Source organism: Brachycentrus maculatus, unplaced genomic scaffold (assembly GCF_059751285.1).
Source record: "Brachycentrus maculatus isolate JH-2025_06_01 unplaced genomic scaffold, ASM5975128v1 h1tg000264l, whole genome shotgun sequence".
Lineage (NCBI taxonomy): Eukaryota > Metazoa > Arthropoda > Insecta > Trichoptera > Brachycentridae > Brachycentrus > Brachycentrus maculatus.
Window position 1 is genome coordinate 1 of NW_028281015.1, and position 499,424 is coordinate 499,424.

The 499,424-nt window shown below is 30.4% G+C and overlaps 3 protein-coding genes and 1 non-coding gene across 6 annotated transcripts; 3 read left to right on the forward strand and 1 right to left on the reverse strand.

The window, feature by feature from the left end:
• Positions 1–13,258: 13,258 nt before the first annotated feature.
• Positions 13,259–19,704, forward strand: LOC148305700 (uncharacterized). Its single transcript, XM_088266295.1, has 4 exons — positions 13,259–13,385; positions 17,747–17,995; positions 18,657–18,926; positions 19,129–19,704. Exons 1-4 carry the CDS (start codon positions 13,329–13,331, stop codon positions 19,270–19,272), a joined length of 720 nt encoding a protein of 239 aa, XP_088122421.1. The 5' UTR covers positions 13,259–13,328; the 3' UTR covers positions 19,273–19,704.
• A 67,138-nt stretch (positions 19,705–86,842) lies between these two features.
• On the forward strand, positions 86,843–255,451 carry LOC148305701 (lachesin-like). The gene is made up of 10 exons (XM_088266294.1): positions 86,843–87,147; positions 204,641–204,738; positions 205,676–205,883; positions 209,198–209,356; positions 243,811–243,939; positions 249,266–249,403; positions 250,855–251,004; positions 251,115–251,180; positions 251,386–251,490; positions 253,190–255,451. The coding sequence occupies exons 1-10, from the start codon at positions 87,054–87,056 to the stop codon at positions 253,333–253,335; spliced, it is 1,293 nt and encodes a 430-aa protein (XP_088122420.1). The 5' UTR covers positions 86,843–87,053; the 3' UTR covers positions 253,336–255,451.
• TRNAR-UCG (transfer RNA arginine (anticodon UCG)) lies at positions 171,307–171,379 on the forward strand. Its single transcript has one exon. It is a non-coding gene; the product is annotated as a tRNA-Arg (tRNA).
• Positions 255,452–256,691: 1,240 nt separating the features above from the next.
• Positions 256,692–425,675, reverse strand: LOC148305703 (EGFR adapter protein-like). 3 transcript variants are annotated; one of them, XM_088266291.1, is made up of 12 exons: positions 425,570–425,675; positions 425,084–425,198; positions 407,585–407,665; positions 345,000–345,074; positions 343,879–344,025; positions 274,650–274,754; positions 269,763–269,875; positions 264,425–264,640; positions 263,085–263,345; positions 261,642–261,789; positions 261,105–261,272; positions 256,692–259,272 (listed from the first exon to the last, which is right to left on the reverse strand). In XM_088266291.1, exons 2-12 carry the CDS (start codon positions 425,105–425,107, stop codon positions 259,063–259,065), a joined length of 1,548 nt encoding a protein of 515 aa, XP_088122417.1. In that variant the 5' UTR covers positions 425,108–425,198; positions 425,570–425,675; the 3' UTR covers positions 256,692–259,062. The 3 variants fall into 3 exon arrangements, with proteins under 3 accessions (XP_088122417.1, XP_088122418.1, XP_088122419.1); XM_088266292.1 differs by lacking the exons at positions 407,585–407,665; positions 425,084–425,198; positions 425,570–425,675 and adding an exon at positions 353,952–354,078; XM_088266293.1 differs by lacking the exons at positions 343,879–344,025; positions 345,000–345,074; positions 407,585–407,665; positions 425,084–425,198; positions 425,570–425,675 and adding an exon at positions 333,711–334,287.
• Between the last annotated feature and the right edge of the window lie 73,749 nt (positions 425,676–499,424).

Here is a 499,424-nt window from a genome sequence, read left to right on the forward strand (position 1 = left end):
ACATAAAAATCTATCTAGTTATATACTAATATTATTAACATTTTTGTAAAAAAATAAATAAATAAAAATGACAAACCACAGAGTAAATGCTTTATATATTAAAAATATTGAGAATAATGCACTCATAAGTCACATGACTTCGATACTTCATGCACTGCTCTGACAATAATTTCCCGGAAAGGTTGTGTGTAAACTCTCTATTATATCGATATAAAAATCAATTTTTGAATTATATATCTAAAGAAGTGAAGTAGCAAAATGAGTTCTATCTACAAACCCAAAAATGTTACGCGAACATAGAAAAACACTTTTGAATCTGACAGAAACCTTACGTTCAAATTTGGAAGAAAATACGTCACGTTAATGCTTCAGGTAAAACTAAAAGGCTTGTTCTGCGTAGACGTAATTAGAAGTCACATTAAGGGAAGAGCACCTTAAAATTTCGCATCACTCGTGCAACGGGGGTGGTAATAAATCAAACGTTTAGCAGATGTGGTGGCGGAAAATTATTTTTATTATACCTCGTACGCGTGGTAACTCTCGAAATAAACAAAGGAAAAACCTGAATTAATGAAAAAAGACAAAGTGTCCTATAAATAAAATATATGATCATTATATATGGGATGTAAAATCGTGCAAATGCATTATATGCGAGAAGCACAGGAACAAAGACAACTTCCTATGGTTGCGATGAATCTTTTTGTACATTTCACATATAGAATACAAGAAAATGTGCAATTGGATTCGTAAAAATCTAATATACATATCGCTAACTCCTTTCAAGAACGTCATAAATCAAAAAACTTGATTTTTGACAATAACGTTTTTAAAGTTTAAAAATATAATACTGTTTTAAAAATAAATATCAAGCCACTTATTGAACTTTTTACTGCGCAACAGTTTTTTCTGCAGTGGAAAAATATTAAGTTAATTTAAAAAAATAATTAAACAAAACCTTTTCTTCAAATTCAAAAACAACACTTTCTGCCCTGTAGCGGGTAAATATTAAGTTAAAAATATGCCTCTTTTGCTGGGATATAGTACATTTTTTGGGCATTCCGAAAACAAGCACAATTGAAAATTGACGATTTTCGATTTATGACGTTCTTGAAAGGAGTGAGCGATATATGTGGTTGTTTGTGATATTTGCAGTGTTATCAAATAAATGTTAGAGTGAAAAAAAACCTTTATTTATAAGATATATACAGCAACTCCTCATTTCGGAAGTTCTAAAATGAAGAATATAAGTATGAAATACAAACAATTATTACAGACTAGTAAAATTCCAATATGTAGGTGTATTTGAAGTGAAATCTATTATGTTGCTGTTGTAGATGCCAAAATGAGAAATTCTTTTGCGGTTACTATTAACTTTTTTAACCGTATCCCCACTGTATTTTATGATTGCTTCGTTTTCACGAATGCACATTATTTTCTACCCATCATTTGGTTTTGTTTATATACATATTGTTATACTATTTTCCATCCGTTCGCTGTCGGTTTTCGGTCGCACATCGCGGAAATAGAACTGTCCGTCATGTGTCATACCGTTTCATGTTTTCATTATTTTTTTTTACTATTAATTTCGGTTCTAGGTAAAGCGCTTTTTTGTAATGTCACCAGGTTAGCAATTCTCAGAACATCTATGGTTGGCAGGTTGCAATTCTAAAAATACTGAGACGTTAGTTATATAGACATGCGAAATAGATTACGTTAGTGTACTAGACATCAAACAAAATTTTTGGATAAACTTTGTTTTTGATTCTTATAATTTTTTGTTTTTTATTATTATTTTTTTTACTTATATAATTTGTTTACATTTATTTAAAGAACAATTTTTAACATATTTTTAAAAAAAAAACAGAGACTCACCAAGCCATTTTGTGTGTATTGTCAGTGGACTTCTTTTTACATACATTTCTTATTGTTTTAAATCATTTTAACCTAATATACACACAAAAAAGAGAGAAAAATAGAATATAAACTATTTTACACCTATTATAAAATTAACTCTTAATAATTTTTTACCCATTATTTAATAAAACAATTGGTATATATTTTTTTGTATGGATGGTTGGTGATTTTTTTGAGATTGGATTTTTTAAGATTATGCTTTGCATCAGCTACACAATATTTTGCTTCATTTTTTTCGCAGATCTGTCTTTGTTTCTATACACCCCATATGAATTTCATCCATTGATTAACTTTCTCGTATTTCAGTGTATTCACAGTCTTTGATATTTTCAATAATATAGTGTGAAAGAGACCATTTTATATCATTCTCATTGAGCCATATTGCATCGGCTTCGCGTTAAAAATTGCACATTGTATTATATTTGTTTGTTTATTTTTTTTAGCAGCTATTAGAGATACTTTGTATAATTGTTGCCCATTAATTACAAATACCGCCAATAACCTTAATCTCATAAAATTTTGGTGCCCATTTTGACAATGACCTTTGAATTCATGTTTATTTATTAAATTCTGAACTAAGTCAAATAAATACAATCCGATGATTAAACGACGTAATAACTTGTATTTTCATGTTTCATTTCCTCTTTATTCTTTAAGAATAAAAGATCGAGGGTGATATTACAAGAGTGTTATCTACTTAGTGTTGATAAAATTGTTATGAATTTATAGACTCGATAAATCAATAAATGCATTCAAAATCTAGGGTTTAAATTTTGAAAATAACTAACTAACTGACAATCACAGCGCTACCCCGCCATGGTAGGCAGAAAAAATGGAACACCACACAAATCTGCCTTTGCAAACTATATTCAACTCTTCCACAGTTACGAATATTCAAATATACAACCGTCGGTTATACCAAGTCCCGACCCAACTACTCTTCAAGTATTTGAAATACTTTATCATGCCAGCATTTACTCGGTCTTCCTCTGCTTGTATAACTATCCACATTCACCTCATAATTTGTTTTAATATTCTTTCTTCACTCATTCGATTCCTAACTTTTATTTGTTTTAACTTAACAGAGATTCTTTTATTAAGATAATTATATTAACTAAGCTTTCTCAATCCAACCATAAATGGCTGTTGTGAACCGTTGTAAAATGAGATGGCTGATAGATGAGTGAATCCCAAAAAAAAATTATCGTATGGTTGTTAATCATGAATATTACACCTGCGTAAAATGATCACTTAAATAGCCAATGACAGATCATAAGCCCTGTAAGCACCCAGATTTCCTATATTCGTCCTCATCTTTGTTAAGATGTCAAATTGTAAACATAATTCTGAAGGAGCGAAACCTAGATTTGTGAAAAAATATTTGGACACACTCAAAATATTGTACCTAGTTGATATAACTTTACAATGTAGATAACACGTTTGTAATTGAAGCATAAATGAATCTACAATCCCATTGGGTTACTACAAAGAATAATTCCGTCGCCTTTCCAATATTATTATATTTAAAAGGACAAAGCCATAAATTCTACTGTCACCTCATAATATATCTTAAATTTGTTCACAAAGTTGTTCTGCAATAATAATGATAATATGGAATATCCTTAAAGATATTCCTATATTAGTTTTTCTATGTATACCGTAATCTGGTGTTGTCTGACCCTGTGAAGGATTACTCAGTGTTTCTCAAACAAACATTCGAAATAAAAATAAAAAAAATTCTAATTTAAGATCCCTCAGACGAATGTGTGGCAAAACAATGTTTGATAGATGTTCGAATGATGAAATAAGGAAAGAATGTAAGGCTGAAATAAGTATTATCGATAAAATTAAGAAAGGTGTGTTGAGATGGTTTGGACATGTGGAACGTATGAGTAAGGAAAGAACGGTTAAACAAATTTATGAGGCGAATGTAGTTGGAAAAAGAAGCAAAGGAAGACCGAAGAAAACCTTGCATAATCGGGTATGTAAAATACTTGAAAGCGGCCGGGTCAGAAGTCGTAATAATCGTCGGGTATATATGAAGAGACGCATGAATGTAAAAGAGGTGAAGACAGAATGGAGTGGCGTTCGATTCTCTCTGCCTACCCCTGCGGGGAAGCGGCGTGATGGTTAGTTAGTTAGTTAGTTAAATTTAAGTTATACTTAGTAAATACCACTGTTTCGAAATTACCACGTGGTATTTACTTAGTAAAACTTAAATTAAAAGTTCATAGACTTTACCACAAAGTTACTGCCGAATCGATTAATCAAAAAATATTTGAATTGTTTAATATTTTGTGGATTATACTGTATGTTTTACAATGCAGACACTCTTATCACTGATTTTTTCAAAAAAAAAAATTAAAAATTAATTTCCCTCTTATAGTCGATCAAATAAAATAAAAATATAAAACGTGTCCCTTATCTAAATTAGTAATGTTTTTTAAGAAATTGATACGTAATTAATGATTTTATATTATTAATATGTATCTTCAAAGTAGATATAAAAATACAATCTATCATAATCCCTACCTTATGGTGCTTAAAGCACATAATACTAAAAGAAATATTCTGCATTTTCACCTGTTGAGGTGAACATCTATTGTTCGCGAAACTAATCATGTTCAATATTATCCACTGACACTTCGTGATGGAATTGCATTTTTAATTTATTATTAGATTAAAACCAATATTTTTAGCTTTTCCACTTTTTTATTTGACCAGCGACCGGGTTTCGTCGTTACCGACATCATCAGACTGGTGAGAGGCTTTACAAATTGTTATGTTATATATAAAAGAAGGCAAGAGTTGATAACCATGATTTGATATAATTTTATGAGAAATTAATTTAATTTGAGTGAATTTAAGTATTGTATGATATTAAAAATATTTTTTATAAAGGTTTTTTTGTATTGAAAGCACGATTTTATATAAAGTTATAATAGATTTGCATTTTTTGTAAATGAATTAGAATTGAATTAGTATATAGGTTAGTATATAGGTTTTTGTAAATGAATTAGAATTGAATTAGTATGTAGGTTAATATATAGGTTTTTGTAAATGAATTAGAATTGAATTAGTATATGGTATATAGTTTTTTTTGTATTGAAAGCACGATTTAATATAAAGTTATAATAGATTTACATTTTTTGTAAATGAATTAGAATTGAATTAGAATTAGAATAGAATTATGAATAAATTGAATTAGAATTCATTTACAAAAAATGCAAATCCATTATAACTTTATATAAAATCGTGCTTTCGATACAAAAAAACCTTTTTAAAAAATATTTTTAATATCATACAATACTTAAATTCACTCAAATTAAATTAATTTCTCATAAAATTATATCAAATCATAGTTATCAACTCCTGCCTTCTTTTATATATAACATAACAATTTGTATAGCCTCTCACCAGTCTGATGATGTCGGTAACGACGAAACCCGGTCGCTGGTCAAATAAAAAAGTGGAAAAGCTAAAAATATTGGTTTTAATGTAATAATAAATTAATCATGTTCATATTTACAAACTCAAATGTGACCGTATGCAAGTGTTTTATTTTTATATTATATTTAAATCATAATGTTTTGCAAGAAAGTTGATATCAAATCAATACAGAAATACCAATGTTTATAAAAACTTTTCATTGTTTTTATATTAATTATAAATATATTTTATTTTACATTTAATTCTCGTCTAACTATCGTCTAATTAATCACCGCCTAAGATGTTTCACTTCCAAAATAATTTATCTTACATATGTTTATTTTAAGATTTTCTCCTTATGTGAAGAAAGGCAGGCGTTTCTTACTTTGGAAAGCACTGGTCGAGTTAGATGGATACCATCGTATCATGGGATAAACACCCCATACAACAACGTAATGGTTTCATAATATAATATAGTATGTGTATCAGGCACTGGAATTAATAACCAATCAAGCCACCGCATTAAACCTCATCAATTTACTAATAATAGCCTGTATGATAGGTTTAATAGTCTAAAGTCCATAAGGCTTCACGCAGTAGAAATTATAAAATAATATTACTGAAAAAACATGAAAAAGTATTTCAGGCACATGTCGATATTAATAACTAATTGAAAATCAAAACAGTATTTTCAAATTATCGTTTGGTATACCATTTTTATTGAAAACGGAATTAATCTTAATGAAAATATGCAAAACTAAATAAAAATAATATGAAACATTGGTTTATTTTATTTGCATATTTTTTTATTTTCATATATTTTTTATTTATATATATATATATATATATATATATATATATATATATATATATATATATATATATATATATATATATATATATATATATATATATATATATATATATATATATATAAATATACATATATATATATATATATATATATATATATATATATATATATATATATATATATATATATATATATATATATATATATATATATATATATATATATATATATATATATATATATATATATATATATATATATATATATATATAAATATATATATATATATATAAATATATATATATTTATATATATATATATATATATATATATATATATATATATATATATATATATATATATATATATATATATATATATATATATATATATATATATATTTATATATATATATATATATATATATATATATATATATATATATTATATATATATATATATATATATATATATATATATATATATATATATATTTATATATATATATATATATACATATACATATATATATATATATATATAATATAATAAAACCCTTATCCGCACCCCAATGGTGCATAGGGCACTGTGTCATATAAACGCAGTGTTATCTTGATCGTTTACACATGAAGGAAAGGTGATCAGCCCTCCGCTTCAGGTACCAGTCCATGGTAATATTGAATAAATATTACAGTGAAAAAATCACTTATATTTATTTTACCCCCCTTGGGAATCGAACCCGGGACCTCCAGAACGGTAGCCGAGCGTGCTGACCATTACACTACGGAGGCGGACAATATATATATATATATATATATAATAATATTTACATATATATTTATATATATATATATATATATATATATATATATATATATATATATATATATATATATATATATATATATATATATATATATATATATATATATATATATATATATATATATATATATATATATATATATAAATATATATATATATATATATATATATATATATTTATATATATATATATAATATATATATATATATATATATATATATATATATATATATATATATATTTATATATATATATATATATATATACATATATATATATATATATATATATATATATTATATATATATATATATATATATATATATATATATATATATATATATATTATATATATATATATATATATATATATATATATATATATATATATATATATATATATATATGTATATATATATATATATATATATATATATATATATATATATATATATATATATATATATATATATATATATATATATATATATATATTTATATATATATATATATATATATATATATATATATATATATATATATATATATATATATATATATATATATATATATATATATATATATATATATATATATATATATATATATATATATATATATATATATATATATATATATATATATATATATATATATATATATATATATATACATATATATATATATATATATATATATATATATATATATATATATATATGTATATATATATATATATTTATATATATATATATATATATATATATATATATATATTTATATATATATATATATATATATATATATATATATATATATATATATATATATATATATATATATATATATATATATATATATATATATATATATATATATATATATATATATATTTAAAACTTCAATTATTCTTGATAAACAAATGATTAAAAAATTTGGAAGAGTATTTAAATAATTATTTCATAAAATGATCAGGTCAGGAGTCGAAATAAGCGGTGTGTATAAATGAGAAGATGTATGAATGTGGAAGAGGCCGAGATTGTTTGCAAACACAGATTGGTGTGGTGTAATATTCTCTCTACATATTCCTGGAGAGAAGCGGCGTGATAATTAGTTGGCAAGTTACTAATAAAATTGTATTTAATATAATAAAAGTGTGCATTACCATAAAAACCCAGTTTAATTAGATTGCTCTAAAAAATCAAAGGTTTATTTTTTCGGTATGGGACTGAATCACAGTATTTTTTAATAAAAACAACAATTATGACAGTTTTTCCTCTTTTTTAGTGTATCCAAACCCAATGGTTTTAAAGGATATTACAGTAAATTAATGCAGGTATAAGGAAATATGATAAAACTGGTTTATATATGGATAAATTTTTTTTATAATACTTGTAAATGAAACATTTATTTTTAATTTTGATATCAAGCGTTCAATACACTGTTGGAGAAAAATAATATTATTTAGAGTTTTAATGAATTTTGTAACGTTATAATTAAATAATTAGCAAAGGGATTGACTAGAGAAAGCGAAATAATTTTAATCAAATATAAAATAATAAGAGCGAGAAATTTCAGGAAAGATTAAAGAAAAGTAATATATTTTCGTAAATTTATTGTAGCAAATTAAATTTGATCCAAAATTAAGAAAATTATTAGAAACTCGAAATGGTTTATGAAAACTGTGATTTCTATGTTTAACATTTGTCTGAAAGGCCATCAAATAATACTGAAATATCAATTTCATAATGCCCTTTGTTTTCACCAAAGATTCTTAATTAGTTGAAGTTTTCTGAAGATACCGACATTCTGAAAACCACTTGTTTCGATGCTAAGTAATCGAAAGTAAATTGGCAATAGCCGGTATTTCTTCAAGCAATTATTTAAAATTTGAAATATTACTGTAACTGTGTACTTCAGTATTACCAAAGTTGTCTTCAAGATTATGAAAATTGTCATCAACAAAATTGGAAATTCAAGTAATTCATTTTAGCGGTATGTGATTTTTCAATATAACTTCTTCTTACTTTGCTTCCTTATATAGGCCTTGTGCCCTGTTTTTAAGAGAGATAACCTACTGCAATTTCGATTCCCAGCTGTCAATCCATCTCTTTGTTGGTCTGCCTTGGGGTTGGCCGTGCAATTAAATATAGGGAAGTCTGAATGTTTCCATTCTCCTCACATGCGCATACCTTTGTCTCCTTCGTTGCCTTCCCCACCTTAGGACGTCTTCGATCTCACATTTTTCTTTTATCCTGGTATTTCTTATTCTATCTCGTAGAATCTTGCCAGATATGCTCCATAGAATTCTAATTTCTGACACTCTAATTGCATTTATTGTTATTTTTTAGTAAAACAATGACGATAATTTTTTTAATCGCAATGTATTTTTGCAAATAGTAAGTCCAAAATTGAGGTAGATGTTCGTGTATCCCACAGTTCATGAAATGTGTAGTGTCAGCCTTTAGCATAACATTTCAAATACACCAATTAAATTTTTATTTATTTCTTCCATTGTTACTATATTTCCACTCCATGCAATGTTTTACTGGAATATTTTGTATTATTTAGACAATTTAACTCATTTTTAAGGCATGTTAATCGATAGCCCAGAGGTTGATCTCGTCAATATCAACTCGATCAGTCCATCGTGGAGGAATCTTCCTCTCCCTCTTTTCGCATCCAGGCCACTGATCACAACCAGTCGTTCCAAGAAATCCTCGTTGCAACGCGCAACGTATCCAAAGAAGTGAAGAATCCGTGTCGTACAGACGCTGGCCAGAGTCAAGCCATCCAAGTGTAACTCCTGACGTGTGGACTCATTGGTGCGTCTATCAATATATGGTCTGGAAATAACTATGTGGTTTTGAAAAGAAATGTGTTATTGCAAGCTAAGGAGTTTAAAAAATATATAATATTTTTCCAAATATATATTTATTAAAAAAAAAAGATACGGTGTATGGTATATTATGGTATACTAAATTGCATACCAAGTCCTACCAAAATTCATTTTTAAAACGAGCCTGCGATATGTAGGTACAATAAAATGCTTAATGAAATAGACATCAATAATATTTATTTTAAAACGTTTAAGAGAAATATTGTTGATGTCTATTTGACTTTTTGTTTATTTGATAAAGAAATATAAGTTATAATATTATATCTACATATATATTGTAATTCTTAGGTACATGACAGTTTTTATTCAGATTACTTCTAAGTGAAAACCTGATATTAGAATTTTATTATGTTTTGTAATTGTTCTGTTGGTTTTCTAATAAATTAATCTATTTTTTTACCCTTATAAGCACCCAATGGTGCATAGGGCACTGCATTGTAGCGACACAGTGTTATCTTGATCCTGAATCGCATGAAGGTAAGGTGATCAGCCCTGCCATTTTTTTACCAGTCCAGGGCGATAGTAAATAAATATGAGAGTTAAAATGACCCATGTTTATATTGACCCCCTGGGAATCGAACCCAGAACATCCAATAAGGTAGCTAAACCCGCTAACCACTACACCACGAAGTTGGAGGCGGAATAAATAAATTAAAGAAAAAATGTGCGAAAACATACGTATTGCTCTTCAAATACTTACACGATATATTTGGCCGTACACCCAAGGTACCACAATAAGCGAAGAGTAATGGTATTTGAAAATCCATTATTTGAACAGCAGTGCCACTTTAAAATAATTAGATTTTATCAAACAGAACGATTGTTTCTAGAATAATATTGATAAAATTCGTTATTCGAGTACCTACCAATTTTAATTATCCTTTTGTCTGAGGGATGAAGGAGCGTTCGTACGGATGGTTTTCAAAACAAATAGTATAACAAAGGTTCTCATTGTCTAATTTTCCATTCCAAAGGTGAATGCCGTAAATAAATTACATCCACTTCATTAAACAAAGGCTTCATCTTCGCTGGAATATCGATAATAGTTTAATTTATGACGTTTAAACCCAGTTTCCCAAGTCAAACTGAGAAAAAAGACTAGATAGTTCCATTTCAACTTACCTTTTGAGATGTGATTGTTTAGAACTGCACATAAAAATTGAAGAAAAAAAACTGATTTCCTTATCCTTCTATTTTTAGATGATAAAAATAAAATTAGAAGATATATTAGAATTTATGTATTTATTTTAAATCAAACACAGATTTTATGAGTCTACTAACTTAGTAGACTCAAAAAATCTGTGTTTAATTTAAAATTAATACATAAATTAAAATGGACTTCCACAAATTCAACTCCAAATAAATAAATAAATACATTTATTAGAGATTTTTTCGACATCTCAATATGTATGATAAAGAATATGGAAGTCAAGGTATTTACAGGGTTTGTGACCACAAATGTAACATTCACTATTCTAACATGGTTAAATATTTTTTTATTAATGAGTTAAAATAGCAATGATATTCTAGCCATTTTAAAATTTTAGAGAATAACAAACTAAATTTTTACACTTTTTTGATATAAATATTAAAAATAGATCCTTTTATAAGAATGACTCGACAAAATTTATTGCTGTGTACTTATGTACGCTCAAATACGATTATATACCGCAAAAAGCGTTTTAGAAATTAGCGTTTAACTCGACGAAAACAAGTTTTTTTCCTTAACTAAAACTTAAGTTGTACAAAAAATATTTTGAAAGGTATCAGAAATTATTAAATAGATATTAATTTATTACCTGAACGTGAATATTTTTTTATTGTGGAACATTTCAAAAACAAGCTCAAAGAGGAGAGAGGGCTTAAACAATTTTTAAAAATATTTTGTGAATGTATTTTTTCTATTTATTTGAAAATATTGAGTGTTGAACAGCGTATAAAGAGAGCATTTAAACCAGCCAATGATAATCGTAAAACTTCAAAATAAAAATACTCAAAATTCACTATTCTTGTATCAATTACTTTTACATAGGTATGCTGATGTGATATATCGCTCACTCCTTTCAAGAACATCATAAATAAAAAAAAACTTGATTTTTCAGGAGAACGTTTTTGAAAGTATAATACAATGTATTAAAAATAAATATCAAGCCACTTATAAAACTATTTTCTGTGCAACATATCTTTTAAGGTAAAACCTGAAGGTTTTTTCACCATTTGAAAAATATTTAGTTTATTTTAAAAAATTAATTAAAAAATACCTTTTCTTCAAAACGCAAAACCAACACTTTCTGCCCTGTAGCGAGTAAATATTAAGTTAAAAATATGCCGCTTTTTCTGGGATATAGTACATTTTCTGGGCATTCCGAAAACATGCACAACTGAAAATGACGATTTTTGATTTATGACGTTCTTGAAAGGAGTGACCGATATATGATATATCAATTAAAACTAACTAACTAACTAACTAACCATCACGCCGCTTCGCCGCAGGGGTAGGCAGAGAGAATAGAGCGCCACACCACTCTGTCCTTGCAAACATTCTTCGCCTCTTCCACGTTCATGCATCTCCTCATACATACCCGCCGATTTTTACGACTCCTAACCTGACCACTTTCAAGTATTTGGCATACCTGATCGTGCCATGTTTTTCTCGGTCTTCCTCTGCCGTAATATATCAATTAAAATCAAAGAAAATTTTTTTTCAGCTAAGTGTTTAAGTATACAACTTATGTTTCATCAGTTTTTCCTAAATATTGTATCGGATATCGATTCTATAGGGTAGTTGACGTTTTAACTTTGAAGTTAAGACAATTTTTTCCTTAAATCTTGACTACTATTTATAAGACCTTTATTTAACCAATTGTCGATCCATATTGTCAGGACATTAGTATTAAAAAAAAATATTTACAAGTACTTGTTTTTTTACCAAAAAGAAGGTAAGAAAGCAAATGGAAATATATTTAACTTAATGGTGTAAATAAAATTATTTTACTTCAGGACTGTTGAGACCGATTGTCGACCAGAAGCGTTAGGAAAAAATCATAAAGAAAAACTAATAATAAATATTAGTTTTTTAATCAATCAACTAAATAAATAATTTATCTACGCTCTGCGATATATAGCTCGTTATCTTCCGTATGGAATCCAAGTACAGATTTCTTTTACCAAGAGACACATAAATAAAAGAGAAAAAATTATTTGATTCTCATTTGAAGACATAGTCCACATTGAACAAGCATAATTTCTGATAACTAAGCTGCGTCCAAAAAAAGTAAAAACGATTGTCGACAAATGAACAAAAAACATAAAAATTTTCCTCGTATTCTTAATAATTTAAAGCGATAAAAACTTATTTACTTAAAACCATTCGAAAAAATAAGCTGAAAACGTATTTATACCGGCACAGTTCTTGTTATTTGGCTATAGTAAGCGACAATCTCAACATGAACGCGAAACTAATATTTGTGTTTGCCCTCTGTGGTGCAGTTCTCGTCAACGATGTAAGAAAACTAAATATAACTGTTTACAAAACTAGTCATCTTTATAAGCTTTAAAACCAACTCTGGATGATTGTTGAAAATCATAATCATAAAATAAATTAGCCATCCCAAACTGCTGGAACGTATGTACAGATTGACACAAAATTAATTACGCTATTAAAAGATTTTATAATTTAAGCAAATGGCGTCGTACGTCAATTATAATTGACATGTCGCTCACTCCTTTCAAGAACGTCATAAATCAAAAAACTTCATTTTTCAGGAGAACGTTTTTAACGGTTAAAAATATAAAGCAATGTATTAAAAATTAATATCAAGCCACTTAGTGAACTTCTTACTGTGCAACAGATCTATTTAGGTAATACCTGAAGGTGTTTTCTGCATTAGAAAAATATTTAGTATATTTAAAAAAATAATTAAACAATACCTTTTCTTCAAAATGCAAAAACAACACTTTCTGCCCTGTAGCGGGTAAATATTTAGTTAAAAATATGCCGCTTTTGCTGGGATATAGTATATTTTTTGGGCATTCCGAAAACATGCACAACTGAAAATTTACAATTTTTTATTTATGGCGTTCTTGAAAGGAGTGAGCGATATGTGAACTGGACACCTGCAGTATCCAAACAAATTTAGCTTGGTGATAAATTAATCATCTAATTTTGTTTGTGAATATTTTTTTTACTAAATTTAATAAAATTGAGAAATAGACATCTTTATTTGGACCTTTTTTATTAAGTGCCTACTGCCTGTTTTGATACACATTTCGCCTAGTCCTTTCAACAATATATCAAAATACTTGATTTTTCAGGAGATCATTACAAAATATAATGAAATGTATTAAAAATAAATATCAAGCCACTAATTGAACTTTTACTGTGCAACTGGTCTTTTAAGGTTAAACCTGAATGTTTTTTCTCTATCAGAAAAATATTTAGTATATTTAAAAAAAAAAAATAAGCAAACCTTTTCTTCAAAATGCAAAAAAAAACACTTTCTGCCCTGTAGCGGGTAAATATTAAGTTAAAAACATGCCGCTTTTGCTGGGATATAGTACATTTTATGGGCATTCAGAAAACACGCACAACTGAAAAATGACGATTTTTTTTTATTTATGACGTTGTTTCATCAATTTGTTTGTATACTGCATCTGTCTAGTTCACAAATGTCAAATATGATTTACGTACAACGCCATTTGCAAAAATTATAAAATTTTGGGATAGATTGATTAATTTTCTAACACTCTGTATATGTTTTAGGGTCCCCAGTCGAATCACCGCTTTTTACGAGTAGGGCAAACTCTAAACAAAGTTCATTAATTTTTCGTTAATCAAATTTAGATTTCAATGAGTATAGGGATTCCGAAATGTTTAACTTGACATTGTCAGCGCTGTGATCATTTAACATTGTAAGCTGACATTGATATCGTCGTGTGTCCCTCGTTTTGAACAATTTGTCTTTGACTTGAACTTCAATCTTTCCTCTTTACCCTTTTTCTGCCTTTAGTCTCTCTTTCGGGTATTTTTACATTTGTAGATTTTTGTATTGAAATAGTGCAAGTACTTGTTTTGTAATAATCCTGTGTGTGTACAATTGGATGTAAAATTTTCAAATAAAAAAAGTCTTAATATCATAACTTCAATATTTTAGTGGAAACTGTGCTTAAGGAAAATAAACCACGATCTCAACTATGCTTGCGGTTTCCAATACAAATTTTAGTGATAGAATCTTTGCATTGCTAGATCCTTGAATTTGAAATCTTTCCAGAATTCTGCTGGATTTCAATCTTCACTAAAAATCCATCTTTTCCAAATTTATTATCTTCAGTAATCAGATTTTGATTTTGACCCGTATACATTGAATGCATTGCGTAACTATGTGTATGTAACTATCAAATTGTAGGAATGGCTTAAAATCACTTAGCTTAAAATCACTTTAAATCGTTAATCGAAGAACTGTGTGCATCTATGGTTGCTTCTCGTTGGTAGGGACAAGGAGGAAAAATAATAAATTAAACTTCAGGAGTAATTATTTTATTTTAAAACCTTTCAACTGTAAATTGTTATTGTATCTATTGTATGTAATGTTTAAAATCAAGTAATTAAAAAATATACAAACATATAAGTATTTCGGCTCAACAACAGGCTTTGCCTAAAGAGCCGTAATACATATAATTAAATAATAGTAATACGATTAAAATGAATCTATGAAAAAAAAATAGCACATGAGGTGATTTTCTACGAAAACACGATATACTTGCACAGATTGTTGATATTTATTATTAATATTTTTCAAACATGTTATTTAAATACACCCAACATGTTAGCTTATTTCGTGACAAAAGAAAGGAGGAATATTGCTTAAAGGAAGAATGCTGTGAATTTTTTATTTAACTCTTATTTAATTTAAATGACATAGGATGAATGGGAAAATTGAAAATGATTTTATCTGCGATGGAAACTGGTTGTGATTCTGGATTATGCTCAAATGAGAAGGCATACAGTTGGTCCCAAAACTCTGTGCTGGGTTGTTGTGCTTATGCGGATGATGCGCTTCTTCTTGTCTCGGGAGGTTCAAGATCTATGATAGAGAAGAAGGCTAGTGATGCTTTGAATGAAATCTTAAAATGGGGTGAAAGAAACAAACTCTCTTTCTCGCCTCACAAGACGATTGGCTTGATGCTGCGTGGTAACCTGAATAGGGAGAGAAATCCTGTTGTAAAGATGGACGGGAAGAGCATCAGGTTTCAGGACCATGTCCGGTATCTTGGTGTTCAACTGGACAGATCTCAGTCGTTCCTCACGCACATCAAGACCGCCTCGGTAAAGGCTAAAAATTTGTTTTTCCATTTGCGTCGCCTAAGTTGTGTTGAATGGGGTATTCGTTCTCCAGCCCTGCGGATACTATATCGTGGATCCTATGTGGCTCAGGTTACGTATGCGGCTCAGGTATGGGTACATCGTTTGGATATCGGGGTGGCTAGACTGGCACTGCTTCGTGGACAGAGGGTTCCCTTGCTGGCACTGACAAGGGCATATCGGACTGTGGCGTCTGAGACCCTTCCTGTGTTCGCAGGAGTTCTCCCGATAGACTTGGAGACCAGAGAGGCAGTGGTAAAACGGTCTGTGAGGAAAGGAGAGAGTTTGGAATACTTCGGTATCGTGCTGCGCCCTTCCGAGACAGGATTTAGTGAGTTATGTAACGTCATGCGAGGCTTAACTCTCAATCAATGGCAGAATAGATGGGATATGGCACGAACAGGGAGATGGACGTGGTCTTTTTTACCTTCCATCAGACACAGGATGTGTAGCGAGTTTTTGGTTTTTGATCATCATACTGCACAAATGGTCTCTGGTCACGGGGAGTTTAGAGACAAGCTTTATAAGCTTGGACTTTCCTCTGTTTCGGGCTGTGCTTGCGGCGATGAACAACAATCAGCCGAACACATCCTGTGGCATTGTGTGCTATTGGATGACGCCAGAGATGAGATGCTGAATGGTCTGACAGGGGTCATGCGACCAGCGTGGAATGTGGATCTGATGGCCAACAGTACGAATTTTGCACTCTTCCGTCGGTTTGTCCGGACTTGGGTATCTCGTTGGGAACTCCTCAGATGCGCGGACGCCTAGGTGAGATTGATTTGGTGGGACAGGCTGCTGTTCCTGTGGGATGCTGATACGGCCAGGACTGTGCTTCCTTCCGAGCGGAACGCACACGTTCTTTTGTGTTTTGTCCTCCCCTTACGGGGGTGGTACTTGGATCCTCTGCCTTTGTTAACCCAGGAAGTCCTTCTTTATTAATGGTTTTTTTTTCCTTCTCTTAATGTATATAACGGTGTTTTTTGTTTTTTAAATATTAGTTACTAGTTCTCTACTTTAGTCTTTAAGTCATTGTTTGTGTTCGTCTTAAATTGTATTCTGTTTTTTTTTTATTCTTGGAAACATTGTTATATTTTTTTTTTGTTGTGTTCTTATTGTTTTTATTTTATTAAAATTAAAAGAGGTAATGAGGGGATCCCGAGGGGTGGGGACGAAGTGTCGGCCTCTGTCCGTACATCCTCCTCCCCCCTCATTAATTGAATAGAGCAATATTTATTTCTTCAGAAATATTTTGAAGATTTTCCTCTACGTGCAGCTGACAGAGAGTCCCTCAGGACTCTATAACTGCTGCGGGTGGATGGTGGGCTCAGATTCCAAAAAAAAAAGTTCAAAAAGCTTTCCTCTACTTAACTCAGAAGCTGGCCCAAGTGTGGGTTGTCGAGAGTTAATACTCTCTCTCAAACACACAAAATCCTGATAGACATTTCAGAGCCATTGGTGTAAGGATTCAAGCCAAAATTAACGTTCTTTTTGTTTTTTCAGGTTGACGCTGGTCTTTCAAGCACTGTTCTAAATGCCCTGAGTAAGGTGTTAACAACTGCCCGAGCTGAACTCCTCAAAGGAACAACGGCAGTTAATGAAATCGTTACAAAGCTTGAAGCGGCCTCTAATGCTGGAATGTTGTTGGCTCAAACATCAATTAAGAACTTTATAGATTCGTTTGAAGACAGACTGCTTGCGGCTGCCGTAAAGGCTGGAGTCTCAACTGCTAAATACGTCAACTGTTCAGATGTAAGTTTTAATAAATGTATGTGTGTGTAGAGATGTCAATTTGAATAATTCCTATGTGGACAAAACCCGAATTTGTGAACATAAATGCTTATTCAAAGACAGGTAGACTGCTTTGTGATACAGCGTCGAAAAGTGATAACTTTTTTTTTTAAGGAATGACCCGCAAAGCGTCTATTTTAGATGCTTGTCGGATAGCTTGCTTGTAGGATAGTAAGGATAGGGAAGGTAAATGTGAAAAATACATGTTTATATTATGTATATTGGGCGTAAAATGGAAGAACACAGGAGCTTTTTATATCGGAAGTTCTTGAAAGTACAAATTTACTCACAAATTTGGATTTTGCCACTAAGCAGTTACTTTTTACATTTTAACATCTCAAAAGAGATGAAAAAGAATATCGAAATCTGGTTATTTAAAAGCATGTTGCATTTATTCAAATAAAAGGATCTCTGCTTTATAAAAACTTACTCAAAACAACTATAGATGCTGCAAAGATGATGCAATCATGAAGCTGTATGAGATTTATGATGTATGTATGAAAATTTGAGTAATGTGGTTGTTAATTATGAACAGAATGGTGATTGTTACACGAGTATAAAGGTCACCTAATTTTTTCATTGATTGTCCAAATTATAACATAAGTGACTTTGTTTTTTCAAGAAATACGAAACAGACATAGACAATTTCAAAAATGAAACTTACCTAAGTATGACGGGATGCGTAACTGATAAGATCTCTCAAGGCTTCGATGCGGTGAACGCCATAATCGATGCCACGAATGTCATCGCCAATACACTAGGAACAGTCGAAAATGAAATATCTACCAAATGCAATGGCACATCAGACCTCTGTAACACAATATGCGCCATGAGTAAAATTCAAGGGGCCACTTCAACCTTAACGGTCCAGGCAGCCATTATCTCTACCAACGTATGTACTTTTAAAGATTTTTTTATTTATTCATAATAATATATTTTTAAAACTAGCTAACCATCAGGCCCACAGGAGTAGATAGGGGTAATCACAGGAATTAATAAAATATTGCACATTTCTGAGCACAATTATGCACTTTTAAGGCCTTTCTTTAATGCGATTAAGGGTGTAAATAAGTAATTAATTTCTTTTTCCACAGATCGCAAAAGCTTCCGCCTTAATTGCTAGTTTAGCAGCAATTCAAACTGAGCTTCCAGCGTGTCTAGCTACCAGAGCCGGGGTAGCCGGCGTTAAAGCAACGCCGATTGTTCTAAAATTCACTCTTTGTCTTAATTCTAATTAATGTATTTTAAATTAAATACTTAAAATTTATTAATATTTTTAAAACATGGAAAATGGTAAAAAAATCAATTATTTATTTTCAGTGCTTTACAATAAACCTGAAAAAAAAACAATTTACGCCGGAAAAATCATTTAATTTATAAATTTACATTTTAAGTTGTTTGAATTTTATATATTTCGGTGTAGTGTTTTATAAAATGTGAAGAAAATTTTCTGTTAGATACCCACTGAAATAAGATTTCTCACAAAAATAAAGATTTATAAATTAAAAAGTCTTGCTTGTTCAACTTATTTTGTATTTATTTTTCAAAATTAAGTCCCTTGAGGTGAAAGGTGCTTATAATTTGTACAGCTTTTGAGTAAAATATATGTTCAGTATAAAAATGATTGAATGAAATTACAGTTTACTAAAATAAAATAAGGTAAGATTAAATATGCATTTTTGTCATTGAAAACAAAATAAGACTAGGTATTAACAGGGCTAATGACCCGCCATAACCTGATAAAGTGATCACTTTACGAACATTAACCATTCTATCCGTGATTGATAACCTCACTACTCAAATTCTCTGAACTACTATACATATCATTAAACTCGTGATACTGTGCATGTGAGTTCACTTGAGTCATCCATGGTTGGATTGTCAATGCTTTTATTCAGCAATATGAGATGTTGAGATATTACAATTTTTAAAGTATTTATATATATTTTTTTTTAATTTTTAAATTCTTATCCGCACCAGATAGCGCAAAAGGCACTGCATCATATAAACGCAGTGTTATCTTTATCGTTAACACATGAAAGAAAGGTGATCAGTCCTCCGTTTCAGTACAGGGTAATATTGAATAAATATTACAAGAAAAAATCACTTTATTAATTTGGACCCCCCTCTGGGCATCAAACCCGGGACCCCCAGTTCGGTAGCTGAACTTGCTGACAATTACACTACGGAGGCAGACGAAGTATATAATTTCATTGATTGATTCGGCAGCCACTTTGTGGTAAAATCTATCCATTTTTAATTAATGTTTTAATTAGTAAAAACCACTATTTCTTAAAATCTACTGTGACCCGTGTCTCGATGCTTTGAAAATGATACGGAATGCATTGAAACACGTGTCACAGTAGATTTAAAGAAACAGTGGTATTTACTAAGTAAAACATTAATTAAAAAATATATATAATGTTTACCAGTTCAAATCTACACATTTTTTATCAGAAAAAGTTGTAATGAGTACAAATGACATCAAATATAAAAGCAGTCGTGAACACGATAAAACTGGCAGATGTTTATATTCTACGTTGATTTCCACTGCTCATGAATATTATGTATTCAGTATTTTCTTGGGACCAAAGCATTATTTATGACAACGATTTCCTAATTTCATTTCCTGTCGTTTTTTTCCTTCCTTAAATGCTTAATTATACGGGAATACAAATCGGTACATTAAGGCCCGTTTCTTATTCCTGTTAACTTTTTACCAATTTATCACTGTTGAATAAATTGTAAATTCAACAGCTGTCACTAAAAAAGACAACCCATTATTGGTCCTGTTATTACCATTACTTATTTCTAGAATAAGAGTTAACGACAAATTGAGATATTTTGTAGATTAAAAGTTTTGTTAACTTTTAATATATTATTAGATTAAAACCAATATTTTTAGCTTTTCCACTTTATTTTTATTTGACCAGCGACCGGGTTTCGTAGTTACCGACATCATCAGACTGGTGAGAGGCTATACAAATTGTTATGTTATATATAAAACAAGGCAGGAGTTGATAACCATGATTTGATACAATTTTATTGAGAAATTAATTTAATTTGAGTGAATTCAAGTATTGTATGATATTAAAAATATTTTTTTAAAGGTTTTTTTTTTGTATTGAGAGCACGATTTTATATGAAGTTATAATAGATTTTCATTTTTGTAAATGAATTTAAATTATGTAACAAAGTATCAGGAACTGCTGGTTGACGGCTCCCTCCACTACGCTGCGGTTGTCCGGGGGGAGTCCGAAGTTCTCTGAAATGTAAATTTCCCGGCAGTCATTTCTTATCGACAAGACATTAAGGCATCTATTGTTTCTTTTCTAATGGGTAAAGTAAGGGAGAATGAATGTGTGTTACTTGATCATTTAATATTGATTTTTGTTAACTTTGTGGTATGGTAATACCACACTCCATAACACTCTACAATATATCATTCATCGTTCACTTTATGTAATAGCACTTTAATAAACATTAATTCGTGAATATCGGTTTCGGTATTATCATGCCATCATCAGGTCATTAAAATAAAATTATTACGGCCTGACATTAACAAAAATAAAATTTTAAAAAAGAGAAGGAAGACCAATGAATCACAATGGGAATATTTTTAAAAGTCGACTAGAAGTTAAATTCGGTTGGTTGTTTATAAATTTAACATCAAGTCCACTTTTAAAAATATTCCCACTGTGGATCAATTGTCTTCTGTCTCTCTTTCAAATATTTATTTTTGTATAAAAATGTCAAAAATGTTTTGTCCGCGTCTGTAGTGTAATGGTCAGCATGCTCGCCTACTATACTGGAGGTCCCAAGTTCGATTCCCAGGGAGGGTCAAATAAATGTTAGTGATATTTTTCACTATAATATTTATTCAATATTACCCTAGATTGGTACCTGAAGCGGAGGGCTGATCACCTTTCTTTCATGTGTTAATGATCAAGATAACACTGCGTTTATATGATGCAGTGCCCCATGCATCATAGAATGTGGATAAGGGTATAAATGAAAAAAAATGTCAGACCGTATTAATTTTATTGTAATGACCTGATGATGGAATTATTATTCCAAAAACGGTAGTCATGTATCAGTGTTTATTAAAGTAGTATTACACATTTTGACGATGAATGTTAAGTAGAGTGAAAAAATGAGATTCTAAAAAAAAAATCAAATGAAAATTATGTTTAAAATATAATTAATCTTCTAAATTTTCCAAATAAAAATTTAACTTCATTAATTGATTTGGCAATCACTTTGGTATGTCATTGTGGTAATATGCATCCATTTATTCTTTTTTTTAAGTTTTACTTGGTTCAAATATTTCATAAAATCTATTTTTCAAACGCAGCGTTTGAAAATATTGCGGAATGCATCGAAACAAGTGTCATTTTAGATTTTGAGAAAAAGCTATATTTATCAAGTAAAACAGATGTTTAAAATAAAATTTTAACATTTCAAAAATATTACTTTTACGTTTAATCAAAACAAAATTTGTAAAAAAAAACTATCTGTAGTTTTTAAAAGAAAATAAGAAAGGTGTGTTGTGATGGTAAGGGCAAGTGAATCGAACGAGTGAAGAAAAAATAGTAGAACAAATACATACCTCTGCCTACCCCTTAGGGGAAGCGACGCATATTTCATTAGTTTTTTTTTTAAGTCGTTTAAATAATAATGAAACCAATACACTAGTCTTATATTTTTATTTACAACATTTTGAGTGTGTCCAAATACTTGTTCACAAAATCTGGATTATCTCCTATTATCATTATGTCAAAGATAAAGAAAAATATGGAAGTCTGGGCATTTACGGGGCTGACGACCGTCATAGGCTGGTTTAAGTGATCTCTTCCAAGAATTTGAGTAGTGTGGTTGTCAATAATGGGGAGAATTAGTGAATGTTACACGTATGTAAAGTGATCACTCAAACCAGACTATGACGGTCGTCAGCCCCGTCAATGCCCAGACTTCCATATTCTTCTTCATTTTTGATGAGATGTCAAAAAAACAACAAAAAATATACACTTATAAAATATAATGATATTATATTTTTATATCGAAATATTCATAATAATCATAAATAAATACTTGAAAGTGGTCAGGTTAGGAGTTGTAACAATCGGCGGGTATGTACGAGGAGATGCATGAACGAGGAAGAGGCGAAGACTGTTTGCAAAGACAGAGTGGTGTGGCGTTCTATTCTCTCTGCCTACTCCTGCGGGGAAGCGGCGTGATAGATAGTTAGTTAGTTAGTTAGTTAATAATCATTATAGTTGCCTCAAACCCAAATAAGTGATTGCGATTCTGTAGAAATAATATACCAAATTTTTAATGTAAGTATTTCAGCTTACGAGCTACGTCTAAAGAGCCAAAATACGTGTTTATAATATAAAAATAAAATCCGAAGAAAGATGTTTGGATAATTTATTTCCGCAAATGTATTAATGGAAATCTGGTAGGTTTGTACATTTTATTTGCCTTGCGTAGAAAAGGGAACAACCCTTAATGCATTTCACAGACAGTTGGCTCGAGGCCAGATGTTGACATGTTTGAGTATTACTGGTATGCAGATAATATGCAATCGTTATTCCATATAAGAAAATTCCTCCTTATAGCCTGAAAGATCGATTGGTGTGAAAACGTTTTATAGCCTGACTTTTAAATAATGGAAATTCCCCCAATAAGGAAATTTTAAGCGATCAAGTCACACACATCCATTCACCTTTACTATCCCCATTAAGGAGCAAACAATAGATGCTTTTAAATGTAATGTCGATAAGAAGTAACTGCCAAAAAATTTGTTATGTTTCAGAGAATACAGGACTTCCCCATACTAATGAGCAGTAGGAGAGGTCTTCAACCAACGTTTCCAGAATTAACTATACATATATTATTGAATTTCACATACAAAATCCTGTTCTAATATGTAATCATATCAAATCATGCCTAAAACCTTTACCGTAATATACATATAATTATTATTATAATACAATACTTAAACTCATTCAATTTAAATAAATTTTTTTTATAAAATCATGGTTGTTAACTCCTGCCTTGTTATATATATATAACAATTTTATCTAGCCTTACACCGGTCTGATGATGTTGGTAATGACAAAGCCCAGTTACTGGTCAAATAAAATTCATGTGGGAAAAAGTTACATAGTTGTTATTTTATTCTATAAAATGCAGTTCCTCCAAGAAATGTCAGTACAAAACTTAAATCTAATAATGACAGTGAGAAAAAAAGTACGTTTTTCTCAAATGTGTCACTTAAATGTTCATCTTAAATGTTAAGTTTTCCTCGATCTCCCTCTGCTTCTAATATCAACCTCATTCGCCTCCTTGTTTTAGTATTCTTTCTACACTTATTCGATTCACATGCCCAATAATAGCCGATTATAGCGTCGACCGGTTTCGACGACAAAAATCTTCCTCCTCAATGCTAATTAATACTTAAAACTGTATATTACACTGTTTAAGATATTTAAAGTATATTCATTAATTTTTAATGTATATTCAATTTAAATTAATTTTGTGGAAAAAATGTTAATTCCGCTATAATAAGACGTAAAACGAAGTTATTTCGTTCATTCCTTACCCATTCGTTCCAAATGCCCCAACCATCTCAACACACCTTTCCCAATTTTATCGATAATGCTTATCTCAGCCTTGCATTCCTTCCTTATATCACCATTTCATCTGTCATACAATGTTTTGCCCCACATTCATCTGAAGGATCACATTACGACTGCTTTCATCCTTCTTTTGCCAACTCCGTGCTTCACTCCCATACATAAGAGTTGGAACCAGGAATCAGTTGTATACTGCCAGTTTCACTTTCACTGATAGGTTTTCAATTGCGATAACTGATTTCAGTGCACCATTTACTCTGTTCCTAGTGTTCAGTCTCATTTATATGTCTTTATTAATATTCCCATCCCTAGAAAACATATTTACCAAATGATACACCGAATTTCACCATTTACTACAATTTTACATTGATGTCCTCATTTATTTCTTTCAATAGCCATACTTGAACCAGCCTATGACAGGTTGTAAGCCTTATAAATTCTCACACTTCCACATGTTGAGTTATCAACAACAAATATTATTTTTTCACATCTCATCAAAGATGAAGAAGAATATGAAATCTGGGCATTTACGGGGCTCACGACCATCATAGGCTAGTTTGAGTGATCACTTTACACACGTGTAACATTCACCAATTCTACCCATTTTTGACAAACACAGCACTCCAATTCTTCTATAAATATATGAACTAATTTTTTCAAACATTGTTCTTGAATCACTAGAACTTCACTGTTTCAAAAAATAGGTTCATATATAGAGAACTTCCCAGAATTTGAGTGGTGTGGTTGTCAATAATGGGTAGAATTGGTGAATGTTACTATGACAGTCGTCAGCCCCGTTATTCTTCTTCATCTTTGATGAGATGTCAAAAAATAATATGAAAAATGACTCCTATAATTGGAGATAATCCAGATTTGTGAACAAGTATTTGGACATATTTAAAATGTTGTAAACAAAATATTGTTAACGTTGGGACACCTTTATTTGTAAATCTTCAGTATTCCGCGTCAGCGCACACAATAAAACGAATGAAATTCATAATCTTTCCTCAACGGCATCTTGGACCATAAATTTTTAAATGGAAATGAATAAATCTCCCGACCAGGACAATCGTAGCTTTGATCTTAAATCTCTTATAATCACCTTTACACACAAAACGGGAAAGTTTTTTTTGCGTTTGAAGGAAATATGGCTCCTTTTCATTGTAAAGATCCGAAGATTACTTATTAAAAGCCCTCTCACTTATGTTGAATTTATTTCAGCCAAATTCTCACGGGAAATTTCAATGTTAGAGTCACTTTGATTTATGTATATGAAATATATAAAAAAAAATCATAAAAAAGTCGCGGGAAAAAAAAGTAATCATAGTGTGAATTTTGAATGACGTTTCATTTATCTGGTCATTTTTAAATATTAAAATAAATAAACAAAGAATTAAAACCGTAAAAAAATCTGAAAGATCAAACCGTGATTACTACGTTTTGCCCGCCACTGTTTAACTGACTTTTTAAAAACATATATTTTAAATAAATAAATCTAATTTTTTTTCATAAGGAGTGTATTTACACAATAATTTAAGCTAAGTATATACCTATCATAAATATTATACAAACACGCCTCGTGGAAAAAAGTATTAAATAAAAACAGAAAACAAATTAAATATACAAAACAAACAAAAAATTAAAAGAAAAAACAAAATCATAAATTTTTCATAATGTCATAAAATTTGTGTTTTTTTTAAAGATATTTTTTTTTGTTAAAAAATCTAGCTTTTACAAATGTAAGAATAAAAACTAAACCAAAATAGTTTATTCTACATAATATTAATTGACCAGTGACCAGATTCGATTAGAACACCTCTCTGTTATGAAAACATTCATCGCCTCTTCCACATTCATGCATCTTCTCATACGTACCCGCCGATTATTCCGACTCTTGATCTGATCGCTTTTAAGCATTTGACTTACTTGATCATGACAAGTTTTCCTCGACTTTTCTCTGCTTCTATTCTCACTAATCATACTACACTAATCTCATGAATTTGATTTACCGTTCTTTCCTCACTAACTCGTCACTAATGTCCAAACCACCTCAACACATCGTTATTAAATTTATCGATAATGGTTATCTCAGCCTTGCAGTCCTAAATTTTTTCATCATTCAAACATATCGCTCACTCCTTCCAACAAAGTCATATATCAAAAATTGACAATTTTCAGTTGTGCATGTTTTCGGAATGCCTATACCCCAGCAAGAAAATGTACTATATCCCAGCAAAAACGGCATATTTTTTAACTTAATATTTACCCTCTACAAGGCAGAAAGTGTTGTTTTTGCATTTTGGAGAAAATGTATTGTTTTATTTTTTTTTCTCACAAAATATTTTTCAAATGGAGAAAAAACATTCATGTTTTCCCAAAATGTTGCACAGTAAAAAGTTCATTATATTCTTAAACTTTAAACGATCACCTGAAAAATCAAGTTTTTTTTTATATATATGACGTTGTTGAAAGGAGTGAGCGATATGTAATATATCGTTTTATTTTTAATAAAATTAGTTCGAATGTGTAATTTTCATAAAGACATTCTTCATGTGATAAGTTTTAAGGAGTATAAGTTTTAAATATAAGTTTTCTTGATATGTTCCCAAATTTTTGAGTGTGTCCAAATACTTGTTCACAATCAAAATTATGTGAATAAAAATAACTGGTCAAATTATAAGTGACACCGAAAATAAAATATCATGTTCTCAGGCGTTTCCCAATAAGTGAAAAAATATACCGGGATTCGGATATTGCATACAAATAAAAGGGTCTCTGCCAAATAAAAGCTTTTCTCAATCCCACATAGATGGCTGTTGTGAACTCATATGTACTGTATCATGAGATTGATTAATATATTTAAAAGTTCCGAAAATTTGAGTAGTGTGGTTGACAATCATGGGTAGAATGGTGAATGTTGCACGTGTGTAAAGTGATCACTTAACCAACCTATGACACGTTATAAACCCGTTTATTTAAAGGTATTTTACAAATTCTTGGAAGTTCTATATATTTGAACCAATTTTTAGAAACAGTGAAGTTCTAGTGATTCAAAAACAATGTTTCAAAAAATTAGTTCATATATAAAGAAGAATTTGAGTGGTGTGGTTGTCAATAATGGATAGAATTGGTGAATGCTACGCGTGCGTAAAGTGATCACTTAAACCAGCCTATGACGGTCATCAGCCCGGTAAATGCCCAGACTTCTATATTCTTCTTCATTTTTGTTGAGATATCAAAATGCCTTTATATTTTATTCGCTCGGTTATTCAAATAGCAAAGAGACATTTCGCTCACTCCTTTCAAGAACGTCATAAATAAAAAAAACTCAATTTTTCAGGAGAACGTTTTTAAAGTTAAAAAATATAATACAATGTATTAAAAATAAATATCAATCCACTTATTGAACTTTTTACTGTGCAACACATCTTTTTAGGTAAAACCTGAAGTTTTTTTCTCCATTTGAAAAATATTTAGTATTTTTAAAAAATAATTAAACAATATCTTTTCTTCAAAATGCAAAAACAATACTTTCTGCCCTGTAGCGGGTAAATATTAAGTTAAAAATATACCTCTTTTGCTAGAGTATAGTATATTTTCTAGGCATTTAGAAAACATGCACAACTAAAATTTGTCGTTTTTTGATTTATGACGTTCTTGAAAGGAGTGAGCGATTTGAGAATCGACAAAAACCGGCGACCCTGAAAACGTGTCTGAGAATCGATCTATGGAAATGAGGAGAATTAATTTAATGCCTGCGTAATGTTTTACGGATTCAATATGCTTTCTTCGCGCGCGTCCGAGTCATACAAAATGGATGCTTCTTGATTTATTTGGGACGCCTTACGGTGACATCTGACGGTATCGGAATATATCAACCGGCCGAAAGTAAAAAATGGCGGTTGTATTGCTTACGTTAGTGGCAATTTCATTATGGCGGGAAAAGCGAAAATAAAAATACGTGGGCGGGAAAGAAGATCTGTCTTATACAATGTCCTCCTGCCATTTTATCGCGTTTCAGTGAACACTGAATGGATATTGAAATGGAAAGAAAATGTGGTGTACCAACATCGATACAACACTCGCTTATACGAACTGATTTGTATTAACGTAATGCTACAACTCTGTCGATTTAAGTAGTTGATCGATCGACATTTATTCACAACATTTTCTTCGTCTTCTTCTAAACCTAACAATAAAAAAGATTTATAAACTAAAAGTTCTGGCTTCTTTAATTTATTGTGTTTTTATTTATCAAAATTAAGTCACTTGAGGTGAAAGGTGCTTATAATTTGTAAAGCTCTTGCGTAAAATATATGTTCAGTATAAAAATGATTGAATGAAATTACAGTTTAATAAAATAAAATAAAGTAAGATTAGATATCCATTTTTGACATTGAAAACAAAAGAATCCTGTGTATTAACAGGGCTTATGACCTGCCATACGCTGATTAAGTGGTCACTTTACGCACGTAAAACATTCACCATTCTACCCATGATTGATAACTTCACTATTCATATTTTCTGAACTCCTAAGCATATCATTAATCTCATGACATTGTACATATGAGATCATTAGAGTCATCCATGGTTGGATTGTGAAAGCTTTTATTCAGCAGTATGAGATGTTGGGATGTTAAATTATTAATAGTATGTAGAAGGTTTCTCCAATATTTTAACCCTTCTCCGCACTGCAAGGGTGCATAGGGCACTGCATCATATGAACGTAGTGTTGATGAACATCTTGATGGTTATAAATATTATCATAACATTTTCGTATCCATATACTTGTTTACAAATCTGGGGTTTCCCCGCTTAGGGTTTTTTTTACATTTTGACATCTCAACGTGGTGAAGAAAAATATGAAAGTCTGCTTATTTACTAGGCTTATGAACTGTCATAGGCTGGTTAAGAGATCACTTTATATATGTTACATTCACCATTCTAACCATAATTGATAACCACACTACTCAAATATTCGGAAATCCATACCCTATGGTGCCTAGGGCACTGCATCTAATTGATACAGTGTTATCTTGATTGTTACTTACATAAAGGCAAAGTGATCGCTCTTGCCCTTCAGTGACCAGTCCAGGGTAATATTACATAAATATTCGAGTGAAAATTCACAAATATTTATTTTCACCCCCCCTCTTGGTCATCGAACACCGGACCTCCTGCATGGTAGCTTAAGACGCTAAGCATTACACCACAGAGGCAGATAAATTATGCCCAAAATTATTCGATATATTGTTTCGTAAATTTAAGTAGTGTGGTTGCCAATCTTGGAAGGAATGGTGAATGACAAGTCATGAGCCCTGTAAATACCCAGAATACCATATTCTTCTTCATCTTTGTTGGGATGTCAAAATGATGGACATTTAATTTAATATTTTTTAGTATTCATTTTTTTGATAAATGGATCGACAAATTGAAGGATTTTTTCTTCTAATCTACTTGAGTACCATTTCATTTTCATAGACGTTAAATACACAAAAATGAAACGAACGATCGCAGTTCATCAATCAAAGCTTCCTCGCAAAACGTGAGTACTGAAATTAACTGAGAGTTTTCTAAATGAAAAACAAAATTCGGGTCACTATTTTCAACAAAACAAATCATACGACAGTCTTAAGAAATTATTCATTCGACTTCATTTATCATTATTCCTTTCATTGGAGTCTTCCATGAAATTCCCACATTTCCCATTCGTATTGAGGGTTGTTCTCCATCCCTCTCTCTCTCTCATCATAAGCCGCCATGTTTGGAATATGATATATGTGATTTTGACAAAGTTCTACGTTGCTCGGATCTTATTTTATCTGTCTTTCTATACAAAGTTCTCCAGAAAGTCTTTCATCACATTTCTTGCCACGTTCCTACAGACAAATGCCTTTATCGTCTCGGCGCTATTCTTGTGTATATCGATTTTTCTTTTATTTACTTTAATAACGTTGTCTGTTAAATTGACGTCACGGCCAACTTCTGGAGTCGCTTTCCCGCTTCTGGGAAGAAAAGTTTTTGTAGCAGCTACGACAGAACTAATAAAAGAATATCGGTATGGCGTGATTACATTACGGATAATGTTATGCTTTGATAATAATTATAAGGAACTGCGTGTTAGCCGACCTAAGCAAAAAATAGACTTTGAAAGTTAGCTCTTGGCAAATATCGTGTTACTTAAACCAACTAACTAACCATCATGCCGCTTCCCCACAAGGTTTGGCAGAGAGAAAAGAAAGTCACACCAATTAGTATTTGCAAACAAACTACGCCTCTTCTACAAACATACTATTCTTCTCCGTCTTACACCTCATTACTGAGGGTTGTGACCCTTGCAGAAGCAATGAATCTTCTCCAGTTATCCCTTGACTGCGCTGCACGTAGCGATCCAACCACTGGGGTGCCTGCTGCTGCCTTAATTTGTCCATCGTGTGGGGGATCTTCCTCTCCCTCTCTTTCCCTCCAGGCCACCGATCACAACTAGTCGTTCCAGGCTATCCTCGTTGCCACGCGCAACGTGTCCAAAGAACTGGAGAATCCGTCGGGTACAGATATTGGCCAGAGTCAAGCCATCCAAGCGTAGTTCCTGGCGAATGGACTCATTGGTGCGTCTAGCTGGAATTCGGAGCATGCGCCTCCAACACCACATTTCGAAGGCATCAATTTTTCTCCTTTCTGCTAAACATACTGTTACTTGTACATTATTCTTCAAGTGTCGTGTCGGGTCCTCTCGACGTTGACTATTACCCTATTTTGCCCAGTCCAAAACAGCTTCTTGACGTTCCTCATACACATCTTCCGATTATTCCAGCTTCTGACTTCACTATCTTTTCCAAAGTTCCCCATTTACTACTATTTTATGGCGTATGCTCCGAACTTCATGGACAGCTAGACGCACCAACAAGTCCAATCGCCAGGAACTACACTTGGATGGCTTGACTCTGGCCAATGTCTGGCCAAGGTACACTACGAATTTTTCAGTTCTTTGGACACGTTGCATGTAGCAATGAGGATACTCTGGAACGACTGGTTGTGATCGGTAGCCTGTAAGGAAAGAGAAGGAGAGGAAAATTCCCCAAACGAGAGACCGATCAAGTTAAGGCAGCAGCAGGCACTCAGTAGTTGGAGCGCTATGTGCAGTGCAGTCAAGGGATAACTAGAGAAGATTCATTGCTTCCACAAGGGTCACAACTCTCAGTAATGAGGAAAGAACGGAGAAGAAGACTATTTTACATCCAGATCTACATTAATCTCTAGCAAAAACAATGATTTTACAATGTTTGATTGCATCACAATACGTGTCACAAAGTTAAATAATTACTGTAATTAAATTTAAAAAAATAATAAAACCTTTATCCACACCACAATGGTGCATAGGGCACTGCGTCATATAAATGGAGTGTTATCTTGATCGTTTACACATGAAGAAAGGGTGATCAGCCCTCCGCTTCAGGTACTAGTCCAGGGTAATATTGAATAAATATGACTGAAAAAATCACTAATATTTATTTTACCCCCCTTGGCAATCGAACCCGGGACCTCCAGAACGGTAGCCGAGTGTGCTGACCATTACACTACGGAGGCAGTCACTGTTATTAACCAATTAAATATTAAATTTGAAACAATAAATCAAATTGATGAGTTTTTAAGTGACGAAAATGAACGTGTCAATCGATATAATTAATTATATGGTCTGTTGTAAGTCAAGGAAGTTGAAAACTTTCAACAAACTCCTTGTAAGTAATTTAATCATTCCTTTTACACCCACCTGACTTTATTTTGATTAATTATGCCATAAACACTTTCTAGTTCATGGGATATTTCTAGAAAATTTAATGAAATGCTTAAGCTGTCAATTCATTTCAGGAAGTGCCTATGCTGAGATTTTATTATAAAGTTAGGACGTAATTCCGTTCACATCAAAATCTAATTTCATTACGTCCAAAGGAATTACTTAAGGTGAAATTAGCTGTTGGACCTTTCTTAATTTTATGAAACTTGGCCACTTTTTGATTCAAAGAGTTTATTTACTTTATAAATATAAATTTGAATGGATAATGTTTTCTCGCATTGTGATAAACTTGGATGGAAACTCTGAATTAATTAAGGAACATACCCCGATACGGGCGAGCGAAAAGTTTTAAATTCATGCCATATTTTATTTCATAATTTTGGGTATTATCTTCAATCCGTTTGCTTTAACATAAAAAAACGTTGCATTCGAATACGCGTGTGTTTTTTTTATTATTTGTTTGCAATGGCAGGGCCATCTGTTGAAGATAGTATCAATACCACAAATGCAAAATTAAACATTACGTCGCGGTTTTGAAAAAAAGAGTTCAGAGATAAGCGGTTACATTTTTTTTTTCAATTTATATTATAAATAAAAGTCAAACGCGGACAACACGTTTTGCGCACAGAATTGTATATTTGAGAGTACACCCTTACAGTGTAATGTGATCACTTAACCAAGCCTATGATATGCCTTGTAATTACCCAGACTTCCGTATTCTGTTTCATCTTTATTGAGGTATCAAAAGTTTGTAAAATTAATCCTATATCGAGAAAACTCACATTTGTAAATAAGTATTTGGACACACTCAAAATATTGTGTAATCATTATTGAGCAAAAGTTAGTTAAATAGCAAATTCAAACCACCAGCTGATTTTTTTTTTTTAATTAAACAAATTAACAACATTTTGACTGTGTCCAAATACTTGTTAAAAAAATCTGGATTATCTCCAATTACAGGAGTTATTTTCATATTATTATTTTTTGACATCTCAACAAAGATGAAGAAGAATATAGAAGTCTGGGCATTTACGGGGCTGACGACCGTCATAGGCTGGTTTACGTATGTATCACTTTACACACATGTAACATTCACCAATTCTACCCATTATTGACGACCACACTACTAAAATTCTTGGAAGTTCTGTATATATGAACCAATTTAGACACCTTGTTCTTGAATCACTAGAACTTCACTAGAGACATCTATTGGTGAGATGTAAATTATACCGCTTATTAAGTTTTATTTATTTACACATATCTAGTCCCGAAAATTACAGTTGTTTTCGAAACTAGTCGTGTGTAATGGCTCAATAAAACTCAATAAGTGGTATTATATATATTAAATTGAAAAAAAATCTACATGTTATTTCACACCAAATCAATGAATAATACCTCTAGTTATTGCTGTATTTTACATCTTTGGGATCAAACCCTATGTTTTTGTGACCAGTGACAGATATAGAGTAGTCTACTTGCAAACCACGTTACGATAAAAAAATAAAGTTTTTTAACCAATGGTGGCAGCCAGTAGAATATTAAATTTTATACCGACTTTTTTAAGAGATTTTAGAAAGTGAACTGTCGATCGGCGTAGCGAGTTTTGCAAGCGTATTGATTTTTCTATTCAAGTTTAGTCTTAACTTAACGATTTTTGGCAGATAATGTTAAACATGGACGTTAATATTCCTAATTTTTCACCGATTGGAACGATTTTCTATTTTTTTTTAAACAAAAAATGGTTTGTAAGTGGACTACTCGTATATCTGGTCACAAAAACATAGGGTTTTTTAGCCAATATTAAATCTTATACCGACTTTTTTAAAAGATTTTAGAAAGTGAACTGTCGATCGGCATAGCGAGTTTTGCAAAAGTATTGATTTTTCTATTCAAGTTCAGTCTTTACTTAACAATTTTTGGTAGATAATGTTAAACATGGACGTTAATATTCTTATTTTTCACCGATTGGAACGATCTTCTTTTTTTTTTAACAAAAAATGGTTTGCAAGTGGACTACTCGTATATCTGGTCACAAAAACATATGGTTCGATCCCAAAGATGTTAAATGTAGCAATAACTAGTGGAATGACATGTTGATTAATTTTTTTTTAAAGTAAATACTTGTATAGTACCACTTATTGAGTTTTATTGAACCATTACCCAGGACCAGTTTCGAAAACAAATTTGCAAAGACAGTCCATTCACGTCTTACGATTCGCACGAATTATGACATTTGACATTCCGAGGCGGGTTCTCCGAGCGATGAATCAAATAAAATAAATTTGTCCTATTTTCTTGGAAAACAGATGGCGCTTTGAATTGAACCAGTGAAATTATGTTTCGCGTATTCTTCTGCCACAGCTGGTAGATATGTTATGAAAAACCTTAAGCGTCAGCGAAAAATATATTAAAATCCTACAGTAAATTATAGGGGCACGAAAGTTTTAATTCCATAGCTTTTTTTTCGAATCACGTCTTGGAATTGATATGAATGTGTATACCATCTGCAGATGATGAATCCTTGCTATAATTATTAAACAAGGAAAGATACTTAAAATACTTAATACTTCGTACTGATTTATAATATTGATTTATAATTTGTATTAATCAGTCTTGATAAAGAAGCGGTTAGCTTCGAAACCGGTAGACATTATAATTAAGTTATAATAAAATATTCATAGTGATTTCAAAACAAAGTTACATTTTAATTAAAAATGGAGAATCACAAAGTAAAATTAACTTCAAATATAAATTATATCCAAATTATTGTTTTTTTTTTTATATAAGATAGGCATCCATGAATTACGAAGCTATTAAATCAAGAATATTAATTACGGATTAATTAAATCAAGAATATTCCAAAGCACTTGTACCTGCAAACATAGAGCGAGTCAAGGCAAGATTTAATTGGTTTATATATAGTACATACACAAGTTTTGAGCATATGAAAACCTAATTTCTCTCTACAGGGAGTGGACATGAAACGGAATTTAAAATGATACCATACAAAAAAGGATTTTCCTGGTTTATTTGAGAGATAGTTAAATGAATTTTCATGTCGTATTAGAAGACCTTTCCTTCTTTGAAGGAACTTAACATAGTTATAATCAAAATATTGGATAACATGATATACAGATAACTTAATTTTACAGAAAACTTTGATGTAAGTACTAAACAGTTTGAATTATTATTTTTAAGAAATACTATTAACAGCAAGGCTTCAAATATATCTTCTTTAAAAATTTGACACTACCTTACCTATCCTTAAATGGTTATTATTTAAATATTCATTTTTTGTTTTGTTTTGCAATGGTGCATAGGGCACTGCATTATATAAACGCAGTGTTATCTTGATCGTTAACACACGAAGGAAAGGTGATCAGCCCTCCGCTTCAGGTACCAGTCCAGGGTAATATTGAATAAATAAGTCATAAAATCACTTATATTTATTAGACCCACCTCTGGAAATCGAACCCGGGACCTCCAGAACGGTAGCCGTTACCTCCATTACACTAAAGAGGCGGACTTAATTTTACATATTCAATTTACATAATTTTATCAAAAACTGTTTGAACTATTATTTTAGACTTTATTGATTGTTCCCTATATCTTTCCTATATTCATCTCCTTCAAAATCTGTAACTTTGGATGTATCAACATTCATAAGCACAGACATACTTTCCTTATTCATATTACACACTTATTTTACCAACGCCTGCAGATCTTCTCTGCTATTGACAAGCACCATCACAGCATCGTCAGCATATGGTACAAAAGGCAATAAACTGTCAAATTGTTCATGTTGGCTCCAGTATTTAACTTTCAGTTTTTTCATGTTATTATCCATGGATAGATTACACAGACACGGTGACATTACACATCCCTGATGTTAATCGGGATGTGTAATGTTACCATTATAATTATTAAACCTGGATAAAAATAAACCTTTTACAATACGTGCAAGGTTTTCCTCGTACAAAACTGCAATACCTTGGATAAATTTACTGCTTACTCTTAACTTGGATAATATTTTCTTAGTTTTGTTCTATGATCTCGATCATTACCTTCTGTAAATCCACAAATGTCCTGGTTTGGCGTGGAAAAAAACTTTTGGTTTTTGCCACGGTGACATTACACACATCCCTGTTTTATGCTTCAAAGAGATGTTAAACCAAGATGAAAATGGACCACTTACCCTAATGCATGCAGTGCTATCCTCGTACAAGCCTGCAATGCCTTCGATGAATTCACTTCTTACTCAATATTCAGATAATACCTTCCATAGTATTGTTCTATCAATTCGATTATACGCCTTCTGCAAATCTAATAATGCACAGAAAAGTCTTTGGTTTACAATTAACTTCAATAAAAAATTATCACTTAAACAAAAATGGCATCTTCTGAGGAATTTTCACCAAAAACGTTCAATCAAAACAAACACAACAAATCACAAGTATGTTAAAAAGTATATTAATTAAGCTTTTTATTGAGCAGAAACTCTTTTATGAGGATAAAAATAAAATGAAAAATACTCCTATAATTGGAGATAATCCAAATTTGTGAACAAGTATTTGGACACACTCAAAATGATGTAAAGTCTATCTAAGTAATAAATGGACACTCTTAGACATAAATCATCCGAAATTTAGGAAGTAATAATCTTTTTACGTTTATTGTGTATAAAAGAGTGAGCGACATTTTATTGCGAGATATTCCGAGGCACTTCTAAGACTTAAATCTAATATTTCATTTGGCAATGCAATAAATATGTCGATACAAAATTTACGACCGCAAATTCGACTCATTTGCGTCATGGAAATTCTCCTCTGATTACTTTTTCATTACGCCGGTATTCCAACATTTATTAGGTATCCAGGTCGACAGCGCGAGAGATAAAGGTAGAGGGAGATGTTCCTCCCTATTGTACAATATTTTCCTTAAACATGAAAAATGTGTCGCAACAATGAGACGTCGTCAGCAGTCGGGGTGCGTCAGGAATGAGTGATGGGGACTGTGAATTGGCGGTGTCTGCCTTTTCAAGCCTCACACGATACAACAGACGAAAACAATGTAATAATGCCGGCTACATTGTTTCCGAACGCATTATTTCAACCATTTATATTGATACACAACGTAACACACCCCCAATAAATAAATATTGAAGCGAAAAAACATATACTAAATTTTCGTCAGTAATAAAAAAATGTTCTTCACCACAAAATTAGCATAAAATGAGGATTGGGCACTTTTATACCTAGTGAAGTTCTAGTGATTCAAGAATAATGTTTTGAATAATAACTTCTAAGAATTTGAGTAGTGTGGTTGTCAATAATGGGTGGAATTGGTGAATATTACACGTGTGTAAAGTGATCACTTAAACCAGCCTATGACGGTCGTCAGCCCCGTAAATGCCCAGACTTCCATATTCTTCTTCATCTTTGATGAGATGTCAAAAAATAATACATTTATACCATTTCTAACTCTTATACGTACCTACCCAATGGTGTATAGGGCACTGAATGAAATCGATGCAATGTTTAGAGCATATCGTTAATTTTATGATCAGTCTCACGCTTCAATTGCGAGTCGAGAGCAATATTAAATAAATATAATACTTTTTGTTAAAAATACGCTTACATTTGTTTTGCAGCCGAGAACTCACATTTGAAAGAAGTGTCAATTATATGATATATGGTTTATACGGGTTCAAAAAAAATGAGAATTGAGACTTCAGTCTTTAATCATAAAAAAAACGAAAGATCGAGTTGTTTCATATAAAGTTGAGACACATATATGCAATTGAATACTTGAAAATAACCACGTGGATAAAAAATTATTTCCATAAAGCTGTATATATTCTGTATTCATTTCGATTAACCTTACTACCAATATCAAACGATTTGACACGAAAATTCACGTAATTCTCAAATATTTTATATAAAACAAATTTTTAATTCTAGACGAGCTTTTCTTTATTAATATCATCTTTTTTCGTCCGCCTTCGTAATGTTGTAGTTTTAAGATATAAAACGAATAAAAGTGATATTCATACTCTTATTACATATTACAAATTTATTACAAATCGTAAATGTATTGTGGAAGTTCTGAACAGGAGAAGATGGACATGGTTGGAACACGTCCTTAAATTGTCACCTGAGAACATTAACCCATCATGTCTCTTCTTCCAACCCCGCGGAACTTCGAGATGCTGGACTGACCTGGGAGGAACCCAAGGAGAGTGACATGGAGACATCTCGTGTTGGCCATAGCTCCACCTAGGGAGTGAACATGGAAAAAGAAGAAAATAAATGCATTAAAAATGTAAATGTGTATAAGGTATGAGTTCAGTCTCTTAAACATGATTGGAGTTTCATAATTGCAGTATGCATGTTTTAATAGGTTAATTAGCTTCAAGTACCGGTTAAATCCTACCCCAGTCTTGGTTGCACTTGAGAAGGATTATTTTTTCCATTTTCTCTGTGTTGCACGAAGTAGGAATAAATATTTTTAACGACTGGTAAATGGGAAAGCTACTTCTTAATTGCTTCATTTGTATGCTTCTTGGTAAAGCGGAATGATATACACGATATAAAACGGAGAATATTCTGAATCTTGGCGCTGGATATATTTCTTCCATAGCCACCGTACCCCAGGCGATAAATTAAACTTTTCAAATCTACAAAATAAGCAATACTTTTATTGTATTGAGTTCTTCATTAAACATGTATTTTTTAATAAATCTTTTTATTTCAGCACACGCATAATTACAAATTACAAATGACAATAATGTGCCCTCATTAAGTTTTTCTGTATATTATTTTGAGAAATAAAAAGACTTTGTTTTTTGGTCCACTCACATTTTTATTAACCAACTTGTTTCGGCAACAACCTGTTGCCCTCTTCAGGGTTTAATTTATGAAACTAGTTGGTTAATAAAAATGTGAGTGGATCAAAAAACAAAGTCTTTTTATTTCTGAAAATAATATTTCAATATAATCCAAAAAGTTAATGCTTTCAATATTCAGAACATAAGTTTTTCTGTGCCTAGGATACACATTTTACAATATGGATGTATTTATAAAACTATATGATGGATATATGTTTATGCCATGCAATCAAATACGACATGGAAGAATGATGCGATTTACCTACTTCCGTTTATGAAAAACTCTAAAATATTAAGTGTAGTTTTTAAGCCAAGGGTATATTTCACTATATTTGCTGAAAAATATTATCGAAAGAGTATTGTTTATGGCCGATATACGACATGGCCGAATAATGCAATCTATTCCAGATCTAGCCAATTCCATTTTCCATTTAGTTTTATTAATTTTTTAATAACTTGATGGATTATGAATCAGTGGATTATGAATCAGGTTGTACAACTTTATTGCATAAAAATAAAATATCTTTAGACTAAAAGTGGTGTGTATGAAGTTTTGTTTGATATTTTCTGTATTTTGGACCTTGTGGTTCTATGTCCTTTGCTGGGATATGCTTTTTGCGATATGTGAGAGTGATTTTCGTACTTTGATCAAATAAACTTGTACGATGCAGATGTCAGATTGCATAAGGATGACAAAAGATATAATTAAACTCTAATGAGGGTTCTTTTGGTGTCAAAGATTGGCGAAGGAATGGATACAACATCCACTCGAACAATATACTTGGTAAAACTCTTGAATCAACACAAAAGTTTCCCGCTCTTCTCGGGATTATGCCATCTTTGTATGCTTGCCCGAACGTGCCTCCTCATCGTGCTTCCTCCATTGAAAGTTATACTTCTTTATTTTCCTTAAAAGCTCCGAGTAAATTCACCCGTGTAATATGAGATACTCCACATAAAGGAAGCGATGCGCCATGTTTGTGTTTGAACCGGGAGAAACGCTTAGCATTTATTGGCTAAGAGAAATTTCAAATACACTTTATATATATAGATATATATATAAATACAATTTCTGAGTAGGTGGATATCCCTTACATACATTACGTTACGTCTGAATACTGTCTTTCAGAAAACTCTCATTGAAATGAGGCTGTTCACATATAAATATATATATATTTATATATATATATATATATATATATATATATATATATATATATATATATATATATATATATATATATATATATATATATATATATATATATATATATATATATATATATATTTATATATATATATATATATATATATATATATATATATATATATATATAATATATATTATATATATATATATATATAAATATATAAATATATATTTATATATATATATATATATATATATATATATATATATATATATATATATATATATATATATATATATATATATATATATATATATATATATATAATATATATATATATATATATATATATATATATATATATATATATATATTATATATATATATATATATATATATATATATATATATATATATATATATATAATATATATATATATATATATATATATATATATATATATATATATATATATATATTTATATATATATATATATATATATATATATATATATATATATATATATATTATATATTATATATATATATATATATATATATATATATATATATATATATATATATATATATATATATATATATATATATATATATATATATATATATATATATATATATATATATATATATATATATATATATATATATATATATATATATATATATTTATGTATATTGTATATATATATATATATATATATATGTGAATTTTTTTAATTACCTACTTAATTACTACCCTACTGTATGACATTTATGTTAAAAACTTAATATGATGTAAGAAGAATGTGATGCTTTTATTTTTATGAATTATGATACAACGAAATGAAATATTTTTTTCATTTATAATACATTACGTTCATGATTAGACCGTTGTTGAAATTACGATGTAACGCAAACAAAATCTGGACCAAAATATATAATTTAAATGTAATTTTGTTTTAAAATCAAGTTAATTATTTTATTACAACTTAATTATAATGTCTACCGATTAGCTTCGAAACCAGTAGACATTATAATTAAGTTATTATAAAATATTTATAGTGATTTTAAAACAAAGTTACGTTTTAAAATGGAAAATCACAAAGTTAGTGTTTCAAATATAAATTATATAAAATATTGACCATTGACTTCACTATACAAAGCGTGTCAAAACCTGATGCTTTTGAATATGGTGTAAACTTTGATTTTGTATGGTAAAATGAACCCATTGATTACAAATAACCCATGCATACCATATTTAATTTAACATTTTCATATAAATGCACATACAACAAAAAATTGTTTTAAAATTACAAATGTACGTTAACATTTTAATATTATTTCTTCCAATGGACAGTAAAAAATGGACATCTCAAAACAGATGAAGAAGAATATGGATGTCTTGGTATATACAGGGCTTACGACCTGTGATAGACTGTTGAAGCGATCACTTAATACACGTTTAAAATTCACCATTCCACACTTTTCTTGTATTCTTCTTCATTCATTTTGAGATGCAAAAAATGTAAAGAAAAACTCCTTAGGAGAGAAACCCAGAAACACAGAACGAGGATTTGGACATACCTAAAAAAAATTAAACGAAATCGTCTAATTAGCGAACTATCAGAACTGTCTTATCTTTCAAATAAGTATTATTTACAACATTTTGAGTGTGCCCAAATACTTGTTCACAAAATCTGGATTATCTTTGGAAGTCTGGGCGTAGGGTAATGATTCAAGAACAAGATTTATAAATTGGTTCAAATATATAGAACTTCCAAGAATTTAGGTAGTGTGGTTGTCAATAATGGGTAGAATTGGTGAATGTTACACGTGTGTAAAGTGATCACTTAAATCAGCCTATGACGGTCATCAGCTCCGTAAATGCCCAGACTTCCATATTCCTCTTCATCTTTGATGAGATGTCAAAAAAATAATAAGTATTATTTAAATACATGATTATTCCTCATATCTATATTTATTTGTGTACTTGTTTAAGTAAAAAATATTTATTTTTAGATTTCAATTTTCAGAAATTTCATTTCTATCAAACAAATTATCATTTCAATAGAAATATTAAGTTATAAAATAAAATATCAAAAATTATGATCGTTTTTTACTCTTCCGTTTGGGTAGTCTTAAAAAATGAGCAGCATTGTGTCCATATTTGAATTTTGAAACTTGGGAATATTCAATACAAAGGGTGAAAAGTTTGGGTATATTTGCGCGAGAGTAACAAACCTCTGAAGTAGATTGATGTTCGCCGTAAAACATCTTCGTAATTACCGAGTTACTACATATTATGCTGAAAACTACAAGTAAATGTTTTAGTAATAAGTTCATTATCTCGTACATCTAGTAGCCTGAGGTAATAAATTAGCTAACAATCCTGGATTAATGTATGGAGCCAACTGAGCTTGAATCTTATCTAAATAAATTATTGCAAAGGTATCTATGTTTCTTCATAAGTAAATGCAGAAAGTATAACAGAAATTTGAAGATAAAATATCGAATATACACGATTTCAGGGAAAAAGAAAAATTTCTATGCAGCAAATCATTAAAAAAATAGAATAAAAGAGAAATGTAAGAGTCAGAGAGAGATGTACGTATTGCATCTCAAAAAAAGTATTATATAACTGTGGAAAATTTGCATAAATTTTTTTCTGTTTATGCGATTTTTATAATAGCATTGGTTGGTGCATCAATTGGTAATCCTGATTTGATGGTTTGAAATATTTAAAATATAAGATATGTATTTTATATATATAAAGGATTCAATATTTTCGAGTATAACGAGAGAAAAAAATGCATCTATTATACAGGTGGCACACAATTTATTACTGTATCAGAAGATGCTGTAATTTTTGCAAATGATGTCGTACGTCAACAATATTTGACATTTGTGTACTATACATCTGCAGCACAGATATATTTCTACAAATACACTATTAAATATTTGAAATTTAATTAAATATTTTCACCTGTTGATGAAAACATCTGTAGTTCTCAAAACTAGTCGTGTCAATATTATTATAATTATTTTACTAAAAAGTGAAATTAAACATGTTACGTTTTTATGTTCAAATCATATTGTAATTTCAATATAACATATTTATTCCTCCATAAATAAAAATTGTAAGTTAATGCCAAACCTATAAATAATAATTGTACCTTAATTTAAAAATCATATATAAATAAAACCACGACATGCTCTTTTCATTATCAAAGAAAAGAACTTTACATTTTAGATCTTGAATTCTCAAATACGGTCAATGTCAAAATAATTATTATGAAAAGGAAAATAAAGGAGGTTTATACTATAATACTCCATTTTTATCTTGATGAGTGTTATTTACAAAATTTCCTCGGAAATTGCTCCAAGATCAACAAACGGATAATTCCTTGTTATGAGATACTATACATCCCATTAATTCCCCAAAGATAAAATATTAAATCAACATTCTCGGAACACAACAAACTTGAAGGAAGGTTGATAGACATTTACTGAAACAGATAGATTCACCGATAATTAAGTGAGAACGAGATATCAAAAATATAATTATTATACTATTGTAGAAAAACAAATCATATAATATACCACAATAAACTTCATTTTTATAGTATATACCCTTTTCTGAACATATCCGTTCAGGATAAAGTTTCTTGTTTTATTTAGTGATGAATATCAAAATTTAAAGATTTTATTTTTATCTATAATGTTTTTTGCACATACGAGTATGTACGTTGTGGCACATGTCATGGCAGAGTACACGTCGTTCCCTGTAGATGACAAGATTCTTGTCGAAATCAGTTAGAGAAAAGTATCAAAAATAAATGTGATTTAAAACGAAGTTCTAGATTAATTAAAAGTTTTTTTTTGTACATTTTCATTTTTACGACATTTTGAGTGTGTTCAAATACTTTTTCACAAATCTGGATTATCTAGAATTAGAAAATATGATGGATAGTTGAATTTGAATTTTACCGCCTCCGAGAGAATCTCCAACGATTCTATAATTTTTTTCTATACAACCGCCATCCATATTATTGTTTCATTAATTGATTAAATTAAAAATACATATTATTGTTCTCAAATTACTAACAAACCCCATCTTAATATTAAAAATAGCTTGATAATATTTGAAATACATATTTTGAAAATCTCAAGACTATTTTAAAATACTCCTCACTGGACCGAGTTTTTTTTAAATCTCAGTATTGACTTAAGATTTGACCCATATCACCCCAGATTTAAATAAAAATTGAAACTTTTACCAAAGATGTAGCAATAATATATTTTTATATGCGATGGACAGTTTTATTTATCCATTATTGTTTTTATAAGCACGTATTTGAATAAACTTTTAATTTCAAACTAATACAACACCATAAAAATAACAGCAGTAAAATTAAATGACATGTATTAATTACTATATTATTTGGAAAATTAATAAGGTGCTGCAAAGTGATATTCGGCAAACTAATTTATTATTTGGAGGTTTCCCGTATATTATTATTATCACCACTCGAGACAACGTCTAACATCATGAAAATTTCATCCCTTAACGTCATTCAGTAGTAGGGTGCATATTATTTACTTTATATTTTGCATAAACCTCCTTAAACTTCCTCAATTAAACTTTGTTTCGGCTTAAATATTTTTAAATTTATCAAAGAATTAAAATTTTAATTGCTTGTACTAATTCCTGTTTACGTAAAGGATGTACTTTATAAATAACATTTTTGAAAACTAAATTTTAAAAATAGGAATAGATTTTTTTAATGTTTTTCTACACTTGCAATAAATAGTTTTATTTAAATCTAATATCGGTATCAACACTCCAAGTTGTTCGTCTCGGAACCGGTAGACTTAGTAATGCTAGGTGTATCTCGGTGAGTATATACTAACTTTATTTTTTTGATAACTCAACATAGATGAAGAAGAATATGGAAGTCTGGGCATTTACGAGGCTTACGACCGTCATAGACTGGTTTAAGTTATCACTTTATACACGTGTAACATTCACCAATTCTACCAATGACTGACAACCGAACTACTCAAATTATTGGATGTTTATACTTGAATCACTAGAATTTTCACTAAAAACATCTATTGGTGAGATGAAGAAGCTTTTATTGAGTAGAAACTATTTTCTGTGTATGTGAGGTCCGAATCCTGGACTAAAATCACATACACGACAAACGCCAGAAAGTATCCATTTCATTTTATTATTTTAGCTTATAATTTGATCAGATTATTATAAACAACATTTTGAGTGTGTCCAAATACTTGTTTACAAATCTCAGATATCTCCAATTATAGGAGTTATATGTCATATTATTTTTTAAACATCTTAACAAAGATGAAGAAGAATATGGAAGTCTGGGCATTTTATCCGTAAATCCGAGATGCTAAAAAGTAATATGAAAAATGACTCCTATAATTGGAGATTTTATTAAAATTAAACACTTGCATAAACCACTTTAATGAGTTTTATTTTTATTTTAATGAGTTTCGAAAACGACAGACGTTTTCATCTTCTGGTACAAATTAAATTAAGTTAATTAAGTTTTAATTTGTACCAGAAGATGAAAACACCTGTAGTTTTCGAAACTAGTCGTAAATAAAAATAAAACTGATTAAAGTGGTATATTCAAGTGATTAAAGAAAACACTTCGTTTTTACCACTTGAGTTTTATTAAAGACTACATGTTTCAGAAGTTAAACTTCCATCATTCAGGTCTGTATAATAACAGACCTGAATGATGGAATTTTAACTTCTGAAACATGTAGTCTATAATAAAACCCAAGTGGTAAAAAACGAAGTGTTTTCTTTAATCATTGTAACATGTCTTACCACAAAGTTAATGCCGAAACAATAAATAAAGTTTATTCAAGTGTTCAATTTGAATAAAATAATCATGTCATTCCACAAAGTTAATGCCGAATCAACAAATAATATAATTGGAGATAGTCCATATTTGTGAACAAGTATTTGGACACTCAAAATGTTGTTAAAATATTATTTTTCCATTTAAAATACGTTTGGCTTACGTTATACTTGAATCGGTGTTACCACGTGGAACGGTGCCCCAGTATGACATAGGTATGAAGTTAAGATTATGTGGAGTAATTTATGTCCTCTAGCGAGGCGCAGCGCGGGACCATAGGAGATTTCTTTTCCCATTAGCATAAAACCCCTGGTAGATCCTATTTCTGCTATCCTGGCATCTTATATAAACTCGCCCTTCTATTTGTATGTACTATTGACGGTTGCTAACAACAACTTCTAATGGTTTATTAATAAAGTTTTTCCAGATTCAACTATTTATTATTTAAATGTAAATACATAATCTTAAAATTTTATCAAAATATCCCTAAAACTTTTACATGTAATTATATTATGAAACAATACTTAAATTTGTTCAATTTAAATTCATTTTGTCAGAAAAAGTTGTATTAAATCATGATTTTCAACTCCTGCCTTGTTGTGTATATATAATAAAGGATTTTGTCTATCCTCACACCAGTCTGATGATGTCGGTTACGATGAAACCCGGTTGCTGGTCAAATAAAATTCATGTGGAAAAAACTACAGAGTTGTTATTTTATTCTATAAAATTTAAAAAAAAACATCTGTAGTTCTGAAAACTATTATAGTTTGCATTAATAAACGCCAAAACTCAGAAAATTAAAACTCACATGATTAAGTATGAAGAGTGATGTTATACAAGTGCTTTATTTTTTTAGTCAAAATAAATATATCACTAATAGAAATTATCAAAAAATCGTTTGTAATAACGTCATTAATTGATTCGGCAGTCACTTTGTAGTAAAATCTATCCATTTGTAATTAAGTTTTCCTCTATTGAGTCACGTGTTTCAATCATTTTCAAACACTAAATTTCGGACGGCGAAATTTCAAACCTTTTTTCACTATGACCAACGCTGAAAAAATCATTCCAATTTTTTTCCTAATAAGAGTAGCCGAAACATTATAAAAATCTAATATTTATTATGATGATAATTCATTTTATTATTAGATTAAAACCAATATTTTTAGCTTTTCCACTTTTTTATTTGACCAGCGACCGGGTTTCGTCGTTACCGACATCATCAGACTGGTGAGAGGCTATACAAATTGTTATGTTATATATAAAAGAAGGCAGGAGTTGATAACCATGATTTGATATTATTTTTTTTATTTTTTATTTTTTTTATTTTTTTTTTTATTTTTTTAATTTTTTTTTTAAAATTATATCAAATCATGGTTATCAACTCCTGCCTTCTTTTATATATAACATAACAATTTGTATAGCCTCTCACCAGTCTGATGATGTCGGTAACGAAGAAACCCGGTCGCTGGTCAAATAAAAAAGTGGAAAAGCTAAAAATATTGGTTTTAATCTAATAATAAATTAAAAATGCAATTCCATCACGAAGTGTCAGTGGATAATATAAATCTATTAAAAAGATGATAATTCATTCTCAAAAATATGATATGATATTTAATGTAGTTGTAAGTGTGTGAATAGTGCGCTATAGTAGTGACGTGTAGTATTGTTTGCATGCTGGTGTACTCATTGTCCTAACAAAAAGAGCGTTACCTACGTCTGAAAACTGGTAGACTGAAGTTTTCGTGAGTGATTATATACTAACATTACTTATATTTTTGTAGAAAAAAGTTTAAAAATAATAATCATTACTCAGCGCAAATTAAATGTCATATATATATTCAAAATATTCATAATATCGTTTAATTAAATTAAAGTTTAAAATAACCAGAATGAAAATGAACGTATTAATGATTTTCTCAATATTATTAATATTTAAAGCATTTACTTTGTGGTTAGTCATTTTTACTTATTTATTTTTTTACAAAAATGTTAATAAAATAAGTATATAACCACTCACCGAGATTTTTACGTCTACCGGTTTCGAGACGTACCCGTCTCGTCGTCAGGACAATCACTAACACAGCATGCATTTATATATATATATATATATATATATATATATATATATATATATATATATATATATATATATATATATATATATATATATATATATATATATATATTTATATATATAAATATATATATATATATATATATATATATTTATATATATAAATATATATATATATATATAAATATCTATATATATATATATATATATATATATATATATATATATATATATATATATATATATATATATATATATATAATATATATATATATATATATATATATATATATATATATATATATATATATATATATATATATATATATATATATATATATATATATATATATATATATATATATATATATATATATATATATATATATATATATATATATATATATATATATATATATATATATATATATATATATATATATATATATATATATATATATATATATATATATATATATATAGATATTATATATATATATATATATATATATATATATATATATATATATATATATATATATATATATATATATATATATATATATATATATATATATATATATATATATATATATATATATATATATATATATATATAGTGCATGTTGAACTATATGAACTATAGTGCATGTTGGTCTTCGGGTCGATTGTGTAGTTTTGAGTGTGTAAATGGTGCTATGGTGGTGAAGGGTAGTATTGTTTGCATGCTGTGTTAGTGATTGTCCTGACGAAGAGACGGGTACGTCTCGAAACCGGTTGACGTAAAAATCTCGGTGAGTGGTTTTATACTAATTTTATTAACATTTTTGTAAAAAAATAAATAAGTATTAATGATTATTTCATATTGATTTTGTTTTTAAACCGTTTCCGTGTCTTCATAGGTGCCTCGGAAGTGAATTTCTTTAATGAAAATCTCAAATAATACCAATAATTCGACTTCCCAATAAATGATTTGGTCAATCCAATACCGCCTATAATGGCAGGGGTAACCGTGATCAATGTTTGGAATTTTCGTCCTTTCGTACAACAGCCGTCGACCGCAATGTAGGATCAAGTTGCGAAGTTATAATAGGAAATATTTGAGGAGGAGGGAAACTTTTACGGTGGTTATAACACGCATTTATCTAGGAGTATACGTACGTATGAACTGACATCATTCTAGTCGATTCATACAGCTGCTGTGCATTGTGAATTGGGTGAATTACAACGAATGAGGGATGTTTAGAATTCAACGTGTTGCATAGTAAAGCCTATTGAGATGAGGGTATTATATGATAATGCATGAATGAATACATTGATCTTTGCACTCGTCAAAAGATTGCTTAAGTCGTTAATATTTGCTCAATGAACACTATTTATTGATTTTAATTGTTAATATATTTTTAAAGTTACATTTTCCAATAACCGTAAACAATAATAAAAATGAAATGTGCTTAATAAATATTATTTTTTGACATCTCAACATAGATGAAGAAGAATATGGAAGTCTGGGCATTTACGGTTAATACCCAGACTTTCATATTCTTCTTCATCTATGTGGAGATGTCAACAAAAAATATGAAAAATAACTCCTTTAACTGGAGATTATCTAGATTTGTGAACAAGTATTTATACACACTCAAAATGTTGATTAATAAATGTGACGTGCTCTTGAAATTCCACTCTCAATTCCCTTCCAAATATCGATTGTCAAATAGCCGCCTAAGAAGTTTCACTTCAAAAATGTTTTTTGTGGTTACACGTGTAAAAGTAGAACACGTTTTTGACCTTTGTCGTTTCATTAGTAGAGCCACACACTGAGAACTATCAATACCTACCCATTGCCACCCTATATCTCTATTCAGATGCCTCATAAAGCGTAACTTCTTTGTCGCGTTTAATGGCTTTTTGTAACTTATTTCAAGGCCACCCGTATAAAATAAACAATAACAATTTTAGTTATAACTTCTACAAATGTGTTTCTTTCAGCGAAATTTCTTCCACAACTTGAAACCATTTTGTTCATCACGGAAAACTTTACAATTGAAATAAGATTTTTTTGTTCGACACACTATTGTGAACATAATAAAAGAGTTTTGCTCCCTTAGATACATTTGAGGGGTAACACTATCCTGGTGCTCAAGAAAATAGGAGAAAATATTTTAAAAACATTGAGAGGCAGCAAACAACATTTTTTTTAAATATTTTACGCGTTCATATATGAGTTTTATTAATATTCTGAAGAATAAAAAAAATGGCAGAGATATTAGCCATCAAGCAAAACGAGAATTTCTCTTTAAAGCATTGTTTGAAATAAAATAATTTTTCGAATTTTCAGCGCGTGATGATTATCACAAATTATGTCCCAAAACTTCAAAAGTGAAAATAAAACTTGATTCTTTTTTCAAAGCAGGATTACCGAAAGCAAGCGCTTGCATATCAAACCCCCTTGTAGTACCCCTTGTAGTCTTACAGTAGTACAACAGCATCAATAGGTGTACTTTATTACATAATATAACAATATGCGTTTCTTTTTCTACCGATTTTGTATTGTATAAATACTGTATAGAATCCAAAAGATCATCATGTATATGAAAATACTTACAAGTATCTTACCCCTTGTGGTCTTCGTATAACAGCATCAATAGGTGTACTTATTACACAATATACCAGTTTGCGTGTCTTGTATTGAATTTTACAATGCCTGTATCTGATGTTCGCATGTTCAGAAAGTTCACGCGCTCAATCGTTAACAATACAAACAGTTCGTAACATCATTAAGAAACTTCATCGCGTTTGTTACTCGCGCTGTGAGCACAATGTGTGTATTCAATTAACAGCCATCCCTTCATTCCGGGGTACGACCAAGCAAAAAGGGAGGGGTCGTGGAGGGATGCTGAAAAAATCATCAAACGCCGAATGTTTCTGGTAAGTACCTACCTACTTTCTCTTTTGATACCTATTTGAACACGGTGAAACTTTCGGTGTTTTTGATCCAACCGCTGAAATGAGTTGGTTCAACGTTTTTTGTTCCCATTTTAATTACATGTACTAAACGATGAAGATTGATAAGAACAAATATTTTTTGTTGAAGAGTTATATGTAAACGTTTATTATTTTTGATGAAAATCATAAATAATAAACGTTTACATATAACTCTCATATATAATCATAAAAATGATGGTAAAACTACATAGTACGTAAAAGGAAATATTATGTCATTTAGATTTCAGGAAATTGTTTTATTTTTGAAGATAGATTTTTCTTACTATGCAATCGTAATGAAATATAATACTTAAAAACGATAATAAAACTAGAATATAGAATATTGTGTAATTTCTAGTTATCTCATTTTCTTAATTTAAAGATAAATATTTGAGATCTTACTATGCTGTCATAATAAAATGGCATACTGAAACTAATATTTAAATTAAAATGTTGTAATTTTTTTGTTTTTCGCAACTTGTTACTACTGTTTAACTATAATTTAAACACGACGAATTCGAGATTATGTGTATTATTTAGCTCAAATGTGGTCTAATACGAGTATTTAATTGAAATATTTAAAACAATTATTGTTAGTTTTATGAACTTATAATATAGCAATGTTTGATCAATAATTCACTTTTAGTTCTTCAATTAATAAATTTTAAACCTTAAAATGTTTCGCTTCTGAAACAATTATAAACATTTTTTTTTTTAATTTTACAGTTCAATTTATTTAAGACAAATCAATTAGTACGTTTATACTTAGGTACCTACTTATTTTAAGACATAATAAATGAATTATATTTTTCTACAAATTGAGTGGTTTTACATACCCTTTAATGTAGTAAGGTATATATATATATATTTATAAGTGTTGTATACTATATTTGTTATAATGGTAGATTCACGACACCGGTAAAATATTCCCCGTACATTAAATTTTTCAATAAATTCAAAAATATGCTTGCGAGTGCAATAAAATTGGCAAAAGACGTGACTTTAACAGAGACGGCAGCTTGAATAAATAGGAAAAAATAAAAAATGCATGAGGTATTCCAATACACACGTGTGGTACTTGAACGTTTCTTGATGTGTGATGCAGTTATTCATAAAATATGTCTAATTCATAAGTTAACTTAAATATGTAAAATAATGTTGTTGTTTACATTACTAAACAACTTTTTAAAGTATGGAGAGTATAAAAGAAATTAATTATGTAGAGATCGTTTTTATCTCAAGAGGGGAAATGAAGCATATTGAGATGGAAATAAGGAAATATGGGCAGTTACAGGGCAAATAATAAAGTGACTACTTTAATCAGCCAACGATGGGTCTATAGGCTTGTAGATACCAAGACTTCCAAATTCACAACTCAAAAGTCTTTATCATCAAGAATATGAAAAATAAACTTATAAATGAAGGAAATACAACATTCGTTATAAAAATTCACTCAAAATTTTGAGAGAGAAAATGCATTTGAAATCGAAAATATAATTTATATTTAAAGCACTAACTTTGTGATTTTCCATTTGATTGAAATGTAACTTTGTTTTAAAATCAGTATAAAGTTACATTTTAATTATAAAATCGAAAAGTTAGTATTTTTTATTAATTTTTGGTAAGTAATTTATTTATCTTTGTGTATAATCTTAAAGTTTATAATGCAAGCGTCTACGGTTCATACGGCAAATACAACGAAAAAATAACCATATTTGTATATGTGTATATACCAACAATATACTAAAAGTAAAGTGATAGATAGAAAAGACAAACACACATAAACAAATTAAAAATTGCTGAGGAAAAAATAGTCACAAGGTACTTGATAGTAGTTAAGTCAGGAGTTGGAATAATCGGCGGGTATGAATATTAATGTGGAAGCGTTGAAGAATATTTGCAATGACAGAGTGGTATGGCATAATAATCTCTCTGCCTACCCCTGTGGGGAAACGGTGAGATGTTTAGTTATTTTTTATTTAAAAATAAAATCAGTAGAAGGCAGCAAGTCGAGGCAGCAGGCCTGAATAATCTAATAACGTGAGATTTTTCACAATACACTTTATTTAAAAAATATTATAATATTTATTTTGACAAAGAATGAGACAGCTTCATAGATATACGACCGAAAGTTTCAAGGAACATTTTGTGCACAGAGGAACTGCACATACTTTTTTTGTTGCATTTACTCCGTAACTCCTTTAAGTAGTTTTGATTAATGTTGCATTCGCTAGCAGATGCAACCGCATGGTAGTGAAAAGGCAGAAACGAGAAAACGTCAGTTTTTCATTATTTTCTTAACTAACTAACTAACTAACTAACTAACCATCACGCCGAAATATATTTTTTTAAATCATTGGATATTTATTCTGAAGTTATTTACATGTATATATTTACATTTGTATGAGATAATTTAAATTGCTCTTTTTGACGTAGGGGTAGGCAGCGAGAATAGAACGCCACACCACTTTGTCTTTGCAAACATTCTTCGCCTCTTCCATGTTCATGCATCTCCTCATACATATCCGCCGATTGTTACGACTCCTAACCTGACCACTTTCAAGTATTTGGCATACCTGATAGTGCCATGTTTTTCTCGGTCTTACTCTGCTTTTTTTCCAATTACATTCGCCTCATTAATTTGTTTTACCGTTCTTTCCTCACTCGTTTGTTCTACATGTCCAAACCATCTCAACACACCTTTCTTAATTTTATCGATAATGTTTATCACAGCTTTGCATTCCTTCCTTATTTCTGTAAAAAAATAAAATAAAGTATTGTAATTCTTTTTTGATATCTCATCAAAGATGAAGAAGAATATGGAAGTCTGGGCATTTACGAGGCTGACGACCGTCATAGGCTGGTTTAAGAGATCACTTTACACACGTGTAACATTCACCAATTCTACCTATTATTGATAACCACACTACTCAAATTCTTGGAAGTTCTATATATATATATGAACCAAGTTTGAAACATTGTTCTTGAATCACTAGAACTTCACTAGAAACATCTATTGGTGAGGTGAAAAGAAGCTTTTTATTTAGCAGAAACACTTTTATTATTATGTAAGGTTCGAATCCTGGATTAAAATCACACACATGAGAAACGCCAGAAAATTTCATTTTCATTTTTATTATTTAAGCTTATAATTTCACCAGATTATTTATTTACAACATTTTAATTGGAGATAATCCAAATTTTGTGAACAAGCATTTGGACACACTCAATATGTTGTAGCATTGAAATTGTTTTAAAAAATGTTAAAACGTCATTGTTGCAAAAAATGAGTGACAAGAAGAAAATTGGTAAATATTTCGTATAACCATGTGGTCGATCAAATTAGTAGTCGTTTGACTGCAAATCACCATTGCGTATATGGGTCCCCTGACCGCGGGTGTTCTTTGATCATCGCTCCCAATAATTTAGTGGCGTAATGAACACGTGTAACCACACACCCCCGACGCTGACTGCATTCAGGGCGAATGCTAAACCCTGACTTCCATCAGCTGAATACATTTCCCTGCTTTGCTCGTACGTAATGGGTATGACGCGGCCGCTGATAGATTCAGTTTCCGATTTAATTGCCACCATTACGTTTCACACTGTAACTATTGCAGTCTGATTTAGATTCATCGCAAAAAAATGAACAGTAAAATACAGTGATGAGATTCAAAATTTTTAAGAACCGGTTCGCTCTTTAGGTACTACCCCTACCCTCTCCCAGATAAAAAATAGTTTTTACAATTATTCATTTATTTGTTCTTTATTCTGCACATAAACAGAAGTTTCACATAACATCTGAGAATGCTCCAAATGCCGAAGCGTATATTTTTCACAATATTCTTTTTGCTAAGTGCAATATTTTTTTTTCTCTTCGTGAGTTTCAAATATTTTTACAACGTGGCGGACCAAGTATACCGAACGTGCTCCAATACATGATCTCAATCGGAATAATGGGTGATAACAAAGGGTTAAGGACCGGTTCGGGAATACTTAAAATTTTAGGCACCAGTTCTAGCGAACCGGTGCAAACCGGTTGAATCCCACCACTGGTTATATATGTAGAGGTCCTCACCAAAACTTTACATTTCCATTAGAAATGATTTTTTGTGATCAGGAATTCTAGCTTGTACAATTGTTACGTTTTGGTGCGATTTAATGATTTCATATTGGTTTAACATCGGATTGATCACGTTTTGTCTCAACTTTAATTAAGATTTCGATATAATACAGTAAACATAATGGATTTGCATTTAAAGGATTTTTGTGCAATATTTGAAATGTGACTTTTTGGTGAGGACTTTCACATATGGAATACGACATTATAACGTATGAAGGTTTGCAAAACAAGGATGAAAGTGAACTGAATGTAATTGAAATGCGTTCTTTCAGATGAATTTTCGGGAAAACGATGTATTATAGACGTTCAAATGGTGATATAAGGCAATAATTTAAGGCAGAGGTAAAAATAATCGATTAATTTTTTTTAAAGGTTTGTTGAGATGATTTGGACATGTGAATCGAATGAGTGAAAAATGAACATTAAAAAAAAATATGAAGCGAGTGTAGTTGATAATAGAAGTAAAGGAAGACCATGAAAAACTTGGCATGAACAAGAATTTAAAATTCTTGAAATTGGTCCGGTCAGAAGTCGGAATATTCGGTGGGTTTGTCTGAATTTCAAATGTATAGAATGCTTTATGTAACAGTAGTATTATATGGTTTTTTGTTTAATTTTAATTTTTTATAAACCAATTTTTATCCTTGTAACATTATTTTTTCAGGTGTCTCACTGGAAAACGAGTCCTTAGACCCTCTTTGCATACTCTTGTGGAAGTGGCGTGATAGTTAGTTAGCTAAAAATAAATAAATAGGAATATCTTTTATGTGATAGTTGGTAAGTTAGTTAGTTTATATTATTAATTGATTTGGCAGTCACTTTTCGGTAATATCTAGTAATTTTTAATTTAAGTCTGGTTATACCATATTTCTTCAAATCGGGTGACACGGGTTTAAATCTATTGTGATACGGTATTTGAAAACAATGCGGAAGGCATCGAACACATGTCACAAAAGATGTTAAGAAATAGTGGAATTTATTAAGTAAAACCTAAATTAAAAACAGTTTATATTACTTAAAAATCCACAGAATATCTGTACTGTCATTTCGATCAACAAATACACATTGGCATTTAGTTCGGCCCTAGTGATTAAAGCAAACTGTAGCACTATGTAGTTCATTCTGCAGTAGCGCTCCTAGCACTCAAACGATCAGGATATGCAAAGCTGTCAAATAGTTTGTCTGCCGTGACGACACGACATCCTCAAAGCTACGTTCTGCGAAGTGAGCAGATTGAATTTTTATGTTAAATAATACATTTCATTCAATCTACAGTTTTAGAAGTTAAACTTTTTCGTCGGCGATTCAATAATCGATAATTTGTCGAGATATGATCATGCGATTTTAAAGATGCATTATGTTTATCAGGGATATTTTGTTACATGAGAGAAAAGACGGATATAACATTGAGAGAGTTAGAAAGAGAGCTATACATTCTGACGCTATGGAAATGGAACAAAATAGAGCAACCAATACACAACGATACAAAGCGTTATACAGCTAGAAAATGTTGCGCATGCGCACATTGTAGATAAACACTTAAGACGCTATATATGAACAGTGAGGTTACACGTATTGTGTAAGGAATATTTATAATTGTGTTTTATCAAGCCCAACGAATCAACAACAAAATCCAATAAAAAACTACTGAGATAAAATTCTTTCTTGTTACCTCAATCATTGAGAGTGTAAATGTTGAATAAACAACATTTTGTTATGCATTTTTTTATGTAATATTTGTTTTGAGATAATCTCTCTTTCTTCCATACTTAACCTTTTTTTTGTTGCTGTTGAGAAGTTTGACTTCTATCACGTTAACGGAGCTGCAATCGAATTATTTTGTAAATTTTATATTTTACAAATCGTATTTCTTTGTTGGAAAATACCTTGTCTTCTTTTTTATACGTTATAAAAACCTAACAGCAAAAACTTAACTGTCAGTGCACAATGGGGTCCTGGTACCAACCAAAATGTATAGAAGTGAAGTATGGGTTGCGATACGTACGGTAGTGTTGGACAGATGTTCAAATGGTTGAATAAAGAAAGAATTCAAGACTCAAATAAGTATTATCGAAAAAATGAAGAAAGGCATGTGGAACAAATGAGTGAGGAAAGAACAGTAAAACAAATTCATGAGGCGAATGTAATTGGAATTTGAAACAGTGGAAGATTGAGAAAAATATGGCATGATCAATTATGTCAAATACTTGAAAGTGGTCGGGTCAGGAGTCGGAATAATCGGCGGGTATGTATAAGAAGATGCACGAATGTGGAAAAAGAGAAGAATTTATCCAATGAGTGGTGTGGTGTTCTATTCTCTCTGCCTACCCCTGCGGCGTTCGTGAGCTAGGTTTATCTACATGTGTGATGAAATTTACGAGTTGAGTGTCTATACTTGTGCTGAATATGGAATGGTGGACACCTAAAATCGTATCGCGGCTGTCCAATTCAATCTCGGTCGTGCATGTGTGTAGCGTATGTAGTTTGCAAGTGAGAATTATTCAAACGCATGGGCACGTTCCCTTCACTTCTCACAACTTGCTATTTACTGACGCTCTGGCATAATCATTTCACATTTAGACCACTATGGTTCCCAACCAACGAAAGGGGTAAGTTTTACTATAACAACGTATGAGATTACAAATAAAATGCCTCAAATAATGTACAAAACGACTCACAGCAACACCAAACTGATTTTTAACAGGGAAATTTATAATTATAATACTCGAGGACATAATGAAATACATGTGAAGCCTAAAAACACAACTTAATTTGGAGTTAGGTCCCTGCAATATATCACCTATACCCAAATTAGGCAGCTACCTGACATATATAAAATATAACCTAGTAAGAGATTCAATAAGAAATTACTGAAAAAATGCTTTATAGAAAGATATGTATTTGTATTTGTGATTCAAGTACCATTTTTCGAAATTGGATTATATAAACAGAAAACGCTCATTCAAATGAGGCTGTACATTTATACACATGAAGATCTATATATATATGTATATATATATATATATATATATATATATATATATATATATATATATATATATATATATATATATATATATATATATATAGATCTTCCAAGAATTTGTAAATGCCCAAACGTCCATACTCTTCTTCATCTATGTTGAGATGTCGAAAAATAGTATTTATTTATGTAAGTGATTAGTTATATTTTCTCGGTTGTTAACTTTATACATGCTGCTTACCTTATGTTTTTTTTTGTATTCCTATTTACTTTGACTATTGTCTTTTTGGCCAAACACTCGATCACTGTTCTTCCCCACCTACTCGACTCACTCGGTTAGCTCCTTCTGACTCATTCGCTCCTAACTTTGTCCCCAAGCTCAAAAGACTTTTGAAAAGAAGAAAATTTGAGGCGATTACTGAGATTAAAGCAAATGCGTCGAAAGAGCCAAAAATATCACAAAAGAAGTGTCTCAGGACTGTTTCTAAAAGTAAAAAAAACACCTTTGGGAAAAGTGTACGAGGTGAATACTTCGAAGAGGACCCAGATATGTAATTTCAAAACAAAGTACTTTATTTTAAATAACGTCAGTCTTCGCTTTAATGAACAGTTCGACCAGTCCAAGTTCAACAGAACGACTCTCACGACAATTCACGTGTAGTGTGTTATGAGATTAAAGATTTATTTGTAGGAGTTCCAAAATTTTAAGTAGTAAAGTTGTCAAAATGGGTAGAATGCTGAATGTCACACTTGTGAAAAGTGATCACTCTACAAGACCATGACAGCTCGTAAGCCCTATAAATACCAGACTATCATATTCTTATTCAATCACGTCGAGATGTGATAATTGATTGAAATACATTTAAAAAAATAAAACATTTTTTATGTGTCCAAATACTTGTTCACAAACCTGGATTATCTCCAATTATAGGAGTTTTTTTTGACATCTCAACAAAGATAAAGAAAAATATGGAAGTCTGGGCATTTACGGGGCTTACGACCGTCATAGGCTGGTTTAAATTATTACTTTACACACGTGAAACATTCACCAATTCTAACCGTGATTGACAACACTTGGATTATTGAGATATTTATACCACTTGTTGAGATTTCATTGCACGCGACTGGTTTTGAGAACTCTTGTTTTCAAAACTGTGTCGGGCTGTGGTCCTGTGGTTAGAGTCGCAGCTCTTGAGTCAGAGTTTCTCGGTTCGAATCCCTCTACCGCATTGTGATTCCTATTTCTTTTCTTATAATGAGCTGCTTAGGCTCACAGAAATAGTATGAAATTGAAATATTTGTGTTAATTATAAAAACACAAATATTTCTCTTTTATTTAATAAAAAAAACATAAATAAAAAACAGGCGTGTGCAATGATATAAAACTCAATAAGAAGTATTAAACAAGTGTCTTATTTTCATTAGTAATTGGAGATAATCCAGATTTTGTGAACAAGTATTTGGACACACTCAAAATGTCTTATTTTTAAATTAATCAACATGTCATTCCACAAAGTGGATGCCAAATCAATAGATTGAAATAAACATATTTAAAAAATATCGTCCTCTCCACCTTATCATACAAGGAATGATTGAGGGGCGAAGAACTCAAGGACGCCGAAGGACATGATGGCTGAAAAACCTACGTCAATGGTTTGGCAGAAGCATCAAATCTCTGTTCCAAGCTGCAGCATCTAAAGTGAAGATAGCCATAGCCAATCTTCGTTAGAAGTGGCACAGAAAGAAGAAGAAACATACATATGTGTGCTTTGATGAATAAATTAGCACAGGTATTGTAATACCATTTCCTAAGTGATATATTGAATTCTCGGTCCTTCAACTTATCATCCTGACAAAGGTGTTGTCTCACGACTGGACCCAAAGTTTCGAAGACAATTTAACCCTTTTCATCGCCCCGAAGGAAAACGGAAAAAATAAACCCAGCAGAATTCAACTTGTTAGCAGTTGAAGGCGCTTTTTGATTATGGAAAACGTTTTTGGCACAATGAGGGTGGAATAAGAGGGTTAGTGGGTATAACAGTACGTGTGACGTGCCAAGACGCCTCACGGGGAGGGTCGTCACGATCCCAGACGAGGGCGGTGGCGCCAATACTGGGCTCTCGAACAAATAACTCGCCGTTATTTCCATAATCTTGCTACAACTGAAGACGCGCATTCCCGCTGATCTGTCTTATAATTAAGACTTGCACATATAGAATAAAAAGTAAATACAGTATACAGTATGTTTGGAAATTAACACTGAAAAATACATCATGGATGAGATGAAAAAAATATACTTTTAAGTACAACATTTTCAATGTGTCCAAATACTTGTTCGCAAAATCTGGATTATCTCCAATACAGGAGTTATTTTCATATGATTTTTGGACATCTCATCAAAGATGAAGAAGAATATGGAAGTCTGGGCATTTACGGGGCTAACGACCGTCATAGCCTGGTTTAAGAGATCACTTTACACACGTGTAACATTCACCAATTCTCACATTTCCTCAACACTCTCCTTATCATCCATGGTTTACTTTATGTAATACTACCTTTTTAAACACTTATTTGTGACTACCGGTTTCGGAAAATTATTCCATCGGTGTTTTATTACCATACCACAAAGTTAACAATGCTTTTAATTTACAAAATAAATTAAACATATGTTTAAATGCTCAATATTTGAACATCACCCAATATTCCCATAGCAACAGACGTCTTTTCATATCACTGAATGAGACATGTGCAAAATTATTGTTTATCCGGGTAACATTTATCGCGAAGGTGCAGTCGGGCATGGGAGTAATCCCGTGGGCGCGTCACTCACAAACCATAAAATAACAATTACTTATTTCACTTCGCCGTGAAGAGCTTAATTTGATTTCAAAAGGCTAGCCCCAAAGGTCAACCTATTTAAAAATTTTAAATATATTGTAATTTTGTTAAAATGGTGAAGTGTTTTTAGGGAAAGTAATCCCTGTAGAATCACATTTTAGAATTTTTTAAGTAGAGAATTTTACCGTATTTTTAAAAAATAGTTTAACAGCAATAATGCTCCGTCCTTAGTGGTGGAACGGTTTTAAACACACACTTTTATATATGTATATATATATATATATATATATATATATATATATATATATATATATATATATATATATATATATATATGTATATATATATATATATATATATATATATATATATATATATATATATATATATATATATATATATATATATATATAAATATATTTATATATATATATATATACAGATATTATATCAATGTCAATTTAAATAACTCCCATGTGGACAAAACCCGAATTTGTAAACATAAATTCTTATTCAAAGACAGGTAGAATGCTTAGTGATACAGTGTCACTTTTTTTTAAAGGAATGACCCGCAAAGCGTCTATTTCAGATGCTTATCTGCAAGTAGGATAGTAAGGATAGGGAAAGTAAATGTGAAAAATGCATCACAAACACCCAGCCATTGGAAAATAAATCTTTCTTGAGTTCATTGGCAGGAATCGAACCCGTGACGCCAGTTTCGCAGTCGAGCGTCTACCCAACTACGCCACGGCGCATTACGAGTCAATTACGGCGTGATCTTATACCAGGCAATTACGAGTATAAGTCATAACCCCAAGTTTCTAAATTCCTTTTTTTCTTATCTTTGCTTTAACGAATAAAATTATAAAAACAAAATATTTACAACAAATTATTTTATTACTATTTTTTATTATTATTTTGAGTATCAAAAATAACATCCTCGTTAAAATGATGAAATAATATGAATATATTCCGTGCATTCCTCGGAAGAAGGTATTATGTCTATATTAGACAGGAATGAGATGGCGTGAAGGTTGAAGGACTGACGATTATATTAGCTTCATTCATCATCTTCAGGAAGGGAAAAGAAATATGATCCAAGGAGAATATCTCTTTAATGGCCCTTATTGTCTTAGCCCCAGTTTACGTACCTTCGCACCTACATCATTTCCTTGTTTGCTCGGAAGAAAAGAGTGTCAAGAAGCGGCCAAATTACCGGAAAATACGCAGTAATCAGTAATGGAACTATTCGGTTACTATCCGAAATACGTTTTTGCGAAAATGTCGGTAAAAATGTGATTAATGAATGGCGAATGATTAATTAAAGAAATATTAAATGGTATTAAACGACAAACAAGTATATTACCACTCACCGAGATTTTTATGTCCAACGGTTTCGAGACGTAACCGTCTCTTCGTCAGGACAATCACTACAACAGCATGCAAACAATACTACCCTTCACTATCATAACACTATTTACACACTAAAAACTACACAAAAAAAACTGAGCTGTTAAACAAATTTATGAAGCGAATGTAGTTGGAAAAAGAAGCAGAGGAAGACCGAGGAAAACTTGGCACAATCAGGTATATCAAATACTTGAAAGCGGCCGAGACAGGAGTCGTAATAATCGTCGAGTATGTATGAGGAGATGCATGAATGTAGAAGAGGCGAAGAATGTTTGCAAAGACAGAGTGGTGTGGCGTTCGATTCTCTTTACCTACTCCTGCGGGGAAGTGGCATGTTGGTTAGTTAGTTAGTTAGTTAGTAAAATTGCACCATTGTTTCCGTTTTTCAGCAAATACAAGCACTCACTAAAAACCGATGTATCGATCTCGAGTCTATGGTTTCACGTGTCTAAAGAATGCCTTGAATGGCGAAATACCGCAATTTCGAGTCAACAAAATTGCGCTAAATAAAAACGTGCAAACATATTTCACAACGTCGATACATAAAGGTGTCGGCTTACAATTCCTCGCTACTCCAGTTTCCCATTGCACTCTCCCTTGGAACAGTGAAAAATGTCGGTCCATAGCGGTTTCTCTTAACCCATTGGCAACCAGCCGCCGTACCTTGGCGGCTAAATATATTTTACATTCGCATATCACCGGCGTTTGAGCCACATCTCTATCCGTGTGTAGTTCATATCATAAAAATACTTTCGTGTGGTATACAAATCAGTAATGAAAACTTTTGGTACTGCATCATTTATGGTTATTTTTACGAATTTATTAACGGCACGTGACCAAAGATGACCCTCTAAGGATGGAATTATCCCTTTGATTAAAATATCAACCGAAATCAATTAAAATTCAAAACTTTACATCCCAAGCGTAATATTTTACTTTTATACGAATATTTTTTTCAAGTTTTCTTGTAATTTTTTTGACACTCAACAAAATAGGTGCGTAATAGTTATATGTACCATATTTATAAGACAGTTTATTTTTACAACTCGGTTGAATTTGAACGTTTTGACGCTTCAAAAGTATGAGTCACACGTGACTGTTATAATTTGTTGGACTAATTTATACTACAAAAATCAGTATGTTTGTAGTGCGGCTACATTTTTCTACAATTCAAGATTATTTCTATGTTTGTTCGCGTCATTGTTTGACAAACCTTGTCAACTCCCATCCGTTTGGGGTAATTTTTTTACTTTACAATTAAAAGAGTATCTCCTCAACAAAAAGGTTTCTTCATCTCACCAATAGATGTCGCTAGTGAAATTTATCGTGATTCAAGTACAGTGTTTTGAAATTGAATCATATATATGAAAAATGCAAGAATTTGAGTAGTATAGTTGTCAATCATGCGTAGAATTGGTGAATGTTACAGTGTGTAAAGTGATCACTTAAACCAGCCTATGATGGTCGTCGAGCCCCATTAATGGTCAGACTTCCATATTCTTCTTCAAAAAAAAAAAGCTTTTTGAATAGCTTTAATTGATTTTCTAAGCATTTCTACTTACAATCTTAAAATCAAAATGCAGTTTTCTCCAATAAAGAGTCTGAGCTCTTGTGCTTTGAGAGGGACTTAAACTTTATTTATGTTTGTTGGTATACAGTTTATTTTTATTGAAATCATTTTTTTTCGTGTTTTATTTATTTCTTACATTAACTTAGAATTCATTTAATTTATTTTTTAGCATTCTTAATTTTTTATGTACATATGTAGGAAGGTTGTTGAATACCTCATATTATATTATTAAATACCCTTTTTTAATTAATGTTTTACTTAGTAAATACCACTATTTCTTAAAATTTACTGTGACACGTGTTTCAAGTGACTGCAATGTGACTACAAAGTGATCGCAAAGTGACTGTAGAATCAATTAATGAAATTATTAAATGCTGTATATTTGAATACATTTTTTTAACTTGATGCGGATGGGTTGAAATTCCACAGGAACGTTTGGAGTACATTCCGCTGGCGAGGGTTCCACGCAAGTCGAACTCACGTTGTAATCGTAAACAATTACTCGCTCCTCGGAGGCAATCGAGTGGAATTGTTTGTCGAACTGTTCCATTTAAAAACCAGACATAACTTACGTGCTTTGGTGGACGCAAATAGTGATATGAATATCTTATTTGCGCCCACTAAAACATTCTCCCCTTATGCTTTACATAGAAAAAACCTTTTACATCATCTTATTTTATTCAACAACTTAAAATACTGCCAAATAAATAATAATAATACGCTTCGCGTTAGTAACATCAAAATGTCCGTCTCCGTAGTGTAATGGCCGACACGCTCGGCTATCGTTCTGGAGGCCCAGGGTTTGATTCCTAGGGAGGGGGTCAAATAAATATAAGTTTTTTTTTAATAACCTAACGTCCAAGTGACTCTTAAATCTAGCTACGGCTTATGCAACACCGTTTATCATGTCCCTACTCAGCCTTCAACTTTATAAGTTTCATAGCCTATACCTACTTGTGAGTGAATTTACTCTTTATGTTTAAAGTTTATACTATAATTTCATGTAATTCAAGAGTGAAAATTCTAGGCAAAAACACTCGCTACATGTAAGTAATTTTTTTACTCTAATATATAAATATACACATATTTATATATATATATATATATATATATATATATATATATATATATATATATATATATATATATATATATATATATATATATATATATATATATATATATATATATATATATATATATATATATATATATATATATATATATATATATATATATATATATATATATATATATATATATATATATATATATATATATATATATATGTATATATATATATATATATATATATATATATATATATATATATATATGAATATATATATATATATCTATATATATATATATATATGTATATATATATATATATATATATATATATATATAAATATATATATATATATATATATATATATATATATATACATATATATATATATATATATAAATATATATATATTTATTTATATATATATATATATATATATATATATATATATATATATATATATATATATATATATATATATATATATATATATATATGTATATATATATATATATTTATATATATATACATATATATATATATATATATATATATATATATATATATATATATATATATATATATATATATATATATATATATATATATATATATATATTTTTCTTTATTAATATGTTTGTGTAAATGTATATACATAAATAAATAATGAAAGGTATATTCTATAAATCCCTTCCTTCAATAAGCACTCACATCGCATAAATTGAAATATAAAGCCTGATACTACGCGAGAGCTACCTATGCACAAATACAAACTGTGCATTTGATGGTATTATGCACACACTTATATTATATTTCCGCAACTCCGGTGTTATAAACTAATGATGATATTCATTCCCCGATAGTGACCATGTACCATAGAAACTCGTAAATCAGATGAAAATGAAGCTAATTCTGCGTATATTTGTCATTTATGTTTCTAAAATCTAAATTCAATGCTGCACAGGCTGAATGGCATGTCACTGCGTCGATTTATTATTTATAAAAATCGCTGAATCATATTTTCAATAGATACATTAATTTTGGAACATTTTGAATGGGTCCAAATCCTTGTTCACTAATCTGGGTTTCTCCGCTTAGAAGTAACTTATACATTTTGACATCTTAACATACATTGATGAAAAATTTGACCAAGCCCACGATAAGTCATGAACCATGTTAATACTCAGACTCCCGTATTCTTATTCATCTATATATGTTAATATGCCAAAATGTAACATTAATGTTATGTCATACACTAATAAGACAACATATAAATATCTAGGTTAAAGCATATTAAGATTAGTTTAATAATATTTTACTTTTTTTATAAAAATATAATTTAAACTATTCATTCACGTTTTTCATCTTCATCTTCATCTTCATCTTCTTGCTCAATGCTGAGCGTCGTGGTCTTCTGGAATGTCAGGCACTTGGTGCACAAGTCCTCTCCATTCTTCCCGGTCCTGGGCCAACTTGATGGCAGCGTTTAGCGAGGATCCGGTTAATTCCTTTATTTGGTCTGTCCATCTTGTTGGAGACCGTCCTCTTGCCCGCTTGCCTTCAACTGTACCTGTTACTACCAGTTTTTCAAGACTCTTCTCGTTCTTTCTGGCGATATGCCCAAAGTAGGACAGAATCCTTTTCCTGCAAGTCGTGGAGAGTCTTTCTGTCACTGACAGTTCGCGGAGAATGGAGACGTTTGTGCGTCTTGCAGTCCAAGGAATGAGCAGCATCCTCCTCCAGCACCACATTTCAAACACATCCAGCATATGTCTTTCCTTTTTCCTCAGTGTCCATGTTTCCACTCCATACAGCGCAATGGAGAATACAAGAGATTTCACTAGACGGGTTTTCGTTTTCCTCAGTATGGACCGATTTTTCCATATCTTCGCCAGACTAGACATTGCTGATTTTGCCATTCCAATTCTTCTCCGGATTTCTGCTTCACAGCCTCCATCTTTAGAAATGAGTGCACCTAAGTAGATAAAGTCGTCGACTTCTTCATAATCCCTTAAAGAATTGTTCCTTATCAGGGTGCCGAATCGGTCGATGACAAGAACCTTGGTTTTACTTTTGTTTATTTGCAGTCCTAAATGCTGGCTTTCTATTTCGACTCTATGGAGGAGTTCAGCCATTTCGTCCTCATTGTTGGCTATTAGCGTTGTGTCGTCTGCAAATCTTATATTGGAGATCTTTTTGCCCCCTACTGATACGCCACCTTCCCACCCGTCTAGTACTTTCCTCATTATATATTCTCCATATATATTAAAGAGATCAGGAGACAGTATACACCCTTGTCTCACGCCTTTTTGTACTTGAAATGACTCTGAGAGGAAATTATCAACTCTTACCGATGCCAAATTTTGTACGTATAAGTTGTGAATAAGAACTATCAACTGTCTCGGTACACCCATTGCTTCCAAAACCTTCCACAGGCAATTCCAATTCACGCAGTCAAAAGCCTTTGTATAATCAATAAAGCAAAGTACGACCGGAACCTTGAACTCCCGATTTTTCTCGATTATTTGTCTTATGTTCAAGATTTGCTCACGTGTACCCTTGCCTTTGACGAATCCAGCTTGCTCAATTGAAATTTGCCAGTCGAGGTAGTGTTTTAGCCTTGCTTTTAATATGTGTAGCAATATTTTGCTGGCATGAGAGATGAGTGAGACAGTTCGATAGTTTTCACACTTAAGCGTAGAACCCTTCTTGTGTATTGGAATAAATACAGATTCCACCCAGTCCGTTGGCCATATTCCTGATTCCCATACCGAATTACATATATCGTGCATCCTCTTAATGCCGTCATCGGTCATATTCTTTAGGAACTCAGCTTGGATTCCGTCCTTTCCAGGCGATTTGTAGGATTTGAGTTTTTTAATGGCATTCTCTACTTCCTGGAGGATTATATGGGGTTCATCTGGATTTAAAGATTCACGTTTTATGAATATTAAAAATACTTTTACAAAAATATGACATAAAAGAGCAACAAAATATTTCCATCGACAGCGGTATTCATATCTTTAAATCAAATCATTGAACGTCAAGAAAAATTAAAAAAAAAAATTTTGATCGCTAGCATCGTTGGACCTTTATATTATAACCTTTAATCTCAGTAAAAAAATATTTTAAGAAAATAGGATCCGAAAGGATTCCTCGGGAAGATTTCACAGGATCCTTCCTCCTGCAAAGCGCCACTGGCATTCAAGAAATCACATGGAATTTTGTCATTTAGTGAAAATATCTATGAGCACTGTCAGTCCTGCTTCAATATAAAAAAGTAAATTGCGTTCCTTCTTGAACGTTTCAATTTGACTCAAGCATCATCTTTTTTCTCCTTACGTTTTTATTTGGTTTAGTTTATAAGTTCTTCTTATATATATATATATATATATATATATATATATATATATATATATATATATATATATATATATATATATATATATATATATATATATAAATATATATATTTATATATATATATATATATAAATATATATATATATATATATATATATATATATATATATATATATATATATATATATATATATATATATATATATATATATATATATATATATATATGTATATATTTATATATAAATATATATGTTTATATATATATATATATATATATATATATATATATATATACATATATATATATATATAAATATATATATATATATATATATATATATATATATATATATATATATATATATATATATATATATATATATATATATATATATATATATATATATATATATATATATATATATATATATATATATATATATATATATATATATATATATATATATATATATATATATATATATATATATATATATATTTATATATATACATATATATATATATATATATATATATATATATATATATATATATATATATATATATATATATATATATATATATATATTTATATATATATATATATATATATATAAATATATATATATATGTAGATATATATATATATATATATATATATATATATATATATTTATATTTATATATATATATATATATATATATATATATATATATATATACATATATATATATATATATATATATATATATATATATATATATATATATATTTATATATATATATAAATATATATATATATAAATATATATATATATATATATATATATATATATATATATATATATATATATATATATATATATATACATATATATATATATAATTAAATGAAATTTAGGGGTAAAATATTGTTTACAACCAAATCTCATTTCTAAAAAACCACGACTTTGGATTTGCTGCGCGTTCATCAGCAAATCACTTTCCTTGCACACATTATACACTTTGATACCAGGGCCTGTAGGTGTTCTCTACTATCAGCATAAAAGAGACAACATACTATCAAAACGATTATTTTACACTCAATATATAAACCTTTAAATCTTTCGTGTAGAAACGTTCAGATGAAACAGCCACGGTGACATTACACATCCCTATTTAACACTGTTAGAGATGCTAAACAGAGAAGAAAATGAGCTACTTACCCTGATGCACGCAGAGCTATCCTCGTACAAGGCTGCAATGTCTTGGATACGTTTACTGCTTACTCCATACTATGATAATACCTTCCAACTCGATCATTCGTCTTCTGCAAATCCAAAAATGTTTAAAAAAAGTCAAAAAATAAAAAAAAACCCTGCAAAAATGCAATTAGTCAATACACTCTTTCCCATTCATTAATTCTGAACATCCCGCACTTTTTCTTTTGTTATGGCCTTAACCTTTTCTATACGGATTCGTCCATTCATCTTACCAACAGCACTCAGTAGACTGATACTCGGTAGCTCAATGATATGACATGAAAATTTTCATTTCAAGATCTCAGGCACTTATGATTTTATTTTACAATCACATACTTTTTTCTACAATATTCTAAGTTAAAATATTCTCTAAACATTAACAAGTAATGGAACTAGAGCATACAAGCTTTGACCATTTATGTTATGTGCTCAAATACCACTTTTCTGTATGAATATTCGTTCCCAGAATATAATTTCATATGAAATACGTGAAATTTTTCAGTCTCACTCATATATTTCACGTTCCAATAAAGTGTGCAGTAACGTAATGGGCACTTCAACTGAGCAACGGTATTGAATAATATTATTAATGTTACGGGTAAATATAATATTATTGATAAGAATCAGGAACCTACATATAGTTATCACATATATCATCGTATTTCTGTAAAGGCTTTGTTTTGAAGTGATGCAAGTTTGTAATTGCTCCTACATGTATTTAAATAAAACTAATTTCATTAATTGATTCGGCAGTCACTTTGTGGTAAAATCTATCCATTTTTAATTAATGTTTTACTTAGTAAATACCACTATTTCTTAAAATCTACTGTGACACGTGTTTCGATGCATTCCGCATCATTTTCAAACACCGTATACGGTCATACGGTGTTTGAAAATGATGCGGAATGCATCGAAACACGTGTCACAGTAGATTTTAAGAAATAGTGGTATTTACTAAGTAAAACATTAATTAAAAATAAATAAAACTAGCTAACTAACAATCATGCCGCTTCCCCGTAGGGGTTAGGTAAAGAAAATAGAACGCCACACCAATATTTCATTGCTAACAGTCTTCGCCTTTTCCACATTCACGCACCTCCTCATATATACATAACCGCTGATTATTCCGACTCCTGACCAGATAATTTCAAATTTTTGAAACACTTGATCACGCTAACTTTTTCTCGGCGGTCCTCTGTTTCTATTTCAACTACATTTGCCTCATTATTTTTTTATTATTCTTTCTTCACTCATTCGACTCACATGTCGAGACTACATATTATCAAAAAATCTTGACATCACCATTCGAACATTTATCATACATCGTTTAGCCGCACATTCATCGAGAGATCGCATTTTAACTGCATTCAGTCTACTTTCATACTTCTTTTGCCAACCTCATGCTTTGCATTTGTACATTTGCACATTTGTACATTTGTACATACATTTGCTCATGTACATTTGGGTTGGTACCAGTTAATCCGTAGTACTGCCAGTGGTAATATGTAGGTACATTTTTCAGTAACATTAATGAAAATGCTTCATAATTTAGTTACCTTTTTTTCTAAACGTTTAAGTATTAAATTGTGGAGTACGTTGTTTCTATGATATTTCCATGATATTTTTTTCGATCAGAAATATTTTTTGATAAATTTTATATTGTGTCGGCAATTTTTAATTGACTATTTTTATTACTTCTATTATCACGCCACTACTTGTCTGTAGGGAAAACAGAAATGAAAAAAAAAATATCCATTTGAACACTTTTTCACTTTATTCAAACCTTTTATGGGGTTTTGATACTGATGATAATAAATTAAGATGGTAGTTACAACGCTAGAAATATCGATCTCCTTCGAGAGTTACCCCTTCTTTTTCCAACTTAACGATTTATTAAGCCTTCTAGTGTACTGTTGGTGTATTCATTCCAGTTGAAACAGTTCATCTCACTTTAAAGTATGATCGTTAACGTAAAGCTTTTCCCCTTGCGTTATTCTTCTTCGTTACGTCAATTTCTTAAGGTGAAGCAAATTATTTCCGGTTTTTCTAAATCTCTATGCTCAATATTCGAATGATTATTTAAAGACTTTTATATTAAATTAACTATCAGTCCAATCTTCGAGCAAAAGGGATCAGCTAATCCAACATAATTTTAAGATATTTATCTATCTCAAACAAATTTGGTCCGCCTTTAATAGAGTAGATTAAATAAAAAGAATATTAATTAAACTTAAGTAAGGATTGACCAAGTCGCAATATTATTTTTTTAATGATTTTTTATTCCGTATTTAGAAATTATTGAAATATCAAGGCATATCATCACGTGAGGCAAAATTATTTAAAAGTACAGAAAAAAAAGATAAATGAAACTGAAGTTTTTCATAAAATCCACTGAAAATATCAAACTAAGATCTATTGTTGAGCATTGACTGTTTTTTTTTAACATTTTGTCAAATTCGTGAATTAAAGATGTTGCGAAAGATAAGAAAATTATTTATTACATTTATTAAAATTTATCTCTTTTACAATACACGGTTTTTATCTTTTCTCTTAACCGTTGTCTCTATGTAATAGTGCATAGAGCAACAAAATGTACAGTCACTGAGTTTCCTTGGTCGTTAATTATATACATGAAGGCAATGTGATCAGTCCTGACCTGTAGATCAGATGAAAAATCGATGCGGTTTATTTTGAGCCTCTGGGAATCGATCCCGAAACCTCTACAAGGCATAAATTTGAGCTTACTACACCTACTATAACGACAGACAATGCATAGTGACAAGTTAATATTACGGAGAGAATAAAGCTAGATTTATTATAGTAAACAAGCGCTAAATTACGAATTTACGAAAAATAACTGAAATAATCCAAAAAAATATTAACGTCATCAATTTAAACTAAGTAAGTTAATTAATATTAGTTTTAAACACATGTACTGATTTTTACGTTTTTTTCCGAAAAAAATAAAAATTGGATACAGCTCTAGTTAGCTTAGCCACTCTGGTTCCACGTCTGATGACTGTTAGTAGATAAAAACTTTATAGTCAAATAAACCAAAGCTTCATGGAAAAATAAACGCTAAGATGCACTACACTGTCTAGCAGCAAGGGTGATTCTACTCTAGGTGATCCAGAGACTGATAATGTGTCAGGGCCAGCTTCGGTATTCTAGAGGTCAGCAAATTGAAGCAGAGGGAACAAATTTGTCCAAGGAAAGGGTCCGACTTTGGCATGGTCTAGGTGACGTTCTCGATGATAGAAGGACCTACAACCTGAGGACGGGGAGAGGTGACTCCAACAGTCTGCAAACACGATAAGTTGGGATGGAGCTAGAAAGAAGAAGCACTTTCAAAATTGGTATCCTCAGAACGCGACAAATGGATATTTATTGAACATTTAGTTAACAATACCTTTCTCATAAATGACTTTTCATTAATTTTACCAAGAGTTTTTTATTACAAATATTATAAGAAGGTAAAAATAACAGACATGTGTGAACACTCATATGTGAAGCAAAAGAAACAAGTTTTTCCAAGGAAAGGGTCCTCAATCACCATGGCTTAGATGTCGTTGTCCATGATAGAAGGAGGACGAAGAGAGCTGACTCCAACAGTCTACAAAGAAGATAAGTTGGGATGGAACCAGGAAGAAGAATCACTTTCAAAATTGGTATCCTAAGAACGCGAAATATGGATAATTGTTGAAAATTGAGTTAAGAATATCTCCTTCAAAAACTATCTTCATAAATCTTACTTAGAGTATTTTTTATAATAAATATTTTTACAGGGTCAAATAACTGACACATAAATACGGTCTAGAGATATTCTTAATATTATGTATTAATATTTAAAGCATTTACTTTGTGGTTAGTGATATTTACTTATTATTTTTTTTTTAAATGTTAATAATATTAGTTTATAACAACTCACCGAGATTTTTATGTCTACCGGTTTCTAGACGTACCCGTCTCTTCGTCAGGACAATTACTATTACAGCATGCAAACAATACCACCCTTAACCACCATAGCACCATTTACACACTTAATTTAATGTTTAACGCATGCGATTTTTGGTCGACCCGAAGACCAACATGCACTCGACGTGGGTACGTCTCGAAACCGGTAGACATAAAAATCTCAATGAGTGGTTAAATACCAATATTATCAACATTAAAAATAAAAATAAAAGTATGTTATAGAAAAGTCATACGTATTTCTTCATAAATGGGTACGACACGGCAACTGTCCATATTAGCTGCTTCTTGGAAATAAGACCCTAAATGAGCTGGACGATATTTAATTTTGAGTAATATTTTATACAATGGAAAAACTTTATGGCTTAGCGCTCGAGTTAAAGGATCATGGTACCCAATCTAGTATTCGAGATATTTTTTCTTTTCTTTTGGGATTTCATTTTCATAATTAGAGCGACCTTCCCTTTTCACTTTTATCCTTTCCTGTCACCACTGTATCTTGCGGTTAATCAATTAATTAAATTCAAACTACAACATTTTGAGTGTGTCCAAATACTTGTGCACAAATCTGGATTATCTCCAATTATAGGAGTTATTTTTCATATTATTTTTTGACACATTTTTTTCCATTTTATTTTTCATATAATTTTGTGTTAAAAAAATAAAATGAAAAATAACTCCTATAATTGGAGATAATCCAGATTTGTGAACAAGTATTTGGACACACTCAAAATATTGTTAATAAATTAACTGGTCGAATCATAAGCTTAATCAATAAAAATGAAAATGATATTTTCTTGCATTTCTCATGTATGTGATTATAATCCAGGATTCGGAACTCACATACTGAATTAAGAGTTTCTGCTCAATAAAAAGCTTCTTTTCATCTCACCAATAGATGTCTCTAGTGAAGTTCTAGTGATTCAAGAACAAAGTTTCTTAATTGGTTCATAAATATAGAACTTCCAAGAATTTAAGTAATGTGGTTGTCAATAATGAGTAGAATAGTTGAATGTTACACGTGTGTAAAGTAATCACATAAACCATCACTTAAAACCTTAAATGCCCAGATTTCATATTCTTCTTCATCTTTGATGAGATGTCAAAAAATTATATAAATTCATATTTTTATTTATGTAATAATTCAAAGTTTTTATAGGTATTTAAAAAAACTGAAGATAACAAAAATTCTTTGTGATTTTTCAGTCTTGTCAAATGCTAGAATTTTTTTTGTTGATATTTGTCCTCTAGGAAGGATACAAAAAATAAGTGACTATCCGAAAATATTTCAAGTCTATTTTGTAAGTTAAAAGCATTGTTAAATTTGTGGTATGGTAATATAACACTCTCCTTATCAGTCTTAGTTCACTTTGTGTAATACCACTTTAATAAGGACTAATTCGCGACAACCGGTTTCGGGGTAATCATTTCATCATCAGGTCAATTATTATTACGGTCTGATATTTAAACATTGATTTTCTTACTGTATAATAACATTCAGACCGTAATAATTTCATGTGAATGACCTGATGATGGAATGATTATTCCGAAACTGGTAGTCACGAATTACTACTTATTAAAGTGGTATTATACAAAATGAACTATTAATGATAAGTAAATGAGATAAACATTACGGTCTGACATTTATACTTTTTTTGCATAAATGTCAGACCGTAATGATTTCATTTGAATGACCTGATGATGGAATGATTATTCCAAAACCGGTTGTCATGAATTAGTGCATATTAAAGTAGTATAAAACAAAGTGAACGATGAATAATAAGGAGATGTCATATTTCATATATCGCTCACTCCTTTCAAGAACGTCATAAATCAAAAATCGTCATTTTTTTGTTGTGCATGTTTTCAAAATGCCCAAAAAATGTACTATATCCCAGCTAAAGAGGCATATTTTTAACTTAATATTTACCCGCTACAGGGCAAAAAGTGTTGTTTTTGCATTTTGAAGAAAAGGTATTGATTAATTATTTTTTTAAATAAACTAAATATTTTTTAAATAGAGAAAAAATCTTCAGGTTTTACCTTAAAAGGTCTGTTGCACAGTAAAAAGTTCAATAAGTGGCTTGATATTTATTTTTAAAACAGTGTTTTATATTTTTTAACTTAAAAATCGTTCTCCTGAAAAATCAAGTTTATTGATTTATGACGTTCTTGAAAGGAGTGAGCGATATCTCAGATGGACCGAACGACGATTGAAGTAGAGAAGTCTCGCCAATTACTGACCCCACTCAAGCAAAGGAAAAATGAGTACCTGGGACACATCACGAGAGATGACTGGTAAGAGCTGATCCAGGAAATATTCATGGGAAAGTGGAAGGCAGAAGAGGCAGGGGCGGAGAGGGAGAGAGGGAGTCCTGGCCTCACAGAGTAAGGGAATGGACCGGGATTCAATAAGCACAAGATCTCTTTTTCCTGCCAACGGATCAAAGATATTTTTAGAAGTTTGCATTTACCTCATTAGACGCTTATATCGTAGTCATATAGGAGAAAGTGACCAAGTGCATTTTTTACAAAAACGTGATCAGTGACTATTTGATACCTTACTTGCTTAATATTGCCCTGAAAAACATCCCGAAGGATTTTAAACTTGGAAGTATAATATATTGATTTGTTAAAAATGACTTACTGAATTGATGTTAATTATATTTTGTTGCCAAGCAAAAGTGACTTAAATGGCCCTCCTGAACATTTTACGTTTTGTTAGTTGGTCACTTTCTCCTGTATGACTACGATATGTCTATATATATTTGTGTGAGTGTGTATGTATGTGTGTGTGTGTGCATGTATATAAATATGAACGCATGCATGTATATGTTTTAACATATTTGAGTTATCTTCTTTCTATTCATAGTATACTGTTATTTCTTGTAATTATTTTTATGTTATGCCCTAAATTATTTTTTCATTATAATTTTTAAAGTTGAACAACTTGCTTCCACCATACATAAAGTCATTAAAAAGATAAACTAAGTATAAGAGCTATTCAGAAGTGCACACTGGTCAAATTAATAAACAATTTTCTTCCATGTAACATAATAATTAAGTATTGCTAAATATGCCCTCGGCACGGAAAAACGCAATGCAGGCGCATTGTGTAATATAATATAAATAAATAAAAATTATAAACATGTTATTTAAGTTATGGAAGTTGGAAGTTGGCCATCCACAATGACGAGGAGCTCAACAAGCTGCCCTCCAGCGTGACGACCATCGCTCAGGAAGGCGTCCTGCCCAACACCTTGGCCATTCTCCAGCCCATAAGATCAAGAGGAAGGCGTTTTAATTTGTCATCTTTTTTTTAATTTGCCCGAGACCGATTGACGACGTTTTAATCCGTTTATTTTTTGTAAATCATTATCATCATCATCCTATGTATTATTATTATTATTATCTATGTCTTTATAAGCGCCCTTGAGGTAGTATTTTACGAAAATGGCGCTATACAAATTATCCAAATTATTATTATTATTATTATTATTTAAAACTCAAACCCTGGCACACCTCACCCCAAGGTTTAGAATAAATATAAATAAACAATAAAATTAAACTGTCAACAGTGTATGTTTAAATAACATATGGGTACTTAGAAAAAAATCAACAGCCTCTATTTAGAAATTAAAAATATAAAAGATACAACAACAAAAATGAAACTTTACGAATACTCCAAACAAATACAGACTACAATAGAAAACTTAACAAGATAACTCCTAAGTACCGCATAAAAATTTATATTCGCCCGTAATTTATTTTTTAAATGTATAACATGATACTATAAATAAAAACAAAAAAGAAGAAAAAAGTCAGTCTCCAAGCACAAGAGCTCAGTCTTTTTTTTGGAAAGGCTCAGCGTAACTAAAATTAAAAGTTAAATTTTTATTTAAAGCACTAACTTTGTGATTTTCCATTTTATAATTTAATTGTGATTTTGTTTTAAATTCACTGTAAATATTTTATTATAACTTAATTATAATGTGAAATGGTTTCGAAGCTAACCGCTTCTTTATCAAGACTGATATAATATTAGTTATCAGTCTTGATAAAGAAGCGGTTAGCTTCAAAACCGGTAGACATTATAATTAAGTTATAATTAAATATTTATAATGATTTAGAAACAAAATAACATTTTATTATAAAATTATAAGATTGTATTAGGTAGAAATGTATGGAATTTGTATTCAATTGTATAAAAAAATGTAATTTAATTACATAAATAAATACAATATTTGAACAAATGACATATATATAAATGTCAGGTAAAATGTAAGCTAAGACCCCGTTGCACTTAACTCTATGCACTGTGCGCACTCGGTAGTAACTTTAGTTTATGTGTATACAAACAGCTCTTCGCCGCAGTTAGTTTAAAGAGATATATGCCATTTTTATTAGGGTAACATTGCCTTTGTCAGGTAAATTCAATTTCAAACTTTTAGTTTTACTAAAGTCGTTTATTCACATGACACGTTTACTGCGTTGTATAAAGGAGAACGTTCTGTTTTGTGTTCAGTTTTTGCTTAATCTTCGTTCCTACGTATAATAACGTTAATTTACACAATACACGACTACGAATTCAGTACTGAAAAACATATAAAATTTAGTAAAATTTCACATCTGGCGCAAAATCATTTTTTTTAAATATTATTTTGTGACATCTCAACAAAGATGAAGAAGAATATGGAAGTCTGGGCATTTACGGGGCTGACGACCGTCATAGGCTGGTTTAAGTGATTACTTTACACACGTGTAACATTCACCAATTCTACCCATTATTGACAACCACACTACTCAAATTTTTGGAAATTCTATATATATAAATTAATTTAGAAACCTTGTTCTTGAATCACAAGAACTTCACTAGAGACATATTTTGGTGAGATGTAAAGAAGCTTTTTACTAAGCAGAAACTGTTATATTAGTATGTGAGGTTCGAATCCTGGATTATAATCACACACATGAGAAACGCCAGAAAATACCATTTTCATTTTTATTATTTGAGCTTATAATTTGACCAGATAATTTATTTACAACATTTTATCTCAAAATGTTGCAAGATCATTATTTATCATATTGGCTTAAATGAATTTCATGGATTCAAATGGGTTTATTTTTTGAATCTCAATATAAAATATATTAAGAAGAATGTGAATATCTGAGTAAAAACTATCTAAGTAAGTTAGTTTTTACTCAGATATTCACATTCTTCTTCATTTATTATATATTGAGATCAAAACAATATCTGAGTATTTATGGTTATTTAGAATACGTGTGTCAAAATAACCCACACTTGTGAACAAGTATTTGGACACATTCAACATGTTGTGATTTCAATTATGATTGATTTCGATAAAATTAAGATATTTTCAGAGTAAAGAAGAAAGAACTGCAAAATAAAAGTAACAAATATTTTTGGAAATAGAACCACAGGAAGATTGAGGAAAACTTGGCATGATCAAGTATTTCAATGTCTAAAAAATGCTCAGAAGTCGGAAGTCGGAATAAGCCCCGTGTATCTATGACGAGATGTATAAATGTGGAAAAGGGCGAAGATTGTTTGCAATGACAAATTGGTGAGTCGTAGTATTTTCTCTGCCTACCCCTACAAAGAAGTGGCATGACGGTTAGTAAGTTAGTTAGTTTTATATTTATTCTTGATTATGTTTTTGGTATCAAAATTTATTTTCGTTTCAATTTTTGGCCGACAGCTAAAAACAATTAGACCGAAAAGAGACCAAAATCCCTGTAGAATCGGAGAAAAAAATTGCGATACATTTTGACCAAAATATTCAAAAACTGATTAGGAGACATAATCGAATCAAAGTTCCCCTTCCAAATGTTCCAGCGAAGCAGCGGACCCCGTAGGAGAACACAGCCATATTTACCGGAATTATTTATTCCTCTGGGAAGAGTTGACAGTAAATTTAAATAAATTCACACTTTTTCACGTGGCGGAAATTGAATTAGGTCCACGATTTACAAGCTTTTAAATAAATATAATTTCGGCCTTATCTTTGCGCTCAACCTTTCTGAATTCCTGATATCCTTTGGAAACATTCAGTGTTGTTTACTAGACTCTCGGACGGATAGCAGCCTTAGAAAAATAAAACTTATTTGACATTCAAAACGATATACGTATTTCAAGATTATTTTTCCGTGAAAACAATGTTGGGGTTTCTGTATAATATTATATTCCATCACGATATCTTTAGATATCAAAAATATTTTCCCAATGCGGTTCGAATATAAACAACCCTTTTATTTTTTCCAATCTTTTTTGTCTTAATTCATGATATTAAGATTACTGAAAAAATATTGAAATTCACCTGGAAAGGGCCGATATATTCAGGCCATAAGAGGACAATAATCGAATTAAATAAATAATAAAATATGCAAAGATAGGGTTTATGGTCAAATACATTTTAATAAAAATTGAATAAACACACTAATAACCTGAGCAACTGTATAATTCTCATAATAAATAACGAGTGAAATATATAGTTTATAGAAACAAATGAAGTAACTGAAGGAGCTCATAGTAAAGGACATCGCTCCTATATGGATAAAGAAATAAAAAAACGTATGTAAGAAGGATAGTAAGCCATAGAGAAAATTACTTATAGCTTGAGTATTTGGGGTTGCATATCCGTACTTTTATAATTTGACATTGTCCTCGTCGCGGGTAGTAAGTGGATAGAAGAAGTTCAGACGAAAGAAATCTCGAAAGAAATAAAAGAGGCCTACTTCCAGTTGTGAAGAGATGTCTGACAAAGAAAAAGAAGAAGAAAAAGACTCATACAAGCTTCAACTTCATAGACACAGTTTATTTGTACAAGTCTTTTAATTTTTTCTACTGAGTTTCATTTTTTATAAAGAAAACTTTAAATATTCTTTTAGGCACGTTTCCTTTTAAAGGGAGTATATCCTAGCTTGAAATTCACATTAATACGAGTATACTGAAATATATTAAGCCGTTGCATTGTATTATTTCTTAAAACGTCTTCTAAAATGTTAATGAACATTTGCGGGCTTGTTGCTAACAAGCAATACCTTCCAAACAACAAAAACAGACTTGCGGTACTGGCAGAAGTCTAAACCCTTTACAACCCTTTGAAATCAGAGGGTAGATAGTATTTGTATATAAGAATCAATGAAAAAAAAAAACAATTAATTGTAGTGAAAATAAACAAATTTTATATAAAATGAACTATAAATTAGTGGAAAAAGTAAGACAAAGAAAGTAGAATGTATTTTTTCAATACAAGTATTTTGGAAAATTTTAAGGGAAGAGGAAAAATACATTTATTTACAAATTATATTAAAAGTTGAAGATATCGGTAAATACTGGAAAGGAAAAGACGAATATTCTTAAAAACTTAAGAAAATGGCTACTTGTAACTAAGTCACTGTTAAGAGATGGGAAATGAAAGGTTTGAGGATGGAATAAATAAGAAAAATCATAATTATTTAACTTTACATACCTTATTTGCATAATTATGGTAATTCTTTCGGACAAAACTGGCTTTGCCATTGAATGTTTTATTTATTTTATGATTTAAGAATTTTTTTTTTTTTAAACCCTTATCCGCACCCCAATGGTGCATAGGGCACTGTGTCATATAAACGCAGTGTTATCTTGATCGTTTTACACATGAAGGAAAGGTGATCAGCCCTCCGCTTCAGGTACCAGTCCATGGAAATATTGAATACATATTACAGTGAAAAAATCACTTATATTTATTTTCCCCCCCTTGGGAATCGAACCCGGGACCTCCAGAACGGTAGCCGAGCGTGCTGACCATTACACTACGGAGGCGGACGATATATTTATTTATAATTATTTAATGTAGATTAATATTTCTTCGTTGTATTTCAAACAACACCATTTTTGCATGAGCAATCCCTCAAAAAGATGTTAAGATGTTCCTCAGAACGCGTCTTGTTCCCACTCAAAGGCAAAGGTTGTTTCCTGAAGGCAATCGCCCAATATTATGTTCAATCTTTTTAACATTTCTGATAACATCTCTTGACTCCGAATCGAATACAAAGTTTGAGAGACGTGTACATATATACTTGTAAGGGAACTGTACAGGTATAACACATGTGTAACCAAGTTGTAAACCTAGGTTATAAAGAATTGACTTTATTTTACTCTCTATAACAGGCCACGCGTTGCTCAGGCTCGTTGTGGTAAAAAATAAAAGAAATAAAATGACAAGCACACACATATCTTGTATGTATCGTTTCACAATACTTGTTAAGCAATAAAAATATAAAAAGCCATGAACCAACAATTGCAATGAAAAACGATAGGAGACAGCAGTTGTCAAGGTGCACGCCACCTGCCTTGAACAATATTTTGTTTTGCTTGTGTTGATGATTCGTTCAACAGATGGTGCTGCCATTGCGGTATAAAAAAACATATTTCTCTATTTTATATCTGTTATATACTAAGATGGTGGAAGACGATCAGTTATAACTCGCTAGTATTTTGACTTTAGTTTATTATAAATAATTATTACGAGGTAGCTCTATGTTACTGGTTTCTCACTTAGAGCCACCTAATAATATTTTAATAGTTATATTGAAATGTTGATTATTTAAAAAATTAAACCCTTGTAACTTACCACTTATTGAGTTTAATTTCATTTAAGACGACTAGTTGTGAAAACTACAAATAAATACTACAAACGAAGATTTTCATCGACACGTGATAACAAAAAAATGTTTTTGTAATAACCTGTCGATGTAAACATATGTTTTCGAAACTAATAGTAATAATAATAATAAAACCGATTCCGCACCCCAATGGTGCATAGGGCACTGCGTCATATAAACGCAGAGTTATCTTTATCTTTTACACATGAAAGAAAGGTGATTCCTCCATGTGTAAAGGATAAAGATAACTCCAGCCCTCCGCTTCAGGTACCAGTCCAGGGTAATATTGAATAAATATTAAAGTGAAAAAATTACTTCTTTTTGTTTGACCCCCCCTGGGAATCGAACCCGGGACCTCCAGAACAGCTGACCATTACACTACGGAGGCGGACAAAACTAGTCATGTAAAATTAAATGAAACTTAGTACAGTTGTGTTTGATTTTTAAAACATCAATTTTTAATTCTATAAATTAAAAGTAATGTTTTTGTTTTCATTATTTTTGTTGAACCAACTAAATTTTGTGTAAGATTTAATATTGTAAAACCATGGATACTTATATTAATTATAATATACACAATTTTTTTTTCGTAAATTTGAAGTTACATTAAGAAATGCCAGGAAACTGCTTTAGAGTTCAGAAGTTCAACATTTCCGTGTACACGGTTCTGTTATCATAGGAACATTTCGGAATGATTACTTCCTATTCTAAGAATAATAAATGAACGAATATAACATATATCCATCTACAATATATTATACAAACATCTCCTCTTAATGCTTCAACATCCCAAGGGCAAAAGTTTAACATGTAGACAAAGCTTCATGTGCTTTGATTACGATGCTAAATGCATCGAAAATCACAACAGAAGAAAAATGAGTATTTTCCAAGTGAAATTTAATGAAAAACCTTTACACAATTTCATCTTTCATACAAAATAATGTACTAGCTAACAACTCACATAATATAAACAATGTTAAAACTAATTAATTAATTAGCTTTTGCAAACATAATTCTATTGTATCAAATGTTTATAAACATTTAACACGTATTATTGTTTAATTTGAGTAAAATATACAACAAATTTATGATTATTTTGAAACGTTAAGAAAATCAAGCGGAGTTAATTGAAAGGAACAATGCATGTAATATTTATCGTACTATACCAATTGGTGGATTTAAGTTTTGTGCTGGTATTTCTTGGTGGATCTGCATTTTATATAATAAAATAACAACCATATGTTTTTTTTATATTTTATTTACCCATATATGATTGTCAACCATTCATGGTCAAATAAAATACGAGTGCGAAAAACTATACCGTTGTTGTTGTTTTTTTTTTAAATAATAATATTATTTATATCCAATTAATATAAAGCTCTTTATAACATTTACTCTAAACGCATTTAAACTAAGAAATTTTGTATAAATTGTTATTATTATTTCATATTATTATTTTATTAGTAAATGAAAATAATACTTGACACTGGCAGAAAAATTCTTTCACTGGGTGACAAATAAATAATAAAAATAAAAAATAAAATACCTACTTATTTTAAATTATGTAATTCATATTCAATAACAAAAAAAATATTCACTGTTCTTGACAATTTTTTATGTTGAGTATCAAGATAATGTACATACTATATTTTGTATATGATCTTTTTCTCCACTTTTTTAAATCATATTCTTCTATAACTTGAATTTTTTTTAATTTTATCGATATTCTTAATAATTAGAGCATTTAAATTTATTATTTGTTAGTCATTTTAACTTTCATATTTTTTAAACTAAATTGTTAGTATATAACCAAATTCTGAGACAAAAAAAAATTAGAGGCGAAGATTGTTTACAAGCTAGATTGGTGTGGCGTTCATTTTTCTCTTCCTTCCTCAGCGGTGAGGTGACGTATTCATTATTTAGTTCGTTTTCATATTAAAATCGGACGTAAATATTTTTTTATTTGAATTTTTACAACATATTAAGTCTTATTTCTGAATTTTTCAGCAAAGTAAACATACTGTCTCATTTTTCTTTTATTATTAAAAGAAAAACATTTTTGTTCAATTATCGTGTGTTTGTAGGTCTGAGCTGGTTTTTATAAATTTCAACACAATTAACTTTAAAGGCAAAAGTATTCTTGAGAAAATATTTATATTAAAGTATTTAAGTGAAATCAGCTACAAACAGTACGCGGAAAATAACAAAGACTTCTTTAAAAAAATGTTGGTTTGTTTTTTTTTTGTTGCTGTAAAATGTAAGACTTAATTAAAATAGGTTTTAACTAGAAATATATCTCACATCCATATATTACTTTTTTATTTATTGTTTCGGCATTAACTTTGTGGTAAGACATGTTACAATAATTAAAGAAAACACTTCGTTTTTTACCACTTGAGTTTAATTATAGACTACATGTTTCAGAAGCTAAACTTCCATCATTCAGGTCTGTATAATAACTAATATTATTATACAGACCTGAATGATGGAAGTTTAGCTTCTGAAACATGTAGTCTATAATTAAACTCAAGTGGTAAAAAACGAAGTGTTTTCTTTAATTATTGTTCCATATATTACTTTTTTATAATTCCAGAGAGCTAAATTACCTGGTTGAGAACTTCATATACCTTTCCATTTGTGGTCTATTCACTTCTCAGGAGAGAACATTTTCCGTTCCCAGTCATTATTCAGTAATTCCTATTCTGTCCGCTACAGCCGACTGTGGAATGAATAACTTCCCGATATTAAAAGTGCATCTTCTCTATACACCAAGAAATTTCACAAACATCTATCACTGGAACCAAACTGTACATATATCACATAATTCTTTCATTATATTCTCTGCCTCTCGTTTTCAACACTTTATACTATCATTGACATCTCAACATAGATGAAGAAGAATATGGAAAGAGAATTTACAGAGATTGCGACCTGTCAAAATCAAATAAGTGAGTAATTCAACCACATGTAACATTTACCATTCTACCCATGATTGACAACCACACTACACTAATTTTGGAAGTCATCATTACCCAGACATCACCCAGACTTCTATATTTTTCATCTGCCTTGAGATGTGAAAAATATAAGTGGAAAAACCCAGATTTGGAATAAGTATTTGGATATGCTAGCAATATGGTACCATACGTGATAAAAATAGTGAGGACATTAGTACGGTAAACCAAGCTAGGACACAAAATGCCTAACCATCTTTCAGTGGAACGGAAGGTCTGCTGATGATAGTCAATATTCCGGTTTCTCGTGAGGAGTTTTACGTGATTTCCTCCCAGCAATCAGCATACTGATTAGCCCTCACTAGACTATCTCTCCTGTTACCAATGCAGATCAAAATAATAATAAAAAAATTAGCAAGAAGAAACAAAAATCCACTTAATGATCTTTAAACCTTAATAATAAGCAGGGCTAAAAAAATGCAGCACCCATCTAAAAAAATACAAATAATTGTTGGGTAATATATCCAAAACAAAACAAGGTTTGTTGAATTGAATTCTACATTTATTTATGTATATGTTAATACGTGACGCGTTTCGTCTTCTAATGATAATGTCCTAAGAAGACGAAACGCGTCATGTATTAACATATACATAAATAAATGTAGAATTCAATCCAACAAACCTTATTTTATTTTGGATATATTACCCAACAATTCAATATGGAATATTACCAACTGCAGTTACAATAAACAAATTAAATCTCAAATTTAAAACGTATATTTGTCATTTTATCTGGCTAACGCATGAATGTTTATCGTGGATTGTAAATAGTAACGCGAGAAGCTTATGGTTTGTCGCTATCTCTACCTTCTCAACAGTATTGTGTGGATAAAGGCTGTCTTTTCTCTAAACTTAATAAGTAAATTAAGCGAGAGGAGCATTATCTCCATCACGACAATAATGCTGTCTACCGGGAAATCAAGCACTTACTGAATTAAGGATTTCAGATAACCGGATACAACTGTCCCTTAGTAGGATGACTTTGTCCCGCCTCGGCAAAAAGTTGTGCCCCATCCTTCGAAATGTGTCCGAGAAATTCCCCGATCGCCGAACAGGCGGGTTGCGCCGGCGCCGGTGGAGCTTTAACAAAACCTTCCGGTACCGAAAGCTCTAGCCTCAGTGATCGGCCGGCATCCAACCCGCGAGCTTTCACCCCTCCCGCACCTCGAAAGACACTCTCCACTCTCGGCGGAAGTTTCAATTTCGAGAATCGTAGTCTAAAATGACAGATGGGCATTTCGAAAGCGGAAGAGCTCTCGAATGCTTTCCTGAAAAATTCAAATGAACTCGCAGATGACTTGTACCTGAAAAATAGCCGTGTTTAGAAAAATGCTGAAAGTTTGTTTAAAGTACGCTCGTTGTAAAATGTTTGTTGCAATCTTTGTCATTGTGTATCTGGCGCTTTCCTTTGGAGATGTCATTGGTGAGTCTTTTTTTAAAATATTAAAAATGACATGAATTTTTTTGCAAAATTTTAAAAATACCCTTAAATAATATTGTACGAGTATTCACGGAGTGCACATCATATTGTCAAAAAAAATGTTGATAAGAGAGGTAACTCGTTATTTAAAAATACTGTTAAATGTATGAATGTATGTTTTATAAAAAACGTGATAAATTTATTAATAAAAAAAATAACAATATGTATATTATAAATTAATATATGTTAAGGTTTAAATTGTATCTAGTACTAACCTGGTAATATATGGAAGTTAAGCCTGAAGTTGACAAAATAAAGATGGTAGTAGATTGGATGCAATCAAAATGCGATTTCTTAAACGAATGTGCAGCAAAGTTATGTATAATAGATATTCGAATGGTTAAAAAATAAAATAAAAACATATAAGGCTGAGATAAGCATTGCCGATAAAATTAATTAAGTTGAAATGGTTTGGACATTTGGAACGAATGAATGAAGAAAGAACAGTTTAACAAAATTATGAGCCGTGAATTAACAGTAAAACAAATTGATGAGGCGAACGTAATGAATATGAGGAAATACAAGGAGACGAAGACCTAGAAAAACGTGTCATAATCAAGTATGTAAAAAAAATACTATAAAAGAAAGTATGTATGAGAATGCATGATTATGGAAGAGGCGTAGAATGTTTGCAAATACAGAGTGGTGTGGCGTTATTTGTCTATCCCTGCGAAAAGTGGCGTAACAGTTAATTTACAACATTTTGAGTGTGTCCAAATACTTGTTCACGAAATCTGAATTATATCCAATTGCAGGAGTTATTTTCAAATTATTTTTTTAACATCTCATCAAAGATGAAGAAGAATATGGAAGTCTGGGCATTTACGGGGCTGACGACCGTAAATTGACTAAATTGGTTCAAATATATAGAACTTCCAAGAATTTGAGTAGTGTGGTTGTCAATAATGAGTAGAATTGGTGAATGTAACACGTGTATAAAGTGATCATTTAAACCAGCCTATGACGGTCGTCAGCCCCGTAAATGCTCAGACTTCCATATTCTTCTTCATCTTTGATGAGATGTTGAAAAATAAAAAAATAACGGTTAATTAGTTACTTAATTGGTTTTAACAACCAACTAGATTATAATAAACTCTGCTTGCCACTCATAGTTTACTTTGTGCATCACCACTTGAACGATGATTCTTAAGAATAATATTTATTGATTACCTTGAATACTCGACACCCTGAAAATAAATCCTGGAATGTGGTATTTACATTTTATTTAGTCATAATTTAGCCAAACATAAATACAATGTCAGAATACAAAATTTGGCTCAATCGACTTACATTCCTTACGAAATAACACAGAAGAATACAATCAGTTTAATTAATAATGATTTTACAAGATAATCACGGAACGCCAGTTAAAATTGATCGAAAGATAATATAAATTCAATCATACAATCCTCCAAGCAATTAAAATTTTAATTTCTTTCTGATTCAAAGCTAATAAAACTTTTATATTCCTTGCTATAAAATCGATCCGTTAAAATTATTAACTTACTCTTTTTATTCTTATTTCATTAGAATTATATAAAACTTTCAATCAGTTTATTTCTGATGTGCGTATTAAAATAAAACAAAAAAGGTTTGGTAATGACATTCATAATTATATATTTTTTTATAAAACTATAAAATATCTTGTTATTTCTGTTAAACAAAATACATTTTATCAATTAAATACTTAATTAATTTTAATAATGTCGGCACAAAGTAATTAAACATTAAAAACACAGTCAGGTACTCGGAAATTTTAAACTTTGTATAATTACGTATAGTCTCTACATTTAAAATTTAAAATTATAAATGACAATCATTTATTATGTGCAACATTTTGAGTGTGTCCAAATACTTGTTCACAAAATCTGGATTATCTCCGATTATTTATGTGTATAACACATAAATAATCGTTTATATTCTAGTTATATTTCGGTTAGTGATAGTTTTTGTAGGGAAGATACGTTTGAACATATTGTAATCCAGATAATAAAACCTTCCATACTTTATATATGTATATGTAACATTAGAAAATCGTTTATATTCGGGTTTTATTTCGGTTAGAAATTATTTTTCGAAAAAAGACACGTTTGAACATGTTACAATTCACATAATCCTCTGTCATAAAACTTTCTATACTTTATACAACATAATATGTATCACATAAAAAATCATTTCCATTCGAGTTATATCGGTTAGTGGTAGTTTTTGTAAAGTAGACACGTTTGAACATATTGCAATCCACATAATCTACTGTCATAAAACGTTGTATACTTTATATAAGTATGTAAAATATGTAACACAAAAAACCGTTTATCTTCGAGTTTTATTTCGGTTAGTGACAGTTTTCGGAATGCAGAGACGTTATTGTCATTCACTTAATCTACTATCATAAAACTATCTGTATTAGTTTTTCTTAGTAACAACTAGTTTTTCATCGCTGAAACGGGTTTTTGCTTTAACGTGACATTTATTTGCTCAAGTAAACCTAATTATCTATTCACAATTCTTTAAAGCACTGCATTTAAAAATATTAATTGTAACATAATTTATCACATAATTAAAAAAAAACATTTTTAATACTGATTTGATTCAATTTTTGTCAGAGCTAAAATCAATCGTGAACGAGTAGGGACTTAATAATAATAAAAATAAAAAAATAGATACAATTTAATTGTTCAATTGTATTGGATTACACTTTGTTGATAACTATCAGTGTGAGAGAGCTATTGTTCCGACTCATTATAAATATAACGAAACATTCATGCAACTATTATGCAATATCCATTAATTAAAAATGACATATTCAATGACCCATAGTTGTGTACTTCAAAAGGAAACTTCATATAGTAAATTTATATGGTGAAAGTTTAGTAATTAAATTAAAACAGTGTCCGCCTTTATATCATAGAGGAAATTGCATACGGCTATCAAGCCAGAGGTCTTGAGTTCGATTCCTAGGGGTGTCAAAATAAATAGAAGTGTTTTCGTTTTAAAATTTATTTGATATTACCCTGGGTTGGTACCTGAGGCGTAGGACCGATCTTCCTTTATATAATAAGCGATCAAATTAGTATCACATTAATTTAATGGCAGAAGAAGGATGAATGCAGACTGAATGCAATCAAAACGTGAGCTCTCAGACAAATGTGCGGCAAAATTATGTATAATAGATATTCTAACGGTAAAAAAAAAAAATGAAAGAATGCAAAGCTGAAATAAGCATTATCGATTGAATTAAGAAACGTGTGTTTGGACATGTGGTACAAATGAATAAGGAAAGAATAATTAAATAAATTATAGAGGCGATTGTAATTGAAAATTGTAGCAGGAGATAACCGACGAAAACGTTGTTTTATTAAGTATGACAAATAATTGAATGTGGTCAGATCAGGAACCGGAATATTCGGCGGATATATATGAGGAAATGCATCAATTTGGATAGGGCGAAAAATGTTACCAAAGACAGATGAATGGCGTTCTATTCCCTCTGCCTATCCCTGCGGGAAGCGGCATAGTTGTCGGTCAATTAGTAAGTTTATAATTTAATTACTCTGTATTTCAAACGAATAGAATGCCGAGTATAAAGGTAGTATTATATTTGATTTATTTGTGTTTTTCATCTCATTATTTTTCATCCTTGAAACTTTATTTTGTCAGGGAAATTGAAGGGCCTCTCACTGGAAAATGAGCCCTTAGACCCTTGAGGCCTAGAGCCATCCCTGTCGTTGTTATAAAACAATTTTGGCGAATTCGAATTAAGCAATATATTACGAATACTGTTCGCCATAATACGCGAACATTTCAGGTTAATGTAAGTCGAGTTCTCTGCCCGAATGAACATTATTCGAAATGTCAAAGTATTCGGGAGGTCTATTCTAATACAAACACGTGTCGGGAATGATTTGTGTGCAATTGACAGGTCAATAAAAGGAGATAGAGAGCTCATTTCGGGAACCCATATGTTTAATAACGTTATAAAATGTTCGGATCGACTTCGATTACGCGAAATAATTGATTGTTTTATTGCGAGGGGTTATTATTGCAGAAAAAAAACTTGTGAGAAATACTATATTATTTTTAATAACCACTAAGCCTATCTATTTTAAGCTTGTCTGCAGTAAAAAAATACATTCTTCATTTAAAAAAAAACCTACAACCAACCATCATTATGCTTCCTTTAAGGGGTAGACAGAGGAAATAAAACATCACGCCACTCTGTTTTTGAAAAAATAAAATTCGCCTCTTCCACATTCATGCGTCTCCACATACATACTTGACAATTATTCCAAAACCTGACTTATCCACTCTCAAGAATTGGAAACACTCGATCATGCTATGTTTTCCCTGTTTTTCTTGTGTGTTTTTTTTATTTTTTATTTCTGACTGCATTTATTTGTTTTAACATTATTTTCTCACTATTTCGTTCTACATGTTGATGACATCTTTTTTTTTAATTACCAATTATTTATATCTCAGCATTTCATTATTTTACTACTTAACCATTTGAACATCTATCGTAAATACGTTGCTTTCCAACTTTCGTCTTAATATCGCACTTCTAATGCATTCAGTCTACTTTTATCATTTTTTGTAAACTCGTTTCACTTTCATATATAAGAATTAGTACTAGTGCGCACTGTGAACTGGTGTATATCTTTTACGTTTTATTAGAAAAAAAATATTTTATTCACAAAATATTAGCACTACAGCAGAATGGACGCGGTCCCCAATATACGTTCAGCAAACGAGATCATTCAGATCTGTTTGACTTGCTGTAAAATTTCTTTATTTTCCAAATTGGCAATCTGTTTAAATTCACAATGTATATGTCCCCTTTGATTGGACAACATTTTTATCATTGAAAATGACAAATGTATTGTCTTTAATCTAAAAATTGTTTGAATAATCGTTTGTTGAAAGTTTAGAAATGTTATCTGGTGAAAATGTTCTCGACTCATTGTTGAACCTGTTTTAAAAGAGTTTTTCCTCATTACCGAGTTTGTGACGACCCGAAAATATTATTTTAATATGATTACTCCGTTGTTGCTGAGATTGGGGGACATTTATTTTACAAATGGAAAATATGTTTTGGAGTACGATATTAAGGTCACTGATGAATTAAAATTCATCCCTACGAAAAAAAAATTTTTTTAAAAGACTTAAAAATTTAAAATAATGAAATTCAAAATGTAAAATTTTTGCGTGCCTGTATGTTATTTGATAAGTACCAAGAAAATAAATTAAACAAAAACTTCTTCTTCTTCTTCTTCTTCCTCGGATCTATTTGTTCCGTTATCTGCCAGTTGTGATGTTGACTGCCAACTGTCTGGAGGTCTTCGAGGTGGTCTTCTTCCGTCTAGGTTATCTTGAAGAACAATTCGGGCCAGCCTATTTTCTTGCATTCTATTGACATAGGCATTCCAGAATCTTTGTCTTGAACAATTTTTTCAAGAAAGAAATCAAGCCATCAAATTAATTTACAGTATATTTTGAACTTGGAAATTTTTGTTTAAAATTACAGGATTTTACTTAAAAAAATGTTTGATGGGTGTTTAAATCAATATTTTATTGATATCTCAATATAAATAATATATTTAAATGACCATATATGTAGTTTACTTCTTTACCTTTGTTGAAAAATCGAAAAATAAAATATTTGCTTGTCAAAATATATGTTTTTGCGTTTGTTCTTAATATGTTAACAGCGGTATTTATGAACTACATTAGCTTTATACTATAATTAAGGCAATAAAACATACAGATATAATAGTTCTTCTTACGTTAGTTATCAAGATGTGATATTAAGTAATTATAAACAAACAAAAAAATTTACTATTGTTTAAATATTATTGTATTTAAAAATATCCAAGGCAATTAGTATAAAGAAATTTAATTTTTGTGAAAAAGTAAATTATGAGATTATCTTTCACCGATGCATGACGTGGTGCATTCGTTGTACGTAATGTTTGCTGTCTCCTGGCAAATGTTTTGAAAACTAAACACAAATTATGTTTGGGAATGTATGTCTAGTCTCTGGGGATGGTAACTCTATCAAATGTACAAAAATAATACAACTGAAAACAGCAAAACTTTTGAGTAGAAAGTTTACTCAATTTTCTAAAACTCCGTCAAGGGATATAATGCAACTATCTTAGGTTATGTCACAACAACGATAAACAGATTTTTCTTGGAAGAAGGAGAAATATCAACATTTGTTTTTCCTCCGGTTATAAATTGGCGAAATCTTTCTTAAAGTATGATTAGAAAAGAAAAATATGTTTATTTTGTGTCATCGAAAATCACTCATAAAATTCTTTTATATGTGAGTATGTGTTACTACGTCAGTTGTTCTCAAGTATTTGATTGGTGCACCAAAGGCAAAATGGCCGTGACTTGTCGAAAATATTATGAATTTTTTTTTTCGGTTTATTGTGAGTTGGTATGGTGATCAGATGATTGAACATTTGATCAATTATCGTATCGATTAATTGCTTTACAGTTTTTATTAGGTGGTTTCATTTGTCCGATGAGTATTCCGTTACATAAATGAATTTGTCAAAAAAAACAGTGGTGATTTTTTAACTTTTATTATATTGTCTTTCTTTTGATTTAAAACTATTCATTTCTGATTATTTTACATCGTTTTTTCCTCCATTCATTTCCTTCTATCAACGTTTTCACTACCCTTACAAAGGCTTTCTTTCTTTAAAAGAAAATCTTACACGATATACCAAAAAATGCATTTTAATTTTAATAATACTCAAGAAAATAATTATTCGAAACCATGTCCTTTTACGGAAGGCGCCATTTTGTATTTTTAATAGCGTGATCCCAAATTAATATTAAAAGTTAATAAAAAAATCAATTTAACAAAGAGGGGACATGTAATAAAAGTTGAGAACCACCGACACATACTAAGGTTTTGAACCATATTGAAGTCGCCCAACTTTATCTTCTTTAGAGTTTGTTCATCTAAGTCTTAGGTAATCCGTAAACGTTTTACTCTTATTTTTGGCTATCGTCATTGGTTTTGTACCTACGTACTTTTGTAACTCCACCCTAATGGGCAAAATTTGTTGACCTTTTCAAATAAAATACCAAAAAAGAGCGTATAATATTGATCACCTTCGGATAAAAATAGTACTTTTATTATTGGGTTCACTTATCTTCAAGGGTGTAGTAATTCATTCAAGAATTTCAACCAACCGAAAATTTAAAAAAGGAGATTTTTTTAGAGATGTTTTCAGTGCTCTTTTGTACAGATTTCCGCTCGGTATTAACAAAGGAACCAATTTTCACTTTTCAGCGGAAAAATATTTTTGATTACATAGTACGTCTAGGTGTGTTAGACGGGAAATGTGTAGGTATACGAGGTCTGTTCAAAAGGTAACGAGAATTATGTACAATATTTTTCAAAAATTATTTATTGATTCCCGAATGTCTATTTTGTTCCTTTGCTAAGCACTCCTCACCAGATATTACACACTTGTGCCAAAATTTGTTTCCAATCCTCTAAGCTCTTCAAAAAATCATTTTTGTAACTGCAAATTAACTAAACATTTAAAATGGCCGTACTTGTCGGCATAAGTTAGAGACATGAGTACTTACTAATAATAGTACTAAAGAATAAACGTAACTCACGGAAATTTAAAATTTGTGATACTTTTTGAACACACCTCGTAAACATACATTAAAAATAAAATTAAGGAATCCGGAAATCCATACGAAAATTATCAAATGTCACGAGAACGACAGAAATTTCTGAGTTGAAATCATATTTTGTTGTATTTGACTGCCTAATGAAGTATGCTTTGTTGTAATATAAAATAATTTACCTTTATTAATATTAATAAACCATACTATTATGTATGCATAAATTAGAACACATTACTAATTTTCTATCAAAATCATGACGTTTATAAGTTTTGTAGCTACCTGCATATTATACATGTATGTATACAATTATTAAATTTATTTTGCGGGCCACCATTATGTCTTTTAGTAATACAAAATATTAATATATTATTAGATTAAAACCAATATTTTTAGCTTTTCCACTTTGTTTTTATTTGACCAACGACCGGGTTTCGTCGTTACCGACATCATCAGACAGGATGTCGGTAACGACGAAACCCGGTCGCTGGTCAAATAAAAATAAAGTGGAAAAGCTAAAAATATTGGTTTTAATCTTATAATATATTAAAATGCAATTCCATCACGAAGTGTCAGTGGTAATATAAATCTAACAAAATATTAATATTTTTTTTATCGAAAACCATGTTTTTATGTGAAAAAATGAAAAACATGTTTTTGAATTTTATTTAATCTTTGTTGTAATAATTGTCTTAGTCTTGTTACAAATATAGTACATAGATTAAACATTTCAATTTACTTGAAATATATTATTCAAGTTACGCTGTGTCACTCCAAAAAAGGGACTTAGCTCTTTTTATTAGAGAACGAGTAACACTGAATTTTTATTAATATAGTTATAAAGTTTTTGTATTTCAAAACTATTAATATTTAAAGCGTTAACATTATGGTTAGTCATTATAACTTTAATTTTTTTACAACAATACTTGTAATATTAGTATAAAACCACGGTGTGAGGTTATATACTTATATTACTAACATTTTTGTGAAAAATATGAAAACTGAAAAAAAAAACAAAAACTTACAAAATAAATGTACGCAGTGTTATAAAAATTCACAACTGTTTTTCTACTTAATGTTAAAATAAACTTATTTGTGGAAAAAAAAAATTAGTTTTTCTTCGTTTAAAAAATATGTTTACCTACCGGACGAAAATAAATTCGATATAATTTGTATCAACGATAAAAAAGTTGAAAGGCATCTTATATCCCAACCACTAGGCAAGTATTTTATTAATAGCTATTTTTAAGCTAAGAAAAAAACTATTCTACTAAAATCATAATTAACGCTTTAATTAATAAATTCTGCTTCAAGCTCTTAATTAATTAATCCCTTACAAAGGAATAAATAATTAGTTTTAAGTCGTAATATCAAATTACACTCCGCGTAGGAAGTGTATTTGATCATTAGTATAATTATTAGTTGGTCGTGAAGTATTATTTAATATACATATAAATATATATGTATATATATGTATATATATATATATATATATATATATATATATATATATATATATATACATATATATATATATATATATATATATATATATATATATATATATATATATATATATATATATATATATATATATATATATATATATATATATATATATATATATATATATATATATATATATATATATATATATATATATATATATATATATATATATATATATATATATATATATATATATAAATATATATTCTTCATCCTGGCTCTATCCCAACTTATCGTGTTCGTAGATTTGGGGTCAGCTCTCCTCGTTCTTAGGTTGTAGGTCATTTTATTATGGACACTTACATAGACGATACCAATTTCGGACAAACTTGTTTCCTCTGCTTTATTTTGCTTGATGTAAATATTCCTGCAAACTCTCAAATCTTTTCAGATTATTCACTGATTGATTTAAAATTTGTCACATATTGTTGCTTTGGATGGGGATGTTTATTACTACCTGTGACTGGTGTGCGTTTTTAAACATTACTTTTTTACCGCAATGGCAGCACCATCGGTTCAACGTGACAGCAATACACTTCAGATATTTTATAATTAAATTTAGCTATTGTAATTAAAATACAAAATTAAATTAATATAAACAGTGTTTTTTTGTTTTATAGAGATTAAATCGACACTTCAAAAACTGATGTTAGTTTATAACTAGGTATATGAAAAAATAAATTAAAAATATAAATATTTTGTTTGTCATGTAGTAAATTTATTTTTGTAGCCAATTCAATAAAAGTAAGACATTGGTAGAATTTCGAAATAAATAACAATCAAATACAAATAAATGTCTGCTTTGGAAACAGTAACTTCCATAAAACACATTAGTTAGGTATCATGTACGAGAATATCAATCAAAATTAAATTGACAGTTTGATGTTTCCTTGAGTTCTCTCCGTCCTTCCGGTATTAATATATCAATGGAATAAAATACTTCCGGAATAAATGAAACGTTTTTTGTCAAGGTAACATTTATATATCCAATAACATATTGATAGTTTACTCGTTAGTTTTTCTTATTTTTAATTCGACGTATTTGACATGTAACAGAATTGTCGTTATATTTCCTCTATTTAAAGATTTTCACCCTTTATATTGAAGTCAGTCCCTAGTTATCCTATTTTTTATATAGTTGGCATTGGTAATAATAATAAACAACGCAAAATTTATTAAATAAAAACATTATTTTTTATTTATTTTTTTATTTTTGACATCTCAATACACTCGTAGATGAAGAAGAATATGGAAGTCTGGGTATTTTAAGGGCTTATAACCTATCATAGAAAAAAATATAAGCTACATAAAAATTTTTAATCATGTTGTAAGGCGTTTTTCAGTATGTAAAATTAAACCGGGGTTCAGATATTGCATACAAATAAAAACATTTTCTTCTAAATAAAATCTTTTTGAATCCAACTAAGATGTCTTTTGTAAACTCGTATATACTGTGTCATGAGATAAATCATATATCTAGAAGTTCCAAAAATTTGAGTAGCATGGATGTTAATCATGTGTAGAAAGTGGATTTTGAGTGTGTCCAAATACTTGTTCACAAATCAGGACTTTCTCTAATATCCAGATTTTTTTAAAAGTTTTTGGACACACTCAAAATGTTGTAAATAAACTAGTCAAATTATAAGCTTTAATAATAAAAATGAAAATGATATTTTATGGCGTTTCTCATATATGTGATTTTAATCCAGGATTCGGACCTCACATACTGATATAAGAGTTTCTGCTCAATAAAAAGTTTTTTTTTTATCTCATTGGTTCATTATAGAACTTCCAAGAATTTTAGTAGTGTGGTTGTCAATAAGGGGTAGAATTGGTGAATGTTACACGTGTGTTATGTGAGCACTTAAACCAGCCCACGACGATCGTCAGCTTCGTAAATACCCAGACTTCCATATAATTATTTATCTATTTTGAGATGTCAAAATATCTAAAAATGACTCCTAAGTGGGGAAAACCCAGATTAGTGAATAAGTATTTGGACACACTTTATTCCTGTGAGAATATTCTCATAGTTTTGGTATTTGAGTAATGTGGTTGAAATATAGTTTGACAATTAGCATGGAATGAAACACATGTCCACAAAGCCTTGAATTCAATAATTACTTCAAACACGGCAACTGTAATATACCAAAAAAAGTCACTATTTTGTTATGGCTAAAAATCATAGGTGTCGAGTGTTTTATTTCCATAATTTTATCCAAAGACATAAATTATTTAAAAAAACTCTTACCACCTTTCAATTATTCAAAATATCAAAAAACATTTATAAATAGGAACTGTGGAGTTATTGAGACGATTCCCATCTGTGAAAAAAAAGTCTCTATTTTGACTACCACCAATTTCAAAAAGACATCCATGAAAGCAAGAAATATTATTTTTTTCCAATTTGCAAACTCAACACAGATGAATAAGAAAACGGAAGTTTATCCTATCTGTTAAAGTGATCACTTTACACACGTACAACGATTCACCATTCTAACCATTATTCATAACCACATTACTCAAATTATGTTATTTAGTTTATTTTTTATTTTAATCAATATTTTAAATATTATATTGTCAATGGAGAAAAATATATTTTTATGGTTATAATTGAATATTTTGTTCTTACCGAATATATAAGCATTGAGGTTGATGTAATTTCAATCTCAAAATATAATAATAAAAAAAATCATAATCGGTCCAAAGAAAGTTTAATAAAATAAACGGTTGTAATAAAAATGAATCAAAAACAATATTTTTGCATCTTACAAAGTCAGTACTTTACTACCAAACCCCTTGCATAAAATATTACATTGTAAAGATAAAGGATAAAAAGTGTATTTACTATTACGACCGATTTGGCAATCAATAAAAAAGGATTCACAAGGGTTGTTTTTTCGTAGTTTTAATAACCCCTTTATAGAAAAGGTCATAAAGAATTAAGGACATGTTTATCGCAATTCGAAGATAAATTTTATGTCCAATAACCGTGAAATCGAGTATGAGAGACACGTATATGATACTAGCTATAAAGTTACGTGCAGTACCAAAATTTGAGTACGACTATTAGAATTCAAAGGAGAACATTTATAAAGAAAATATAAAATTTAATTACAACATTTTGAGTGTGTCCAAATACTTATATCTCACCAATAGATGTCTCTAGTGAAGTTCTAGTGATTCAAGAATAAGGTTACTAAATTAGTTCATATATACAGAACTTCCAAGAATTTGAGTAGTGTGGTTGTCAATAATGGGTAGAATTGGTGAATGTTACACGTGTGTAAAGTGATCACTTAAACCAGCCTATGACGGTCGTCAGCCCCGTAAATACACAGATTTCCATATTCTTCTTCATCTTTGATGAGATGTCAAAAAATAATTTTAAATTTAATTGTTATAAACTAAAGAATTTAGTTTTAGTATTTTTTTTGTTTTCATTAATTACTTCATTGACTGATTCAGCAGTCACTTTGTAGTAAAATCTATCATTTTAATTCATGTATTAAGTACTTGCCGAATACTACTAATTCTAGTTCATTAATAGTCTATTAATAGATTTATATTATCCACTGACACTTCGTGATAGAATTGCATTTTTAATATATTGTAAGATAAAAACCAATATTTTTAGCTTTTCCACTTTATTTTTATTTGACCAGCGACCGGGTTTCGTCGTTACCGACATCATCAGACTGGTGTCGTCGTTACCGACATCATCAGACTGGTGACGTCGTTACCGACATCATCAACAGACTCAGACCAAATAGTCTATTAAATTTAGTATAAGCAAGTAAAACGTAAATGAAAATTAATAAACGAAGTTTTATGCATTAGCATAAAACAATATCTTTTCGAGTTTAAATGTTTTTTTTTTAACATTTGCAAATGTGAAATAAATACAAATGAACGTTTTGACAGTATTTAAGTAAAATAAATAATAAAAATTGTACGAATGTGCCATGTTAGGAGAAAATTATTTCTAAATTTACAAACAACAAAGCAATAACATGCAATGAAATATTTTTAACATAAATCGAAACATAAAATTATTTCTCGTTCATACACACGATTTATTTGAATAAAATTCACATTTTCCCGCGTCGTCAATATTAGGAATTGACTTGCTGTCGCATCGTTTTTTTAATTCATTTGTTTTTCTAACTTCAATGTATTTATTATTATATTTAAAACTAACTAACTAACTAACCATCACGCCGCTTCCCCGCAGGGGTAGGCAGAGAGAATAGAGCGCCACACCACTCTGTCCTTGCAAACATTCTTCGCCTCTTCCACGTTCATGCACCTCCTCATACATACCCGCCGATTGTTACGACTCCTAACCTGACCACTTTAAAGTATTTGGCATACCTTATCGTGCCTTGTTTTTCTCGGTCTTCCTCTGCTTCTTTTTCCAATAACATTCACCTCATAAATTTGTTTTACCGTTCTTTCCTCACTCATTCGTTCTACATGTCCAAATCATCTCAACACTATTATTATTATTATATTTTGAAATCAATATAGCCTTTACGTAATTCAAAGTATGAAAAATATATAAAATGAAATAAATCAGTTATTAATTCAATAAAAAGCTAAGGGGCCTGTTATGTCTTTCGTCATGTAAAGGTATTGAAGACCTGCTATTTGAGATACTCGTGTATATAAAAAAAAAAAAACAAACAAAATTTTAATCCTATACTTTTATAAAATTTTCTATAAAAGAGAGAAGGGAATCTAAAGTGACGACACGCCACTCTCTCCAACTATGCTGTTGACAATGTAACTATCTTGTAGATTGAATTACATTCACAAGCTTTATTCAGGAAACAATGAGAAACACGAAAATTTGCATGACAATGATTTGAATGGTTCGAACATAGTTCTTTTTAAAACTTCGATACCTCACAAATGGCCACGAATTTGCAAAAAAAATACGATTCATGCATCTCTTCATACAAACCCGACAATCATTCTGACTCCTGGCCACGTTCATGTATTTAAAATGCTTGGTCATGCAAATTTATCTTCGGTCTTCTTTCACTCATTTTTAACTACACTTACCTTGTAAAATGTGTAAAAAAATATCTTCCCTAAATATTAATTTTTCGTATTATTTTTGAGATCTCATCAAAGATGGAGAAGAATATTGAAGTCTGGGCATTTGCGGGGCTGACGACCGTCAAAGGCTGGTTTAACTCCTATACTTGGAGATAATTCAGATTTGTGAACAAGTATTTGGACACACTGAAACTGTTGTAAATATTTATTTGACATTTTTTTAGCTGTGGTAAAATGAGTACCTTAACAAACATTTTAAACTCTTATCCGCACCCCAATGGTGCATAGGGCACTGCATCGTATAAACGCAGTGTTATCTTGATCGTTAACACATGAATGAAAGGTGATCAGCCCTCCGCTTCAGGCATCAGTCTAGCGTAATATTGAATAAATATTGGGAATATATCACATGTATTTATTTGACCCCTCCCTGTGAATTGAACCGGGGACCTCCAGAACGGTAGCCGAGCATGCTGACCATTACACTAAGGAGGTGGAGTACCCAATTAGTATTATGCAAATGAAAATAAGAGTTCACCAATTACAGTCTTATCTGTTGATAGGTATAATGGATGGTAGAAATTTGAACCATTCTTTATTCCTTACGAAAAAAACAAACAAAAGTTTTCAAAACAACCTGATTTTTCAATCCGAGAACTCAGCTACCGTGTAAAGAGACCTGGAGCATGCTAATATAAGACAATAGTATATTTTTTTCTCTTAAGACTTCTAGTTTCAGCGTCTCTCCTTATAATCAACCATCTACTTCTACTCTATCATGAATATTCCAACTTTACTCGTAATAATCTAAATCTGGAAACATTTCTCACTCTCTAAAAACTATTTAGTTTTTTAAAACATTCATTTTTATCAACCATTGCTGCACAACGCTATTTTCTATAAAATAAGGGGTAACAGTAATTTAGGATTTCTCATGTACTCACTACCCACTAATTAAATAATATACTTTTCTTGAATGTTTTTTGCAGATACTTTGTGTCACATTTTATAAAATAAAACAACTTTGTTTAAACCATTTTTATTGGTACATTTTTTCCAACCGGTTTCGACAAGAACCTTGTCATCCTCAGGGGTTATGTTCTAATTCTAAAACATTGAAATAATTAAAAGTTAATAAATAATATACTTACCGCGAGACTACAAATTGCAGGTTTTGAAAAATTTTACACTCGCACTTAATCTAACTGCGAATAATTTGAAATCAGAATTTATAATTTCCAATGAAAAGATGACGAAAACAGAAAAACATGCTTTTTGAATTAATTTATCTTAGAATCCTGTTTATTTCGGCTATCTTTCATTTTTACACCATTTAACATGTACCTTACATTGATTTCCCATATATTCGTCTGAGGGATCGCATTTAGTCTAACTTCGTCCTATTTTTCTAACTTAATGCTTCAATTCCAAACATTTGAGATGGGATTAGGACACCGTTGTATACTGCCAGCTTCTCTTTCGCTGATAGGCGAAATTTGCTATTAATGATTTCAGTACACCATTTACTGTGTTCCTAGCATTCATTCACCTTTCTTTATCTTTATCAATCTTTTCATCCCTAAAAAACTTTCCAAATATGGATTCGACACCCTGTTTTATCGTAATTTCCCCATTTCCCAGCATTTCAAACCCAGGTATATCACCACACAAAAATAAAAAATAAAAATTAACTATGGATTTGGAAAAATGTGTGTAACAGTCGTAACTATGATGATCCATAGGTTATTTTCTAAAAATTTTGTGAGTAATACACAAAAATATACATATGGATGAATACTTGCCCAGATTATTGTAATATTCGTAAAAACGAACAGCTTCCTTCCCCTACAAATAAGACTGATGAAATAAAGTAATAGAACTCTCTCACATCATTAACTTTTTCGGAACATTTCACATATCAACGTCAACAGGACTAAAAAAACTCCGTAATCCGGTTACGAAACAAAATACTTTGTTTTCTTAACAATATAATGTTAATTAATATCCTAAATATATAAATCAAGAAGAAAAAAGTTTTACCTCAAAGAATTGTTTTCCTTTGACCCATTTTTTCCAGGTAGCTCATTTTATTATGGGCTACAACGCTGAATTTATAAAGCTTGATATTGATTTCATAACAGATGTACGTAAAAGCCATTTGATCAATCTGAGTATTAATTTTAAATAATAATATATACTCATTTATTGATTCGGCAGTTGTTTGTGGTAGTATCTATCTATTTTTAAATTACATTTGAATTGGTTAATACCACTATTTCACAAAATCTTTTGTGACACGTGTTTCCATGGATTCCGCATCATTTTAAAACACCGTAAAGTATCACAATAGATTTCAAGAAATATTGGTTTAAATATATATTTGAATTGAAAAGTGCATGTAATTAGTAATAAAACTATTTTCAAACCGAGTGAAGCTTAAATTTGAAATGTAAGTATAAATCTCACATTAACTGTTTTCATACTACATTATGTATACATACGTATATGTATAGGAACCATGTGGATATTTGCTCTTACACTCCAGTAGTACACACACATATATTTATAAATATATACCTAAATATATAATTTTTTAACGGATTTTTTTGGAATTGGTAAACAGTGCATAAAACTTTATAATAAAGAAAATCGAGTGAAAATATTTCAAGGTCCCGAACCGAGAACGTTAAAATTTATTACAAGAAATCGAATTAAAACTTTCTAAATTTTAGTGGACTCGTTCAAAGTTACATTTTTAAAGTACCTATTATATTTTTATAAGTTTCTGACTTCCGGAAAATGTCGTCGCCTTTGATTTCAATTTGACGATTTTAAATGATATTTCACCGAAACAAATTTCTCATTCTTTAATGTAGGTAAAATAAAACAAAAATGTAAAATGTATTTTTGTGAAATATTTGGAAGCTGGGTAAGGAGTTGAAATAATCGGAGGGTTTGTGTGAGAAGATGCATGAATGTGGAAGAGGCGAATAATGTTTGCAAAGACAGAGTGGTATGGCGTTCTCTTCTTTCTGCCTATATATATATATATATATATATATATATATATAAATATATATATATATATATATATATATATATATATATATATATATATATATATATATATATATATATATATATATATATATATTTTTTATATATATATATATATATATATATATACAATATATATATATATATATATATATATATATATATATATATATATATATATATATATATATATATACACATATACACAAGTCGGTACACATCCAAAATAAAACACATTAAATTACTCTCCATTTAAATTAGAATATAGACTCTTTTGTGAGTTCTAAGACCACTGATGTCGAATTCGGTTTGAATTTTCAGAAGAAAATATTTATTTACACATTAAAATTTGTATTATGCTTGTCAAAGGACTTTGATGGCTCGAAATCGCCTTACCGTTTATAGAAATTCCGAAAATTAATAATGGTAATTACTCCTGAATGGCAAATGATGAATAAATTCCTAAAATAATATTATTTTATATTGTATTGTCGAGCAAACACTTTGAAGACATACTTTAGTCAATGTTAACGTGCCTAGTGTTGAAAGGTAATTTTTTATAAAACATTTTAAGATAGTAATAAAATATTGTATTACATTTTCAATTACTGTTGAAAAAATAGTTCAGCATAGGTAGTTTTAGTACATACAAAGCAATACTTACTTCATTGATAAATAAAATAGTAAAATACTTGTGTAAACCACTTTTGAGTTTAATTATGTAAATACGTCTAAATTCAAAAACAACAGATATTCTCAACAACACGCGGAAATACAAACAATTAGTTTTTTCACTTGTTGTTCTTGAATCTTGCTTTTACATAAAAGTGGACTCTTACAAGTGTTTTATATTCATTTTATATTTAAAATATCTTTTTATTCCATAAGGCAAATTAATAAGTTGTGTTTTAATTGTATTTATTATTATTGTTTATAATTGTTTGATTACTCCTGTTTTTATAAATAATAGATTAACTTTTGATTAAACATACAACATTTTGAGTGTCTCCAAATACTTATATGCCCCATAAATGCCCAGACTTCCATATTCTTCTACATCTTTGATGAGATCCCAAAAATAAATACATAGAATATGTACAAGTTTAAATTAAAAATGGTTCTTAATGATAAATCAAGTTACAGATGCCTCACATCAACACATTGAAATTATGTAAAAGAAATAATGGATATCAAAAAATCCCATCGGGAATTTTGTATTTTCCAATCGCTTTTTACTTTTTTCAGATTACAATAATCGGAAAAAATCTCCCAAAAATCTGATGGAAAATATCTTTTGTGATATAACTTTCAATACAATGTTGTTTTGAAAACACTCACAAGTGAAAGGGGAAAAAATACGGATCGGCATACGAGTTAAGTGGCTTATGTGTGAAAGGATAATAATGTATAACCTACTTTACCATAAAGGATATTATTCCATGCTCTTTACTTTCAACCCTTTCATGTCAATACTGTCGTCATATAACTTCATAGCAACGGTATGCTTTGACGATTCATTGTTCCGAATGATTGAAAAATGCTTAATATTAAAGATTATTTTTCGAGGGCAGTACTTCAAACCTAAAAATGACAAATCACATGAAGTTTGAGCCGATTTTTATTGCGTACAAACCCTTGTATTTATTTAATGGGAAAACGTACCATCGGGGTAGTTGGGGTGAAAAGTAGACTCATTTTTATGCTCAAAGGTTTCTGTAGCTCGTGAGACCACTCACGCGAGAAAGGAGATTATGCTCGAGAAATGTATTCATATCGAAGGTTGTTATATTATTTTCAATGTTCTCAACTTTACCCGAAACGTAAGAGTATCTTATTTATATTTATTTATGGTTTTTAAAACGCAACCTGTTATTCGCATCAACTATTGAAATTTTGCCTTTGAAAATAAACACCGAAATAGATGAAAGTAAGAGGTCGGCGAGTTCGCATCGGCAGAGTGGAGTTTTGAGTATTTGACTACTTTGTATAAAGTCTTAGTTTCGACAGAGCATCTTGCCTTCTAGTAATTTACTATCAATACAAACATGAATCGTAGGCTCATCTAAAGGCAGATAAAAAAAATACATTTCCAGGATCTTGAGCCACTCTCAGAGTTTTCAGGAGAGTCCTGACGTCCTCTTGATCGTCCCCAATCTATTATTTTTCACTATCTGGGGCGCCTCTTACGACCATATAACCGAAGTATTGCATTACGTGTACAAAGTATTGTAGAGTAAATTACAACCAGACTGTACAGAAGGGTTGTTTTATTTTCAATTCATTGATGACCGAGGCGTTGATTTGTAAATCTACCCATCAAGCGCAAAATCAAGTTTCAAATTCTCTTGACTCTAGCGATAAAAATTAAAATAAATATATAGTTTAAACTACATCATATTTCTCTTCTTTGCATTAAAATTCTACATAGATATTACATAGCTACATTTATTGGATAAATGGTGACATAAGGAACTAATGTTTGACTGAGATAAGCACTATCGATAAAATTAAGAAAGGTGTTTTTAGATGGTTTGGGCATGTGAATCGAATGAGTGAAGAGAAGATAGTTTTTTTTTTTTTTAAATGAGGCTAAGATAGTTAAACAAATGTATGAATTGTTGATACTAGAAGCAGAGGAAGACCGAGGAAAACTTGACATGATCAAGTATTTCCAATGTTTGGCCATTGTCAGGACAAAAGTCGGAATAATCGGTGTGTATGTATGAGAAGATGTATTAATGTAAAAGAGGTGAATATTAAGGAATCAAAGACAGATTCTCTGTAAAGACAAAACTCTCTGCCCACCCCTGCGGGAAAGTGAGATGATGGTTTGTTAGTTTGTAAGCTAGTTTTATAAAATTTGTGTTTTTTTAAATATGTTAATCCTTTCATAAAAAATACATATGAAAGTATAGTGTTAAATCTCAATTAATTTGGCGTAATATTTCACAATATTACGAAACACTATGATAACCATTTCTTTATATTGTAACAAAAACGGTATTTTGAAAATAATTGGATATCTAAAACTAACTAACTTACTAACCATCACGCCACTTCCCCGCAGGGGTAGGCAGAGAGAATAGAACGCCACACCACTCTGTCGTTGCAAACATTCTTCGCCTCTTCCACGTTCATGCATCTCCTCATACATACCCGCCAATCACTACGACTTTTAACCTAACCACTTTCAAGTATTTGGCATACCTGATCGTGCCATGTTTTTCTCGGTCTTCCTCGGCTTTTTTTTCCAATTACTTTGTTTTCACGTTCTTTCCTCAATCATTCGTTCCACATGTCCAAACCATCTCAACGCACCTTTCTTAATTTTATCGATAATGCTTATCTCAGCTTTGCATTTCTTCCTTATTTCACTATCCGAACATCTATCATACACCGTTTTGTCGCACATTCTTCTGAGAGATCGCATTTCAACTGCATTTAGTCTACTTTCATCCTTCTTTTGCAAACTCCATGTTTCACTTTTATTCATTAGAGTCGGAACCAGGACTCCGTTGTGCTCTGCCCATTACAATTGGTTATCTATATATGTTTATTATTTTAATGTTACGAAAATCCGTGGATTTGAAACTACTAACCGTTTATTTTTCCACTGATAAATTGTATGAATCAACGTTATCAACAAGCTTATTCACAATTGCTCTAACATCTTAAGTGCTATCCAATGTAGTTTATTGGAAAGAGATTTACTGACTACGTATGCACTAACCTCAGTATGCAGTTTACTAAACTTTTACCTATATGCATTATGTTTGAGGACTTACATTCGCTGTAAGGATATTGTAAAATACTCTACTTTGCTCATACATAGCATACACTGTAGTGATATTTTCTACATACTTACGACCTATTCGTTACTTGGTTTACAAACGTACATTTGTCATTCAAAATTAATTATCTAAAGGTGTTTTGATTTTTCCAAATGACGTCGTACGTCAATAATATTTGACATTTGTGAACTAGACAGCTGCAGTATACAAACAGATAAGGTGAAGCAAAATTAATCATCAATGTTTGTTTTTTTTAATTTTTTTATTAATTCAACAAAAAAATTGAGTGATGAAAATCTTTATTTGAATCTTTAAAAATTTTTTGAAAAGATGATTTTTGTTAAGTGGATACCGCCAGAGCTGATACTTATTTGTGCCCATTTTGTTATTTTGTTTTTAATACTGCAACTATCTAGTCTGCAGATGTAAAATATGATTGACGTGCAACGCTATTTGCATAAATTATAACATTTTCCGAGTGATTAATTATGTGCCACCTAATATGTATAGTACAGGGTCCTATTGTTAATAAATAATGTGGTTCGAACAAAAATTTATGACTATGAGAGATTGACTAAAATTAAATTGATTTCGTTACCACTCTTTTACACTTCTGTTCAATTTTAGCAGTTGATTTTATCGAGTAAACACTAATTTTGTTTCAGCAGTAACCATCCCGTCAATGCATTCCTCGAACTTTCCGTTCCTCGCAAACAAACTTTCCAAATATACTAATTTTGCTTTTTCACAAACTTACACTTACAACCTTCCTTTTCGTTTACTGCAATATTGCCTTCGAACATATTTTTCTTTCATATATAACAGCGTTTAAATATGTTCATGTTACCCTGGATAAGTCGACGCCGGCAAATAATCTAGAAAAAAAATGCGTACTAAATTATAAATATGTAGGTGTAAACCCAGTTAGGACAATTCATCAAAAAGATGTAACGAACATACCAAAAAATATCTGGCTTTCGTTTTGTAGAGAACTTTTAGGCTCCTAAAGTTTGTCGTAATGGGAGAAGAAAACATCTTCATTCGTTTATAGATAGGAAGACACTTCAAAGACATCAACACTTTTTGATTTATTTAATTATTCCTAGCTCGTGTAATCACATTCACAATTCTTAAACATCATTTTCACATTTTTTGGGTCATTGGAACTAAGGGATACCATTGTCGATGTAGCTTAGTTGTTAATAATAATAAAAATAATACCATGTTTATGAGGACTTTCAGCTTTCCTCCAATTTTGAGGCACGAACCTTCCTATGTATGCAAATATGCAGAAAGTTACGTTCATTGCATGTTGATTCACGTTGAAAAGGCGTTTGACATTACTGAGAGTGCATTTATCTTGCATCCGTATCGGCTTGAAGCTGAATTTCAATATTGTGCTTCGTGCATAATGTTCAAGTAGGTACTGACTGTTACAAATCGCATCGATTTTACCATCAGTGGAAAATTTGAAGTATTTTCATTTTTCCATTTACGCAAGATCTGAATAAACACTTTTAAAATGAGGTTGAATGTTTTTTATATGAGAGGAAGAAGATTCCAGATTGAAAATAAAAAAAAACCATTAATAAATATATTTAAAAACAAAAAAGTTCAATCACTCATTTCAGAGGTTATAAGTAGCCTTCTTGTCACTAAATTATGACCTTAAACAGTATTTTATACTTAAAATGTTAACTTTGTAGGAATGAATTTTATAAAGAATTTGTTTACATGTGGTGTTTTTTTTTTTGTTTTTTACTAGAATACCTGCAAAACCTCAATATTTAGAGGCTTGTCTGTAGTTAGGATAGTATGGGAAGGAAAGTTAAATGTAAAAAATGCATTGCAAAAACCCGGACCAATTGAAAATAAATATTTCTCGATTTTATTATGCACTTGGCGGGAATCGAACCTGCGACAAAAGTTTCAATGTCGAGCGTCTACCGAACTTTGTCACGGTGCCTGTTTCATATGAATATATATATATATATGCATATATATATATATATATATATATATATATATATATATATATGCATATATATATATATATATATATATATATATATATATATATATATATATATATATATATATATATATTAATATATATATATATATAAATATATAAATATATATATATATATATATATATATATATATATATATATATATATATATATATATATATATATATATATATATATATATATATATATATATATATATATATGTATATATTTATACATATATAAATATATATATATATATATATATATATATATATATATATATATATATATATATATATATATATATATATATAAATATATATATATATATATATATATATATATATATATATATATATATATATATATATATATATATATATATATATATATATACATATATATATATACATATATATATATATATATATATATATGTGTGTGTGTATATAAACATACAAAGCCGTAAGCGTTTCTTAAATAAAAAAGAGTGTATAAAGGTAAATTTTACGTGGCAATAACGATCGAAAAGGTTATCCCATTATTTTAAGGTCTTGATGCTTAACCCTTTATCACTTTTTGTTTGTTTTTTCATCCCTTTATATTCAATTTAGAATTCGGGTCAATCTTGATCCTAAAATAATATGTAACTAGTTAAATTGATTCGCTGTTGTCAACTTTTCCATGACAAGAATTTCTTATCCTTATTCTCTGGCAGCATGGAGAAGGCTTATCTAAAGCACCTAACATATGTATGAATAGTTTTATTTATCTCACCTGTTTTCTTTGAGGTATAATATAAAGAAGGATTTTTAAAATGGTATTTTCAAAAAGGAAATTTAAAATTACCCAGCCACAGTTTTATATTTTAGCGAACAATATAAAATGCTCCGAAGACGATTAAAAAAATTGACTTTAGTAAGTCTTTAAATTTTCAGTCACGTTTACAGGACCATTTGATTGTTTTTACAACTACTTACTATTCTCATTGATCAAATCATGAGTATTTCAAAGTAACATACATATATATGAACTATAACAATTATTGAATAGAATGTGTATTGTGACTTTTAAAAATACTGTTTGTTTTAAAATATATTCACCTGGGTCTTTTTTCATGCGGTAGATACGTTCCACGAGGAGTCGCTTAAAAAACCTTTTTTTTTACAAACTTCAAGCACAGTTAATATCTTATTCTCTAGTTTATCCAGTATATGACGATAAGTGTTCTTAATACAATTTTTTTAAATGAATGATGCTTTGATCTTGTGGCTGAATGAAGCATGTCGTATTGGGTGGAAGAAACACTTTTTTCAAATTAGATTTTTTTATGCGAAATCGCATAAAAAAAGAATTTACCAATTAAAACTTAAATTAAAAGCGTTTAATAGTATTGAATCAACGAAAAATCTTAGGTAATTTAAAAAGACCCTAATTGTTGGCCGTTGGATTAAGATATGAAATTAGAACTGTACTAATCGTGCGATCGTGAAAGAGTGTCATAAATCATTGGGCCATTATTTATGTAGATTATGCGTGTGTCCAACGTAGTTATTAAAAATAATCATAATAAATTTGTAAGTCGTGCCCACCATTTGAATTAACGCAACGTAATATTACGCATTACACATTCGTAGGTAGGTTCTGATAAAAATGATTTAAACATAGTTAATTTTTTAACGTAGGTTTTGTGTATCCACATAATTATGTTACCGCTTTATCTTCAAATCACCATACGAGGTCTGTTCAAAAAGTATCCAAAAATAATTTTTACTGGCAAAACTAATAACGATTTGAGGACGGAACTTGGATGACCGTTTGAAGGTATACCTTATGCTCATGATCAATTTTTTTCACGACCACAGCACCACTCAGAGTTAGAGGCTGAGTACGTGTACGCTATTGTCGTCGGATTTTAGTTTTGAAAGAAAAAGTTGCACAACGTTACTGCATCAAATTTAGTTTAAAGCTTGGGGATTCTCAAGTGGAAGCTTTCGAAAAAACGACCATTAACATTTTAATTTAATATATTGTATATAAAGATAATTTACCTTAATTCAAACGAACGAAAGCGTTAAATGTGGAGCAGCAAGGTATGTTTATATGGAAGTAACATACAAAAATGTGGTCCACAAAAAAATCCCTGGAGGATGAATACAAGATTTGCAATATATCTAAAAAACATCCAATCTGGTAACTAAACCATAAACTAGATCCTCTTTTATGGTTAGTAAAGAAAACTTGCTTTCTTTAAAAACCTTGCCAAAAACAGCTAAAACACGGTGAATAACTCAATAACTCCCTACGAGCATTAAATTATTGACGAAATAAGAATTTATGGGACAATAGAACATCCATTCCTCTACAGAATAACCCTTGAATCCGAATTTTCTAGAAATCATCCTCTATAAATGGAGAAAACAGACAAAACCAATATTCTAATAGCAAGACATCAAAATGGAGGCATTGGTGGAAATATTTAATTCCATGCCCAAACCATAAATCCTGAATCAATTTCTTAATAAACAGTTAGTTTTCCTAAAAACAAGCATAGAAGAAAATAGTTTTTGTTACAATAAGGTTAATTCGATAAACAAGTAGGAAATATGTATATACAAATTTTTTAGTGTGTCCATATCCTTGTTCACAAAACTGGGTTTCCCCATGTTGTGAATAAAATAACTTTAAATATTTAGATTTTTAAATAGTAATTTCAGCCATCTCCCAGTGTGTAAAATTATTCAGTAAGGATCTTGCATAGGTTTAAATATAAATGAGTCTTTGCTACATAAAAAAAGATAACTCAAATTAACCATAGATACTGCCGGGAACTCACACATGATTCAATGTGTATATTATATGATATTTATAAGTGGTATGAAGAATAGAATGAAAAACGTAATACGTGTATAAACTGTTCACTTCTAACAGTCTGTAACAGGTCGTAAGCCTTATAAATACCCAGACTTCTATATTCTTCTTCATCTATGTTAGGATGTCAAAATTTAGCTTATATTTGTATGTATGTAGGTACCTTTGAAATTTGAAATTTTCGCCAATATTAACCTCGATCTTGTGCACATCTAGAAATATAAATATTTTATTTAAATGTATTAATAAATATTTAGAGGATATTTCATAATGAAATTTCAATTGTCCTCTCCCTATATGTACTTGCAAATATTTTAGTAACCTTTAAAAATTATATATTTATAATAAATGTAATGTTTGTATGTATATTCTTGCTTTAATCATATTTTTTATTCACAATTTATATTTTGTGACTTCCTCGCTAAACACGAAAACCATGTTTTTTTTATGGTGAGGTAAAACGTTTATTTTTGGTGTGTAAACACGGTAATAAATCATTTATACACGTGTTATTAATTGTAAATATGTACTTAAATATTTAATAAATATACTATAAAAAGGTAACAGTAGTTTAACAAAATTCTACATAAATATTTGAACTATATTATTAATATGTCCAATATTTTGTTCACTAGAATGGATTTACTCCACTTACAATTTGAGAATATTTCATTGTTATCTTAACATTGATGAAGAAAAAATGAAAAATCTAAGTATTTTCGATGATGGAGATCTGCCGTTGGCTTGTTAAAGAGATTACTTATATACCTTGTTGTTTTCATCGTTTAATTTTAATTTTGAGAGAAAAAAATGTTTAGTTTTAACACCGATACTTTAAAAGGGAATATTTCAAAGCTTAAATATGTTTATAAAAAAGGTATTCAACACCTTTTTACATGGCAAAATATCTCAAAACAACAATTTTTTTGTCATGTTATAGTTTCATGAATGCGATTTTTTATAAAAACAAAATAAGCTTTACAAAAATTATTTTATAATTTACATTTTTTTCTTATAAATGACATATTTTTTTACTTAAATAGTAAATATAATATTAAAATACACCTTTTTTTAATACCTCATCAAAGATGATGAAGAATATGAAAGTCTGGGTATTTACGAGGCTGACGACCGTCATAGGCTGGTGTAAGTGATCACTTTACACACGTGTAACGTTCACCAATTCTACCCATTATTGACAACCACACGCCTAATATTCTTGGGAGTTCTATATATATGAACCAATTCTCCTCCTATAACTCCAGATAATCCAGATTTTGTAAACAAGTATTTGAACGCACTCAAAATGTTGAGATATATCCATTAATCTCTCCATTTAAGTAGGTACAAACAGAGAGATTTTCATGATCTTTCCATTGTTCTTTTAAGTAACATGATTCCCCCTTTCGTGATATCGTGCAATACGTATATCCGACTTATCGATTTTTGAGTTTCAACCAAATCCCACGTGATTCCCAAAAATCCGCACTTTGAATATGTTCCCGTTTTCAGCCGTTTATCTCTTAACGCAATACTCCCGGATTTATAACACTGTCCCGAACATTACATGCGACTGGGGTTGTTTGGCGGATGTAAATCGAGTTCCCTTTTCCCACAGGATGAGACAAAAGGCGGGAAATTAAATTAAAAGTATGCTGAGGATTTTTCAAATACGGTGGCAGTAGCAATTTTCAATCGAACGACTTTTATCGCTCGTGTTTTGATACAGTAGTGGTAAATGAGATATACATGAATCTACGTTTTCCTCAAATTGAGATACTAAAGTTAATTTTGTGCTAATAAATATACATATTTCATTCTTTCATTCAAATCCTTATCTGCACTTAATGGTGCATGGGGCACAGCATCCTTAGTAGAGAATACCCTGATGTATGTAGAAGTATTTGGAAACTATACAAATGTTGTGAATTTATTCTTTCAAACCCTCATCCGCACCCGATGGTGCATACGGTACTGCATCGCTAACACATCAAGAAAAAGGTTATCAGCCCTCCGCTTTGGGTACCAGACCAGGATAATATTGAACAAATATTTGAGTTTAAAAAATCACTTTTTATTTGCCCCCTTGGAAAACGAACACTGGACCTTCAGTACGGTAGCCTATCCTGTTGACCATACGACGCACACGACAATGGTAAAATAATATATTTATAACATTGGAATAATCGACCGGTATGTATAAGGAGATGATTGAATGTGGAACAGGAGAAGATTTTTTGCAAAGAGAGAGTGTTGAGACATTCTATTGCCTCTACCTTACCCTGTAAAAAGCAGCGTGATGGTTAGTTAGTTAGGTTTTTAGACATTGATTTGACTATCATCCCTCACACAGAGAACTTGTCCATTTGAATTCCTGTTTTAACGATTTTTTTCTTTAATATTTGAGACAAAATTGATGCAAATTAAGAGAGTATGTTTTTTTACACGATTTCTTTTTATACTGCACATCTATATCATATATATTAAATTCTTCTAGCACAAAGCTGAATTTTTTTAAATATTATGTAATAAATCGATAGGTTTAATTTCATACTAAGCCATTGTGGGCGATTGAAATTAGGGTAATGGATATTTATCTCAAAATATTGTTAGCAATTATAATTGGTTTAAGTATCGAAGTTTTTAATTCTTAACTCCTACTTATCCCAAGAGTGATGAATTAAGTTATAATATTCCCTAAAAAAGCTTGTAAAAATATTATATCCGTTAATAGGAAGCTTCAAAGAAATTCGGAAAGCACTTTTTTAAAAAGGTCGAGTTACTGTATATTTTTGGTGAAAAACTTTCTCCATTTCAATATTCCGAGGTGTTTCAATATAATAACAGTCATATATCAATAATTCTTACTGCGAATGATTTCTTTAAAGCTTATCATATTATTTTTAGAAATATTAACATATATAGATGAAGAAGAATATGGAAGTCTGGGCATTTACGGGGCTGACGACCGTCGTAGGCTGGTTTAAGTGCTCACTTTACACACGTGTAACATTCACCAATTCTACCCATTATTGACAACCACACTACTTAAATTCTTGGAAGTTCTTCATATGTATGAACCAATTTAGAAACGTTATTCTTGAATCACTACAACTTCACTAGAGAAATCCTTCACTAGAGCAGAAACTTTTTTATTAGTATGTGAGATCCGAATCTTGGATTATAATCACATACATGAGAAACGCCAGAAAATATCATTTTTATTTTCATTATTTTAGCTTTTAATTTGACCAGTTAATCAATCTTCATACTCTCGAATTATATGATAACTCTTATGATTGGAGATCTGATTTGTGAACAAGTATTTGGACACACTCAAAATGTGGTGTATTTATATATATATATATATATATATATATATATATATATATATATATATATATATATATATATATATATATATATATATATATATATATATATATATATATATATATATATATATATATATATATATATATATATATATATATATTGTCCGCCTCCGTAGTGTAATGGTCAGCACGCTCGGCTACCGTTCTGGAGGTCTCGGGTTCGATTCCCAAGGGGGGTAAAATAAATATAAGTGAATTTTTCACTGTAATATTTATTCAATATTACCATGGACTGGTACCTGAAGCGGAGGGCTGATCACCTTTCCTTCATGTGTAAACGATCAAGATAACACTGCGTTTATATGACACAGTGCCCTGTGCACCATTGGGGTGCGGATAAGGGTTTTTATTATTATTATATATATATATATATATATATATATATATATATATATATATATATATATATATATATATATATATATATATATATATATATATATATATATATATATATATATATATATATATATATATATATATATATATATATATATATATATATATATATATATATATATATATATATATATATATATATATATATATATATATATATATATATATATATATATATATATATATATATATATATATATATATATATATATATATATATATATATATATATATATATATATATATATATATATATATATATATATATATATATATATATATATATATATATATATATATATATATATATATATATATATATATATATATATAAATATATATATATATATATATATCTATATATGTATATATATATATATATATATATATATATATACATATATATATATATATATATATATATATATATATATATATATATATATATATATATATATATATATATATATATATATATATGTATATATATATATATATACATATATACATATATATATGTATATATATATATATATATATATATATATATATATATATATATATATATATATATATATATATATATATATATATATATATATATATATATATGGGTGTGTGCGTGTGTCCTTATGGCTTCAGAACGTGATTGTCCTTTGTTGGATTTTGCAAGGTAATTAGTATTCCCCACTTTTCTCTGTCTGTCGCTGTCCTGAAGAGAAACTGCCCGCAATCTCACTAATCTAGCCACCTTGGGAAAGAAAAAAGAGGAAATTCAGGTGCGTGTTCAATTATGCATATCCGCAAATTGCACGGATAGTCTTACTCGGCTGTTACAATTCTTTTGTACTTCTAATACTACTACTACTAGCATCACGTCGTTTATCCGCAGGGGTAGGCAGAGAGGATGGAACGCCACACTCTTCTGTTCTGACCATACACTCCTTGCTTCCTTCACATCCATACATCTAGTCATACACGCCCACCGATTACGCAGACTATCGACACCACCAAATTTTAGGTTCTAATTGATCTGATCGCGCCAAGTCTTTTCCGGCCGTCCTCGTTTTGTTCGTTATATATTTTCTTAGTCATTCGCTCCACATGTCCATATCACCTAAAAGTACTCTTCTTAATCTCTCAATTATTCCTTGTTCAGCCTTACATTCCTTTTATTTTTAATTCTGTTATCTCAATTTTTCATACAATGATAACATTATTTTGTTATTTGTCCACAAACGTTGAAAGTTTTAATACTCGTACATTTATTCTAAAGAAAAAACTTATCCTTTTCTTCTGCGCGGTGTAGGCCTTGTGACCTGCTTTCAAGGGGGATTAGCCTCCTACGATGTCGATTCCCAGCTGTCAATCCATATCTTTGGTGTTCGCCCTGGAGTCGCCTACCTTAAGGTTGGCCGTGCAGTGCAATGTGGGGGAGTTTGAATGGTACCATTCTCCTCACTTGAGAACATCTTCGATCTCGAATATTTCTCTTATCCTTGTGTTCCTTATTCTATCTCGAAAACTCTTGCCAGATTTATGCTCCTTAGAGTCTTCATTTGTAACACTTTTTTGTTACTATGGTGTCTGCTCTTAACATGGTAAAACTGAAATTAAAAATGAAAATATTGACTTAAGCCCGTATAGGACATGCCTTATCACACACGTTATCGGGTAGTTTGGCTCTATCGTCACGTCGATATATCGGTAATCGGCCATCTCCAGGGAATCCACCACCCTCGCGCACGCGTTTGCTCGTACGTACACGCAACCCTTGTAAAAGGATAAGTTGACGGCGCGTGAAACTATCCAGGGAAGAAAGGGTTGAATGATTGCGCCTCAACCAGAGTCCGTGAATACTAATACAAAGCAAATAAAAGTGAAATTCGAAGGTGCCAGAGTTCAAACAGAAAGAGGAACTCGCTTATTGGAGAGGAGAAATTTTTCAAATCCTGTAAGATCGAGAAGGCAAGATTTTGGGTCCTTTCAAAGGTGGGGTACAAAGGCAACAATGTTCAAATCTACTGTAACGGGTGGCAATTTAAAATCCTTTACGGATGGTTTATAATTAAATTGCTTGAATTAGTTTATTCAACCGGTAAAGCTAGAAATATTGAAGGCGTTTGGGAATTTCAAGTCACACGATATTATTTTCCATCTATATTATTGTCCTTTGAAAGCTTGTATGTTTGTATATAATTGTTCGCCTAAAGGCTTGAAAAGGGAGCAGCCTTTTGAAATTCGTGAATTTTTATTTGTTTTACTTATTAAATACCACTATTTCTTTAAACCTATTTAATTAAAGATTATAATAAATTTAAAAAAGAAGCCAACAGAAGAATCGAGGAATGAAAAAGATTATAATATTTTTTTTTTAAAAGACTAAAGGGAATTCGTTTTGCAAAAATTATTCGATTAGTTTACAGTTTTTTTTGTTAATAATTATTTTTTTCATATAGTTGTAGTTAACTCTTTTTACTTACAGATAAATTTTGTATTTTAAATAGGTTATCTTTTTTTAAACTATCTACTTGAGTAAATTAAAATACGATATATTTATAAATTTTCCGCATCTCCTACTCTTTGTTAATCTTTTTCCCAATGCATTCACCTTTATTTCTTAAATTCTCTCTCCTTTCCGCTTCCAACACTTTAGATCTAAACAAAACATTGAATAGTACAAAAGTACATTGTGCTCTGCCAACCTTGCATTCATGGATAAGTTTCTATTTGCAATTACACTTTTTAGCACACCGTTTACCGAAACCATTCCCTACATTCACCCTCGTTCCATTTCTAAATCCCTTTTACAAAAAGAATTATACTAAGATAAGCTAGAAATAATACTTATATTAGACCGAATCTTTTAAGATGGCTTTAATTTATTTATGCTAGTAGTTCTATATTAAAAACTGTTTTTTTCATCTTTTTTTCTAATACGCAGTTTTTGAATATTTTTTAAGTCTGTTTATTTACTGCAGCTGAGTAGAAAATAAAGCTTAAAAATATGTTGGTTCTTTAAAACACAAATAAACATTTTTAAGTGTTTACAACATACTGAGTTTGTCCAAATACTTGCTAACAAATCTACCTATTTCTCTACTTAAGAATTATTATTACGATTTGACATTTCAACACAGATGAAGAAAAATATGGAAATCTGGGTATTTACAGGGTTTATGACCTACATTCACCATTTTACCCATGAATGACAGCCACGCTATTCAAATTTTCGGAACTCCTGGATAAATTGATTAATCTCATTACACAGTAGAGTTCACGACAGCCATCTATGTTGGATCAAGAAAGCTTTTATTTAGACCTTATTACTTGGATGTTTCCAAGATCTGAACCCCATTACAAGCTTAATAAATGCTCCAACAACAAAGTGACTGGCGAATCAATTAATGAAAATAATATACAACATTTTAAGTGTGTCCAAATACTTGTTTACAAAATCTGGATTATCTCCAATTCCAGGAGTTATTTTCATATTATTTCTTGACATCTCATTAAAGATGAAGAAGAATATGGAAGTCTGGGCATTTACGGGGCTGACGACCGTCATAGGCTGGTTTAAGTGATCACTTTACACACGTGTAACATTCACCAATTCTACCCATTATTGACAACCACATTACTCAAATTCTTGGAAGTTCTATATATATGAAGCAATTTAGAAACCTTGTTCATGAATCACTAGAACTTCACTAGAGACATCTATTGGTGAGATGTAAAGAAGCTTTTTATTAAGCAGAAACTCTTATATTAGTATGTGAGATCCAAATCCTGGATTATAATCACACACATGAGAAACGCCAGAAAATACCATTTTCATTTTTATTATTAAGCTTATAATTTGACCAGATAATTTATTTACAACATTTTGAGTGTGTCCAAATACTTGTTCACAAAATCTGGATTATCTCCAATTACAGGAGTTATTTTCATATTATTTATTGATATCTCATCAAAGATGAAGAAGAATATAGAAGTCTGGGCATTTACGGGGCTTACGACCGTCATAGGCTGGTTTAAGTGATCACTTTACACACGTGTAACATTCACCAATTCTACCCATTATTAAGGTCGTATTAAGGTCGTAGTATTAAGTAGTATTAAGGTCGTATTAAGGTAGTATTAAGGTCGTAAGCCCCGTAAATGCCCAGACTTCTATATTCTTCTTCATCTTTGATGAGATATCAAAAAATAATATGAAAATAACTCCTGTAATTGTGTGTGATTATAATCCAGGATTTGGATCTCACATACTAATATAAGAGTTTCTGCTTAATAAAAAGCTTCTTTACATCTCACCAATAGATGTCTCTAGTGAAGTTCTAGTGATTCATGAACAAGGTTTCTAAATTGCTTCATATATATAGAACTTCCAAGAATTTGAGTAATGTGGTTGTCAATAATGGGTAGAATTGGTGAATGTTACACGTGTGTAAAGTGATCACTTAAACCAGCCTATGACGGTCGTAAGCCCCGTAAATGCCCAGACTTCTATATTCTTCTTCATCTTTGATGAGATATCAAAAAATAATATGAAAATAACTCCTGTAATTGGAGATAATCCAGATTTTGTGAACAAGTATTTGGACACACTCAAAATGTTGTAAATAAATTATCTGGTCAAATTATAAGCTTAATAATAAAAATGAAAATGGTATTTTCTGGCGTTTCTCATGTGTGTGATTATAATCCAGGATTTGGATCTCACATACTAATATAAGAGTTTCTGCTTAATAAAAAGCTTCTTTACATCTCACCAATAGATGTCTCTAGTGAAGTTCTGGTGATTCATGAACAAGGTTTCTAAATTGCTTCATATATATAGAACTTCCAAGAATTTGAGTAATGTGGTTGTCAATAATGGGTAGAATTGGTGAATGTTACACGTGTGTAAAGTGATCACTTAAACCAGCCTATGACGGTCGTAAGCCCCGTAAATGCCCAGACTTCTATATTCTTCTTCATCTTTGATGAGATATCAAAAAATAATATGAAAATAACTCCTGTAATTGGAGATAATCCAGATTTTGTGAACAAGTATTTGGACACACTCAAAATGTTGTAAAATACAACATTTTGAGTGTGTCCAAATACTTGTTCACAAAATCTGGATTATCTCCAATTCCAGGAGTTATTTTCATATTATTTTTTGACATCTCATCAAAGATGAAGAAGAATATGGAAGTCTGGGCATTTACGGGGCTGACGACCGTCATAGGCTAGTTTAAATGATCACTTTACACACGTGTAACATTCACCAATTCTACTCATTATTGACAACCACACTACTCAAATTCTTGGAAGTTCTATATATATGAACCAATTTAGAAACCTTGTTCTTGAATCACTAGAACTTCACTAGAGACATCTATTGGTGAGATGTAAAGACGCTTTTTATTAAGCAGAAACTCTTATATTAAACCAGCCCATGACGGTCGTCAGCCCCGTAAATGCCTAGACTTCCATATTCTTCTTCATCTTTGATGAGATGTCAAAAAATAATATGAAAATAATATATTTATATAAATATATATATATATATGTATATATATATATATATATATATATATATATATATATATATATATATATATATATATATATATATATATATATATATATATATATATATATATATATTTATATACATATATATATATATATATATATATATATATATATATATATATATATATATATATATATATATATATATATATATATATATATATATATATATTTATTTATATATATATATATATATATATATATATTGCTGACAATGAAATTGGTAAAAACTTGAATGAATAAGCCAGTTAAATAATAACAACATATTTCGACGCCTTATTAAGGTTTGTCGAAATTCACTTCATTTCCCATTTATAACCATATATACATATATTTATTAATGTGGCTGCACTTTCAAAGCAGACTTTAAACCTTGCACGTTATTATTTATACAGAATAACGATGACTCACTCCATAAACAACGGATATCTCTCCGCGGAGACCAAAACTTATGGTTACTATAATAATTTCATATTGCATATTTCATAGTTATATATACTAAAAGCAATAAAATACGGGGTGAAAACAATGAGGTAGATGATGAAAAAGGGAAGAATGCGCTAGCGTTTACTTGATGGATATCCTTTGGAACTTTATTTAAAGTTAAATTTGTTTATTTTTATTGTAAGTTTTATTTGGAAAATACCACTTTTTTGTTCACCAAATACAGTGTTTAGAAATGATTGAGAATACACCGAAACACATATAAAAATAGTTTTGAATAAAAAGTAATATTTACCAAGTAAAATATTTATTAAAAATTACGGAATTTGTTTTTGACATGCAATCAAATTCGACATGACTGATGACGCTCATATTACTTTTTATATTATTATCATAAAATAATATTTTAAATTAATAGATATTTCCACAAAATGCCTGCTTAATCAACTAATGAATTACTAAAAAAAATAAAAATTACATAGTTCTATAAATATGGGACGTGAACATTTTTTAAATAAACTAAATATTTGTTGTTCTTCATTTGACTTCAGAATCCATGGCAAGCACCGTCGCGTAGTTGTTGGATAGACACTCGACTGAAAAACTGGCATCATGAGTTCAATTCCCATTTGTAGCAGAATAAATTGAAGAAAGATTTATTTATTGTTTCGGCATTAACTTAGTGGTAAGACATGTTACAATGATTAAAGAAAACACTTCGTTTTTTACCACTTGAGTTTTATTATAGACTACATGTTTCAGAAGTTAAACTTCCATCATTCAGGTCTGTATAATAACTAAAATATAAAATATAAAATTGTTCTATTATAGAACAATTTTATATTTTATATTTTAGTTACTATACAGACCTGAATGATGGAAGTTTAACTTCTGAAACATGTAGTCTATAATAAAACTCAAGTGGTAAAAAACGAGGTGTTTTCTTTAATCATTGTAAGAAAGATTTATCTAAGAAAAATGTAGCCGGTAATAGAAACACAGAAAGCCTGAGGAAAAATTGGCATGATCCAAAATTCAAATATTTCAATGTGCTCAGGTCAGGAATTTGAAAAATCGAAGGGTGTGTAAGAGGAGATGTATGAATGTGGAAGAGGTGAATATTGTTTTCAAAGATTGGTATGATTCAATAGTAAATTTATAATTCTCCCCCCCTCTAAAATTAAATACAGTACATAAAGATTTTTAATGAAAAAAAGTTGTATATATGTATAGTATATGAAAAAAGTTATAAATAATATATTATAAATATAAGTAGTTTTAATAGGATGGCGGTCCGAATGCAGATAAATTAAAAAACAATTATATAAGTACTCCTACAGCAACGAAAATAGATATTCGTATAATTTTACATAAAGGTGCGTGTGACGTTTTCAACAATATATTAGAGGTATTATATCTTTTAAATTAAATTCCCAAACTGGGAAATCTTAAATCCGAATTAATATACAGTATCAAAGGCGAAAATCTTACTGAGGGAAACCAAAGGAAAATAATATGGGGAAGAGGCAATTATTATCATTTTTATTTTCATACTTAATCTGCGGTTTCTGTGGAAACGTTTGATTCAAGCGATAAAAGCAATGCTTTTTGCTGAATTCTTATGGATAAACCAATATAAGCCCTATCTTGGTGCTTAGCAGTGCCTGGAATGATACAATCTTAGAGACCTAGCCCTGAAATGGGCCCAAATAAATGAAAAGCGAATAATTTTATTGCGGCGAACAGATATCGTCCCTTTGTTTTAATATTTTAAAATGAAAGTGAACAGATTGTATGAAAATAGGAGATGTTTCATTTAATTATTATCACATTTCTTAACCCAAACTGAAAGGAGATAGATCCTCTTATTTACAAAGGTAAATGCGAGCTTTTGTGTGAGATAGTTAATCAGAAACAAAATATAAATTTTACCCTGACGCTTTTATTTTGGAACAAACTTAATTTTAAAAATACCTTTTTTGATTTTATTGATATATCAACACCAATGAAAATTGAAGGAATGTATAATAATTCCATTATGGAGTAGAGGCATTTGTTTATAAAATTTTCAAAATATTTGTAATGCAAATTGTATTTTGACTTTTCATTAATAATTTTATATTTTGAGCAATTTTAACAGATTTCAAAAAAAGATTACGATCTAAAAAATTCAGTAGTATGGTTTCCAATCTGGATAGAATGGTGAATGTTATAAATTATAATTTTAATTAATTGTTATTAATTATGTGTATATAAATTGATCACCAAATCCAGCCTATGATGGGTCATAAGCCCTAAAAACGTCCTGACATTCATATTCTTCTTCATCTATGTTGAGATGTCGAATGTGTGAAAATAACTCCTAAATAGAGAAACCCAGATTTGTGATCAAAGAACTAAGATTGGGACTAAAAACACATTTGTTTGCTAAATCATTTCCACCATAATATTTTCCCCAATTCATTCACAGTGAAGCGCCCTTGAGGTATTTTTTTACGAAAATGGCGCTATATAAGTTATCAAAATTTATTATTATTATTATTATACCCAAAATGTTGTGAAAGTGAAAATTGTTTTTTTTCAAATGAAATATGCACAGCTTGCATTAGATTCTAGATTATTTTAACGAGTATCTTTATAATCATAAAAATCATACCATTTCCATAAGTTTATATTGTAAAATTTTATATATATTTTATCTTTTCTTCCTTTTTGTATGTACATTATGTTTAATTAGATAAATAAATGAATTTAAAAAAAAAAGCGCCACTGACAAAATACCTAAGGTAGCTTAGTAGGTCTCTTAAAAAAATATAACATGAAAATTACGTTTTTGAATTTATAAATTAATGTATACATCGCACACTCCTTTCAATAACGTCATATTTCTAAAATCGTCAATTTTCAGTTGTGCATGTTTTCGGAATGCCCAGAAAATGTGCTGTATCCCAGCAAAAGCGGCATATTTTTAACTAAATATTTACCCGCTACAGGGCAGAAAGTGCTGTTTTTAGGTAAAGGTATTGTATAATTATATATTTTTTTTAATATATATTTTTCAAATGGAGAAAAAACATTCAAGTTTCACCTAAAAAGATCTGTTGCACAGTAAAAATTTCAATAAGTGGCTTGATATTTATTTTTAATACATTTTACTATATTTTAAGCTTTAAAAACGATCTCCTGAAAAATATTTTTTTTATATATGACGTTGTTGAAAGGAGTAAGTGATATGTTCATATAAATGAGGATAACATATAAAAATAAATAAAAAATAAACTTAGTAAAAACCTTTCGGAACTACGTATTTGGAACTATCACGTGTATTTTTTATATACCTCTATATAAATAAATATTTCAAAGTCTGATCACGTATTTCTTATAAACTAAATTTTGTGTATTTCACCTTTTCATTCAACGGTTTTCTCGTACCATTAAGCGAATAGCATATATCTTCGCATTTTTCAAGTTCCTATGGATTCAGGAAGTAAGAATAAAGATGTTAAGCTCCTCGGTAATTGAAAAGCGCTCTTGGTCCGTCTTGTGTTGGCGATCTCCTCAACGATGCGCTTTTAAAAAAATAAAAATAAATTCAATTTAACTTTGTACCGACATGAATTTATTATTACTCGAATAAGAAGTGGCTTCTACGTGCGATGGCGCTCCGAGATCCTTTTGTACTAAAAGTATCTATTAAATTAAATTATTAAATTTCATACAGTCTTAAATGTCTTAGTTTTCTTCTTAAGTAAGCTACGCTGGATTAAAAAGTATGTTTACTTATTTGATATTATTTTTAATTGGATTTCTTAAAAATGTTTATTAAAGATACCAGAAAATATATTAAGCAGAGGCAAACAACAAATTAAGAACATTTTTCTACGATTTATTATTGAATGTCCGCATTCGTAGTATAGTGGTTTGTGCATTTGGCTGCCGTGCTAGACGTCATAGGCTGAATACCATGTGGGTCAAAAAAAAAATTATTAACTTTAAAATTTTATTTTTTATCTCTATTATATAACATTATTGACTAATCCCGTACGTTAAATTTTTCTGCTTTTATTTAGCACAAATTTTATTTTTACTTCTACTTCATTTACAGGTGTTCTAAACTGTCATAGGCTGGTTAAGTGATCACTTTACACACTTGATGATAACCACGCCAGTAAATTTTTGGAACTTCTAAATATAATAAATCATTCATCTCATGATACTGTACATGTTCATGTACAAGTCCTTGTAGTCAAAAATGTGAAAATAACACTTGAGTGGAGAAAACAAAATTGTTGAACAAGTATTTAGACAATCAAATGTCGTCAATATTACCGTATATTTTTTGTGATGTCATGGCTGAACCCAACTATAACTTCTGTCTTAAGGTATTACGAAAGCAATACATTGATGATTCCTGACTAAAAGTGTCGGTACACGTCTCAAAAGATTCAAAATAATCTGATAACGTTCTACGTTAGTTTATCGTAGCATTCTAATTAAGTGAATTAACTTTGACGCATAGATTAGATTCTAATCCTTCTTTTGTATGGGTTATATAAAGCGGGCATGAAGACCAACCAGTGGCGTAGTGTGGGCTATCCAGGGACCCAGCTATCCCCCCCGTCCCTAAATCTTAAGTGGCCCCTGCTATAATACATAATATCTTCTAGCGCATCCCCCCGCTATTATCCCATTCAAGGGATTTAACATCGGCTATGAAAATACGCGTAAATCAGCGAGTTTTATATCGCCTTACATAAATCATGCATTTCGCTCCACGCCGTTCGTATTTCTGTTACGGGCATATCTCACGGGAGATTATTATCTCGCCTAATAATTCGGTGCGCAGATAAAAGTAAATATATACTCTTTAACCATCCCAAATTTGTATCCCAAAGGCTGACTTACGGGGTATCATCACACAGGTTATGCACTCCCACCTTTTGTTTGCGAACGTAAATTATGGCCCAAACAGTTGTTTTAAAACAACATTTTTCATTTCATCGTGCTCCAGCACTGGATTTAACCCCCGCGAGCGGTATATCAAAATATATAAGGTATCTCAGAGACAAAGCATTATACTCGTATTTTAAATAAAGTCAATTTGAAACAAAGGAAGTCACCTATGACCAGATGGGAATAAAGACCGAGTTCTCAACAAAAAAAAACAGACCCGCACTACTCTATAGCTTCAAATGCTGGACGATGTATAACACCTAATCTAGGCAACTAAAAACTACTGAAATGGCAATGTTTAAATGGTCAGTTGAAGTGTCCTTAAGAGACAAAATAAAGAGTTCTCGCATTCGTGGAAGCCTGGCTGTAACAATCATCGATAGTCAGGTAGAAGAAAGGCAATTGAGATGGTATGGGCACATAGGACGCAGAGAATCTGATCATATTGTGAATCTTGAACCGTGGATCTTCCTCGAAAAGCATTTAGAGGAAGATCAAAGAAATCTTGGATGCTGCAAAAAGATTCGAAGGCATACTCAGGCAGAAAACTCACACATGAAAGGACGTGGAAATTATATGATATAAATATATGAGATTCAACAAATTGAGTACTGTGGTTGTCAATCATGGGTAGAATATTAAATGCAACACTTGTAAAAAGTGATCACTTAAACCAGCCTATGACGGGTCGTGAGCCCTGCAAACACCCAGACTTATTCTTTTTCATATATGTTTGAGATATCAACAAATGTATAAAAAAAAAATAGAATTTAATTCACAACATTATGGGTGTGTCCAATCCTTGTTCATAAATCTAGATGTCTCCACTTAGGAATTATTTTTACATTTTGTCATCTCAACATAGATGAAGAAAAATATGGTAAACACTGGGCTTATACTTGTTTAACATATGCACATCTAAATAAAAGAGTTTCTACTTAATAAAAGTTTCTCAAACCAACTATAGAAGGCTTTCGTTAACTCAAACATGAAGAGCAATTAAGATTGATGACATATGTATGAGTTCCAAAAAAAATGGTAATGTGGTTGTCAATCATGAGTAAAATATTGAATATTACAAGTGTGTAAAGTGATCACTCAACCAACTTATGACGGGTCATAAGCCCTGTAAGTACTTAGAATTCCATATCCTTTTGCATCTACATATCGCTCACTCCTTTCAAGAACGTTATAAATCAAAAAACTTGATTTTTCAAAAGTTTTTAAAGTTAAATAATATAATATAATGTATTAAAAATAAATATCAAGCCACTTATTGAACTTTTTACTGTGCAACAGATCTCTTTAGGTGAAACCTGAATGTTTTTTCTCCATTTGAAAATATTAAGTATATTAAAAAAATATATTAAACGATACTCTTCAAAATGCAAAAACAACCCATTCTGCCCTTTAGCAGGTAAATATTAAGTTTAAAATATGCCACTTTTGCTGGGATATGGTACATTGTCTAGGCATCCCGAAAACATGCACAACTAAAAATTGACGATTTTTGATTTATGATTTCTTGATTTCTTGAAAGGAGTGAGCGATATGTTAAATGTTACATGATGACAATATGTACACAACCCTCAAATACAGTTACAAAAGACATCAAGAAAGTAGTAATAATTTTCGACGCGATATTTCAAGCTGGAAAGTACTAGTGTCGTATCCATTACAGAATAATGCTAATTCTCCCGAGAAGGCATGGAATAATTCTTAGAAACTCCTTTTGAAATAAAAATTCACCTTCGGGTGAAATTGAAATGGAAAAAACCTTTTATTATTTTAAGATGTTTTTTTAATGCTGTAGAAAACACGGAGTTTTATTGCCCCGCGATACGCCCATGGGCTCCAGTGCCAATCGTGTTTCGGATCATATAGCGGAAGTATTTCCTCTGCCTTTTTCTACCGACGAAATATTCCCCCCACCCCGTAGTCGAAAGGACCACGAGAGATTCGGTACATTATCAGAAGCTTTCAATAGATAACATTAAGAAGCTATATTCACTCAGGACAGATATAAATTACCCACTTTTTCCCGAACCAGTTCGGAAAAAAGTTAAACATGTCATACATCCATTAGCTGCTTTGTATCGGGCATGCGAGAATACAAGAACTCTGATCCCAAAAGATATTCAAAAAGTTCATTTTGCTAACTTTTTACTAAAAAAATCATCCACCATTTATCAAACAACGAAAATGGATTTTTCCTTAGCTTCAAGGTTAAAAATTCTGGATAATATTTTCAATTAATAACAAATATAATAAAATGATATTTAACATGCTGCCTGAAACCATTAAGAATTCCAATAGTGATCATGTCTTTAAGAATAGTGTCTTTCGATGGTTGCTTCTCATTGGAAGGGACAAGGTAGAAATTAAGTTAATTAAAGTCCAGGTGTAATTATTTTATTATAAAACCTTTAAACTGTAAATGGTTATTGTATCTATTTCATGTAATTTATATAATCTAATAATTAAAAAACAAACAATAATAAAAATAAAAAATTGTATTAACATGTAAGTATTTCGGCTCAACACAGGTCATGCCTAAAGAGCCGTTATACATATAGTAAAAAATCATGTATCTATGAAATAAATAAATAAATAATATAATAAAGATTGCAATATTAAAAGAAAAAAATAATACATGATATTTTCGGTTACAAATAAAATATATTGTATCATTATAAGAAAAAAAATACTTATAATATTTTCAGTTAGGAATAAAATTTAATGCAACACTAAAAGTTTCTTTGACTCAATTCATTATTATTATTATTTATTGTTTATCATTATCAGACACTGGATGATTCATCATATGAATGATATATGAATATTTAAGAGATGTCTCATTCGAGATTAAGCATCTTTCATTTTTATACGGAAGAAGATGGAATTTTAGGCATCCTAGAGCTTATGACCTGGCATTTGGCTGGTGGTCACTTTACACACTAGTAAAAAGTTCACCATTCTACCCACAATTAAAATTATTTTTACTTAATTTTTTTTTAAATGCGTATGCATATGTGCAATTTTGTTGGATTTCTTTTGTATGTTTGTTGTTATTTTGGATAAATTTGAAATTGTTCTCTGAAGTAAGTCGTAATTGGATTTCGATTGAAACTGAAAGCGTTACCATCAGCCAAAACTGTCAGTCAAAAATTAATACAATCACAACGTTCAATAATGGGCAGAATGGTGAACGTTACACAAGTGTATAATGTTATCACTCATGCCAGCCAAATGTCAGGTCACTAGCTGTAGGATGCTCTTTTTTCGTTTAAAAACGCTAAATGCTTCATCTTAAGTTTAGACCTTGTATAATAATAAAAATAAAACCCTTATCCGCACCCCAATGGTGCATAGGGCACTGTGTCTTATAAACGCAGTGCTATCATGATCGTTTTACTTATGAAGGAAAGGTGATCAGCCCTCCGCTTCAGGTACCAGTCCATGGTAATATTGAATAAAATCACTTATATTTATTTTTACCCGCCTTGGGAATCGAACCCGGGACCTCCAGAACGGTAGCCGAGCGTGCTGACCATTGCACTACGGAGGCGGACGGACCTTGTATAAACGTAATGAATTTATATATTTTCACCGATAATATCAAAATTCATAACGTTTAAATTACAGCTTTTTCTCAATATGTAGGTACTTTAAAAGGAGATGGTAGAAATATAAAAATAATATAAATGTAAAGGATTCAAATATCGTCTCATCTTCAGAGCAAACAGGAAATTTATTCTCATAAGATTTTCATCTTAGCTTCTAGAACCTTCTTTTATGGTAAATGTGCATCATTTTGATGCTTTTTATGAAGAGATTGGATATGTAAATTTTATATTATGTATTTGAACATGAAAAAACCAATAATGAGGCTTTCATCCAAATCAATAAACATTACATTTTTTTTAAACTAGTGCTTTTGGAAATATTTTTGTGAAAATTTAGCACTTTTTGACTGAATCCAACATTGAGGAGTACTCGCTCATATGACATTTTATTTTTCTACACAAATATTTAAAAGACTCACAGGACTGTGAATTGAATGGAAATAAGTGATTTTGAATTTTTTATAATATTTTAAGTGTGTCCTAATTTTGGTTCACAAATTCTCTGTTATACGCCTCTAGTTTTTGTTATTATTATTTAAAAGATTTAATTGATAATTAAACCAAGAAAAATAAATATTTTAAAATGAAAAATTTTAATTCTCATCATTTAAAGGATTTACGTCGTGTCATTGGCTGGCTTAAATGATGACTTGTGATGAATAATGTTCAAATATTTTTCGCTTTTAATTTCAACTTCTACTTGTCTGTCTCTTTAGTTTAGTAGTAATCACTTTTGGTAAAAAAATACAAAAATAAGGTTGTCAATCATGGGTAGAATGGTCCAACATTCACGTTACACTTGTATTGAGTGATCACTTAAACCAGCTTATGACAGGTCATAAACTCTATAAATACCAGCACTTCCATATTTTTCACCTTTATTGAGATGTCGAAATATAAAAATGTGTATTTTTTTAATAAAATTAACACATGTGTCATAAAAAAGTCTAATTTTACTTTATATGCATTCCTTACAAATCCACTCGTAATAAATTTATAATATTTTTATCGCGCCAGCAATAAATGTTAGTTAATTGTAATTTTATTCCAGCGTTTATAGCGCAAAGAGATGCTTTGTTTATTTTTTCTTCAGAAAGGAGCGTTCGTTTATTGCCATTAATTCCGCTAGACTTGAAAAAGCTTATAAAAAAGTTAAAAGAACCAGAACACTTTAGCGCCCTTAATTATACTACTATGATAGAGCATGCAACACTCTCTACATAAGAGTTGAGTGTTGTATACCCATATTTTTTAATATTTTTGGTCCTGCCCATGTGCTCATCCTTCGCGAATAGTGTATCTTAAGAAAATGTACGGATAATGTTAGCAACCAATTTATTCGCCAAAGCGTTTTTACAACTTGAATAATTTTATGCTTCTAGGTATTTTACCACATATTGCAGACGTTGCTTTATACAACCCAATATTTAAATATAAATTATAATTTTTTTGCCATTCACTATTATAAATTACACGTTTCTCCGTCTAATAAATTAGAAGAAAAAAACTTTTGAATAAATATTAGTTTTCTTAAAAATTTTATAATTCAGTAAAATAACATGAAAGGTACTTACAAAAACATCGCGAGCATCAATTTTTATCTGAGATTAAATCTCAATTAGTTTAAAAGTTTTATGAAAAATTGTTATCATATAAAAATATTTATTTTAAATTGAATATCGTAATTTACAGTAAAACTTTCTTAACTTATTCGTAATTTATATGAAAAAGAACGAGAAAATTAAAATCGAGGTTCTCATTAATTTTTCACTTTATTTAAAAAAAAGTCTTTATAGATGTGAAAATGAAAAAAACGTGTCATTGGCTGGCTTATTTATATAAACCTTGTGCACCATGTAGCAATCACCAATCAACCTTTGATTGACAACTACAAAGGTACATTCAATTTTACAATATCATGTAACACAGTGTACAAAATGCGGTGACGGGTCATAAGCCCTGTAAATGTCCAAATGTTACTAATAAAAAAAATCACATGAATAACTCCAAAGTAGACAAATCCTGCTTTCGTGAACAAAATAAGGCATACACGGAAAATACCGAAGTATTTCATAAATTTATGTTTATTATCACGCCGCTCTTTCGGAGGGGTAGACAGAGATAATAAAAGGCCACACCTTATTCGTCTCTACATACATACCCGCCGATTATACCGACTTCTGACCTCGCCACTTTCAAGTATTTGACATTCATGATTATACCAAGTGTTTCTCAGTTTTCTTCTGCTCCAATTTCCAATTACATTCGTTGCATAAATTTGTTTTACTGATCTTTCCTCACTCATACGTAACACATGTCCAAACCACCTCAACAGACCTCTCTTTTTTATCGGTAATGCTTATGTATCTCAGTTTTGCATTATTTCCTTATTTCACCAATTTAACATCTATCACACGTCGTTTTACCATACATTCATCAGAAAGATCGCATTCTGTCTACTTTTATCCTTCTTTTGCTAACTTCATGCTTCACTTTCATACATAAGGATTGATACAAGCACCCTTTTATGCACTACCAGTTTAGCTTTCACTGTTAGGCTTTTATTTGCTACAACTTGCTTGTATTTGTATAATGATGTCTTGTTAAAATTAATTACTTCCAAACCGTTATAAAGACAAACGAAAAACATTGCAAATTCATTTGAAAACGATCACATATCTTTTTGCCTACTCTTTGGCTTCGACCTAGAATCAGCACTTTTTTTCTGACATGCTTGTGTTAGAGGGGATAATTTCCGAATAAAACCCTTCCACATGTTGATAGAAGGGTTTTTGTTACAATTGGGAAATTATCCACCAGAGTTACTGATACTAAAATAAATTTAACATTAAAAGCTGCTTTCCATTACATTCAACAAATTAATATTAAAATCGATTTGAAATGACATAAGTTTATTGTTTAATTGATAGCAAAAAAAATATCTCTCTGCTCATTTAATGGAAAATCCTATATCAAATTGTTGGGTAATATATCCAAAATAAACAAGGTTTGTTGGATTGAATTCTACATTTATTTATTTCGTTTCGTCTTCTTAGGACATTATCAAACACTGACTAAAAATATTTACAAAATGTCCTTATATACTAACAATAATTGCTATTATTAGGTCTAGGAGTACATATAATTAGGACATTTTGTAAATATTTTTAGTCAGTGTTTGATAATGTCCTAAGAAGACGAAACAAGTCACATATTAACGTATACATAAATGAATGTAGAATTCAATCCAATAAACCTTGTTTAATTTTGGATATATTACCCCACAATTCAATACGGAATTCTATCAACTGTCTGCAGTTACAATAAATAAATCCTATATTATTCCAAACCATAAATCTAAAAATACGACAGCTCCAAAAGTCATTTTTTGAGTTTATTAATATGAATACGACTAGTTTCGAAAAGTACAGATGTTCTCATCAACAAAGAAAAATATAAAATTTTCAAATGTTTTTATTTTTCCTGTTGATGAGAGCATCTGTAGTTCTATAAACTAGTATTGTTTAATTTAATTATCTCAAAAAAGCAATGACATACAAGTGATTTACTTTTTATTTAAATCATCATAATATTTCAAAATGTTAATGTAAAATAAATTAATAAAATACCAAAACGTAGAAATTATTTTACATTTGTAATTAATGTTCTCGATTACTTAATTTACTAAAATTGCAACTAAAAATTAAAAACATAAATAAAATTAATGAAATTGTTTTGAGTAAAGTAAAATAAAGAATAAAAATAAAAATAAGAAAATGAAACACTGCCAACTTTTGATATCTAAAATAAGGATGTATCAATTTTTTATTTATCATAAAAATGACCAATATAGTCTTACAAAACACAAAATATTTGCAAGCTTATAAGCTTTCAGAATCACTCTTTGATTTGGCTCTCAGTCATCTGAATACTTGATTATTATTATGGGTCATAAGTCGTAATGGACTAGGGGTAGCATTGGGAAATATATTATGTATTAACTAAGTTGAGATTCGTGTACGAATATTGATTGGTAATCCACTCGTCATAAAGTCAAGTAATCTGTTGTGAAACATATCGCTCGCTCCTTTCAACGACGTCATATATTAAAAATCGACAATTTTTAGCTGTACATATTTTCGGAATGACTAGAAAATGTACTATATTCCATCAAAAGCGGCATATGTTTAACTTAATATTTACCCGCTACAGGGCAGAAAGTGTTTTTTTGCATTTTGAAGAAATGGTATTGTTTAATAAATTTTATTGTTAATTAAATTGTATTTTTATGAAAATAAAAACACATTTATTTTCCATATTCTTCTGAATCTATGTTGAGACCCAGATTTATGAATAAGGATTTGGACAAAATGTAAATAACATATTGTACATATAGTGTAAATCTCCTGCACTTGCATACTAAATATCCAAATCGATTCAGCCAAAGATACAATAAAACCATCTATCGAAATTTGAGTTATGTGGGCTGTAATTATGGATATTATGGTGAATGTTACACTTAATAAAGTGATCACTTAAACCAGCCTCTAATACATACCGTAAATACCCAGACTATCGTATTATTCTTCATCTATGTTGATATGTAAATCTAGATAGGAGGGCATGCATGACTAGATGTATGGATGTGAAGGAGGCGAGCAGTGTATGTCAGGACAGAAGAGTGTGGCGTTCCATCCTTTCTGCCTACCCTTTCTGGAAAACGCGTGATGGTAGTAGTAGTAGTAGTAGACGTTAATATATGTAAAATGTGTTTATTAATTTCGGGTACATTGCCAAAAAAATATATGTATTTTATTTCATAGATGTATTTTTCAAATTGATATATATATGTTGTATTTTGATATCTGGTCTTTGTTGCAACTCGTACTCTAGTACATCGACTATTTTTTGTTCATTCTGTTTCTTCCTCTTTCTTACTCACATACACGCCCATAGATATCCACATTCATACTCCAATATCTTCAATATTTGTATTTTTTATGTTATATTGCACTGTAACACAATGTTTGCTTTCCTCCTAGCACACAAATGAAAAATACAATACTTTACCCAGTACTCTTCGAAAAGAGAAAAATGGAAAAGATTCAGTGAACGACAGTACATATGAGTTTATGTATGTGTACCTCTAAAACTGCTGCTATAATTGAAGTGTTTTATTGAACAAAGTCGTGGAACTGGTTAAAAGAGAATAGAGCAGCAAGACCGACTGTATAATAAAATAAGACCTTTACAATTTTTTCCACATTAATTTTATTTGAGCAGCAACCAAGTTTTATCGTAACCGACATCTTCAGATCAGTCTGATGATGTCGGTTACGACGAAACTCGTTGTTGGGTAATTAAACACGGTTATTGGATTGAATTCTACTTTTATTTACATGTATCGTAGTCGTACAGGAGAAAATGACCAACAAACAAAATGTAAAATGTTCAGGAGGGCCATTTAAGTCACCTTTGCTTGGCAAGAAAATAAACATTAATACAGTTAGTCATTTTTAACTAGTCAATATATTATACTTCTTAGTTTAAAATCATTTTGGGATTTTTAAGGGCAATATTAAGTTAGTAAGCTATCAAATAGTCAATATTCACGTTTTTGTAACAAAATGAACTTGGTCACTTTCTCCTGTATGACTTCGATATATGATAATATGTGACGCGTTTTGTCTTATAAAGATATTATCATAGTGTTTAATAATGTCTTAATAAGACGAAACGCGTCACATATTATCATATACATATATGTAAATGAAAGTAGAATGCAATCCAATAAGCGTGTTTAATTTTGGATATATTACCCGAAAATTCAATATAGAAGTCTACCAACTGTCTGCAGATACAATAAATTGTTATTTTATCCTATAAAATGCAATCCTACCAAGAAATTTCAGTACAAAACTTAAATCTTATAATAAAATAGACTGTATCTATTTTTTTCTTCTTCTTTTTGTATCATGTCATGCGTTCCTGTCTCAGATAAGGTCAAGTATCAATAATTTAATTTCATTAATTGATTCGGCAAACACTTTGTGGTAAAATCTATCCATTTTTAATAATTGTTTTACTTAGTAAATACCACTTTTTCTAAAAATTTACTGTGACACTTGTTTCGATGCATTCCGCATCATATACGGTGTTTGAAAATGATGCGGAATGCATCGAAACACGTGTCACAGTAGATTTTAAGAAATAGTTGTATTTACTAAGTAAAACATTAATTAAAAATTAATCATTTAAGTTTTGATTTTTATGGATACTAATCGTGCTTTATATATATATGACAGTATGCATAAACACGAAGTTGGGTACAAACCAAAGAGGAATGTAATAACCCTTTCGACGTCAGGCGTAATATATCGACCTAAATTAGCAGCAAATATGGTGCTAGTAACATACGAGTATATTTTCCGGGCCGTTGCCGCCCGAGAGCGACTTGGAGATATAATAATATATCCATTATTTATCCTTTTACGATGAAAGTATTATGATGAATAGTTTTACTTTAGCTTTCATTATTTAAGGAAGAAGGGTTGAAAATAATTAGGATACATTGAAGTGCCCTCATTTTCGTGAAAGCTTTTTACAGGTGCGAGGTGCACTGATAGAAACAGTTAGAAAGATACTGAATTTAGAGAAAAAACATTGTTTGAATTTTAGGAAAAGTAAAGATATTCATTGGTTTACTTATTGATTTGGAGTTTAATTTGTAGAACTCCATTTTAATTGATGAATTAATTTTTAAATCAAACATAGATATTTTGAGTCTACTGAGTTGTATTTTATGAACACATTAAAATTAATATTGTGACAATTGTTTTGCCTAGATATGGCATTTTCAAACCGTCAGTCCATTTAATCTTCACATTCGTTTGAAAATGCCATAAATGGCGAAAAAATTGTCACAATATTGATTTTTATGTATATTTAATAAAAAAACAACTTTGATTTTTTTATTATAATTAGAATTATAGGTAGAATTGGTGAACGTTACACGTGTGTAAAGTGATCACTTAAATCAGCCTATGACGGTCGTCAGCCCCGTAAATGCCCAGACTTCCATATTCTTCTTCATCTTTGATGAGATGTCAAAAAATAATATGAAAAATACTCCTTTAATTGGAGATAATCCAGATTTGTGAACAAGTATTAGGACACACTCAAAACGTTATAAAGTACAACTTAGTAGACTCAAAAAATCTGTTTGATTTAAAAATTAATTCATATATTCATTGGTCTCAATATATCATCTTCTTTTTCCTGGCTCCCAACTTATCGTCTTTGTAGAGTATTGGAGTCAGCACTCCTCATTTTCAGATTGTAAGTCCTTCCATTATTAACAGCATTTAGGCTTTGAATGATGTTATCTTTCTGCAGCATTCATGAATTCTTTGGTCTTCCTCTACATGTCTTTTGAAGAAAATCCATGGCGATTGCCTGGTTCACTATATGAACAGGTTCTCTGCGTCCTATGTGCCCATACCATCTTAGATACCTTTTCTCTACTTAACAACTGATGTGTGTTGCACCCAAGTTTCCGTAAATGCGTCAATTCTTTGTTGTGTCCCAAAGGAACACTCCAGCTGACCATCTAAGAATTTCTAGGAGCCTATTATTGGGGAAAGAATATTACGCACATTTCAATAAGGTATTTGCTGTTATACTAACTAATTGCAATAATAGATGTCGCCGACGAAGTAACATGAAGTTGATCTTTTCAATTTTAACACAATACTTCCGAAATCATGGTTGTCATTAGTAGAATAGTGAACGTGTGTATAAAGTGATCACCTAAACCAGCAAATGACGGAACGTAGGCCCTGTATTTATCCAGACCTCCATATTCTTTTTCATCTCTGTTGAGATGTCAAAATGCATAACGTTATTTTTCTATATGTCAATGTGAACTTGTTAGGTTAGGTAATCGTTCTAGTATAAAATGATAGAAATGGCTCAACAACCCTTTTCGCTTTCCAGCGTCAATATATTTACACGACAAAACGTTTACAAACAATATTACATTTAAAATATTCGGGAAGTGTTCGAGATTGGTTGCTACATTTTTGTAAGGATAGAATGGTGTCATACAAGAATTTATTTTTCCTATGTTGTATAATGGTTAGCGGATTTACATACCGTGCTCGAGGCACCGAGTTCAATTCCCAATAGGGGTCAAAATAAATATTATTGATTTTTCACTATAATACTGATTGAATATTACCCTGGACTAGTATCTGAATTGCAGGATTGATCATCTTGCTTGCATATATAAAACGATAAAGACAACTGTCTAAAATATAATTAAATATCTGGAATGTATGTAGGTACCTACTTCTTACATGTTATTTATAGTATTGAAATAAAATATTAAATCATATTTTTTCATTTATTTATTTAATATGTTATCTTTGTTACTTTACTCATACTAAATCATTTGAAAAAAAATTTGTGTGGGAGTAAAGGATGGAGTTGAAAAAAAGTGTACAGAGTTCAATCTCTCAAACGAATGTGCAACGAAACGATGTATGAAAGATGTTCATATGGTGAAATAAGGAAATAATTCAATGCTGAAGAAAGCATTATGGATAAAATTAAGTAATGTGCATTAATATTTTTTGGATATGTGTAACGAATGAGTGAGGAAAGAAAAATAAAATTAAAATAAGCAAATTATAAATAGAAGCAGAGGAAGACCGAGGAAAAGTAATCATATTCTGGTACTTCAAATACTAATACAGGTGTAGATAGGAGTTGGAATGGTCGGTTGGTAAGCTTGAAGAGATGCACGAATGTGAAAGAGAGGAAAATGCTTACAAAGTCTTCTTCTTTCCTTTTCTTCTTTTCCTATCACTGCCATCTCCTTTTATCTTTATCCCATCCTTGTCTCATGTCTCTTCCTTTATATAGACCTCTCTTATGTATAGTTGTGAAGAACTATAATTGGTACTCATGATTGTATTTTTTGTATTCTGTATGTATCATATATTGTAACTGTTGTTCTTCCTTCCAATAAAATAAAATAAAATAAATAAAATAAAAGTCCGGGTGGTGTGGCATTCTATCCTATCTGACTACTCAGATAGTGAGTTGCGGATTGGTTTTAACGTACGTCAGATTATCAATAGTATTCAAATGAACCTGTCTGTTTTGAGCCGAAATACACATTATTATAAATGTGTTTACCAAATAAAATAAATAAAATAATGGCAATTTTTCTTATTGCCGTAATATTATATCGCCGTATACACACGTCTCATATATCTACATTTTTATGCAATATATTACAATGTTCAATCCTATTACAAAGAAGAAGATATTTGAAAGTAAAACATATACGCAATAAATAACGTTAATAAACAACGTTTAGAAATTTATTACATATACTCGTTTGTACATGTCTTTGGTGGCTGAATCATTGAAAAACTTGCCAAGTCAAAAGTTAAACTAAAGACGAGATTTGTGTCACAAAAAAACAATTCCTACCCAAATTCTGCCAAACAATTATATGTTTTATTAAATGTATCGTGTATATTTTAAATAAGTCATGGAAAAAAGCCGTTTGCTCTGAAACCGGCTGACAAAATAATTTAATTAAAATAAAATATGTTTATTTTATAAAAAAGGTATTTACTATCAGTAAATTATTAAAATGTCCGCCTCCGTAGTGTAATAGTCAGCACGCTCGGCTAACGTTCTGGAGGTCACGGGTTCGATTCCCAAGGGGGGTAAAATAAATATAAGTGATTTTTTCAGTGTAATATTTATTCAATATTACCATGGACTGGTACCTGAAGCGGAGGGCTGATCACCTTTCCTTCATGTGTAAACGATCAAGATAACACTGCGTTAATATGACACAGTGCCCTATGCACTATTGGGGTGCGGATAAGGGTTTTAATAATAATAATAAAAAAATATTAAAATATATTAGTTTTCTTTTTTTATTATTATTATTAATAAAGTAATCATGAACGTTACGTACGCATTGCTTTTTATGTTAATTTAAAGATACGTAAAAGATATTAACATAGAGAGAAAAAATATGTTAATTAAGGAATTAATACACCAGTTTACATAGAAAACGATTAAAAATAAATAATCTTAAATATTTATGCAATTTAATATCCTATTTTATTTGTGCACAGACTATAGTTCATTGAATGTTTCATTTCAAACATTAATATTTTGACATCTTAAGAAAGAAGAGGATGACTGAGTATTTACAGGGCTTACGATCAGTCAAAGGCTGATCACTTTATACACTGTGTACCATTCACTATTCTACCCTTGATTGACGACCACACGACTCAAATGTTTAGAACTCCTATATTTATATCGTAAATCTCATGACAGAACGTGTGATTTCACTAAAGCCATCTGTTGCTTTGAGAAAGACAGCAGAATCCCTTTGTTAAGACCACATTTTACTTAGAAAAAACCCTTATCTGCACTCCAATGGTGCATAGAGCAGTGCGTCATATAAACTCAGTGTTACCTTGATCGTTTTACACATGAAGGAAAGGTGATCAGCCCTCCGCTTCAGGTAGGTTAGACAGGTAGGGTAATATTGAATAAATATTACAGTGAAAATATCACATTTTACTTAACCAGCCTATAACAGAGCGTAAGCCCTGTAAATACCCAGACTTGAATATTCTTCTTCATCTTTGTTTTGCTGTCAAAACGCAAATAACTCCCTAAGTGGAGAAACCCATAATTGTCAACAAGTATTTGGACATACTCAAAATATTATGATTTAATGTTTTATCAATTTTTAACTAAAATTTTCGCTTAGTAAATCCCACTTTTTCTTAAAATCTACTGTGACGCGTGTTTCGATGCATTCCGCATCATTCAAACACCGTATATATCAATTAATCATAGTTTAAATGAGGAAAATAGAATCGATTGATACTTTTTTTCTTTCATAAGTTAAAATATTTAAGTTAATAATATTTAAATAAGGTTTATAAGAATAATTTATCTCGAAATATAAAAGGTTAATTTTTTTACTTTAAAAAAACTTATGCCTTGATAGAAAAACTTATCTAGTTTGCAACACCGGAGAAAAATTCGTATCTTCTAACTTCGATTAGAAAAAAAAACGAAAACTCAATACGTTATTCTGCAAAACGCGAACAGCAAAAAATCTGGCATTTAATGGTTATAAAGTTTGAGAAATTTTCTAAGTTCTAATCTGGTACGAATTTAACTTTTAGTCCACCTTAACAGCCTTGTAAATTTAACATAATTCAAATTCAGAATTAATTCGGCGGGCGAATAGGGTTAAGCCCGTGAAATAGGAATTTTCCTAATAGTCTGGAATCGGGCAACCCTAAATCATGGCAATATTCTCGAGCCTACAGCTTGCACCCCTATCCAGGCGTGTTCCGCACCAGCCTCTCTTGCTCACTTCCAAACTTTGCATGGAGGGAACATATTCGGAGAACAACGAAATTTAGAATTTTTACGCGCACTGCTTTCTCGAGTTGTTCCGGCTCAGAATTCTGATCAGTTGATCAAATTTCATTGTATTTGTTCATTTTATACGGAATTTTCTAAAATACAGTAGCCTTAATACGAGAAAAGCTTGCAAATTTTTTCCACGATGTAAGAATCAGAGGCAAAACAAAAAAATGGGTTAGCGATCAAGAGTTCATACATTTAGAATTGTAAAAAAATTGTATCGTTTTGGTTTTTTTTTCCTGATAAGTATGTTAATTTTTTACATAATTAGATAAAAATGTCAACAACAACAAAAGAATGAATAAAAATCTACCGAAATGCTTGTGATTTTTAGGGTATTCGCAAAATAATAGATTTTTTAATACAAATGGTAAAAGTATTTCTTTTGATATTATTTATTTTATTTTATTTATGATTCGGCATTCATTTTGTGTTACGATATGCTTATTATTTTTTTATAACTTTAACGCTTGTATAATACCACTTATTAAGTTTTATTTCATTACACACGACTAGTTTCGAAAACTATAGTTGTTTTCATTGAGAAGTAATAAGTAAAACATGAGTTTTACTAATCACTTGTTAAAGTATCTAATTTTATTTAATAAAACATTTATTACGACGAAATTTAGTTTTAAAAAAAATATTGAAATTTTATTCATTTGCTAGACATTTCTACCATACAACATTTTGAGTGTGTCCAAATAATTGTTCACAAAATCTATGTTAGGGTGTCAAAACTAATATTACTACTTTTAACATATCACTCACTCCTTTAAACGACGTCATATGTATATCAAAAATCGTCAATTTTCAGTTGCGCATGTTTTCAGGATGCCCCGAAAATTTACTATTTCCCAGCAAAAGCGGCATATTTTTAACTTAATATTTACCCAATACAGGGCAGAAAGTGTTGTTTTTGCATTTTGAAGAAACAATATTATATAATATTTTTTTTAATGAACTAAATATTTTTCAAATGGCGAAAAAACATTTAGGTTTTACATAAAAAGATCTGGTGCACGGTAAAAAGTTCAATAAGTGGCTTGATATTTATTTTTTATACCTTTGATTACATTTTAAACTTAAAAAACGATCTTCTGAAAAATCTTGTTTTTTTATAAATGACGCTGTTGAAAGGAGTGAGCGATATATTATACCTACTACTTACACTATACCTCTCCACAAAAGAGACTACGCTCTTGAGCTTGAAGAGGAACTTACACTCAATGTTTATTGTTTACACTTATGAATGGTTTAATACTTTTTTCTCTTAGACCATTTTTTATGAATAAGGCTTTCTTAATATTACAATCAGAATATGAATAAATTAAGGCACTGAAATAATAATATTAATAATAATAATAAACCTTATTCGCACCCCAATGGTGCATAGGGCACTGCGTCATATAACGCAGTGTTATTTTGATTGTTTACACATGAAGGAAAGGTGATCAGCCCTCCGCTTCAGGAACCAGTCCAGGGTAATATTGAATAAATATGACAGTGAAAAATCACAAATATTTATTTGAACCCCCCTGGGAAATAATTATAGGACAAAAATATTTGTGGGTCTAGTCTGCCCTATACTCGACTTAAGATAGGAAGAAATGGAGACGTATCTTACACATGTGTAGGTACTGACATCTCAGAAGAGCACGACATAGCATTAAGCGTGGCAATAGAGAAAGAAGACATGGTCGATCTCTCTCTCTCTCTCTCTCTCTCTCTCTCTCTCTCTCTTTCTCCCCCTCCCTCCCTCTAGGGGAAGCACCCGATTCGAGTGATGGATGCATCCAAACAGTATATAATCAATCCACTGTTAAATTATGTAGAATCACAGTGCATAATGATACACGAATCAGAATATCTATTAGGATAAGACGTACATATATCTGCATTCAGAAATCACTCCAATGTTTACTACTCAAGCTAGAAGGATGGCATACTCGTACTCTCCACTAGTTTGTATAGATTAGATACTGCTTATTTATATAATACTTACAAAACTATACATTTATTGAATAATTTTAAAAACATTTTTATAACATTTTTTCATTTTTGTTTTGCCGCATATTCGTCTGAGAGATCACATTTCGACTCCATTCAGTCTACTTCCATCCTTTTTTGCCAACTCTATGCTTATCTTCCATTAAGTTTGGAACCTAGACTCCATTGTGTCTGCACTAATATGTGTGTGTGTATATTAAAATATATATATATATTGTATATATATATATATATATATATATATATATATATATATATATATATATATATATAAATGTACTTATATATTTATATATATATATATATACATATATATATATATATATATATATATATATATATATATATATATATATATATGTATATATATATATATATATATATATATATATATATATATATATATATATATATATATATATATATATATATATATATATATATATATATATATATATATATATATATATACATACATTTATATTATTTTTTGACATCTCAACAACGATGACGAAGAATATGGAAGTCGGCTTACGACCGTCATAGGCTGATTTAAGTGATCACTTCATTCATTCAACTTTCATCAATTCTACCCATGATTGATTGGCAACCACACTCCTCAAATTCTTGGAAGTTCTGTATATACTTATGTTCCAATATCGAAATATTCTGCTCGAATCACTATAATTTCACTAGAGACATCTATTGGTGAGTTGAAAGCTTTTGATTAAGCAGAAATTCATTTTTTAACAAGTATTTGGACACACTTAAAATGTTGTTAAACATTTAAACATGGAACTCGTACCCGAACATCGAGAAATACCGATCTTAGAAGTTCACTACTTTTTTAGAGTATTTGTGATGACAAAGTGCTTTATTAGATAATTAATATTTTTGCTATTAAATTCTGCTAATGTTAAATCCCTTTTAAAATTATAATAATATATTTATGTTTAACCCTTATCCGCACCCCAATGGTGCATAGGGTACTGCTTCATATAAACGCAGTGTTATCTCGATCGTTTACACATGAAGGAAAGGTGATCAACCCTCCGCTTCAGGTACCAGTCCAGGGTAATATTGAATAAATATAACAGTGAAAAAATCACTTATATTTATTTGACCCCCCCTGGGAATCGAACCCGGGACCTCCAGAACGGTAGCCGAGCGTGCTGACCATTACACTACGGAGGCGGACATATATGTAATAGTTAATAAAACTATTCCAGATACAGAGATTACCATAGAAAATACGCCGAAAAAATGTTCCCACAACTCATTTACTTTCTCTTTGAGCACTTTTTAGTTTTTTTTTAATTTTTTTACGAACTTTATCTTTTAAAACATATCAGTTATCACAAAGGGATAAATTTTACCACGTTTATCTTTTTCATTTAGCAATTTTGGCGCATTTTATGAAATAATATTATTCTGTCATGTGTTCCAACATCACTAACGTATTTTAAATTTTGTTGAGTGAAAACAATTATTATATTGGAGGATTTAATCCGCTCGTGTTTTATTAAGCGAAGCTTTATTTGCAGTTCATTTTCACACCCATGCTGTCAATTTATTAAATTTCCGTTTTCAACTTTGTCCAGTGAATATCAAACAAAACACGAATTTTAATCAAATTTATTCAATATTGGTTTGAATTATAAATTGTGTACAGTTATTACTTATTAAATCAAGCATATGGCTTAGATTTCAGATAATGTTTTAAAATATAACGGTAACATCCACTACGTTATTCAGAATCATGATAATTTTGATCAAACTATATGAACATTTTGTTGTAAATTACCAGGACAGCATGTTTACATGGAAATATTAAAATTCATCAATTATTTAAACGAACAGATTAAATTCATAGAGTGAAAACAATGAGCATTTTAAGTATAAACACAGGTATTTCATACCCACGCTAATAGTGTAAAAAATATTTATTGGAATTAAAACAAAATTTAAAGTAAATTATTAGAATTACAAAAAAATGTCTTTGTGGTTAACTTAAACATGGATGACGTCATATATATAGAAAAATTCACCTGAGACACAACGGTTAAAATTATTTTTCCATCCCTTATCCACACCCATTGGTGCATAGGGCACTTTATCTGGATTTGCCACACTCAAAAGTTATTCATATTTATTCATATTCACGGTAGATATGTCAAAATTTATGAAGAAGTCTACTGAGATGGAAATATCTTAGTCTAGATGGAAATATCTAAGTCTAAGTCTAGATGGAAATATCTAAGTCTAAGTCTAGATGGAAATATCTAAGTCTAAGTCTAGATGGAAATATCCAAGTCTAAGTCTAGATGGAAATATCTAAGTCTAAGTCTAGATGGAAATATCCAAGTCTAAGTCTAGATGGAAATATCTAAGTCTAAGTCTAGATGAAAATATCTAAGTCTAGATATCTAAGTCTAGTCTAAGTGATTTATTGATGAATGTTAGTAAATCCAAAATCATGGTTTTTGAAAGAGATGAAGGTAGATCTGAGTGTGAAATATTGGTAAATGGGGAGATATTGGACAGGTAGATGATTTCATATATTTGGGTAGTATGTTTTCTAGGGATGGAAAGATTGATAAAGACATATAAAGGAGTGTGAATGCTGGGAACAGAGTGAATGGTGCACTAAAATCAGTTTTAGCAAATAAAAATCTATCAGCGGAAGCTAAACTGGCAGTACACAATGGAGTTCTGGTTCCAACCATTATGTATAGAAGCGAAGCATGAAATTGGCAAAAGAAGGATAAAAGCAGACTGAATGCAGTCGAAATGCGATCCCTCAGACGAATGTGTGGCGAAACGATGTTTGATAGATGTTCGAATGATGAAATAAGGAAAGAATGTAAGGCTGAGATAAGCATTATCGATAAAATTAAGAAAGGTGTGTTGAGATGGTTCGGACATGTGGAGCGTATGAGTGAAGAAAGAACGGTTAAACAAATTTATGGGGCGAATGTAGTGTAGCGAATGGAAAAAGAAGCAGAAGACGACAATTGGCACAATCAGGTATGTCAAATACTTGAAAGCGGCCGGGTCAGGAGTCGTAATAATCGTCGGGTATGTATGAGGGGATGCATGAATGTACAAGAGGCAAAGAATGTTTGCAAAGACAGAGTGGTGTGGCGTTCGATTCTCTCTGCCTACCCCTGCGGGGAAGCGGCGTGATGGTTAGTTAGTTAGTTAGTTAGATATTTACAGGGCGCAATTAGACATGTCATTAGGTGGTTTAAGTAATCACTATTAATATTAATATTCAGTATATTATATTGAACACTATACGCATGATTGAGAATAACATAACTCAAATTTAATGGAACCAGCGCCATAATTAATGAAACCCTATATAATCACTTTTCTATAATATGTTTATTCTTCTAATTACCTACCATCTCTGTAATCCGCTTTAAGTCCTATTATGAAGTCATTTTTCATCTGTGTAAACGCGGAAGATTGTCACGTCATAAAATTTGGTTATTACGGAAAATTAATGTACTAATATTTTACGCTTATGCTGAAAATATTAGCAGTAAATGTGTCCTGATTTTGATAAAAGACTTAAGCAAGATCGAACGCATTTCTGTTAAAGAATAAATCTTATATATCTTCACAAGCACATAGCTAAAAATATTAAAAAGGAAACTTCAAACATGTCAGTATTAAACAAACAACATTAATTAAAAAAATCCTGTTATTTCAAACCGAAAAAAATATTTATGTTATTATTTTTTACGAAACTTGGATGTTTTTTTTAAACTTTTCGTTTTGATAGACATATAATTTTAAATATACATAACAACCCCTTTATTTATGATTTTAAACCAACGAACTTTGTGTTTTTAAATTTCATTAATTGATTCGACAGTCATTTTGTGAAAATAACAATCCACTTTTTATTGTGTTTTACTGGGTATTTATTACTGTTATGGGTAAAAGTGGTACTTATGAAGCAATTTTTTATTTATATATTGTATTTATAGGTTATCAAGTTGATTTCTGTGAATAAGGTCAGATCAAAATATTTTAAATAAATTTGATATACTTTGATAGACATTCTTACTTCTATAACCTTGTTACATATGAAAATGTCTGTTGATGAATAAATGAAGTAATGATTAAGGAAAGACCCAAAATAAATACATAAAGTCCTCAAAAAACTTCAAAGTCTTCACGTTATTTTGTCCCTTCAAGAATCCTTTGGAGGCCCAATACTTACCCTGAAAAACCATCTGTTTGTAAAAATATTACCTGCCCTTTCAGCAAATGCAAACTTTGAGCCCAAATAGATTATAAATGTGTACTTTATTTAGCAAGTCGTTTAAAGGACGGTATCCTAAATCGCTTAAATCACAAAATTATTTATTTATTTATATATCTAATGGTATTATATAAAAAAATTACCACGTCGGATCCACCAAGCGTTTCTTAAATATAACTATTTTTTACACATACTCGTATATGAAATTAGTATTTCAAACTCATTTATTGAAGATAAAAATTTTGGCATGTCACATATCTTTCAAGGGTTATTGTTCAAAAATTATTTCAAAAAAATATTTCCAATTTTTATCGTTTACTTTTGTCAATATAATATTTTAGTAATATAATATCTTTCAGACGGTAAAAAAATATTTTATGTAATGCTCTTGGATATTAAGATTACAAATAATCATTCTAAATATTAAATAGTATTTTTTTCTTTTTATATTAATATGAATAGTGATGATTTCCTCTCCTAATAATTTGATGTAGGTACGTTTCAATACTAAAAAGACATTATTTTTAATCATTGTTTTTTTGCAATTGAATTTGTATTACAAAATTAGAGTATTTAAAAAAATGTATTTCGAGTGTTTTATTTTATATCAAAATCAACAAGCATTCTGTTTACATATTAAAATAGTTAGTCATACCAAAGCTGACCTGGATTATCTCCAAAGTCGATTTATCTTTGTTGTTTGACCTGTTTATGAAAACCGCTGATATATGAACGTCCTTTTTGATTTACGGTGCGTATGTAAGGTAGGGTTTTAAAAGGACCAAATAATCATTGTCATCAAGGTATATCGGACTCTCTTTTATTTAAATATTATGAAATAAAACTCTCTTTTTAAGGATATGAGTTTATATAAAAGCATATGAAAAACACATAATACTGGTTTAACAAAATATTTGCGATATTAACTAACTGCCAAGGCGTAATTTTAATTTTAATTCAATAACTTTGAAACCGATACGAATACTGGCTAAAAAGTTTAAGAAAATATTACTCAATTAATACAAATTCATAATTTATAAAAAAATCTTTGATTTTATTCGAAGTATTAATTTGAGGTCAGCAAAAATACACTTTGGGTGAAATTTTTTTTTTGGAATATAGAAAAACATACGAATGAATGTTTATAAAATAAGTTGTATTATAAAAATAATAATCAGTATTTAAAATGTCACTTCCAGGAGTGTTTTTTTACAAAGGTAAAAAAAAATATATATTTTATCCATAAATATCCATAATATCCATAAATTTTTGGGGTGTAGTCCTTTTCAAATATATTTTTTTGATTGGCGCAAGATTTTCTTTCTGTTCATTAAATTTTACCTATTCTTGTAATAAAAATCGTAATATCCAACTTTCGGCAGATATCGCTTGTAACTAAAAGTTGATTTTTTTAAATATTTATGGTTGTGTCAAAAAAATTGTCATAAAATATTTAGCTACATAATAAAAATAGTATATTAATAAAGAAAAATGTAACTATTGTTTTCATTAGAAGTATTTTTAAATAAATAGATACTTTTATTCAAAATGCATTTTACGAGATTTTGAAATTTCACTTAAAATTACTTAATAAACAATTATTTTCAAACATCCAACTTTTTGGTGTCATAATTAATTAAAGGAGTAATATAAAAGTTGTAATTTTTTTCATGAATAAAAATTATTTTAGCATTTTGAATTGGTGTATATTTAAAATTTTCCATATATGTATTTTACAAAATTGAATTTTAGGACGATTCTTGTTCGGCCGCCCGATAGTGCGCTTCAGCGCAGGGGTAAGCTAAATGCTATACCTCTCGGTCTTTGCAAAATATTATTCACCTTTTCCATATTCATGAACTCCTCATACTATTCCGACTCTTGACCTGTCTACATTCAAACATTCGAAATACTTCATCGTGCCAAGTTTTCCGGTCTTTCTCTGCTTCTATAACCTACTACATACATTCGCCTCATATATACATATGTTTTATTGTTCATTCTTCACTCATGTCCAAACCATCTCATTACACCTTTTTTAATTATGTCGATAATGGTTAACTTCAAATATGTTATGTCTGTAAATTTGAGCAACTGTAGGGTATTCTGATGGTATATGTTACATCGCAACAATGACATGTTACGATATTTTGAGAAGGATTTATAAAAGTCTTTGCATTTACTTTTGGTATGCTGTTATTAGCTGATGTAAGTGATTATTTTTTTAATTACACACTTGAATATACCACTTAATGAGTTTTTTTCATATATACGACTAGTTTCGAAAACTTACCGATGTTTTCAACTTCTGGTAAAAATTAAAACTAATGAACAAAAAATATTTAGGGGTATATATAGGTCAATAAATATAGTAAGTGATCATTTTTTACACTGCGAAGCATTCATCATTCTGCCTGTGATTAAAAATCCATATTTATTATTTACAACATTTTAAGTGTGTCCAAATACTTGTTCACAAATCTGGATTATCTCTAATTACAGGAGTTATTTTCATATTATTTTTAGATATCTCATCAAAGATGAAGAAGAATATGGAAGTCTGGGCATTTTCACCTCACCAATAGATGACTCTAGTGAAGTTCGAGTGATTCAAGAATAATGTTTGAAATTGGTTCATATATACTTATAGAACTTAAGAGAATTTGAGTAGTGTGGTTGTCAATAATGGGTAGAATTGGTAAATGTTATACGTGTGTAAAGTGATCACTTAAACCAGCCTATGACGGTCGACAGCCCTGCAAGTGCCCAGACTTCCATATTCTTCTTCATCTTTGATGAGATGTTAAAAAATAATATGCATATTTATTATTTTTATAACTCTTTCATCTCATATAACTACCTTACTAATCATCACGCCGTTTCACCGCAGGGTTAGGCAGAAAAAATAGTATGCCACACCATTTTGAATTTTTAGTAATCCTTCGTCTCTTTTACATAAATGCATCTCCCCACACATCCCCGAAATTATTGCAAATCCTGACCTGACAACATTGTGATAATGCCAAGTTTTTTTCGGTCTTCCTCTGCCTCTATTTCCAACTACAATCACCTCATTTATTTATTTAGCCGTTCTCACCTCATTCACTCGTTACACACTTTTTCCTTTAAACCCTATAACATCTTATATTCTTTCCTTGTTTCACTATTCAAACATCCATCACATATCGTTTTTCTACACATTCATCTAAGTGATCGCAATTCAACTACATCTTACTTTAACTCATTTGATTCACATTTGTACATAATGCATACATTTTTTTCTATAAAATTTATAAAAGAAGGTATAAAAACTCCATTACATTCGCGAGTGTTTTTGCCTAAAATTTTCACTCATGAATAACATTAAATAATAGTAACTTTAAACCTTAAGGGTAAATCCACTCACTCTATAAAACTTAAAGCCTAAGTAGGGCCATGAAAAGTGGTGTAGCATAAGCCGTAGCTAGATTTCATAGTCACTACGCAGAACGATAGGGAATTCAACTACAATAAAAATCCATAACATTTCGTTTTTTTTCCACTGAAATGTATGTATTACTGTTTTTTTGCATTATAATATTAAATTTTAGAAAAACTTACTTTTTAACTCTTAATTCTTCCCTTAGTTACTCAAAAAATATTAAAAATGAAATCCATCTATGTAGTTGCTAAATCAAATAAAGTGATTATGCTCGTTTATTGCTTAGTGTTAACCTATGCATCATCATTTTGAAGTATGCATACATGAGAACATATTAACAACGGATAATCTTACATCCTCTTATATAATCTTTTACATATTTTTACCCGCCATTATTTTTTTGTCCGCCTCCGTAGTGTAATGGTCAGCACGCTCGGCTACCGTTCTGGGGGTCCCGGGTTCGATTCCCAAGGGGGGTAAAATAAATATAAGTGATTTTTTCACTGTAATATTTATTTAATATTACCATGGACTGGTACCTGAAGCGGAGGGCTGATCACCTTTCCTTCGTGTGTAAACGATCAAGATAACACTACGTTTATATGACACAGTGCCCTATGCACCATTGGGGTAGAGATAAGGGTTTAATATATATATTATTATATATTTTTATTTGCAATGAGCCTTGTTATCGAAGAAAATAGCAGTACTGTAAAGAATTTCTAATAATAAGGGAAATACACAATATGAAAGATATATAACGTTTGTATACATGTATGTACAAAAAAGATATGTTTGTGTGTACAGTAATAATATGGGTTTAATTCGAAGGATAGCAGAAAGAACGGAAAAAAGAAAAATAATAAAATACATCCTAATATATCTGCTAAAGTACATTTTATAAATCTTGTTACGAAGGGAGGCAACCGGAAATATTACAAACCTGCCTCTTCATTAATTTTCTCGTTTCATCTCAATATTGTACCTACATTATCTTGACTAATTTCAGAACAAATTCTTTGACCTCTACGAAAATTGTTACAAGTCATAATTAAATATAAAAGAAAAAAATGTCTATTACAGATTCCAAAGTCAATATTTTCCTATTCATAAAATCAATATAACGATATTTTTCTTCACAACATTTTGAGTTTGTCCAAAAATATTATTATTTTTTATTTATTTAAAAAAATGTGTTTATATTATTTACACAAATATTTCATGTTCATACAATTTCTGTGAGCCTAAGTGGCTCATTATTAGAAATATGTTTCAAATTGTGGTAGAATTTGATTATTAGAAACAGAACCGTTCGAACCGAGAAACTCTGACTTAAGAGTCCGCGACAGTAACCACGGGACCACAACCCGACACATATGTTTACAAATCTGAATTTTCTCCACCAACGAGTTATTTTTACAGTTTTTCTATCATTTAACCCGCCTTTGACACGTCATAAGCCCTGTAAATACCCAGACATCCATATTTTTCATTATCTTTGTTGAGTTGTAATTTTTTAGTTGTATTTGTTTATTCTTGAGTCAAGGCAATTGTTCACCAATAAGTATGTATGTAAAAGTAAACCGAATGCAGTTGAAATTCGATCTTTCAGGCGATGTACGGAAAAAAAATTGTATGATAGATGTTCGAATGGTGAAATAAGGAAAGAATACAAGGTTGAGAAAAGCACTATCGATATAATAAGAATGGATACAAAAATACGTTTTCAAAATATATAAAAGGATAAAAAGTAGGTTCAATAAAGACTAAACTTCAAACAGAATGACACTTTCTTCTAACTTTTATCCACACCGACTACAGAGCATGGCCTCGCTAAAACTATATGGAGCAAATAATCTCCGACATACATTGTAGCGAATACGCCGAGTTGAAGAGACGAGCGGAGGATAGTGACGGATGGAGACTGATCATGAAACATGCAAACAAATCATCACACAGATTCACGAAGAAGTCTAATGTCTTTTTTGCCATAAATATTAATATCCAAAAAGTGCTTAAAAAAAATTAAATTTGAAGCACTAACGTTGTGTATTTTTTTGACATCTCATCAAAGATGAAGAAGAATATGAATGTCTAGGCATTTATGGGGCTGACAACCGTCAAAGGCTGGTTTAAGTTATCACTTTACACTCGAATAACATTCACCAATTCTACCCATTATTGGCAACCACACTTTTCAAATTCTTGGAATTTCTGTATATATGAACCAATTTTGAAACATTGTTCTTGAATTACTAGAACTTCACTAGAGACATCTATTGGTGAGATGAAAATGCCCAGACTTCCATATACTTCTTCATCTTTGATGACATCTCAAAAAATAATTTGAAAATAACTCCTGTAATTAAAGATAATCCAGATTTTGTGAACAAGTTTTTGGATACACTCAAAATGTTGTAAATTAACTTTGTTATTTTCCATTTTGTAATTAAAATAAAACTTTGTTTTAAAATCACAAAAAGACTGATTAGTATAAATCAAGACTGATTAATACTAATCAGTCTTGATAAAGAAGTAGTTAGCTTCGAAACCGGTAAACATTATAATTAAGTTATAAAATATTTATGTTGATTTTAAAACAAAGTCACATTTGAATTATTTAAAATATCTGTGACGAATCAATTGAATGATTTGAAATAGTTAAGCTACTATTATTCAAAATAGTAATATTCAAATATATTATTCTTATAGTTAGCGTTGAAACTATTTTTGTTTGATGTTAAAGAGAGTATAAATTTGGGAGTACCTTTTGAGTAAAGAAAAAAATATGTTTTATTAATACAATGGTTAAACTATTCCCAAATCCCAAATTATTAATCAACTCGGTTTTCTCTCTGACCGTATAATTAGGGGAGATTTTGTGTTTTACATATGTTTCACGAGCAAATTGATTCTTTGCTAAATAAACCAAAATGGAGGTGAAACATTGCTTTACATAAATTGAATGATTTTCAATTCAGCTGCTGGCATAAAATCTGAAACAATGATTCTGGTAATTCAAAGAAAAATTTGTTTAATATTACTAAGATACATTTTCGGTATTTAAATGTTGAAATAACACTGGCATTATTGCAAAATTTACAGCAAAATTAGAATCTAATTTAAAATCAAATTATTTATTAGTCTTAGAATTAAAATTAGAGAACATCGTCGTAGACTAACAAGTAATTATTTTTCGGAATTTGCAAATCATATCATGGAAACTAACCACTCATTTGACTCTCATACAGTTAAATTATTACACTCCGTTACAAATAAAGGTCAAGTCATGAATAATTTAGAAAATTTAGAAATACATAAAAATTTTAATTCAGATAAAACAATAATTAATAATATACTGTTTCAAAATACGTCACCATTATAATCAATGTTTCCTTTTACAAAAAATGTTGTTCCTTAACCCCTCCCTCCCTATATTTATTAACCTATGTATACACTTAATATATTTTTATTCGTTAGTTTTAATTTGTACCAGAAGATGAAAACAATTGTCGTTTTCGAAACTAGTCGTAAATAAAAATAAAACTCGATAAAGTGGATTATTCAAGTGCTTAATTTTTATAACATAATCATGTCATTCCACAAAGTTAATGCCGAATCAATAAATAATCTAATTTAAAAATTAAAATTTGATATAGCTCAGACATCGATATGGCTTATAAGAAAACTTTTTTTGTCTCTTCTGTGATTTTTATAAAAAAAATCATATCATTTTTCTTTGTTGTATCCTATACACATATTATTTACGATGTACACACTTAGGGGATGAGATCATTAAGATCCATTGGACTTTTTGCTTTTTACTGTTTACACTTTACATACATATAACATTCACCATTCTACCCATGATTGACAACCACAAAGTGTGGATATAAATCATTTAATATAAATCATTGGATATAAAAATTTAGCAAAACATTTTGGAAATCCTACATATATCTCATAACGATTTATCTGTGAGTTAACTGTCGACATCTATGGTTGGTTAGGGAAAGGTTTTATTATGAAAAAACCTTTTATCATGTATGCAAGATCCTAACCGGATTATTTGATAAACTGGGAAACACCTGAAAACATGATTTATTTGTTTTATTCAGTTAATAATTTGACACGTTTATTTTTGTGAATAAGGATTTGGACACACTAAATATTTGATTTTATTGATTTATTTGGCAGTGACTTTGTGGTAATACCGTCACTGCGGTAATACGGTATTAGAAAATGGTGCGGAGTGCATCGAATCACGTGTCACAAAATTTTTTAATAAAAAGCGGTATTACATATTCATTTTTCATTCATTCAAATCCGAAAATGATGCGAAATGGATTTGAAGAAAGAGTGGTTTTGTAAGTAAAATTTAGATTCACATTAAAAATAAGTAACTATTAATGTTCGTATCTATATTCGTCGAAGACAATTCATGTTTATTTGGTATGTTTCAAACGCACAATGTTACTTCCTGTTTGGGGATAAGACCACCAGCGTCGGGCATAAAGTGTCACTTCGCAAGATTAAGTGCAGAGATTTGAATTGCAGATTTCTGCGTCTCCACCCCCGCTCGCCCCGTTTTTATTGTATTAACATACGTTTCCATGTATGTAAGTACGTACTCGTGTCCAATGACTCGTACGTGAAACATCCCCTAATTGCAGTATGAGTAAATTGAATTCGCTGTGAAGGAAGTCCATGTTTTCAAATCAAATTTATCTCGAATTATTTTTTTCATTAAATTTATATTCTTATTTATACTGACAATATTTCTTGGGTGTGTTCAAATCCTTGTTCAAAAATGTGGGTTTCTCCACATAGGAATTATTTCAACATCTCGATTTCTAAATATTTTCAATCATCCCATTTTTAATATGATATTCGTTGCTAGAACGTTAGGAATTTTATTATGACGTGGCGGTGTCAAAAGTCTGCGTAATCGGAGGGCATGTGTGACTAGATGTATGGATGTGAAGGAGGCGAAGAGTGTATCTCAGGACAGAAGAGAGTGGCGTTCCATCCTCTCTGCCTACCCCTGCGGAGAAATGGCGTGATGGTAGTAGTAGTAGTAGTGAAGTTGAAATGAAAATACTGCCTGTTAATAATATAATAATTTATTAGGATATCTTTATAAATAAAATATAAAATCTTGGTATGCTCAAAATCTTAAAATTCATTCAGAAAAAAAGTATTTACCGATCGCCTTAAAATTTTGACACGACGTTGCATTCGAATACCTCTGTATGTCAAAACTAGCTATAAGCATGTGAAAACTAGCTTTTTTGACAGTTTTTTACCTGAATGGCAGGGCCATCTGTTGAAAGTAATAGTTATAAACGTAATAGTAAATCTCATGACAGACAGTATATTTCTTGAGAGCTGCTAAAATGTTGTAACTCAGAAACTTTGTACAGTTAAAGATATTTGAATTGTGTGTTTTCTCTTTTATATTATTTAACATTGTGGAATAACATGATAATTTAAATTTTAAAATATAACACTTGTACAAGACCACTCTTGAATTGTTTTTAATGTGAAGTGTCTTAAACTACACATGTTCTCAACAGGTGAAATAACAAACCCCTGTTTTGGACCTTTTCTATTTAATAAGACTGAGCTACAGTAACGCGTGGCTGATTAGAGGTGACTTAGTAAAAGCTCCCTTAGAGAGTTATTAAGATACTTCAGAAAAAAAATAATAACGAAAATTTATCTTAAAAGTACTTTCCTACAAACGTACTTAAAAAGAAAAAAACTTATTTTAAAAAGAAAAATTAAAATACTTTATTTAAAGGAAAAAAGCTTTCAAAAAGAACATCAATAGATTTCTTTTTAAATTGGAGAATTGGAAATAAGTACCTTCAAATCGGGTTTATTAATATTATTTTGAATACTGAGAATATTAAGTAGGTATTTTTGCATCTACAATCAAAATCTACACTTACCTACCTTTTAGGCTGATGAACAAGATTTTTTGTTCAAACTGTATTATACCTACATTTCGACATCTCATAGATGAAGAAAAATATGGAAGTCTGGGTATTAAGTTAATTTATATAAGGCATATAGACATACGTGTAACATTTACTATACTACCCATGATTGACAACTACCCTACTTAAAAACTTCAAACTCCTATATATATCATGAATTTATAATTGATTTATTAGGCAACTTTGTGAATAAATTGATGAGTTAAAAGAAAACATATGTACCTACACTATTATATGAAGACAACACATATTCTCAAAAATAATACACAAAAAATTGTCATAAACAATTGTTTTAAAAAGTTAAAATCAATGTTCAGTTTATCGTTGATTATATAAAGGCAGGGCGGTCTGTCTTAAGCTTCAGGTGCCAATCCAGAGTAATTTTAAATAAATATAAAGTTAAAAAACACTTTCAATTTATAAGTCAATCATTACACTATGGAGACAGACAATATCTGGTGTTTTTTGATCATTAATTCGCATCTTACATCTTCTCATACATAAACACCGATTATTGCGACTCCTGACCTAATTTTTCTTTAAATATTTTTCTTTATTTTACACTGATAACAATAATACTGATATTGTTGAAATCGCAACTTAAATTAGCTAACAAGCTGTATTTTGTCAAAAAATTATGACTTTTATTTTTTAACATCAATCGATTATCAAAACGGTGATACAAACAATAAACTTTCTTAATGAATTCCCTCAAAATATTTTCCGACCATCTGGAATGTACAGAAATAATAAAACGGATCATTTTGTACTAATTGCCTTATTTAAATACGAATTCACGTGTGAAGTAAGCAATCCTTCATAAAAAACACTGAAGGATCCGCTTTCAGCTTTTTGCACACGATAAAAAGCCTCGGGCATTATTATAAATTGGTTCATATTTTGCGGTTTCATGGCTTGGGGAGATTTTCCCTCTAAGGGTTGAGCCGATTTACGTACCTACTACCCCCCTGTTCACCTGTGCCCGACTGAGGCCCGAACGATATTGGTAATAAAAACAATAAAGTGTTATTCGTCCGTATAAATCAGCCCGGGGTGTAAGACGGCCGAGAAGTCGTCACCGCACCCTTATCTTAAATATGTGGACTGTTTGCTTTTGGATTTAGAAATGCTTCCTTCGTATATTGAAATGCCACCCAAAGCCGGATCTACAAAATCTCCACTTAACCAGAGAGAGGTATGAACTTAAAAAGTTTTTTTTTTAAACTTCTACTTCATCATTTTGCTTGGGGGTAAGTCATACTGATTTTCATGTCATGGTGTCCTGGGATTAGGTGAAAATTATTCCGAAATGATTTTCGCCTATGGTAATAAAACTATTAGCTTCACAAAGTTCCCAAAAGATGGATAAAAGAACAATTTTACATTCAAAGACGATTGTTCAAAACTATTTACTTTACTATACTAAAAATGTACTTTACTATACCTACTAAATTTATACTAAAAATCGAGACAATATATACAATGGGTATTTCAAAATTGATGTCCATAATTGTGAATGCAACAGTAAATTTTTAAAATTTAATTGTATAAAATAAGTCTTTAAGCTTTATATCGTTAAAATAATTAGCTTATTCGTACAGTTATAATGCCACGAGCTTTTTAGTAGGTACTTATTTATGTTGTTTTATATTTTCTCATTTGTTATATTTTCTCATTTTTTATTTTCTCAAATGTTTGTTTTAAATATGCTTCTTACCACATGTTTTTCTCATTTGTTTCTTTTAAATATGCTTCTTATGCCCATTAATTATATCTGTTTATTATTATTATTAGATTTATATTATCCACTGACACTTCGTGATGGAATTGCATTTTTAATATATTATTAGATTAAAACCAATATTTTTAGCTTTTCCACATTATTTTTATTTGACCAGCAACCGGGTTTCGTCGTTACCGACATCATCAGACTGATGATGTCGGTAACGACGAAACCCGGTCGCTGGTCAAATAAAAATAAAGTGGAAAAGCTAAAAATATTGGTTTTAATCTAATAATATATTTAATTTTTATATTTTGCCTTGTATTAATAAAGGTTATTTTTTTTAAATCTTTTTTTTAACTTTATTTTTATGTTCCAGTCTTGTTAACCTTAATCCCATGGCCTAAAATGAGAAATAGAAATTACTCATCGGAAAAATTTTATATTTGATTTATGTATGTAATATGTTTTGAAAAATAAATAAATAAATAAAATCAAATAATAACTCGAATCTATTAATATTAATAGTTTAAGAATAATTAACAAAAGTAAGAATTGCTTGACATTTACCTTAGTTTAACTTCATTATTAAGACTCGATTTAATGAAAATCGACTCAGTTGTCAAACTGTATACGAACTATTAACTCAGTATACGTATGCATACGTAATATAGATGATATTAGAGAGGATCTAATTTTCATAACATTTTTTATGACTTTTTAAATTATTTATCTAAAATGAAGAAATTTATGCGAAAGTTTTTTTTTTATGCAAAGACTGAAATAAACAGATTATTGAAAATTAAAAAAATTTATACATTGTTAGAGAAAGCGTTAAAGAGTTACGAGAATACCTAGAAAATACCGAGACTAATTTTAAAAACCTATGTTTTTAAAAAATATATATATATTGTCTGGAATCGAGCTACCAACACTTGTTTCGCAGTCGGGCGTCTATCCATCTATGCAATTGTGTCTGTCATTTTAACTAATATTTTTTTTTTAATTGTTCTAGTTTTTATATATTTAGTATTTCACATTTGTTTATTTTATTTCTGAAAAAAATCCTCAAAGACATAAATAACCATTATTAAATATATTTTCGTGATTTACAAAATATTGACGTTTATGAACGTTTATATGACAAGAATGCAGATAAACTACAGCTAATGAGCATTTTGATTTATTTTTTTAAATAATTGAACTCCTTGAGCAGTCAGATATTAATGAAAAGGTTGTACCCTGCAGAGTTAGTTTTTTTATGCAAGCAAAATCAGGTATGTCAAATACTTGAAAGCGGCCGGGTCAGGAGTCGTAATAATCGTCGGGTAAATATGAGGAGATGCATGAATGTAGAAGAGGCAAAGAATGTTTGCAAAGACACAGTGGTGTGGTGATCAATTCTCTCTGCCTACCCCTGCGGAAAGCGGCGTGATGGTTAGTTAGTTTTATGTTTATATTTAAAACTAAATTTTCAGTTTAATTATTATTGATCAAAATATACTACGTTATTTTGATCAATAAGAATACATCTTTGCGTAAGTACTTTGTTTATTTAAATAAATTAAAAATTATTAAAAGACGCCACCCTAATGTGGCTACATATTGCGGGTGCCTTTAGTACGTCACCGCGACGCGCCGCGACGCCGAACTCTGTAATCGTATGTCATACAATAAACATTATTAATTCAACAGAGGTTAGCTCTATAAATTTATAAAGAAGTTAGAACACGGGAACACCTAAATTAATTCTGATAAACTAAACTGAAGCCTGCGGTATGGCGTGAAAGGAAATTCATTGTAATTATCAAGACCGTACATCTTGATGAGAGCTATTCTGTGAATGGGTAACGAGTAGTTACTATTAAGAGGAATCAAAAAGTAAATTAATGTTTTCATTTATTTTATTTATTCAAAAAACATATAAAAATATTACTTATAAATATTACTTTTTCGTAAAATCTATTATAAAACGTACGGTAGAATGGGGCTACTTGAACTTTGATGTGTTACTTGAGCCCAGTGCAAAAAAATATTTAGATCTGTATTTAGTCTGCAATAATGAACGTAACGACATGATTCATTGTTTCCCTGACAGGTGACACTTATACGTTCATTATTGTATACCAAATACAGATTTAAATATTTTTTGTATTGGGCTCAAGTAACACATCGATGTTCAAGAAGCCCCGTTCTACGGTATTTCGATGCATTCAGCATCATTTAACTAACCCATAAAAGGGTTTTCAATAATATTCATATTTAAAGCATTTACTTTGTGGTTAGTCATTTTTACTTTTTATTATTTCTTTTTTATAATAATGTTAGTAATATAAGTATATAACCACTTGCCGAGATTTTTATGTCTATCGGTTTCGAGACGTACCCATCTCTTCGTCAGGACAATCAATACCACAGCATGCAAACAATACGTACGTCTCGAAACCGGTAGACATAAAAACCATAATGATGATTCTGAATGTACCGAAACATATTTAAAAAAGATTTTGAGAAATAAACACCTTTTTCCCAAGTAATTTTTTTTAAATTAAAAAGTAAGTTGCTACCACAAAGTGACTGCCGAATCAAATGAATGGTATTTTTACATCAAACTTTTTTTTATATATTATGCAAGGAGGGATTTTTTATTTAAATATAAAACAGTTAAGAAAGAAGACAACATTTTCAAGACAGCGAAGGGTTGTATGCAAGATTAAAGTAATAAAGTTGAATTACAATAATAAGTGGAATAGTTGTACAAAGAGAACTGAATGAAATAAAACCATAAAAGTTATCTCAGCCATGATGCGTCGTTTGCAACTTTATACGTAATTCGAGTAAGCGAATATGACGTCAAAATGACGTCAGTCGAAATAAAGGATGCTCGTGTGGAATGCAAATGTCACTCCGAATGACTTTGAATGGCATAATCCTATGTGGAATGGAAGAAAATCGTTGTTGAATGCATACATGTTAATATTTACATATTTACAGTGTCTACGTATTTTGTTTTTTGGGAAATATGTCTTACAGTCCATTATATGGAATAATAATGTATATTTTACTGTAAATTAATACGTTATATGAATATACTCGTATTCAACTTGTATAAAATAATTTAATTGTCAAATGAAATTTGCCCCGTAAATGCCTAGACTTCCATATTCTTCTTCATATTTGATGATATGTTAAAAAAATATGAAAAATAACTCCAGAATTGGAGATAATCCAGATTAGTGAACAAGGATTTCGACACACTCAAAATGTTGTAAATAAATTAACTGGTCAAATTATAAGCTAAAATAATTAAAAAGAAAATGATTTTTTCTGGCGTTTCTCAAGTATGTGATTATAATCCAGGATTCAGACCTCACAAACTAATATAAAAGTTTATGCTCAATAAAAAGCTTGTTTTCATGTCACCAATAGATGTCTCTAGTGAAGCTCTAGTGATTCAAGAACAAGGTTTCTTAAGTGGTTCATATATATAGAACTTCCAGAATTTGAGTAGTGTGGTTGTCAATAATGGGTAGAATTGGTTAATGTTACACGTGTGTAAAGGGATCACTCAAACCAGCTTATGACAGTCTTTAGCCCCGTAAAAGCTTGAGACTTCCATATTCTTCTTCATCTTTGATGAGATGTTAAAAAATAATCTGTAAGAGATGATTGGATCTTGTCAACATTTTTGATTTATGATCAAAAGTCAATCTTAGGAAATTGTTGCAAAAGTTTTAATCTCGGCGTGGGTACTGCTCTAGTCAAATTATAAGGATGTTCTGAAAACCAAGTTCAGCTCACTTCCGTTATTTATGTTTCGGTCATAAACTTGAAAATGAGGGATATCTTATCTACCCACCTATCTCCCTATCACGATGGCACACATACAAAAATATAATATTTAAATAACGACATACGTGTATGTAATATATTATTATGATCTTGTTGTATCGCATACAGCATGCAATAAATCTCTTTCTTGACTCATTTTCAAGTATTATAATGTTTTTTAAACTCATAAAAAAACTAACTTTTACGCTGATTCTCAGCAGGGCAGGGCAGAGAAATTAAAAAACCACATGACTCTATTTTTGAAAACATTAATCGCCTCTTCTACATTCGTGCAACTCCTCATACCTGTACCTACACATACCCGTCGATTATTCCAACTATTGACCTTACCACTTAAGATAAATTAAATTCCATGATTACGCCAATTGTTCCTCGGTATTCCTCTGATATTTCCAAGTACATTTGCAGAACAGATTTAACTGTTCTTTCTTTACTCATTCGTTTTACATACCAAAAAATCTCAACACACCTTTCTTAATTTCATCGATAACGATTATATCAGACTTGCATGCACTCCTTATTTCACTATTCGAATGTCTATCTAACTTCGTTTTGTCGCACATTTGTCTAAGAGGTCGCATTTCGACTATAAGAACCTTGATATAACTAAACCGAAGCGAATCCAGCAATTATAATTAAAAAATATCCTTCTTACCCTTATCCGCACCCAATGGTGCATAGGGCACTGCATCGTATAGAAGTAGTGTTACCTGGATCATTAAATACACAAAGGAAAGATGATCAGCCGTCCGCTTCAAGTACCAGTTCAGGATAATATTAAATAAAAATTAGACTGAAAAATCACTAATATTTATTTTGACCCTCTTGGGAATCGAACCTGGGACCTCCAGCATGGTAGCCTAGCGCACTATCCACTACACTGTGGAGGTGAACAATTAAACTAAAAAATTACACCTTGAAAAAAGTGATCACTTAAACCGGCTTCTACTTGTATTTACCAGATCTAAAATTTTGTCGTTACCCACACTTTATAATAAATATACTGCTCCACAAAAATATTCATTGAAGATTCAAGCTTCATCCCTGATGAGGTATCAAATAAATGTAGGTATAACTTAATACCCTTTATATCATACATGAATTTTCTTTAAAAGGTTATTACGATATTTTACAAATTAAATATTGACTTTAAACGTAATATTTAAATGGAATCAAAGTAATGTAAATTTACCTATTACGTGGAACAAAATTCCATATTGTTTCCAACTCTGCCTCTCCGAACAAGTTTGAATTATCTGATTTCTGCAAACTCTCGCGTAACACGGAGGATTTTTATTCAGAAAAAAATAAAATACACTTTTTTCGTATCAATTGATAATATTCGTTTGTAATGTATTGTTTTGTCCGCCTCCATAGTTTCATGATTACCGCGATTCGATATCATGCTGGCGGTCCCGGGTTCAATTCCCAGAGGGGGAGGGGGGAATACGTGTAAATGATATTTCACTCCAATATTTATTAAATATTCTGGACTAGTGTCTAAAGCACAGATCAGATCACCTTGCCTTCATATAGCAAACGATCGAATTATCATTTCATCAGTTGGATTCAGTGCCCTTTGCACTATGGTGCGCGGATAAGAGTCAATAGTAGTATCGTGAATCGATTCGGCAGTCACTTTGTGGTAATAATAGCTATCCATTTTTAATTCCATATTTACTTGGTAAATACCACTATTTGTCAAAATTTATCGTGACACGTGTTTCCGTGCGGTTTTTGAAAATAATGATTTGAATCACGTTCCGGAATAGATTTTAGGAAATAGTGGGATAATTTACCAAGTAAAACTAAAAATCAATAAACTTTATAAAATAAAACAACTTGGTTTTAACCACTTTTTATTGGTACATTTTTCCAACCCGTTTCGACAAGAACCTTGTCATCATCAGGGTTTATGTACTAATTCTAAAACATTGAAATACTCATAGTTAGGTTATAGTTAATTATCCTTTCCTTACGATACCAAAAACTTCCACGCACTCCGTACACTATATGAAAAAGTTTATTTTATAAAGTTTATAAAATGTGCCACAAACTATTATATCTATGAAAAACATTCAAGAAATAAAAATCAGTAGCTTAAATAAAACTAGAATTGTTTATTTTGCAATTTTTACTATCCAAAAAAATAACATGCTCGGTCTGTCTACAACTCGCAGTAGCCCCTATGCGCACCACTATTTTAATATCTTCAATAATTCAGTTAGCTCTAGTACCAAACTCACTTGATTTCAAGCGTCGTGGAGAATGTTCATACCAATCAAACAATGATTTACATTTTGACATCTCAACAAAGATAAAGAAGAATATGGAAGTCTGTGTATTTACAGGACTTATGATTTGTTATTGGCCGGTTAACTAATCGATTAACACATGTTTTTTGACAACCACACTATTTTTTTTTCAACCACAAAACTCATATCGCTCACTCCTTTCAACAACGTCAAATATTTTATTAATTTTTACTGTGCAGCAGATCTTTTTAGGTAAAACCTGAAGGTTTTTTCTCCATTTGAAAAATATTTTGTATATTTATAAAAAATAATTAAATAATACCTTTTCTTACAAATGCATAAACAACATTTTCTGCTCTGTAGCGGGTGAATATTAAGTTAAAAATATGCGGCTTTTACTGGAATATGTACATTTTCTGGACATTCCGAAAACCTGCACAACTTAAAATTGACGATTTTTGATATTTGACGTTGTTGAAAGGAGTGAGAGATTTATATCATAAATTCAAGGAATCCATCTATGGATGGTATAAAAAAGCTTTTATTTAGCGGAGACGCTTTTATTTTGATGTGTGCAAGATCTTAGCCAGATTATTTTACATACTGACATATTTTTATACAGCTTATGATTCGACCAGTTATTTTATTCGCAATATTTTTGTGTCCAAATAATTGTTCATATATCTAGATTTCTCAACATTTTTTTTTGATAAATTTAAAAATGTCGAAATGTGAAAATATCTCTTAGTGGAGAAACCCAGATTTGTGGACAAGAATTTGGATCCATCCAAAAATGTTGTGAAACTATGATTTAATCACACCATGTAAAGGACGGTGTCAAATTTCTGAAATTGATCTAGAATATGAAGAACGGTTTAAAGCACTCCAGCCAGACATAGAGGGGTTTCAAGAAAATCGAAGAAGTGACATGTGAGTTAAGAAAATGTTATAATTAATTTAATTTAATAATCTTTTGCTAGCTATTGTAATATCACTAACTTTTTTTTAAAACTTAATATAAAATATTACAGACATTACTGTATTTTTAATCAGTAATCTTCATAAATAAAAACTTAAATATTTTGCATAATCAAAGCATTGTTAACTTTGTGGAATGGTTATATAACACCCTCCTTATCATTCATTCCTCACTTTGTGTAATACCACTCAAAATTGTACTTAACAGTGGTGACCGATAGTGACCAGTTAAAGAGTGATAAAAATGTGACAAAAAACCTGTGACAAGTAAAAAATATCATCAGAGAATCAAACGCCACACCAATCCATCTTTGCAAACAATTTTCGCCTCTTCTACGTTCATGCATCTCCTCATACATACCCGCAGATTATTTCGACTCCTGACCTGACCACTTTCAAGCACAAACATATTTGAATTACTTGATCATGTCAAGTTTTCATCAGTCTTCATCTCCTTCGATTTCCAACTGCATTCGCAATAAAATTTATTCTGCCGTTATTTCTTCACTCATTAGATCTACTTGCCCAAACTTTATGAACACACGTTTCTTAATGTTATCGATAATGCTATCTCAGACTTGCATTTATCTTAAATCACCATTCAAATATCAATCATACATCATTTTGAGAGATCGCATTTTGACTACATTCAGTCCACTTTAATTCTTTCTTTGCCAAATGCTTTTCATGCTTCACTTTTATGCAGTTGGAGAAAGAAGCAGATGGAAACTTAGTATCATTATGTTAAAATATTTTCGATTTAAAATTTAAATTGTTTAATATCTTTTAAGAAATTCTCTCTAGATGTCTCTCGCGCTCAATCTTTCTTATCCTTTATTTCATTTAAAGTTTATCTTCTCTTCGTATATGGTGCCGTACGCGTAATTTTTTTTAGCAGTTTGAACTTGATAAATTGAAATTGTCTTAAAACTGATAAATTGCACCATCGCGCAATTTAATTTAGAATGTTTTCAGTTGGCGATGAATGACCTTTCACCTGTCGGTATTGTAAAAACTAATGAACTGCGTAATTTACAAAAAGGGATGATATTTATCAACGATTAGTGTAGTGGCAGACCTACGATTTTGTAAAAACCGACACATTTTTTTTATTTAATACTGACTGTACCCAGGCAAGCTTGCATAGGCTCAGACTGATGAAATAGAAAAAAAAACTTTTGTAATTTGTTTAATCTCACACTGCTTGTGAACCAATTAAAGTATTACAAATCTATGATTGAACAATTTAATATATTTCTAACATTCAAATATACATATATATATATATATATATATATATATATATATATATATATATATATATATATATATATATATATATATATATATATATATATATATATATATATATATATATATATATATATATATATATATATATATATATATATATATATATATATATATATATATATATATATATATATATATATATACATATATATATATATATAAATAAATATATATATATATATATACATATATATATATATATATATATATATATATATATATATATATATATATATATATATATATATATATATATATATATATATATATATATATATATATATATATATATATATATATTTATATATATATATATATTACTTTGCTTTACTTTTAAATATACATGTTTTTAAACTAAAGCCATGTTTTTAAGGTTTAAAATTAATGTATCAACAATTCCAATATATGTCACTTTTTGAATCTCCCTCGCCAACGTATAATCTTTCCCTCCCCGCCCATGGCTTGGCATAAGTAAGGGGCTTTTATGTTTTAGATGGAGGGACCAAGTCAAAAAGATCTATTTCACCCTCTCTAGGTGAGGTATCGATTACAGTAATACCTCCCACACCTAGAGATTTGCCTGCGGTAACACTTGGTCCAGATTGCCAAAGCAAGATTAGCGCGAACCTGAGATGATTGATAGCTATTGACCGACCCGTCGCCAGAATAGTGTGGGACAACTGTCATGTGATAGAGATTTATTGACACTAATAATATTTGTCATTTCGCATAATGCTAGAGGTATAGGGTTGATCTTTAATTTTTCGCCTCTATGGTGTAATGGTTAGCGTGTGTAGCTACAGAGCTGGAGGGCCTGGACTCGATTTCCAGAAGGGGAAGGTTAAAATCAATTTTAGTGATTTTTTATAATAATATTCATTAACTCCGTCGCCTACTTTCTAAATCAGCCAGATCTATGTAAGTTGATTTTACAAAAAAATGCAAATTCTCCGGGTAACATTTATGTTTCAAAGATTTGTCTATCGTTACATAAAAAATTAAGAAATAAATATTTTTCAAAAAAACACGAGACACAAACCAATAATGACGTCATCTTAATTGTTGACTCATCCCCGCTCTCTGATTGGCCGATATGGGTCAGAAGGCAAGTTTCATGAATATAGCGGGGTTTGAAATACAATGCTGTTTTAAAGTATTTTTTAGCAGGGTTTTCAAGTATTTCAATATTTTAAACAATAAAACCCACAATTGGCATTCCGATAGAGTATTTATTTTAAAATATTATCAAATTGGATATGGCGGATTTCAAAAGTATATGACACGAATATACTTTGTATGAAGCGGAGAGCTGATCATCTTTCCTTCACGCGTTAACGATCAAAATAGCCCTATGCACTTTTGGGAAGAAGAATATTATTTGTCATTTCGGATAATGTGACAATGTTGGAGATCCTTTATTGTTGTAAAAGAAGCGATTTTACTCTAGCATTTTACATACTGGTTTTATATTCGAATGTGGTTGGCATAAAACAGAGGAAGACTGAGGAAAACTTGGCATTATCAAGTATTTCAAATACTTGTAAGTGGACAGATCAGGTAATTGTTGTAGAGGTAGCAATTTTATTTAAGTTTTGAAACATCTTGTTTTATATTTGAATGTGGTGGTAACAAAGCAGAGGAAGACTGAGGAAAACTTGGCATGATCAAGTTTTTGAAATACTTGAAAGTGGTCAACTTAGGAGTCGAAATAATCGGCGGGTACGTACGAGTATGAGGAGATGCATGAATGTGGAAGAGACGACGATTGTTTGGATAACAGATTGATATGACGTTCTATTCAGAAACAAGCTGTAGCCATCGACATATTTTGTATTGCGTGTGTTGCGGTTACGCTCAACAGATGGCGCTGCTATTGCAGTAAAAAAAAGTACCATTTGTATGAGATATACATATATAAAAAGACGCGCGTTTTCAAATGCAACGTTTTGTCAAAATTTAAAAGCAATCAATTGATTTTTTTAAATATTTTTTTAGAAACTAATATTTATATGAAATAAATTAGTAAGTATATATTATGCGTTGTCATGCTAATATCGATTCGCATCAGTGTCAATTATTTTATACCGAACAATATCCCACGCGTATTAATGGAGCCTTCCGATTGGCTGAAATTACTCAATCAAAATCCTGTATTTTGAATCAAACAAATGCTACATTATACGGTTTTCATGATCCTTACCTAAGGCCATTATATTTATCAAACCATAATTCATATCGGGTAGGTACTTACATATAACACGAAAACAACAAAGTCTTCTTCCTACTAGCATCCTAATGTCTACGCAGCGATCTGAAATAAAATCGACAAATTTATTGAATTTTGTGGCAAAAAGGAAAGTAGTATTTTATCTTATATTTGGCCGTAAGTTAAATATTCCTCATATGGAAAGATGTCATCCTGACCGTGTGGCCTAATGGATAAGGCGTCGGACTTCGGATCCGAAGATTGCAGGTTCGAGTCCTGTCACGGTCGAAAAAAAACTTTTTTTTATCAACCCGAATGGTATATTTTTATTAAAACTTTATAAAAAAGTTAACAAATTAGTGTTTTAATATGCATTATATAATCTTTAATAAAAAAGAGTCATTATTTTTGAGTGTAAATATAATTTTGTAATTTAGTGTCTACATTTATAATATATGAATGTTTACAACATTTTGAGTGTGTCGTAATACTTGTTCACAAATCTGGATTATCTCCAATTATAGGAGTATTTTTCATATTATTTTTTGACATCTCATCAAAGATGAAGAAGAATATGGAAGTCTGGGCATTTACGGGGCTGGCTAATATAAGAGTTTCTGCTTAATATAAAGCTTCTTTACATCTCACCAATAGATGTCTCTAGTGAAGTTCTAGTGATTCAAGAACAAGGTTTCTAAATTGGTTCATATATTTAGAACTTCCGAGATTTTGAGTAGTGTGGTTGTCAATAATGGGTAGAATTGGTGAATGTTACACGTGTGTAAAGTGATCACCAACCTTTGACGATCGTCAGCCCCGCAAATGCCAAAACTTCCATATTCTTCTTCATCTTTGATGAGATGTCAAAAAATAATATATGAATGTTTATTTAAATTAACAAAAAATTGTAATACTTTCAAAGTACATCATAATCAACAAAAAAATATTAAATATTCTGATTTCTGTATGTTCAAAAATTATTAAGTGTAGGTAGTTTTATTTTTATCGCAAAATATTTACATATTTCGAAAATTAATCAGTTACGCTATGTAACAATACGAACTTTATTTTCGTACGAGTTCAATTATTTTTTGTATCTGCGTCAGCGAAAATAAATTCTCAGTGAACAACATTGTGTTATGGTCATACATATATTTTTATTTAAGAATAGAATATTAAGTTATTTTACATAAAAAATATTAAAAGTTATGTTTTATATTTATAAATCAACCGAATATTAATTGTTTAGTTTTAGATGATTTGGTAAATGTAATATTTATAAGTGTAAGATAGTGCTATGGTAGTTATGTGTAGTATTGTTTGCTAGCTGTTGTAGTGATTGTCCTGACGAAGAGATGGGTACGTCTGGAAACCGGTAGTCAATAAATCTCGGTGAGTGGTTATACACTAATATTACTAAAATTTTTGGTAAAAAGTATTAAAAAGGCATAATTCATAATATGAATAAAGAAAGTGTTAAAATATGATTAAAGCAAATTATTATAATTTATCATACATTTTATTATTCACCCGATGTATTACGTACCAATGTTTTCGGAGTCTAAATGCAGTAAAATGTACGTTTTTATAAATAAATAACTAACTAACTAACTAACTAACCATCACGCCGCTTCCCCGCAGGGGTAGGCAGAGAGAATAGAGCGCCTCACCACTCTGTCCTTGCAAACATTCTTCGCCTCTTCCACGTTCATGCATCTGCTCATACATACCCGCCGATTGTTACGACTCCTAACCTGACCACTTTCAAGTATTTGGCATACCTGATCGTGCCATGTTTTTCTCGGTCTTCCTCTGCTTCTTTTCCCACTAACATTCGCCTCATAAATTTGTTTTACCGTTCTTTCGTCACTCATTCGTTCCACATGTCCAAACCATCTCAACACACCTTTCTTAATTTTATCGATAATGCTTATCTCAGCTTTGCATTCCTTCCTTATTTCACTATTCGCACATCTATCATACATCGTTTTGTCGCACATTCTTCTGAGAGATCGCATTTCGACTGCATTCAGTCTACATTCATCCTTCCATAAATAAATATATATATATATATATATATATATATATATATATATATATATATATATATATATATATATATATATATATATATATATATATATATATATATATATAATATATATATATATATATATATATATATATATATATATGTATATATATATATATATATATATATATATATATATATATATATATATATATATATATATATATATATATATATATATATATATATATACATATATATAGAAATATACTTCGTGAATTTCTCAGCTAATGCCGCCATAATCAGCCATACTTCCAAATCTATTAAAATACTACTCACACGTGAGACGGATCCAAGACATATATACGAGTTTCAAAAATGAATGCGATATGAATGTTCAATAATTGGCAGAGTGGTGAACTTTACATAAATGTATAAGTGATCGCTTAAACCAGCCAAATGCCAGGTCATAAGCCCTGAGATACTCAGACTTCCATCTTCCTTGCGATACGATAAAAAGGATTGGTGTTTCATCTCATGTTGAGACATCTATATTTTGATTACTGTTTCATATACTAAAATAATTTGTTCGTAACTGGTGTATTATATCAATAGATTTGTTTTATAGTCTACCAAAATATTAGTCATATGGTGGGAAACCAATTTCTTAAAATCAAAATGTGAAGTGCGTTCTCTAATTTTGATCACTCAAGGATATAAAATATAATATCTAACGCAAAATATCCACCCCTCAGATAACGCGAAGTGTGTCTTCGGAGCGTCTCTTTCCAACTTTATACTGTCCCAAGTAAACAGAAGCTCCCAACCCTTATATAGGGGGGGAGGTGGAAATAAAAGCAACAATCTTAAGAGGGGAACACGACAGTAATGAATGTTAACAAATAAACAAATTCAGAATGAAACTTTCAACAGTGTATCTTCCCATGCGTCCTTTTCAACTTTTTTTTTGGTTTTATTACGTATTTTTTCTTGCTCCGCAGTTTAATTGTGTTTTTCATTCGACTTCCTCCCGGGAACATTACCGTTGCCCAAAGGTACAGGAACTTTTGAAAGGGAAAAACTTCAAGTTAATTTATAAGGGCGACCTCTCAAATTTGGCTTTTTTTACAGTTCACAAAGAGACAAGTGAGGACAGACTATCAAAAGTTTAAGTCATAAGCTAACAGTTCAGGATAACGTATCAAAAAGATTCTTACTCGTAAGTCCTTATTAAATCAGAAAGCACTAGAGAAAGTTAAACCTTGTACAGGAAAGTAAGGATTTCGGACCCACCTACGTAGGTTTGGGATTGAAAGAACTTTAAAATAATATTATCTCTAGTTATATACATACTTTTAACTTAAGTAAATTTGTATCAATTTAGTTTGGTAGAATGAGGTATAAGAAAACCCTTAGTGTTGCGAATGTTAAAATATTTTTAAATTTTAAACTTCTTTGAACTGTTCTTTTTCACGTAAACAATATCAAAATAATTTATCAAATGAGACGCTGGTTTATTCACCCTATTATATAAGAGGTCTCTTGCATCCTTTATGCCACTGCGACCATATATATAATATGACCTATTATGAATGAATGGGGAAGGTTTCGAACTTATTGCATACATACAGGTCTCAAAAATTAATGCAATATGGATTTTTAATAGTGGGCAGAATGGTGAACGTTACACAAGTTTTATTAAGTGATCGCGCCAAATGATGCTCAGACTTTCATCTTCGTACTTACTTACTTATAACCCTTATCCACACCCAATGGTGCATAGGGCACTGCATCGAATCGACGCAGTTTTATCTTGATCATTACTTACATGAAGGCAAGGTGATCACTCTTGCGCTTCAAGAACCAGTCCAGGGTAATATTAAATGAATATTACAGTGCAAAATCACTAATATTTATTTTCACATCCCTGGGAATGACCTTCAGCACGGTAGCTAAACACGCTGACCATTACACCATAGAGGCGGACCTGCCGGAGGCTGCCTTCATCTTCTGTCATATAAAAAAACAGTGCAGACACTTATAAGTGTATATTACACAATATTCTAATATTGAAATGCTCGTTCTTTGAACTTTCAAGAAACGACTGAAATATTACTACGTAGAACCCTAACAGTCCACCATATAATTCTTGGTTTTGCTTTTCCTTTCTGCTTAATTTCTTACCTAATTCTACTTTTCTTTTTTCAAAAAATTAATTTTCATTTAATGAACATTATCTTGTAAGTATTTGTTTATTCGAATAACACATAATTCAAAAATGATTTATTTTCTTGAATGTTTTCCACAGATACTTTGTGGCACATTTTACAAACTTTGTAAAATTAAATAACTAAGTTTTAACCACTTTTTTATTCATAAATTTTTACCTACCAGTTTTGACAAGAACCTTGTCATCATCAGGGTTTATTTTAATTAAAAAACATTAAAATACTCTAAACATTAAAACTTCCACACACTCCGTAAAAATCCTAGAATTTAGGATTTTTACGGAGTGTGTGGTAAGTTTTTGGTGAGAGTTTATTAATGTTTTTGAATAAAAATAAACCCTGATGATGACAAAGTTCTTGTCGAAACCGGTAGGTTAAATTTTATTAATAAAAAAGTGGTTAAAACTAAGTTATTTAATTTTATAATGATTTATTTTCCTTAATACTTATGTACAAGTACTATCTGCCTTCCAATTACATTTTTTTTACAATTTTTCACAAGTCAGTATTTGTTTGAAAGTTATTGCTCCTTGCCAATGTGCATTTATTTTGTAAAACAATTTTTAAATATATAAATAAAAATTCTGAATTCTCCATTTTCGTTTTTCAGTTACATTTTTCATAAATGGTTCATATATAGAGCAATAATGTTTGGTACAGTGTGTTTTGGACAGAAAAATGTCACCATAAGGTTCGAACGATATTAACCTTAATAAAGAAACTCCTATGTAAATAACTGCTTTATTTTTGTGATATCCAATTTCAATTATCGATGTGATAGAAATCAAACGTACAAAAAAACATTTTTTTTGATTTACCAATAAAGGATTTCAAAAATTTAACCCGCTAATTACTAAAAAATATAAGTATTTGAGGTTTTACTTTTGGAAATAAAAAATACAGTTCATACTCATAAATGTATTAAGTTATGACAAAATTACTATTTTTTCATATTTAAAACAATTAGTTACTTGACATTAATGAGCTATATATTATATATTATTTTTTGACATCTCATCAAAGATAAAGAAGAAAATGGAAGTCTCGGCATTTACGGGGCTGATGACCGTCATAGACTGGTTTAAGTAATCACTTTACACACTTGTAACATTCACCAATTGTACCCATTATTGACAACCACACTACTCAAATTCTTAGAAGTTCTATATATATAAACCAATTTCGAAACATTATTCTTGAATCGCTAGAAATTCACTAGGACATCTTTTGGTGAGATGAAAAGAAGCTTTTTATTGGGCAGAAACTCTTCTATTAGTATGTGAGGTCCGAATCCTAGATACATGAGAAACGCCAGAAAATGTCATTCTCATTTTTATTATTTTAGCTTGTCAAAAAATAATGTGAAAAATGACCTAGTGAAAGTGAACAAGTATTTGGACACACTCAAAATATTGTAAAGTTATATTTTATTGAATCAAAGGATAAAGCCAAGAATTTCATTTTTAATTTGAATTTCATTCGGTAAATACCAATTTTCCTCAAATCCATTGTGAAAAATAATTCAATGCAATCTTTACACAAATTGAACGCTGAATTATAAGGAGAGATAAATGTTTTATTATGACTTCTTTAAAATTTTACACTCCTAAAACAGATTTTCAAATATGTTTGGGATACCATAATTCTCACGACCTTTATCAATTGGATCATCGTTCGCATAAATTCTCAGATTTTAATTGTATTCGACGAAGTTTAATACTTCATAAGCTAGTAGAACACATATAATATGTACGCAGGTTCGCCTTAAGGGTTGGCGAAAATACTGCCTTAAAGCCCTTGCATTATATAAAGTATTAATGAACTAAATTTTGTTGGTAGTTATTTAAACAAAGGCCTTTTCCAACATTCTGAAGGAACAACGAACTCAGATGGATTAACGAAGTAATATACTGAATTTATTAATACGTTAAGAGCTTATTATTTAGGTTTTGTAATGGTATCCTTCCTACTTTGCTAAGTTGAACAACAAATTGAAAGGTGTGTATATTTACCGAATAATGCTAATGAAACAGGAAGCTTTTTGAGCTTTTGGGGGTTTAACACACGCACACAGATACGCACTCACACATTCATGTACATAGGTATTGAGAATATGAGATGGGATATGGATTACGCAAGGAAGAAGCTCAGAATGAGAGAATTAGGGGAATATAGAAATCACTTGTGCAACGAGGTGCATAGTGCATATCCGTATTCGAACTTTCAAGAATATGAGTGGTGTGGTTGTCAATAATGTGTAAAATTGGTTATTGTTACACGTGTGTAAAGTGATCACTTAAACCAGCCTATGACGGTCTTTAGCCCCGTAAATGCTCAGACTTCCATATTCTTCATGATCATTAAAAGTTACTTATTTTTTATGTGAACCTAAATTCTACTTAAAAAACCACTTTTTAAAAAAAAATCCATTTCGCATCATTTCCAAACACCACAAAGTCACTGCCAAATCAATTAATGTAATCAAATATTTATTCGCCTTCGTAGTGAAGTTCTAGTGATTCAAGAACAATGTTTCAAAATTGGTTCATAAATATAGAACTTCTATGAATTTGAATGGTGTGGTTTTCAATAATGGGTAGAATAGGTGATTGTTACACGTGTGTAAAGTGATCACTTTCCATATTCTTCTTCATCTTTGATGGGATGTCAAAAAGATTATGTATAATGTTTATATTTATTTATTTATATATATATATATATATATATATATATATATATATATATATATATATATATATATATATATATATATATATATATATATATATATATATATATATATATATATATATATATATATATATATATATATATATATATATATATATATATATATATATATATATATATATATATATGTATATATATAAATATATATATATATATATATATATATATATATATATATATATATATATATATATATATATATATATATATATATATATATTTTTTTTTATGTATAAATAATAATAAAACCCTTATCCGCATCCCAGTGGTGCATAGGGCACTGCGTAATACAAACGCAGTGTTATCTTGATCGTTTACACATGAAGGAAAGGTGATCAGCCCTCCGCATTAGGTACCAGTCCAGGGTGATATTGAATAAATAGTGCAGTGAAAAAATCACTTATATTTATTTTACCCCCCCCCCTGGGAATCTGGGAATCGAACCCGGGACCTCCAGAACGGTAGCCGAGCGTGCTGACCATTACACTACGGAGATGAACGACACTATATATATATATATATATATATATATATATATATATATATATATATATATATATATATATATATATATATATATATATATATATATATATATATATATATATATATATATATATATATATATATATATATATATATATATATATATATATATATATATATATATATATATATATATATATATATATATATATATATATATATATATATATATATATATATATATATATATATATATATATATATATATATATATATATATATATATATATATATATATATATATATATTTATATATATATATATATATTTCACTACATTAAAAGCAAATTCAAATATTTATTTTCACTTGTACACAAGCCATCCGATGTCAGCAAAGGAAAGGATATAGATACTTACGAATCCATTATACTCTTCTGGTAATAATTCAATTCAATACATTTGTAAGTCCCTTAAAACCGGGTGTTCAATCTTTCTAACCCATCTCCTCACCGCAGACGAATTTATTTTCTCACTTTATTCCTTGTTACAATTTGTTCACATTTTTCAACCAGTTGTGAACAGACGTAAATGCTGAAGTTAAATGGAAGTAATTTTTTAACGAATTCGTTGGAAGACAATACTTTTTTATTTAATTTCTCTGATATAGAGTACGGCCTTTGTTTCTTTATTTTTTTTTATTTATAAAACTATCATATCATTTCTAATACTTTCATCATTCGCTTCACATCTCTGTCAAAATATTTTCCGCTCTCGGTAATATTTACATTTTCAAAATTATATAATTAAGTTTTGTATAATTTTGAAAATGTAAATTATTTATGACATTTTTATCTTTATTCCAGGCCTTGAAGCGAAGTGTGCAAACCTCTAAGGTTCATATAACATATACATTTTAATACAAAAAGGTGAAAAACATGAAAAAATATTAAAATTTAATTATTTGAATTTATTAATCATGTGACTGTAATAAGGCAATTAGATACAACATTTTGAGTGTGTCCAAATACTTGTTTACAAATAATTTGTGAATAAGTATTTGGACACATTCAAAATGTTGTAAATAAATTAACTGCCAATTATAAGCAGAAATAAAAAAAAATTAATTAAATTTTTATACCGTTTCTAAGTATATGAATATAATCCAAGATTCGGACCTCAAATAGAAATGAAAGAGTATCTGCTTTATAACATGCTTCTCTTATCCCGCCATAGAGGTCTCTAGTAAATTCCTAGTGAAATCAAATACTATGTTTCCAGTTTGATCAATAAATCTAGAAGTTCCATAAATTTGAGAAGTGCGCCCAGACGCCAATTTTTCTTCATCTATGTTAAGATATAAAACAAAGTAAATTATATTAGACGTGACTGATAAAATGATATATTTATTTTCCACCATCTTAATTTTCCGTCATTTGTGATTTGAGCTTCATTATTCAATCATTTTATGTATAAAAGAAAGATATTTTCTAGCTATGTATCGTAAGACCAACGTTTCTTGGACCAAACGTAGCACACTTATGCTTATTTCTGTGGATGTAATCTAGTGATTTCATAAGTGTTTTCATGTAGAGTGCTATTGGTGATTAGTATAAATAATTCACCGTTATATTCAATACGGCGAAAACTAAAATGGCGATGACAAGTTAGTTTTGAGATAGACTTGATAAACTTGAGTGTCGCTTCTTTATTTTACAGAGCGACACGAGCATTCTATTTTGTTTTAAATCCTATAACATGTTATTTGAAAATAAAAGTAAAACATCCATATAAACATGTGAAATAATTTTTGAACATTATGTAAGAGAATTCTCAACTTACGATAATAAACTATTTTTGTGTGAGTTTTTACAAAAACCAACAAACAATCGTGCCACTGCCCCGCAGAGGTAGGCAGAGAGAATAGAACGCCACACCACTCTGTCTTTGCAAACGTTCTTTACCTCTTCCACGTTCATGCATATCCCCATACATTCCCGCCGATTATTTCGACTCCTTACCTGACCGTTTTATGAAGAGAATTTGTAACTTATGATGAAAAACGTTTGTGTGAGTTTTTACGACGCGATTCACAAAAAAGTGATTTATAAAATAATTTTGAAAAAATATATAGGAAATGAACTTTAATTTTTTTTTCGATAAAGTAACGGTATTACATAACATTTTCCTTCAAAAAGTTTCGCTGTTGGTAACACATCGTTTTCTTTCTCTCAATGCAGAAACCGCATTTCCATATTTTCCTTGGAGTTTTTATACTCGTACATCGGTGGAAAGTTTCTACTCCGAGTCACACACCGCTTGCATAACATAGCTAACAAATTGATAAAGTTAAACCCTAAAAAAAACTGCGGAACTTCTTCGCGCGAAGTGCAAATAGCTTTTTAAATGAGTAATAATATTAAATGAACTTATTTTTCATTATTTATTGATACGACAATAACTTTGTGGAATGACATGTTGATTTTTTTTAAATTATACATTTTTATAAATGTGGAATATCTGCAATAAGAAATTATTTTTTATGTTGTTTAAATAATACAAAAAAATGACTACTAATTGCAGAAAATCCAGATTTGCGAACAAATTGGACCATTTGTACAAACTCTAAATGTTGTAAATCGAAATTGACATTAGTTTTTTTAAACTATTCTTATTTGATACAAAATAAATTAGCTTTTCAGAATTAATTTTCTAAGATTAATACAGGGTTTCATATTATTCTATTCTCTATGCCTGGGTAGGCAGCGGCTAAGGAAAGCGGCATGATGATTGGTTAGTAAGTTAGTAAAATCTTAAAATTCTTTAATTTTTTGCACTGATTTTACCCCCTACAGTGGCATTCGAAAAACCTAGTATTAATGCTAGATGTTTCGGTGTTAATACGTATTCGGTATTCGGCATCTAGGATTAATGCTAGTATTAATACTACATAGATGCCGAATACCGAATACTAATAGATTTTTTTTTAAATTAAACATTTGTAATAAATCACTTAATGAGTGGTTTATTGGTCAAAACTCATTAAGTGGTTTATTACAAGTGTTATGTTCCTTATGTATGGAAGCGAAGCATGGAGTTGGCAAAAGAAGGATGAAAGCAGACTGAATGCAGTCGAAATGCGATCCCTCAGACGAATGTGTGGCAAAACGATGTTTGTTAGATGTTCGAATGATGAAATAAGGAAAGAATGTAAGGCTGAGATAAGCATTATCGATAAAATTAAGAAAGGTGTGTTGAGATGGTTTGAATGAAAGTTATACGAAAAGTTAAAGAAAGAACGGTTAAACAAATTTATGGAGCGAATGTAGTTGGAAAAAGAAGCAGAGGACGACCGAGGAAAACTTGGCACAATCAGGTATGTCAAATACTTGAAAGCGGCCGGGTCAGGAGTCGTAATAATCGTCGGGTATGTATGAGGAGATGCATGAATGTAGAAGAGGCAAAGAATGTTTGCAAAGACAGAGTAGTGTGGCGTTCGATTTTCTCTGCCTACCCCTGCGGGGAAGCGGCGTGATGGTTAGTTAGTTAGTTAGTTTTTTTTACAAGTGTTTACTTTAAAAAAATAATCAACATGTCATTCCACAAATTTAATGCCAAATCAATAAATAATAGAATACTAATAGTAGTAATACTAGATGCCGTTTGATTGGATAATCTTTAGATTATTGAATCAAATGGCATAAAAAGGACACCAAGAAGAAACAATTACAGCATTTATATTGTTTAAATTAATCGTTAAAAAAATTTAACGGTAAAGAAGGTTTTTTCAAATACATATAAGATTTTAAATAAACCGCAACTACTGGCAGTTTTCTTATATGTTGAATGCACAACAAATGTTATATACCTCGTTTTTATTTATGTACATACGCTTTTTCAATGTAGCCCATTAAATAAAGCACCCTAAGAGGGCAAACCTTTTTCTATTTTTTGCCCAGCGGTTTTATGACAGTGATTATTTCTATTTGAAGGGATGAATCAATCGTCAATAGACTAAGTAATCCCGTAGATTTATGGGGTCCGTAGTATTTCAACTGCCCACAATTTGCTATGCGGAGTTCAAGGAGAGATTTTTATTTTCTTGGCGCCAACGTCTTTCCGAATAAATCACAGTGTGTTTTTTTACGTTTATACAATAAAGAAACATTTAGAATGGTATTATATTTAGAAAAACAAAAAAAAATACTAATTAATTTTTTACAATTCAATGTTCCCCAATTTATACACAGCGAAGCGCTCGTGAGGCAATAATTTACGAAAATAATGCTTTGTATTAAAAAAATATATTTATATTTTTAATATAACATATCGCTCACTCCTTTCAAGAACGTCATAAATAAAAAATCGTCAATTTTCAGTTGTGCATGTTTTCGGAATGCCTAGAAAATTTACTATATCCCAGCAAAAGAGGCATATTTTTAACTTAATACAATATAAACCTGCTACAGGGCAGAAAGTGTTGTTTTTACATTTTGAAGAAAAGGTATTGTTTTATTATTTTTTTAAATGTACTAAATATTTTTCAAATGAAGAAAAAAACATTAGGTTTTACCTAAAAAGATCTGCACAGTAAAAAGTTCAATAAGTGGCTTGATATTTATTTTTAAAACATTGTATTATATTTTTAAACTTTCAAAACGTTCTCCTGAAAAATCAAGTTTTTTGATTTATGACGTTCTTGAATGGAGTGAGCGATATTTGAATAAAATGAAAATCATATAATTTTTTATGTCCAATATTTACATACATTCGTTGGTATGACTTAACTTAACATTTTTGAAGATTGATTTGAAATTAAATTTAGTTAATGTATACATCGCTCTTGGAGACGAGACGTTAGTCACATTTGTAATCTTGTCTAATGAGCCTGTCTTTACACGTGACGCTGTATTTTGTACAATAATAATAATACACACACGCATATTGATTAGGTGTTGTGAATGTACAAGTAATAAACAATTTAATGGTAATAATTCATAGTAAATCCTATTAGTGAGCTCCAGCTGCGAATATTTCTCAGGTAGATCGGCGACGCCAACACACTTGGAAACTCCTAATTCGTGTTAATGACATAATAATATCAAGAGAAAAGGTATTCATTATTTAACCACTCTAATGGATTCTGTTCCGGGATTTATTATATAAAGGTGTATCATGGAACAATTATCGCGATTTACAATCTATCACGTCACCAACATTACATAATAAACTATTCTAATCTTATTATTTTGCTCTATCAACCTCAAAAAATTGATTTAATAAAACAATAGTATCAGATAACCGCATCATAAAAACATCGATTAAAAAAAATAGCATTAAAATTCATAAATTGATTTGGGAGTCACTTTGTGATAATATCTATCAATTTTTAATTCATATTTCGCTTGGTAAATATCACTTTTATAAAAGTCTAGGTAATTAAAAAATAAAAGCGAATTGAAAACTTCTCAGACACCTTTTATTTATCTGTTTTTTTGGGGTCTTTAGATAAGTAATATTGATAATTTTATTAAATTAAATAGCTTTTACCGGCCGTGTATTGCTGTGGCACAATCTGAAAAAAAGGGAAGAGAAAGATCAAATCGAAGTTATTCACCGATTTTCCGATTGATCAATAACTTGATAACATCTTAAAATTAATAAAAACGAACATTGAAATTTTTACTTTGGATTTTGTTACAAAGCCATCACGGTCAAATGGCCGTTTTTTTTTAAATTAATATTTTCACTTGTCACAGATAAATCATGCTGTTTATAAAAAATATTAAAATTGTAGAAAAATAAAAACACACTTGTATTCAAATGCCTGCTTTATTTCTTATAATCTTCGCCTCTTCCACATTCATGCATCTCCTCATACATACCCGCCAATTATTCCGACTCCTGGCCAGCCCACTTTCATGTATTTATATTACTTGATAATGCCGAGTTTCCTTCGATCTTCCTTTGCTTCTATTACCAACTACATTCACCTCTTAAATTTGTTTTACTGTTCTTGTTTCACTCATTCGATTCACACGCCCAAATCATCTCACCATACTTTTCTTAATTTTATCGATTATGCTTTGCATTCCTTCGTTATATCATCATTCGAACATGAATCGTGCATCGATTTGGTGCACATTCATCAGAGAGAGCGCATTTCGACTGCATTTAGTCTACTTTCATCCTTCACTCATTTGATTCACATTCAATTTTTATTTTTTCGACGAAATATTCACGAGATACGAGCCAGTATTTCAATATTTTGGACCAGAATGAAACATCTGAATAAATCAATGGTATCTGTTCCAAAAATAGCCTTTTTATAACCTGTATACGACGCGCAATAAATCGCAGATATTCAATATGTATTTCAACATGCGAATGCAGTGTGTTGAATTTTTTGTTAAGTTTTCGGTGTAAACAAAAGCTACCGGAAATATACAATTTGAGTGAGATCGCATATTGTATATATTAACAATGAAAAAGGACAAATCAATAGGACTCAACAATATCCTATATAATATATGTATATCAAAGACAAAATGTTACATATTGAACGTATCGAAACACGTATAAAAAATTAGTGTATACGTAAATAATGGTAATAACGAAGTTAATGCTTAATTTCAATTTCATGTATTTTTTAAAGGAATAACCCGAAGAGCCTCTATCAGAGGCTTGTTTACAGGTAGGATATTAATAATATGGAAGGTAAATGTGAAAAATACAGCACAAATACCCAAACCAATTGAAAATAAATATTTTTTAAATTTATTTTGCACTTGGCGGGAATCGAACCCGTGACGTCAGTTTCGCAGTCGAGCATCTACCCAACTAAAAGTAATCACTTTGCACACTTTACAAAATTCACCATTTACACGTCAATGACAAATTTTTAACCCTATAAATGGCTAGGCTTCTATATTCTCATCTTAATATAGTTCGTTGTATTTGCTAAATTTAGATTTTTTTTAAAAGCAATGGAATTTTTTACCTCATATTAAATTATTTTTTTAATTCGAAATATGTTCTATTAAAAGCATGGTTTTTAAAAACATAATATAATTTTTTCATTTTCTTTTTCATTTAAGGTTTGTTTTTTTATTAATGTACCATAGTTATAAATTAATAACACGGTTGAGCAGAATTAAGTAGAATTAGCGATTCTTGGTATCTTTTGTGAACTGGGATTACCGCGATACCGTGCACTATAAGAATGAAGAAATTTTGCATGCATGAAAAACTTTTTATTATTTCCCGTTACACTTCCTAAACTTTGATGCACTTCCGATAACGATGCACTTTAAATAACATAATCCTGTATTGCGGGAAACTTTATTTTACTTTGCACAACTTTAAGAGAATAAACATCCACTTCCCGAACTTTCCACCATACTTTCAGATCAGATTATCATAGACAGCATGTGTTTTACTCCATAAAAATGTACATAGATTACTTATTTGTAAAACAAATATTTTTCAAGTTTATCTTCTAAACAAATTTCTTCATTAAAATGTAAATTCTTTGATTTGGCTGTGGTTTTGTTGAAATATCTATCCATTTTACTTGATACATTGGGCTATCGCTATGCTGAATAATATCACGTTGGATATTGATCAATTCCATGTATCTGAAGGGGTATTCCATAACGGGATTTTTTTACATATTTAACAAGAGTATTCTAGCTTATTTTAATTTTTTTCTAACTGTATACGCTTTAAATATTATTTTGATTGTAATGTATATGTTAAATTGAATGGAATTTAACTAAAGTTATACTTGGTAAATACCAATTTTTATTCAAATCTTTTGTGACACGAGTTTCGATGCATTTGTGACAGTGTTTCAGTGAAAATGATGCGGAAAGCATAGAAACACGTGTCACAATAGATTTTCAGACATAGTGGTATTTACCAAGTGAAACTTAAAATAAAAAAGTACATTATACAACTAGCGATTATTGTTATTTTTAGTTCAGACGATACATCGGGTAATATATTTAAGGTAAATATTTGTGTTTTTATTATTCGCACAAATATTTCAATTTCATACTACATATTTCTATGAACCTTAGCGGCTGATTTTAAGAAATTGGTTTCAAATTGTGGTAAAGTGGGTTTGAGCCGAGAAACTCTGGCTTAAGAGTCCGCGACACTAACCACAGGACCACAACCCGACACATGTTTTCCGATACTTTATTTTAGTGTTGTATATCAATAATTTCTTTCATCCATTATTCCCATATTTTGAATGTACATATATCTACCATTATTTGTACACATCTCTCACTCCTTTCAAGAACGTCATAAATCAAAAATTGTTTATTTTCAGTTGTACATGTTTTCGGAATGTACTATATCCCAGCAAAAGCGGCATATTCTAAACCTAATATTTACCCGTTACAGGGCAGAAAGTGTTGTTTTTGCATTTTAAAGAAAAAGTATTGTTTAATTATTTTTTAAACATACTTAATATTTTTCAAATGGAGAGAAAACCTTCACTTTTTACCTAAAAAGATCTGTTGCACAGAAAAAAGTGATATTGATAGCTTGATATTTATTTTTAATACATTGTGTTATATTTTTTAACTTTAAAAACGTTCTCCTGAAAAATCAAGTTTTTTATTTATGACGTTCTTGAAAGGAGTGAGCGATATGTATTGTGTTTGTAGTTATACACACCAACAGATCGCGATGACCCTTGACTTTTAACGCGACCAGATATGAGGTTTTGATTTATTTGACCATACAAAGCCTTTTTTGTCGTTTGCATCCTCCCTCTTTGCTCCGTACCGATTTTTTTATGAACTGTAATTCATCATGTTGAACATTGATTTCATATTTAAAAAAAAAAAAACAGCTTTCTATCGATTCAAACATTTGTAATTGTGGAAAGCTGAATTGATTTTTAATACGATCATAAACTTGAAAATGTTTTATCAATATTTTGAGTGTGTCCAAATAATAAGAGATATTTTTACATTATTTTTAACATCTCAATGAAGGTGAAGTAGAATATGGAGCTCTGGGCATTTGCAGAGACTTACGACCGTGATAGACTGGTTATAGTGATCACTCTACACTCGTGTAACACTCACCAATTCTACCCATGATTGACAACCGCACCACCCAACTTCTTGAATCTTCTAGGTATATTAATCAAACTCGAAATACAGTATGCGATAGTTCACTAGAGATCTATCGTAGGATGAGGAAAGCTTTTATTTAGCAGAAACTCTTTTATTTTTATGCGAAATCTGAATTCTGGATGAAATTCACATACTTGAAAAACGCTAAAAAAATCGTTATTGGAAATAATCCATATTTGTGAACAGTATTTGGACACACTCTAAATGTTGTAAAAAATAACTGGTAAAATTCTAAACTTAAATAAAAAAATGAAAATGATATTTTCTAGGTTTTTTGTAAAAATGTTTTAAGTATTTTCCCCCTTAAAAAAACACTGTCAGTTGAAGGTTGCAAAGGTTTTTTCAAATATCTTTGAAAACACGTTGAAACCTTGTGACATTTCGTATACCATATACTTATATTAAGTGGAAAAAGATATAAAACAATATTTATACACAAAACAATACTTATTTTATATGCGTGTATAACGTCTCAAAAGATTTTCCCTCCCCAATATTTATTTTGTGATTTCCCTTCATAATAGCCTATATATTTGCTATTCACTACAATAGATCTCCTTGCTTATTTTATTTTACAAAGAAAACAAAATAAAAACCAAAGAAAGTGGTAGATGATAACTTTTAATAGACGCTTCAACCGAATTTCTGTTTCTGAAATAACACGTTATACATCCCAAGTCCATTAGCCTCAAAGAGATATTCTTATTGTTTGTAGTAATTATTAACGAAGAGATTCTTTGTCAATATTAAATAACAAAGTAACCTTTAATGGAGTTAGGGAAAACATTTTATGACTTTGCTTTCCCAAATTGACGAGAGTTTGATAATCTAAATAGACTAATTGGACAAATAACATTGTCTTTCATAATCCGGCGACGGCTCTCGTTTGAACAATTTCACTTTGAAAATGATTACGTTTTTTCTCCGTTTACGTAAATCACCGAAGCTAATTTAAACTTTTAGAGAATAAAAGAAATTCTAAGTATCCGAAAGTTTCCCCTTTAAAAAGTACACAAGAGACAATATTTGCTCTCTTTCAATTTTGAATAATATCACGTATCGTGGAGTATGTAGACGCTTTCAAATTGGAATACTTTCCCAAAGTGTTCCCCTGAGGATGGACCGTATTTTACTTTCTAAGGTCACCCATTATTGGTCTCTTACCCAATGACGGGAGCTGATAAGAGAGACTTCCCCTTTTTAATATCCTCCTACATACAATTTAAAAATAAATAAAGAATACACAATATAAACGAGGAGACACGTGGAAGACAGTCTATGAAAAATCTGAAAAATATCTAAACTATGACGTGATTAGTAAGCACTAACCACGCAACCCTAAATAAAACATTGTTTTTCTAACTAAATGGTGCATAGGGCACTGCATCGTGTTAATGCAGTGTTATCTTCATCGTTACTCACATGAAAGCAAGGCGAACACTCTTGCGCCTTAGCGACCAGTTCAGGATAATATTAAATAAATGTAAGACTGTAAAATCACTAATATTTGTTTCCCCTCCCCCCGAGAATCAAACCTGGGACCTCCAGCTCGTTAGCTAAATAAGCTAGCCGTTACGCCACGTAGGTGAACTTTATAAAACTATTGATATAAATTTTTGATTCTATTCAATTTTATTCAATTCCAAACACTAAAACTTCACCAAACGACAATTTTTGTTTAAAAAATGTTTATGATGAATTATAAATAAATTTATGCAACTTTTTAAATGTTTTTCGTTGATACTTTGTGGTACATTTTATAAAATTTATAAAAAAAAAATTAATTAAACCAGTTGGAAAAAAAACGTGGTACCAATAAAGTGGGTAAAAACAAAGTTTTTTTTATTTTATAAAAAAAATGTATGCAACATTACAACTGTAGGCGTGTAGCTACTGCTACTGCCAAGTTGGCAACACTGAAATATACGAATTCGCCACGGAGATTCCCGAGCGGATTCAACAAAAGCGGCCAACCGAAGCGCGGAGACCAAGATTCGCCTGCATCGCTTGAGTTCTGAAGGACGTATATTCAGCTTCATATTTTAATTCAAGTTGCATAATCAATAAGATTAAATTATAATAGTTAATATCAATAGTAATTAAAGTGTAAAAATTTATATCAATAAACGAACTGTAAGTTAGCATTATTTAAATATCCTAATCTGGCTTTACGTTTTAATAACACACACACACTAGGTGGCTAAACAACATAGCATTTTTTATAAAGAAACCGTTTTTAAATGTAGCTTTTCTTACCGTTGACTTTGAATATTTTATGGAATATCTTTCAAATATTACACAGTTCCCAGGTAACAGGTGTGATTGTATAAACTGAATCTCTTTTGTTTTCTCAATGCATTTTCAATTCATATTCTTAGTTTCCGTTTCCTTCAGCGACGACAGATGGCTCCTGATATCCGGTCGTATTAAGGCTATATCTCCGACATCCGCCGTAAGGAAATGTTTCAATGCCACCCCTGGAAATATTTACAAAGACTGGGATAGAATCGGAAACGCTGCGGAAAATTCTTGAACCGGATTCAGTAAATTGATATTGCATTAGATGGGCGAGCTACCCTCGGTACAAATTATTTATCAATATTTCCACAGAAAACGTACCTTATGTCAGATCTTACGCCTAAGGTATCTTTATAAAATGCTTTCGGATTGCCTGCAGTGCAATTACGGAAAAGTGTTTTTGAGATCAGAAGATGGAATGAAATGGACTTTACGTTTTTAAAATATTACATAGAAACAGCAGGAGTCTTGGTTCCAACCTTAATGTTTGGAAATAAATCATGGAGTTGGCAAGAGAAGGATGAAAACAGACTGAATGCAAGTCAAAATGCGATCATTCAGATGCGGTAAAACGATGTATGATAGATGTTCGAATGGTGAAATAAGTAATGAATGTAAGGCTAAGATATAATCAAATTAAGTAAGGCGTGTTGAGATGGTCTGGAGATGTGGAGCGTATGTGTGAGGAAAAAACGGTAAAACAAATAAATTCATATGTAGGCAAATGTAGTTGGAAAAAGAAGCAGAGGAAGTTCAAGAAAACTTGGCACGATCAGGTGTGTCAATAACTTGAAAGCGGCCGGGTCAGGAGTCAAAATAATCGGCGGGGATGTATTAATGTGGAAGAGGCAAAAAATATTTGCAAAGATAGTGGTATGGCGTTCTATTTTCTCTGCCCTCACCTACGAGAAATTGATGTGCTGGTTAGTTAGTTTTTTACTAGCATCACATCATAGTAAGAAAACGTAAAGTTACGAGTAATTAAAGAGTATGATTTCACCATTTGTACAAAAATATTTACCAAATAAATCGTATAGAAAAAAGTACACGATATAATTTTATTTAAAACAATACGGAAAATTTTGCGAAGGAAACATATTATTTAGATCGATCTTACATAGATCGCAATCTTAATGCTACATAATATAAGACACATGCCAAAAGCACTCACGTAAGCTTTCCCATAAAAACCTCCCTGGAAAGCTGTAAACAATACTTTAAACGTCTATTGATGTAGATGGTATGAGTTTTTATTCAATTTGAAAGTATTTTCGCATCATGTTTGCGAAAACAACACAAGGGATACTTAATAATAAATAAATTTCATCGAATCAAAGATTTCTGGAGTAAAATCATCAATATGCTGCATGTCGATATAAACTATTTACGTATTACCGATATAAAATTTACATGTTTCATTTGTACATGATAGTTCTAATATTGTGTAATTTAACAAAGTGGTCTTTTTATTTTAAAAATTATAAAATAAGAATATGAAATAAGTGATTTATAGAGTATGCAAAATAAAAATAAAAATATGCTTCATATTTAAATTATTTTTTGTGAAGGTGTTTACTACATGCATAAAATTATATCGGCTCCAAATTTTTTTTAATTGTCAAAACATAAAGGCGCTTAATCGCAAGTACGTAGGCACATAATTTTTTTTTGAAGTCTCAATTAAATAATATTAGGAATATCAAAAATTTTTGCCTTGAAGTAGAGATAACGGAATCCTATTTTTGTTTATTTTTCTTAGTTTTACTCTGTTTAAAAAACACTAATAAATTATAACGATTTAAATTCAACGCAATTTTTAGACAAGATTTTTTAATATATCGCTCATCAAGAACGTCATAAATCAAAAAACTTGATTTTTCAAGAGAACGTTTTTAATGTTTTAAAATATAGCACAATGTATTAAAAATAAATATCAAGCCTCTCGTTGAACTTTTTACTGTGCAACAGATCTTTTTAGGTAAAACCTGAAGGTTTTTTCTCCATTTGAAAAATATTTAAAATATTTAAAAAAATTAACAAAACAATTTTCTTCTAAATTCAAAAACAACATTTTCTGCCCTGTAGCGGGTAAATATTAAGTTGAAAATATGCTGCTTTTGCTGGGATATAGTAAATTTTCTGGGCATTCCGAAAACATGCACAACTGAAAATTGACGATTTTTTATTTATGACGTTCTTGAAAGGAGTGAGCGATATAGTTCCATACTGTACCTAAAGTATATGCATACATACACAAACTTATTCTTATAATCTTGTTTTCGTTTAAAAATTTATTAGAAAAAACTCTAATTATAATTTTTTGCCTGGAAAGACATTTATCATTAGAGATACCGAAAATTGAGTTGATTGTAATCGTTTCCATAATTTGCGAATCATTTTCTCCTTAAATTGACCTCATTGCCTATATATTCAAATTTGGCCGTGAATTTTCCTCGTCGACCCAAATACCATTTCTGAGGAAACTGAATCTTTTGACGGTGCTGAATTTTCTTTAAAGACCTTATTTACATATTTGATCACCTGACAAGACTCCTTAATTTAATAAAACCCAAAATCTTTATTCAAGGAATCATCGCGAACCAACGCCAACGATTCATAATGCCTCTGAAGTTAGCGCAGGTCCGTTTGAAATCGGAGATTTAAAAAAATCAAGTCTTTCCAGAATACAGAATAAAATATTATTTTCAAATTGTTATTTTAATACAATATTTATTAACTATGTACTATTTTTTTGGTACTTAGAAGTATTATAAAATCTCAGTAACATATTTAAAATCAACGTAAATACGTTTAAATAAATAAGTTTTACTTTACTAAATTTTTTCAACTCCATTTTAAAGAAAAAAATATTTTCAATTTCAATTACAAATAATAAATTGGTAATTCATTTCCTTTTTTCCTCCTACTTGGATACATTCAATTTCCATAAGTTGGACTTGTAACGCTATGAAAATACGTAATATTATGAAAACGATTTTGAATAAGTTAACAATAATTGCTGTATAACCATCGCTGGGAAAGCTTTTTAGCTCACCACCAGTAAGAAGCACATGTTCGTGCATGTAACAAAACTTTGCCGTTGAGTTTTCTAACGTTGTTGCTCGTGTATTTTACAAAAACTTGGAACCTGCATGCAGAAAGCTTTCGGAATATTGATGGCGTGACTAGCAAATACCACATTTTAGGGTTGAAAGGGTAACATTACCTTACATCGTCATAATTTAAACAGTATTATTAACCTTTCCTTGCAACCAAATATCCAAAAATAGGTTTAATTATATCTTCTTGGTAAAAATTGTTTAACAAAAATACGATGTTGTAAACAGCTCATTCGAGGGTAGATTATTTAAAATATAGGGTCTGACTGGCCATATACTTATAAAATAATAAATTTGTATAATATATTGTTATAATTTATCAAGCGCCATTTTTTTATACTGCCTCAAGGGCGCTACACTATGATTGAATTGGTGAAAAGGAGAAAGTGGCAATGATTTAGCAAACAAGTGAGTAATTAGTTTTTCTAAATATCATCTCACTCTCATCATTTATAACTACTGGTGAAACAACATTCTACCCCATCGGTCCTGTATCCGCAAAGTCGCGTTTGCCATATTTAGTACGCTGATTGCGAGCTGGTAATACGAGAACTACTCTGCCCATTGCAGTTGAAGAGACGTCTATCAACCGATTTGTCTGGAATATACAGCTCTCAAAGATACTCTGAGACCATGTTATGTACATTATTAGTATTTATTTAAATATGACAAGACATAATTTAAGTTTGAGTTTAAGGCAAAGTGCATTCCTGCTCTTTAGGTACCAATCTTGGGTGATATTAAATAAATATTAGATTAAAAAATCAAATCTTTTTTTACCCCCTTAGAAATCGAACCTTTCACCTCCGCAGCAAATTCTTTAACAATTACACTGCGACTTCGACTAGGGCTTCAACTCAGTCTTCAATTTATTGAGTTAGTCCAAGGTAGTTAAAAATGTAGGTGTGTGGAATTTAAATGTATATGAGGCGGTAAAAGGCTACATTACCATAGCGAACAGTAAAGCTAATTTGTAAGCTTAATTGGACTAATCAGAATTCGCTCACAAGTGACGCTTGCCCGATCGGTACAAAATGCATTTCAGTTAAATACCGACTTCCCTCGAGAAATGTTATATCATTACTGAATACACATATTTTGGTATTGAACTAATTGATATTATTTATTATTTTATTAAAAGAGACATATTTCTGTTTTTATTATTTACAAACTATGTATTTATGTAAACCTAAGCGGCTCATTATTACAAATAGGAACCGTAGAACGGGGCTACTTGAACTTTGATGTGTTACTTGAGCCCAGTACAAAAAAGATTTAATTCTGTATTAGGTCTACAATAATGAACGTAGAAGTGTCACCTGTCAGGGAAACAATGAATAATGTCGATACGTTAATTATTGTAGACCAAATACAGATCTATTTTTTTTTGTACTGGGCTCAAGTAACACATCGGCTGAGATAAGTATTATCGATAAAATTAAGAGTGTGTTGATATAGTTTGGATATGTGGAGGAATGAGTGAGGAAAGAATCATTAAAACATCATAAAAGACGAATGTACTAAGAAATGAGAGCGTCATAAGCCATGACCTATTTGATTGCAAGTCAAAAATAAATTTCATTCTTTTTAATTTAAGTTTTAATCGGTGAATACCGCTATATCTTAAAATCTATTGTGACATGTGTTTCGATGCATTCCTCATCATTTTCAAACACCGTATGATAAAATGAAAGATGAGATGAAAATAAGCTTTTATTGAGGTCCGAATCCTGGATTATTATCACACACATGAGAAACGCCAGAAAAAATATTTTTCATTTTTATCATTTTAGCTTATAATTTGACCAGATAATTTATATACAACATTTTGAATATGTCCAAATACTTGTTTACAAATTTGGATTATTTTGATGCCCAGACTTTCATATTGTACTTCATCTTTGATGAGATGTCAAAAAATAATATAAATAATAATAATATGTTTTAAAAAATAGAAGCATTTTTTTCATTATGATATATTCGTTCATATTAACATACATGTAGGTAACAACCCAATTAATGGCTAAAATGAAGGCTGTGACGGAACGAGGTTGCCTTACGATTTGTCCAAACTGGTTGAATGGCAAATTGTACGATCCAAGTTATTATAAAGTTAGCAAAAGTTGGAACGCTGAGTGGGTAATTGTCTGAATTAGTATCGGAAAACACGTTTCTGCGATCAGATTTTATGATGGAGTAGAAACAACATGAATCATACAAGTACAAAAGAGAGGATTTTATACTTTTTATCTTTGTTGATGTCAAAATGTAAAAAAAGTGGAGATTTGTGAACAAGTATTTTGACACACTCAAAATGCTAAGTAGAGATAAAGATATTTAAAAAAAATATTCGAAATGTTTTTCCTCTTTCACTTTCTTTTTTTTTACAATAAATGGTGCATAGAGCACTGCGTCGCATCCACAAATTAAATTTTATTGATTGTCAATTACACGAAGGCAAGATGATCAGTACTAGTCCCGGGTGATATTAAATCTATATAATAGTGAAAAAAAATACTTCTTTTAAGTGATTTAAAGAAAAACAGTAATTTGAAGTGAGATTCATAAATTTACTTTGTGGTAACATCTATCTATTTAAATTTTACTTGGTGCATACCATTATTTGTTAATATCTATTGTGACACTTATTTCAATATGTTTCGCATCATTTTCAAACACTAAATGATACGAAATGCATGAAACACATTTCACAATAGATTTCACTAAATAGTGGTAAATATTTACCATATGAAATATACATTTAAAATGGATGGTCAAAAATGACTCCCATATCAATGAAATAGATGACGTTTACTAAATATTTACATTTTGCAATCCCTCCCAAAAGTCCTCAAAAGCTCCAGCTAAATTTTGTCTCCCTCCATATTTAATTTTTTTTTTAAAGATAGGTGTTGTATTTTAGTTTTCTTAATTTTCAATTTGGGTAGTTCTGGTCTCATGTTGTTACTAACTACCTACTTGGGTTCATTATTAAGTCTACTACATTTGGAATTTCAAGAATTTATAGTGTTTTTTTTATATTCTTTTTCTTTTTATAGATCCTATGGATCTGTTTGTGCCTCCGCTTATAGCCATTGGGATGTTGACTCCCAGCTTTTTTTCACCTTTTTGGAGGTCTGTTTGGGGGTCTGCGTCCTTCAGGGATTCCTTGAAGGGCGATACGTAGAAGTCTGTCATCTGACATTCTGTTTACATGATCATTCTAGTATCGCCTTAGTTGTCGTTCCACCTAGCGATATCCTCCGTCTTACACATGCTCCTGATGTCAGTATTTCTTGCTCGGTCTCACAATGTGTTTCCGTTTTTTATTAAATTAAGTTATTTTATTGCAAAAAAGTTTCTACAACGAGGACTTCATTTTTAAATAGAATTTTCAATATGGTAAAATCAATACTTGATAAAACAATGCAAGCTCATTATTAAATCGCAATTTCGATATACCATAATCTGAATTTAACTCAGATTAAGTCTGCCTGATAGAAACTCCTCTTTGATTCTGCACTAGTTTGCTGAGTCGTCTTAACAAAATTAAATACCAACTGTCTAAATTACTGTACCTACCTCCTGTGCATTGAGAGTTAGAGGAAAATCTTGATTGTTAAGTTATGTAAGTTTCTCCTACATTTAACCCAGATATACATGGACGTTATTTAATATTTGTACGTTTTGAGGCAGATTGCATGTATTAATAAGAAAATCTAGGTAAACAGTCGATTTACAAATATTTTGGTCCATGTACATAATTGAGATTGAAAATTAAATTAAAATTGTCGTGTACTCTCCGTCAATAAAAAAATATATATGGACTGTAAACTCTACCGTAGCGATTTAAATAAAACTTTGATAAGAAGCTTTTTCCAGTTTTATTTAATTTGACATATGAACAAGATTATTCGTTACCGATATCATAAGATTGCTGAAAAACATTCAAAATAAATTTAGATATGTGGATATATACACAATAAAACTATTAAAAGTCAGCTGAAAAATATATTTCTGTACGAAAATGTATGTAAAAACTTGCTTTAAACTTTTACCGTTTATAGTTATTTAATAATGATATCAATAATCTTTTCAATTTACATTCGTTTTGTAGGAAAATATATGTAAAAAAATCACGAAGAGAGTTATATGATTATATAAGTTGCATATTTTGTTATGTTATAAGCATCGTTAGTTTCGTCATATGGTAATATAACACTCTCCTTATCATTGTATGTTTAATATTTGTAATACCTCTTAAAAAGTGAACGATGAATGAGTGTAATATAAATTGCAGTTTTATAAAGAAACTGAAAAGATTCAACTTCGCGCACAATAACCTAAGAAAGTCCTTTTATCATTAACCTTCTTTAAAATATTTATCATTTTTACTTTTGCTCTTAATCAAGTCTTCATATTGCTCTTAACTTTTACCATATTTTATTCTTGCTTTTTGACTCTTTAAACATTTGTAAAATTTTGTTATTGGAATGTTACAATTACCTTTTTTATGTTACTCATTATTATTAATTTATTTATGCAAATGTTCTGTTAAATTTCCAAATAAATAAAAATATTAATAATAATAAACACTCTAAATTATTGTCTTTATTCATCTCGAACGCCACAATTCTAATAATTAATATATACAGGGTGAATTAGACAACCCTCGCTCCCCTTCTCTCAGAAATAGGAAGTGACAGAAAATACGAAGTCTCAAAGAGCCAGATGGTTTTCGGTACTGAATAAAACCGTTCAAAAAAGAAACAATGAAAAGATGGTTATCAAAATAAAAAAAGACCATTACATCATCAAAAAGACGTATTTTTTACAAACACTATTAAACTTAAGTCAATTATTCTAAAAATGTAACCAAGCAACTCTTTTATCAATATCATATTTCAGCTCTCAATAAAAACCATTTCCTGAATCCTTTAATGAAATTATAATACATGACAATACAGACTTTTTAGTGTCTGAAATTGGATTTTCCGAATGGTTTTTCCGGTATCTGTTTTTATGGGGTAAAAGGCCATTTCAATTTCATTAAGAGTGGTATCTGAATATTCGTTCTATAATTGCAATAATAAAAAGTTGTTAAACGATTGTAGAATGAATTTCAAAATGAAATAATTTGATTCAAATTTATTTATGGACGTATATCTACTTTATTAAGGCAAACAAATAATATACTCTTTGTATATATATATATATGTAAATATTTATATATAAATATATTTATATATATATATATATATATATATATATATATATATATATATATATATATATATATATATATATATATATATATATATATATATATATATATATATATATATATATATATATATATATATATATATATATATATATACAATATATATATATATATATATATATATATATATATATATATATATATATATATATATATATATATATATATATATATATATATATATATATATATATATATATATATATATATATATATATATATATATATATATATATAAAGGGTCCGCCAAATAACTTTTTTTTTTTGAAAATGGGGCGCAAAACATCGAGTGTAGCTTCGGCTGTGTGGCACGTAGCGCCGTCCTGTTGAAACCAAATGTTGCCAATATCCTCTTCTTCAATTTTTGTTAACAAAAATCCGTTCAACATGGCCCGATAACGATCGCCATTGACTAACAGCCACTCCTTGCTCATTTTCAAAGAAAAATGGCCCAATTATGCCTCTGGACCAAAATCTGCACCAAACAGTGACTCGTTTTGGGTGTACCGGCTTTTCAATGTATGCGTGCGGGTTTTTTGTGCCCCAAATACGACAATTTTGCTTGTTTACATACCCGCCAAGATCAAAATGAGCTTCATCCGAAAAGATGATTTTTTTGGCAAAATCGGCATCTTCTGTAAGTCGAATGTCGCAATATTTCCCAGCGTTGTTCAAGCGTATACACAACCATATTCGCTTAGCGGAAGGATAAAACTAATTATCTGTCAAATCAGACATGAGCTAAGTGTTACCATTCACGAAATAAGCACTAGTTGAAAAAAAAAACTTTAGATGGCGGACCCTATATATATATATATATATATATATATATATATATAAATATATATATATATATATATATATATATATATATATATATTATATATATATATATATATATATATATATATATATATATATATATATATATATATATATATATATATATATATATATATATATATATATATATATATATATATATATATATATATATATATATGTATATATATATATATATTTATATATATATATATATATATATATATATATATATATATATATATATATATATATATATATATATATATATAGATATATCATAATAGGCATAATATGTTACACCCGGGCCTGCTTTTTACGATTACGGAAGGTATGTAAAAAGGCACAAACAGCAGATGATGACCCTGCTTAACCTACATAGACCAAATTATCTCCGACATGCGTAGTAGCAGATATGCCGAGTTGAAGAGACGAGCAAAGGTTAGAGACGAGTGGAGACTGATTATGAAAAAAAGCAAACCAATCATTACACAGGCCTACGAAGAAGAATCTAGAGAGATAGATTTATTGATTAAAAAAGACAATTTGAACCTTTAAATATGAATTTCGAGTAATCGAGGGCAATTTTTTTTAGATGAGAAGAGAGTTCTACCCACTGTGGTATTTGCTTTGCTAATAATTTACGTTTACTATTCATTTTACGAGTATGGATTTTTGCACTTTGGATTTTTCAGTGTTAGAATCAGGAAGGATATCCTATTATGAGCCTATCGGTAATTTATGTGCACAAAACACTACCAAAAATCGTCAGAAAAAAACGGATTACTTACAGTCATCAACAGGTCTTCCGTTCCACTAGAAAATGTTCGATATTTCTTGTCATAGTTTGGTTTATTTTACTCACGTCCTTAACTATCTTGACCATAGAAGATACTACCTCTCGTGTGAATCCGTTATGAACTATCACTGACCATATATCGCAAAGGAATTCGCGCAGAATCCTTCAACGCAAGCTCTTTATACTGCATATGATATTGACGGCAAACACATAAAGTGCATTATTTTACCACTTTTGAGGTAAAATTATGCACATGCTTTTAAAATAATTTACTAAAAGGACGATAAAATATATAAAATATCTTAATATTATTCCCAGCATTATTTTGGATGCGTCGAAATTCTTGTTTACAAATCTGGGTTTTTCCACATTGGATTAATTTTTTAATTTTGACATCTCAACATATATGAAGAAGAATATGAAAGCCTAGGTATTTACAGGCCATATGACCTGTCATAGACTGGTTAAGTGATAACTTTATCCAAGTGTTACATTCACCATTCTACCCATATTTGAAAACCACTCATTTACATTTTTTTAATTAAATTTTTAGTTTCTTAAACTTCCACTTTCTTTTTCGCTTATATTGAGATGTAAAAATGTGAAAATGACAGATAACTGAAGAAACCCATATTTTTTTAACAAAATATAAACACACCCAAGAAAATGTTATGAATAAAAAATAACTGGTGAAATCAAATGGGGGAAAAATTTAAAAACATGTTTTCTTACAAGCTAACTCCAAAATACCTAATTTTCCATACTGTTCTTTATCTATGTTGAGATGTCTTAATTCATGTATATATTTCTTGTATTAATTAACACGGTCTTTGAAAATGATGCGGAATGTATCAAAACACGTCTCACGATAGATTTTAAGAAAAAGTGGTATTTACGATGTAGAAATTAAATTCAAAATGAATAGATTTTACCACAATGTGACTGCCGAACCAATTAACCCCTTGTGTGATTTGCCCGAATCCAGCACGGGTCATTCTCCCACCAGTCTAGATATATCCATTCTTCCATTATTATTTTTTTTTGCTTTGCTAATATTGTTGATTTATGTATTATACTGATTCGTAATATTTCAAAATATGATAAAAAAACATAATAGTGAAAAAAAAGGGTGGCTTTTTTTGACCCACTTTTTTTCAAAGGGTTGACCACAGAAGTGTTTAATGAATTAATTAAAATTATTAACCGTTATAAAGTTAAAAATTATTTCTTTATTGCATTTAAGAACATTCACAGCACATTCACAGAACATTCACAGCAAAAAATCAAGTCAGGACATAGATACGTTCTATTATACGTATAATTTTTGAATATTTAGAATAATTCATATATTTTAATGTAACATATACGTATACGTACCAGAACGTGTCAAACATTTAAACATGAGAGCGTTCCTGAAAATCTTAAAAGCGTTGTCAAACGTTAACGATGAAATTAATTTTACCGCCAACAAACTTTTTGTATTATTATTAAATTAATTTCGATGATAAAAGCCCCATACAAAGTTATTCACGATAACTTTTAGAAAACATAATAACGGATGCTGCAAGGACTTTCAAAAGCTTACAGCTGGATATAAAAGCTTTTATTCGTAAAATTCCTGTATTTATTTTCTTTGCCAAAACTTTCCACTTTCGTCTTCATTCTTTTGACATTATTTTGTTGTGCTAAGGCATTTTAGTTTATTTTTTCGTTTGCTTTCAGAGTAATTGGCTTAAATTCTTAAGAATTAAATGAAGACGTTTATAAAAATTTGTTCTCTTTACAGAGCATTTTTTATTCACAGGATGATCGCTTACTGCAGCAAATAATTTATAACAATTTGAAATACTGAGAACAAACGATAGTTTTTTATTCATCCTACTAAAATTTACGAGATTTACCTATCCGGAACACGGTTGGAAGAAGGTTATTGAAATCCCCTATATATTCATTTTTATTAGATTTTTTAAACTCCAGTATAATAAGAAATACTTACTCCATAGTTTTTGTAATCTCAGTAAATATGTAAAGGATTTTTTCTTTTTTTTTCTTTTTGTAATTTGAAATCGTTAAGTGTTTCTAAATATATTGTTTTTGATACAAAGCACAACCAGTCGATACCGAGAGATCTACGAGCTCATAGGTATATCAGCTGATATTTTTTTATTTGCTAGCGACATGTTATTTCTTTCACTCTAATAAATGTGGTATACCATACGATAGAGCGTAACAACTTCACTACCAGGATTTTGTTTGATCCCATTTCTGGTCTCTTTCTCTTATCGGATAGCGGTATTCAGTCGTATCATTTATGATTCAGTTGGCGGCGAGTTGGTAATCACTGTGAACTGCGTATTACGATTTCCATACAAAAATGAAGTAGGGTCTTTTGGTACTCTCCTTGGGATCACGTGTAATTCTTGGATAATCAGTAAAGAAAAGATTATCTATCTCTCCCTTCAGCCAATCAGTGCATAGGGCACTGCACTGCAATAACGCAGTGTTAACTTGATCGTTAACAGATGAAGGCAAGATCACATCTGTGCTTCAGGGACCAGTCCAGGGTAATATTTAAAAAAATATTAGATGATTAAATCAGTAATATTTCTTTTTAACATCCCTCCCTCTGGGAATTAAACCCCAGACCTCAAGCACGGTAGTTAAATACGCTAACCACAACACTTTCGAGATGAACTGAAAGGGTTAAATTGAATAACATAAAAGAGAAAATCAAAATTAATGTTTTTGACTTAAAATATGTAAATATATTATTTTTTGACATCTTATGAAAGATGAAGAAGATTAATTATTCTTGTACATAGATCTTCTTCATCTTTGATGAGATGTCAAAAAATAACATGAAAATAACTCCTGTAATTGGAGATAATCCAGATTTTGTGAACAAGTATTTGGACAGACTCAAAATGCTGTAAATGTAAATACATTTATTTTGTTGCTATTAAAAATCATTAAACTCCCTTGTAGTGAGGGTCATGTATAAAAGCAACTTAAATTATATTGAAATCGCCTTTTTATCAAATTGGTATCACTTCATTAAAATTTCCACCCCTTAATGCGTAACAATTAATCAAAAAGTCTGTCTCCTTCTTTCCATCGGGCAGGAGTCGATCGTATGATTTCAGACCATAACAAAGTTAGTTGGAGACTTGGCTCTCTGGTCTGTGTTCGTTCCCGATCCACCCTGTGATGAACTACCGATCTTTGCTAAATGCGGTGCAAAGTTTGCCTTGAACCCTGACACGAACAAAAGACTTAGAAGTTCGAGTTGATTCCGAACGGGCCAGTTCCGTTATGCTTAATTAAATTTCATTGACCGGCTCGAATCAAAGCGATTTTAATTTAAAGTCGGTATGATGAGTAACTTTGTGTACTGTATCAGAACGGTTGAAACAGTATGCAAATTCAATTAGAGTCAATTAACCATGGTAAATTTTATCTACCTTCGTAGTGTAATGGTCAGCACGCTCGACTTCCGTTCTGGAGGTGTCAGGTTCGATTCCCAGGGGCGAGTTTAATAAATATGAGTTTTTATGCATTTATTTATTTACATAAATTCTATACATTAATTTAAAGGACAATCATAACAAATATTTAAATTTAAAAAAAAAAACAGAGATTAAATTTTAAAAAAAATCAGAGATCCACCAAAGAGTTCTTTGTACGTATAATTTTTTTATTGTTTTTATCCATTTTAACCTAATATACACCACAGAAAAGAGAGAAAAAATTTATAACACAAAGTATTTTACAATTTTCATTGAATTAACTTCTCACTCTCATATTTATTTCTCACTCTCATATTAATTTAATAATACCCTTGGCTGGTACCTGAATCAGAGGGCTGATCACCTTTCCTTCATGTGTTAACGATCAAGATAATAATGCGTTTATATGATGTAGTGCCCTATGTACCATTGGGGTGCAGATAAGGGTTTGAATGAATGAAAAGCGCTGGTCTGATGACGCGGTGAATTATGCACCGCGTATTGTGTATAAAAATATTTGAATAAAAAAAATTATGATTTTCTTACATTTTGGGTGTGGTCAAATTCTTTTCACAAATCTGGATTTCTCCATGTAAGAGTTACTTTTATATTTTTACAAAGATGTATAAGAACGAAGTTTGGGTATTCACAGGGCTTACGACTTGTCATAGGCTACTTTTAGTGGTTTATACACGTACAATATTCACCATTTTACCTCTAATTGACAACCACACTACTCAATTTTTGAAATCATATTTACTTTCGATACAGATGATTCATACGCCGCATTTTGAAAATCATCAAAAAGGTGGTACATTAAATACCAATATAAAGTTTCTTTATCATTATCTTATGATTAAAAAAGTTTTAATTTTTTTTTTTAGTCTAAGATTTAAAAAATATATATTTTCACACTTGGAAATTAGATAATATACCATAAAGGTTTAATGTCCAAAATAAAATTTATCACTTTAACCGCGCTCGCTCTCCAGACCTTTTATTGAATACGTGAAAATGTTTGAGTTGGTTTTATTCATGGTGGCTTAACACAAAAAACTTTATTTTCTTTCAGAAACACCAAGTTTTGGGGAGGCTATAGGAAATGTCACTACACCCCTCGGAAGAGAAGCCATCCTTACGTGTATCGTTGACAACTTACAAACATTTAAGGTAAAAATAGACTTTTTTTAAATTTTACCCAGCATCAAAAACTCCTCGTTTATTAATATTTATATGCATACCTGGCCACTATTTTTCTTATAGTTTTTATACATGTATGTCGAAATGTATTTAAGTATTTATTCTGTAATTCACGTATGTATTAATAAAAAAACTGTATACACTGTTTATTTATCAAAATCATTTCAGATTTATCAATATGTTTGAAAATTCAATATTGAATTTCTTCAAAATATTTAATTGTTTTACTTCTAGAATATTTAAATTTGAGGAACTAATTGAAGCTCTAATTGATCTCTTTAATTTCAATGAACTATTTTGACATCTAGAAAATATTTACTTCTATTATAGAAAGCATTTGTCACTTGAAAGTAAGCATATTAATTTGTAAAAATATTCACTTTAAAAAAAAAAACAATTTAGCCTCCAAAAAGTATTTACTTCTTAAAAGTAAGCAATTGAACTTCTAAAAAGTATGTTATTTATAAAAAAAATAATTTCTATAAATTATTTAAAGGTTTTTTTGTAATCCTAAAAAATGTATTCAGTTTCATTTTTGAAATTAATTATAAAAAGCATTATATAGGTCATTTGCACCCTTCTGATTCATTAGTAGAATATATTATATAAGACATATGAATTGAGTAAAATAAAGAAGATGGTGAAGGAATAGGAGGTCTTAATAATAAATAAAAGCAAAGATAAAGGGAAAAAATATCAATGGATATAGCAACCAGCGTTGCTTATTCGTAACTGTACAATATAATGATAATACTTGTTTTCAATGCTTAAAGTCTAAAAACTTTATAATGCATAAATATAAAATACCCATATTAATCTTTTTATCTTAGATCACTATTTCAAATCAAATAAATTTTCTGAAATCTGAAAATCTAAAAATAATCATATTTTTTATTTTCTTCACCAGGTGGCTTGGTTAAGGGTAGACACGCAGACAATACTCACCATCGCAGGACACGTTATCACGAAGAACCACAGAATAGGGGTGTCTCAAGCCGACCGCAGGGCGTGGAGGCTCCACGTGAAGGAGCTGAGGGAGGCCGACAGGGGATGGTACATGTGTCAGCTCAATACCGAGCCCATGAGGAGTCAAATGGGTTATCTGGAGGTCGTAGGTGAGGAATATATTTGTCAACTTGAATACATAGCCTTTCCGGACAAAACTCGAATATTTTTTAACAAACTTTCAGGCAACGTTTCTACGAGAATAACTAGCTAAAAACTAACCTAACTAAAAAAAAACTAATCACCAACAAAAGCCTGCTATTAATACTAATGAACAAGAGAAGGCAGAGGACGGAACGACATACTCGTCTGTCCTTAAATATAGTCCTAGCTTTATTCACATACATATATACTATCTAGTCATTCATACCATCCAGTTACGTAGACATTTGACAGAATTACATTTTATATTCTGATTCATGTAGTCGTGCCAGATTTTTTGACCGTACTCGTTATGTTCTCCCTTTCACGTTTGCAAATATACTTTCTTAGTCATCCTCGCGATTTCCATTCGGTCCACATATACTTACCACCTCGAAGAGCCTATCTAAAGCTTTTCGATTATTCCTAGTTCTACGTTTCTATCCAATATCTTCATTTACGCAGAAAAACACTAAGTAAATTGTTGTAACACAAATATTTTTAATTTTCACACCCCCTGTATAGTTAGCCTTATAGTGTAGTGTTTTGGCTACCAAGCTGGAGGACACGAGTCTGATTTCCATGGGATCAAAATAAATGTACGTGTTTTTTTCACTATAATATTTAAATAACATCAGCTTGGACTGAAACCTGAAGCACAGTATCGACTCAACATCGGATCAATTTTTGCACCATCGAGTACGAATAAGAGTCACTACTATCTATCCACTTGTTTTAACACTTTTTCCACTTATTTTTCTCATTATCTTGGAAATGTCAAATCAGGGAAAAATGTATCTCATATTTCAGTAACCAAAAACCATTAATGTTGTTTGTACTACCAATAAAAGCACTAATCAATAAAATAGGAGATGTTGAATATACAATATTTTTTTGCTGTATTTTACTTTTTTATTTATCACTGTAGGTATTGTAGATTTCAAATTAAGGTTGTAATATTTATTTTATCCGCCTCTGTAGTGTAATGGTCAGCACGCTCGGCTACCGTTCTGGAGGTCCCGGGTTCGATTCCCGGGGGGGTCAAATAAATATAAGTGATTTTTCACTGTTATATTTATTCAATATTACCCTGGACTGGTACCTGAATCGGAAGGCTGATCACCTTTCCTTCGTGTATAAACGATCAAGGTAACACTGTGTTCATATGAAGCAGTGCCCTATGCACCATTGGGGTGCGGATAAGGGTTTTATTAATATTATTATTAATATTTATTTATAACAAGGAACAGTTTTTTTTGTCGTATATAAAATACCTTCCGTATATGTAACACTTTTTTTCAAATCAAAGAAAGCAAGGAGTAATGGTGATACTAAAGGATACTATTAAAACAGTTTAAATTCTTACCCATGGCCGGTAGTTAAGAACAATATTATGAAAGACTCGTACAAAGCAAATACCTTTATCTAAAGCGCTGGAACCGTAGTTCTGGAATATTAACTATGCAGGGAGTAGCAAAACACACGTATCGGGGCGGTATCTACCGCCGAAATAGGTTTCGATTGGGAAATTGAGTCTCAGCGCTGATAAATGGGTCTCTAGTGAGGTAGAAAAAAAAATAGCTCCGATTTTCAATTGGAAAGAGATAACAGTTTAGCTCTCCGGCCCGTGATAATAAAAACAGTGGTGTAGCAACAAAAAAAGTAACCCTTAAATCAATATTCAAGTTATGAACAAAACGAAAAATTTAAAATAATATTTTTATTTGTTTTAAAAAAGATGAGAATTTTTAGTGTTTTTATTATTTACACAATTATTTCAATTTCATATTATTTCTGTGATCCTTAGCGGCTCATTATTAAAAAAGTATCAAATTGTGATAGAGTGGGTTCGAACGGAGAAACTCTGATTTAAAAATCCGCGACACTACCACGGGACCACAACCAGACACTTGATTTGCAACATTTTGAATGTCCAAATGCTTGTTTATGAATCTGGATTATCTCCGCTCAGATGTTTTTTTACATTTTTTGACATCTCAACATAGATGAAGAAGTAAAATGATCACTTAAACCAGCCTATGGCGGTCGTAAGTCTTGTAAATGCCCATACTTCTTCATCTATGTTGAGATGTCAACAAAATAATATGAACCACTTACCCTAATGTACGCAGTGCTGTCCTCTTACAAAGCTGCAAAGACTTGGATAAGTTTACTTCTTACTCCATACTCAGATAATACCTTTCATAGTTTCCTACTACGAACTCGGTTATATGCTTTCTGCAAATAGACGACATAATGCTTAATGAAAAATACATCCTTAGTGTTTCTCTTAATACGTTTAAGAGAAATATTGTTGGTGTCTATTTGACTAGTTGATGAAGAAAATTTCTATTTTTTGATAAAAACATGTAATGTAAGTTTATTTACGTAGTTTTACTTTTACGTACATGACAGTTTATTTTAATTTTTAGATTACTTATGTGAAAACCTCTTATCGGAATGTTATTTTTTAACTTTGTTTTATTATGTTATTATTGTTAAATATTCTGTTGGTTTTCCAATCATAATAAAATAATAATAATATAAAATAACACATCTTTTCAACATCTTTTCGACATTAACGCCTTCAATGATGCTAAACCAAGATGATACAACAAGTTTCCCTAACTTTTTCTTGTAGTAAATGCTTGCTAACTTTTTACTTTTTCATCTTTTATTTTTTTAAGTTTTTTATTTTATTAAAAAAAAAATCTAAAATAATTTGTGTTTTCTGATAGTCAAGTATGTTTTGTATTTTATATCAACACTATTATTCTAGTTGTACTTATAATACCTATACCCTTATACCCTTTACTATGGCCTAAATTATATTGTGTACCCACACACAGGCCATGCCTTTGTGAGATCTTTTTTTGTATTCATATTTATATTTTATTCATATTTTTTCGTATTTGAATTTATATCATGTAATGCAAAAGAATTTTTAAAAAAAGAAGAAGAAAAAAAAACGCATTCACTGCTATCCTCGTACAAGGTTGCAATACCTTGATGCTAAGCCAAGACGATACAACTTGATACAATCACTTTCCCTAACGCATTCACTGCTATCCTTGTACAAGGTTGCAATACCTTGGATAAGTTATCATAGCACTTTACAAACTGTTATTTTGATCTCCCTTTAATGATGCTAAGCCAAGATGATACAACTTGATACAACCACTTTTCCTAACGCATTCACTGCTATCCTCGTACAAGGTTGCAACACCTTGGATAAGTTATCATAGCACTTTACAAACTGTTATTTTGATCTTCTTCCATAAAGTGCCGCCCGATATCGTGGACTCTGCCACCAGCAGCGACGTGGTGGTCAAGGAGGGCGCCACCGCCCAGCTGGCGTGTGCCGCCCGCGGTTCGCCGCCCCCCAGCGTCACGTGGCGCAGGGAAAACAGCCGCCCTCTACCCTTGCCCAACGGAACCGAGGGTGAGTGTTGAATGGAGCTGTTTCATTTGGTTTGGAGGGATTACAGGTGCAAACCCTGTTTAAATCACATAATATTCTTGATATTTTCAATATAATATTTTTATAGTTTCTTTGTAATATTTTAAACAAACACACTTGTATTGTGCACATTTTTTAACCCTTTCCGGTCCTTAAAATTTTTTTTAAAAATTCCAGCAGGTCCACAAAAGATTTACAGCATTACAGGGTTAAACAATACATTCAAGTTTTTTTTAAATAAAACTATACTTGTGTTAATTTTTTTTTAATGTATGCAATATTTTCTCTTATTATTACATTTTACACTAAATACGAGCGAGAACATAAATAGGTTTGCTTCTATTTTAACACTAAACTAATGAAGAAAAAAATTTCGAATGACAGTGGACATAGGTCTCACCGGAATAAAGTCGATGTCGAATGACATTCGATATAGGACCGGAAATGTTTATACTGTTTATAATGTTTATACTTGTTGATGAGAATAATATTATCAATAAGTTAACGTCAATAAGTCACTAAAATATGAAGGCAAACTAGATTACACTAGTAAAAGGAAAACACTTATTTTTTTACCACTTGAGTTATATTTATTCTATTTCTTGAGTGTTTTTCGCAGATACTTAGTGGCACATTTTATACACTTTATAAAATAAAACAACTTTGTTTTTACCACTTTTTATTTTACATACGGTTTTGACAAGAACCTTGTCATCATCAGGTTTATGTACTTTTTCTAAAACATTGAAAAACTCATAGTTAGGTTATAGTTAATTATACTTCCCTTACGATAACAAAAACATCCACGCACTCCGTACACCATGCGAAAATGTGATTTAAAAAACAGGAAAAAATAAAAAGTGATGAAAACAAAGTTGTTTTATTTATTAAATATTTATTTTAAGCTACATATAAGCTACAGATGCTTCCATCTTCGGGTCTAAATATAAACTAAATATTACTTAAATGTTAAAAAAATGTGTTTTTCTTTTACAATTTCATCATGTCTTACCACAATGTGAATGCCGAAACAATACATAAAATAGATTGCATTTGGCATTAAATTTGTGGAATGATGAGTTAATTATTCAAATAAATTAAACACTTGTATAATACGACTTATTATAGTTTTTGTAATGACAAAACATCCTTAACCTGTCCGGGAGTATGGACGTAAATGAACGTCGGTGCGAATTTTCCTTAAAGGAGTATGGACGTTAATGAACGTCGAAGTCCGTCTGTCAGTTGGTATTATGTAACTTGTATAGCAATCACATCTGTGGATATTTGTGTGTAATTTTGTCATTTTTGAAAAATATTTCCAATGGGTGTTTTTCAAAAAATATGTTTTAACATAATTTCTATCTTCATAATACATCGATTTAATGAAAAAAAATATTTCATGTAAAAAGAACCCACTCCCCAGAGAAAGTCGGACTTCAATTTTTGTACTCCCGGTTAATTTAAAGGTTAATTTTTTAAACAAGTCTTGTGTAATGAAATAAAACTATGTTTTGCTTGTTTACATATGTAAGTGGAGTAATAAATATTAAATTAAATAAAATATATCATAACCTGAACATATTAATACTACAATACATTAATTATTCTGCTGAAAAATTATATGTTAAGTCAAGGAATGAAAGGTGATTTCTCCTAAAAAGTGAACAGATATTGATAAGAAGGGTAACTAAATATAATAGATCTACAAAGATAATTAGACGTTTTGGAGTTATAAATAAATATATATATATATAAATATATATATATATATATATTTATATATATATATATATATATATATATATATATATATATATATATATATATATATATATATATATATATATATATATATATATATATATATATATATATATATATATATATATACATATATATATATATATATATATATATATTTATATATATATATATATTTATATATATTTATATATATATATATATATATATATATATATATATATATATATATATATATATATATATATATATATATATATATATATATATATATATATATATATATATATATATATATAAATATGCACATGTATGTATGTCAGATCGGGAGTCGGAATAATCGTCGGATTTGTATGAATGCGGAAGAGGTGAAGATTGTTTATTAAAACATAGTCGTGTGGCATTATATTTTCTCTGTCTACCTCTGCGGGAATCGCTGCGCTGCGCTGTGATCAACGTTAGTACAAAATTTTAATTTAAGAAACAAAAAATAACGCCAATGCAAAGAATTTATTAAGTACAGTCAGTTGTCAAAAAGCACGCTGTTGACAATAAGCAATGTTGAAAACTACGTTTGTTGCTCTTACGTTCATCAGATGGCGTTGCCATTTCGTTAAATGTTTTTACCTGTCGCTATCGAAAACACCTATCATTGGTGTATAAAAATGATTCGATTTCAGAATATAACAAACAAAAATTGACATTTTTATTTTCATAAATATACGAATTTTTTCATGAATTTTTATTTATACAGAATCTTTATGTAATTTGTATTTGTACATATCAAACCTGGTTTCTATTTAAATATATATATATATATATATATATATATATATATATATATATATATATATATATATATATATATATATATATATATATATATATATATATATATATATATATATATATATATATATATATATATATATATATATATATATATATATATATATATATATATATATTTATATTATCCACTGACACTTCGTGATGGAATTGCATTTTTAATTTATTATTAGATTAAAACCAATATTTTTAGCTTTTCCACTTTTTTATTTGACCAGCGACCGGGTTTCGTCGTTACCAAAATCACCGACCAGTTTGATGATGTTGGTAACGACGAAACCCGGTCGCTAGTCAAATAAAAAAGTGGAAAAGCTAAAAATATTGGCTTTAATCTAATAATATATATATATATATATATATATATATATATATATATATATATATATATATATATATATATATATATATATATATATATAATATATATATATATATATATATATATATATATATATATATATATATATATATATTTAAATATATATATATATATATATATATATATATATATATATATATATATATATATATATATATATATATATATATATATATATATATATATATATATATATATATATATATATATATATATATATATATATATATATATATATATATAAATATATATATATGCACATATATGTGTGTACGTATGTATTTAATATATGTATATTTACGTATGTGTATTTCAATTATTCCACATAATTTACCTATTAAATTTCATCAATACCTCAATTAATTGTTTTGATACACAGCCAAGCGTAAAATTACATGATTAGATGTAATTCTATCCACACGCATGTGTATTACGTGTCCCTTCTCAGGATCAAAAGGCTCTACATAGACCGTGTTATATTATGCAAGGGATGCCACCAAATCTTGAATAATAAATTATTCATATGTAGAGATAACAAGATGCTCTGCATCCTCACATTACAATGATATTCAATGTATCAACGATAATTAGTTATATACAAATCCATAAGTAACCCTAGTTGGTAGTGATAGAGGTGACTTTATTTTTATATTTGTTTTTATTTTTATTTTTGACCATCAATGTTCAAACGATATATGAAATCTTCTTTATATATAATTTAAATAGAAACCAGGTTTGATATGTACAAATACAAATTATATAAAGATTCTGTATAAATAAAAATTCAACTATTCGTTTGTTCAAAGCTTTAAATTTTCCAAAGTAATTGTAAATGTTTTATTCAAATACGGCATATTTTCGTATATTTATGAAAATAAAAATGTCAATTTTTGTTTGTTATATTCTGAAATCGAATCATTTTTATACACCAATGATATGTGTTTTCGATAGCGACAGGTAAAAACATTTAACGAAATGGCAACGCCATCTGATGAACGTAAGAGCAACAAACGTAGTTTTCAACATTGCTTATGGTCAACAGCGTGCTTTTTGACAACTGACTGTACTTAATAAATTCTTTGCATTGGCGTTATTTTTTGTTTCTTAGATTAAAAATTTGTACTAACGTTCATCACAGCGCTTCCCGCAGAGGTAGACAGAGAAAATATAATTTTTGGAATCTGAGCCCACCATCCACCCGCAGCAGTTATAGAGTCCTGAGGGACTCTCTGTCAGCTGCACATAGAGGAAAATCTTCAAAATATTTCTGAAGAAATAAATATTACTCTATTCAATTAATGAGGGGGGAGGAGGATGTACGGACAGAGGCCGACACTTCATCCCCACCCCTCGGGATCCCCTCATTACCTTTTTTAATTTTAATAAAATAAAAACAATAAGAACACAACAAAAAAAAATAACAATGTTTCCAAAAATAAAATAAAAAAACAGAATACAATTTAAGACGAACACAAACAATGACTTAAAGACTAAAGTAATAGAGAACTAGTAACTAATATTTAAAAACAAAAAAAACACCGTTATTTACATTTAGAGAAAATATAATGCCACACGACTATGTTTTTATAAACAATCTTCACCTCTTCCGCATTCATACAAATCCGACGATTATTCCGACTCCCGATCTGACCGCGTTCTAATATATAATAAAACAACTATTTAAGTATGTGGTTTTTCCATTTTTATTTTATTCGACAAGTGACCGGGTTTCGTCGTTATCGACATCGTCAGACTGGTGATATCGGTAACGACGAATTCCAATCACTGGTCAAATAAAACAAAGGTAGATAAAACTATATTGTTGTTGTTTTATCATATTTAATATTTTCATTGTTATACAAGCATTGAGAAATTAAACATGTGCTTTCAATTTTCTTTTTTTTTTAAAGTTTATTAAGCCAGACTAAGCCACAGCAACGCGTGGCTGTGATTAGCTAGTTTTAGATAGCAATTCAACACTCATTTCCCACCCGAAGAAAGCTAAATTCGGGAAAGATGGTATTCCTTATAGTAGCAGGCCTATCTAGAATCAGTTGGGGGTTCTCTTTCGAAACTTGAAATTGTGTTATGTAACTTTGTATTACGCACACAAGCACCGCTATGATTTAATATATTTTAAACGTATTATTTTATGGATACAAAGGCAGAATGTGCTGTTTTTGTCGAGAATATAATATAATACAATATATTACAACTAAGATATGGCAAATAGTATTCTCAAAGTATATAATATTTAAAATATAGTTTTTTCAAATAAATCTAGATGTGACAATATTTGAGGTTTAATTGATATCTCAACGTGGCTGAGGAAGAATATGAAAGACTCGGTATTTACAGGGCTTAAAATCTGTCATATATTAAGTGATCACTATATAAATGTATTACATTTACCATTCTACCCATGATTGACATACAACTTTAGTATGTGGTTGTCACTCATTACACTTGTGTAAAATGATCCCTTTAACCAGCTTTTTATAGATCGTTAGCCCTGTAAATATCCAAAACTCCATATTCTTATATATTGAGATTATTTTAATATAATTTACTCCACAGTGAATAAACCCAGATTTGTGAAAAAATATTTGGGCACACTTAAATTGTGCATAATTTAGTACTGAAAAAACAGATTTTTTTATTTGCCGCTTCTTTTTTTACATCCTCGATATTATTTTCTTTTGACTGACAACAACACTACTCAAATTTTTAACTCATATATGTATCCAATTTATATGTAGTCGAGTTCAGTAAGCTTTTTATTTAGCAAATACCCTTATTTTTAAATGTTGTCAAAGTTCTTCCCGAATCATTTCATATATAAGAAGACGCGTGAAAACATGATTTTATATAATGAATTCAAAAATAACGGCGGATACCCATATTTGTGAAGATATATGTGATCAAATCCAAAATTTTGTGAAGAAAATCACTTGTTTTTCAATATCTTCAAAAAACATAGAAAAAGAGTTTCTTGATGGTATTTTGTTAAAACTATTAGGATAATTTAATGTTGTGTCTACACACTAAATTTTCAGTTGCGCATATTTTTGGAATGCCCAGAAAATTACGTTATCCCAGCAAAAACGGCATATTTTTAACCTAATATTTACCCGCTACAGGACAGAAAGTGTTGTTTTTGCATTTCGAAGAAAAGGTTTTGTACTTATTTTTTTTAAATAAACTTAATATTTTATTAAATATCCATTAATAAAAACGGGTTTTACCTAAAAAGATCTGTTGCACAGTAAAAAGTCCGATAAGTGGCTTGATATTTATTTTTAAAACATTATATATTTTTAAACTTTAAATCGATCTCCCGAAAAATCAAGTTTTTGAAATATGACGTTGTTGAAAGGAATGAGCGATATATTCAAAAATTTTCCAAGATTCCAAAGTTATTTTGATAAAGCGATTAGTTCCAATCAGTATGATTCATACATGATAAGACGTCACGTACTTCAATTCATTTTCTTTCTTCACATACACGTATGTTACAAGATCTACTAGATTACAGAGAGCCGCTACAGGTATGTACCACATATGTCTCCTTGTTTCACAAGGATCACGTATTTCTGCGTGTGTGGGAACTGCGACCGCCAATGAGACATTACGTTAGTCCTCAAATTTAGTGTGCGGCGCGTGATGCGTGAAGCTGTAAGCTAAAAGAAAAACTTTGAAACTAAATAAGATAACTTATCTTCTACATACATTTATTTTCTCTAAACTTACTAATTAATTTAATCAGTAAAAATAAAAGTTTGTTCATTCAAACTGAAACTAAGTCTTATATGATAAGATTATTTTCCGTTTTTGCTAATATACATACAAGCACTATCTGCCCTCATATTTTAATCATTAGGTTCAAACCTTGAGCAATATCGCTAATCTATTTTTTTTATTTATTCAAATGAGAAGAAAATAAAAATTAAGATATTAAAAGGGCCTTTAACCTGTCATTGATTGGTTTAGTGATCGCTTTGCAAAAGTGCAACATTCACCATTCTACCCACGATTGACAATTGCACCACTCAAAATTTTGGGACTCCTAAATATTAAATATGATCAATCTCATGACACAGTATATATCAGTTCACAACAGCGATCTATGTGGGATTAAGAAAGTTTTTATTAAGCAGAGACTTAATTATAATTATAATTTAAGAATTTTATTATAGAAATTATAATTTAAGTGGACAAAACCCAGATTTGTGTATATGTATTTGGACACTCTCAAAATGTTGAGAATAGCGTAATTTTATTAACTAATTTGTAGATATTTGTTCGTATGTATAATTGTGGTATTTACCTAGTAAAATTTAGATAAAAAAATTAAGAATAAAAGAACTACGATGGTCAAAAATTTTCGCATTCTTATAAAATTATTTTCTCTAAATTGCTTTTATAATATTTTTTATTGAGATAATATCGCTAAGGCTCTAACCTCAAAAATAGTGATATAAATTACACCTTCCCTCGCACGTCTTTCTTGTTCCAGTGTACATAATATATCTAAGGGTTGAATTTATTATATTGGTCCAAAGCACAATGAATCCTTTGAGTTTGGCAATCGAGGGGGAAATTGATTTAACTTTCAACAGATACTTTAAGAACTATCTTCTCGCGAAAATATATATAGAGAGAGAGCGCTCAAGCGATTTCAATTAAGTACACATCTACCCGAATATCATTTTTCTATGGAGAAGATATTGAGGGGAATCGAATGATTCTTATTGTGTAGAGTACTAGCGAATAAGGGAGAAATCGTTCCGAGTAATCAACTTATGTAGAATGCTCGCTTATATAAAAACGTGGTTTTCATAAAAATCCTAAGTTAATAAAATGTTACCTAAAAGAAAAAATATATCAAAGATTGAGTAATATTATTTTACTATAATTAAAAACATTTTTCTTCTTCTAACCCTTATCCACTCCTAATGGTGCATAGGGCACTGCTTCGTTAAGAATCGGTTTAATCTTGATCTTTAAATTTATTAATGGTGAACTCTCAAATCATTATCAATGTATATAATATTATAATAATCCAATCTCACATTTCAATAACTTTTTTCTCTTTGAAACCAAATATTTATTTCAAAGTAAAACTTATTTTTTTAAACAAAGACTGTGTTTTAAGCAGAAAAAAATGTTACTTGGTTTTAAATAAAATTGTTATTAATTGATTATTCCAAATTTAGGAAAAATGATGAGAGACCATTTAAAAAAATATATTTCTTGATATTTACGTTAATTTTGCAATTGATGGTAATCAAACCCGCGACGCCTGTTTTGCAGTCAATCGTCTACCCAATTACGCCACGGCACCTATCCATCTGCTTTCGTATAAAAACGACATATGTTTCGTCGACTTAAAATATATATGATAACCTCGATAATTCATCAACGTGTTATCACACTAATTTCTTTATTATATATGGAAAACATTTTTAAAAGTATTCAAATTATATCTTTATAAATTAATAGACTTTATTTTTATCACTTTTTTAGTAATACAATTCAACCTACCGGTTTCAACAATACATTGTCATCATCGGGGTTTATTTTGAATCAAAAAAATTAAGATAAACCCTGATGATGACAATGTAACGTTGAAACCGGTAGGTTGAATTGTATTGATAAAAAAGTTGTGAAAACAAAGTCTATTAATTTTATAAAGATATTATAAAATATACCACAAAGTATCTGCGGAAAACATTCAACAAAATATATTCAAATTATATTTGTGTTCAATAAAACCAATTCGTACAATTGTCATCATCCATTGGGTGAATTATCCAATTTCCAAAAATTATAATAAAAATATTAATAAATGAAATGAAGGGTGCCTTTCTTTCATAAAAAAAAGTAATCTAGAAACATTCATACATTTTTATTAGCTTAAAACATACCGCGTGATTCCGAGTAATAAAAACTATTTTGAAGAAACGACAAAACTACAATGACATAACAAAAAAATGAAGCAATCGATAAAGTCGAAGCGGTCTCTTGTTTGATGATAAATGTAGAAATGAGAAAATACTGGAAGAATGTTAGACCGAGATAAGAGTTTTGGATCAAATTAATAAAAGTGTCTTAAGAAGATAGTTTAGTACATGAGCATAGAGAGAATGTTTGATAGAAGAACCATTTATGAATCGAGTTTCAACGGGTGTAGAAACCAAGTAGACCGAAAAAAAAATCGACCAAGTTAATCAATTATGTGAGTGTGGTTTATAAAGAGATTCGTAGTTGTGGAAGTAATGGTATACTTTATCGTATACTACAACCATCACGCCGTTTCACTGCAGAGGTAGGCAGAGAATATAGAACGCCCCACCCTTATGTCCCGACATTCACTCCTAGCTTCCATCACGTCCATACATCTAGTCATACATGCCCTCCGATTACGTAGACTTTTGACCCTACCAGATTTTAGGTTCCGGTCGTGCCAAGTCTTTTTTGGTCATCCTCGTTCTGTTCTCCCGTTCACAATTGCCAAAAATATTTTAGCCATTTTCTCGTAATTTATTCGTTCCAAATATCCCTACCACCTTAAAAATCGTTTTTTTAATAATTTCAAATCTCCCTAATTCAGTTGCACATATTATATTCAATTACAGTTTTGTATTATCTCTATCTATATTTACTTGCAAATGATGTGATGATTTTTTACTAAACCATTTTATATATTGTTCATGAAACGAGGCAGCCCCATACAATCCAATTGCTAAAAGTTAAAAAAACAGGTTGGGTACAACAAAGTAGTAACCACGTGCTCTCGCCATTTCCGCGCAAACAGATTTAACTGAAAAACAAATTTCATTTGGTTGAAACGAGCGCAGAAAGATTAAGCTGTCTTGTGTCTACGACAGAACGTTTTATCTAAATGATCTAAGTCTTAAATGATCTAAGACTGCCAAGAATACGATATTCAAAGAAAAATTGCTTTAATAGCGTTTAATACGGGAAATTTAAATTAAGAGTTAATTAAATTCAGCAGAAAAAAAATTGTCGGGGTGGCACAGTCTGAAGAGTCAAAGTAAAAGGATTTTCATGCAATGATGCAACATTTAATGCCCATAATTCATTATGTAGCAACATTTTTTTAATCCATGTAAAATTTAACGTAATTATTTTTTCCTGAAAAAACGTTTTTGTAATGACAAAATAAGTTTTCAAAAATAAGTGTTCGAAATAATGATATGGTTTTAAAAAGAAATGATTTATTGAAAGAAAAGGAGTTAAAATACTAACAAAAATAATAATAACCAATATGCATTCTTTAAAAAAATCTGGTGTGGAAAGACGTGTTACCCCTACGGCAGTCGTTGAATGAATTCCGTGTTTCGTTGTATCCCCTTAGTCAAAACAACATGTCTTACGTCATCACGTTGAAATGTTGGACGAATAACTAAACCGCTGAATGTAGATTATTAATATACATTATCAATATAAATTACATAGAAATATGGACATATGATGCTTTCATCTACATGTGAATAGTAAAAAAACATCTCTAGTTTTCGTGTGTAATAAAATAAAACCCATGAAGTGTTTAATTTTAATATTATACAAATGATAAAAAATATATATATAGATACTATATACAATATGTCATTCCACAAAGTTAATGAAAACTTTTTTTATTTCCTCGTTATTCAAAGGGAGTGGACTCGCAGCTTCCTTAATACAATACAGATTGATTGCCTTGTTAGTATTCACTTATTGCTGGTATGTGAATGGCTCTTGGGCCGACGTGCCCTGTTTTGTTATCCAATCAGAATTTCTATAAATTAATTCGTCAAAATGTCGTTTGCATCTCGCTTCTTGCTGATAGAAAGTGGAATTACAATTACTAATTATACAGTGTCTATCAAACCCTGACAAGAGCCGATATATTATTAGCATATGTGTAGGTACGATTGTTTGTGTTCGTACGAAGCAGTCAATCAGGAATGGCATAAATTAAGGAAAAATCGTGTAGTGTCAATATGACACAGCCATGTAAACGGTGCCAGTTAAATTAAAATTTATTTTAAACATTAATTAACATAATAAGCTTAAAGCTTTTACACGGGAAAATATACTTTGAAAAAACTTATTTCTGTCTTTAACATCTGTTTGATCAAAAATTATTTTTCTCATTTACAATAACGATACATTAAGAAATAAATGTTTTGCCAAAATACGTTCGTATTTGCTTTTTTTATCTTTAAAACGTTGTTTATAATTTAACGGTAAAATTACCACATTTATTTTATTTATACTTATACCCCAGGATTTCTGTATGCGAATAGATGTTTTCTAACTACTCATATTGAAAAAAAATTGCGGAAAATTAATTTATTTGTTCAGAACATATCTTTAAAATGACGAGTTATTTATGTATTATAGATAAACTTAATAATAAATTTTTAATTTAAGGACAGTGAAAATGCGAAAAACGGGTCGCAATAGATTTTAATAAACGTGACGCTACATAAATTTTTACTTAAATATTGACAAAAAATGCTTTTATATTTGTACAATTTATTTTAAATTATTCATCAAATTACTAGTTATTATATTGTATTGTGCACTGTTTCGATGCACTCTACGTCATGTATGAAGTTTGATATTGATAATGATAACATCGAATCACTTCAAAAGTGGTATTTATCAAGTAAAAATATTATTCAAAATGGAAACATAAATCACCACAATGTGACTGCGGAATTATTTTATGAGTGTTTTGCAATTAAATATTAAAATTTTTGAAGTAATCTTATTTGTTCAAAGTATTACTGAAAATAATGTGAAAATAGTTTGAGGGAAGGTAGATATTTTTTGACCCACCCAATCATCCCTCATCGTAAGATACCCAGCATTAAAATATAAATTATTTATCACGAGTATGCGATTGGTTGATATTTCTATTATAAGAGTATCTATCGGTAAGCACTTAACTGAGCACAGGATTTTAAGGGTAGGAAATATTTAACCACACCTTGAACAAATAAATTCCTACCGAGACCGCATTTGGTATTGTGGGTTTCATATTGATTTGTTCAATATCCTAACTTGAACTTAATTGGATCAAACTGATTGCACCGCTTAAAAAGCTTTATAGATTATATAGTTTATCACGATAATTAGTTACTCGTTCTGGAAAATTAACCTTGTAAAATCATATTTGACACAAACATAGTAGGTACACAGACGCATCGTTTGTAAAAAGAATATTAAATGCCCTTCTCTTATGCTATATGGATATACAAAACAAACATCTAATGAAAAAATACAATGTATGTTTATTTGATCTAGATCTCTAATGCGTTAGGAAAATAGTATGATACGTATTGTGATGTCAATAGATATAATTCCTATGTTGCAAACCCAGATATCTGAAGAAAGTTTTGAACACACTTTAAATATTGTGAAAAAAATAAATTTACATTTTGATATTCCAACATAGTTAAAGAAGAATTCGGATTTCTGTGTATTTACAGGTCCTACGACCTGTCGTAAGCTGGTTTAAGTGATTAATACAGTAACAATCAACATTCTACCCATCATTGATTACCACACTACTGTAATTTTTAGAAGTTCTACATCAATCTCAGAACACAGTATATTTGATATTATTTTACATTCTGGGAAAATATTTATGTTTTTACTTTTAAGCAAGTTATATGTACATGCGTGTCATAGACTAGTTTATGTGATCACTTGATACACGTGTAGTATATACCATTCCATCCATCATTGACAACAAAACTACTGTAATTTTTAGAACTTCTGGATACATATATGATCAATCTCATAACAAAAGTACATATAACAGTATTTTACATACTGGGAAAATAATTTTAGTTTTAATTTAAGAGTGGATTCTGTAATTTTCTCTTATATTGACATTTTCGTATGCGTGTTAGCGGGTACATTAAATTTGTATAATAAACAATCAGGTATAATGGATTTTCGCCGACGCGACATTCAATCAGCCGCAAAATTAAAGCCGCTCTCGCGTTTCTAATCACGCAACCCCTGTCTGTCTATATTGATGCTTTAGTCTCTTCATTGTAAACGACAAATTATTTTAAGCAGAATTATTATTAATGTATCGAGCAATTCTGCCACCATTATCTCCTCAATCGAATTCTGTCTCTTCAGTTATTCATTTATATCAGCGGTTCTTAACCGGTGCTCCGTGGAGCTTGTTTGTTGTAGGTGCTCCGCGAAATTATGAAAACCAAAACTTAATGTTACAAAAATATAATGGCTGGATGACAGAATCCTTGTAAAGTTAAGCTGTGTAAAAAAGTAACTTTTTAGGAAAATCGCATTTGAGAAAAAAAAGTACATATGTTTCCTTCGTTAAATGAAAACACTACTCAGGAAATTATTTTAGATATAACAGAAAATAAAACTCTATCGAAAGAAAATATTCAATTTTTCTTTTCTTAAAAAAGTTTCATTATATATAACAGAAAATTGAGCATTGAAAGAAAATATTGAATGTTGCCTTCCTTAAAAAAGTTTCATTATATGTAACAGAAAATAGAACTATATTGAAAGAAAATATTGAATATTGCTTCCCTTAAAAAAGCTGCATTATATAATATATAACAGAAAATTTTATCTTAAATATAAATCATCTTTGTACATTGTTTAATAAATCTTTTTTTTTTGGTGTACCGTGAATTTTCATTATGATCAAAAGTGCTACCTTACTTCAAAAAGGCTCAGAACCACTGATTTATATTATAACCGAAGCTGGAGATTCACTCTGATTTTCCTGTTTTAACTCCATTATCGTATTTGATGGATTGTTTGTGTTTGGGAAATAAACTTAAGGAAATCTTCGATCGACATTTTCTTTGTCGAAATAAATTTGTATCGAATTAAGCAAACTTTCGTCTTTCAATTCCTGCCGGATAAATTCATTCAATTTCGATTGCTTCTTCGTTATAAGGTCGAGTGGACCCATCAAAGAAGTATTATTACGAAATATGCCTAACGAAATTAAGCGGTATGGCTTTTTACGATGATTATTCTCCTAAATTAGATATGAACGATAGAATCAAATAACGACTCCTCAAAAAGAAGTCATTATAAAGAAGTCATAATAATATCAATCAGTTCATAAATTCGGATGTGTATTGCATATTTTCAGGCCATCATGCATTGGACAAAAAACAACAAAAAACTTTTAAAAAATCGAAGAAAAATTGGTATGATCAAGTACTTCAAATACTTGAAAGTGGACAGATCAGGAGTCGAAATAATCGGCGAGTATGTTTGAGGAGATGTATGAATGAGGAAGAGGTAAAGATTTTTTGCAAAGACAAAAGAAAAAGATTGGTGCTAAGTTCTACTGTCTCTGACTTCCACTGCGGAGAAGTGTCGTGATGGTTCGTTAGTTTTTTTTGCATGAAATAATTACATGTGCAGCACCTAAACGTGATAGAAGTTAACTTCCTAAAAAAAGAAATGATACATATTATATTACTAACATATAACATATCTTATAAACCTAAAAAAGTAATTCTATTCCCTGTCCTTTCCTTTTCTTCTTTTCCCATCACTGCCATCTCCTTTTCTCTTTGTCACATCCTTGTCTCATGTCTCTTCCTTTATATAGACCTCTCTTATGCATAGTTGTGAAGAACTATAATTGGTTCTCATGATTTTATTTTTTGTATTCTGTATGTATCATATATTGTAACTGTTGTTCTTCCTTCCAATAAAATAAAATTAAATTAAATTAAAATAAATAACCCGTGGTACTTCACTGTGCATGAATAGCGTCTTACGTATGCATCTACAACGTATGCATGAGTGACATTATCATATTCTATCGCTTGTATAGATGTGTATGCGTCGCTCTCATTTGCCCCACTCCCGTGGTGTCGGAACGGACAGCTCATCTTCTTCTTCTTTCCTTATAATTTCACTCTCAGTTCTTGTCGTCTAATTATTGATTAAAGAATCGATTAAAGAATAAATATGAACCGAAAAACAGTAACGAATAATTAACAATAACTGAAAAAGAATCAGCTACCTATACTTAATCACAACTCTATCCTTCATAGAGTTAAAAGTGAAATTAGTTTTTATACCCGGTAAAATAAAATAAAATAAATTAATTTTTTAAAGGAAATTGTCGTTGTTGAACATCGTAACACAGGAAATTTGAAATCAACGACTCTATTTCAAGAGCAATTAACCTGCTTTCATTCTTCCTGTCCATAACCGAGTTTAACATCTTACTCTAAAGAAGTGTGGTACAAGAGATAACTGCGAGTCACTCGTTAAGTCCACAAAATTAGCAGAGTACTTATTCGCAATAATGGCACAATTAACCCTATTCCCAGTCTTGGTTTTTCACTTAATAACTTAATCTACATTTTGATTAAATTCATAAGGTGAAGAAACGAAATTGACATGTCGCCTATTTTTGCATATTGTATGTATATGGTTTATGTAAGCATATATATATATACATATATATATATATATATATATATATATATATATATATATATATATATATATATATATATATATATATATATATATATATATAATATATATATATATATATATGTATATATATATATATATATATATATATATATATATATATATATATATATATATATATATATATATATAAATATATATATGTATATTTATAGATAAACACATGGTAATTCTTCATGAAATTGTAAAAAAAAAACATTGTTTTTTTACCTCTTGAGTTTATTTTATTATGACAACTAGTTTCAGAAGCTATGCTTCCATCTTCAGCTATAAATATAAACTAAGTTTATAAGTTGAAAGTTTTAACGGTTTATATTTAGACCTTAAAATAAACTCAATGGTAAAAAACAAGCGTTTTTCTTTTATAATTTCATCATGTCTTACCACAAAGCGAATGCCAAAACAATTAATAAAGTAATTATTCTTAATAATTTGATATATAAAATATAAAATGATTATGAAGAATATAGGAAAGAAAATTCCTTGATATGTTTTCTTCCCTTTATGTGCGTATGTATTTTTAACTAACTTACTAACAAGCTATCACGCCATATTTCCACAGGGATAGGCAAATATAATAGAACGCTACAAAAATCTGTCTTTGAAAACAATCCTCACCTCTTCCACGTTCATGCATTTCCTCATACATACCCGCCGATTATTCCAACTTCTGACCTGACTACTTTTAAGTATTCAAAATACTTGATCGTTTATCAAGTTTTTTCCAATTTTCATCAGCCTCGTTAATTTGTTTTGCTATTCATTCTTCTCTCGTTTGATTTACATGCCCAAACCATCTCAACACACTTTTTTTTCAAAATTATTATGCTTGTCTCGTCTCATCCATGGATTCCTTTTTAATTTCACGATTCAAAAATTATATTTTTTTACATACTGGGAGATGCCTGAAAATATATAAAAATAAGTCCTAAGCCTCCGCTTATCTGAGATTCTCCAAACCTAGATATGTGAACAAGAAGTGGAATAAACCCAAAATGTGGTGTGACTTGAAATTTATATTTAACAAAAAAAAAACAGTTATTTGTACCTACTGTAAATTATTTTCAAAATTAACTTGAAATATATGCTCATAACATAAATAAAATAATAATAATAAACCCCTATCCGCATCCCAATGGTGCATAGGGCACTGCGTTTATACGACGCAGTGCCCTATGCACCATTGGGGTGCGCAGTGAGTTATCTTGATCGTTTACACATCAAGGAAAGGTGATCGGCCCTCCGCTTCAGGTACCAGTCCAGGGCAATATTGAATAAATATTACAGTGAAAAAAACACTTATATTTATTTGACCCCTCTGGGAATCGAACCCGGGACCTCCAGAACGGTAGCCGAGCGTGCTGACCATTACACTACGGAGACGGACATAAATACCATTTTTTAAATAAATATTAACTATTGATAAATGTTCACATATATTATTGAATATTATTCTTAGGTACTTGTCAATATACTAGACACAAAATGTTGTGACTTAATATAATGTATTGAACAAAAAAAACTTGTACGAGTATACTTACATTATATTATATTAAAAATCAGATATAAATAAATGTTCACATATATCACTGTATATCATTCAAAGGTATTCGTAGGTACTCAACATACTCAGACACAAAAGTGCCACAAGGCAAATAGTATTTCCAGCTAAACAAATATTATCCGAGGCTTTGCGTGAGCGTTTCTGGTTCAAGACAAACCTTATTTTGTGGAAGTTTCCGCTTTGATTCTACAAGATACATTACTTCACATTGTTACGCCAACACTCTCATTTCACACAATATTGAAAAGCTCATGTGATTACCATTCACGAAAGATGTTTATTGTTTCTCACGAAGCTTTCAAAACTATAGTTGTTCGAACAATCTTAAATAATAAAATTTGTATTCGTTTTTATTCGATATTTTATTCTACAACATAATTAAAAATAAAAACTTTTTTCATACGTAAAAAAGCATTTGTGTATTAATTTTAAATCAAACATAGATTTTTCGAGTCTACTAAGTTGTATTTTATTAACAAAAACTCATAAAAAATTATATTGTGACAATTGTTTCGCCTTGTTGGGGCATTATCAAACGAATGTCTGACGAACATTCGTTTGATAATGCCCTAACAAGGCGAAACAATTGTGACAATATAATTTTTTATGTGTTTTTGTTGATAAAATACAACTTAGTAGACTCAAAAAATCTGTGTTTGATTTCAAATTAATACATAAATTAAAATGGAGTTCTACAAATTTAACGCTAAATCAATAAATAAAAAAGCATTGTTTACTATGTGGTTTTGTAAGATAATACTCTCCTTATCATTCATCGTACACTTTCTGTTATACCACTTAAAAACTCTTCTTTACGACTAACAGTTTCGGAATAACCATTCCGTCATCAGGTAAACTGTAGACTTGTCCACAATTGATAAGGAGAGTGGTAAATACGTTCCTGTTATTTTATTCAAAAATTTTAATATTCTAAACATATTTGATGTTCAAAATTAATTTTGACACCACGTTGCATTTGAATACCTCTGCGGTATAATGGTTAGTGTATTTAGCTAAGATGCTGGAGGTCCCAGGTTCGATTCCCAGGGGGGGAGGGGTTATAATAAATAAAGTTGATTTTACACTCTTATATTTATTTAATATTACCCTGGCCTGGTCCCTGAAACGCAAGAGTGATCACCTTACATTCGTGTAAGTAACGATCAAGATAACACTGCGTCAATACAGTACCCTATGCACCATTGGGTGCGGATAAGGGTTAAAAGAACAATCCCATATAGAATGTTATAAATATATATTAAAATATGTGCATTAATAGTTCGTTCTTTCACACAAAAAATACATCACCCCCCTTTTCCCCAATCACACTTAAGACATTTTTTTACAACCCCAACTATTCCAGAGTTTCCTTTCCGATCTTATCCATAACACTTCCAACTTCGCACTTATTCTTAGTATCCTAATTTATCACGGTAAGGTCAAGCTTGATAAAAGTTACCAAATCGATATTTTGCTCTCAACTATAAAGGTACGAATTTGTTTGATCTACCAAACGAATAAAAAAATAATTATAATAAAAACAACACGCATTTGGAATTTGAATCCTTTCAATATGGCTGGCAGTTTCAATATATATACATACATATATACATATATATATAATTATATATATATATATAAATATATATATATATATATATATATATATATATATATATATATATATATATATATATATATATATATATATATATATATATTATATGTATATGTATATATGTATATATAAATATATATATATATATATATATATATATAAATATATATATATATATATATATATATATATATATATATATATATATATATATATATATATATATATATATATATATATATATATATATAAATATATATATTTATATATATATATACACATTAATACATATATTCCGCTTCCGTTGTGTAATTGTTAGCTTGTTTAGCTACCGTGCTGGTGGCTTCGGGCTCGATTCCCACGGGGAAGGAAGGGAAAAAAATATTTGTGACTTTGCACTCTGATACTTATTTTTTTATTTGTTTTTCACAGATACTTTGTGGCACATTTTATAAACTTTATAAAATTAAACAGTTTTTTTTAAACATATAAAAATATGATTTAAAACTCCTAAATGTTGTTTTTATTGTACATTGTCAAAAATTAATCTATGAAAAGAATGAACAAAATGACATTACATAATTGACTTTAAAGTAAATTAATTTGACTGTCTCACACACACACACAATGTAACACCAAGCATCGTTAAGGTCTGTCAGACCGTGGCGATTTTCAGGCGTCCAGGAAACGCTCTTCCCGACAGAAGCAAAGGTTAATCTCCGGTAATCCCGCACTAGAACTGAAGTCCACCTCGGGCTAGCTAGACTAGGGAAACAAGAGATAACTGGAAACCTCTGTCCGGTGAATGAAAATAGAGGAAAGTTTGTCAAAGAAAATAGCGCGACTGGCAGGAAGAAACATGTATTGCAACTACAGTGGCGTCGCCTGTACTAGCAATGATAGTATTTTTTTTTAAATTACCTAACGTCCAAGTGACTCTGAAATCTAGCTACAGCTTATACAACACCGCTTAGTATGACCCTACTCAGGCTTCAACTTTTTATGTTTCATAGCCTTTGCCTACTCGTGAGTGGATTTACTCTTTATGTTTAAAGTTACTATAATTTCATGTAATTCATGAGTGAAAATTCTAGGCAAAAACACTCGCAGGACAGTATTTTTTGCCACAAAAGATATTTTATACCTTTTTTACAATTTATATTTGAAGCTAAACTAATTTTGTGATTTTCCGTTTTACAATAAAAATGTAACTTTGTTTTAAAATCACTTAAAAACATTTCTTTTGGTGTTTTTGGTAATTACAAAATGTTAAACCGTTTATTCGTCTTCGTTTGCACCCAACGGTGCATAGGGTATTGCTTCAAATCAATGTAATTTTAAGTTAATCGATAACTGAACGGAGGCAAAGTGATCAATCACCAGTAGGTACATGATAATATTAAACAACGACATGAGAGAAGTTTTTTTTTTTACTAAACTTTACTCTACAACATTTTGAGTGTATCCAAAATACTTGTACACAAATCTGGACTATCTCCAATTATAGGATTTTTTTGACATCTCAACAAAGATGAAGAAGGATATGGAAGCCGATGATGCATTGATAATGAATAAAAATTAATAAAAAATTGTAATACTTCATGAATGCCAATTCAAATATAAATATGAATACTTAGTACTACTACTTAAATATGTTATTTTTAAATTAATCTTTATATACGAGTAATTGCAATGGATTTTTTTAAATAATATTCTTTAAAAAAATTAATGGCCCAAATAAAAAATTCCCTTATTTTTTTTTAAATAAAATCTTTTAGAGCGGTTTAAAGCAAATATTATGCTTTTGAAACTGAAGGAAGCAGTTAAATTTTTTAATTAAAGGTATTTATATAATACGACCTTTAAATTGTTTAATTTATAGCTTAATTACCGTTTTGCGTTAAATTTACCCTAAATGCTTAAAATCAAAGGCAAAGAATTTAAAACATCTTAATAAAATAATCTTTTTAATTAACGAAGATAAGATAAAGTAAATGGATTAAAGAGTATTATTTTTCTGTAGGAGGACAGTTTTTCATGTTTGTTATTATTTTTTGTTTTGAAATTAGCAGAGCGCTTATTGTAAAATTTTAATACGCGTTTAAACTTTCTGTGTTGAAAGTTTCATGAGTTTCTTTAAAATTTCATTTATAATAATTTTTGAGCGGTTTGAAATAATTAAGAATGATGTTATTTGCATCATCCATTAAATTAATAGAAAATGCAATAGTAAACCCTTTGTTATTATTAAAATAACTTGCTTTATAAGGTTGCCAAGGCTGATGGTTTTTATTATTTTTAAAAAATCTTAATTTTATTAAAATAACGTGGAACAATGCAATTAAAAACATTATTTAAGTGACATCTGCAGTTAAGAATCACGCTGACCTTCATGAACACTGTTTAGTCATGCGTGTATTGCTGTTAAATCCAACAGATAGCACTGCCATTGTGGTCAAAAGACCGGCTTTCAAAACAGCATGCGTAGGTAAAAACACACACACACACACACACACACACACACGTCACATATGAAAACACGCACGTATTCGAATGATAAATTGTGACAATGTTTAAAAACATCCTGTGAATGATTTTAGGATATTTAAGATTGAATTGATTTGAACAACACATTTTTAACAGCCTCCTTGGGATTCATCGTTCACTACGTGTAATACTACTTAGAAACTCTACTTCTGGACTAACGGTTTCGTAATAACCATTCCCTCATCAGGTAACTATAGAAGTGGTATTACACAAAGTGAACGATGAATAGTTAGAAGAGTGTTATATCACAGTACCTCAAAATTTATAATGCTTTTAAAATACAAAATATATTCACATTTTAATTTACATAGATTGAAAATTCATATTGTATCCCGTTGACATTTGAAAATTAAAAAACAAAGAAAATTCGAAAACTCTCTTTCTCTCTCTCTCTCTCTCTCTCTCTCTCTCTCATTTTGCTCATAATTCAATGGTTACAAGATAAACCAATACAATTATTTTTAAATGTAAACTTGTAAATTTTAAATAGAAATTATCAATCTAGTTCGGATATCTTGTACTGTTTGCGGTCGCAATACAAATGAAAACGACTTCGCCCTTAATTTCTTACAATACTCTATCGAGGGCGGAATTGAGGTCTTAATCAACCGTGCTCTGTACTTTGTTCTCGCGAAATGGAGACATTGGAAGAATTCGAATACACCCTCAAGTAGCTGCAATAGGGGTGCCATTCATCCCGATACGTCGAGACAAGTCAACCTTTTTGTGTAATGGTACTACGATTACCCAGAAAATGTATGGACATTTAATTGGAATAATAATAATATTCAAATATATATATATATATATATATATATATATATATTTATATATTTATATATTATATATATATATATATATATATATATATATATATATATATATATATATATATATATATATATATATATATATATATATATATATATATATATATATATATATATATATATATATATATATATATATATATATATATATATATATATATATATATATATATATATATATATATATATATATATATATATATATATATATATATATATATATATATATATATATATATATATATATATATATATATATATATATATATATATATATATATATATATATTTATGTATATATGATTATATATCTGTCCGCCTCCGTAGTGTAATGGTCAGCATGCTCGCCTACAGTTCTGGAGGTCCCGGGTTCGATTCCCAGGGGGTGTAATAAATATAAGTGATTTTTTTACTCTAATATTTATTCAATATTACACTGGACTGGTACCTGAAGTGGAGGGCTGATCACCTTTCCTTCATGTGTAATCGATCGAGATAACACTGCGTTTATATGAAGCAGTGCCCTATGCACCATTGGGGTGCGGTAAGGGATTTATTATTATTATTATTATATATGATTATAATATTAAATTGGTTTGTAAATCATTCGGGAAAATCTTACTTACTTTTCATGTAGGTCTCTGCTTAACAAAAAAACTTAACAGCTTTTATCAACTAAACCATAGATGGTGCAGAAAACTCGCATGTGAAAGAACGAGTTATTCGAAATTTTTCGTAGTGTGTAATATGTATTGATTATACGTGCAAAAATTAAACCAGTCTTTGACAGGTTGTAAGCCCTGTAAATACAAAAAAATCCACATTCTTCTTCACCTATGTTATGATATCGGTTTTTATTAACGTCTAATCAGTAAAAAATGCAAACAAATTTGAAATTTTACTTTTTATTTATGTGCATTTTTTTTAAAAACTGGACTTAATTATGTGAAATAAATAAAATAATTCAGAATGAAGGATATAAACGTTATGTGGGAAAGAACATGAAGGAGGAATATCAGGTAGGAAATAGAGAAAAACAGCGATGACTATGGTGAACGCATTCCCGTACTCATGGCAGATTGTGTGAAATTATTGGATTTTTTACGAGACAGTTTGAAATTTTAAGCCAATGATCTAACTGAGAAATTTACACTCCCTTATGGTCCGAATTTTAAATAATTATAATGGATAAAAATAATATAATAACTAGAAATAATTATAATGGATTTGTGTTAGATGTTTATTAAAAAAAAATGAAATCTAGATTAATATTATCGTTCACAAAACAATATTTTTTTTTTAAATATTTATTTGACAATGACGGAACGAAGTTCAGAGGAGATACAATAAGTGTAAAATTTATATTTCAATTTATTGACTGAATTTACCGTATTCTTTAGAAATAAATTATGCAAAAATAAAAACTTTCTTTCAAACTTTATTTCAAAGAAATTCTTTTAGTTATTGTCTGTCAAGCCCTGTTTTAACAAAAAAAATCATAGGTTCTTTTTGTACAATTTTATACAATGGTGATTTTTAGTTTTATAACAGAAAACTGTTCAATTAGTGATTACGAAAATTCCATGACTAATATTTGAGTAATATCACGTAAATTTATTCAAGTCAAATAAATGTAAAAATTAAATTCTTGTATTTATAAGACCGCATTATTTAGTTTTTTTTTAATACAAACATAACAAAATATTTGTAATGTCAGTATGTACTCACTCACCAAGATTTTAATCTAGTGGTTTCGAAACTTTCACGTCTCTTCGTCAGGACAATCACTACACCAACATACACATAATACTACACATCACTACTATAGCACTATTCACACATTTAAAACTACGCAAAATATTAATCACAAGCGTTTTTGGTCGACTTAAGGACCAAAATGCACGAATGATGTAAAAATGACTGACCAAAAAGCAATGCTAAAAACATTTTTTATAAATTAAGACAAATAATTTATGGGACTACAGAGGTTTTTTAAATTAGTCCAGTTTACAATAATAAATACAAAAAAGTGGTATTTTACAATAATTTTATTTTTACAACATTTTAAGTGTGTCCTTTAAAAATAACTCGGATTTATGAATAAGTATTTGGACATTCTAAAAAAGTTGTAAATAAATTAACTGGCCAAATTATAATCTAAAATTTATTGATCACGTTTTCAAGCGTTTCTCAAGTATGTGAATATAATCCAGGATTCGAACCTCACACGCAAATGGAAAGAGTATTTGGTTAATAACAGCTTTCCTCATTCCACCATCGATAGCTATTGTGATCTTGAACATACTGTGATCAGTTACTAGTTAGATCAATATGTCAAAAAGTTTAAAAAAATTGAGTAGTGTAATGGTGACAATAATGGGTAGAATTGGTGAATGTTACAACTGTGTAAAGTGATCACTATGACGGTCGTAAGCCCTGTGAATGCCCAGACTTCCATATTTTTCTTCATCTATGTTGAGATGACCAAAAATTATTTAAGTTTTAGATTAAATTAACCATCGTGTTATTCCACAAAGTTAATGCCAAATCAATGAATAATATTATTCCATTCATATATTTTCTCAACGTGTTTAAATGAAGTCCGATAAAAAGCGGGGGTTCGTTGAAATAATATAACGAATATCGATCCCTCTTTTGTTTACGCTTCCAAATTAATTCTTAACATTCACAAAATTCACGATTGAATTTCATCATAAAAAAATACCCGTCCCTAAACCAATTTGCCTTTAAAATAAATTTTCTTATCCAGTATTCAGCCGGGATACGGGAAATATGTATGAGAATTCAATTGGAAAGTTTATAAAATCCTGCAGCCGAGAAAATTGAATCGATTAACCCTTATAATGGGGCGAATGAAGCTTCGTATTCCGAAGCTCGAATTTCTAATTCCCGCGATTGTCGTATTGTTTTCTTAGCCTTAATGACTTTAAAATTTCCACTTTCGACACGCACTAAAATTTCATTAAGAGCACGCAGAGTTTTATGCTAATTTTATACCGGGATCTACCAAAATGGCTAAACTTTTGCTTTGGACAAACTCAAGAGGCTAATACGGGGTTAAGAGCCGCCTGCTCGACTGAAGATTACTGTGTCATGACTTTATTGTTTCAACTTTGGTACTACCTTTAATTAACCGACTCTCTGCTCCGACTCGTCGATTGCAGCTAAAACAGTTTACCATGGTAACTTTAAAAAAATTAAAATAATTACATTTCAACCATGAAGGAGAACATAAAACTTAAAATACCATCTCGCCGCTTCCCCTCCGGGAGAGGCAGAGAAAATAGAACGCCACACCAATTTTTGTCATTTATTTTGCAAACATCTTTCCACATGCATGCATCTCTTCATATATACCCGCCGATTATTACGACCCCTGACCTGACCGCTTTTCTGTCAATTTTTCCACGGTCTTCTTCTCCTCCTGTTTTTTTTTTACGCAAATTTGTTTTATTGTTCTTTCTTCACTCATTCGTTCCACATGCCTAAACCATGACAAAACACCTTTGGAGCGGCATTTATTATTTACCTTGCTTATAATGTACAAGGTTTATGGATCATAAAGAGGACTTTCGTTTATTCTAGTTAATAAACATGTTTATTTTAATCTGCGTTGGAAACAGGAGGGATAATCTAGTGTGGGCCAATCGGGAACTTCTCAAAATTTGTTCATTGCTGGGGGGAAACCACGTTAAACTCCTCAGGAGAAGCCGGCATATTGGCTGTCTTCAACAGGCCATCCGTTCCACTAGAAGAGGGTTCGGTATTTTGTGTCCTACCTTGGTTTATAGTATCAATGTCCTTCACTTTTATTATTATGTATGATACCATCTCTCGTGAGAGTTCTTTGTGAATAAACACGGATCTGATATCGGATAGATCCTCATCCAAGCTCCTGCAAAGCGCTGGATCTACTTTCAAAAGAATATAATCGACATCTTAACAAAAATGAAGAAAATTTGGAATGTCTGGGTTTTTAGAAGGCTTACGATGACGGGGTTATAAATGGAGACAAGGAAAAATAAATTACAAGCAAAGACATAAGCTCTCGAAGTTTTAAACCCGTATAGTGTCCAAGTTACACACTATCCTATGTTACTTGGACACTGCTAATGCAAAATAAATTCTTGAAAATAAAATATTACCTTTATTAAATTTCATATTTAACTTGACGTTATGGTTCATTTTGGAGATCGCTATGTTTACATCCTATATCCTCAGGTTCACTGTTAAATTTGAATACCTAAAGCACCAAAAAAAAAGTTACATTTATTTTTAAATGTTTCAGAACGTGAAACGGTTTTTTTTTATATAAAAGTAAAGGTTTACTACAATCCCAAACGTATCAAAATATGTACATATTTAAGCATCTTGTGGACCTAAATATGAATAATTCACAGAGGCATTCTTTTAAGAAAATGCCATAATATTGAAGTGTTGTATAGCAGTATAGGAAGGAATTACATATTCGAAGTGGCTGTATTTCAGAACTTGGGGCATTCATCTTCCGTATTAGGGGTAGGTGAGCGAATTCTGTCCCCATTCTTTAGGGGATGCTGACAGCTTTCGTTTAAATAATTAAACTTCTCTACCCGATTTGTGTGCATCTTCGGAGGAAGATTTATTGGTATCGGATACAATATACGTATGTTTTTACGTGACTAGATTATTTGGTTTTTATCTTAAAACCATTCAAAGCATGTCGTCGAAACACCACAAATTTTTAAATTCTTCATTCAAACCCTTATCCACACCCTATGGTGCATAGGGCACTGCATCATCTAAACGAAGTGTTATCTGTATCATTAACACATGATGGAAAGGTGATCAGCCCTCCGCTTCAGTTACCAGTCCAGAGTTATATTGAATTATTACAGTGAAAAAATCACTAATATTTACTTGACCCCCCCTGGAAATTGAACCCGGGACATCCAGTATGGTATCCGAGCGTGCTGACCATTACACTACGGAGGCGGACATAAATTCTGAAATGATTAATAATATTAAAATTGTAATCCTACATTTAATTGCTGAGTGCTTAATGGTTTTGATCATACCTACAATACATCATATTATAAATAATTTAACAATATATTGAGTCTGTCATTTTTTTGTTTCGCAAATGCTGAATTTCAAATTGGATTTAAAATAATAATAACAAACTGGTCTTTTGATTCAAAATAATAATAAAAAACGGTTGAAATCGATATTTACAGATGTCTCTTAGTAGACAATATATTCAATAATATTCATAATATCATGTATGTAAAAAATGAAAAAAATGTTCAGGATAACGTTAAGTTCATTAACGTATGATAAATACGACTAGATACGAGAATTACAAACCTTTTCATCAACAGGTGAAAATACACTTCGAAACTAGTCGTATTTACATTTATTAACTCAAAAGCGGTCTTATAAAAGTGATTCATTTTTATTTCTATTAAAGACATCATGTTAATGCCATCATCAATATCATCATTAAAATTAATGCCAAATCGATATTTTTAGTATAAAAAGAAAATAAACAACAGATGGCCCAGACAAAGTTTTACTTTAAAATGCAGTTAATGATAGCATTTCAACTAAAGCATATATACAACGTACTGTTTTTTTAAGATCCCTCAATGCCTCAATTTTTAGTTGCTTATCACATTTACTAAAACTACTTTAATAATTGAAAGCTGTCCTACCGCATGCCCAGATGACATGCCCGCATGACAGATTTGCTCTTGCAAAGCAATTTTTTTTTACTAAGTTGCGAAATTTATTGAAAATGTGAAACAATATAAAATTGTATTCCGATTTTACTGTGAATTTACATTTAAAAGCTTTCAATATACCTGTCACTGTCAATCTAAATGAATACAAGTTTTTAAATCCGTCACGAAATTTTCTAGAAGTACCCCGGTGCAGGCAGTGAAAGGGATTAGTATTTAGTTCAATTAGTCAGCTAGATCCGACTCCGACCCGGCGCTGGCCGGTACACAGACGCCCATAACCTCGACCACCACAGCAGACAGACACGGAACACGGAACAGTGTTACACTACTATAATAAATATTTTTCTTGAACTTACTTCGCAATTGGCTGGGGAATTGAACCCGCGACGGCAGTTTCGCAGTCGAGCGTCTACACAACTACGCCACGGTGGCTGTCATTATGAGCAATGTGGTTGTCGATCATAATTAGAATGGTCAATTTTTCAAAGTGTATAAAACGATCACACAGTGACAGGTTCTCAACCCTTGTTAAAGCCCAGAATTCCAAATTTCCATTTCGATTTACTTTTTCGTGTATGTTGAGGTGTCAATAAAATTTCAGAAATGTGATAAAAGAATTATATCCCAATTTTGTTTGGTAATGTTTTTTCTTAATGTCGAAAGCAAAATTCACGTTGTTTATTTCGTTTTCAAAGACACATCGTTACCAAATAAAATTCTTAATTAAGTTCTTACCTAATTATTTATTCTCGATAAATATACAATATCTAACGCACCTAATTTATTTTAAATCTTTCAGAAGTTTCTCAGTCATGATTTTGTCGTCCTTTTTTAACTAAAAAGGTTCTTTGATTATGTTTTCATTAAAATTCCCATTAAAACAAAATCAATCATCTTGTCGGAAATATTTTTTTTGCTAATTACGTTTTCTTTATTACTTATAATACATTTTTACTTGTTGGATAAATATTTTTAAAAAAAAGAAAAACATAACAAAATATTATTGTTTTTAATTTTTTGTTTTTATTATTAAACATACGAAATTTAATTACCGTAATTAATTTATCAAAGGTACAATATGCTGTTATAAACTTTTTTCTTCTTGAAAATATCGCAGGGGTTTGTTTGTTTCATTTGTTTTCATGGCTGTAATTCATTTACGGTATCGCTTCTACTCCTGTAATATAATATTGGTTTAGGAAGACCTTTTTATTTTATTATATATTTTTTTATTTATACCCTAGTTGTTTTTTATTTAATTTTGATAATTTTACAAAAAAAAATTGTTGATGGATTTGCTGTTTTGATGATAGAAATTCATTTATTTTTTTTTTAAATATTAAAATCAAACACTGAGTGTTAGAGTCTACATAATTTTATAGTTTCATTAAAAACACATTTTAAAATATTGTGACAATTTTTTTTAAATGTCTTTATGTATGTGTATATTACCACAAAGTGATTGCCGAATGAATTAACAAAAATTATTTCATTAATTGATTCGGGAAGCACTTTGTCGTAATATCTTTATTTATTTTTAATTTAACTTTTACTTGGCAAATACCACTAATCTTTTTGATTTTAAGAAACAGTGATACCGAGTGAAAAGTAAATTAAAAATAGTTATAAGAATGAAAAATCACTTTTAATTATTTTTCCCTCCTGGATGTCCCGAACCTGTGACATCCAGCACGTTAGCAAAACGCGCTAATCATTACACTACGGAGGCGGATACGTCATGAATATACTCCACGTAAAATGAATTATTACCCACTTGACTAAATATATGAATTGATGAACTGTAAATTTCTACATGGCATTGTATTATTACATAAAGCAAAGCTGATTAATTTCAAGATGCGGGTTAAATCATCCCTCATCTGAATGGTCAAAGAGAAGACTTGAGAGATACATAGTACAATAAGTCTTAGCATAATGTATCACGTAACTTTCAATTCATCATTAAATTTAACTAGCAAGATATTACAACACCATGCAAGCAGAATTTGATCAAATGACTGACAACTGAGCCGAAAATAAACTTTACTTTAGGTGAAGTTCTGTGGGCCCCTAACTTTGCGAATATAATATTTCTATATTTTTAATTGCCCTCGTTAGATAAACATGAAGAGTAGAAATATATTCTGAGACAGAATTACTAACAAGTTATTCGAATGCGACTTATAATAAAAGTGCGTCGGATATTAAAAAGGCATTTTCGACACATCAAATTGTGTGGAAACAGAACCGTTCATGTGCACCTTTTTACTCTTCTGTCGAAATTATTACCTCTACTTACTTAAACAAACCTTACAGGCCCTTATTAAAAACAACACGCATTATTGGAGCGAAATTAAAATTATATTTTTTATGAATTGATTCCAGAATTAATAAAGATAATTGTAAAATTGTTATAAAGAAATCATTCTGAAAATATTATCATTCGTCTAGTAAAAAATGAGAGAGTTGTAAAATAGCCCATTCTCGTTTGAAAAATTAAAATTAAATTCTTTAAATATTTTGCGGTAGTAAGGATAGGCAGATATGAAAAATATAACACAAGTCGAAAATTTCAAAGCGCTTGATGAATAACTTACGAAGATGTAAGATTTTTAATAAATTAGTGTATCCATTTTTATTTATAAAGAAATATAAATAAATGTGAGTATTATTTTTCCAAAGTTAAAAACGTCAGATTTAAAAATTAACTACTGAACATCTCTTTGCTTGTGTACCATGTACAGAATAAAACATGTTAGATAATGTAAAGACTGAAGACATTAAAAGACCGATAACAGGTTATATCTGTACTTTCAAAATCAGCCAGATCCAATTTTATAAGATTTTAAAATAAATACTCTATCGGAATGTCAATTGTGAGTTTTATTGTTTATAATATTTATATATTTTAAAACCCTGCTAGAGAATATTTAAAAACAGCTTGTATTTCAAATTCCGCTTAATTCATGAAATTTGCCTTCTGAGCCATATCGGCTAATCAAAAAGCAGAGATAGGTCAAAAATTAAGATGACATCATCATCGGTTTGTGTCTCGTGTTTTTTTTTAAATACTGAAAAAAATCCAAAAAATTGGAAAATTTTATAGTTCATAATATTTTATCTAAAGATAGACAAATCTTTGAAACATAAATGTTACCCGGAGAATTTTGAATTTTTTGTAATATCGACTTACATGGATTTGGTGCGTTTTGAAAGTAGGCGACACATATCGCTCACTTCTTTCAAGAACGTCATAAATCAAATATCGTCAATTTTCAGTGGTGCATCTTTTCGTAATGCCCAGAAAATGTACTATATCCCAGCAAAAGTAGCATATTTTTAACTTAATATTTACCCGCTACAGGGCAGAAAGTGTTGTTTTTGCATTTGAAGAAAAGGTATTCTTTAATAATTTTTTTAAAATATACAAAATATTTTTCAAATGGAGAAAAAACCTTCAGGTTTTACCTTAAAAGATCTGTTGCACAGTAAAACGTTCAATAAGTCGCTTGATATTTATTTTTAATACATTGTATTATATTTTTAGTGTTTAAAAACGTTCTCCTGTAAAATCAAGTTTTTTGATTTATGACGTTCTTGAAAAGAGTGAGCGATTTATCCTATTCTACAACACTATAATTTCCATTATCAACACAATTAAATACAATTAAAGAGTTTTTTCATTTTTTTTTATTAAATTAGTGATTAGACGCTATCCACAAAAATAATGGTGAACAGTTCCAAAGAACGGTAAATATTTCGTTTTGTCCTAAATATGACATATTTCCCTATTTGTTCCTTGTTTATGGTTATCCCCGTTATAGAATGGGACGTAAAAATATCCTGATAATCCTTAAACTTAGGCTAGACTCTTAAATCATCCACTTAGTCCCGTCTTTTCTTGTACATATAATATATTTTCTAAATGGTGTGTACTTTATATTATTATTGTGTGCCCAGAAGCCCTCGTGAAAATACTCGGTCGATCATTACTCAGTATTTTTTTCGAATTTATTCATTTGAACATAATATTATGTAGTGCTTGACGAAATTTTGAAAATATTTTTGTTTATTCGCGATTTATCATGCCATAAAATATTTGTACCGAGTAAATAGGCCCCCATAGCGTAGTGGTTAATATATTAAGCTACCACGCTGAATGTCTCGGGTTCGATTCCCAATCTTTGGTATCTCAACAACAATGAAGAAGACTATGAAAGTCTGGGTATTTACAAAGCTTATGACCTGTTATAGGCCGATTAAGTGATCACTTTATCAACACTTACTATTCTACCCTCGATTGATAACATTTAGATAAAAACTTTGGAACTTTTACATGTTTCATTAATCTCGTGACACTGTACAAGTGAGCTCACTAGAGCCATCTATGACAGGATTGGGAAAGGTATTTATTTATTTGTAGTTTTAAATGTATGCAAGATCCTAGCCAGTTTATTTTAAATATTGGGAAATATGATATTTAGTTGCCACGCGCAACGTGTCCAGTTCTTTGGACACGTTGCGCGTGGCAACGAGGATAGCCTGGAACGACTAGTTGTGATCGGTAGTCTGGAGGGAAAGAGAGGGAGAGGAAGATCCTAACACGATGGACCGATCAAATTAAGGCAGCAGCAGGCACCTCAGTGGTTGGAGCGCTACGTGCAGCGCAGTCAAGGGATAACTGGAGAAGAGTCATTGCTTCTGCAAGGGTCACAACCCTCAGCAATGAGGAATAAGACGGAGAAGACGATGATATATAATTTTTTATGCACCCTTTAATTAGACTTGATTATTTTATACTATACGGATATATTTTAAAGGCCTACAGCCTGCAGTAAAGGACAAAGAACTCTTGAAAAGGAAGATTTTAAACTAATAAAATTATGGCAATTCATCGCCATCTGCGTATGACTGTATTTTTTTTAATGTGAGTCGTCAAAAATCTGTTTTAAACGTGATAAAAGTTTTAGGGCTTGAGAACAGTTGTAATACAATATACTATATAACGCTGTTCCCGCCGCTGTTCACCCACTTTTAAAAATAAAGTTACTATTCGATAGAACGATTGGGTACCTAATCGAAATTGGAAAACTCGACTCTAGTAACGAGTTCGTGTATCGAAAATCCACTACTGAAACTATTACGTTTTACTCCTTGTTTTAACACCAATTCCATGACACTTTATGACGTTTTTATATAACTAGTTTTATTGTAATTCTATCGCAATGAAGAAAAATATTACAGTTCCTTTCTCTGCAATTAATTTAAACAAAACAAATCGATTTTCCGTAAACTTTATTTTTTTCATTTTTATTTATTAATGCAATAATTTTTTTTACATAGATCTGAATGATAGTAATATTATTTATTGATTCGGCATCAACTTTGTGGAATGACATATTTATTTTTATTTTTATAACACTTGAATAATCTACTTAATTGAGTTTTATTTTTATTTACGACTAGTTTCGAAAACGAAAATTGTTTTCATCTTCTGGTACAAATTAAAACTAACGAATAAAAACATATGTAGGCAAATATATAGGTTAATAAATATAGGTAGGGGGGTTAAGGAACAACATTTTTTGAAAAAGGAAACATTGATAATAATGGTGACGTATTTTGAAACAGTATATTATTAATATATCGTAAATAAAAATAAAACTCAATTAAGTGGATTATTCAAGTGTTATAAAAATATGAATAATAGTTGTTATTAAAACTTAAGGTCAAGTATTTGTTAAATCGTAACTTTATTTTCTCTAAATCCGGGTAACATTTTACGTAAATTATTTTTTTCTTATAACATCGTTTTTGCATTAAAAAAATAAGTTTTTCTTCGAAATAATTTTATGGTATTAAAAAGAAAAGACTTATTAAAAGGTAAGGGGGTTAAGAATATATAAAAAAAAATTCCATATATTCTGAAAAACAAAAAATATCGAATTCACATTTTTTTAAATGAGCGTGAGCACACGACCAGCCCTAAGCGTGGCTGAATGCATTCTGATTTGAGCGCTTGAGATAAGCCTCAGATCTAAGCCTTAATGTAACGATTTAAATAAAACCGTTTTTCTTATTTATTGTTACTGCAGACAGTTGGTGAAATTCCATTTTGAATTGTTAGGAATTTATCTAAAATTAAACACGGTTATTGGATTAAATTCTACTTTATTTACATATCGTAGTCGTACAGGATAAAGTGACCAACTACCAAAACGTAAAATGTTCAGGAGGACCATTTAAGTCACTTTTGCTTGGCAAGAAAATGAACATCAATGCAGTTAATCATTTTTACTAAGTCAATATATTATACTTCCAGGTTTAAAATCCTTAGGGATTTTTTAAGGGCAATATTAAGCTAGTAAGAAATCAAACAGTCAATGATCACGTTTTTGTAAAACAATGCACTTGGTCACTTTCTCTTGTATGACTACGAAATATGGTATATGATAACGCGTGACGCATTTTGTCTTATTAAGATATTATCAAACAATTTTTTCTCTTTTATTGCTGAAAAACATTCATACCCAATGGTGCATTTGCCTGAAATTCAGTCTGGTCTTTATACAAAATTTGTATTTTATTCAACTTTCAGCACTTTGGTTCGAGGGAGGGCAACTGACCATAGCGAAGACAAGTCGCCTCCACGCGGGCGCATACCTCTGCATCGCCTCCAACGGAGTTCCACCATCAGTTAGCAAAAGGGTCACCCTAAACATCAACTGTAAGTATCAATTTTTTTATCATTATCCTACTCGAGAACAAATCTCTAACATAAATGTAGCAGTAATTCTTCAAACACGAAAATAACAATTTAAAAAAAAAAATCAAAATTTCAACTAATTTTCTCGCAGGGGTAGGCAGAGAGAATAGAACGCCAAACCACTCTGTCTTTGCAAACGTTCTTCGCTTTTTCCACATACATAAATCTCCTTATACATACCCGCCGATTATTTCGACTACTGACCAGACCGCTATTATGTATTTGACATACTTGATCATGCCAAGTTTTCCTCGATATTCCTTCTTTCCATGTTCTACTTCCATACAATAGGGTTGGTATCAGGACTCCATTGTGTACTCCCTGTTTAACTTTTGCTGCGAGACTTTCATTTTCAATTTTCCCTTATATATTTTTTTTAATAATTATGTAGATTGCCCAGAGCTTTTATCACTCATCAATTTTAGTCCTGAGTTCCGGGGGCACAGACCAGAAACAAAGCTTTATTCAAAATCCAAAATATGTATATTTTTTATTATATTTTGTTATTTTTGTGAATATTCTGGTTTTCCAATAAATAAATTAATTACATAAATAAATTTGCTTTAACCATACATTTATTCATAATTTATAAATTACTAAAAATTATATTAGCCGACACATAGCTTTTTTTTTCACGATAATTTTTTTACCGGTCAGTAAACCAATTATACAGAAAAATATTTATTTGTTTTTAAAATATTTTTTTCAGTAATATGTTACTTAATGTTTTTAAATATATTATCTTGTTTTTGTGGCTATTAAAGTAGAAAAAAAAATGGTAAATAAAAATATTCATCAAAAATGCAAAAAAAAATATACTTTCGAATTAAAATAGCAATATCGTCATATCGTTAAAATAACAACAAAAAAATCCGGCTACTGGCTAAAAATTCAACAAAATAACACGTGTAGCTCATATCCATTACAAATAAATTGAGGCATGCGTATTTCCACGTGGATATCGTGTATTCAATAAAAATGAACGATGAATTTACAGGATGATTTTTAAAAATACTATAATAATAATAAATACTATCAAAATCTGTTTTCATAATTACTTTAAAAAATGAAATGGTAAAAGAAATATTTATTATTGTTTACATATATGAAATATTTAAGCAGTTCAAATACTCGAAAGTGGTCAGGTCAGGAATAAAAATATTCGGGGGGCACGTATGAGGAGATGCATAAATGTTGAATAGGCGAATATTGTCTGCAAAGACAGATTGGTGTGGTGTTCTATTTTCTCTGCCTACACTTGTGGAGAAGCGGCGTGATGGTTAATTTGTTAGTAAGATAGTTGTATTTATTTCATTATTTTACTAACAAAATGATCTTTTATAAACAAACACGTACGTCAAAGAAAATGATAAGTAAATGAACAAAATGTATTAGAAAAACGATTTTTAAAAATTTGTTTTTCGTAGATACTTTGTGACAAATTTTATAAACTTTATAAAATATAACAACTTTGTATAAAGTTAACCTCTTTTTTGGTACTTTTTTCTCCAACGGGTTTCGACAAGAACCTTGTCATCATCAGGGTTAAGCATGTACATGTTTAACCCTCATGATGACAAGGTTCTTGATGAAACCGGTTGGAGAAAAAAAGTACCAATAAAAAATGGTTAAAAACAAAGTAGATTTATGTTATATAGTTGAAAAAATTTAATTGAGATGTAATATATAAATCTGAACATTTACATGGCCTCGGATCTGTTATTGGCTGGGTTAAGTATTACTTTATTCATTGCGCTATTATATATTCACAATTTTATCCATGATTTAAAATTAAACAACGTAAATTTCGGTGACTTCTATGTTTGTAGTATGTTTAAAGTCTAAAAATCACTTCATATTTTCAATACAAACTTCATCGGCGACATATATGTTTGACAGCTGTTTTCATATAAAGATTTGGACACACAAAATATTCTGAAATACCTTCTTCAAACTTATTTTATAATAATATCAGTTCAAAACATTATTCAAATTATAGTAAGGAACATTATCATCTCAGATCTTAAGTTCCGTTTTCATCAGTCCTAAATCCCTTAAAATAATCGCTTTAATTAATGCCTTAGTCAATGCCGGCTGAGAATTTAAATGTCTAGGGTCATTTTTGCAAATTCCCCTGTGTATTCCTAATAAGACGAAACTAAACTTAAAGTATGAGAATAATTTAAGTTTAGAGTAATTTCCGTGTACCAATTAAGGACCCTAAAGTCCTTCATTACTTTCAAAGAAGAAGTACCAATACAAAATCATAAGCCGTCCGTGAATAAAGTACAACTCAGAGGATAATAAAATCTATACAAAAATATATGTAAGTTGCAGATTTTTCACTTCGAATCGGATGTTTTATAAACCGAACTGGACAAATATAAGCTTAAATAATAAAAATGAAAATGGTATTTTCTGGCGTTTCTCATGTGTGTGATTATAATCCAGGATTCGGACCTCACATACTAATATAAGAGTTTCTGCTTAATAAAAAGCTTCTTTACATCTCACCAATAGATGTCTCTAGTGAAGTTCTAGTGATTCAAGAACAAGGTTTCCCAATTGGTTCAATTATACAGAACTTCCAAGAATTTGAGTAGTGTGGTTGTCAATAATGGGTAGAATTGGTGAATGTTACACGTGTGTAAAGTGATCACTTAAACCAGCCTATGACGGTCGTCAGCCCCGTAAATGCCCAGACTTCCATATTCTTCTTCATCTTTGATGAGATGTCAAAAAATAATTCAAACTGGACACCTTACAAATCAAATTGATTAAAAGTAGTATTGAAAATCTTATCTGAAAACTTCAGTACACATTGCGCGTACAGACTGTGACAGCGCGCCGCACAGGCCTTCCAGCTTGATGACTGACGCACTTGCTATTCTTAATTTTTGTGTGTAAAGTAATCACTTAATCAGCCTATGACAGGTAATAAACCCAGACTTTTTATATTCTTTTGCATCTATATTGAGGTGTTAAAATGTAAAAACATGAATAAGGTTTAAGAAAAATGAATTGTTCAGAGTTCGCTAACCATGTAATAGATAATGATCACACATAATATGTATGATCTATAATATGTGATTTATAATATGTATAATTTCTACGTTATTCTTGTTATAATATAATTTTAAAAATTGTTAAAACGAAAAGCCATAAACCGTAGCATTTTCAAACAATAAAAATTCATAAAAATATAAATTATAATAAACCCGGAAATAACAATATGACAATAACTAAAACCTCCACCCTATTGTCTATGTTCACACTTATATAAAATAAATTATAACATTAAAATAAGAAACAGCTCCTACCGCCTCTTCATCCTTCAACGTCCAAGTACACAAATCGCTCACTCCTTTCAAGAACGTTTTAAATAAAAAATCGTCAATTTTCAGTGGTGCATGTTTTCGGAATGTCCATAAAATTTACTATATCCTAGCAAAAGCGGCATATTTTTAACTTAATATTTACCCGCTACAGGGCACAAAGTGTTGTTTTTGCATTTTGAAGAAAAGGTATTGTTAATTATTTTTAAATAAACTTAATATTTTTCAAATGGAGAAAAAAAACCTTCAGATTTAACCTAAAAGGATCTTTTGCACGGTAAAAAGTTCAATAAGTGGTTTGATATTTATTTTTTAAAACATTGTTTTATATTTTTAAACTTTAAAACATTCTCCTAAAAAATCAAGTTTTTTTATTTATGACGTTCTTGAAAGGAGTGAGCGATATGTAAACATCAAAACACGTGTCACAATAGATTTTTTTTTAATAGTGGTATTTACCAAGTTAAACAAAAATTACAAATGAATTATTAAGTGAAATATTTATATTTTTACCATCCTATACATATTTTTACGATTAATATTTGAAATTTCAACACCGAAATAGACAATATGTTGGCCATTGGATGCGAAATGTAGGTCTTATTCAAAATATTACGGTGGTCTGTTTTATTTTTGCGGTCGCCAAAAGGACCGACCGCAATTTTCGTATAACCCTTTAGAAAATTAACGGATAAAAGGGAAAGCTAGAATTAATCGAAACACCCACAATCGTGTTATCCTCGTAAATAATAATTAATTTTAAAGCAATTAAAACGGTATCATAGTATTTCTTAATTTTATTTTTAAACTCAAGCTGTGTACTTAGCGAGTACGCACTTTTGGGGAAATTTGGGAAATTGAGATTTTAATGGCATGATGTAACAAAATTGAAAATATTCGAGGGCTTATGTCCTTAAGGGTATATTTGTGTATGTGATTATCCCTTCTAACTGTCGTCGAACATGCCTTAATGATATAACCGTGTATGGAATGTAAATGGTTGGGTTTGTTATGGCAAAGTTTGTTCGGCGACATTACCTACTGATGATAACTTTAGACACAAACTCCGTTCGATAATCGATAATTTGGCATTCTTTTAATCGATTTATCGCAAAAGGCAAATTGATTACCAGTTTGTGTCTAAGTTAGTAAATTAACATTGTTTTCAAAATTCAAAAGATTTTTAAAAAATTACATATTTATTTCACAAATATACATGTAGGTACATATAATTTATATGCATTTTGGCTCCTGAGGCATAGCCTGTGTTAAGCCGAAGCGCTTAATACGTTTATTTCTAATCCTTACCTGACCACTTTCAACTGTTTGAAATACTTGATCATACTAAATATGATTATCTCGAGATTTCCTCTGCTCATATTTCCAACAATATTTGCCTCATAAATTCGTTTAACCGTTCTTTCCTCACTCATTCGTTCCACGTGTCTAAACCATCTTAACACACCTCTCTTAATTATTTCCTTGCATTATTTCCTTACATTACCATTCTATCATACATTGTTTTACCGCATATTCGTCTGAAAGATTGCATTTCTACTGCATTCAGTCTAGTTTCATCCTTCTTTGGCCAACTTCATGCTTCACTTACATTATATCTAGAACCAGGACTCCATTATGCACAGTCAGTTTAGCTTTCGCTGAAAGGTTTTGATTAGCCTTAACTAATTTCAGTGCACCATTCACTGTGTTCCCAGCATTTGCTTTCCTTTCTATGCCTTTATTAATCTTTGCATCCCTGGAAATTATGCTTCTTAAATCGGGAAGTAACTTACCTACATGTGTGTTTGTTTGTGTTTCATACAAACAGTATATACTACATACATACACATGCTGCGGATATCATAGTTTCTTACGCGTTCTCGCACGTGTTTCCGCTTATAGATCGGAGAGTATATTATTGAAAATGTATTTTATAAATAATTTAATTTCAGTTCCTCCCATGATTTGGATACAAAACCAGCTAGTTGGTGCCATCTTTGGGCACTCCGTTTCCCTGGAGTGTCATTCTGAAGCATCCCCGAGGTCCATCAACTACTGGGCGAGAGAAAAGGGAGAGGTTATTGCAAATAGTGAGTACGAGCAACAATGGGTTCAAATGCTAAACCCTTCCATTAACCCATAGTATAACGTCACTCGAAAATAGGACATCTAAAATAAGGACGAACGTATCCGAATCGTTTTTTTCTTTTCTTATATAAATATAAAAATAAAATACTTGTATAAGAACACTTTTGAGTTTCTTAATGTAAACACAACTAGTTTCGAGAACATTTGCAGTCGTGTGTATATTAATAAAATCAAAAGTGGTATATTATATAAGTGTTTAATTTATATATATATATAAATTATGATGCTCTTTGCGGTGGTATGGACATGTGGAGCGAATGGATAGCGAGAGAATGACTAAAAAAATATATGTGGCGAATGTGAGAGGGAAAACAGAACGTGGACGACCGAAAAAGACTTGGCACGATCAGATCAATCAGAACCTAAAATCTGGCGGTGTCAAAAGTCTGCGTAATCGGAGGGCATGTATGACTAGATGTATGGATGTGAAGGAGACTAGGAGTGTATGTCAGGACAGAAGAGAGTGGCGTTCCATCCTCTCTGCCTACCCCTGCGGGGAAACGGCGTGATGGTAGTAGTAGTAGTAGTAAATTATGATGTTATTTTAAAAAGTTAATTCTAAATTTTCTTCTTCTTGTTGTTGGTGTAGGCCTTGTGGGCCTTTTTTAAAGGGGGATTAGTCTCCTACGACGTCGATTCTCAGGAGTCATCGACCTTGGGGTTGGCCGTGCAGTGGGATGTGGAGGAGTCTGGATGATTCCATTCACCTCACATACGCATACCATTGTCTTTTATTGTCTTTTTCACCTAACGACATCTTCGACCTCGCGTATTTCTCTTATCGTGGTGTTCCTTATTCTATCTCGTAGACTCTTGCCAGATATGCTCCTTAGAATCTTCATTTCTGACTTAGAGCGCAAAATCAATCATTACAATATTATTGTGATTAAATAGATTGGCGACAGTATTAATAGACAAATTGAAAGTACCTACAGTTATAATGTGTACAAATGAATTATAATTAGAATTTCCCAAATTTCAATCAATCATTTTTCTCGATTGAATTTCTTACCACACACAAAAGCGCTTAGGGCACTATATCGCATCGATGTAGCGTTATCTTGATCGTTAATTACACGAAGACAATGTAATCAGTCCAGCTCCTCGGGTGCCAATTGTGGGTAATTGTATTGATTTTTTATTAATGTTTTACTTAGTAAATACCACTATTTCTTAAAACTACTGTGACACGTGTTTCGATGAATTCCGCATCATTTTCAAACAAACGATGCGGAATGCATCGAAACACGTGTCACGGTAGATTTTAAGAAATAGTGGCATTTACTAAGTATAACATTAATTAAAAATGGATAGATTTTACTTTTTAGAATTAATGAAATTGTATTGGTTGAAAATGTTTGAAATAGATAAAGATTTAATATTTCATTTTCAGGTGATAAATATCAAACATCTGTGGTGGAAAATGGATATAAATTAGTGATGAAATTAGAAATAAATGAAGTGAATCAAAGCGACTTGGGAATGTACAAATGTATATCAAAGAATTCACTCGGCGATACAGACGGATCAATCAAACTTTATGGTATGTATTTCTCATTTTATCAAATAAGTGTTGCCCCCTGATGACAACACATACTTATGTAAAAAAAAAAGGTTTTTTTTATTATATTTTAATAACATTTTTTACTACAGGTATCATCGTTACAACAACAACTACCACAACGACAACGACACTACCAACGACAACCGTCACTAGAGGTTTTATTTTATTATATTGTTACGTTTACATGTTTTTCAATATAATCAAATGCCTTTGAGTACAAACATGTTAAATTTAATTTAATTTAATTTATATTCGATTAAAAAATCTATTTTGATCCTCCTGGGAATCTAATCAGGGACCTCCAGCGCGGCAGCCAAGCGCGCTAACATGAAACTAACATTGTTTTCATTATCTTTCTAGTGAGTAAAAAAGTGAAGAGCAGACATAACACCATTGTAAATAAGCCGACAATGGTTCCTGACTATAGAAATTTGACGACATTTCGGACTACAAAAAAGATAAAAGGTTTGTTTCCAAACTAATGTCGTTGAAAATATTCAATAGGTCATCAAATACCGTAATATTTGAAATAGTTTCATCTTGAAATCACAGATGGCAGGCGTGCATTTAATTAATTTAATACTACTATTACAATAGTAATACTACACACTGTATTTACCTGCATTTATTTTTTTCGACTTGAACTTATATTATTTCAATTTATACTATATGTTAAATTACCCAATCATATGGAATATATGGAGTCGGAATAATCAATAATGTATGAGGAGATGCATGAATGTGAAAGAGGTGAGGATTGTTTGCAATGACAAATTGGTGTGACATTCTTTTCTCACACCTGCGGGGAAGCGGCGTGGTAGATAGTTTTTTTTTTAATAAATGAATGATATAAGTGATTTTTTTACTCTAATATTTATTCAATATTACCCTGGACTGGTACCTAAAGCGGAGGGCTAATCACCTTTCCTTCATATGTTTACGATCAAGATAACACTGCGTTTATATGATGCAGTGCTCTATGCACCATCGGGTGCGGATAAGGGTTTGAAATGAAAATAAATTAATAGTTTTTTCGACATTAATCTTGCTGGTCAGTAAATAAAAGTAGAAAAGCATATTCAGTTGTTATCTTTAGCTTCTAGGAAACATAATATATAACGTACCCTAAAAGTATGGAAGCCTAATGCATGGAAATGAAGCATAGAGTTGGTAAAAGAACGATAAAAGTAGACTGAATGCATTCAAAATGCAATCTTTCACAGAAATGTGCTACAAATTGATGTATGATAGACGTTCGAATGGTAATACATATCGGTAGTGTAATGGCAAGGGGGTATATCTGTCAAATTTTTCATTTTCTAAGTTTGTTCCACAAAATGTCTAAAATAGTGTATTCCATAATCTGGCCAAAGGATAAAGCTGTAGTTGCAATACTTATTTAGTTTTATTAAGATATGTACATATAAAAATGTATAAAACAAATCAGTTATTTAATTTTACAAGTTTGTTTTTACTCTCCTGTAAAATTTGTTCTGAGACAGATATACCCCTTTGCCTTTACACTACCGATATAAGGAAAGAATGCAAGAAGAAGATAATTATTTTCGATAAAATTAAGAACGGCGTGTTGAGATTGTCGTTATGTCCTGACTGATTTTTTTCACATATCCAATGTGGAACTAATAAGTGAGGAATGAACGGTAAAATAAATTTATGATGCTCATGTTATTGGAAATAGCAGCAAAGAGAAACTTAATTGAGTATGTCAGATACTTGAAAGCAAGAGAGGAGATGAGGAGATACACAAATGTCGAAGAGGTGAAGAATGTTTGCAAATATGGAGTGGTGCGGCAATGGTTAGTTAGTTAGTTATATTTTATTTTTGACATCTCATCAAAGATGAAGAAGAATATGGAAGTCTGGGCATTTACGGGGCTGACGACCATCATAGGCTGGTTTAAGTGATCACTTTACACACGTGTAACGTTCACCAATTCTACCCATTATTGACGATGGTTACCCATGATGGTCGTCAGCCCCGTGAATTTCCAGACTTCCATATTCTTCTTCATCTTTGATGAGATGTCAAAAATAATATTAAAATAACTCCTATAATTGGAGATAATCCAGATTTTGTGAACAAGTATTTGGACACACTCAAAATGTTGTAGTTATATTTTAATTCTATTCTTTATGTTAACAGATGTCGGCAGCACAGTGAGTATCATCGATTGGTCCCCAAGAAAAACTGCATCAAACATATCAGCATCTCCGTTTCAGCGTGTAAACCAAGTAATATTATTATTTCTCTTTATAAATAGTATGACTTCCTCGTACTATCGGTTGTGATGTTCTACCTACAAACTACTAATGTGTATAATAATTTAAGGGTGGAGAGATGATTTGCTTTAAAATTTATCAAACCAAGACAATGAACCAAATTCTGTAATATTCCAAATATTCGCCTGTTATTGTATTATAATATATTATTGTAAATAAAGAATGATTTAAGTCTTATCCGGAACATTCATTTAGTTTATTTGTCTTGTTTTTCTTCTTCTCGCCCTCATCCGCAGACTGTGGCGCATAGGGCTCTGCATCATCATGGTGTAATACTGAATGTTAATTACGTGGGTCCTATGTTTCTGGTACCAGGACTACAGTCCAGAAAGATCAATATATTTAAAATTCCATGAATGTATAGTCCTGTATAGACTCGTTTACTATACAAGCGATTGTAATAAAATATACAAGAGTTATTGTGTGCATGCCCGTTTTAGTTTCTGTAAAAAATGGGAGCAAAAATGAGAACGGGAACAGAAATACATATGCGTAAAACTACTTTCACATCATGACAGTTTTCTTACATCATTTTGACATTTGGATAGGTTTTTATTACAAATTAAAATTATATTAAAATGTGACCTGTTTGATAGATTTGAATATGCTTACCTAAAGCGCTTAACCTATGTAGGTATAATTTCTTTATGCGTTCCTAAAAATATGTTCACATGCATTATCTGTATCGAATGAAATCGACGGCCCCTACTCTATCCTAAAGTACTCTATCCGCAAATCTGTTAAAGTACTCTATCGCAGGGGTAGGCAGAGAGAATAGAGCGCCACACCACTCTGTCCTTGCAAACATTCTTCGCCTCTTCCACGTTCATGCATCTCCTCATACATACCCGCCGATGGTTACGACTCCTAACCTGAATATTATTAACGAATCAGAATTTAAGAAATGCACACGCTGTGACACAATCTCCCAGCTTGACCAACATAATACACTGGCGTTATCATGGATACATTGACAACTGCGTTTTAAGCAAAGTATACCAGAGTCGATACATTCTCAGCACTCTAAAGGTTATACAGGAAGGTACGTATATAACAAAAACTGCTCACATTTCTAAAATGTATAAATTATGTATAGTGAATACAGAAAATTAGGAAATATCTTCTTGTATATTTTCCTTCCTTTGTTTAATGCGAAAATTGGTAAAAACTTAGCTCTCTGACCGTGATTGATACTTTTCTGTGACAGTACACAAATGTGTCTGCTGTGCATGATAGTATACTACGTATCACAGATATACACAGTCTATGATTTGAAGAATTGGAATTTCCTGCAATAGGATATTCTCATCTTTATTATTCATTACGAAGTATCTACTACTACTACTACTACTACTACCATCACGCCGTTTCCCCGCAGGGGTAGGCAGAGAGGATGGAACGCCACACTCTTCTGTCCTGACATACACTCCTCGCCTCCTTCACATCCATACATCTAGTCATACATGCCCTCCGATTACGCAGACTTTTGACACCGCCAGATTTTAGGTTCTGATTGATCTGATCGTGCCAAGTCTTTTTCGGTCGTCCACGTTCTGTTTTCCCTCTCACATTCGCCACATATATTTTCTTAGTCAAAGTATCTAAATAATGACAAATCGATATTTATTTGTTAGTGGTGCAGTCAGCCAGTGGTTAACCTTTATAAATAAGACCTGGTGATGATAATTAATAAGTACATTTACATACATTTAAAACTAAAATAAAACACATTTAAAGTAAAAATAGAAATGTAATAACTTACTTGAATAAACAATTAAAAATTTACATAGCTAACTTGAATGTGTGTTATAATTTTGTTTTAAAAATGACTTATTTGTATCTTAAGAAATGCAAAATAAATGTAAAATGCACATCAAATGAATTAGGTAATACAGGGGATAATCTATCATATAATATGTACATTATAAATGAGGATCGCTTATAATTCCGGATGAGACTTAAAAATAGTAATTGTAGGTTATTGCTTAAGTAAAGAATTGAAACTAAAGTTATCACCCATTTCCACATTGCTTATGTATTAAATTTTCCTGAATTATTTTCATTACCAAGTTGTAAAATTTTGTTTGGATGCCCAAATGTATGTAAATAAAACAATTTTTTGATACACATCTGTTTGATTTACTTTTTTCAAATATAAAAAGATACATTGACGCTTTTGAAATGTGATGTTAGAGGATTCCATGGACAGCTAGACGCACCAACAAGTCCATTCGCCAGAAACTACAGTTGGATGGCTTGGATCTGACCATTGTTTGTACAAGAAGGATTCTTCAGTTCTTTGGACACGTTGCGCAAAGCAATGAGGATAGCCTGGAACGAATGGTTGTGATCGGTAGCCTGGAGGGGAAGAGAGGGAAAAGTAGATCCCCCACACTATGGACCAATCATGTTAAGGCAGCAGCAGGCACCTGGAGGTTGGAGCGCTACGTGCAGCGGAGTCAAGGGATAACTGGAGAAGAGTCATTGCTTCCACAAGGGTCACAACTTTCAGTAATGAGGAGTAAGACGGAGAAAAAGAAAAATAGATTTATTTCCACATTGAAGACTGTTTCGTTTATATTTTACATTTATATTTTATAAATATGGGACCGGTAATTAAAATTAATTTTTGTAATCAGATGACACAATGATAATTGAAAAAAATTGCAAAAATTGTAAACTCCTATATTGAGTATAGCACACGGGGGTTTATTTTTATTTATAATTTGTTTAATTACTTAATGCTGTGGGTAGACAATATTTTATCAGCTTTCGAAAAGCACGCTGCCTGCTATGATCAAGTTGTTTTATGTGTATTGCTTTTACTTTCACTCTGTTATTAGTCAAAAAACTTATATACTTTAATGCTTCCTTGTGTCAAAATTTCAAAACAATTGGTTAGTACTTCATTTATTAATTTATTTATTGTTAATACTTTTGTATTTGGAAAGAAAATGAAGGAGGAATAAAAGGTACATTGGAGGAGAAAACGGAAAAAAGCAGTATTATTTATTGATTCGGCATTAACTTTGTGGAAAGACATGATTATTTTATTAAAATAAACACTTGAATAATCCACTTAATTGAGTTTTATTTTTATTTACGACTAGTTTCGAAAACGACAATTGTTTTCATCTTCTGGTACAAATTAAAACATTTAATGTGTTTTAGTTTTAATTTGTACCAGAAGATGAAAACAATTGTCGTTTTCGAAACTAGTCGTAAATAAAAATAAAACTCAATTAAGTGGATTATTCAAGTGTTTATTTTAATAAAATGAAAAAAGCAGTCATTACAAGGGTAAGGCTCATGTAAGTTATACACTGTGTATATTTATATGTGTAAAAAAAAGACAAATATAATCTTCAGAATTTTATTAAGTATATACCATATAAATATCATAAATTACAGTCACTAAATAACATGATAGGTATTAAATAAAATAAAATAATCATTTAAAAAATATGTATGTTACAACATTAAATTTTGTTTTAAATATATTTAATGACTTAATTTTTACACTGCGTAATCACATGTCTTTCTTAAAATAGATTGAAATTTTCTATCATAGGCAGCATGTAATTATCATTCATTAAAATTTTGATGACTTATATTTACACTAACAGTTTACAATTTAGTCTCATTAGAACAGCTCAAACAATACAACAATACAACATGTTTGATATGTCAAGACCAAAAACTAGAATGAATTTCAGAAATAACAAAAAAATACAATTAAAACACTTGTTTTTTTACCACTTGAATATTATATTGTTACAACTAGTTTTGGATGCTACGGATGCATCCATCTACGGGTTTGAATATAAACGTTTATAAAGAAACTTATATATAAGTTTGTTTTTTTTCAAAGCCTAAACCTTCCGAAACTAGTTGTAACAATATAATATGTACTCACTTGGGTAAAAAAACAAGTGTTTTATTTTTAATTAAATCATGTCTTACCACAAAGTGTATGTCAAAAACATAAATGAAATACCAAAAAATATGTCAAATTAACAGTCACAGGTTAAAATCTTTAAAAAAAATTAGTTGATTGACATCAAAAAATCCCCCTCCCTAGTGTAGTGGCTGGAGCTCCCCAGGTTCGTTTATCGGAGATGTAAAAAAATATATGTATATATGTAAGTAATTCTGCACTCTAATAATATCACCCCCCGGTACTAGTATGGTGCCTGAAAACTGGACTGATCTCTTTGCCTTTATGCAATTTACGATGTGTATAACTACTCCCACTGACTGACCCTAATCCCCATCCAATGGTGTATAGGGCACTGCATTAAGTTGATTGTTAATTATACGTAGGTGAGGTGATAAATCATATTAGAGTGAGAAAACAATTTATTTTGATTCTTCCTGTGGGACATCCAGCATGGTAGCCAAATGCGCTTACCACTACACTATGAAGGTGGACAGGATCTATATAACACTGTGTCAATGTGATATAGTGCCCAAAGCACCATTGGGTGCAGATAGGACGCGAAGTGTAAGTAAATACAAAGTATAGATAGTAGGTACATGTAAAGATATCATTTCCTATGACAAGCACAAATATATTAATATGACACCTTGTTTCTCTTTATAAAAACTGCATTTCATTTTGTAAATGAAATATGCACAGCAAATGCCACAAAACCAATATGATACACATAAATGATTACATTTTTTGTAACAGAGTTAGTACGCCAGGATTAGAATATATGGATAAATCCATATTTTCTCTAGAAGTTCCTATAAATAACATAAAAGGGCATTGAGATATGGCAGTATTATTACAAATGAATGTTTTGTTCATATTCCTGTAATATTACTGAATGTACATATATGGTTCCTTAAAAGGAGTCTTTTAGAAATACATTGTAAACGGAAATAATGTGTAAATTGATGAAAAAAAAATATTAATAACAGGTTATCTAATATAATATGTCAAAACAAATTAATTTATGTCAATACATACAATTAAAAATATACTGTGCATAACAATATAATAAATATTTAGAATAAATATTGCTATATTATTTTTTATGCTATGACTCAAATTACAACGCGAGTAAAATCCTTGCAAATATATCGCTCACTCCTTTCAAGAACGTCATAAATCAAAAAACTAGATTTTTCAGGAGAACGTTTTTAAAGTTTAAAAATATAACACAAAGTATTAAAAATAAATATCATGCCACTTATTAAACTTTTGACTATGCGACAGATCATTTTAGGTAAAACCTGAAGGTTTTTTCTCCATTTGAAAAATATTTAGTATATTTAAAAAAATAATTAAACAATACCTTTTCTTCAAAATGTAAAAACAACATTTTCCACCATGTAGCGCGTAAATATTAAGTTAAAAATATGTCTCTTTTGCTGGGATATAGTACATTTTCTGAGCATTCCGAAAACATGCACAACTGAAAATTTACCGTTTTTGATTTATGACGTTCTTGAAAGGAGTGAGCGATATGTCAAATGAGAATATACATTTGTCTTGCATTTCTAGACGCATCTTTGAATTTTTGGTGAACCTAAAACTATAAACAATCAAGAGTTTCCACAAAACTATACCTTAAAGTCCATTGTGAATTGCATAGCAAGTCTTGCGAAATCGCATTGATATAATTATTTAATTTAATACATTGTCTCGTGTCTAGAAGCATAATATTCTGGTCACTAAAAGCAAAGGTTAATAAATTAATCCAATTGTTTTGAAACTGCACTAAGTAATCACACATTAAGGTCCGCCATCATCTTCCGGAAGTCAGCTAGGGTGTTGTAGTCGGGGTCCGTATCTATGTCTTCGAAATCTCGACTGGAATCCGTTTTAGAAAAACTAGGATTGTACCGAGATAATGAGAGAGGACAAGGCAATAGCTCCGGCATTACACTGTGGTGGGTAATAAGAGCCGTGAGGGAAGTGAACTCCTTCGTAAATCCCTGTAAAAAGAAAAAAAAGCTTTAATTATTAAAAATAAATATAAAACAATTGTAGAGGTTCTGTTCTGTTTACTGTATTCTATCGAAATCTTAATTAAAGTTGCAACAAAAGGTGACCAATCCTGTGTAAACAATATGAAATTATTAAATCCCACTAAAACGTAACAATTTAACAAGCTAGAATTCCTGATTACTTAAAATTAAGACTAAGTACTGCATTCACCACTTAGTCAAGCTGGAATAAAGATTTTTTATTTTTATTTTTATTAAAATCATTTATAATGGATATGTAACGTTTTGGTGAGGACCTCAACAATTTTCCTTTGGTGATATGGCAATTGAATCATTTTTATTTTACTAACGATACGTTTATACAAAAAAGGCATTTTTATTTTTCACCAAATAAAGAAATCATTTTTTTTAAATAACTCCTATGTTGAAAAACCCAGATTTTTGAAAAGGGATTTGAACACACTCAAAATGTGTGATAAAATAGTTTTCGGATGATAGCGCAACCAGCCAAAGATAATTTTCCACATTAGTTGACTAAATGAAGATAAATTATTATTTTGTTTTTGATCATAAATAATATTTTATAAAAGCAACATGCTTATATAAAAATATATGTATAATATATTCATGTGACCATTGTTTTGGCAAAGACTCAAACCAGTATTTTAATGCCAGAAATATTTCATAGATGTCAGACCAGACTGTCAAATAATAAATAAAACAAAACCAAAAATATTTTGTGGTACAAAAATAGAATAATCTACTTTCAAAATATATTACACGTCTCAACAGAGACAATATATCTTTTTATACAAAGGATTATGGAAATCAGAGCATTCAGAGCTTACGGCCTAGCGTTGGCTAGGTAATACAAGCAGTAGTACTTATATAGCACGCATGCCATAGATTTGCCATCCCTGCTCTAAGGAGTATCTGGCAAGAGTCCACAAGAATAAGGAATACTGGGATAACAGAAATATGCGAGATCAAAGATGTCGTTAGGTGGGTAAGGCAAGGAAGAACACAAGGGTATGCGCATGTGAGGAGAATGGAACCATCCAGACTCCCACACATGCACGGCATTGCACGGCCGACCCCAAGGTAGACCACTCCGGACAGACAACCAACGAGATGGATTTACAGCTGGGAATCAAACATTGCAGGAAGCATATCTCTCTTTGAAATAGGCCACAAGGCCTTTCTCTTAGAAAAAGGCCATAAGAAGAAGAAGAATAAAATAATTTTAGTCCACAGAGGCGGGCAGAACACTCGGGCAAATACTGGGTGAGATTTATCGTATTTTTAATATATCTCTATGTGACTTTATCTGTAATATATTTTTTTTATTAAAAAGAGAAATATTTGTGTTTTTATTATTTAAAAAAATAATTCAATTTCATATTATTTCTGTGAGCCTAAGCGGCTCATTATTAGGAATAGGTATCAAATTGTGGTAGAGTGGATTCGAACCGAGATGACTCGAGAGTCCGCGACAGTAACCACAGGACCACAACCCTACACCTATCTAATATCGTAGTCGTACAGGAGAAAGTGACCAACTAACAAAACATAAAATGTTCAGGTCCATTAAAGTCACTTTTGCTTGGCAAGATAATAAACATCAATGCAGTTTTTCATTTTTAACAAGTCAATATATTATACTTCCGAGTTTAAAATCGCTTTGGGTTTTTTCAGGGCAATATTAAAGCTAGTAAGATATCAAATAGTCAATGATCACGTTTTTGTAAACAAATGCACTTGGTCACTTTCTCCTCTGTGTGACAACGATATGTTTGTTTTAAATTGAATAAAGAGCTCACCTTGATTTTGTACCCTTTATTGGTGTGAAGAATGAGATAGTGCGCTATACCGCTGGGCTGGAAGTCTCTGGGAACACGGAGAGAGAGGGCAAAGCATCCGGACTTGGTGGTGCTCTCCCGGACCATGAAGGCGCCGATTGGTTGGTTCCCCAACACCTCCAGAGCAATCTGAAAGTGACAAATATTAAATTCAGTAAATTCAGATCAGATTCTTTGTCTGCCTCCGTAGTGTAATGGTCAGCACGCTCGGCTACCGTTCTGGAGGTCCCGGGTTGGATTCCCTGGGGGGGTCAAATAAATATAAGTGATTTTTTCACTGTAATATTTATTCTATATTACCCTGGACTGGTTTCTGAAGTGGACGGCTGATCACCTTTTCTTCATGTGTAAACGATCAAGATAACATTGTGTTTGTATAATGCAGTGCCCTATGCACCGTTGGGGTCCAAATAAGGGTTTGAATTGAATTGAATTGAAATTCAGATCAAAAGGGTCCAGTGGATTATTGTAAATATTAGAGTGAATAAGTTGACCAACCTCTCTTGGGATACCGGCTTGGAACCACGGAGCTAGTCGCAGCTCAGCCTCTTCTCTGCTGCTGAGAGAGTCACTCCGTGCCGGCAACAGGGGGGGTGAACCACTTCCACCGCAAGACGAACTACTCGAACTCGGGATTCTTAATATCCTACAATGTTACAATTCAAAGCGATTAATAAAAAAATAAAACAAGTGTGCATTTAAAATCTGAAGAAAATTATCAAATCTTTAATACTAAAATGAAAAAAACATATAAGACTCACCCTTACCTAGACTCCATACCAAAGAATATAGTATATATATTTTTTTTTACTTTGTTTAAAAAAAAAAATTGTAAAACGAACTCCCTCTCTAAACACAAGTATCTACTTTATTAGAGAGGTAGAAACGTTATATTTTAAATGTATTGTATATTTACCAACTATTTTGTATTTTTTAAATATGTAATTTGTAAAAATAGAAAATAAAATCGATAAAAAACATTAAAAAAGATTATTAATGTAAACAAAACTAGTTTCACTTGTTGATGAGAACATCTGTATTTCTTGAAACTAAAAGTGTATACATTGATAAACACAAAAGTGGTATTTTATACAAATATTTTATTTTTATATTTAATTTTCATTTAGACTCATATGAATTTAACACTCTCCTTATCATTCATCGTTCACTTTGTGTAGTACCACTTTTACACAAAGTGAACGATGAATGATAAGGAAAGTGTTATTTTACCATATCACAAACTTAACAATGCTTTTAATATGTGTAGCCTAGTTTCAAAATCCGCCAGATCCAATTTTATAAGATTTTCAAATATATACTCTATCGGAATGCCAATTGTGGGTTTTATTGTTTAAAATAATTATATACTTGAAAACCCTGCTAAAAAATGCTTAAAAACAGCGTTGTATTTCAAATTACGCTATATTCATGGGACTTGCCTTCTGACCCATATCAGCCAATTAGAGAGCGGGTATAGGTCAAAAATTAAGATGACGTCATTTTCGGTTTGTGTCTTGTATTTTTTTTAAAATACTGAATAATTTTCTTTACAAATGGGAAAATTCTCTATTTCATAATATTTTATCTAATGACAAACAAATATTTTAAACACAAATGTTACCCGGAGAATTTTGTTTTTTTTTTGTTAAATCGACTTACATGGATCTGGCGGATTTTGAAAGAAGGCGACACATATACAAAATAAATCACATGAATGTAAACCATGGAGTTGGTGAAAGAAGGATGAAAGTAGAATAAATGCAGTCGAAATGCGATTTCTCAGACAAATGTGCTGCAAAACAATGTATGATAGATGTTCGAATGGTGATATAAGGAAACAATGCAAGGCTAAGATAATTATTATCTATAAAATAAGAGACATGAGGGGTGAATGCTCTCAGGTGGCATTCTAAAAAATAGAAATATTGTATTAGTACGCACCTATTTCTTTTATTATTATTTATCTTTAGCAGGTCGTTATCAAAATTTGAAGGAGCCGTTTTATCGATGCATGGTGACGCGTGATTCAAATTCACTTTGTCTATGTGGATACGCTTCACGGGGATCGATGACTTCTGTATCGTTTCTTCCGTTAAAATGGTATTGTTTCTCGATAAATCCTTTATGGCGGACTTTATATCCGGTTCCGATATTGCCTCATTCACATATCCCCCGTTAAGTGATACTGCTTTATGCAATGGACTGAAAAAGAAAAGTAACGATGTTATAAAAATAAAAATTCACAATGAAAATAGTACTGGTGTATAATATAATAGATCTGATACAGACAGATCCTTAGCCGATTATTAAACATACAGTAAACCCCTCTTTAAAGTTGATATTGGTACATTGTAGGGAACTATCGGAGGGAACATTCATTCAAACCCTTTTCCGCACCCCAATGGTGCATAGGGCACTGCATTATAAACACAGTGTTATCTTGATCGTTAACACACGAAGGAAAGGTGATCAGTCTTCCGCTTCGGGTACCAGTCCAGGGTAATATTGAATAAATATTAGAGTGAAAAAATCACTGATATTTATTTGATCCCCCCTGGGAATCGAACCCGGGACCTTCAGAACGGTAGCCGAGCGTGCTGACCATTACACTACGGAGGCGGAAATTAAATCGTAGGAATATTAAAGCGGGTTAATGTTTTTAAATTGTATTTTAATTTGAAATGACTCATTATAGTTATTTTTGGTGGTTAAAAATGTAAAAATATAATTCAAAACATTAACCCCCTATAATGTTCCCTGCGATAACGCAGTACCTATTTAAACATTACAGGGGGGTTTACTATACTTTTGTACAGATTCTTGTGAACAACTAAATCGGTAGTGTAAAGGCACAGGGGTATATCTGTCTCAGACCAAATTTCACAGGAGAGCAATTACAAATTTGTGAAATTAAATAACTCATTTGTGTTATGTATTTTTATGCGTACATATCTTAATAAAACTAAATAAGTATTGCAACTACAGCTATATCCTTTCGCCAGATTATGGAATACACTATTTTAGACATTTTATGGAACAAACATAGAAAATGAAAATTTTGACAGATATACCCCTTTGCCTTTCCACTACCGATATAATAGAATATTTTTGTACTTAAAATTATATAATATTGTAAAATACATTTTTTTTTCAATTCGAGTAGGGTGGTAATCAATCATGGGTAGAATGATGAATGTTGCACACCTAACCAACATATGAAAGGTCATAAGCTCTGTAAATACCCATACTCTTCTTCATCTACATATGTTGAGATGAGTTACCTAGTTGGCGTGTCTGGAACGAGTGGTGTGCTGTCTTCCGTGTGGGCCGCCTGCAGCATGAGGGCCCCCGACAACCCGAGGGCCAGCCTCTTCATCAGGGGGGGCTTGTCTGCCAGCCTCTTGTAAGAGTTCAGCTCCGTCGGAGAGTTGGACTCCTCCGAGCTGCTGGGGCTCGTCGACTCTTGGACATCTCCTTTCAAATTTGTTGATTTCAAACTGGAACAAATGTATTTACTAATTTTAAAAAATATACATTTAAATTTGTGAGGCGAATGTGTTTAGCAATAGAAGCAGAGTTAGATCGAGGAAAACTTGGCATGATCAAGCATTTTAAATACTTGAATTGTATGACCTTGCATGAGGGGATGCATGAATGTGAAAGAGGCGAATTTTGTTTCCATAGAGAGATTTGTGTGGCATTCTTTTCTCTCTGCCTATCCCTGCGGAGAAGTGGCGTGATGCTCAGTTGTTACATAAAAATACATATACTTATGTATAAAGAAAATAAAACATCTCTAGGCATTTTTTCTATTTCATTATACATATATTTTAACAAAATAATACATATCAAGATATTTTTATTGATAACTCTCAACATAACGCTCACTCCTTTCAACAACGTCATAAATCAAAAAACTTGATTTTTCAGGAGATCGTTTTTAAAGTTTAAAAATATAATACAATGTATTAAAAATAAATATCAAGCCTCTGATTGAACTTTTTACTGTGCAACAGATCTTTTTAAGTAAAACCTGAATGTTTTTTCTCCATTTGAAAAATATTAAGCATATTTAAAAAAATAATTAAACAATACCTTTTCTTTAAAATGCTAAAACAATACTTTCTGCCCTGTAGCGGGTAAATATTAAGTTAAAAATATGCCGCTTTTACTGGGATATAATACATTTTCTGGGCATTTCGAAAACATGCACAACTGAAAATTGACTATTTTTGAAATATGACGTTGTTGAAAGGAGTGAGCGACATATGTACGTTATAAAAATTGCGAGTACTCACAGTTTCAAAGTCAACCTTTTCAATATATTTCTCCTGAATTTAATAGACACATTGCGAAAATCCATTGTAAATTTAAACGAAATATTGAATAATTCTTACTAGCACTGAATTTAAACTATAAAATGACCTCCTTCGGCGCACTGTCACTGGCCTATAAAAAAAATCTAGCAGTGATTCCGTTTTAAACGATATCCACCCCTAAGCACTAATGTGAAGGGGTCGACAACAGTGCGATTAGGAATGTCATACTTACTCATAAAAATTACGGTAATTACCGTATGACTCATATAATTTTGTAAACAAGTATTATAAATATTAAAATTTATTTACATAAATCTTACTTTGTATTTGAAAGAACCGTTTGTTTTAATGTTCAAACTGTTATATTTGCTATACTTTAATAAAAGCCTTTTTTGGTAAAAATAAACACAAAGGTTTTCGTAAATCAAATGTAGATTTTGTATATTTTAACACTGATCTCCCTCCCTATTTACACGATTTGTAAATAATGCGGTACAAAAAAAAAACAAAAAGTAAGTTTTTTTTTTAAATTTTATATTTCTTGAATGTTTTTCAGTAGATTACATGTTTAACCCTGATGACAAGGTTCTTGACAAAACCGGTTAGAAAAAATATATGTACCAATAAATAAGTGGTTAAAAATAAAGTTCTTTTATTTATAAAGAAAAAAAAAGATATTTTAATAATTGAATGACATTAAGCTTAATATATGTAATTTATTAAGACATCTGTAACTTATGTTTGAATTGTGATGGATAATTAAAAAATATATATATCGACGTGCCCTACGTAAAGTGCTCTAACTTCATTTTTGTCAATTTTGAGATATTTGGTGTATGTTTTCAACTGACCGTTATCTACAAATACAAACACACAAATTATTATATTATTTATTAATTATTATATTTAAAATAAATTACGCCTAGTCTTTGGGCGTATAAGTCGCTATCTACATCTAATTTTCGAAATAAACTGAACTCCTAAAACGCTAACTACTTAATTTTGACAAAGCATAAAGTTTTTAAACGATTTAATACATTATTTTATCGTGTTTTTTAATGAATAATACAAGTTTATAATTTCAGATAAAACCATTAATTAATGAAAAAGAATACGTTGAAAAAATCTTCTAATCTCTCTCCTGTAAAGTAACAGATTTGCAGATAGAGTACTTTACGTAGGGGCCGTCGATATGTACTCGTACAATATATAAACGCAATGTTTTTTTATATCAAATCCATTAATTAATATTTTAAAAAAATAAATGAAAAAAATTATCAGACGGAATTCAACTTAGTGTGCACCTTTATTTAAAAAAAAATTGGTTTCATGATTGATCAAATATGTTTAAGATAATGTTGTCGACCCCTTCGGGACACTCTATTGGTGACTAAGGAACGTCATTACCAGACAATAATTATAGATAATGAGACATTATTCACGGGATATGAGATGTTAAATGACAAACAAAAGTAGTAAATAATATGTGCGAACGTATAATATTTTCTTGAATGTTTTCCGCAGATACTTTGTGGCACAATTTATAAACTTTATAAAATTAATTAACATTGTTTTCACCACTTTTTATTAATAAAATTTAACCTACCGGTTTCGCCAATACCTTGTGATCATCAGGGTTTATTTTAAATCAAAAACATTAAAATACTCTAACCAAAAACTTCCACACACTCCATAAAAATCCATGATAATAATTTAATAATCATAATCATAATAATTTAGTATTTTTATAGAGTGTGTGGAATTTTTAGTGAGAGTATTTTTATATTTTTGATTTAAAATAAACCCTGATGACGACAAGATAGTGTTGAAACCGGTAGGTTAAATTGTATTAATAAAAAAGTGGTGAAAACAAAGTTGATTAATTTTATAAAGTGTAATATTTTGTCGGCGAAAGTACAAAGGCATAGATTCCATCCGGATTGTAACGTTTTAAATAACATATGTTACATAGTGTAAATAACATTTTATTTTAAACGATTTTTCGAAACTAGTATTGTCAGAAAGTTGATCATATCGAAAATACAGTTATCGAATATTTGTTTTTTAACGGATAGAAGACAAAATTATCTATATTATTATTATAGTGAACGCATAATATTTTCACTGTAATTCTAGCATATAAATAACGATTAAGGTAACACTACGTCAATGGTAACACTACGTCAATACGGTAAAGTGCCTTGTGCGCCGTCGGGTACGAAAATAGGGTTAGAAAAAGGAAGAAAACTTATTTAAATGTAATAATAAACAAAAATGAAAATTGGGATTTAAAAAAAAAGTTTTTTTGGTCATTAAATATATAATAGCTTCCAATAGATGTCCAAGTCTTATTCCCAAGGGATCTAAAAATCTAAGTGGTTTTTCATTCTAACATTTACTTGATATTACTCTGGACTAGTACTTGAAGCGCGTGATTGATCGCCTTGCTTCATGTTATTCAAGATGGCACTTCATTAATACGATACATTACCTTATTAACCACTTAGATATAGACACGGGAGATCGAATGAAATATCGAATTTTTAAAAATAATTATTCGTTGCTCAATTAAGTTTTCGGATTTGATCATTCAAAGCTAATCGTGCCAATCAGAGCTCAAGAGCTCTTTGCATTTTTAGCTCCTAATATATTTGACTATTTGACATCAGAAATATAAGCTGGAAAGAGACGTTAAGTGAGAAAAAGTAACGATTACCATCCCAATCGGTAACCGAAAAAGTAACAGTTACTCATTAGTTACAACTCTAGTTGGATGAGAGTTACATGAAAAAGAAGAAAGATATAAATATTTTACACAACATTATACACATATTGACTTGAATGATGGGCGGATTTTATTTTGAAGTAAAAGTATTTTTAAAGAATATATATTACACCATTAAGAAATAATAATATGGAAAATTGTACAGTATGTAGCAGTCACTAAGGGTCTGGAGTTGGTACAAAAATGAATCAATTCCTTGTTTTATTTCAGCCTTGGGGCAAAGTTTATCGAAATCCAATTATCTGACGATATATTGTGTTTATACGAAATGGGGATATTCAGTAGGCATGTGTTGGACAATGTATGAGAAAATAATCTTAAAAGTTAATATCATAAAAATAAACTTTGCAATTACCGCAAATATAATTTATTATTTTTAGGACTTCTATGTTGTATGTGTGATTGTTATATTTTAATGTATTAAAGATACTTGTTTTTTTAAAAAAAATATTAAATGTGAATTCATTAAGTGCAACATTTTGAAACAATAGAAATTCATTAAAGTATATATGTATAATAATTAATATCTATACTAACGACATGACTAAAGCTTCCCCCCTATTGTCCACATCTTTCAACGTCCAAGGACACAACTAAAAATTTAGAATTAGCTACACATACAGTTTTTTAAAATGATGCGAATGCATAGAAGCATGTGCCACGACAGATTTAAAGATTAGCTGTATTTAAAGATAAGCTGTATTTACCAGGTAAAATTTTTTTTTTTAAAAAACATTATTTTTTTTTCATATTCTTGGACCTAACAGTTAATAAAAGTAATTTTTATATAAATATCTGTGATAATAAGACACGATCACAATATTTTTTCAAGTGATTCAAGTAATTAAAATATTATTATCAAAACTTTATGAAATGAAACTAGAACATTGTTTTTAACCACTTTTATTTTTGATAATTTTCTCCGAGCGGTTTATAGATATTTTTGTTCCGATTTCTAAGGTACATATCCATCCCTGAAGATGACAAGGTGCTTTTTAAAACCGGTTGGAGAAAAAGTACCAAAATAAAAATTAATAAAACAATGTTCTAGTTTTATTTTATAAAGTTTTGTGAAGTATACAAAAACATTTAAGATATTATTATAAAATATTTAAAACAATATTACTGATTGATAGGTATAAATAAATAGTGGTATTTACCAGGTGAAATTAAAATATAAATTTGATAGATATTACCACGAAGTATTGCCGAATCGATATATCGTAGTCATACAGGAGAAAGTGACCAAGTACATGTGATCATTGACTATTTAATATCTTACTAGCTTAATATTGCCCTGAAAAAATACCAAAGCGATTTTAAACTTGGAAGTATAATATGTTGTCTTGTTAAAAATGACTAACTGCATTGATGTATATTTTGTTGCCAAGCAAAAGTGACTTAAATGGCCCTCCTGAACATTTTAGGTTTTGTCAGTTGGTAATTTTCTCCTGTACGACTACGATATGTTAGTTTTTATCATTCAAACAATACAATATTAATAAACAGTTTTACCTATGATTTCCTGGGAAGTTGTGGGGGTAGTGATGCCTGAGGCCCGGTATGGTGTTGGGCGCTCGTATCCCCATGGCGGTGAGTTCCGTGTTACGGTTGTTCGCTACTTCTTTCTGAAAAACACATAAATCACTTTTATCAAGGGCTATCCAGTTGTAAAAACGGGATGGTACCTACTCTCATACGAATATATGTACATGTATGTTGGTACATACTAATTTCGTGATAAATGAGGTTTTTTGCATACAAGTCAACCGAATTTAGCAAAAAACTGTCCAAAATGAATGTAATTCTAGCGTTTCTCGTGCATGTGAATATAATCCAGGATTCTGACCACACATACAAATAAAAGAGTTTCTGCTCAATAAAAAGCTTCTCTCATCTCACCATAGATGTCTCTAGTGAAATTCTAGTAAATTCAAGCAATACGTTTCGAATTTAAACAATACACGAGTATATAGAAGTTCCAAGAATTTGAGTAGTGTGGTTGTCAATCATGGGTAGAATTGGTGAAAGTTATGTATCACTCAATTTTGGGTGCTTTGCCAATTAAAAAAAAAGGTGAAAGTTACATTTGTGTAAATTGATCACTTAAACCAGTCTACGACGGTCGTGAGCCACGTAAATGATCACTTTACACGAGTGTAACATTTACCAATTTCTACCCATGATTGACAACCGCACTACTCAAATTCTTGAAACTTCTAGATATATTGATCAAACTCAAAACACAGTGTGCGAGAGTCACTAAAGACATCTATGGTTGTATGAAAAAAGCTGTTATTTAGCAGCATTGGAGATAATCTAGATTTGTGAACAAGTATTTAGACACAATCAAAATGTTGTAAATAAATCATTAAGTAAACTATGCACTTATTTAAGATTACTTCCGCTCGTTCGCATGACGAGTCATAATGAGTCATCAATTTGGTAAATATGTTGGCTAAATACGATTTAATGGATTCATTGTATTCGTTCACCTAAAACCGGATGAAAGCGAAGGAAGTATCCACTCGAACTAATTCCTGCGGGGGTGCAACCCGATTCCTTTCCGCAAGTCATTCCGCGGATATAACGAGGAAACATAACAAGCCTTTCCGCGATGACTGAAATATCTCTACACTTAACCCTTTGGTTACCGAAAGTTTTTAAAAACGGTCCCTGACTCCCTATCGCTTCCCACAAGAAGAACAAACTCTAAACAAGGTTCTTATATTTATCGTTCATCAAAATTCGTCAACGATGAATATGGGAATTTCGATATGTTCTACTCGACATTGTCAGCACTGCGATCGCGTACATAATAAGTCGATATTTATATCGTGGTGTGTCCCAATTTTCACATAGTTTGTCTTGAACTTGAGCTTTGATCTTTCCCTTTACCCCTTTTTCTCCCTCCCGCCACATAGGCTGATTTGAGTGATCACTTAACACACGTGTAACATTCACCAATTCTACCCATAATTGACAACCACACTACTACTCAAATTCTTGGAAGTTCTATATATATATATATATATATATATATATATATATATATATATATATATATATATATATATATATATATATATATATATATATATATATATATATATATATATATATATATATATATATATATATATATATATATATATATATATATATATATATATATATATATATATATATATATATATATATATATATATATATATATATATATATATATATATATATATATATATATATATATATATATATATATATATATATATATATATATATATATATATATATATATATATATATATATATATATATATATATATATACGTATATATGTATATATATATATATATATATATATATATATATATATATATATATATATATATATATATACAGTATATATATATTTATATATGTATATATATATATGAACCAATTTCGAAACATTTTTCTTGAATCACTAGAACTTCACTAGAGACATCAATTGGTGAGATGGAGAGAAGCTTTTTGATGAGATGTCTAAGAGTAATATAAAAAATAACTCTTATAATTGGAGATAATCCAGATTTGTAAACAAGTATTTGGACACATTCAAAATTTTGTAGATATTTTAAAAAAATGTTCATGTTTAAATCGTGTTTTTTTTCAAATTAACCCCAAAAGATCTGGTTACCAAAGGGTTAAATGGCCGCCTCCGAATTACTTGTAAAACCGTATGACAGGCCCTAAAACCCTTCCGCGGACAGAGAAAAAAGGAGAATCACTCCACATCGGGGAAGATTGGGGGAATAATGCCAGCCGTGGAATTATACCGGGTGGCGTAAAACCCACATTCCGCCTATCTTGACGCGCTCACTATTGGAGACATAAAAATATACCCCGTAGAAATAACCCCATAGAAATAACCTCTCGCTACGAGATGTACTAAATGGGCAAATGGTCCAAATCAGTGGGAATCCAGGCAAAACAGAAGCCAAGTGACAAAAGCGCGGAGAATTGTATCTATTCTCCCATATACCATACACAAATGATGAGAACTTTTCGATGAAGGCACCTGATCATGTTATATCGGTAGTGCAAAAGCAAAGGGGTATATCTGTCAAATTTTTCATTTTCTAAGTTTGTTCCACAAAATGTCTAGAATAGTGTATTCCATAATCTGGCAAAATAATAAAGCTGTAGTTGCGATACTTATTTAGTTTTCTTAAGATATGTTCATATAAAATACTTAAAACAAATGAGTTATTTAATTTCACGTTTTTCTTTGCTCTCCTGTAAAATTTGGTCTGAGACAGATATACCCCTTTGCCTTTAGACTATCGAAATGAGAAAAAAAAGTTTTTTTTCTTAATATAAAAATAAAACATTATATACCAATGAAGCAACAAAGAAGAAATATTTTGGATGTGTACAAAGCTTTGTTCACAAATGTGGGCCTGTAACGTAGGAGTTATTTATATTGATATTTGATATTCATGAAGGTCTCTTACCAAACTCAACTATAGATGGCGCCGAGAATTCGCGTGTGAAAGAAGATGTTAATGAAAGGATAAATAACATTTCTGAAGTTTGAGTAGTGTGGTTGTCGTGTATAAAGTGATCACTTAACCAAGTGTTACACGTGTATAAAGTGATCACTAAAACAAGCCTATGACGGTCGTGAACCCTGTAAATGCCCAGACTTCCACATTCTTCTTCATCCACCATATGTTGAAATGTCAAAAATGTATAAATACTTCAAAAACTTTCCTACAGATATAAATGAATTGAATATGTTACAATTAAATAATGATGAAGAAGAATATGGAAGTCTAGGCATTTACAGGGCTTACGACCGCCATAGGCTGATTTAAGTGATCACTTTACACACGTAACATTTAACCGATTCTACCCATGATTGACATGTCAAAAAATTATTTATAAAATAACTGCTATAATTGGAGATAATATATATTAGTGAACAAGAATTTGGACACACTGAAAATGTTGTAAATTTATGATTGTCAAAAGTAGAAATGTCTAGCAAATGAATAATATTATATATAAAAATATTGTAACTACATTTTTTTTTTAAATTTAAGTATATGACTTCACGGTTTGATATTCATATAAGTAGGTATTCATATGAGTTATAGTAATATCAAAGATACGAAAAAACATCGACCCTTATGTTTTACGTCGGCCATGCCTCTCCGGTAGTCTCCTACTGGTATAACCATTCGGCATGTTTAGTATATCGTTAGCAGAGAATATAGAGGTTCGGTCATAGACATTCCCTTATCGATATGGCATCCCGTCGAAACTTTATAGCCAGTTTCCTTCTAATCAGGACTCTCCAGGTAGGAGTGGACCGGCAGGAGGCAGTGTTAGTGATACCGACAGACCTTCTTGCGTGCTTATGTATACGTAGCGATGCTAACGGAAAATTCGGGGCGATCGGAAAACTTGGCAAATGTTTGAGGGCCGATTAAAGGTGAGATAATCTTTCCAAACTGTAGTTTGGAAATCGCTACGATAGCTATTTTCATGCAAAATGGTGATTGGAAATAAATGATTTTGTAAATTTTAAGGTTTGGTAATGAAAATCATTAAAAATTAATTTTTCTTATTCTAAAGCTTATCCGCACCCGGTGGTGCATAGGGCACTGAATCGTATTGATGTAGTGTTAATACTAATCGTTTCTAGGTGCAAGGTGATCAATCCTGCGCTTCAGGTATAAAATAAATCCAGGGTAATATAAAATAAATTTGAGTGTAAAAATTTACTCTTATTTATTTTGACCCTTATAGGAATCGAGCCCATGTCCTCCAGCATGGTACATAGCTAAACACGCTAACTACTACACCACAGAGGCGAATAATTTTTATTTCTTTATCACTCCGCACTTCGTAAATCGATTATTTTTCCATTGTAAAATTGCATCTTTATTAAACTTTTTCAATAATTATGTAAAATTACACATATACCAGTGTAATTTTCAGTGGTATAAAGCGATCACTGAAACCATACAATGACAGGTCGTAAGCCCTGTAAATACTCAGACTTCATTCTACTCATTATTATCATTACTTCATCTACCATATGTTATAAAATGTAATCTATGATGAACAAAATAAAAAATAAATAAACTTTGAAAAATAAAACAACAAATAAAGCAACATTTAGGAGCTTTTTCCCGTTTTTTAAATCACATTTTTAAAAAACCACATTTTAATATGGTGTACGGAGTGTGTGGAAGTTTATGGAATCGTAAGGGAAGGGTTATTATCTATAACCTAACTATGAGTATTTCAATGTTTTGAAATTAATACATAAACCCCGATGATGATAAGGTTATCGTTTACGGTTATTTTCCTTTTCAAGTGATTAAATTAGAATAGTAAGATAGATACCCAGGAGTGTGGATGTGCTGGTGGTGCAGTGGGTGGTGGTTGATGAAGTTGTGTAGCGAAAGCCATCCGAAACGCATTGCCTACTAACGCATTCAACTCCTCCGCCTGAAAACAAAACAACAACAAAATTCAAATACAAATATAAATATTTTAAATAAATACAAGTGCATTTATATTGAAATAAAACAACAATAAAACACTATTTCATTATTTTTAAAAACATTTACGTACGTATATATATACATCCTTTAACCTTTACCCGCACCCCAATGGTGCATAGGGCACTGCGTCATATAAACGCAGTGTTATCTTGATCGTTAACACATGAAGGAAAGGTGATCAGCCCTCCACTGGTGCATAGAGCACTACATACATACATTTATAAATACATATACATAATTATTTATATTATTTTTTGACATCTCAACATACATGGATCGAGAAGAATATTGGGCATTTACAGGGCCTTTCTTCATCTTTGTTGAGATGTCAAAAAATTATATGAAAAATAACTCCTATAATTGGAGATAATCCAGATTAGAAAACAAGTATTTAAACACACTCAAAATGTTGTACATAAGTAATTGTTATTTATTTTAATTTTTACGGACACCCACGAAGCTTTTTTTTTATACATTGTAACAAATTTTACACAGAATATACGAGGTTGGACGGGGATCAGAAGAGTTAGGGTTTCACAATGCTTCATTGACATTTTAAAAATTAAAAAATAAAAGAACTTAGAAATATAAAATGGGTGTATTGGCACAAAACGTCAACTCAAAAAGAAGCAATATTGACTAATGATGCACTATTAAAGTTTTCAACGTTCTATAAACTAGTAAAATACACTCAATGGTTTAAAATGCCACATTTTTATGGTTTTACAAGTAAATTCGAAATTAAGTTTAATAGCAGGTATTTTATTCAGGCTACAAGCTTTGAATAACAGGGATTATTCACAACATTTTGAGTGTGTCCAAATACTATACAAAATCTGGATTATCTCCAATTACAGGAGTTATTTTCACATTATTTTTTGACATCTCATCAAAAATGAAGAAGAATATGGAAGTCTAGGCAATTACTGGGCTGACGACCCAAAAAAATGTTAAATGCCCAGACTTCCATATTCTTCTTAATCTTTGATGAGATGTCAAAAAATAATATAAAAATAACTCCTGTAATTGGAGATGATCCAAATTTTGTAATCAAGTATTTGGACGCACTCAAAATGTTATAAATAAATTATCTGGTCAAATTATAAGCTTAAATAATTCATATTAAAATGATATTTTCTGGCGTTTCTCATGTGTTCCAGGATTCAGACCTCACATACTAATAAAAGAGTTACTGCTTAGTAAAAAGCTTATTTTCATCTCACCAATAGTCTCGTCTCTAGTGAAGTTCTAGTGATTCAAGAACAATGTTTCAAAATTGGTTCATATATATGGAACTTCCAAGAATTTGAGTAGTGTGGTTGTCAATAATGGGTAGAATTAGTGAATATTATACGCGTGTAAAGCGATCACTTAAACCAGCCTATGACGGTTGTCAGCTCCGTAAATGCTCAGACTTCCGTATTCTTCTTCATCTTTGATGAGATGTCAAAAAATAATATGGGATTATTAAAATAGGGATTTTAGAACTAACGTTTTTTGCCAGTATACTTACGATATATTTATTTTTTAGTGAAAATAAGTATGTAGAAATATATTAGAAATCTATAGACACAATAAAATAACAATAAGGTAGGCAAGGCGCCATTAAACAACCTGGCGGGGTAGAATAGTAATTATCTATCATTACCCAGCAAAATGGAAATATGCTGAATGCCTAGCTGCAACTCGACACAAGAGTACGTATGATACAATTACGACTACCGACTTAACCATAGCTCTGAACGGATCAACTCTATCATTTGATAAATTGGCATCAATGTACCATTCCGTTTCGCCCCCGGTATCACAACATTACAGGGAATCATTATTTTTGATCGACAAGCAACTAAGAAGAGCTTTGGTATCAGAGCTTTACAAGGTTTCGGGAAATTCTTAATATTTCCTAACAAACGTCGGATTATATCGGTAATATTATTGAATATATAGTAGTCGTACAGGACCAGCTAACAAAAAAAATATACAGTAGTCGTACATGACCAACTAACAAAACGTAAAATGTTCAGGGGGGCCGTTAAAAGTCTCTTTTGCTTGGCAAGAAAATAAACATCAATGCAGTTAGTCATTTTCAACAAGTCAATATATTATACATACTTCCAAGTTTAAAATCCTTTGGGATTTTTTCAGGGCAATATTAAGCTAGTAAGATATCAAATAGTCGATGATTACTTTTTGTAAAAAATACACTTGGTCACTTTCTCATGTATGACTTCGATATGCGTCATAATCATTTATATATATATATATATATATATATATATATATATATATATATATATATATATATATATATATATATATATATATATATATATATATATATATATATATATATATATATATATATAATATATATATATATATATATATATATATATATATATATATATATATATATATATATATATATATATATATATATATATATATATATATATATATATATATATATATATATATATATATATATATATATATATATATATATATATATATATATATATATATATATATATATATATATACGTTATATAAAATAAAATATATTATTAAGTTTATGATAGAAATTAAGGTTTTTATAATACTTCTTATGTCACATAAAAAAGTAAAATATTCGTTTGTTCAAATTCTTAAATCTCCTAACCTTTCCACCAATTGCTGTGAAATTTTGAAAATACAACGTTGCTATATATGAAAATGTGCCTGTTTTTTTTTTATCTATCTATACAAATAATAACGTAACCTTTTTGTTTGTTGAAAATGTTAAATTTCCTTAAGTAATTCATTCTGTGACGAATGTAATTACCTAGATTTTATTATGTTCAATCTCCTTAACTAATTCAACGATTCACCTGTGACGAGTGTTTTAAACTATGAGAGGTAAAAACATGTTTTTTATAACTGCAATGGCAGCGCCATCTATTAATCGTGACACCAAAATACGCAATACTAAACATTTCTCATGCCGGAAAGCGTGCTTGGCATTTTTGTTTTTTTTTTAATTGACTTGCATTTCCATCACTTCATTAGCATTAAAAAATGAAGCAAATTAGAAATGTGTGGCTTATTTTTTTTATTTTTCATGTAACTTGACTGAGCCACAAAAACGCTTAGCCAGCCACAGCTAGTTATGTATTTTTTTTGTTGACATCTCAACATAGATGAAGAAGAATATGGGAGTCTGGGTATTTACGGGACTTACGACCGTCATAGGCTGAAGTGATCACTTTACACACTATACCATTCACCAATTCTACCCATGATAGTCAACCACACTACTCATTCTTGGAAGTTTTATATATACGATCTAATTTCGAAACATTGTGCTTGATTCACTAGAATTTCACTAGAGACATCTCTTGGTGAGATGAAATAAATGTTGTTAGTAAATATTCAACGGTGTAAATATTTCGTTGTTATTACTAAAGTAAAGCGTTGGTGTCGTGTAACATATCGCAGCCCCACATGAATATTTATCATTGGAATACGGACAATTATTATTTCTCGGGTTCGCGGTGTAGCAATGGGTGGATAGTAATTACCATTCTCTCCAGATACAAATCGCGCGATACGATTTTGATAACTTCATAAATCATGAATAAATCATCCGTCCTCTGTCATCTCGCCTACAACTTGTGTTTAGAGTAAACAAACTTCCACAATACATGAGATGCGAGCAACACGTTAAAGGTTGGGCATAGCAATTATAATTTGTTAACATGATACAAGCATGCTATTATTGTGGAGGGTGTGTGTTGTATATTTCAGCGTTTCCAAACCTTTTTTGGCCAACGTACCACTTGGTAGTACATCAGGCATCATTAAACCACATTTTTGAGAAATTCGTTGTTATATTTCTATCAAACATTTTAAAGAGGACTATATTTCCATAACTTAATTCATGTTAGTTAAAAAAAATAACAAAGGTTTTATTTTTCTGAGATAAAAATGAGAAAATTGATTTTCGATGTTTTATTTGTTTTTTTAAATAACAGGTGCTGAAGCTCATTTCTTGTCGAAATTCAAAACCAGGACATTTAACGAAGTATTTATTCAAACTAATTTTTTTATTTTTAAAAAGTACATAGAATTAAATAAAATTATTTGTAGAAAAAATTTTGTGTTTCCCAAAAATTACCAATATTTATAGAAATTATATAAAATTCATTAAACACTGTAAATGTAGAATTTTTTCTGATAAAAACGAGACATTAAACATATGAATTTTTACAAATCTACAAATTGTTGTTTTAAATATGAAAATATTAATGAAACTGTATATAAAAATATTTTTAATTTATTATTAGATTAAAACCAATATTTTTAGCTTTTCCACTTTTTTATTTGACCAGCGACCGGGTTTCGTCGTTACCGACATCATCAGACTGGTGAGAGGCTTTACAAATTTGTATGTTATATATAAAAGAAGGCAGGAGTTGATAACCATGATCATGGTTATCAACTCCTGCCTTCTTTTATATATAACATACAAATTTGTTAAGCCTCTCACCAGTCTGATGATGTCGGTAACGACGAAACCCGGTCGCTGGTCAAATAAAAAAGTGGAAAAGCTAAAAATATTGGTTTTAATCTAATAATAAATTAAAAATGCAATTCCATCACGAAGTGTCAGTGGATAATATAAATCTATTAAAATATTTTTAGTACTGAAATTTTTGATCTTCGTCTGTACATATAACAACTGTACTGTTTATTATTAATTAAAATAAATTTCAAAAATATAAATATAAGAAGAATACAATAGTTAATGATATTTTTATGTTATTTTTTTATGTGCGCCATTGCTGATAATTTTTCGCGCACTACCACCTATCCACTCGCATACCACCGGTTGGGAACAGCTGGTATATTTGATTGTTCGTTTTGTGGCTGTATCGCTGCCGAGGGGGCGCTAATATTTACATACAAGTGCTTATTATGAAAATGCAATGCAATTAAAACGCATACGTTTCATTGTCTACTGATAATGAATTCAGAATGTAAATTTGACAGAACAAACTAGAACGTTTATGATAAAATAAACGTAATAGAGGTTATTTAAAAAAAAATAAGAGGAATTTAGAGTGAGTCACAAAGAAACAGCATCTCAAAATAAATACAAAAATTTAAAATTTTCATTAAAAAATTTAGTCACTTTAGTAGTATTTACATTGTCATTGTTTGGCGCTTCAATTGGTAATACTGATATAAATGGTTGTGATAACTAAAAGGTGTATCCACCTCCGTAGTGTAATGGTCAGCGTGGTTAGCTGCCGTGCTAGAGGTGCCGGGTTCGATTCCCAGGGGGGGGGGGGGTGAAAATACATATTAGTGATTTACACTCTAATATTTATTTAATATTACCCTGGAGTGGCTCTTGAAGCGCTGGAGTGGTTACGTTGCCTTCATGGAAATAACATATTAACATTTAGACCCAAGGATGAAAGCATCTGTAATTTCCGAAAGTCGTTAAAATATAATAAATATAACTCAAATGGTAAAAAACAAGTGTTTTCTTTTAAATTATAAGTCTTACTATAGTATAATACACAACTTACAAAAGCTTAGGCATGCAAACCCGAGTACCCTACCCATTGCTGCTATTCTCATTTTCCTCTTAAAACATTAACTATCTTCATCCTGAGTTCCTTCACTAACGTCATCTGTATCCCAATAAATATAATCCCACTCTAATCCCCAAAAATCCCAAGCGCAGGACTGATAACGTTACATTTATATAATCAACGATCAAGGTAACATCGTGTCATTCCGACACGGTGCCCTATGCACCACTGAATGCTGAGCGAACAGGGTCAGAAGAAGGTGGACCGTTTGATGTACATAAAAAAATATGATGTTTGCGTATGTAAATATATATTTACATACATATTTTTACATAGAATATGCATATTTTTACATAGAATATGCATATTTTTTACATAGAATAAATATAATTTTTACATAGAATATGCGGGCTACACATATCGTATCCATGATGTAATAATTTGTATCCGTGTACCTTGTAAAAATTCCTGTCTAGCATACTTGCATATGCATATATAAACAATATATTTTTTTCTGAGTGAAACCAAAAACAGTTTCCCATCTATCATTGTGCCAGATATGGAATCTGTATTTGGTAAGAAAATAATAACCCAAATTACCTTTTGACAAATGTATCCGAAATGCCCATTCCACATTCGTTCGGGCTATCAAATTAATTTTACCTTATCTTAGATCATTTCACTAGAGCCGGACCCTAATAACTAATCACACTCTATAGCCTAAGGAGACTGCCACGGAACAAATGGTACTGAAGACTGGGATTCGATTCAGCAGCAGGCGGGAATAAATATGGTTCAAGGGTTGTGATATAATCGCTTATTATTTGGGGTTTATATTTGTTTTTTTATGAAAACTAATATATCATATAAGGTTTAGAGTTTAGCGGTTTGCATAATTTACTTTTTTTTTAAAATTACCTGAGATCCAAGTGACTCTGAAATCTAGCTACGGCTTATGCAACACCGCTTATCATTACCCTACTCAGGCTTCAACTTTTTAAGTTTCATAGCCTATACTCGTGAGTGGATTTACTCTTTATGTTTAGAGTTACTGTAATTTCATGTAATTCATGAGTGAAAATTCTAGGCAAAAACACTCGCTGCATACTTGACGTCATTATATTCACATTAAATATGATAACTTCAGTTTGAAGTTATCATATTTAATGTGAATACTTAAAAATTTATCGAACGTATGTATCGATTTAGCATAAACATTATAGAAAAACATGATTTTTAAATCCTAATAAAAATATACTACTTTTTATGACCACATTTATGAGTTAATTTTGCAACATTTTGAGTGTGTCCAAATACTTGTTCACAAATCTGGATTATCTCCAATTATAGGAGTATTTTTCATATTATTTTGACATCTCAACAAAGATGGAGAAGAATATGGAAGTGTGGGGATTAACGGGGCTGACGACCGTAAAAGGCTGGTTTAAGTGATCACTATACACACGTGTAACATTCACCAATTCTACCCATTATTGACAACCACACTACTCAAATTCTCGGAAGTTCTATTTATATTAACCAATTTTGAAACATTGCTCTTGAATCACTAGAACTTCACTAGATACATCTATTGGTGAGATGAAAAAAATATTTTTACTGAGCAGAAACTCTTTTATTAGTATGTGAGGTCCGAATCCTGGATTATAATCACACACATGAGAAACGCCAGAACATATCATTTTCATTTTTAACATTTAAGCTTATAATTTGACCAGATAATTTATTATTTTAATATGAGAATAAAATGATACTAAGCATGCTTATTTTTCGTTGAAAATAATTTTATAACATGATGATTTTAATATGAGAATAAAACGATTTGAATATAAGAATAATATGACAATATGAAGATTTTAACTGGTGTACATTTTTATGAATATTTGATTGCAATGTATTTTTTTAAGTGCATTTGTGAGTACGCATTATAATCATCTCCATAAAAAAAAACATTAAAAAATAATTAAAAACAGGACTGCAGTGCATCTAATGTATACATACATATGTATAAGCAAAAACTAAATTAGAATTTATCACCAAACTTAAATAGATACATTTAAAATTAACTTTAAATAAAATTACGGAATGCAATTAACTTTCCTACTTATCCCTATAATTTCACAATACCAAGCTTCTACGGTGGAATGTAAAATCAAATGACTTCGCGGCAAATACTGCAGTAATAACTTTATTTTTATTTTGCTTTAAAGCTTCGTATGGAATGCAGTTACAGCAGCGTAAGAAAACAGCCGCGCTTAAACAAATCATTGTGTTTAGGTTTTAAGAAAACGCGGGAATTTTTGTTTTTATTCGATTTTTTTACTTGTGGTGGCGGAACAATTGTCACAATTTTTTTGTTTTTTGTTTTTCAATAATAAAATACAATTCAGTAGATTCTTAAATTAGTGTTATTTTCAAAACATTAAATATATAAATTTAAATAGAGTTCTATAAATTAAACGGAAATTTTATTAATATGGTGATTACTTTATATACATGCAGCATTTACCATTCTGCATATGATTGACATAAACACACTATATATAATTAAAATGTAACTTTGTTTTAAAATCACTATAATCGAGATTTTGAAACAAAGTTACATTTTAATTATAAAACGGCAAATCACAAAGTTAGTGCTTCAAATATAAATTATACAAACACACTACTTTACACTCAATGGTTAGAGCTCCTACATGTATCATTAATTGGCCTATAACAGCACATAAAACCAGTAAATACTCATCTTCCATATTCTTTCATATATTTTTTTTAAACAATGGAAGTTAAGTTTGCGAAACTAGTAGTCATCAATAAACTCAAGTGGTTTAAAAACAAGTGTTTCCTTAATCATCCTTTCATATTCATATTCAGCTTACATATTTTAAAAAAAGACTCCTTATTGGAGAAAACACAGATTTGTGAACAAGTCGCTCACTCCTTTCAAGAACGTCATAAATCAAAAATCGACGATTTTCAGTTGTGCATGTTTTCGGAATACCCAGAAAATGTACTATATCCCAGAAAAAGAGGCATATTTTTAACTTAATATTTACCCGCTACAGGGTAGAAAGTGTTGTTTTTGCATTTTAAAGCAAAGGTATTGTTTAATCATGTTTTAAAATATACTAAATATTTTTCAAATGGAGAAAAAACCTTCAGGTTTTACCTAAAAAGATCTGTTGCACAGTAAAAAGTTCAATAAGTGGCTTGATATTTATTTTTAATACATTTTATTTAATTTTTATTTTATTTTTTTAACTTTAAAAACGTTCTCCTGAAAAATCAAGTTTTTTTTTATTTATGACGTTCTTGAAAGGAGTGAGCGAAGTATGCAAAATTTAAAATATGATTCAATTGCTTTACGAAGTCTAAACAGCTTAATTTGGGCTGCCAGCTTTGTCAGCAACAGGATAAAATTGTAAGCTTTTAAATTTCCCAATTAGCAGTAACGTTTAGGAAGAGAACGGGTTAATGAGGGGTGTCGCTGCGTCACACATGTAACGGATTTATAGCCAACTTCATTCAGAAGCTGTTGTGTTGACGTATTAATGGCCCATTTCGGGCTAAAAGCTCCGACTCAAAAGACCGAATCATTAAACACATCTCATGTTTATAAATAACCCGGCTGAAGGAAATGGTCACATAACTGAAGTGACAAAGTGTAAAAGGAGTGAACATTCTTTAGTTTATTTTATATCATAGAGCTTTTATGTCGAAACTTTATAACAAAAAAATATGTTCCTTTTTATTTTAGACGTATAACTCATTTCGTACATATGTGCTTACTTTTTTCATTTTAATCCTTTGGATTTTTTGTTTTCTGTTCAAATCAAATATTTGTAGTTTATATTAGCACATTTAATCTAATTTTATTTCTGATAATATCTATTGTATTCTTGCCAGTGCCCTTTACTATAACCTAAAATATTATGTATGCCCACACACAGGCCATGCCTTCGAGGGATCTTTTTTTGGGAGTAATATTACTTTTTTGTACTTGTAATTATATTATGTTGTGAAATGCAAAAGAATTTAAAATAAAATTAAAAAAAAACGTTTTTTAGCCTGGAATTGGAAGAATTAGACTGTAAATCTAGATTTAAGTTTTGTACAACATTTTGAGTGTGTCCAAATACTTGTTCACAAACCTGAGGGTTTTCTCCACTTAAAAACATCTTAATCCGTACTTTGCATCTCTATATAGATTAAGATGAATATTGAAAATCCGGGGGTTAGAATATTGCATACATTCAAATAAAACGGTCTCTGCTACATAAAAGCTTTTCAACCTAACATATATGGCTGTTGTGAACTCATATGTACTGTGTCATGAGATTGATCATATATATATATATATATATATATATATATATATATATATATATATATATATATATATATATATATATATATATATATATATATATATATATATATATATATATATATATATATATATATATATATATATATATATATATATATATATATATATATATATATATATATATATATATATATATATATATATATATATATATATTTATATATATATATATACATACATTTATATATATATATATATATATATATATATATATATATATATATATATATATATATATATATATATATATATATATATGAGTTCCAAAAATTTGAGTAGTGTTTGTCAATCATGGGTAGAATGGTTAATGCGTTAGGTCATAAGCCCTGTTAATACCCAGACTTTTATATTCTTCATCTCCTAAGTTTTGTACAGACATTTCTTGGTGAAACTGCATTTAGTATAATAAAACAAAAACAATTTTTTCCACTTTTATTTAAGGTGACCAGTGACCGGGTATCGTCGTTACCGACATCATGTAATTATTGAAAAGTTGTATTTTTAAGGTATCACAACATCAAGAGGAATAGCTTTTATAATTTAAATAAATATGAGCTTCCCCAGTAAAATAATTTATCTACTTGCTCATGTCGAGTAATTGAAATTAAATTTCCACAAAATACACATAAAGAGCTTTAACAAGTCCATTGAACAGCTAAAACAGAGTATAAAATTAAACACGTTAATATACAATACTAACGTTAAAGAAAGCAAGTCCTCTTGTTTCTCGTTTTTCCTTTGTTCGAATAAAAGTTTTATCAATTAATTATCTCTTTTTGTTCTCCATTCGTGAAGCACTTCGAACTGTATTAAAAGTTTTACATAGTGCGCAGTTAAACTAGTCGAGACGGTTCACATGCAAAACTGATATGTCTCAGGTATTCCGTATTAGGTTAATGACTCGATCGCCAAGTTTTTCAATGTATTTCTTAGCATTGTGAGATTTGATACATGCTTTGCAGCTTTTTGCCATTAAACTAAAAAAAAGACTGAATTTTCAATAAAGTGTAGGGCTACGAACATTGTATATGGTAAGTTTAGTGATAAGGAAAATTGTTGTTTAAAGCCAAGAAAAAATTTAAATAAATTTAGAAAATACGAATACATATTTTTAGTGTAAGGTACTTTTAAAATTAGAAAACTATGTTTTTTTTCACACAAACAAATAAGCTTAAAATAAACAGATAAACTCGTACTAATAAATATTCAAAATCAAGTTTCTTTAAATAATAATATATAATTATAGAACTTTATAAATTAAACGATACGTTATTTTATGTTCTTATGATAAATGCGAACAATGTAATTAAATAATGAAAATGCAATATAGATAGATATATTCAATAATAGACATAATAGTGAACGTTACACAAGCGTACAAAGTGATCACTTAAACCAGTCAAATGTCAGATTGTCAAGCCAGCAAGATCAGGAAGCCCTGGGATGCTTACGCTTCTATCTTCTTTCATATAAAACATTTTAAGTTGGGATACGTATCATCTCAACTTGAAATGAACTATTATGTATCAATGTAAATTTGTTTGACAACATTTCTAATATGACAAAATTTTTGTTCACATGGAACGTAATGCTGTTCCACAATAGTTATATTAATATCAAGATGTTCTTGGCGCAAACATTGGTCCACAGCTCGCTCTACAATAATCCTGTTGATTTATCCGCACAATTCGTGTGATATTAATCGGCCTGTTAATCTCGCGGCTGACCGATAAATCTACATGGGAAATGCCCAAAACGGTAACGCGTATTAAACTCGCATTACAAAACTGGCCCGGGGAACCGTAGCTAATAAAGACGGATGGGAATAGCGGAGGATACTAGGAAGCTGCCAATTAAATATTCGTTCGTGTTGGTCATAAAAATCGGCAACGCGGATGAAAAATTTTACGTTCTTAATTCGGTAATAAGTCATCGTTTACGGTCAATTTACATCAATTCTGGCGATTAGTAAAAACGTATTTGTCATCAAACGTAACGATAATAGAGTATTTATTGTAGTACTACATATCGCTCATTTGGTGCAACAATGACGTAATTACATTTTTTTAAAACACGTTAAATATGTCAAAATGTGCGGAAAGGCTATTTACATCGGGAGAAACATCGACAGAATTGATTTTGTGGTGAAATGCTGCGAGATGGCGCGAGTGTCATTGTAGAATTGAGTAAAATAGCGCCATTTCCGTTGCTACAACGTCTGAATGGCATCTCATGTAATATTTCAAAAAGTGTAATTACGCCATTGTTGCACCAAATGAGCGATATATTTGGTTTGGTTAGTTAAACCTAACAAACGATAAATTGCAACTTAATTTTCTTTAAACCCTGGGAACATTTAACGAAATATAATTTTTGCTTAAAAAATGGTTTTGTATTGGAAAAATGAGTTTATCTGGGAAAAAAATGTATAGTTTAGAAAATAATTATTCGACAAATACAATTATTACTTCACTTTATGTTTGCCAGTAAGGCCCTTATAACCAGGCTTTCCAATCGTTGAAGCAGGCAGTATTTTTTTAATTTTTAATCAATGTTTTACTTAGTAAATACCACTATTTCTTAAAATCTACTGTGACACGTGTTTCGATGCATTTCGCATCATTTTCAGTTTGAAAATGATGCGGAATGCATCGAAACACGTGTCACAGAAGATTTTAAGAAATAGTGGTATTTTCTAAGTAAAAAAATAATTAAAAATTGATAGATTTTAGCACAAAGTGACTGCCGAATTAATTAATGAAAGTATTTTTTTCTGCTGAAATCACTTCTATTGTGTTTTTTCGGTTTATAAAGTACGCTCCAATGTTTTTACTTGAGTAAATACTGACACATCCACGGAAAACAGAATAAACGGGTAAGTGGCACATTAAGTTGCTACAGCGCCAAAGACAGTTAGGAGATCGTTGAAATGCCTCTGTCGCCTTCGCGATTTCCCCCGCCAGTCGGGTAGGGTAGTGAAGGAATTCGCAAGCTCACCGGGCTTCATTATGGCGGTTGAAGGAGTAACAAAGTGGCGCTCAGGCCTGCCAGCTGCCATTCGCACGATCAACGTAATTAGTTTATGACGGCTCTGTCGAGATTTAATGAGCCAACTTCGGGAGAGATTTCACCAACAAACCGAGGGATGAAATATTGACTGCGAAGGTCGAAATGCAATATTGTTTTATGCGAAAACAACAAACTTACACCCCCTCCCTTAAAAAAAAGCTTTCTTAAATGCCGTAAATATATGCCGCTGAGAAAATTTTGTATGGATCTTTATATAAGCAATAAAATAGTACCTACCTAAACATTAATAATGCAACATTTCGAGTGTGTCCAAAAACAGTTCACTCATTTGTGCCGTGTCATGAGATTGATCAATATATCTAGTAGTTTCAAAATTTTGAGAGGTGTGTTTGTCAGAAGGGTGTGGCGTTTCATCCTCTCTGCCTACCCCTGCGGAGAAACGGTGTGATGGTAGTAGTAGTAGTAGTAGTTTGTCAATCACGGGTAGAATTGATTAATGTTGCAAGTGTGTAAAGTTATCACTTAAACCAGCATATGACGGTCGTTAGCCCTATAAATGCACTGACTTCCATATTCTTCTTCATCTAAGTATGTACTATAAATTGAAATGTTTTTAAAAAATTAACTGGTCAAAAAATAAGCAAAAATAAATTTAAAATCAAGTGTTTCTCATGTATGTGAATATAATCCAGGATTCGGACCTCACATACAAATAAAAAGAGTCTCTGGTTAATAAAAGCTTTCTTAATCCCACCAAAGATCTTAATTTTAGATTCATTAAAAATGTATATAAATATATTCTTATCTTACTGATTGATAATATATTATATTGTGAATTCGTTATACAGTACATTAAATATTTGTGAAAAATCAATTTTTTAACCCCCTTGGAAATAGAACCCGAGACCATTATCACATTGGCGCTACATGCAAACTACTATACTGTAAAGTGTGTCAAATTGTGGTAGAGTGGGTTCGAAGCGAGAATTTCTGACTCAAGAGTCCGCGACACTAACCACGGGACCAAAACCCGACACTATTAATGATGTGTATAATGAAATATAAATAAATAAATAGTATTTGCCATTCAGTTTTTGGAAACACAATGGTCTTTAGAAAATTCATTCGTTGGCTTTCCATTTTCCAGTTATATTGTTGAAAAATCATATGTGAGAGAATTTTACCGCCAACAACCCAAATACAAATGAGTTTATTCTCAAACTTTCAGCCGTGTGTATTATGACGCCTCCGGGCACCGTCCCGAGGGCATCTTTACAGCACGCGAACAAAAGTTTGGAAAACAATACTAACTTTATGAACATCATAACACGACAATACGCCAGGCCAAATTTCTACCTCGTTTTGTTCGCATTGTGTCGAATCACATACATGTCATGGGTGCGTTAAAATATTTCAATAAAATGTATTTTATCATAAATATCAAGAGCAAAAATATTTGGGGAAAAATAAAAAAAATAAGGCGGGATGTTCGCTAGCCCGCAACTTAATTTTCTTTAAATCTAGGTAACATTTCTAGATTGTTTTAACACCGTTTTTGTAACGAAAAAAAAAGTTTTCTTCGAAATGAATATTTGAATTTGAAAAGAAAAGAGTTATTAAAAGGTAAGGAGGTAAAAAATATATAAAAATATTTTTATCGATATATTTATTTATTTTATATTTGCTTCCTCTGAGTTGAGACAACTATAATATTTTTATTGATATATACCAGTCTGATGATATCGGTAACGGCGAAATCCAGTCACTGGTCAAATAAAATATGTGTAAAAATTATATACATACTTACATACGAAAATACGAAAAAAATCGTGTTTACAGAAGACGCATGAAACAAAATTTCATTAATTTTTTGTATAACTAGAAAAACAAAAGGGTATTTTTTTCTATCTGAAATATCTTTTATTTACAATAAAATAAAAATAAATACTTTAAACACTTGACATGAACAACAGTAATCACTTAAATTATATATAGGTATAATTAGCTTGGAATGCATACGTTTCTTATTTCATTTTGTCAATTTTTGAGCGTCTCTTTCAGATAAATTATATAAAAGAAAAGACTTAAGGAAGTATCAAGATTAAGCCAATAGCGATGAAACGATCCGCGAATAACAATTCGAAAAATAAATAACTTTTTTTTACAAAATAAATAACCGCGACGACGAAAAAAAAACTTTTGCGAAGTCTTCAAGGATTACCGCGCATGGAAACGCTGTAAATTTCCGTGAGAAAGTACATAAATTCGGTATAAACAAGAGGTTTGCGACATTTCGGGGTTGAGTGGTAGTGAAAAATGGTGGTTACGTGGAAGGCGATGCGTGAAAGGGGCTAAGGAAAAGTACAGTAAAGAAGAAAAATAAATAAGTGGGACTATCAGCCGCGATAACCCCTTCCCCTAGCTCAGGCTCGGCCAACCCAAATTGCTCCCCGGGCCGCATCGACGACCTAAAATTTTCCTGAGGGCCGCATACAGGCATAATAATTAATACAAAAAATTACAACGGATTTCATACTTTTTTATTTTATGTATGTATTATGAATAATTTTAAAACTAACTAACTAACTAACCATCACGCCGCTTCTCCGCAGGGGTAGGCAGAGAGAATAGAGCTCCACACCACTCTGTCCTTGCAAACATTCTTCGCCTCTTCTACGTTCATGCATCTCGTCATACATACCCGCCGATTATTACGACTCCTAACCTGACCACTTTCAAGTATTTGGCATACCTGATCGTGCCATGTTTTTCTCGGTCTTCCTCTGCTTCTTTTCCCAATAACATTCGCCTCATAAATTTGTTTTACCGTTCTTTCCTCACTCATTCGTTCCTCATGTCCAAACCATCTCAACACACCTTTCTTAATTTTAATGCAGAGGTAATCAGAAAGTACAATCAAGGTATTGTGAAAAAAAAATTAAACCAGATGTCAGAAAAAACACACATTGAACCAGCAAAAATGTATTTGTACTTATAGTAATAAACATTGTATCAATTTTAACAATCAAAAGTATTAATTAGGACACATCAAACAATATGACCAATTTTATTTAAAATAAAACCAATTCATCAATGGCCACTCAGTGCGAGACTTTATTACGCATACTTAATTTTTCTAAATCTATTTCTCTGCAAGCAGACAGCGAGTTCTCCAATGCAACGATCCACAAGTTATGCACGGGAAATATAAATCCCCAGAATATATGCATTTCATGTAGTTATAGAAACTTTATTGGTTTTAATAACTTAAATATATTCCGAAGGACCCAATATTTTAAAAAATAAATTTCTGTCATACAAGACCGCGGGCCTCAGATTGGCCACCCTTGCCCTAGCTTTTTGGATTGTTTGATTCCTTATGGCCTTGTGCATTAGTTACACTTCGGACGAGGCCTCCTTTACTCGACTGTAAATATATGTTTTTATACGTTTTCGATCAGTCTCGGATCGTTTATTCGTAAGAGGGTAGTTGGTCGTACAATGGCCGAGGTTTGAAAACCACTGTGAAAGATATATGCGTATGATGAGATATGTGTCAACACTGGCTTGTCTCAAATTGTAAACAAATCATTTGTTTTTTATCGCTTGAGTATTATATTGTTAAGACTAGTTTCGGAAGATATGTGCGTATTATGATGACATGTGTATTTAACCTTAGCTTTTCTTAAATTATAAATAAAACACTTGTTTTTGACCACTTGAGTTAATATATTGTTACGACTAGTTTCGGGAGCTACAGATGCTTCCATCTTTAAAGCTACTGGGCCTGGTTCTTATGATTGCGGAAGGCATGTGCGAAGGCACAAACTAAAGAGGACGCTTGACCTACGAGTACATGGACCAAATTATCTCCGACATGCAGTACTTGTTTCTATAAGTTTGTTGTGTTCTCATCTAATTGATGAAAAACTATACTGCCTTTTATTTCATTTAATGTTAAGTATTATTTTTTTGTTTTCTAACAAATAAATGCGTTGTAGCAAATATGTCGAGTTGAAGAGCCAAGCAGAGGATAGAAATGGGTGAATACTGACCACAAAAGAAGCAAACCAATCGTCACAAAGATCATAATAACCCACGAAAAATAATGTAAATGCACACAACAATTTTGTTTTTTTTTTTAGATGGGAATTGCATTTATTATTTACCTTTCTTACAATGTACAAAGTTTAAAGACCATTTACTGAATTTTTGTTTCTTCTAGCTAATTCAATATGTTTTATTAGAATCTGTGTTGGGAACAGGAGGGACAATCTAGTGTAGGCCAATCAGGAACATCTCAGTAACAATTTTAGTTGCACTTTCCTATAAATTTCAGGATTTTGTGTTTTTTATGAAAGTAGTAGATCACAAATGTAATCCGCGCGTCCAATGCGGGGTTAGTATGTAAATGTTCCAACAAAATTACACGCGGGTATGTCACATCACATATTATAATATGCAAATAAGGAGACTCAAAAGGGTCGGGTTCCTGATATACTCGTACGAGTAGCTGTCACGATAAACAGATTAGCAGATGTCGCTCACTCCTTTCAAGAACGTCATAAATCAAAATACTTGATTTTTCAGGAGAACGTTTTTAAAGTTGAAGAATATAATACAATGTATTAAAAATAAATATCAAGTCACTGACTGAAATTTTTACTGTGCAACAGATCTTTTTAGGTAAAATCTGAAGTTTTTTTCTCCATTTGAAAAATATTTAGTTTTTTGATAAAAATAATTAAACAATACCTTTTCTTCAAAATGCAAAAACAACACTTTCTGCCCTGTAGCAGATAAATATTAAGTTAAAAATATGCCGCTTTTGCTGGGATATAGTACATTTTCTGGGCATTCCGAAAACATGCACAACTGAAAATTGTCAATTTTTGATTTATGACGTTCTTGAAAGGAGTGAGCGATGTGTGTTCACTACTCACATCAGTTACCGTAATTAAAACCTTAATTAATTTGTGTGAACGTTCTTCAAAGGAGAACTTTGATAAATTAAGAAGAGCACGATCCCCTCAAACTACCCTTCATTCAAACACCAGCCGAGTAAATAATGCCGCAAAATAATTCTCCCTTGTGTGCTGGAATAATTTCGTTCATAAACTCGAATGCAGTTGAGAGTTATTGCTTATTACTTAATCTCGGTGTTGGAGCAAACAGTTGCAACTCGAGCACGTTTGCTCATTAAGACTTAGCATATAAAATGAGAGGCGGGTTCATGAAATATTACAACTTCGTGAAGTTGGAACAAAGATCACATTTACGTCTCACAATGCTAACGAAATATTTTTCATTAATTAATTCGTTCATATAAAATGTCGTAATTTAGTTCTAATTACGGCCACACCTGTTCCTTGGCGCCATACGGTATTAATTAAATTAACGAGACAAAGTGTTTTTGAGACAAAAATTTTTAAGTGCGTCCAAATCCTTGTTCAGGAGGACAAATACAACTTGACAATTAAAAACTAAAATAAATAAATAATAAAATATAATTAAAAATGTAATTTTTTTTAAAATCACTATAAATCAAGCCTTGATAAAGAACCGGCTACTTTGGAAACCGGAGGACATTACAATCAAGTTATAATAAAATATTTATAGTGATTTAAAAACAAAATTATATTTTAATCATAAAATGTAAAATCACAAAGTTAGTGCTTCAAATATAAATTATAAATAATAAAATACCAGGTCAAAATACGAGTTTAATACAACTTTAAAATCATGTTTGCCGTGCATAAAATAATTCAGTAAGAATCTTACATATGGTAAAGTTCATAAAGGTCTCTACTAAATAAAATAAAATATAATATACGCAACTCAACCATAGACGGTGGCGAGAACTCACATGTGAAATAAGGTATCAATCAAAGGATAAATACAACTTCCGAAATTTGAGTACCTAGTGTAGTTGTCAATCATGGATAGAATGATGAATTTTAATGATGAGCATAATTTTGATTGATATAGTTCTTCTTCTTCTTCTTCTTCTTCTCACCCTTTCCCGCACCCAATGTTAAAAAGAACACTGCATATTATATAAACAGTTTTATCTCGATTGTTCAATACAATTTAAAAAATATTAGTCCTATGATACCAGTCCAGAGATATATTGAATAAAATATTGAAAATTCACTTTTTTATTTATTTCGTCGAGCCCGAGACCTGTATCACGATAGTTAAACGCGCTAACCACTATACTTAGGAGGTGGATATATCTATGTTTTAATTTAATTGCAATATATCATCAATACAAATTGATTTCGTTTAAGAATACATGAAAAAAATATTCTTGAATTTATGGCATAATTTAATAAATGAACAATGATTTTAATATAAAAAATAACAAAACACTTGTATACTTATAGCACTTTTTATCAGAAAAATGGTCTTATAAGTATTATATTTTAAAACTTGAAACTACGTTAAATGGTGTTTTATGTGACGATTATAAATAACTTTACAGCTTTTAAAAGCTCGAATAATCGTGACTCCAGAAAGCCTACGTAACACTTCAAATATATTTAAAATCTAAGTAGAAAGTTCGTAAAACGAGGGATAATGGCTCAGCCCACAATGAAAGTTTATTTTTTCTATAATGCCCACATCTTAAGCGTAAAATCCCTTTATTTAAAAAAGCTTCCTTCAAAAGTTGTGTTTAATAACCACCTTGAACTCCGCGAAACTTTAAAAGCAGCCGATAAAGCTTTAAAGATGTTTTTCCACTTTCTTTGTTAAAGTTTAAAATAATATTTTTTCAGCGTCACCCCGCCTGGCGTCAGGCTGTCGTACCGGCGCCCCACCCCCGAGTTGGGAGCATTTTAAGAAAGCATTACAATAAATCCGGAATAATCAGGGTCAGCAATAAACACGAACATGAGCGAATAAAGACGTGAAACCTGAGGGATGGAAATAGTCGCTTCAAATAGTCGGTTTTATTTTGTCGCTGACCTTGTCGGGGGTTAGACGCCTCCACGTAATATTTCACCCTTCGCACAGATGTTGGGAAATTTGCTTATTTAATTAAGGCACATTGCAGGAAATAATTTGGCAAGGAAACTGAATTCAGTACAGGCAGAATGATCAAGTGTTTCATTTTATTGCCGAAGAAAAACACTTGATATTTTATTTTGTATGTTAAAAGCATTGTTAACATTGTGGTATGGTAATATAACACTCTCCTTATCATTCATCGTCCACTTTGTGTAATACCACTTTTATAAAGATAATGAATGATAAGGAGAGTGTTACACTTGATATTATTTAAATTTATATTGTTAGTTTAAAATACACATTATATTTACACACATTTGTATTTTTTTATTGTTTCATGGTTGTTATAAAAATGATTACATATTAATTTATAAACTAAACATTTCTGAAATAGCTTAACACTTATGACATATATTTTTCTAGTAACTCTGTGGCTCTCCAGAAAAGAGACTTAACTGAGAAGTTCAAAATAATAAAACATATATTGTAAAAAGTAATTTTATGTAATTGTATTCCATGTATTGTAAAAGCAACAACTAAATAAATATCCAACACTCTCCTTATCATTTATGGTTTACTTTTTGTAATACCACTTTAATAAACAGTAATTCATGACTACCGGTTTCGGAATAATCATTTCATCATCAGGCCATTAAAATTAAATTATTACGGACAAAAATTTATACAAAAATAAAATTTTGAAAGAGAGAAAGAAGACAAACGAATCACAATGGGAATATTTTTAAAAGTGGACTTTAAAGTTAAATTTAGTTGGTAATTTATTAGTTATACCCATGTAAGTCTTTATTTAAAAATTAAGCATATAAACATTTTACAATTTTCATAAAATTAACTCTTGATCATTTACCCATTCCTTTATTTTGCCTTTGGTTCATATTTTATTATGACCTCTAACATCCTTCGGCAACAAATTAAACATGTTCAGAACGATATATTTCAGTGTTCGACTCCCATATTTATTGTTAATTTTTTAGACTGTCAAACCTTCGTTGTGTGTAAATCGTGTATCATGGTTGTGTACTAGAAGATTTCGATATTTTTGTCTAGTTTGTTGTTCAACGATGATACTCATCCACAATATTCCACGTACCGGCAGTTATTTTAAATATTTATATATCAAGATTGGATTCTACCTTTGATTATATATATGTCTGAATTGCTTTACTTATTTCTAAATTTCTAGATTATCTAAATAAAGGCAATTTTTTTAAATTTGTCTACCATATATGTAAAATTTTAATACCCGTTGATTTATTAAAATTATTTAATAAATAAAAATTATAATAAATATCCATTTCATAAAATTATTGCCTTCGATCTATTCATGTTAGTTTTGACTACCTGTTGTAAATAAACGGTTTGCTCGTGTTGCCATTAAACAAATATATTTCTTCCTTTAATTCTATTATGAAGGTGTGCCCACGCCCGGTGTTTCCAGCATTTATTTCTCCTACGCGATGAATTCCAGCCTCCGTGTAGCGTGTGGCACGCCATGCCTCCAGACCCATTACAAATCAATTCGCTACATAGGTACCGAGTAAACAAACATTTTGTTATGAGGGATGATTGGGTGGGCTTTCGAGGATAAGCAGGTTTCACGTTTTACAATCCGACACCTTATTACAATCCGACACCATATTACGACACCTTATTCGGCGGCTTAGATTGACAGGTGACATATCGCTCACTCCTTTCATCAACGTCATATATCAAAAATCGTAAACTTTCAGTTATGCATGTTTTCAGAATGCCCAGAAAATGAACTATATCCCAGCAAAAGCGGCATATTTTTAACTTAATATTTACCCGCTACAGGGCAGAAAGTGTTGTTTTTGCATTTTGAAGAAAAGGTATTGTTTAATTTTTTTAATATATTAAATATTTTTCAAATGGAGAAAAAACCTTCAGGTTTTACCTAAAAAGATCTGTTGCACAGTAAAAAGTTCAATAAGTGGCTTGAAATTTATTTTTAATACATTTCATTATATTCTTAAACTTAAAAAACGATCTCCTGAAAAATATTTTTTTTTTATATATGACGTTGTCGAAAGGAGTGAGCGATATACGTTAGTTTTTACATTTCCTTGTCGTGATTTGTATATTTTTATATGTGGCACTTATAGACGGTGCAGGTGCTGCAGTACCAAAGCAATCGAAAAACATACCAAATATATTTGCAGCGGGTGCGAGGTACCACTTTGACCCATGTTTCAAATTTTCATGGAAAAATATAAAAATATTCTGTCTTTTTGTTAATTTACTATAATTAAGCATTTTCTATATTTTTTACCCATAATATATTTTTTTTAAATGTGATGATTTTTATTTCGACTAAAATTATGTATCTGTAATGGTTCCGTGGGATATACGCTTCCCACCACGATTATCTTTTTACTCATAGTATTTTTTTATTATATTTTTACAATCATATTATAATATACTACTTAATAATTTCTAAGTAATTTGAAATAATTATAAGGAATGAAATTTGCCCACCAAATGGTTAAGTAGGGCCATGATAAGCGGTGTTGCATAAGCCGTAGCTAGATTTCAGAGTCGCTAGGACGTTAGGTAATTTAATTTAATCAAAAACCCTTTTTTTCAAACTTTCAAACAAACAAAAATTCATATTATTTTTTGACGTCTCATCAAAGATGAAGAAGAATATGGAAGTCTGGGCATTTACGGGGCTGACGACAGTCATAGGCTGGTTTAAGTGATCACTTTATACACGCGTAACATTTACCAATTCTACCCATTATTGACAACCACACTATTCAAATTCTTGGAAGTTCTATATATATGAACCAATTTTGAAACATTATTCTTAAATCACTAGAATTTCACTAAGGGCATCTGTTGGTGAGATGAAAAGAAGCTTTTTATTGAGCAGAAACTCTTTTATTAGTCGTTCAGCCCGGTAAATGCCAAGACTTCCATATTCTTCTTCATCTTTGATGAGATGTCAAAAAATAATATGAAAATAAATCCTGTAATTGGAGATAATCCAGATTTTGTGAACAAGTATTTGGACACACTCAAAATGTTGTAAACAAAAATTGAACGAAATATTGTATATACTTACTTACCAAAAAAAATTAAATCACCATTATTAGTTCGCTGTTTGTTATTGCAAAATATTCTGGTAAGGCCGACGACGTTGGCCTATCAAATGGAGTAACGAGCATTTCATTCCGCAAAAAACAATACTCCACACAGCCATGCAATATTAAAATGGCGGTTTAACGACCGGCACTCCGAGTTCCGAGAAACGGCAACCATTTTCTCAGAATGTCAATAATGGCCCTGCGAGGCCCTCTGCGTGAGAAAATGTCGAGTCCTCGGGACGAACGAGTAGATTTAATATAGTCTTTTCATTAAAAAAACGATACAAAGTCGAAATAATATGGGCGCACACCCGAATAAACTGACTCGTTAGAAGCTACATAGAAAATATTGAAACTACCTTGATGTCTTTAGTGAAAATACAACATTTTTCAAATCTTTGTATGTAACTGAGTCTAAAAAAGCAAGTCATGAACACTTTAGTAAATAAAATAAAACAAAAAATTCAAATATTGATAAAAATTTACTGATAATATGCTTTTCCATATTTACTCACCATTATTGTCTATGTCCCCATTAAAAGCCCCGCCCCGTAACCCCCCTTCCGCTTATTATTATCGCACTCATCTCTACTAATACTTTTATTTTTTGCTCGTAGTTTTTGTAATCACCGGTCGATGAAAACATCTGTAGTTTTCGAAACTAGTCGTGTGAAATAAAACTCAATTTGTGGTAAAATACAAGTGTTTAATTTAAAATAATCAACATGTCATTCCACAATGTTAACGCCCAATCAATTCATAATATAATATAAGCAGTAGCTAGGGCACTCGGCATTGCATACCAGTACTCGTAGAGACTTATGTGACTAACAATTTGTAGCTTGTTAGTGATTTGACCGCAGTATTTACAAAAGTACAGTGCTCAATCAAACAAGTCGGTAATCGTTACGTTATATGCGCAAGTAGTCATTTATCCAAACACAAGAATGCAACAAATGTCACCGGTGAAAGACAGATAGGTCTTCAGCATCCCGAAGGTAACAAGTTTAGTAGAGTAAAACCTGGAAATAACGGACCTCTGTTTAACGAACTCCGGATATAACGGGCAAAAATCCAGTCAAATGTGAAAAATTTAAAACGTCCTGTCAATGCATGTATGCTTAAATATTATATATCGCTCACTCCTTTCAGGAACTGGTGGCTTGTTATTTATTTTTATACATTGAATTATATTTTTAAACATTAAAAACGTTCTCCTGAAAAATCAAGTTTTTTGATTCATGACGTTCTTGAAAGGAGTGAGCGATATGCTTAAATTCAAGTGTCACCGCATGTTAACAAATTTAAGCGGTTATAATAATCACGTAATACGCCTAGAACTGTGTAGAATTTGAGACAAAATGCCGTCCTGTTCGTAGACTGCAATTAGTGGGAGCAACAACACAGCTAAAAATGAAGTTATCAGTGGTAAGATCACATCTCGAGAATCTTATAATATTTATCAACTATGTATTCGTCAGATAACAAAGTTCAACTATATTTAACGCATGTTCGTACATTAAGAGTTGATTATTTCGACAAAAAAAAAACAGCAAACTTCAAAAATGCAAACAGCCCTTTTTCAAAGGATTACCAAAAAGCGCGTCAATATCAAACACCAACGTCTTTTCATGACGAGTGTCCAACAATAAACAAAATTTTGTTTACAACATTTTCAGTGTGTCCAAATACTTGTTTACAAAAACTGGATTTTCTCCAATTATAGGAGTAATTTTCATATTATTTTAGACATCTCATTAAAGACGAAGAAGAATATGGAAGTCTGGGCATTTACAGGGCTGATGACCGACATATGCTGGTTTAAGTGATCACTTTACACACGTGTGACATTCACCAATTCTACCCATTATTGACAACCACACTACTCAAATTCTTGGATGTTCTATAAGTATATATTAACCAATTTCAAAACATTGTTCTTGAATCACTAGAACTTCACTAGAGACATCTGTTGGTGAGATGAAAAGAAGCTACTTACTAAGCAGAACTCTTTTATTACACTCTTTTATTAGTACGTGAGGTCCGAATCCTAGAATATAATCACATACATGAGAAACGCCACAATATAATTTTCATTTTTATTATTTTAGCTTATAATTTAACCAGTTGAAAAATACCTCCTATAATTGGAGAAAATCCAGATTTGAAAACAAGTATTTGGACACACTCAAAATGTTGTAAAAGAATTTTGTTTGTTTATTTATATGTAAATACAGTGTTCATATTTTCAGTGAAAGGTTTTTTATATTTATTTTAAACCAATTTTTATATAACGGACTTTCGGCCTTAACGGACAACCTCTCCCCCAATTAGTCCATTATATCGAGGCTTTACTGCACTGTTATTCAATCCGACATGCATTTCTCTTCCCGTAACGAATACGCTGGCATAGCGGGCCAGCGTGACTGCAGCAAGCCTGCGTCTGTCTGTAGACGCATGATGCACAAATAAATGCACAAGCGCTGACATACATTTGGCCGTATTCACATGAAGATATAATGTTTCCTTTGTGATTTAACATGCTCCAACGCGGTAAATATGCTCGATTAAAACAATGTTTTATCTCTGGCTGTAATCAATCCTCCTGAAAGGATTCCACTTCGTGATGTACGCCGTGACCTCTGGCCAGAGGTGACCAACATTTGGGCATTATAATTTGCCATGAATTAATTTTAAACGAATAGATCATAGAAATATAATACATTAAAACATAAAACACATCTTAACAGGAATTCCAAGAAAGGACAAAAGAATAATAAAGTACATTTATTTGTGTTTTAATTTTAAATCAAATACATTTTTTTCGAGTCTACTAAGTTGTATTTTATTAACAAAAACACATAAAAAAATGAAGATGTGACAATTGTTTCGCCTTGTTGGGGCATTATCAAACGAATTCGTTAGAATAGATAAAGACATAGACTTAAAAAAATCTGTGTTTGATTTAAAATGAATACATAAACTAAAATGGAGTTCTACAAATTAAACGCCAAATCAATAAATACGTTTATTTGTGTTTTTACCCTCACAAAATTACTTTAATTCCATACTTTTTCTATGATTCTGAGCGGTTCATTATTAAAAATAAGTATCAAATTGTGGTACAGTGGGTTCGAACCCAGAAACTCGACGCTAACCACGGGACCACAAACCGACACTACATTTATTGGTAAATTTACCAATTTCATTATTGAATATTATGACATGTGTTTCGATTCATTTAAAATCATAATAAAACACCATATTTGATGGCGGCAGTGTTTGATAACGATATTGAATGCATCGAAACACGAGTCACAATTGAGTAATAATGGTATTTACCAAGAAAACCAAATTAAAAATTAATAAAACATCACATTTTTTAAATATTGATTTCATTTTCCATATTTTTTCCAATTTTCATTATCCAAGCAACTTTTCTCGAGAATCAATGTTGCAAGGATTCGATGTGATATATCCTAGAGCCAATTACCCGAGACAGGCGAGTAATAAAAAAATCATAAATTTCAAATAAAATTTCACGATTGGACTGCGCGAATGGTAATGAAGAAGTTTCAAACGGTGACGCTCTATACTTCCAAGTTGAGAACTCTCCATTATTTATTTCCTGGCCCATTTTCCATCCCAAGTCCGCGTTTCTGCTAACGACCAGCGGCCTTGTTGTCTTCCGTCGGAGAAGCGCCTCCATTAAAACACATTCAGACCAAAATCATTATTATTTTGCACTTGAATAAATAAATGATCTTGCCGTCGGATCTAGGAACCGGATGTGAAACAATGACATTTTTCTATTTAATCTTTCTCTTCTACTTCGTTATTTACAATTTCAATACAATTAAAAATAATAGTATCCGACAGCTCTCATAGGAAAGGCTCGCCTCTCAGTTTATCAACGCCGTTTTCTTTTACCATCAGGCCGATTCCCCGCAGGGAAAGCCAGAGAGAATAGAACGCCACACCAATCTGTCTCTGCAAACAGTCGCATCTTCCACATTCATGCATGTCCTCATACATACCCGCCAATTAAATCGACTCCTGATCTGACCACTTTCAAGAATTTTAAATAATTAAGTATGCCAAGTCTTCTAGGTCACCTATTTCCAAATACATTTCAATGATTCCTTTCATAATTTTTTGACTGTCCTTTACTCACTCATTTGTTCCACATGCCTTAACTTTTTTAAGACACCTTTCTTAATTTTATAGATAATCCTTATCTCAGCCTTGCATTTCATCCATATTTTTTATATTCAAACATTTATCATAAATCGTTTTGTTATTTTTTTACATTTGAAAATTTATCATACATCGTTCATTCGAACATTTGCCAACTCTATGCTTCACACTCATACATTAGGGTTGTCACCAGGACCCGTTGTGTAGCCGGCTTTCGCTGAAACGCTTTCATTATTATATTATATGAAATTGCGTATTTATCGACTACTTTAATCATCAATGTTCATTGATCTATGTAGGTACATTATTTTGAATTTGATTGGTACCAGTTTTATAAAATCAACGAAAATGTCACCAACGTATTAGATACACCGATTTCTAAAAAAAATAAGGTAAGAAAATGTCATTTTGTTTTGATAGTGACCTTTAATTTGCGTTGGTTCAGGTTGAAAAGGGTTAAAGTTAAAACGCGACTCGCCAAGTGACAGGAAGCGAACCAACCAACTCGATAATCATACAGTCACCGTTTTTAATGACTCTCCAACAAGAGCAGGGGTGTGGACTCGTCAAAAATAGGACCGAGTCCGATTCTTGAATTTCTCAAAGCCCGACAACGACATCTATTCTAGTAAAAAAATATTACTTAATTATTATGCTACAATAATCCCATAACTATAGCCCGTACTATACAAATTAACGTAGCTATATTAATGTTGAATTAAGTGTAGTAACCATACAGACCTATTAAATTATCTACATTTTAGATATTTGAAGAAGAATATGGAATATTATTTATTGATTTGGCATTAACTTTGTGGAATGACATGTTGATTATTTTTTAAAAATTAAATACTAGAATATACCACTTTAATGAGTTTTAAGTCTGTATAAATATCCTGACTTCCATACTCTTCTTCGAATGCCAATCAAAATGTGAAATTCAAATGTCAATCATAATCCAATGACAATTCTTCAGGTCATACATTCTGTAACTACAGAGCTTTTGACCTGTTATACGCTGATAGTTACAACATTCAAAACTAACTAACTAACCATCACGCCGCTTCCCCACAGGGGTAGGCAGAGAGAATCGAACGCCACACCACTCTGTCTTTGCAAACATTCTTTGCCTCTTCTACATTCATGCATCTCCTCATACATACCCGACGATTATTACGACTCCTGACCCGGGCGCTTTCAAGTATTTGACATACCTGATTGTGCCAAGTTTTCCTCGGTCGTCCTCTGCTTCTTTTTCCAACTACATTCGCCTCATAAATTTGTTTAACCGTTCTTTCTTCACTCATACGCTCCACATGTCCAAACCATCTCAACACACCTTTCTTAATTTTATCGATAATGCTTATCTCAGCCTTACATTCTTTCCTTATTTCATCATTCGAACATCTATCAAACATCGTTTTGCCACACATTCGTCTGAGGGATCGCATTTCGACTGCATTCAGTCTGCTTTCATCCTTCTTTTGCCAACTCCATGCTTCGCTTCCATACATGTGGGTTGGAACCAGAACTGCATTGCGTACTGCCAGTTTGGCTTCCGCTGATAGATTTTTATTTGCTAAAACTGATTTTAGTGCACCATTCACTCTGTTCCCAACATTCACCATTCTACATATGATTGACAACCACACTAATCAAATATTTAGAACTCCTACACATATCATAAATCTTATGACTACGTATATCCACTGCAGTAATCTATGGTTGGTTTGAGAAAGCTTTTATTTAGCAGAGACCCTTTTACAAAAACAATTATGATTCACATTTTTTCACTTATCATTGAAGACAAAAAAAATCAAGTAAATAAAAATTGTATGAATATTTTTTAGGATTTCTACGTTGTTGAAAGTGAATCCATTCATTTTTAATACCACTGTTTCATAAAAACTATTATGACATGTATGTGTTTCGATGCATTCGGCATCATTTTCAAACACAGCATCAAAACAAGTGTCACAATTATAAGAAATAGTTGTATTTACCAAGTGAAACTTTAATTAAATACGGATAGATTTTATTCATTTACTCATTTACTTTTTTTTTCTTTTATGTACATTACAATTTTCATCATATATTACATTAAAGAAAAGTAATAAATAAAATAATAAAATAAAAACATATACTTATATAGCATAAGTTATCATATTGTAGTCGTACAGGAGAAAGTGACCAACTAACAAAACGTAAAATGTTCAGGAGGGCCATTTAAGTCAGTTTTGTTTGGCAACAAAATAAACACCAATGCAGTTAGTAATTTTTAACAAGTCAAAATATTATATTTCCAAGTTTAAAATCCTTTGGGATTTTTTCAGGGCAATATTAAGAAAGTAAGATATCAAATAGTCAATGATCACGTTTTTGTAAAACAATCCACTTGGTCATTTTCTCCTGTATGACAACGATATACGCACACACACATGCACATACATACACACATACGTATACATACATACATGCTTGTATATGGACAGGTAGATAAAATAGAAAATAATATAGAAAATACTTAGATAGAAAATAATACGATTTACCACAAAGAGACTGCCGAATCAATTAGTAAAATTAAAAATGGATAAATATTAACACAATATGACCATAAATTCATGAAAATAATCACAAACGAAATCGCTTCATGAATAGGGTGTGATATGTAAACAGGGTGTGTGCATAACCGTATAACCGCGAAACTAATGGGATTTTTATAATATGCAATAAATCATTGCAAAATGTATGCAAGTTATTAAAGTAATTACAACCGTTCCTAGAATGAATACACGCAATAAAGCCAATACGTGTAGCTCTATACGTCGTTTCGCAGTTCAGAGAACTAAATTACCATCTACGTACCGTTTATGACCCGATCAGATGATTTATAGTAACGGACAGTGGCCACCACAGTTACGCAGCCTGGCATGCTATTACGGACACCAAGCTACGAGAATATATCAGGCGCATTTGCGAACATTTTAAGTTCTCATGATAAACATTCGATTTATCAACCGAGAATATATCAGGTGCATTTACGAACATATACAGTTCTCATAATTAACAATCGATGTACTAAACGAGAATATATCAGGTGCAGTTACGAACATATTAAATTCTCATGACAAACGTTCGATTTTTCAAACGCGAATAAATCAGGTGCAGTTACAAACATATCAAATTCTCATGATAAACATTCGATTTTTCAAACGAGAATATATCAGGTGCATTGGACGAACATATAAAGTTCTCATGATAAACATTAGATTTTTCAAACGAGTATATATCAGGTGCATTAATGAACATATTAAATTCTCATGATAAACATTCGATTTTTTCAAGCGAGAATATATGAGGTGCAGTTACGAACATATTAAATTCTCATGATAAACATTAGATTTTTCAAACGCGAATAAATCAGGTGCAGTTACGAACATATTAAATTCTCATGATAAACATTCGTTTATTTCAAGCGAGAATATATGAGGTGCAGTTAAGAACATATTAAATTCTCATGATAAACATTCGATTTTTCAAACGATAGTATATCAGGTGCATTTATGAACATATTAAGTTCTCATGATAAACATTAGATTTTTAAAACAGATCAATATTTATTATTATTTTTACAAAAATATAAGTGTATAACCGCTCACCGAGGTTTCGAGACGCACGCGTCTCTTCGTCAGGACAATCACTACAACAGCATTGTAAAAAAAATAGAACGTTGAAACGACTAACTATAAAGTAAATGCTTTAAATATCAATAAAATTGATCTCATTTTCTCCTTATAAATTTAATTTACAATAACTGTCAAAAAATATGTACCTTATACTAACTTAATTTAAATTTTTAAAAAAGTTAAAAACCATCGCGTTGCGTCTTTGCAGGGGTATGCAGAGAGAAAAGAACGCCACACCGTCTTTGCAACCAATTTTCGACTCATCCGCAATCCTGGCGCGACCAAATTCAAGTATTTCAAATACTTGTAGGTAGACAGGTCAGGTGTCGGAATAATCGGCGGGTATGTATGAGGAGATGCATAAATGTGGACGATGCGAAATTTGTTTGCAAAGACAATATTTTGTGTTTTTATTATATTTGTATTTTACACAAATATTTCAATTTCATATTATTTATGTGAGCCTTTGCGGCCCATTATTAGAAATAGGTATCAAATTGTGTTAGATTGGGTTTGAACCGAGAAACTCTGGCTAAAGAGTCCACGACACTAACCACGGGACCACAACCCGACACTCTCTCTGCTTGTCCCTGCAGTAAAGCGGCATGATGGTTGTCACTTAGTTGGAATAAATAAAAATATTACAATTTGTATCGTAAAACCGCTTGGAAAGCAGGCAAACTTTCATCTAGAAGGCTTGACTATGTATCTCGAAGCGAATTTATGTTTCTGAAACTTTCATGGTAATTTTTTTATATATAAAAACTTTGAGAAGTGTCAAACTCAGGCTGCTTTGGTTAGGTCAGCAAGAACTTGTAAACAAAAAATAATAATTTACTGACGCACTCGGCTTTGAGTTAATTTTATTAAATAAACTTGCAAGATAAATTGAAACTAGACTTTATGAAGATATAATATTTTATATATCATGTGCAAAATAATGTTATACAGTATCTTCTTTCTTCTTACCCCTGTCCGCACCAAATAGTGTGTAGGGCACTGAATCAAATTTATGTACGTTTATATGAAGGAAAGGTGAGCAGGCTTACGCTTCAGGTACGTCCAGGGTAACATTAAAGTGAAAAATAATTATATTCATTTGACCATTTAATCTCCAGCTTGGTAGCCTTACAATTTGTAGTTATAAATTAGTTTGTTTCAAACAGAGACGAAGGATTTTTTATATGAAGGAAAATGGAAGTCGGAGCATTTCCTGGGCTTACGACCTGGCTTTGGCTGGCTTTAAAGAAGACGCATTCCCAGGTCCGGTAAAGTAACTCTTGTTTTTTTATTTAATATAGTGACTTTTTTACTATAATTTAATTAATTTTCTGGACATTTCTACTTTACAATCTTAAAATTAATAACGCTGCTCTCTCCAATAAATAAACTAGCCTCTTGTGCTTGGAGAGGGAGAGTTTCTATTCAGATATTTATTTTCTTTTTTTTTTAATCTTATATCGGTATTTAATCAATCACGCAATGTTCTTCGCGGTCAATGATTTTAAAAAAATATGACTAATGCTTTCAAAGTCCCTATCCCTGCCAGCGGGGCATGTAAGTTAATACTGACTAGTGTGTACAATCCACCACCATGTGTTTATTCCCAGGATGACAGCGACAGGAATGTTAGTAACCCTACTAAATGGACCCCAACCCTAAGATCGACGTGTTTTCCATCAATAATATTATTATAAAAAAATAATTAAAAATGGCATCTAACTTCATGAAATTAAAATATTTTTCCATATTCTTTAAGTCAAAATAACCATGACACGACGCCATTTTCGCAGTAGGTCATCACACGCGTCACTGTCGCTTGTCGTAAAAACAAAACTGATTATTTAGTTTCACAGCGGGAGCCTTTTCACCATAGAAAAAGCCCATAACGAAGCTAAACATTAGGCAATATCGATTTAATTTTTGTCTATACATTTTTATTATCTTTGTAAAACTTGTGTAAACTTTCACTGAATCAAAGACACCGTTTCAACAGGGAAACAGGAAATCGTTTATTATTGTACGTATACACCGTGCTTCAGGCCCATATCAAATAATTCAACCAATGATTTAAAATAAAAATTAAACAATAAAATTATTCGCATATAAAAGATACGAGCTTTAAATTAATGAAAAAAATATAAATTATTTTGTTTTTAAAAAGCATAGTTAATATTGATCATTTATCGTTTCCTTTGCTTAATGCCTTTTAAAAACACTACTTGATAGACGTATTAAAATCTTGATGGTTTTAAGATTTTATAAAATCATTAGAATCATCATATTTCTGATATCTATTGTATTCTTTCCAGTTTTTTTATTACAACCTAAAATAAAATGTTTATCTACACACAGGTCATGCCTTTGAGGGATCTTTTTTTTGTACCAATATAATTGATTTTTTTGTACTTGTAATTATAATATATTGTGAAATGCAAAAAAAAATAAAGAAAAAAAATGGGAAAAATCGGTATGTGCTTAAAAACGGTGTATCTTTTTTTGTATTAATATAGTATGTACATTTTGTTTGTACTTTTAATGATAATACATTATGAAATGCAAAAAAAATTAAGAAAAAAATGGGAAAAAACGGTATGTGCTCGGGAACGGTGTTGGTTTAAAGATTTTCTGAAATCATTGGGAAAAATCGATAAGTACTTGAAAAACAGTGTATTGAAACTTTTGTGGTTTTAAGATTTTCTGAAATCATTGGAAAATATCGGCATGTGCTTGAAACACGGTGTATTGAATCTTGGTGGTTAAAAGATTTTTTTTAAATCGCTGGATAAAAATTATATGTACTTGAAACACGCTGTGTTTTAAGTGGGCTACGAACACATCAAATATTTACGGAGCACACGAGTAATGTAAAATAAACCCATGTTGATACATCCCGGAGAGCAAGCCTACGTTATTGATATGACATTTTCCATATAAAGATATTCAACTTGTCAGTTTGAAGTGAATGCCGAGCGATTTGAGAGAGTGGGTGAAAAGTTTTCGTAAACGCTCAGCGAAATACATGCCATCCGAACCCATTTATGACACGACACTAATGTTTAAAAATAATAACAACACTAAAATAATGTTTTAATTTCCTTGATATAGTATGTCTCAAATGATAAGTCAAAAAAGGATAAATATGCCGTTATTTATTTGTTTTTTACTTGATAATATGGAGTCATCATAGAATAATTTTTTATACTATTTATTTTATAACACTGCTTTTTTATAAAAAAAATACTAGTGTATAATTTACAATACTCAGAATTTTACCGTCTCATAAAACGTAGTTATTTTTTCAACTTAAACATATTTCAAATGGTATTCACGATAAAATAACATTTTTTATTGAGATTCAATAACAATCGCCGTACTAAAATATGTAAAAATATATACTTGAATCCGGTTACCGCAAAACGATTGCCAAATCAATTCATTTACTTTTTTTTTATAATGACATTGCTATTTTTATAAAACAAAATACCAACGTTTAATTTATAAGCCCCTGAATTTTTCTTGTAAAACGTATTTTAAATGTTATTCACGATAAAATAACTACTTAAATGAGATTCAATAACAACTATTATCGCTGTTCTTTCAGATACACACTTTTTCTGGTGCTTCTATGTAGAATCATAAATCGTAAAGTCAGTAGGTTCAAAAATATACACTTTTTTAGAATCGGTTTGTAGAATCACAAGGTGACTGGTATATTATTTTTTGTTTTAAATAACACTGCTATTTTTATAAAAATACCAGCGTATAATTTATAAATCCCAGAATTTTATTGAAAATGTATTTTTTTTTTACAAAATGAACGTATTTCAATGGTTTTTACGATAACATAACTTTTTTATATGAGATTCATTAACAACTATTATCGTAATTTTTTTTCAGATACATATTTTTTCTGGTGCTTCTAGTGGACAGAGAGAATCATAAGACTCAGTTGGTTCAAAAAAATACCTGAGAAAAATATATGCCAAAATCCGGTTTCTGGAACGGCAGTTACCCTGGCTAATGATAAAATTTCACATTGATTAAGAAATAAAATTGTAATATTATCATTTAAAAAACTAAATGGCACACTATTGATGAGACAGGTGGGTATTCAGTCTGGGTGGTCAATAAAATAAGCTTTAAATTTGCGAGATCTCTTCTAAACATACAGGCCGACTAATTCAACTTTTATTTATTTTAAAATATTACGAACATAAGTCACATATCGCTCACTCCTTTCAACAACGTCAAATATGAAAAATCGACAATTTTCAGTTGTGCATGTTTTCGGAATGCCCAGAAAATGTACTATATCCCAGCAAAAGCGGCATATTTTTAACTTAATATTTACCCTCTACAGGGCAGAAAGTGTTGTTTTTGCGTTTTAGAGAAAAGGTATTGTTAATTATTCTTTTAAATGTACAAAATATTTTTAAAACTGAGAAAAAACATTCAGGTTTTACCTAAAAAGATTTGTTGCACAGTAAAAAGTTCAATATGTGGCTTGATATTTATTTTTAATATGTTTTGTTATATTTTTAAACTTTAAAAACGATCTCCTGAAAAATCCAGTTTTTTATATGTGACGTTGTTGAAAGGAGTGAGCGATATATAATATTCCCGATTAGTGATTTCCATTACTCATTTAGGGACATGAGTTTAAGGTTAACAAGACTGAAAAATAAAAAAGAAAGCGACAAATAAGAAAACACAGCAAAATGTAAAATATAAAGGTACAGTAAATAGGCATACAAAAAAGGCAAGGTAAGAAGCATGTTTAAAGGAAAAAATGAGAAAATATAGCTAAATCACTAACACAAATACAGATTTTTTTTAAATGTATTAATTGAAGTTGTAATGTATTAATTGGAGTTCTACAAAATTAACGCCAAATCAATAAACAAATATTTTTCCATAAAGTATTTTTACAGTAAATTTATTTTGGATCCCTGACTGCATTCTATTTTATATTATATTATATGTCAGGCAGCTGGTTAATTTTGTCAGCGTTGTTTTAATTCCTCAATATTTTTAAATCTATACACATGAACATAACAAAATGACCATAAAAATTAACCCCTAATACTCCTTATTGCAGGTTTAAATAAGCTGTCAATGTTATTTTTATATGTGGTGAAACGACTTTAAAAAGATATTTTCATATAATCACACACGACCTTAATTTGTAATTATCTGAATGAGAACAACGGATGATACCGCATTGATAAATAAATTTCTTGAATTGAATGCATTTATGGAGCTTGCCAATTTAAAAGTTATATTGATGAGCCTTCATCACCACATCACTACGGAGAGACTGTGACATCATTGGGCACATCCTCTGACCATAACTGAACGCAAAAAGTCAGTATAAAAAGTGCATCTTTATTACACGACCATCCTTGCAATTCAGCAGTGACTTTAAATTGACATACATAAATATATCCGAACAAATTGTAATGGTTATATATATATTTATATTTATATATATATATATATATATGTATATATATATATATATATATATATATATATATATATATATATATATATATATATATATATATATATAATATATATATATATATTTATATATATATGTATATTATATATACATTCCTTTCAAGAACGTCATAAATAAAAAAAAAAAGATTTTTCAGCGGAACGTTTTTAAAGTTTAAAAATATAATACAATGTATAAAAATAAATATCAAACCACTTATTGAAGTTTTTATTATGCAACAGATCTTTTTAGGTGAAACCTGAAGTTTTTATCTCCATTTGAAAAATATTTAGTAAATTAAAAAAAAAAAAAATTAAACAATACCTTTTCTTTAAAATGCAAAAACAACATTTTCTGCCCTTTAGCGGGTGAATATTAAGTTAAAAATATGCCTCTTTTGCTGGGATATAGTACATTTTCTGGGCATTCCGAAAACATGCACACCTGAAAATTGACGATTTTTGATTTATGACGTTCTTGAAAGGAGTGAGCGATGTGTAAAAACGAAATAATGAAATATAAACATGTCTCGCGATTGATTGAATCCAGTCTATAATAGGCGACATTTTTTAATGTGTTATAAAAATGTCAAGTCATAATAAAGGTAGGCATTGGAAGATCACCTGCATAATAAACTGAAATGCTTGTATCGCAAACCGGTAGCAAGTGAGCTGTCTGTATAATTATTTCAAGTTAAAATAAGTGGAAGGGATAAGGGGAGGAGGGGAGGATGGGAGGATGCGAGAAGGGAACTGGACAATCAGGATGACAGGATTTCCCCCGGCTAACGGCGGGACCGGATCGGAAATAAAACTAACCATAAAATGTTACAATATCCCAAGTAATGCGACATTTTTATATTGACGCGTTACTCGGCTGTCCAAACTTAAAACACAGTAAGGGACTTTTTTTGTAGGACGTTTTTTTTTGCATTTTTGGACTAAGTAGATTCTACTTAGTCCAAAAATTAAAAAAAAACACAGTTGAGTTTGGACAGCTGTTAACTGACAAAGCTGACTTGTGGCATTGGGTTAGCTACCATTTATAAAAAAAACTTTTTTTATTATTATTAATTTCCCTTTTTTATTTGTCTTCTTCTTCATCTTCAAACCCTTATCCGCACCCAATGGTGCATAGGGCACTGCATTGTATAAACACAGTGTTATCTTGATAGTTAACACACGAACGAAAGGTGATCAGCCCTCCGCTTCAGGTAGCCAGTCCAGGGTAATATTGAATAAATATTAGAGTGAAACATTAACTTATATTTATTTGACCCCACTGGGAATCGAACCCGGGACCTCCAGAACGGTAGTCGAGCGTGCTGACTATTACACTACGGAGGCAGACTTTTAATTTGTACCCTGCTTATATACACACAAGGTAAATTTACAAAAGAGAGTTAGTTATATGTTTTTTACAATGTTACATTTTAAATGACATGTTGTACCTATAGTAAATTTAAAATAGGTAAAACAGTGCAGTTCAGCCGCTCTACTCTACCATACTTTTGCTCCATGAAATTCGGTCTAGGGTCAAGTAAAATAAAAGTGAAAAAACTGTACATTTCTCGTTTTATTATACAGAATTCAGTTCCATCAAGAAATGTCAGTAAAATTTTTTATCTAATATACATTTATGTATATTGATCGATATGAAAGAATTTGTAAAGGACCAATTAATGATATATTGTAACTTTATTTCCTTATAACCCATCTTGTAACACACTTGACGTAATTGATTTTTCTGTTCTTAAAACAACAATTTTTGTATCGAAAAAATATGTAGTTCCTCGAAATAAATACATGGTTTTGAAAAGAAAGCAGAAATCGAAAAAAATTCAAATTGCAATATAATTCTAAAAACAATCAAATTATACTGTAAATTGTTACTGTATCTATTGTATGTAAAGTATAAAATCTAGTAATTTAAAAAAAATATATATAAAAATAAAATTGTATTAACATGTAAGTATTTCGGCCTAACACAGCCCATGCCTAAAGAGCCGTAATACATAATGTTAAACAAATATGTATCTATGAAATAAATAAATGATTTTTTTTATATAAAAAATTATGTTAAAAAAGTATGCATACTAAAAAAAATTGAACGGTGAAGGACGTCCATCCTTCAGCGCGACCGAACGCGTGTGATTTAAGCGTTTGAGCCTTGTGATGTGATCTGATATCTGTCGAAATACCGAGGGTGATAAATCATAATATACCAGAATCCAGCTCTGGGGAAAGTCTGGCGAAGAAGATTGATTGTCGAGAAATTTAATAGCCACGTCGTTTTGACACAAATTCCCATTCCTCTTCGGAGAGAACTTTACAACCGCAAAAACGTGATACCTTCAGAATAGAAATCACACAAAATCACCAAATCCCGTCTTCCGAAATGGCGGGGACTTATCGCACGGAAACGTAAATAGATATGTACGTATGTGTGTACAATGAAATATTATACGTGAATCACACTTTCTAAACAATTCACGTTCAGTATCAGCGTACTGTATGGTCAGCAATTCATTATTCACAACATTTTGAGTGTGTTCAAATACGAGTACTATACAAGCATAAAATAACTGATGATGACAAGGTTCTTGTTGAAACCGGTAGGATATATTGTTTTAATTAAAAAGTGGTTATAATAAAGTTATTTCATTTTATAAAGTTTATACAATAACTGGTCAAATTACAAGCGGCATAAAACCTAACAATTCAGCAACTGTTTTTTTATCAGTATTTTCAGGAAGTTAACATTACCGGGGAAAAAATATTGTTTTTACTTAATGGAAGTAAAGTTAAAGTTATCTTAACCTAGTTTTCTTTTTTAGAGGTGCCTTAGCATGGGATAAATCGTCTTCCATTTGTCTTGTTGTGGTTTAAAAAAAACGATATGTGTTTTATCTCAAATTTGGACACCTATGATATCGACATATCACACGTAGGGTGAGTTACCCAGTGTCTTAAAAAATAAATGGCTTAAATTAAAAAGTATATATGTATATACTTATTTTATGTATTAATTTTAAATCAAACACAGATTTTTTGAGTCTACTAAGTTGTATTTTATTAACAAAAAACACATAAAAAATTATACTGTGACAATTGTTTCGCCTTGTTAGGGCATTATCAAACGAATGTCATGACATTCGTTTGATAATGCCCTAACAAGGCGAAACAATTGTCACAATATAATTTTTTATGTGTTTTTTGTTAATAAAATACAACTTAGTAGACTCAAAAAATCTGTGTTTGATTTAAAATTAATACATAAATTAAAATGGAGTTCTACAAATTAAACGCCAAGTCAATAAATAAAAATACTTATTTGTGTTTTTTTTATAATTTTCAAAAACACTTCAATTTCAAACTATTTATGTGAGCCTGAGCGGCTCATTGTTAGATAAATAGGTATCAAGTGGGGGTAGAGTGGGTTCGAACCGAGAAATTCTGGCTCAAGACTCCACGACACTAACCACGGTACCACAACCCGACACATAAAATAAGAACAAATTTACATCATTTTAAGTGTGTCCAAATATTGTAAAATCAAAATGTTGAGAATAATAACTGATCAAATTAAAAGGTACATAAAATATTGAAAATAATTTTTTCAGGCATTTCCCAGTATGTGAAAATATTCCGGGGTTCAGATCTTGCATACGTCCAAATAAAAGGGTCTTTGCTAAAGAAAAGCTTTATCGATCCAACATAAATTGCTGTTGTGATCTCATATGTACTTTAAATGCCTCGACATCCTCATAACGTTACTATCTCAAAAATATATTTGAATGCTTTGATTGTATTTTTAAAGAGATTTTTAGAACACGTCTTCCGATAAATTTATTTGACAAGTTATAGTAAAGAATGTGTTCCGGTGCGTATTCAAGGCATACCATATATAACTAGATACGCCTTTTATTCTAATATTTTCATCTTCGAACCTTGACTAACGTGAATATCTAGGTTGTAGAGCGTACTGAGAACATATCTCTAAATATCAGAAACTTTCTTCCCGTGTTATGTTAATGAAATATTACATTTTTAATTAATTTAAATTAATTAATTAATTAATTAATTTTAATTAAATTCGATCACGGAACAAATTGCATCGATGGGAATATAAAAATGAATGTAGTAAGTAGGAACATAGATTTAACACTAATAAGAAACAAAGTGTAAGGTATATTTTAAAAATTATGATTTTCATATTATATTTATTTATTTTTATATTATATTATGACACATGTTGTGATTCCAACAACAAATGTACATACAAAAAAGTTTTACTATAAGTTTTTCTCGTGGCAAAGAAGTGAAATTATTCTTCTTATTCTTCATCAGCCCTCTGTCCTCCAGCCAGTTTCTACTCCCTACAGCGGCGATGTCCTCAGACCATCTCTTTTGAGGTCTTCCGACGCCTCTTTTGTTCTCCCAAGATGTGATATTGCATCCAATTAATCATTTTGGATTATCTTAAAAACTCCTTCGAAAGCAGTATCTTTCTGAAGACGTTTCTTTATAGACGAATCAATTTCAGCAGCAAAATCTATCAAACACTCAATGTTTTGCTTCATTATGTCTTCTTACTTTCAATATTTCCACTTAATTTTGAATAACCATTTACATGTTATTCTTTCGAGAAAATCCCATTAACTTGTTACATAGTTATGTGTGGGGGTTTATACTATCCATGTTAGTAGCGCCAGCATTGCACATTACTTTTATTGAATTCAATAATGCATTGCTTACACATCACAGATTATGTTACGCATGTTTAAAGTGACTTGTCGCCAAGGCACTTTTAAGCATGCGCCGGGAATGCACGGAGATATATTATTATATCTTCCTTGTTCTAACGCATGATTTGCCCCTTAAACAGTAATCTGTCTTACTCGTGTCACCGTCCCAAGGAATTAAATAATTCTCATATTATTATAGTACAGAATTATGTGCAAACTGAAATATGCACGGAAACTCACTTTCACATGAGCTGGGTGGTGTATAGAAGATAATTTGATAATAGTTCTAGCGGTAATCTTTGTACGAAATTACTGAACCTAAAAACTTTATTACAGATGTTGGTGAATTTAACTGTGTGAGGACAAGTAGCGCATTGCACAAATGCACAAACTAAGAAACCGCGTGTGTCAAAAACATATGTATATTGTACTCAAAATATATGTTGTTATTATTATATGTAACATGATATATCGAAATCTCAGAAGCATAACGAGGCGACAAATTTAATACCCGAGCAAGTTCATAAAGGCAATATGTTTTCAGTCTTGTATTTTGATTAAATACAATTTATCTTTGTAAATTCAACGGCAAAATTGTACTTCTACACGGAGTTGAATAGTGGACCCTCAAGATCAGAACTTTGTACCAGTTAGAGGCATTCAATATTTGGTTACATCGTAGAATGCTACGCACTCCATGGAAACGACATGGTCAAAAACGTGAATGGCTGCAAAGAGCAAGAGTAGGAAGACAGTTGCTGACTGATATCAAAGTCCGGAGGGTGTGAAAATTTATAATTTCTTCGATAATTCAACCTAGTAGACTGAATGCAGTCGAAATGCGATCTCTCAGAAGAATGTGCGACGAAACGATGTATGATAGATGTTCGAGTAGTGAAATAAGGAAGGAATGCAAAGCTGAGACAAGCATTATCGATAAAATTAAGAAAGGTGTGTTGAGATGGTTTGGACGTGTAGAAAGAATGACTGAGGAAAAAACGGTAAAACAAATTTATGAGGCGAATGTAATTGGAAAAAGGAGCAGACATGTCAAATACTTGAAAGTGGTCAGGTTAGGAGTCGAAACAATCGGCGGGTATGTATAAGGAGATGCATGAACGTGGAAGAGGAGAAGAATGTTTGCAAGGACAGAGTTGTGTGGCGTTCTATTCTCTCTGCCTACCCCTGCGGGGAAGCGGCGTGATGGTTAGTTAGTTACTTAGTATAATTCAACCTTTTCGCGCTACTTACTGTAGTATTTGAAAGCGCTGTAGAAGTGGAACCCACAACTAAATCTATCACCTTATATCAGAACTAATCGCAGATAATTGAGAACGGTATTCCTACTGTCGATTCCTGTCAATGGCACAACAATTTATAATCGTCACTTTTTTAACTGAGTACAACTGTAATTTAAAATATTTTTATTAGACCATACAAGTACGCAGAGTTTTTTTTAGAGTAGGAATACTTCTATACCGTTGACATTAAATTATTCTATTGTTAAGAGCACCTTCACGCTTACATGTTCGTAAATTCAACGGAAATTCAGATATTATCGATAAAACTGCTTTTGACTTTTAAAATACGCATAAAACAAAAAAAAAATCTTCTATTGCAAAAATTATTACACTTTATGGTATCGCACATAGAACTGCAAGATCAAAAACACAGAATTATGTACATCATACTAAACCTAACACATAATTCTTTTGGTCAAAAGAACTTTGGATTAAAAAAAATAACAACTATACAAGTACTTATGTAGTTTTTTCTAAAAATAAATTTTTGACCATTGACCGGGTTTCTTCATAACTGACATCATCAGACCAGTCTGATGTCCATTACGACGAAACTCGGCCACTGGTTAGATAAATTTTATTTTAAAAAAAACTATATACATTGTTGTTATTTTATTTTATAAAATGCAGTTCCACCAAGAAATGTCAGTATAAAACTTAGAATTTTGATTATTATCCAATAAAGTTTTATAACCCCTGCTTCCATTATCCATAAAGTCATTAAATATTAAAACCAAGTATAAAGAATCTATTCATAAATGGATAATGGATGTGAGTAGGTCTGAAATAGATCGTATCATTCGGCCATGTCATATTTGATTGCATGTCATAAACAATTTCTTTAGTATAATTTTATGAATAAATATTGCAAAATGTGCCCTAGGCACGGGAAATTTCAGTGAGGGCACATTATTGTAATGTGCAATTTGTAATTATGTGAACCGCATAATGAAATTAATTAATTAATTAAAAATGGATAGATATTACCACAAAGTGACTGCCGAATCAATTAACGACTTTAAATACCATACCGATTTTTAACAAAGAGTAACATTTAACATAATACACGAGGACATAACAAAATACATGTGGAGCCGATAAACACTACTAAATTTGGGGTAAGGTCCTTTAAATATATTGCCTATATCCAAATTAACCAACTACCTGACATATATAAAATAGAACCCATTCGGGGATTTAAAATAAATGATCTGAAAAAATATTTCTATTTTACTACTATATACATGGACTACTCATATTTTCTTATTTTGTTTTTACCTTATGTTTTTTTACATTAACTCATTTTGTTATATTTTCTCATTTTGTATATTTTCTCATTTGTTTATTTTAAATATGCTTCTTACCTTATGTTTTTCTCATTTTTTTCTTTTAAATATACTTCTTATGCCTATTTATTATACCTGTTTATTGTTTTTATATTTTGCCATGTTAAAGTTTTGGTTATTTAAAAAAATCTTTTTTGTAACTTTATTATTTGTGTTCCAGTCTTGTTAACCTTAATCCCATGTCCCAAAATGAAAAATAGAAATTACTCATCGGGAATATTATATTTATGACTTATGTACGTAATATGTTTTGAAAAATGAATAAATAAATAAATCCATAGATACTTATTACTCATTTTGTTTGATTTGCAAACATTTCGATGAATGAAGCAGTTAAAAAAATACCCTGATCAATTCAGTGGGCGGAGGCCGTTGAAATCAGATATTTTATTTTTATTTGTAAAAGATCAAGGTGTCCGATTACAAAGTCTACGTAAATGTCAAAAATAACACACTTCCTGAAATAGTGATATTCAGGGAAAGGGGGCATCGATTACATAGGAAATATAACGTTTGAACTACGCAGCAAATATAACTTTATTTTCATTTTTAATGATGGCACGGAGAAATACAAGAGGTCTATTGCCAGATTGGTGAAATCAATTTGAAATTGATTTCACCCATCTGGTGGTGGTCGAGGTGGGAGTCTCGAATTTTGTACCTTATGTAGCATAGTTTAATTTCACTTTCAATTTTTAGCTCTAATTTTTATTTTTTTATTTCATTACTTTTAATTGTTACTACCCTTTTTACAACCAAATTTCTATTCTTTATATATGGATTTAACCTGCACCTATATTGTTTCTGTAAGCTTGTTGCGTTTTCATCTTATTGATGAAAAACATTGAAACAATTTGTATTTCACTGTATTTCAATTCTTGTAATATGTTTTTCATTGTTTGTGAACCATTAATAAATAAAATAAAATGATAATAATAATATATTGATTGATTTTTTTTTAAATAATATACTTTTGGATATCACTAACTTCCTTACAATACTGATTGGCAACCGGTATCAAAATGGATAAATTGTGTAGAATAAAAGTACACAAGTAAAGTCGGCTGTCCAAACTCAAAACACAGTAAGGGACATTTTTTGTAGTACGCTTTTTTGTGCATTTTTGGACTAAGTAGAATCTACTTAATCCAAAAATGCAAAGAAAACGTACTACAAAAAAAAATGTCCCTTACTGTGTTTTGATTTTGGACAGCCGAAGTGATTATTACATTTTTGACATCTCAATATAGGTGAAGTAGAATAGGGAAGTTTGGATATTTATAGGGCTTATGACCTGTCATGGGCTAATTAATCGATCATTTTTTACATGTGCAACATTCACCACTCTACCATCGATTGACAACCACGCTCAAAATTTTGAAACTAAATATATTGTCAATCTCATCACACAGTATATGTGAGTTCACAACACCTATCTATAGTATGTTAGATTAAGAAAGCTTTTATTTAGCAGGGACCCTTTTATTTGTACGCAATATCCGAACCCCGGATTATTTTTACATACTGGGAAACGCCTGAAAACATGATAAAAGAAAATATGTAGCTTATAATTTGACCAGTTATTATTCACAGCATTTTCACTATATTTGGACACACTCAAAATGATGTTGTCAATTTATTATTCTTTTTTCCATAAGCCACTGTGTAATTCATCCTACGCGTGATATATCAATATTGTAGGTGTCTCGATTTGAGATAAAACATCTATGTTTTTTTTAAACCACAAAAAAATTGTAGAAGTTCTATCCCAAGATAAGGCACCTCTAAAAAAGATAAACTAGTTAGCTCCGTGGTTTAGATAACTTTTACTTTGATGTTGTTGTTCTTTATGGTAATGTCTTTCTTTTGCGTTCTTTACTGATCAAAAATAAAGTTATCCACACAAAGTAGATAGCCCGTTATCTTTTTACTGTAATTCCAGCCCAGGTACTTTTTATTATTATAGCTACACGTACGTGTGAATCATTTAAGTTAAAAACCAAAATGTAAAACAGTTAACTTAAAATAACGAGAAAATTCTATTGAAGAAGTTACGAATGTGATATTTGGCTGAAATTTGCAAATAGAAATTTGGGGGTGAAAACAAAGAAACATTGTACGAAACGGTGCGAGGTTCATTGAAGCAGATTGCCGACTAAATTGGCAGAAAGTTCGCCCACTTTGGTGAGTTTCTCATTCTATCGCAGGTTACCGTAACGGTTCAAAAGTCAATAAAACCTCCGGTTAGAGCATAAGTTCACTTAAACTGCATGGTTCCAACTTCTGCCATTCCTTTCGGTACACTCGAAGAAACACTTTAAATTTAATCGCTATACTTTTAGCATTACTTCGCCGTTTAAGAAAGTTGGCTGGCTTTGTTCGACTTGAATATGATCACCAGATAAAAAGGGATTATAAATTACACGTTGAGAAAGATGATTAATATGATTTGAGATGTTTTTTAAATTTATACAGGTGGAATGAAATGGTACAGATATCTACCTGGATCTACGAGGGGCGGGCGGTGCTTTTTTTTTCAAGGGATGCTGATAAAATAAAAATATTCTTACACATTAAAAAATAAGAAAAAAAAATTAAACTTCTTTAATATTTGACTTATCCGTAGTATGAATTTGTATTTTTTTGGTAAATTTGAACAGCAGTTTGAAATTAATGTACGGATAATGCTTGCACATAGATAAAAATGTATAATAAACTGAAGAATCTTCTTCCTGACTCCATCCCAACTTATCGTCTTTCTTGACTGTTGGTGTCAGCTTTCCTCGCCCTCAGGTTGTATGTCCTTCTTTCACGGACAACATCACCTAGGCCATGCCTTTGAATCATGTTTTTTTTTCTGCAGCATTGATGAATTCTTTGGTCTTCCTCTAGCTGTCTTTCGAGGAAGATCCATGGCGATTGCCTGGTTCATAATATGTTCAGGTTCTCTGCGACCTATGAGCTCATACCATATCAATTGCATTTCCTGTACCTTACTTTTGATGTATGTTGCACCCAGGCTTCCACGAATGCGTGAACTTTTTATTTTGTCACTAAGGGTCACTCCAGCGATTATTATCCAACGTAATGTTATATATTGTTTCAGCGTTCACTTTGTGTTAATACATGATAAAATTAAAAATAAAACATTCGTTTTGTACCACTTAAATGTTATATTGTTACGACTAGTTTCGGAGGGTAAAGATGCTTCTATCTGTGGGTTTAAATTCAAACTATAGATGGAAGCATCTGCAGCTTCCCAAACTAGTCGTTAAAATATAATACTCAAGTGATCAAAAAACAAGTGTCATTATCTGCAATTATTATTATGATTTATCCTGAATTTGATAGAATTAATAATGATAAATTCTCATATACAATGTGGAAAATAAAAAAACGATATTTGATGTACACAAAAAAAATTAAGGGATGCTGTATATCCACAGCGTGTATGGGCGGAACACGCCTGCTACCTGGATCTACGAAGTTATTATATTACACATATCGCTCACTCCTTTCAAGAACGTCATAAATCAAAAAACTTGATTTTTCAGGAGAACGTTTTTAAAGTTTAAAAATATAACACAATGTATTAAAAATAAATATCAAGCCACTTATTGAACCTTTTTCTGAGCAACAGATATTTTTAGGTAAAACCTGACGGTTTTTTCTCCATTTGAAAAATATTTAGTTTATTTAAAAAAAATTATTAAACAATACCTTTTCTTCAAAATGAAAAAACAACATTTTCTGCCCTGTAGCGGGTAAATATTAAGTTAAAAATATGCCTCTTTTTCTGGGGTATAGTACATTTTTTAGGCATTCTGAAAACATGCATAACTCAAAATTGACGATTTTTGATTTATGACGTTCTTGAAAGGAGTGAGCGATATCTACCCTTACCGACAGATTAATCGTTTTATAAAAACAGAAACCGAAAAATAATTAATATAACCTCCCGTAAGTTTTTTTGGCTTCTGTATAACGATCCACCTACAATTTTAATTAGAAATTCCGACGGTATTATTAACTTATCCTTACCGACAAAACACTATATTATTATCAACAGATAAATTACGTTTTTAATCTTCAATTTAACATGGAACAAATTTGTAGGAATATTTGTTTGAAATACTTTTTTTATGACTTAATCGATGGAATTATTAAATTATTGCATGAAATTAATCCGTGACTGTTGGTAGCAGAATACCACGGGTTTTTTGTTGTTGTTGCAAATGAATAAACATTCGTATACCGATCCTAGTATTAAAATAAAAAGGCATCTATATAATATGTAGCGGACAATATGGTAGGTATTACTTACATCAAACGAATATTATTTTTATACAGTAAGGAACCGAGTAGATTTTTTAAGTAATCCAATAAATAATTTCAATATTGCGGAAACTTTTTTTAGATATATAACCAAAAGTCAAATAATAACACAAAAAAGGGAAAATTAAAAAATATTTATTATAGTTTATTTACATAAACGCCTCCGTAGTGTAATGGTCAGCACGCTCGGCTACCGTTCTGGAGGTCCCGGGTTCGATTCCCAAGGGGGATTAAATAAATATAAGTGATTTTTTCACTGTAATATTTATTCAATATTACCCTGGACTGGTACCTGAAGCGGAAGGCTGATCACCTTTCTTTCATGTGTAAACGATCAAGATAACACTGCGTTTATATGACGCAGTGCCCTATGCACCATTGGGTGCGGATAAGGGTTTTTTTATTTACATACATTTTTTGACAATAATACACGAAGTTTGACTTTCTTTTATTTTTAGCATAATTTTGAAATAACACTGAAAAAAAACAGAAACCTATATTGAACAACGTACACAGTAATTTAAAATTTCCAATAACCCCCGCATTTACAATATTTACTACTCGGAACAATGCGCAGAGAGATAAATGGAAGGCTGTTTGTATATTGTCTTATACTGAAAGAACATACTTTTCTCAATTGATTTGATTTTCTTAAAATATTATTCATATATAATTAAAATACAATAACCAATACGGAATTTTATTTTCTGATATCCTGAATTGATTTTTGTAAGTAGGTTTGTACAATACAAGAAAACCTATCAATCATCTTTTTATAATTATTTTAGTAAACTTTTTTTACACGGTATCGCGTTGAACGTATGCACTGTGTAAATGGAGAGATCAGTGTACAAGTATCGTATAAGGATTCCTCACTGATCTGAAAGTAATGACTATATGACGTTTCTTTTCCATTAAAAATGACAAATGGTTACTTTTGTGTGACTTGGACAAAGATAATATTTACATTGTAATTGGGAAAAGTTTAAGCACTCGATAATATATATTGTAATGATGGCTTGTTTGAAAGGAGGGAAGGTGATAATTGTTTATGGTATGTACACAGTATAATTATGATAAATTGTTTCTAATTGGAAACGCTTTATTTATGAACATGTAAAGTTAAATACTTAATCATACGTGATTGATTATGTTTACAGTAGTTATAATTTGATCGATTATCCAAACAATTAATTGTAACTTTAGTAAGTACACGACCCATTTTTTTTATTGAAAAAGTATTTTATTCGAGTACATAAACATGCCTTTAATATTACCATAAGGTTTGTACAAAATTAATTTTGGGACCATCAAATATATATTTATATTGATGTTGATTAACATGTTAATCAAATATAAAGGATGTTTTTTGTTGAGGTTTGCTTTTTAAACTGACAACATTGTTTCTATAGACTGTCAATTTGACAATTGTCAGTTGATCAGTACGTTTTTCCATTTCACCATGAATAGACTGAATGACCATTTTGCGCATCGAAGGTTCTGTGAATGGGCCGAAAACAATATTCAGCTTGATCCTCTTTTTCAACGCAAATTTTTTTTCACCGATGAGGCACATTTTAGGCTAAATGGCAATAAGCAAAATTGCCGAATTCAGAGTGGAGAAAACCTAGAAGCCTCTGTCGAGATGCCCTTACATCCATTAAAAGTCACTCTTTGGTGTATTTTATGGGCAGATGGAATTATAGCCCCTATATATTTTTGAAGACGATACCATCCACAATGTTACGGTCAATGGAGATCATACAAAACCATGATTACTGACTTCGTACCCCAGTTGAATGGCATTTATGTGACAGAGCTGTAGTTTCAACAAGATGGCGCAACATGCCACACGGGTGCCACTATCAATTTATTGCGAGAAGTTTGAATTTGTTTACCTCTAAAAAAAACACCCTTTAAAAGCGCTACGTTGAATATTCAAACAATCTTTAGAGTCAGAACGTTCTGTCGTTTATTTACAGAAGAGTATGAAAAAGTGGCCACAAAATAACGGTTGCACGGACTCCAAAGGCTTATATATTATATATTATTCCAAAAGTGGCCCTTTTCTGTTAATTACGCTACCCATTTAGAAACCATATTACCATATTTATTGTAACTTCAGACAGTTGGTAGAATTCTATATTGAATTGTTGGAAAATATATCCAAAATTAAACACGGTTATTGGATTGAATTCTACTTTTATTTATATAATATGTGACGATTTGATAATATATGACGCGTTTCGTCTTATTAAGACCAAAATTAAACAGTAGTTATGAGATAAACGAGTTTAAATATGATACTTTTTGCCAAAACATGTATCAAATTAATACAATTTTGCGGCTGTTTGGATAATGAATATCTCGGTAAAGGAAAAAGATAGAGTAAAATCTGTGATTGTATATGATAGAGGCCAGTTATTAGAATGCTTTGAGCCGTGTTAAGCCAAACAGCCGCAACTTGAGTTACGACTAGTTGCCTTTACACATTAGTGGAGTGATCCAGATTTGTGAACAGGGATTTGGACACACTCAAAATATTGAGAATTCTAAATGATCATATACTTGTTAATACATGTTGTAAAATTTTAAGATTGCGTTTCTCAACTATATTAAAAAAAAGTAAAAATAATTGTTTTTTTTTTTAATATTTAGGTCTCAATTAGTAAAATTTGTATGGTCAAGGTTATTTAAAAATCTTAGAATTCAATATGGGTGGATGAAAGAGATTTCACCTATTTTTATTATTTCAAGCCTTTAAAAATGTCGGCTCCATGTAACTCGATCACATTGTGAATCACTGACCTTTAATGTTGTCCTATATGCCATGTGTTTGTATTTTGAGAAGAAGAAAAAAACAAAAAACAAAACCTACATTGCCAACATAAAATACGAAAAAAAAATTACAAAATATGTTAAAATTTTCAATGTCGTAAATAAATTAATGTAGGTACCTCCTTGTATAACACATTTTTCCACATTCTTTTTATAATTAAGGGCATGTCCCCGTATATACATATATTAAATTACATCCACAAATTGAATTCAATCACAATGAAACTTGATTCCGGAAGCGGATGTCAGATCTAATTTGTTTTTATTTTAATTTCGGGTAGTCTTTATTCGATTATGTATAAGTAAGCTATTTTGACTAGGGAGGACTAATTACAATGCTATTATGTTATATACAACATATTGAGTGTGTCCAAATACTTGTTCACAAAATCTGGATTATCTCCAATTACATCTCACCAATAGATGTCTCTAGTGAAGTTCTAGTGATTCAAGGTTTCTAAATTGGTTCATTTATATAGAACTTCCAAGAATTTGAGTAGTGTGGTTGTCAATAATGGGTAGAATTGGTGAATGTTACACGTATGTAAAGTGATCACTTAAACCAGCCTATGACGGTCGTCAGCCCCGTAAATGCCCAGACTTTTGTTATGTTATTCACTCAGAACAATTGTAAAGAAAATCAACAAGGTGTGAGAATTACCTGCCCGTTCATCATTTTGGTTGGTTGGAAGATATTGCTTCTAAGCAATAAGCCCGCCAATGTACTTATTTATTTTCTGTACATGAAGTTTAAATAAATAAATAATTTTCATGCTTCATGTCATACTTGATTCTTATTATCATCGATTTTTTTAGCAACCAAAAGAATACATGAAATTTAGAAACTTAGCCCATAAAGAGTCAACACACTCATACTTTGAAATAGGCAATTATAAAGTGAGAACCTAAGTAGGAACATGATAAGAGGTGTTGCATAAGCCTTAGCTAGATTTTAGAGTCCCATTGACGTAAGGTTGTTCCAAAAAGTGTAATATTCCTAATCCAACCCTTTTTTTTAAATATCCATTTAATCAAATTTATCATTAAATATTGCTATATGGAATAAAAATTATATTTTACTTACCTACAATTATAATGATGGTTACATAAGTATATTAAATTAATTTTCTAAAATGAGTTAATACAATTAAATATCCAAATAACGCCATAAAATAAAATAAAATATTATTTATTTTTTGATATCTCATCAAAGATGAAGAAGAATATGGAAGTCTGGGCATTTACGGGGCTTACGACCGTCATAGGCTGGTTTAAGTGATCACTTTACACACGTGTAACATTCACCAATTCTACCCATTATTGACAACCACACTACTCAAATTCTTGGATGTTCTATATAAGTATATGAACCAATTTAGAAACCTTGTTCATGAATCACTGGAACTTCACTAGAGACATCTATTGGTAAATGCCCAGACTTCCATATTCTTCTTCATCTTTGATGAGATATCAAAAAATAATATGAAAATAACTCCTGTAATTGGAGATAATCCAGATTTTGTGAACAAGTATTTGGACACACTCAAAATATTGTAAATAAATTATCTGGTCAAATTATAAGCTTAATAATCAAAATGAAAATGGTATTTTCTGGCGTTTCTCATGTGTGTGATTATAATCCAGGATTCGGATCTCACATACTAATATAAGAGTTTCTGCTTAATAAAAAGCTTCTTTACATCTCACCAATAGATGTCTCTAGTGAAGTTCTAGTGATTCATGAACAAGGTTTCTAATTCTTCAGAATTTGAGTAGTGTGGTTGTCAATAATGGGTAGAATTGGTGAATGTTACACGTGTGTGAAGTGATCACTTAAACCAGCCTATGACGGTCGTAAGCCCCGTAAATGCCCAGACTTCCATATTCTTCTTCATCTTTGATGAGATATCAAAAAATAATATGAAAATAACTCCTGTAATTGGAGATAATCCAGATTTTGTGAACAAGTATTTGGACACACTCAAAATGTTGTAAATATTATTTAATTAATAATAAAAATAGTAATTTACATTCCAGGTTATCGGGTTTTAATTCTGACAGAGGCCAACCTTTTTGTTAGTAGATCCGGATTCCAAAACCCTCCATCCCTTACTTATCGACCGCATTAACTTTAAGAACACGGCTATTTTATTAAATCTAATCTAATTTAAGTGCATAATTAAGTTTGTATTATCATCGCTACAATGGGAGAAAAATTATCACTTAGTGACACTAAGCGATCCGAACCACACGGAAGATTAAGGCCTATCGCACACGGACTAGTTCAACTTGTCGCGAGCAACATAAAAAAAGCCTTTTTGGTTAATACCACCTCGGACCAAAAGATAATTTAAAGACAATATAAATATTATTTTTCATATCAGACTTATCCACCTCCGTGGTTAGCGTGTTTACCTACCGTGCTGGAGGTCTCAGGCTCGATTCCCAGAAGGAGGGGGGGTGAAAATAAAAAGTTGTGATTTCACACTCTAATATTAATTTAATATTACTCTAGACTAGTTCCCAAAGCGCAGGAGTGATCATCTTGCCTTTATGTGAGTGAAGTTTAAGATAAATTTGCGTCAATGAAGTGCAGTGCCCTATGCATCATTGGGTGCGGATAACGGTTAAAAGAATAATATCAGACACTGGATTATTCACCCTACGGATGATATGTCAATATTATAGGTTATTATTGGATAAAATAATTTACCAGGATGTGGAAGATAATCGAGACCATTGCATGTATACTAATTAAAAAATTAATGGAACATGGATGTACAATAATAGGCAGAATGGTGAACGTTACACAAGTGTAAAAAGTGATCGCTTGAGCCAGCCTATAAAGTGTCGTAAGCCCTGTAAATACCTAGATTACCATTTTCTTCTTTATTCTATATGAGATGTCAAAATGTATGGATCTCTTTCAACCACCCCAAAATTTTTATGATTTTTGATTAACCTTAAACGTACAGATTTTATGAATTAAGTCCCAAATAATTATGTCTTTTTTACCAATATACTATGTCAATATTTTAGAGATACGCATTCTCAAATTTCATACTAAATATTCAAAAGTATACAATAATGTAAAATTCTCAATTTTTTTAGTGTGTCCGGATAATAAGTCTTAGCATTAATTACTGTAAAGTTGGGAAATTAAAGATACGCTTTTTGGAATATGTGCGATTAAAATGTGCATAGGTTAGAAAGAATTAGCAATATCGCATACATAGCTTTGTCAAGAAAAAACTATTGTTTTAATTGTACGTGCAAAACTAACAGGGGAGACATTTACTCGTATACTATAGTTCGGAAAGTCCCGAGGTATCTACTATCTACTATCTTCGATGCTTTGTTATTGCGATAATAAATGGGTAAAGTTTACCAAGTTACAGTCTTGGTAGCAGCCGCGTCGTGCGATAAAGTTGCCGTGAACGATAGCCCTAAGTATTGAGATATTTTAATGCGCTGGATGGGCGAGCATAGTTAATATCGTAGCTTGATATCTGAACACAATCTAACCCACAATCAAATTAGTTTTAAATTACCACAGAGTACTCATGTGATGGGACAATAAATCCTACTAATATTAAGAAATTAATAACGTCAGGAATCATAAAAGGCATAGGTTAGGCACATTACATGTACGGTGATCCCTCGCATAAGGAACATTTTGTTCGATCATTGCGCGACTCGCGCAACGAACCTCGCGTCAAACAACGCACTGTATCGCATATCATCTTGCCGCTCGAACGCTCCAAGGTCGCATAGAGCCAATGCACTTGTACGAACTTCATCTGACAACGAGGAGGATCATTCTAAATCAACCAATTTCAGCTGCTGTGATCAAGGACATCCTGGTCAAATGGGGAGACGTTCAGCAGGTTACTAAAATCCACACTCAGTTGAGGCCAACAGGATCAACGATCTCTACAATTGCCCGTTATTTCCGGTAAATGTTGAAGAAGCGGGAAAAGCAGACTGACAACCTTGGAAAGGTTTTTCAAGACGCCAGCAGCCAAGAAATAAGGAATGGAGAAAGAAGTTTTGATCCTGCAAGCTTTGGTAGACTTTCCTTAATCTGAGTCTGAAAAATATGTTTGAAAATCGTTTAAGGGTGAAGATTGACCGGAGCATTTCGTCGTAACGTAACATGTTACGATGCATAGCATTCAGGCAGTCAGTACAGCGAGCCGAGCGCTCCATCAATAGTCTCGGACGCTCGCTGATGCTCGCCGCGAGCGATTTTACGACGTTATGTTACGACGAAATACTCTCGTCAGTCTCCACCTTAAGAGTATTTTTTAATGGTACAGTGGGTACCATGTTTTATGCTACATAACGATTTTTTTACATGTATTGTGATAAGTAAACGCGTTTCATATAACGATTTTTTTGCATAATGAACTGGAACGAATCAAGAACGCTATGCGAGGCATCACTGTACATTTGTACTAGAGTCAAAAATACTTTATTAAAATAATTTGAGGTAAGTGCCAAATAATGCCAGACCGCGACCACTAATATACAAAGTGTAACAAGAAACATGATACAAGCTTAATATTTCATAACATGATTGGGATTTTGTGAAGTGAAACTTCTTAGGCTGCGATTCGATCATCGATAATTGGACGAGAACTTTCAAGGACGCGTCATATTTATTAGGCGCATTATGTTACATGAGAGAAAAAAAGATATAACGAAAAGAGAAGGAGAAAGAAAGAAACATTCTGACGCCACGGGAGTGAAGTAAAAAAGATGAACGTATACACAACGATATAATATGATAATATTATACATGCGCGTCGTGTAAACGTTTAAGTCAGACGCTATATATGAACAGTGAGTACCACGCGTTGGGTAAGTTATAGTTATCATTGTGGTTTTTTTTTATTTACGTTTGTGTTCTGTGATAAGGGGAGATTTAGACGAAAAATTTGCATCGGATGATTTTTTACCGCTAACTTTCTTCACAAAAAAAATTAATCTATACATAAATAACAAACCCAACAAATCAACAACAAAATCCGGAACTACAATAGGTGAATTTTTTATTCGTTATTTCGAAAATATGGAAATCATAGACTTATATAAGTATGTCATATTTTATTTATCACAAATCGTTAACATCAGAATCACCAATTGAAGCACCAATCAATGACATAAATGTAAATATTGAATAAACAGAATATATTTTTACAACTTTGTATTGTTTTTTTTTAAAGATCCTCTCTCTCTGTCTCTCACACTAATTCTCAATTTATTTGAGAAGTTTCAGTTCTGTATGATTATGTATGTATTTCAATTTTTTTAATGTATTTTCTAAGGAAAAGAAAATGGTGTAGTTTAATATGTACATATATACTTCCTTACATCAATTTATCATGCATACATACATATTACATACGTGTACATAAATTGTAAAATAATTTAAACAATCTAATTAATTGATTCAGCAGTCACTTTGTGGGAAAATCTACCCATTTTTAATTTAAGTTTTACTTAGTATATACCACTATTTCTTAAAATCTACTGTGACACGTGTTTCGATGCATTCCGCATCATTTTCAAACACCGTATACGGTGTTTGAAATGATGCGGAATGCATCGAAACACGTGTCACAGTAGATTTTTAAAAAATAGTGGTATTTACTAAGTAAAACCAAAATAAAATAAACAAATTAAATACTCATTTAAATTATTGGTTGAAAAAGAATAATGTTAAAAAGAAAAACAGTTAAGATAAATGTAGGAAAATTCGGTTAAAACCTTTTAATACGAAATAATTGGACGCCATGACGGAATTCATTAAAAAACTTTCTTTGTAAAGTTTACGTTCTTTTTAATTACTTTTTAAGTCGCCCGAGTCCTAGATTCATTCGCGAAAATCGTGATAATTAGATTTTTAACAATCCTTTAAAACTTTTATTAGATTGGAATATATTATATCGCTCACTCCTTTCAAGAACGTCATAAATCAAAAATCGTCAATTTTCACTTGTGCATGTTTTCGGAATGCCCAGAAAATGTGCTTTATCCCAGCAAAAGAGGCATATTTTTAACTTAATATTTACCCGCTACAGGGCAGAAAGTGTTGTTTTAGCATTTTGAACAAAAGGTATTGTTTAATTATTTTTTTTAATATACTAAATATTTTTCAAATGGAGAAAAAACCTTCAGGTTTTACCTAAAAAGATCTGTTGCACAGTAAAAAGTTTAATAAGTGGCTTATTTATTTAAATATTTAAATATTTATTTTTAATAAATTATATTATATTTATTAACTTTAAAAAGTTCTCCTGAAAAATCAACTTTTTTGATTTATGACGTTCTTGAAAGGAGTGAGCGATATGACTTCACAGCATTTCGGGTGTGTTCAAATCCTTGCACACAAATCTGGGTTTGTCCACTTTTTTTCTTTTTTTTTTTAATTACCTAACGTCCAAGTGACTCTGAAATATAGCTACGGCTTATGCAACACCGTTTATCATGTCCCTACTCAGGCTTCAACTTTATAAGTTTCATAGCCTATGCCTACTCGTGAGTGGATTTACTCTTTATGTTTAAAGTTACTATAATAATAATAATAATAAATCCCTTATCGCACCCCAATGGTGCATAGGGCACTGCTTCATTTAAACGCAGTGTTACCTCGATAGATTACACATGAAGGAAAGGTGATCAGCCCTCCACTTCAGGTACCAGACCAGTGTAATATTGAATAAATATTAGAGTGAAAAAATCACTTATATTTATTAAACCCCCCTAGGAATCGAACCCGGGACCTCCAGAACGGTAGCCGAGCATGCTGACCATTACACTACGGAAGTGGACGAAAGTTACTATAAGTTCATGTAATTAATGAGTGAAAATTCTAGGCAAAACCACTCGCTGGGTTTGTCAACATAGGAGTTATTTCATATTTTGACATCTCAGCATAGATGAAGAAAAATATGGATCACTTAAACCAGCCTATGACAGGTCGTAAGCACTGCAAATACCCATACATTTATATTTTTCCTCATCTATCTTGAGATGTCAAAATATAAAATAACCGAGATTTGTGTACAAGGATTTAAACACAAAAATGTGGTGAATAAAATAAATGGTCGAATTATAAGCTTCAAAAAAATATAAAAATCATGTTTTCAGGCATCTCCTAGTATGTGAAATAATTCGGAAAGAATCTTGAATACATTAAAAGCTTATTTCAACTCCACCATAGATGCTGCCAAGAACTCTCATTTGAAAGAATGGCGGTCGGCCGTTGATTGAATTCTGTGTTTCGTTGTAGCCCCTTAAATGTTTGAAATGCATTTTCTTGACAGAATCTAATAGTGTGCGTATAGGTTTTCCTTCATATTTAAAAAAATCTGGGAATTCTTCTAAAATCTTTATATGTAATATATACTAACTAATAGATCCTTGATACAACTTTAAAAAATATAAAGAGATAATTTATGTAAAAGTAACAGGATGAATTCTTTCTCGCTGGGCTTCCGAACAACATAAAAGTAGTATTAACATGTTTATGGCAGCTAATTTTTAATAATAAAGCCATAATTATAACTCCGATCAAAATAAATCACTGTAAACGTGATCTCCTCTGCACCAAACTAGCTATTAAAACTTAAACAAACTAAAACGTGATAATATCCGCCGACTGAAACTAATTTGACTCTAATTCTTGTGCCCTATAACGGCGGCCGGACTGTTTATTAATAACACCGTATAATTATCGTAATTTATAGTTTTAATAACATGAACCAGTTCTGAACTTACTGTTGGCAAACGACTCGTAACCATCATTGTAATTCCATCTCAGCTAGAGAAGAATCGCATCAAAATGACCACATTAAATGCTTGCACTGATTCACGACACTATCTGTCAGACAAACGCACTGATAATCAAAAACACTGATGAAATTCATAAGAAACAGTAGAAAAATTGATAACTTCTGCTAAAAATATAAAACAGGAATATTAATCTCAATATTTCTTTAGTAAACTGTTTTCATAATACCGTTTTTAAGAGGTTAATATATAATAAACCCAAGTTCTCACGATAGTAAACAAATGCGAACGGTCAAAAACGCGGCCATCCGCAAACGTCACACAGGAATTCCGAATGGAATTTCAAATGATCGTTTCGGATCATTCGCGAACCGCTTTTACGTTCGATCGAACGACGCCACGGCTTAAATACGCACTATCAAATAACTTTTAATTATTATTTCAAACACTTTATGTCTTTATAGGATCGCGGTTTTGGTGATTTCGGGCGTAAGATCGTGGTTTCGTGTTTAGGTTCTCGCGCGCGATATTAGACAGACAGGATGAAGACAAACGCGAGCGGCGATCTCACGCCGGCCAATGGTATTGGATGGAATGTTCCCCCACCACGACAGATGGCGATGGTGTACCCAGTACCTCGCGGCAACGGAGTAAGGGGCGTTCGCACCGGATACTGATTTGGAATCAACGACCGTCCAGTAGAGAATAATTAATTGTTATACATTCCTTTCAACACAAATAAATATAACCCATGATAATATTTAGAAAAGCAAGCTATTTATCGTAAATAACAACCAATTTCCATTACAGTTGTAGGTGAAAGGTTATTATGTTTATATTATTTTTAACAAAGGTAATCCTCACAACAGCAAAAAAACTTTGAGTAACAAACAATAAGTAACGAAACATTTTTTGTGTTTTCAAACCTTGAAAAAGTTGAGCGTAATATACGTAGAATATATTTTTAAAAGGCATATCATGAAAAAAACTTTATAACTATCGTTCGTAATTTTAAAGCTTAGATGCATCATAAATACATATATGTAAAAATACATTTAGATTAAGTAATAAAGCCAAAACACACATACGCAAAAATACACTCTTTTATGCAAACACGTATACAAGAGAAATATAATTGTCTATAACTGAGAGTCATACTAGGAGTATTTTATTAACACAAACTTTAAGAAAAAAAACAATTCCGTATTCATTTATTTAGATATAAAAAATGGCATCAATGTTTTTCATGATTTTTTTTGTTTATTTCTTTAAATTAACTTTTTTTTAATTATAATTAAAATCTCAAAGGCCTTAACTAAGTATTAACTAACTCAGTATTAAATTTAAAAAAATATAATTGTCCCCCAACCGAATAGAACCCTGTAAAATAAATAACTGAAGATGGTCATTATACAATCTTAACGCATTTTCGTACGAGAATAGATAATAATGATAGCAATATCGCCGTTGAATCGAAGCGGCGCGTCGTTGAATCGCAGAATGAGAACGCACGTTGGCAGGTAGCTTTGATACGATAGGTCTGGTATTACTGATATTGCTTGCACTCCCGAGTAGCTATGGAAGTACCCACGCTGGGAATATACGATCAGGTCGAATCCTCGGAATGTGTAAAGTTCACAGCATTTTCGTCTCTATGCGCATACAAATATGCACACTCTTATCACTATGGAAGTACTCTTACCTAGGTAACTATAGTGTAATTATTTTTAGACAGTTAATAAATTTAAATATAAGGAATGCATGAATAAAAAAATATAAAAAATAGATCCTAAATTACAGGGAAATAAACTGTTATTTTTGGCATATTTTTAAACGTATATGTGATGTTTCGACTCCACGCTCTCATCTTAATTTTTTTTTAATAAAATGACCCACTTATAACACCCAATTTAAAAAAAAAGCATTCGACATTTGGAAAACGTTATCATAGAATAACATTTAAATTACTTTCTCGATTATGGTAAATTTCAATTTTTAAGAATATTAGTACACTTTGGGTGTCAGTTCTTTCTCTTGTGAGTTCTCGGCAGCATCTATGGTTGAGTTGAGTTAGCTTTTTATCAAGCAGAGACCCTCATTTAAATGTATGCAAGATTACCTCCAAATTATTTTACATATTCGGAGAGGAATGAAACATGATTTTCAATTTTAATGGAGCTTAAAATTTTACCACTTATGTTTTTAGCGTCATTTATGTAAGACAGGACCCCTCAAGATGGACCCCAAGCCCCCCTTATACCTTTACCTATCTGTCCGCCTCCGTAGTGTAATGGTCAACACGATCGACTAAAGTGCTGGAGATCCCGGGTTCGATTCCCAGGTGGGGGGTCAAATAAATATAAGTGATTTTTTCGCTTTATTATTTATTCAACATTACCCTGGACTCGTACCTTAAGCGGAGGGGTAATCACCTTTCTTTCATGTATTAACAACGATCAAGATAACACCGCATTTATATGCAGTGCCCTAGGCACCATCAGGTGTGGATGAGGGTTGGAATATGAATTCCTTTACAGATTCTCAAATTTTAAAAAAATATATATTTATATTTCATTATTTTTTCTATTATTTGCGCGAGCAGTACCTACTTTAAAATACAAATTTGAAGGACGCATTTATCACCTTTTTTGCTTGCTAATACTAAAACATCGTCACGGTTTTGTGCGTTGGCGGTGGCGGGAAATTTATTTCAAGATGGCGACCGAGTCAGATAAGTTGTCATTAGCCTTATATAAATTCCAGTGTGGGATGATACAGTTAAGTTAAGACAGCTAAACACATCGGCCACACGGACGACGATAAACAACATCGAGCTAACTGCCAAATTATCCCTCTGATAAATGTTGACCCGTTAAAAAGATATTGGCACTCAAGGAAAAAGTATATAATGACATCATAAAAATCAGCAAATGAAATGTTGAATTGTCGATACATCCAAAATTACCAGTCAGTTTGTGGTACAATCTTTAATTATTTTTTTAGTAAATACCACTATTTCTTTTAGTTTTATTTAATAAATACCAATATTTATTTAAATCTATTGTGACTCGTCTTTCGATGTATGCTGCATCCTTTTTATTGGTGTCATCAATACGGTGTTTGAAAATGATGCGGAATGCATCGAAATGCGTGTCACAATAGATTTAAATAAATAGTGGTATTTGAGAAATATTGTTATTTACTTAGTAAAACGTAAATAAAAGCCAAAATTACGTAACAATCAACTGATTGGAAATATTTGTATATTATTGAGGCCCTATATACTTTCTTTAAATCCATTTGATTAATTGATTTTTTTGCTTAAAATACCGTTTTTGTTTTGAAAAAAATAAGTTTTTCTACGTATTAAATATATATGGTTTAAATAAAGAGTAATTGAAATGTAAAGAGTTAAAAACAAATTTATTTTTCAAGATATTTTAAGATATTTTTTTAATGCGTATTCTAAATAAAAGTCAAATTCCAATATACATTCCAAAAAATGTGATTGAAAACACATCTTACCTCTAGCGCAGCCGTTCGCGTTCTGAATTCGAAGATTGCAAGTTCCCCCTTAATATACAAATATAGTACAAATACAAATGTATGGTGGTCAGGTTAGAATGCAAGGCTGAGCAAATAAGCAATATCGATAAAATTATATCGGTAATCGAACTCGCGACGCCAGTTTGGCAGTCGAGCGTTTTACCCAACTACACCACGGCGCCTGGGGTACGAACGATAGGCCACACTAATGAACGAAAAATATACAGCATAATCAACAATTTCAAATTCACGATAAATTTAATTGAAAATAAACCCTTAAAAACCTGCTGATAAAACGGACGCAAAGTTTACTTTGTCGATTAATTGCATATTGCTTAACGATGTCTGTATGTATAATCGATGAAAGTACACGCGTAGCGACGTACCCAATCAAATGAAGCAATTACACTAATGAAATTAATACAGTTACCGTGTTATGACTCAATTTGTCAATTCGAACCCACACATTCGTATATAAAATATTGGATGATGTGTGAAACATTTCATTGAGATGACTCCAAAGTAATTGTAGATTACACACTTTTTACTATAATAAATCGTATCAAAGAATAACACTGTTATTATCAAATAAAACCAGCAATATACGAATATTCATTTAATTTAATTATTTATTTATTGTTATTTAATCATTTAATTATTAAGCATTTATTATTTGTTATTGTATTGCATATGTATGTATATTTGACCTTTACGCATTTCTGTGTTAACCTTTCCCTTCCAGTGCTAAAATAAAACGCGCTTCCCGGTAGTCACTACACAATATAAAATTAGCGATTTTAAATCGGAAAATACGGGCATTCATAGCTAATCCCCTTAATTAATTATAAATTAAGTAAAAAATTATAATAATTTAGATATACCTACTTATTTGCTGAAAACATTAAAACCATCTGGCAACGCTCACGGAACAAGCATAGGTCCATTCTTGTGGAAGCACAAAAGCTACTGCCGCTAGCCCGCAGCCCGCTTACCGCTAGCCAGAGAACATTAAGCTTTGAGCTCCTCACGCTTGCACAGTGCAAGTATGCAAGAGTGAGATGTGAATATAGTGTCGCGGTTCCCGTAAAAAAATAAAAGAGGTAAAAAATTAAGAAAGGTGTGTTGGAACGTATGAGTGAGAAACGAACGGTTAAACTAATTTATTAGGCAAATGTAGTTGGAAAAAGAAGCAGAGGGAGACAGAGGAAAAATTGGCACCATCAAGTATGTCAAATACTTGAAAGCGGCCGGGTCAGGAGTGGTAATAATCGTCGGGTATGTATGAGGAGAAGCATGAATGTGGAAGAGGCGAAAAATGTTTGCAAAGACAGAGTGGTATGGCGTTGTATTCTCTCTGCCTACTCCTGCGGGGAAGCGGCGTGATGGTTAGTTAGTTACAATAAAATACAATATATAACATAAATATACGTACCTACTCAATTTTTATGTGAAAAAATACATTTCAAAGATATGAAGGGAAACATCTTTTATATAATGTTGTTTACATAAAGACTCATCACCGTATTATTAGGTAAATTTTGAGATATTTACGATGCTAATTTTGAAGCGTCTGCAAATATTATCATATCTCTTGGAGACCCGTTTACATAATTTATTAAAATTTAAAATAATATATTCATTCATGTAAGGCTCCCTCGTAATACCTAATCCAAATGGAATTCATTTGAGAGTTTTCGGGAGGACTTTGAAGCGTTTTCTGCGTAGGTACTTTTTTGCGAGGTAAGTTTACTAGGTACCTAGCAAAGAAAGTTCAAACGCCTTAAAATGTAAAAAAAAAAACATTTTGTGTAAATTTGTAAAATAATTCATTCATTCATGTAAGGCTCCCTGAAATATTTCATACAAATGGATTTCGTACTTTCATATTTTTTACAAAAATGTTATTAATATTTGTATGTAAGCACTCACCGAGATTTTTATGTCCAGCGGATTCGAGACGTGCTGGTCTCTTCGTCGGGACAATCACTACTACAGCATGCGAACAATACTACCCGTCACCAGTATGGCGCTATTCACACACTTACAACCACACAAAATGTTATTCATTTGAGAATTTTTGTAATTACTATGAAGCGTTTTCTGCGTAGGTACTTTTTTATTAGATGAGTGCCCAGTAAAAAAAGTTCAAACGCCTAAAAATCTACGTTCAAAATATTAAAGATTATTATATTTTGCGTAAATTGAAACGATTTTATTAGGAATAAAAATTCATGCGCGTCTTTGTGTATTTATCTTTGACGTGTAAAGATTATCCGTTTGGGAAACCCTGAAAAGTAAAGTTTTTATCACGTTACGGTAAAAAATCAAAAGAAAAACTTTTATCTGCGCCGGCACTGCCAATTTAGACATACGCTTACAAAAAATATGTCATGTAAAATTTTATACATTATTGTACTATTCTTAATAATTAGACAATTCTTCTTAATTTTCTTCTTCTAAACCAATAGTGCATAGGGCACTAAATAAACATTATGTAGTTAAAACGTTAACTTCTATATGGCATCAATACACTAGGCTAGGTTTCCATACCTTAAATATTTGTGGAATAGTTTGGTTGTCAATCTTGGGTAGAGTGGTGAATGTTACACGTGTATCACTTGAACCAGCCTATAACAGGTCGTAAGCCCTGTAAATACAAAGAACTCCATATTCTTGATTTATGTTGATATGTTAATATAAATCACTCAGTGGTCAAACCCAGATTTGTGAACAAATATTTAAACCCTCAAAATATTGTGGCTTTAATATATATTTAAATCACCCTTGACTAGTACATAGAGCAAAGCATTTATTAGTAAATTAACCATCAAAATAACTCTGATTCGATGCCATGCAGTGCCCTATGCACCATTTAGTGCAGATTAGGGTGAAAATAGAAGAAGAAGACCAGACTTATTATTATTTAGTAATAAATCACTAGGGAATATATTTGTATGGAATTCATAGGTACTCCAATATCGGAAACGCAACCTATCATCTCAATTCTAGTATAATTTTACGGAAGTAAATTTCATATAATGTTATGAAGAGTATGTTATAAGGGGTTTAAATGCAGTAAAGTAGTTTATGCGGAAAATAGCTTTTCTATGGGAACATATTCACAGCTAGCTGATTCTGTATACCACATGCTGCCGTTACTGCTTACGTTTAAAATTACTGCACGATCACTGCACTCCGAAAAATGCACATATTCAGTAACCAACATTCTGAGTTTTTCCATATCCTTGTACACAAATCTGGATTATCCCCAATCAGAAGTTTTTTTTTTAATTATTTTTTGATATCTTCATTCATCGCACCGTAAATGTCTCTAGTGAAATTCTAGTAAATTCAAGCAATACGTTTCGAATTTTAACAAAATATAACGAAACTAAATACATATGGATTCAGATCTCACATACTAATATAAGAGTTTCTGCTTAATAAAAAAGGTTCTTTACATCTCACCAATAGATGTCTCTAGTGAAGTTCTAGTGATTCAAGAACAAAGTTTCTAAATTGGTTCATATATATAGAACTTCCAAGAATTTGAGTAGTGTGGTTGTCAATAATGGGTAGAATTGATGAATGTTACACGTGTGTAAAGTGATCACTTAAACCAGCCTATGACGGTCGTCAGCCCCGTAAATGCCCAGACTTCCATATTCTTCTTCATCTTTGATGAGATGTCAAAAAATAATATAAATACATATGTATATAAACAAAATTCATAGTTCATATTTAGACCTGAAGATAGAAGCATAGCTTCCATAACTAGTTGGCATATTAAAATAACCTCAAGTTGTAAAAATCAAGTGTTTTCCTTTTACAATATAATTCTTCTTCATTTATGTTGAGATATTATATTCAGTTCAAATACAAAATATTTTCTTTTCAGTATTTTCATGCATTTATCTTGTATTATGTATCGTTTTACACGCTTGACTAAGCTATTAAGCTCATTTTTTGTGCAAGATAAGAAGAAAATGTTGAGAGGTAATGAAGCGAAAATAATGATACAAACAGACCACTCGTTCATTTTTGAAATAAAACTCTTTAGGCGGCGATTAGATAATCGATAATTAAATTAGAATTGTGAGTGAAATTTCAAGGATGCATCACGTTTATTAGGCACATGAGAGAGAAAAACGAAATAGTGTAGAGTGTAGAGGGAAAGAGAAAGAGAGCTAGAGTGAAGCAAAAGTGAGCGACGTTAACACGGTAACATTCCATTACACATAACAGATTCCATAAAATCATTACAAAACGAGACTTAATAAAAAGACCTTTCCATAAATGGATAATGGAGCTACATAAATCTGAAATAGATCACATCATTCGGCCATACGTATTTGCATTTCATTAACAATTTTATTACATACTGATTTGAACATAATATATTACATGTTTACTTAATGATAAAATAATATGTATTCTTTAAGTATATTGCTGATTCGAAAAGTACTTATCTGAACAAGGATAAACATATAAAAAACAAGGAAATTAAGGCAACAAGGCATTAGCCTGAAATATTGTATTTTTTATTGTTTTATATTTAGGTAGTGACAAATTCCAGATATAAATATGGTCCGCGAAATCATTTTGGTTATGCATTATAAATACGTATAATGCATAACCTAAATGAATATCCAAAAGGACACATAATTATAATTTAAATTTATATGCATAATGAATTAAATAAATACATATAAATAAAACTGCCGCTGCACCTGCAGATATAAATAAATAAAGGATTGAGATTTTACATGTTCATATGAATGTACATAATAAAGGAATTAACCGAGATTAATTCAATACCTGTGATATAATCAAGTGTATTAATGCGCTCAAAGGCAGTGCGGCTAGGAATAAAGCCTTCACACATATCGTATTTCCAGCCTTACGAGCAACTAATAATAATTTTATAACGCATCATTGACCCCCGTATATTTTCGTATCAAAGGACTTATTAGACCAACGGTTCAAGCTTTAGGAAATTTAACTTTGTTCATCGGGTGATTAAGTTCTAGAGGTGCTTCATTACATTCAGTGCAGCTTTTTTGATAAATTGACGCCTATTAGGACTATGGCGGCTGAATGATTTTTTTCTCCTTTTGTACCTTTAACTAAGAAGATGAAATTCAAATTTTATATTCTTCATTTAGGTTAATTTAGTATCAACCTGATATTTTTTAAATGTTTTAAGTTGTAAGTTGAGAAGTTTTGTACAAACTTGGTGAAACTGCATTTTATAGAATAAAACAACTATATAGTTTTTTTTACATATCGCTCACTCCTTTCAAGAACGTCATATACCAAAAATCGTCAATTTTCAGTTGTGCATGTTTTTGTAATGCCCAGAAAATGTACTATATCCCAGCAAAAGAGGCATATTTTTAACTTAATATTTACCCGCTACAGGGCAGAAAGTGTGGTTTCTGCATTTTGAAGAAAAGGTATTGTTAAATTATTTTTGAATAAATTTAATATTTTTCTAATGGAGAAAAAACCTCCAGGTTTTACTTAAAAACATCTTTTGCCCAGTAAAAAGTTCAATAAGTGGCATGATTTTTATTTTCAATACATTGTATTATATTTTTAAACTTGAAAAATCAAGTTTTTTTTATTTATGAGGTTGTTGAAAGGAGTGAGCGATATATTTTATTTGTCCGGTAACCGGGTTTTGTCGTTAACAATATGGGAGGCTAGACAAAAAAAAATATGTTCACAACAAGGCAGGGGTTGAAAACAATGATTTTATCTATATTTTCTCTGACAAAGCGAATATAAATTCAGTTTAATTTAAATTTATTTTTTCAGAAAAATATATATAATATCATAGTTTCTAACCCTTGCCTTGTTGCGTATATCACATAGAATTTTGTCAAGCCTCTTACCAGTCTGGTGATGTCGATAAATACGAAACCCAGCCACTGGTCAAATTCATATTGTATGTGGAAAAAACTATATACTTAGTTGTTATTTTATTATATGTATATGTTTATTAATATGGACATTTGTAGAGTCGATAATATTTATGAAGACACAAAAATGATAGAGAAAATATTACCTTTACCAAATTTGTAAATAATTTTTATAATGGTTAATGTTTAGAATGGTCACTTAAATCAGCGTGTGACAGGTAGTAAGCCCTGTTAAAATACACAGATTTATCTACCATTTATAGAAGTGTTTGTCTGTTCTATTATTTTCTCTCATATGTGTGTGTGTTTTTTAAATGGTAGATGCAAATATTTTGAATATTAAAATTATTGTTAACTTTATGCTATGATAATATTATAACACTCTTCGTATCATTCACCCTTCACTTTGTATAACACCACTTAAAATTTTAAGAAATATCACACAAAATGAACGACGAATGATAAGGAGAGTGGTAAATTAGGTACGTTAGGCAGTAAAGTTAAAAATAATGCGCCATCTTTTGAAGGCAAGTTGGTTAATAAACAATCAGCATATTGGTATTCGAATATTAGAGAACATATGTCGTCTCTCTCTGTGGCATATGTCTGCAATCTGTCCGCGGAGATTGCGAACTTAAAATTAATACACAGGTCACTGCTTCCGAATTAGCTATTATTATCATTACCTGTTTGGCAGTATCCGTGGTGAAGGAGTGGCAGAACTGGGAGTGAGCGGGCCCTCGTGGCTCCCGGGCCACGAACCCAAAGAGGGCGCGAGCGGGCTCACACGTCGCGTACGAGATGCGACGGAGCGCGTGCGCCATCTGTACGCTCTGCCGAGAAGATAAATAATGGTTTGAATCTTGGCTATGTCAACAGATGGCACCATATATGTTTTTTTTCTAAGCCTTCGCTCGTTTTCGAGTGATTTTGACTCTCACTAACAAAATACATCGTGATAATAAAATAAGGATATAAGAGGAGATACAAAAGGTAATAAAACAATAAAAAATATTTAACCGAAATTAAGGAAAATTTTAACAAAATTAAATTCTCGTAAAATAATTAAATCATTTTTAAATTATATTAAATTGATTAGAGGAGATACAAAAAGAAAAGAAAAAGAAAAACAATGTAACGCAAATTAAAAATATTTCATAAATTATTCAATCTTTAGTAATTAAATCATACTTCCATGCATAAAAATATTTACATTAACCCCTAAAAATGTTGATTTTCAATTTAAAATTTGGTTTTAATATTACAAATTCGTACAAAAAAATACTTAAACTGGGGGGTACCTTTTCATTAATATTTTACTACTCGAGAGGTTAGATGTAACCACGAAATATGGATTTTATATAATATGGATTATATGTAAATATGGACTATAATAATTCGAAAGTTGTAGAATCAATTTTAAAAAGAGTGTCCGTCGATAGTTGCTCGTCGTTGGTAGCAACAAGGTGAAAACAAACTTAATTAGAGTCCAGGCTTAATGCTTGTGATTATTTTATTGTAAAACCTTTTTATTGTATTATATCTTGTAATGTATGAAATCTGGTAATTTAAAAATAGAAAAAAAAATATTTAAAAAACTCTTTGTTGTACTTACTATATTGTAAACCCTATATTATTTTGACATGTAAGTATTTCGGCTCAACACGGGCTATGCCTAAAGAACCAAAATACGTTTGATTAATAAAATATAAAAATGTATCTTTGTCCCTAAAATAATTTAACAATTAAAAAAAAAAATTAAGAAAAATAAAATATAGCAAAACATTATTATGAACAAATTGTCTACCTGATCGTTCGGGCGGCATACTTTTACGCCTGCTAAAGATACCACTATCAGCACAGGAATAGCGCGTCCCACCTCCTGTAAAAAATAAGTAAATTTATTTATTTTATTAATATTCAATAAATGAATCGTAACTACATATCATAAATACTTTAAAATAAATTGTAGTTGGGGACAGACAGCAGAGGAAGACCGAGGAAAACCGTCTATGATAAGGTATAAAAATACTCGAATGTGGTCATATCACGAGTTGGAATAATCGGCGGGTATTTGTGAAAATGGAAGAGGGGAAGATTGTTTTTAAAGACAGATTTGTGTAACTTAGGTGTAACATATAGTTTTCAGAGACAGATAGTGATTCATGGGTGCATGTTACACGTGTGTAAAGTTATCACTTAACCAGCTTATTAGACTATATTTAAAACTAGACAGGTCATAAGCGTGCATTTCATACAGGCAGAAAACCAGTGCCTATCCTAACTTTTCCGCGTGACATATAAAAACGCAACCAGTACCTACCCTACCTTACTAAGTATTACCTAGCTTACCTCTACAGCCTATTCTAGTAAGTAGTACCTTGCTTACTATACTACCTACCTCTACAGCCTATCCTTGTAAGTAGTATCTAGCTTACCTTACTACCTATCTCTACTGCCTTCCCTAATTAATTATCTATGCACGCCACTGGTCATAGGTCCTGAAAATACCCAGACTTCCTCATCTATGTTAAGATGTCAAAAATGTAATAACAGTAATTTTAGTAGTATCTTTAAAAAAATATTTATCTTTGGAATGACAATAAAACCCTTGAATTTTAATATCAATCTCAATCTTAATTTTCTAATGTACCGTCTTGTCAGCCATCCTTCGCGGCGAGCATTCGTTATTCATTCACATCCCGAGAACACCCACGGATATGTGAAACAATAATGTTATTTCCTCCATTCGGTTTTGTACACAGGACGTGACGCACTCGGAACAATTACACACGTAGAAGCAGCATCTACTTACACAATTAATTCCAGTCAAAACGGAAGTTGGAAGGAAGTTTCCTAATACGCGCTCAACAAATAAGTAGCATTTCCGGCAAAGGATATACTAAACAGGACTCGAAACACATAAATCACAGACGTAATACTAGTTTTGAGATACTTATCTTATGATGTAGGATGTATAAATATTTATTTCGTATATGCCTGCCTTCGTAGTATATTGCAAGCTCTTGGTACTGTAAAACTTTATTCCCTTGCGAGCTTTCGATTTCTCCAGAGTACTGAAATCCACCAAGTAGGTACTAAGTACTCCTTATATTATGAAGCAGTTAGCATTTGAAAAGCAAATTAATGAAAATGAAATACATGTTTTCTTTCATCCAAATAAATTACTATTATTTATTATTTATTAATTACTTATATTATTTATTATTTTATTTATTGTATTTATTAATTTAATATTATACTTTTCTTCTTTCTAACCCTTATCCACACCCAATGGTACATAGGGCACTGCATTGTATTGACGCAGTGTTGTTTTAATCGTTACTTGTATAAAAGCAAAATGATCACTCCTGCGCTTCAGGGACCAGTCCAGGGTAATATTAAATAAATATTAGAGTATAAAATCACTAAAATTATGCGAGTACTTACATAGTAAAAATATTCATATGAAGGTCACAACATTTCGAGTGTGTCCAAATACTTGTTCATATATCTAGGTTTTTTTCATATTTATGTAGACACACTAGAAATGCCGTAAATAAAATAACTAGTATTATAAGTTATATAAAAACATTTAAAATCAGGTTTTCAGGCGGGGCTGAAGTATGTGAATGTGATTCAAGATCTGAACCTTACAAACAAATAGAAAGAGTCTTTGCTTTATAAAAGCTTTCCCTGTTCTAACATAGATGTCGGCAGTGAACTGTGTCATTAGTTTGAATAATATATCTAGGGGTTCTGAAAATTGAGTTGTGTTGTTGTCAATCATGGATAGAATTAGTAAATGTTACATGCGTGTAAAGCGATCACTTTAACTAGCCTATGACGGTCGTATGCCCTATAAATGCCCAAATTCTATATCATTTTTCATCATTGTTCAGATGTCAAAAAATGTATAAAATTACTCTTAAGCGGAGGTAATCTGGACGTGCGAACAAGTATTTGGACACACTCAAAATGTTGTTTTGTATAATTTAATGTAATTTTATAATAGGAATGGATTTTCGAATGTAAATTTAATTTGTCAATTTTTCAAAATTTAATTGTAATCGAATATTATTTTTTGGATCTTATTTATGAATATTTGATTCGTAAAGTAAAGAGTCGACGATAAAAGAAAGATGAATGAAAATGTTCCGTTTCTATTCCCCCCAACAGCAGTTTTAGTTACCAAATGACGAATGACAGTGTTTGGTTCATCCCATTACGGGTATCTCCGGTCTGTTTACAAGCTTCCGTGTCCTGTACCTACTCGCACGGAGTGTCAACTTGTGCCGGCGATCATATGTAGCACGTACTCGTACATCGGCGGTACAATCTGCCGCTTTCGGAACGGAAACAGTGCTGTAAATTAAAAGTTTTCAACTATCCATAACGATACGCCCACAGAAAGAGGATTTCCGACCTAGGGGCGTTGCTTATAACAATAACTCACATGTAAACGAGAATAGTTGGAATTTACACGCAGTGCGTAACATTTAATTCCCTACGAAAAGAAAAGTCGACAAAATTTACACATAATAAAACAATAACTATCTTTTGTAGTTCTTGCTTTATTGAATAAAATGCAGTTCAAGCACGAAACGTCCTAACTGTCCATCAAACCTCCTTCCTTAGTTATTCCCTCTACCCCCTTCCCTAAACTCCCTTTTTCCTTTGCTTTCCTTATCTCTTGTAATTTATGTTTTTTTTAATGTCAATTTGCAATTTATGTTTTTTTAAATGTTCAAGTACTATCTACCCTCGGATTGCAAACAGCTACATACATATATATGGTATCAAACGTTTTGACCAATATCACTAGGCTGTTTTTGGTTGATTGGAAGATACTACTTTTTAGCAATAAACCCGCCAATGCACTTATTTATTTTGTGTACATGAAGTTTAAATTAAAAAAAGATAAAAATGTCAGTGCAAAACTAGAATTAACATATTAATTTCGAAGAAAAATATCAGACTGGTGATACAAATACAACGAACTTATTCTAAACTGTTAAAAAGACTTTAAAAGGAATTACCGCTACAAATGTGATTTAAGAGTTAAAGTGTTTTACGACTTTATTGTCATTTGAAGGTTTTACGTTTTTTGTCGTTGTAAATGTGAATTGTTCGTAAATAATGTCAAATGTAAGCAAATAAATAATATTTATTAAATCGAAATAGATCGTGTCATTCCGCCATATCATCCAAGATTGCTTGACTCGTGAGAAACTAATAAATCACCAATTGGTTTGTAGTCTCGTGGTTAGACACGACTCGATTCAGGACCTATTGATGTAAATTAAAAGTTGTAAAACATAAAATAAATAAATATATAAACGTCTATCATGCTATGCCTTTAATATTTAAGATCATTTCTTTATGTTAGTCAGCATTTGATTGTCTTCTTTCATATGTAAGACATTTGTAATCTTGTGATTTAAGGTGTGAGATGATTTAATACAGCATCTCACAAAGCGAAGTAAATTCTTATCACGATAGTGATATTTTAGTGTAGCTTCTTCAGGAAAAAGGAGCGGAAAAAACTTAATTTTACTTTCGTACAAATCCCGCATTAGAAAAATGGCAAAAAAAATAAACCCTGGCATTTTACCGTATTTTTTACTGGAATCGTATTAAATCAGATATCCGAGAAATAAGACAAAAGATTCGGAGTTTAAATGTAGGATTCCCGGCACATTTCCCATTTTCCTTGTAGGATATCTGATGGGAGCCCCCTTAGCGTTTCAGGCAGTTTGCGCGTCAAGAATTATCTTCCCTATCACTCAAACTTTTGAGAACACTTAAAGCCTTCACCGACCGACTCTAGGCCTCCCTCGAGAGATTGAAATATGAGAGGGGTGGCTGTGATGCCGAAGTAATTGATGACATTTTTAAGCGTTTTTCGAAGTCTGAGAAATCCTATCGAAAATAAACATACATTAATTAAGCAATTCGTAAACACATGAAAATGCACGTTTGTCGTTACAAACCAAATATGAGTAAGTATTTTTATTATATATATATATATATATATATATATATATATATATATATATATATATATATATATATATATATATATATATATATATATATATATATATATATATATATATATATATATATATATATATATATATATTTATTTATATATATATATATATATATATATATATATATATATATATATATATATATATATATATATATATATATATATATATATATATATATATATATATATATATATATATATATATATATATATATATATATATATATATACATTTAAAGTAAAAAAAGTTGAAAAAAAATACAGTAAAAAGTAAAATTATTTAAAAGTCCTCTAAAATAAGAATCCTCTAATGTACGAGTTTGATCCCAGCTTCACACAAAACGAAGGGTTGATAGTCCCAACAGTGAACAATAAATACAGAAGTAAACTTCAATACATAGTTTTGAGCATTTAAAATAATTTACCGGCGGAGGTAAGATTGCAAACAAAAAATTAGAGCAAAGGCAAAATAAAGGATGGAGAAATCAACAGTTTATGTTGTAAAAATGGTAAAATGTGTTTTAATTTCTTTCACCTGCGTATAAAACAAATGTGCCATGTTAAAACAGATAAAATAATAAATAAATAAAGAACCTATGTCAAAAGAATTTCACCGACAAGACACAATGCGTTGCTTAGTGAACCTCCCGAAAAATATATGTACATGTATTTACAGATGTCTGTATTATATGTATGTACGTATATATTTAAAAAGAAAATTCCAAAGAGAAAAATAGAGAATAACAAGGGCACTCCGTGTTACATAATCGCACTCGTACCAGCCTTCGCGCAGGTGTACGATGAAAACAGCAGGAAAACATGTATAAAACGTTTTTATATAAAAAAAATATAACAGGTAAATAAGTACATATAATTCTTTTTCTATTAAAAAATAAATATAACCTTTCCACTTAGCTAATTATTTCTAATCAAATTGAGTGGTTATAGTTTACAAGGGGCTCAGGTAAGATAATGAATTAATAATGAGAAAAGTTTAGCAGGGAAATTTAAATTCTTTCTTCTGCGCTTCCATTCATCTCATTAAAATTGTATGGACGCTCCATCTTACAATGTTAAAATTTTATCTATCTTTTTCGAATTGAACGAAGAATTTAACTGAACAATTATTCTGAATGAGCGATGGAAGCCAATGTCAATAGAGGGTTATTAAATTTATTCAATTATAAAGTATGTAATTTTTGACAGAGGGTCGTAAATCTGCTCATTTTGCATTTGCCCTCAACTCGACTTACAGTTTATAAGTCGGGACCTTCTCACTGAATCCATTTAAGTTTTGGTCGTGCTCATAGTCTATGATTTACAGATTTTAATAACGCAAAGCGGGTGACGTCAGAGGGTAGTCATTATCAAGTTAATGAATACCAAAGATGGCAACCCTATTGCAATATGTACACAGCGGATCGTTTTATAAAGACTAACCTAAAGATGTTGATATTACTCATAATTTCTGAGAAAATATTTTTACTTTATTTTTTTTTAATTTAATGTATTTTAACATTTTTTATAGAATTTAATACAATTTTTATACATTTCTACTTAATGCAATCTTATAATTTTAGTTGCGCTGAGTCTCTCCAAAAAAGAGTACGAGCTCTATGCTTGGAGAGGGACTTTTTTCTTGTTCTTTTTTTGTTGCTAGTGACATATTGTACATTAAAAAAATATATTACTGGGGAACATACATTTTTATGCGGATATATTTTTATATTCATATTTTAATCCATCAATTTGTGTCGGGTAGTGGTCCTGTGGTTAGTGTCGGACTTTAGAGTATATAATAAAAACAGTAACTTTGTTTTTATTACACAACACTACTTAAATTCGTTAAATTTGAAATCATTTTGTCCGAAAAATAATATTAAATCATGGTTTCTAACCTATGCTTTGTTGCGAATATAACAATATCGGTAACGATAACGGTCACTAGTCACTAAAATAAATGTGGGAGAATTAAATTGTTGCTATTTTATTACATAAAATGCCGATCCACCAAGAAATGTCGGTACAAAACATAAATCTTATAATAATAAAAAAATAAACTTATTTTTTTATATTGACATCTCAACAAAGATGTCAATATAAAATAACTCCTAAGTGGACAACCCCAAATTTGTGAACAAAGATTTGAGAACACTTAAAACATTGTGGATAATTAGTTTGGACCAAATTTCCTTCTTTTAAATTTCTGAAGTGATTAATCTCGTAAAATATTAACCCAAAGTAGTTAATTTAGAAGAACCCTTTTCTTGCAAGAAACACGTGCCTTGATACTCCCTCGCCGTACCAAATTTCCCCCGGAAATATGACATTCTAATTATTTTTTGCAAAGTATGCCCGATCGGAGCAATCGCGATACTTAGTTAATGGATGATAATGATATTTGATCAGCTCCAGAACGAGCCAAAAGCGGCACAAAACAAACAAGGGAAGGGAGAGAAATAATGGGGAAATGAGGATAATTACATGCCTTTGGAACAAACCCCCCGAGGCTGAGAAAGAAAAAAACCCTAATTGATATAAAATGTCCCCAGGGTTAAAAAAATACTGCCAACCAGGAAAATATTTTTTCTCTTTAATGTAAAAAGTAAACAAAGTGTCCTGAATTTATTCATGTAATATAACAGAAGGGAAATGTAGAAATGAGGATTGATTTTTTCTGGGATATCGAATATCCGTCTTTGGGTTTTATATTTTTCTCGAGTGATGCGCTTGGAACCATCCATTCTCACAGTTAATCCTATCAAAAAAAATTGATAGGAACGCAAATATTACATTTGATAAAGCCATTTTATTATTTATTTATTTATCTTTATTCTAAACCTTGAGGCGAGGCGAACCTCTAGGGTTCATATTGCTTATAGGTATATTATTTCAAAAACCATACAAAAATAGAAAAAAAACATGATAAAATAAATCATTTAATTTACCTGATTTGATAGTCAATTTGAGGTAATAATATACGGTTATCAATTTAATTTCACTTCGTAAATACCAATTTTTCTAAAAAATTTATTCACACGTGTTTTGATGCATTCCGCATTTTTTAAATGCCCTTTACGGTGTTTACACCGTCTACGGTGTTTAAAAATGATGCGGAATGCATACAAACACGTGCCACAATAGATTTATACGAAAAAGTGGTATTTACCAAGTTAAATTAGATAACAAATGGATAGATATATTACCACAAAATGATTGAAAGATAATAAAAATGATCGATTTTGGTAAATAAATCAATCTTATTATATTTGAAATATTTTTACAATAAATATATAGTCTTGGAGGGTCCAAAAATATGTACCAATACAGTTTGTGAAAGTCAAGAAAAGCGGACCAAAAAAAGTAAAATTTATTACCCTTAGACACGCCAAAATAAATAAATACGGATATCTTTTATTTTCCACCGAATCTGGATTTTAGATTACGTTTATATTTAATGAGAACAATGTTTCAGTACAATTTATTTAATTGCTTTTTAAGGTCGAAACTCTTTTTTGCGTGGAGTTCGCGGGGTTGACTTTTATTTTAAAGAAGAATTAATTATCGACAACGTTTTAAATATTCAAGAGAACCAATTTATCATGCTCAAAATAAAATTTTACTGTTTTTGTGCTTTGGGCAGTCATTTTGATATGATTTTTTTTAAAATTATTTTATTTTTATCTAACTAATGATATTCATGTGACATTTTTATGAAATGTTCTTACAATGAGGGTGTTTTTAAGTTTATATGATTATAATAATAATAAAAAATCATACTATAAACTAGAAAGTTGAAAAAAAACAGTACATTGCTTTAATTTTTATTAAGAAATTGACAGATCGATAACAGAAGTAATATACAAATACAAATATAACAAAACAAGTGTGTATTAAAAATTTACATTTCTTCTTACATATTTTTAAATAACTAGAAGTGTGACAGCAAAGAATTTATTACATTTTGTCATCTAACATAAATGAATAAGAATATGGACGTGTGGGTATTTACAGAATAGTTAAGTGATCACTTTACACACGTGTAACAAAAACATTCTACCCATAATTGACAACCAAATTACTCAAATTTTCGGAACTCATTCATAAATTATCATACGAGTTCTAAAAATTTGAGAAGTGTGCTTGTCGATTCTAGATAGAATAGTGAATATTACACGTGTGTAAAGTGATCACTTGACAATCCTATGACAGGTCATTAGTCCTGTAAATACCCATTCTTCCATTTTTTTCATCTATGTTAAGATGTGAAAATTTAAAAATAACTCTTAAGTAGAGAAACCCAGATTTATGAACAAGTATGTGGACACACTCAAAATGTCGTAAAAAAATTGATTGTTAAAATCTATGGAAATTATACCGAAATTTCGCCCTGAGAACTTTTAACTAGGAATAAAATAATTTACATGTACCTACTCATCTGCGTTTAGTTTTTAAATGAACACCTGATTAAAAGAAAAAAAAAATAAACCCGGTCGCTGGTCAAATAAAAATTATGTGGAAAAACTAAATGGTTGTTATTTTATTATACAAATTTAATGAAATAAGACTTAAGGTTTACTTTAATCAATTTCCTTATCATTTATCGTTATTTTCATTTAATACCACCTAAAAATACTACTCCATGCTAATTTATTTTATTATTTTATTTATTAAATTTTTTTTATATTTGTCAATATTTACCGACAAAGGTAAGTTTCGGCGTCTTGAAAAATCGCTCCTTATCCGAAGTGGTTTCCCGCAGGATAAAACATCTGTAATCACACGCTATGGCTATTAATCTCAGCCGCACTAAACAACTTAAGGCAACTTTTCCAATAAAGGCCAACTGAGCCCCTAGGCGCGACGTGCCGCGAAACTGCCGACGCGACGCCGCTACCGAGCTGCAGAGCGACCGGGACAGACGCGTGACCGCCACGGAGCCCGTAGCGCAACTGTTTGAAACTAGGAAAATCTCCCCCTTAAAGATATGTCAAACCTGCGCATGTTCTTTTTTTTAAATTAATTAAGCGGAGTGAATCGAGTTTTAAGGTAAATTTTCTTTATAAATAACCTACCTTCGAATTTTTACGGTTTCATATTTTATACACTATTTACATGAATTTACGTTTAAATTAATCTTTTTTGATTGTATTAATTGATTCCTCAGTCACTTTTGTGGTTATATCCATCTATTTTAATTAAAGTTGTACTCGGTAAATGGCACTATTTTTATAATATCCTTGGATTTATTACGATTATTTCATACCATACTTTACGTGAATTTAAGTTCAAGTAAATCTTTTTTTTATTTCATTTCATTGATTGGAACAGTAATTTTGTAATAATATTTATAAATTTTTAATTTAAGCTTAACTTGGTACAACGCACTATTTTTTTTAATCCTTGGATTAATTACAGTTGTTTCGTATAATAGTTTACATGAATTTACGTTTAAATAAATCATTTTTGATTTCATTGATTAATTTGGCAGTCACTTTGTGGTAATATCTATCCATTTTACATCAAAGTTTTACATGATAAATACCACTTTTTCTGTAAAAGTGGTAAAAACCAAGTAAAGTTTTAATTAAAAATCTGTTTTTATCAGTTTTTTGATGGACTCTTGTATTCTTTAAGATTTAGATAGAAAATTAAAAAATCTTCAAGGTCTAGTTAGTTAAAAAATAACAAAATCACAAAATGAATTCAAGAAAGATTTATTTTAAATTGGTCCGGGTGTTTGTGATGTATTTTTATATTAACCTTCCCTATCCTTACTATCCTACCTGCAGAAAAGCTTATACAATATTATATATATATATACTTTGCGGGTTATTCCTTTAAAAAGTAAATAAAAATTGAATAAAAACATGTTAATAGTGTAGATAACTGAAAATTACTTAAATAGAAGTCGGCAAAAAACAAATAATCAATTTCATAACCTTACTAAAAATACTGATTTACAAACTGGTTTCAACATTCCTAAGTTGTAAGAAATAAAAAAAAATCTTTTACACGTTTTTTCCTCAAACTATGATACCACTGAAAAAAATTGATCAATTTATTTGGCAATCACTTTGGGGTAGTATATCTTTGCATTTTCACTTCAAATTTTACTTGGTGAGTACCACTATTTCTTATGTATTATTACACGATTTTTGATAGACTACGCATCATTTTCAAACATAATTTTTGATAATAATACGGAATGCATCGAAATACGTGTCATAATAGTTTTTAAGAAAAGGTGGTATTCATCATGTAAAATATAAAATTAAAAGGGAAAAAATCAATGTCACAATGGCGTTGTTGAGTATTTCTTATACTATTTTTAATTCAGTTTGTTTTTCTTGTCGTGGAAACTGGTAATAAAGAGAATATCACCGTCTGGGCGTCCAATATGCTTCGTGACGCAAAACATTTCTTGATAGCATGAACGTCAAAATTCGAACTTGGAACTCCCGTCCGCCATTTACCGCCTTATTTATGCCGGAATCAGAAGGAGCGGCGATTGGCGCCAAACTGTGTCAATGACTAAAGGAGTTTCTATGGACTGGGTACACGCGTAAGTACCTACCCATAGATTAAAGTTGATAAGGGTGTTATGAATCATTGTTATTTTTAATTAAGGAGAAGGTGGAATGGCAGTCTATTACATTAAACATAATTTACTAACAATAAATCAAATATGAGGGAAAAATAAATCAGGTTAATTTCAAGTCAATCTTTGTTTCTTTTTTTAAAGTTGAGTTCCTCAAACATATTTTTTTTTTGTATTTCAATAAATAAATAAACAAAAAATCAACACAGATTGTTTCACTTCGCTTTACTTTAAAGGTGGAGACTGACCGGAGCATTTCGTCGTAACGTAACACGTTACGATGCGAGCATTCAGGCAGTCAGTACAGCCAGCGAGCCGAGCGCTCCATCCATAGTTTCGGATGCTCGGTGATGCTGGCCGCGAGCAATGTTACGACAAAATGTTCCAGTCAGTCTCCACCTTAAGAGAGATAAAACATAAGAGAGTGTGCAGATCTGATCAAAGATTCACAATTTATTATGGATTAAATTGAAATATGGCAGTAGTTAGGAATTTACTCTTACGACTTATCATAGGATGGTTTAAGTGGTCACCTTTTTTCATTTGCCCAACATTCGCCATGATTTTTTGGTGATGTATATGTACAATACAGTATCTATATGACCATTAACGTGCAAGCTTAAAGCAACATCTAGCGAGAATCTTTTAACGTTATATATCAATATTATTTTGAACTGTATGCATTACACACATTTTCAATCTCTTCAGCGTAAATTTTACACACATAAGTACAGGTTTCAGCTTAAAATAATAAAGACAATAATTACAAAAATAAAAAAAGAATTTATTCTTGCCTAATAAGAAAAATAACAAAAATAACAAAAACAACAAACTTTGTCGTGTATATGACATAGAATTTTGTCTAGCCTCATACTAGTCTGATGATATTGGTTACGACAAAACCCGGTTGCTGGTGAAACAAAATTAATATGGAAAAAAATACATACTTGTTATTTTATTCAACAAAAAACTATTTAAGTGAAATCTTACACGGGAAAAACGTTATTTCTCATTTAGCACATCAGTTCTTTTGAATAATTTATTCATTGGAAAAATTATTTATATTATAAAAAAAATGATAATAATATAGTGAGTCCTATAAAATTTAAGTTAGTGGATGCAAAAATTGTACGGTAAAGTGTCGACTCGGCGTGTCGAACGGATCGCGTAAAAATTCAATCAACGCACAGCTTCAATGGCAACGTTTGGGAAAAATGTTCTCGAGATTGAAACAACCCTACACTAAGAAATATATCGTTACCTTTTATCAATACAGTACCTGTGCTCTAGATAGGTTTCAATATCTGGCACTTTTTATAAACTGTACACATTTTAGTTCTAAAAAATTGTACCCATAATATGAAAAGAAAAACAACAGATTCCACGTGAATAAATGAGATAATTGTACTTTAACTGGGATGACTGACGTTATTTACTGGAATTTATTTAACAGTAGAAGTGGAAAATGTTTTGGTATTAATTTTTTTCTCCTTCCCCCTAAAAAACCTTTTATTTTGAATATTCTGAATTCGAAACCGTTTCGACAAATACGTTGTCTTCCTCAGGGATGACTACATACTATCTCTGAAGTATCGAAAATAAATGTAGTAAAAGACAATGAAGTAATTTTTTTAGTGGCTAATTCAAAAGTAAGGATTTCAAAATTACCTTATCTAGGTATGATGTTATTACTTTACGAAATGAGATTTTTTTTCGAAAACCTTTTTAATTTCATGAGTTAATCGAAATTCCTTAGAATATCTACGAATATGTACATGTGTATATGTGTTACATATATATTTCATACATTTCGCATTTGTATTTTATTTACTGAACAAATCCAAAGAGATACGTGTGTGATGGTATGAATAAATAAAGTGTGCAAAATCTAATAATGGCTTTGGCGTTATTGAGAACGGATATTGACGAAAACCATTTACACAAACATATTTATTTTTACGATTCAGAAAACCTTTCGGGAGAGAAACATTTTTCTGAATATCAATACACCAGAAACGGAATACATTGTCTGCAATGGCTTCGTTCATTTTCCAAAATTTTACATCATCTTATTCGTTAACCAATACAACGAAATAAAATTTTCTCTGAATCACATAGTGAAAAAAATTGGTGTCATTAAATTTTTGACACTGTTTTTTAAATTTAAATGTTTACAATACAAAATCTACATTTATTTTTAATTGATATATATTTTTTTCATTTTAATTTTACGAATGAAAACCTAGGTATGTTTTCAATTGACAATGTTTTTCAATTAATATTAAAAATCTACTTATATGAAAGATTTACATTACTTTTCAAATTCTAATTTTAAGAAATTAAAATCTAATTATGTTTCAAATTTATTTAATTTTTTTTTTATGAAATATCTACGTATATTTTAAATTTAAATATGAATATGTTTGTTTGTTTTTAAATATACATAATAGGTTAAGATCCTAAAGGATTTTTGTTTACATTTTTAATTATTAGTTTTGGTTATTTAAAAAAAATGTTACTTTATTATTTGCGTTCCAGTCTTGTTAACCTTAATCCCATGTCCCAAAATGGGAAATAGAAATTACTCATCGGGAATACTATATACTTATATGACTTAAGTATGTTGATATTGAGTAAGGTTTTGTTTAATGGTTGATACAACAGTATTTATGTTTTTTACAAACGATAAAATATTGTGTCTATAACAAAAACTTGTTTTTATTTTCTCTGCAAAATAAAAACTTTTCATCTCAACCATTGATGGTGGCAACTCACATGTGATAGAGCGCGTCATTAAAAGGATATAAACAAATTTTTGTGTGGTTGTCAATCATGGGTAGAATGGTGTATGTTGCACGTGCATAAAGTGATCACTTTAACCAACTTATGAAAAGTAATGAGCCCTGTAAATACCGAGACTTCCATTCTTTTCATTTTCATTCTTTTTCATTTGCATTGAGATGTCAATATTAAATATTTTAATTTATAATATATTCGTGTAAAGTTTGATAAATTGATAAATCCGATAAAAATATATGTTTTTAATTAATGTTTTACTTTATTGTTTCGGCATTAACTTTGTGGTAAGACATGTTACAATAAGTATAAAACAAGTGTCATAAAACAAGTTGGAGTGGTATAAAACAATTGTTTTCTTTAATCATTGTAATGTTTTACTTAGTAAATACCAGTGGTATTTAGTAAGTAAAACATTAATTAAAAATGAATAGATTTTACCACAAAGTGAATGCCGAATCAATTAATGAAAAAAAAGATGTGTTAATTGATAAAAAATAATATGAAAACTTGGCATGATCAATTCTTTATTTTTCTCTCTGCCTACCCCTACGGTGAAGGTGAAGTTTTTTTTTTTTTTTAAAAAGGAGAGAAATAAATCTTATATCAAGACACACACCTTCCTTATTGTAACGCCAAGACCAACAATGATTTAGAAATCCAATTACATTTGAATTACGTCGGACTTTTTTGTATATCTCTGAGCTTTCATTTTTGAGCTTATTTTGCGCCCGATTGGGTAGAAAATGAAAAACTCTAGCCACAGGTGCCAGCGGGTCCGGGAAATGGAAATTAATGGGGGAACTGAATGTGAAATGTTTGCAATACAAAAACGCAATGCTTTTCTTTTATCATTCCGACATCTCTACCGGCTTTCCCTCCCACATTCACGCTAAAGCCCTTTGTCTGACATCAGATGCTACATCGGAAGAGACTTTGGCTAATTTATTATTCATTCATCTGCCTAATACGATATTTTTGATGCAGGAAAGAGGGAAATTTTATAAGCAAATGGAAGCTGTTGCGGCCTGCAGACGTGGAAAATTTTAATCTTTTCGGCGAATATTTTCTGAGGTAAATACAAAAATAAATAAGGGAGCATTCTTCCATCTTGATCGCGAACCGTATCCAAATAATAAAATACGTTATTTAACTAAAACATTTCAAGGATGTTTAACATCTTAAAACTTTGTTTAACGAAAAATAATGGATGTGAAACACGTTCAAACAGTTTTTTTCTTAATTTTAAGCTTTATCCGCAACCGGTGGTGCATAGGGCACTGCATCGTAGCGACGCAGTGCCCTCGCAAAGTTTATCTAATTGAGAAATATTAACAGAAAAAAAACTTAGAAACGTATAAACTGAGAATAAATAATAGAATCCAACAAACAAACCGTCACGCCGCTTTACCGCAAAGGTAGGAAAAGATAATAGAACGCCATACTCTGTCTTTGCAAACATTCTTCGCCTCTTCCACATTCATGCATCTCCGTATACAAACCCACCGATGACTCCTGATCTGACCACTTTCAAATATTTGAAATACTTGATCGTGCCAAGTTTTCCTCGTCTTCCTCTGCTTCTGTTTTTTGCGGTCATACCCGCCATACCATAAAATATTTTCAAAATAATAATACGGATGTAATATTACCCTTGACTGGCACCTGAAGCGTAGAGCTGATGACCTTGCCTTAGTGAATTAAGGATCATGTTCATACTACGTCGATTCCATTAAATGTGTCTACGCAACATTAAGTGCGGTTAAGTGTCAGAAAAATAATTGATGTGTATTTTAATTTAGTATTTTAATTATTGGATTGAAATAATCTGCATACTGCACCGAGCAATAAAGATCAGTTCTTGCGATTACACATGACTTACAATTTTCTTCTTTTATATTCTGATATTCTGCAAAATTTTATACTGTCGAATGTAAAGTGCAAGCTGTAGTACTACCCGGTACAGAAGTACTGAGAGGTGGTGGGTGTCAATAAAGGCTTACGATCGCTGGGGGAGTATTTCACGACATTTCACCCTAAAATATAGTCCTGAACACATTCACATACCCCGATAATATATCCCGCATGTCAAAAAGTACATATCTATAAAAAAACACATAAAATATAATTTATATTTGAAGCACTAACTTTGTGATTTTTTTATTTCAGAATTTATTTATTTATTTTTCAAAACATATTACACAGTACATAAGTCATATATTTAATATTCCCGATAAGTAATTTTTATTTCTCATTTCGGGACATGGGATTAAGGTTAACAAGACTGGAACAAAAATAATAAAGTCACAAAAATATTTTTTTTAAATAACAAAGACTAATGGCAAAATAAAAAAAAACAATAAACAGGTATAATAAATAGGCATAAGTAGCATATTCAAAAGAATAAAATGAGAAAAAAACATTTGGTAAGAAGCATATTTAATATAAACAAATGAGAAAATATAAAAAAAATGAGAAAATATAACAAATGAGAAAATATAAAATACTTAAGGTAACAAATTTGTATGCATTTTCTACTTTAGGGGATAGTGTTTTACTATTAATTAGTCTTGATAAAGAAGCGATTAGCTTCGAAACCGGTAAACATTATAGTTAAGTTATAATATAATATTTATAGTGATTTAAAAATAAAGTTATATTTCAATTATACAAACATAAAAATCAAAACATAACATAATTTATTGTATTTTTTTACATTAAAATCATTGTTATTTTTGTAGTATGGCAATATAACATTCTCCTTATCATTCATCACCCACTTTGTGTAATACACAAAGTGGACGATGAATGATAAGGAGAGTGCTATTATTTATTGATTTGGCATTAACTTTATGGAATGAATGTTGATTATCAAAAATTTGTATTAATCCAAAACACTTGTATTAGTCCACAATTTGGTTTTATTTCACACGACTAGTTTTGAAAACTAAAGATGTTTTCATCGACAAGTGATCACAAAAACAATGTTTTGATTTTTTGAGATCACCTGTCGATGAAAACATCTTTAAAACTCAATTAGTGGTCTAATACTTAGTGTTTAATTTTTCATAATAATGTTAATGCCAAACCAATAAATAACATAGTCGTGTTTACATTTATAAACTAAAAAAGTAATATACAAGTGTTTTATTTTTATGTTTAAATCATCGCGTTATCCCACAATGTTGATGCCAAATGCCTTTTTCTGAAAGGACTTTTTCTGAGGTTTCCTGAAAGGACTTATTCTGTGAAATCACTTGCATTCGATTTACACCCCGAGGGTGGAAAGCAAGATTCTAAAAAATAAAAATAAAATAAAGCACTCAAATTCAAGTACTAGTTTCCATACACCGTAAATATAACTTGCATTTCTTTATATGTTGTACATGTTCAGTATATTCATTTGAAATGAAAAAAATATACATGAAACAATTGCATAAAATGCGCGAATCATTTTCTCGTATGAGCAGTATGCATATTATTATGCTCGTATTTTAAAATTAATAAAAGTCATATTAAAAATTAAATAAATAAATAAAAATAAGGAACAGCTCCTACCCCCTCTTCAACCTTCAATGTCCCAAGGACCCAACTCTAAAATTTACAATTATGTGTTTGAAAATGATGCGGAATGCATCGAAACACGTGTCACAGTAGATTTTAAGACATAGTGGTATTTACTATGTAAAACTTTAATTTAAAATGGAAAGATTTTACCACAAAGTGACTGCCGAATCAATTAGTGAAATAACTAACTAACTAAACTATCGGGCCGCTTAGACAGAGAGTAAAAAAAAACCACACTCCTCTGTCTTTGCAAAAAATATTCGCCTTCTCCACATTCATGCGTCTCCTCATATATACCAGTCAATTATTCCAACTGATGACTTGACCACTTTCGAATTTGAAATATTCGGTCATGCCAAGTTTTCCTGGGTCTTCCTCTGATACTATGTCTAACTAAGTCTAACTATGTTTGACACATAAATTTGTTTTACTTTTGTATTCTAACTCATTCATTATCGATAATTCCTATCTCAGCCTTGCTTTATTTTCTTATTTTACCATTCAAACATCCATTATGCATTATTTTACTACCTATAGATCACATTTCCCAAGAAAAAATATGTTATTTTTTTGTAATATTTTTGTGATACTGTTTTCCCTATTTTTATTTTATTTTACTTGAATATGTTTTAAACATATACTCCCGTTGAATTGATATATATATATATATATATATATATATATATATATATATATATATATATATATATATACATATATATATATATATATATATATATATATATATATATATATATATATATATATATATATATATATATATATATATATATATATATATATATATATATATATATATATATATATATATATATATATTTATCTTTAGCCAGAGAACATGAATTTCCTATTCCTGAAATTATCGTGTATTTTCATTTTCCAGCCTTCAGCATTCATCCATCTGGGTTCAGATCTCAAGGTAAGTCGACAATAGAAGTGGATTCGACGTCGGAATAACAAATGCCTTAAATTATATCAGACTGAATGCATCTTACTAATGAGACGCCACATGAGAAGTGTCTGAAAAGAAATGAAGATTATGTATGCTTAAATATGTATATAAGATTATAATTTAAACATGAAATTATAATAAGGTATATAATAATGAAATCGGGAATTCATTTTAATATAATTATAAAACTTTGTAATCAAATACTTGAGCGACGGTTTTAAATTACATTTTTATTGAAAACAAATTTCCAAATTGTATAAAAAACTCTTTCTTTGTTTAATATATTTTTTTAAAACAACATGAATTAATATTAGTTTTATACAGTCGGGGTCCCTGTTCAAACAATTCCGAAATTTGTTATTCAATTCTTAGTAACTTTTTTTACTAGGTTATAACCTGATTCCAACTCAAACGTCTCAGTAATACTTAGTGCCGAAAAGATAAGCGTTATTACTAAATTAACGTTTTGAGTAAATACGCGTTATAAACGTTAAAAAATAAGAGCATTATAAACAAATAAGAGTAATAAATATACGCCTGCTAAAATATAATACAAAACTGATCACATTGTTCACTTAATTTTGAAAAAAAGCACCATTAATGTACGATTATTTTTATTGAATTCCAAAATTTAATATTAGTTTATTAAAAATTCATTGAAAAAAGGCAAAATACTAAATACTTATATCTTCTTTTTTATATTTTAGACGTCTTATTTTTATTTGAATTTCTCTTTTTTACGCTTTTAAAACGGTGTTTTCATCCACTTGGTTAGAATTTAAGAAAAATACATCACTATTGACAGTAAAATAGATAAATCACTACTTTTGTGTAGTAAATTTAATTCAATAAATCGCCCGCAGTGTTCCTTGAATACCTGGTATTGATATGCAAAGTCTAACGTGTGTGCGATTCATGCGACGAAAGCTCCCATTCTATTCTCGATATCTGAAAGCTCGTAATTCTTTTCGAACGCCGTACAGAAGTTTAACTATTCATCTCAAGCTTTCTTCGGATGGATGAGTTTCTATGGAAAATTCCTGACTTGCAGCCGGCATATCATTAAAAGCAGGTGACCCATATTCCTCGCGAATGCTTCCTATTGTGCCGTATTTTGACGTCACGATGTAACACGTTTGTTGGTGTGGCTATTGTTAAATCGTGGATGACAGTAATGGGGCTGGAACTGTTCCAACTTTTTCTCACCCCTCATTATCGTAAATATTCTGCCAAGAATGAAGATGAAAATATTGTTCTTAAATGCAAACTGATCTTCATTCCGCCGAAAATATTTATAACAGTCGTTAAATCGTCCTTACGAAAAAAACTCTCAGATATTCCATATCTATGCAAGGCACATAATAAAAATACAATCTTTTTATTGATTTGGCGTTTAATTAGTAAAACTCTGTATTAATTTTAAATCAAACACAGTTTTTTTGAGTCTACTAGAGTTGTATTTTATTAATAAAAACACATAAAAAATATATGCAGTGACAATTGTTTCGCCTTGTTAGGGCATTATCAAACGAATTAATATCTAAAATTTGCATAAATTAAAACATCTATCATACATTGTTTTACTGCACACATTATATTTTAAAACTTGTTTTTTTTTCTAAAATCACTGTATAAATCTTATTATAACGTACTTATAACATCGACTGGTTTCAAAGCAAATAGCTTCGTCCGACCGAAGTTATTTTTCAAGTTACATTAACTATCAATAACTATTTAATATTTAAAACAAAAACAGGATTGACGTGTTACGGTTACCTTAAAATTATGGTAAGTGCATTGATCAATAAAAATACGTGAGTACAGAACAATAGAAAAAGTAAAAGACATTATCATAAACAAAGGTTATTCAAATTTTATAAGGGCATATATCTGAATCATCCCCTATGGTGAATAATTTAAGACCTCATATAAAATTGATATCTCGACCAACGGGGTCCCAATAAAACGCTTAGGAAGCTAGGCTCAAGGGCTCGATTCACCGATTATGGAATCTATAGAGCCTTAATAGCCAAACCTCAAACCTTTTGGATGATTCCACTCTATCTTCATGTGAAAAGTGGCAGGCGTTCTCAACGCAAATGGATAATATGGATTTGTGTGTTTACGGAAAATTTTGCTCTTAACTTGATATGTGTTTCTCAAAAGCAGAACCACTTTCGCAAATTATGTCTACAAATATAACTTAATTATTTGAAGTGGTACTTTTTCTTCGCCTCTAGGAGCATTTACTGTTCAAATATATTGATAGGGTATACAGATTTCTATAGAAACCAAATATATGTATCTGCGTAGATATTTTAAATATTAGGGGTAAGATAAAAGATATTTTAAAAATTAGTACCTACTGAATTTGGATATTGATTACTATATAACTATTTAAAACACATTATAAAATAATTTTGACACAATAATTTGTCAATTTGATAATTTTGATTGTATTATGGCTTTTTTTACAATCAGTTTTTCTTTCTTTTCTTTCAAAGTTAATATAAATACAAGAAATATATTCAAAATGTCTTAACCATCTCAACACGCCTTTCTTAATTTTATCGATAGTGTTTATCTAAGCATTGCATTATTTCCATATTTTACCATGCGAATGTCTAACAAACATCGTTGTACCGCACATTCGTCTGAGAGATAGCATTTCATCTGGATTCAGTCTTCTTTCACCATTCTTTCGCCAACCCATGCTTCACTTCCATACATTAGGTTTGTACCAAGAATCTAATAGAATTTTATCTACTTCACTAACTTAAAAATAATGGCCACAAGTAAATATTATCATTTTTATTTAAATTTTACTTGGTTAATACCATTCTTTTTAAAATATATCGTGACAAGTGTTTCGATGCATTCAGCATTATTTTCAAACACCGTATGTGAAACTTAAGACTATAATTTACACTTTTCATGTAAAGATAAAGAGGTTATGAGGTGTTTCTTATTTTTATTTATTCAATAATTATTTATCTCAATGTTCTTATCAGTTGGAATATGGAGAATTAATCAAGTAAAATTAAAATTAACAAAAAATAGATATTACTACAAAGTGAGTACTGAATCAATAAATTAATATATTATCCTATTTTTATGTTACAGATTCCTTAAAAACCTTTTTTTAGGGTATTTTTTTATTCAAAGCACCCCTGCTTTAAGTGGAAATATTATAAAGAGACCTACTTCTGTTAGTGGTATACTCTCCTGCTCAGTCATGTGCTCCGGGTACAAATGTTCCTGCTAAAAGCCTTCCACCCTCTCATGGCGCAAACTAGTTAAGCTTGACAAAACTTTAAATTAACACGCTACAAAAGTTGGATTGAAAATGTCGATTAAGCAGATGCTCGTTTTCTTGCCTGATCTTGCTAATAAAAACTTTATGAAAAGATTGCGAGCGCGTAAAAAAGAGTGAAAAAGTGATGGAAAGATTAAATGAATAACTAGCCAAGATAGTGAAATGAATGAAGGGTGATTGGGAACAAAATAAAATGTTTATTAAAAAAAAATACTATAAAAATCAGAATTGATTATCATAGAAATAAAATAAAAAGTTGTACGGAAAATTGAATGGAATAAATCTTACTATCAGCCAATTTCTTATTACTATTATATAATTCGAACATATGTATCATTAATATAAAAAAATCTATTTTATCATTCATAAGTTTGAACAGTAAAAGTTTTAACAATAAGTGTAAGTCCCTCTCCAAGCATAAGAGCTTAATACCTTTTTTGGAGAGGAACAGCGTAACTAATATTAAGATATATCAAAAATAGAAATAAATAAAATTATAATATTTTATTGTAACTTTGTTAAATAAATTCACATTTTTTAAAGGAATTAATTAGCCTACGATAGTATAAGATTTATAATCAGAAAATCTCTTTTTACACAGGGAAAATTAAAAGCCAAATATGGACACTGATCCCTGTCCGCATTAAATGCAAAGGGCATTGTTTCAAATTGATAATTAATATATTTTAGTTAATATAAAATAAATATTTTGATACGGTATAGAATCGTTATGGTAATATTAAATAAATATTTTAATGCCTCTGAGAATCGAACCCAGGACCTCCAGCATAGTAGCTAAATTTGTTAACCACTATACTATGGAAGCGGACAATAAACGATCAATATAACGAAAAATTAACGATCAATATAACACTGCGCTAATACGATTAAGGGCCACCATTGAGTGTACATTAAGGTTATAAATAAGAATCATGAAACCTTACTTTTTAACCGAAATAATGGCGACGGTAAAAAATATTTCGGTGTACTGTTTATCAGCGAATCGGTGAATTAACGAATCTTTGATTCCGTAAATCACTAATTCATTGAAAATTGTAATCCGATGATCCAATCAAAATAAATGAACAGGTATATTATTTATTGATTCGGCATTAACTTTGTGGAATGATATGATAATTTTATTAAAATTAAACACTTAAATATACCACTTTAATGAGTTTTATTTTATTTACGACTAGTTTCGAAAACGACAGATGTTTTCATCTTCTGGTACAAATTAAAACAGTTTTTATTTGTACCAGAAGATGAAAACATTTGTCGTTTTCGAAACTAGTCGTAAATAAAATAAAACTCATTAAAGTGGTATATTCAAATGTAAAATTTTAATAAAATGAACAGGTCATTAAGATTCTATCGCTCACAAACGACTTACGTTTACATTGATGCGATTTTTCTAAAAAATAATGCGGTTTATAAATTTAAAAAAAAAAGTTTAAATCAATGAATCTTCAAAAAATGGTAAAAGTGTTTTATATTCAATACCTCCTTTTGGAATATTTAACGGACAGAGTTTGAACGCCATTTCTTTCTTAACTCCTATAGCAGTGCGTATCGTATCTCGAAAGTTATGCTGTTTGCATATAAAACATCTGATGTTTTCAGGCGCTCGGCAAATTAACAAGCAGTAAACACCAAAATCCGATTATTTACGAAACTTGAGTTTTAACGTTCTTTAAAATTCGTGATTTTTTAAAAATTCAACTGACGTTGAAGTGGGATATTCAATTGCCCCTCTACTTGATTTTCTTTTAACTCGGTTAAAATTTTATTCTATTGAATTTTTTGCTTCAAACACAATTTTTGTACTGAAAAATAAGTTTTTCTAGAAAATAAATATACGGCGTTGAAAAGAAAAGAGTTATTGAATTCATCGTTTTCAAACCCTTATTCGCACCCAAAGTTGCATAGGCCACTGCATCATACAAACGCAGTGTTATCTTGATCGTTAACACATGAAGGAAAGTTGACACCAGCCTTCGGCTTCAGGGTAATATTGAATTAATATTAGAAAAAACATTTATATTTGTCTGACCCCTCCCTGGGAATCGAACCCAGGATAGCTGAGTGTGCTAACCATTGCACTACGGAGGCGGACGAAATTGTCATAGAAAAGTAGTGTATAAAAAAAAATTGTTTTTTTTTTTCAATTTATATTCTAAAAAAATCAAAATCCAATATACTACTACAATTATGACTACTCGCGCAGTAGGTCGCGTACTGAACATTATGTTTGTTAGTATACCCATAAACTATTTTAAATAATATTTTTAAATTATTACACAAATATTTTTTTTTTAAATCTACAAATTTAATTTGTAATCAAAGATTTTCGGAAACGTTTTAAAATGTGTATAATATATGTATTTTTTTGTGTTTCAGGCTAAGTGATGGAGATAAAAAAAAGCGTTTTATCTCAAAGAGAACGACGAAAATTTTGGTGTATAAAAAGTAACGGTCGCGCTTGTAAAAAAAAACATCCCTCTTAAACCAACTGGAAAGAAAATACGTTTCCCGCCCCGTTCAAGGAAATAAGGTCAAACAAAAAATATTTTTGAGACGTGATACGAACTTCTGTTTCATTCTGCGAATCAAAAAATTAGAATATTGAGTTATTTAAATATTATTTATTGTAACTATTATGTATTGAATTGTTGGGTTATATATCCAAAATAAAACAAGGTTTGTTGGATTGAATTCTACATTTATTCAAATAATCTTATACAAATAAATGTAGAATTCAATCCAACAAACCTTGTTTTATTTTGGATATATTACCAAACTATTTAAATATTTCTTGTCAGTCAAAGAAAATCTAAATTTATAATCATTATAAGAAAACAAAGAATCATTATAGATTCGAAAATTACATAAGTTTATTTTTTAATACGAATTTTATATGTGGAATTTAAATTAATAAAAAACGTTAAATTAAAGAAGCATACATCAATCGCAAAATTAACGAAAGAATGATGAACAACTCTATGCCTAAGTAATTTAATATTGAAGTTAAAAAAACACCTATTCCCATAAAATTCAAGCAAGAAAAACATGATTTTATCATATTTAACTTCTTACTGTTCGCCTACATAGCGTTTACCTCCTATGCTGGAGGTTTCGGGCTCGATTCCCTTATTCTCAGAGTATTTTATGCACATTTTTATTTCATATTACCCTGGACTAGTACCAAATCGCAGGACTCGTCACCTTACCTTATAATCAACGATTAACTTGATAATGCATCAATTTGGTGCAGCACCCTATGCACCATTGGGTGCAGATGTGAGAAAGAAAAATAAATAATTTCTTATCATATACCTTATAAATAAATGCACATTTAAGTGCTAGGAAGTGAATACTATTAAGTGAGAAACTAATGGTATTTATTCCCAGTAATATATTATCTTTTGATGTATTATATATTTTTGATTTTAATCTAGGTGCCTTTTAATATAGTGGTTCGACGTTTGACTGCCGAACTAAAAACCCAAGATTCGATTCTTAAAGGGGTCAAATTAAAAAACTGTGATATTTTTTTCTAATGGTTATTTAATATTACCCGAAACTCTGGACTTTGCCTTGCTTTTTGCCTTTTTTGGAATTAAAGATCAAGATAAAACTGTCGATACAATCAATACCCTAAGCATCACTAGACGATGAAAGCGTTAAAAGATAATCGAGATAATGATGTATCTAAAATTGTATTTTTTACCAGAACCAGAATTTTTATCTAGCAAGGCTTATGTGGTAGTTGTCTTGTTGCGCTAATTAGAGCACGTCCAACACAAACGAACTTGATAGGTTAATCTGATGAAATTAATCCCAAAACACCGGATTGTTTATTACTATCGGATCACTTAAGACTCATCGACTTCAACGTCGAAATATTTAAGCTAAATGCTCTTAAGCTAAAGTTTCTTCGCTAATAGTTTTCGATAACAATGTGGCTGTCTAAGTTTTTGACAGCTGATAAACATTAACGATTTTTTGCGGATTTGATAATGTATTTACTAATAAATCAATTCGGTTTTCTGTTAATTACTTGGGATTATTTTAAAAAGCTAAGTCACAAATTGGACTTATAAGATATTTAAAAATGATAAAAATATATAGTAAAATATACAACCAAGATAAGGTTTATCAGTCCAGATATGTGAAGACAGTTTTATTTTGGGAAAATGATTATTTTATTTTTTAAATATATATATATATATATATATATATATATATATATATATATATATATATATATATATATATATATATATATATATATATATATATATATATATATATATATGGGATGCGTTATACTTCATGTTGGTATGTTAATATAAAATAACAACTTAAAATGATTAAGGAAACACTCTTTTTATACCACTTGAGTTTACTAATGACTCCTAGTTTCGGAAGCTAAACTTCCACCGTCGGGTCTGAATAATAACTGATATCTATGACAAAATGTGCCTTTTTTATGCGTTTTCCATAATTTTTCCAAGGGTTATATTATTTTAACAATTTATTTTAGGTATATTTTTTGTATTAGAATCAATTTTCAACGGTTTTATCCTGTCTAAATCACAAACCCTTTGTAATTCCCTTGAGTAGCTAATTTCTGGAATCTGTTAGTGACTTGAATAACGACAAATCAACATTTCATGAAGGGTGGACGACTTTGTTTCCTTTCAATATTTAATAAATATAAAAGTTTGAGTTTTTTATTTGAAAAAATAAAGGACACTGCAATGTAAATTTACGGTATAAATTCCAGAGTAAATACAAATATTATGCTTAAAATATTTCAAATGCTTCGGAATGTAGATTATTTGAATTACATAGTTTGCATAATTTCAATTAAAATCTGACATCTTCAGGGTGTAAGTATATTTTACTTCCAACGCCCTATTTTTGAAACTTCCATAATAAAAGGGCAAAGACAAAAATTAGCGCGTGCAATATTGTACAACTAAAACAAGTGAAACATCTTTAAAAATAAAATTAAGAGAGATTTAATGTAAGAGACCGAGAGAGAGAGGGAGCATCTTTAAAAATATACAACATTTTAAAATTTGCTTAAAAAATAGTCCATTTACTCAATATTTACACTGTTATTAATTGGTGATTTAATTGGTAATACTGATATTAATTTTTTATGAAAAATAAAATACGTGATTCTATATTTTCGAGATAACTAGAAAAATGTGCAATAATTGTAGTTCCGAATTTGGATGCTGATGTGTTGAGTTTGTTGAAACGCAATGTTAAATATAACTTACGCAACGCGTAAGTTATACTTTTCAGCTGTTCATATATAGCGTCTGACTTTGTTTTTCTTATTTTATGATATCGCTTTGTATCGTTGTCCATACGTTTTTGCTCCACTCCTGTGGCGTCAGAATGTGTAGCTTTCTTTCTCATTCCCTCTTTACTTTATATTTTTCCTCTCCCTCATGTAACGGAATAAACCTGATAAACGTGACGCGTCCTTGAAATTTTAATCTCGATTCACCGCCTAAGAAGTTATTACTTTAAAAAAAAATTGACAATTTTATTGAAAAATACAGCACACTGTTGTCGCGAAAAAAAAGTGAAATTATGTGGTAATGGCATGTACCGGAGCACCCTCGATATGCAGTACGTAACACACAATCAGTGTAACCGCCAACAGGTCTTTGTATTCCGCCCAATGCGGAATGGGGGACCATACAAAGAGTGCCTTTTGAAGTCAGATCCATACTTTGGTTTTAGTTCCTACTCGCAGACTTTATTGTCCCGATACGTGTGCGTTTTATGGGTACTTGCACACACTTATATTGCGGAACGCGTGTTTAATTTAGTACCGAAGTACCGACATACTATACAAACATGTCGTTGAGTTATCCGTATCATATACATGTGATATATGGGTGGACTCCACCTAGGGAGCGAACATGGAAAAAGAAGAAGAATATGATACATCGACGTGCCCTACGTAAAGTGCTCTAACTACATTGTTGTCAATTTTAAGTTATTTGGTGTATGTTATCAACTGACCGTTATCCACAAATACAAACAAACAAATAAAAATTATAAAATAAGTTACACCTAGATTTCAGGCGTATAAGATGCTATCTACATCGAATTTTCGAAATGAACTGAACTCCTTTAACTTAATTTTGACAAAGCATAAAGTTTAAAAAATATTTTGTACATTATTTGAATGTTTAATGTTAGTTTAGAATTTCGGATAAAACCGTTAATTAATAAAAAAAATACGTTGAAAAAATCTTCTAAGCTCTCTCCTGTAAAAGTAACAGATTTGCAGGTAGAGTACTTTACGTAGGGGCCGTCGATATATACCTTTGCAGGATCAATCAAATATACAAAGTATATTTTAACTTTTAAATACTGGAGGTCCCGGATTCCATTCCTAGGGGGGAAAAGTAAAAGTGATTTTTTACTCTAATATTTATTTGATATTAGTCTCGACTGGTACCTGAAGCGGAGGGCTGATCACCTTCACGTGTCAACGATCAAGATAGCACTGGGCTTATATGATGCAGTGCCCCATGCACCATTGGGTGCGGATAACGGTTTAAAGAAGAAAGACTTTATTTATACGATTGCGATTTATGATACAAATAATCGTTCTAAATTGATAAATTGATCCTGTTTTGGACTATTATTTTTGTTTTTTTTTAAGGGGTGCTCACTAATATACAAATCAGTAAGCGACCGAGTGCGCAAGGTCTCCTCGACCTTTTTTTTATAATATGTGGGATATAATATGTGTAATAATTTTTTTATATATGTGGAATTTTATTTTTTTTCATGAATATACATAGATTGAAAAATATTTTTACTGTTCGTCATCTGAATTTGAACGTTTGATATCTTAGCCTTAAGTAAATTGTACGAGGCATCTGTATAATTTATCTTATATTCTTTGGTTAGTCTTGGAAATATTTTTTTATCGAATTCTGGTTTCTGAAATAATTGTGGTATTTAGGGGTTAATAGCCAGGGAATTTATTTTTTCAGTTTTCAGTAAAAAAAAATAAAATATCCCTCAGCAGTTCTCGAGACCGGCCATAAATAGTTTCCAGTTTAATCAGTAGATCGTCCTAAGAGCAGGAACAAGCCACGCCTTTAAATAAGGTCTACTCTCCCCATCTCTCATACAAGAAAATCCTTTTTGCCCCACTTCGCGGTTATCAGGAAACTTTACGAAGTCTGTTGATATTACTACTTTCATCACAGGCAAGACGCGAGACACAGGAAATTTACCGTATTATGAGTTTCTGGAGAGCGGGATAAATTAAGCATTTTCTGGTTTATACAGTTAATAATACAGGATTTTGAAAATTCACAAGTTTTAATTATAGATACAGGGACAATTTTCAAGGTAAATATTTTTTAAATAATTAACGCCTAAAGTTTTAATGATGAACTCACTTTCACGCCTTGACAAATATTCTTTATTCTTCAAACCCTTATCCAAACCCCAATGGTGCATAGGGCACTGCATCATATAAACGCAGTATAATCTCGATCGAACACACGAAGGAAAGGTGATCAGCTTTCCGCCCAGGATAACTTTGAATAAATATAAGAGTGAAAAAATCACAGATATTTATTTAACCCCCTCTGGGATTCGAACCCGGGACCTCCAAAACAGTAGTCAAGCATTACACTACGGAGGCGGAAATAAAAATATTACGATTGTAATTTAAAATCTAACGTGACCCTCGTTTCGATGCATTCCTCATCGTTTCCAAATAACGTATTGGTGTTTGAAAATGATGCGGAATGCATCGAAAGACGTGTCTCAAAAGATTTGAAGAAAAAGTGGTATTTACCAAGCAAAGTTTGAATTAAAAAAGAAAACACAATATTTTGAGTGTGTCCAGTTCACAGATTCTGGGTTTAGTTCCAAGTAGACATTAAAAAAAATCGTATCAACTAGTTAAACTAAGCACTATGTAAACCTTTAAATAGTGTTTCACGAATGGAGAACAAAAAGAGATAATTAATCTTTAAAAAAAACTTAAGTGTCGACATTTTTGTTCGTAACTTCAAGGTTTGACTACACTTAAGAGTTATTTACATTGATATCTCAACACAGATGAAAGAAGATGTCAATTGAAGTATAAATATGGCTTTCGAAATTTGAGTAGAATTTCTATCAATTATGGGTAAAATTGTGAATGTAACACGTGTATAAAATGATCACTTAAGCCAGCCAATGTGAACACCTTAACTTCCATATTCTCTAAGTGTCTGTTGAAATACTAGAAATATCATGAGGTTTTATATTTCTTGTAAATGTGAGGCTTTATTAAAATAACGGGTTAATTAAAGTATTGAATTATTACATCTGGGTGTAAAACCCCTTTTCTCAATTTAGGTCATGATAACCAAGCTGTCTAGCTCATGGTTTAATCTTGGCTCAATTTTGGACACGTACCCGTATATTATATAGTACGCACTCCCATATATGTATGCCGTATGCCTCACTAGTAGGACTCAACTACAACACTCAACAGAAGGTTCTGACTACAATAAAAGCGTAGATTTGACTAATAATTTTTATCAATTCCTGTAATAATTTATTAAAATAACATAGCATAATTTAAAAAAAGCTTTTTAAAGCTTTTATCCCAGAACAGAGTAAATTGATACAAAAAGTACGATAATAAAAATTATGTAAGAAAAATCACGGGCAAAAATGTACTGATACCATTCATAACTTTTTTTTCACATCTCATCAAAGATGAAGAAGAATATGGAAGACGACCGTATAGGCTGCTTTGAGTGATCACTTTACACACTTGTAATATTCACCAATTTTACCCATTATTGACAACCACACTATTCAAATTCTTGGAAGTTCTATATATCGCTCACTCCTTTCAAGAACGTCATAAATCAAAATTCGTCAATTTTCAGTTGTGCATGTTTTCGGAATGCCCATAAAATGTACTATATCCCAGCAAAAGAGGCATATTTTTAACTTAATATTTACCCGCTCCAGGGCAGAAAGTGTTGTTTTTTCATTTTGAAGAAAAGGTATTATTTAATTATTTTTTTAAATAAACTAAATATTTTTCAAATGGAGAAAAAACCATCAGGTTTTACTTAAAAAGATCTGTTGCACAGTAAAAGTTCAGTAAGTGGCTTGATATTTATTTTTAACACATTGTATTATATTTTTAAACTTTAAAAACGTTCTCCTGAAAAATCAAGTTTTTTGATTTATGACGTTCTTGAAAGGAGTGAGCGATATATGAACCAATTTAGAAACCTTGTTCTTGAATCACTAGAATTTCACTAGAGACATCTATTGGTGAGATGTAAAGAAGCTTTTTACTAAGCAAAAACTCTTATATTAGTATGTGAGGTCCGAATCCTGGATTATAATCACATACATGAGAAACGCCAAAAAATATCATTTTCATTTTTATTATTTTAGCTTATAATTTGACCAGTTAATTTTTTTACAACATTTTGAGTGTGTCCAAATACTTAGTATTTGGACACACTCAAAATGTTGCTGATAACATTCTACTATCTGTGTCATCAGCCATTTCATCAACGGAATGACTTATAATAGAGACAAGTAAGTTTTGAAAAAATTCAATTATTTATTTTTTCGGCATTCATTTTGTAGGAAGACATGATGAAATTAAAAACAAAACTATTTTTTACCACTTAAGTATTTTATTGTTATAACGCTGCAGATGCTTCCATCAACGGCTTGAATGTAAAATATAAATTAAAGTTTAAAAAAAAAGTGTGTATCATAAATTAATAAATGTTTTCTTTCATCAACAATATTTAATATCTGGATAAGATAAAGATTTTATTTATTTATTTTTTATCAAACACATAATGACAAATTACAATAATGTGAACTCACTGTATTATATCATCAATATTTATATTTAAAAAAATACTCTGTTTTGAATAAAATAATGTTTTTTGTTAAAAAAAATCCTTACCTGCAATATTTTTATTTTAAAAACGAATTCATAGCTAAAAAGCCATTATATAATACTTTGAAAAACTGCTTTTACAGTAAATCTTATGTTTTAAAACCATAAATGAAACTACAGTAACTCTCGCGGTAAGAACATTTGAACTAGTAAAACTTCCAACCTTACAACGTAAAATTTAAACGCTTTGTAAGAATACCGTTTATTTATTGACCTACGTTTTATACAAAGATTGCGTTATTTTTTATTAAGGGTATAAATATCTCCATGTATTTTAAGATGAAATTAAAATACGTGTATGAAGTTATTTTACTAAAAATAGAAATAGCAGAACATTACTTTCTATAACGGAAAAAATTTGTTTGTAAAATTGTTTAATTTACAGACTGCCAAACATTTTCAGTGAGATTATTTTAAATATTATATGAAGTATGAAAATAAGCTGAGCGAATGTAGAAAAATCTTATAACGAACGTACGAATATTTCAGTTTGGGATGTTTTATTACAACTTTAGATAAAATAATTTATTATTACAATGTTAGTTTATAGGATGTATTATTACAATATAAGGTTTTAGAATATTCTATGTATTATTACAAATATACAATGTCCATATTAGTTTGTACTCTGGAAATAAAAATACCTACATCAATTTGACAACATTTTTGGTGTGTCCGTATTCGCACATGAAGCGACATAAGAATTATATAAAAAAAATCAAATACAATAAAAATATATTTATAAGTTACCATAAAGTGCGTTTAATGTTGTGTAATGTTAGCGTAATTTTGTAAAACATATTGGCAGTTAGTCGTTTGACTGGCATAAGCAGTATTTTGTTTAATATTTCCTCCACGATTGAGAGAAATTAACTATCTCATTTTTTATCAGTGCAAATATGGATCATAGGAAGAAGGGAAGCTAAAGTTATTTTCATATGAGAGTAATTCTTTAATGCATATGTAAGGATTATTTTAACATCTTAGTAGTGGTTTGACCACATAAAATGTAATTTGTAGAATATTAACCGACCGACACACAAGGTGGCTTGGTGGGTCTCTGCAAAATAACTTTTTATTTTTATTTTTAATATATGTTAAAAATTGTGATTTATAAAAATAAATAAAAAAAATTAAAAAAAAATAAAAAAATAAAAAAAATAAAAAAATTCTATATATTTAAAAATTACATAGTCATTTTCTTTCTTTAATAACCTCATATGATAATCGATATTTAGAAAACTGTGGAGTGATAACGTAACTACGTTACAACCCTGGACACTAGGGTGTAACTTTTGGACAATAATACGGATATCGATAGTTAGATTCTAGATTCCTCTCAATGCAACCACTGAGCTCGTTAGTATGCAAACCTTGCTCAGTGCGGAAACTAGTGGAGTGAGAAAACACAGGAGTGAGAATGTAGGAGAGGGTGGAAGCTGAAATTATAACCTCGGCTGGTTAAACTGACCATCTGCTAAAATACCCATTTAGAAATTACTTTTTTGCTGTTCTATTTGCTGTATTTTAACGTGAATACATAAAAATGGAGACTCATTTTTACAAAAATTGAGTTTCGAGAAAGACACTAATATATTCCTACAAAAAATGCAAATAATCGTCATTAATTACAACAAATTAAAAATCTTTTTAAATGAATGCAAATTTATGCAATTAAAAAGAACATTCATTAATTGATTCGGCAGTCACTTTGTGGTAGAATCTATCTATTTTTAATTAATACGGTATTTGAAAATGATGCGGAATGCATCGAAACACGTGTCACAGAAGATTTTAAGAAATAGTGGTATTGACCAAGTAAAACATTAATTAAAAGTAAAAATAAATTCTTAGGTACCCATGTTAAATGTTTTCTTTCTCGTGTTAAATTTTCAATATTGACAAGTTAAGTTTACTATGATTTTTATAATATTCGTAACGTTTTTAATGTACCCACATATAACTCTTATCAACTCCCAGTATATTAGATGTTGTGAATCAGTGTAATTTAGATCCTTAATTGCAGGATAAAAATACCAGTTCAGTGTGATCAAAACCCGGATCCTCCAGCATGATAGACAAACGCACTAACCTTACGCTAACGAAAACCTACAAAATCAAATATAATTTTAATTTCAATTTTACTTGGTAAATATCAATAAACTTTATAATCTATTGTGACACGTGTTTCGATGCATTCAGCATCATAATCATACACGTTTGCATCGAAACACGTGTCATAATGGAATTTAAGATTTTTTGGTATTTACCAAGTAAAATATAATCAAAAAATAATATACACCTACACTACCGGTGATTAATTAATAAAATAATTTTTAATCGAAAATATTTCCTTATAATCGAAATAATCGGCGGTATGTGTGAGGAGATGCATGAATTTGGAAAAGACGAAGGTTTGAAAGACAAATTTATAGAGCGTTTTATTTTCTCTGCCTACCCCTGCCAGGAAGCGGCATGATGGTTAACTAACTACACGTGTAACATTCACCAATTCTACGCATTTTTGACAACCACAAAATAATGTACAATATTTTGAAAATGTCCAAATACATATTTATTGACATCTCATCAAAGAAGAATATGGAAGTCTGGCATATATGAACCAATTTAGAAACCTTGTTCTTGAATCACTAGAACTTCACTAGAGACATATAATTGGTGAGATGTAAAGAAGCTTTTTATTAAGTCGAAACTCTTATATTAGTATGTGAGGTCTGAATCCTGGATTACAATCATTATTGTAATTTGAGATAATCCAGATTTCGTGAACAAGTGTTTGGACACAAATGTTAGATATTAACTGTTTTTTTAATTAATTTTAAATTGAAATATAATACATACCATTTAATGAAATAAGACGTTTATATTTCGTTTAATTACTCCATTATAATATAAGCTAGTCATACATTTCGCAATTTACCAGACGTCATTATTACGACGTCAAAAAATAATTGAAAAAGAATCCCCTCAATAGAGAGACGGAGAAGTCAGTCTTCCCTCGGGAACTCTGCCATCTGGCTGGTTATTACTTCTCATCGATAAAGTCTTTATCTCAAAGGGATTCATATAAAAAGTGGAAACTTCCGTTAGATAACAAACAGGGGACAGTCGCCATAAACTTGTCATGGACCACGATATATTACAAATACAGTTACGGAAAAACATAACTTAAGAGTGATTTTTCATTTACACTATAAAACATATCAACCTATCATGTTGTCCCTACGAAAACATTGTGCTTTTATTATTTTATTTTTTTTAAACTTCTTTTAATTTATTTAGTGGTTTCAACATTCAAAAAACTTTCAACAAATCTTCTATTTAACAAATACATTTTTCATATAAAGAGCTCAATTTCAATACAATTTTTTTAATTACATTTATATTTGATAGAGAAAGGATCTAGGTTTTTAATTTTTTTCCACAAATTGAAAGTTATAATGTGACTTCAATACATTATATCACGAGAAATTGTAGTATTGGTCAAAAGTTGTATGAAATCGATAAATAAATGTATATAAAGGATATTCAAATATATCTTTCATTTGACTACACAAACAAGAGACAAAGATAGAATTTTGAAAAAATAAATATAAATAAAAAAAAATAAACATACATCTGCCTACAAGATCATGGCGTTTGCTTGAATTTTAATATTTATAGGAAAAAAAAACGTAGCCATATCACTATCTCACACAAAACTACAATGACTTCGTTTTAATCAATCCAAAAAAACTATAATCTTATCACTACTTCATAATATTTTTTACAACTCCAATGCGCCTAAAAATCAATCGTTCTATATCTCTTTCTGATGATGATCTTTATACTTTTCAGAAGAAAATACTTTTCATTCCTCTACATAACACTAGTTTTTCAGCAGAATAATTCATGCATTATACTAGTAATATAAAAGACGTGTGATTTTATTTTCTAAAATATATGATTCCACTTATGTGTGTAAGTAACAACTGCGTTAGGTTAAAAAAATCGTCTGATAATACTGGTTCGTTTTAGGATAGTTGGAAGATGTTACACCCTAGTAATAAGCCCACTAATGTACATTTATTATGCACAAGAACTTTAATAAATAAATTATCTTGATCTAAAATTCTTCACACGTGTTAACGTTTGTTTTTTTTAAAAAAAACATACCACGTGTTATGATTACATATTGCGTATTTACTAAGAAACATAAAAAAATATCCCATGAAAATGTTAGGCTTTGTTTTTAAAACTTTATTTCAACATGTACTTACATACGTTTCCATAAAAAGAAAATCGTGGGTGTATAACATATTCAATAAACGTGTCCCTTCCGTATCTAAACGGTTTAATCTCAGTTAATATGCAGTTTATATTCGCGCGGCAATTTTACCCGCACATATATTGTAAGCGGGGGGTACACAGACGCCGTTGCCATGGCAACCAATATCTGCCCTTAACCGAACTACCCTTCGCTCTAGGTCTAGACTAGAGAACTCTAGACTCAACTTAAAACTTTTCCTGCCAATCAATTTGAAATTTTCCAGTTATGATAGTTTGGGAGAAATATTCAAGAACTTTAGGATACTTTTCGATGAGTTTTTTTAGTAATATTTTTTTCATTTATAATGAAGCAAATCTGTAAATTTATTAATTAATAGGAAGTATTAACTGAATTTTCATTCTTTCGTTTATTTATTTATTTTTCAAATTACAATTTAATATAGTTTACCCTCACTGGATTTTCCTTTGCTAATGTTACATTTCACAATATTAATTCATAAAATTTTATTAAAAGTAAATTGTTTTTGAGCTGCAATCAAATACGACATTGCGATCTTTTTCAAATCTACCCACCTCAATAATCAATTTATGAATAGCTCATTTACACCAAGTTTCGTTATCAAATGACTTTGTGAATAATGAAAGCATATTCTAGAACTTTATTGCATAATAATTAAAGTTCTTTCGACCAAAAGAGGTATGTGTTAGGTTTTGTTTAATGCTTTTCAGTGTTTTGAATCTTGTAGTGCTACGTACGTTTCCATAAAGTATGTATTTGTGAATTGCGTGCTTTACTGAGAAGTTTATATGGGATTGAAGTCAAACATCTCTTTCTTAGAAGTGAAAGAAATATTGAAAAAGAGAGATTTAATGTGAGAGACATAGGGAGAGAGAGCATATCTTTCTAAATCTTATTTTACTGTAGATGGCTGTTGTGAACTTGCGGAACATCATGATATGTATCATAATATGTGACTTCCAAAATTTGCGTAGTGTGGTTGTCAATCATGAGTAGAATGGTGAACGTTACACGTGTGTAAAGGTCGTAAGGCCAATGCTTTTATTATAAAAAATATAACATCACTTTTATACGCACCAACTTTTTTTTTACATCCTACTTACGTAACTGTTAAAATGCCAGACTAATACTTATTGAAAAAAAATCTTTAAACATGCATTAACAGATGATACGATGATACGATGATTATTAATATGCATACACATGTATCCATCATTCCCCACTGCAAAAACTAGTTTTATTCCGTTTTTTGCGTACGCCAATAGTCGTTTGATAATACTTCAACTCCTTCGTTTTTTGTTAATCGAATTCTTTGCCCATGTGTCAGACGTAAAGGAATATGAGCATACTGAATCTAGAATATTCAATTTGTATCTCGCAGATTATTATGCAAGAATGCCGCCGAAAAACGAATGTTGCCATAACTTATTAAATATATCCTTTCTACCCGCGCCCGGGACCTTTATAAAAGTGATTGGTTTTGTATTATAAATTATTTATTAACATAATAGTCACGTTTTACATTCAGATATTTATTACGTCGTCCGTTAGCCATTTGCTTGCGTTATGCAGACATATAATGATTTAATCTTGAATATAGGATGATGATGCTAATTTGATACTTCAGAAGCTGCAAATAACACAGCTACCGTATCACAATTATTTATAGATACTTATTTTTTTATTTTAATATTTTTTACCTGTGACTTGAAAAGAATAAAACAAGCTGGAACTGAATGTGCATGTGTGTCAAAACGTTGTATGATAGTTTTTCGAATGGTGATAGATATATATATATATATATATATATATATATATATATATATATATATATATATATATATATATATATATATATATATATATATATATATATATATATATATATATATATATGTATATATGTATAAATATATATATATATATATATATATATATATATATATATATATATACATATATATATATATATATATATATAAATTATATATATATATATATATATATATATATATATATATATATATATATATATATATATATATATATATATATATATATATATATATATATATATATATATATATATATATATATATATATATATATATATATATATTATATACATATATATTTATTGAGATTAGAATACAATTTAAAATACGGTAAAACGGAAAGTAATATATTATATTAAAGATGATGAATATAAGAACAAAATATCCCAAAATTATAGAAAAATTAAATGTTTTGTTTGATTAACATAAAACAGATATAAAACAAAATTTTTATTTTATTAAATTCATAAAAATATTGAAATTTAATTCTAAATTACTCCTGCTTATAAACAAATGATTCGAAACTAAAAATATTTTTATTTTTGTAAAATCAATATTATTATATAATTTTGTACTGACATTTCGTGGTGGAATTGCATTTTATAAGAATAAAACAACAACTATACAGTTTTTGCCATATGAATTTATGTGGAAGGAAATATAAAGTTGATATTTTATAAATCAATTTTCAACCCATCAACGCAATTGTCAAAAACCTGTAAAAATACCTACCTTAATTGATTAACATTTTATACGAAACCTGTCCAATTCATCAGATAATGGAATTAAGATCAGATAAGAAGCTTAAGAATATAATGTCTCACGTACATATGAGCATCGTTTCGCTGGATCTGAATTCTTATACACCCTGATTGCACATTTACCAATAGTGGAATCTTTTGTATGCTTCCCGAACCTCTATGTGCGATAGACATGTAGAATACAGTATAGACAGGCGTAGACGGTACAGGCAGCCTTCGCAGTTACTGACATTTGAATCGACTTTCTCATTGTACGTCCTTGCCTCGATTTCATCTAGGTGCCTGGTACTAACATCACAACCTGATTTGATTGGAAATGTCTGGCTCGCGCATTGAACTATGGAAAACGCGGATTACTTTCAATTTCTTGATGTTGAACGCAGGTAATGTTTTATTATTAGAATAAATTAACAATTTATGATAACACTGAGTTAATTCATTTTATGATAGCTACACAAACATTATGCACTATGCAAAAATTAATAAATTCAATTGATTTTTTACATCTTAACATAGCTGAAGAAGAATATGGAAATCTGGGTATTTAGAGGGTTTACGATCTGTCATAGGCTGGTTCAGTGATCACTTTAAATAAATACAAAAAATCCTAAGTGGAAATGATCCAGATTTGTGAACAATTATAAGGACACACTCAAAACGTTCTTAATGCAGTAGAATTTACTTTCATGAAACAATTTTTTTTTGACATCTCAACATAGATGAAGAGGAATATGGGAGTCTAGGTGTTGCGCACATCTTAAAAGGATCTTTGCTAAATAAAAGCTTTTTCAATCCAACATAGATGTCTCTTGTAAACACAAATGTACAGCGACCTGAGATAAACGATAAATGTAGGAATTCCAAAAAAATTGTATTGTGTTTGTCAATCATGAGTAGAATGGTGAATATTCCACGTGTGTAAAGTAATCACTTTACCGGCCTATGACAGGACATAAGCCCTGTAAATACCACGATGCCAGTTCCGCAGTCGAGCGTCTACCCAACTACACCGCGGCGCCTGTCTATTATCATTATCATTATTACTCGTAATATTATTGTTATTATAGATTTTTCTTCACATTATTCTAAGCGATCGCATCTCAACAGCGTTCACTCGGCCTTCATGGTTATTTTACCAATTCTATGTTTTACTCTTATACATCCATTGTGAACTGCCAGTTGAATTTCTCTTTTTTATGCTTATCATATCCGCCTGACGTCATTTGAGAGTTATTGTCCTTATCTTGGATAAATCTAAACATAATAACATCTGAATTTACTCATTTACCTTATTAACAAAATACGGTGTGTTTTTGTCCAGCGAGAACAACTTTCTAGAAGCTCCGTTGCGGCCCGAAGCTCTTCTGGTATTTAATTTGTATAAATCTCGCTTGGAAGTGATCAACACCAGTTAGTCAGACGTTGGCGCACATTACTTTGTATTAGTGATACCGCCGAAGAACTTAAGCCGTTTGCATAACAAACGCACGACTTGAGAGATGCATTTAAGTTTTTGCAGCTTCTAAACAGTTGGCTTAATAACTAACAAGCCGAAAGCTCGGGTAACGAAACAAAACACAATCAAGTCTGCAGAAAACTTTCTGTAATAGTAATACAAGGGAATTTTAAGCTAAGGATTGGGTGAATATATAAATGGAAAGAAAAAAGAATAACAAACAAATTTAATGCGAAAAATCAATTCTACCTTGTTTTATCCCTTTCAAATCATAGATAAAAAATTTAAAATATATTATTAATGTAAAGGGTGGCGCAAAATTAAAAAGTTTTGCAAATGGTGTCGTACGTCAATCATATTTAACATTTGTGAACTAACATAAATAGCTGGAGAATACAAGAAATACACAAAGCGGGCACAAATATGCATACGAATGAATATCATCTTTTCTACTGTACAAGAAAATGAAATGTCCAAATACTAAAAAAAGTTTTTCAAAAACAAAATTAGATGATTAATTTTACGCCGCCCTGTAAAATTATTGCACTTTTAAAAATAAAATACACCAAAATACATAGTAGATAAACTCCGTATCGGGAATAAAATAGAAATTAAATAACAAATTTACAATATTTTGCATACTCGCCGATTATTCGAACTCCTGACCACATTCAAGTATTTGAAATACTTGATCATGTGCAGTTTTCTTCGGTCTTCCTCTGCTTCTATTACCAATTTTTGATCATATTGAACAACTCCGTGTAGGAAATTAAATGATAGAAAAATTATGTGTTTAGTGGAAAAGTTCACTCCGGGGTTGTTTTATCCCTTTCAAAACATAGGAAAAAATAATAATAAAAATTCTATGATAAAAATGATGAAATTTGATTTATTTATTTATTATATTTATTGCACTCTTTAAAATGTAAATACAGCAAAACACGTTGAAGAACAACTCCGTGTGGGAAATGAAATAAAAGAAAAATAAGTTTAATGGAAAAGTTCAATTCCAGCTCGTTTGAAAGTTTCAGATTTACGAATTAGCACTCAGTTCGCGGAAAAGTTCAACAAATAAAACCCACGAACATTCCGGGATTTAAAATGAAATATTGTTTAAATGTTTTAAATCTTAGAATTTTCACGTGTGCCATACTGCCGAAACATTAATTTATTCCTTTATATATTGATGCAATATTTTTTTAATATTCTGAGGGATTTGGATACACTAAAAATATTATGAATAACTTTATTTTAATAACCTGAAGATGGAATAATTTTCCGAAACCGGTAGTCACAAATAAGTGTTTATAAAAGTGGTGTTACACAAAGAAAACAATGGATGATTAGGAGAGTGCTTTTTTTTAAACTTACATATAATTTTTGAATAATATAAACACTAAACACTTAATCAAATTCGTTCCATTTTGCTTTTTTGGAACACAACCTTAAGAACATTTTATACATAATTTTAATGAATATTTAAGTAGCCAATTTATAAATTAACGAGGATAATAATTTAATGTGTATAAAATGATCTGATAAAATCTTTATCACACCCTTTTATTTTTTTGCTTTTTTGATTCACAACCTACAAAACATTTTATAGGTGGTTATAACGAACATTTTAGTAGTTCAATTTAAAAATTAATGTAAATAAAATTATTTCTTATATACAATTAATTAAATATTTTATTTTTTATTTCTTCTCGACCACAACGCTCAAAACATTTAATATGATGATTATAATGAACACTTTGACCGTCGAATTTATTAAATAAGGTAAATAAAATAATGTGATTGTCTTATGGACACTTCATCAAATCCTTTTTGTTTTTTTAGATCTACAAAATATTTTAAACATGATAACAATGAATAATTTATATGTCGAGTTTACAAATTAAAATAAATAAAAAAGTCAATCATCGTATAAACACTTTATCCATATTTAGACCTGCATAAATAACCGCTTGTTTTGAATTATACGTCACGATTTTTATGAAAAGAAACACACAATTTTCATGTCGCGTGATTTGATAGCGAGCCAAATGAATACATATTACCCAAAAACAACGCGTGTAAAGAAAAACAAACAGAATTACACAATACGCCAAGGGTGACAGAAGATTGAGATGGATCTGTGGACCGGTGGACGGAAAACATATTGGACATTTAAGGGGAAACAGTAATATTAAGATGGGCCTAGAGAGCAAATCCCAGGAGCTTGACGATGTCTCAGTTGATTTAAAAGGACATCAAAAGAGGGACAGACATCCTGAGTCCTGCCGGCCTACAAGGGTAAAACAAATGATCTTAATGTACAAGTCTCTTTCATACGTTTGTTCATTTTTACATCCAAAAGGTAGAAAGATATGATAGATGTTCGAATGATAGTAAAAAAAAACTTGCAAGGCTGAGATAAGCTTTATTGATAAAATAAATAAGGTGTGTTGAGATGGTTTGGGCACGTGAATCGAATGACTGAAGAAAGAACGGTGAAAAAAATTTATGGAGAGAAAGTAGTTGAAAATAAAAACAATGAAAGGAAAACTGGGCTTGATCAAGTATTTCAAATTTTCTTGAATGTAGTCATGTCAGGAATTGAAATGATCGGGAGATATATATGAGGATATGCATGAATATGAAAGAGAAGAAGATTGGTGTTGCGTTTTAATCTCTTTACCAACTGCTGCGGGAAAACGGCATGATGTTTAGTTAGTTATTCACATCAAATAATGGATGTCTTTTTTATTGAAAAAATAGAGGCAATTATCTTTTTTTTACCTAATTTTCCGTTTACATAAAATTATTTTTATAGCTTATATCAGTAGCTCGTGGTGCATAAGGTACCACGTTGGATCAACGCAGCGTTAGCTCAAACGTTAATTATATGAAATTAAAATACTTCAAGACAGTGTAGCAAATAATAACCTAACAGTAAAAGATAAACCAACGGAGTCCTCGTACTAAACCTGGTAATTCCAATGGTATGAAAGTAAAGGGTGGAAATGATAAAAGAAAAATGAAAGTAGACGAATGTGCGGAAAAATTATGTATGATAGATGTTTGAATGCACGTAGTATGCGAGTCCCTTGAAATACAACAACAGATATGATTATATTTTTTTTCTTTATTTTATATTATTTTTCATTTCACAATATAATATAAATACAAGTACAAAAAATACATAAATATAAATACAAAAAAAAAACTTTTAAGGCAAGGCCTGTGTGTGGGTAAACATTAAATTTAAGGTTATAGTAAAAGGCACTGGCAAGAATACAAAAGAAATTATCAGAAATAAAATTAGATTAAAATATATTCTACAAAAATCAAAATAGCTATTAACTGCCTTGATGCATTTTTTTCATAAATACTCGTATAATGCAATACGAATAGTGCATTTCATGTTCTTCAATATTTCAAGTAGAGTATGAAGTTGCATTGCACAATTGCACATGCTTCATGACATGACCTAAATATGTTCGCTGTACAGATGAAACGTTACGTCAAGTTTTCCTATTGACAAAACTACAGTATGATGAAAGTCATCATTCCGAGCTTAATAACAACTTATGTTTAAACATTGTCTGCACTCTAAACTTATTATTAATACGACAACTCAAAGAATACCTTAGGTGAACTTTTTAATAAAAAAACACGTAAACGCTTAATAATACTCAAAACTAATCGTATTTATATTAATAAACTTTAATAAATAGTCATCCACAAATGCTTTAGTTTTTTACATTTATATTCTTGCCATCTTGGTCTTCATAAATAATCCCAGGCCTTCCTTCATTATATTTTGTTATTGATTGTTTCGGCATTAAGGTTTTGGCAAAACACGATAAAATCATAAATAAAACCCTTTTTTACATTATTTATTGATTTATTATTAACTTTGTGGAATGACATGTTGATTTTTTTCTCAAATTAAACATTCGGATAATATCCCAGTTTTATTGTAATTAAATTGTTTTAATCGCATGTAATATTTAGTACCAAACACTAAATATTACATGCGATTAAAACAATTTCCAGGGTTATCTCGGAACTATGACCTCGTGTTTATAGGCGAAACAAATTTATCGAACAACAAGAATAACCGAAAAACCATTTTGGGCTCGTAAATCATTTTTATGAGGGCAAATCTGCAAAGCCACAGAAGGCTTTCATCAATGAAATATTTCTTTCTTTCTAAACGTACCGTATGAGCCATACAAAATTGAAACTCCTTTGAATCTGAAAGCGAGAGGTATGACTTACAGCAATTCCATTCATCATACATCAAATTTATGGCACTTATCTCGATGTAAAAGGAACCGCCTTTAGATGATACGAGGATGTTCTGGAGCTTGTTCAAGGAGCTCACCGCATTAAATAAAGGTAAATTTACGAGTCAAAGGATAAAAAGCATTACAAAATAAAAATGTCAAACGAATGAATTTCCTTTGGATTTTTCCGAGCGTAGTAAAAATTCCATCATTTAAGGATTTAGATCCGGTACATATAACCTTCACACACAATTAAATATAAATGTATACAATTCATATATTAGGGGATTCATTATTATATTGTACTGGATTTTTTTCCCTTTTTGTTTACATGATATAAAATTAAAATAAATAATAACGAATCTTTATGAAATTATATAATTTCCCTCTTTACGTTTTACTTGTTGCCACCTCGTAGGAAAATAAAAGACGTCAGATTTATAAAAATCTTGAATACGTGTGGAAATTTTTCTTCTGATGTCATTTTTGAAAGGGTTTACATCTCTGAACATTTATTACTCACGAAATGTTCCAGTGATTAAAATAAACGCACAACAAATTTATTAGTCTGAGGGTTGGTCTTTCTAGTGTTAATATATTTTATATGTGCTAAGAGTTACCTACGAAGAGTCCATATTAGTTGTAAAAGCGTTCTCTCGCCCTATTTTTCTTGGTAATATCTGGCTGGGTTACATTGGTAATAGTAGAGTGCGCAGAGAATTTATTAATGTAGTAAGGTAAGCTGGTACTACCTACTAGGGTTGGCAGTAGAGGTAGGTAGTAAGGTAAGCTGGTACTACTTAGTAAGGTAGGGTAGGTACTGGTTGCGATTTTATAAGTCACGCCGGTATCTAAGGATAAACACTGCTTTTTTGCCTATATGGAATACACGCCCCTGACTGATAGTATTTGTACATATGTATGTACATATCCGGTAATGTTTTGGTATGTACTCGCACATACATATGTGTATACGAGTAGGTATATGTCTGGCAAAGGCTCTAAGGCGAAACCTAACATAGGGATGACTTTTTCATAATTCGTTCAAACACAAATAAATAACATAACATTTTATTTGATGATACAGATTTCTATGAAGGTCTAGTACGGAATGTGTTAACTTATAATAAGAAAACATTTATAAAGATATCCTGTCTGAAAAAAAAATGCTATCAAAAACATGAAATTTCGATACATGTGTTTTGTATATTGAAAGCGTTGTTAAAGTTGTGGTATGGTAATATAACACTCTTCTTATCATTCATCGTTCACTTTGTGTAATAACACTTTTTGTTAAAATACTGTACTTCATTGCAACCAGTTTCGGAATAATCATTTCATCATCAAGTCAAATGTAGATTACAATAAAATTGTTACGGTCCGACATTTATATTTTTTTCGGTAGTCACAAAGTAGTGTTTTTTTTAGTTTTTTAAGTGGTATTACACATAGTAAACGTTGAATTATTATTCATCATTCACTTTGTGTCAAATTTCGTTTGGAGAAATAAGGAGAAATTTAAGTCAAATTTTGTTAGGAGAGTGTCAATTTTCGATACCTCTGAAAATGTTTTATTTTATTTCAAACAATATTCTCCCCAGATCAATAGTCCCATACCGGTGGAATTTCCAAAAATCTTACATAACATCCATCCAATTATTTTCCATCTCAAATTTTGTTCTTATCCTGTAAAGCACGTGCCGACATGTGTATGTGTGTATTTGTGTGTGTATGTGTGTATTCTTGCAATAACCAAGTTAAGGAGACGAATAAAATTTTAATCAGGAAGGCAGCGCGTCTGAATGTTTCCTGAAAAAAGCAGGCCCCGAAAATCCTTAGAAGATTGAAGGGTGGCAAAAAATATTTTCAAAGTCCGCGTCATTTATCCCGCTTAGCCGAGGGCTTTTCGGCTGAACAGAATACAAATAAGCGTGGATAAATACTTACTTATCATACTATACATTATTTGATGTTAATATACAGTATAAACCCACCAAATTACATTTTTTGTCGTTAGAAAATGGTATATTTGATGTGGATTTCAATATTTTTCAAATTTATTAAGGACAAAATGAACTATTTTTCACTTTTAATTCTGCAGACACTGGATTATATAAGATACTATCAATATTAAATGTTTTTAAAATCCATTTCATTTGTTTGGCCAACTGAAAGAGGATTTATTTTGAAAGATTCATGAAAATCTGTCTAGTAATGAAACGTGGTAAAATCTGGATTTTTAAAAATGATTTATCAGACACTGGATTTATTCAACCTACGAATAATATAATAAATCATGAGATGGCAAGTTTATTGTTTATATACGAAAGAAAATGCATCCCATAGCTTCCCAGCGCTTGCAACCTGGCCTTTGGCTGTATACACTGGCGTAAAGTTTACCATTCTGCCTAGTATCGAACATGCAATTTTCATTTTTCTTTGTTAATATTTAAGTTGTATATATTTATCTGTTTGATTTTTTCACATGCTGGTTCTTATTTTATAGATTTGGAAGTAAAGCTGGTGCTATCAGTTGAGATAAACTATGGACACCTCATAGTTAAAATGTAACTTTGTTTTAAAATCATTATAAATATTTTATTATAACTTAATTATAATGTCTACCAGCTTCTTCCCTTCTTTCTTACCTTCCAAACCGGTAGACATTATAACTGAGTTTAAATAAAATATTAATAGTGATTTAAAGTAAAATTACATTTTAATTATATAATGGAAAAACACGAAGTTAGTGCTTCAAATATAAATTATATATATATATATATATATATATATATATATATATATATATATATATATATATATATATATATATATATATATATATATATATATATATATATATATATATATATATATATATATATATATATATATATATATATATATATATATATATATATATATATATATATATATATATATATATCTACTCGTACCTCATAAATTTTTCATCTGATGGCGCCACAATCAACTAAACGTCCAAATTGATGATATTAGCACTACCGTATTATGCATGTTATACAAATGTATAATATACCTACTATACATATGTAAAATGTTCATTTTAGATTATGCTTAACTTAGTCTTGCATTCTTTTATTTTTTCATCATTCGAACATCTACATATGTATTCCCGAACATTTTTTTTTCAGTGTAAAATTTATACCGACATGTGGTACTGTTTTACGACCTAAAACATTAAGGTTTTTCCAATATTTTCACATTTATATTATTTACTAATACGACATTTACTTTTAAAGATAACATTTTGATTTAAATATACAAATAAAATACCTGTAGGAGATCATATTTGAGTTTTTTAATGTAAACACGACTAATTTCGAGAACTTCTGTCATTGTCGAAACTAGGTCTGTTTAACTTATAAATAAATCACTCATTTTTACCACTTTAGTATTATATTCTTGCGACTAGTTTCAGAATCTACAAATGCTTCAATCCACGGGTTTATATATGAACCCATAGATGGAAGCAACTGCAGCTTCCTAAACAAATAAAAAAAATATCAAATGGTAAAAAAACAAGCGTTTTATTTATATTTTAATCAAGTCTTACCACAAAGTGAATAGCGAATCAATAACAAATAAAGTTGTCGTGTTTACATTAAAAAAATCAAAAGTGGTCTTTACGAATGTTTATTATGTAATTTTTATATTTAAATCATTTTTAAATATCACGATCTACAACAATAGTTTACATACAGTCTCCTGATTAATTTCATTTTTTATAATGTCTCATAAGATTTTAGCACTCTGGTTTCATTTGTGTCTGGAACACAATGCATTATTTATATCCCGTAGGATAGTTCCTTTGCGAGGGAGGAGTGGTCTCGTACTCTCGTACAATCGCGGTTCCCAGTTCAAGGGCCACTCAAAACAAACTATCGCAAGCTAATGACTGTTTAGTGTAGGTATTACGGAACGCTGGATTCTCTGATTCCCTTACAAAGGACACGACCCCCATTGTCTAGCGGGCTGGTTCCGAGAAACCAAATACGAGGACTTCGACAATTTAAGGAAACGTAAAAGCTTTTACGTAAAAAAAACATATCAATGTTTTAAATTAATTATTCACATTAATTTTTTTAATTTATTACATAGTTGATAAAAAAAAACGATCACTTAAACCGACCAAAGGGAAAATGTAATTTATAGATTTGGCGTTTATTTTGTAGAACTCCATTTTAATTTACGTAATAAAGGTTAAATTAAACACTGATTTTTAGAGTCTACTTTATTGTTTTTTTTTGTCAAAACATTCGTTTGAAAATGCCATAACAAGGTAAAACAACCGTCACAAAATTGTTTTGTATGTGTTTTTATAACAATAAAATACAACTTGGTTGACTCAAAAAATCTGTGTTTGATTTAACATTTAATACATTAAAAGAGAAGTCGTGAGACCAATAAATGTCTAGATTTCGTTTTTTCCATCTCAATAGACTTCTTCATTTATGTTATCAAACATCAAAAACCAATTCAGAATATGTGAACAAAAGTTTGGAGAAACTAAAGATATTGTGATTTTATAATTTATTATATTAATTGATTAGGCATTATCAGGTCATTTTGCTAAAATATCAATCCATTTTTAATTTAAGCTTTACTTGTAAAATACTACTATTTCTTATAATCTATTGAAACACGTTTTTCGATGCATCCCGTATCATTTTCATGTACGGTGTTTGAATATCATACAGAATGAATCAAAACACGTATCACAATAGATTTCAAGAAGAACTGAGATTTTTCAAGTAAAACTAAAATTAAAAATGAATGAAGAAGTCTATTGAGATGAAAAAATTGAAATCTACTATTTACTTGGCTTACGACCTACAATTCCTTGGTTTAAGTGATCGCATTATTTATTAACGATGTTATATTGTAACATGGTAGAAAGGTTAATGTTATACAGTGATCACTCAAATTTACCAACGACAGGTATCAACCCTGTAAATGCTTAGACCTCTATATTTTCTCGTCAAATAGAGTTGATGGAATCTTGAAATATCAAAAACAACAAAAAAATAAAATCCTAATTCTATCAATTTGACTGTTTGAACATAAAAACTTCACTTTTAACGCGCAAACGTCTCACGCATATTTTAAAAATAAATTTAAAAACCTTTTATTACCTTATGCCTTTCATTCTCCTGAAATTCGCTTACTATGGTCCCTCGTGGGCAGACTGCATCCATGAAATCGAGAGGTTTGAAGGATTTCTTCAGACATATATTTCAGGACGATAACAAAGAAAATATTTGAACAAAAGCTCATTTCCTTCTAAAACCCTTTTTATGATTCAGATATTATGCTGACTGGGATATAGAAGGTTTTTGTAAAATAAAAAGCCATTACGAAGAACAAAATAAACCCTTAAAATAAAATGTACAAAAATTAGAAGATGAGAATTTTTATACATTTCGTATGTATCTTGTATTTTGTGTATACATTTCGTATGTATCTTGTATTATTACTCGAAAAAGGTTTTTTAATCGTTGAATTAATCTTTTAAGTTTGATATTTCAGAACTCGTTGTAAATATAATTGATTTAAAACCTAGTTACACCTGACCGCGCGTTGCTGCAGCTGAGTCCGTTTAAATGGAAAAGAAAGAAAATCGAAAGCACACATTACTAACATATTCTATTTCACGATCATGTGAAGTAATGAAAAATATAAAAAATACATGTTAACAACAATGCAATCGAAAAGAGTCCAAATGCAAGATGCCAAGAAATACTCCATCCGCCATGAGCAACGTTTAGTTTTGTGTGCGTCGCCCTTTTAAAACTAACTAACTATCACGTACACCCGCAGAAAAGAAGAGAATAGAACGCCACACCAATATACCTTTGCAAACATTCTTCGCCTATTCCACATTCATGCATCTCCGCATGCATACTCGCCGATTACTCCAACTCCTGACTTCACCACATTCAAGTATTTAGAATACTTGAATAAACCAAGTTTTCCTCAATCTTCCTCTGTTTTTATTACCAACCACATACGCCTAACTTTTTTTTTAAAGCTAGGACACAAAACATCCTCTTCTCGTGGAACGGAAAGTCTGTTGATGACAGTCAAAAGTCCGCCTTCTCCTGAGGAGTGCAACGTAATCTCCTTCCAGTAATGAGCAAATGCTGAGAAGGTCCTGATTGGCCCACACTAGATTAACCCTCCTGTTTCCAACACAGATTTAAATAAAACATCTGTATTTAGTTAGAAGAAACACAACTCCACTTAATGATCTCTAAATAATAAATGCAGTTCTTATATTTAAAAAAAATGTTTCAGTGATTTTGAAAATGCGAAATGATACAGGAGAAAGTGACCAACTACCAAAACGTAAAATGGTCATGAGGGCCATTTAAGTTACTTTTGCTCGGCAAGAAAATAAACATCAATGCAGTTAGTCATTTTCAGCAAGTCAATATATTATACTTCCAAGTTTAAAATCCTTTGGGATTTTTTCAGGGCAATATTAAGCTAGTAAGATATCAAATAATCAATGATCACGGTTTTGTAAAACAATGCACTTAGTCACTTTCTCCTGTATGTGAAATATGAAAAATGTGAAAAATCTCAACATGTATACTAAAAAGAAGGTGTAGTTACTAAAAAACATAAGAGTATTACATATGGTATATGGAAACAAAATTTCAAAGTTCTGAAACCAAGTGTCTGTAAACCATTGATGGTTCCCCACTGAAGGCTGTGGCTAATGTGCCAAATGTTAAAACCATAGACAACTCCGAAATCACCCCTCCCTAACATTCTAATTATTCGTGGTTGACAGACCACCCCTACTAGAAGGGATGAAGGGACTTCCGAAAGGAAACTTTTGTACATCTACAACTCGAAGAAGGCATTAATATATTCATTTTGTTTGACAAACAACAATATATCTTTCTTACAAGTTGAACACACAAGTCACATACTCTACTGCCATCCAAGTAAGCAGTCACGAACATTTAATTTATAATTTTTTACGGTATTTTGTGAATTTTGAAAAGAATGTTAACACATTTGTCTGTCATCCATAAAACGAAAAATCAACTATTTTAATTTTAAAATTGAGCACTTTATTATTAAGTAATGAGTTTTTATTATTAAGTAATGAATTAAATAAGATGGAAGTCTGATCATTTCAGGGCTTACGACCTAGCATCTGTAATCTTTTTATACACCTGTATAAAGGTTAGACACGTTTTTCAACATGTGTAGGATTATGAAGGAACATATTAGAAATGAGTTCGTGCCATTAACATTCATTTCCATTTAAACAGGCTGAGCCGCAACAAAGCGTTGCAAGGTAGAGATAGTAATATTTTTGAAAATATTTTTTACCGTCTTAAAAATATAATATTATAAATGTGTCAACTTGAGATGAAACATCTAATGAAAGAAAATAGCATTTGGCTAGTTTAAGTGATCACTTAATGCACTAGTATAACGTTCATCATTGTGCCCATTATTGAACGTCCATATTGCATTTATTAAGATGTAATATATATGCACTTTTTTTATTTTTTTTTATTTAGCTGACAGTAGTGGCCTCAGTTGAGAATTGGTGAAGCATTTATTCTTCTAATAAATATTAAAATGCCAATAACAATATCGATATTATCCCGATATGAATTAGCAGTAAATGCAATACGGTCACCATTTTGCATCCATATTTCATTATTTTAAAAAATTCTATATATGCATCAATAGTTTTCATATGTCTCCATTTTTTTTTTTTTTTCGACGTTTGATATTATTTTCCATATTTTACTTATGTTCTATACAATGTAATTTAATATAACCTAACGTCAAAACGGCATACCAAGATTTGGTACAATACATTTGGGTTAAAAATGAACCTTAATATTTTGCAAAATATTTTATTTTCCTTTCTTTTTCGGTATAATAAATGAGCAATCATTTCCATTTTACAAATATGAGATTTTAGTTGGTTGAACAGTGCATGTTTTTCGGTTGATGGATAATCTAACAAGACTGGGGTTGCCAGCACGCATATGAATGTAATCCCTTATTTCTACCCTTTTAGGAGGGCAACCCTAACCCGATCGTCATTTGACAAATTACACGCATTTTAGAGGGAATTGCAATAAAAGTTTTTCTAGAATTTTACTATGTATTTGGGGGACACATATGTACATACAAAAATATGTATCTCATATGATATGCCAATAAAATTGTGTTAACGTTGAATACACATTGAAGATATATATATTTTTTTAATGATTTTGTCGGTAACTATGAAACCCGGTTTCTGGCCGAATGAAAAGGAAGTGGAAAAGGATGTTTAGTCGTTTTTTCATTTTTTTATGTATGACTTATTTCAGAAATGCCAATTTTTTATAATGTGTATTAAAATAGGGTGTCTGGATGCCTTTTTATTACTTTATGGTTTTATTGTTAAAATGTACATATTGATATACAAGGTCGTATTTTTTTTGTTTTTGTCAAGTAGGGTAGTAAGGATAGGGAAGTCAAATGTAAAAAAATAAATATATCACAAAAGCTCAGACCAATTGAAAATAAATCTTTCTTGATTTTATTTTGCGATTAGCGGGAATCAAACCCGCGACGCCAGTTTCGTAGTCGAGCATCTATCCAGCATCTATCTGTCTTCTTTAATTCTTGTTTTTAATTATGGTTGTAATGTATATTTATTAAAGATCTTTTTATATCTTTCATCATTGTTTAATTGTTAAAATGTGCATTTGCATACGATTTCTTAATGTTTTTAATTGTTGTTTTATTCTTGTAAAGTATATGAATATACGATGTCTTGATGTCTTTAATGATTGTTTTCTTGTTATATAATACATTTTCATGTACGATTTCTTCATCTTTAATTATTGTTTTATTGTTATGATATTTAAATATTATTGTTTTATTAATTTGATTACTGTTGCAAAATAAATAACTATATTAATATATTATTTTATTAATTATTGTTTTATTAATTTGATTTGTAGTCCTTTTACTGTTGCAAAATAAATAACCATATTAATATATTAATTATTGTTTTATTGTTATGATATTTAAATATTATTGTTTTATTAATTTGATTTGTAGTCCTTTTACTGTTGCAAAATAAATAACAGACGAAAATGCAAAACAAAACAACATCGTATCGAAAATCGCTCCAAAAAGAGTCGAACACACGACCGACGCGCCAGCAGATCGACCTTTCAATATCCGGATAAAGAATTCAAAATGGATGTCCCCAAATATCGGGAACCAAACGTCCCAACATTCCAAAGGGTCGGTCAATGCGCCCGTTTATTGCAAAGGACGACCGTCTGATCGGTTTTAATATCCGCTTAGTAGATCGCTCTACCACATGTTATTGACGCCGCGGTTTCATTACTTGTGACGTATCTTTAATCTCGAATGTAGAACTGTCCAAACTACAAATGCAGAATTGGCACAAATAATTTTATTTCTGATTCATTCGTTCATGGTTTCTTTAACCGTAGATTGCTAAACTATCCTACGAGTGACGTTGTGACAAAACATTCGTAAAAAATACGACATAGAAATAAAACGGGAATATGCAATATATTTTTTTAAATTATTATAGAAGTACGTAATAGCAATGTTTTTTTTTTTTTAATATTTATTAGTTGTCTTTATATATATATTTAAACATAGATAAATACATTTTCAACTGTAGTCTTAACGCCATGCATGCCCATATCATATATCATAAACTCCAGAAGGGTACATGACAGCCCTTTAATTAGTTAATCATAATATGCTTTGTGTCGTATGTAATCAAGTCCAGGAGTGATCAATCATTGAGAACCATCACCCATATGTAGTTAGGAGATTTGGTTATCAAAATACACACAATGCTACTCCTATTTGTTAAATGAGGTGACTGAAAAATATCAGGAAAATATTAAATTGTATTTTAATGATCAAAATTTTACTTTTTAAATATAAGATATAAAAAAAAAAACAATTTCTCGTTTGTTTTTTTAACATGAATCATTTTATTTTTGACATAGTTTTGTAAAATTTTAAAAGAAAAACACTTGTTTTTTTACCACATGAGTTTATTTTATGTCGACTAGTTTCGGAAGCTATGCTTAGCTAGCATAGCATATTATGTTAACTATAAAATAAACTCAAGTGGTAAAAAAACAAGTGTTTTTCTTTTACAATTTCATCATGTCACCTCAAAGTGAATGCCGAAACATTAAATAAAATATAATTTTGTGAAGTTTTATTCTTCGTATACTGTAGATACCTTATATTATGAATATGTTTAATATTATATTTACCATGTTTTAAATAGTATTCTAAAGTTTTGATTAAAAAATCACTAATTCAGTCATTAAATACCAAAACTAATCATAATATAAAAGAGATTTCACAAACGAATAATGGAGTATGGTAGATCAGAAATACAAAGCTTCATTCGGCCATATCCTATTTGATTACATGCCATAGACAATTTTCTTTTCATAAAATTTTATAAATAAATATTGTAAAACGTGCTTTTAGTATGGAAAAACTCAACGGGGGCACATGAATGTAGTTGCAATTCGTAATTACGTGTGTAATGAAAATTAGGTAAAAATTTGTATTGAATCGTCCAAAGAATCCTTGCAATATTTATGTTTCATGCTGTTCTTTTTTGTGGATACTATTAAAACTTTAAATAATTTTTGGTTGGTTTGTTTAAAATTATTTTCCAATGCTTATTAAATAATATTTTCTCAAGTTTTAGAAGCGCATGTTACTCGACATATTATCAGGCTTTGAAAAGTGCATAGGAGGTATCAGATTCGTTTTCTCCCCCTGCTGCTTCACAGAAACCACAAATTCCCCTTTTCAACCACTCTCCTCTCCCTCTGAATGTTTTTCTTCATCTCTTCCATAAAGCTCACATACTTGTAGAATTATTCTTACGTACCTCGGATCTGCACTTGAAATGACATGAGCGTGGGCGGTAAAACTTGAACAGTATGTCCTTTAAAGCTCATTTTATTACGAGTATGTTACTAGCTGTTCCCAGCCACGCTTTTCAGTGGCTCAGTCTTTTTAAATGGAAAAGAAAGATAAGAGATAGCATACAGTTCAAACGTGTTTAAGTAAAACATTATATAATAAAACTCAAACTTTGTTTTTATATGGAAATATACTTATCCATCCTTGAAGATGAAAAGGCGCTTATCGAAACTGGTTCGAAAAAAGTAATATTTTTATTTAATAACAGTAAACCATTTCGACTGGTCATTTACAGGGCTTACGACCGTCATAGGCTTGGTTAAGTGATCATTTCACACACGTGTAACATTCACCAATTCTATCCATGATTGACAACAACACTACTCATTTTTTTAAAACTTATATGGAGATATATTGTTCAAACTCGTAACACAGTATGCGCGAGTTCACAATAGCCATCTATGGTAGAATGAGGAAAGTTTTTAATATGCAGAGACTCTTTCCATTTGTAAGTAAACCTATTATGGTCGTAAGCCCTGTAAATATCCAGACTTCCACGTTCTTCTTAATCTATATTGAGGTGCCTAAAATATTGTAAAAACACATTTTAAATGTTCTTTTTAAAAAAAACTTCTTTTTTTTAACTATCTAACGTCCAAGTGACTCTTATCGTGACCCTACTCAGGTTTCAAATTTGTAAGTTTCATAGCCTATGCCTACTCGTGAGTGGATTTACCCTTTTTGTTTAAAGTTACTATAATTTCATGTAATTCTTGCGTAAAAATTCTAGTCAAAACACTCGCTTAAAAAAACACTTAGACGGCTTTAATATAAGCTGAATATGGATGTTTTATCCGTAGAGTATAAAAAATGTAGAGTCCGATTAATAAATAAGAATAAATATTATAAAGTGTTTAAAAATGTAAACATAGACTTCAGAAGAATTGTAAAAATATGTATTAGAAAACTGTCAATACAACTATATTTTACTGTCTTCTGTTCATATATTATTGTTTAAAATACAATAAATCTTCCACCCTCTCCGTTAAATATTTACTTCAACCCCTTAGTAGGATGTAATCACAATCCTTCCTTTTAAACCACAGACCAAAGGGCGAAATCGATATCCCTTCCTGTTAAGACAGGAAGATTGATCGTTTGTGTTGGACTCGTAGCCAAAAAATATATTAATCACTCTCAGGACCTGACTGCAATATTATGTTTCGAGCTACTTCTTTGATTATTTGGAATTACAATTAATCAATTAACGAGTACATCGATTGACATCAAAAACGTTAAATAAAATGGCGCCCGTGGCACTGATTCGTGCAGACCCTAAACGAAGCTTGACCTGAGACTATCTGAGACATTGTGTTTACTACTACATAGGTACCTTTTTATTAAGATTATTTCAAAATCAATAACTTTATTTAAAACTAGTTGTACCTGACCTCGCGTGTCTGTGTCTCAGTCTGTTTAAATGAAAAATAAATAAAACAGAAAGCACAAATTTCTTATATGTTTCATTTCACATTGATTGTAAATTAATGACAATATTAAAAAAAACAATGGAACAATATTGATCAAAAACATAAATGATTCTAAGAGATATCAACTGACAAGAAGCACGCTGTCCGCCATGAGGTAGGTTTGCCTACCTCATGGCTTTGTTTGTGGTTTATTTTTTTGAGACTTTTTTGTTCGTCTATAATCAAATTTAAGGTTTAACGGGACGTGAAGGAACCGACCGGGACAACGGGGTTTTGTCGGAAAACCAGGACGTCTGGAAGCCTAGTTTAGTATTGCGTGAATTCTTGTTGCGTTTAACAAATATTTTTACTTGCATAGGCATATCGCTCACTCCTTTCAACAACATCATATATCAAAAATCGACAATTTTCAGCTGTGCATTTTTCGAAATGACCATAAAATGTACTATATTCCGGCAAAACGGCATATTTTAACTTAATATTTACCCGCTACGGGGCAGAAAGTGTTGGTTTTGCATTTTGAAGAAAAGGTATTGTTTAATTATTTTTTTAAGTAAACTAAATATTTTACAAATGAAGAATATATTCAGGTTTTACATAAAAAGATCTGTTGCACAGTAAAAACTTCAATAAATGGCTTGTTATTTATTTTTAATACATTTTATAATATTTTTAAACATTAAAAACGATCTCCTGAAAATTCAAGTTTTTTTATACATGACGTTGTTGAAAAGAGTGAGCGATATATTTACTATGTAAAATTTGAATAAAAGGGCGTAATGTCGTCGTAAGTGTTTTTACAGTGTTTTATATTCCTAAATATTTAAGTAAGCTGCTTTTAATAATATTCCTTTAATTTCAATGCGTAATATGATACTTACATAAAACTATAATTTCTTTCCGCATTCTTTAATCCGATATGTTCATCGCAGTTAAAAGGTTTTTTACTGAGCCAAAATCATACTGTTTAATGCAGTCGAGTAAAAAGGGTAGATTTGTCTATATGGAATACGGAATACATTCGTACAGAATGGGGTACCATTTTTCAATAAGTCTCGCAGATTTTGCGAGGCTTTCTCCGCCGACTTACTTTCTCCGGGATGCGCTTTATTGGAAGGACCCTTGGAAAGGAAGATTCACGTTTCACCTTTGTGTCACGTTTTTGTTTCATACGATGCTAGTCGGAGAAACGGTAAAATACAGTTTTGGGGTTACACTTTTATCGTTTTAGCCCTCCTGCAAGCGAGTGTTTTTATCCGGCGTTTTTCATTTTCGAAATTCCGAATGCACGAATCACATACCGAATCCCGAATTTTGTCGCCAGGAAAAAAAACGACAGAATTCTTGTTACCTACGTAATTTTTGTATGGGATAAGCGCTTTTGGAATACCAACTATATACATAAATGTTAATGTTGGTTTCTTCTTTCAATCGTGAATCTTAAATCTCCTTAAGATATTGAAATTCTGAAACATACGCACGTGCTTTTATGACATCGGTAAAAATATTTTTTTGGAATGACAGTTTTATCTGTTTAAATAAACAGCGAACAGGGTGGGGGGGAAAACATCAACAAAAACAAACAAAAACACACACACACACACACACACACAAATTGCTCATGGTGGACAACATGGTTCTTGATATCTATTGTCACTAAACGTTTTCACTGTTTCAAATAATAGAAGTCTCAAATTGAAACACCTTTAATATTAATATGTTATCCCTGTCGTGAAAAATCTAGCGTCTTGTCAGACTAGATTTTTCACGTTAGGAAGGAATAGGTTTAGTGATAAAATCCTAATTTTATTAGTAAATTTAACAAGTCAGATTCGCAATAATAAAACAAAATTTCCAACAATAAATAATAATAATAATAAATTGTAATAATAATAACCTTTGTAGTATTGTATTAAGAGGGAGGTTTAATTTTCAAATAAATGTTTTATCTTTTTTAATAAATATTTAGTTATACCATGGGATTAATAATGGTTTAGTTAGGTAAACATCAGACAGGTTTATAGATTCTCCATACCGATATCCATGTAGCACCTAGCACTAAGCTCAATGTAATCGGAGGCATACAGCGAACAGACGTATCTGTTCCAACTATAGGTCCGCATACACCCGATATATAGCATGCATGTGCCGGTTTGCCAATATATGGGACCGCAGTACTTGGCAAGCCGCGCTCCGATTGCATTGGCTTCAACGTCCGTGGGTATTCGATATCTAACGAAACTTCCGCTAAACATTATATTATACCTACAAGACACGACTGTAAAACGTCATCGACTTATTTGCGGACAAATTCATTTATTTTACTTATTTGTGCACGAAATACAATGAGAATTAAAAGAACTTAACTTTTATACGGTACATAGATGTTTTTTTCATCGCAAAAGGTCGTTGCTCAAAATTCTATTGTCGCATATAAAAAAAATATCAATAAATCATAAAAAAATATGTACAATATTTTGAAAATGTCCAAATACTTATTTTTTGACATCTCATCAAAGAAGAAAATGGAAGTCTGGCATATATGAACCAATTTAGAAACCTTATTCTTGAATCACTAGAACTTCACTAGAGACATCTATTGGTGAGATGTATGACGGTCGTCAGCCCCGTAAATGCCCAGACTTCCATATTCTTCTTCATGTTTGATGAGATGTCAAAAAATAATATGAAAATATCTCCTGTAATTGGAGATAATCCAGATTTTGTGAACAAGTATTTAGACACACTCAAAATGTTGTGTCCAAATACTTGTTCACAGATCTGGATTATCTCCAATTATAGGAGTTATTTTTCATATTATATTTTTTTGACATCTCAACATAGATGATGAAGAATATGGAAGATATATGATAAGCTAAAGTCGTAAGCACCGTAAATACCCTGATTTACATATTCTTCTTCATCTATGTTGAGATGACAAAAAAAAAAAAAAAAATTATTCGCATCATTTTGAGTGTGTCTAAATACTTGTTCAATAATCTCAGCTTTCTCCATCAAGGAGTTATTTTTACATGATTTATACATCCAAATAAGAGGATCTCTGCCAAATAAAAAAAATTCAGTCTAATATATATATATCTGTTATTTATTTTATTCGCTAAATTTTATTAATCTATGAATTATATTAATTTGACTTCAAATCGACATTAAAAAAATCTTAATAAAAATGTAAATCCGCTATTGAAAAGCGTTTTTCGAGATAATTTCTTAACAGGTCACGATTGCACAGCGTAACGGATAAAATACCTGGCAGACAGAGGTCAGGACTTCTGTTGTAACGAAACATACTTATAACCTGAGTGACCTCAGACCTCAGTATTGCCAAATTCTGTTTTCTCGAGTAACAGAGAAATTCATAATCATAGTGTTACTGGTTTGTTATATTTTCTCATTTGTTTCCTTTAAAAAAAATCCAAATTTTGTTTTTTTTAAATGCCTATTTACCATACTGATTTATTGTTTTATATTTTGCACTGGGTTAGTTTTGTTTAATTTTTTATCTTTTTTTATTTATTTTTGTTTCAGTCTTGTTAATCTTAATCCCATGTTCCAAAATTAGTAATAGAAATCACTCATCGGGAATATTATACACGGGACTTTTATATAGAATATATTTTAAAATAAATAAAAGGGACTTATTTTATTTTTCATTATATAATAGAATTCAATATTCCTTTTTCCTAAATTTTGGACCACAAGAATACTTTACCTTTTTTTCACGATGTTCACACGCATTGGTGTGTATCTTAGATTCTCAAACTTATTTGAACCATGGTCCCTCTTTTAAATGCAAAATTATACAAGGCCCCCTGGAAATTTCACTTTGAAAAAAAATAAAACAATAAAAAAAAAGTGTAATTATTTTTTCATATATTTACTTGGAATTGAACCCGAGACCTGCAGAATGATAGCTAAGCGTGCTGACCGTTACGCTACGGAGGCGGACTGCATAGTATATATTAATGTTACTACAATTAAAGAGGTGTGTAATTATAAAAAAATACATAGATTAATAAAATACTTTTCACTAATAAAAATTCATTTTATATCCGATTTTATCGATGAAATTGCCTTTCTTCTTAAGTAAAGCAATTACTCAAAAAAGCTCCTAAATCAAAGTGCTTTTTCAGTAATGTCCTTAATGGTATGCATTTCTAAGGATGTAATAATTTTATTGCAGCAATAAATATTATTTGTTTGACTCGTACGCTCATTTTTCCGGTAAAGTGGTTTTATAGCATTAACTTACACATTCAACAGAAAAAAACCTCTTCTGATATATTTCGTGAAAAAATAACCGTTGTAATTTTTTTTTAAAAAAATTGAATATTTTACTATATTTAAATGAGAATAATGTATATTGCAACTTTTCTTGAATGTTTTTCGCAGATACATTGTGACACATTTTATAAACATTATAAAATTAAACAACTTTGTTTTAACCACTTTTTTTTATTTTAAGTACACTTTAACCTACCGGTTTCGACAAGAACCTTATCATAATCAGGGTTAATTAAATTCTAAAACATTAAAATACTCACAATTAATTTCTTTTCCTTACCAAAAACGTAATTTTCAATGTTTTAAAATTTAATAAACCTTGATGATTACAAGGTTTTTGTCGAAACCGGTGGGTTAAAGTGTACTTATAATAAAAAAGTGGTTAAAACAAAGTTGTTTAATTTTATAAAGTTCATAATGTTAGTAACCATTCCCATCTTTTAAGTCAACAAAGTGGTTGGGGGTATGTTTACCATTCAGGAGATCCCGGTTACAATTCCCAGGAGGGTCAAAATTGATAGTGTAACATTCTCCACACTACCTATGATTAAAAAGCACACTATTTCTAATTTCGGAACTTGTATATATATCTCCTATAATTGACACGTTCTTTCATATGTGAGTTCTCGGCACCTAGTTTAGTAAGATTTAGCAGAAACTTATAAAATTTGTGAAAAATTCTTTTCGAATTATCTAACGGTAAACTGTGTATATCGGTATACTAAGCAAAAGGCGGCAAAACTAAATGAAATAATGTTTCATATACGTGTATATGATATAAAACTTGTTTTAGTATACCATCGGCGGCTATAGTAAGAGTTTCCTTTTCACCACATCTCATTCCTTTTCGTCCTGAACCCTCAGGGTGCATATTTTAACCATGTCCTAGTGCGAGCTCCTCCACAAAACGATCCCTCTGAGAATTTAATAAAAGGATAACTGTGTTTTCCAAGCAAGGAAGATAAAATTACATTGCAGGAGATTTTTACAACCCTTAGCCAAGGTTGCCGATTGAAAATTTGGGTATAAAACTTCTGGGGGTCGAATGACTCCATTCATAAATCTTTATCATTCATTCGGAGCTTTAGTGTGTATTGTGAGCTCCCTAAAATATACACGTTTTCTACAAACATTCGACATTCAGAGATATCGAGAAATCCACAAATTCTTAATTGCTTCAACTTATTATTATGACTTTAAACAAAAACTATAAAATATATTATAAAACAACAACCAGATAATTTGTTCCACTTTTATTATATTTGACTGGTGATCGAATTTTGTCATTATTGACATAATCAGCCTGGTTGGAGGCTAGAAAAAAGTAAATATCATATACGACTACTCAACAAGGCAGGAATTGAAAACCATGTTTTTTTATTGAAAAATGAATTATAATATATACAAAAACATATATATATATATATATATATATATATATATATATATATATATATATATATATATATATATATATGTACCTATATATATATATACACATATAAATATATATATATATATATGTATATATATATATATATATATATATATATATATATATATATATATATATATATATATATATATAGATTGTAAATAAATGAAATTAATGTTTTATGTAAACACAGATTTGAATTATATTCTTACCTTCATATGGTGAAGTTGTTTTGTTACTAGCTCAGCCCTGGACGCCTGGTCCGACCCGTTTACTGGGAATGACCCCATGTACTGAAAAAAACACGAATTATTCAAAAGCTATAAACTTCACAAATTCTAAACTAGGGCACCACTGTCAAATATTTTACATCTATCAAAATTTCAGCTGTCATACGAAACCAATAAAAGTGCATGTAAATATCTTGTTATTCGTATTATTACCCAAATTAATAATACAGAATATTGTGAATTTAATTTGATGGTTTTATAATATAAGTAAAAGTATTTCATAGGTATCTCATAAATGATGTAATGTTAACCCAGAATTTATTGCTCAAACACATCTTCAACTAAGTCTCATTAAAATAATTATCAATTTGAAAAACAAAGATTCCAGAGATCACTTCTATAATTCGGATAAATAATGATATTATATTAAGTGATCTTCATAAGAATGAAATATAAATTCAATTTACTTAATATGTTAATAAAATCGAAATTTGTATTTTATAATCCATGATGTGGTGGTAAAAACATTTGACTACCATGCTGCAGGCTCCCTATACGATTCCCAGAGAGGGTCAAAATAATTTTAAACCTTTTTTACTAAAATATTTATTTAATATGGACTTGTACATCAAGCGAAAGACTGATCGCCTTGCCTTCATGTAATAAATCAACAAATATACGTTACATGAATTTGACGCAGTACCCTATGCACCTTTGAGTGCGTATAAGAGTCATTAGTTGTAATATTTAAGAATCTTATCCTTTAAAAATACCTATATTATAATATATATATATATATATATATATATATATATATATATATATATATATATATATATATATATATATATATATATATATATATATATATATATATATATATATATATATATATATATATATATATATATATATATATATATATATATATATTTATATATATATTAATATAGAACGTTTTGTTTTAAAAACTGACTTTTACAGCGAAAAAACAACTTGTTAAAATTTTGCAAAACTTTTCAAGTATTCTTAATTAAATTATCACATAGTTTCCTCACCAGCATGTTATTTTATTTTATAAGTTAAGTTTAACCGCAAACCTGCGGTGAAATAACCTGCATTTCCTGGCTGTGTCTGGCGGTTAAGGTTGACTAGACATTAAACAGAGCCTTAGGTGAGTGTAAGTCGCGGCCACCCCGTTTTCAGGCACGTTGCGAAAGTTTCCCTTGATTTATGTTGTAATAAAAAAGATATTAACTTTGGGCGTCATAAATAAATCAATAAAAAAAGACAAACCGTCCTTTTATTTGAGAAAAGTGAGTCAGGACGCGATGGAGATTTAGTTTATGGACTCGTTTAATGGGTGCTTCAAATGATGGAATAAATCGCTCCGAAACGTTTTCATTGCGCTTTTATGTTATTACTCCTTGTACCTAATTATTTATTCAACAAATCCATTTCATTACATCGAACAACTCGAGAAGGATTTTTTTCAGATTAATGAGAATCTGACTAGTTAAATTTGGTTATAAAATCAGATTTTTTTTATGATTTATCGGATGCTAGATTATTCACCCTACGGATGATATATAAATATATATTATAGGTGTCTCAACTTGAGATGACAGATCCATCGTTTTTATATGAAAGAAGGTGGAAGTATGAGCATCCCAGGGTTTGTGACTTGGCATTTGGCATGTGTATAGTTCACCATTTTGTCCTTTACCGAATATCCATTTCGATTAAATTTGAGATGCACGTATGCACTTATATTGAATTTTTGTCGTATGTTAGGTGTAATTTTCATAGATATGGAATTTCTCAGGAAAATTTTTTGGGAGAATTTTCAAATATCAAAATAACAACCTTAATTCAAGAGGAATCTATCAACAATGCATTTTTATATATATATATATATATATATATATATATATATATATATATATATATATATATATATATATATATATATATATATATATATCTTTCAAAAATTCATGCAATATGGTTGTTCAATAATAGACACAATTTCTTGAATGTTTTCCGTAGATACTTTGTAGTACATTTTATATCTTTATAAAGTTAATTAACTTTGTTTTCACCACTTTTTTTTATAAATACAATTCAACCTACCGGTTTCAACAATACATTGTGATCATCAGGGTTTATTTTAAATCAAAAACATTAAAATACTCTCACCAAAAACTTTCACACACTCCGTAAAAATCCTAAAATAAAGGATTTTAGGATTTTTATGGAGTGTGTGGAAGTTTTTGCTGAGAGTATTTTAATGTATTGAATGTTTTTGATTTAAAATAAACTCTGATGATGACAATGTATTGTAGAAACCGGTAGGTTGAATTGTTTAATATATACATTTATATTTATATTGTTTTGAAAACGCACATAGAACCACATGATCCAAAACACATCAAACAAAACGTTACTTACTACATTTATACGATTTTGAACATTCTTATAAAACAAAACCTAACAAATATATCTTTTGGTCAAAAGAATTTTTATTATTACTCAGCAAAGTTGTACAACCTGCTTCCATCATCCATAAAGTCATTATTAAATACAAAACGAAGCATAAATTTCATAAATCGATAATGGGGTGGATAGATCTGAAATTGATAATTTGGCCATGTCTTATTTGAAAACACTTTCGGCCAGGGAATCCCTATATTATTGTTTATGTTATAAATTGTTATTATGTGTATGAAAAAATTAATATATTATTCTCTGGTATTCATTTGTGGGTGCACTATTAAATACTCGAATTATAAATGTAATTAATCACTCAATTGGATGCAATTCCTTTTAATTACAAGAAGAAAAAAATACGTTGAAAAAAACTCCTCGTGTAGGTTCACCTCCTTGGTTGTGTGAGGAAAAGGAATCCTAGCACCCTGTTTCAGTTATTGAGTCCTGTTGTCCTTGGCTCGCGTCCACTCGAGATAAAACCGGTATGAATGGACGACACTTCTTCGTATGGCGACTACATAATTGCAAAGATTGAAGGAATGCATTGAAGGCAAGACATGGAGGAATCCAATTTATTCAAGAATCTATCAATTAAGACACTTTTATTTTACAAATAAAAAGGACAAGTATTTTAAACCAATCAAGAACTATTTTTATTACAGAAACCCAATGTTTAAATAAAATAAAAACTCAACCAGTCAGAAAAAAGTGAAATGAAGACTAATTAATACCTGGCAAGAATTTACGAGATAGAATAAGAAACACCAGGATAAGAGAAAAATGCGAGATCGAAGATGTCGTTAGGTGGGGAAGGCAACGAAGGAGACAATGGTAGGCGCATGTGAGGAGAATGGAACCATCCAGACTCCCTCACATTACACTTCACTGCCAACCTCAAGGTAGAAGACTCCCGGGCAGACAACTAAAGAGATAGATTGACAGCTGGGAATCGACATCGCAGGAGGCTAATCTTTCTTAAAAACAGGCCACAAGGCCAACACTAATCAGGAGAAGAGAATAAGAAGAATAAACATAGATTTTTTTTAATTTCGTGCAATATTGGTGAAACGTCTTTGCAATTTATATTTATTTCATCTGTATAACATAACACCAATACACACAATGCTAAACATTGCTCACAGCTCAAGCATACTTCTTGGCAGCTGCTATCATTTAACATTATTCATAATTTCAATGTATTCCGATCGTATTTCTCTCTCATAAATTGTTTGTATCTTTTATAAAATAAAACAACTTATTATGACCACTTTTATTGAAACACTTTATCTAGCCGGTTTGGACAAGATCCTTGTCATAATCAAATGATGACAAGGTTCATAATTTTTATTTTTAAATGCGTTTAATAAAGTTTGTAAAATGCGCCACAAAGTATATGTTAATATTTTCATTATTTCACAAACAATGTAAAATAAAAAAAAATACCATCAAGCCGCTTCCCCCCTGGAGTAGGCAGAGAGAATAGTACGCCACACCACTCTGTATTTGCAAGCATTCGTCGCCTTTTCCACATTCATGCATCTGCTCATACATACCCCCATAATTCCAACGAATTCCTAACCTAACTTAAACTAACCTCACCTGACCCCTTTCAAGTTTTTGAAATACTTGATCGTTCTAAACTTTCCTCGGTTTTTCTCTGCTTCTATCACCAATTACATTCGACATTCGAATTTATTTTACTGGTGTATATTTTTCAATAATAATCTTGTAAAATTATTGACTTAAATGATTTCCAGAACTATAATTTAGCAATACTTATTAATTTTAAAAATGTTACATATTTAGTATCCAAAGTTTAAGCGAAACTTGTTCTCACTGCACAAACAATCCCCTGTCTACTTTATGGCCAACTAATGTTTTTGTGTTTTGTTTTTCCGCAAATATGAAGGTAGAGACTGAATATAAGAACACTGCTCCCCTCAAACACATCACATTCGGGAGTAAATTTAGTTGTATTTCATGTTTAAATAAATGAGTCATGTTAAATTTTTTTATTTTTTTTATTTTTGTCAGACACGGGATTATTCACCCTACGGATGGTATGTCAACATTATAGGTGTATTAACTATAAGAAACATCTATTTATGTCAACATTAAAGGTGTATCATCTATATGAAACGTTCTTTCTATATAAAAGGCAATGAAAATCTGACCATCCCAGGGTCTGTGACGTGGCATTTGACCAAATCTATTAATAATTAATTAGCAATGATTATGACACTTGGGCATTCATACTCGTATTCATATTTTTATGCTGTAATTTATGTAAGGTCCCTTGAAAACTTCTCAGTTATAAAAATATGTATGTACACGGAGAAAAAATTGATTTATGATCATTTCATTTTCCACATTAGCAAGCAAATCAGTATCACAAATTTGTTTCAAAGTCCATCTTTTATGTGGATTTAAGTTTTTGCTTCCAAATAATTAAATATTATTATAATTACTATTTACTCTTTTATTTCTAAAAATACGTTTACAAATAAAAAATAAAAATAAGTTTCTAAAAATATGTTTATAAATGCAGAAATGTTCAATCAGCGCATGTCCAGACAATTATTACAGTGGCCATATTCCAACATAAAGCGATGCGGTACGTGTACAGCACATGACCATAACGTGCGTTACATATAACTAAACTAACTTACCATCACGCCGTTTCCCGCAGGAGAATAGAACGCCATAACACTCTGTCTTTGCAATCATTATTCGCCTCTTCCACATTTATGCATCTCCTAGAGATTATTTCGACTCCTGACCCTGTCGCTTTCAAGACAAACCTGACAGTGACATGTTTCTCCTGATATTCTTCTGCTTCTTTTTCCAACTACATTCGCCTAATATTTTTCTTGCCGTTCTTTCCTCACTCATTCCTCACTCACTCGTTCCACATGTCCAAACCATCTCAACATAACTTTCACTGTTTTGTCGATAATGCCTTGGATACTTTCTGTAAATTACCATTCGAATATATATCATAAAACGTTTTGCCGCGCATTTGTCTGATAGATCGCATGTCGACTGCATTCAGTCTACTTTCATCCTTCTCTTGCTAACTCTATCCTTCATTTCTATACATAAGAGTACGAACAGGACTCCATTGTGTACAGCCAGTTTAGTTTTTGCTAATAGGTTTTGTTTGCTATAACGGAGTTTTGTTCATCATTCACTCTGTTGCCAGATATCGGACGTATTTGTGTTAAAATTTTCCCATTTACTACTATTTTATATCCTAACCTAAATTAATTTTTTTTACTTGGTAAAAAAGTTCAACTTCAATCTAGATATATCAATCATGTCTATTTATCAGGTCTATATTTTTTCTAAATTATTTCAATGCACTATTCACTCTTAAAAAATAATTTATTTAATAATAAAAATGTAACTTTGTTTCAAAATCACAACGTGATTTTAAAACAAGGAACATTTTATTAATAAAACGGAAAATCACAAAGTTAGTGCTTCAAATATAAATTATAATAATTAATTTGTTAAAAAATATGTTTTAGTTCTCGTTTGATGGTCACCGTCTGTACAAAAGTATATACTCGTATATTTGTTAGTTTGTACTTTATACAGAACCACATATCGGTCGAGTCCTTACAGCGCAGTTCCCAGTTCCCATACAGTTTGCACATAGCCTGCTATTCAGGATTCGCAGGACTGACATCATCCTCATATCGCCTGGAAAAACTTTGCATATCCTGTCTCGAGAGATACGTATAACGGAACAATCAAACAATGCAGGCATTTAAATTGGAGTGGCTCGCTGTCTATCTGCATGTGGTCAGTGGTTTTAATTAATAATAAGTACGTTTTGTATGAAGTGCAATGATTGTTTCAAACATGGCTTCCTTTGAATGCAATGCATGAAATATTTTTATATGTAAATGAAAAACAACTGATCAGAATAAATTATTAATGTTTCAAACGGATATGACTTGTAATGCATTCATGAGTAAATGAATGCATTTAAGAAACATATGTTTCTATATTTAATACTTTGCTTCCTAAATAAACACTATCTCTTATGCTTAAAGTTAGGTTTACGTTGGTTGAAACCGATATGAGTATTTTACGAAAACAGAACCTACCACATGCCTCTTTTGGTCAAAAAAACCTTGATTTTTATGCATAAATTTTTTTTCCATAATCCATAAAGTCATTAAATAAAAAAATTTGAAAAAAAGAGCTATTTATAAATGGATAATGGACATGGGTAGAATAAAATATTTTTGGCCGTGTAGTATTTGATTGCATGTCAAAAATAATTTACTTTTCAAATAATTTATAATTACATATTGTAAAATCTATCCTCGGGACGGGAACTAAAGTGCTCATTTTTATATTTTGTAATTTGTAATTATGGTATTGAATGATGAAGAAAAAACGGTGAATTTGTTGAGTTTCTCCAGTTGAGTCAGCCAATAAGCTGGCAATACAGTGTGCCATTCCAGTGAGTTTTAGTGCAGAGTGAAAATACAAAGGGAATTCATTTCCTGATAGTTCTATGGAGGTTTCCATAGCCTTCTCCGTTTACGTTCCCCAGACTGTAGTACGTCAAGAGAGTGGAGAGTGGAACACCATGTAGTCCAAATTAAAATCACATTCAAATGAAGTATTTATTTACTTAATCTTTTAACATTTAAGTAAAAGAAATAAAATTCAAATACGATTTTTTACATTGTAAAAAAACGAAAAAAAAAAGATTTTTCATTCGACGATATCAATCGAAAAAAATACAGATCACTGTTTTTTATTATTTTATTTGCTAAGTACCAATCTTAAAATCTATTGGGACACACGTTTTTATGTATTTCGCATAATTGTCTTTTTTCATAAAATGATGGGGAATGCATATAAACAAGCATCATAATATATTTTAAGATATAGTAAAATTAAAAACGGATAGATATTACCGCAAAGTGACTGTCAAATCAATTTCTGCAATTTTTAAAGTTTATTTTAAATAAAATATACAGCACCCTTTAAAAGTACCTCTGATAAAATAATTTTGAACACAAGAGTCTCTGCTAAATAAAAGATTACTCAACTCAAACAAAGATGCTACCGAGAACTCACATGTGAAATGTGATCATTTGATCCAACCTTTAACAATTAATGACCCCTGTATACACCCAAACTTCTTTATATTATTCTTCATCTCTGTTAAGATGTCCAAATAATTAATTTCATTGAAATTGCTAACCATCAATGTTAATATTGAATTTCAATAAACTACTAGATGAGCACAAAGGAATTCGATAAAATGACGCGGATACTGTATGAATAATAATACCGCTCATCTTATACACAATGTACGTCATAAAAGTAACTACTAAGGTGGGTTTTCAATTAATTTACTCATCCTCGAAGGCTATTAAAACCTGAATTTCTCTCAACACAGGATAAAGAGGGAATTGTTTTAATGTCGAGACTTAAGGGAGCAACGTCTTGAGATAAGGGGGATGAAATGAATACTATAAAACGTTTTAAATGTGTGCCTTCATATGGATATGCTTGTACGTTATTGTTATGAAACACACATTTAAACTCATCATTCAATAAGTTCAAGAATGACAAAAAATTCCAATTAATACAATGGTTATGCACAATCGTAAATAGAAGGGAAGTGGGATAGTTTACACCTCGAAAATATTCATATTTTGTCTAGATTCTGCGAATTGGTCTACGGCAACAAATGACACCTTCTTCGCCACTTTTTTGCAAAACCCTTTTTAGCTCCAAAATATTAAAAGTATATTTATTCCCCATTTTGCATCAAAATTTGCCATTGCAAACGCTCTGTTTGCGTTTGCTTACAGTCTGTAAAAAAGTACAACGCATCGACAGTTCAGAGCAATGTTTGGAGCGCAGTAAAAAATATTCATGACAATAGATGAATTGTGGATTCATCGTTACAATCTAGAGACAAATCGTCGGGCAGCTGAAAGAACAGCAATCGGCAAAAACCGATATAAACTACCAGCAACGCATATGTCAGCTGGTAAAGTTTTTGACTTCGTATTTTGGGATGCGCGTAATATTTTATTCATAGATTACCTTGAGAAAAGAAGAATCATAAATTACGAATAATTTATGGTATTATTGGAGCAATTGAAGAAAAAATTTAAGAAAAATAATTAAAAATAATAAAAACAAATTCAGTCATCCTACTAACTTATTGAGTGATGGTTTAAATAATAATACAGTGTGAGTAACACAATATTTTTATTATTATTTTCATCATTTTGTTTTATAATAAAAATGCCTAAAGTATTCTATTTTATTGATAAAATAATATACTTCATCTAACTTGTTAGCGGTTTAATAAGAAATAAAATAGCAGAATATATTTTCAATTGCAGTTTTATTTTCGATGCATTTCGCATCATACGCAAACACCGTATGTAAGAAAAGTCTAAATTTTAGATTTGTGTCTTTAGGGCGTTAAATTTAGACTAAGTTTCACACACGGTGTTTGAAAATGATGCGGAATGCATCGAAACACGTGTCACAATAGATTTTAAGAAACAGTGGTATTTAATAAGTAAAACTTGAATTAGAAATAGATAGAAATTAAAACAAAATTACTGCTGAATCAACGAATGAAAATGGTAAAAAAAAATTAAAGACGTGAGGGTAGAATTTTCCTTTTTTTTCAACAGAATTTACTCGTAACGATAAAATGTTTCATATGGGAATTGAGTAAATAACATTGTTTGCGTTACAAGTGTACCATCAGTGTGTATTTCGAATACAAAGTACAAATAAAACCTTAAACCGTTTTCATTAGCAGAATTCTACAGTTAAATAAACAATCGAATATTTTGTAAACAAAAGTCTCAGCAAATACAGACATGCTTCAGACACTGAAATAATACGAATTCATCCCTCCCTTGCTGCGAGCTTATTTTACTTTTTAAACCCTTCAATCATACACTGAAACGTTTTTTACAATACTGAGTTTTATGAAATATCGCTTTTTTTGAAATTCCTGAAAAAAGCCTCGACTTAAAACTTTAAAAGAGTATACTAAACCCTTTTCAACTTTAAAAACAAGCATTGGATAGTAGAAATCTTACTATAAGATAATTTTCATTTCCAAATGCTGAGAAGTCATATTATAAAAACCAACTAACTGTCACGCCACTTCTCTGCAAGAGTAGGCACAGAGAATAGAACGCCACGCCTTTGTATTAAAAAATCCAAATCATGAAAAAATCAGCCAAATGAAAATATTTAAGCGTTTAAATAAGTAACTTCCATAAATTACTTTTTAGGAATAAAACATAGAAAATACTTCAAGGTATTACAACAACAACAATAATTAATACAACTAACGGTAATAATAAAATTGATTCACGTTTGTACAATATACCATTAGTATTTATTTTAAGATTTTTTATCAAGGAAAGGATAATTACTAGTAAAATGCCTGGTATTTAAGACAAAAAAATCCTTGCAAAAAAGTCATCTACCGATAAAATTTCAATTCACTATGGGATATCCTAGTCTCGAACCATTTTGTGGAAAACATTTTCATACTAGGAAAATGCACGGAACTTTGAACGCCGGTTCTGAACTTGGATGGTAAAGTTTTCATCTAAACACAAAAGGTATCGTGACTGGGAAATTTCACCCTTATTTGTGACTGGTGATAAATTATTTAAGCGACAACAACTTTTGAATAACGTCTTATGTAAAATAATGTTAAATAATGAAGTAAAATGTATTAAATGTAAAATAGTGAAGTTATACTTCATATTCTCTTTAAAAAGTATTTTGATACTACATTTTATTAAACAAATGAAAACTATCTCAAGATGTTTCAGAATGAAAAACAAAATAATAAATATAATGCTTAATGACGCTAATTGAATAATGAATAATTTAAAACAAAAAAATATAATGTATCACCAAAATATTTTCCAGGTTATATTATGTTAAGTAATGATCACATGGTATTAGTATGTTAATACTTTTTATACTTAAAAATAATAAAATAAACATGTAAAAAAAATATTATTCGCTCATTTATTTAATACGTAAATGGTTAAAAATGTATGACGATGTGCCAGCAAGTATGAAAAATTGAAAAAAAATGTTTGATGAATTATTTAAATTAATTTTTTTAATATTGTTTTATTTTATTTTATAAGTAAAGGATAAACATGTTAATAATGTTTATAATTAATAAAATATTGTTTTATATTATTGAACTATTATTATTTAAGGATAAAATAGTTACATATAAGTTTTATGTATTTTAACTGTAAATAATGTTTTATTAAATAATTGAACAATAAAACACTAATAATTGCGAATATTTATTTAAACCACTTTTAAAGTAAGCAATACATTAAGTTGAGTTAAAATTTAATCCAAAATTGGAGTCGTCATACTATTGATCTTTTTATCGGCCTGCCTCTGCCATATCTATTCGAGCAAATAACTTCATTTATAAAATTCAAACAGCCAATACTTCAGTGACAGAACAGGAAATTAGTTTTGTACAGTTCATTCGGTTCTAAATTACTTCAGAAATCCGTTTTTTTACAAATCCATGAGCACTGATTCGTGGTCGAGTTGTTTATGGTTTTATCAATGTTTTTATCAAAACCAAAAATCTGTACATATTACCACCTCACAAAATTTTAAAGGTAAATTAGTATTTTATATATGCAAATCCGCCTCCGTAGTGTAATGGTCAGCACGCTCGGCTACCGTTCTGGAGGTCCTGAGTTCGATTCCCAGAAGGGTCAAATAAATATAAGTGATTTTTTCACTCTTATATTTATTCAATATTACCGTGGACTTGTACCTGAAGCGTAGGGCTGATCACCTTTCGATCAAGATAACACTGCATTTATATAATACAGTGCCCTATGCACCGTTTGGGTGTGGATTGGGGTTTGAAGAAGAATATATGCAGAATATAACAATTTTAAAAAGTACCCCATAAGGTATGTAAAATAGTCCGCGTTTAACATATTTAAAGAGGAATTTTCCGAATATCACATATTGAACTTATATGTTTAAAATTTAATTAAAACAAAAATATCAGAACAACAGTCCCTAGTCAGATTCATCTTCGTTAATTAATTCCGTATTTTATTTCATACTTAAGACTCTAACGAGTATTCGCCTATAATTTTCTCTCTTAATGAAAACCGTAATTCTGATATCATTTTTCAAAGCTTACTCTAATCGCTATATAACTTGAGATAACTGAAGTAAACTTCAATATTTCAATTAAATTTTCAAATACAAAGTGAAAAACACTCATCGGACCCTTATTGTTTTTTTTACAACACGTGTAACATTAAAAGTACATGTGTAAATCAACGCTAGGCGCCGTGGCGTAGTTGGGTAGACGCTCGTCTGTGAAACTTGCGTCGCGGGTTCCATTCCCGCGAATTGCAAAATAAATTCATGAAAGATCTATTTTCAATTGATCGGGGTTTTTGTGATGTGTTTATCACATTTGCCTTCTCTATCTTAACTATCCTACCTGCAGACAAGCTTCTTAAAGTAAAGTTTTCGAGGGTTTTTCCTATCCAAAAACAAACAATGAAGAATGAGATTTTTTTTAAAGAATTTATGTTAACTTGGTTAATGTCATATTTTTACGTATAATAATAATAAATAATAATAAAACCCTTATCCGCACCCCAATGGTGCATAGGGCACTGCGTCATATAAACGCAGTGTTATCTTGACACATGAAGAAAAGGTGATCAGCCCTCCGCTTCAGGTACCAGTCCAGAGTAATATTGAATAAAATATGACAGTGAAAAAATCACTTATATTTATTTTACCCCCCTTGGGAATCGAACCCGGGACCATTACACTACGGAGGCGGATTTTTACGTATAATAAATAAATACCATTATCTTATAAATTGTGGTATTTGCCAAGTAAAACGTAAATTAATAATGTTTAGATGTGAAAGTGACGAATCAATAAATTAAATTAAGTATTTTTTCGATAATTGATTCGGCAGTCACTTTGGGGTAAAATCCATACATCATTTATTTAAGTTTTACTAAGTAGGTAAATACCTACCACTTTTTAAAAATCTCTTTAAACATGTGTCACAATAGATTTTGAGAAATTGTGGTTTTAACTAAGAATTTTTCATTTCATTGTATAATGGGAACACTTTTACTATGTTCACTTCTCAAAACAACGAAACCAGCACCGTACCTGCTACTGTTCAAAGAAATTTATTTACATTGATACTCGAAAAAGCGTTGTTCAGGGAGCATACGTAATACTCGCAGAACCTCCTTGCGCGCTCAATTAAGTGAACTTCCCACCTTAAACCCGGCTATAAATTTGACTGGATTTAAATGTGAAAGAGGGAAAATTCACAATGGCAGCGGGAGCCCTATTTCAGCCCCAAATCTCCAAACACTCCCTCTCACCTGTAACTGAATTGTTGCCGAATCATGAACTGAAACTAAATTGTTATTCAAGCGCGCATTGTTAGGGTGGGTTTGGACTATATCACAATTTAATCCCAACCTTTTTACAGCGCCCGCGACCGGATTAAAAGTCGTGCTACCTTCCGCCGGCTGAGGATTAAAAGCTTATCTATTGTTTCACAACTATTGTACACTTTTACGTATGACGTCAGAGGGGCGACTGAATTCACGGGTTTGTATCGGCGGATTAAGGGGTTCATAATTGTACGAAATCCCGCATGGAAATTGTTTAATGGGCCTCAAAGCTTCTGCCAAATTCATTGTTTTACTATATTAACATACAATGAACTAGGAAACCTAATATGACCACTAAGTTGAGTACAGCTTACATCAGTGATTCGGAAAATTATTTCCTATTACCACACTTATGGCATACCAAAAACCGCAAGTAATAATTTATTTTTTCAAACCCTTATCCGCACCTCAATGGTAGTGCACCGCAAATGGTACTATATTATATAAACACAGTGTTATCTTGATCGTCAACCTGAAGGAAAGGTGATCAGCCCTTCGCTACAGGTATCAGTCCAGGGAAATATTGAATAAATATTAGGGTGAAAAATCACTTTTATTTATTTGACCCCCCTGGGAATCGAACCAGGGACCTCCAGAACGGTAGAAGACAATAAAATAGACAAAAAAAATATATAAAAACATTATAATCATTGAAGTATCTATTCATATTATTTCTTAATTTTATATTGACATCATTTATTAAACGTATTATTTATTGATAAGATATTGACATTACAAAGATGATAATGGATGATTGTAGATATGTAAAATAAGCAATAATTAAACACTTTTATGGGCTGTTTTTTAGAGTTTATAAATTTGCAACATTTGTTACTTGTTACTTTGTTTTTCCACCTGTTGATGAAAACATCTTTAGTTCTTAAAACTAGTCATGTTTACCTTTTTTTTAAAGTAAATCTTTTTGAGTTTATTCATAAAAAAATATGCTCATCAAAATATTATTTCCTTAATACATTAATTCATTTCACAATTGATTTATTTTTATTTTTATAATAAATAGATGTAAAAGATTTTTAGTTGTACCGTATTGTTAAAATAAATGTTTCAGTGCTATTTTAATTTTTTTTTAAGGAAAAACCCGCAAAACCTCTAGTTTAGACTTTTGTCTGCAGGTAGGATAGCAAGGAAAGGAAAGGAATATGGAAAAATACATCTCAAACACCCAGACCAATTTAAAATGAGTATTTCTTCAATTCATTTTGTAATAGGCAGGAATAAAACCTGGAACGCCAGTTTTACAGTCGAGGGTCTACCCAATTGCGTGTTAATCAGTGATATAAGAAAATTTTAAGTTCAAATTGAAAATTAATTGTTTTTCAACTTGTGTAAATTTTAACGCATATAAATGTAAGAACTTTATATTAATAACCATAATTTAAAAACAATTAAAAACTATATATTTAAAATATTTTTAAGCCCCTTTGAGGTAGTATTCAACGAAAATGGCGCTAAAAAAAATATCCAAATTTATTATAGTTATAAAGAATAAGCAATATTTTCAATTGATAAAATTATAATTGCTTCTTATTAATATACGCGAGTTTTTAATAAAAACGATTTTTTTTGTTAAATTTGACGGAAAACATTGTGACAGCAACTGCTTCAAATAAATTTGTTCTAAGGCAATTTCATATCTAAAATCATCGACTTGATATACCTACTAAATTTCAAAGATATCAACCCTTATCAAAATTAGAATCACTGACATCTTTTATGAATACATGAATGGTTTTCTTTGGAAAATATGAAGACCCCTTAATGTAGAACCAACGCATAAATAAAAGCATTAAATCCCGTCCGATTTCATTAAAAATATCATTTTAATATCCTCGTTCCAATTTCTTGTCAAAATATTTGACCCAAAAAGTCTGCTTCATAAATGTTAAATCAACTGAATACAGATACTTACAGATAGATGTATGGTATTATCTACAGTAGTTAGTCGCTTCTTTAGGACCATGTTCTTTAAAAAACTGTACCAAAGAAAATTTATTTTAGTTTACTATTACAAACCTTGAAGTAAAGTGTGCAGAACCCTAAGATTTTTAAAGCGCGTACATTTAATATAACATTTTGAGTGTGCACCAATAGATGTCTCTAGTGAAGTTCTAGTGATTCAAGAACAAGGTTTCTAAATTGGATCATATATAAAGAACTTCCAAGAATTCGAGTAGTGTGGTTGTCAATAATGGGTAGTATTGGTGAATGTTAAACGTGTGTAAAGTGATCACTTAAACCAGCCTATGACGGTCGTCAGCCCCGTAAATGCCCAGATTTCCATATTCTACTTCATCTTTGATGAGATGTCAAAAAATAATATTAATTAATAAAATAATAATAAAACCCTTATCCGCACCCCAATGGTGCATAGGGCACTGCGTCATATAAACGCAAAATTATTTTGATCGTTTACACATGAAGGAAAGGTGATCAGCCCTCCGCTTCGGGTACCAGTCCAGGGTAATATTGAATAAATATGACAGTGAAAAAATCACTTATATTTATTTTACTCCCCTTGGGAATCGAACCCGGGACCTCCAGAACGGTAGCCGAGCGTGCTGACCATTACACTACGGAGGCGGACAAATGAACGATGAATGATAAGGAGAGTGTTTTTTTTTTTAAATCTTAAACTTCATTAAGAAAATCTTCGTTTTCTTCATGTGCTAGGTATCGATTTTTCCTTCCTATATTCTTTCTTATAACAAGCCACTAGTGTGCATCCATATTCATACAAACCAGCGAGCACTCCAGCTATAGGAATACCAACCATTGAATAGAGATTTCCCCGCCAACCGTAACGGAGGATTTCTGATTGCAGCGGGAACTGGTATGGAGGAGAGGAGAAGAGATGAAGTGCACAAATTTAGGTCGCTCGGAAGAGACGAGAGGAGCCAGAGTACTTTGTAAACTTTTAACTCCACTTTATATCGGAAAGTCGCTAGACGATTGCAGAGTTTAATTTGGGCTGAATCAATGTTTGCAAATAAAACTGGAATAATCAAATAAGCGTCTTGGATCTCTTCTATTAACGGAAGAAACTTTTTATTGATCATCTCTATGAGAAATTTTAATAAAAATGTAGAGTTTCATACGATGAAAATGTGAAAGGTGTGTTGAGATGGTTTGGACATGTGGAGCGTATGAGTGAAGAAAGAACGGTTAAACAAATTTATGAGGCGAATGTAGTTGGAAAAAGAAGCAGAGGACGACCGAGGAAAACTTGGCACAATCAGGTATGTCAAATACTTGAAAGCGGCCGGGTCAGGAGTCGTAATAATCGTAGGGGATGTATGAGGAGATGCATGAATGTAGAAGAGGCAAAGAATGTTTGCAAAGACAGAGTGGTGTGGCGTTCGATTCTCTCTGCCTACCCCTGCGGGGAAGTGGCGTGATGGTTAGTTAGTTAGTTAGTTTAGTTTCATACGATGAAAATGTAATTCTTAACTCCTTAAGGCTAGAAACTAAAAAAATGTACCCTTTTCAAATTAACATTTCATTTAAAAATTAGCTTTACACGGCTCCAAGCCTTTGTATATATTATGTTTATTAAATATAATTAAAAAATAAATTGGTATGTCATTCCTTAAATTTTAAGAATTACTTTATTAAGTTAAGATTAAAAAAATTACAAGTAAGTAAGTAGTGTCGGGTTGTGGTCCCGTGGTTAGTGTCGCAGACTCTAAAGTCAGAGTTTCTAGGTTCGAACCCACTCTACCACAATTTGATACCTATTTTTAATTAAGAGCCGCTTAGGCTCTCAGAAATAGTATGAAATTAAAATATTTGTGTAAATAATAAAAACATATTAAACTCTTTAAAAAAAATGATAAAAATAAAAATTATTGTCATATTTCTATTTGTTTTTCAATCTTTCTTTTTAAGCCATACAAGATGTTCGAGAACTTATCATACTTTATAATTTACTAAGTAATTAACTAACGCTCTTCCCAAAGCTTTCGGCTGGTGTAGGCAAAGAGGATGTAAAACCGTACCACTTTGACTTTGCTAAATTTCGAATTGAATCTACATATGTTTGCAAATAAAACTGGAATAATAAAATAATTGTCTTGGATCCCTTCTATTGATATAAAGATTTATTTATCCATCGTCTTTTTTGAAACATTAATTAAAATACGATAAAATTTTAATAAATGAACTGAAAAAAATTTCATACTTGAAATAATATGGAAAGATATTTGTGTTAGTCACACTTTCTCAAATGTTTCCTTTAAACATATCTTGTTTTTTTTTATATGCGTATTTACTATACCCTTCAAATGTTTTATATTATATTTTAAGTTTTACTCTGTTTTAAATTTGTTTGATTTTTTTATATATTTTTTTACTTACTTATATGTGTTTATGTATATATATGACTTATATATGTATTATTTTTAAATAAATAAATAAAACAAGAATGCTTAAAACAATATGTACAAACCCGCGCTGACCGCACTGTTGTCATGGCAACGCAGCGTCTTCCCCAAAAGCTTTCGCATGACTGCCATCTATCGTATATAATCTAAACCACATATTCTGAAACGTCACTTTCACACCTGCACAAAAAACATTATTTTATTTTTGAACTCCAAAACGCACACATTTCGGACATAAAATCGGACATAAAATCACGCAACAAAATTTTTTTTTTTTAATTTTATATGGTATTTTTTTTTAATAATTACTGCTATGCAATTTTATATTTTTCTTTTATTCAATAAATTCATTTTATTTGCAAATATAATTGCGTTATTTAACCCAAATTTTGTTTTAATTACATCACAGATTATTACAGACACTTTCTATTAGATTGATATTTCATTCATGAATTTGTTTCGATGACATATGTTTCGATGCATTCCGCATCATTCTCAAATACCAAGTAAAGCTTTAATTAAAAATAAAATATATTAAAATTCATCACAACATCGCGAAAGCCGATAAACTGGTCTCGAAACACATTCAAAACACAACACTCCCGACCGTCATTTGAACAAAGACTGAGCGGATAAAATAAGCTATTTTTTTGCAGGCGCACACACACGTACGGTTAAAATAAGTTTTTTTTTGCAGGCGCACACACACGTAAGGTATATCGACGGCCTTTCAACGGGCACTGCATATCCCAATAAGACGGAGAGTAAACTGAACTGTTGGTGAGCTGTTGGAAGCGGTTTGGCCAAGTCAAAAGACCGCGAAAGCCTGCAGCGACCTTCCTCCAAGCTAACTCCATATGCCACACTATAATATATGTATGAATATTTAATTTATTGTTTGCGGTAAGTGCAACGCGCATGCCGCCATAAATGCAAGCCTGTTGAGATGCACTTTTAGACTGTACTTTCACGACCTCAAGTCAGCCTTAAAAATTAATGAACGTATCACGTTTCTTAGCATTATAATATTTAATAACTTCTAGGGTTGAAAACTAAAGATAACGTTACTTTGTTTTGTTCAAATTGTTGCCAATATGTGAAAGCACTTGACTTGCAATGTACAACGGACGTAAATTTATAGAATGAAATAACTTCTACGTTGGAATAAGTTAATTCCTGTAATATCTATGAAATTAGTGGTATTATCACATTATTGGTTTCTTGGTTGTGTTTAAAAAATGCATTTAAATAGTATTTTTGTCGAAACGAACCACAGATACTTCATTTGATATAAACAATACATAAAATTAGCATATGCAGAAAACTTACTAATAAAATATTTTTTAATGTAAGTTTTATTTGATAAATACCACTGTTTTCTAAAATCTTTTGTGACACGAAATGATTTTAAGAAATGGTAGTATTCACCAAGTGAAACTTAAATCAAAACTGGATAGATGTTACCACGAAGTGAATAGATTAATATAGATAAAATTGTTTATAATTTTAGAGAACGACTTACATCTCTTATAGAGCGTGCTGCTTGTGTTTGAAAAATGAGTTCGCTTTACAAAGAATAAAAACTGAAAATTAATATTTTCCCTATTGAAGTAATAAAAATATTTTAAAAAAATAAACACACACGCACGAAATGTATGTGTACACCTTATTACTAATTTATTCGACTGTTGTACATCCTGAGACTGATAATATTTAGAATTTCATACTCAATTTCATATGATATTTCGTATTATACATACAAACTTTTCTTATACCAAAGAAGCCATATTAATCGACCCACAGTGAGCATTTTTTGTTCCAATTTTATATCATATACGTTTATGTTAATCCTTCACTACCAGTTATATTGAGAGTTTAGTAAAAGCTTTTCGACTTAAGTTGTTATTCGCTCAAAGATTTTTTGCGAAAAATTCGAGATAACTGATTTCAGAACTAAGATATTTATTTTTTTAATATCGTTTTCATTTTTAAAAAATCAACAACACCAGCCTTTAGGCTAAAAATGTTGAGAAGTTAAATTTAACGTTATGAAAATATTAAGATATCTTTGAATTAATTTGTGTATAAAAATGGAAAAAATGGCTTATTAAATATTTTGATAAAAATAATTAAATTAAAAAGTAAATTGTTCAAAATCTTAAATCACTTAAAGATATTATTACAATACTACGTAAGTATATGTACGAGAAGAAGAAATAAATAAATAAAAAGTTGAAAAACTTGGTCAAAGTCTGTATTTTCATTAGTTTATGAGAACATCTATAGTTTTCAAAACTAGTCGTGTTTACAATAAACTTAAAAAAAGTGGCCTTATTGAGTGTCAAGGAAACAAAACATGCATATATTACTCAGAAGAATAGCTTGTGAGTGATATTTACTGTTGGGTTAGTTACGATCGCAAACATTCCTAAGATGTTTTTTTTTTAATTCTTTTACATTACATAACATAAATTCAAATACAAAAAAATATTAATAAAATATAAAAATGAATACAAAAAAAGATCCTATAAAGGCATGGCCTGTGTGTGGGTATACAACATAATTTAGTCATAGTAAAGGGTATAAGGGTATATAGGTTTTATAAGTAGAACTATAATAATAGTGTTAATATAAAAATACAAAAAATACTTGACTCTCAGAAAACCATTTTTTTAAATAAAATAAAAAACTTAATAACATAAAAAAGATGAAAATGTAAAAAGTAAAAAGCTAGCAAGCATGTACTACAAGAAACAGGAGCTTAAATCTGTCTCTTCTATAAATAATCTAATGTAAAACGAAATATTGAAAGTTGATAAGAATCCGTGACATTCAAAAACCTTTTAAGAGCTTTATGGATATTAATCACAAAGTGTTTTTAGTGATTAAATTGGCATAACAGTTTTAATACTTGAAAGAAAACATATACATTTACATATTATGTGTACCATACCTACCTATAACTAATATTATTTTTTACGCTACGGGATTTTTTCAATGTTAAAAATATTTTGGTATTTTTTTATTTCAAATACGTATGATGGCAATTTATCTTTTTTCAACAACAAAAAACAACAACTTGATAGCATTTTCAACCATTATTATATTTGACTACTGACCGGTATGTCGTTATTGACATTACCAGTCTAATGATGTCAGTAACGAATAAACGCGGTAACAAAAAACATGCAAATTTTGGTTTATTGCACAAAATGCAGTTTCAATAAGAAATGCCAGCCAAAAACATAAATGAATACAGTATTTTGCAATTCCTATTTTTTTTCAAAATTGTAAAAGATAAATAGTAAATAATTATCTTTTTTTTAAAAACATTCATACGTGTAGTTTCTTGTTTTATAATTTCATATTTTATTTATACAAATGATCAAATTTACTCAATATCAAGATTTATGTATTAATTGTTTAATCAAACACAGATTTTTTGAGTCTACCAAGTTGTATTTTATTAACAAAAACACATAAAAAATTAATATTAATTTCACATTCCTTTGAAAGAACCATAACTAGGCAAAACAATTGTCACAATATTGATTTTTATAACTAACTAACTAACTAACCATCACGCCGCTTCCCCGCAGGGGTAGGCAGAAAGTATAGAACGCTACACCACACTGTCTTTGCAAACATTCTTCGCTTCTTTCACGTTCATGCATCTCCTCATACATACGTTACGACTCCTAACCTGACCACTTTCAAGTATTTGGCATACCTCATCGTGCCATGTTTTTCTTTTCTCGGTCTTCCTATGCTCCTTTTCCCAATTACATTCACCTCATAAATTTGTTTAACCGTTCTTTCCTCACTCATTCGTTCTACATGTCCAAACAATCTCAACACACCTTTCTTAATTTTATCGATAATACTTATCTCAGCTTTGCATTTCTTCCTTTTTTCACTATTCGAACATCTATCATACGTCGTTTTGTCGCACATTCTTCTGAGAGATCGCATTTCGACTGCATTCAGTCTACTTTCATCCTTCTTTTGCTAACTCCATGTTTCACTTCCACGCATTAGAGTTGGGACCAGGACAACGTTGTGCACTGCCAGTTTAGCTTCCGCTGATAGGTTTTTATTTGCTTTAACTGATTTCAGTGCACCTTTTACTTTCTTCCCAGCATTCACTCTCCTTTCTATGTCTTTATCAATTCATTAATTTTTATGTGTTTTTGTTAATAAAATACAACTAAGTAGAATAAAAAAAACAGTTTTTGATTTAAAATATAATACAAAAATTAAAATGGAGTTCTATACATTAAGCGCCAAATCAATAAATCAAAATCAAGATTTCAATCTAAAATATTATTTTGATCTGGAAATAACTGAACAATTTGTTAAATTCAAACAGCCGTATTTAATTTAATATTGATTCGAGGTTATGCACGTAATTTTGGATGGAGCTTTTGATTCCTAATGTGGCTGCTAATGCATAATGCCTAGAAATGGTCTCATTAACTGATTATCGACCATTCATACTAAATGATCTCGACCGGCCTGATTTAAATTAAATTTTAAAGTGTACTTCGTGCAAAATGCCGTCATGTTAAATGCTAAATGTTTTCATTTTAAATTAATTTATTCAATGTATCTCTCACGAGAATTTTCATCTGGATAACCGATATTAAAATTATGGTTTTATTACGCTACACCCGTGACAATTATATCCAAGTGCGTACAAAACGACTGAAATCTTCAATGATTTTAAATGAATTTATCTAAAATTGGAGGTTATACTGGATCATTATCTTTATTTTTTACTGCCTTTCTACGCTTAGGGTTGAAAATCACGGTTAAATTAATTTTTTTGTCTACAGTCGTTCTAAGCAGAGACTTGACTTGAATGTTTCTGTGGAACCGATCTCTCAAGTTTTTAAGCCAGGATATACGTCACTTTTCGCTTGTAATATACATAGTTTATATATAATTTAGTATTTCGATGTAACTAACTAACTAACCTTCACAGGCAGAGAGAATAGAATGCCACACCACTCTGTCTTTGCAAACATTCTTTGCCTCTTCCACATTATCCCTCTGTTTATCTCGACTCCTGACCTGACCGCTTTCAAATATTTGACATCCCTGATCATGTCAAGTTTATATTTTATAGTATTTATTTTAAAAGTATTTCTCTTCCCTTATAATACGACTGAAGTATTATTGTTGCTTTCTTAACATTGATAAAGAAGACCTGTTATAGACTGGTTTAAGTGATCACTTTACACACGTAATATTTGTAAGACAACTGTACTTTACACTGTGTACACAAAGTGAACGATAAATAATAAGGAGGGGGTCGTGTAACCATACCGTGAAGTTAACAATGCTTGCAATATATAAAAAATGTAAATTTAAACAAATTCAAAAAGATTTGGACACACTCAAAGTATTGTGTGTCTGTATCTTATTAACTAACTAACCATCACGCCACTTTCCCGCAGGGGTAGGCAGAGAGAATCGAACGCCACACCACTCTGTCTTTGCAAACATTCTTCGCCTCTTCTACATTCATGTATCTCCTCATACATACTCGACGATCATTACGACTCCTGACCCGGCCGCTTTCAAGTAGTTGACCTACCTGATTGTGAATTCTTGTAACCCTTGATATTTTAAGCATTCTTCTAGCATCACATCTCGAAATATCTATCATAATTATTAATATAAGACTGGTTACACTGCAAGACTGGCCATACCCACGTTGATTCTACATTTTTATAGCCAGGTTTGTTATTTATCGCCTCTTAAACGAAGCTTCATTTGAGATTCTTCAATTTTGCGTGCACATTTAATACAAAATATGGGCAGATATGCGGTTTGAAAAATAGCATAAGCGGTCGTGCATTATACATACACATATGTGTGTATTATAACATAAAATATAACCATTAAGAGAAGTTCGTCGACCTTCAGGTCACAGTTTGTATCGCGGGAGCAATGGCTCCCAAACTGTGTTTCGCGAATCTTGGGAATCACCAAAGTCTTGTGAAATTTCACTAAAAGATTGCATGTTTCACTCATGAACTTTATCTATATAGTAGCTTAATATGTTGTAATAAAATATTGTCATTTAAAAAAAATTCCACATTTATTATATTTAACCAGTTACCAGATTTCGTTGTTACCGACATTATTAGAATGGTGTATTCGGTAAGGACTAATCTAGATTACTTGTAAAATAAAATAATTATGGAAAAATTATAAACTTATTACTTAATTGTATAAAATAAAGTTTCATCAATAAATGTGAGTACAATACGTAAATCTTATAGTAAAATTTAGTTATATTTTTTGACCTGATCGGAACGGTTATTCCGAAAGCGGTAGTGAAGTAGACTGTTTTTACATAAAGTGAACGATTAGTAATAAGGAGTGTGTTACATTGCTTTACCACAATGTTGAAAATGCCTTAAATACAACAACAAAAAAGTATTTATGTTTTGAGATCTCAAAATAGGTGAAGAATAATATGGAAGTCTGGATATATACAGGGTTTATGACCTGTGATTTTTATTATGACGCATTTTTATGAAAACCACACTACTCAATTCTTACATATATCACAAATCCATCTGCGGTTGGTTTAAGAAAGCTTTTATTTAGCAGAGACCGTTTTATTTACGTAGATGTATGCAAGATCCTTATCGGATTGTTTTAAATACTAGATAACGCCTGAAAAAAATATTAAAATTTCCTATGCAGCTTATAATATAATATAACCAGTTTATTTTATTATTATTTTCTTTAGATTGGTGACAGATTTGGATATACCCAAAAAAGGGTGAAAAGTTTTAAAAAATGTTATAAATTTAAATTTAAATTTTTAACAACATTTTGATTGTGTCCAAATACTTGTTCACAAAATCTGAGATTTTTAAAATTGAAAACACTTTTGCAAGTTTTTTTATATCTCTCGATTCAGTCAATTGGTGTATTCACATTTTTTCGTATTGTGAACACATCGAAAGATTGTGAATATATCGCTTCTTAATAAATTGGAGTAGATTTATGAATTTATTCAGTGTGTCCCATTCATTGAGGGTGCTATGGTCATAAATGTTTGGGAACATCTGCGATGGAGAGAAACAGTTCCAATCTCGATTCACCCACTGATATCCTTATTAGAACTGTTGTCTTTTAAAATTCATTAAACATTCTGCTTCCAATGATTTAAGAAATAATCAATGATAATTAATTCAAGAGTCTGGTTTATTAGTCACAAATACATATTTTTATGTGAACGACAAAAAAAAACATTGTACCAGAATTCAAATCAGTTTTTTATGACATTTTTTCACTTCCATTTACATTTAAGTACGAACTTATTTTACATATTATGAACATTGTACACATAAATCTAGTTTATAAATAGCTTTATGATTACGTATGAATACAGATAAAATATGCAACGCTTGCGATCAAAATTATTTATTATTTAAAGCAGGCTTCTCAACCTATGGCTTAGGGATCGACTATAAATAAAAACCGACTTTTAATACAAACCGATAAAAACCGATATAAATCGTTAACAGAAAACAATAACGTAAACATATCATTTAATTTAGAAAGAAATTACATCCTTTTTTTAAATAAACTTTTGAATTGAACACGTTTTTTGGAAAAGAAAGTTTGGTCAAAATAATATTTGAACTCGGTTAACCCAGCTACGCGTTGCTGTGGCTTAGTCTAATTTAAGGAAAAAAAGTGCACCCTTTTCTAACATGTTTAATTTTTAGGATTTTAAAGTATAATAAAACAACAAATGTATGATTTTTTTTTCAAATCTATTTTAATTAATCAATGATCGGGTTTTGTTGATACCGACATCATCAGACTAGTAAAAGAAAGCAAAAAAACGCTTAAAGATGAGTTAAATAAGAGTAAAAATGCAAAAATAATACAGAGAACAAATAGTCGAACAATAATAAAAAAAAATGTCATATACGAAAATAGTGCAAAAATTTCATATATAAAAAAGCAGATACTAGAAAGTCAACATTTTTACCGACACAATATTTTAATAATATTTTATCTCAAATTCAATGTATTGTTTTCAGAATATGCTTGAATTTTGTGGTTATGTAAACACAAAAACAACCCTAACATAAATTATCAACACACTTTACGATAAGACTTTGAAGCCTTGTGTATGAGAATGAGAATTCAAATAAATATTAGGCTCAGCTCGGGTCGGAATTGGAGAAAACACAGCGAACAATCAAAGGCGAATGTATCCCTCCTACAAGTAATAATATCAACATCTTTTGAGAATTTTCCCCACGAGAATTTTCGTAAAGGGGAACCCTTTCACGTAACGAATTGCGTGCATCGTAAATGTGACGTCACAAGTAGCCTCCAATCCAGAGTTATTACACGTTTTGGAGCCGAAATTATTTTTGACATGATACGTACTCGAACGTACGTCAATCTCAATTTGACGCAACATTAATTCCGTTTTGACGTAACGGATAGATTATTATTGGATTCTTTGATAGAAATATATTATCAAACTTTATATTAAAAAAAAAAACAAACCAAATTTGTTTTTTTTAGAATTAAATAGAATTAGAAAATTAGAATCAAACATGGCAAACCTTCATTTTATTCCTATATAATTAAACAACAACTTTATAATATTCTCAATATTATTAATATTAAAAGCTTTTTGTACTTTGTGGTTAGTCATTATTACTTTTACATTTTTTTTCCAAAATTAGAATCAAACATGGCAAACCTGCATTTTATTCCTATATAATTAAACAACAACTTTATAATATTCTCAATATTATTAATATTTAAAGCTTTTTGTACTTTGTGGTTAGTCATTATTACTTTTACATTTTTTTTTCCAAAATTAGAATCAAACATGGCAAACCTGCATTTTATTCCTATATAATTAAACAACAACTTTATAATATTCTCAATATTATTAATGTTTAAAGCTTTTTGTACTTTGTGGTTAGTCATTATTACTTTTACATTTTTTTTCCAAAAATGATTAGAAATATTACAATATAACCGAGATTTTTATTTCTACCGGTCTCTTCGGCAAAACATTTTAGTTTTAAGTGTGTAAATAGTGCTATGATAGTGAAGAGTAGTATTCTGCGCAGTAAAAAGCTTCTTTTCATCTCACCAATAGATGTCTCTAGTGAAGTTCTAGTGATTCAAGAACAAGGTTTCTAAATTGGTTCATATGTATAGAGCTTCCAAGAATTTGAGTAGTGTGATTGTAAATCATGAAATGAAAAATTTATCGTTTTTTTTCCGTTGCAACTCTCTTGTGTATGTTCAAATAGGGTAAGCTTTATATACTTCTCCTGCCTCTGTAGTGCAAGCTCAGCTGCCGGTCTGGAGGTCTCGGGTTCGATTCCCAGAAAATATAAGTGATTTTTTCACTGTTATATTTATTCAATATTACCCTGGACTGGTACCTGAAGCGGAGGGCTGATCACCGTTACTTCGTGTGTTAACGATAGAGTTAACACTGCGTTTATATGATGAAGTGCTCTATGCACCATTGGGGTGCGGATAAGGGCTTGAATAAAATATATACATCACAATTTTTTCACTGATGGAGCCACAATGTTACCAATCCCCATTCAATGATATGCCTTACTGAGTTTTCTTATGCCGAGGGTACGTTTTACAATATTTATTTATAAAATTATATACACGAAAAATTGTTTATAACATGAAATCAAATACGACATGGTCAGATAATATTATCTATTTCAAATCTACCCATCTCCATTATCCATTTATTAATAGCTCGTTTAGTAGAAGCAGGTTGTACGACTTTATTAAATAATGATTAAAATTCTTTTGACTAAAAGAGGTAAGTGTAAGATTTTGTTCGAAGTGTTTCTGTATTTTGGATCTTATAGTTCTATATACGTTACCATAAAGTATAAAGAGAAACTCAAACAAGCCAAGGACTTTTTTTAACTAACGTCCAAGTTTCTCTGAAATCTAGCTACGGCTTATGCAACACCGCTTATCTTGACCCTACTCGGGATTCAACTTTTTAAGTTTCACAGCCTATGCCTTCTCGTGAGTGGATTTACTTTAAAGTTTATGTTTAAAGTTACTATAATTTCATGTGATTCATGAGTGAAAATTCTAGGCAAAAACCCTCCCTGGTTGTAAGTTCTGCAAATATCCAGACTTATTATAACTAACTAACCATCACGCCGCTTCCCCGCAGGGGTAGGCAGAGAGAATCGAACGCCACACCACTCTGTCTTTGCAAACATTCTTTGCCTCTTCTACATTCATGCATCTCCTCATACATACCCGACGATTATTACGACTCCTGACCCGGCCGCTTTCAAGTATTTGACATACCTGATTGTGCCAAGTTTTCCTCGGTCGTCCTCTGCTTCTTTTTCCAACTACATTCGCTCCATAAATTTGTTTAACCGTTCTTTCTTCGCTCATACGCTCCACATGTCCAAACCATCTCAACACACTTTTCTTAATTTTATCGATAATGCTTATCTCAGCCTTACATTCTTTCCTTATTTCATCATTCGAACATCTATCAAACATCGTTTTGCCACACATTCGTCTGAGGGATCGCATTTCGACTGCATTCAGTCTGCTTTCATCCTTCTTTTGCCAACTCCATGCTTCGCTTCCATACATAAGGGTTGGAACCAGAACTCCATTGTGTACTGCCAGTTTAGCTTCCGCTGATAGATTTTTATTTGCTAAAACTGATTTTAGTGCACCATTCACTCTGTTCCCAGCATTCACTCTCCTTTCTATGTCTTTATCAATCTTTCCATCCCTAGAAAACATACTACCCAAATATATGAAATCATCTACCTGTTCCAAAATCTCCCCATTTACCAATATTTCACACTCAGATCTACATTCATCTCTTTCAAAAACCATGATTTTGGATTTGCTAACATTCATCAATAAATCACTTTCCTTGCACACATTATACACTTTTGTCACCAACGTTTGCAGGTCTTCTTTGCTATCGGCAAGAAGAACAGCGTCGTCAGCATATAAAAGGCAACAAACGGTCAAATTATTCATTCTTGCTCCAATATTCAAACCTTTCAGCTCTTTCATGCAGTTATCCATGTATAGATTGAACAGCCAAGGCGACATTACACATCCCTGTTTTACACCTTTAGAGATGTCAAACCAGGATGAAAAAGAGCCATTTACCCTAATGCATGCAGTGCTATCCTCGTACAAGGATGCAATGCCCTGGATGAGTTTACTGCTTACTCCATACTCAGATAACACCTTCCATAACTTCATTCTATCAACGCGGTCATACGCTTTTTGCAAATCCACAAATGCGCAGAAAAGCTTTTGGTTCTTTCCCAAAAACTTTTCTGTTATATCGCGCAAGGCAAAAATTTGATCCGTACATCCTCTCCCATTCATAAAGCCACTCTGAACATCCCACACTTTATCCTTAGTTATGGTTCTTACCCTTTCTATGAGGATTCGTCCATACATTTTACCAACAGCACTCAATAGACTGATTGCTCTATAGTTTCCACATTCCACCCTAGATCCTTTCCCCTTGTAAAGAGGCATTATAACTGCCCTTCTCCAATCGACGGGAGTATAATTCTCCTCTAGACACCGGTTAAAGAGCCTATGTAACCATGTGAGAACTATTTTGCCACCATTCTTGATGTATTCTGCAGCAAAATTATCGAATCCTACAGCTTTTCCATTTTTTAGGGACTTTGAGGCATTCACAATTTCTTCCATACCTATCTCTCCTGAATCATCATCCACACATATTCTAGGAAGTGTATTTACGACACACATGCTGTTATTATTAATTGCATGCGTTTTATACACCTCCTCGAAATACTCTTTCCATCTCTCTTTTATATTTTTTTCATTCGTCACCATTTTTCCGTCTTTCGCTGCAATCGATTTCATACATCCATTCACGTTTAGATTTCGGGAGTTTTTGACTTCTTTCCAGAATATTTTTATATTTTCTTGGAAATTTTTTGTCATTTTTACTCCTTCTTCCTTTTTCAACATACGTTTTCGTTCACTCACCGCATGCTTAACTTTCATTTTACATTCCTTGTACACTTCTTTAACCGATTCATACTCAGTGGAGTTTTTATTTTTTACTGCTATACAATCTAACCACGCATTCTTCTTCTCTTTCACTATTTTTTTAACATCGTCATCCCACCATGCATCGCCTTTTTTCCTTCCTTGCACCGCTATACCACACACTACCTTTGCAGATTCGCACACACTTTCTTTTAAATGTTTCCACATGTCATTTATACTTAGATTCTTTCTATCCTCCGCGATCAACCTACTGCATACGTCTTTTACAAATTTACCCTTTATGTCGTCATTCTGCAGTTTTTCTACTTTGACTCTAGAGGGAGCCGCCACCTTGTTTGTTTTGGCCCTCCATCCTTGAAACAGAATCACTCTTGAAACCACCAAAAAGTGATCTGTTTCCATTTCGGCCCCCCTAAACACCCTTGTATCTACTGTGGCGGATTTCAATCTAGAGTCAATGACGACATAATCGATAATGGACCTTTCATTTCGTCTCTCCCAAGTATATTGATGGATTCCCTTGTGTGCAAAAAAAGTATTTGACACAAAGAGATTCCATTCCAGGCATACCTCTAACAACCTCTTCCCATTACCGTTTACTCTTGCATCCCCATACATACCAAGCGATAGTTCAAACCCTTCTCTTCTTGTTCCAACCCACCCATTTAAATCACCAGCCAGAATTACCTTTTCATTATTCATTTTTCCATTCATCACATTCATTACATTCAACCAGAACTCATCCTTCTCAGATTCGGTGTCGGAGTTGCCGGGAGCATAACCTATCAGCACAAGTAGTCTTGTCAATCCGACTTTGAATCTGATAAACATGAGTCTCGCGTTTATAAACACATATCCTTTCATACATTCTACCATCCTGGGTGACAGAAACGCGGCGACGCCCTGACACGCTCTATCTGACTCGGGGAGTCCAGACCAGAGGACCAGCGAGCCGTCGTGCTCCATCGATCCATTTCCTTTCTTCCAGCTTTCAGTCACACATAGTAAATCTAAGCACTTACTCTTCCTCACATCACATAGTTCATTCATTTTTCCATCCATACGTCCTCTGATATTCCATGTCGCAATTCTACACTCTTGCGTTGTTCTCTTCTTTGCGCCCCCGCGGGAAGAGCGGCTGACTGGATTGCGAGTCTCAGCGCGGCCAGAGGAAGGCATCTTCCCGCTATGCTTCTTCATTTTTGTTCCGCTAGACTTATTATGCTTCTTCATTTTTGTTGAGATGACAAAATGTAAGCGTAACTAAGTGGTGAAGCCCATATTTTTAAGCATGGATTTGGATACCTCTAAAAATGCCGAGAAAACGATTTTATTCACCTTGAATGACGTAGTTTCCTAGTTCAAATGATTGGTTATTTTTTTGGTAAGCGAAAATATATTCGCCGTGTTTTTCTCTTTGTTATTGACGTGTCCAATTTTCTAAAATAGTGTTGAAATAGTTTTTTACCTATAGGTACAGTTTTTCAAGTATATTTCATATAGGTACAGTTTTTGTTAAAGGCAAAACTCACAAATCTATTTACTGTAAGAAATATATATGTTGATATAACATTTACATTTTTAGAGCGTGTACAAAGAAAAATAGCAAAATATATTTTTTAATATTTTATTTGAGCTCGGCTTTTAAATCTAAATGTTACTTTATTTTTCCTTTCTTATTATTTGAAATTTTTATCTGAAAATATTGTTTTGTATCAAAAAAAATTCAAGACTCTTTGAGGCGATTTAATACTAAATATAACTATCATTTTAAGTTAAAACATTTGAAATCATCAAATTAAGTTAATATTTTTTAAAGTTAGAGAAAATATTGTACGAAAAAGATTTTAATAATAATCCAATACAATGATTATTATTATTTCAATAACGTATGCATTTGATCTACAAACCATCACGCAGTTTCTCCCCGGGAGTAGGCAGAGAGAATAGAACGTAAAAACCAATTTCTCTTTGCAAACATTATTATCCTTTTCCACATTAATGCACCTCCGCATATATTCCCGCCAATTATACCTTTGATTACTCTAATGACTGTTATTAATTATGTGAAACTGGTCTCATTGATTTTCAGGAATTTAAAAGGAATGAAGTAAAAGATATTTTTTTCAATTGGCATAGGAATTGTGATTTAAAAATTATATAATTTGGATTTATAAAAAAATATATATTTAAAGGCAAAATAGAAGGTTGACGAGATGGGGCAGAAGACAAATCTCCTGGCTCCGGAATATACATACAAGGTTGGACAGGGAACAGGACATTGTTTAGAGCTGCCGAGGCTGGGACTAATACTTTCAAATGATAGTCAACGATGGGGATACCTGGCATTGAACATAAAGAAGAAGATGAAGATTCTGATATATCTCTTTCTTCTCTACCCGAAGACACGTTTTTAAATGGAGTCGTTGGAGAAAAATCTTCAAATAATCCATATAAAAAATATTTCATTCTAGTTGTATTTTCTTTTAATTTTATTCCATATTTGATGTATTAAGAAAAATAGATTGCATACGGGTTCACTATAAATTGTTAAATTTCCTGTGGGAAATGGGTACAAGATTGTAGAAATAGGCTTATCAAAGTTAGTTATAAATATCCTGGGACTCGTATTATTGAATCAAGGCTCTATTTTCCTTTATGGGCAAGAATTTACTCCCAGCTTCATACAGGAGCGAACGAAACTCCCCTACTACCCTTAATCGTATGATTTTATTTCATTTTATACATTAAGGAGAGGATATTATCAGAGTTGTAGAATATCGGGGAAAAATAGTATCAAATAAGGTCAAAGATTTTTGTATGGTAGGTTTCCTATATATATACTGTTTCATACGTTTCATTCAAACTATTTTCAATCGAAAGCTTACGATAAAAATATCAAAATTCTGTTTGTATTTAAATAGTAAACTGTTTAAAAATGTTTTCTCTATTTCAGTGCATTTCAAAAACTAATATAGCAAAGAAAAACATAATAAACCCTAATACAGAAATGTCATCGGGTTCTTTATATTTTTTAAAAGGTAAAATCGATTTTAAAATAATACTAGGTTCCTCAAAAAATAATAACTATAGTTTTGCCTTCCATACACTACTTACTGTTTTTAGAACCAATGTCTACTTGACTATAGCTATTATAAATACGAGTACGTTGAAATCATTATAAAAAACGTTACTTATCAAAAATAATATACCCCTTCATGCTTAACGTTCCCATAGATTAACCCGATGGTTGCCAGAGACGAGATATCTCGGCAAATGGCGGAGTGCCCGTATGGCCAGAGACGAGATATCTCGTCAGTACTTTTGATGACGTATTACTCCGCAGTTTTAACTCATATTGACAATCTGTCAAAAACGGAACATACATTGCCATCAGTTGAAGTTGTCACAAAATATTTTATAAAGTTTTTAAATACTTTTAAGTGATTTATCGGTATCACTTTCAGCTGACAGTTGACAGATGTCATTAGGGCTACCACTCAAACCACTTGAAATATTGATTATTTTAATCGATTGTTTTGAACGCCAGGGGTTTTTATTTTGCTCATTTTTTTTGTGTTTTTCTTATTATTTTAAAATATTCCATTATTTTTAATTTTAATTAAATTAATTTAATTTTATTCCGGTATTTTTTTTATTTATTAAATACTTAAATACAATTCATAATACATATTGAAGTTTCTTTTCAGTTTTCTTAGTCACCCTTTAAAATAATAAAACTTTATTTGGTACATTTTTTCATATATGTTTCATAACATACTGTAGATAAATAAAATTTACAATAAATTAAGTGCTCTTAATTTTCTTTGTACTATGCCTGCTGTATTTATAATTATTTACTTTGGCTAGAATTTTATTTTAAACCTGTTATTTATTTTTTCCATACACTTTGCTTCAATCGTACTTTTTACTTTACTTTTAACTTAAAATTTTACTGCGTATTTAGCAATCGCATCGGTTGTCTTGACTGATCAACAAGAACATAGACGACATCTCTGGGCACGATACCCAAATCTTAAAAAAACTTATTTAATACCAATTTTTAAAAATTGATAAACGATAATCAAAATTGGATAGGTATTACCAAAATGGGACTGCAGAATTAATTAAAGAAACATTTTTAATAGGATGCATCGTTTTTGTGGAACTGCATACAAAAATTCATGTGATATCATATGAATTGAGGTTATTCAAAGATACGGTGTTTTAAAATATATTTTGCAAATGCAGTGTCACCATATTATCGCTAGTTTAGATAGCTCAAATTATTTATGGGCTAAAAATTACTAGTGACTTGTAAAATCTCTTCCCAAACTCGGCCATTTGTTCAAGCCAGAATTATTACGATTTCCATAAAGGAATTTGTAAATTGATTAACGGTATAACTTTGTAAAAATTTTGTTAATTAATAGACTTTGCGAAAAGGATTTTTTGGAAGGGTTAGTGACAAATTGCAGTGATTTTTCTTTAATGAAACATTTCTGTAAATAAATAATATCATATCCCAATATGAAACAACGATAATGAATGACATAAATCACAATGGCTTATCCTTAACGCGACACAACCGCAAGACGTAAAATAACGCAAATAGGATTAGAAAGACAAACGTGGGACGTCAAGTATCACATATATTTATTACAACTTTCACGAGATTTTCCTGCTAAATATAAAAGGCTACTAAAGATTTTCCTTCATTTTAGACCAGAAGATCAAACCTTAAAAATAAGATTTAGACTGCGAAACTGAAAAACATTTTTTACTACTAACTAACAAACAGGGGTAGACAAAGAGAATAAAATACCATATCAATCTGTAATTGCAAAACTTCGTTTTTTCTATATTCATGCATCTCCTTATACATACCCACCGATTCCTCCGACTTATGATCTGACCACATTCAAGTGATAGGCGCCGTGGCGTAGTTGGGTTAGTTAGTTGCTCGACTGCGAAACTGGCGTCGTGGATTCGATTCGAGCCATGTGCAAAATAAATTCAAGAAAGGTTTATGTTTAATTAGTCTGGGTGTTTGTGATGTATTTTTCAAATTTAACTTAACTATCCTTAATATCCTACCTGCAGACAAACCTCTAATAGAAGCTTTGCGGGTTATTCCTTTAGAAAAAAAGTATTTGACATTCTTGATCATGTCAAGTTTTCCTTGATCTTTTTCTTCTTATATTACCAACAAATTCGAAATGAATTTATACCCTTTATTTAATTATTTATTTTATCAGGCACTGGATTATTCACCCTACGGATGACATATCAATATGTTAGGTGTATCGACTTGAGATGAAATATCTATCGTTTTTATACGATAGAAGATGGAAGTCCGAGCATCCCAAATCTCAATTAATTAAAACTCTGGATTGCTAAGACTTATATGTAACATACTAACTAACTAACCATCATGACGATTTCCTGCAGGGGTAGGTACTCAGTATTCGCAATAATTCTTCACCACTTCCACATTCATACATCTCCTCATACCCGATGATTATTTTGAATCCTGACCTAACCGCTTTCAAGTATTTTTTTTTCATTTAAGTACTCGTAAAACGAAAGATGTTTCATCCCAAACGGAAAACCCTTAAAAATGGTAAAGGGTTCTTTATTTCAATGGAAACAGCCTTTTTGAACTTTTTCTTTGATTAGACATGGAAAATATATTTATTTTATTGTACTGTTTGATGATAAAATTAAAATTGATAGAAAAGGTTGTGTGAGGTAAACTAATATTTAGGATAATATTATACTATACATGAATTCTTATTAGATACTATTTTGTATATTATTTGACGCTGTATATCTATGTACGTATTTTACAAAAAACGCTTCAATATCTTGGTTTTAATAACTCGTATCGAATCTTAAAAGAGACCGGTATTTGTTTTCTTTCACTTCGAAGCACAGCATCCTCAGATTGAAAATATTTTTCAAAGTGATCACTCAACTGCTGAATCATTTCAGATTCGGGAGTATCGCGGATGAGTAAGTTTATTTATCATAATAATGGCTCGTGGATACTGGGGGTTGGAATCAGCGTCCCGGAGGCTTATTAAAGCCATCTCAAATCGACGTTTCTAGCGCTCTTTGTGAAATCAATCCTAATTGAAATGTCATTATCGGATCCTGAAGAATGAAGAAGTTCCAAGTCGGTAGGTACTAAAATCTAATTAGTTGGTAGCGTAACATTGTTTTTCGTTCATCTATCGAACATAATGGTGAATTATAATGAAAACATGGAGAATTTTTATTGTAACTGCAGACAGTTGGTAGAATTCTATTTTGAATTGTTGGGTAATAAATTCAAAATTAAACACGGTTATTGGATTGCATTCTACTTTTATTTACATATACGAGTATATGATAATATGTGACGCGTTTCGTGCAAACACGTGTTTGATAATGAAACGTGTCACATATTATCATTTATATGTAAATAAAAGTAGAATTCAATCTAATAACCGTGTTGAATTTCGGATATATTACCCAACAATTCAAAATGGAATTCTACCAAAATATTATCATATATGGATATGTAAATAAAAGAAGATTTCAATCCAATAATAGTGTTTAATTTTGGATATAGCAATGGAGCTTTTTACATTCGGAAGGCACTTAAAAACCATCGTTAATTCCGTACACCACTTATGTAAAAGACATTTATTTGAGTTCTAACATACCACCTTTTGACATTCTGCCAACATATGAAATTACAAATACAATGCTTTAAATAATATTCAAAACGACTTACAGCAACACCACACCGATTTTTAACAAAGAAATTCATCATTTGAATACACGAGGATATAACAAACTACACGTAGAGCCGATAAACACAACTAAGTTTGAAGTAAGTTCCTTACAATATAATGCCCATACCCAAATTAACCAGCTGCCTGACATATATAAAATAGAACCCAATCAGGGATCCAAAATAAATAAACCGAAAAAATACTTTTGTGTTGGTGATTGTGTTAGTTATATTTTCTCATTTGTTTCTTTTAAACATGCTCTTACCTTCTGTTTTTTTAATGCCTATTTACAATACCCGTTAATTGTTTTACATTTTCCTCTGTGTTAGTTTTGTTTAATTTTTTCGTATTTTTCCGTAACTTTCTTATTTGTGTTTCAGTCTTGTTAACTTTAATCCCATGTCTCAAAATGAGAAATGGAAATTACTCGTCAGGAATGTTATAAATATGACTTATGTATGTTTTATGTTTTGAAATAAATAAATAAATTAATTAATTGATAACCAAAAAATACAACAGCCATATATGTATGTTGGAATAGTGAAAGCTTTTATTAGGCATATCTTCATAGCTTTTAGGTAATGTATTTGTACCTACCCATTTTTAGCGGGACACTTATCATAAGCCAGTAAACTTTTTTGCTTTCCGTGGTATTTTTTATGTGATGTTATTTACCAGAACCCTTTTAGTTGATAAGTGGAATTCTTAACCGAATAAAACCGACTGCTGAAAAGAAACACCACCAAAAAACTATTTTCTTGTTTTTTTTTCTGTGTTTTTATTAGACCAATTAATATACAGACCTATACCTAAGGTTGAGTGCAAAACGGCTCTAGATGAAGAGAATTAATTTATTTATAATTTAAGTTTTACTTAGTAAATATCACTTTTTCTTAAAATCTACAGTGACACGTGTTTTGATGCATTACGCATCATTTTCAAATACCGTAATTCGTAATGATTCGGAATGCATCGAAACACGTGTCACAGTAGATTTTAAGAAATAGTGGTATTAATTAAGTAAAACTTTAAAATGAATAGATCTTACCACAAAGTGACCACCAGATTAATTTATGCAAGAATTAATTTAAATATTAAAATTAAATGCTTGTGCAAGACCACTTTTGAATTTGTTAATATAAGGAATAACAAATTCAACAGCGGTATTATACAAGTGTTTAGTATGTTTCACACAGCAACAATACAAGTTTAACTAAGTAACTCACTAACTTACTGTCACGTTGCTTCTCCGAAGGGATAGGCAGAGAAAATAGTACGCCATACCAATGTGTTTTTGCATGAAATCATCGCCTCTTTCAAATTCATGCATCTCGTCAAGCGTACCCGGCCATTATTCCGACTTCTGACCTGACCACTTTCAAGTATTTGAAATATTTTATCATGCCAAGTTTTCCTCGGTCTTACTCTGTTTCTATTGCCAACCACATTCGCTTCATAAAATTGTTTTATTTCTTTCTTCACTCATTCTGTTCACATGCCCGAACCATCTCAAAACACTTTCCTTAGTTAGATGGATAATACTTATATCGGCCTTCCGTTATTTTCTTATTTCGCCATTCGAACATCTATCATACATCGTCTTGCCTCACATTCGCCTGAGTGATCGCATTGTGATAGCAAGTTTAATAACATTATAAAATCGTTGTGGAACAAAACAGTCATAAAATATCATCCTAATATATCATATAATTACAATGCTTTTATCTTCCATTGAAATGTATGTAGCACAAATAATATTATTTTTATGGCTTATTTTCAGAGGTCTAGACGGTATCTTACGTCTTCGATATTGAATAAAAACAGTTCATATACGTACATACCTACTCGTATCACTTAATAGGCATACTATATATCATACAATGATAAAGATATTCCTAGCCCAAAACAACATAAATCTGTAACGTTTATTAACTTTTTGAATTACTGATTCGAGTCTTTTCGAATCTTTCCTTTATTGATACACATAAAAGATGATATCGAAATTCAAGGGTCCTATTCTCCAAATCAGTGAAAAATATTATTTTTAAATAATTTTGTCATAACGCAATCGCAAATAAACTCAAAAAAGTAAAAACGTAGATATTATCTAATAGTACGCGAAAATAGTTAATTCAAAGTCATAACGTCGATCACAAACTTATTGAAGATAGTAACAAGTTTTTTTTATTAACATAAATTGTATACATTCATTTAAATCGCAATTTAAAACAGATATTTTTTTTAAATGCAGAAACCCACAAAGCCACGTTGTGTGTCTTGTCGGTAGAGTTCTTTTTTAATATATTTTTTTTATTGTTTTTAACCATTTGAACCTAATATACACATAAATAAAGAGAGAAAAATTAAGAATTCAAACATTTTACAAATTCTAAAAATTAACTCTTGATCATTTACCCATTCCTTTATTTTGACTTTGTTTCATAATTTATTTTGACCTCTATCATCTAAAATAGTGATATATCATATAAAAAGTGTGTTTAATACAACTCCTAAGTGAACAAACCCCAGTTTTGTTAACAAAGATTTAGCCACACTCGGAAATATAATTTAAATGGAAATTGAATTGAATTTTTTCAAAGTGTCTCCTAGTACCTATGTGAAATAATTCGGGAAGAATCTTACGTACATTTTGTAGAGGTTTCTACTAATTACCTAAAAACTTACTTAACTCAACCATAGGTGATGTAAATTATTTGACATATTTTTCTTCATCTTTGTTGAGATATCATTTAAAGAACATATTTAAAATTATCTGGTCAAATTATAAGCTTAATAATAAAAATGAAAATGGTATTTTCTGGCGTTTCTCATGTGTGTGATTATAATCCAGGATTCGGATCTCACATACTAATATAAGAGTTTCTGCTTAATAAAAAGCTTCTTTACATCTCACCAATAGATGTCTGTAGTGAAGTTCTAGTGATTCATGAACAAGGTTTCTAAATTGGTTCATATATATAGAACTTCCAAGAATTTGAGTAGTGTGGTTGTCAATAATGGGTAGAATTGGTGAATGTTACACGTGTGTAAAGTGATCACTTAAACCAGCCTATGACGGTCGTAAGCCCCGTAAATGCCCAGACTTCCATATTCTTCTTCATCTTTGATGAGATATCAAAAAATAATTTAAAGAACATTTACATTCTTATTTATTGTAACTGCAGACACTTGGTAAAATTCCATATTGAATTGTTAGGTAATATATCCAAAATTAAACATGGTTATTGGATTGAATTCTACTTTTATTCAATGTCTCGAGTGTTTGATATTGTCTTCATAAAACAAAACGCGTCACATGTTGTCATATATTTGTAAATTAAAGTAGAATTCAATCAAATGACTGTGTTTTATTTTGGATATATTACCCAACAATTAACATTCTAATTTTAACTTTTTTTACATCTAAGTTTAATCTTCATATTAGTATGTACATACAAACATCCTTATATTTTAAAGTATTTGTTGAAATAACAACAGAGCGTAGTGCTCGTTGTAAGAGAGGTATTTTATTTTAAACACTTTATTTATAATTGAATTTAAATTTTATATTATTATTTATTAAAATACGTACACTCAATAAAATTGATCGTATGGTATTTTAAAGTAATAATAAAAGACTAATAATTATTTTTATTTTTTAAATCATATTTTCAGATGGTGTATGGGAGTGCGTGGAAGTTTTTGTTATCGTAAGGGAAGGGTTAACCTAACTATAAGTAATTTAATGTTTTAGAATTTAGTACATAAACCCTGATTATGACAATGTTCTTGTCGAAACCGGTTGGATAAAGTGTACCAAAAAAAATGGTTAAATAAATAAAAACATTCAAGAAATAATAGACTTGATAAGATAAGGCCAACATGAATTTAACCCTATTTACAAAAAAAAATTACCAATGTTATAGAATTGGCCTCATTGTTTTTTTTCTTCATTCTGCGGTACGCGCGAACTTATATGTCTTTTTTTATTATTCAAATGTAATAATATTTTGTTTTGCCGCGAAAGCAATCCTCTCAAATTGTCTTCGGGGGCAGAATATAAAAGGCATGAAAATCTTTGACAGCTGACGCTACTCATAATATTCTCATCATGTGTGTTCTCAAGATGTGTACTATATAGTATAGTATATGTAAAAAACGTAAGCGCCTTCTGCTTTCTATGGTAATAACCCGGAAGAAAATATTTTGTTCGGTATTTGAGAGCGATTTTCGAAAATGAACTTTATTTGAAAGTTGTGTAAAATATTGCAACATTCATTTATTTCCATAATAAACTTTATGGAAATTTCACTGGTCACAGCTTATATGGAGACATTTATTTATATGAATTAATTTCTTTTTTTATTATTTAAATCAATGACACTATTTTAACTAGGCCTCTGCTTTGGTGGGGTGACCATCTTAATTCATTTTACGGCACCAGAATTTCTACATTCGAACCCTTATCCGCACCCCAATGGTGCATAGGGCACTACATCATATAAACGCAGTGTTATCTTGATCGTTTACACATGAAGGAAAGGTGATCTGCACTCCGCTTCAGTTACCAGTCCAGGGTAATATTGAATAAATATTACAGTGAAAAAATCACTAACATTCTTTGACCCTCCCCTGGAAATCGAACAAGGGACCTCCAGAACGGTAGCCGAGCGTGCTGACTATTACACTACGGAGGCGGACAAGTTTCAAGGCGGACAAGAAATTTCTACAAATAATTTAAATTAAACAATATTTTAACAACTTGTACTTTTGACAAGTATGTAATAAAAAGTTTACTCAACTTAACCATAGATACTGCAGAGAACTTGAATATGAAATAACGTATCAGTTATGGGATTAATTTACAAGTTCCAAAAATTAGAGTAGTATGCTTGTCCATCTTTTTAGTCCTGGTTCCAACCCAAGTATATGCAAGATAAACAAAAAATTTGTATAAGTAGGATGAAAGAAGAATTATATGGGATCATAATGCGATCTCTCAGACGAATTTGTGGCAAAACAATGTTTGATAAAGAAACGTGAAATAAGGATAGAGTGCAAACCTGAGATAAATATAATCAATAAAATTAAGAGAGGTGTGTTGAGGTGGTTTGGACATGTGGAACGAATGTATGAAGAAAGAATGGTGCACCAAATTCATGCGGCTAATATATTTGTAAAAAGTAGCAGAGTAAGACCGATGTATACTTGCTATAATCAGGTATGTCAATATGTTGAAAGCCTTCGAGTCGAAAGTGGAAATAATCAAGGGATTTGTATGAGGAGATGAATGGCGAAGAATTTTTGCAAATAGTAGTGTAGCGTTATATTCTCTCTGCCTACTTGAGGCTAGTTAGTTTTGATTGTTAATCATGGGTAGAATGGTGAATTGTAAAGTGTTTACTTAAACCAGCCTATAACAGGTTGTAAGCCCTGTAAATTCCCAGACTTCTATATTCGTCTACCTCTATGTTAGACGTAAATAAAAATAACTCCTAAGTGGATAAAAGTCAGGTTTGTGAACATAGATTTGGACACATCCTAAATACTGTGTTTATATTTTGTTACTTTCCAAGCTAATCAAAAATAATTGAATTCCATTTGATCTAAAAATACCCTCCCTAAGAAATCTAAAACAGAATTTCCCATTTTCTCGAAACCATTTTTCTTATCACTCCGCCTACTTTAGTTTCGACTTTCGAGAATTAATCTTATTTTGTTTTACACACTAATATATTCTTTGGTTTTTTCTTCTTACTTTCTATTTTCTTACATTAAATTAATGTAAGAAAATATAGCCTTTACTTCTTATAAACAAAATAACTAAAAAAAATAGGGGATTCAAATTTTAAATGAAAATACTTAATATTATACTTATTTTAAAATCTAAAATTTGGTGCAAAATAAATATTTATTATAACTGCATACAGTCGGTGGTCTAATATTGTCATATATATTTGTAAATAAAAGTAGAATTCAATCCAATAAACTTGTATAATTTTGGATATAAGTATTATCCAAAAAAAATCTAAATAAATATGTTTATAGATGGAAAAAAGCATACATATACTTTTTTAAGTAAAAAGTTTCAAATTTTTCACAATATTTTGAGAATGTCCAAATACTTGCCAACAAATCTGAGTCTTCGCCACTTGACAGTAATTTTTACATTTTCAACTAACAAAACTAACATTTTTTATTCACTGGTAAAATTATAAGCTGAGTAAAATTTAAAATAATGTTTTTTGTCGTTTTATGTAAAAATAATCCGGGGTTTGGTTCTTGCATACATCCTTATAAGGAGTCTCTGCTAAATAAATGCATTATCAATCCAACCATACATACCTCCAATGAACTCATATGTATAGTGTTAAGAGATTATTGATACTTGTTGGAGTTCCAAAAAGTTAAGTGGTGTGGTTTTTTTTTTACAATCACTACGTATACATTTACGGAGTATAAGATTTTAAAGTCTAATATTGCATAATTCATGAAAAGGCTTACGTTATGGGGTTTAAATCCATAAAATCTAGATTAACACCTAAAGCCCGATGCCCTCAAACAAAACGCGCCCAGCGGTGGTGGGTCTGATCTGACCCAGTACAGAAATCGCCTTTTAGGCGTTTTTCGTCAGGTTTTTACATTTTATATATCAATCAAAATAGGCTACATAGCAAAAGGATAATGTGTCATAAGTTTTGTATGAGAATTTTCAAGTTTTTGATAGTTTTGAATTTAAATTACCCAAGCGCATCATTTTACATGCGAACTCGACCGAGCGCAGCTGCTAACTACCACCGCGTAGCATGTCGCATCCGCGTGAGGCATGATCGGCATGAAGCAGTGGTTGTAAACATGTTTATTTTTACTGAATTCAAATAATTTGTGTTTTTAATTTTTTAACTATATTTTAAGTCAACATCATAAAAGATAAAATTTTTAACTTTTATTTGTTATCTTCAAATATAAAACGTGGCGGTTAGCTCCAAAAACCACAAAATGATTCTGGGATTTTGACTTGAGTTCATAATTCAAGATAAATTTTTGTCCATAATGCAATTAAAATTCATTTTAAATACAGTGAAAATAATTAAATTTTCATTGAAAAATATATACGGAATTGCCCAAAATGGTGTAAATATTCATTTAAAGTTCGCCATTTCATACATAAACATTTTACGGGTTTTAGAAATTATGAATACAATTTTGTACGAAACCAAATAATTAGTTTTATTAAATTATTATTAAATATTTATACACAAGTTCGTTAGACATAATAGGTATCATATTTAATTTTAATATTGACCAATAAATTATTACCAAAAAATTAGAAGACAATCGGTACTTTTCTTGTTGAAATCGATGTCTGTATCACTTACTGACATTTCTTACAAAACCACGTTTTCCGTTGGACTTTCAAATTCTGAATCTAAGGTTTTTGAATTCTAAATCACTGTCATTTACACTATTCTCTCACTTTTCTTTCACATTTAGAACGGTCCAAAAGTCTCGTCATGACATAATTATTTTTTTCCTGCAATTGTGGTAAAGTTTCGAAAAGATTTTTAAAAAAAATAAAACTAGAAATCGTTCAAATGTAAAACAGTTTATTGTGAAGGTCTGTGTTTTTTAATATAAATATTTTTAAAATGTAGGTTTACCTTAGTCTATATATTTATATATATATATATATATTGTATATATATATATATATATATATATATATATATATATATATATATATATATACATATATATATATATATATATATATATATATATATATATATATATATATATATATATATATATATATATATATATATATATATATATATATACACATTTATATGTATATATATATATATAAATATATATATTTATATTGCTTACCATATAGTACTTCTATTTGTGGTATTAACTATGATTAGATTTTACCAAAAGTGCCGAATTAATTCATGAAAATATTAACAACTTATGTTTTAATTACACTTTTTTGAAACGTGATATTTAATCCTTCATAGAAGTAAACAAATAAATCAGTTAAAAACAAATGTAAAAGAAAAACAATAAACGGAAACAATCGCCAAAGATTGACAATGTATGCTTTTGTTTTTGGGATTTCGAAATGACGGCAGACGGCACACTAACACATTGATAGCGAGCAACTGACCTTACTCAATATGATTTTTGATCTTTTATTTGTTCTTTTTTTTTAAATAACTCATATGAATCTGGTCCGATAATTTTCGTTTGTATCTCAATTTGTAGGTAATTTTTTGAAAAACGATTACACTGAAGGAAAACGACGCAAACAAATTACCGATTACGTAATGAATAATTTTCCGCGATGGTGGGTCTGACCAGACCCACCATCGCAGAGGAGGTGTTAACACCATCAATGAGCCCTCCTATCAACGATTATAAAAGAAATATTGCAGTATTTCACTAATCGCTGAATTTCTAATAGCACCATTAAAAAAACCGCCATAATAAATGTCGGTCGATGAAGAGGACCAATAAATTTTATTTTAAGTCGTGTTCTTAGGTGAGCTTAGTAAAAGTACTTTGAAAACAATTATGTATTTATAATAATTGGGGTAACTTCAGGTATAAGGATTCGCGCTTTAGTGCCTATTTTTTAATAATATTTATTAGTAGCCTAAGCATACTTAGCATATTTAGTTTATTTGTTTTAAAAAATGATAGTGAATCTCATAGTTAAAAATAAATTTATAAGATTGATCTGTAAAAACAATACAAAAAGTACAATCAGGGCTTTTTTTCATATAACGCGGTGGAATGGCGTTCCGGCACATTTTTTCACGGATATTATTTTTTTATTTTCAAAATCAATTCGACGAAATAATGTTTGTGCTTACGTAATTTCTATTTATATTTATATAATTTGCCAAAATTATAACATATGGTTATGTAATGATTATTCAAGTGATATTTGATTATTATTTTTTTAAGTAAAAAGCTTGACATTTTCAGGACCTTTCGTTGTTTTCCCAGGATACAATACAATATATTAGATATAATGGATACAATATCTTATATCAATCAAGATTTGTCACATAGTTAATTTTTTTGTCTTCTTAGTCTTGCCACATTTTTTCAATAAAACACCACTTAATCTTATAGGTCTTTATGTCCTACTGCGTCATCAATTTTTATCAACCGCATACCTTCTTTCGCACATACTGTTTCCAATTTAAGTCTTTCTTCTTCAAATACATATCCCTTCTGCCTATTTAACGCCTAGCTTAAATGTTCATGGGAACTTAGAGTAAGCATCCTTAATTTTAATTAAATATCGTGAATGTAATAAGGGCAGTTTATTAATTTTGTGTGAGTTCTCGAACGATTCATGCGGAAAATGTAAATTCCTTCCTAAATGGTTTTTCATGTTCCCATCAATTATTACTTGATAAAGTACTTTTGTTTTAAAATGTCGGGAATCGTGAGTGGTACCTTATAATAAATAACGTATCCATTATGGGGGAAAAACACGAAGACAAATCGATACTGAATGAAGTAAAATCATTCTGTAAAGATGTTACACCTCGTCTTTTAATGCATGTTGGTTCTCGGATTTGATTAAAAAAACTTGTAATCAATATTTTGTGTAGTTGTGAGTACGTGAATAGTAGTGCCGTGTAGTTTTGTTTGGATTCTGGTGTAGAGATTATCCTGACGAAGAGACGGGTACGTCTCGTAGACTAGACTAAAATCTCAATGAGTGGTTATTTACTTTTTATTTATTTTTAACATTTTTGTAAAAAAAAAGTTGAAGAAAAATCAGTAACGATTATGATAAATAATCGCGTTATGAAAAAAACTAAACACATAAATTACATATATGTGTCGCCTACTTTCAAAACCCGCCAGATCCAATTTTATAACATTTCAAAATAAATACTCTATCGGAATGCCAATTGTGGGTTTTATTGTTTAAAATATTTATATTCTTGAAAACCTTGCTAAAAAATACCTAAAAACAGCGTTATATATCGAATTCCGTTATATTCATGAAACTTGCTTTCTGACCCATATCGGCCAATCAGAGAGGGGGGTAGGTCAAAAATTAAGATGACGTCATTATCGGTTTGTGTCTCGTGTTTTTTTAAATACTGTTAAAAATTCCAAAAAAATGCAAAAATTCTCTTATTCATAATATTTTATCTAAAGATAGACAAATCTTTGAAACACAAATGTTACCCGGAGGATTTTACTTTATTTGTAAAATCGACATACATGAAAGTAGGCGACACATATAGAAGTTCCAAGAATTTGAGTAGTTTGGTTGTCAATCATGGGTAGAATTGGTGAATGCCACACATATGTAAAGTGATTAATTAAACCTGCCTTTGACGGTCATAAGCCCCGTAAATGTCCTGAGATCCATATTTTTTTTAATCGTTGTTAAAAGGTCAAAAATTAATATAAATGTAGTGTTATTTAATATTGTTTTCATAATAATACCGCCTTTATGCTTTTCCTTTGAATAATTTACCCCTTGATAGTATAATGTAGCTTATAATTAAAGCTTTCGTGAGAGAACATTCCTTCCAAAAAAAACCCTTTGTTAAAAGTAATTTATTATAAGTAACGTCAAAGGTTGTAGGTTTCTTCCTTAACTTTAAGTTATTTCCCAAGAAGTACGTCAGTGGAAACTTCGCTTTTGTCTCATCTTAAATGAAAACTCTTGTCAGTTAAAGGAAATAAACCCACTATAGTTTCATCATTGTTTGTGCTCATCTTTACCCTTGATAATGTGCTAGTTTATATATGGCCAACGTAAAGATACATGTGAAAACTTAACTGATTATCACTTCGCTTTTTCATAGAGATAGGAACTCATTCTTCATCTCTTCGGCATCCATGCATGTCCATAAATCAAAATATTTTTAATTAAAAAAAAACAGTTGTAAAAGACCACTTTTTTGAGTTTATAAATGTAAATACGACTAGTATTAAGAACTACAATTGGTTAATAAACGTTTCACTCTTCCATCGGCTACAAGTGCTGTGGGTAAAATGATCTGAGCAGCTCGCAATGAGCATACTAAATTTGGTGAGAGTCTCAAAAAAATTGTATTGTTGTTTTAAATCATGGGTAGAATGGTTAATATAACACGCGTATAAAGTGATCACTTAAACATGCCTATGTTGGATTTAAGGCCCTATGAATATTAAGACTTTTATATATAACACTTTCTTTATCATTCATCGTTTACTTTGTGCAGTACCACTTCGATAAACACTTATTTATGACTACCGGTTTCGGAATAATCATTCAATCATATGGTTCGACATTTGTACAATGATAAAATTTGGAAATTTTTGTACAAAGTGAACGACGAATGATAAGGAAAGTGTTATACGAGTATTACAATACCACAAAGTTAACAATGCTTTTAATAAACTTTTTTTTCAGATATATTGAAATGTAAACATGTAAGAAGAAATATGGTTTGTGGCATGTTTTAAATGCCAATAATTTATTTTGATGTTAACAGTCTTAGTTTATTAATAAGAAATGCATTGTAGCTATAAAATTAAGAAATTTAAAAAAATATAATTAAAATGTAACTTTGTTTTAAAATCACTGTAAATATTTTGTAACACTGTAAATTTAATTATAATGTCTACCGATTTCGATGCTAACCGTTTCTTTATCAAGACTGATTAATACTTTTAATTAGTCTTGATAAACATAATTAAAGTATTAATCCGTCTTGATAAAGAAGCGACAGTATTATAATGAAGTTATAATAAAATATTTATAGTGATTTTAAAACCAAGTTACATTTTTATTACAAAATGGAAAATCACAAAGTTAGTGCTTCAAATATAAATTAAAAGAAAAATTTGTTTTCAAAGTTAAGAATCTAATTTGTTAGACCACTTGTTGCTGGTGTGTAATTAATATGTTTCCGCAAATTTATGAGACAATCTCATTTAAATGTTCCTCACAGACTTCCGGCTTAGAGTTGTGAACATATTTCGGTACGATCCCCGCAGTAATAATGATTTGTATTTATGCAAAATCTTAAACTATCCCTAACTACAACAGAACCTTGAACAGCTCCGGAAGACGATAAAACCACTTACGTTAACTCAATCAAAACTTTGGCGTTTATCTCTTGTGGCTAATCAAGACTTACTCTACTAAATAATCTCTTATTTATAGCGGCATAAAACTAATTTGTGTATATCTATTGACAGAAACTAAGTTACAGTGAATATATCGGAGTAAATAGCCGTACAATGTATAAGTTTCGCTACGCAGGATTTTCTTGTTAATTCAGTCAACCCAAGAAACTATATATATAATTTATTTTTTTCAATTCAACCCTTATCCTCACCCCAATGGTGTATAGGGCACTGCATTATATAAACACAGTGTTATCTTGATCGTTAACATGCGAAGGAAAGGTGATCAGCCTTCCGCTTCAGGTGCCAGTCCAGGGTAATATTGAATAAATATCAGAGTGAAAAAATCCCTTATATTTATTTGACCCCCCCTGGGAATCGAACCCTCCAGAACGGTAGCCGAGCGTGCTAACCATTACACTACGGAGGCTTAACTTATTTTTACTCACAATAAATTTAATACATCATGGTTTTTGAAAGAGATGAATGTAGATCTGAGTGTGAAATATTGGTAAATGGGGAGATTTTGGAACAGGTAGATAATTTCATATATTTGGGTAGTATGTTTTCTAGGGATGGAAAGATTGATAAAGACATAGAAAGGAGAGCGAATGCTGGGAACAGAGTGAGTGGTGCACTAAAATCTGTTTTAGCAAATAAAAATCTATCAGCGGAAGCTAAACTGGCAGTACACAATGGAGTCCTGGTTCCAACCCTTATATATGGAAGCGAAGCATGGAGTTGGCAAAAGAAGGATGAAAGCAGACTGAATGCAGTCGAAATGCGATCCCTCAGACGAATGTGCGGCAAAACGATGTTTGATAGATGTTCGAATGATGAAATAAGGAAAGAATGTAAGGCTGAGATAAGCATTATCGATAAAATTAAGAAAGGTGTGTTGAGATGGTTTGGACATGTGGAGCGTATGAGTGAAGAAAGAACGGTTAAACAAATTTGAAAAAGAAGCAGAGGACGACCGAGGAAAACTTGGCACAATCAGGTATGTCAAATACTTGAAAGCGACCGGGTCAGGAGTCGTAATAATCGTCGGGTATGTATGAGGAGATGCATGAATGTTGAAGAGACAAAGAATGTTTGCAAAGACAGAGTGGTGTGGCGTTCGATTCTCTCTGCCTACCCCTGCGGGGAAGCGGCGTGATGGTTAGTTAGTTAGTTAGTTAAATTGAATACCATATGCCCAAATGATTGTTTACATGTTCTTTATTTTACTTCATTCAAAGTTTTTTTTTTCAAGATTCAGAAATATTCTTAAGAAATCATATTTATGTGAGATTGGCTCTGAAATGTTTCCCTTGAAAAATACAATTTCTCATAAAGCGTTGCAATCACCTGGATATCGATGCTTTCAACCCTAATAGATAAATGCACCCACGAAGCACTGGAAGTTACTACTTGTGAAACTTAATAGATATTGAAACTTTCAGAAAACCATCTTAAAGCTTTATCAATGCTTGTGTAATAAATAATATTGCAATGTCCGATTTATTTGTTTTTAGTATTTCATATTAGTATTTTAATTAATTATTTTTCAATTTATTTCATAAGAAGATACAATCTTTAGTCAGATGAACCAAAGTAAAGTGAATATAAAAGGTAGACCTAGTGGATCCAAATTTCTGGCTTAGTTCTTGAACAGTTTGAAGTACTTCTACCGTGTATGGACGCAAACTTTTTAATATGTTTTAAAATAATGGCGTAATTTTTTGCCTGCGTAAAATAAATGCATATTATTTTTAGTTATTTATTTTTTTACGAAAACGTAAATAATATATAATCGTATATAACCACTCACCGAGATTTTTATGTCAACCGGTTTCAAGACGTACCCGTCACTTCGTCAGGACAATCACTACCACAGCGTGCAAACATTATCACCCTTCACCACCATAGCACCATTTACACACTCAAATGGTGCTATGGTGGTGAAGGGTGGTAATGTTTGCATGCTGTGGTAGTTATTGTCCTGACGAAGAGACGGATACGTCTCAAAACCGGTAGACGTAAAAATCTCGGTGAGTGGTTATAAACTAATATTATTAACATTTTTGTAAAAAAATATATGTAAAAATGACTAACCACAAAGTAAATGCTTTAAATATTAATAATATTGAGAATAACATATTATTTTATTCAATATTTTGGTATTTCACTGAAGCTGTCAGTTAACAGAATATTTTTTACAAGTTTCACTAAAACGAATAATAGCAAAATATAAAAGTTTCATTACTAAAACCTTTCAACAACATCTTCTAAAAATTCACTCATTAAATAGTTACGCCTATATAAAGTATGTTCTGGATAAAGAGATCATAGTATTTTGTGTTAATACACAAATTAAGACTGACCTAAATAATATTTTATGTCCGAACATAAAAGTTCTTGGAAAATGTCATAAAATGTTTACGTAAATTTTCTTATTTCTGGTCATTAAAAGTTGGAAACTAGAAGAAGGCTATAAAAACCATAATTGAACTAATCAGCTGTCTTCCAGTTAAGTACTTTGACTACGTTCTTTTGAGAAATACTCGAAGAAAAAAAATTAAGGTTTTCTTGTATTTCTTTTGGTAAATTGTTTCAAGGGATTGAAGAAGCTGTGAAGTGGATTACTTCTGAGCAATCTTCCAATTTCCCTTCACCTAGATCTATAAAAATAATAATTACAAATATTTCAATAAAACAACCACAAAAAAGCTTTGTGCTTTGGAAATTATTGTCGGATTTTTTTTACAAGCAAAAAGTATTTTTTGAAAATATAAATTTATTTGAAAGTAACTTAGTTACGATTCTCCACTCCACTACCTCACAGGAGAGAAAACAGAACCCTAATTCGCAACGTGTTTTCAAACATTCTACTCCTCTTCTACATTCCCGCAACACTTCATACACATTCGCCGATTATTCCGGCTTTTAAGTATTTCAGTAAGTAAAAGTAAAACCCTCAATCGCAACCCAATGGTGCACAGGGCACTGCGTCATATAAACGCTGTTATCTTGATCGTTTACACATGAAGGAAAGGTGATCAACCCTCCGCTTCAGGTACCAGTCCAGGGTTATATTGAATAAATAAATTTATTAAGTATTTGAGTACTATGGGGTATTTTTTTAGAGATTGGGTTTTTAAGCTGGCAACATTATTTATACAGAATGTCAATTTGACAGTTGATATGTAGTCAGTACGTTTTACCATTTCACCATGAATAGACCACGCAACCATTATGCGCGTATTAGGTTCGGTGAATGGGCCGAAAACAATATTCACCTTGATCCTCTTTTTCAACGCAAAATTTGTTCACCGATGACGCACATTTTTGGTTAAATTAGCAAAATTGCCGAATTCGGAGTGGAGAAAACCCATAAACCTTGTCGAGACGCCCTAACATGCGTTTAAAGCAACTGGTTGGTGTGGTTTATGGGCAGGTGGAATCATTAGCCCATATTTTTTAAAGACGATGCCGGTCAGAATATTCGGTCAATGGAGAGCGCTACAGAAATATTATTACGAGTACTGACTTTTTCTCACCTCAGCTGAATGAAATTGATGTGACAGAGCTGTAGTTTCAACAAGACGGTGCAATTTATGTATCAATTTTTTAAATCAAACACATATTTTTTGAGTCTACTAAGTTGTATTTCATAAAAAAAAACACATAAATTTTAACTTGTGAAAATTATGGCATTTTCAAACGAAGTGTTTTTTTAATAAAATACAAGTTATTAGACTCAAAAAATCTATGTTTCATTTAAAAATTAATACATAAATTAAAATGGAGTTCAAAAATTAAGCGCCAAATCAATAAATGAGATGGTGCAACATGCCGCACGGCGGGTGTCAATTTATTTCTGGAAATTTGAATTTGTATACCTCTAAAAAAACACCCTTTATATGTATAGAGACATTTTACCAATAAATAAAACAATATTATAAATTGTTAATACATCTTTTATTATTATTATGAAGTCCATTCTTATTTATATCAAATCCAGAATTATTTAGGGTAATTAATATTATTAATTGTTTCAACACTACCTCGAAAGTTGCAGGTAATGAGAGAATACACCCCAGAATCAATAAATTTAATATTCTATTGAAAGTAGGTAATAGCTGAAGTAATAGAGTAAAAGTGGGATAAATGCCACGGAAAACGGTAGTTTGGATGTTGTATGAAAAGCTGTTAAGTTGAGTAATGGGGATACCAGGGAAGAAAACAAAGATGAGGAGTAATTTGAAAGCTCTAACGAGGAGCGGAAATACTAATAAATAAAAAAAATGCACCTTCTATCTTAACCTTCAAAAAACGCCTGAAACTTCATTATCTCACCTTAGAACCCTAACTGTCCATCTCCTCCTCCCCTGACCCCTCCTCTCTTTCTTAAACTTGCTACCGAATTCTACCTATTTATCATTAGAATCCTAGAATACTTTTTTGTCTAATTGTTAATTAATTGTTTTTTAGTTTTTTGATAAAATCTATTACATCAGACAATAATATGTATTAACTTTTAAAAACGTCTGAGACATTACTATCTGTCATTAGAATCCTAACTGTCGATCAAACCTCCTCCCTCTACCTCCTTCCCTAAATTCCTTCTTCCTTTGCCCTCCTTATTATCGTCTTTTGTTAATTTATGTTTCTTTTTAAATGTCAATTTGTAATTTATGTTTTTTTTAATTGTTCAAGTACTATCTGCCCACTGATTGCAAACGGCTATATATGGTATCAAACGTTTTGATCAATATCACTAGTCTGTCTATGGTCGGTTGGAAGATATTGCTTTTTAGCAATAAGCCCGCCAATGTACTTTTTATTTTCTGTACATGAAGTTTAAAAAATAAAAATAAAAAAAATAAAATAAAAAAATACTCTGATATTTTTATTACTTATATATGTTAAAAGTGAAATAATAATAAGTGAATAATAAAATATTTACCTTTTGAGTGAACCCCAATTCTTGTTCAAAAGTTTCTCCACTTTAACATTTTGTCATCTCAACTATCGCTTACTCCTTTTAACAACGTCATATATAAAAAAAAACTTGATTTTTCAGGAGGTCGTTTTTAAAGTTGAAAAATATAATAAAATGTATAAAAATAAATATCAAGCCACTTATTAAACTTTTGACTGTGCAATAGATCTTTTTAGGTACAACCTGAATGTTTTTTCTCCATTCGAAAAATAATAAGTATATTTTAAAAAATAATTAAACCATACATTTTCTTCAAAATGCAAAAACTACACTTTCTGCCCAGTAGCGTGTAAATATTTTGTTATAAATATGCCGCTTCTTCTAGGATATAGTACATTTTCTGGGCGTTCCGAAAATATGCACAACTAAAAATTTTCGATTTTTGAAATATGACGTTGTTGAAAGGAGTTAGCGAAATATGAAAAATAATATGAAAGTCTGACAGGGCTTGAAACAAGTAATCGTGTACGCATATACCTATATACAACATTACAAAATTTCAGTAATGTTATTGTTAATCATGGGTAGAATGGTAAATATTACACATAATGTAAAGTGATCACCGAAACCAGACAATGATAGGTCTTTAACTCTGTAAATGCTCAGACTTCCATATCCTTCCGTCTACTAACTAATATAGTCCCACCTTAATAGCCTCCATCGTGTGTGTTGAGATATCAATTATAACCATTAAAAGTTTGATTCTTTACGTTCAAAATGCTTTATTTTGGATTCAATGCACAAAAATACTTTATATTCATTTTACAAAACATCCCAGTAAATATTTAAATAATATTCAATTCATTGTTAATGTTCAAAGTGTTTTTTTTTTACAATTCAATGCAGAAAAATGCATTTTATTAATTTAAAAATATGACCAATTCAATATCTTAAGATTTTCTGAAAAACCAAACGAAAATTATCTGAATTTGTACAACTTTTTATTTTCAGTATCAAATTGTAAATGGCACTTTAATCATATACTAATATATAGACTTTAAAAGTATTTCTAACACCATGTATGTGTGCATTGTTTTTAAATCGAGTTCATAAGAACCAAATTGACTAAATATACAAACAAAACAACAGCGAAAAATAGCCTAAACCTTTATAAAATATTATGTTTGATGTTTTTTTCATTTGAAGATGATGATTTGTTGATGATTATCTTATTTGATGATAAGGTCTCTTGAAAAATTGAAAGTTCGATCATTATTTTGAAGCACTCCTCAAAGTACGTCACGACGGAAAAGTCAAAGCTTTTGATGAGAACTTTGCACCGAGAAGAGAATACGACGAGAGCTTTAAGCTTCTATTGAAAGGGGTTAGCAAACTGGGATAAATCTCGCATACAGGACTCTCCAACTTTTTGAGAAAATATCAAAAATAACATAATGATTTATTTCCATTTTTGAATTTCTTTTTACGCAATAATTTTTTGACCATTTCAGAAATACGTAGAATCAAATCAGAAATATTTTTTTAATGCTCATTTACTTTCATATTTTTTGAATACATCAAATTCACAACATTTTGAAGGTGTCCAAATTCTTGTTCACAAATCTGGTTTTCTTCACTTAGGAATTATTTTACGTTTTTGACATCACAATAGATGAAGAAAAATATGGATATCTGTGTATTTATAGGGGTTATTACTTGTCGTAGGCTGATTTAAGTGATTTAATCACTTTATACACATGGAACATTCACGATTCTACCCATGGTTGACAACCAACTTCAACTATATGACTAGCTGTAAGCCTTATTAATACCCATACTTCGATAGTCTTTTTCATCTTTGTTGTTAAGTCAAAATAAAAAAGATATTTCACTCTTATTTATTTTTAATATTACCCTGAATTGGTACCTTAAGCGCAGAATTAATCAATTTTCGTACTTGTATTTTAGGAACAAGATAACACTGCTTCTCTACGATACAGTGCTCTTTGGCCCCTTGTGTGCGAATAAGGGGTAGAATAAGAAGAATCAGTTGTATTATTTATTTCAATAAGATATACATATTTTGCTCGAAATCTTAGGGTGTTAATCTCGCCAATAGCGGAATGTGACGTCAAGGATTTATAATATTACAATGATTTCTGCCCAAAATTTTACATGTACTCTCTCAATTTTCAAACAACGTTATTTCAATAGCCTATAATAATTTAAACTTAATCCGCATACCACGGGTAAGTGACAAATCATATAATTCTGAATTTTATGCATTTCAATTACCGAAACCTTTTTAATACTCATATTTAGCTTTGAAGTAATGAGAAGTCCTGAATGAGTATGTTTGAGAATAACGATTCTATAGGTATGTAGGAACAGTAACACACATGGACCCATCCTCCTCTGGTGCTTGAAGGTAATATAGTTAAGGAAATATACAATCAGGGTTAATAAGTTCATAAATAAGTTAATATCATTTTTTCCAAATACTTATGAAACACTATTAAAATCTAAGTCACGTAGCATCAACAAAATTTTACTTTTGTTTATGGTGTACACTATAACAACTAACACACTTTTACTTTTTTTTTAACTTATATTTTTAATCTATCATTAACATCATCATCCTAATATTATCCAAGTCTTTATTAGCTCTCTTGACGTAGTATAATATTTTAAGAAAATGGCGCTTTATAAATTATCTTAAATATTTTAATTAAAACTATTATAACAGATTTATAAGCCCCCGATTTCAAAAAGTCGTGCTCCTCCACTGGTTACTGCATTTGGGTAACGTACTGGAGGTGTCGGGTCCGATTCTCAGATAGGTCAAAACAAATATTTGTATAATTTCAATCTTATATTTATTTAATATTAAGATCATGTTGCCTTTTTAAAATTAACATTGTATTAATTTGATGAAGTGCCCTATACACCATCGAAAGAGGATGAGGGCAAGAAGAAAGTTCGATACGTGCCCATCTCTTCGTCAGGACAACTACAGATAAATTGTGAAAAGAAAAAATCACAAAAAACACACGATATACGCTCTTAAAATCTATAAATATAATCACTTTATAAATCTAAATATATAATCACAGTTGTAGCAACTTAAGAACCACATTCACGTCTTATAAGTAAAAAATTGAGAGTAGTAAATTTTTGTAAGTAAAAATTTATTTTTAATATTCTATATTTATTAATATTATTTTTAAATAAATATAAGTGATTTTTTCACTCTAATGTTTTTTCAATATTACACTGGACTGGTACCTGAAGTGGAGGGCTTATCACCTTTCCTTCATGTGTAATCGATCGAGATAACACTGCGTTTATATGAAGCAGTGCCCTATGCACCATTGGGGTGCGGTAAGGGTTTTATTGTCATTATTATATTTATAAATGTAAATATATAAATATAAAGTTCACATTCCAAGAATAAAGGTAAAATGGTTTATAAAAATGGGCAGAATGGTGAACGCCACATAGCGTATTAAGTTATCAATTAAGCCAGCCAATACGAGATCATAGCCCCAGTAAATTCTCAAACTTCCATATTCATATTCGTTCATCTAAGACTAATTAATTGTCAATATAATTTTTACACCATTGTGGTAGGTATGTTTAAGTAACTCAAAAATCCTTGAATAAATATTATTAAAATTTAATCATATAAAGAAATAAACACAATTATTTACAATTAAATACTGTTTATTCTCGGTCTACAAGATAAAACTCCAAAGCGAAACACCTAATATTCATAATTGTTTCTACTTTAGTCAAATTCGATTGTAGTTAAATTCACGCTACCTAATTTCAAAATTTGAACAAACTGGAACACCGAATCGCATTTAAATTCATATGAAAATGAATTATGTCATGGATTTGCATATTTTGGAGATAGCTCGTTCAAACAATAAGTAATGTAAGTAAAACAAATTATAAAAGTAATCAATCAAAATTGAAAAAAATCAATTATCGAAATATTTTGTGTGTTTCAAATAGATTGGTATTTCGTTTATACAATTGAAAACTCGATATTCGTAATCAATCAAAACGGCATGAAATCTACCTCATATTTTTGGGAACAAATACAGTCGAAAACTGGATGATTTAAAATATTTTAATTTTCAACTTCCTAAACCTTTTGTCTTTTTTTAAGCATACTCTCTTCAAAAAATATGTGTATTATTAGTCAATCACTTTGTAGTAAATAAAATCAATACTTTTTAATTTACATTTTACTTGGTACATACAATTTTTTCTTAACATCTTTTGTAACTGTTTTGATGCATTCTGCATCATTATAACGGTTTATATATATATATATATATATATATATATATATATATATATATATATATATATATATATATATATATATATATATATATATATATATATATATACATATATATATATATATATATATATATATATATATGTGTGTGTGTGTGTGTGTTTGAGTATGAATGTCTATATTGATTATCAATTTCTTTCTCAAAATGCGAAGGATTCTAGTATTTCAAAAAAAAAACTTTATCAATAGAAAAATAGAAACCAGGCATGATGAAGTGATCAAGTACCTCAAATACTTGAAAGTGGATACGTCGGGAATTGAAAGAATAGGCGAAAAACATTTGCATGATAGTTAGTTCGTGTTCAGTTTTTTTTTATATATTTACAAACAAGTTTTGATGGGCTACTTTATTGATCAGTAAAGTAAAAAAAAAACATTTTTCAAATAATAACTTTCAATTTATTTATTTTAATTAATGAAGGAAATATTTTTTACATGAATACTTTTCACTTTTACAATATTATCACCTTTCCTTTACTTTTGAGAGAACCCTTGAGTTCCATCCACAGGATTAAAATTCTATTTGTACTGTGAAACCCAACGCGTGACCAAACGCGATGGTAAACGAAAATAGCTGAAACTATTGCACACGTGAACCAAAGCGTCCCTGCATGCCACGTGCCAATTTAACGGTCAACATTCGGGAGCGAGCTTCGATGTACGTTATTGAATTTTAAAACCCAGCACTATTAACGTCCTGATTTCCACGTGCCCTATAAATGGATTTACAATTCCAAAGTTACAAAAGTACGTCATGACAATTTTTTTTAAATATATACACGAGTTAATAACATTTTATCTTTGGCCAAATACTTGTTCACAAATCTGGATATTCTCTATTTTTAATAATATATTTTTACATGTTGACATCTCAATATTGCTGATCACTTCTTCATCTCTATTGAGATGTCAAAATTGATAAACATGAGTATTTAACCCTCCCTTCCCGGTGTAGTGTACCTAGTACACATTGCTTCTAATAACCATAATATCTCTATAAATATAATCAATACAAGGCTAAGATTTTAGGTATTCCTCTATAACATATTTACGCATTAATTTAAAAAATAATATTAGCAATAATCAGAATTTATCGGGTACATCGGAGGTATTTTGTGAATATCGGAAACAAATTCGTGAGCGTCGCCAGATGGTTTTGTATTTTTTTCAGCAAATCAATCTAAATTATCATAATTGTTTACTTCATTTTTAATTGATTAAGGGGATTAGCTATTAATGTCCATATTTTTCCGATTTATAATCGCTAATATTTTATTGCATAGTGACTACCCAACACCGGGGCGCGCGTTTTATTTTAGCACTGGAAGAGAAAGTTTAAGAATCATATTTAGAACATCTAAACTACATGTAAAAGTGTAATAATCAGTACATTACCACCCAAAAATTATTATTGATTAGAAAAACAGTAAACATAGTACTCCATTTAAAAATCATACATTTTAAATTCATGTTTTACTTACGAAATACCATTTTTTCTAAAATCTATTGTGACACGTGTTTCAATTCATTCCGGATCATTTTTAAATATCGTTCGTTTATACAGCATTTTAAAATGATGCGGAATGCATCAACACACGTGTAACAATAGATTTTAAGAAATATTGGTATTTTCACCAAGCAAACCATAAATTAAAAATGGATGGATATTACTATATGTAACTTCCAAATCAATTAATGAAATTAAAAAACTTACTTTTTCATTCAACATCTACTAACAATAATAATTCTATGGTTTTATCTTGACATTTTTAATTTTACATTAACATACAGAATAATTGTATCGAAATCTTTGTATATTGAGAGGAGTTCGGTGCATTCAACATCATTTTCATACAACGGATATGAAACATAATCTAAAACTTTAGTCTAAATTGGAATGTTGTACCCTTGGGACGTAGTAGAACGTAGAGGGTGGAATAAATCCATAATTGTAAACATGACAATGACTAAAGCATCTCTCCCCCATATTATCTTTGTTCCCAGTGATAAAAATTACAAACAAATAATATACATTAAGTTCATGCAAAAGATTTAAGTGTGGCCTTAAATATTACCAAATATACAAAGGAAATATTCAACAAATGACAACTTTTTACTTTAAAAAAAACTATATGCTGTATCAATCCTCACATCATTAAGAATTACTCTCACGTTATATAAGAAATCATCTTCCAGCAAAGCACACAAATAACAATTCATACACTTTTTGGAAACGTACATAGAACTACAAGATGTAAAACACATATACATATCAAACATAACCTTAAACCTTGATTATTATATATTTCAATCTGCTTCTATATTATCCATAGTCATTTGCAACTCACCCTAGTGAGCAGGAAACCAATTATAAACAATATGTTAGTATTCTCAATATTATTAATATTTAAAGCATTTACTTTGTGGTTACTCATTTTTACTTGTTTATTTTTTTACAAAAATGTTAATAACATTAATACATAACCACTTACCAAGACTTTTTATAATAAAACCCTTATCCGCACCCCAATGGTGCATAGGGCACTGCGTCATATAAACGCAGTGTTATCTTGATGGTTTACACATGAAGGAAAGGTTATCAGCCCTCCGCTTCAGGTACCAGTCCAGGGTAATATTGAATAAATATGACAGTGAAAAAATCACTTATATTTATTTTACCCCCCTTGGGAATCGAACCCGGAACCTCCAGAACGGTAGCCGAGCGTGCTGACCATTACACTACGAAGGCGGACAAAATTAAAAATCCGAGATTTTAGGTAAATATAACCACTCATCGGTAGACATAAAAATCTCGGTGAGTGGTTATATACAAATATAATTGACATTTTCATAAAAAGATAAATAAATCTTTTAGTTTATTTTTTTTAAATTTAACAGAATCAATTAACAGTTTAATAATAAATTTATCATAATTTATAATTAAATAATATTATTCAATTAACTTGACATTGGGAAAATCAATATATTCTATATGCAACGCCATTATTTATTTTAAAAAAATAACAAAACTAAGTATAAAAGATAGATTTCTTGATGATGGAATGATTTTCCGAAACCGGTAGTCACAAATAAGTGTTTAAAAAGTAGCATTACACTAAGTAAACAATGGATGGTAAGGAGAGTGTGTTAAGCATAAAAGAGCTATTCATAAACAGATAATGGAGGTGGATAGATCTAAAATAGCTTGCATCATTCGGCCACATCGTATTTAATTGCATACATAAACAATTTTATTTTTATATTTTGTGTTCTCCAATTTATATAATTTTATTTTTTGTATAATTTTATAAATAAGTATTTTAAAATGTACCCATGGTACAATAAGACCAATGACGGAACATTATTGTATTTTTTAATAATATGCTTGATGAGAAATAAATAAATAATTGTGGTCAGTTAGCACATCATTTATACTTTAGTCGCTAGTTGATCTGATCAGGGAATAGTAATTCCAGAGAGTTTTTGAGTTGTATTCGTATTATGCAAAGTGAATGATAAATGATAAATAGAGTGTTATATTACCATACCACAAAGTTAATAATGCTTTGAAACACACAATACATTAAATATTAGTAGTAAATTAATGTTCTGTATTCATGTTAGTCTGATTATGATTAAACCCATTCAACATTTACTTGTACATTAATGCGGAATCAATTAAAATTAATTAAGACTTACCGTGAAGACTCTTAAAGATATTCATAATATTTGCTACTCCATATTTCCAATACGAGAAATATCAAAGAATTTAAGACAATAGAATTGCGAGTCTTAATATTTCAGAGTATTCGTTACAATGCAAAGGAATAGAATAGCCCACCGTTACAGCAGGGCAGAAATGATGAACGTTAGTCCTCTTATTTACTATAAAGGCGGAAAAATATGAATGGAGCAATCCGGGCGTAAAATATACGGCTGTAAGGTTTTGGTTGATATTTCTAGCCTATTCGTTTAGCCTCTCCTTCATCCTGCCATCCTGGTACGTACCAAAGAATTTATACAAATGAAAGCTTTCTTGTACCGCATAGAAATATCTTAGAATATGCCTTGATGTTACACGGCTTTTTAAATATACGCTAATATCTTTTAAAGATTTTTTTTGTGTATCTTTTCCTTTTTAGGTTTTCTTTCTATTATTATTTTTTCTTCAATCTCCACTTAATGGTGTTATTAGATAAGGAATATTGTATAGAAGTAATGCTATCTTGGCGTAAATAATATAATGGTCAGTTGACCGCTTACAAGCCAAAAAAACCTATCAACCCCTACCGTTTTCGAAACTCCGTTATGTTCCGATTACGTTACGTTATATTTCGATTATACTTCAGAACTTATAAAAGAAATTTAAATGAATAAGAAATACTTCAAAATAAAACCATAGTAAAAAAGCTAAAGAAAAATAGGTAAAATAAAATTAAAAAAATAGAAGAACTAAATCCTATTAAAAAAGACTAATGTATGCTTGTTTTTATATTCCCTTTTTTAAAATGGAATGCCCAAATATTCTAGAAATAAGGTAGTTTTAAACAACAACAAAAATCAAAAACATGTAATATGAAATAAGGATAGAATAAGACTAAGAAGATTATAACAAGGGTTTAAAAATGTATGATGAGATGACTGAATGTATGAAGAATAAAAAGAGTCTGAATGAGTTTCAAAATAAATGTTATGTTTATTGTAAGAAGATGTAAATATAATAATACTCGTATGATATTAAATTAAGCGCAAATATTATTTTGTATCAAATGAAATTTCAGCTAACTTAAGAAAAAAATAAAAGTACTTAATTTACTTTCTCTAATCTGAGAAAACTTAAAATATACAAACCTACATATAATATATGTAAAACAATACATACGATTTGGAACCTTTTAATATTTTTTTCGCTGTTTCAACATCATAGTTAATGATGATTAATGAAAAAAACAATTCAATAATGCAAGACATAATAACATATTTTAATGACTAAATTTCATATATCTTGGCAGTACAAAATGGATGAAAATCCTGGTTCCAACCGTAATGTATGGAAGCGATGCATGGAGTTGGCAAAATAAGGATGAAAGTAGATTGAATGTAGTCAAAATGCGTTTGTTTCAGATAGATTTTCAAATGGTGATATAAAGAAAAAATGCAAGGCATATGTTGAGATGGTTTCGACATTTGGTTGAATATAGAGGAACCCAGATTTGTAAACAATATTTGGACACATTTTGAAAAACACATTGATCATTTATTGAGATATCTATAAAAATAAAAATGTGGAAAATCTTATTTCGTGTTGTTTATTAAAATATTAATTGAGGATATTGTTCCTGAATCCTTATTTGTATTACTAGTAGAGTATGATATGTTAATATTATTATATGTGTGGGTTTAAATATAAGGAATCGATCAAGAAGTTAGAACTGTGTACTCTGCATAGCAAGCAGGTCTCTGCTAGACTTAATATGCTAAACCTGGTTAGGGATGCGATGTTCTAGTGGCATAATGGGTATGAACCTATTCATATAGAGTGTACGGTGCATCCACACTATTACTTCATTTATTTTATCAAAAATCACAATAAAAAGCTTAAGTTTAACTCCGAGACTAATAAAAAAGTGTTTATATTTTAAACAATTACCTGAGATTATACAGAGAAAAACCTTTCAAACATTAATAAACAAAAATGACTTCATTTTACTTATTTCTCCATTCAATCATTTTTCATATGCACCACTTATGTACGCAAAGGTTGGAAAAATATATTCGTAATCTTTGTAAAATTCCACTTTATTTCATTTCATTTTAATTGCCATCAATTTTACAATATCAACTAAATGAAGCAATTTCTACGAACGTTTTTAATATATACTTTCCATTTAATCATGGAAAATATATTTTTATACGATATGTTTTTTTTTTAAATCTTACTCAATGAGAGGTTATTTACGAGTATGATAATGCTTTTTTGATGTATTACAAATTTTAATTTATATAAAATTTTAAGTAGGTACCTACTTCTCATCCTAAAATGATTAAGATACCATGAAGAAAAAAGATGATTAAAAGTTTTAAGAAAGATATCCATTTTTTATCAAATTTTTCAAATTATTAGAGAGCTATCAATTACTTATTTTTCTTGGAAAACTGATAAAATTTCAACGTTTACTTAGTTAGTACGAAAAGTGTATTAAATATTTATCTTATTAACTCTAACAAAAATATTTTAAAAGGAATTTTATGGATATTTTAAGCACTTTTCATAAAAAAGTTTAATCTAATTAAAACGCAATTTATAATTTTAACCAACCGAAGCGAAATGAACATTAGTGGCATAGATAAACCGCATATAAATGATCGAATACATAGTTAAGACATTTCAAATAGGAAAATAATATACATTTTTAAAAATATACTTTTTGTTTAAATATGAAAAAAAAATGACATCTCAATATAGATGAAGAATAATAAGTCGGGGCATTTACAAGGCTTTTGACCGTCATAGACTGGTTTAAGTGATCACTTTTCACAAGAGTAACATTCACCAATTCTACTCATAATCGACAACCGCACTACTCAAATGCTTAAAACTTCTAGATATATTGATCAAACTCGTAACGCAGTATGCGAGAGTTCACAATTGTCGTCCATATTCTTCTTCACCTATATTGAGATGTCAAAAATAATGTAAAATACAACTTCTTATTGGAGATAATCCAGATTCGTGAACAAATATTTGGACGCACCAAAATGTTGTTTATTAAAAATAGTACATGAAAAAAAACAATTATACGTAAATATCAGTGCACACAACAACAAAAAATATACCAATCAGATTCAGGTAAACGTTACCCCTGTATTTAAGCTTCATCGATTTAAAATCTAATATTTCTATAATTTACATTTGAAGCACTAAGTTTGTGATGTTCCATTTTATAATTAAAATGTAACTTTGTTTTAAAATTACTATAAATATTTTATTAAAACTTGTTAATAATGTAAAGGACATTATAATTAAGTTATAAAAAAATATTTATAGTGATTTTAAAACAGAAAAAATCTCAATGTTAGTGCTTCAAATATAAATTATATTTTATATTTGTTTTTATAGATACGTGCTTTTTGACATGCGGTTAATATTATAATTATAATATTTCTATTTGTATTTATTTTTTAGTTTATTTTTTCTAGTACTACACATTTAGTACTACACATATTGTACTTTATTTTATAAACGCAACCCAATGCGTTAACAAATATTTTATAAAATTATAATCTCTGCACTTTTCGTTCAAGGAACGTCGATTTAATAATTGACTCTTACAATAAGTCTAAATACTTTTTATTTAACCTTAAATACTTACTAAATATTTCATGCAAATAAGATAGTTGTTATTTTTAAAAATATCAAATATATGCGATATCTATGAAGTTTTATAAAAATGTACGAACATTTTGAGTGTGTCCAAATACTTGTTCACAAATCTGGATTATCTCCAATTATAGGAGTATTTTTGATATTATTTTTTGACATCTCATCAAAGATGAAGAAGAATATGGAAGTCTGGGCATTTACGGGGGTGACGACCGTCATAGGCTGGTTTAAGTGATCACTTTACACAGGTGTAACATTCACCAATTCTACTCATTATTGACAACAACACTACTCAAATTCTTGGAAGTTCTATATATATGAACCAATTTTGAAACATTGTTCTTGAATCACTAGAACATCACTAGATACATCTATTGGTAAGATGAAAAGAAGCTTTTTTGTACGATATTGAAGAAACGTAAATTTCATATTCCGATTTCGTTCTAACATTATTTTAAAAATATTAACTAGACTTTCAAAGGTAAGCTAAAATATTAATGAAAAAAAATGGAGCTTTTTGGATTTGAAAGTTGTCTAAATGCAAAGCAAATGGACTTGTGTCCAAAGAATCTCTTCCATTCTCATATACATACATTTAAAGGGTAGGTTATTTGAACTTGCTAAACAGATTGGGTCTTCCTTCAAACCCTGGTAAAATGAATTTTCTCGTTTTTATATTAACTTTTTAACTTTTTACTTGAAATCAGTGTTTTATAGACATATTTCAATTAGGAGTTTTAATTCAATTTTACATTTTTATTACATAAACTGAATGATACTGCAATAAATGTTATTAACTTTTTCAACATTTAATTCCAATCATAATAACCTCCAAAAGTCTTTAATAATAGCAGGTTCATATGTGAAAGAAAAAAAAGAAAATGGAACCATCCAGTCTCTTCCACACTGCATTGCACGACTAACACAAGGTAGGTGACTCCCGAGCAGACCAAACAGATGTATTGACAGCTGGAAATTAATATCGCGGGAGGATAATGCCTGTTAAAAACAGGCCACAAGGCCTACACTAAGAAGAAGAAGAAAAAGATGATCAATAATCCTATCAAATATGGAGATTTTGGTATGTTCAACTCGACATTGTCAGCACTGAGATCACTAGCATTATAAGTCTACATACATTAATATCGTGGTGTCCCTCGTTTCATACAATTTGTCCTGGACTTGAGCTGTGATCTTTCCCGTTTCCCCTTTTCCTCTCTCCCATCACTCTGTCAAGTATTTTTACAAATTAACATATATATAAAATTTTATTATTAAAATAGTACATATAAGTGTATGCTTATTTTATTATTCTCGAATGACTAAATGTAAAATTCAAAATTAAAATAAAATTAAAATAAACTTGATGTCAATAAATAATAAGAGATTCTTAACAACATTTTGAGTATGTCCAAATACTTCACAAATCTGGATCATCTCCAATAAAGGAGTTATATCGTATTATTTTTTGACATCTCAACATAGATGATAAACAATATGGAAGTTTGGACATTTACGGGACTTATGACCGTCATAGGTTGGTTTAATCCTGGGCAAAAATTGGTGAATGTTACACGTGTGTAAAGTGATCACTTAAACCTATGATGGTCATAAGCCCTGTAAATGACCAGACTTCCGTATTCTTCTTCATCTATGTCTTTTTTTCACCTTTTACTTTTTTGCACCCTGCTTATAAATGCAAGGTCATGCTACAGGTAAAGGATTCTTACACTTTTACTATAGTGCTTTCCAGTATGCATTATGTGGGAGAAAAAAAAGGGTGGATCAGCGTTCAGCCGCTTCACTCCACTACATTTAACTCCGTAAAATTATTCGTAAACTTCATCTATGTTGAGATACAAAAAATATGTAAAATAAGAGTTTCCTTTTAAAAAACACACACTTGACCCTAGTACAATTATAGGCCTTGTGTCGTGATTGATATTCCTTGTCGAAAAAAAAATGAAAATGCTTACTCTTTTTAATAGATTTATATTATCCACTGACACTTCGTGATGGAATTGCATTTTTAATTTATTATTAGATTAAAACCAATATTTTTAGCTTTTCCACTTTTTTATTTGACCAGCGACCGGGTTTCGTCGTTACCGACATCATCAGACTGGTGAGAGGCTTTACAAATTTGTATGTTATATATAAAAGAAGGCAGGAGTTGATAACCATGATTTGATATAATTTTATGAGAAATTAATTTAATTTTAGTGAATTTAAGTATTGTATGATATTTTAAATATTTTTTTATAAAGGTTTTTTGTATTGTTACTTTATATAAAATCTTTTAATATTTTATATAAAGTACTTTATATAAAATCGTGCTTTTAATTTACTTTATATAAAATCGTGCTTTCAATACAAAAAACCTTTATAAAAAAATATTTAAAATATCATACAATACTTAAATTCACTAAAATTAAATTAATTTCTCATAAAATTATATCAAATCATGGTTATCAACTCCTGCCTTCTTTTATATATAACATACAAATTTGTAAAGCCTCTCACCAGTCTGATGATGTCGGTAACGACGAAACCCGGTCGCTGGTCAAATAAAAAAGTGGAAAAGCTAAAAATATTGGTTTTAATCTAATAATAAATTAAAAATGCTTACTCTGTTTTGAAATTGGACAGTCGACCTTTCTAAAAATATAAACGGATTACAGGTTTCCCGGTAGTCTGTAAGTTGGAAGGTTGAGCTGGAAAATGCCCACTTTGTATAACAATGCTTTATCTAGTCCTAACGTGACGTATTCAGCAAGTTTTAATGTATTATTGTTGGAGCTCCTTCAGCCCAGATGGGGTCAGATGTGTTATAGCTTAGAATCGATATCAAAAAGAAGGATTTGCCGTAATGTATACGGGAGAAATTCGCCCTACAACTAACAACAAAGAAGCTCTAACTTTCACTACCTACCCTGATGATATAAAATCGTGTATTACACTCCTAATCGAATGGTGTAAATACATCATAAATATTTTTATACACAAACAAACTGAATTCATCAGAAATATTGGAAAGTAATTATCTATTTAACCTCCAAAAATAAAATAAGAGATAATTGAACGCCATGCCGATCTGTCTTTGCAAACGTTTTACGCCCCTTCAAAAAATAATGCATCTACAACATTTTGAGTGTGTCCAAATACTTGTTCACTCATTGTAAATGTTCAAAATTCACAGTTATGTAATGGGTAGAATTGGTGAATGTTACACGCGTTTAAAGTGATCACTTAAACCAGCCTATGTCGTCAGCCCCAAAAATGCCCATACTTCCATATTCTTCTTCATCTTTGATGAGATGTCAAAAAATAAATAATGCATCTGTACATACATAGCCACTATTCCTGACTCCTAACCTGACCACGCCCAAGTATTTGAAATACTTGATCATACCAAATTTTCCTCGGTCTTCTTCTGCTTCTGTTTCTAATTACATTTGCCTTTTAAATTTGTGTACTTTTTTTTTATTTACGCATTCGATTCACATGCCCAAACCACCTCGAAACACCATTCTTAACTTTATCGATAATACTTACCTTACTTATTATTATTACAGTTATATTACATTTTTTAGAAATAAAATGCTCTAAAATCCATCGTCACACATTCTCCTTTTTTTATTATTTCAAATACAAAGAAAAACTTTATTCAACTATATTCGCTCAATAAATTTGTTTTTCTATTCATTCTTCACGCATTCGATTAAAACGCCCAAACGACCTCAACACTAAGATTCAACTCAACACTAAATATGTGAATAAAAAATGAAAACAAATTTTAACAAATATTTAAAAAATACAGTTCATATTTAGACGTTGCCACTTATAACAAGTTTTTATTTATTTATTTCTCTCATCATATACATAATTACAAATAACAAATTGCAATAATCTACCCTCATTCAATTTTCTCGTGCGAGGGCATGATATGATACCCTCCCTAGAAAATGGTTTCAACTATGTAAATGATAATTTCACATTGTATTTTAAGGGGTTGTAGCTATCAGGTGTTTTAATAAAAGCGGTTAAAAAGACATTCAACACCGCGTGAAAGCGCTGAAAATGAGTAAAACGGCTAACACTTCGTCTGAATAATTCAACAAAACCCTTTTCAAAACAATGGAATTTTATTTCGCGCTCCGACCACAGTTTCAGGGCAGCACGGCGTTCACACACTCACGTGTAATGTGGCTACTAACCAACACATGTTCGGCGTTCACGTTTCAGCCAAGAAAGAATGTTTCCCCAACTCTGCGAAGTGCGGTAAGTACCCTGTCCTTAGTAACTTTATGTTGGGACACGTTCAAAATAAACGAATGCAAATGTAGTGGCCCCCTTATGCAGTGTAATATGGCAAAGTCTCTGGCAGTCACGGCTCAAACCAGCTTCAAATTAGGTTGATACCTAATTATATCCGTCCGATGGCGATGCGATGGTACCGTAAAATATTCAAATTACTAAGCAAAACTTCTCGCTCGAATTTGAATTTAATTAATGCATATTACATCACAAGTTGATGGTTATACCTTTTATACACTTGTCGAATATTTACTACTTTCACTTTATTCCAGACTTCATCAAAATACTGGACGTTTTGTGAATATTTACATTTGTTTGAATCGAGATAAAAGGTTTTGCTGAAAACTTTGGAGACTTGAAAAAAATGTACTAGCTGGTTTTAATTTATTATCTTTATGAAAAGTTTGAGCATTTTTATTGCTACTGGCGACATCTTACGTCTCTTAGAATGAGCTGATGTTTGTACCTTTTTTAATTTCGAGTGTTTGATTAAAAATGGATAATATTTTGCGAGGCTAATCCCTCTTAAAAACAGGCCACAATTATTTATTTTAGTTATTTATTTAATAGATACATTCATTTTTTACTATATGTATTATACAATACACGTGTGTAATGAATTGAAGTAATAATATTTGGGATGTCCTAACATTTATCGGAAAAATATAAAATTTACCTCATTTTCGTTTAAACGATCCAATTATTATTTTAATTAAAATTTTCACGTTATTAAGAGATTCGAGGTTATGGAATATTAATCTCCTTGTCAAAACCATGAGTTTAATATTCTCGATCCTTCTTAAAATTTGATAATATTTTTTTTATACTTTACTCAAAATTAATTCATACGCCTAAAGAAAATTTACTGTGGCTAATTTTAAATCATAACTTATGTTTACAATAAATTCTTCAATATTACAACGTATACAAGTTATAATATAATTGGTCTACTGGTCTTTGAGTAATTAATTTCTTTGTAAAGTAATTAAAACTAAAAATCGTCTTCCTTACAAAAATTCTTCAACGTAAGAAAAAAAGGATAGATTCTCAATAAGTTATTTCGATATTTTTATATCTCACCATAGATGAAGAAGAATATGGAAGTCTGGTCAGGGCTTGCGACTTATCATAGCCTGGTTAAGGTCCAGCATTTGTTGCAAGCCTAGCAAGTCACAACTTTATTTTCTCTAAATCCAAGTTATATTTTATATTATAAATATAATTAAAATGTAACTTTGTTTTTAAATCAATAATAATTTTAAAACAAACTTACATTTTAATTATAAAATGGAAAATCACAAAGTTAGTGCTTCAAATATAAATTATATATACATTTTATATATTTGATGTTTTTCTTAAAACGCCGTTTTCGCATTGAAAACATATTTTCATTTGACTCATATACACTTAAATTATTACACTCTGTTTCAAATAAAGGTCAAGAATAATTTAGAAAATTTTGAAATATATAAAAATTTAAATTCAGAATAGTAATATACTGTTTCAAAATACGTCACCATTATTTTCTATGTTTCAATTTATTTTAAATCCCGTTCCTTTTTGAAAAAAAAATCTATTTATATAACGCTCATTTTTAATCTATTTATTCATTTTAAATCTATTTATATAACGCTGTTGTGTAGTTTGCAATTGTCAAATATTTTTGACGTACGACGCCATTTTCAAAGATTAAAACATCTTCCGATACGGTAATTAATTTTGCGCCACCCTGTATAAAGTGGAGTAAATAAAAGAGAGCAAAATTATCAGTTAAATTTATCATAGCAACCCGCAGTCCAAGAAGAGGTATCCAGATTCTCTAGAGGTCTTTTTAAATTGCATTTGGTTTTACAATATTATTAAATTTTCAAAGCTTGCGTTGTAAACAAATTATTCAAAATGTCAGACATTTGGATTGCAAGCATGTCGCGTTTGAAAAGTTTTACGACCAACATTTATAATTCATTGTATAGCAATGTCACGGGGAATCTAGTTGTGTTTTTATGATGTTTATTGGAAGAAATATAAAGCGAAGTGTAAAAAGATACACTGGCTATTTTATTATAATCTTCACAACCCCAATACACCAAATTTAAATTTACTTTATAAAGGAACCGTTCTGATCATGGTCATATTTGCCGAGATAATTTAATCTCTAAAGAATCTAGAAAAATTAGAAATAAGCAAAGCAATCAATAAAGACTTAACTTTAAAAATAAATAACCAGCAAAATTTAACTTCGACTCCACTTTTGAAAATATTCCCATTGTAATTCATTTGTCGTCTATCTCTCTTTCAAAAATGTAATTTTCACACAAATGTCAAATCGTAATAATTTTATTTTAATGACCTGATGATGGAATAATTTTTCGAAACCGGTAGCCACAAATAAGTGTTTATAAACGTGGTATTACACAAGATAAACAATGGATGATAAGGAGAATGTTTTATTACCATAATACAAAGTTATCAATGCTTTTAATATACAAAATATTATAAATCTATTTGCTCTTCACAGCAGAGAATATTTTTCATTCTTCACCATACCACAACTACTTTTTATAATAGAGCGATGCATCTTTTCAATGCAGTGTTATCTTGGGCGTTAATTGCATTAAGACGAGTAAATCAGTTCTTCGCTCTGTGCACTAGTCCAAAATATATATATTTTTTTTAAACTACTTCTTTAAAAATCATTTTAGTCTGTTTGTCCGCTTTCGTAGTGTAGTAGTCAGGGCGTTTGGCTTTCGTATTGGAGGTCTAAGGTTTGATGCCTAGGGGGTCAAAATAAATATTAGTGATTTTCCACTCTATTCTTTATTGAATTGCTTTACTTTGCATTGCTTCCACAAGGGTAACATCCCTCAGAAATGAGAAATAAGACGGAGAAGAGTAGAGTTTATTTAATATTACCCTGGATTGGTATCTGAATCGCAGGGCTGATCACCTTTCCTGCATGCATTTACCGATCAAGACAAAACTACTTTTATAGGATGATGTGACTTATGCACCATTTGGTGTGGATAAGAGTTGAGAAATAGAAAAAAAGTTTCTCTTCGATTTTTTTTCAGGGAAAACCGAATACCGATTTTAACGGTTGCATATTATATAAGATTTTCATGGTTAATGGCCGGATAATATTTATTTTCAATATTCTCTATTACGAAAAAACAATTTCAATTTCTTGAATAAGTAAATAAAATAAAGAGACCCATAAAAATATGACGTAAAAGAAATATTATTTGTATTTTTTTACACACATCCCTTATTGTCGCTGTAAAAACTTTTTATTACCTGAACTGTAAAAAAGATTTATGTTTTTCACGCGCTTCCCCCCTTGTTCACCTTATTCATAGTTAATTTATTAAAAACAGCTCCTTTCGCATTTTAAGAGGTAAGTCTGTCAAAATGTCACCATATTTTTAAATACTGTATAGCGGTCAATACTTTGGAACCAGTGGCTGAGACCGATGGACTAAAAAAAATATTAATTTATTATTATTTCAAACACTTGTTCAAAAATTTGGATTTCTCCACTTAAGAGTTACATCTATATTTTGACATCTCAACATAGATGAAGAAGAATATAGAAATTTAAGTATTTACAAGGCTTTTGAAGGCTGTCATGGGCTGGTAAAGTGATACATTTTACACAAGTGCAACATTCACCATTCTTCCTACGATGGACAATTATGATAGACAATTATTATCAATCTCATGACGCTTTATCGTTGAGTTTACAACAGCCATGTATGGTTGGATTGAAAGGACAGTGTAAATGTTGAATGAATATCTTATTTCAATTTTTGTTTGTATTTTTTTAAATGATCGCTCCCTCTCTCTCTCTCTCTCTCTCTGTCTCTATTTCTCTCCCTCTCTAAATCACTCTTATTTTCTTCATTTTTAAGATGTTTCACTTCTATCACGTGTTCGGTGCAATCGCATTTTTATTTTTATTTATGCAAATAAATGGATTAATTTATTTTATTTAACCTTCGAACATCTTATTTTTTTATTTGTTTATTTATTTTTTAATGTAGCAAAATAAATCATTTTGTCATCATCACTGCTTAAAAAGGGAAAAAGTTCGCGGAAAATAAATAATGCTTTTACGACGTGCTTAGCGTGTCGCAACCCTTTCAAAAATTACGGCCTTATGTTGGTGAAATGAGTTTTCAATTTTGGAAGGAGTGGAGTTCATCCATCATTGGCTACTTCCTGTTTCCGGTCCGCCCCCCGTGACCTCCAACCCGCCCCTGATAATCTATGAGCGGAAATGGTCTATTTCCTTAGAGGATTACTAATTTCGTAGTTGGGTTCACGTGTTTCTGACATGTGTTAGCTGGAACTTAATTGAAATTAATTCGGGAAAGAAAATAATTCAATATCAATTAAAATGTTTCTGATTCAAGTTTTATGGATATATGAAGTTTTTTTATATTTTTATCAGTGTCAAGATATTAAGTCCGAAATATTAAGACAGAAGATTATATCAAGTAGTGGTGGGTTAGATTTTACTGTATGTATTTTTTTTAATTCAAAATTGGTTATCAAAGAAAAAATTTAATATACATATTTGTTTCTTCGTAATGTGACCTCTTTTTTCAAGAAGAAAACTCTTATATTAGTATGTGAGGTCCGAATCCTGGATTACAATCACACACATGAGAAACGTCAGAAAATACCATTTTCATTTTTATTATTTAAGCTTATAATTTCATAACCTCACATACTAATATAAGAGTTTCTGCTTAGTAAAAAGCTTCTTTACATCTCACCAATAGATGTCTCTAGTGAAGTTCTAGTGATTCAAGAACAAGGTTTCTAAATTGGTTCATATATATAGAATTTCCAAGAATTTGAGTAGTGTGGTTGTCAATAATGGGTAGAATTGGTGAATGTTACACGTGTGTAAAGTGATCACTTAAACCAGCCGATGACGGTAAATGCCCAGACTTCCATATTCTTCTTCATCTTTGATGAGATATCAAAAAAAATAGCCATATTTTGTTATGGAAATATGAAATAATATTTGCCGTAATCCCAAATTGAACTCCATCATATAAAAATATGCGATGGAAATTTGTATGCTAAATTTATATCGGACGTCTTAAAGCGATGACCGGGGATGCCTGAGGGTTTTCTTTAGACTCCAATCGCACGAAATTATTTTAGCTGTTTTTCATAAAAATAAAAATATGTTAATTTCTATATTTTGCAAACCTTAGTACATTTCGGCATCTATCAATATACTTACAATAAACGAAAGATTATTTTGCCAAAAAGAATAGCGCAAGTTATTTCACATATTTCAGAATATTGTTAATAGCAAATAACTGACCATCACGCCGCAAAAATTTAACGCCACACCGAAATGTCTTTGCAAATGTCTTCACCCCTTCCAGATTCCACATATACATTACTTATATACAAATATGTCGATTTGATTCTGTTATTAAATAGGCAAGTCTTTTTATAAAAAAACAGAAATCCTTGTACTAAAAGAATTGTAACATTACTTAACAAATTTTATTTAATAAATCAAAACCACTCGTATCAAAATTATTAAATTTACATATCTCAAATAAAATATAAACACCTTATTGCGTAATGAAAGTTATGTAATAGAAGGTGATTTTTTTTTTTACGAAATACAAAATATATTTGGACAGTAACAAATAATAAAACTCTCCTTATCATTCATCGTTCACTTGGTGTAATACCACGTAGAAACTCTATTCCACGACTGCATTCTATCCCATCATCAGGTCAACTGTAGACCAAACCATATAAAAAATTTAAATGCTTTTTAAATGCAAAATATATCAAAAAATTAATTTTCTGTGTTTTCATAAATCACAGCATTTTGAGTGTGTCTAAATAAAATTTGACAATAATAACATTTAAATGACAAAATGCGTGAAATAGTGTGCTTTTTTGTATTTTTCTGTTTTTTTTTTGTATTTCCGAACCTTCTCCGACGGACGCCTATTGTTGCGATTTCTTCGTCCGCGATGGCAACTACAAATCGTGCGCGAAGGCGCTTAGCGTTTCCAGAAGGCTGCCTGAATCACAATTTTATTACATACTCTATTGAATACATAACCTCACGTAGACAATACCACCACTTTTTTATTTATCTCCGAAAACCTCCCCTTTCTTTGGCATTGACGGAATTACTAGCAGCGAGCTCTGGGAGAATTCGAGAAAGGCATAGAAGAATATGAAATCGAGTATCAGAATAATTTAATGAAATTACGCTTTATCAAACTTGACAAATATTGGCTGTCGCGCGTAAATTTAGTACTTAATCCCATCATACACGTACACGCACATTATATGTTAACAGCACCCGACATGATGAAAATTAGAGGGTATTCTGAAGGTTAAATATATAAATATTGACAAAATTTTGGATGGGTCCAAATTCTTGTTCACAAATCTGGGTTTCGCGACTGAGGAGTTTTTTTTAACTTTTAACATCTCAACATAGATGAAAAAGAGCACACATTTTTTCATAGTCAAAATGCATCCTTTACTTTTACATATAATATTGATGATAAATTTTTATACTGTAGTAATATATGTTAAGGGATCCTAGCCAGGACCTGGCAGGACACTGCAGACTGAGGAAACACATCACTCACTCCTTTCAAGAACGTCATAAATTATAAAACTTGATTTTTCAGGAGAACGTTTTCAAAGTTTAAAAATATAATACAATGTATTAAAAATAAATATCAAGCCACTAATTTAACTTTTAACTGTGCAACTGATCTTTTTAGGTAATACCTGAATATTTTTTCTCCATTTGAAAAATACTTAGTTTATTTAAAAAAATATATTAAACAATACCTTTTCTTCAAAATGCAAAAACAAAACATTCTGCCCTGTTTGTGCAGTGGGTAAATATTAAGTTAAAAATATGCCTCTTTTGCCGGGATATAGTACATTTTATGGGCATTCCGAAAACATGCACAACTGGTAATTGTCGATTTTTGATTTATGACGTTCTTGAAAGGAGTGAGCGACATGACCAAAATTGGACTACATGACTCCCCTGAGTGTGCAGATTTTGTATGGAGGATAACGAAACATCAATCCACTTTCTCTATAATTGTGACGCACTCGCTCGCAAACGAAGTCACATCCTTGGAGGACCACTACTGGACTCCGAGAAGGTGAAGCTCTTACCACCAAGACAGTATGACTCATGTAGGTCTTGAGAGTGATCTGTGATACAGAGGGAGGTCACAATAGACCTAATATGGTCGCAGTGACATAAGGGATGCAAGATCCCTCGACCTCACAAAAAACATACGTCGAGGTATGAATATCAAAATAAATTATAAATCGTTTCAGGAAAATGGTGATAATTAATTCGCTTTTCACGAAAGAAAAAGAATCACCTTTTGAATCCAAATTAACTGCGTCTAACTCTGTTATTTATATCCAAGCGATACCATGTTTTATTTATGTGTATTACAAGCGATACATGGTAAAATGGTACGAAAAGCATTAACAATCGAACACAATCCATTTACTTTCCTAGCATTACAGAACAAATCGATTTATGGTGAACGAAACTCTCTGAAAATTTACATGGGATTTGCCGCTTTTAAAACACATTTTATAAATATTTATTATGAGAGCATTACAAGTTTCCCGCCTCGTGAAATGGTTATCATGTTAAGCTACCATTATGTACAGTATATTACAGGTTGAATTCTAGACTAGAATTCTAGAATTTCGGTCGGATCTCTCTACTTAGAAAGACTAAGAATGGGTAACGATGTAGATGTTTTTTTCTATTTTTATTTTAAATCCTTCAAGAAATCCTATTAAAAAATAAAGTGATTTTTTAAGCACAAGATTTTTTTCATTATATATATATATATATATATATATATATATATATATATATATATATATATATATATATATATATATATATATATATATATATATATATATATATATATATATATATATATATATATATATATGTATATATATATATATATATATATAAATATATATATATATATATATATATTTATATATATATATATATATATATATATATATATATATATATATATATAAATATATATTTATATATATATATATATATATATATATATATATATATATATATATATATATATATATATATATAAGAGGACAAGGAGAGCTGACCCCAGCGATACTTAAGGTTATTAAGATACTTTCCATATCGTCGCCATATTAGTTTTTTACTCTTGCACACTGTTTTATCAGCGGAGCATTATTTTTTCGTTCGTGTACCTATTAACCAAGTAAAAATATTTTTTTTAAATAATTGATTCACATTGATGAAAAATTATTTTATATTGCATTATATTTCATTTATCTTAAAAGCAGGTTGATATTCAATAGGGAATATTTGTAGTGAAAATATATCACATAAAAATAAATTGAAGTAAAACCATTTTTCATTGAAATTCCCATTTTCTTTGAAAAAAAAAATTTTTTTGAGAAGCGGTAATATATTTTTGAAAGTAAACATTTATCTTGCTTGGTAATTAAACTTTGTTCAAAAATGCGAACACTACCTTCAAAAAGTGTACAGGTGTTAAAATGTTTAATGAACCCTTAACAAAGATATAAATTCGAAAAATGTGACACATTGGTAAATTAACCAACATTATAAAATGCGAAAGCACGTGAAATAAAACAATTAATAGAACCGCAAACACAATTAAACATTCCTCAGTCAACCGCACAGAAGAAAAGTGACAATTCTCATATTAAAACAAAAGCTCCAACGGGCACTTTCATTTTACCGCTAACCTTAAAAATATTTTAACGATATTTTTTGCTTAATCGTAAATTCTGGAAAAAAACCTTTTCCACAATAGATTGCTTACGTCGGGTAAGTAGATCATAACAAAATATTTAAATTATAATAATATTTTAATTACTCATAATAATTATAACTTATATTATTTTTACTTAAGATACTATAAAATAGATAAGTAAATAATAAAATAGACTAAGATGACTATAAAATAATCATTAAAGCCATCTAATAAGAATCCGTAATCCCTGAAAATACTTCTTTAATATCATGTCAACAGAGTTTGTTCATCTATGTTGATAATCACAGTCAATTTAACCTTTATTACAGAAAAATTACAAATAGTCGAGTAACAAAAGAAAACAATTTGATTTTTAATAATAAGAACCAAATGTAACTCAACGAAGTATTTCTTAAATTTGGGTTCAATTCATAATTAAGTTCAAATAAATAAATTACAGTAAACTATAGAAATATTTTCAAATAATTATATGTTCTTTCAGGTATGCTTAGCAGCTCATGAATGGAGGAAAATATGCCATTTTGATTTAAATTTATATATTTATATACATATATATATATATATATATATATATATATATATATACATATATATATATATATATATATATATATATATATATATATATATATATATATATATATATATATATATATATATATATAAATATGTATATATATATATATATATATATATATATATATATATATATATATATATATATATATATATATATATATATATATATTTATATCTATATATATATATATATATATATATATATATATATTATATATATATATATATATATATATATATATATATTTATATATATATATATATATATATATATATATATATATATATATATATATATATATATATATATATATATATATATATATATATGTATATATATATATATTTATATATATATATATATATATATATATATATATATATATATATATATATATATATTTATATATAAATATAAATATATATATATATATATATATATATATATATATATATATATATATATATATATATATATATATATATATATATATATATATATATATATATATATATATATATATATATATATATATATATATATATATATATATATATATATATATATATATATATATACATATATTGAAATATGTCGAAAATTTGTGTGCCATTAATGAAATTTCGATCAGTATACGAGTAGTTGTACGGACTGCGTTGTAAGGTGGAGTAGCCGTTACCTGCTACTTGCTACCATAAATCATGGCTTGTCTCGTACACAGTAATAGACCTGTCAGCAGGACACAGCCTCCGAGGATTATCACTCCCCCCCATCGTCTGGGGATGGAAAACTTAACATTATCTTTCGCCAGACACGACCGGACCGTGCCGCCCCGACCTACCTCCAAATTGTGTAATCTTTCAAATTATAGTCAGAATCCTAGGGAAGATTAAACTTTTTAAATAAATAATCCAAACTTGATATTAAAACTGTATCATTCTTCCCTCTCTTAGAATTCCATCTTATTATGAAAGAAGATGGCAGTCTGAGCATCCTAGGGTTTACGACATTTGGATGGTTTAAGCTTTTTCTTCCTCTTTTTCTTCTGTTAGGACCGTGTCCTGTTTTCTCCGGTCCGCTCCTGAGAGGGGGAAGACCAGCTACCTCTCCACCGTTTAGGTGGTTTTGCTGGGGGTCTGTTACCTCTTATGCTGCTATTCTCACCACTCGATCTGAACTTGCTCTTCCAACTTGATCTGTCCAGAAACATCTTCTTACTCTTCGCCATCGCACAACATCTTCGACATTGCAGATTTTTCTTATTTCACAGTTTCTTTTTCTGTCACGAAGTGTTAGGCCTGCAATGGGTCGTAGAGTCTTCATTTTGGTGGTACCAAGAAAGCTTTAGGCTGGCTTAAGCGATCACTTTATACAGTTGTGTAACGTTCACTATTCTGCCTATTATTGAACATCCATATTTAATTAATTCTTAAAACCTGAAAGTAACGAGTATGCAATGGTCTTAGATCCTTCCGCATACTGTTAAGGTTGTTGATACATTGTTGGTAATTGATAAATTCTCGGAAGTTCTACATTTATCAATCAATTTTGAAACATAGTTCTTAAATCATTAGAATTTCACTAGAGACATCTATTGGTGAGATTAGGGAACAAGTATTTGGACATACTCAATATTTTGTCCATCTTCTTTAATAAAAAGGGATGAATGATGCATATTTCATATCAATTTGAGACACCTTAAAAATTGACATCTCTTCCGTAGGGTGAATAATCAAGTATCAGATAAAATAATTATTTTAATATTGTTATATTCTCAATATTTAAATAATGATATTAATATTAAACATTGCTAAGCTTAAACTTGCCCACACTCTACTGTTCTTTAAATGTGAAATGAACACTGTCTCGCTTATCAGTTTTAAATTTTATTCAACTTTGACAGAATTTACATTACCGAACGTTTTTGTATCGAGAGTTGGATAACATGTTTTTTCAGGCAGAATGAACGGCAATTTATATGAATCTTATGGTAATTCACTGAAAAACGAAAAGTCCTACTGGCTGACGATGAAATAATTACATCTGTGAAAAAAGTTAAATTAAACACGTATTAATACTAATTACTTCGATATTGAGAAGGATTTTGAGAAAAATTATATCGCTAGCTCCTTTCAACAACTTCATAAATCAAAAAACTTGATTTTTCAGGAAAACGTTTTTAAAGTTTGAAAATATAATAAAATGTATTGAAAATAAATACCAAGCCACTTTTTGAACTTTTTACTATACAACTGATATTTTTAGGTAAAATCTGAATGTTTTTTTACCATTTGAAAAATATTTAATATATTTAAAAAAAGTAGACAATACCTTTTCATCAAAATGCAAAAACAACACTTTCTGCCCTGTAGAGGGTAAATATTAAGTTTAAAATATGCCGCTTTTGCAGGGATATAGTACATTTTATGGGCATTCATAAAACATGCACAACTGAGAATTGACGATTTTTAATAAATGACGTTGTTGAAAGGAGTGAGCGATGTATCCAATGATTTCATAACCAGTGCGGACAAGGAAGCATTAAAACACAGTATTATGATTTCGTGTTTTAATATGTTATCAAAATCATGTTAAAATCATAGTATGATTAAATTGATTTTTATATTTCTTTATAAAGTTTTATAAAATAAGCCACAAAGTATCTACAGGTAACACTAGAAAAAGAGGTTTAAAATGTATATTCATAAATTAAAGATTTGACATACTCTTGGTGTAGGCCTTGTGGTCTGTTTTGAAGAGGGATTAAGCTCCAGCGATGATGTATTTTATAATGTTATTAGCTTTATTTTAAAAAAAGTTTTAATAAACAACACTCTCCTTATCATTCGTTGTTCACTTTGTGTAATACCACATTAAAAATACCAGTTCGTGACAAAAATTTGAAAGAGAGAAATAAGAATTTTATTTTGGGATAAAAGTCAGACCGTAACAATTTAATTTTAAAATGTATGTTTTAAGCAATAACTTTGTGATTTTCCATTTCATTATTAAAATACAACTTTGTTGTAAAATCACTATAAATATTTTATTACAACTTAATTATATAAATGTCTACCGGTTTCGAAGCTAACCGCTTGAAGCCTAAGTCTTGAAAAATAAGTATGGCGGTAGTCTTCGAAACCGGTAGACATTATATTTAAGGTGTAATAAAATATTTATGATGATTTTAAAACAAAGTAACATATTAATTATTTTTAATAGATTTATATTATCCACTGACACTTCGTGATGGAATTGCATTTTTAATATATTATTAGATTAAAACCAATATTTTTAGCTTTTCCACTTTATTTTTATTTGACCAGCGACCGGGTTTCGTCGTTACCGACATCATCAGACTGGTGACAGACATCACCAGTCTGATGATGTCGGTAACGACGAAACCCGGTCGCTGGTCAAATAAAAATAAAGTGGAAAAGCTAAAAATATTGGTTTTAATCTAATAATATATTAATTATTTTCATTTTAATCTACATTTGACCTAATGACGGAATGATTATCCCGAACCGGTAGTCTCGAATTAGTGTTTTTTTAAGTGGTATTACATAAAGTGAACGATGATAAGAAGAGTGTATTATTACCATACCACAAATTTAATAACGTTTAAGCGAAAAACTATTCAAGAAAAAATAATAAAAATGACATCTCAATTGATGAAATATTAATCAAAAACATATTTTGCCAGTTATAGAAAGATTGGGTGAAGGTACAGATACGAAAATATGTGTAGGTACATGTGTGTAACATATCCCCATCGAACTAATATCGGAGACATGTCCGCCATGTCCGAGCTTCAGCCCCACATGTCTCCGGTTTGTGTCCATCCATCGCCTGCAGCGTCCCATTCCTAGATGTTTCATTTTTCACCAAACTTCCTCCTAAACTTCCCTAACATCTGCACACCAAACTTTCCTGGGACATCCGCCAACTATTTACAAAAATAGCACCCGACACGTTTCCTATCTCCCAGCAAAATTGCATCTTTGTCTAACTAGGTAGGTACCTACTACAAACAATCACTTTATTACTACACAGATATTTTAATTAAAACTTGTTTCATTCAATATAATATTATTAGAACAAAGTATGAGACATAAAATATAGCTATACATAGTTAGTGTATGTCGAAGTATTGAACATTTAATTTATGTTACAAAATTTTGAGTGTGTCCAAATACTTTTTCACAAATCTAGATTATCTCCAATTAGGAGTAATTTATTTTTTAAAAAATTACATCTCAACATAGATGAAGAAGAATATGTAAGCCTGGGCATTTACGGGGCTGACGACCGTCATAGGCTAGTTTAAGTTATCACTTTACACACGTGTAACATTCACCAATTCTACCCACGGTTGACAACCAAACTATTCAAGTTCTTAGTACTTCTAGATACAAAAGATACATATATCGATCAAACTTGAAACATGGTGTTTGATTTCACTAGAACTTCACTAGAAACATCTATGGTGGGATGAGAGAAGCTTTTTATTAAGCATAAACTCTTACATTTGCATGAAAGGTACGAATCCTAGATTATATTCACATATGCTAATTAAGTGATTATTCTTTACCCGTGTAATATTCGCCATTATGACCTTTGACAGCCACACTTCTTGAATTTCAGAACTGTTTTTTTTTTATTTAGTAGAGACCCTTTTATTTTTTAAATGTAAGCAAAATCCTTCCCGAGATATTTTACACACTGGGTGATGCCTGAAAGCACAATTAAAGATTTTTATGAAGCTAACAAATTGACCAGTTATTTTATTCACATCATTTTAAGAGTGCCCAAATCTTTGTTCACAAATTAAGTTTCTACACTTGGGTGTTATTTTTACATATTAACATCATGGGTAGGATTGGTTATAAATCAAACCAGCCTTTGAAAGGTTCTAAGCCCTGTAAATACCCAGATTTCTGTATTCTTCTTCATCTATTGTATATTGTAATATCAACATATAAAAATAACTCCTATGTGGAGAAACCATGATTTGTGAACAAGGATTTGGACGTACACAAAATATTGTATATTATTTATTTTTAGCCCCGCGTAAGGCTAATAACAAATTTTACTAGCCCATCGTGGGATATAAAATTTGTATTCAGCCTAGTTATTATAATTTATTACTAATATCATATTCGGCTATTACCACTTTATTAAAATATATGAGAACCAACATACTAGAATATTATTCTTACCACCTGATGTGGGCTTTTTCGATTTTTATAATTCACTGTACATAAAATGTAAAGAGTCAAAACTCTTGTAACAAAGGTTTTCCCTTTAAGAAAAATGCTCATAACTTTTGAAATAAATGGTCTATTACACACATTTTATAGCTCAAACATCAAGACCTTCACTAACACCGGCATTTAAAATTTACTTTTAATACCGATATTCATCACTTTTTTTTTCAATAACATTAAGTAAAGCAGTAATTATATATCTCAAAAGAATGTAAACCTTATAATCTGTACAAAATTATAACTAACCATCACGCCGCTTCCTCGCAGGAGTAGGCAGAGAGAAAAGAAAGCCACACCAATCTGTCTTTGCAAACAATCTTCGCGTCATCCATATTCATGAATTTCCTCATACATACCCGCCGATTATTTCACCTCCTGACCTGACCACTTTCAAGTATTTGAAAAACGTGACCATGCCAATTTTTCCTCGGTCTTCCTCTACTCTTATTAACTGTCACATTACTCTCATAAATTAGTTTTACTGTTAGAACATGTAAATCGAATGAGTGAAGAAAAAACAGCAATACTAATTTATGAGGCGAGGATAGTTGGAAGCAGAGAAAGACCGAGGAAAACTTGGAACTTGAAAAACTTAATAAAGTTTTTCAAATTCTTGAAAGCAGTCAGGTCACAAGTAATAATTGGAGGGTGTGTATGAGGAGATACAGGAATGTGGAAAGGGCGAAGATTGTTTGCTTATACATATTGTTGTAGCGTTCTATTCTCTGGTTCTCTTAGTTAGTTAGTTATTTAGTTACTTTATTATTTCAATTTCAAAATATCCGAATCGTAATTTATTTATTTCTTACTAGCTGTACCCGGCACAATATTTTTATGAAATATTTTAAAGAAATCCGAAGCGGAGGTAGAACCGTACTTTTTAAACTAGGTACCATAAAGTTTGAAACAATATGGTTCCACTTCCTATACAACGAAACAATCTTTCTACGAGTAACGTAAACACAAAAGGAAGAGTTTATTCAAACAATGGACTGGACTTTTTCCTGACTAGTAATGTTTGTATAGTAGACTCTTTCAGCGCGGTTTTGAAACAACACGGACCTTAATCCCTTAGGGATCTCGAATGACGAAGAGAAGCGTTGGGACACCAAATTTGGTAAGAAGGATGACATGGACCGATATATGGTACTAGCGTGACATGGATGTAGAATGCACAGGACAGTTCAACGTGGAAACAGATAGAGGAGATCTCCTAGGAGTGGAAGTAAATGGGCTGAAGATGAAAAAGAAAAAGAAAGAAATCCCTTATATGCATTTACTTCTTATTCTTCTTCTCTAGACTTCTATTTTCCGCTGTTGAATATAGGCCTCCTCCGTATCCTTCCATTTACCTAAGTCGGTTGCTGTTTACAGCCTGTTTTTACCCTCCACAGTCGCTATTTTGTCACTATGAGGTCTTCTGACGCCTCTTTTATTCTCCTAAAATCTCCAACCCAAATATTTTGAGGTCCGTTTTGTGGGGTCCTGCCTTGCAATATGTCCCTCCCATTGCCACTTGAGTCTTGCCACGCGATCCATGATATGCTATGTTTTAGCTCTGTTCGTGATTTCTTCATTTCTGACTTTATCCCTCAGGCTTTAACCAAGCATGGATCTTTCATTGGATGCATTTGAGTTTTTTTACGTTTTTTTTATGTATTTACTACCCAGTGCGAACTGATCACTGATAAAAATGCTGATGAGAAGTCTAGTAATATCGTATTCATTTATTGGAGTCTTTAAGGCGGAATATTCTATAGCTCGCAACTAAATTTTCTTTAAACCCAGCTAACATTTAATTTTTACAATTTAATTGAATTTATTATTCATTTAATTTAATACGTAATGGAATTTTTTGTCCAAAATACCGTATTGAATATATTGAAAAAATATTTTTTATTTGAATTAAATATATGGTTTGGAAAAGAAAAGAGTTATTGAAAGATAAACAGTAAACAAAAATCTTTTTTTTCCAATATATGTGTGTTCTAAAAAAAATAATCCTAATAAATATTATACAAAAAAATACGCTGACAACACGTCTGGTCGCGTAGTGAATTTGTACGGTTGAAATCTCATTAACTAACTAGTAAACATGGAAATCATTTCACTTTATTACATAAACTAATAGTCATAATTTACAATAAGCTTTACAGTTTTTTGCATAACTCCTTACCAAGCATTCAAGAAACACAACAAAACAAAAGACAGCGAACAAAATCACAGATTGATCACAATTTTTTATAAGTATAACATGTTTTATAATGATTAAAGAAAACACTTGTTTTTTACCACTTGAGTTTTATTGAAGACTACATGTTTCAGAAGTTAAACTTCCATCATTCAGGTCTGTATATTAACATACAGACATATTATTATGTTATTATACAGACCTGAATGATGGAAGTTTAACTTCAGAAACATGTAGTCTTTAATAAAACTCAAGTGGTAAAAAACAAGTGTTTTCTTTAATCATTGTAACATGTCTTACCACAAAGTTAATGCCGAAACATTAAATAAAATATGTTTTATAATTCCTTCAATTCATTTGAATTTTTGCGATATTAGCAGCGACGCATCATTTGCCACAAACATATCATGTTTCCCAAATTCATTACGAGATAAGCTCTTTAAATTCTATTTTCCATCAAGTCGATAAATGGTTTTGTGGAAAAGTTAATAAAGCGTATTAATTAAGTGGTCTGATGAGTTTACATGTAAAACGTATTATGGAATATGGGGTCACTGAACGGTGAAGATCAAATTATGCTCTTTATTTTTGGTACTCATCAAAATCATTCGGATTTTAATATTTGGATCCTCATTTTAGTCATATTTTGATTTTTAGTTTAAATAACTTACTAAATAAATTATAACGCCGCTTACCCGCAGAAATAGGCAGAGAGAATTGAACGCCACACCACTCTGTCTTTGAAAACTATCCTCGCCTCTTCTACATTCATGTATCTTTTCATTTATACCCGACAATTATTTCGACTTTTGACATTTCAAGTGTGTCGGGTTGTGGTCCCGTGGTTAACCTACTCTACCACAATTTGATACCTATTTCTAATAATGAGCCGCTTAGGCTCACAGAAATAGTATGAAATTGAAATATTTTTGTAAATCATAAAGCCACTTTTTTAAGTATTTGAAATACTTAGTAAAGTCAAATTTTCTTCGGCCGTCCTCTGTTTCTATTACCAACTTCATTTGCCTTATATATTCGTTTTATTATTATTGTTTTGTGGTATTTATCAAGTTACTTTTTAATCTAAAAATGGCTAGGTATTACCAGAAACTGTGAAAACAATTAAAATAAAACAAAAATATTGACGTTTTTTTTATTAATCTTATTTTCAATAATGCACAGAAAACAAATTCGAGTATTTTTTTGCTTAAGTTATAAAAAGAGTTGACTAAAATTTAAAATTATTAAAATAAATCATTTTTATTAACTACCCTAGGAATCGAATCCTGGACCTCATGTACGATAGCAAAACGCGATAAATATAATAAAAAAATTTTTTTTTAAATAGATGAATCATAGATGAAGAAATATTTGGAAGTCAAGGTATTTATAGTACTTACAAACTTTAAATACACAATTAGCCCTGTAAATGCCTAGACTTCTACATATTTCTTCATCTTTGTTGAAATGTCAAAAAAAGTGGAGAAAACCCAGATTTGAACAAGTATTTGGACACACTCAGAAGACTTGAATTATTAAAACATTATCGTAAGACAATACAATGTCACCTTATTAATCGAAGCCTCATAGTATTTACGTATAAGAACAAGAAGCAAAAAATCATTTACCTTTATTCAAACAAAGGCAAATAAAATAGGCGTAAAGTAAACACTTAAAATCAAATTCTGAAATAGCTAGCCCAATTGTTTTATTTGTTCGTCTTTTATCTTATTTCGACTCCTCAGTTTCCCTTGAGGGCTTTTCAAATAAAACAATAGCTTTCAAATTATCCTAATGGCGCTCTTTGATCATGTTTAATAATAATATAATATTTATTTATTAAAAATTACATCAAACACAGATTTTTTAGTCTACTAAGTTGTATTTTATTGTTAAAAACATTTTTTTTGTAAATGTGATAATTGTTTCGCCTAGTGATAGCATTTTCAAACGATTGTTTTTATTCATTCATTGTAATATGAAATATATGATTATTTAGAGAAAATACAAAAAATTTCATACTTTGTTGTTTTCGAAATCATCGTCTTTAATATTTTAGTAGCACTTATACACAAGGGTTTGCATTTGAAAAGTAGTGCCTATCCTAACTTACCCGCGTGACATAAAAACGCAACCAGTACCTACTCTACCTTACTAAATGGTACCTAGCTTACCTGACTACCTACTCTTAGTGCCTACCCTAATTAATTATCTGTGCAGGCCACTGCTTATACAAGTATTTTACTTCAAGTATCTAAAAAATCAATATTCTACAAATGTACATTTATGATATACGCTTACATTAGGTAAATATTGCCGTTAAAATAATGGTTTTCCTCGTGTTCCTTATACAACCATTTTATGTTTTACGTAGGTACTTTAAAATAATAAACAAACCAAAAATGTGCTGAAATTCCTTAAAAGCGTTAAAAACGATGGCCTTTCTTTTCAATATCCACTTAAGTCTTCTTTTAAAGTTTATTTCCGCTCTTCAAATTTCCGAATAATTGGATCATTAATCCTTTCAAGTGATTATGATTAATAGTATTTGCTTACAAAATTCGTTTCAAGATAATTAACGTCGGTGATTTTCTTCAAACTTCTTGATCTTCATCTTGTTTTATATTCTTGTCTCAAATTTAAAGGACATTTTCTTAACTTAAAACAATATTGAAATTGTATATATATATATATATATATATATATAAAAAAAAAAATATATATATATATATATATATATATATATATATATATATATATATATATATATATATATATATATATATATATATATATATATATATATATATATATATATATATATATATATATATATATATATATATATATATATATATATATATATATATATATATATATATATATATATATATATATATATATATATATATATATATATGTACAGTATCTACTCAATGAATTAGGGCCACCCATTATTTTTTTGAATACTCTGAAATCTTTTGGATTATTACATTTATTTTACATAAATACTTTAAGTTTTTTATTGACATCTAATATCATGTATATTACCTTCAATAATATGTAAAATATACCTGGATTATTTAAGCGTTTACAAAATTTTAAACCCTTTTTCTGAGAAAGGTCCCTAATTAGCACAGGTAGACAGATAGTTGAAAGTTCAAAAAAAAGCCCTATCTCATTTATTAGTGAAGTTTCTTGAGTTCTGATTGTTGTTTTGTTCAGAGAGGTTATATAGTTATCGTGTCTTGTGAAAAAAACTTAATATTTAATTTTAGTTCATAAAGTATAATTTTTTTTTGTAAACACAAGTGTTTTTTTTGAAAAGGACAAAATGGGAAAAAGTAAAGACATTTCTGAGGAAAAAAAGTCTAGTGTTATAGTGCTACTGAAATTAGGAATACTATCTAATAGAGAAATTTCAAAAAAAGAAAACGTTTCTCGTCAAACAGTGGACAAAATTTCAAAATCAATAAAAAATCAGTCACCCGCCACCAGCAATCAGCGAAAGAACTGTCGTAAGATTAGAAAAACAACACCGAGGACTGATCAAAAAATCGTTCAAAGTGCCTTAGAAAACCGAAGTGCATCAGCAAAAACATTAAAAATAAAATTGGAAGAAGAGGGTATAAATATATCGGTATCAACACTGAGGCGACGTCTTTACGAAGTAAATCTGAAATGCAGGCGCCCTGTAAAAGTACCAAAATTGACACCACGAATGAAAGCGGATCGATTAAAATGGGCCAGGCTACATCGAAATTACTCGGTAGATGATTGGAAAAAGGTATTTATTTAAATTGAATTTTCAACATATCATTTTAGTCAATAAACTTATATATTTGAATTAAACTTAAATTTTCATTATTTTTCAGGTCATCTTTAGTGATGAGTGCCGGTTAGAAGCCGTGACAGAGAGCCGTCGATTCGTCAGGAGAACACCAATGGAACGTTACAATGAGGCCTGTGTGGTTAAAGTTATCAAACACCCCCCTGCAACAATGATATGGTCATGTATTATTAACAATTTACCTGGGCCGTTGTTTTTCGTGGAAGGAACAATGAACCAAAATTCCTATAAGCAGGTCCTCGAACGAATTTTATTGCCCTTCTACCATACACTCGACCCAACAGAAGGTCCATACACCTTCATGCAGGATGGGGCACCTTGCCACCGGGCTAAATCAATAATAAAAATTTTGTCTAACAAAAATCTGCCTTTGCTCCCCTGGCCTGGAAATTCTCCGGACCTTAATCCTATAGAAAACGTATGGAGCATGTTAAAAAATAAGGTATACTCATTCCCAAATCCGACAGTAGACTGTCTAAAAAAAAAAATTCAAAAAATTAGGTCAGAAGACGAAGAAATAAAAAACACGATAAAACAGTGCATTTTAAGTATGCCAAAAAGAATTGAGGCAGTTATTTCTGCCAAAGGTGGAAATAATAAATACTAACTATATTTATATGAAAATATATGCATAATTTAAGCGTAATAAAGTGTTCTTGTGTAAATAAAATTCAATGTTGTTTTATTCAAGGTTTTCTCTGAGTTATTCCTGTTTGAATTGAGAAATTGCGCGAAATTCTGCGTGGCCCTAATTCATTGAGTAGATACTGTATATATATCGACAATCTGTAAGAATCGGCAAAAACATTCTACAAAAATACAACAAAAAAGTTTTGTTTCAATTAATCTGTTCAATACTGTACATATGTCAAAATTATGTTGAATAAGCTAGTGTCTGAATAAATAATAGTATAATAAAGCAAAAACTTTGTCTTATTTTTTTGTTCTATTTTATTTTATTCGATCAGTGACTATGCCCCGCTGTTACTGACATCATCAGATTAGTGTTGGTAACAATGAAACCCGGTCACTGATAAAATAATATAAATGTGAAAAAAACATTATACATAGTTGTTTTATTATATAAAATGCAGTTCCACTAAGAAATGTCAGTAAAGAACCTTTTTTTACAAAATTATAAGTAATGTTTAAAAATTCTAAAAATAACCACTCACTCTTATGTACTAACATTTCTAACATTTTTATAAAAATAAAAATAAATGACTTACGATGAAGTTAGAGATTTTAATATTAAAAATATGAATGATACAATTTATTGTAGATTAAAATAAGCTTAACGTACTCTAAAGCCTACATTAATTCGTTGGATTATTTAATTAATTCGGGAAAAATATTTCCAATAAATTTCACTCGTGCCCGACCTTTGCCAGAAATTTCTTGAAGTAATTAGTTGTAAGATACATAAATAAACGGACTATATAAACCATCTGGCATACCGAGGATTACAATCCTTCGCGCACAGCAATTAACTTAATGGCGCGGACTTTCATTTGTTGTACCTAATATTTTTCAAACTCTCGGGGCGTAAAGTGCCAGAAAATTCCCGCAACTTTTATTTACAGCGTGTTCAAGAACTTTGTATCCTATCAGGAGAGCATA

What these genes read in the sequence shown, in the direction of transcription:
- LOC148305700 (XM_088266295.1), top strand. Translation starts at nt 13,329, where the DNA reads ATGAACGCGAAACTAATATTTGTGTTTGCCCTCTGTGGTGCAGTTCTC. An exon ending in GTGCAGTTCTCGTCAACGAT is followed by an intron (nt 13,386 to 17,746) that starts GTAAGAAAACTA and finishes TTGTTTTTTCAG; the next exon opens with GTTGACGCTGGTCTTTCAAG. An exon ending in AATACGTCAACTGTTCAGAT is followed by an intron (nt 17,996 to 18,656) that starts GTAAGTTTTAAT and finishes TGTTTTTTCAAG; the next exon opens with AAATACGAAACAGACATAGA.
- LOC148305701 (XM_088266294.1), top strand. Translation starts at nt 87,054, where the DNA reads ATGCTGAAAGTTTGTTTAAAGTACGCTCGTTGTAAAATGTTTGTTGCA. An exon ending in GGGAGAGGTTATTGCAAATA is followed by an intron (nt 249,404 to 250,854) that starts GTGAGTACGAGC and finishes TTTCATTTTCAG; the next exon opens with GTGATAAATATCAAACATCT. An exon ending in AACGACAACCGTCACTAGAG is followed by an intron (nt 251,181 to 251,385) that starts GTTTTATTTTAT and finishes TTATCTTTCTAG; the next exon opens with TGAGTAAAAAAGTGAAGAGC.
- LOC148305703 (XM_088266291.1), bottom strand. Translation starts at nt 425,107, where the DNA reads ATGACAACAGTGCGGTCAGCGCGG. An exon ending in TATGCCGCCCGAACGATCAG is followed by an intron (nt 344,026 to 344,999) that starts GTAGACAATTTG and finishes TCTTCTCGGCAG; the next exon opens with AGCGTACAGATGGCGCACGC. An exon ending in AATAATAATAAAAGAAATAG is followed by an intron (nt 261,790 to 263,084) that starts GTGCGTACTAAT and finishes GTAACATTGTAG; the next exon opens with GATATTAAGAATCCCGAGTT.